At 45.5% G+C, this 576,716-nt stretch overlaps 3 protein-coding genes across 4 annotated transcripts; 1 reads left to right on the top strand and 2 right to left on the bottom strand.

The window, feature by feature from the left end:
* Nucleotides 1–19,609: 19,609 nt before the first annotated feature.
* Nucleotides 19,610–77,296, bottom strand: MCAT (malonyl-CoA-acyl carrier protein transacylase). The gene is made up of 4 exons (XM_085652476.1): nt 76,789–77,296; nt 50,207–50,294; nt 48,292–48,509; nt 19,610–20,093 (listed from the first exon to the last, which is right to left on the bottom strand). Exons 1-4 carry the CDS (start codon nt 77,221–77,223, stop codon nt 19,665–19,667), a joined length of 1,170 nt encoding a protein of 389 aa, XP_085508602.1. The 5' UTR covers nt 77,224–77,296; the 3' UTR covers nt 19,610–19,664.
* Nucleotides 77,297–149,918: 72,622 nt separating this feature from the next.
* TSPO (translocator protein) lies at nt 149,919–209,311 on the top strand. Of its 2 annotated transcripts, none has more exons than XM_085652474.1 (4): nt 149,919–150,073; nt 184,491–184,693; nt 193,376–193,514; nt 208,866–209,311. In XM_085652474.1, exons 2-4 carry the CDS (start codon nt 184,512–184,514, stop codon nt 209,037–209,039), a joined length of 495 nt encoding a protein of 164 aa, XP_085508600.1. In that variant the 5' UTR covers nt 149,919–150,073; nt 184,491–184,511; the 3' UTR covers nt 209,040–209,311. The 2 variants fall into 2 exon arrangements, with proteins under 2 accessions (XP_085508600.1, XP_085508601.1); XM_085652475.1 differs by lacking the exon at nt 149,919–150,073 and adding an exon at nt 151,524–151,650.
* A 130,930-nt stretch (nt 209,312–340,241) lies between these two features.
* On the bottom strand, nt 340,242–548,035 carry TTLL12 (tubulin tyrosine ligase like 12). The gene is made up of 14 exons (XM_085652473.1): nt 547,793–548,035; nt 531,190–531,365; nt 515,989–516,187; nt 451,971–452,130; nt 448,508–448,641; nt 443,519–443,595; nt 415,550–415,666; nt 415,270–415,464; nt 403,995–404,106; nt 367,839–367,990; nt 367,671–367,752; nt 367,017–367,085; nt 341,658–341,796; nt 340,242–341,236 (listed from the first exon to the last, which is right to left on the bottom strand). Exons 1-14 carry the CDS (start codon nt 547,925–547,927, stop codon nt 341,085–341,087), a joined length of 1,899 nt encoding a protein of 632 aa, XP_085508599.1. The 5' UTR covers nt 547,928–548,035; the 3' UTR covers nt 340,242–341,084.
* Nucleotides 548,036–576,716: the final 28,681 nt, after the last annotated feature.

Genomic DNA, 576,716 nt, shown 5'->3' with positions numbered 1-576,716 from the left:
TGCAATAGGTCTCGCGTAAATGCAAGACCTATTGCATTGCAGATGCTTGTTTAAATTTTGTTTATACCATTTTCACTCCCTTTCTTCATCGGGGAGGCAGATGGTGGCGTGTGAATCTTGTACAGCATGAAGCTACAAAACAATTCTTATAGGGATCTTTTACAGTGTGACATCTATCCTAGATTCACATGCTCTGCGTAGATTAAGAACTATTGTCCCCCCTCCCCAAGGAGGTGGCTGTGAAAAGGGAGTGGTACTAATCAAATACAGACTGTCCCAATGCTGTCTGAGTCTATATCTACATACTAGTATCTAGCGATTGTGTGTTTAGATAACCATGTTGCAACCATTCCTATGTGTTGTAAAGACACATTAGAAATCAAGGCTAATGTTGCCTCTTTCTTTTAGGAGAATATGCTCTTGGTTTCACCTCAAGTTTCATCACCAATCATTCAATGGTCTATACTATCAGAGTTCCCCCGACAGCTGTCCCCAATGTGCGTGTTTTCCAACATTGTGAAAACCTTTGTCTCTTGTGTTTAAATATATTAATGCTCTTCTGACATCCAACATACGCAATGCTTTTTACGATAAGTTGGACAGTTTCTGAAAAGATTTGTCATTTGATATGAAACTGTAAGGCCGCCTTAGCTAGGCATTTTGGATGAGTTCTGATAATAGCATTGAATTTGAATGGTTCTTGTATTATGAATGCCTGTTACTCACTTGCTTGTCTTAGAGAGGTAATCACAAATAAAAAGGCTATCTTTAGAGTAAGATACTTCAACGGGCCATATTTATAGCCTCAAAACGCAGTTTCAAAAGGTCTGCTAAGATCAGATTTGGAATCCATTGTTGAACTGTACATAGTGGATATACATAAACTCTTTGCTCTCTACAGGATCTATTTGTTTACTGGGGTAAACAACACCTGCAGACTACTTATTCTCACCCCCCTTACTATAAGCAGCAACCGCCACCAGGTGTACTCTTAGAGCGCCATAGCTAGGTTTTCAGTCTATTAAATGCACTAAATATCCTACAATTGCAGATTTACCTATCACACACCCTAGAAAGCTGCTTCTTGTGCACCATTTAGAGTATCGGATCCATTTTGCAGTTTAACAGTACCTTGTAAAAGGTCTACATACTTCTTAGACTTTTTCAGAAGGGTCCAAGTGGCTGAATTTAGCTACCGCAGGAGCCAAGCTGCTAACTCTATTGACTTTGGGCTAGGATGCCGCTTTGTCACAAGGCTCCTGTGCTTTGGAATCCTGATTGCATTAATTCATGCCATCTACAGAAGATGTTAAAACCATATCTGAAGCGCCGCCTGGGTGTCACTAAAGTCAGTGCCATGTTGGAGACAGAATGTTTTGAGAATTATTGGAATCTGCAGGGTCAGTGGAAAAGCCTAAACCATAACCTCTTCCTAGCTTACCAACTGTGCATTCCCCTCTGACAGAGGTTGGGAATGCCTACCTGCAAAGATTTCACATTTTTGATTGTCTACATTTGCAAACAGGTTTATGTGAGGTGTGCCGCATAGTAGGAACAACATGTCTTCTGACTTGCCTTAGTTCTCACTCATGAGATGTGCTTCTTTGTCTTCTTATTTCATCTACATGAACGTTTTCTACTCCTTATACAAGGTTGGCCATAATGAAGGTATTTCTTGTAATTGCCCACTTGCAAATTTCCTGTGATCATTTTTAAAGTCGCTATGAGACCGTACCACTTTAGGTAAGGCATTGCAGCTTTGTTGTCAAAATATACACGCTTCTTTAGAGTATCTGACTTTGGAAGGCCTTGAGTGCTAGAAAAATAGTCTTGAGTAATAGGTAATTTATGTGTTGACTGCTTCCTGCGGTGATCAAAGTCCCTGTATTTTGAGATATCCCATGTGTGCACTGCATCTTAATGTAATGCATTTGTTGTTATGCTGGGTTGTGGGTCTGGTGTCTTGAACAATCTTACCTTTAACCCCTTCAGTGCCACGCCCTTTCCCCGCCCTGTGCCGGCCGTTGCATTAGCGGGCGGGGTTCATGACGAGATAGTCTCGTCATGGGCACAGCGCAACCGCGCTCCATGACGAGACCATCTCGTCATGGGCACTGAAGCGGTTAACATATTGGTCTAGTTTAAATTTGAGCTCTCTGCTGACCTTGCTTGGTAGAACCACTGGATCCTTCCAGACTCCTCGTATATATGAACACTAACTGGTTATCAATTCCTGGATCAGCCATATTCAACCTTGCCTAACAATTACATGACCCTGCCTACTGTCAGAAACTAAAACTTGTGGTAAAGGCCAATCTCATCCTGTACTGCTTGCAACCTTCCCACTGTCAGGTAGGCAAGTGTCCTCCTGGTATCTGCGCCCGCCTCCAAGAACGCTGTTCTCTTTTCTAGTAAGGAGGAGGGATTTTTCAAATTGACCATGAATTCCCAATTGATGGAGTAGGTGCACCACTGTGAGCAGTGTCAAATGACATGGTTGGAATGTGTTCGCCATCAACAGCCAGTCATCCAAGTACGGGTCAACACAGTCTGCCATCTGAGGTGAGCGCTTACCGCCGCTACTGTGTTTGGAAACAACTTCCGCAGTGACTTTGTGTCAAAGGGTAACACTTTGAACTGGTTAGGAAAACCCCATCATCACAAACCGGACATTTATTTTCAATGCCATGAATACATGGGCAAGTGAAAATAGGCGCTGTTCAGATACATACTTGCCAAGTAGTCGTTTTCCTCCAGCAATTATATCTCTGGGAGGGTTAGCATTTGGAACCCTTCTGTTTTGATGAATCTGTTCACAAACTGCATGTGCTGTGTGCTTTTTCCCCAGAGATACCTCCTCTACTGGGTCCTTTTACAACAATTCTTGTATCTCCTGCTGAAAAACTTGAATTTTTTACAGCTTGTATTGTTGAAAGTCTGTATTTCATTGTTAAAGGTTTTGTATAAGTGCTATGCAATATCCATGTCTGATTAAGTTTAGCACCCATGTGCCCGTTAAATGATTTGCCTGTTTTTATGGACTACCAGGCACCCAGAGGTGAGTTATTCTGCCCCCTACTGGTGTGGACCATAGTGTGGGCCTGCTGTACAGAGTAATTTTGTGGAAGTGACAGATCTCTGCTTTTCTCTCGGCCACGAAAAGTACTTTCGGTCTGGTGTGGGAACTGGGATGCATACATAAGTCTACTTCGAACTCTTGTGTCTGAAGGTGCACCCTTTGTTATACGTTCTTCCTCTCACAGTCTGCAATATTCATTGCTTCCGCTGCATTGTTGGTCTTCAAGTTTTTGAGAGACTGATCTACCTTAAGCCTGAATAAGAAGTTACTTGTTTAAAATAAAAAAATGCATGCCTATGAAGTTTGCATCAGCACGTAATTTTAAACCGGAGATGCATTACTAAGCATACCTATGCAGAACTCCCCCGGTTGAATGCGGTCTGTTAGCTGTCTCAGTGTCTACTGCAGCCTTAATTATAAATGTACAATATTTTTTCCTCTTCTACAACTTTGTACGTTTTTTTTTAACTTCTCTACATAAGACCCTTCATATAATCCCATTGCTGGAGAGCATATCTATTTAAAAGCTATGCACCACTGCATTGCTGCTGCCATCAACATTGTACCTCCTAGAGTCTCCAGCCTGCTGCTGTCCTCTAGCACTGACCCTAGTGTGGCTGAGGATTGTATTCGCTACTTTGCCGCGGATACTAGAATGGATCCAGGTTCTACCTGTGCTCAAATATATTTATCATCCTGTGGTGAGGTCTTGCATTTCTTCTCAATTCATGGTGTGACCGTCTCATAAATTGCAGGCCAACTGAACACCTCTCTGCTCTATTGCGTACTTGGTAGTATTAAAAAATACTGTTTTTCCAACACAGAGGACTTAAAAGTCCATAGTAGGTAACATGTCTCCACCTGTTCTACCTCCATTTGTACTATGAAGGCATCTGCTGCTCTTAACGTTTTCATGGTACATGGCAATGTCACCAGGAGCGAGAGGCCCTGGAAGGATACATGTCAACCTCCTTCTGTGTAAAGTCTGCATCAGCATCGCACCATAACACTGCTTCTTCTTTCTGACTGTCATACAACAGCTCCTCTTAGTCCATCTCCTGCTGTGTCAAAGGATTTTCTTCACTGCTTATTTCTTCTGTTCCAAACTCGGGGTCTGTTGTTCCTATTATTTTACGCCTGTCCCTTTGTTTAACAAGTTCTGTTTCCTCCCATAGGTCTTTTTTAATCCAATTGCCTTTGGTGTTTTGTGTGCAACCATAGATTCTTCTATACATTTCCTCTTTTTCACTAAATTCTCAATTTCTACCACAAGTATCCTCTTTTTCTCAAAGTCTAAGATATCGAATGGGATATTATCTCTTTGCTCCTCAGCGTTCTATTTCTGCCCCTTTAATGCGGCAGAATTGTGGCCAGACCAGAGTATTTCATGCCTAGCCATGATTTACCTGTGTGTGTGCCCATATGTTTTGCTATAGCATATGACATATCATGATTGACGGTGGACCTTATATGTTCGAGTATCCTATTTTTGAGTGGACAGATTGTGCTGCCAATATATCTTTTTCCACAATTAGATATACCACATACGTTGTGTCACATGTGATGGTTTCTTTGATCTCAAATTGACGCCGTCTTGGATCTCTGATGGATTTAATGTTTTGTCCAGTCTTGCAGGCCTTACAGCTCATACATTTTACAATACCCTTTTGTCTTGTTTGTAACCATGACTCTTGTTTTTTCATTTCAAAATGGCTGTTCAATAGTGTATCAGACAGAGAGGTGCCTTTCTGTATGAGTTAAGGGGATAGTCCCCCTCTAGGTGGCCAATGTCTGGGTCTTTCTGCAATACACTCCAGTACTTCATCAGGGTTTGTTTGATTTGAAAACTCTCTCGGCTGTAGGTCAAAATCAGTCGCGGTGTATTGTCCGATTCATCTACTGATTTTTTTATTCATCAATTTCCTGTTGTCTAGAAGTGTCTCTGCCCTGCTTTTTAATCTCGCTTTTTGTTCACCCTGGTAGATGTCTCTGTGTTTATATCCTCTCTGGAGAAAGCGGTTCTTGGTTTCCTCAAGTTTTGTTTCCATTTCTTCTGGTTCCGAGCAATTTCTCTTCATCCTAATGAATTCCCCATATGGGATGTTCTTTTTGAGGGATTGTGGATGAAAGCTTGAGCCGTGTAGTACGCTATTAGTAGCAGTCTTCTTTCTATAGACTGTTGTGTGTATTTTGTTTTAATATACACCTTGGTATCCAGGAAATCAATTTGTTTGCAACTTATGTTGTGGGTGAATTTCAGTCCAACCTCATTGCTGTTTAAGATCTTTAGGTATTCCAAGAACTCTGTCTCTGTTCCTCTCTAAAGCAGAAGGAGATCATCGATGAATCGAAGCCAAAGGGCCACTTTCGATGTGTATTGGTCGTTTTCTTCTCTCCAAGCTATGCTTCTCTCCCACCACCCCATCATGAGATTAGCATAGCTTGGAGAGAAGGAAACCCCCATAGCAGTACCACAGCTCTGAGAGTATAGCTTCCTATTGAATAAAAAAACATTATTTTTTGGACAAAGTTCAATCATGTCCATTAGCATGGTAGTATGTTGGGGTTCCCCTACTGGTCTTTGTTTTAGGAAATATAGGGTTGCTTTCATTCCAATTTTGTGGTCTATTGACGTAAATAGTGAGACAACGTTGATTGTCATTAGTAGGTAATCGGGTTGCAAGGTGGTTCCCATTAATATCTTCAAGAAGTCCCCCGTGTCTTTGATATAGAAGTTAAGAGTAGGAACAATGGGTGCTAAAAAGTAATCGACATATGAGGCAACATTCTCATAGAGGGCGCCACAGCTGGAAATTATTGGGCGTCCTGGTGGATTCTTTAAGGGCTTGTGTACTTTTGGCAGAAAATACATCGTGGGTATCACTGGATTTTCTACGATTAGGAATTTTTTCTCATCGTCATTAAGTAAACCATCTTCATGCCAATGTCTTAATTTATCACATAGAACGATGGTAAGATCATTTATCGGATTTCTGATCAACACTTGGTAATTCTCTGTGTTGTTCAATTGGTGCAGGGCTTCGTCAATGTAATTTTGTTTGTCCATGACGAACGTGTTACCGCCCTTGTCTGCTGGCTTTATTTCAATTAGAGTATTATTTTGCAGTGACTTGAGGACAGGACAAAATTTCGATTGACTCTTGAAGTTTGTTTGAAGATGTCTATTCATGTTAATACCCATTTCTTCTAGAACTTGGGTGTCTGATTTGGCCGTTTTATCTACATCATGGGCTAATTCATATGCAGTTCTTAGGCTCTGAATTTCCGCTATGGTGTAAGATTCCTCTTGTTCTGATGTTGTTTCTAGAGTTGTAGCAATTTTGGCCACGGTTGGTGGTAATTTGGAGAAAAATGTCTTTAATGTTAGTTTGCAGGTGCATTTATATACATCTATCTTGGTTTCAACCGGGTCTTGATGTCTTTCGGGACAGAATATTAAACCTTTATTCAACAGACTGCATTCTGCATCTGTTAATGTGTACTTTGATAAGTTAATGATTAGGTTGGGATTCTTGATTTTCTGGACACTGTCCATTATTTTCTCATCAAAGTGCGATTGCAAAGATGGTATCCTCTTGTTCTTTCTGAGGCTTCTTGTCTTCCGTCATTTCAGTTTCAGGCTTGTGTACCTCTCCCTCTTGCCCTTGTTCTTCCAATTCCACAACCCCTTCCTCTTCTCTTTGGATTTTGTTGGTCCTGATACACACTCAGTCTCCTAGGCAACCAATCAATAACCTATATAGACACTCATAGCTACTGACCAACCCATGCAGCAGCTTGCACAACAACAGACAGACTGATACAGACATTCACACAGTTTAGTCACTAACCCATGCATTCAGTAAGACACATTTAATCACTCACTTATACAGTCAGTCACTCACCTACTAAAACATATTTAAAAATTACAGAAATACACGGTCACGGGATGATGTCATCAGTGATGTATTCAGTGATGTCACTGACCATGTCATGAATGATGTAATATGTGACATCATGAGCAGTGCATTGCAGGTGCGCGAGTTACAGTTACCTGAAGTAACTAGAACGATGGAATTTCTCTGGTTTTGTACGAGTGAAATGTCCAGCTAACTAGAACGTCCCTGAAACCTATGGATTTTTCAGTGAATTTCTAAGGTTTTTTAATTGCTAATTTCTAACTATAACGTCTGTAAAACCTATGGTTTTTCAGTCAATTTCAAAGGTTTTTTAAATGCTAATTTCTAACTACAATGTCCCTGAAACCTATATTGTTCTTAAGCAAATTTTAAAAAGACTTGCATACTAATTAACAGTAGTCTGATAAAAGTTATAATTTAACAAAGTTTAAAACTTAATTAGCACTAATTAAAATGCAAGTGTAGAAAAACTGTGACGCAGCAGCTAGGATACCTACCTTCGAACAACAGCGTTCACAGTTCGATTCCCGGCTCCAGCAGTACGTTAGCCCACCACTATGTCACTGTGGGCAATAGCTTGCTTAATCTTCCCGACGCCCCCGAGCGCTGGGACACCTCTCTGGAGGTAGCTGTACGCTTTACAAATCCTGCCATTGTTTTAATTTAAAACCATAGTGATGACAAATATTAGCACGTATTTTATTTTTCTTCTATTCTGAACGATATTTTTTTTTATGTCTTCTATTTAGAATTACGGCAATTAATAGATGTTTTTAGTCACAAGAAAGGAAATGACACGGTTTGCCGGGTAACAGTTTTTCATCTCTCCAACATTATACATATACCTGTGAGGATCGAAATTGAAACCTTTACAGCTTCACATTGTGTAACTTTTCCCAACACATGCACAAGTTAAATAGTGGAAACGTGAGCACGTGTCAACTGTAAAACGTGACATCTAAATGGGCAGAGCCGCATGTTCCTTCCATAGACTACTGAATAACCAAAAAGTATATAAACCACACCCGTTGCTCGATTAGTTTCGTTTTTGGAGTTATTTACGCGTGTCCATTCTGTGATGCAGGTTCCGTTTTCTAGCGTCGGATTCTTCTTTTGCGACAACAAAAGATATTACGAAGTTGTAAGTTGTTTCATTATGGCACAGCAGATACTTGTAATACGTAGCTATTTGCGAATATTTAAAGATTTGTATTTAAAAAGTGTTATTGGTTGTTTTTGTCATTTACATGTAACGTCAGCAGCTTGTATTCAGAAACAGACAGAATAGAGGATACACTGATCCTTTACTGGCTCCTTTGAGCTCATATAGTGTGATTTTCTATATTATAATAGTGACACTATACTTGACCAGACGTGTTGGGTGACCCATGGGCGCCAAAACTCAAGATTTATATGTAACGTCAGCAGCTTCTCGTTCTAACTTTGTTTCCCCCCTGGGATAATATAGTGTGAGTATGTATATTGTAATATTCACAGTCATTTTGATCTCAGAAGACTTCATGACCAGTCGGCGAGAGGACGAAAGATTTCGAAGTTCCTGAGAAAAGAAGCTTTGACCATATTCACAGCTGGAAAATATTTTGTTATTCTCCTTCTCCTTATAGCATATATTGGAATAATAGTGTATACTATACTATTATCCTAAATATTCTTAACCCTTTCCATGCGGACGTCACGGTGGGCGCGTGCGTCGAACGGCTCCCAGCCGTCCTAGCACCCACCCACGGGGAAAGCGCTGGTGCTCCCCCCGTGGGCCGCCCCTAAAGCAGCCCCCACCCGCAAAGACAGAGGAAGCCCTTCTGCTTCCCCATAGCCCCCCACCTCATCATGTAATGACGTCAGCGCGCTGATGTCATTGCATGATGCTGGAAGCCATTTGCTTCCTGTGCGTCCAGCAGTAAAGAGGTGAGTTTGTCCTCGGGGAGGGTGGGGTTTAAAAAAGGCATCGAAGGAAAGGAAAGTGTTCTCCTTTCCTCCGATGTCTTTTTTAAGCATTCCTGCTGCACGATCGCGCATGAAGCGCGATCGTGCAACAGGAATGCTTGTTTTTTTTTGTTTTTAATGGAAAAGCGTGTCTAAATTGATTAGTCACATGGAAACAGAGCTGTGGCTCTTTGACCCGGCATGCCTGATGAGTTTTAAAACGCATCATGCAACGTGATTCACGGCCTCCAAGCAGGAAAGCTGCGTGTACTCTTTCCAAGAGCCAGAGTATTAAGTGCAAACAGGTAAGTGGCTAAAATCTTTGAAAACAGTGCACAGTGTTAGTTCCAACGGGAGGGGGGGTCTTGTTGTGAGTCTTTAGCAGAACCTTTGCAGAAGAAAATGTGTTTCGGAAAGAGGTGGTTAAAAATAAATATATCTACTATAGACAGAAATGTATGTAGTCATTTTCTTCCTGGCAAGCTAAAGGTAACACAGGGCCAGGTATGTAATGAGAAATGAATGCTTTAGTATTTCAGAATCTGGATCAAGTTTGATAATTGGGACTCACTGCCCTGGGAACTGTTTCAGTTTCGAGAAAAGTACAACCTAACATTATAAAGTAGTACTGGCCTCCTCAAATGAAAATATGTATTTTCAAGATAACATGTGAAAGTTTATACTGTTGAAAACTGTATATTTTTTCCTCGGTTCCTAAGAAATGTTTTACGAAGTGGGCTGCAGGGAACACTGAAACAAAGTGAGACGACACTCACCTCTTAGTCTGAACATTAAAGGGCCTTTTGTGTCGGGGAGTGGCCCCTTGGGTAAGGGTCGCTCTCCTTGGGGAAATTAAAACAAGCTTACAGCGTGCACTGCTGTTAATCAATTAAAACTGCACAATCTAGGCCATTGCACTAAAGGTAACTTTATGAAAAATGTGGTTATGACATTTACAAACTAAAGAGAGGATGAAAGGGTGAATTAGCGTATTACATTTCATTAACAGAGATATTTAATGTCAATCAAGATACCATAGCTGAGCGAAGTGGAAGAAGTCAGCAGGATAACCTGCTGAGAAAGGTTCACATTTTCCAAATCATTACTTTGTCTCTAAAAAATTTAAAAGTGGGTAACAACACCAGCTTGTAATTTTAACTCTTCCTTTTGCGCGAGTCTGTTGGTAATGGAAATAACTTCTATGAAGAGCCTGGTGGTCCCTGTAATTTACATAACTACCTACAGGTTTAAACTAAGGTAGGTATTTTTAACACTCTCATTTATCCACTCCTGACCCTACCACTCACCCCCTCTCACACTACACATAGTGGTTACATCAGTGCTCCCCCGTATTCGCTGGTTAGTAGCACGCCACGTTCTGTAGAGGGGCGCGAAGACCCCTATGATGAAGCATGACACCAAGGGCCCTTTTGGTGTGTGAAACACCTCCAACCCAAGACCATCTATCTTCTATCACCAATCTCTTGTGGGTAGATTCAATTTGTTTATTAGTTATAGCTTGGGGAGGACGAATCCACTCCCTCTGTCCGTCCGGACACACTCTCTCCACTCCCTCCTTTGGCGGTTATGGTTTAAACTAAGCCAATTACAATCGGTTATGCGCCACTAATGCAGTGAATATGATTTAGTGTGACTTTAACCACCATTGGACTTTTAATGAGCTTAACAGAAAGTTGGTTGTGTGCGAAAACTTCGGGCAGGGTGAGTGGCGAGAGCATTTACTAAGTGCGTTAGCCGAGCTCCCACGACCTGCTGCCTCATAGAAGCACTTACTAGGTGCGTTAGCCGAGCTCCATCAATGTTGTTAATCTCAGCATAGATTTCCCCTTTTTTGCAAAACTACCACCTCAGGGTAGGTGTAGGATAAAGACACTTCAGATGCAGAACTAGATTAGGTATGGTAGGTTATGCATTGTAATTAGGTGATTTATGGTTGGTTAAGTATGGTAGGTACCGTAGGTAGATAAGTATAGTAGGTTAGGTATGGTAGGTATGAAAACTTAAGACTCCACAATGCTTACAGTACTAGAGCAATGTGGTCTGCCCAGATATGTAAGTAAAGAACTCTACTGATAGCTTCAGAATCCAGTCGGTCTATGAGGCCCACACAGATGTGCAATTGTAGCAATAGTTTTAGAATCCACAGAGATGGCAGTATAAAGTCTGTGAGGCCCACTCAGATCAGGAAGGTAGCTAATTTAGCGATATCTTTTAAATCCAGAGATCCTGCATGTGTGGTAATGATTTTTTATCTATTTGTAATGTTATGTACCTTTCATGAATGTCTGTATGTTAGCATGGCCGTTTTCAGGCCCATCTGTTCCCTAGGGGGCAGAAGCCACTAGACACCAGGGCTTTTTAAATGTTGGTGTTGGGGAGTGACCCTTTGGGCAAGGGTCACTCCCCCTTAATGAGGGTGAATTTTTTGGCTGTTTCTGATCCCTGTGGGGGGGGGGGGGGGGGGCAGCTCGGCCTTATGCTTTTAGGCCCACCTACCACCTTTGCCTGGCTGGTAGATAGTGTGTAGACTAGTGCATTATTTGCATATGCGATTGTAATGTTTTATTTCTCCTTTTAATTCTAGTGCAAAGTTTTTGTTTCTTGTTTGCGGTTTCGGCAGTGGTTGGTCTGCAGTTTTGCGTAGTTGCATTTTTTTGGTAAGAAAATGATTTTTGTTTTGTTTACTCCAAATGAGTATTAGTGTCATGCATGAATGCATTTTTTGTAAGTGGTGTCATAATAGCAGCATATTTAGTTGGTGTTTTGTGCATTAAATTATTTGCGATGTGTTTTGCGTTGTCTTGTGTCTAATTTTCTTTTCTTTATTTTTCTTAGTGGGATACTGTTGGTCCTTACTGTGTCTGTGCAGAGTAGGTGGTGGTGAGTCTAGCTGCTTCTGGCAAGTGAGTGGTATAGTGTTGGAGTATATAGGTTTTTGTGATAAAGCCACATTTTGTTTATTTTTTTTTAAATTATTTTTTTACAAAGGGTTTGTTGTTGTTGACTTGTTTGTCAAGTTACCTTAATTAGTAAGCATTATGGCCAGCCGTAAAATGACTGCTCAGAAGGTGGTTGGTATGCTTCTTGAATCTCCCTCTGAGCGGGATTATGAGACGGACAGTGCGTCTGAGGGAGAGGAGGGAGGGGAAGATTCAGGTAGTGAGTTTTCTCTCCACATGGAGTCATCGGATGATGAAGATACACTCAGTGCGGATGAAGCTACTCTCAGTGCGGATGAAGTCCCTGTTTTAAAGGAGGACACTGCTGTGCTGATGGTGCAAGAAGTATCTGGATTACAGCCTGAGGCTGCTATGCTTCCTACTGGAAGTGCTGGACTCTGGGTTGATCCAAACATGGTGCAGCCGGTGCTGCCTGCCTTTAGTGGTGATGCAGGGTGTAGAGTGGATTGTGAACATTTTTTGCCTATAAAGTTTTTTCAGTTGTTCATGGATGATGTATTTTTGTGTGAGATTGTTGAGCAGACTAATTTGTATGCTGAACAGTTTTTGAGAGACAACAGTGCCAGACTTAGGCCCCGCTCTAGAGCTACCCAGTGGACTCCCACAAATCTGGATGAGATGAAGAAGTTTTTGGGTTTTACTTTTTTGATGGGCTTGATAAGGAAGCCGTCCCTGGCTTCATATTGGTCTACAAGTCCTTTGATGGCAACGGCCATATTTCCTGCAATTATGAGTCGTGATCGGCATTTACTTTTGCTGCGGATGCTGCATTTTGTTGATAATGCGTTGGCGTTGCCACGAGATAACCCTAACTGTGACCGTCTTTTTAAGATTCGGCCTGTTCTTGATCACTTTGTAGATAGATTTTCAGAGATTTATACTCCAGGCAAAGAAATATCTGTTGATGAGTCTTTGGTCCTGTTCAAGGGCAGTTTGGTTTTTAGGCAGTACATCCCTAGCAAGAGGGCACATTATGGAATTAAGCTGTATATGTTGTCTGAGAGTAGACAGGATAGGTCTTTAATTTCCAGGTGTACACTGGTAGAGATTCCACTATTGACCTCCCTGGTTGTCCGTCCACTTTGAGTTTCAGAGAAAATTGTGTGGGATCTTGCTAGAGGACTGTTTAACAGAGGCCACCATTTGTACCATGATAATTTCTACACTGCTGTGCAATTGTTTAAGGAATTGTTCAAAGTGGACACTTTTGCTTGTGGTACAATCCGCTCTAACCGTAAAGGTTATCCAAAAGAGCTTGTTTGCAAAAAGCTTCAGAGGGGAAGCTTGTGGACAGGAGGGATGTGTACATGCTGACTACCATTCATGATGAGAGTAATTCACCTGTGACTGTTTGGGGTCAGCTTGGTGAAGTACGCAAACCTGTGTGCATTGTAGACTACAATAAGCACATGGGTGGTGTTAGAGTAGATCAAAGGTTGGAACCTTACACTGCTATTCATAAGGCTTACATTTGGTATAAGAAGTTGGCCATCCAGCTCTTCAATTTAGCAACTTTCAACGCTTTTGTTGTGTACAAGGAGTGTTCTCCTGCGTCAAAGTTGACTTTTGTTCAGTTTCAGGAGTCTGTGATAGGCAGCCTTGTTGTTGTGGAACAGGCAAGTGTTCCTAGAGTAGGCGTGGTGGAGGATGTGGCTAGATTAAAAGATCGCCACTTTCCTGATTTAATTCCTCCCACGCCCAAAAAAAACAATCCCTGTAAGAGATGTAGAGTCTGCTTGCGAAGGGTGTGCGGAAGGAAATGTGAGGAAAATGTGTTTTTTTGGTGTCAATTGTTACGGCTCTCGCCCTGCGTTGCACTGTGCAGCAGTGCTCGCGCAGGCGAGAGCCCTTTTTTCCGGGTTTTGAAAACGGACCCTGGAATCGCACACGCTCGTGTGTTTGCTTTTCCTTATAGGCTCCGCTATTGGGCTTTGTGTGCGTGTTTTTTTAAAACAGAGCACGCAATAGGCCAAAGGCGGGCGCATTGCTCCGCCCATGGCCTATTGGTGTCTGTTACGCGCACCAAAGCCCATATGTTTTCAATTATCGTGCCCAGACACGGGCGCGATAATTGAAAACACATATGGCTCGCAGTGGCGCGCGTGCACCACTCGCGAGCGTGTTTTATTTTTATTTTACAGTAGCGATCCCATTCGCGATCGATTTTTTTGTTTGGAGACTTTCGGAGGCAGCCATGGTGGTCACGGTAGAGAATGTCATTCTTACTCTGTTTTTGTAGCTCAAATACACGTTAATTTTCCCTTATACTAACAAGACGTTATGGGCACCCGTGATCAAATTATGGATTTACAAGATGTTAATGGCCTCACGATGACTTTTAGGCACTCCATTTATACATGGATGCGTAGTTTCGTAGCTGTAATTGTATCCCTTGCGGATTCCTTTCAGTCTGTCTTGGGTATGGACCCAACAAAGTACAGCTGGCTTTTTAGACCTGTGCTGGTAGGGAGCATTACAACTTCAAAGCTGCGCGCGAAAACGAATGCCACCTAAAACAAGCACTTGCAATAGGTCTCGCGTTTGCTAGAGTTTGATCCATTGGCATTGTAAATGATAATGCCTTTTATTTAGGTTTACAAAACCTGCAAGAGGTGCGTAAATGTCGCTTGCAGGTTTTATAAATGCATAACTAAAAGGCAGCATCGTTTATAATGCCAAGAGATCAAACTCTCGCAAATGCTTGTTTAGGTTTGCAAGGGATTCTGGGTGAGAGAACATGGTAAGAGCCAGTCAAGTCACCCCATCCTGGAATCCCCTGGATGTCTAGTTTTCAAAAATTTACAGGTTTGCTAGGTTTCCCTAGGTGCCGGCAGAGCTAGGGTTAAAAAACTACACCTATGCACTTTGCCAAAAAAGGGTCATTTTTCACTGTGAAATTGTGGTGTGTCCACGTTGCGTTTTGCGCCGTTTCCTGTCGCGGGCACTAGACCTACCCATGGAAGTGAGGTACCATTTTTCCTCGGAAGACTTTGGGGAACGCAGGGTGGGTGGAAATTTGTTGATCCACGCAGATTCCAGAACTTTCCACCACAGAAATGTGAGGAAAATGTGTTTTTTGACAATTTGTTAGGTTTGCAAGGGATCCTGGGTAACAAAACCTGGTGAGAGCCAGTCAAGTCACCCCATCCTGGATTCCCCTGGGTGTCTACTTTTCAAAAATGTATAGGTTTGCTAGTTTTCCCTAGGTGCCGGCAGAGCTAGGGTTAAAAAACTACAGCTAGGCACTTTGCAAAAAAAAGGGTAATTAATTCATTGTGAAAATGTGGTGTGGTCACGTTGCGTTGTGAGCCGTTTCCTGTCGTGGGCATTATGCCTACCCACACAAGTGAGGTACCATTTTTATCAGGAGACTTAGGGTAATTCAGATTTATAAAGCAACTGTTATTACCTATTGACTTTCGATGCATTTCTGCCTTCCAAATGAAAGACAATGTGTAAAAAAGAAGTAATTTTGAAAAATGATCGATAATTCTCATGCTAATAGGAGTATTCCCAATTTCGGAAATGTGCAAATATCTACTGTTTCTAAACTCTATATTTTGTTCCCATTTCAGAAATACATAGGTGTCTTTCATACCGATTTTTCCATGTATATATTTTTCCAAAATAATTGCTATATACCCGGTACATAATAAAAAAACCATTGCAAGTCGCTACTCAGTTTTTGGCTCTGGGTTCGTCGGGTTCTTGGTGAACCTACAAGTCCTATAGATCCCCACAACCAGTAAGGTCCAGCGGATGTAACGGTATATTGCTTTTAAAGAGCTGTCAAAATTAGAAGAAGTTACAGGTGAAAACGTTGACACAAAAGGCTGTTTTTTTCAACGAATTTTCAATTTTTCCTATATTTAATTGTTAGTTTCTATAAAGAAACCTTGAAGGATCTACACAAATTATTGCTTTCATACCTATTTCTACCATTAACTGGAAGGTGGTTGAAAGCACAAAAAAAATAGCAAAAATAGTCAATGTCCCAGAAAAATGCCAAAACTCTGTAAAAAAATGTTGGTTTTCTGACCAAGGTCTGCTTGTCCCTGAAAGCGGAGAAGATGGTGATTTCAGCACCACAACCCCTTTTTTGATACCATTTGCAGGGAAAAAAAACAGACGCTTTCATCTGTAGCCCTTTTTTCACATTTTTCCCAAAACCCCCAAAATGTAGCTGTATTTTGGCTAATTTCTGGGTTCCCTCCAGGGGAATCCACAAACCCTGGGTACCTTTAGAATCCCCATGATGTTGGAAGAAAAGGACGCAAATTTGGCGTGGATACCTTATGTGGTCAAAAAGTTACAGGGGCCTAAGCACGAACTACCCCAAATAGCCAAAAAAAGGCTTAGCACAGGGGGGGAAAAGGCCTAGCAGCGAAGGGGTTAAAGGAGTACCTGATCTATCAGCAGAGCAGTCAGCGACCTCTAAGCACTATCACAAACTTTCCCGCGTTCTACAGAATACAAATTGCAAAAACTTTGTATTTTTTGTAGGGACCCTTATTCTTCTTCTCCTGTGGAATACTATAAACTCACCCTGTATATTCATATACTGTGTGTTTATAGTACTTCAAAGGGTTTGGACATCTATCTGAGCGAAAAATGTACAATACATACTATAGTTATTTCCGTAGATAACATAGTACCTCACAGTTTGTTACACGGCTAATGTTTCATCAAAAAGTAGTTGCAAAAAAAAAAAAAATTGTATACATAGTGCTTCATATAATGTTTTGATGAAGCGTACATTTCTATGTGATATCACATCATTTGGGTTTAAGAGTTTTTTACTGGCGATTGTTGTTGTGACCTCAGATGATGTAGTGCAGGAGTGTTTCTTGTAGCACTTCTTTTCTACTTTATGTAAAAGTAACTGATGCCCTTGTATATTAACAAGAATATGGGGCAACACTTTTACAAACTATAGCCGACAAAAAAAAGGGAGGGTGTGACCACGCTTAAGGGAAATTTTATGAATTGCGTTTTTATTTGTCACCCCTCTGATATATACAGCTTCACTTTCCTAAAGTATATTAGTGATTGCTTAATAAAAACTGTTTCAAACCTAGACTGAAATTTTTGCAGCGCAACCACACCTCCTCGTCAGAAAAGTAAACACCACACTCTAAGTAAATAGTGCTTGTGGGAAGTATCTCACCCGCTGACTTAATAAAGAGAAGTCCGCAACACACACTGTTATTTTCCCACCTTGATTTGTAAGGCCCACGCAAATTATATAAAAGGCCCTTAAAATATATAAAGGGCAATTTTTCCCTTTACAGTCCCTATAAACCACCTTGCGAGCACTGTACAGAGTTAATAGTGTTCCTACCCTCCCCTACTTTTTTTCCCGTACTCCTTTGAACTGCGTCACAAAATGGCTGACAACAGTGAACCGTTCCCAGCCAATAAGGAGCAATCTTGTACTCGTAACACTTTAACCAATAAAATGTCCATGGTGTTCCGCAGAGGAGGAGGGAATGGCTGCCAACACTTCTACTTTCAATCTTTCGCAGCCAATGATCATTAAGCTTGGGAAGCTCCTGCTTGGAACACGTTACCCAATCAGAGTCCCTGATACTCCGCGGAGGGGGAAGGAACGGCTGACAACACTTCTACTTTCAATGGTTCGCAGCCAATGAACATTAAGCTTGGGAAGCTCCTGCTTGGAACACGTCAGCCAATCAGATGTCCCTGCTACTCCGTGGAAGGGGAGGAAATGACTGACACTTCTACTTTCAATGGTCCCACATAATATGAAATTTCGTCTAAGAAAGTGACACTGTCCGTGATAAAGTGAACACCGCATTATAAGTAAACATTACTGCGCATTATATTCACCGTACAAACTGCTTAAACTAAGACCACTCTGTTCCTACTATAGCCTATTATACACTTATTCTCTGTTTTCCGCACCGCACATTCACACTACCTGTTTGTGCACCGTTACACAGCCTACTGAACATTGCCGCAATACCGCACATTCACACTACCTGTGTGTGCAACCTACACACTGCTGTCCGCAATACGGCGCATTGTTTTCCAGACGGGATTTCCAGAGCCTACGCAACCTTGCCGCAATACCGCGCACCGTTGCTCTGCGGACGTAATTTACACAGCCTACGCAACATTCAAACTCCCTGCCTCTGCACGGTACAGACTGCTTAAACTAAGACCACAGTGTTTCTACTATACCCTTTTATACAATTATTCTCTTTTTCTCTGCCCTACGCCTTTCAACCTAGTTACAAAATGGCTGCCAACACTTCCTAGTTTCAACAGTTCGCAGCCAATCAGCCGCACGATCGTGCTTGTAACGCCTCAGCTAATCAGATGTCAGAATTCTCAAATATCGATATCTGTAAATTTTGATATTTCTCTAAAACTACTCAACGGATTTACCCAATTTCAACAAAAGCGTGCTTTCTGGACCAAGACCTTTCTCCCTGCCAAAATTGGCATAATTCCGTTCAGCAGTTTGACCTGTAGCCTTGTCTAAAGTTTCCTATGGAAATTGAATTGAGAAAACACATTTTGGGACCCCCCTTTTTTCTCAGCCCCCCCTTGACGAATCAGCCTCAAACTTTCAGGCTAGGAGCTGATCAAAAAAGAGAAACTTTTTGGAAACTTTTGTAAAGATTCGTCAAACGACGCCAAAGTTATTAGCAAATCAAAAAATGCTTTTCCTATGGAAACATGGTTCTAACTATAACTATCTACTGGCAACCACCAGTAGATTATATATATATATATACACACATATACACACATATACACACACACACACTTTTTAATTCTGTATTATAGTTTCACCAGAAAGACATGCCTCTAACCTGTTTTTCGTCTACACCACATACTTATGGTAAGTACTGTGTCTTCTTAAATGAGCAGAACATTGTTTACTCTATCCACGTGGATGTTTTTAGGTTTGTAGAGCACCACCATTCAGAAATGTTGTGCAAGATACACTGCTAGGTCTACTTCTTTCATACTTTCACATCTACTCAGATTAAAAAAAAAAGTTTTTTAAAAGCAGGTATATAATTAAATCCCTATCAAAACCCATGGACAAAAGGCAATAAGATGATGAACGTTTCACTAAAATGTCATTCCTTCCAGGGGCGCAATAAATTGCCATTAGGTAAACAAATGTCATACTACTTTTCAATTTACAGGCCATGTGTCATGGTGGTACTGTGAAGTGTTTGATAGTATAGAGGAAAGTTTCCCCATTTGGCGAATTTGACCTCTACATCAGTAGGTTGCCCGCTCTTAGTAAGCGAGGAACCCTTCAATCCAACCCAGTGGTAAGTCTACTAAACCAGGTGTACAATGGAAAACAACATTTGTGACTTGTGTAACGAAACTGGTGCTCATGTAAAGCTCTCCCATACCTGATATCTTCGGGTCTAGTTTGCGGAAAAAAAAAAAAAACATTGGCCATTAGATACCACAGCCATTCAACACAATCATTGCTGTTGAAATCAAGAAAGGCAAACGCTCAGCAGGTCTACAGTTACGAGAGCTGCATTAGAACAGCCTTTCCCCAAATGTTAATTTAATGCTTGCGGCATGCTTAAACATGGAGACACAGGAGAGTAAACACGCATTTACGTTTTTATAGCGGATTGCTGAAACTGTGAAAGGTCTACATTCGAAAAATAGTCATTTCAGTGTACCAGAAATAGAAATTTGTGTTTAATGAAGTTGATATAGAATTACAATATGTAGTTAGGCTTCTTCTGTCACTTGAGTGTCATCTGCCCCTATATCCACATTTTCGTAGTACTTCCAGGCCTGTGCATTACAAGCTTTCAGTGTTGTTCCCAACTGTTTTCCAGGTCCTACTTCATATGTCCTTGGGAAATCTGTCCCTTTTTTCCTTTCGTAGAGCGCGTGCAGGGTTTGTTCCCATTTCACTGGAGACACAAGCTGCTTCACCAGCACTTTCGGAATGTTCTCCGCATGTCTGTATCTCTTACCATCAACATTGCAATAAACAGAAATGAGCGGCTTTTGAAATGTAATTGTTTTGAGCACCTCAGATAAAGGTTCCACAGCAGGTTGCATGAGGCTTGTATGGAAAGCACCACTGACGGGTAACATCCGGGTCCGTTTAAAATGATATTTTCGAGAATGTGTTTGCAAAAACTGCAATGCCTAGTAAGGGGAACATAGGAAAAAAAATCTGTTACCAGGTGTTTCATACTTATTCGACTCAGATTTTAAAAAGTCACTAAGCGCATCACAACAAAAACTGCGCTGTAGAACATTTTCAGCTCCCAACGGCACAATAAACGTTATTAACAGCACACGAGGGGATCTAACTGGAGCACTAATCCTCCCAACAACATACTGCTCCTATATAGATACCCACACATAATATTTATGTCTTGGTGGCCTGAGTGTAGAGAACAAAATAACCTAGAGGGGTGATCAGACAAAGAAAGGGAGCACTTTGCTGTCAGGACGACAACCTTGACTCACCCGAAGGTGACATACTTCATCATTGGGTTCCCTCATCAAACTGGGATTGCAAGGTACCTAGTGTAGGCTCTGATAGCCCAATAGCCAAAGGGGATGGGAGTAGCAGAGGTGTTTTCTTTCAAGGTGTCTCCTGGACGGAGGGGCAGAGTGCAAAATAATACAGCACATCAATAAAACTATCTCATGGTGGGCGAAAATGGTCCTTTATTCTGGCACCTCAATTGGATGGAGTTAAAAATTATGAAAGGACGGGTGTGGGGAGTAATGAGATTAAATTGCCAACATGTTTCTGCCAGAAAAGACTCAAAAGGTTCAAAGGCATTCGTCAGGACCAAAGAATATGTGTCACTCTGCTATAGTGGTTTAAACTTCTTTTTAAAACCAGCCATACATTAGACTTGGTAGTTATCAGAGTGGCCCATCCAAGCAGTAGGGGCCACCTAGAATGCCTGAGCGGGTCAAAAAATCTCCGCTCTGCGTCATCAGTCCCCACCCATATAAGAGAGCTTCTCCGCTTCTGTATATCGTTCTACGCGTGGGGCTGGAGAGGGGCCTCTCAGGTGTTATAGGTGGACCCTACTGTTTGGATGGGGCCACTCAGATAACTACCAAGTCTAATATATGGCTGGTATTTAAAAACTTTTTTTAATCACATTAGCAGAGTGATACATATTCTTTGTTCCTGACGAATGCCTTTGAACTTTATTGAGTCTTTTTGGGCAGAAACATGTTGACCATTTAAGATAGGGAAGTCTCATTACTCCCAGTCCTCTCATAATTTTTAGCTCTATCCAATGGGGGCACCAGAATATGTGACAATTTTCGCCCACCAGCAGATAGTTTTATTGAGACTTTATATTATTTTGCATTCTGCCCCTCAAACTAGAACACTATCATTGCTCATCTTGAAACAAAACACATCCGCTCCTCCCCTTTGGCTATTGGGGAGTCGTAGCCCACACTAAGTACCTTGCAGTCCCAGTAGGAAGAGGGAGCCCAAAGATGAAGCATGTCACCTTCGGGTAAGTGAGGGTTCTTGTCATAACAGCAAAGTGCTCCCTTTCTTTGTCTGATCCCCCTATAGGTTATTATGTTCTCTACACTTAGGCAACCAAGGTGAACAAATTGTGTGGGAGTAACAATAAACTTTATCTCACACAGTACAATTTGTGTAGAAAAATAAATGCAAAAATGTTATAATGCTTACAAATAGGGTAAATAACAGAATACACATGATAGAAAATGATTTGAATACGTCTGACAAAATAATGCAATTCCAATGATGTAACTTAGTATTTCTTTGCCTTTCATTGTAAAGCATCTTGAGTAAAATGTGGTGCACAAATTAGATACAATAACTTACATAGCTGATATTTTGAGTACTGATACTAATCATTGTTATGATTATGAAAAAGTTAAAACAATTTTAGTAAAATCAATTTTAAGAATAATTTACATGTATGAATGTAGAAAGTTTGTAAAAGTAAGCCACATGTAGCCACAATCATTTCTATGTAATAACACACTGATGACTATTAAGATTATTTCTTTATATGAATTGTTTGACTTATTTTATTATCCTTGATTCTAACTCGGAGTTTACTTAACTGAAAATGAAATATTAATTTTAAATGCATTTATTCGTGTTCTTTTCTGAACTGCATTATTTCATAGCTGAATACAATGGACCTTTCACGTTGTCTTCAAATGTTGCTTTATCTGTTCTGCATGTAAAATGTTTCATATAACTCAGGTCATTCTTTTAGTGTTCATTATGGGGTGAATTTGTGAGAACCTAAATCCTGCTCTGACCTCATGGTTTGAAACATTGTTAACTTCCTTTGCGAATTAACCTGTGGAGACAGAAGAGACAGTTGTTTCTCATGACATGCATGGGAAACCATCCTGAAGTATATAAAATCTTGTACTTTCTGATTGAATGATCTGACCATTATGATGTGGTGACTGGTTACCAGGAGTGTCATAAAGACTATAAGAAGAGAGACCCCCAAAGGGGAAGCAGCACACTATTTTCTTTTTTGCACAAAGAATGCTTTTTGGAACTCTCAGACCTATGCTTTTTCTATGATTTAAGAACCATCCTATCAGGTCCTACTTTTGGACCACCTTTGATGCTTCAGCACTTAGCAGACTGATTAGAATCCTTCTTTACAATCAATCTGTTTTTCTATGCACTATGTTTTTGCCCTTTGCAAATGATTTTGCCTGCTGAACTTTCTTGGGCCATCTGGTGAGCAAAGAACCACAGTAACACCCAGGGTCTGGCCCGGGGAGGGAACTAGAGGCGTTAGGGCACTAGAGAACGGTCAGCCTCCAACCAAAGCTATGAACCTACCTTGATCAAATCAAAATGTGGAAGAGGTACATCGACGACGTTCTGATAGTCTGGAGGGGTACCAATGAAGAAGCACAATCATTCGTGGAATGGATAAACAGCATTGATCCACATTTGAGATTCACGCATACCATCGACAAAGAAAGAGCAATCTTCCTGGACCTTGAAATCAACCTATCTTCAGAAGGCCTACGCACAAGAGTTCACAACAAAGCAACCGACAAAAACAGCCGTCTGCTTTTTTAAAGCTTCCATCCCAAAGCCCTAAGACAAAACCTCCCGGTAGGGCAATTTCTGCGCATCCGCAGAAATTGTTCAGAAATTTTAGACTTTCATGAACAAGCAGACACCCTGGAAATGAAACTCAGAGCAAGAAACTACCCCAAAAAATTGGTCAAGAATGCCAAAAAAAGAGCTCGAAATAACAACCGGGCAGCTCTTTTAGAAAATACGCCAAAGGAGCCGGCCAACCGGATGGTGTGTGTCACCACCTTTACCCCAGCGTCCAACAAAATTCAGAACATTATTCAAAAGAAATGGCGCATATTAAACACCAGCGACAAAGTCTGGACCCAACCCCTATTTGCGTACAAACGCAGTAGGAACATCAAGGATGAACTAGTCCATACAAAACCATCAGCCGCTACAGATGACAACCAACTGACACTATGGGGCCACCAACGACCAACTGGACATTACCCCTGTGGCGATTGCGTATCATGCCAATTCACGGCCACCACAAAAGAAGTGGACATAGGTACTGAGCGACCATGGACTCAGAAGAACTTCTCTAACTGCAACACAGAGAATGTAGTGTACCTACTCAAATGCCCTTGCCAACTCATGTATGTTGGCATGACTACTAGGCGTGTAAAGACCAGAATTAGTGAGCACCGGAGCACTATCAGAAGGAAGAAAGATAACACCAAATGAACAAAACACTTCCTTGAGAAAGAACACTCTGATAAAGATCTAAGATGGATGGTACTGGAAGTAGTACAGAAGCGCAATGGCTGCCTCTCACATGTCTTACATGTTCGAGAACAGCGCCGGGTGTTTCGCCTTGGGACATGGAAAAACGGATTGAACGATGATATCCCATGGCTACAAATGAAGTAACTTCCCTTAGCGCCCACTAAAACATACACTTTAACAGTACCCATTATAAAGACAAAAACACAAACAATAGACACAGTAATACATGTGAATAGAGCTAGACGCAGTTTCCCTTACTCCCTAAAACTAGAATCTTCTTGATCAGCAATCATGCTGTAGCTGTAAAATCGACTTTTGCACTAATTGTGGGTTTAACCACACCGTCACCCTGACTGTAAACAATCTGGGTTTGTTTTCTCTTCCTTTCTTCTGTGTAAATACTCGAAACTGCTCCCGTCATGAAATAATAGTCATGAGCGGGGCACATGTTCCCCATATTTCTATATAACGTGTCTACACACGTTAAATCACTCCCTTGAGTCTCCAGAAACTATGGCAGGCGCTTTCATTGGACCAAAGCTGGTCCCGCCCCGCCCCACCCCAGGCAATCATCTGAGGTAATGACGGGACACAGGAAGCGGCGTGTCATGGAGCAGCGCCATGTGCTGACACACCTCCACGAGGGTCAGGCAACAAACAGGCAACGTGCAGTCCTTTCTGCATGCTTCGCTCAGGACACAGGAAATGCAGCATCATCACTGTGCGCCACGCTCACCTGAAACCCATATCGCATGCCACGATCCCACCCAACAGTATAAAAGCTTGCTGCGCACTACACTTAATGTCACCGGGGAGGAGGCTGGACGCATGCAGCACTAGGTTTTCTAGCGGAGAGTACGCCTTGAACTGTAAGTCGTTATTCTGATTTCTTCTTCCAACAGGTTGAAACTATAGTAGATCAAGCACGCCCTGACGGTTTTTTCTGCTAACTAATTCAGTATCTTTGATATACCTTCCTAACCAGTCTGGTTTTTAACCCTTTTGTCTTCATCCTTTACCGTCTTCCACCAGAATGTGGCCACAAGGATTTCCCCCCTACCCCTCCCATGGGGAAAATAGGTTTTTCCAATAGGGTAAGACTTCTATTTTATTCACATGAATGCCAGAGTGAACACAGATGCCTGACACTCATATACATTTTTCACCTTTTTCACTTTAGGAGAGAGCAGTAAGTATGGAGCGTGACTGTGACACATCAAGGTCTACCGAATGACAACCATTTTTGAGTATTATATGTTTGTCTCACCCCCTCTCTCTTACAGGTTTCTCTAAACAGGTGGCAGCTGGCTATAGGCCTACGCCCCCAGTGGTAAGATTGGAGCCCAATATTTAAGGTCCTGACGAATGCCACGTACCCAAGTGAACAATACAGGCAGAAACATGTTGACCCCCTATTAACAATCACGGATTCACAGCGGCGACGGGATGATAAGGTCCCCACTCACCGCACTTATATATTTTAATCCCACATAGTAACCCCATAGGATAAAAATTGTTCAGGTATACTATGATGGTTTTTAAATTCACTCACTCCTTTTCTTGTTTGGGCCCCCACTTAGTTTAGAAGTGCATCCCTGTCTCCAGGTGTATGCCCGCCCTCTATACTTTGACTACATGTATGGTTTCATACTACAGGCTGTAAGACTCTTGGCTGAAATGCTTAAAATGTTACTTATATGCATTGATTTTGGAACATTAATACAATAACCAAACTACCTACATTTGCCAGAGTCTGTTATTGTGCCCTGATGCTCTCTCTTTAAAACAGTGCTATTTAGTATTGATTCTAGATGTATGACAGAGAGAGTCATAGATTGTTTTCAGAACACCAAGGTCTGCTTCTTTTATTCTGTGTTGCAACTGCAGAACACCTAGTGTGTTTGATTCCAGTTAGATTAAACTTCTTCAGGAGGTTGGGTCTACCCATTGCAATACTTAACTTCTATAGTATGGTCCTAAGAGTGGTGTATTTGAACCTGATCTCGAACTTGTGAGTTGGGTGCAATTAATGGTCCTCATTGGGTGGCCAACACAGATTTTGGATACCTTAACCCCCACCCCTCCCTATAGGTACAGAAAGATCCATCCATCGCCTGTGTGGTAAAGTGCAGTGAAAAGAGTTGACTGACCGTAAAGGGCCCAGTACGGTTAGAGTAGCAAGTAAAGAGAGAAAAACGCTTTCGCTGGATCAATTATTACATCAGTCCTAGCCTCTATTGTTTAAGAAGCATGACTTACATACCAGTAAGCCTCTACACTACACTAGGGCAGCATGATCAAGGTGAGGAAAGGAGGCCACAGGTGAGAATACAGGGCTTTGTCTTGGGTTCATGGCAAAGGTAAAGTGATTTTTCAGATTCTTAGATTTCATCTTTCCCATTTTCTCTCTCTTTCTCAATCCACCATCAATATTCCCCGCTTTTCCTTAGCCCCTCTAACTCCCCTTGGAGTTAGTTATGCACTGCAAACTAAATCACCTAAATATGTTCTTTGTTCGGGTAAATTGGTAAACTGAGCATCAGGAAGACACTGGATTTGCACAATATATCACAGTTCAATGGAAATGTTGAAGCTGGAATCAATATACCGTTGGTTCAATGATCTGCAATTTAGCCACAGGCATCAATGTCTTCTATTTTCTCTGTCCACTTTCCTCAATATAGATTCTAGTTTCCTTTTTCTTATTACCCTCATATGTTTCTCCCGATCTCCATCATAATCTCTCTATTAACTCACACTCCACACCCCTTTTTCTAAATATTGAAGTATTGACTAAAAACTACTGTAGGAACACTGTCCTTACGGGCAGGTTGATGGGCCCGCTCATGTCTCAAATCTAACTAGACCAGCTCGCCAGTGAAGCGAGCTTCGGCACATCGTGCACTAAGGCTCATAACATTTTTTACAAAAACATGCACATTTATTAACACTAAACAATTCTATTTTTATTAGATCACTCAATAGGCTTTTGAGACAACAGCATATTGAGAATAATGTTAAAAACTGTTGATGTCGACTTCTCATCACAAATTCTTCCTCTTAGAGACTGAGCCCTGATGATGTCGTTCTGTGATGGTATTTGCTATTTGTGTAGTGCAAACCCTACTGGTGAGAAATGAAATACTGAACAAGGGTATTAGCCCTGGAACATGATTTGTGAAGGTTTACAAGGAAGTTGTCAGAGAAACCTTATCACGCATACCCACATTTCAGGTCCTGAACAGGTTTGCTGCTCTAAACAGAGTCATCATAAATCTGTACTTGGTTCTTGTAGTCACTTTCAATATGATCATCCTTCATTCTAATATCACTTTCGTATGGAAATGCAGAGATTATATAACAGTTATCCTGATTAATGAGGGTCTAGATAATAACTTTAAGCCCCAAACATGTTCCACCCAAGCAGAGACACTACTGGACACTTTAATGTCCTAAATGTGGTTTGGCTACCTTGCAAAGGAGTCCTTGATCATCTGCTGCATCCGGTTATGCAGAAAAAGTAGTTCACTTAATGTCCATAGTTTTATGTTCGGCATAATTAGTTAGTATTGGCAGTACTTTACCTTGTTATTATGAATGACAAGGATTGTTATACAGCCCTCATCATTTCCCAGCCACAAGTGCGGTTAGTGCGATATCCATTATAAAACCCTTTTGGCATCAATTTAGAGTTGGGCTGTAGATGGTAGCAACCTTTTCCAGAACATAGACTGATTTAAAAAAGAAAAAAAAAAGAAAAAAGACTGGAGATCAGCTGAACTCTGGTGACCAGAGACTAATTTGTCCTAGCGATTGCCGGTGGTGGGAACTGGCTTTAATTTTTGGGGACTGGTACTTATTTTTCATCATCAGACTTTGAACCAGAGCAGAAAGTAAGAAAGGAGGAAGAAGAGAACGTTTGTAAATAAGTATCAAAGGGAGAAAGCCAGAATAAAAAACAGCATAAAAGAGCGATGGAGAGACTGGGAGTGGAATAAAGAGCTTGAGCAGGATCAAGACTAGGTAGGTTAGGTATATGGCCGCATACGTCAAAGTACAAATTTGGGACTCTACATTATAACATACAAATTTGTTTGGTGACCCTGCCCTCAGACTGGTAATGATCAGTCTCTCTGGCTTCCAGAAAAGACACTTCTTTGTGTTTGATGCAACATTGTTCAAATGTGCCACATAGGGAAATTAAGATGCACTGTGTCCACTAGGTTCAATGTGGAGCTCGGAAAATCTTAAGTTAACAAAACTGGTGCTTGGCTCAGCCTTTCACACGTGACCTTCTTTGGTTCATACAGGCTACACGCAGTTACAAACCACAGACTTCTGAAACAGAAATGGTTAACATACAAGCAATCAACTCCAATTTCCGAGATATTTGGGATCCCCCATTTTTCTGAGACAGGTGGGATCACCCAGTGGGACAATGGACCGGTAGTCCATTTTCTCTGCAATCCTAGTGCCCACAATTGGGTTTTATTACCAGCCCTAAAAATCTCTCTCCAACATCAGTGGTCTTACTATTCAAGCTGAAATAGTCACAAAAAGATTTAAACAGGGCATGCTCATTGGCAATCAAATTACGTGTTTGCTAGATTTCTGTTTAACAAGAGCTGCATGTGTTGCAGTGCGATATCCAGAACCAACTTGGTCGCTTAGTGTTGCTTCAAAATGTAGAGGAATTACCCCAGAGTGAGTGTCTTACTGAACTTTCTCAAATGGTCTTCTTCCATGTTGTAATCTGTTTTCTAACTCTTCTAGAGCTAAGATGCTAGTTTTCCCTTTCCAGAGGCAAAATTTTCAAAGAAAGCATCCTCGTTTATCTTGTCGATTTGATCAGTCAACAGCTCAAAAGCAGTTTTTCCAATAATATATACTTCTACAACTGTTTTTGGTCCTATGAAATCTCATGTTATATATGGCAAAAGTATGTGCGTAATAGAAAGAGCTATGAAGGGGTTGAGCTGGTACTTTGAGACGGCTGTGTTATTAGCCAAACAGTGTGTTGGGATATGTCAAACCTGAGGTCACTCATCTGTGTAATATTATATGCTACATTCACGATGCCAGTGACATGTAAAGGAAACACTTCAAGTGACTGACAGAAGGGAAAGAGAGGCACTACAAATCTTGTGCTGCAACACTGGAATAGTACCTGGTTTTATTTATTTGATCATTTGGTGAAACACACATCTCAGGGCACTGGAAATATGTGAAATGAGCATAGATGGAGCAGAGAGAGGGCTTTAAAACTGCTTGTTCACTAAATCAAGTATAACAGTATCTTGTAAAAGTGGTCGGGTTGTGAATCTCTCTCAGATTTGGAGTGACTTGTCTCCTTGCCAGGTAGTGTAATATAATGCAAGGAGCAGACAGGCTGGCAAGCTTTTAGGTAATTCTTCAGTAGACTGAAAAAATACGTAATGTCCTCAGGTCCATTCCCAATGTTCAAAGGTTTTCAAAAATGTTGCTGATCATGTATTTTGTTGTCCTCCGGTGAAGGGCATTTAAAAATAAAAAGCCACATTGATTCTTCTTCTCCCCAGACCACGTACCAGCTCTCTTAAAGCACAACCTGAGAGGAACTTGGCAGATTCCCATCAAACTCAATCACAACAAAAGCAAAAGTGGATAGGTCTCTGGAGTCAGCTGAGGTTTCAGCACCATAGAATAACCATATCATCTGTGCCCCATCAGAGAGTAGTGAGGTAAGGTGGTGGGCAAAGATAGTTGCCCTCCTAAAATCATTTACTACTTCTGTGGTTGGTGGCACTGGGCACAAATGCATCCATTGGTTTGATCTCATGTTCACAGGTTGAATTTAGGTGGGTTCACTAGGCCTTTCTTAGTGCTAAGGTAAATAAAAATGAGTATCACTCAGTTGGTTAATGATGCACATCCATTTTTTTGTAAAGTGAACGAAGAGACACAAAAGAGCGATCATGGTCTCTCCAAACCGAACTTGGTATGTGGTGTAGTGGGATGACAACTCCCAAAAGGAGCAGAAAAAAACAGGTGTGGTGTGTAAAGGCCTTGTGACAACCACAAACTCCCAACCTCCATCATATGCAATATGCTCGGTCTTGAAAATCCCCATCCTGTGGCAGTCTCTGAGCAGAACTCAATAGGCTGGAATGGCAACGGGTACAGCAGGTGAAAAGGAGGAGATACTTGTCCTGTTTTTACTGTGCATTTACACCGTTCACGGACCACTGGGAAAAGTAACCATGGACCCAAATGCTTGCAATCCCTTTCAACAGTGGTCTGAAATGCTATATAGTGGGTACTACTATATGACCAACCCGTCCTTAGAAACACAAATTAGTTAGGAGGACCGCAGGCTTCAGCTTTAGCAGCCAAAAGTATAAAGGATATGGTATGCCAGCCTTCAGCAATTGTAAAAAGCATTTTCTTTAGAAGGTTTAGCCTGCACTGTGCCAGGTCAAAGAGCAAAATCTGCTCTAACCTAAATAGTGACAATCATTTTTTTGTGAGGACGAGCAGAGTTTTAGGATTGTTTTACTGATCATCAGAAAGAATAGCATTAAGATATTTACGACAGCGCTACACAACGCTGGTTTTCCTTTCTGGGAATAACGTAACATAACGTGTATTTCTAAAGTGCACAATCACTCAGAAGGGTATCTAGGTGCTGAATACACATTTTTATTGAAAAGAACACCTGATCCTTAGATGGGATGCTGTGTTCTGGACCATCTGAAGTTGTATAATAAGGCAGAGAGCGAAGCACAAATGCAGAGAATTCCCTTAGTCCAGGCGAGAAAGAATGAAGCACTTAACCACAGTCTTCTGACAATCAAAATTAAAGCAGATGCAAAATGGTCGAAAAAATGAGTAGGAGGCAAGAATTTGGACGTGGACAGAGAAAGACAGAGCAGAGTCACAATAGATGCCAAGATTTCTAACGGAGTTGCAAGGAATCGGTGCCAAGCTCACGTCAGAGAGCCACCATATAGAGGACCACATTGAAATTCCTGACATACTGAAAAACCAACACCTAAATTTCAGATTGGAGTTTGAGATGGTTGTTGCTCATCCAGTCAGCGACGTCAGACAAACAAGAGAGAAGCTCGAATTGAGAAAGGGCAGTGGCACCATCCAGCTCTAAAACAGGATCTGTAACATCAGCGGACAACAGTAGAGAAAAGACATAGTAAAAGACGACTTAGACATGCGAGGTGATGTGAATGTCGAATAAGGTAAGGTTCAAGGAAGAGTACTAAAGGACTCCCAATGATAAAGAACAAAACACAGAACAAAAAAGGGGGAGAGTAAGTGGGATTCAGAAATTAAGAAAATGAAGAAAAGTGCCTGGGCTTTATTTACTCTGTATGCCTCAGGCCTTGAGAGTGTTAAACTGAAAGAAATGCGACACTGAAGAATTAATTGACCTTCCAAACAAAATATGCATTGCGCACTGGACAGATCTGCTTTGTGGAATCCACAACAGCAGGACAGTGGAGCGAATCTTCTATAGTGTTGGTTATTAACCATTTGACTTCCGTGGACCCCCACTGAATCACTACTGGAAGTCAGGGCCCCCAACTTTATCAATTTGTGTGACTTAAACCACAAAACACCCACAAACATCTACATCAAATATACAAACTATGAAACATTTTATTTAATTCACTAACAAATGTATGCAAAAAATCTAAATTTTAATCAGAAGGTTGTATTGCTTCAAGATGTAGTTTTATTTCTAAAAGACGAATCGATATGCTGGTCTGCAGCATATAAATTTGTCATTTTTGCTCCAAATGCATGCACGCTTTGTCGGTGTTTACCAGTGCTTCAATTGTGGCCACCAATCGTCCATACTAGATCCCTGTTGCTGTACTTGCGCCACTCCCACAAATAAAGATATCAACTTACATTTTATCCCCCAATTTCAAATTCCTATACACAGATAGTTTTGTGTTTTTATGTATCCATACCTCCTTAATCTGCTCATATTTAATTTTCTTAACAGTTAGTACTTAACACAGGTTAAGAATCAATGTTCTCTAAAGTATCATACCAAGCAGGGAGTAACACAGGCCCCTGCAGCCATCAGCTGCCTCGTTTTGTTTCTATCGTACAACCTGTGTACACCAGTGACAAGTCTAAAGCGCTCTGCAAAAGTGGAAAGTTGAACCGAAACTCAGTAGGACGCCATGCCTTATTCAGTGAAGAGGTCCTCAGCCGCCTGCCAAGTTCTGTTCAGGAGTTGTTGGGCCTCCCATAGAGGTGGACTGGGTAGGTCCATGTAGCTACTCCCCCCCCCCCCTGCTGCAATTAGGGGGGGGCTCCATCTGCTAGTCCCTTGGAATCAGATTAGCAAGTAGAAGAGAAAAGCAAGAGATAGCACTTACAAGTTGGTTTGAGAAACTACTAAACGTCCTGAACTCGCCTATCAGCGAAGCAATGATTAGGACCAGAAGCAGCCACCTCTATACTCAGTCAGTGATCTGGTTTACACCATGATGGGAAGGGGGAGGGAGTGGCGGCGGAGGGGAGAGTGACAATGAATATCTATGAAAATAGTAAGTGGCAATAGGGAATAAGTAGCTTGCAAAATAACATAACTAGTAATGGTAGATCTGTACTGATGAAGGATAACATCCAAAAACATGTGTCTAGAGATGAACAGCACTACCTGCACCAACTGTGGTGAAATACTACTGTTAATATTCAAGTAAGCGTTAATTGTGAATTGCATTCACCATAATGCAAAGGGGCAAACTTGTCTGGGATGTGAGGCAGTGTGCTCCCATCACCCTGCTAGTAACGGACGAATACAAAGGGATTCTAAAACGAATTGCAATATGTTCCTTGGGCCTGTTGTAAAGGTATGGGGGAAGGGTAGATTGCTAATAGGTTTCTGCTACAAGTGCTTCACTATCTAATCTATCTTATAAGAAATATGCAAGACTTGCTATTTACAAGTAGCAAGGGCCCAACACTCTTAGCAGTCTTGAAACGTGATCTCTTTAGGAGCAATAAAGAAAGCCTGATTAACTTTAGTATTATTTGTTCTGTTTTACATTAAAACTTATAGTGCTGCTTAGTGAAGACTGCATGAACGGGTGGGGAGGTTTGTTAGCAGGTCTGCTGGGGTGCATTTGAGCTTGGTGTGAGTTGTCTTAGGCTTTGTAATAGACTCTTGTTTGGAACTGTTGAGAGGCTGTACTGGGAGAGTCTTTGTGTGACTATGTGGGGCTATGTAGTGATTACTTGCTGCAGAGCAAATTTAAAACCATAGGCCACACACAGCAAGGTGCTGTGGGGAATGAAAAATGATGGTAGGAAAGAGGTCAGATGAAAGAAAGGGGATTATAATGTTAGGTCACTTTTTTGTATGGGGTTTTATATGATGTTAATTAGGTCAAGTTATTACTTTGTATAGGTCAAGTCAAGATATGCTTTATTCGATTAAAATATATGTAATCATAAAAGCACAAAAAACAACGACATACATACAGCAATATAAAACTTTAAAATGCAATAATAGCCGCTAAAAAAATTGCGAACTGATCTATTGGTATCACATAGGTTAGAATGTTACTATCAATACCATAGTCTCACATCAATATACAACCCTAGCTTGGGTAAACTAGTAATCAGTTAAAATTAAATCGGGCCTTGCATTGGTTTCCTGGTTCCGACCACCCCTTTCAAGTATTTTGCGATGTGGTCAGTAAAAATTTCATCATCCAGGAACGACAACTTAAGGAAAGCAGACCGACAGAGTCTCAAGCCTTGCAGTTTCAAGTGTGGCAAAATCCACCTTTTCCTGAGAGAGGTGTAAAATTTACAGAAAGATATAATGTGGATTGTTGACTGTGCTGCGGTGTCATCACAGGGGCATGGGCAAAGAGAGCGTGACTAATCATTTGGCTGGGGAAAGGTGACTGGATTACGAAACTTACCTAGGCGTAAACGCGTAAATAATAACCTATCATAATTACCATGAATAAATAATAAATAAGGTTGTATCCCTGCCTTAGTCAGAAGCAATTGATTGGCCCGAACCGATGGTTTCATAATATTAGAGGATAGCCTGATAGATTCTAGGTGGTTTACACATAGTGCCTTCAGGTCCCTTCTCGTGAGACAGGACAGGGTCTCAGGTTTATCAAAGAACTCAGATTGATCTAAATCCAGCATAAAATGTTTGATGTAGGCAAGCCAGGGAATGCATTTTGCCTGATGGTGGTTCAGGCAGTCCTTTATAACATCCCGGTTGAGACCTGTGGTCGCACCTGTCCATACCCTATGCCACAACAAGATCAGCTGATTTCTAATAAGATTGGACAGGTACAGCAGCCACAACTCAGCATGGCAGGTATACGTAGCTGTGCCATTTGGCACAGCTAAGAGATACCTCAGGAAGGCGTTCTCAACTTGCTCAATAGGTACCACATTTACATGTCCCCAGATGCCAGCTCCATACAGTGCAACTGAGACACATTTAGCTTTATAGATTACCAACAGGTCATCAATAGGGTGCTTTCCCAATTTCCTAGCGAAATTTATTAAGGCACCGATTGCTTTTGCAAAAAGCAATTTTCTACAATTAATAGCTTTAGACCAGGAACCCCTTTTATCAAATACAATTCCCAGGTCTGAGAAGTGGTCAGTGAAGTTAAGTTTACCATTTATAAAAATGTCACGACACTTTACGCTGGGCTTGCTACATTTCATAATAAATGTTTTAGAGATGTTGGCTTTTAGATCAAGATTTGACATAAAGGAAACAAAATGTGTCACTATTCTTTGTATGCCAATTGGAATGCGGGCTAACAAGACCGTATCATCAGCATATAGCAGCGTACCAATTGACCTCTTGCCAATCCTGGGTAAATCCTGGCAGTCCTTGGATAGGGAATCACCAAGACTGTTAATATAGAGGGTAAAGATAAGGGGGACACCTTGACAAACCTGCCTTGCTGTTTGGATTGCCCGTGGATTCCTTGCATCTGCACCAACGCCTCGCGGAACCCGCTGCGCGGGTCCCGCTTCGCAGAGGGGCGCTCTCCTTCGTGGGCTGTTAGCTGCTGCTGGGGTAAGACAGGGGCTGAGGGCTGCGAACAAGAGGGCTGGGAACTACATTTCCCAGGAGTCCCAGTAACCCCGCCCGTTCCACCTGGGCTGCTCTCCCTCCCCGCCCCGCCCCCAACGACCGGGTGATCAAATACCGGCTTGCCCTGCACTTCGTGGGACACCTTGACAAACCTGCCTTGCTGTTTGGATTGCCCGTGGATTCCTTGCATCTGCACCAACGCCTCGCGGAACCCGCTGCGCGGGTCCCGCTTCGCAGAGGGGCACTCTCCTTCGTGGGCTGTTAGCTGCTGCTGGGGTAAGACAGGGGCTGAGGGCTGCGAGCAAGAGGGCTGGGAACTACATTTCCCAGGAGTCCCAGTAACCCCGCCCGTTCCACCTGGGCTGCTCTCCCTCCCCGCCCCGCCCCAACGACCAGGTGATCACCGTAAGAGCCATATATTAACGTGTGAATACCGCTGCGCGGGAGCTCGCGGGAGCTGGCCGGGTCAAGGGCGGGACCGTCTGTGGCCGTCAGAGGCCGTGTGAGGCCGGGCCGGGCCACCTTCCTAACATTTACCACTCAATATTTATAACATCTCATGGTATCACCTAACAGACGTTTTAAATGTTTATTTTGTAAACATTGCATTTGACCATAACCAGGCTTGTGTCCTCATTGTTAGTATAACCGCTTTGACCTAACTTTGCCCATTATTGTACATAATTTGAGGTCTGAGGTTGGTGTTAATTTGGTTATTTGTATATCTAAAGATGACCCTAAGATCTGGCAAAGAGAGGCAAGTCCAGGTCTCCACCTCTAATGGCACTTTTACGGGTACAATTGACCAGTTTTTTAAACGCTCTACTGCCATACTGGAGAAAGAAATCGCTCTAGTTGAAAAACGTCTTTCACTAGATATAATTACAGGCAAGCGATCCTCTCTTGGGAAAATTAATGAGGCAGTCTCCCCCATTCCGCTTTCCCTTTTAGACACTGATAGCAATGATGTTAATACAGATTTAGTGCTTGTAACTGTTCCTGAGACCCAAACTGTGGAGTTAGCGGGGATGGGTCAAGATAGCTCATATACCACTGCACATGATAATATGCTAAATGGAGGGACTACTATTTTTTTAGACCAGCCTGGAGAGAAATCAGGTCTCTCGGACTCACCTAATCTTAATATCAGTAAGGAGCAAGTGACTTCCCCTCCCCTTTCACAACTTCTACCCTCACAGAACCCTGGGAAACGTAAAAGGTTAGACTCTCCCGACTTAGTTGAACATATTGAGGGGGCGGGAAGTACTATTGATTCACCTATACAGTTGCCTAATACTAATGTGGTGGTTCAACTTGAAGACCATAATACCACAGTTAGTATTGCAGAAGGCATACTTCTGGCTAAGATAGAGTTACTAATGAAATCCCTGCTCTTACCACTATTCGAAAGGACAAGACTATTGAATACAAAAATGGATTCCTTGGATAGGTTGGTTAAAGATAATATAGCATCTACAAACAGAACTCTTGCCAGTTTAGCCCCCAAAGGCTTGCCCCCCACTGCCCTGTCATCATCGAAGTCTACTCTGGTGAATAACAAAGCAGGGGCCTCAAGTTCAAAAGTGGGACCCACTACTTTAAAAGCCCCGCAGCCAACAACTGTATCGGCCCCCAAGAAAACAGTTAGCTCTGAGGGCGCACCTAGACAGAAGGCCGCAAAGCAACCCCAGGCCAAGAAAACTCTTAGTAGTCACGACCAAAACATCCGGCCCTATATCAAACCTATCCCGAGGAAACAATGTGTTAATCTCCCCCCAGAGTCACAGCCTTACACCATCATCTTAACTGGCGTGGCTCCTTTAGTAGATGGTAAAAGAGAAACACACAAGGACCTCTACAATAAAGTAACATTCTGGCTTAATAAAAATCGCCCGCTCCCACCCAACATGAATCCTGAAATTCTTAGTGTAAGAAGGGTGGATTGGATAGGTTATGGTAAGAAAGATCTTGAGGGGGACTGTGTGGTGATAAGTTTCAGAGAGCCATGGGTGGCTGAATTTATCAGCAGGCAACCTAGATTCGGAAGAGTTGGGGATGTGCAAACATTATTGTTGAATTATTTCTATCCTGCTTTATATACTAGTAGACCCCAAACCCCATTTCAACATTCTAGAAGAGACAGGCCAAGAGGGAGATTTCACTTTGATACCCCAGTCTACCCTTTGTTTCACCCGCACCTCACAAACCGGTTCGCTCCGCTATCCGGCTTGGAAGGTGTGGATTGACTTGACAATCTACTACCGATTCCCGGGCCGAGTAAAGTTGTACTGAGTTCCCCTAACCCTACTCCATCTCCCAGGGCTGAAATTGTAACAGGGCTGAGTGGTAATTCCCAAGGGGAGGTAGAAAGGGTAAAACTTCCAAATCCCACATATAGACCCCTGGTCCCTGAGGAGACTGTGAATCCATTTAACAACTTGCCAAAAGAAACAAGTAATACCCTCACAGTTTTGTCTTGGAATATAGCGGGATTAAAAGGGAAAATGTCTGAGGATGACTGGGGCTCTTATGTGGACTCTTTTGATGTTATCATATTACAGGAAAGCTGGTCAACTGATGCTATCTTTCGGGTTGGCTATCTTAACTACTATAAACCAGCCTGTAAAGGACCTAAAGGTCGTCCTTCAGGTGGTCTGGTTATTTGGATCAGACAATCCCTAGCCTTTAAAATTATAGACATTCCTACCTTAAGTAGTGATATTCTTGCCTTGAAATTGTCTGGTAAAAATAACGAGGACTTTTTTCTGATTAACATATATGCAAGAGGGCAACCTGGTGGGAAGCCTGCGAGAGCAGCTAGCGATTTAGATTCCCTATTAAACAATATTACTAGCGACAAATGTATAATGGTGGCAGGTGATTTTAATTGTTCTTTTGAACCTTTTCCTAGTCTTGACAAAGAAGGATATGGGGAAATCGATCAAATTTGGAATATTCCACCATTATCCATCCCTCCAATTAAAAAAGTTACCGAGGCCGCAATGCAGTGGTTAGGCCTCTGCCTTGAATGGGATCTGCGCGCAGCTAACGGTAGAACTAAATCAGATTCGATGGGAAAGGTCACTTTTGACAATTCCCAGCATTCGAGCCGTATTGACTACTTCTTAATAAAGATAGAGTTTTGGAAAACCCTAGAGGATATGGAAGTAGTCCAAAGACCTGAAAGTGACCATAATCCCCTGGCAATTAAATTACTACTGAATGAGGGTCTCAGATTGGATTCTGCATCCACTACCGTTACAGCCGAGGCTGTTCTCACGAATGACTGTAGAAGAGTACGCTGGACTAGGCTTATAGACAACCCTACCGTATTAGAAAGGGTTGCGGTGGAGGTCTCAGCAGCCACCAATTCGATGGTACCCATAGTTAATGAAGGCACTTCCCTGGAAGAAATAGGGTCGATCCATGAGTCTCTGTTTAATAAGATTAAAACTTTTTTTAATGAACCCACAAAAGGAAGGAATAATGGTCCAGTACCAACTAGGACCAAATGGTATGATAAATCTTGTCGTCTTGCCCATAGCACCCTAATAGCTGCTATTAAATCCAAGTCAGCCAATGATATTAGGCTAGCTAGGGTTAATTACAAGAAAGTACTTAAAGAGGCAAAAACCAACTGGGACGAACAGCGCTGGTTAGATTTATACCAAGCAAGCACCTCATCTAACCAACAAAAATTCTGGGAGGTTGTGAGGTGGGGTGGGACTGGGGACTCGAAAGTCCCTGTTAACCATGTGCCTGCAGAACAATGGGTCAAGCACTACGCGACGCAGTTTAGTAACACGGTACGGATCTCCCACACTTGGGAAGATGCCAGTGTACAGACTGCGGTGCCCATACTTGACCACATTGTCTTCACAGAAACAGAAACTGTAGTTGCTCTTAAACGAGTCCAGAACGGTAAGGCCCCCGGTATGGACTGTGTCCCAGCGGACCTTTATAAGTATGACCAGGTGCATTGGGTTCCGTACATAACTACCCTAGCAAATGCGATAGCTAGAGGGACCAGGATCCCAAATTCATGGAAAGGGGCAGAGATACTGCCCGTGTATAAAAAAGGGGACAAAACTGATGCAGGAAACTACCGACCCATCAGTCTTATTGATGCCCTACAAAAGGTAGTGGCTAGAATGCTTTTAGGAAAAATCGACACCTGGATGACCGAAGCTGACATTCTCTCTCCATTACAAGCTGGCTTTAGGGCTCACATTAGTACTGTAGATCAGATCTTAAGATTTGTTATGATCTACTGGAAAACTGTGTTTTTGAGAGGTGGCACGATATACGCTGCATTTGTGGACCTCAAATCAGCGTTTGATTTGGTCCCCAGAGGAAAGATGTGGGCTGCATTAAGAAAGATGGGAGTTCCTTCTGCGCTCCTAGAATTTACCATCAGGATGCACGAGGGAAATTTTGCTAGAGTTAGGTGGGGCCGCCAGGGCCAGGTCACAGAACCCTTCCCTGTGACTCGTGGAGTGAGACAGGGCTGCGTCCTGGCCCCTACCCTTTTCATACTTTTTATTAATCAAGTGGTTAAGTTTCTCTCAGAAACCCCTACCGATGCCCCATCACTGGGTGGGACTAAATTCCCCCTTTTAATTTTTGCTGATGACACGCTCATATTGGCTAAAACACAGAAGGGTCTGCAGGTAGCTATAGACAAATTTGTGGATTTCTGCAATGAGAACGATTTAGAAATTAACATCAACAAAACCAAATTTATGGTCTTCACAAAGAAAAAACCACAGAGGGGCAATGTTACGATGAACGGGTCTAGGCTGGAACAGGTTGAAGTTATGACCTATCTTGGTGTGACAATGGACTATAGATTACGCTGGAAAGAGCAAATAGCGGCGCTTAGCTTGAAATTTACGCGTCTGTCCGGTTGTCTGGTGAAGGAGCAGCGGAGTTCTCTGACCAAAAGGGTATTGCCCGCTCTTAAAATATATAGTGCAAAAATCAGCTCTGCCATATTATACGGGGCTGATTTATGGGGTTGTGTGAACCTGGCTGTCCTTGATAGGGTACAGAACAAATTTTTCCGAAACCTAGTCAGTCTTCCTCCATCAACACCCGCTCTACCACTATTGATGGATATGGGGTTCCATTCAATTAAACATCAAGCCCAGTACAGGATGGTGGCGTTATGGAGACGAATATGGTCCACACCGGAACTTGCCATGTTTGCCCAAGAGCTTCAGGATGTTAGATCACAACAGGGGGCAGGTGAAATTCCATGGTTTAAGTCAATTAGAAACACTCTTATCGGAATGGGCCTCCCCCAGTTGTGGTTTGAGCCGGGCTCTCACATCTTTCCCTCTAAGAAAGATTTTAAATCTCTCTTCTGGTCTATGGTTAAAGATGAACACGTTGCTCTTTCAGAGAAACCGAACCTGACCGGTCTGTTCCTGCTACATAAAATAGTCCCTCATACCGAGTGCTTTTGGGATGTAATTGTCAAAACCTTAGATAGGAAACTTTACTTTCAGTTCCGTCTAGGTACATTGCCATTACGGGCCTTCACCAGTGGTTGGCAGAAGCCGGCGACTTCACTTTGTCCATGTTGTACTGACCATAAAGAAACAATAGATCATTTCTTGTTTGTTTGTAATGCTTACCGTGAACCACGCCACAAGTGGCTAAAGCCTATATGCTATAGATTAAAGACCCGGTCGAGCAGTGAAGCCTTGCTCATTCTAAGAACTAACACCTCTGAATGTCTTTCCATTGGATTGGCCAAATTCCTTGGATGGGCTTGGTTATTAAGGTCTAAGACAGTTTGTAACATACCGTCATGAAAAACCCATATAGTACGTTACTTTACTAGATTGTGTCTCCGACCAGTATTGATGTTGTGTCTTTTAATATGCATTTGTTCAATAATAATCTTCTCTTGTCGTCTTTATGCACATATTTAATTTAATTGAGGTTTTAATCAATTCTTAATTCTTTTTGTTCTATTGTTCTTTACGCTTAATTTTCATATAATATCATTGATTATGTAATATTGTTATTATTTATATGTAAATATTTTGTCTTTTATGAAGAATATTCGAAATAAAGACGTTAAAAACTGAAACTGAAACTGATAAGGGTGGCCAAGACACACCCCTGTCTTACCCCCTTACCAACAGGAAAGCTGTCACTGAGCTCACCGGTCCTGCCATAGCGAACCCTGGCCTGTGCCTCTAAGTAAGACTGTTTAAAAAAATTAATTAGTTGAGTTTCCACCCCCATATCCTCTAGAATACTTTGTATAGGAAAAAAAGAGAGGGAAGGTCCTGATAATAAGTCTTCTTTTTGAGCCGTGCTTAATGCTGTATTTTACTCTCTTCAAAGTGCTGTAATAGGACTATGACATCGACTTACTTTAAGCAGAGAGTAATATCATACAACAGTGCACCGACCTACCAGTTTTAAATAAACAAAATCAGAGAGGAAACTTGTAAACTAATTAGCTCATGATTCCCCTAAAGAGATGTGATGGAAAACCATCTTGCAACTATATATAAAATGGCTATGTCTATGGCCTTTTCAAGGGGGTTCTCAGGAAGGACTGAGTTTTTCTGAAGATTTAGTGGCATTAGAGTGCTTATCTTGGATATTCGCATATGTATTTTTTTTTTTTTTAAGTAAGTACTGGGTCGAGAAACTGTGTGTGTTTGGATGGTGGTGTGTAGTGGCCCGTTTGTGATGCACAACTGACCAATAATTCTACCTTCAGACAAGTACAGCTCATTTACAAATACCATCTACCTCGACCATATTTAATTCAGTGTTCCTTTTCCTGCAAGGGCTCAGTGCTTGCATCACATGTAGACTTCTCCTGGCTACACAGCTTTTAATATCACCGTCCACCTGAGAGACCTTCACTGGCAACCTATCAACAAATGAATTACCTTCAAGCTCCTCACGCACAGCTACAACGCCCTCCACAACGCCGGACCGGTATAACTCAACCCCCACCTCTCCTTCTACACTCTCACCAGACAGCTTCACTTCACCCAATTGGCCCTGGCCACCATCCCACGGATCCACAAGACCACGGCTGAAGGAAGATCCTTCTCCTACCTTGCTGCAAAGACCTGGAACTACCTGCCCCTGCACCATAGGCATTCAGTATCGCTGCCGCAATTCAGGAAGGATATCAAGACCTAGCTCTTCGACTGAACCAAACCACAGATTCCCCCCACTCAGCACTTTGAGACCCCTTGAGTAGCGCTTTATAAGAACCCTGATTGATTGAATACGAGTAGGCCCATTTTGCACTCTGTAACGGTCTAATGGGAGCATTCTTTATAGTATCCAACTTGCTTTCTTCTGTTCCGTGTGTTACACCTTATCATTGAACCCGTGCATGCATGTTTTAATAAAGCTTAGTTGATTATGCGTTCATTGCAGGATGTCACAAGCAAGCTCAGATCACGAATGAGCATGGCCAATCAACCCAAGGTCTTTCCAAGATCAAAGAAAGGCTTACTGTGTAAGAGTGGCTAAATCTAATGGTGTACAAAATGTGTTATATAGTTTTTGATAAAAGCGGTACAAACAGAAGAGGTTATTATTCTGCTAGACGAGAGTCCTCATCTTTGCCATGGAGGTGCAATAGTCTTGTTTGCTGCTTCTTCAATCTCCAGATCTCACCCATAATATACACATTGTATCTTCTTTCACAGTAGATTCTAATACGCCGTTTAAAATGTCAACTATGGTTAGTTCTTCCTGCGCAAACAGCTTGATGGGGGTCGGAAGGATACTAGACATGAAAAGGCAAACCAAACCACGATAGTCACCGTAAAAGAGGTCTGGCTGCGGCGCACCAGGGGATGCCACCACTGGACTCAGAAAACCAGAGGAACTTCAGAGAGGCCTCCGTGGTCTCCTACAATTAGTAGGAGAAATGCCACATGTCTATCTATCCTGAGATTGTCATGCTAAAAACCGCGCAAGGGCTGTTTATTTTGGCCGCAGTAAAGTCTCTGGTAGAGGCATGTTTGCTGGATGTCAACCCTCCCCCCTCCACCCCGTTAACAGCACAATTCTGGGATGAGTAAAGCAGTCAATGGGATGAAGAGTAACGGAGAACAAAACAGAAACCAAGAGTGAAAGGAAGGAGAGGATTAGAGAAGTGAGAAAAATGAAATAAGATGAGCGAGAGGAAAGATGTAAGAAAGCACAAGCACTGGGCGTTTCGTACTTTATAAAGAGAATAGGGGTCCTATGGAAGGCGAAATGCGAGGTAAGAGGCACAGAGGGGCAAGAAAGTAATTCTTTATGCACTACAGTGAAAGAATACAACTCATCCAATCAATCCCATTGTAAAACTGAAATGACAAACCAGAAAAGGGAGGGAACCTATCCAATCATGAGCAGCAAACAGCTAGACAAGAAAGCCATCCAGTCATAAGCATGGGAGGTCACAAAGGTCACTGAAAGCCTCTTTTAGATATAGTACGCCTGTTTGGCAATAGATAGCTAAAGCTTTCTGTAGATGAGATCTGAAAGTGAAGCATGAATACTGAAGTTCATTGATATACTGCATCCATCAGAGAACAGGCTTGACAGAGTAGAGACTGGAAAAACAAACCAGCACCTGAGCCTTAAATGAGAAGGTCCCAGATAATGACACCTAAAGAAAACAGTGTTACGTATGGATTATTCTACTTTGGGTTTACTCAGACCTGTAATAGGAGCAGTGTAAACTGAGGGATAGTCATGCTGTCCAAGACCCCATGCTGTTGGATCAGTTAGCCTGAGAGACTTGCTTTGCTATTTGAGGCCTTCACTTGTGAGACAGTGCTACTACCAGAGGCCTGAACTTGAAACTTCTTCTGCATCATATGGGAGGTAGATCTGCTACTATACCTTAGACTGGCAGCTTCTATGCGTACAGAGATTTGCGGTCTGCGGCCTGAACCCGCACATTGAGAATACAGTGACAGCAACATTAATGTCTGGTGAAAAACGTGTAATTTTTTATAAAATGGGGGATAACTGTGTGAAGCAAATAATTGTATGGTTCGTGTAGTATTAGATGTAGCACTGCTATCTACAGCCACATCTTTTACATTCTGCGTTACTTGAAGGATATATCTGCTGGTTAGGCCTGGGCCAGTAAGGATTGTGAAACGTGCTATATATCAGCTGTCAAAAAGCTAATATTCAGACGATCTATGTATCCTGCAGCATAGCTCTCAGTGAGGCATAGGATTAATGCCTCTCCTGAAGGGCAATTCTGCTGACAGCACAGCCGGACAGGGCATTCTGCCAACCTGGCTCTTTCTTGATGAGCTGCAGGCCTGGGAGTTACTTTCTCAGCAGGGCGTGCTGCATTGAACCAAATATGCCCCCTTGACCCTAGACAAGACAGCCGGCAGCATAGTACATCATCGAAAAAGTTTGCCAGGGCTCATTTGGTTTACAGTTCCTCCTTGGGTGTAAAATCAATGGTATGCTGCAATGTGTAACCGGAGTTACATTCCTGCTTTCCAAGGCCTCATACTGTCAAGTCTAAGCGATGGGTCTCAAGGTTCGGTTGCCAGCAAGATATTTCTAATGTCTGTTGCCAAAGCCTTTAAGGTCCGTAGAGCCTGAACTCTAGTTGTGCTGTCTGAAGATGAATGCTAAAGTTTTGTGTCAGTTGAAGTTAGCACTACTACATGTGGCATGAACCCGAAACTTTTGTGAACCCCAAGATATAATTCTGTCTGAATGCTAACATCTGCAAGAGCTTATTGGAGTAGTTGCTGTTAGCATTTGCTGTGGACAGAGGTAAAGTGTAGCAAAGCCTTCTTTACAGCCCGGTCCTGACGAATTGCCCTCTGATCATCATTGACTCCATGACGGCTAGAAACATGTTGACCTTTTAACTCCTCCTTTTTGGCCACAAGGGATCATTGTCTCTACTGGTGACTACCATGTTTTTAATTGGACAAGCAAACTCGCCGATTAAAACTCTTCTCAGAGATTTGCTTAGTCTATTTTAATTCACCCTCGACAATACACTCACACCAACCTTCATCAATCGACACACAGGGCCCTACACCTGCCATTCACAAACGGCATAGGGACAAAAGAGCCCCCATGAAGGCACCCGTTGGGCATTGCATCGCCGGTCTGATGAGGAGCAAGCCCTATAATGAAGCAGGACACCCACACGGGTGTGTGAGAGGCCTAGTTCCAAAAGGAACCATCTCCCTACCTTTGGTTCCTACAGGTCTGAGCGGATACCCTCCCTTCCAGGAACTGCCTACCTTTGATTGATTATATTTATCCCGGAGCATGTATGCTGGACCTTCATGCGCTCTTTGTTGTGACTGAAATGCTGCAGCTCATTACAGACTCAGACGCTTGCCCGCCCTGAATAATTCAGACCTAAGCATAACCTAACATGAACAGACTGGGTGTACTGCAACTTCTGTGTGGAATTGTGTGCCTATTGGCAGCCTCAGTTAACCTACTAGTCTATTTGTACTTGTGTTAGCACATACAATTGGTTATGCGTATACTGTAAGGCTAAAATATCACAGGGAGGGACAGAGGGCCTTGGTAGGTCCAGCATACGGGCCCCAACCAGTAACTATAGAAAAGGAGTATGCTGTTCCTAGGGAGTTGAAAAACAGGGTATGGGGGAGCGGGGGGGGGGAAGGGGGCAAGGGGGCAAGGTGTCAGACCACGTCAGTTATCGGTAGGTATTTCGAAGGGCAGTGAAGTTCGTACTTGTACTGGGATAGCTCCAATAAGGAGCAAGGGCCCTCACACACGCCAAGGGGTGTCATGCTTCATCATCAGGCAGCTCCTCGTTGGGCCAGCGCTGCAATGCCCAACGGGCCCATCAGGGGGACTCTTTGCCAGAGGTCTTCTCGGTTTTGCCGTCGTGAAGCCAGATGGTTTATGTGAGGGCAACCTATGTGAAGTGAGTAGAAGTGGGACTATGTGAAAGTGATTTAAAAATGGCTCCTGGATTCTCCAAGAGAAATTTATTAGAGGAGTACCTGGGCAATGGATAAAAACTCAAAAAAGTTGTGAACTGAACTGAGTGGGGAAACCTAGACCGGTATCAGTTCTGGCGAGTTGTGCAGAGGGTAAACATGTTTCTTGCCTTTAGTAAAGTCCAAAAGGATCTCTGGAATTCTTCAGGACCTGGTGTGCTCGCTAAAGTTACGAGGGGAACCAAATGCGGTTCTCAAGGAGCCCGGTATGGGACCTACCCTAGGCCGGCTGTCACTGGGTCAACTGTACTGTAATGCTCCATTTCCTTGTTTTATCTGCAAGTCTTGGTTGTGAAAAAAACCAAAAGTTCCATTTTAAAAACAAAGTAATTTAATGTAGGCTTTTCCAACCCTAAACTCATTTCTGACACTACAAGATTAATCAGCATGTCCACAATACAGAATATGGAACTATCTGGCTCCTCATATACAGCCTTTTAACTCTTCGGTGTAACATTTTGAAAGATAGCTTGGTTCACCAGTAACACAGGAATAATCAACTGACACTAGTCGCATTGTTCATAACTATAATCTGATGCTCAAACTGGTTAATTTAGTCAAATTAGCTTTACACAATAGGGAGAAAGTGTGCACAAGGATTATATTTTGCAGAAAGCCCACTCAATGATTCTTCGCTTCTCCAAACTGAGAAATACTGTACTTGCCTTTTCTCAAAAGAAGAGCCCAAACCAGTGCATTTAAGCTAAATTCAAATTTGCCATGCTGTGACTATTGGAGATGTCAGTTCAAGAGTCTTAGCTACAATAAATTAGACATGCTGCATGTTTATACAAATCAACAGACATACATTAGAAACAGCAAAGATTAAGGAAGATTGTAGAAGGCATTTTATGGTGATATATAGCCATTAGGTATTTTAAACATGTGTCAATGTTATTACAGATAAACTGATTCTGAGCTCTATTACTCCAAAGTCATGTCTCTCTGCATCCCAGGGCAGTAATAGGAGTTGGTTTCCCGGTTCCAAGTTAGTCAATGAGCCAGCATCTAAGCTATGCATGGGGTAGAGCCTCTTTAGTATAAATATGGGAGGCATACTAGAAAGTGCGAGTTTCAGGAGTGGTGTGGGCACCCTACAATTTTCAGAAGAGGATGTTGTGATACCTTTGAGCTATTTCAGCAGGGTCTGACAAGGTCCAGAGTCTACACCACTGACATAACAGATCAGGCTTTAAGTCTATCATACAAGTGTTCAAAAGATGGCTCAATTCGTACGAGATTCAGACGGAAAAAACATCAAGAATGATCGTTGAATCTCCACTCTTAAGGTTACCAAAGAATAAACAAAACCGACAATGTTTAAAACTGAAAAATACCATTAACAATGTAGGTTCACAACTGACAGAGGCCATCAGGGCATTCACCCCTTTAAAGTACAGACAAATGATGTTTGAAAGGTTCTTCAAGCACAGTGGACTGTTGTGCAGCCAAAGGTCCTGCAAACAATTATTTGTAAGGGTGCTCTGTTGCCAGTCTCCGCCTCTCGAATTACATCACTTCCTATCACTCATCAGTGGGAACAAAGTGGATATACCGTTTGCATTTTATATGTATTTTGTATCCATTATTCTACGGAATTTCACTATAGTTCTGAAGAACTGGAAAAGATTCCCAAAGCGACGTTATGAAGAAGATCTGTGCTAAAAAGTTGTATGTTCCTAAAAACAAGCATCTGACAGACTGTTCCAAGGTCTCTTTTTAAAAATGGTCCTTCAATATTATTTTTTTATCACATCTCTCACCTTAACCAATATACTTAACAATTCAGTATCCGAGGACGAGCAGCAAACGAGCCCCCGCCTAGTATTCGAACAGCTGCTAACCTGAGCCTACCCACAGCTCAAAGTGGGACTAAGAGTGGGAAAATGTACAACTATTTCCTATCCACAAGTTACAAGAAATACTGGCAGAGGTAAAAAAGAAACTAAAAGGTCTTCATGAAGATAAAAATATATGGCTATATGTGCGGTAAACTATAGGTTATAAAACACATAAAAACTAAGCATTCACCCAACTCTTTATGCATCATATTCAGCTCTATCAATTCCAATGTTGATAAATTCCTCATCCGTAATGCGTTATAATAGTCATCCTACTTTTGGTAATGCTTGCAATACCTCATCCTCCATGCTTTCAAATGCACCTTCCTGCACTCTGTTATTCCTTCTGTCATTTCTTAAAGGCAGTGGGTCGCCGTTTTCAGCAACTTGGATAACACCAAGGCAGTGGAACAAAATAAAACTAAACAACATGAAGGTTCCATTCTTTTCTAGGTCATCCTTTTCCCTCCCCTTCAGGTGCTCAGTTTCTTTAGATCGAATCCATTAGAATATTCCAGACCATATTCCACTGCTAGGTTTACTACAACTACAACAAAAGGAATTAAACACATGCGTAAACAGGAGATACCTGAAGGTGTCCTGCGATTACTCTGCCATCTGGAAACAGGTAGTTTGCAACTTCACAGACAGGACTCTCTATGCCTAGAGATTTGCAGTGCTCGCGGGCCTCAAGGCAAGCAAAGTTATATCTCGCTTGCGCATTGCCAACCACAGAGAGCATTCCGCTGGGGACAGCTAGGGACGCCTCCTCCATCGCCTCAGCACGTACCTTCACTGCATACAATGCTAGAAGCACAGAAAGAAAGCATGTCACAGGACGGTTGGACCTGGAAGCCTGCAGACAATTGCATCATGAAACCTTAAATAAGCAAATCATCGGTCATTCATGAAATCGCCCTCCAGATGTGGGTACAATGCATTAAAAAAAAGTTTAAGCACCCAAAAATCACAATAAATCATAAATAGATATCAGTCTGCAACTGCAGAAAAAGTAAGAGAAGGAAAGGGAAGCTATTAAAATCTCAAACTTTTGTGGAAACTTCAAGGAAGTCACAGGATCAGTCTTCACTACCTTCTTCCTCCATGTACAGTGCAACTTGAAACACAAACTATACCCTCAACAGGCTGTGGTACTGGTACCCTTCATGACTGCAGATACCAGGGATTTGTGGGACGCAGTGATTTTGCAGGTGTTCACTCTCTTACAGCCTTTTTATTTGCAGCATCTTTTCAGCCACTTGAGCAGGCCATCAGTTTTATGGACAGTCAACGCGATGTAACTCACGATCAAACGTCAAGCCTCTCCGGCCCTTATTTCTGCACCCACAGAAGCAGAGAGTTTTACAGAATACGCTGTGCGATCCCACTCCGGACATATGATGTACTACTCGGACTGTGAGCTATCCCACCTCACTCTCACCTCTCCATATCTTCATTTCTGCCTTTCATGAACTTGGATCCTCCGTGGTCTGACTACTATATAAAGACCGAAGTCCATTTGTCCTTGCAGTAAAGATTAGCAAGCTGATGTCTTTTGAAGAATTCACAGATGCCAGTATTACAGACTTGCGATTCTTCCATCATCTAGGTATTAAAGGAGTTTAGTGGATTGACATTTAAGTAACTCACGGTTATATCAGATTCTGCAGTCCTCCTGCGGGCCATAAATAGACTACCATTCTGGCCTCATAAGTGATCCCACACGAACCTATGTCTTAGATCTGCTGACTTGAGGTGGCAGGTAACCAGGTGTAAATGGATCGAGTTTCGTTATGCACAGCTGCTCCACTGATCTGAACTATTAACTTTGAAGTATGCTTTTAACCTGAAAAAAACCCAAGAGTTTTGGGTGACCCAATCTTTTAGCAGAGCAGTTTCTATTAGCTGCCACCTAGCTTCATAAGTCCAGTGTGAAGAAGATTCTCCCTGCTCAGACTCAGAATTAGCCTTGTTCAAAACTGCCTCAATAGAGATGGTCATGGGAGCGGCGTCCAAAGCTTCTCAGTCTAACACGTAGAAGTGGGTGGAAGGCGCACAAGGCTCTCAGACTAAGCACATCCTAAAAAGCACTGGAGCATGAGAGCAAATGGAGGAAAGCAGCTACACGTCAGCTTCTTCTGCACAGTGTGTGGGGCAAGGCTCGGTTGTCCACGCTGTTGCAAGCATCGTAAAAGAGAAAGTGCTATCCTGACACTAGTGGCACCATGGATTTTGTACATGGGGGAAGGGGAAATGTTCCACTATATTAATAATGAAGACCTATAATTAAAACATTTCAATGTGTTTAATAAAATATTGTATGATACTGCTACGAACTACTCACAGATGCTTCTTGTTATAAATTGCTAAAATGCTGCAATTTTTTCTAGATGTGCTATAAAATAATGTGAAATTACACAATGTTAAATACCTGCTTGAAAAGACTGCAAACCTACAAGATACTACCTCGAACTCTGAAGTGCCTATTTTTTTTCTGAGCATACCTTCTGTAAAGTCTAGGACGCCAGCAAAGACCAAAGCTGCAAATTCTCCAACGCTGAAACCAGCAGCTGCAACACACTTCTCGATGGCCTACATGAGGATAGAGGGTTTAACGTAACATGATTAGGACAAAATAGCAACATAATAAGGAAAAATAATCTACAAGGACAATGACATATTTACCAATGATTCCCCTGACACTGAAAGGGCCGCAAATATCCATTGCTACTTTTTGCCACGGTCTCCCTGGCATGGCAGTGGGTGATACTGGGGACTCCTCTGCCCTGTGGGACTTATAAAATCACATACACACCTCTCTATGTCTGCGTCCATACCAGTCCACCAAAAGTCACTTCTTGCATGTCTCTTCATACCGGACATACCACTGTGACCATTGTGCAATAACTCCAAAAACTTGGCACGCAGGCTGGCTGGCACTACTAGTCTGTCCACTCTTCTAATAATTCCATCTCTTGTCGATAACTCAGGCCACATCATGCTGTATTCATCGAACTCTTAACATCATCTGGTCGCCTGGAATAGTCCATTAAATGCGCGGTCATTCACTTCAATGCATTATCTTCTAACACAGCTTCCTTCCATGCATCCATGCTTACCGCACCCTCACATACTTCAGCCACATTACCAACTAACCATTCCTCCTTATCATCATCCTCACTGTCATCCTCTTGATTTTGCAACGTTAAATGCGACAGGTAACCTGCATTTACGTTTTTGGAACCTGGAACAAACACTAGTTGGAAATCGTACTCCTGGAGACGGTACAGCCATGTTGCAATCCTAGGTGTGGCTCTACCAGCTCCTTTAGTCAAAGATGTCTACAAGAGGTCTGTGATCTGATCTCAATTCGAACCTGCATCCCCACACATAGGTTTTGAAGTAGCTGACACCCCACCAACACGCCAAGGCTTCTTTTTCTATGACAGAGTATGTCATCTCCGTTCCGCTCCACCCCCATTGCCACTTTTAGGATGAAGACACTATCGAAGCGAGGACCATGGAAAAGGTAATTATTAAGCTTCACAGGAACGACTCTGGAGAAACCCTCGCAACTCCCGCAACCACTTGTCCTCTGCCCCTGAAGTTCCATAATCCAGAACCCAGTGGAAATGTCAACCAGAATGCCGGTGAGGTTGCTAAGTTGCCAAGATGCAACACTTCCCACGGCTTGATGGAAGTGGAGAAAAGCGATGATTGGGGAAATGGAGGGGGATATGGAGGAAGCAGTCCCATTCAAACAGCCTCCCAGAGCTTAGCTCATCATATTTCTCGGAACGGTTACAACTTTATAACAAGTTAATGAACTCTAGATGCATAGGCGAAACTGAAGGAATCAACCAGGCCAGTGGATAACCAATGATCTTCTTAATCTATCTAAAGAATCCTTTAATTGCTGGACTTAAGTTTAGTCTTTCAGTTGCAGAGACAAAAAAAAAAAAAGAGGTTTTCTGACTTCGAGGAGTTTAAAGGTAGTGAGCAAAGTACCATACCACATCTATGCTGTCAGATTGACTGCTGGCAGCTTATCGCTAGCACAAGAAACCATAGGAGGGGGTGATGTTGCCGATGGAGGGGGCAAAAAAGGCCAATAGGAGTGGTACCAAGACAGAAACTTTGTGTTGATCAATCCCAGGGATGATGTACTGAGTACAACAGTTGCCAGAAGACTTAGTAGTGGTAGAGATGACCAGTTCAACGTCTTACCTGTAAAACCTAATGGTGGACCAACAACTTCCAACGCAGCATAGTGGTGAAGCAGAATGAAAAAATAGTGAGTCTGATGGGCAGAGGTGGAAAGGATTTGAAATTTGGACAAGAGCCGTTTCCACAAAGTGAAATATGCAAAACCCAGATTGCATGGATCTGGTAGGTTAAAAGAATCGATAAAAAAATCAAATGTTGAATAGAAGCAAGTAGCGATGCAGGATGGTAGCTGGAGGATTGAAGGATCAGCAATCTACTTTTTCACAGGGGGAGGGCAGCTATAGATTTAAAGAATTATGGGTTTGAACGGTTGTAAAGGGAGACGAGGGAACAGAAAATGCTTGTTGGAGGGCTAGTGGTTTAATCCTTTAAGATGACATGGAGCTGGAAGGAGTGCAGGAAAGGCTGGCAGTGCAGGGTACATACATGACCCCTGGGGAAGTTCGTGTGAAGGAGTCAAGAAGAGGCCATAAGAAGGATGTGGAGCTTATACACAGGCAAGATTTTCGATGACTAGAAGCCGGGCAATGTGGTGGAAAAGGTGGGTGTTATTTGTGGTGGACAGTTAATGGTGGTGAGGCTTCCTAATGAGAGAGTGTGTGTTCACAAACATGAAGATTAAAAATAGAATGTTTAACGCAAAATTAAAGATCAGGTATTTTTTTAGAAAAAGATATTTGAAGCAATTTAATAAAGTTTTTTTTTTAAAGTGCAGTAGAAAAATTGAGACAGTTTCTAAACTTTCCTATATAATTACCCATGGAGTGAAAAAAATAATCATGTTGCCATAAATCTCTTATTTCTTTTTGTCAATACATCGGGGCAGAGTAGTTTGGCTAGTTCTCATGTGCTCTCTCTGCATGTGGTAACATGTTTCCCTACCTTCCAAAGCACAAGCGTATGCAGCCCGCATGACTCGAGACGTTTGCTGCTGAAAGCAAAGCCTGCTTCATTGTTGAGGCCTAGAGAACACCTGACCTTTCTCAAAATACGGATTGAAATGCTTTAGTCTTCATTCTTTAGCCCGGTGCCCTTGTGTGCTGCTCCCAAAATTACCCATTCTCTACCTGATGACTGCCATCTGACATCTTTAGTTGGCTTCTAAGGGCATCATTTATTTAGGAGATATGTTCTACTTATTCAAAGCTAAAGCCTGTTATTGTCACCGAAGGTGTGCTAGCCATGCCTACTACTTCTAGTATTCCTTTATTGTCCGTAACTTTGCATTTTTGCTCGAATGTGTTACCTTAATCTTCACAAAGCTGTTTATATGCACATAAATCTCTCTCTTCCAGTGGGACAGCCGACATGCTGTTTGGTGTAACCAATATAATAAATAAGGTTTCCTTGTACGGTACCACAGCCCACACGTGTGGAGCATTCATATGTCGCGTTTTGACACGCAAAGGGGGCCTGGAGTGTGCATTATAAAACATAGAATAAAATAATCAATGTTGGTAAAACAGCTCAGTGTAGAATCCCATTTCATAGGATTGCTCCCTGCAGATTACAGGATTTGATTCCATCAGAGTGGCTTAACCTTTTATTACATTAAGGATGATAAAAGGAGTGTTGTAGAGTGGTGTAATAAATTCTATTCATTAATATCCGAGAGACAATTCGGTTTTACGTGTGTGCTACATGAACAGTCAATATCGGGGAGAGGATGTAGCCTTACGGTTAGAGTGGTCCACTTCGAAGCTGGGGAACTGGGTTCGAGTCTCTGCAACAACGCTCAACATCCGGTGATTCTGGGCAAATCACTTACTGTGCCCATCCATAACAAAAATGAATGTGTCCATCTGTAACAAAACTGGCGCTCATGTAAAGCGCACTGATACCCGATGTCTCGGGTCTAGTTTGCGCTATATAAAACTATATATTAGTGCAGTTGTTAATATTACTAGAAACCTCTACTTCCAATGCTCCTAGCAAGCCTTTTAACGTTAACCAGCATGAGGGGCAAAATTCAGTCACAAAGGACACTGGCGTTCAAATAGGTACAGTGGGAGTTGTGGAATCGGATAAACATTGGTGGTCAGGTGTCTTCAGGTAAAGATGTAGTATATACCAACTGGAGGAGCTTCAGGGAGCTACTAATGTTTGAAGATCATTCATCAAATAACTTCCAAATTGAAGAAATGTTGAAATGGGTCTGCTGACAAGGTAAATTTTTCCTTCAGAAGGGTGACAAGGACTTTGAGCATGTTGGTTTGATTAATGAATAGAGGACAGAGCTGAGGCAGAGAGTTGCATACAAACAACTGTAAATACCACGGTCACAGTTGGCTTTTAAATTACGAAAGCAGCAAATTACGCCGTGAAGAAAAATTCTGCTTGGCAGATTAAGCCTCTTGTGTAGCAACGTCTTGGGCTGATAATTCCTTTGACAGTGAAGATCTCACCCTACCTGGTGGGCATTTATCAACAACTTTCAGAACAGTTTTGTGTGTCTCTCTCAACATAAGCCAATCTTCAGGGACAATGCATTTTGTTAAATTTAAAAAAAGAACAACATATACTTGTGATACAAACAGCAAATTCTTAAGATTTGAAGTGCTACGTCACATTTATGGTCTGTGCATCGCTGTTCTCCCGTTAAGAAACCAAGTCTTCAACATACTGCAGCTGGTTGCTCAACTTTTGCTATCCTTGTTCCACAGCATTGTGTGAACAGCCTCAATCACAGGGAGTTCATACTCTCTCCACATTCACAATGCTGTAATCCCACAGGCAGATTCGACACCTTCCTCATCTATCAGCTGTGATTTATCAGTCCCAAGTAGCCCTGGCACCATCCTCTCCCCTCTATGTGCTGCACCTTGCCTCAATCACGGGTAACTTTCATATCAACTTACGTCCCACAGCATCTCTCTTCCTGCCATCTGTTCCCTTGGTGACCATTAGAGTCCCATTGCTGTCTTCTGTAGCTTAGTTTCTATTGGAGACAACTTGCTTTTTGATCTAGTCCTTTGGCCTTCTTCCCTATAAAGATTCAGACAACACTCCGCTCGCCCTCAAATCGGAGCAGTCTTCCAGCTTTAACTTGTGTGCCTTGGATGTGTGTTTTCTCGTAGTCAATGACTAGGGGCCAGATGTACGACTTGCAAAATAGCGCCTCTCAAATTTCGACTCATTTGCAACTCGCAATTTGCGAGGTGCTATTTGGCATGTACAACAGTGTGTTTAACACCGTTTGCGATACCCAATGGGGTTGCAAATTGTGAGGCTTATGAATATTAATGAGCCTCTCGCAATTTGCGAGCCCATTGGAAATGACAGGCCCTTCCAGCTATGGTGGCCTGCTGGGCTCAGCAGACTACCATGTCTGGGACCGCTTTTAAATAAAGCAAAAAAATGCAGCCTTTTTTCCTTAAAGGAAAACGTGATGCATTTTAAAAAAAAAAAAAATTTAAAAACGTTTTTGTTTCATTTTTTAAGGGCAGATAGTAGTCCCTAGGACCACTGCCTGTCCTTAAAAAATATTTTTAGAGACAGTCACAAAGTGGAAGGGGTCTCCTGGGGACCCCCTCCATATTGTGACTGCATTACCACCCTCTTGAAGAGGGTGGTAATTTGCAAGTGTTTGGCGACCGCAATTGCGGTCACAAAACATTCATACATTGCTTTGCGGGCGCAATTAGGAAGGGCACGCCCCTTCCTAATAGTGACTAGCAATTCCTAAATAGCGAGTCGCAAAAAAATTGTGACTCGATATTTAGGAATTGTACATGGTCCTGGGCCATTTTGCATGCGCAAACGGGTCGCAAACCCGTTTGCGCATGCAATTTAAGGTCGTACATCTGGCCCCAAATGACCAGGAATCACTTGATGGTGAACACAAGTAAAACTGGACTTCTGGCCTGTAGCCTCACTTCGAAGTGCTTGCTCCTTATTGGGCTGACGTGTCAGTCCAACTGTTTGCACCATCAGAATCCATAGAGGTCCTCTAACCCCTCTGCGATCGCAAATTCACCTTGACACCACAGTTGAAATAATTGGTAAAATCACACTTCCATATTCCCCGTCACATTTCTACATGAGGCATCGTGTCTTGTTCTCTCCACTCTTAACTGCACGAATGGACAAAACTTCAACCTCCTACTGCATCACCACAGTAATCTTCAGAAATAAAAGGCAAGACTCATCCTTCATATACACCCACGGGACCATATAACATCCACCTTACACATCTTCCAAAAGGCCTTATGCATTCCACTTTATGATTCCACATAATACCAACAAGGACCCTACAAAAAGATCAGATTTGGAGCCTCCATTCTAAGACCAAATAAAGGATTTATCTGCCCAGTCAAGTTTAAGTCCATACCGGACTCACTGATTCAGGCCAGGTTTTTTTCCTTTCAGTACTGGACTTGTACTATTGTTATTCTCTTATAAGAAAGTCCCAGAACAACAAGTCCCAGAATATAAAGACAAACCTCATGACTGGAAACTCTCACAATGCATTGACTTGAAAAAGGAGGCAACTATTTATGATCCTCGTTCTACCAAAGACCACCTAGGAGGCTATTTGTTCTAAGCACAAACTGCTACGCCATGAAACTCACTGCCAGCAAGCATTAAAAATAAAAAAATAGAGAGAGACTGAGAGAGACAGAGAGAGACAGAGAGAGCTGTTTCCCTCCCAACTCCTAAAAAATCAAATCTTAGCTGTTACAATGCTTGCTATTATCACAATACGGATCACCTCGGCAACACAATTCTATTACAGGACCGGAGGCTTCGTATTATGCTTCTCTTTCTTATTTATTGCTACTCACAGCAGCCAATGAAAACTTTTCTTATGCAAAACAAACTACATTTCCCATGATGCAATGCACCACATCACTTCCTGCAGAGCCCCATAAGAGCCAGTAATACCAGAACCAGTCCTCTTTCTTTGCTGCTCACGCAGACAGATAAGTTGAGCTCTCGATTATTACCATGTTAAATGTTTGATTTTAACGTTTCATGCATTATTTGCTGCAGCGGCGCTTTGTTACTGTTCAAGCTTCACTAACGCCGCTTTGCTTTTCTGAATTAACGGCCCGATTTGCGGGACGAGTGGGATTGCGCGCCTTTGGCGCTACGGAGCTCCCGCTGGGAGCGGTGACATTTCAGGGCTTAGCAGGCATTCTGGCAGGCACGTCTGGCAAACCTCATATCAGCGCGTTGAGCGCTTCAATATTAAACACAGCACGGTACCGCCCCACTGTCGGTGGGTGTAAATCATTGCTAAACATAGCGCGAAGGCTCCCCTAATAAGCCGGTGCGCTGGGAGCCAGTCACTTTCGCTTTTGTTTATGTTTCCACGTGCGTAGCCCAATTGGGCTATTTTGGTAGGATTTCGGCTACGCACGTCGTAACTGCCCGTTTGTCGTTTTCCTTTAGTTTTTGGCCATTCCAGGCTGACTTCCATACAGAGAGCACCCATTACGCCTGGCTGGCTGCAAAAACGACCTGGGCCTGGAGGGAGCACACCTCCTTGGACGTTTTCTTGCTCTTTTGGCTCCACTACGCCCTGTGGGCTGTAATAATTGAAATACAGCTTTGGCTGAGGAGCTAGGTACCGGTGCTGTTGTGCTGTGGGTTGGCCCCCCCCCCCCCCATCCCTCCTCCGGACCGCTGCCTTATGAGCAAGTACGTTTATAAATTCGGCTCCACCATGGAAAATTGGGTGCATTATGAAGAGGATGACACCTTGGAGGAGGTGGGCACACCTTCCATCGAGGAAAATATTGTTGGGGCCCTGGACGCTTCCGTGCAGGAGTCAGTCAACAAGGCCCTGGAGAAAGCAGTTCCGGGCACTGTGCAGCAGGCATTGGCGACTGCATTGAAGCCTATTACTAGGCAATTGGAGAGGTTTGCGAAGCATCATGGCTTCACTACCCCAGATGAAGCTCCAGCAGAGGAGCCACGACCTAAGCCCTGGCCTCATTCTGTTTCTTACTCATCACTCCCGCGCCCTGCGACAGGGAGGGTTCAGGATACTGACTCGGAACCTGGTTCCACCGCATCGGACACCCCTGATGATTCCCCTCCCAAGAAGAAATCTCGGAAGGTTAAGAATGTGGAGACTCCACAGACGGCTACTACGCCTTTCACCTTCAACCCCTCGGATATTGTTCACCCTAGATCCTCGGATTGGTTGCCTGCCCCGGAGGTGGCAGCGTACCTACATGAGAATTTGCGCAAGAGCTTTGACAAGGAAGTGCGCAACAGACTGCGGTCTGAATGTCCCCGACCGGATCTTTCGGACAAGGTGGCAGAAACGGCAGAAATTGACTCTAGCCTACTAACTTTCCTTAAGAAGTTTGCCAAGGACCCCAAGAAGGGTATCGATCGCGCCTGGCGAGGGTGCCAGGACAAGCTTCTTGATGTGGTCGGTCCCCTGGCCAAGATATTTGAGATGGCTCTAGAGGCGCAGGAATCGGGAACCACTATTGATTCCCATGTATTGGCGGGCTGGACCCAGCGGGCTATCTGCCTTTTAGGTAATGCCAACTGCGCAATCTCCACGAGCGCAGGAAGTCCATCCTGATGCGTATGGACTCTAACCTTACGGAGTTGGCGGAGGCGGAGCCTGGTCCGTTGGCGGACGGAAACCTCTTCGGCGACCGTTTCGTCAAAGATGTGGCGAAATACGTGGGCACCTTCACGACCCTGGACAAAGCTCAGGCAGGAATCAAACGGGTATTCCAGGCAGGGGTTTTCAACAGGGCCGGACGAGGCCGGGACGCTCGTTTGTCCGTCAATTCTCCCAAGGTCCTCAGCGAGGAGATTTCGGACGTGGCAGGGGAGAGTGGGACTCTACCCGCTGTAGCACCTTCTACCCCACCAGGCAGCGCTTCAACAAGCGACGCTTTAACAAGGGATCCTATCGGGGAGGATTCCAGAACACCGAATCTTCAGGTGAGCGCTCCAGACTTATTTCCTTTCCCATTGGGGGGGGGGGGGGGGGGGGCGTATTCAGCAGTTTTATCACAATTGGGTTCAACGATTACAAGACGCCTGTGTTTTGCAGACAGTTCAGGGGTTCCATCTAGAGTTCTTTCAGACACCTTGTCAGGTTCATCGGCCCAGACAGCTTTCTTTTTCCCAACTAGAGTGCAATTTCATAGATTCAGAAGTAGAAGGATTGCTGCAGAAACGCGCGATAGCTCCTTGCAACGAGGGCCCTCGCGGTTTCTGCAGCAATATTTTTCTGGTGCAGAAGAAAGGCGGTGGTTACAGGTTGGTACTCAATTTGAAGGATTTCAACCACTATATGACTTACAAGCACTTCAAGATGGAGGGCATCCATCTGCTGGCAGACCTATTGAAGCAGGGGGACTGGTTGGTCCGTCTGGACCTGAAGGACGCCTATTTGTCCGTTCCCATATATCGTCCCCATCGCAGATTCCTTCAATTTCAATGGCGGAACCGGTGGTACGAATATTTGGTCCTTCCTTTTGGACTTTCCTCAGCACCGTGGTGCTTCACCAAGGTTCTGAAACCTGTCGTAGCCTACCTCAGGGAACAAGGGGTTCCCATGATTGTCTACCTAGACGACATGCTCATCATGGCGCAGTCTCAGGCGTTGGCGGTTCAGCACTTACGCATGACCATTCGTATCTTGCAGAACCTGGGGTTCGTGATCAACGAACCAAAATCGGTTCTGTGCCCCACGCAGACGATAGATTTTCTGGGGTTCGTCATAAACTCTCAGACGGCCCAGCTCAGTCTTCCAAATTCCAAGCTTCGGGATATCAAGAAAGAGCTTCGCTCCTTCCTGACCAAACAAATGGTTTCTCTCAGTGGGACTTCTTGCGTCGTCCATTCAAGCAATATTTCCGGGACCCCTACACTACAGGGCCCTTCAACGACTCAAAATTCAGCACTTGCAGAAGGGTTTTTCATACACGGACGTAGTCCCTCTTTCCCAAGAAGTGAGGGTGGAGATGCAGTGGTGGTTGGCCCACGTCGAGGCGTGGAACGGCAGAGCGATTTTCGGCTCTCTACCGGAGGTGGTCATAGAATCCGACGCCAGCCGTTGGGGTTGGGGAGCGCGCTGCAGAAATATTTCCACAGCGGGACGTTGGTCCCTAGAAGAGTTAAATCTTCACATAAATTGTCTAGAACTCCTCGCAGGATCATTTGCGATCTGGACACTATCTCCCAGGCAGGTCTCATGTTGCATCCTTCTTCAGATGGACAACATATCGGTGTTGGTGGAGATAGCGAAGGCCTTTTGGCACTATTGCCTGAGTCATCAGATTTCAGTCATAGCAGAATACATCCCGGGTCAGTCCAATGTGGTGGCGGATTGGAACTGACGCCACCTCAGGGACTACAGTGACTGGCAACTTCTCCCACGGGTGGTCCGGTGGTTGCAGGAGATATAGGGGTTTTGCGAGATCGACCTGTTTGCCTCCAGGCTGAACCGTCAAATGACGAAGTTTTTCAGCTGGAGGCCGGACCCATTGGCGCTGGCGACGGATGCCTTTGCGCAGGAGTGGACTCAGAAGTTGAATTATGCGTTTCCACCCTTCATTCTCATTCCTCGCGTGTTCACTCAGGTGATGCGCCAGAAAGCAGAAGTGATAATAGTGACTCCCTTGTGGCTCACGTTGTTGCTGGAGCCGAGTTGCGACTTCCCCAGGAGGATCCCATGGTCCTCGACGATGCTCCAGGGCCCTCATGGAGAGAAGCACCCGATGGTTCTATCGGGGCATCTGTCTCTGATGGCCTGGAGACTTTCAGGCAGCGTTGGCAAAAGCCAGGATTTTCGGAACAAGCTTCAGGCTTTATCAACCAAGCGTGGGCCCCCTCTACCAGGAAACGATATTCTTCAGCCTGTGGATGCTGGGTTCGTTGGTGCACGGGACAGCATGTGGATCCCGTGGGGGCAGGATTACCCTTTATTGTAAACTTTCTGTCGGAAAAAGCATCGGAAGGTTTAGCGTATCGCTCTGTTAATAATTTCCGTTCCGCCATATCGGCAGGCCACTCTCAGATCGAGGGCAAACCTGTTGGAATGCATCCTTTAATATGCAAACTGCTAAAGAGTATCAGAGTGGCTAATCCGCCCAAACCAAAGTATTCTTCCTTGTGGGATGTCTCGCTGGTTCCGTAACTGTTTAACAGATGGCCCGACAACAATATGTTGTCCAGGAAACAATCGTCGGCCAAACTGGCCATGTTGCTCTGCATTGCGGCTTGTAGACGTTCCTCGGATGTTAAAGCTCTTGATATTACAGGTAGAGTATTTACTCTGGAGGGAGTTTCGTTTAATATTACGTCTAGAACTAAAACCATGTCACGCAGTGTGGATTATCATGCTTTTCCCGACAATGCTAAAGTTTGTGTGGTCCAATGCCTTAAGGCTTATGAAGAATGTACCAGGTCTACCAGGCCTGATGGTGTGGTACAATTGTTGATTGCTCTGCAAAAACCGTACAAACCTGTGACTGCGGCTACTATAGCCAGATGGCTAAAAAATGTTATGCAGGAAGCGGGTGTAGATACTCAGGTCTTTGGTGCACATTCTGTTCGAGGCGCTATGGCCTCTAAGACCTTCATGCTGGGTTCTACTGTACAGGATATCATGCATTCTGCAGATTGGTCATCTGAGTCAACGTTTAAAACATTTTTTTTATAAAGCGGTGGGTGACATATCCTCTGTTGTTTTTAATCAGCGTTAAACTAGCATAATACGAAGCCTCCGGTCCTGTAATAGAATAAAAAATTAGCTAGTATTCGCGCCAAGAATTTTCAATTCTATTAAGGACACGGAGGCGAGGATTATCCCACCCGGTTACATTACAGTATTGTAATTATTGCCCACCCGTTTTGCATATATACTCTGATTATACAGAGGTTAGGGGTTGTTCCATCTCTGTTTTTTCAAGATCCGAAAAGAAGATGGATTAGTCGTAATCCTGCTTGAAGTTGACGTTCTTCCCAGCTGGTCTGGTTTCTTCCACGTTGGAAGCTGTTGTTGAACTTGTTATAATTATTGGACTTATTGTTCGGAGCAAAGAAAGAGGACTGGTTCCGGTATTACTGGCTCTTATGGGGCTCTGCAGGAAGTGATGTGGTGCATGCATCATGGGAAATGTAGTTTGTTTTGCATAAGAAAAGTTTTCATTGGCTGCTGTAAGTAGCAATAAATAAGAAAGAGAAGCATAATCCTCGCCTCCGTGTCCTTAATAGAATTGAAAATTCTTGGCGCGAATGCTAGCTAATTTTTTATCTCGTCTCACCTCCACATTTAACCACAATGTATCACGGTGGTATGCATGAACATATAATCTATCTAATAAACCATTCTGCGACTCTGGAGTTCATTGCTCTAGCGACAAATCTGCTACAACACAACAGGAAACAAAACTGGAAAACATCCTTAGCCCCAATGTACAAGAACCAGCTCTTCCCATGCAGGACACCCTTAACAACACTAGCACCAACATTCAGCAAGGCAGCTTCCACTTCATCACCTATATGAATGCCATTGAAAATCTGTTAATATTCTCAAGATTGGTTTCAACCTCAGAATTTCAGACAGTGCTTAAACTCTCAAGAAGTTGTGAGGTGGAAAGCACAGAAAGCGTGTTCTCTGCCTACCACTGGCAGGCTATACTCACCCAACTAGTGTCTTAGTATCATTGAGGTTTGAGCGGATTTCCTTATGCCAATAACTACTGTGCCTCCCTGACCCCCACTGAACCCTGCCAGGTAACTAATGCGCTCTCTCCTCTGTACACTAACAGACCTCACGAGTTTTCAGAGAACTAATTTCAATATTTATGACTTCAGAGGAAAGCCACATCTAAAACAAGCATTGGCATAGCCAATAGGTCTCGCCTTTGGGACCTTGTAAGTGTTTAGTTATCCAGCACAATATCCTTGGTGCAACAACATCAACTGTTGCATGGCTAAACACTTAAAAGGTCCCAAAGGCTTTTTTTTGTTGCATGGTTCTCCTTGGCAGGGGGATGGAGTGCCCTTCTCTTTTTGAAACTCAGGAACAGCAACATTGTCTTGGTGTCACCAGCGCTTTAAGTGGAAGCTTTTTCAATAATATGTACAAGTCCTAGTTGATGCTTATTTATCTTATGCACCTAACAACCATTGACAAAGCCAATAGTCCTGACTTCTAGTAGGTATGATGTTACTTGTTGTATCATATATCTGGATGCAATGACAGATACAGCAAAATACAAGTCGGACGGCACACTATGCTAAGCACAGATTTTTAGTTTACATGTATTTAAGCCACTCCCTTAATTACATGGGCCACGCCCCTTTGAGAGACCCCCCTAGTTTCTTCATCGTACTTAAAGCCCTATCACATATCTTTTCTTATACTTTGTCAAAATGAATTGTTCCTGAACGACACCCAGTGCATTGAAGCTCATAAATTACCTACAAAGCTTGCGCTGAACCCAGAAAAGTTGTACCAGCACAAAGGATCAAGCCTTTTCAGACAACCCGCTTCTGCTGCAGATTTAATTACTGGAGGGGTGGGCCAGTGGTTAATTTGAGCCGGTGGTAGGAGCTCTTTATTGTCAACACCGGTGCTTCTGATAATCTGCCACAAGGTGGTGCTGTCTGGCTAATTTAGAGATGACCACAACAACAGTTAATTCAATATTCATTAAAAAAGGACCCTTACCTGCCGCCCAATCCATTCTTATAGCTTTGGGGGCCTGAAATAGACCGAATTGTCAGACTTGCAGGGGTGTGATGGCGAGTAGTACCATTGGCAGCACGGCAGTGGCAATGCGTGGTGCAAGCTGCAGTGGCCTCCTGACCAGAGCCCAGGCACTTTAGTTTTTTTTACACAAATTAGCACTGCGTGGGGCTGCAGGGGGCACGTGGTGCCCGAGCCCTATTGGCTTTTTGTGCTGCGCAGTAAGGCTTGTTAGCAAGCCCCTTGTCCCAGTTTATAAGTAAATGTTTGGCAGAAGATGGTGCATGGTGATTGGCTGGCAGCTTCTGTAGTTCACTTACATGGCATGCCGGTGTGATGGCAATAAGAGTCTTCAACTTCAAGAACTCTAAAGAGAAGCTAAGCAGAGACACAAATAGGGTGTACATAAGAAATGTCAGGACCAGTGTCAGGTCCCAATGAGGTATCTTAAACAGTTGATGGGTGGAGATGGCTTACATATGGGTCAAGCCTTTCATTAAAAACATCACAAACAGTGACATTAACAAGAACAAATGGTTTGGTAAGCACAGATAGTCCAAGAGGGTATAAATGCAACCCTTCACAGTACCAACAAGACCCAAGAGGGTATAAATGCAACCCTTCACAGTACCAACAAGACCCTGCCAGGCTACAGAGAGACCAACAAAGGAACATCTGAGAGTCTGGCCTGTAAGGGTGGGGGGGTGGAGGTATTTCAGGCATCACACAGGTAATAAACTTCTCCCAACACCCATGAACATCAACCACTTTGGACCGCAAGTCATACTTGGTAGCTCAGATGCAAGAGGCCCCTCCTGTGTTTTGAGACAGAAGGTCCTCCCGAACTGGTAGCCTGACCGAAGCACAAATGCTCAGTAGTTTTAGGTACCACATACTCCTAGTCCAGTCCAGGACGACTAAGACGCCTTGCGCCCAGTTTGAACTGAACCAGGTCTTTGTTCAATTATAGCTAGAATATGCAAATGCCTTTGAGGAAACACCAGCATGCAAAATTGTTCGCACATCACGTTCAACTGTGGTCAATAGTTCTAGCCTGGGAATTAATGATAGTAGAGAGTTCCTAACTGTGTGATTTGATTTGCCTGCTCACACTTCGCCACTGCTAGAAGTCATCCGAGGTGCCATGTTTTGGAAAAAGCAACTTAATTCAGCAACACACTCCCAGGGATACCTGGCTCAGGCCCCACTACTCAAAAACCAAGCTGTTGCCCACCTGTGCACAAATAGCCACTCTTCTCCTGCAGTCTGAACCATACATCAATGCATATGAACAAGCACACCACTCTTTAAGCAACTCAACAAATATCAAACTACCAAGCAATCAGTTACTATGTCACGTTACTTTGTGTTGTCAAGAAACAACTCTTGGAACCGGGCTGAATCTGCATACAACTTTGATGAATTTATCCCAGAAAAGAAAAAAAACACGACAAAGAAAGAAGGATTCCATTTGTCTACCAAGCAAAACACCAATTTCTACAACTGAGGACCAAACACACATCATCCATCCAGACAGTTTGAGATGCCTTGAATTTTGCAACAATGAACACCATAGAGTAGTGTTGCAACTTTAAAACAATTTTGGATCTTAATAACACCGAGCTAAATACATGTTTAGCATCCAAATACTGCAGCCGAGAACAGCAGTCACCCATCCGTACTCACACACTGGGAAACTTGAAGCCTACTCTCTCTTAAGAGCAAAGGGAATAAACCTCAACAGACTATCAAAACTATAACACTTTAATGCACATATCGTACAGAAAGCAAATGGCTCAAGACGTCCACGTATGCTCCAGACAACTTGCAGGTCGAATACAAATAATCTGTATTTCTCTAAGGAGAGTGACCAATAGTTAAGGGACTGGCAACTAGGTGCGGATGTAGAGGCTCTCTTGAAAGGGAAGCTAGGAATCTTTTTTATAATGTTAGAATGGTAAATTAAATAAATGAATAGGGGCTAGAGGATGCGAAACGAAAACAAGAAATAAAAAAAAATAAAAAAAACAGATGGCCCCTGCGCGCTGAAAGTTAAAGCGACCGCAAGCAGGCAAATGCAAACAGCTCTTTTCAAGCATTCGTGCTTGTGCTGGCATCCACCTTGCGGGAGCGAGCAGCAGCGTGCTGGCCATCTGTTTTCAATTAGCGTGGCCCGCGCGCCGCTGCTCGCTCCCGCAAGGTGGATGCCAGCACAAGCACGAGTGCTTGAAAAGAGTTGAACAATTTCTAAAGGTCCTCTCCTAGAGCAGCGCATGCGCGCTGCCTAGGCGAGACCGACAAAGGCTACCCACATGATGTGACGTTCCACAAACAGAGCAACTGCGCACTTAACCCTAAAATCGTGTGGCAATCTATCAATATATTCCTACCAACTACTCTATGGGGCTTAAAAGGCAGCACAGAACAAAAAGGTAATTACCGTTATTGATTTAGTTACAAGATTAGTTTCATTTTGTAGTATTTCATTGGCCTGTCTGTATGTGAACATTATCTTCTCGTGAGGCGCACCAGATTTAAAATTTGAATAAGTTCTGCAGCTCACTTTCTCTAAGCAAACATTTCATCTTTAAAGTCTGTTGGTATCCGAATCATAGAAATGTTCTTAAATCTTCAGATGATATATAACATGGGTACTCACAAACTTTCTCTCGGGGGCCAAATTTACAGTGTGGTTTGTGGCCGAGGGCCGCACCGGTGGGGGCGGGGTCAGATGGGGAGGGGCGGGGCTAAAGCAACAACAAAAAATTGACCATGAGGTTGAGCACAGGTCCCTGCAGCAGACGCCTTCGTCCACTGAGCCACCAGACCCAGCATATACAGATCTCTCTCTCGCTCCCTCTCCCCCTCCCTCCCCCTTTCCCTCCCTCTCTCCCACTCCCTCCCCCTTTCCCTCTCCCTCTCCCTCCCTGTCTCTCTCCCTCCCTCTCTCCCTCCCTGTCTCTCTCCCTCCCTGTCTCTCTCCCTCCCTGTCTCTCTCTCCCTGTCTCCCTCCCTCCATCGCCCTCCCTCCGTTGTCCTCCCTCCCCCCTCTGTCTCCCTCCTCCCCCTCTGTCTCCCTCCTCCCCCTCTGTCGGCCTCCCTCTGTCGGCCTCCCTCTGTCGGCCTCCCTCTGTCGGCCTCCTCCCTCCGTCTCCCTCTCCCTCCCTCTCCCTCAGTCTCCCTCCCTCCGTCTCCCTCCCTCTCCCTCTCTCCCTGTGTCTCCCTCTCCCTCCCTCCCTCCCTCTGTCACCCTCGGTCTCCCTCCCTCCCTCTCCCTCTGTCTCTCTCCCTCCCTCCCTGTCTCCCTCCCTCCCTCCGTTTCCCTCTCTCCCTCTGTCTCTCTCCCTCTGTCTCCCTCCCTCCATCTCCCTCCCTCCATCTCCCTCCCTCCGTCTCCCTCCCTCCGTCTCCCTCCCTCCGTCTCCCTCCCTCCGTCTCCCTCCCTCCGTCTCCCTCCCTCCGTCTCCCTCCCTCCGTCTCCCTCCCTCCGTCTCCCTCCCTCCGTCTCTCTCTCTCTCTCTCTCTGTCTCCCTCCCTCTATCTCTCCCTTTCCCTCTCTCCCTCTGTCTCCCTCTCCCTCCCTCTGTCTCCCTCCCTCTGTCACCCTCCGTCTCCCTCCCTCTGTCTCCCTCCGTCTCCCTCCCTCTGTTTCCCTCCCTCCCTCTGTCTCCCTCCATCTCCCTCTCCCTCCCTCCGTCTCCCTCCCTGTCTCCCTCCCTCTGTCTCCCTCCCTCTGTCTCCCTCCCTCTCCCTCGCTCCCTCACCCTCTGTCATCTCACCCTGTGTGTGTGTCAGCCCTCAGCCGGGGCTGAGACAGCTTCGCAGCGCGCACCCACACAGCCACACTGAGGCAGCTTCCCAGCGCTCACACACAGCCCCACCCGAGTACTTCACAGGTCGTTAAAAGACCATTTACATGTTAAAGCTTTGTTGTATTTCACCTCTTAGGCCCCTGCAGCTCCGTTTTGACAATCACTGGAATCCCCCGGCCCCCACAGAGCAGAGTCTCAGAGTCCGGGCTGCTGCACCGGACACTCTGACAGTGTTAGCTAACATCATTTAATTTTTTTTAAAAACACATGCAGGATGTCTGCAAGGTCCGCGGGCCGCCGAGGTAGGCTTGCCGGGCCGCTGGCGGCCCGCGGGCCGTACTATGAGTAACCCTGATATATAAAGTTCTTCTTTATTGGCTTCAATGAAGTACATGTGCAGCCAACGCGTTTCTCCCTAAACAGAGCTTCAGCATTGAGGAAGTTGACTTACGACGCTTCAGTCCATTCTTTGCGCTTTTCGATACAAGGTCTTGAGAGCTGAACACTGCTCCAACCTGTAAAAATTTACGTCTCCAATACGTAAGGGAGTTCTTGACATCTTTACCAGCTTTTTCGGGATGTTACCAATGGATGACGCTCATGGACACGTCACCCTTGCTATTAGTTGAACCTGAACCGACCTATTGAAGGTTCATTATTGACCTAAGACTAGAGTCTCTGAAGTGGGTCATCCACTCTGGATTAACATTCTACACCACAAGAACAGCCTGGTGGTGTTACCAGTGCCCTGAAGAAGCCCTGGTTAGGGAGAAACGCGCTGGCTGCCTGTGTACTTGGTTGAAACCAACAAAGAAGAACTTTATATATCATTTGAAGACTCAAGAACATTTCTTTGGTCATTTGACTGCCTATATCTGTTGCCTCTCTTTTTTGTGTGTTTTGTGTAACCTTATTACATGGTTTAGAAGCAGCAGACCTTAGAGGTGGGCAATAGTGGTTATTAAACAAATCAATCATTTTGGTACAAATAAGTGACTACCTGGGCTTTGCGGCTTTAATCATCCTTAGCTGCTTTTTCTTTGAGATGTGGTATCCGAATCGGTAAGCCCTGCTTTCTACGGCCATTGCTATTTAGTGTACCTTAATTGTTTCAGGCACATTCAGAGATGGAATTCTATGAAAGAACGCCTACATTAACGATGCCAGAATGTTATCGTAAGCGTTGTTAAAAGTATTTTTCATTAAGGTATAATTGAATGTGATGTAACAGTTTGCATTGTAAAAAATGCTATGTACTTGAAAGCATTGACTTTGTTTTCACTGTAATGACTGATATAGACTACGGTGTAAAGCTTGTGAGTGTTAAAAAATACACTATTTAAAATTTAACACCTGACCATATTCTAATGTGTTTGTGGCATGACTTACGTGGTAGTCATTTTCAAGTCTTGGCTCATGCACGGGATCCTCGAGCCAGAGCCCACTCTTTGATTGGCTCTTCCTAATAAATTGTTGGGTTGCCAACCTCAATTGCACAGCACACATGTTGAGCTTAAGTATTTCAAGGCGCTGTCATATGTGTTAGTGAGGTAATTAACACATTTGAGAGTACCTGAAATACATGACCTGAGCACACTACTTAATACCGCCTTCAATTTTGATCAGTTTATGAGTTCTACATATTTGTCTGGAATTGAAATTCGGTTTATACAGGGCTTTAACTGCGCCGGGTCCTGCCAGTGCTCAGCACCGGCAGTTCTGAATAGCAGGTGCTGAGACGGGTCCCTATCGGGCTCTCCATTTTTACCCTCACTCTCAGGGTGAGAAAATATAATCTTTGCTCTGCAGCAGTATCACTCTTCATTGCCTTTGATGTAACTTCAGGTCTTTCAGTCTCATTTCAGAATAGAAGCATTTGCAATATTATAGGCGAAGGCATAGTTGTTGCTAATTTTTCTTCTACAACTTACATCCATTGACAAAGCCAATAGACCTGTCTTATTGTATGTGCAATGTTACTTGTATTATATATCTGGATGCAATAACAGAAGCTGCCAAATACCAGTCAGACGGCACACTATGCTAAACACATATTTTAGCTTAGGTGTTTTAAGCACACCCTTTGTTACATCGGCCAAGCAAATTTGAGACCCTCTACCCTCCCACCCCCACAGTTTTTCCATCCCACTTAAAGCCCTAGGTTTATGTTTATAAATGTTTGTTACAGCTAGTGGTAGAAGTGGGCGGGATCAGCAGGGGACGGCGTGCCCCTACTTCTTTAATTATATGCAAATCGTTCCCCTACTTTTTATATTTTGAACAAGTATTCCTGGACGGCAGAAATAGCCGAGTCCTACAGATAAGGCTCAGCCTTCCTGGACGTTTGGGGACAGGCAGTGAGGACTTAGAAGGAAAAGGGCTCTGCCTCTTCCTTCTTGCCCACAGAATACGAGGACAGTCCGTGTTCACTTCTGCTCTGCTGCTGCCCCGCCTGTTTAGGTCTTGCCTGCGTGGGCTGCGCACATGCGCAGTCTCGCTGGCGAGATTTAATGTTTTTAGGTCTTTTCTGTAAAGGGCTTTAAGCCCCGCCCCTCTTTTCCATTGGCCGGCGTCACCGTTTATGCTAAATGGTTGCCAGCCATTGGAAAAGAGCTGGTAGTGACGTTTTCGTTCGGCTTTTTCTGCTGTCCCACTTGGACGGCCTCGCCTGCTTTCCTTCTGAAGTAAAAGGTTTCTTATCTTTATGAGGCCAAACACATGGCCCCATAAAGATAAGAAACCTTTTACTTCAGAAGGAAAGCAGGCCGCCCAAGTGGGACGGCAGAAAAAGCCAAACGTAAACGTCATAGGCTGCCTGGCGAGCGCTTGTTCAACAATCTTGTTGTCATTCCAGTCAGCCGTGTTACCACCCTTCCTTAGCCGGAGCCTGTGTCTGTCAGACGTCACACAGGAAGTCCCACCTCACAAACACTATAGTGGCATTCCGCAAAGCAAATAAGGACACATCTGAAGTAGGTTTCGTCCTTTCAGAGGCGGGAAATTAAAAGAGGGCAAATCCGCCACGATGCGAGGAGCGTCTTTCTCAGAGGAAGAGAGGAGATTAAAGTGAGAGAGATAAGAGGCATTCCTTTCTAAGAAAGCAAAACAACTGATATTTAAAAGTTAGAATCAGGTTGCTATTTATACAGAAACCCATGTATCTAGTAATCTAATAACATTAAATGGAGGAGGTATGGAAAACGAAAGCTAGGCTTACTTTGGTCTGCTGATAGCATCTGACCTAACTAAGTAACAAACCCCCCCCCCCCGAGCTTCCGATTTCCCAACAATCATGCTGGCATTTGTTTTTAAAACATACATTATCTAAAAACAAGGACGCGCGGGGGGTAGGGGTAGAGGAAAGGAGAGCAGGGTGGATTGTTAGTGGTACTTGTAACAAAATATTTTAAAAAATAACCAACATTTTTAAGGAATTTCGAGAGCGTGTGTGTTAAGTCTGTGTGGGCATGAAAAATTGTAGGTGAAATCAGTCAGACACCTCACCATACCCGGCTGAAAGCACCTGCTCCCAACTATTTATTACAGAATTCATTTATTAAGGAGGTGTGGTGTAACACTTTCCCAAAGCTATACGCCCCTGCCCAACGTTGAGTGGAAGGGCTGGCTGGGGATTTGCTGTTTGCCATTGAGCAGAGGAGGTGGCTCCGAGCTGCCGTGCCTAGGCCGACCTAATATACTCCTGCAACCCTATCGCATACCCACAGGCGCAGTAGTAAAATATCGCAGTTTGGCGAGGTGGCACTCCTGATGGACCCAGAGGCACACCGCTCAGCACAAGGCTGGGCTTGGCCAGGTTTTGGACCCTCATTTTCAGCGCTATCCCCCTGCCCCTCATTCTGCGCGTACGGGGGAGAGGAAGAGAGCGAAAAGAAGCACAGGAAGGGGTTCAAGGATGGTGAGTGGCAACTGGTAGAGCAGTGGGACTAATCCCATTGCCTCTGGTTGAGTTCCTGTGCGCACGTCACGGAAGCGGGTAGGCTAAGTGCGGCGTGCGACCGGGGGAGCTCCCCCCACACCCGCAACTCTGTGTAGAGCAGCCTGTTCAGCCATTCGACCGGTTTGATTCGTCTATTCCAGACAAAAATTTCTGCCAGCAAGTGCCACCCAAATCATCCAGCCTTGAGGCTCAGTTTATTCAGCTTCTGGGCACAGGAGCAAAGACTAGCGCTTGCAAATCAAGCAAGATCAGCGTGCTCTTGCCTCCCCACAGGCACTTTGCAGTCAACGCACTACAGTGGGATGTGACGGCGCTAGGTAAAGCCCACACTTCCCTTCGTGCATACCACTGACCAATTTGATCGGATTGACTAGTGCATCAAAGCTAGTAACTACCCAAGTCACATCCGAAGTCATTAGTAATCTGCTCCTCTGTCCCTAGCTCTCGTTGGTCTTTACAAGCCTGCGACCATATTACCATCATCAATTCAACAGCTCAGCCTCTCGCACTCAGTAGTGTGAGCTCACACCACCGGTAAAACATAGGGCTTCTCCAAGCTTTAACAAGCATTGGCATAGCCAATAGGTCTCGCCTTTGGGACCTTATAAATCTTTAGCTATGCATCAGTCGATGTTGTTGCACCAAGGATATTGTGCTGGATAACTAAACACTTATAAGGTCCCAAAGGCGAGACCTACTGGCTATGCCAATGCTTGTTTTCCTTTCTCTTCCTCATCTTCCCTCTCTTTCCGTCACTCCTCCTCACTTGCTGAAACCTGTGACTTCAAGAAACTGCTCCTACCCTCTTTTTCCTTTATTTGTTCTCCTGTGAAATGGATCCAAAACAGAAAAACACTTTTGCTGGAAATGTCGTCTTGGTCTGACATTTTTCTATTCCAAAATTGCAGCCTCGGGGACGGAGAGAAAGAAAAAAGGTTCAAAAGACTTAAAATAAAAAAAAAAACTAAATAAAGCTAGACAGAGTGTTTACAAAGGGGCCAGTTTGGTTTTAATGACTACCACACACATTAGTGCCACTTTACAGAGTTTGCAAGTGAAGCGCTACTTTCGTTTTCTTGTCTTTCTTTGAACAGCATTGTTTTCCCAGAGTGGGCAAGTGCAGCATTCCTGGGGGTACTGCAAGACCCGGTTGATGGGTGGATTGTAAAATGTTTAATATGATCATTATCAGCTGTATTCTGTATTTTAGTTTATAAAGTGTGCACTGCTGCTCTCTTTTCATGGATGTGGTCTTTTTAAACCATACTGCTTATGCTTTGTAAGGATATAAGCAATGGACATTGAAACACGCCCCTTATTGGCCCTGTAGTCATGTCCTTGACTTTTCAGGCAAACACACTCATTGATTTCTGAATAATGAGTGTAAAAGTGTTATGGTAACCATGTTGTTCCTGCTTACATTTCACATGCTTTACTTAATCTTGCATTCCCTATGAGCTTGCTTTTTAGGTCTCGGCCTGACGTAAGCAGCGCATGCGCTGTCTCGTCATACAAGGCTTCTTGGATTCAATACGATTCCAGAAGTCTCATCCCAGCTCCGCCTTCAGTTGTGATTCGTGTGCGTCGTTTGGCGTCACGAATTATGCCAAAGGCAGTGCAATGATTGCACTGAAGGCATGTCCCTCACTGCTTGTTGCCACCCTGTCTCCTTTTATCCACGCCCAGCGGGATTGGATCTCTTACTGGCGGCGGGAGACAGTGTTTCCTAATTAGCCGCTACGCACTTTTTTTTTTTTCATCATTCCCCTTTGGCAAAGACAGCCGCATGTTTATAATTGCATCACGCTTTCACTTAAAGTGAAAGCGCGATGCAATTATAAACACGCAGCTGCCTTTGTTTTATCTACCTCGCCTTTCCTATTCTAGTCACTCTCGTAGCACTTGGAAGCACGTGAATCCTCGGTGGGGTAGAACAGCGTGTGGGAGGGGTGAAAGGTCAAGGAAGCGGCTGCTGGTCCGGAAAGGGCCAACATTCATCTTGTGATGTCATACTGTGACGGCTGTGGTAATGGGCCAGCAGGGCCTTGTTGGCGCACGTGCCGGTGCCTGACCCAGAAAGGTGTGCCGGTCAGTGTGCAGTGGTGTCCGACACAGAAATCTGTGTGTGCACCGTGCAGTGTGCAGAGCAGCGCAGGTACCAGATGGGAGATGACCTCACCGCCCAAACTGAAGCTAAGCTTGTGAGAAGCAGAGTGGAAGAAATGCAAGGTGTCTGTTTCCGCTTCCTGTCCAGCCTGGATAGAGCCAGGAGTTCTTCACAGGAAACACACAAGGACGAGAAGAGGCCTGTGGCATTCGTTGCATCTACACAGACGACACTAAGCCTGCTTCACCTCTTACACCGGCCCGTCCCGCAGACTCCCGCAATGGTCAGCCTTCAAGGCGCTCTCTCTCCCAGATTCGCAATTTGACACATCTGCCCCCACTTACAAAATAGAGCAATGCTGTTAATTATTATTGTCAGAATTTGGACATGTGACTACTACATGTGTGTGTGTACATATATCTAGAGGCTGCTGCATAGCGAGAACTGATGTGAGCTGGGATGCTGACGTCAGTTTTCACATCTATGGGCCGGCAGAGCACCCCCCTTCTTCTTGCCAGGCGGTGCACGGAGAAGGCTTCCCGCCATTTCTCAGTTCAGATGTTATCATTATATTAACTTGCTGCCCTTCCGGAACACAGATAGCACATACATGTAGCCACAATCCTCAACTGGGAAAACTGTGCACAGCTTGGGCAGAGAGAGTGGGACAGGCTAAGACATAATGTTGGGAAAAATTAGTGGTGCAGAGGGTAACATACAACTAACTCCAAGGAAAACATACATTTCACATAAGTGTCATATTTATTGCTTCTGGGTTATCCTGAACTAATGCAAAATGTCTGAGTGGCATCGTTCCATTAGCTGATTGGTAGAACATCCGGTGAATGTTTCTGCATACACTGCACTTCCAGGGTACGGGCTCAGGATATATTTTTCAATCTGATTATCCCCAGTGCACACCATTGGTCTGCATCTTGTCCAATATGTCTCAGGGCATACGGCACAAGAACAAGTAATGTTATGAATTCTGTTCCAGGCAGTGGGAACTTGGAAGTATTTTTCCCAGGGCGCAAACCTGTTGTTCCACCAGCCAGCTCTACTTCAAACCCCTTCCTGAGTTCCTAACTATATGATAAAATGATTCTGAATGCCCTGAATTTTGGGCTCCCGTATTGTTTTTTCAGCCGGAAACTAGGAGTATTAGAACACCTCTTCTGCGCTCTTTCAAGTGGAGGCAGTAATCCAGATGTTGGCACACACAGGAGTTTGCCCTGGATTCAGATTGCAAGCCTAGGGACCTTTACCACCTTTGCCCCCACGTATTTTTCGCCAAGTAAAACTTGGAATGCTTGGAAAATTATACTCATTCGGAGTTTTGAAGCTCAGAAATAGTAACATGGATAGTATCCCTCATTCTGAGGCGTGAATCTTAGAATGATGTGGTAATATCACAACTGGTGTGTCCGTGACCTCGTTAGGCACTATAAGCAACGGACAGCGGTATTTCTCAAAAAGCATTAAAATAGGTCTCGCCTTTCATTAAGTTAAAGCCATTTGCTTTGCTATACAATACCATTAGCAAAACTAATGGCTTTAACTTAATCAAAGCCAAGACCTATTGCATTTTCAATGCTTGTTCCAAGATGTTGTTACTTTTTTCTTAGGCAGCATATTGCTCTTGTCTAGTGTGTAATTTTAATCCAGTCGCATCCAGGTGTTTATAGCGGGGCACAATTGGGTTGTACCTGGAGGCAGTGCGAGTTTCTCTCAGTGGGGCAGTATGGTGTTCTGTGGGGGGGGGGGGGGTGGGGGGGGGGGGTTGAAGAGGGTCTGGCACTATGGCCAGAGCTGCCAAATTTGGAACTTGGGAACCAGGTTCAGCCTTCATGACCAGTCCACTAGACCACTATCCTAAGGGAGCATACTCCCTTATTAGACCTTATAAGGCCCAGCTGGGCCTTAGAAGCCCTGGTTTATTAGCACCAGCAGGTGGACACTAGACGTGACAAGTGTGGGTTAACCTTCAAGACCGGTCCACCACAATCCATACTGAAGTTCACCACCAGTCTTGCGGGCAGGCCTACGGATCAGCACACCCTAGAGCGACAGTGGATCAGTCACTGAGGTCACAGCACCCTTGAGGCCAGTCCGTCTCACCCATTGATATCTTCATTCGCCTTGTTTTAGCAGTAGTAGCTGCAACTCACCAGGGATCGGCATGCAGGATTTGTATGCACTCCAAAGTAAGATTACAAACAGTCTCCCTGCTTCATGCATAAGCACTTTTAAAATCTGTTGCCTGCTTTGGGGCCACTAGAATTATGTAGCAACGGAGGACAAAATGATGCCACAGTATTGACTACATTTTTAAGCAAAAAAAAAAAGACTGCAGCGTAATGCTGTATATTTTCTGATTTTGACATTTTTACACATACTAAAAGTCTCTGCAAATATTTTCCTTCATTAGTACCAGTGCAACATACAAAAGCAGCAGTGAGAAAGGTGACCAGTTGACCTTTGCAAAGAGCCCTCAACTTTGCAGCAACACGAGTCACATTTTTAGTAAGTTTTGATCCGTTTGAGCAACAAACAATTTATTAGTTAAAATCGTCAGATTGTGCAGCAGGTGACGTGTTATGTAGCAAATATGGCGGAGCCATAATTATGTGAAAAACATTTGTGAACTATGATATTTTGCCATTCATGTTTGAACTGCTTTTGTGCAAAAAGGGAGGAGAAGTGCTGATGACAGAAACTCTATGGCTCAGAGACAAATGGCTTGTTTTTCCACTTTTAAGCATATTTGGGACATTCAGTGATTGGAAACATAGCCCACTTTGGGAATGTATTTTAATGTCAATAACTCATATTAACCCTTAAATAAACATGTGAATCCATGGGCTAAACGAAATGAGCTATAACTGGCCAGTGAAATGCCACACAAACAGTACACATTTGGGATGTGTTGCTCTTTCTGGCCACACCTCTGACTCCGCCCACTGACCCAATCCTCGGGTTATCCCTGCCCTCTAATTCTCCGCCCACAGTTCCCCAACTTGTTTCCCCCACTGGTTACACAGCATATGATTGTATCATTCGAGCCCTATGGCTTTGGGTGCTTTTCGGCTGGGGCTGGCTCCTTTGGGCTTACTTTGAATTGGAAGTTAACAGCTCTGGCTTTGAAAGGGTTCCAAAATTTTTCAACAATGCACAGCAGATAAGATCTCTGATGGAGCTTCTAACCTTTTTGCCCTTCTAGCCCAAATCGCTGCCTTCCGCGGTCACTTAATGTATGTGTCAATCCTTACATTCTGGCAGACGCACTCAGCTTGGGAGTCTCTCACCTCGGGCTGGACATGGCTGAGTCGTTCGGCGGCTGCCAAGGAGGAGACGTAGAGGGCAGGCTGGCAGTAAACGGTCCTATCCAGCTGTTCCTGGGGTCCGTGCTGGCAGAGGTGCAGTAGATCGTAGCCCAACACCCGCTCTGCGGTAGTAAACATCTCGCGTACTGTAGGGTACCGCAAAGCGCTCCCTCCCACCATGCCAGGGTGCTGGCTACCCTGGCCGGGGAACAGCAGCACGCAGCGGTCAGCCGGGGACTGCCTTTGCCTCTCTTGCGTCGTGGCATCCTCAGCGCCCTGCAACAACTCTCGTAATCTCTCTGGCCCCAGTCCGAGGGGGATGTTATCAGGAGCTGAACCAGAGAGACCCCTGCTCCCTGTTCTACCAGCTGTGAGCAAAGTGTGGTACCAAACACGAACGGTAGCAGCGACAGCCATGACACCAAGCACCACACGTGCGCATGGGTGAGACTGCCTGTGAGGCAACCATACGAAGGTCAGGCATAGTTCCTTGATTTTTCGCTAAATACGACATAAATCGTCAGCCTGATCTTAAAATGGCCGCTAATGTGACCCAGGCGCTGCCTTTTGTCTAGCTGTTGTAGATATTTGCAGGTCTGTTCACAGCGGAGAATTCCAGTAAAAGACTAGACCGCGAACGGAACATTCGGAGTGTAAAACTGAAGGACGTCCTTCTGCTGAACGACAGCAGGTTATGATATATCACTTTCGTATGCAAAAAGTTGAATTTGTATTTCCGTATGTGCTGCTACCAATTGTCGCAAACATTTAAATCGTTTTGTATCAGTAAAACTTACTTTAAACGGTGCAATTAGTCAAAGTTTTTAGTGTGTTTAAAATAATTGCGACATCGTTAAAATTTGCGTGATTCATTTTTTACAAAAGGACGTGTAGTAGATGTTGCCAATATTGAATGCCTTCTCACCTATGTGAGTGGGGCTTTAGTTTCTATTAAAGTATATTAGTAAATAGTATCCTTAAATCCACCGCAAAGGAAAAAAAAGCATTTACAATCCAATAGGTATCCCAGTTGCGAGTTTTTGAGCTATTGGCATTGTAAATGGCAATGCCTTTTATAAAAAATTATAAGGCATTGTCATTTACAATACCAATAGTTCAATCCTTTGCAAAAGCAATACTTATTGTATTGCAGAGCGCGGTGTCTGTAAAGCGGGCGCTACTCTCACTAAAGTAAAAAAATAAATAAAGCGCGCAGTGTCGCTGTTAAAAAAATAAAATAATGAACCCGAGCGCAGTGTCCCTGAAGCAGGCACCACACTCAGTATGAAAGTTTAAAAAAAAATTGAAAACGAGCGCGGTGTACCTGAAACGGGAGCCGCGGTCACTAGTAAATACTTTAAAAAAAAAAAAATAAACAGAGCGCGGTGGCCCTGAAGAAGGCACTGCGCTCCGCATGCAAATACAAAAACAATAAAAGCAGCGCATTTGTCCCCATCAGTGTCCTAAAACAAAATAGTGCTCACTCAATAGATAAAGCTGACCATGTAGCAAACTAAGTAAAAGGTCCAGTCGTTATGGGCGGTAACAAATGCAGAGAAGGCGATACCAAGGCGGGACTAACAAGCCTATTTACGAATCAAAAGCCACCATTTAAGAAGGACAGAGACACAAATTCAATAGCAAATATGGGCAGAGAGTGGGTGGGGCTGCTAGTGCATACCCTATTACAGCATGCCTCGCAGAGCAAGTAGCGCATGCGCACTGCCGCTAGGCTCGACCTAAAAATTGTAAAATCTGATGATAACAAAAAAAATGAAAACATCAAAGTTATACGTCACTTTATTTTTCTTGTTTTTTTAAATAAATATCTTTTATTAGTTTTGTTTCCACAACAGTACAATAACAATAAACGTGCACACGTCATAGTCACTCAGCCCCCTTCACTCACTTCCCGCCCATCTGCGCCTTCCCCTCTTTCCTCAGAAGTGGGATCCCCTACCCCACCACAACAGCAGCAGCAGCCATCAAACCATGGTATGACCTCCACCTTCCCGGAATCCGCACACCTTGTCAAATTTCAAGTGGCACCCTCGGCTTTCACACACGACCCACTTCGCCTCCAAACATCTGGTCATCACTCTCTCCATTCGGTCCTCGCGGGGACCTGATCCCATACTCTAGCCGCTTCTCTTTTTGCCACTACAAAACTCTGTATGCGGAACAGCAACTGCTTCCGAGGGAGATCAACATCTTTAGGAATACCTAAGATAATCAGTTGGGGAGTCCTAGGGAGATCAGCTACCAACACCAATTTCAGCTTAGTGACAACTTCACCCCAATAAGAACACCCTCTGGTGCACACCCACACCTATTGCAAGAAGGTATCCACCGCTGTCTCACACCAAATGCACTTGGAAATTTAAGCTCTCCTCATCTTGTGGAGACGGAACCTGTTGTAATAAGATCTGTGAAGGATGTTGAATTGACTTAATTGCAGCCTAGCAGAGATGGCCAATTCCCTAGTGTTCATCAATGCTACCTCCCAGTAAATATCCTCTATGGGCCCAACATCAGACTCCCCACCTTTTTTGTAGTTTGCAAAGGTAATCTGGGGTGTTATTTATAATAACCTGGTGTAACTGAGACACAGCCTTATGAGTAAGCTCGCCTCCCAGGACACCAAGGCACTACCCTCTGGGAGGTTCTTTCCCAGGATCCCCTCCACTCTCAAGGCATTGGAGGGTTGCAGGTACCGAGTACAGAGTAGGGCATATTCTTGCTGTAATACTTCAAAATTCTTAAACTACATACACCCACCGTCTCTATACCAATCTGCACCCAACGGTAGAAGCCGTTGAGCCTGCCCACCTCGGACAAAAGTGTGCCTTTCCACAGAGGGGTAGCCAGCGTATGTGTGCCCTGCTACCCCAGGTCCCTCGTAGCATCATCCCATGCCTCAATGTCACCCGGATAGCCCTAAGCAGGGGCCACCTGTCTCTCTTCCCATAGATTTAATGAATGTAAGTCTTCGTCACCATTGCCAACCTCTCTAACTGGTACGCTGGCTCATCGTAAAGGCTATGCACCCATGCATTAATAACCTGTAACTGCGCAGCCCTATGATATGCTCACATGTCGGGTTACATCAGTCCCCCATTACAGACCGAACAGTACAGTGTCCACAGCACCACTCAAGGGGTAACCCTATCCCAGAGCAAGGTCAGGAGTGTTTTGTCAAGGCTAAGTAAGTAGCTCTCCGGGACTGGTAAGGAAGTGTTCTGTAACACATAAAGCAATTTGGGTAGGGTGATCATCTTATACAGGGCATCTCTGGCCATTCAGGTCAGAGGAAGCGTGCGCCACCTCTCTGCGTCCGCCCGGAAACCTCCTAGGATTCGCCCTAAATTAAGTTCCAGAAAACACTCCACCTCAATCGTAACATCTGTGACCAAATATCGAAAACCAGTCCTGGTCAGCTGGAGGGCACCCAGCAGAGCTCGCTGACCCTCTCAATTCCCAGTTGATAAAGCACTGAATGTTTCCAGTTTAAGAGCACACTCTGAAGGGCGGGAGCAGTACCATATCCCTTCAAACTGGACACTGTCAAAATCATACATCCCTTTCCTTCCTACGTCGCCACCTCTTATTTATGCTGAAGCCAATAAACTGCTCCACTTTGCTGAATACTGTGGAAGGAAAAAGATCAGCCCAGGCTAGCCAAGTGCTATGTATTGCTTGTTGGAGCAATGCTTATTAGTGCTGTTTCTACATTCGGGCAAAGATTGGAGATTATTACGTGAATGCGTGGCACTTGTTAGGGCTTCTGTGGGCTGCAACTAAGAGAAAATAAGCTGATACGTGCAGCGAGGCACAGTGCTCCTTGCAGGTGACTGACAAGCGAGGTCTAAGAGCCCGTTTATGACCTGAGTCATGTTAATGTTAGGCATATAAATAATGCAAGATGCATCATATGAAATATGATTACTTTTCTTCAAAATTTAAAAACTTGTATTTCTTTAAAATGCAAAAGTGTTTCACCTTAGACATCAGAGTGTATCACTTTGTTGAGAGGAATTTGCTAAGTGATACTTAAAAAAAATGAAGATAGAAACATTCATGCCCCTTAGCCCGCAAGATAATGCCATTAGTGAACTAAGAAAAAAGTCATGTGTCATCTGAATGTGGCCTACATTCTTATTATACATCGACCAACCTTACAACCTATTAAATCAAAAACAAGAGATATTTTTGTACAGGCTATATCCTGAACTTATACATTTCAAGGTGATCTCATGTAATAATTTAGAAAATGGAGGCGCAGGGAAACAAAATATCTGCCTAGTATCATCACACAATAACTCACGAACCACAAATTCTTTGTATAGCAAAAAAGTCCACTTTATTAAGACAGGTGCCAAATATATTTCTCTTCAACACATTTTGTCCTTATATAATGAAATAAATTCCTCAATTTTATTTCAACCTATCTACAAAAACATAACCCCCAATGTAAACCCCAATCAGAACCCAAATGACTGACCCCTGTAGATAGCATCCCCTCATTCTCATTTCCTGTCCACGTGACTTAATCCTCCCACTTCCCCCGTTGGAGGATGGACAATCCCGCTCAAGGCTGCCCACCCCCCCAGCAAAAACCCGTCTACCAAAAACAAACTAACTATCTATCCGACAAAAAACCTGTCTTAGCGTGGCAAGAGAAAAGAAAAACTGCTCTGACGATAGCCAAAGCTGAAACATGAACTCCCAGTAGATGTGAAAAGACAGATGGAAAAAAGAGAGAGGGAAGGGTGGGTGGGACAAAAATGGCCTGGAAACCCCACCTCCCAGCTCCCGTGGGCACAGTGATTTTCCCGCCCGCCTACCTTCTATATAACACCTCCTCTTGCGCGCCTCCCGCCTCCCTGATTGCCCTTCAGTACCACCTGTGTGACCGCTCCATTGTGCGAAAAAAACCAGGGGGAGACCGGCTCACGCCTCACACCCCCTGGGTCCCCCCTCGCACAATAACTCACGAACCACAAATTCTTTGTATAGCAAAACAGGCCATTTTATTAAGACAGGTGCCACATATATTTCTCTTCAACACATTTTGTCCTTATATAATGAAATAAATTCCTCAATTTTATTTCAAACTATCTACAAAAACAATCCCCAATGTAAACCCCAATCAGAACCCGAATGACTGACCCCTGTAGATAGCATCCCCTCAATCCCGCTCAAGGCTGCCCACCCCCCCAGCAAAATCCCGCCAACCAGGAAAACCAAAAGAGTTTCTCAGGCGCACCAGATACTTTCTTTCCAAATGTGCGCAATCAAGTCCCTTAACTCCAGTAAATAGTACGCTTGCCCCATCTTGGACAAATGAACCCCATCATCCCTAAAAAGATAAACTTCCGTGCTCTGTATGTTAGAATGAGCAAGAACCTTCACACCATTGCCCTCACAATACAGTCTCATGGCTCGGTTAACCTTCTGTCTCGCTTTCTCCATAGCCACATGGTTACGTGCTCCTTTCCAATGCAGCCTCGAGATGAACTCTGTCCATACCACCTGGGTGCCCTCCCAAGAAGCCGTGAGGACCTCCAGATCACGTTTCATCAACTTTATTAGAGTCAGGCCAGAAAGGTCAACGAGATCATTCTCCCCCAAATGGAAAATAAGCAGATTTGGTGGGCCTCCTCTGGAACACATCCTGGTCAAAAGGGGAAACAATCCCCCCCAGCGAATTCCCCCTTTTCCCTGCCATACCACCTCATGGCTAGCACTGTGCAGTCCAAGCGATCTCCCACAAATCTGGTGTTCAGCATACACAGCGGCCCATTTTACGAAGGAATGTCCTATTATCCATGTTGTCTTTTTCTAATTTACACACCCCGGAAGCTTACCTAGGTAGAAAAACAAACATTAACCAGGGGACAGAGGAAACCGTGAAGATTATTTCCTAACATATTTTTCGCAACATTTGGACTTCCATCTCCCAATACGCCGTATGTCTGCCCAGGACCACCCCAACCGAGCCGCCTCTGTGGCTGCCCCAATACGGAAAGAGTGCCTTCCAAAACATAACGGATTCTCACCCAGCCAACAACTGTGCAACTGAAATCGGACGCCCCTGGGCATGGCAAAAAATTGCTCCCTGAGAAAAGAAACTAGAAACTTTGAAAACCTCCCATTCCTTGACAGGACAGCATTGGCCCACCCCACTCCTGTTTAAGAAAACCCATTTCCCCCTGTCTAACTGATCAGTTTTTGAAACCCGCAACCAAATGCGCAACCGTTGATCTTCTAGAAAAACCTCCGCACTGTGAACACCTGCCCTATGTCGCAAACCCAGGAGCTCGTATGCTCTGAATGCCCCAAAGAACAACCAAAGAAAACATAACCTAAACAGTCCACATTCAGACTCATTGTAACAGCAAAGGGGGAGCTCCAAAAGCATCCTTTGTAACAACTCAAATGTCACCGCCCGCCGCTACGGCTTTGACCCCGCCTGAAACCTACGTAAACCTCTAAAGACCCTCTTTACCAAAACCCCTTCGCCGGATCCCTCCCCCACCTCAACTGCCCGTAAAAAGAAATCCCAGCCAATTTACCAGAAATGGTAGTGTGGGAAAAGCCTTTGTCTATCAGGTGTAATACAAAACCCAGTAAAAGTTGTTCCTCATTCATCCTCCTCCTATGCTCAGCACACAGTTTACCATAGCATATGAACTCGCTCCAGGCTTGCTGATAGCTCCGTCTCGTAGATGCCACTACTGAGTTCTCTACCAAGGCGACAATTCTCAGTCCCCCCACTCCCAGACACAATGCAGGATTTGGGTCTTGTTGGGTGCTGCCCCAGGTGCCAGCCTGCGAAATTTCGCCCACTGTAAACGAGACAGAGAGTCTGCTATACCATTATGTACTCCTGGAATGTGCCTTGCCTTAAAAACAATGTTAAACTGTAAACATTAGAGCATAAAGGCACGCAATAAACGCACAACTCTCAAATCCCTGGCCTTCTGTTTATTAATCAATTCAACTACAGCTAAGTTGTCAACATTAAACAGCACTGAGCGATTTTGAAACTCCTCACCCCAAACATACAAAGCAACCAGGAGAGGGAAGAACTCGAAAAAGGCGATACTGCGACCCTGCAACAGCCAATGACTTGGACAACTTTCGGCGCACCAACGCCGCTCCCAGAATATGCCAAAACCTTTTGCTCCAGATGCATCTGAGTAAATCTGAACTTGCCAAATCATGTCTTCAGCCGCAAAAAACAAAGACATTCCATTAAAGTCTGCCAGAAAAGTCAACCATATGTACAAATCCGCCCTAGTAGCTGCAGAAATACGCACTCTATGGTGCGGGAGAATTGCTCCAGACATAGACATCCCGAGCCTCCTACAGAAGGTTCTCCCAGCCCGGACCACCCTACATGCAAAGTTGAGGTATCCTAGCAGTTTTTGCACCTTCCGGAGCTTCAATTTGCGCTCCTCCATTACAGAGGACAAGAATGCTGAAATCTCCTGCACTTTCGCCGCCGGCAACCGAGCTATTATTTCCACTGTGTCAATCTCAATGCCCAAAAACACCAGCGTCGAGCTAGGACCCTCCATCTTATCCGGTGCCAGCGGCACCCCCAATTCTTGAGTCATTATCTGGAAAGAATGCAACGCCCATTGACACTGCCCTGTGTTCTGCACAACAATGAAGAAAAAATCATCCGAATAATGACAAATGAGGGCATGACCAGTAACATAAGTAAAGCGCCACTGCAAAAAACGTGCTGAAGGTTTCAAAAAGGGCACATGATATAGAACACCCCATGGGAAGCATTTTATCCACATAAAAAACCCCTTGCACTTGCATTCCCAAGAGCTCAAAGTCAGACGGATGAATGGGTAGCAACCGAAACGCAGATTGGATATCGCTCTTTGCCAATTGCGCAGCTCTCCCTGCCGATCTAACCAAACGCAGAGCATCATCCACAGAAGCGTACGACACGCAAGAATCAACAGGCGATATAAAATCATTAATTGAGGAACCCTCAGGCCATGATAAGTGGTGTATCAAACGGAACTCCCCTGCTTTCTTTTTACAAACTACCCCCAGTGGGGAGACAATCAAATTGGGCAGTGGACAGTGCACAAAAGGACCAGCAACTCTACCCGCCCCCACTTCAGACCGTAACTTCTGCTGAACCACCTGTGGGAACTCCTTAGCTGACTTCAAATTATCAGCCCACCTACTCTGACGTGGACCCTGGTAGCCAATCTTGAAGCCATCCTTGAAACCCCAAAAAAGTCTGTTGGCAGCCTCAGCGTCCGGATAGTCCTCCAGCCAGCGCCCCAAAACCTCTAACCTAATTGGGGTAGGAGCCCTTTGCCGCAAACTGCAAAACCTGCCCTCTTCCCCGCTGCCCTCTTCCCTGGTCACCGAACCTCTGGCCTGCAAAACATTGTATGAGGGGATGTCTGCCTCCACATTGGGAGCACTCATGCTTGTACCGGCAAAACTGCCTACTGCAAAATCCCCTGTTGAAATTGCAACAGGCCCCAAAATTGGTCGACTGACTGGGCGGGCGGGACGAGATTGAAAGGGCCGATAAGATACCGGTAACCCACTGGCAGTATGAGTAGTAGCAGGCGGCTGAGAAGACACCATCCATTGCAACCACAGCTCTGAATCCACATCACCCCATGGTCTGTCATTGGCAACACTCAGCCAAGCTCGGAACTCCTCATCATAGGACAACCAGGCATAACCCCCAAAATAACTCTGAGCCTTCCTTATAATATCCATATACTTAAACAAGGCTAACGCCCTATCTGGATACTTTTCACAATAGATGGAAGCGTAAATAAGAAAGGCAGAAGTCCAGTTCTCAATAGTTTTGGGGACCCTAGGATGTCTGGCCAACTCCCATTCCTCCTCCTTGGAGCCTTCTTTGGCCTGGATATCTCAATGTAATAATTTAAAAACATCGACAAACTCATGCCGCCAAATTCTGCTTTTTGTCCTATCTGATAAATGGGAGCCCAATGGCATAGCAATCCCCATATAAGGCAATTTTTTGTGAATATTCTTATCCTCCTCCACGGACACCGTGACCTCCTTATACGTGGTTGTGAGGGCTGTAATACCAATAACTGAGTCACCCCCCCGCACCTCCCCCAGTAAAGAACCTTGTTGTACTGCCCCAGCAGGCGCCCTTTCCCCCAATGTTTCCCCCCGAACACCAATGGACCTGGTTAATTTCTGAGGTTGGCCCCCTTGTTGCCAAACTGACCACCAACCCGCCGTACCTGTAGGCAACGGAGCTGCACTTCCCGCACCTTTGCGTGGTCCGCACTAGACATCTGCAAAAACCTAAACACATTTTGTTGCACCGACAAACCCCTCTTACCCTTCACAGATGTCGTACGATGCTCCCCAACGACACCATCCCCATCCCTCAATTCACCTTCTTCCAAATCATCACTGTCAATGTCCAATAGCATAGCATCACCACTTCCACCATAAGGTGCCCCACTGTCCCCCATCATCTCCAAAGCACCTCGTCCCCCAGAACCCAACTTCAAATTAAACTGCTTCATAGCTGAGGGGTGGCCCGTGTGGGAAAGGAAATCTGCTCCAGATCGCCCTCCCTCGATCAGCCCCCCAAACGGAGCCGCAGCGTGCTCCATCCGCAATGATCTCTTGCCGGCCGCACTCTGTGTGGATAAAACCGGCAGAGTGTCCCGCAAGCCGCTCAGACAGTTCTGTTCCTTCATGCCTGCTGTACCCCCCGTGCCCCCGAAACTGCCACCCTGGGGCCGGAAAGCTGCACCATCAGTACCCACCCACACCCACTGACCCGCCAGGGGCTCCTGTATTGCCGACGGAGATGACCCACCCAAACGCGCTCCTTGTGACCCCGGCACGAATGAGGATGAGGGGCTGGTGCGCTGTCTAGCCGCCTCAATACTGCCAGCTGCTTGCAATACAAAGGGGCCCGCAGCGCAGACTGGCTGTGACTCTGTAGACAACAGCACGGTCCCTGCACCATCCTGCGCACTTTCATGTGCCAATATATCTCCAACCAGGGGGGCTGTACCTGGCATAACGACACTGTGTGCCAAACTGCCTCTTCCATGTGGCAAACCAACTGCCTGCCCCCCCAAGGGGGACTCCCTGGGCAAAGCATGGGGGACAAACCTGGGTAATGCCTGCGCTGGGCTCAACACATATTGCTGCCCATTTAAATTCACCAACTGAGCACACCCCTGAAACAGCAGGCGCTGTGGCTGGGGAAATAGCGCGCTCCTGCACTTAGCCAGAAACAGCAGGAGCCTCCACACTCATTGCCCTCCTCCCCCTCCGGGCACCCACCTTCGACAAACCCGACCGGCTGACAGCGCTCCTCCCCTGCAACCCAGCCGATCCTAGGGACAGCCCCCTCCTTCCACCCACCATAGCGCGCCGCCCGCCCGCCCACTGCAATGCGAGCGGACGCACGTACCTTTTCCCCTCCTGGGGCCACCACGTGAGAGCCAACCTGCCCCTCGAGGCCTGCAGCCCCGTCCTGCCGTGGCCCCACCGGGACGTCCAACGCGTCTTTAACGCCAACCCCAGGCTCCGGCGACAGACATGCCGCCACTGCTCGTGAGACACCGCCCGCTGACTTTCGAGGAGCGCGGTCAAGGCCAACCCACGCCTGGCTTGTAACTCCAGGCTGCAACAAATCACTCCGTCCGGCAGGGCAGAGCACCCGGACGGCCTCCCACACTTCCTCCGATGACGTCATCCTGCCCGCAGAAACTACGGTGAGCTAAACAGACAAAAATGGCCTGGAAACCCCAGCTCCCGAGGGCACAATGATTTTCCCGCCCCGCCTACCTTCTATATAACACCTCCCCTCGCGCGCCTCCCGCCTTCCTGATTGCCCTTCAGTACCACCTGTGTGGCCGCTCCATTGTGCGAAAAAACCCAGGGGGAGACCGGCTCACGCCTCGCACCCCCTGGGTCCCCCCCACAATTCAGTCAAGTGGGGAAGCAGGGACTGACGCCAAGTTTTCTGGTTTTACATTGTGTAATTCATCCACTAGAAGCATACTTCTTTTTGTCTCCTATTACATTAAAGGTTAATAGTGTTTAATTTTTTTAAATATGAAGTTAGAGCTGAGATGGCTGACAGACCCCATGTGAAAGCTTGGCTCGTTTTAGACTCAAGGATCTAGGCGGACCTCGAGCTGAGCAGACCCAGGCTCAAGCCTTCAATGGCTTACCCACCTCTGAAAATAATGAAAATAAACTCCAGGTATTGCGGTCCTGAGACAGGAGACTAACTTTTCTTCCGTGAGGCTGAAACCTCAGGGCTCTGTGCTAGAAAAGCCCTGCAGCTGGCCATGAAGCACCCTACCAGCAGTCACAGAGGCATCTTGTGATCTGGTGTGCTGCAGCTCTAGTGGCACAGCACAAGAGTGAGGTGAGGAGCTACTCTAATGGGAGGGGTACTGAGGGAGCACTGCAGAGCTTCCTACAGCTTTATATGATGGATGCCCATTTGCCAGTTGGTATTAATAAACATTATGGCCTGGGGCCATACAGGTGGCCTCAATGATGCCAGAGCTCTCAGGTTTTACAGGTCCACGTACAAGTAACTCAATCTAGTCTACGGTTTTGCTTTGCATGCTGGAACTTGTAATAATATTTATTCTACTATAAAATCAGGATTACATGTCCTAGAATACAAAGTAAAACATAAAATGGATAAGTTATTGCATGGACCTGGGAAACTTGAAAGCTTTCTGATGCAGGTAATGCCTAGGGCCACCAGCACTTCATATGAGGTGTCGATCCAGTAGCTGTATAGACACAAGAGCATAGTTGCCAGGTTTTCTAGGTCCATTCATGGGTAGCTGTTGTCTATCTTTGCATTCTGGGACTTGTAGTACTGGTTTTAAAATGGGTTAAATAATCCTACAAGTTGTACAATGTAAAGAAAAACGCTGGAGTGAGCAGCTAGTCATGCTTGGACCTGAGAAACTTGGCAGAGGTGTAAGAGAAAGAGAGTCAAGAGACAGTACATATTTTCAAAAGGTCAGAAGCATGCATTGTTTACCTTATTTAATTAACTAACATGATTTTCAGTACTTATGCTGATTTACAAAACACATAAAACAATGATAAAAATGAATCAGGGCATATTGTGATATTTACACGAAGGTAAAAGAGACATGGAATCCATTTCAAAAGTTCTCATGATTCCCTTATTATTAATTTCAGAAATATAACAAGTTACCTTGGAGTAACTACTTTGTTCTCCTCACAGTAAAGTGTTACTCAAGGTGTCACACATAATGGGCTACAACGTCATGCATAAGCACACTTAAAAAATGAACATTTCACACATAAGCAAACTTAAAACTTGGCAGCTATTTCAATCAAAACCATGTCGCGCTCAGAAGTTTCTGAGGTCCACGCGTGAGTAGTTAAGGCAGTGTAGGTTTTTTCCATTTGCATTCTGAGACATGTAACTCAAATTTTATAATGGGATCAACTACACTAAAAATCTCAGAATGCTAATGAAAAAGCAGGGCTAGATGAGATTCTCAAGCATGGTACCAAGAAATTTGAGAGCTCAGACCATAACTCATACAAACACCAGAGATTAACTTCAACGAAGATCAGGAATGACCAGCACACCAACAAATACCTAGAATAGAGCCAGTGAGGTTGAATGGAACCGAGAAATAATAACATGACATTAAGAGAGAGAAAAGGGAAGAACAATATTCTCCTCTGTGTCTTCAATATAATTTAATCCCCCTCTGAGGTGGAGGGGATGGTACATTCTATAACAAGATACTTTGGCTCTATTATGCAAGTTTAAAGCACACCAGTAGCTGTCTGTCTAGAAACACTGGCAATTGATAAAAGGAACTAAAAATAAACTCATAAGACCAATCTGCTTCCTTTACACTATCCACCAGCCTGCCAGATAAAGCTAAAATCCAGAATACCAAGACTGCTCTGGAGGAATAGACTTTAAATAATAGGACATTGATCCATTCTCCCTCCCCAGTATGAGCCACATAACTCAAAGAGACAAAGTGGGAGCTGAACAGAGGAATGATCCCTTTTTTTTTTTTATAACTGTCCGGATTCAAGGACTCTGGAAAGTCTTACCGGGAGTTTCTGCAGAGGCGCCCAGGAACTGATGCTAATTCCTCGACTTCCCCCAATCACCGCCCAAGCATATCAGACTCTATACTACGGGGGTGACCAGGGAAAGAGGGGAAACAAAACAAGGGAAGAAACAAGGGAATGAGCTCCAGACGCTGTCTCTATCTTCAGTCTTTACACGTTGGAGTGGCTAAAATAAAGAAGGAGTGGTTAGCTGACACAGAAAGCAGCGACTTCCTATCCCACTCTCCCAGACCTGTGCTATACCTTATATTTCCCTCCTTCTGGTCTTGATCAGCAGTGTAATGAGAAAGAGATGTTCCAGAAGCTGTAAGAACAAGGAGAGTGCCCTAAGGACATGTATATATCAACCCAGCCGAGAGCACTCTACCACTACCTTAACGTATGTGTATGCTCACCTAGATTCCCTCCCCAGAAGCGTGGAACTGTACCATCAGGGATGCATTGGGCCACAGACAAGACCTTCAGAAAGGTAAGTGGAGCTATACAGTGCAGGAAATAAGTAAAGAAAAAGGCGACCTTAACTTGTTACCGGAGATCAGGAGGGTGAGTTCATTCCGGTGTAATCACAGTTGAGTCGCGGTGAGGAGACGCTGTAGTTTGGAGGCTGATGGGAATCCAAGATGCAGCAGAAAGAACGAGGCAAGGCGACCTTAACTTGTTACCGGAGATCAGGAGGGTGAGTTCATTCCGGTGTAATCACAGTTGGATCGCGGTGAGGAGTAACAAGGCAGACTACGGAATAATTACGAGGCTCAGGGAAGAAAGGAAACCATTCGTGCCGTACAACGTGGAGAATACCAGCCTGACCTACCACTCGGGACGCTGAGTTCACCCCCAAGGGGAACGCAGATCCAGGCGGCAGATGGAGACCCTCTCCCACGATACTGAACACTACAACGGAATCCCTACCTCGTGTAAGAGATATACCCACTGAACTGTCCTATCAAAGATACGAAGGACTCTGGACGATCGTGACGGCTGTCACGGGCGTGGAAAGGAATACGAACACGGAGATGGAAAGGAGAATCCAAACGGGATGCAGGGAAGCTTCGGAACTTGGGGCTTCAGTAACAAACGAACGCAAAGCGCTACTTCCGGGGGAAGCCAGGCTTTTGTTCCTGCCTGACTCCTCCGCGCATGCGTGTTGTCAAGGCGCCATCTTTGGATAGGCGCGGCGGCAGTCCTGACAGTACACTCCTCCTAACGACCCCCCCACGGGTCTGGGTTTATCAGGATGTTGTCGGTGGAAGAGGCGAAGCAGTCTGGGAGCATGTATATTACTGGCTGGTTCCCATGACCGTTCGTCAATTCCGTATCCTTTCCAATGGACCAGGTACTGCAGTCTTTGTCTGACTCGTCTAGAGTCTATGATCTTTTCCACTTCGTATTCCGGTTCTTCATCAACAAGAAGGGGTGCTGGAGAGGATTGCAATCGAGTTCCGGGCTCAACAGGTTTTAACAAAGAGGTGTGGAAAACAGGATGGATTTTTAGGGCTGGGGGCAGAGCCAATTTAAGGGCCACAGGGTTCACTACCTTGATAATTTCATACGGTCCTACGTATCTTGGTTTGAACTTGCATGACCCCTTCAAAGCTATGTTCTTTGCAGACAACCACACCTTCTCTCCCTGTTTATACTCAGGCCCTGGTCTTCTATGGGCGTCTGCTCCTTCCTTATACCGAGCCTTGGCTCGGTCCAGGTTGTCCTTAGCTGCCCGATGCACTGTTTGAAGTTCTTGTATGATGTCTAGGGCCTTGGGAGTAGAACAAGCAGGATCTACTGGTTGACAGACAGTTCTGGGATGGTACCCGTAAGTGCACATGTAGGGTGTGGTCTTGATAGCTGTATGGTAACTGTTGTTATATGCTATTTCCGCCACCCACACTAATTCGTCCCATTCTTTAGTTGATTGCATGACTTGACACCTGATGTATTGCTCAAAGCATTGATTAACCCGTTCCGTTTGTCCATCCGTCTGAGGGTGATGACTAGAGGACAAACGAGCGTCAATCTCTAATAAGGTACACAATCCCTTCCAAAATTTGGACACAAACTGTGCACCTCTGTCTGAAATGACCACTGATGGGAGTCCATGCAATCGCACTATTTGTTGTAAAAAGATGTGAGCCAAAGTTCGAGAGGTAGGGAGTTTGGATAACGGAATAAAGTGAGCCAATTTTGAAAACAGGTCTACCACCACTAGTAACGTGGTGTGTCCCTTTGTTGTGCGTGGTAAATCGACTATGAAATCGAGAGACAAGGTATGCCAAGGGCGAGGAGGTGTGGGCAAGGGAAGCAAGAGCCCCATGGGTTTTTGGGTGGACGATTTGCCTTGAGCGCATATACTGCATCTTTGCACATACAATTTGGTGTCTTTTACTATATCAGGCCACCAGAATCGTCTGCGTAAGGATTCTAGTGTCTTCACATACCCTGGGTGACCTGCAAGAGGATGTGAATGGGACCAGTCTAGCGCTTGTTCCTGTAGCTCAACCGTGGGAAGAACCAAACCCCCTTCAATATAGGCACAACCTGCCTCATATGTGACCGAGTGGGTACCACTTAAGCCCTTCATATCAACAGCAGTTTGTTCCCGCCGGACCCGTTCCAGGAACTCTTCCTCTGAGTAGGTTCCCCCGACTATCTTCTCATGGGCAATGATCAGGGGTGGTTCTGTGGGTGTTTCTTTGTTGTCATAACCTAGGCGGGATAAGGCGTCCGCTTTCCCGTTCTTTTTACCAGCTTGGTAACGAATAAGGAAATCAAATTCATTAAAGAATTGTGACCATCTTAGCTGTCGGAGAGACAATGCTCTTGCCGATTTCAAATACTGTAGATTTCTGTGATCCGTCAATACTGTGAATGTGTACTTTGCACCTAATAAGTATTGCCTCCACTCCTCAAACGCCTTTCGTATGGCCAACAGTTCTTTGTCCCCTATGGCATAATTTATCTCGGCGGGAGTAAGCTTGCGGGAAAAGAAAGCTACAGGATGGAGTACTCCAGTTTGAGAGTCATACTGGGAGAGAACCCCCCCTACTGCTACATTGGAAGCGTCCGCTTCTACTATGAATTCATGAGCCGGATCCGGATGTTTTAGAACCGGAGCTTGGGTAAAAGCTTCTTTCAGTTTCTGAAAGGCATCATCTGCCTCGGGGGTCCACAAGAATTTTACCCCCTTTTTTAACAGGGCAGTAATAGGGGAAACCAATCGAGAGAAATTACAAATAAACCGCCGATAAAAGTTGGCAAAACCGATGAAGCTTTGTGTCTCTTTCACCGTCTGAGGTGCTGCCCAACGGTTAATTGCCTCAACCTTTATCGGATCCATCCGAAGGCCTTGGGGAGAAATGATGAAACCCAGGAAGGGCACTTCTTGTGCATGAAAGGTGCATTTTTCTAATTTACAATAAAGTTTGTTGTCTTGTAACCGTTCAAGTACACTTCTTACATGGTTCTCATGTTCTGCCAGGGAGCGAGAGTAAATAAGCAGATCGTCAATATAAACGATCACATACTTATCGATCATGTCCTTGAGGGTCTCATTGATGAAAAACTGAAACGCCGAAGGGGCGTTACACAATCCAAACGGCATCACTAAATATTCGTATAGACCGTATTTAGTGCAAAATGCCGTCTTCCATTCGTCCCCCTCTCTTACGCGGACGAGGTGGTAAGCTCCGCGTAAGTCCAGTTTCGTGAATATTGTTGCACCCATAACCCTATCAAGGAGATCAGAAATCAGGGGTAACGGGTACCTGTTCTTTATGGTGACAGAATTAAGTGCTCTGTAGTCGATGCAACATCTCAGACCTCCCTCTCTCTTGGGTATGAAAAAAAGAGAGGAAGAGGCCGGAGAGCGGGAAGGACGGATGAACCCCATTTGTAACATCTTGTCCAGATATTCACGGAGATATATATTCTCCTTCTCGGTTAGATTGTATACACGACTGCATGGAATACGGGCCCCTGCCTGTAGATCTATTCGGCAGTCGTACTGCCTATGCGGGGGAAGACTGGTTGCTTCCTTTTCATCAAAGATAGGTTGTAGATCTCGGTACACCGAAGGTAAAGACCCTTCTTCCACATCTCCTGAGGCTACTAGGTCACTCCCAGAAACCATTAAAGGTGCTAGGTTATGAGAACTGGATATATGTCTGAATGTCAAGGTTAAATCTGTCCAATTGATTAAGGGATTATGTTGACGCAACCAGGGCAGCCCTAAAATAACTGGGAACTGGGGAGCGCGGATCAAGTCAAAGACCATGATTTCTGAATGTTGGTCTTCGATTTCAACCTTTAAGGGTGTTGTCTGGTGGGTTACAGGACCTGAGGTTAGGGTGCTGCCATCAATGGTGGTTACCTCTTCCCAAACGGCCTTGGCTACCTGATCGATTTTATGCCTTTTGGCCCATAAGAGATCTACAAAATTCCCTGACGCTCCGGAATCTATCATCACGGGGACCACGACCTGATGCTGACCCCATGTAATACAAGCCTTGACAAAAAAATGGCGAGTCTGACTTGCGGGTAGTTCGGAGGAGGAGACAATGCATCCTGAAGTACCCGAGACACCTGTCTCCTTGGATCTCGGGCTTCTTAGTTTTCCGACTGTGACCCGGACTTTGGTCGTACTGGACATTCTCTCAGGAAATGGCCCGGTTTCCCACAATACAGACAGAGTTTTTTCTCTCTGCGTCTCTGTCTTTCGGCGTTGGTCAAGGGCCCCTTTACTGACCCAATCTGCATGGGTTCTACTTCTTCTAGGACCTTCTCTGCCTCGGGTTTTTTCTCTCGGAAGGGCATTCATTTATACTCTCCCTTACCCTTTTCTCGCTTTCGTTCATGCAATCGGTGGTCGATCTTTACCACCAAATCGATTAGTTCTGGACATGTATCTGGGGGATCTACCACCTGAGCGAGAGCATCCTTCAAGTCCTCCCTGAGACCCTTATAGAAAAGAGCGCTGCGCTTTTCTTCGGGCCAACCAGTTTCAACCACTAATCTTTGAAAGTCGGTTATGTAACCGGCCAACTCCTTCGTCCCCTGCTTTAAATTCAAGAGTTCAGTGTCCGCAGAGTGTGTAAATGTATGTCTATCAAATAGTTTCCTCAGCTCATGACGGAAGGCCTGGTAGTTATATAACAAAGGGTCATCTCTCTCTATAAGAGGTATGGTCCAATTAGCGGCCACCCCACCCAAATAGGACATAACAAACGCTACCTTGGCTTGCTCTGTGGGAAAGCATGAGGCTTTACACATAAAGTGTAGCTGACATTGGCTAATAAACACAGGGAACTTGGCAGAATCCCCAAAAAACCTCTCGGGGGAGCTAGGGGTATGGTTTGGGGTGTTGACACCTGTATCACTGGGGAAGTGGTAGTGCTTGGACCTGTTCTACCTACATCACCTGCCTCCCTCCGATCTCTTTGTAAGGAATCTACCCTACTTGCTAAAGCCTGAGTCTCCACTTGGAGATTACCTATCATATGTGCTAAGTCTGCTAAAGACACCTGACTCAGTTCCATGGCGCCTGGGCAGAAATAAAGATTATATCTTTGTAGGCTTTGCGTTCTGTCCGGATTCAAGGACTCTGGAAAGTCTTACCGGGAGTTTCTGCAGAGGCGCCCAGGAACTGATGCTAATTCCTCGACTTCCCCCAATCACCGCCCAAGCATATCAGACTCTATACTACGGGGGTGACCAGGGAAAGAGGGGAAACAAAACAAGGGAAGAAACAAGGGAATGAGCTCCAGACGCTGTCTCTATCTTCAGTCTTTACACGTTGGAGTGGCTAAAATAAAGAAGGAGTGGTTAGCTGACACAGAAAGCAGCGACTTCCTATCCCACTCTCCCAGACCTGTGCTATACCTTATATTTCCCTCCTTCTGGTCTTGATCAGCAGTGTAATGAGAAAGAGATGTTCCAGAAGCTGTAAGAACAAGGAGAGTGCCCTAAGGACATGTATATATCAACCCAGCCGAGAGCACTCTACCACTACCTTAACGTATGTGTATGCTCACCTAGATTCCCTCCCCAGAAGCGTGGAACTGTACCATCAGGGATGCATTGGGCCACAGACAAGACCTTCAGAATGGTAAGTGGAGCTATACAGTGCAGGAAATAAGTAAAGAAAAAGGCGACCTTAACTTGTTACCGGAGATCAGGAGGGTGAGTTCATTCCGGTGTAATCACAGTTGAGTCGCGGTGAGGAGACGCTGTAGTTTGGAGGCTGATGGGAATCCAAGATGCAGCAGAAGGAACGAGGCAAGGCGACCTTAACTTGTTACCGGAGATCAGGAGGGTGAGTTCATTCCGGTGTAATCACAGTTGGATCGCGGTGAGGAGTAACAAGGCAGACTACGGAATAATTACGAGGCTCAGGGAAGAAAGGAAACCATTCGTGCCGTACAATGTGGAGAATACCAGCCTGACCTACCACTCGGGACGCTGAGTTCACCCCCAGGGGAACGCAGATCCAGGCGGCAGATGGAGACCCTCTCCCACGATACCGAACACTACAACGGAATCCCTACCTCATGTAAGAGATATACCCACTGAACTGTCCTATCAAAGATACGAAGGACTCTGGACGATCGTGACGGCTGTCACGGGCGTGGAAAGGAATACGAACACGGAGATGGAAAGGAGAATCCAAACGGGATGCAGGGAAGCTTCGGAACTTGGGGCTTCAGTAACAAACGAACGCAAAGCGCTACTTCCGGGGGAAGCCAGGCTTTTGTTCCTGCCTGACTCCTCCGCGCATGCGTGTTGTCAAGGCGCCATCTTTGGATTGGCGCGGCTGCAGTCCTGACAATAACACTTTAAATATTGAACAACATTCAAATGCACATTATGTGGAAACATGAGTAAGAAATAGAAGAATAAATCGTTTTACTATGTATGGAAACATATAATATATTGTCCACATCCTCATATCAGACATTATATGCAAAGAAATGAAACACAGTGACATAGTGAATTCGGCAGAAAATTCCTTCAGAGAAAGCTACTGTTTGAGGACCCAAAAAACAACAGTCTATGTACAACATAACATATCTTAATGGTAGCAGTGAATAGATCAGTTGCACATCCCCCATTTGTGCATTAACATTTGAGAAACAACAAGTTTAATATACACACTTAATTTTTTTGAAAAAGCTGTGTGGTACTCAGGATAATGTCATATACAAAGAAGGCTGGAGCACACTATAAAGTTAGGAAAAGTAATGACACAAACAATATGAAGAGTGTTTTAGCTTATGTTTAAGTCTATTAAGCCTGTTATTCCTTCTTAGTCGAAGAAAAGATGGTACAGGCAGTACAATATTTTAACACATGGAAAAATAAACAGCCAACATGTGTTGCGTCCACACAGGACATTATCAAGGCTGATAGACTGATCAAATCACACTGATGGAAGAACCAAGTTTCATATCCCGAGAGTACTGAGTACCGGACTGTACTTCATGCCCAGATAACTACCTGAATAGAGGTCTAGGTATTGTAAATATGGTAAAGTTGAGACATTTCTATATCAAGGAAGGCAACAAGAACTCTAGAAACTTCTCCTGTATTGATGGACTTCCGAATTTGTAGTAATGTATGCAAATAGGCAGAAATTAAGTTGAATTTGTAACAGAAGCGTAAGGATCAGTCAAAAGTTGAGAATAAAGTAAATAAAGAACTGCTGTATTTCAAACAGCCATTTTGTGTAGAAGGTAAAACCTTTTATTCCTCCCTCTAAGAAGTAATAAAAGGCTTTATGGACTTAAACACAAGCTGAAACGATTTCTCATAGTGTTTGTGTCATTAATCTTCCTTCTTATAGAGATTGCTCCAACCTTCTTTATATACGTAACATATCCTAATGTAGAAGATTTGAACTTATTAGGAATGTTCATCCTAATAGACCTAAAGCCCTTTCAAAACAAAAATGTTTAGCCGTTGGTTTCTCAAACACTAGTTTGACACCTGCTGAGATTGTTGACCTATAAGTACTAATCGTCCTATAAGCCTTACAATCCCCCCAAAAACAGACCAGGAAATTAGCAACTTCTACTTTTGAAGGAGGATTAAGCTGTTTCCCCTGGTCCCATCTCATCTATGATGCACAAGAATACCTATATACTGACTGGTCAGAGACCAAGATCCGTTGATGATTGACAACGCGTTCTCTAAAAAGCCTGGGACTTTGCATTTCATTGAAGATGACCCCTTCTTCCTGATATTGCTGTACCTATCAGCTACCTTCGACAGTCAACCATCCCCTCATACGCATCCCGTGATCATGAATGGGATTCACTGGCAATGTCCTTCACTAGTCTTCTCCTACTTTTCCAACCAACACTAAATTGTTCACGTGGGCACCTTCGGGTCACAAAAGACCCCTGTCACCTGCAGAAGCTCTCAGGGCTCTATACTGTTTCTTGCCTTCTGCAACATCTACGTGGAGCCATTTGGTACTCTATTCAGAGATAATAGCATCAAGATTCACCAATATGCTTATGATACACACCTCTACTAGGACACCTTTGCTTCAGACATCCAACATCTTAAACACTGCTTGTATATTATCCAGACCTGGAGTGGCGTGGTTTCAGTGCAAATGGGCCGGTTCGTGGTTGCAAAGATCCCAAAAGCATGATTTCAAGAGCCAGCGAGCCACAACAAGGGTCCAGAACCTGAGAGGCACTACTTGAGGGTCAGGCACTCGCTGCAGCTGTATCCAGGAGCTGGTTAGGGAGCCTTTTATGTCCCCCGGGGCTCAGATCAGGAGGCCAGCATGCTATCCCTTTAAGTCACTCTGGGGTCTTCCAAAGGCAAGAGGGCAGCAGTTAGCAGGCCAGTACAGCAGGGCAGCAGTTTCTTTAGAGCAACAGACCAGCAGAGTGGCAGTCCTTGTAGAAGCACAGCAGTCCTTTGTCCTAGCCGAGTATCCACATGTTCAGAAGTGTACTGATGAGTTTGTGTCTGAGGTCCTTATTTTATACACTGTTGTGCCTTTGAGGTAAGAGAAGCTTCTAGAAGCATGCCTTTGAATTGTACAGATGCCCTGCCTTTATTGTTCTGGCTCCAAACTAACCACAGGGGATATGCAGCCCATTGTATGGAGTCAGGACACAGCCTATTCAACCTTAAGTGGGACTGGCCCCAGCTCTTCCCACCTATCCTGCCAGTGATGGCCCAGCTAGTCACACGTAAGTCCCCATTGTGTGTGGCTGTCTAGGAGGAATAAAGAAAGCCCAACTGTCTGCGACACCCACTCATGTAACGCAGAGACAGGCTGCAGGCACCAAATGGCTAAGGCAGGAAAGGCCAGCTTTCTAAAGGTGGCATTTTTAGAATTGCAATTAAAATCCAACTTCCCCATAAGTTAGAATTTTAATTGTGATTACAGAGACACCAAACATTAACTGGTTATCTCTTCCCATTATGCAATTACACTTATAAAATATAATAAGGCAACTTCAATGTTATCCTCGAGATAGGCCTTACAGTAGTGAAAAACAAGTTTAAGTGTTTTTACTACCACAGCATGTAAAATTTAAAAGTACATGTCTTGCTTTTTAAATTCATTGCACCCTGCCCTCGGAGTTGTCCAAGACCTACCATAGGGGTGACTTATCTGTATTAAAAAGGAAGGCTTGCGCCTGGCAAAAGGTTTATTTTGCCATTTAAAATGGCAGTTTAAACTGCACACACAAGCTCTGCAATGGCACGCCTGAGACATGTTTAAAGTGCTACTTAAGTGGGTGGCGCAACCAGTACTGCAGGCCCACTAGTAGCATTTAGTTTACAGGCCCTGGGCACATGTAGTGCCACTTTACTAAGGACTTAAAAGTACATTAAATAGGATAGTTGGGTATAAGTCAATGTTACCATGTTTTAGCGAAGGAGCACAAGCACTTTAGCACTGGGTAGCAGTGGTAAACTGTGAAGAGTCTTAAGGCCAGCAAAAATGAAGTCAGCAAAAACAGAAGGTTTGAAGGCAAATGTTAGGTTGGGTGGGAAACCATGCTAACAATGCCAGCTCTAACACATACCTTTCAACCTGAAATCTTCCACATTTTCAAACTTAGGTTACAATAGGAAAGCATCATTGATCTTCACCTTCACAGTACAATCACATTGAAGAAGAGAATCCATGAGACAGTAAATGCCTTCTATATTTTAATGATGATAGCATGTAAAGCCATTTATCATTTTTAGGTCTCGACTAGCGTTATACAGCGTGCATGCACTGCTCGCTCGGCGAGACATATTGTGAGAGAGGAGATTTCAGACGGGGGCTTGAAGCCGCGCCCCTCATTTTCATTGGATGGCGTCATCGTTTATGGTAAATGGTGGCCTCCGATTGAAAATGATGTTTCTTTGTTACTGGCCTTTCTCCTTTTGGGACGGCCCATCCGGACTGGATTGTTTGCTTCACGGCTGTCGTGAAGCAATTTCTTATCTAAAGGAGGCGTGTTATATAAACAAGCTGTGAAGCAAAGGATCCAGTGCGAATAGGCCATCCCAAAAGGAGACAGGGCGGGAACAAAGAAGCACTGTTTGGAGAGCTTGTTTTATTAGTGCTCCCTTAGCGTGGTAAGACACCATGAGAAGTGAGGACTCTGCACCAGTTTGCCCATCCGTGGACAATGGCTTTTCGTCTTTTACAACAGGCATGGATGGGTAATTTCTGTCACCAAATGCCACGATTAAATGTTGAATTTCATTTATTGTCCAGCTTTGGAATCCATTCCTGTAAAACTTTCAGACTGCTGTGTCCTTGTTTCTTTAAGCAGTCCATGAGAGTGCATGTATTTTATTGCTCACCCCCTTGTATATTACTTCCCCCACTTGAATAGCAACTCCCCTATGTAGTTTGCTTTGCTTCCTCTTCCCCATTCCAGCTCTTCCATTATTTCTCCCACCCCATGTTACTACTTTTAAATTTCCTCCATTTCCTCCGCCACATTAATCTCCTCCGTTGCCCCAGCCCACTGTCTATTGATAACTTCTGCACTGACTTCTCCCCCACAAGCTCCTGTGTTGCTCACCACCCCTCTCGTCCTGATGCAATTTTTTTCCTGTCATTTGTTGCCGGGCGCACCACTTTCTTAAGTGTCTTTTCACAAGAAGAAATTAATGTTTTTATTTATTTAGCGGCGCTACCTTCTTGGAACAGTAAATAAAAGTAAATACATTAATGATGGCTGTATCATTCCCTATGCACACATCGGTGGTAACAAATGCGTGCCCAAAAGTCATCATGCATGCACGCGCATAGGAAATGTCACGGCTCCTACATCTTCGAGCAGCCTCATGACGTGTACGCTTACATTTGCGCGCACATTTTTTCTCTTTTTTTTTTTTGCTGATGCTACACAGTAAGCATTAGCAAAGCCAATAGCTTTGTTGATGCTTGCTTAGTGCTATTGACATAAAATCTAAGGCTCACCAGCCTGGCCCCCACCTAAGTCCCCCCATCTCACAAACCATAATCGTTTTCCCCCCGTTTCCAGAAATCTATGACACCTACAACAGCAGGCCATGTGTGTGATATATAAACGGCATACAGCTTTTGTGGGCTGACCCGCTTCCTTCTAAAGACATTAAATGGTAACAGAGGACACAGGCTTGAGCGCTTCATCTTTAGTTTCGAAAAATGAGTATCAGGCGCTATAATGCTTTTTTGCAGTTTGATGTAATGCAAACTTGACCCAAAGGATCTTGATCGCTTTACAAGAGCACCAGTTACATTACAAGAGGTTCTTTTATATCATTATTTTAAGACACAGGGTGATTAAGTGATTTTCCTTGAATCACGGGATATTGAGTAGATTACGAGACTCAAATTTGGTTTTCCAGTTCCAAAGTTTCTATTTAAGAGTCAATGGAACTCGATGTAAGAAGGTGTGTGCGTATGTGTAGATAGATTCTGTTTTTTATGATACATACTACCCTGTTGTGCTAATATGACTGCCGTCATACCAAACCGCGCCATGAGGAGTTGGCAACGGGACCGTGGGCAATAAAAAAACCCAGCCTGAGGTGGGCTGCCTGTACATGGAGGCTGGGCATGGGGCTCCTGGGGTGGATCTTACGCACAGCCACAGCATGGGGTTTTTAACGGTGACTGCAGCTTCATGCCTGGACGTTGCCCGTCCTCCCCCTTGGAGCATGCGGTGAGGTTTACGAGTCACACATCCTCTATTGCTTGTTTTACTGCCCGTCCCTGCAGGGTTTTTAGGTCTCGCCTGAGCCAGCAATTTAGCGCTGCTCTCGTGAGAGCTTTTGTAAAAGGGGGATTTGGAAGTGCAAACCAGTGCTTTCAGGCCGCCAACTACAGTGCATGTGCGCCGGGCGCACGCACCATTTGGCAGCCTGCCTGATCATTTCGTGGCCGCTTTGATGTTCTCAGTGAGCCGCGCCGCCACTGAGAACATTAAAGCGGCCGCAAAAGTGCACACCATTTGCCTCCCCCTCCTGCCATGTTTATTTTGAACTGCCTCACACCTTGTTAGATTAAGTTATGGGGACAGTAGTTGGTACCTTTAAATGGGATCTTATTGTGAGGTATGTACAACGTGTTTACTGGTTAATGTATCATACCTGCTTTTTATTCATGTCACCTGTTTTTACCCCAGGTTTGTTAACACGGTCTCGTCGCATTTCCCTTAATGTGATTAACTGCATCTCTGACAGATATGGTTACTCACATCAGAAGACCGGGTCTCAGGAGCGCCGTGTCCATTGCAACGAGAGCTCTTTCATAAACCGCATTTAAGTGGCTGTTGGCTGGCGTGTACCCCGATGCCGTGCACACCCCAGGCTCGGAGCCCCCCCCGTAATGGATACAGGGATGGCATCCAAGGATTACGTGCGCCCGAGAACTCCCTGGGTATCCGAGCTTTAAACCGCTGGGACAGCTGACCCCTGCTTCAGTGGCCATCTTTTATGGAAACAGACTTTAAACCCCCCCAAGTCATGAAGTTCACGTGTGTGTTTCACCACCACATACTACAGTCCACTAGGGTGGAGATCTGGTGAACAAAGAGGCAATGAGAGAGCGACAGAAAGACAGAGGTGGGCAGATCGTCAGACAGACGGTACGACACATAAACAGATCAAAACAGATATACGCGAATGGATATGGAAACATAACTTGATTATTGCACACGCAGGTGTAGGGACCGCAGCTAAGACTGGTGCCAAGCCAGCCACGATTCAGGTTAACTTTGTTGGTCGCACAGTCATGGCGTCAGTCTCTGAACCGTTAGGGCAGACAGATGGTACGACACATAAACAGATCAAAACAGATATACGCGAACGGATATGGAAACATAACTTGATTTTTTGTGTATTGCACACGCAGGTGTAGGGACCACAGCTAAGACTGGTGCCAAGCCAGCCACAATTCAGGGTAACTTTGTTGGTCACACAGTCATGGCGTCAGTCTCTGAACCGTTAGGGCAAATGCAGGGCTTTAAGTGGGATGAAAACACTGGGGGGGTCTCTCAAACGGGCGTGGTCAATGTAATTAAGGGCGTGGCTTAAAACACGTAAGCTAAAAATCTGTGTTTAGCGTAGTGTGCCGCACAATTTGTATTTTGCTGTTCCTGTCATTGCATCAGATATATGATACAACAAGTAACATCATACCTACAAGAAGTCAGTACTATTGACTTTGTCAATGGTTGCTAGTTGCATAAGATAAATAAGCAGCAACTACGGCTTGTATACAATTTTGAAAAAGCTTCCACTTAAAGCCCTGGTGACACCACGACAATGTTGCTGCTCCTGAGTTTCACAAAGAGAAGGGAAATCCAGAGAGAAAAGGACTCTTTAAAGGATTTCCCTTTCCCTACAATGCTCACCGGGCATAACGTCATGCCGTAACTAGTGAGAAGTGAGGAGTGTGAGCACGCGCACATGGATGTGCCTGTTCTCACTGCAGTCCGGAAACAAGCATTTGCAATGCAATAGATCTCGCAGTTACACGAGTTAAAGCTATTGGCATTGTAAATGACAATGCCAATAGGCATTGTTATTTGCAATGTCAATAGCTCAAACTCGCGTAAATGCGAGACCTAACGCATTGCAAATGCTTGTTTTTCCTGTTTACAATCTGCACTCCCTCCAGCACAAAGCAGGCCAGCGTGCGAGCGCGCTGACCTCTGACCCGCAGATTACACATTGGTGCTATAATTACACACCATCAAAGTGCTCTGCAGATGCTTTACATTTCCAGCTCAGTGGGAAACATCAAAGGGCAGCGGCAGGGGCCCTGGGGCTGGCTGTGAGGTGGCACTGGTGATGCCCGCGCAGGGAAGGCTCAGGGGGTAAAAGAGCGCTGGGTGGCACTGTGGCGTAGCTCACTCGGTCCGTCACGTCAGTGAGAGTGCTGCCGCAGGAGTGTTCGGGCGAGGTTGTGGTCTCACTGCTAGAGTGCCGACCTTGGAGCTGGGGAAAAAAACGTTTGAACCTCGGGGTCCACTCCAAATCCTGTGATTCTGGGCATATCACTTAATCTCCCCGTGCCTACCAAAACAAGCATTTGCAATGCAATAGGTCTCGCATTTGCGAGACTTTGAGCTACTGGCATTGTAAAGGACAAACCTTTTATCTATGTGTTGGTTTTGAAAACATATAAATAAAAGGCATTGTCATTTACAATGCCAATAGCTTAAAATTTCGCAAATGCGAGACCTATTGCATTGCAAATGCTTGTTCATATTTACGGCTGGTTAAAACCATTGTCCTTTTTTTTGCCACAAACAAGTTGCTGAAGAACCTGTCAGTGATAGAGGAACTGTCTCTTGCCTTCTTCAATAGTAAGTTGCACATCTACCTGCCCACCAACATCTGACTTGTTCCAGAGAACAACAGGTGAGGGAGTAAGAATTGAACTGGAGAGAATAAAACTCTGCCTAGTATATCCCTGTACTATCAGGACCACCCAAGGGTCCAATGTAATGTTTGGCATTCATGAAGAAACTTTGCAAGTCTTCACCCTAGGTTTTATCAGGAAAAAATTATTTGAAACAGAACTTCCTTGTTTTCTGTTATACTGCCAATTCTATAAGGAACCTTCCTGTAGATAGAACAGAACGTATAGTCCCTGGCCATTGAATGAAGAGGTATGTGCCCCCTTTCATGAATACTGAGAAGGTCAGGATAAGCCAATGGTAAGTGAAGTGATGTGGGAGCCAGCCAATGGTAAGTATAGGTAAGTAAAAAGTGTGTTTTAAGCCCCTTTTAAGATTTTTAATTTTTTTAAATCCTAGAGAGTTCGCAAGCGCTGTGCAGGCTAAATCTAAAAATATACTGCCCCATGCTGACAGAGACAAGAGAGAAAAATAGACAGATGTGTACGTCCCTCAGTGAGTGGACAGCGCATGCCTATTGCCTCCCAAACACCTGCCTGGTGCAACTACAGATCAGACACAGACCCCATAACAGAATACTGGCACCACTGAAACTATTCCAGCACAGTAAACCCAACAACATCTGAAGTAAATATAAACATAAACCCAGGTGTGCAAAGAGTGTTCAAGCCCCCAAAGCAGATGAGAAAGTCATTCTGCGATGCAAAAAGCCGCTGCACACGTAAAAACCAAGCACACTAATGTAACCAAACACTCAAAGTAGCATAAAATACTCATTATAAGGAATGCATGTAGCTGTATTAGATAATAAAATGGAATATGGCTAAGAGAAATTCTCATTGTAGCTTATCTTTTTGTGTGTGCAACAAAGAAGGGGCAGCGTATCATGAAAGAGTGTTTATAATCTGGACAGTGCTCTGATTGGAGGAGGTGTTACTGCACTCTGTACCACTATACTTTACCCTACTGTACTCTACTCTGCACCACTCTACTCTACGACATTCTACTCTACGGCATTCTACACCACTGCACTGTAGGACAGTCTACTCTACTCTGCACCACTCTACTCTACACCACTACACTCTATGCCACAGCCCTCTTTGCCACTGGATTCTACTCTGCACCACTCTACTCTATGCCACTGCATTCTACGCAACTGTACTGTATGCCACTGCACTCTTCTGTGGACCTCTCCATGTCACTGCACTGAACACCACTTTACTCTGCACCACTCAATGCCACTGCACTTTACGTCACTCTACTCAACTCTGCACCACTTTACACTACACCACTGCACTCTACACCTCTGCACCACTGCACTCTATGCCACTGCACCCTACAACACTGCACTCAATGCCACTCTACTCTGCGCCATTCTACTGTATGCCACTGCACTCTATGCCAATCTACCCTGCACAGTTGTACTCTATGCCATTTCACTACAGAGCACTGCACTGTACCCTGCACCACTCTACTTCCACTGCCCTCTACACCACTGCCCTATATGCCACTGCACTCTACACTGCTGCAATTTATTGACTCTATGCAACTGCACTCTACTCAGCACCACTCTACTCTACGCCAATGCACTCTACACCATTCTACTCTACAACGTTCTACGCCACTGCACTCTTGATCTGCTCAGCACCACTGTACTCTATGCCACTGTACTCTACCCTGCACCACTCCACGACACTCTACGGCACTCTACTCTATGCCACTGCGCTCTATGCCATTCTTCTCTTCACTGCTCTACTCTACACCACTGCACTCTACTCTGATCCACTCTCAAGCACTGCACTCTACTTTACTCTACTCTACTCTGCACCACTCTATGCCACTACACTTTACGCCACTGCACTCTGCACCACTCTAATCTTCTCTGCACCACTCTGCTGTGTATCACTGAACTCTACTCCAATCTACTCTACATCATCCAACTGCATTATATGCCGCGCTACTCTACTCTGCGGCACTCTACTCTACGCCACTTCACTCCAAGTTACGGCACTCTACACCTCTCTTCTCTGCACCACTATACTCAATGCCACAGGACTCTACTCTGCATCACTCTACTCTTCACCACTGCATGTACGCCACTCTGCTCTATGTAACGGTACTCTACGCCACTGCACTCTACTCTGCGCCACTTTACATCAATGCACACTATGCCACTCTACTCAACTCTAGGCAACTGCACTCTCCACCACTGCACTCCACTCTGACCCACTCTATTCTACTGCACTCTTTGCCACTGCACAATACGCCACTCTTCTCTACTCTTCACCGCTCTACCGTGTGTAACTGCATTCTTCACCACTCTGCTCTGCACTACTCAACTCTATGCCACTGCACTCCACGCTGTTGTACAACATGGCGATAAGATATTGGCAAAGTCAATACCTATCACTTGAGCGAAACCTATTGGCTTTGCCAATGCTTGTTTTATTCACCAGCAGCAGTGAGGGCACCAAATTGCTTTTCGCCCAGGGCACAATCCTAACAAAGGCCGATTTAGTCGGCGCAGCTCCGATTTTCAAGGAAGGCATCTATTCCCTCCCCCCATGCCACCCCCACACCCACCTATACAAAGGGAAACACTACCATCTACTGGAGAAGAGGAAACTAGCATCCAGGTGAAAACATTTTAATTTCAGTTCTATACCCCCGCATATCGTAAATGTTATTTGACTAGCTGCGAATCCACATACACCAGAAATAGAGTCAGCTGTTTACAATGCGATTAAATGACGGTGATCCCGGCTTATAGTTTTCACAGCGATCACAGTGTCTTTCAAACTCTTACTGATGCCAGAGAACGCCCTGTTTCTAGCGCTTCACTCTCTATTATTCCATCTAATTTACTGAATGAAGATTCTAAAATGTCTCATGGTTTGCGGGAAAGGTGGGTCTGCAGCCTGCACATGAACTCAAACAAGGTGCATACCTTTTGACATGTGGCTGCGTCTTACCTGCCTGTACAGGGAGTTGTTCTTTGCGGCTTCTTTGGGTTAAGTCTGTGCATTAAGGCTGGCATGACTACAGAGATTTATTTGCGTATCAGTGAAAAATGTACTGTCACAAACTGTGCTATGCTGGCCATTTTATAATTCAATGAATACATACTCTGCACAAAGCACTATGATGAATGGTCAAACAACTCAGAGGTGCAAACAAGCCCCTGACACATACATCTAATTTATTTATTTTTAGTTTTGGAAGCACGTTCTTCATTTCAGTTGGTGTTTAACTGCATGGCTCCCAAACATTTTATCCGGTTTTTAAGTTCGTGTTTAAAGATGTCTCTTGTCTGCTGTACGTTTAGATGTTATCCAGTGATGCTAATTTAGAGAGGTCACTGCCAGTTTGGGAGTGGAAGAAAAGATAAAGGGCCACATGTATCTGCATTTTACCGGTCACAAACGGCCCGATTTGCAGAATAGGGCCATTTGAGACTGGCAAAATGCCTTTTGGAATGTTTGAATTCCAATTTGCGATTAATCGCAATTTGGAATTGCGTATACATATTGATACAGTATTAGGAAGGGGTGTGTTTAGGGCGTCCCTTCCTAATACGGAATCGCAGCGGTATGTAGGAATGTTTTGCGACCGAAATATGGTCACAAAACATTTGCATTTTACTACCTACTTCAAATAGGTGGTGCTGCAGCGCGGACGACAAGATTTACATATTCTCCCTATGTCACAGATTCTTAATCACAACAACTCATTCAAACACTCATTCATTGGTGGCGCCCATAACACCAACACACACACCATTCAATAAATCTCACTTGAATCTGAGCACAGGAAGAGAAAGGCGCTGGACATGTGGGTACCTTATTACCTATCAGGATTAATTTGCTTTACATTATATACACATAATGCATATACATCTTCAGAATCCTGACCTTAACATCATGGCACTCCACCACTTGGTCGATGGACCAATTAGTTGGACTGGTTGATGGTGAATTAGAACCAGCAAAAACACAATTTAAGCCTAGGAAACATTTGATATTTTCTGTAATTAATTAAAGAACCACAAACTCATTTCTTAATATTTCAATTCTTGTTTATCTACTAATAATACATTTCTTTACGTTTGCATTTATTGACTACAGCTTATAATCTCAATGTTTTAGTTTTATTAAAGAGAAATCAAACATTTGGTAAATAGACATGAATTTAGAAAAACGCAGTTAATTAATTACCAATTAACAAGCGACAATGACCTTTGATCAAACAGAGAGTTATCCGCATTCTCAAGTACAACTCCCAGGACAGGCTGTCTGACCCACAGCAAAGGATCAAACCGTCAGACGAAAATATAGGATGCACTGCAAATTTTTCTCCCAGAGGCCAAATAAACCCAAGGCAAACCAACACATTGCCACCAGGTCAATGCAACCCAACGCCATGGACAATCAAACCCGTTGACGACACCCAATGGCGGAATGAGGGCCTCTTATACCCTTTTTCCGTCTTACTTCATGCTAACACGGTAACATTTAGGGGCAGAGAAAATGTTCTGATTGGGCAGTTCGGGGTTATCTGTAGGTTATTGAAAGTTTCCCAGCGCAAAACCGGTTCTTCATGATGACTTGGCATAGGAAGGCGCAAATTGTTAAGTTTCATTTTGGCTCCCAGGCGAGAGCAGCGAATGTAACACTTCAAGGTAAAGAAGTCATCTTTTCACAGGTTCTGTATTGTCCTTTCCGCTGTTCCCACATAGTCATCTGTTGGCTTGCAGTCAATTTCAATTCCTGTCCTTGGTAGCGAACGTGGTGTCAGAAGTTCAGGTTACTTGGTGATCTCCAGAGCCATCCGGGCATGCGCAGAAATCATCGCGCTCACATGGTGGCATCTGCTTCAGAGAATGCTACCTTGGGTACTGCGGCCTAGTAGGCCCGAATGCCAACTTAAGCAAAAATAGACATAACAGTAGTTAAAATATAGAAATGAAGATGCTAATGTTTAAACCCACTCTAATCCCATTATATATTAGTATTTTCCTAGCTGTGGCAACATTTAAAGTAATAATACTTACCATTTGATGATTTTAAAGCACAGACAATCAAAAAGCAACCTAAATAATGCAATTTTCTATTTCACCACAATCTAAGATTAGTTTGAGTACTATAGTTAATTAATTAATTGCTCTGCCATGCAATTACAATTTAGTCCCACGTGTATCTTGTGTTTATTAAGGTGCAAAAGTTGATTAATATATTTTCACTGCAAACATGTTACTTAAATTAATTTTAGAATGATTACGTAATTAATCACATGCAAATTAGAGGAGGTATACAAAGTTTTGTTTTACCTGCTCCATCAGTGGTAAGCCATTCACAAACAGTAAGGAGTACCCAAGGGTCCCCTTCACCTTCCTGAATGCTCATATACAAGAATTTAAGAGCAGGGGACCACTGCCTGCTCTTGAAAAATGAAAAGAAAACTTTTCATTTTTCTTTTTTAAACGCAACCCATTTTCCTTTAAGTGGTTGCTTTATTTAAAAGCAATCACAGACATGGTGGTCTGCTGACCCTAGCAGGCCACAATTCCTGTGATTTTAGTGATTCCTAATGGGTCGCAAATTGCGAACTTCCTCATTAATATTAATGAGGTAGGTCGATTTGCGACCCATTAGGAAATGCTAAATGAAACTCATGGAGTTTCATACATTCAAATAGTGATTATCTAATTGTTATTCACAGAGAATCTCAATTAGGCAATCGCTATTTATCATACACGCTAGAAGTAGGTGGTAACAAATTTGCAAATGCAAAGGGGTCCTTTTGGGAATGGTATCGAAAAGGTTTTTTCAGAGCAGGCAGTGGTCCCACGGACCACTGCCTGCTCTTAAAAAATGAAAAAAATAATTTCATTTTTCTTTTTTAAACACAACCCGTTTTCCTTTAAGGAAAAGGCTGCATTTAAAAAAAAATTATTGCTTTATTTAAAAGCAATCACGGACATGGTGGTCTGCTGACCCCAGCAGGCCTCCATCCCTGTGATTTTAGTGATTCCTGATGGGTCCCAAATTGCGACCTGCCTCATTTATATTTAAGAGGTTGGTCGATTTGCGACCCACTAGGAATCGCTAAATGAAACTCATGGAGTTTCATACATTAGTAATAGCGATTACCTAATTGCGATTTGCAGAAAATCGCAACTTGGTGATCGCTATTTCCAATATTGATACACGTGGCATAAAGTCTTGCTACATTCTCACCAAGCTTCCACAACAACCTGATCCAGGCATTGATGTGCAGACCTGAGTCCTTATAGTATCTTCGGCTTTGGCATTAGGTAGCTGATCTGAATTCAAGCTGTGAAAAATTTATAAGAAAAATGCAACATATTTAAGGCATAATGAACCTTGGCCCTAATTATGAGTTGCCCGAAGCAGAATGTCCAAGGGGGATACTGCTTCAGGCAGGTACGAGTGGTCTAGCCAGACAATGTGCCGGGAGCAAGTAATTGCATTCAGGTGCGGCCGGCACAGGTATGAGCGGCGGGAAACGGTGGGGTGGGGGGGTGGACGTCAATAGACGGGACGGGATAGGTAAAATAAAGTTAAAAAATAAATAAACCCACATACCTTGCGCTCGCTGCATCTGCGATGTGGCAAGCACAAGGGGAGTGTTTGAATTCATTTTTTAGGTCGAGCCTAGAGCAGCGCATGCGCTGCTTGCTCTACTTTTAGTAAGGGGGTTTTCAAAGCTCAAGCTTGCGGTCACGAGCGCGTGCACGCGCGCAGCCGCCATCTATGTTTTCTCCGTCACGGGTAATTAAGTGCATCGCGATGCACTTTCACTTAAGTGCATCGCGATTGTGATGCACTTTCAGTTTCGGGACCCGCGCGGCCAATGCTGTTTGCTCGCGCTTGTCCTTCAGAAGATTTGGGGCCAGTACATGAAACCAAAGAGGCGTAGCCGAGCTTTCACCTCCCGATGAGCAAGATCAGACTTTCCGTTTTTAAGGCACCCCGACATTCCCTCTCCCCGTTTCATATCCCACCACGTCTATACCCAACAAGCACAGGGCTCGCTTTGTGCATTTTTACTTTATTTCAGGCAGTGGAGAGGCCCGTGTGTTCTCCGGGCTGTAACCGGTTGCACACATCCTGAAATTAACACTGCTTTAAAACTCTTCACATAACCGATTATATGCGCACATTAACAAAATGCTGCCGCTGCAACTTACAATACTGGTTGTTGCAGATACGGGCTGTACTGGACAAAGACAGCCACATTTGACTCCCAGAGCACAGTTAGGTGCTTTAGCCACAACTGAGCCCCAGACCACAGTTAGGTGATTTGGCCATGACTCAGGCTTCATGCTGGCAACGTGCCACCAAACTAGTCAAGGCTCTGACTCTTTCTCAGTTAAGGGGGCAAACTGAGCTTTGTTGAACAGCCTGTCTGAAGTGTGACTTCCCTCCTGCCAGAAAAAGTCCAAGTGGCACAATTGGAATCCACGCTGCATAAGCTTCCAAATGACATACCATACAGGACGTAGAATATTTAAAGGCACAACACTCCAATTTACCTGCCTACTATAACCCTCTCCCAAATGGTCCTTCCTCCGGTATAATTGTTACAGGAACCTTAGTTATAACGCTTGCCTGGATATGCAATGCAGGGCATGCCTTAAATATGTGCCATTCAGTGAACGTTTGGTCAAAATTTCACAAACCAAGTGCTGATACTATTGAATAATTACAAAGAAACATATTGTTGTAAATTGATTTTTATTTTCATTTACTGCATTCATAATTAATTATGAAGGCAAGCCACGTATGCATATATATATATATATTTTAGTTCTGTACTGCCACACACATCTTACTTTTGCCACTGTCTGTCTTTATTTGTAGGATTCTGTAGTCTATTACTCCTCACATGAGCCCTCTATGTATTTCATGATGTTAAAGTGCCTGTCCCTCTCAAACAATTTTCCACAAAGCATTATGTTTGTCATTCCACACAGCTATGGACTCAAGCATCTCTTTAGCAGCCCTTTGCAAGCCAGTGACTATGCAGACTTAAAACCACCTGTTTAATTCAGTCAAATGGATTGCAGGCAGTGCAGGTCATACTCCTAGGCGAGTGCTGTGGATCACACTAACTAGGCCAGATTAGTAGCAGGGTGGAATCTAGCACCGTTAATAGAAAACAAATGGTAGCAGTGAGGGGATAATCCTAAGCAGTAGGTGCATGAGCCACTGTTGTTAATAGGGAAGGCCTGGATGTCATAAGTAATCCTCATACAGTTCAGGCCTCCCTCTCTCGATACAGGATAGGCCAGGGCAAGGGAATGTGTGTAATTTTTCCTACTTATAATATGTAATTTTTGCAAAGATTACAGGGATGACATGAATTGCTTCTATGCAATCGTCTGTATGGAAATCCAATACCAAATATGCACCCATGTACAGAAGGTGAAATAACAGCCCAATGTTTTGTCCAATCAGTTTCTAAAGTCACACAGAAAACATTGCTAGCCTTGTTCCCAGGAGACCGCTTCTGCTCATTCCAAGTCTCCCACCATCAAGCATACGGAAAATTAACCTTACGATTTACACATTAGCCCAATAATCACGGTTTAGGCAAGATTGTGCGCCTAAAAACATCACAATCCTAATTCTTCCTGCGCATGCCTGTGGACTGGCATTGAGCGGGTGTGGTGACAGTGGACTGGCATTGAGCGGGTGCACCACATCCGCATTTAGACCATCTCTTTGCTGGTGGCAGTGTAGGAGGTGTATGCTTAAGAGCATCTAACATAGGGTGGTATATGGGGACCCTATTTACCCACCTTTCATGTGGTAGGATATCACAAGACCACCTTCCCCCAGCAGAAGAACCTCTGCAAGACGCTCCTACCATGTAATGTACAATGCAGAAACAGCTGGAAAATAGGCAATTCGTTATCCTTACTGCCCACTGAGAACAAAACACTCTACTTTGTGTACACGTTCACCACTCAGTATTTTTATTGGCAGAGAACAAATACCACCCAAGGGGCACACTTTTTATTCGTAATACATTTGACTTTAATCATACTTGGCAGTTTTAGGTGCATATGTTGAGAGCATTTTGCCCAGGCTCCAGCCATTTTTCTTCCCTCTTGGATATATGAGGTTGCTTAACTGCCAGAAATTGAAATGAGGTGTAACAGATATGCACTCGGGAACATAATCACAAAGCCATTTGTGTTTTTAACTTCAACTTACACTCAAAGTTTTTACCAGTCTAAAAACCTTTTATTAATAGAATGTGGATTTCCACTTTTAAAGATAGTTACTCATACATACATACTCATACAGCTGTCTGATTGTCATAGTATGCCTTTACCAAGAGCTTAAAGGGGCTTGCAGCCACTTACTGCTTACCATTGGTTGGATTTACAGTTGCTCTCATTTTCATACTTCTTATTTCATAGCTTGCATTCTCCATTTTCTGTCTCTTCCTTCCCTGGAGCATTCCTGATTAACTTGTCATTCCATTGCTTTAGTTTACAGCACAGCTTTTTTCTGGTCTTAAGCACTCCATGAGAGTGCGTATATTTTCAAGCTGTCCCACTACTGTGCTTCTCTTTCCTCCTCCATACTCTGTTGCTCCATCGCCCCATTCTACCCTCCACTACTCTGTGAAGCATTCAAAAAATTAATTTACAGAATTTCCAAGGTCGAATTTTAATTTTGCAGATTTCACCTTATTGGCTACGCCAATGCTTGTTTATTTAATTTTACCTATCCCGTCGTCTGTTGACTTCCATCCACCCACCCCGCCCGACTCACCTCTCTTACCTGTGCTGGCTGTGCCTGATTGCATCACTGTTCTTTTGCTTCCTAGGCACACGTTTAAGGCAAGACATTAAAGTTAGAGCTGACGTCACCTGGAATATAATTAACAGCACCACCTGAAGTGGGAGGGACTTCCCTGATGGCGATGAAAAAGAGAAAAGGCCAAGCTGACTGGGACCTGTGTGAAGGTGTGTTTCTGGTGAAGGGCCTACTGGAAAGCAACAAGAATCATAGCCTAGTTCATCTTGACTGGAAAGTGAACCAACTTCTACGAGGATGTGCCCGTGACTGATAACATTTTGGTTTTTCGCTATCATTGTTCTTTTTCGTTCTGTTAATGGGACTTGAATCAAGAAGCTGATGGGCTCATCCTCGTATCAATAATGGTGGCCAAGGACAGTGAGGAAGCACTGTGGACGATTTATTAGACGTGGCCTTAAGGCAGCAATCGATTCACAGATAGAAGAGAAGTTAAGGACAAGGTACAAGTCGAGGGTAGGCACGGGTAGACGACGCCCACCAACTATTTTCAGAAGGTAGACGCCATCCACCCTGCTGGAAAGCTGGCCACTCTGAAGAGACTGAAAAGACCACGTTAATTCTTTTTGGCATAATAACGATGGCAGAAAAGACAGGTAGGGTGCTGGGAGTGAAAGATGTAGGTCCAGAGTGCCCGGTGGTGCCCTCTGCATTTAGGAGGAGCCAGTACCGTTCCCTCTGAGCGCTGTAGGATGGTGTACAGTGCAGCCTTCTGTCAGGCAGCAGTTTCCAGGCTTTCTGTGTCCTTACTATGCCATAAATCCCTCCCCCCAACTCATTCACTCCACCTCCTCACTGTCCTTTCTCTTCTAGTTGCTCTCCCCTCTTTCTCTTCGCGTCATCCCTCATCCTCTTCCACTGTCTCTCCCCCTCCTTTCACTCAGTCGCGTAGGAAGGGGGGTGCGGTGGGTGCGGCCCCCCCAGGTGTCATCAATGAGGGGGGGAGGGGTGACAAAATGGCAAAAAAAATTGTTTTAAACACATATTTTTGAGGGGGTGACAAAATGGCAAACATATGTATTTTAAACACATATTATTGCCACTTTGTCAAGCCGGGGATGACAAGTGTCATCACAAAGGGTGGTGACAAAATGGCAAAAATATGTGTTTTAAACACCTATTTTCTGCATTTTGTCAAGCCGGGGGTGACAAGAGATTTTGCGCATTGCATACCACCTGACCTTGCTAAGCCACTGCTTTCACTCACTTTCCTCGTCATTCAGACTACGGCCTCCTTTAGGTGCACTCGTTTCATTTACTCCCCTCCCCCTTTCACTCAGTCTCGTCTTTCTTCCCGTCACTCTCATTTCTCCATTCACGCCACGCCCACCTCTTTGCCCCCTCCCTTTTCTTTCAGATTACCCGCCCTCTTTCATCAGAGCAAGTCGAGCTTTCAAGTGGCTTCTGCCCGCCACTCATGCTCATACACCATGTGCCAAGAATGACATTAAAGCACTGACCTTTCATCTATAATGGACGAGAGGAAGATACTCGTCTAATGGCTGGTTTGCACAACGTGAAACCAGAAAACCTGGGCTCATTCCCAGCTTCCCCATAACAAAACTGTGATCTCAGGCAAATAGTTTTATTTCACCATGCTTCCCTTAGCTTCATTATCACATATGAGAGTACCTTCAAGTACATGAGTTTAGGATGTACGCTGATGTAAGCAGAACAAAAAACCTCTAGTGTTTGATTTAATAGACTGTAGTCTTGCTCCATGTATCAGAAGAATTCAGGCAACATGTCGGCTATGCATGACAATCTGCTTGCCTCTTAGTTCACTAGCAGCATTGTCATCAGGGAAACAGATATAGTTCTAAGTTCGTGTTTCAAAATTAGCACTTTTGAGGCCAGATGTCCGCCATTATGTTTTGCAGGTTGCAAATTGCGTTTTTTTGCGACTCGCAAAATGGAATGTACTAATGTGTCTCAGACACATTTAGTGATTCCCAATGAGGTTGAAAATGACCAGCCTCATCAATATTCATGAGGCAGGTCGCAATTTGTGACCCATTGGGAATGGGCAATAACACAGGGATGATGCCTGCTAGGGAGAGAAGACCACCATGTCTGTGTTTGCTTTTTAAATAAAGCAACTTTTTTTTACACATGCAGCCCATTTTCCTTGGAAAACAGGATGCGTTTAAAAGAGAAAAATGAAAAGTTTTCTTTTAATTTTTTAAGGGCAGGCAGATGTCTGCGGGACCACTGAAAGCTCTTAAACACTATTTTCGTTGGCAAACACAAAAGGGAAGGGTTTCCTGGGGATCCTTTCCCCTTTTTGACTGACTTACTACCAATTTGGAATTAACTGCGATTGTTTGGCAACCGCGTTCGCAGTCACAAAACAATCATACATCCACCTGCGACTCACTGTTAGAAAGGGACGCCCTTGTCACACCCCTTTCTAATAGCAACTCGCAAACCCTATTTTGTGAGTCGGTATTGGTTACTGACTTGCAAAATAGGGTTTATATATGCTACAATCCTTTATAGCGGTCGCAAATGGCCTGATTTTCCGTTTGCAACTGCTAAAAATGGTCGTACATCTGACCCTTGGTATCTGTCAATGCAATTATATTATTTGATGCACAACGGTGAAACAATTAGGCACGTAACACAAATATGTTTTTTTCATTATAAAGAGGCATCAGATTTTTATATGATATGCGTTGCATGATTTACATGCAAAATATTTTCAGGGCTTGGCTTGTGTATGGCCTCTTAGAGCCAAGCCAGAACCTTGTCTCAGGTCTGGCTTCGCTCTGCCTGTTAATTTGTTGGGTTGCCCAACTATATTTATGCTTGCTCAGTAGTAGCAGTATGAAGATTCTGCCTATCACCCCAGGGCTTTGAGTGAGGTGCATTCCACCCAGAAGCAGTGTCAATACCAGCTTTAGCATTGCTGAATTACCCATCATTGATGGGGGAGATTTTAATTGTATCACTAATGCCACCCCTCATAGATCGCACCCTTCTTCACCAAACTCGCCCACACATGAGATGGCCAGAGCCTATCAGGACTGGAAACTAGAGTGGGGACTGGAGGATGACTGGCATGTGCGCAACCCTCAGTGCAGGGAATATTTCTATTATTCAGGTATGCACAACCTTTTTGTACGCATGGATACAATATTATGTAGGAGCTCATGGAGTGGCAGGGTTTGACACACAGAGTATCTGGCTAAAACCCATTCAGATCATCATCCAATCTTCGCGGTGCTCTGATAGGAGATCCCTAGACCACCAATTCCAACCGCAAAGCTAAACACAGGGGCCCAGGAGGACCCACTATTGGGGGACTCCTTGGCGTCTACGATCCAGGATTCCTTTTCTGAAAATGAAGGGACCATCTCCTCCTCACTAATGAAGTGCAAGGCATAAAATAGGCATTAGAGGCCATTGTATAGCAGCCGTACTGGGAACCCATACGCAACTATTGAAAAAGGTCACCCAACAGGATCTGTTGCTCGATCACCTAGATAGAGAAGGCCCCCATGACCGTGCTAAACATCAGCAACTCCCAGCGGCAAAAGAGAAATTACTTGGGCTATTAGAAAGGTTGAGACTATGATTATCAGCAATATTAAAACACCTAATGAGCACAACAAAGATGGCACTTACTCACTTGGGTTGCTAGCCCCTCCCGTGACCGCAAACAAATATTGTCCATTGTGGACACCTCAGAGACTCGGGTGCACAAATTTAATAATGAATTCCGTGAATACAATACCCATCTTTATGCACCCCCCAAGGTCCGATCCCCAGACTATGCAGAAGTACTTTTTAAACATGTGGACGAACAGAGTGGGGCAAAAGGGGGCAAAAGAGGGCTGTTCTACTGGGAGTGGCTATCCAGGAGCAGGCGGTGCGTGGAGCTGTAAAATCCCTGGCTCAGGGTAGGGTTCTGGGAGCCAATGTCTTGTCCATCGAGTTTTATTCCCGATATGGATACACACTGGTTCCCAGATAGGCCAAGATATTTATTACAGCCCATGACTGGGGAACACTACTACTTCTATGAGGGAAGCCCTGTTGCAACCACTCTTGAAACATGGGAAAGACGAGGACCAGGTATACTCCTATAGACCGCTCTTGATCCTGAATGTGGATTTTAAAATACTCAGTAAAACCCTGGCTACCAGATTATTACCTCACATGCAAGGCCTCTTATCCCCAGATCAATCCAGGTGTGTGTCCTCTCATAGTACGACCCCTGATATAAGACCACTGATACACTCTCCCCCCATAGACTGTGCCAGGGTTCTGGTGATGGTAGTGGATTTGGAGAAAGTTTTGACTCTCTCTGATAGAATCTATACACCATCTTGGCTAGCATGAGATTGTGTAGGGGTTATTTCAAGTGGACTAAACTTCTCTATACTGACTCAGTGGCTCGAGTGAAAACGGGAGGGTTCATCTCTGATGCTTATGGCAATGAAAGAGGCACTAGGCAGTGCTGCACCCTGTCTCTGGTGCTTTTTGCTATGGCAGTTGAGCCTTTTGCACTCACGCTCCAGGAAGGCCGGTCGTATCTGGGACTACCAATTCATAATACTCTATATTTTGTTGTAAGCAAAAGACGTATTGCTGTATCTTTTGGGGGAGGGGCCAGATGTATAGTATCACCATTGGCATCCCTTCCCACCCCTCCGACATAACATGCATGCAAATAAATAAACACACAACACATTTCTTGTTTGGGTAAAGTTGCTGCAGGTTTATTACATACACCGTTATGTAATAGGTGGGTTATCTTACGGGTGATCCAAGGGCAGGCAACCAACTGGGCCGCCTGCCCGCCTGATGAGCCAGGCAGCACTGGGGAGAACCCCACCTGTGCTGCCCTTACTGGTGATCCTCTTCCCGGATCACGTGACACATGGTCCCTTATTACTCACGCCCCTTTCAAGGCGGAGCGTAGCATAGCAACCCCCCGGCTGTTCAGGCCCACAACCGCCCGAAGGACTAACGGGGCGCCGACACGGTTTTCCAGGAACTTCCCATGAGGCTCCTAGGATTTGGCTCTGGTATCCTCTATGGTGCCGCGCAGAGGTACCCATCTGCTTCCAGATCGCCCTGTAACTCCGCCTGCAACGATAAAGAGCACATTAAAACATTCTCTGCCTCCTGCCTACCACAAACCACGCCGGGTAAGCGGTAGGGTGGGAGACGGCGTGTCGGGCATGCAAAAGAGGGTGCTAAGATGGTGGGGGAGGCCTATATACCCTCCCCCAGACCAGGCGCCCAGGAAGTGATGCTCCACAGCGCGCCGCGACCAGGCTGGGTGGACTCTGCCCGAGTCCCTTCCCCCTAAAAGGGTGGGGTGTGGTGCCCAGGTGATACTAGTAGGCTGACCTCTCCAGTGGCCCCCTGCGGGGGCCGCGGCCAGCCGCAAAGGCCCCAATTGAATCACTCACCGAGTTCAGATCTGTCTAAGGCCCAGGGGTGACTGGAATAAAACACATGTGTATCTAGTCTGTGAGCTCGAGAACGAAGCAAGGACGCCAAAACTGGTTGAGGAAGTCCATTGTCAACTGCACACATTTCGTTACCTGGGGAGTACGGGTTTATAGATCAGAGACACAAGCAACCACTGGAGGGAAACATACAGCCGGACGGTGGCCTCATTTTGTCACGTATTGGCTCTTCCCCTATCAGTAATTTAGCCAGCTGCATTCGCGTAGATCGTAATGTTACAAAGGCTACCGAATTTCTTCTCTGCACTCTCCATTAGGATACCTTGCGTTACATTCCAGAAAATATATAGCTCTCAACTGACGCCGCTCTGGGGCATGCAACGGCGCAGAATTTCCTTAGCTAAACTCCGCCTTCTAATGACGTTGGGTGGTCTAGCAGTCTCAGACTACAAATTATATTAGCTGGTCGCACAATTGGTGTGGGCAACCCATTGATGTGAGGCTTGTGGGGCCCAACACGAGACTGGGGCTTGGACGCCCCCAAGCATACGGAATGGCTATGGTTGATGTTCCCACCCTTTCTTTGGTTGCACGATACTAAGCCCAAAACCTTTATTGACACTCTCAAATATGCCTGCATTCTGTCCATCAATTGTTCTTTTTGCACCTGTGCGCTCCAAAGACACACATGATATGCACCTATGATGGGACCTGCCACGATCGGTTTTACCTGTCCTCCACCAGAATAGGGGAGGGGGGGGTGTTGCGGGACCCAGAGGGGGCAGGACTGATTTCTCTAGGAGGCCTGATTGAGGACAGTATGCTAAGGACGCGTCAGGACCTATTAGATGTTACTGAGATAATGCCACATCATTTTTTAATTTATGGGGCAATCTGGTCTGTGGCCCAAACCCATTGGCATGGGAGGGTGAACAAGCCTCCGGACCAGGAAGCCCTGCAGATTATATGTACCATGACTGGCAAAGTCAAGGCCATCAACCTACTATCTTGGGCATTGCTGCGGCAAGCTAAGGGGAATTTAGAGATCGCTGAATGGCAGACATGGAAATGCCAATTTCAGACAAAGACTGGAACACAATATTGGAGCACACCCCCACACCTCCAGGAATGCTAAGTTTAAGCTGATACAATAATATTATGTTTTGCATAGAGTATACATTACACCTAAGCGCATACACCTGATGTTCCCTACAGCGCAGGCGGTGTGTCCTAGGTGTAATGCGTTAGATGCTGCCTTCTGCCATGTGATTTGGGCATGCCTAGCCTTATTCCAGTATTGGGAAACTGTTGTCCAGTGCATCACTAGAGCAAAAGACAGTCACATACTAAAAAACACCACCCTACTGTCTATTGTGTCTCTTTCCCAGACCTAAAACGAGGGTTACCATGTTTAGGTTCCTTCACCTAGCCTTGATACTGGCTCATCGCCAAATAGCAATCTCCTGGAAGGACCACCCAGGCCCTAATCTATTATGCTGGCATAGTGAAGTAATCAAATGGGCAGAATGCAAGGAGACAGCACTCCAAAGAGAGGCACAACGTGGCCTAAGAGCAGCAGAGTATGTTCAAGCCTGGCGCACCATGGTGCAGGATTTCCCCCCAATTGATAACATGGGTAGGGTACTCTCTCCCACCCCCCCTCCCCGGATAGCGGGGAGGACAGCGAGAACAAATATGGATCCCCCATTGGGTCAGACTAGATCCCTACCCACCCTCCATAGCACTGTTGCCCTGATATCTGTTACCCACACACACGCCCACCTACTGAGGTCTCCATGGCCATTCACCCCTCCTTCTTGTCACAACCACTGTCTCTTCGGGCAGCCCTCCAGCGGGACTCAACTGGATTTGATGTGTTTTATTTGTTTTATGTTTTTGTACCTGATTGAGGCATTGTTTGTTTTCTGCTATGCTGACGAGATTAGCTAATGTTCATGTGCCCCAGGGACTAGAACCACCCCTGTATTGCCCTATACTTTTGACACTATTAATAGAACATTCTTTCAATGATTGATGGGGTTCACTCCCCTTTTCCCCATTGCTTGTGTCCTGGAAGTCTTAATGAAGAATAGAATGGGAGTGTTGACTGGACAGTGATGTAATTGTAACTCTTACTGTTGACCAAATACAAAACAAAATTACGTTTACAAAAAATGATGGATGTATGTGTGGATGGATGCATAGACGATCTATGTGTGAATGGACGATGGAATGGCCAATGCACGATTGGAATGGTGAATTAATAGATGAAAGAATGAATGAATGACAGAATGTGAAGGTGAAATGGATATGAGTGGTTGAACGGAAAGGTTTAAGGATGACTGGATAAATGCTTGGATAGATGGGACAAGGGAACTTTTCTGGGGAAGGTTGGTGTAGGAGAGTGGCATCGACTGCATAGTTGCCCCCAACGTTTTGCTGATGTTTGGACTGTTTTCTGACTCTAGCCAGGCTGTGGCCCTGCTATCCAGGACCCCAGCCTATCTGCTTCCTCTCTAAACTGATGTGAGTACCCTAGGTACATACCAATTGGATACTGAGGACACCCTATCAGCCCCTTGTAGATGGTACCCTAGGTACCCAGGGCATGGGTCCCTCAGAGGCCTACCAGGGGCTGCAGCACTTATTGTGCCACCCCTGGGACAGCCATACAAACTGACACCACCAGACCACTACTGTAGTCTGGGTAAGGTGGTGCTTGCACCCCTTACAGGGATATAGGTATCCTGTATCCCACTTAATACAACACACATATCCTCATAGGTCACCCCTAAGGCAGGCCTTGCTAATCCTACAAGGCAGGGTGCTGAGATATGTGTGAGGGGAACCCCTAACTGAGTAGGGCCACTCTGCAACCTTCGTAAAACTATTGCTGGGTTGTTTGTAGTGCAGCCATACCATATACTCTTAACCGCATTATAAGTAATCGCGATAGCGTGATAACTTGAGAGTGGCTGCACAGAACCATGTCGTGTTTGGTGTAAAACATGTAGGAATCCTACCCCCAATCTAACCATGGGAGTGAGGGCAGGATTCCCCCCTGCTAGTGGGACGATATGGTAAAAGCGCCAGATTTTAGACACCAATTTAAAAGTGCACACGTAGTACAAAATGGATGCTACCCGCCACCCACACGACTCTGGCTGCCTGTTGCTGGGCAGAACTCCAGACACGGCAGCTGGACAATAGGGATCTTGTTGCAAGGAGGTGCTCCCACCTCCCCAGACAGACTATGTGGATTGGAACTGGGTGGGTGCACCATAGGATGTCTTTCAGACTTACACGTAGGCTTCTCCAGTGCCTACTTCTGCATACACCGCCTCAAACCGGTTCAGGGTCATCCTGTCCCCTGCCCAGGCGGGAAAACACACAAAGGGGAGAGGGTGCAGCCACCCTTTCCCGCCTGAACTCACATTGGTGGGCTCTGATCTAGACACTCCCCTAATCCTTGGATAAAGGTAAATGCAGGGTCCCCAGAGCCTCAGATTAATCTTGGACTTCACAGACTTGAACCTTCGACGTGCTGCCGCACAGCTAAATGAAGAAATCTCTCTTGGGGTAAAGGAGTTACCCCCCTGCTTGGCAGGCACCTGAAACACTGCAAGTGACCCAGTTGGAACTCCGCTGCTCCTACGGACATCGAAGACTTCTGCCTACCTTGAGGTGGGTTTCCAAGCATCCCAGAGGCCAGTGAGTGTGCACAGCAAAGCTCAGCACCGTGGACCCCGTGGGTGCCAAGATCCCCAATACCCCAGGACACCGGCCACCTCTTGCATAGCACATGACCCCGACCAGTGGGGAAGTTGTGCTTTGGCCCAACCTCTTAGCATCATCTGTGCCAAAGATCAATGCCCTAGCCCGCTCCGGTGACCCGTGGGCGCATCTTTACGCACGCCAAATTGCAGCCTCCTGCAGTCCCTTGTCTCTCGACTGGTGGGCCCTAGCGGAGGTCAATCTTCACTTTAAAGGGCTCCCCTGGTTGCTACAGGCATGCTCTACAGTCTCCTCACTGGAGACCTTGCCCAGACCTCGTGGGTCTGCACCATAGCTGTTTTGTGATCCTTGCGTGGGTTGCGGTTGCCAAGGCTTAGTGGACCCAATCTGGACACTAACACCGCAGCGGCCTTCATCCTTTGTGGGACAGTCGCCCTCCATAAGCTGGCCTTCCTTGAAGCCTCCTGGACCCCGTGGCTGATGATCCAACTACCCATCTCCCACCTGGAAGCACCCGACATTAAAGGGCTCTTTCTCCTGAGCCCCCTGGTCACTGTGCCGTGACCCAGACTCTGTCCCCTCTGCTTTCAGGTCCTTACCTTCAAGATCTACATCTTCAATCTGCACGACATCGACGACGCTTCACGCCAGCAGCAGTTCTTCACCTTTTTCCATTGAAAACGAGATCGCGACCCGACATCGAAAACGACCTATGCACCCGGCTTCGCTGGGGCAGGTAACAGTGGTACCTCGGTACTGTCATGGGTGTGGGCCCTCCAAGAGCTTAACTCTAAGCTGCTGAACTTGAACTCCTGCTAGAAGTGTTTTAATTCTTGCACTTTCCAACCGCGACATTCTCCATAGGGTCCATAGGATCCAGACAGTAGTTTATACCACTGCACGCGTATCCCATGGGTCCTCTTCCTCACTACCTTGGGTGGTTTCTTAAGGGGCCAGCGACCCTAAGTGCCCTAGGCACTGTCTGTAGAATTGTCGTGGTTCTTATACCACTTTTTTAATATATGGTTTGGTCCCCCCCTGGGGCCCTATGATTCCAGTGCTATTTATTGTAACTATCAATGCTTGTTTGAATTGTATCTTTACCTCCAGTTTCATAAAGAGACTAGTGGGATTATTTTTAGAATAAATACATATATTTTATATATATATACCTGTGTGGACTACTCTTTCATTTGGCTATTCAAGAGGTTATCTATGGTAAAACAATAAGCTTAACACTCCTTCAAGACTTAGCCTGAAGGCTGCTCTCCACAGCTACCACTAGGATAGCTTTCTTTAAAGGTTGTCTTTTAACCTATCACCTTAAGAGTCGAATTGGACTGGTGCAAGGTGTCCCCTATAACTAGTGCACAGCATATGCCAGGCCAACTTCTCACAGTTGGGCTTAATTGATTGTCACTATCATTTGTTTGAACCATTTGGTTCAAAGTGTGGGTTATATTCATTTTTTGGCTTCTCCCTTGCTGCCACCACTCCCCTCTGCTCCAAGATCAAGCAGCAATTTAACTACACATATCCTGGAATGTCAATAACCTCTTTCTTGATGGTGGCACTGTCAGACTTCAATCCCCATCCCTCAGCATCCACAGCAGTGCTACTGTCCAGGTTGCACAGGTCTCTTAAAAACTACGGCGTGAGACTGCAGTTCCATCCATCAGGGTATGGAGATCATTTATGATCAGTCCTTAGGCGAGCTGTCCGTTAGGGGGCCTACATCATAAATGGGCGCTGCACAGGGTGCCTTTTGCTCCAAAACAAACCACAGAGGAACCCGTAGACCCAGTTGAGACTTGGGGAAAAAAGTTATATCTGCAACAATGTCTCAACAGGTAATAATAAGACATTTTTGTATGGTATGAGAACTAGCTAGTACACAGACCAGCATCAACCAAGGCCTGCTAGCAAACAGTAACAAGCATGTGCAGTGCAATAGGTCTTGCATTAGTGAAAGTTTGAGCTATTGGCCCTGCAAATGATAATGTTTGTTAGATTTTATTTTTTGTCCCAGCAGTAGCATGAGTAATAAAAGAAACTCTATGAAGCAAGGAAAGGGTGTAGTACCACGCCTAGAGGTGAGTGAGCCGACAAATTAACAGGACGAGCTAAACCAGAGCCGACTCAAGCGCCTGGCTTAGCTCTTAGAGACTGTTCATGAGCAGAACCCTGGAATAGTTTGCCAAGTAAATCATACAACAAACATTTAATAAAATATGATAAAGTCTCTTCATAATTCTTGAACAATGGGAAGTTTTCACAAGAATGTCACATTATTTCACTGCACTGAGAAGTACTTATTAAAAGTGATAGTTTTTAAACATGAACTTAGAACCACTATTGTCCCCGCACTCTGCTGACAGTGCCACTAGTGAACTAAGAGGCAAGACAGTTGTCATGTGAACCCCATTATGTGGCACAGATCATCATAGAAAGCAACATTATAGTCAGTGGCACTGGAATTATGAGACTGTGCGGCCAAAGTGTTTTTTGCATAATTATGGTTTTGTCGCATTTTCCACGTAATCCATCATCTCCTGCATAATCGCATGATGTGTTGCCATGCAGTGGAAGACCCTTTGCAAAGGTAACCATCATAAGTTAAGAGTATCAGATCTGGAGAAATACAAACTCAGGATTTAAAACATACTGCATCGGTTGAGGTTGTAATTACTAATACATATTTAACATTATCCTAAAGAACCCTATTTAGCAACATTAGAATAATGAAAGATTAGTGAAAATCACTGCAAGTAACTCAAGGATTGGTAAATCCATTAGGGTTCACCTAAGTTATTAATAATAAGTACTAAAAGCAATGTAATAACGTGCAATACAACGTCATGAAATTGCAATTGCAGGGTATACGAAGTCTCTGTATTGTTGTTGGACATTAACATCCATACCTAGCATTGCCTTGTAATATGTATACTGCATGCCAACATTCTAGGCAAGGTTCTCACAGATATCTACTGCTATAGAGTTTTTAAGTGAGAGTGTGCACATAGGCCTTGCGCATTCTTCCAAGAGCTCACACCAGCTTTGAAACGCATGGACTCCGGTGGCACGTTCTGTGGCTTATTAATCAAACTGTTGATGGTGGATGAGTAAGGAATACAGAACTATTTAAATGTGACAATGAGTTGCCCCCTGAAGCCTCTTTACTCCTGGAGGGTGTGGGGGTGATTCGCTGAACACCACTGTACGTTAACTTTGGAGTCTGAGTCTGCAGTCACAGCTGTGTTTTTCTGGTCCTTTAGTGATCGCCTCCTGGTAGTTTGCACTTTCTTTGTTCTCCAGTTGTTGATGCATTCGACTTGGAAACAAATATAGCTTGGCAACAGGACAGCAGCTTGTGACAGACTCTTGAGTAAATGCCTTATTACTGTAAGAAGGTGGCCTGGTATATGCTGTCGTCTAATTAAAGTGGGCACCCTGTACCAGTTCACATGACCCTTATGATGTATGAGGTCAAAGATAACTTTTAGAAATCTATCATAGTGGCAGTTGTGGAGAGCAGCCTTCAGGCTTAATCTTGAAGGAATGTAAAGCAGCTTGTTTTACCAGAATATCACCTCCTAAATGACTATGTGAAAGGAGAACCACACAGTGTTTATATAAAAATATGTGTAGTTATTAATATAACACTTTCTACTAGTCTCTATGCGAGACTAGGGCACAAAGTACACAATACTGAATCAATAGAACATTTGTAAATAGCACAATATACAGCGGGCTCCAGGGGGAGACCGAACCATATACTAAAAAAATGGTATAACAGCAACAACTCGACTAGACACAGTGCCTAGAGCATGTAGAATCGTTGTTGAATTGTTAGATGTCAGCTTTGGTAATGAGCAACGAAGCACTTGGTCTGCCACCCGCACATGGCTTTGAACAGATTCCAGTGTGCTTAAAGCGGTACCTGCGATGCATTCCCGTGTTTACCTTTCCAGGCAATAAGGGAATACATATCAGGCACGCAGGGAAAGGGGGTGGGGAAGGGGCGCCTTCAGATTGTAGTACATGCTGCTGCTAATTCAAATAAATACGGTTTCAAACAATGCTGGGTTGGAGAGCTCTTTCCAACAGAAATCTTGCTCTCTCATTATTTTCAAGGCTACCTGCAGAGCACGAGGTTATCAGGCAGCTCATAATTTCAACGTGTGACACTTTTTTCATGCATTTTATGTTTTTCACACGCATTTATGATTTTAGTAATCCACACGTGGCATTAATCCGCATCTAGCTATGGAATCCGACACACCGCACCTGTAACATGTTTACAAGTATGCTACCACCACGCATATTGTCATTTTATCACTAAACTCTTTTTTATTTATTTGGTACAACGCCATAGCAATGCAAACAATATTTTAACACTTGCCTTATGATTCGGTCAGTTTTCTCATGAGTTTATCAAATCTTACACATCATGAACCTTGATATGTTGTCTTCCACCTCACGATATTTGCTGCCAGCTAGATGTCACATTTTCTTTATGGCTTTCAGTCGCGGCTCACGGGGGGTGGGGGGGGAGCGGGTGTGGTCGCGCGGAGGTTAAAATAAATTAATCGTACCTGAGGTCCTGAGCAGGTCCAAGCTGCCTCGGGTTGGTTGGCGCCTACAGCCCCTCGAAGCCAATCCTGGCGCTGCCAGCAGCGCCAGGATTGGCTTAGGGCACGGTTACTGCTGACCCGCCTGCCCATTAGGAGACCGAGGTTTGAGCCTTTGCTCAACCCTTGCTCTCCTAATGGGCATGCGCCAGCCAGCGCAGACACTAGTGCGCATGACTGGGCATGGTGCGAAAATTCGCTCACCTTCCCTACTCATGCGCACTTGTGCTGCTGCCTGTTGCCCCTGGTCCGTCTGTCAATCATGTCAGTCAACATGACGCTGGACCGCTCACCCCCTTCAGACTCTGAAGGGGTGGGTGGTCCGACGTCATGCTGACTGACATGATTGTCAGTTCTCCCTCGGCGTCTTTGAACGTAAGTAAACTGATTCAGTTTACTTAAGTTCAAAGACGCCGAGGGAGCTGCGGGCGGGGGGGCTACGCCCCAACGCCCTAATGGATGCACCGCGGATGGCTTCCTTCCTTTCTCGGTTAATGTTGCGGTCCTTGTGGCTTATAGAGGAAGTTAGATGACTATTAGGTGTGAGTTTGTGGAGAAACAAAATATCTGGTTTTCTGACTACTTGTCCTGTTTTTGTTTCAATGTGACGTATGTACTTCAAGGACATTTTGGCTTCAGAGAGCATTATGAATTCCAATTTGATGCGAGGGCCTCAGTGGACCTTAAAGATGCAGGAGGTGGACATACTAGGAGTCAGACATTAGAGGTCACCTGGATATTGCATAGGGTGTTCTTTGAGCCGTTTATGTGACGTTGGGCCTAAGCACTACCTTTTGGTTTCTGAGAGATGGCAGTGTGTGGCACCTGGTCAAACGGTCTCTGCCACTTGGAAACAATCTGCGGCTGGAATTATTGATGTGTGAGGAAAGATGGAATAAAAGTGCTAAAGCCTCGGCCCTTGAGAAGCAGCAGGCATAGCGGAAGGGATTATGCACCGGATTAGGCTGCAGACCTAATGCTGCCTTAACAAGCAGAGCTCTTGTGACCCGATGTGCGCCAGCCCGATGGCTGCGACCGTGGAAGGAACCCTTCGTCCTTTCAAAAGCCTTCAGAGATGGAGGGAGGGGGCTCGGGACGCAAAGCATGAGGTCTTCGAATCTAGGACTGTCAACGACACCTGCAGCAAAAGGGAGGGGGGTGTAGTGTGCATCCTGCCCTCTCTACACCACAAGCCCCGTACAGCCCAGAGACGGGGTTAGACCCTGAGAAACGACAAAGCACAGGGACTTTGATTAAATAAAGAAAGTTTCAAAGCGGGAAACCGATCGTTGGTAGTTTTAATTATACGCGGCGAGCTGAAGCAGGCGAGCGACCTTGCTTTGCCACAACCAATAGATTATATTTCCTCATACCTGTACCGGAAAATGCAGCGTAGCTGCCATTGTCCCAAACAGTGTGTGTATAAAATAGTACTGAATCAACATATAAATTCCACCATGTTACACGGCAAGTGCACAATCCAGTCAGGATGGGCGAGCCGAAAAGGAGACAGGGAGGGAACAAACAAGCCTCACTTCAAATAGAAAGCGAACATTTAGCATAAAGTGTGACGCGCAGCAATAAAAGGCATGGGCGGAGCTTCCACTCCACTTCCGAAATCGCCTCGATAACAATAGATCTCACAGAGCGAGAAGCGCATGCGCTGCGACGCTAGGCGAGACCTAAAAAACAAAAGGGGATGCCTGGCCTCTTCCAGGCGAAGACAGACCCACCCTTGGTCTGGTTTGCACAGTACACACTGTGGGAGGCTGGAATGCTTAATAAACGCATGGATGGTGAGGCCCAATCCCTCCTCTGCGATCTTTGCAGCACCTCCGCACGCTGTGTATTGTGGGAAATGGAGTCCTGTTCAGGGCTCAGGGGAAGCTGGCCACAACAGAGTACCAAGCCCCCAGACTCATAGCTTACCTCAAAGGATCTCACGCTGCGGGAGACCATGGATGGTATGGCCCTCACCCCTCCTCTCCGATCGTTGCAGTGCCTCTGGGCTCTGTGTATTGAGGGCACTAGAGTCCTGAGACTCAGGGGCCGCTGGCCACAACAGAGTCACAAGCCCCCAGACTCATGGCCTGGCTTCAAAGGATCCCCTGGTTTGCCTTAAAGGCGCACAAACCTTATCTTATTAAAAGTATCTTATTACTTGGTCCCTTCTAGGCACACTCGACCAAGTATTCCAATACCAACGAAGATCTAATAAAACAATCATTGGTGAATGCATTAGGTTTGCCTATGAGATAAATAATAAGTTAAGAGGTATGGGAGAAGTGTATTAGTGCAGGGAGAATGGTATGAGCGCTCTCTGTGAAGCGTGAGTGGTGCATGAATGAAGGATGTTAAGTGTGAGTGCTGGGTGAACGTGTCTCAATGCATGGTGATTGATGTGTGTTCAGTGCAGAATGAGAATTGTGTGAAAGAGATGTTACCCTGTACGAGGCAAGAGGTGTGCGAGTATAGGGTGAGCGGTATGTCAATAGTATAAGTGCAGGATAAGCATTTTGAGTTTTGGGTGAGAGGTGTGCGTGGAGGGTGAGAGGAATGTGAGGGCTGGGTGAGAGGTATGTCAATGGTGTGTGAGTGCATAGTCAGCACTGTGTGGGTGATGGGTGAGCAGTATCTGACTGCAAGCGCAATGTCCGGGTGACAGTGCAGAGTAAATGGTGAATGAGCGTGCAGGGTGAGTGGTGTCTGAGAGTAGGAAAAGTGCTTAGAAGTTCTTGTATGACAGAACTTATATGTTTGTGGACAGAAGTAACTAGTGATTACACGTTTTGTGGGCAGTAGGTGGCAGAGCTTAGAAGGCGCAGTAGGCATTAGATACTGCACATGTGGCTTCAATCCCCAACAAGTCTTTGCAGTTAGCATTAAAATGCCCTCAGGTTAATCAGTAGAAATGTTTAAACATACATGTACAATATAAATTCAGCATTTGTTGGCAAAACCTCACGTACGGCCCTCAGGCATGTGCTATGGAGGACCAGAGATCAGAGTGAAAGACCATGGTGGTCCCTCAAGTGAATGTGGCACTGTGGTGGAGAAACTTTGCTGTCCACCATACGGAGAGTTTTAAGGCATACAGTTAAAAATTCCATCCCTCTCAAGTCCCCAGTGCATGAAGACACTTCAGCCAATTTGCCCAGCTTTAGGGTAGTGAGAACCGAGGTCTTTTGCTTATGGTTAATTCCAACCTTGACCCATCAGGGTAGTCTTGCGTGACAGACCGACAGAGCGTGGAATCACAGGATCAGCAATCAGTGACGGGCGATGCATAGAAACACCTGAACACATTAATAATGTATATGTTCCCGAGGCTTCGGGACCTGTTTGCGGAAGTGGTGGAGAGGGGATCGTTCCTGCCTGAAACGGACACAGCTACCATAGTTGTCCTTCCCAAGACGCAGCCCCCGTCCCAGTCCTGCTCCGACTACCGGCCGATATCCCTTATTAATACTGAACTCAAGATCTACGCCACGATTCTTGCGCAGCGGTTACGCCCGTCTCTTACCTCCCTGGTCCACCCGGACCAATGTGGATTTATGCCCGACCGGGGGACTAGACACTGCCTGCGGCGCTTGCACCTCGCCCTGGCACATCGAGGGCGCCTTTCACCCTATCTGGCCCTTCTACTGGTCGACTTTGAAAAAGCGTTTGATTCGGTGGGGTGGGCCTACTTGGGTGATATCTTGGAGCGAATGGGCTTCGGTCCCTGGGTCCGCGCGATGGTCGGTGTCCTGTATGCGAGCCCACGTGCCCGTGTGTTGGTCAATGGGGCTCTATCCCACCCGTTTCCCATTGGTCGGGGGACGCGACAGGGCTGCCCGCTCTCGCCCCTCCTCTTCGCTCTGGCCATGGAGCCACTGGCGGCGCTGATCCGGTCGGATCCCGCTATCCGTGGGTGGGAGTGGCCCGGTATGATCCCTGACAAAATTGCCCTCTACGCCGACGATGTCCTTCTCTATCTTTCTGATCCGGCGATCTCGGGGCCCCGGGTCCGCCGGGTTCTCCGTCGGTTTGGTCACGCGTCGGGTCTTCATCTGAACCCCAAGAAATCCGTGCTGGTCCCGCTGCACCCGTCGAGGGAGTGTTTCGACTGGCAATCTGACATTCCCCTCCGGCGGCTCTCATTTAAATACCTGGGGATCTGGGTCACCCTCCTTCCAGAACTCTGTTGGGCCCTCAATGTGGCCCCTGTGGTCAACAAGACCAGATCAAATATGATTCGATGGCAGTCGCTCCCGTTGAACCCGTTGGGGAGGGTCGCCCTCTATAAGATGATGATCCTCCCCAAGTTCTTATACATGTTACAAAACACTCCGTGCCCCTTCCCGCGCCCGTGGTTCCGGGAACTGGACAAGATGGCTACTAAATTTCTTTGGGGCGGCGGCAGGCCCCGGTTGGCCTTAGATCGCTGCCGGGTCCCCTCGTACGACGGAGGCCTGAGCATGACCAATCTCTACCTGTATTATTTGGCCACCCAGCTGCTGGTGATCCACGACTGGTTCTCGGCCGGGAGGGAGGATCCGGCCTACAAACTCGAGGTGCAGCTTACCGGGTTCTCCTCTATCCAAAACATGCTCTATGGGGCGACGGTTTCCCGGTCGCTTCCGGATGTTGTGCGGGCCCCCTTTCTGGCGTGGCGCGCCGCCTTGCGGCATACCCACTGGTCGGGAAAGACGACGTTGCTCACACCACTTTGGCACGGGACTTGGCTGCGGGAGGTGGCGGGGCTTGAGGGATTTCGACGGTGGGACCTTCTCGGGATCTCCAACTTGGGGGATGTCTGGCGGGGGGGCCACATGTGTTCCTTCCAGGAGCTTCAGACCCGCTTCTCTTTGCACTCTTCGCAATTTTATAAGTACCTTCAGCTGCGTCATGCGGTCCAGGTCCATGTCCCTCTGGATTCCAGGTTGCCGGCCCATAGCCCACCTGAGGCTCAGGTGATGTTGGGGTGTCTGTGGAAGGGGGGTATATACCGCATCTATAAATCTCTGATCAACAATACCCCGGTGGATTGGAGCGGTCTGAAGCAACGATGGGAGACCTGGGTGGGTCCCCTGGATGATGCTGACTGGAGGGACGCCCTTATGGCACCCAGATCACTTACCACTTCTGCTAGGCTGCGGCTCATCCAGCTTTACTACCTCCACGCCGCTTACCTGACCCCGGACCGCTTATACCGTGCCGGCCTCCGCCTGGACGCCTCATGCGCTCGCTGTGGGGTAGATCCAGCAGACTTCTTCCACATGGTGTGGTCTTGTTCCTGCTTGGAGAGTTATTGGGCCACGATTGAAACTGAGTTAACTGAGGTCCTGGGATGGGAGGTCCCCCATGACCCTAGAATGGCTCTGCTGGGCATAACGGACGGGCTAGACGGGTCCCGTAACGACAAATACTTTCTAACCACTGCCCTAATGATGGCCAAAAGGGATATCGCGGCTGTGTGGAAACAGCCGGCCCCGCCCAAGGGTGCTACCTGGAGAAGAGGTGTGGACTGGTGTGCCGCTCAGGAGCGGTCACTGTATGCTGCTCGGGGCTGCCCCAAAAAATTCCTTAAAGTATGGGGGAAATGGCTTGGGGGTCTGTTTTAAAGGGGTGGGAATGCGGGGGGCGGGGGACGGGGGTGGAGGGGTGGGCCTTGCAATGGCTTGTCAATGCTTCCCTGACTGGTTTTCTTGATGCCAAGTTCAACGATTTATTGTATGTCATCCTTGACTTTGCTTTCTATAAAGAAATACAAATTTGCTTATCAAAAAAAATAATGTATATGTTATTCTTGACGAGTTAGCATGCAGCATCTGCTCCCATGCACCAGGTGTTTTCAAAATGTAACGGGGATGAGAACCCCTAAATGTATGTGCAGTGATGTGTGTGGCCGTGAATTTATGGGTAAGTGATGTACTGGTTTATTGCAGGAATGTAAGCTAATTATTTCTAAGCAATGTTTACAATTACAGGGGACGAGGCCCAGCGAGATCACAAGTTGCCCCGAATCACAGAAGGCGTCTGGTCACTAGTGGAAGCAGGGATTACAATGCCGAGACACGAGTTGCCCTGTGCCACCTGGATGTAGTTTGCCAGTCCTGTATTTTTTTGTAACAGTTTGTAAGCTTCCTCTTGCTGTCCAATCCACCAGCCCTGAAGAGAAAATCAAAACAGTAAGTGTCAGAATCTACAGGGGAAAAAACAGGACTGTAGAAACCACTCAAACCTGCTGTGGATCGGCTTGAGATCTCTGTTCAGTTGGCGCTTATGTGTGATGTTAACTTTCCGGGTTTAGTGTTCGAAGTTAACCAGTATGCTGAAATGTCTGGACATTGCTTGGACATGCATTTTCTATTGGCATTTCCACAATTGATCTAACTGTTTAAGAAGCCAGTCACTCGAGTTAATGGGAGAGAGGTGATGTGAGCCAGTCACTCAAGTTGAGGGGAGAGAGGAGATGCAAGCTAGTCACTCAAATTCATATTAGTGAGGCTATGTAAGCCAGTCACTCGAGTTAATAAGAGAGAGGTGATGTAAGGTAGTCACTCAAGTTAGCAGAGAGAGGTGATATAAGCCAATCACTCAGTTAACGGGGGAGAGGTGAGAGAAGCTGAGATCGGTTTGCATTTGGTGAGTACAGGGAAGAGCGGTGGCTAAGAAAGAGCAGACGTTATTAGTGCGCTGAATGAGAGAAGACAAGTAGAGTGCATGTGTGGTAAACGGTAGCACTCACATGCCCAGCTTAGTTTCAAATTGAACAGGGCTGTGGGTGAGAGGGACTGACACCAGACTGCCAAACCCCATACTAGATGCAGCAGACGGTGGGACTGATAACATCTGCAAAGACTCTGGTTTCTTAGCTAGATCTTAGCAGGGCGCAGTTTTCGGACAGTCAGAACCCAACTGCACAAAGTGTCAAGTAGCAGCGGGACGCACACTTCAAGTACCTAGATTCCCAGTAGAGCTTCAATAAAGTACAGTACTCTTTTGAATGAGAATGGGACTTAAAACAAGCAAAGCCATGCACACCTCACAGTTCCTGCCTGCTCAATACCTTTGATATGGCCGCAGCGGGGTCTCTGCAAGATGGAACACTGGCCTCACAAACAAAAGGGAGCACTAGAGTGGGTGCCTGCTTCGGCCCCGCAGGGACTGGGCAGTGCATGTTGCCCGCGAGGGACTGGTGAGTGGCATGCCAGAACTTGGATCAAAAGGTCTTCACTGAGACCAGCATAGCGCGCTGAGCCCACAGCACTTGGACAGCGCTGTAGCTTCAAAGCAAGGATGTAGATCTTGTGGTGACAGCAGGGGTGCTGACAGGCTTGAATGATGTTCCAGCAAAGCAGATTGAAACAGCACTTGGGCCATGGGAGACTGATAAGAGAAGCACATGAGGAGCAACAGGAAATAGTATGCTGCAGCCAATAGAAACCGAGGAAAAGTAAGCGCTAAGCACAGGAACCAATCAAAAGCAAACCCTTTTAAGATTTATATCGAGTACAATAGATTTTGCAAGTGCTGTGCAGGCAAAACCTAAAAAGGTTCCCCAGGAAGATCAAAATGCATTGTCTAAGTGTAGGAGAGCTTAGGGTCCTCATGTAGGACACACATCCATATTCTACTTAAAAGGCACCATGCCAGGGGACATTCACTAAATGAGGCGGGACAAATACTTGCAGACAAATCCTGGATACATTGATCTACACATTGTTTAGCGCATAAGAAATAATGTGGTATTATATGCGCACACAATTGTTGTATATATGTGTTTTCAAGTTCTTGTTCTGTTTTTCTTTTTTTTAAAGAATATGAGGAAAGCTTTGTGAAATGAATATAGCTTATTCCTGCATTTTCTGTATCTATGAATAATTACCATTCACCTCTTTTCTCTAATATCTAAGTTTTTTGACTTGCACATTTGACAAGAAAAATGTCCTTCAGTAATGAATAGCAACATGTCCGCATTTCTGGGTGGCTATAAACCACCCAGAAAAGTCATCGGGCTGCCTTGGAAAATGTCTAGAGGAGGTAGCCAAATGGATGGAGCTATCCTGCTTAAAACTTAATGGGGACAAGACCGAGCTTATGCTTCTCAGCAACTCACCAGTCTTCAACTCTGACCTGCTTTGGCCTAACTGACTTGGACTCGCTCCAGAACCCAAAAACCAGATTAAAAGCCTGGGTATCTGGTTGGACCGATGTCTCAGCTTTGAGTTTCAGGAGACCACACTATCAGCCACTTGCTATGGCCTACTGAGCAAGATATTTCTGCTCCTCCTATTCCAGGCGAGAAGAATCATGATCCAGGCCCTTATACTCTCTCACCTGGATTATGGTAATGCCCTCTACCTAGGAGCCCCCCAATTTACAATCTCAAAGCTTCAGATACTTCAAAATTGCGCTGCTCATCTGCTCCTCTGACTCCCTCATCGACAATCCGCTAAACCTGTTTTAAGAAGCCTACACTGGCTACCGGTCTGGGAGAGAATCCAGTTCAAGGCCATGTGCATTACACACAAGGCTTTCTGGGGGAAGGGGCCAACAATCAGTCGTTCCATGATCACTCCATACCAGCCTAGCAGAACTCTTCGTTCTACGTCCCTCTCTCTTGCTACACTCCCAAAAATAAAGAGAGCCAGATGTGGCGGACGATCTTTTTCTTACAACTCTGCCAAACTATGGAATGCCCTCCCCCCGTATATATGTAAGGAATCCAAGCTGATGCCTTTCCGGAAACTCCTCAAACGTGGTTCTTCCAAAACCCCACTTAATACTGGTCTCTTTTTGTACGCGCCCAACTCCAGCGCTGGGATGCCTTAGGGTAGCTATTGCGCTATATAAATGCTTTTTCATTCATTCATTCTTGCCACACTAAACAAAAATGCAAGCAATCCATGATAGATGCGTTTCATCCATTCTGTTGTGTCCTGCTGGACATGTTCTCATGTCTCAGCAGACTCAGAGTTTGTTAGCCACTTCCTTGGGGGAGTGGGCACACATGCACCCCACACCCATCCATCACAGGCGTCACGAGTGACGTGAGCCTGTTAATAAAGGGGCCAGGGTGCACGTGCTCGTGGTCAGATAGAGTACCCTACTACAGTGTCAGTGTCGTTCGTCCGCAAGCATGTGGGCCTAGTGCCCACGACATAACATTGGCGATGAGGGGGTTCTGGCCCCATGCCATGCCGCCGGCGAAGGAAACCCTGTGTTTGAGGGTGCATGAGATCTCCGCTGCTGCGTATGAAGTGAGCATGACAACCGAGAACAGGTTGACCCAGCGTTGCCCAGCAGGAGTAGAGGACAGTCTCTGCCACCGTGGTGGATGCAGAGGTCGGCCGTGCTGCGTCTCACCAAAGTACAGCAGCACACACATAACCCCTGCCTGAGGCAGTGTCTATCACATACCGCAACGTGCCATCGTCTGCCCTGGCGTGAGGTGGTGAAAGGAGCAGCGCTCTCCCGGAAAAGTGAGGCCCGCTTGCATACCTCAGGCAAGGCAATGAAGACCCTGCAGAGATGCAGGTGAGTGCCCGATAGCCGCACCACTGAGGCACAGATCCTGAGGCGGTAACTGCCATGAGGAGGGAGTGCCCCATCAACCCGAAAGGAACGTCGATGAAGCTAGGGGCCCTTCCACCCACCTGGCCGGAAAAGCATCAAAAGGCATAGCGGAAGGAGGCCGGCCCCGAAAAAAAGAAACACAGGCCGTGCTGTGCCCTAACCGCACCTCCTCCCCTGTCCACACCACGATAGTGAACACTCACCCCACGCGAAGCCCTGCATGCCACCCTCATATTTAAGAAGGGGGGGTCGCTGCACCAGTACACCGCGAGGCCTGCAGCGTCATGTGAGCTGCTGCAGTCTCACGCATTGAAGTCTGCACCCCCTGGCGGTCGTTAGCAGGGACAGCATCGACGAGCCTGCAGTGCCAAGCCGCCCAATGGTGCTTATGAAAGTGAAATTGCCCAGGCGCTCATCCACAAGGGGAGGAAAGAGTGGAAGGCACTGCTCAAGACCCAGTAACAGGGGCGTGGCCGAGCCGAGCCGCAAGATGGCCGCCAAGTAACGGGGCTCCGCCGGCCGAACACACAATCCGGACACCAATCCGCCTAAAGTCTTCATATCTACGAAATAAATCTGCGGAGGGGAGTGCCTACGCGTCGCGGATCCGGAAGCGGCCACCGCGACTGAAATCGGCGGCGGCGATCGGACGCTGGGGCCTTCACTGCGTTGGTGGCCTGCGCACGCCTCGCTGGGCGGGCAGAGGAGATACTCGAGTCCCCGGTCGCGGGCCTGTGACCCGACGCGCGGAGCTGCGCAGCCCAGACGGGGCGCGGGAGCGAGACTGGCTCGCCGTGTGTGGCGGCGCTGCTGAAGCGGACCATCCGACTGGCCGTCAGCCTGCAGGCCGGCGTTGACGAAGGTGAGGCGCATGGTGAAGTGCGCTGCGTGCTGCAGAGGCCCTGAGAGTGAGGGAGAGTGCCCTGGCGAACTGTGCTTGCTGCAATACACGCCACCATGGGGAGAAATGATTGCTGATGCCTGGAGGAGTGCACAGACCTGCATATCTACAGCGCCTGACTGCATGGCTGCAACTGTTCATAGCCTGTGAAGCGGAAGATTGCGGGCTGGTGCTACTGCGCGTTGAATGCGGTGCTAGATTTGATTGCCCTGCCCAGAGTGCCTATCCTGATACTGCGCTGACGCTGTGGCGAGGAAGCCGCCATAGGCCTACAGATAGCGCGTTCTGGTGAATCGCTGGGCTTGAACGGCTTGCACGGGATTATCTACACGGCGGGGGGCTGTGGGGCCGGACGAGAGTTCGGCCACGTGCCAGCCGCACCGATCAGAGCGAGGGCGTCCCACAGACGTGGCCAATTGGTGGCCAATTGGTGCCCCCCCCCTGGTGCCCCCCTGAGGTGTCTCCCCTAAACTATCATGGGAAAGTCAGATGCCAAGCAGCTGAAACTGCATTTTGAACGGCGCACAGCCCGGAGCACTGAGAGGACCCGCATGTCTCAGACAGTGGTCCCTGAGACACAGATGGAGCCCACGCCAGATGACGACGTCAGGAGTATGTTTCGCGACCTCAAGGGATGCCTCAAAGACATAGACACTAAATTGGACTCCATGGCACAACGTATGGACGGTATGTCCCACAGAATTGATCAACACGAGGAGCGACTGGCGGCAGCGGAGACGCGGATTGCGGAATGCGAGGAGGGACACAGCGACACCCGAGAACAAATGTTGCGCATGGATAAGGTACTGAAAGTAATACGTGGGCGCAACGAGGATTTGGAAGCCCGCTCCCGTAGAAATAACATACGCATTATTGGGATTGCGGAATCCACCAATATTAGCAATATGGAACACTTTGTGGAAGGTATGTTTCGTGAGTTGTTTGGAACTGACCTGTCGGCCATGTTTCTAATCGAGCGCGCGCATCGGACGCTGGGCCCGCGCCCAGTGCCGGGTGCGCCACCTCGCCCGATTGTGGCCCGAGTTCTGAATTACAGAGACAGAGATACGATCTTGAGGTTATCCTGTGAAAAAGGCGAATTAACCTTCCAAAACATGGCTATCTCCTTATACCCGGACTTTACGCAAGCTGTGCAGACTGCACGGCGTGAGTTCCTGCCAGCCAAAAAGATCTTCCAAAAAGTGGGGACCAAGTATGCCATGCTGTACCCTGCCAAGCTAAGGGTTCAAATCAAAGGGAAGCCGGTGATCTTCACGGAGGCGAAGGAGGCGTTAAAATTTGCACGACAGACAGAACGATCCCATCGAGAACTGAGCGATGGCCGGGGAACCCCCCCGTCTGGCCAGCTGAGCAACATTGAATAGTTAAGTGTGCGGATCCGAGCACTATGGCTGATCACAGTGCTGCCTGCCGCCCTGCGGGTTCTAGGTTCAGCATACGCCGTTTTCATTCCCAGTGTTTGCCTGCGGCCTGAAACTGGCAATAGACGCGGACCTGGACTGACGGAGATGATTGGCCGTGGGGCGGACTCTGATATCGCTTTTGTGGCCGTGAGCTAAGGTTATGGTGGATGCTACGCGGGGCATGTCCTGATGGCCCTAGACTGATTGTGAAATGTAGAAGGCGGAAATGTTCGGCCACCCTGTCACTTACAGACGGGGGAGTGTGCCGGGGACCCCACGCCCTCACCGGGATGATTCCCATGCTACTGTCACAGGAAAGTTTTTGTTGGGTTTGTTTGAGGGGGGGCGATGAATCTCAACCTGATTGGGGGGTTGGAGTGGGAGGTGGGAGGGAATATTTTTTGTTGGTTTGTGTTGATGTACTGCAGCATTCGCTTCCACGACTTACTGGTAGAGCGGCGTTGTTCCTTACCATGCCCGCATGGCTATTGGGTGCTAGATATTGTACGCTACGACTTTCACCGCACGCCCCACCTCTTGTGCCGCGAACAGACACACCGCTGCGTAGGGCACATACACATACACATCTCTGACCGCGCTGCGCTGCCTTACATGGAATATTCGCGGTCTAAATGACCACCGCAAGGTCCGACTGACTCAGGCACACTTGGCCAGACACCATATAGACATCTGTTTCCTACAGGAGACCTACCTATTGCAGGGAGCCGGGGAGCGGCTTAGGCATACCAGATGGGGCGAGGTGCACACTTCCGGCTATTCCAGCTATTCCCGGGGAGTGGCCATTTTGATTCGGAGAGGCCTGCCCTGGCAGACACTGAGGGCGCACGCAGACTCCGAGGGGAGATACATGGTACTGTTGGGGAAATTATTTAACCAGCAGGTTATACTCATCAATACTTATGGCCCCAACTCGGATGACCCAGGTTTCTTCCGGCAAGTGTGGCTTATGGCGCAATCCATGGGCGTGGGGGCGTATATTTGGGGCGGAGATTTTAATGTGGTCCTTTCGTTGGAACTAGATAGAGAAGGGGCCGCTCGCACACATCACCCACATGTGGCGGACACTCTCCGAGGTCTTATGGAAGACTACAATTTGCTGGACTCGTGGCGGATACTGCACCCCGCGTCGCGAGAGGGCACTTGCTTCACCCCACACAGGAAGGCCTGGTCCAGACTAGATTTTTGGCTGTTGGCCCCGCATCTACATGCTTGGGTAACGGAAGTTTCTCACAGAGCGCGCACCCTCTCCGACCATTCCCCTGTTGAGCTGCTGCTGCGAGTTCCCCAACCATACGTCACTCCCTTCGCATGGCGATTGCCGCCGCAGGCCTTGTTAGATCAGGTATTTCGTGAAGAAATACATCAGCACATCCTCGACTATTTCGATCTTAACACGAACTCGGTATCATCTGTGGGCACCCTGTGGGACGCCTTCAAGGTGGTTATAAGAGGCCATTGCATTGCGGGACAAGCCAGAGTGCTGAAGACCATACGAAACACGCTAAAGGGGCTGGAGGATCGACTACATGCCCTGGAGGTGCAGTACTGCTCTGACCCCTCGGCGGCAACGCTGGCGGATACGCGCACTACCCTTACGGCATACCAGACTGAGGCGAATAAGGAACTCAAATTTCTAACTAAACATGTATCGGCCCGCCGCTATGGTGAGGGAGATCGCCCGGGCAAAACGCTCGCCAATCTGTTACGTTCGCAAAGGGCTTCCTCTTACATCCCATCAATCGAGACGGCGCATGGTCAACCTGTCTACACTCCTCCAGAAATTCTGGACACATTTCGGACATTCTATAAAGACTTGTACCGATCAAAGGGGGGTCCCCCACTGGAGGACTTGTCTGATTACCTGGACACGGTGCAGCTGATCTGATTCACTGCGACCCTTTGAAGTGGACGATGTAAAGGACGCCATAGGCTCCTTGGCGGCCGGAAAGGCGCCAGGACCGGATGGCCTGCCGGCGCAGTTTTATAAGGAATACGCTGAACTCCTGGCCCCCAGGCTATTGGCCGTCTATGCGGAGTCGGTTGAGGCGGGCATGCTCCCAGCGTCAATGAGGGAGGCCATCGTAATCGCACTTTTAAAGCCGGATAAAGATGCCCAGAAATGTGACTCATATAGGCCATTATCCTTAATCAACACTGATGCGAAAATCTTCGCCAAAATGCTCGTGACGCGACTACAGCCAGTACTGCCCCTCATGATACGCCCAGATCAATCAGGCTTTGTGCCGGGCCGCTCCACGTCTCATAACCTTCGAACCCTCTTTGGGGTATTGCACTATTTGGCCCCGCACGTAAAGGCCGCAGTGGTGCTACTGGACGCCACGAAAGCGTTCGACTCTTTGGAGTGGGGTTTCCTGTTTCCGTTACTTCAGCGCATGGGGATGAGTGAGGCCTTTATTCGTTATATTGGATTACTCTACACTACCATCACTGCCCGAGTACGAGTGAACGGACTTATATCTGAGACCTTTGCCAATAGCAGGGGCACTAGACAGGGCTGCCCCCTGTCGCCCCTGCTGTTTGCGATTGCTACCGAGCCATTGGCAGCCCGTATTAGGCAGCATCATGCGGCTAGAGGCATTGGGTTCTCTTCCCGGGCTCTGACCGTTTCTATGTACGCGGACGACATAACACTATATGTGGTCGATCCTCATGTAAATCTCTCCCCCATGACAGGAGAGTTGATGACCTATGGCCGGCTGTCCGGGGTGACTATCAACTGGGAGAAGTCGGTCATTTTGCCCCTGACGACTAGAACGTCCCGATTCACTCCGGACTGCCCGTTGAAATGGGCGACTGGCCCCGTGCGATATCTGGGGGTATGGATCAGTACGGACATGCAGGAGCTGTGGACGGAAAACTATGGACGTGCCCTTGCGTGGATAGAGGAAAAGGTTGGCCGCTGGAAACACTTGCCCCTTTCGCTGGCAGGGCGCATAGTGGTGGCAAAAATGGTGCTCCTACCTAAGCTTCTGTATTTATTCGTTAATATCCCGATGCCTCTGACTGCGCATTTCCTGAACCAAGTGCGCTCGCAGATGATAGAATTGGCGTGGGGTGGCGGGCAGCCGAGAGTGGCCTGGGAGACCCTCACTCTCCCGCAGAGGCAAGGTGGTCTGGTGGCGCCGGATTTCACGCTATATGCTTACTGTGCACAAGCACAGTTCTTGCACTATTGGGTGCACCCTACGCCCTTCCAGCCACATGTGGCCATAGAGATGGATAGGGCTGCCCCACTGCCGCTCAGCACGGCCCTATATGCACCTCACAAGAGGAGATGCACAGACATTGATACTGTACACGCGCTTAAGTGGGCCATCTCTATACCAGATCGGTGCCACTGCGCGGGAACCCCATGTGGCCCCCGCTGCAACACATGAAAACTGGGGAACGTGCGGCATCACGCGGCCTTCGAACGGGGGGGGCCTCTTCCCGGGGGACACTTTCATCACGCTGGAGCGATTGTGCGGCACAGAGGCACCAACTATGCTTGACACATTGCTCTACTATCAGCTGAGACATACATGTCAGAAGCTATTTCCTACATTTCCGGCGCCGCCGCCGGACTTGCTGGCCCTAGAGAATGTACTCGGAGTGGAGTCGGGACGTAAACTTGTGTCCCGATTATACAGCTGCATGCAAAGCGCTAGTCCGATTGTGGTTCCGGCGGCGCGCTGCCTATGGGATACGGAATTGGGCACCGTACTCACTGATGACCACTGGGATATGTGCTGTAGACAGCTTGAGACCCTTTCCCCTAATTATCGTCTCCGATTGATACATTTTAAATACATACACATGGTCTACCGCACGCCTAGTCGGCTACATCGCATGGGCCTGCGGGACGCAGACAACTGCTGGCGCTGCGACGCACGTGGAGCTACGTTTTTACATATGGCGTGGGAATGTCCCGCATTGGCCTCCTTCTGGGTAAGGGTGATGGAGCTGGTGAATGCAATTACCGACCTGCAGATCCCCTGCACTCCACAGACTACATTACTAGGGATTTTACACATGGTCAAGCCTAAACACCGAAAACTGCCGGCACTGCTAATCCTGCTCGCCAAACGACAGGTTGCGCTGCACTGGGGAGCTGGCACATCGCCTCACATTAGGGAGTGGATTAAAAGCGTGGTGCACTGCCAGACGCAACTCGCGCTATACGGGGAGCTCTTACCAGCGCGCTCGCGGCCGAAGGACATATGGGAACCATTCACACACTGGTTGACTCACACTACGATTCGAGAGCTGTGAAAAAGTGCTTCTTATTGATGGGGGCCGGGGGGAGCCGGAGACCAGTTACATACTGAAGTACCGAGGTCATCGACTGTACTGTGGGAAAAATGAGGACTGGGTGTGGGCGGAGGTGGGAGGACCGTGCGGGACTTACTGTGAAATGACGAGATGGCACCCTGGTGTAATATTGATACTGTTGTTTTGGTGGGGAGCTGTGCTGTCAATCTCATTTTATACTTACGCTGCAGTGAGTTGTGTTTGTCTTGTTGTTGAAAATGCAAATAAAAAGAATTTAAAAAAAAAAAAGACATCCCAGTAACAGACTGGTCAAGAGAGTGCCACATGCCCCATAGACTGCCTGTCAGGTTGAGAGGGAGAGACTGAAAAAACCCCAAGAAAAGGACTGGTGTGGCAAGGACAGGCAGTGCAGCTGTGAATGTTTGTTCTGCCGCAACTCTCAGCACGTGGAGAGAGAGAACGAGAGAACGCAGCGCCAATGAAAGTGCTACCCACAGAACTGAGAGTGCCAAGAACCCAAAGCTGCCCCAGCGCAGAAAAGCGTCAAGCTACCAAGAAGACAGCAAGCCCCCCTAAAGCACAAAAGAAGCTGGCGCAGAGCGTGCAACTACCAGGGCTGACCGAAGCCACGGCAAGCAAGTGTTTTGCTACACATGCCCCCAGTGGTGAACGGACTTCACCAGAAAAATGTGCACTGTGCACGCCCCCAAGTGGCTGTCTTACGCCACAAGTGAGAAGAGTGCACCACACACCCCTGGCAGTGAACAACCACCACCGCAAGGAGGAAGAGCAGGCACGCCAAATGCCAGAAGAGGTTACCCAAGAAGAAGATGAAGCGTGCGCAGTCCGAGGTGTGTGACACATGCACCCAGAAGCGCGTAAGCACGGGTAAATGCCCAGGAGGGAGAGAGACCTCTCCAAAGAAAAGTAGCCAGGCTGGAGACAGCAGGGAGATCCTCTACATCTCCACCGCAGCAACGGAGCCCCGAGTGGGCCACACACAGCACAGTGTCCTCCCTCACACTGCCTCAAGATGGAGTCGCTGGTGACCCAACACAGGCAAGAGGAAAGTCGCACACTCCAAGTGGCCAGCCGCTACCACAGCTCCCTACTGCTCGTGGAAGTCAGTCTCAGAAGAGGGAACACCCGGAGTAGGAGCTTCAAAAAGCTGCCTGAAGAAGGAGCAAACGAGACAAGTGGCTGTTCGCCACCCAGCAGAGAAGAGTGACAAGTCTCGCCCGCATGGTCCAGAGACCATTGAAGTTGATAGGCCCTGTTGGCCTTTTTGGAACAAGGTGCATGTCACTGCACCCCTAGGAGAAGCAAAAGGAAGAGTGACAATCCTGACACCTAGAAGAGCTGGGCAGACACAGGTGCGCTACGGAAAACAAGAGGAGAAGCCTGAGGACTTGTAGCACAACAAGCCAAGAGCACACCCAGAGACACCAGACAGCCACCAAGGCGGACCGACGTCCATGGAGACAGCCCCATGGGAGAACCAAACGTAAGCCGCAGCAAGCGTGAACCACGTCTCTCCCTGATGCTTCCCAGTGCGACCGTCCATCCCCGAGAGTCAGCAGTCGAAGTCGGACAGCATCCCTGCTCCTGACCGCAAATGCCAAAGGTGAAAGAACAGCCTCAGCGAACCAGAGACATGTAGCTGCTTAGTCCCTCCAGATATCTCTTCTCCGAGCAGATCGTCATCACCTGTTGTCCAGGCCCAATGGCAACTACATCATCATTGCCATGTGCATGACACAGCACTCAGCAAGAAACGTGGAAGTGTGACCGGAGGGTCTACACGAAGAACCGGACAACCGACCAAGTTCAGAAGGGGAAGTCGTGAGTGGCCGGGCCGGACGATGAAAAGAATCCGAGCTGCAACGGGAGCGAATCCTGACACACCAACAGCAAGTGAAGGGGGTGACAACCAGAGAACGGAATGGTGACCGCCCAGCGGGAGACCGAGAGTAAGCCGCAAAGCCTGCGCGAACAGAGTCTCATGCCTCACGTTTGTCAGCGTGTCCATCACGCCACTGTCACCAACGTCCCAGTAGCCCAAGAAGTCCAAGTGCACAGATGTAACTATCTCCCCAAAGGAAATGGAAGCACTTGGCCACACCCACTCTCGGTGATCGACTCTAGAACGAAGGCCTGCATCCATCATGGCAAGTCGTCACCAACTGTTGTCCAGATTCACCACAAGGCTGGCAAGGCCATCACGCCAGTCCTCATCAAGTGCGTCAAACGATACCATCTCAAGAGTACCAATGGACTGGAGTCCTACACTGAACCAGCCAACAAGAAGACCCAGAGGCTACCTGCTAACCTGGCTTACACCTGAACTACGTCAGCGAGAGCATGTCTTGCCCAAGACTCATCCATCCCTGAGGTTTGTGCGAGCGACTCGGTCCTGACTCCTCGGTGGTCTTGCAGCTGCCCCCAGTCAGCAAACACGCAGCCCCAGCGCAGCCCACAAGCAGTCCCGTTGCAAACCCAATAAAGAGCCTCCCCAGGCGTGAGAGTTGGAAGAGACATTGCCCCACCAACAGGTTACCGGAAACAGCAAAATAGTCTCACAGAGATTTCAGTCGATTCAGCAACAAGTTCGTGAACTTTCACATGGACTCCAACCATGCTTTAGACGCACCCTATTTGATGAACTGTTAGAACCCATCACATACCATCCTCTACGTCAGCGACGGGGAGTCACCTCAGACCAAAAGACATGGTTCCACCGGCATGGTACGAGAGTGCAGCTGATGTCTCCAAGCCAGCGTTCGTGTCCTGAACCACTCATGTTAAATTATGAGTGCCCGCTGAGAGCGTCCTGCTGCAGTCCGAGTCACCAGCCCCTGTCTGCTGTCTTCCGGCTGCCTGACACGAGAAGCTGAAGGACCCTGTGGTGTATAGGTAATTGTTGTTTACCCCTACAGGTTGGACTAGTGACTGTTTTGTCTTCATTAAAATTTGGGAGAAATTTTGTGTCCTGCTGCACACGTTCTAGTGTCTTAGCAGACACAGAGCTTGTTAACCACTCCCTTGGGGGAGTGGGCACACATGAACCCCACACCCATCCATCACAGGTGTCACGAGTGATGTGAGCCTGTTAATAAAGGGGCCAGGGTGCACGTGATCGTGGCCAGATAGAGTACCCTACTACAGTGTCCGTGTCGTTCGTCCGCAAGCATGTGGCCTAGAGCCCACGACATAACACATTCCTTGATCTCTCTTGAGTAACCCTACCCTCATTTTCCTGAATCGAGTCAGGTTCCCGGGCTCTCCATGCCACTGGAGTCAAGCTATCCTGGCTGATGAGGGGTGAAACCCCGTATCTGGTACTAGGATGCTTGTTTTTAGTCCAGGGAGGACCTGGCCTGGCAGTTCCGGCTGGACTGTTCCCATTGGGCGCAGGGTCAAGACTGGTTTGCATATGGCTGGGTCCAAACTGGAATGGCATTGTGATAAAAAAAACGACGGATTTAGGCCCAGATCTCTATACTGAGGTGAATGTATGACATTGTTCTGCATTTTGTCCATCAATTGTTCTTTTTGCATTTGTCACCCTGAGTGGGACGGGTATGCCCAGACGTGGGGTCCTAGGTTGCTTGTTTCAGACCAGGGAGGACCTGGCCTGGCAGTTCGGGTTGGACTGTTCCCATTGGGCGCAGGGTGAAGACTGATGTGCATATGGCTGGGTCCAAACTGGAATGGCATGGTGAGCAAAAAAACGATGGATTTAGGTCCAGATCTCTGTACGGGTGAATGTATGACATTGTTCTTCATTCTGTCCATCAATAGTTCTTTTTGCATTAATTTATGCTGTCGCTAGTCAACTTTTTATTTGTCATTTCTGTAAATTGGACTAATCTGAAATAAAATGAACAAACCTATTAAATCTTAAAGATAAATAAAGGTTTTGAAATCTTCTTCAACTTCTCATCATTGGCTGAATATTGAGAATCTGGCAGTTGGTTACATATGAATGACCTGTGTTTTTGTTTCAGCTCCATTCACAATACGGTGGCAAAGGTCAATCCGACCTGTCAAGCACCATCTGGATTTCTAAGTATCACTCTGTAAATTGGGGTGTTTAATTTGAGAGACCATTTTGGCCGGTCCTTTAGGTGCCAACAAGTTCATGCTGTGCGCCTTTGTTTCCGCTCCATTGCATTGGCATCTAGGTGTGAGGCTTCAATAGCTGGTAGCCAGGATCATGCTTGAAGAAAAAAAGAGCTGATGGCCCCTTAAATTTGGCCTTTGGCTTGAGCCCCATTGGAGGCGAAAATAAAAAGACCTCCTTCCCCCCTTTCTTCTCGCTGCCTGCACATTGCTTCTGAGAAGAGAAAGCAGACAACATGCAGGCGCTGCTGAATACTTCTTTAATGTGAACCTGTACATCTTAGCACAGTTGCAATACATTTAATGGGAGAGTGCCAGCACTTCTCATGTGCAAACAGGTACTCTAAATAGTGAGCACGTGCACTTCTACATTTCCACTTCAAGCACTGGCTATGTGACACCAATGATCTCGATATGTTCTGCGGCAGAATTATGGTCACCCATAAAAACGGGTGCATTCATGCGATGGGAATAATATTTTTGATGTGCGATCATTTTGCTTAATTCTATATTTCTTAAATTGCAAACTGTGATTGGGATTGAGACCGGCATAGGAATGGGGCCCTTACGTCAATTTGAAATTGGTCCCTCCACATATTTTAGCTGGAAATGGGCTCTCTATAAACTGTTAAACATTCTGTTGCTTGAAGAATTCAGTTCTATTATGTAAAAAAGTGCTTCTACTGAGGAACAGCAGCAAAGCACACAGGTGCGCGCATGTGTATTTAGTTAACGCCTTCGCTCAACACCCTGCGGCAGTTTCAAAGGGTTTATCTTAACGCTTTGTTTTCCGGCCAAACTCATGGTTAAATAATTATTTTGTGAATCTCTTGAAGCAGATTCTCCCCACCCGAAGAATAATTAATGTCCTTTGATAAGCAGTAAAAGTGCCAACGTATGCACACGCTGGGTCAAAGACTGAAGTAATCAAACCAAATCGTGGAAGTGAAAAGTTAATATGTAACAACAAGCATGTTTGAGGCGCTACAGAAACATAGCACTACGAGAAGAAATGCAGACCTCAGTGGTATCAACAATAATGCACTTATCTTAACGTTGCACAGAACGGTCTTTTGGACGCCTTTTTAAAAGGTGTGACTTGGAAACCCAACGTACATAGCGTGCGAACGATTGATTAGCTCACTTCCGGTTACATTCCAGGGACACTCTGGGTCTGGGAAGGGCAAGTCCAGAAACCAACGCACAGAAGCTCATGTATTGTACGTGCCACTTCCTGTCCAACTCGGAGAGGCGCACCAGGGACCGCGGGACCCGCTGCTTGTGAGGTAACAGATATATATATATATACGCACCAGAGCACAGTTCGAACTGGGCGTACGAACTATAGCGGCGGAAGATACTGGCATAAAGCCCTCCCTCCATGGTGGAGTTTTTCTTCACTGAGCAGCCAGGGCAGTTTGTAAACTCCCTGGCGTTTTGCACGAACGCAGATGTTATGAAAGAGGGCGGGTTCTTATGTAAGGCACGCTTTGCGGGCTGCAGCCCCGGGGTCCTCGGTCCCCAAGCACTGCCTGACGACACGGATACCGATTTGTTTAGGAACCTCTGCACCCTAAGACTGCCCCTGCATGATACACGTACACCTATTCAAATTTCCGCACGCACAGCACCGGCTTAGGTACCGTCCAGTTGCTTGCTAGGCGCGGGGACGTTTCCTTTCACAAAATAAGTCTGCATTTAAGTTTAGAATTAGTTTTTGTTGTTGGGCATCAAACTTCTGCGCGGTGTTGTGCTTCGGTGATTGTGGGCGGCATCTTTGCTCACCTGGAGGAGAGTAGATTTGGGAATTAAATTAAGGGACATGTTTTTTAGAGGTTTGGTACAATTCAGCGGTCCATCTGGTGAATGACACGCTAATAAAAACTATTTTTATTTAACGCCCGTTTCTAAGCGCTGTAAGTAAGAGATTATTACCCACTTTGGTGCCTGTATTGTATTTCATAATTTATTTAGAGCTTACTACCCCTTTGTTGGACACTTGAGTGCTTGTCTGCATTGGCAGCAATCCACGTTTTGTAGGGTGTGTTTTGGGGATTGCGTTGTCTTTATTTTTTGATCCTGTGTGGTGAGTGTTTACATGTCGTGGTTGAGGACCTCCGAAGTGCAGTTATTGTATTACTAGACTTCGTGCTTAATTGCGTGGGTCATGAAGAAGTGGTGAGACAGACACACAGTTTATGGTTTTCCATAAACTTGCAGCTTTGGTGGTTATCAAACTCTGTTGTGTCAGGTCCTCCGTTTTAAAGTTAGGCCGGACTCAGATTTTCAAAGGCAGTGCATGAATCCGAGTGTATGAAGGCTTACTGAATCTCTGGCACATTGGGCATCCCACTGGGGCAAAAGCCCCAAACATATCCTCTCATGAAAGTCCCATTTAAACCTCCTCTGAAAAGTGCCATCCTGATCTTTCTTAACAAAGTACTATCCTGAAAACTCTCCATTTCCACCCTGGGACGGCTCCTCCACTAAGGCGGAGGAATGTCGCTCCACAGGAAAAATAAAATGATAATAACAGTTTATTATTTTATTTTTCAATACTCTGTAGGGGCGGGGTGGGCTGGACTGCCCACCGAGCAGGGGGAGGAGTGGTGGCACGCTCAAGTGCGAATTACATTTTGGCCGGCTGTCTTGTGGCAGCCAACTAGTCATACACACTTGGTATGTTCTCCACTGTGCTGTGTTGCACAGCCTGGGTGGGGAACATGCCCGGGCTCCCGTCCCCATCTGAGCGCCGAACTACGGCGCTCAGACCAATTGAACAGCGTCCTGATTGGCAGGGGAGTCGTGCTTCCTGTTCTTGTGTCAACGAAGAAGAGGACGGAGGAGAGGCGACGGCCGGCAGGTAAGTTTATTTTTTTTCCTTTTCATCTTTTGAATCCCATCCCCTGCCCTGTAGCAGCCGCTGCTGCATTTGTAACCGTTCATTGCTTAAGCTTACTAAGGCTGTTCGATAAAAGCAAAGTTCAAACAAAATGACAGGAAATGCTGCCAGCAATGTCATTCTGTATTGATTGATCAGAACGTGCATGCACTTACCTTCAGTGGATCATGCAGAACAAACAGTCGCTTCTGTGAGTCCAACAATGCCAGATTACTTCTTTTGAAACCTCTTAATTATGTGATGCATTTGGGAACTGATTGGACAACAGTTTTACCAATCCCACAATTCTTGTGCAACTTAATGGGCTGGAACTTGAAATGGGCCATTGCGTTACTTGTTAATTCACTGAAATGCATTCTAGGACATGTAGTGTTCATGGCCATTGTTTAGCTAGACTATGGAACTTTAGTCATGTTTTTTTGGCCAGAGAGTGCATCATTGGGGGACCAAATGTGCATCTCTGGAGAAGAGCCATCACTATTAATGACACTGTAAAACAGTCCAATCCTGTTTCGACTCCTACGCTGAAACTGTCACAGTGCCATTTTGTTGCTGAAATGTGTACAAAGATGTATTCTGGGACATGTAGTCATCATGATGATTTATATATTAAACCTTGGAGCATCCTACATCTGACAGATATAAAAAAAAAATAATGATCAGTTGAAAAAAGAATGATGAAATATATGGTGACCACGCTAAATAAGTTCCATGGCCACGAACATAAGATAATCGTTGTCCGAAGCAACGTCAGTACTGGCTCTTGTTTTGTATTTGATAAATGAAGATAACTGAGGCATTATAGGTGGGTGTGTCCATGCTGCGCAAATGCAAACGTGTGATCTGTGTGAAACTCTTCCACTGTGAAAGCAGATTAAATGCAAACCATTCTCAAGCTGCAGCATTGCCTGCAACCTGAGAGCATACTCTTTGTGGCCTATTTGTTTTACTAACCTTTGATATAGATTTCTATAGGATGCTGGGAGTGTTTTCTGTACATATAGCACATTTGGCCCACAACTTTGTACTTCAAGAAACAGCTTATATGCATTTTTAGATTTTGCCTGCTCAGCGCTTGTGCTGTACTTGCGAAATCCCTTGTAATGAAAACAAGCATTGGCATAGCCAATAGGTTTCGCCTTTTTGATCCTATAAGTGTTTAGCAATGGAGCACATCCTGGGTGCTGTGCTGCCAAGAATTGAAGAGCTATACAAATACTACACACTGGATGTGAAAGAAAGAGTGAATAGTTTTGTGCATGAAAATAGTGTGGGGTGTGTGTGTGTGTAAGAAACAGCAAAAGGGCTGCACCTTAAAGAATGTGTCCATTTTCTGTGCAGCATGCTGGTACCACTGCTTTTTGCACCATTAAAGGTAGACAAGTAAAAAAAAAAGTATAAAAGGACAACTTGCAGACAACTAATCCCTACATCCTTTATGTAGTGCCTTAACACTTAGTAAAACAAAATAAGTGTGTGAGATTGCATATCGGAGGCAAAGGCTTAAAAAATGAGAATATTTTGGCATACTGTTCCCTTACTTACCCAAATAAGTAGCCGCTGTATACGATGCCCGCTGAAACATGCTCCCAATACATGGGACTGCACCGAAGCACGGAGCTTGTTAAAAGAAAAAACCCTTAGCAATAATATTGCAATGGTTTTAAAAACATTAACCAACAAAGTTGTAAGCACAGAAAAACTGAAACAGGAAACTCCTACAAGAACAGGCACCTGTAGCTAAAACCTCAGAGCCTCTAAGGTGGCCCTAAAATTTACATTATGTAAGAAGGATATGTTAAGCCTATTATTATGCCAGCCTGGCACAGGACCATCTAAAAAAAAAAAAAAAGTACAACAAACCCAGCATCTAACCAGCGTCCAATTTGGTGAGATCCTTTTGAATGCTGGTGGCTTACAGAAGTGATGCGGGGTTGACACCATTCCCTTAGCAAGAGCAAGGAAAAAGAAAAACAGAATTGGTAAAGCCAACGGGTACGGCACTGTCTGGCAGTCCTTTTTAGGTCTCGCCTGACCCAGCGCATGCGCTGGTCTGGCGAGACTTATTGAGAGGGCTCCAAAAAGTGCTACCAGGCCAACCTAGAGCTACAGTGCATGGGCGCGGGCACGCGCACCGCGCTTTACCGTGATTACTTTTGCTTTCGCGGCCGCACGGTCGCTTTGATGTTTGATCGCGATCACTTTCGCAGCTGCACGGCCGCTTTGCATAGCCAATAGATCTCACTTTTGGGACCGTATAAGTATTTAGTTATGCAACTGTTGCATGGCTAAACACTTAAAAGGTCCCAAAGGCGAGACCTATTGGCTATGCCAATGCTTGTTTGTTTTTGTCATGAATATTGTTACTACTGGGAAAGTTGTTGGGTGCATGGAGTCCAATAAAAAAAAAAACAGAGTGCAAGCATATTATGTTCTCTAAAAACACACATTATCTACTTTACAAACCTTGGTTAAGAGTCTGACCTAGAAAAAACTGGTATAAAAATAAAATTTACTTCCCCGTTTTAGGCAACCATTCTAAGGCTGTGTACCATATAACTGACCTGGTTCAGGTTTGTCTCACTAGTCCCCTATGCAGATCCTAAACACGCACACCACTCTTACATGATTTCACAGGCACAGAAACGGCCAAAACATGCACACAATGAGGTTGCTACATTAGTGCACCTTCGTGACAAACATGGCTGTGCCAAGGTAAACAACGACCTGCAGGGGAGTCAACGGTGGATAACATATAGAGCTGGTCTCTGGGGCATAAAATGCTGTCTAACAAAAAGAGCAAAACAATACCAGAACTGTACCTTCGACGTGCGCCTCCTATAAGCAACTCTGTCTACAGAGGACATTTGATGGCGGGAAGATACACACCATTTCATACCCACTCGTCTGAATATGTCAAGCACAGCAACCTCGATTTGATTCTTCACCGTACCCACTCGAGCAGCTGCTGCTGAGACAATGTTTGCATTTGCAGGAATTAGTGATTTGTGACAGCTAGAATCCCATCTGGAGGTCCACTGAAAGCCTCAGCTTTTGCCCAACCAAAGTGCATGAAACAGGCACATCCGTTGGTTACTTAAGTTGGAATTATGCAGCAAATCAGGACTCTGTTTGCCCCCAAACCTCAGTTCACTGCACACCCCTTCAGACCAACCAAGTAAACTCTACAAATCTCATGGAATCAAACCTGCAGGTATGGCGAAAAATACAGATTTCCCCAGAAAGAAGGCCTCCTAGCAACTAGCAAATGAGAACATCTCGAAAGGACAGGCAGGAATGGACCATACAAAAACAAAACTCTATACCACCCCTCCAACCAATTACAAGTTTTATGATCACACTAAGATTTAACATAACATGTTCTGTACTGAGGCGGTTGGGATTACAGCACAAGCTTAGTCACATAAGAATAGGATCTGATAACATATGCAGTCACAGCAAAATAATTTTCCAGTATAAATGCAAGTTAAGTTGAACGCGCAGTGCATTGAGGCAACAACTTTACATAAAATAATTGGCTGCGCACCACAGGTTGTCACACCCCGGCTCGTATCCTCACTAATAAAGCTGTCATTACGGACGCCAAGCATGAATATTTTACAGGGTTGGCGAATGCCTGGTTCTCCAACCTTACAGTGGGCTGGGCCGAGGCATGCCTTACCCTCCCACACCATGGGGTTGTTGGGGCCACTATGCTCCTTCAGAGAATGTGTGGATGTGGGCATTCGCCACAGGAACCCACTAAGCCAGAAAGTAACTAACTGGACCAAGCTGAGAGAAACGGAGGTCTGAGCGGGTTAGGCAGGACGGAGAGCTTTTTCTTAGCCCGCCCCATCTCAGAGAGCAGCGTCTCAGCCAGGCGAAAGTAGTCGCATGCTGAGTTTATGTTGTGAGATGCGAGGTCTCAGCTCAGCGCACCCTAGCTTTTTTAAGGGCATGGAAGTGGAAGGGCCAGGCAGCAACGTAGGCTGAGAAATGTGCATGAGAAACGCAGCTCAATAACAAATACTCTGCTTGAGTCCTAAATGGAGAGGATGTGACGTAACATAAATAGCTGCCGACTTAGGACCTGGCGAACCATGTTCGAGTCGCGGCGTTTGCTCTCCTGTGCCTACCATTAAAAATATAGATATAAATAAACAATGGCGATTTGAAACGCATAAGGAACGGAAACAAAATTACAAATGCCGAACCATACTACGGCAGTAGTCAAACTCCCTTCGAGTGAACATGTATGGGATCGGGTGAATGTGTAGAGGAAGAAAAGCCCACATTTTAATAAAACTGCCCGAAACAAAATAAAGCTCACATTAGACTACACGGGATTAACTCAAAGAAAAAAAGAGTGTGCTAAGCAAACCAAAAGTAAACAAGAGTCGGTGGGACATGTAACACTGGCAGTAGCCATGAAAATGAAAAACACACCTGAAGGCGTGACAAATAGCAGATTTTCAGCAATTTAAAAGAAAGGAATTTAGATAGGTACAGGAAGGAACAAATGAAATCGATGGACATGATGAAAGCCCATAGAGAAGATACAGCATATCTTGAAGAGACAGTATATGCTGTGACTAGGCGAGACCTAAAAAGGTCTTAAAATGAGCTTAGAATCCTCCCATTACTTATCTTTATTTACCATTGGTTGACTCCCACGTCACTCTCGTTTGCTTGCTTTCTTTTAGTCTGCCCAGCACGAAAATGGATGTCCCCCTTAAGTCTCATGGGGATTTGAAAAGAATAACCCCTCAAGGGTGCAGCCAGCATATTAACATTTCCTGGGCTGGAACTTTGGGTTCTACAGCTGGAGGTGTTTTGAGAAGTGCGCCAAATGATGAAGCATTTTGTTGGGGATGTCTGGCGAAGGGCATCCCCCTGGAGGTGAAGAGGTGTAATTGCACCAGAACTGCATTTACTAAAGTTATTTCTTTTAGAGGGACTGAAGGTCACGTGTATTGTGGAGTACCTGTGTAAGGTGATGTCATAAGCACAGTGGGGTTATGATGCCAGACATGCCTGCTGGGGTGTCTGGCTGTATATGATGAGTACTGTCATTCTAAAGTGATGCTTAAACATGTATTCTTGCTGCTACGCTTGGGTGGAGAACCCAGACTGCTAGCCCTGAAGATGTAGAGGTGTACACTTCATGGTCCATAGGAAATGCTCAGTCCGGGTTATGTGTGACCAAGGCAGGGTTACCCATTTTTAAGGCTTGTTGAGATAATGGGGTGGGTCGCCACTGGGATGGTGCCAGTGTGCAGGGCCCGCGCTCCAGGTTATGTTCAACTACCTGCATTAGGGGGCAAAATTATGTGCATTCATGGGAGTGGTGGTACTAGACCCTACCCCCCTGCGGTAGGCGTGGAAATGTTATGCAGTGTCACAAAGTAATTCCAACAGCTTATGTATATTTGTGCCATGACTGAAGTTTAGATGGCTGTTAACATGCACGAGTCCGGTGTCACTGCACTTGCAGAACTAAATGTAGCTCTGTCCCTGACGGGGACGCCCAATTGCTTGTTACTTTTTGAGCTGTAACCACCCGAATGTTTCTATATGCTTGTATTATTTTGGGAAAGTAATATTTCCATTGAGCGAGTCCGTGGGATTAAAGCAGTTCTCCGAATTACCTATAGGCGTTGGTTATCTGCGTTATGTGAGAAGCAATGGAGTTTTCTACTGTTGCTAAAAGCCATTTAGTCACCAGGTTAAAACTGCAGCCTATGATGCATCTTTCTGGCCTCTATCATGTGATAATATTTTGTGAAACCGGCTGGCCATCTAACTGCAGCATTGGATTACAAAGAAACCTCCCCGTATGATGCTTTTTAGGTCTCGCCTGAGGCAGCGCATGCGCTGATCTGGCGAGACGTTAGTTAGTGGGTTTCAAAAAAGCAAACTACGTTTTTTTGTGAGGCATAGAGCGTGCTGTTACGCGCACAAGCGCACGCGCCTCGCTCCGCCTCTCTGTCTTGCTTGCTCGCGCTTCAACGCTCCTCCCCCACCACAGAGCGCGTCACGCGATGGCACGTCTTGTTCAGGTAAGAGCAGATCAGTGTCTTTCTGAGCACCGCCTGTATCACAAGCATTTGCAGTAAACGGGCACTTTACCTTACCCTTTGCTTCATACCCCCTCTCTGAGTCACTCCCTGCCTCTCTCCTTCACTCTCCCTGTCTTGTCTCCCCCTCTCTCCCATCTCGCAATCTCCTCCTGGCTCATCTACTGTCACTCCCTTCATCTTCTGAGCCTTAACTTAGCTGCCTTCTTTCTGCCCTCTCCTGTGTTCTCACCTGTGCTTCATTCCCGTTTCTTGCTCTCTACCACCCTGTCCCCACCTTAAATCCCTCCGTCGCCTGACTGTTTCCCTTCTGCTACTACTTTCCTCTTCCTACATATTTCTTGCCTACTTAGTCCATGTTCTCGACTTCAGCGCCTACCTCTGCCTATCGTTGCCTCTTCTTGCACCTCCTCTTCCTCCCTCTGCACGGCACCTCCTCTTCCCCCTCCCACTTTCTCTCTTCCTTAGATCTTGCTAGGTGTCTATCCTCTTCCCCCTGCCATCTCTGTACTCGGACTGGATCGCTGTTTTTCTCGTTTTATGTATATGATCATTACCCCTACCTTCTGGTTGGTTCCCCACTCCATGCTCTCTTCGGTGCCTAGTGCAAGTCCTTGGTGTAAGACGGCTGCTCTCTCCCCCTCCAGTCAAGGAAGACGATGGAACAATTAATGCTCACTAGACTCCTCTGTGCGGGTATCAATGAAGGTAACCATTGACGACACAGCCTTTATGCTCACAAGACGGTATACATTGTCCACTCGGCAACGTGCCTATTGACCGACGCAGCATATTGAGCCTTGAGCGCGATGCCGGACTACCAGCTGAACCGTCGGAATAAAGCGCTATCTAGCTCCTTGAAGTTCTTAAAATATAGTGTAGTACAGCATTGAGTTAAATGGAAATGTGTTTTTTGAAAACGGACCCTGTAGTCAGCCAGAACCGTTCAACCTAATAAGTTTAATGGTTTCATATCCTGTAAACTTGCTGTTGTGACTGCATCAGCTCAGGTAGTAGGTAACCATACCTTGTTTCATTACTAACCACAAAATGGCAGCTGCAAAGATAAGGAGTCTGGCATGTCTGTGTGCTGATGGTAATTAATCTGGTACTTACTTTCTCATTTACCATGTAAAAATCTGAGTGGTCTTTTGATTGCTTTTTGTTCTCAGATTGGCAGGTGGGTACTGGTCTTTCATGCGCAGGATTCGGGTCTGTGGTTAGCAGTGTCTGTTGCTTCCCATCTGCATACCGCTAGAAGTATTGAGAACTGCAGCTTCTGCAACGTGCAGCAAATGACAACTGTTTGTCAGTGCACCTCCTTCCGATGTAATGTAACTACAAAACTTTCATAGCAGATCCACAATCCTTGTCTAACTGCATTTTATTTATCCAACGCATATGCAATGTGTCACTTTGTTGATTTTATAGTTTTACGGTCATGTGCAAGGTCTATTTCTTAATTATACATAAACTACTCCCGCAGGCACAAAAATGAGCAAAACTTTGCACTTATAAAGTCTCACAAAATTTAAAGTGATGTTAAATTCACATGATGTGAAATTTGCATATTTTGTGAGACTTTGTGGCCATACATTTTTTTACCTAGATACGTTCCCATTTATCAATGCTGGAGTTAGAAAAATGGATCATAAGAAGGAAAACAGCATTGGCATAGCCAATAGGTCTTTGGGACCTTATAAGTGTTTAGCCATGCAACAGTTGATGTTGCACCAAGGGTATAGTGCTGGATAACTAAACACTTACAAGGACCCAAAAGCGAGACCTATTGGCTATGCCAATGCTTGTTTTTGTTGTTGCTCTGTTTATATCGCACATACATTGCCCATGTGCATTAAAGCACTTAACATGGGCATCATATTTCAACCTCCTCCTGGCTCATCTACTGTCACTCCCTTCATCTTCTGAGCCTTAACTTAGCTGCCTTCTTTCTGCCCTCTCCTGTGTCCTCATCTGTGCTTCATTCCCGTTTCTTGCTCTCTACCACCCTGTCCCCATTTTAAATCCACTACTACTCTCTCCATGCATCCCTCCATCGCCTGACTGTTCCCCTTCTGCTACTACTTTCCTCTTCCTACATATTTCTTGCCTTCTTAGTCCATGTTCTCGACTTCGGCGCCTACCTCTGCCTATCGTTGCCTCTTCTTGCACCTCCTCTTCCTCTCTCTGCACGGCACCTCCTCTTCCCCCCCCCCTCCCACTTTCTCTCTTCCTTAGATCTTGCTAGGTGTCTATCCTCTTCCCCCTGCCATCTCTGTACTCGGACTGGATCGCTGTTTTTCTCGTTTTATGTATATGATCATTACCCCTACCTTCTGGTTGGTTTCCCCACTCCATGCTCTCTTCGGTGCCTAGTGCAAGTCCTTGGTGTAAGACGGCTGCTCTCTCCCCCTCCAGTCACGGAAGACTATGGAACAATTAATGCTCACTAGACTCCTCTGTGCGGGTATCAATGAAGGTAACCATTGACGACACAGCCTTTATGCTCACAAGACGGTATACATTGTCCACTCGGCAACGTGCCTATTGACCGACGCAGCATATTGAGCCTTGAGCGCGATGCCGGGCTACCAGCTGAACCGTCGGAATAAAGCGCTGTCTAGCTCCTTGAAGTTCTTAAAATATAGTGTAGTACGGCATTGAGACATGCCCATGTGCATTAAAGCACTTAACATGGGCATCATATTTCATTGCACTGAGTCAGATTACAATGACAATAATAACTCTTGAAGTGACCATACCATTCCTTTTTTACCCCACCCCGCCCTTCTCCAGCAGTCCGTTCTGTTTGCCCCACCCTCCACTGTCAGGTCTTTGTTCGCCTCCCTCCATCATTTTGTTTGCCCTGCTTGATGCACTACTCCCCTAGCCCCTCTCATTTGCTCTTCTAAGACATATTGCACAGCAGCACGGGCTGCTATACAACATGACTTAATGGAGAAAAAAGTACTACGGCATGGTCAATTCTGGCCATGTCATAGTTCTTAAAATTGATTTTTTTTAAAAAGCTTTAAGCCATGTTGCACAGCAGCTCGTACTACTGTGCAACATATAAGAAAACATAGACTAAGCGAACAGATCTCAGGTAAGTGAAACCTTTTGGCTTTGCCAATGCTTGTTACTACTTGCTGTTTGCCAAGTTGACCTACAGCAATGTCCAACATTTAATTCTGTTGTGCCATTTGACCTTTTTAAGAATGAATCCTGCTTGCTTCATCTACCGTGTTTCAAGAAAGTTGTTAAATACACCTTGTGACTCTGTACTATTAACTATTCTGCATGTCTGCACACATTTATTTCTTGAAAACCCATTAAGCACAAGTCATTACTTTTTGGTATCAAACTAGATATAGGAGAAGATAATACCCAGTGTCTGGAAAACAGTCTCAAATCCTGCCTACCCATTTAACTGAATTGTGCTATCATAGGCAAATCACTTGAGGTCACAGTGACCTTTCACTCCACCATTCTGGAGCCCCTAAAAGTAATTTGGTACAAAAAGCAAATAAAGGAATATACTCCTTCATTATGATTGAAATAGACTATTATTTCGTTTCCTGTATTACAGAGTTGGTGATGGCAACTGGGTATTCGTGGTTAGGTCTGAGTTTGTGTTGAAAAGGCGACTTTTGCTTTGCTTTCAAATATGGTGTCTTTTTGACAAATCTGCATTAAACTTTCCAGCCAAATAGCTAAAGTGGCTATGTTTCAGCATATCAAATTTTTTGCAGATCCACCTGGAAGTGAGGAATGATTAAACTGGGGGGAGGGAGGGGGGGGATGGGAGTGGGGGAGAGAGGTTTGGAAAGTGAGCGATTACAGTTTTAGCTCCCACATGAAACTTTGTTCTTGGCTGCAGCAAAAATACTGATTTGAAATTTGGCATGAAACCAGAACTATACTAGAAGTTTGCTTGATTTGTTGTAAATTCGTTAAGTAGTTTTTGAGAAAATAACAAGCATTTGCAATTAAATTTGGTCTATCATTTACGAGAGATTGAGCTTTTGGCATTGTAAATGACAAAAGCTTAAATTCTCGCAAATGCGAGACCTATCGCATTGCAAATTTTTGTTGTTTACAAGCCCCGATACCGCACTTTCATGTTATTAGAGGGCACGCTCCTTTCTTTAGATGAACCGCATCTAAAAGAAAGGTCCATGGCTGCAATTGAAGTAAAAATTGCAGTATGGGGCACTCTTACAAAAAAAAAAAAAACATTGGTTTAAGCGCCCCATGACGCAATTTCACTTTAATAGCGTCCATGGACTCTTCTTTAAACAAGGCTTGTCTAAATAAAGGGGCGTGGCCTCTATTAACGTGAAAGCGCGGTATGGGGGCTTGTAAACAACAAACATGCATTTGCAATGCAATAGGTCTCGCATTTACGCGAGTTTAAGCTATTGGAATTGTAAATCACAATGCCTTTTATTTATGTTTTAAAAACAAAAATAAAAGGCATTGTCGTTTGCAATGTCAATAGCTCAAACTCGTGTAAATGCGAGACCTACTGCAATGCAAATGCTTGTTTTTATTGTGTAGTGAATCAATAATTGACTGTTGTTATGGTCATCTCTAAATGAGCCAGACAGCGCCACCATATGGCAGACTGTCACAATGTGGCAGTCTGTCACAAGCCCCGGTGTTGACATTTAAATACTGGTGCCAAGCACCGGAAACCGCAGGAACAAATTAAGCACTTCTTCCAGCAAACATTGTTTGTGTTCAAGACCAAGAGGAAAAGCCGCGAAGTCCTGAAAAGGAAAACACAATAATTATGCCAGAGTGCTAGCAGAAAACACCCTTTGCATCAGAGCCATTCATTTTCTGTTGTCATGAAGAAACCAAACCAGCATTGAAAATGCAATAGGTCTCGCCTTTGATTGAGTTAAAGCCATTTGCTTTGCTAATGGTATTGTATGGCAAAGCAAATGGCTTTAACTTAATGAAAGGCGAGACCTATTGCATTGTTAATGCTTGTTGGTTTTCCCATTCCTCAAACACATCTGTGACTATGCCCTCATTCTCTTCAGTGTAGTTTTGGATTGCTTTCTGTAGCAACTTCCTTTTAGATTCTATCTTCTATCATGGTGTCCTGTAATAATTCAGGTAGGTAGTGTGTTGGCCCCACATGAGACTCTGTAATACTGAATTATGGTCTGATAGTATCTTGCATAAGTATTTGTAATGTCGGAAATCATCCTGTATATCGTACAAACATATCCAATCTAACATGCATGGACCGTTGAGTTGAATGAGTATTCCAGAGTTCCCAGATGTATTTGTCTCCATGTGTCATTTAGTTCCTAGTGTGTTTTCTGCTTGAGTTTCTGGAATCGGTGGGTGTGGACAGTCCAGTCTCACATTTGACATGCAGTTACAGTCCCATCACAGCAGAATCGTGAGCAGCCATGAGCCCAATTTCTTGTATATATATTGAAATGAAGTCTGATTATTCTGTGTTGGGAGAGTATATGCTGCCCATTATAATCTCCTCCCCCTACAGTCCAGCCAACCTCTGATCAATGTATATTTGCCTTCCTTATTCATGTGAGTCGGAGGGTGTGAATGGTGTACCATGCCTGATCCAGATTAGGGCCCCTCTAGTGTAGGAAGAATATTCTGTGGTGATCAATTGCTCTCTCTGTCTGCGCTGAAGCATACTCCCTTCTTGTTTTGTAATATGTGTTTAACTGTCATGCCACTTGAGTCACCAACATTGAACATTCTTCTTATGTAGACCATGGCCCTTAAACAGTTGCCTCAATTCCCATTCTCCAGGCTAGTAGTGTAACTGCACTCCGCCAAACTATGAAACATTAACTTAAATTGAGTCAGCACTCTGCTCGGGAGTACAGGGAGTGTCTGGTTGCATTATCGTTTCTCTGTGGCCACCCACCACCAACTACACGTTTGCTGACCTGGTACTGAGTCTCATTACTGTATAATTTATTGCTTGATCATTTTAAGTAGGAGTTCTAGGTCGACCTCCCAATCGATAACACCTTGGGGTTGTTCAGTTCGCTTCATTGTAAGTCATCTACAGTTCTTGGTGTGAGGGTTGGTGGTGCCTCTCCCACAAAATGCAATTGATCAGTTTTTGATTTATCTTCATATAAGACGGGGGATGTTGCCCTAGGGCTTTGTGGCCCTAGGGCTTTGTGGCATCTTCCTGAGGAGGTGGGGGCTGACTATTGCAATCGCCGCTTCTTTCTCCCTCCATCTGCCTCTTCTTGTTCTCTGTGAGAACGGACCGGTTTCCTCCTTGTGTTTCGATCCAGTGTCCTAACTCACTGGGGTCTGTGAAGACCATTACTTTTTTGTTTGCTATGGACATCAGTTTAGCTGGAAAGAGAAGGATATACTTCCTTTTGGTATATTTTGGGCACTCCTCTACCTCCGTAGAGGATGTTCACCAATGTTTCACCACCACCATTTTGTCTGGGAAGATATGTACCAATTTATTTTCGACTGTGAAGGTGCCCTTTTCTCTGTCTTTGTGCATGATTATTTCTCTGTCTTCTAGTATCCTTGCAACTACCAGTCTAGGTGGGTTGCCAGAGGTAGCTTGTTTCACTGGTACTCTATGTGCACTGTTTGAATCATAAACTTTAGTGAAGCCCTGAGGAGCTACCTCAATCTTGATCCATCTTTCAAGGCATCCCAGCATGTTTTTAGCTGGCACAGCCGGGTTGTGATGTGAAAATAGAGCCAACAACAAGGATGAACGGTGATAGATTTTGTATCCAACCACAGCCCCTCTCTCCTGGCTCCATTAACAACTTTGAATTTTCTGTTATCAGTTCCACCAACCTCAATACACACTTCACTTAAAAAAAAAAATAACATTAAAAAAAAACCTGATATTCTTGGAAAACAATATTTAAAGTACAACTTCCACACTGCATGCATATCCCTTGAAGTCCCTTAATTCGACCTATAAAACTAATGGGTAAAATAAAAATGTAAATTTAAAGTGACATCTGAGGAAAACACGCATTAGACATAGACGTTGTCAAATGCATCATTTCGGGGACCGTGCAAACGGTGGGCGTGTTGTCCTCTTGAAGTTGTTGTGCTTGGCCTCGCAAATCCGTGTAAGTCTCCAAAGCAGAAAGGGACGTGACAGTGCTGGGGTCAGACATTATACAATACATGGAAGCAGCTATGAATTGTGAACTCTGGGTGTGTAAGAGCACGAGGAACAAAAATGCGAGGAACAAAAATGCACACTGAAAGTTCTCTTCCTACTGTAAACGAGATACCATTACTCTTTAGACTTTTTATTGAAAATATGAAAAGAAAACTAAACCGATGCAGATAAACAAAATGAAACTGAAGATGTGCTTGCATCGGACACTGCTCTTTAATTTATGAAATTACAAATTTCCTGACCTTGCCCAAGTCTTCAAATATTTAACTTGCAGATATTTGAGAACCTAGGGGGGCTGATGAAACTCAGAAAATACGCCTCTGTCCCCTTCAGCCATGTCCTCATTGCACTGGTTCCTAGTTCAAGAGTGCATTCACTTCAAGGCATTCTGTCTCGTGCACAAAAACCATTTCAGTCAGACAGCCTCTCCCTTTCCAAATGCTTCAAGCACTAACTCCGTAGTCATGAACTAAAATCCTCTTTTTGTAAGGGCTGCACGTGCCGGACCAGATTTTTTGTTTTTGGGGGGGGAAGGGATATTCCTTGTGCATGCTTCTGCAGATATTAAGGACATTTGAAATTAAGAGGCAGGTGTGGTATTTACGGAAGGGGGTGGGGAGCGGGAGGGGGATACCAGGGGGGAAGCTGAGTCATGGGAGTGAAGGCGAAGGCGCAAACTCCAGTCTTAATTACATTTTCAGGGATCTGAGCAGTTATGAGAAAGGTGAACTCCTTACCCAAGTTTGAAATCGAACGCGAACAGTTCTAAAAGAAGTCAGCCACAAATTACGCTTGTTCCAGAAAATGGTGAGGCGAAGTGGAAATGGAGGATTTTCAAAAGGTAACTGTAGTTCTCATTGAGGTGTTTTTTCCCCACATTTTACCGGCCACCTCCAAATAAGGGGAAAATGGGCATCAGTTAATGTCACTTACGGTATGATTTTTGTAGACATTTGCATCTTATAGCCACAGTTTAATAGAGAACAGACCACGCTCTCTATTCAGCATAAACTAAACTCACCCAATTTAATAAAATATGAAAAAATATGGTCACGTTTTACATTTCCCAGGACACGTGAAGTTTGAGGACGTAACTGCTGTGCTTTGACAATGTCAATTTCTGCTGTTTGTTAATGTGTTATGGCACTGACAGTAAATAAAAACATTAATAGTAGCCTTTAGGCACGTCGAAAATCCAATGCAGCCCACATCAGATCATATATGTATACACAGTCAGTCTTTCGATAGGATTTTTTGAGTGGTTGGTAAGCTGATGTCACCAATGATCTTACTATTTTACCGGTTTACGTTCCATGAACACCACCGCCTTTCTCCGAGGTCAAGCAGAAATGCCTCGGAGAAACGCAGCGGCATTTTCGGTTTGGGAGGCGTGTTTTTCTTTCTCTTCTCTTCCCATTGGCTGGAATTTTTACATTCTAGAGGAGAGAAAGAAAGTAAAAAACACGCCCCCGAATCCGAAAAAGACGGGGCTTAAATGGACAGACGCCCCTCTCCTCCAATGGCTGGCCTCCGTTTAAGAAGCCAGCCAATGGAGAAGAGGGGCGGGTTCAAGCCCCGTACTAAAAAACGTTAAATCTCGCGAGCGAGACTGCGCAAGCGCAGCCTTCGCTAGCCGAGACCTAAAAAGGATTTTAGGTGCACGGACAGAGCTTACAGTGTACCTAATGCCAATCTAAAGGCTCTTTCTCTAGTTTTGTCACACGGTCAATGACAGATGAGCGATCACAGAAAGCTGTTCTCCATTCCATAGTCCACAGCACTAACTTGCAATAACCCTAAATGGCAGACAAGTCTAGCACATCTGACGGCATGCCCTCTGATACCATTCTGAGTGCCTGTGGGCTCTGATTACGTCGAGTTTAGCTCTTTTAGAAATATTTAAAATGATTAACTTCCTAGCCTCTAATTGTAACCAACAGCTGGCAGAAGTGCTCTATAAGCAGTATTATTACTAAAGTCTTCAATAGCACAGAAAATATATACTCGGAGGTTACAGATGTAACACTCAAACTCTGCTATTTATCAACTCCCCAGGGGTCCAATATGCTTATTCACCACTGTCTGTGGACCCGGTTTCCTGCCCTTTGAGTTATGACTGTTGTATGCTAGCAAATAGTCATAGTTAATTCTAGCTATGCCGTACTTGTAAACAAGCGCAGCCCGTCATGGGATGGACAGAAGATATGCACGCGTGGACTGCCTTTAAAGCGGCGAAATATAGTGCCTCCGTCTCACGCCGCGAGTAAAGGGGCCAATCCCTGCGTGCACATCTTCTGTCTCGTTTATCTCCCCGCGTGCACGCTGGAATCGTATCGACTCCAAAAGGCCTCTGCATGGCAGGGCAGCGCATGCGCTGCTTTTCGCCAGGCCGAGACCTAAAAGCAAAATGGATTTCATGGTATGGTCAGCGGTCTTCGGTCAGGAAAGGAAAGGTCAAACCACCTCTGACCTGGTGGGACGCTATCCACCCACTGAGGTCAGAAGGAACTTCTGAGACAGTGAGCGGGAGAGAGACAGACACCGGAATGCCGAGGCAGCTGCAAGTGTGCGATTAGAGTCTCGCGGGTAAGCCTGTCTCTTATTGCAGCTTGAGCCGTATTGTCAGAGTTAAAAGCCGTGAAGCCAGGGCTATTTATTAATTCATTGGGTTGTGTGCCGCGAATCAAGCTGACTGAGCTCAGCCACCGTGAAGCCCAGCGTGTCACTGCTGGCTGCGGCGGCGACCAGACCTCTCTCCAGGCCTGGGCTGACCTCGGGGCGGGAGAAGACGGTGCGCGGAGCTGGGCATTTCTCACAGTCAGGGGCGTAAGGCAGGAGCACGCTGCCCCTGCACAGCAGGCATGGGGCCATCCATTCCTGGGCCCCCAACCCTTCAAAGGGGGGGGGGGCTATTCATCCCAAGCCTATGGGAGATTTATGAGATATGAGAGTCTGGGGATCTCCCATCCCATTCTGCAGGAGGGGGGGTGGAGCGTCATTTTGCATTACGCGACTGTTCACAGTGTGTGCATGGGGGCTGTCGGTGATGGGAGTGCGCTTAACCTTCAGTGTTGGGAGGTTCTGGGTGTCAGCAACTCTCGATGTCAGTAGTTCTAGTACAGGGGACCAGTGAACTCTGGGTATGAGGAGGCCCTCGGTGACGGAGGCCTGTAAGCTCAGCGTGTGAGGAGGCCCTAACATCACAGTTTGATGATAGAATGCAGAATGTAATGAGCGCCTCCCCCCCCCTGCCCCCCCCCCGTCTCCCATGTCTCACAGATATTCCTCAGTCTTTGGCTGCATGGGGCTAGCCTTGAAGGAGTTGGGGGGCGCAGGTGCTGCAGGATCCTGCCTCGCTCTCCTGGACTGTAGGGGTTCAGGAGTTCTGGAATCAGGGGCTCTCGGTATGGGGGGGGATAGCCTCCCAGGGTCAGTGTTGGGGGCAGGGGGGTTGTGTCAAGAGATCTGGGTGTGGATGGGGCTCTCCGTGTTAGGGGACCCAACAGCTCAGTGTGAGGGGCTGCCACTGCCAGTGAAGTTCTCGGCATCGGGAGATTGTAACCTGTGTGTGTGTGGGGGAGGGGTGTCTCACCCTCTCTTGCTCACACTCTCTCGTGGGCTCTCAGTGTTAGGGAGCACAAAACCTCCCAGGGTGAGGGGGCTCTTGGTGTAAGTGTAGCTCTGTGTATTCGGTGGGCCCTTTGTGTGAGGGGTCATCGGTGTCAGTGCTGGGTCTGGTGACAATGTAGATCGACCTCTTGGTGTCAGGGGCTCCATTAAATTTTGGGGGAGGTGTGGGTCTGGAGTGCCGGGCACTCGGTGTTAGGGGGATCTCGGCTTCAGGCAGGGAGCTCTCGGTATCTTGCCGGCTCTCGGTGTCAGGAGGCTCTCGGGTTAGGGATCTTTCTGCGCTGGGTGGGAGGCGCGGCGTGAGGGCTGTCAGTATCTGATTCAGGGGTCCTTTCATGTTAAGTAACTAGTGTAAGGGAGGTCCCGGTTTTCAGAGGGGAAGGAAGGAGGGGTCATGCCAATGTAGGGGAGAGGGCTTCCAAAGCGTAGGTCAGGTGTGTCACCTTCAACCACGTTGGGCTTCTAAGACAGCCGCGTGCTGCATTCATATGTTCACGTTCTCCATTCTACACAGGGTGCTGCAAAACCCCCGCATTCAAAGTGCCTTTGACTGAAAATACATAAGTGACAGGTGGTGTCCCATATGATATGGGGCCACAAGGGGGCTATGCCGAAGGCTGACTGGCCCACTGGAGACTCGGTATCTTCCCGGGCAGGCCTTTGGGGGGGCCTGCCGGGGATACCCCCACTCTCTCTACAAACCAGTCCACCACTCGGGGTCCCAGCCCCACACAGCAGCCCGAGGCATATAAAACACCAGACTTAACTCTCACCACTTCAGAACTTTGCCCCCGCAGTCGGCCCTCCTTCGCCTCTTATCTAGTTCACACACCGGTCCAACCTAGAGCTGCTATTTAGAGAAAGAAAACACTCGCCCTTATCACCTGCTAAATTTGGAACAAACTACCGGCTCCCCTTTGTTTTCCCTCATAAGTTAATATTAACAAGTAGCTAACGCATTCACAAATATTTTGAAAGTGGAACAGCTCCATTCAGCGGAGATTTTACACTGTTGATAGACCTGTGAGGCAGGTACTGACGCTTGCCAAGAACAGGCCGAACAAGAGCTCAGTGAATGATAAAAGTCGAGCGGGCACCTAGGACTCGGCGCCAGTCTTTTTTCTTCTTTTAATAGCAGGGCAGCAACGGTAGGAAAAGTTGTGCTTTGAGGAGGAAAGTCCTCTCGGAAGGTAGCTTGTATGGTACCAGCCGACACCCTTGACAAGTACCGGTATTCGCACGGCGCCCCTCCAGGGGTGTAAAGTACAGTGTAATTGGGGAGGGGGAAGCAAAATGCAAGTGCGCAGACTTTCGGCTGGGGAAGGACGTCTGGGGTCACAAGTTCAGCCGTTGACAGCCCAGGCTGGCAGAGAGGAGGCCCTGCCAGGGGCCAGGTGCCCAGACGCCCTGCTTCTCCCAGGAGTGCCCTGGTGCGTGAGCGGATGGTGGCATCTTGCTTGGTGAAAGGGCACTCTCAGCACCGGTCTAACAAACTCTGGACCTCCATTAATTAGACAAATTAACTACTTAGTGCTGGGCGACAAAGGACGGAGGTATACTGATAACCTGGCTTTAATGTAGCGCTTTATACTGTTTTAATGTGCTGGAACCTACAGATGTCAGTACTCAGTTTGAGGCTGCTGATTTTATTTTACGGTAGATGGAGCTGAGTCTTCCGTCGCAGTACTCCAAACGTCACCTGGAAGTTATGTAGTACTGACAGATAACTCACTGAGCAAGCTGACCCATCGGAAGGAGTAACAAGAAAACCAAGCGCTCACCATTCCTGCTGTTTATTTTTGCATGGCGCTTTCACTTCCTTGCAAAAATAAATACGCGGCGCCCTGTCTCCTTTTGAGACGGCCCATCCGGACTGGATCTCAGGGCTTGTTTATACAACACGCCTCCTTGAGATAAGAAACTGCTTCACGACAGCCGTGAAACAGGCGATCCAGTCCGGATGGGCCAGACCAAAAGACCAAAGGGAGGCAACACCAACAACTCATTTCCAATGGCAGGCCACAGTTTAGCATAAACGGTGATGCCAACCAATGGAAATGAGGGGCGGGGCTTAATGCCATCTTCTGAAATCTCCTTACTCACAAGAGTTCTCGCAGAGCGAGCAGCGCGTTGCGCTGCAACACTACACGCAAGACCTAAAAAGTGAATAAATATTACAAAACAAACATGCGGCCGCGTTTGGCGCCACAAATAAACCAAAGGTGTGGCCGCCACTGTGGCGTACCGTGATATTTAATTAAAAAAAAGCGTTAGAGAGCGTGTCATGCATGCAACAGCAGGCATGTGAAAACAATTTAAGGAAATATTGCTCGGAGGCTGTAATTAAAGCCTACCAAGTAACAACACACGTAAGAGGGCCAGTCCTTTTGGGAAGTTACAAGGTGAGACAAGGCGGTACTAAGGAGGGACTACTAAGCCTAGTGACCAATGAAAAGCTATAGTTTACAAAGGACAGTGACACAAGCCAATGAAAAATTGGGGTGGGGAGTGGACCAAGCTTCAAGCCCCTTCTTGAACACAGCATGCCTTGCAGCGCATGCGCTGCCTAGGCTCAACCTAATAAAGAAAGGTGTCCAATAGGCTTCCAAGAGTTAATTTTTGGAGATTAACTGTTAATCCACACATCCTCTGTGAATTAGGAAATACGTGGGGAATCTGCAAATCCATTCAAAAAAAGAAGGCGTGTCAATTGGATAAGAGGGCTTTTGTTCTTTTGTCCATTGTATATTTGCAGCCAAATCCATGCATTCACACTTTCTGATAGCTGGCCAACGCAGGATAATTTCTGTTGTGACCATATTAAGAGATTGTTGATGTCAATAGCACACTAAATATGGCAGATGAGACATTCACTACTGTTTAGCATGAGTTCTGCGCTGCCTGATTCTATATAAGGCTCTTAATGTTTTCTGACTTAATGTTTGGTTTTTTCACTAAATGGCAAGGATATAGGGTTGTTTAAGCTTGCCAAAACACCTAAACTGGATTTAGAGTATGGCAGTCTTTAATCTGTTCGTCAGGGTGACAAGACATTCTATTCGCTACCCTGATGCAGAGAAGACCACCATATTTAGTGATGACTGTCAGCCCAGCAGTAATCTCTATGCCTTTAGAGGAACTGCAGTCACAGCACTGCAAGATTGGTGCAGTGCCACAAGCTTTCAAACTTTTTTTTGTTTTTCAAAACTAAACTAGCGAAGCAGAAGTTTATTTTAAAAAAATGACCCCCTCCATCCATTCCCCTCAAACCGTGAGTTTTCTCCTAAATGATGGAGGTCATTTTTTTTTTTTTTTAAGTCGAGCCTAGAGGCTTGCGCTTCTCTGTGAGGCATGGTGTAATGTACATTGTGGCTTTAAAGCCGCCCTCTTTTTTTTTTCATTGGTTCCTGTTTGTGCCTTTTAGAAATGCATGCTTCAGTTTGTTCGTCGTGTCTATTTACTCCCGCCTTTTGTTGATCTAGATCTTCCCTGGCGACTTCCCCAGCTACAGCAGTATTTCCATGTTCTTCAATTAACATGGATTTGTGTGCACTCCTTTGCTCCTTCTACATTGTCAGGCGTCCTAAAGGAACCGTGGGCTGGTTTCATTATTCTGTTCTGTCTTCCTCTTTGGAGGCCGTCCTTGTGTCTTCGATTACTTGTGAAGGACATCGGTTCTGTGTGTTTCCTCTGCTGCGGAGGGTACACTAGGATGCTGATGATGGCTTCGGTGACCGGATTGAGAAGCCGGTTTGGTTTCTGTGTGAGTAGGACAGTAGCTTCCTCTGCCACAGCAGGTATGGCATGTGTTAGAGAGGTCCAGGGCTTTGTTGATGTACAGGTCTGCAGAGCAACGGTGTGTGCAGAGTCCGTGCAATGTATTTTTTTTAGGTCTGGTTATAGACTTTAGTTGATTTTATTCACCTCTTGTTCTGAATAATTCAAAAGTGTAATATTAGTAAAGAGAAAGTGGGACGTGCAATAAGTAGTATAGATACAGTGGGGGATTGAATCGGCCCACTTCTGCCATTAGTTTTCATGGTTTGTCTTCGTTGTAAGGTTCTGACCGTAATAACTTTGGTTCAGGTAATTCCACTTGTCATACATGCCAACTTTTTAGACTAGGAAAGTGGGAGAGTTTGAAAAACAATTGAGGATAATTGTATTGTATTTGCATTTATATAGTGCTTACTACCCCTGACGACGCATCAAAGCACTTTTTCGGCGACTAGCACGCTTCTCTGGAACCCATAAAGGATTAGTGGTGAATTAGTATAGTGAAATATGAAAGTAATTTGAGTGGTAGATATGTTAATTATTTGGATTCAGAAAAATAGCGGAGGGATAGAAGAGGGAAAAAGGTTTGCATTTATATAGCGCTTGCAACCTCTGATGGGGTGTTGAAGCGTTTTTTCAGCGAGTAGCACGCTAGTCCGGATAATGGATTTTCCCAATTTACCTTTATTGAAGCAGAGGCAATTTCAGATAGGAGACAGCTAAAATAAAGCTATTTTTGGCTTCCTAAATCAGGAGTCTCCCACCTCAATCGGGTCTATTGGCCTGTATATACATTCATTGATAGATAGCATTGGTGTGCAATGTAATAGATTATATAGTTCGCAAAGTGGAAGTTCTTTTATTATAAAGAAAGAGTTTGTTTACATTTCCAGAAGTGGTGAGTACTCTGCTCAGTGCTCTTTTTGTTCCCCTATGCACATGCTTCCCCTTATCCTATCCGCACACACTTGGTGCGGGCTGCCCTTCTCTCATGCCAGCAAGTGACGCTCCTGTCAGACGGAAATCAATGCATTACATCCTTCCTCAACACAGTTTCAGCTATTGGCATTGTAAATAACAATGCTTTTTATTTATGTTTTTAAAACAAAAATAAAAGGCATTATGATTGGCAATGTCAATAGCTTAAACTCGCGTAAATGCGAGACCTAGTGCATTGCAAATGCTTGTTTTCCTTTGGGTGAGGGCATGTTAAGGGAGGCATTGCTCTTCTGTGGCAGACACATTATTTACATTTTGCTTTAAGGCTTACATACCTGGCGGTTACCTTTTAAGGAGCCATTGCTTTCCTGTCTCAGACCCTGCTTTTACATTTTCAACGCTGTATTACTTAATTATGGTGACTTCACCCCAGCGCAGCTCACAGGTTAATTGCATTTATTTTCTGTGGCAGATGTGGAGTTTACAATTCAACTTTGTATTACTTTCCTGTCCCAGACGCTTGCTAGAGGCCGCTCTGCTCCTCCGTTGTGGGCTCTCCGGCTGTGCGGGCGAGGCCTTTGGAGGAGGGGGCAGGGTAGAGCTGGGGCCGCTGTATCTCCTTGGCTCTCGGAAATCCCAAACGGGTAAATGCAGCTCCTTTCTGCTAATCCCTTATCTCACTTTCCAAAACGGTCAGATGGAGACCAGCTCGCTGAGTCATTCTTCGGTACTCAGCTAGTCTGATACATTTTTGCAACATTTCTTCTGTCAGCCTGATTATTCTTAAATGCATGGTGACAAGAGGCTCGGATAAGATTCTTCCAGTTTCTCCTGTTCGAAGTCATAGCGCGGCCATTGGGGGAGGGGTAGAGCCGGGGCTGCTCAAGATGCTCACACCCTGCATAGCTCAAGAAGCTCACAAAATAATGCCATGGCTTAACAAGAGAAGCAGCAAGAATGTTATCTGAGCTTTTGTCACCATGCGTTTAAGAATAATCTGGCTGACGGAAGAAATATTGTAAACATGTATCGGACTTGCTTAACAACCAATAATGACTCAGCGAGACAGCCTCTGACACTTTTGGAAAGTGGTGGAAGGATTAGCAGAACTAGCTGCTTTTACCCAGAGCAGTGAATGAAAGTCAGAAAAAAGCAAGTTACATCGCTATATTGTTTAGATAAAGTAGGCTTAAAAGAATATTTCACGTTGCCTTGGTTAGAATGTGAAGGATGATAATCTAAGTTAATATACTAAAATTTTAGAGTTACAATTAAGTAAGTATGTTTATTGGCATACTTCACAAAAACAGAAAAGAATTCATCATGGTAAAAAACAATGAAGCAATGCCATATTAATTCCCAACACTAAAACCAACATCATTTTGGACTATTGTAAGTTTTTTCACGAGTCAAATGTTTTTTTTTTTTTTTAAACTTATTTTTTTTGCCATTTTCACATTTCATACATTGTTTCACGAGTCAAATGTTAATACAAACTCTATGCAATTCCAGGTTACAATGTGAATACTTGACACCTTCATTTCATTTATTCTGGCCTGAGAGGTCCTGACTGAGTCTGGGAGCATCCGTGTTTTTTGCAGGGGGAGGGGATGCTCAAATTTCGTTACACTGCAGACCTGCACATAAACCTGTTAAAACACAAGACGTTGTGACTCTTGCTGAGCCCCCCAAACGTGGAAATTAATTATCTGCTAAACTGCAGGACCATGAGTCATCCACAGAGCACTGTGAGGGAAAGCCATAGACAGCAGCTAACAAAGAAACGCATTCAAGAGTGAGAGGACGGAAAGTAGCAATACCGTCAATGGCGTAACACAAGCCCCCAAGCTCCAGGGGCCCCCCTCATCACAATACTCTGAAAGGAGAGCTGCCAATTAAGTCCGGAGGGGCCCTACCATGTACCTTGTAGGGAAGCCCCCTCAAGTTTTGTTACGCCAGTGACTACTCTCACCTCACATGCTGGTTGGTGGCTTCCTCACCCTCACTGTAGACATGCCGCCTGCATCACAAGTTAAGTTACCCAAGCTCTAAAAGATTACTGGATCAAGAGCCTCCCTCCCAGGCTTGCCACTGTTTGTTTCCCTTCGGAAATGAAGCGTGTGAGCAGGGGCTTAACATGGCCCCTCCCCCATCCCCTGCAGTGCGGGGGGTCCCATGGCTGCAGGGGGCCCCCTCCACCCAGTTCTCGGGCCTTAGAGCTCCAGAATAAATCCGGCATGGGGGCCCCTCCATGTACCTTGCAGGGGGTCCCCTCAGCTTTCGTTACGCCCGTGCGTGTGATACAGACTGATGGACCCTGAACAAGCCTTCAAGGAAGTGTGAGTGCGACAAGACTGGTGTAATAATTCACCACTTAACTAGTCAGTCTCCTGCCCCTCCATTCTCACTTAAGCCACAATTTGTGACACATTTGCTATTTTAAGGTTTGTAATAACATAGCTTTGTTATATTTAAGTCCATACAGATGCTGAAAACAGCAAAACCGCAAGTACTAAAATGCAGAGTGCAGGAGGCATGAGCCCTAAACAAAAAAAATAGGTTTTGGAGGGCCAGCGTTTGCAAATTAGCATAGGCAGTGTGCAGTAATGTCAGAGAGGGACATTGCAAGTCTATTATGCCTTTCTTTAATGGTAATGAACCAAGGTTCACCTAATATAAGCACGCACATACATGAGCAGTGTATGCCCTCATGTACATAAATAGAGAAGGCTTAAATGTATTTTGGTACAACAGTGTGGGAGAGTTTTAATGAGACATGGGGGAATATGTTCACACAAACTTTTATTTGGCAGAGCAAGTTTCCAGTGGGAGAAAGTAAAAAATATTGTAATGCATGATATAGAATTAATATTCTCTGAATCTGACGTGCATATCTCTGTACTTTCTTTGACTGTAATGCATAAGTATTATATTATTATTTCATTTTGCATGATAACGTGCATTACAATTAGCTTGTAGATGCAGAAATGTGAGTCACTTATTCAGCTATTTAAATCACTAACAGGGAGCATTTTTGTTTTGGTGCCCGTGCATATTCTCTATCTCAGTGTGACCCTGATAGTTGGCAACCCACTAGCAATTCCTTTCATATTTACTAAATACCAGGCAGTTGGGATATACCCGTTGCTGGCTACTAAATGGGCACATAATTAACTGGAAAAAGGAAATGTGATGTGTTTTCACTAGCATAATTAAGTTCATTGTTGGCATCTCATCATTTCCATTTGTTTCAGTTGGCGATTTTTAATATGGACATTTTCAATTTTATTTGTTTACGAGACTTTCATACTAGTGTCCAGCAGGAAGGTTTTGGTACGTAAGTAACAGTAGATGGTGTAGCACCCAGGATATTGTGCTGCATAGCTAAATACTTACAAGATCCCAAAAGCGAGACCTACTGGCTATTCCAATGCTTGTTTCTGTTTGAGGTTGCCAGGTTTTTCCTAGCAGTGACGGACAGAAAAAGAAATACATTTGACAATCTGTCCTAAACAGGGTGGGTGGTCTGATGTCGGCCTATTGAAGTAAGCTTTCTGACGCAAGAGCCAGTGGGGGTACTTCCATCGGAGAGATGATGCCTTTGTATAAATAGGGTAGGCTAACCGCTGGATTGGCGGACCGAGTACTTTACCACAGTTGGATCGGGTCCCTAGTTTTTAAAGCATTTTATAATGCGTATGTTCTGGTTTCTAAATCTTGTACGTGGTGTGGTTATGTGAGATCAGACACTTGTGAAAGTTAAGGCAAAGCCTCATGGTATGTTTGCTCTTTACCGGAAAGACCGGTTTTTCAACAGCACTGCTTATGTAAAGACATCTGGTTCTTGTATACTCCAAGAACTAATAGCTTTGTAATACACAAGAATATCCTAGCATATTTTAGCTTGTATGTGTCAAACAGGAAACGGTAGAGTATTTATGGCATCGCTGACTGAGTTTATGTAAGGGTTGAAAGCTATTGGTCTCTCCTTGAGTAAACTCCATAATCCAGATCTGCGTATGGAAAGCTCTTAACGCAAGCCCAGAAACTGCCATACTTGGTTCAAACGAAGCCAGTCCAAAAGAAGGATTGTGCCTGTTTGTTTTAGAATTTTTTATGTTTTTATTAAATATCGCATTTATATATTTGGGAACGATTTTAATTAACCAAGCAATAAAAATTACTTACCGTTTGTATAAGGCAAACGTGGCTGGTGAGCAACAGCATTGGTCAAATAACTTAGTGGGGAACAGTTGCTTTCCTTGTTTTTGCCCAGTTTTATGTTCTAGTTGGTTCTATCGATGGTGGATCATGCACATTTCAGTTGGAGGGATCCTACCCTCTGTGGCAGATTTATGCAGCCCTTTACGCTTAGGTTTAACTGGATCAGTATTTCTGAGATGCACATATTGCCGGCAAATTGGTCTGTTCGGACCTCCGTCCTCCAATTCTACTGGTGGGACAGTTAAATAAAGCATATTTACGTCCTGCTAGATGCAATAATGACAAAACTGCAAAATATTTGTCAGTGGCAGTCAGCACTTTAAGCTGTGTCAGGCTCCCCCATTTTGACGTCCATAACCTGGGAATAGATTGGATTTGACATTTAGGGCTTGATTCAAAAGGGCCTCCAAAGTTATGGCGGAGGCCCCACAATTGTGGGGGGAGTCTCCACACTCTGGCCGGAATCCCCACAATGAGAATTGCGAAGATTCCACCCAGAGTGTAGAGCTTCTTCCCTCTTCCCCCCCCCCCCCCCCCCCCCAAACGACTGCGCGTCGTCCTCCACACGTTTGGAGGCCCTTTGTGGATCGGGCCCCTTGGTGACAAATTGCACACTGTTTGTGGTTCCTTTTCAAGTTGAAATATTTCCCCATATTAGTAGGAGGGATGTTCTTAAGGGTTTCGGTCATTTCACCATCCCTTTTCATTGTTTTTTTTTGTGTAAGCATTCTTCAGTTCTACGTGCTTGCTGTGTTTTTCATTTGCGCCACTGACTCCCGATGACCACCCCCCCCCCACGCCCCTCCCCCGATTACTTGGAAACTTTTTTAAAAGGTTGACATCCAAAATTGTTTTCTTGTACTTCTGTCATTAAGTGGTGGATGCCAACACATTCTGTCAAACTTAGTCTGTTGGGAGGTAGTAAAAGCACTGGGATGCCATGTATCATTGAAACAATTTTTGTCACTTTATTGTATTACAGTTGCACTTACATTAATGGAAAATGATGCTTACATCGTTGTATATTACCATTTCTCTTGAATCACTGAACATTTAAAAAATAAACGTGTACTTTTTTATGTGGTTTCACATGCAGTTGCTTCCTTTCATAGCAAATCTTTTTAAAGGTTTTGAGATAAAAACACCCCTGTGATTTCATTGAAATAAAACTTTGTCCCACTGTCTATCATGGGCTTTCATAAACGAACATGGTGCACTGTGTGAACTTTTCATTAGTACTCTCACTCGTCAAGTGACATTCTAGCATTCTTGTCTAGTGGAAATTACAGATGGCTTAAAAAGCAGTAAATCGTTACTTCTTTAACATTATTTCTGAATAGTGGGTGTTACTGGCTATTAGCCTTACTTTTGAGGATATACATTCACATAATCCTCTGGCTCTTACAATATTGAAGATTTGAATTCACGTGAGAAACAAGCATTTACAATGCAATAGGTCTCGCAACTGCATGTTTTGGAGCTATTGGCATTGTAAATGGCAATGCCTTTTATAAACAAGCATTGGCATAGCCAATAGATCTCACCTTTGGGACCTTTTATAAGTTTTTAGGTATGCTTTACATGATCGTGGGTGGAAGCTTTAACACATTTATTAGGCATATTATAGAACTGCATTGAGAAGTACTTATTTAATTTTAAACTGGCAGAGAATTTAGCAGAAGGATGGGGATGGTATAAACACATGGCAACAGCAGCTGGTATAACATGGTTAAGTAAGTTCTTCTGTATACATATTTTAGAAATATTTGAATACATTCGTATATGAGCGGAATGTTTTTTCAAATTAAATTGCATACTAAAAACATATTTCTTCACTAATAAAGCAAATGTATGCACTTTAAGCAACAACTAAACTCAAAGCTTGGTAACCCGCTCACATCAGGGTTATTTTTGGTTCCACCTAACCGGCTTAGATTCTTTGCGAACCCAATTTATGTTCCCTGAAGTCAGTGTGTGTTTTGTTTGCGTATATATAAGGGTTGCGTTGCCTGCCATGGATTAAATACGGTAGAGTGTATTCAAAAAGTCGCAAAACGCATTTTGTTACCTTTTTGCACACTTTTCTGCAGAGCGAAAAGCTAACCTTTGGCCTGATCCGGCTACAGTTTAAATACCACCACAAACAACAACTTTTTATAAGAAGCCTAGGTCAGCATTTTGGTCTTTTTTGAAGTCCACGAACAGGAAACACGTGTACTGAAGAAATCTGTGTGCACGAAGCAGCCACAGGTACAAATAACAGCAGGGCTGACTCTGACTTTCATCCTTCCCACTGTTCAAAAAGCATTAGCGCATTAATAATAGTTATAATAACAGCACGTAATGTTGTAGTATAAAAAATTAACAGCTTGTAAAAAGTGGTATGTAAATAGAACATTTTAGTTCTTCCGGCTTGAGGCTTCAAGATGGCGGTCGCACTCTAAGAGTGCTCCAGACCCCTCTATCATCCGCCTCGAATCCGGAAACCCTCAGCACGCATCAGTAACACCTACCTGCACACAGCGGTGTTTCCCTCCGGGGGGGGCCTTTTCCCGATGTTGCTGTCCGTGGCGCCTGTGACCTCCTAAGGCTTGCGGCCTGTCGCGACCTCTGCGGTGAGCGGCGTGGCCTGGAGAGGTGGAGCCGGGCAACGCGTGAGCTGTGCAGCTGCTGAAGGTCGGGCGGTGGCCCGCGCAGGGGCGTCTCGGCAGCGGCGGCCCTGAGTGGCGGGCCCGCGCACACCAGGATGTTGCCCGCAGTGCTTCTGGACCACCAACCGAGATCGGCCGGTGCACCGGTCGGCGCGGGGGCAGCAGCAGCAGAGTGGCAGGCTTCCAACCAGGGCGAGGCACTTTTGGCGGGGAGAGGCGAGCCGGGGGCCCGGCTGGCAGCAAAGACGGTGGTGGCGGCGTGAGTTGCGGGCCCCCGCCCCCATGTTCTCCTGACTCCTGCATGTTCTGGCTGGACAAGACCCCCCCATCTATGTGACCAGCGGTGATTGGGGCGCCTGGGAGTAGTGGCGCTTGATCACCGGCGGCCCGGGGGAGTGGCGGCCTTGTGGCTAGTGGGGCCCCTGGTGGGAACTCGGCCAGATTGTCGGCCGGCGCCACCCCTGAGGCCTGTTACGAGCGGCGGTCTGCTGCAAGCTGTGGAGTGTGGCGGAGGAGTTGGCTGGCGGTCCAGTGTGGTGAGTGGGAGAACCGGCTGTCGGTCCGGGCAGCGGCGCGGGTGTTGGTGCGTGACCCCCACCCCACTCCATAGCTATTCCCTGTGTCTGGCCGGGACGGCCGTCTTCGCGCCCCCCGCGCTTTTCGTCTGACGGCGGAAGGGAGAGTTCTTATGCCTTCTGAGGCAGTGCATGGCCGTGGCATAGACCCCCTTGGTACTGGCATTGTGGGTTCGGTGCCACCATACCGGGTGGCATTGGGTGTCTCGAAATCCGTTGGCCGTCTGAGGAGTGGGTGACGTCCGGTTCGACTGGCCGCCCGAGGGACCCCGGGGACGGCTGTGGAGGTACCGGGGTACGGACGTGGGTCTGGGGTTGCACCTCTGGGCGCCGCCACGCCACAGGTCACCTAGGGATCCGAGATCCACATTGTTGTTGCCGCGCCCCCAACTTTGGTGGTATCCACGGACTGATCTCCTCTGGCGTGGTTTCCGTGTGGTTCAAGGACCATCCACACGCCTGCAGGTCCCTGGATCCCCTCCCCCTCACTGATCCCTCACCCTATCTGGGCCTCTTGCGGCCGCAGTGACATTGGGTCCGGTCCACGGCCATGGGAAGGGACAAGGGCCCCAGGCCGGCTCCGGCAGCCACACAGACCAAAATGGACCGGTTTACTACTTCAGAGTCGGATCCTCCTGGGGGGGGGTCGGCGGGGGGATCCCCCCCCCTCCAGACAAGGACCTGGCTACTATCCTTCAGGCCATCAGTGCTTCTCAGGCATCCGTGGAGGGGAAGATAGGGGAAATCAAGGTGGACGTGTCCCTCCTCAGACAGGACCTTCGCAACACCACAGCCCGACTGTCAGAGGCCGAATCCCGCATCTCCACAACTGAGGACGACATCGCCCAACTGAAAGATCAGGTGGCCCAACTTAGAGCTCGTACCGGGGAGCTCCACAGGCGTGCCGAGGACGGCGAGAACCGCGCACGCCGCAACAACCTTCGCCTTGTGGGGTTTCCCGAGGAGGTGGAAGCGGGGCAAGCGGCCACCTTCGCTGAACAATGGTTTCAGTCCTGGATGCCGGGGGAGGGTCTGTTAACTTGGTTTGTTGTAGAAAGGGCCCACAGGTCCTTGGCGCCTAGGCCTCCTCCCGGTGCCCCGCCACATCATCCTTAATATTCTCAACTTCAAGGATCGTGATGCCATCTTACGGGCGGCCAGTGAGAAGGGCCCCCTCCAGTTTCAAAATCATGTTATTATGGTATTCTCAGACTACACCAGGGAAGTTCAGGATCTCTGACGCTCCTACACGGAGGTTAAGAAGAAGCTGCGCACTCTGGGCCTGCAATACCAGCTCCAATTCCCGGCACGCCTCAGAGTCATTGTTCAGGGCAAAACACACTTCTTTGAATCTCCACAGGCGGCGTGGGCGTGGCTGACGGATGAGCGTCCCCACCGCCCTCGGCAAGAGTACTCTTCAGAACATAAGGGGCCACTACCTGTGGGGCCGAGATCGCCGGGGCGTCACCGGCGGCATCGCACGAAGTCCCGTCGGGGGCGCCAATTAAGCACCTCAGCAGCCCGATCCTCCAGGTGGGGGGTGGGGGGGTCCCCGGCCACCGTGATTCCTCCAGTCAATCAGGCTCTCCGCCGCGAAGTAGGTGCTGCTCCAGGGAGGACTTAATGGGCTCATCCCCACCACGGGCCCAGGTGGAATCCGACCTTTCTCGCACTCCCACCCTTTAGCCGCCTTGCACTCAGGTCTGGAAGCTGGATCGCTAATGGGGTGCGGCGCTTCACCCAGTGGGGGGGGGGGCGGGGGGGGCATCCGACTTTGATGGACTTGTATGTTCTTTCTATTGCTTTATGCCGAGGCTCAACTTGATCCGTGCTTCTGGAGGGTTCATCCACGCTATCAATCCAAGTGTTTTAGTTTGATTTAGTTGATTAAGGGGTCGACAGATACTTCCGTTCTTGAAGTGTAGGGTTGGGGTGTGGGTTCTTCCTTTGTTGTTGTTCTTTTCCTTGTCTTACTGTTTCAGCTTTCACGGACCGAAACATGTAATCTCTGTAGAGATAGCACCATTTATTAATGTGCGATCTCCCGCACATGCACCGGCCCAAGCTTGCGCTCACATTGCCCCAGGCAATGCTCCCTATGGGAGGATGGGTAAGCTACAATTGGTGGGTTCGCGAAAGGGCAACTTAAAAAGCACAGGCAGGAGCGACACCGGGAAATCACCGCAAAGGAAGCGCAGGCGCTTCGGTTGGAACAGTCCCTTTTCCAGCTGGACGACGCGATCCAAAGCCGACAACTAGCCCTTCTTCGGTCCGAGATTAGACAGCTATCTTTGGACGAGGCCAAGCTACTGTGGAGGTCCTCAGTGGCACGCGTCTACGGTTGGGGGGGGACCAAAACGGCGCGATTTTACATCGGCGTGCTACCTTCCCCAGGGCAAGCCGAATAATTCCAGAAGTGGTCGATGATCAGGGCTCGGTACTCAACTCCCCCCTCATGGAACCCTTGGAGGTCCTGGTGCGGGCGTACACCTAGGTCAGAGGTTGGGCGTGGCCCGGCACCGAAACGGACAAGATCGCGCTTTACGCAGATGATGTCCTGCTCTTTCTGGCAGAGCCCGCCTCCTCTGGGCCTCGTTGCCTCCAGTTGTTTAGCGTTTGGGCAGGCGTCGGGTCTTCGGCTGAACCCTGGGAAATCGGTGCTGGTCCCACTTCACCTTTCAAGGGATTGTTATGATTGGCAGTCCAATATCCCGATCCGACGCAACTCCTTTAAGTACCTGGGAATATGGGTTACCACGCTCCCGAACCTGGGCTGGTCCCTTAATGTAACCCCTCTGGTCAAAAAGGCTCGAGCAGACCTCCAGAAATGGAAGACGCTACCCCTGAACCCCCTGGGCCGTGTGGCCTTGTTTAAAATGTTGATTCTCCCCGGGTTCCTCCATGTCCTCCAGAACATCCTCTGCTTTCCCAGACCCTGGTTTAAGGAGTTGGATGGGCCCGTTACCAAATTTTTATGGGGCGGTGGGAGGTCGCGCCTGGCTCTCTCCACATGTCGAATCCCTTCGTTTGACGGGGGCATGGCCGTGACGCATCTGTACCTCTACTTTTTAGCCACGCTAATATGGGAGGAGAGTGGACTGGGCTTCCACAGCACACTCTATTACAGCATGCCTCGCAGAGCGAGGAGGGCATGCGCGCTGCCGCTAGGCTCGACCTAATGAGAAGAGCATTGTGAAAAGAGCAGGCTAGGTACAATAGCGAAGCGCCACACAGGATGCAATAGAAGCTTGAGTTTATTACATACGCCACAGCCAGGGACCAGCTGTCATTACCGTCCCTGTCACCCCGGAAGGCTGCCTTGGAATCTTAGTGAAATCAGAGCTTCATTGTCGTGGGCCAATTCCCAGTGACCATGGACAGGTTGTCGCAAGCTCAATGTAATAAAGGGCAGCTAAAGTCTAAATATCACTTGCCAAAATACACTGAGTCTGGCTTCAAGCACCTGAAGGTGATGCAAGTCTCACCTAAACAGATTCAGCTATAAAGACATGAATATTGTGCATGATTAAAATAATTACTGTGCAGATATGTAGGAATAGATCTAGTTTGCATTAGTGTCACTTGTGATGAGTGACAATTGGAAGGCCTAGTATTCTAGCAAGAGCATAGTGGTTGCATTGAGCTACTTATGGTCGACCAGCTGTAGCGTTTTAGTTTGGCTTGAAACTGCACGTTTGAGCTTTTACTTTGTGATCCGTCATGCTTACAATGCTAATTATAAAAACTTCTCTTGCAGAAATCACCCCTCTGATTGAAAATGGTACCATCCTGGGCTACAGCTGTTGGGTTCTCTCTGGTACCACACATTGGAGGAATATTGGGAGCCTCAATAACAAAAAAGGCAATCCCCACCTGGTATGCTTCACTTAAGCTACCATCATGGCGCCCACCCAACTGGATGTTTGCTCCTGTGTGGACAACTTTATATACATCCATGGGGTAAGATTTGTTTCCAGAGATTGGTTTTTGCCTTATTAACATAAAAACTGTTTTGGGAGGATCTTCTTTTGAAGAGGAATGTTTACCATGAGCAAACGAAAAATACCTTTAGGTTCAAATGTAATTTACTACGCATAATTGATTGCTTTAAAAAAAAGAAAGAAATACTAACTGCAGTTATTAAATGTGAACATCTAACATGTACAACACTTGTTTTTTTATCCATTATTTTGGTGTATTGCACCCCGTGCATTGCTCATTCATATACATTTGACAAGATGTTCAAATAATGTCATAGAGAAGAAATTTAGTCCAGATTTCTGGAATCACTTAACCTTATAATCTTTGGTAGTTTTTATTAGACATTAACTGCCCTCCAACTTTAAACACAAACCTGGGTGCCATCCTTTTGGTTGTAGCTATCATATTTTTCTGTCTCTGTGCAATATCATGTTAAGATGTACATCCTCCTTATCATCTTCCCGGTACCCACTTCACCGCTCGCCATCAGATCAGAACTTAGTTCTGCTATATACCCCGTCCATGATACTGGAATCATTTATGACAAAGGGAACACAATCCGCATCTCCTGAGAAGAGGGAACCTGGAGACAAAAACTGCTTTTCTGATTAGACACTAACCTATTCAAGAAGGACTCCAGCTTGAAGTGGTCATTTCTTTGGAGCGCTCCAATACCTGGTATGATCTGCCACTCGATATACACACCTTGTAACCTTTTGAGGGAACTTGAAATAGGACTAGAAAAACATACTGAGTAATCACAAATGATGCTTGAGTGAGGTATGAAAATAAATGATATCTGACGTCTGCAAACATCTTTTACTACATATTCTCCTAGCCCTGTTTACCATTAAGACGTTTGATTTTACAATTTGTGTGAAATTATTACCTTATAAATGGCTTACATGATCTACCTGCATATAGGGCAAAGTGTATTTTATATGATATATCTATTGTACTCCTTTTCACTCCATTTTTCTTTAGCTGTTTGCTTTTTTTAAATCGTGTGTAAAGTACTCTACTACCCAGCGTGAGGTGTAGGACGAGCAACATGTAAATTAATTATAAATGCATTAATCTACACTGAATAATGGGGTGTTGGGACACTTCCTCACCGTCACAACATCACTTATGTTTAGAATAGCAGTGGGTGTGGAAAAGTCACCAATTTACCCACCTTGCAACAGACCTACTCCTTCTCCAGTCTTGAATGTGCAGGCAAACTCATGGTTACTCCTCCTTCGCTCCACTACTTTCAACGTTTTATCAGCTGCCACTGAGCTATAGAAATGCAATATACATACATTCATACATACTGCTACCTGCACGGTGACTGAGTTTGTCTCCTCAGTATGCCCAAGTTCTGCGACAGCCTCTTTCACCTGTTGGCATTTCACTAGATACAATGGGCCCGATTCACAAAAGTCATCTGAGACAAAATCCTAACTTTACGACTTTTGGTATTCAGAAAAGGAATTTAGTAGTAGTAAAGTTAGGAATCCTAACTTTACTACTACTAAATGCCTTTTATGAATACAAAAAGTAAAGTTAGGATTTATCTCAGTTTAGTAGTAGTAAAGTTGGGTATCGTAACTTTACTAATACTAAATGCCTTTTGTGAATACCGAAATTTGTAATGTTAGGATTTTGTCTCGGATTACTTTTGTGAATCGGGCCCAATGTGTGTAGCACACCATAGCTACTGTCTATAGGCATATTTGTCGAGTAGATGTGGGGGACTGGTTGGTCAGAAGTGCTGTATGGGGTGTAATGAAGTCTTTACTCCTTTGTCCTCCATGATAATCCTTCAACGAGAGCTCCTGTGAGAAGCTGCTGCAGCCCCCGCAGAGGCCTGTCTAGGGGATGGAGGCATGTCCAGGGGGGTGCAAAGGAGGTGAGGCTGGTCTAGGGGGGGGTACATACGAAGTGAGGACTGTCGGGAGAGGGGGCCGGTCAGAGGAGGGTGAGGTCTGTCCTGCCCTCTGGGTGTGAGGGGCGTGGACTGCCTCAGCCACTGCTCTCACCGTACAGAGATGCTCCTTTTTCAGGCACTTTTATTGTAAGTGCTCATAATCCGAGTTTTAGAAAAGTATCGGGAGTGGCTCCTGTTTGAAGCAAGGATTCAACTGAAGATAGCCTGCACAAGGCCCTCCACCACAACACTCGTATCTACCTCACCAAAACATAGTAACTACCTGGTTGTAGCCGTGCCTCAAGAAGTATTAACTTCCTGTTGCTGAAACCACACAAGTTCAACAAAACAGAATTACAACCGCTCCTTCTCCAGTCTAGCCCCAAGAATATGGAACGCACTGCCTCCAGAAACCAGGACAAGCCCCTCGACTACCTCCTTCAAAACAAAGTAAAAATGCTTCTTTTGAATAGGTCCCTCTAAAAGTACCCCATAAGTCTCTCAGCTTGACTATTTTTCTGTGGACACCTGGATCTTGAATCTACCAGGACGATTGTTTATATTGTATCTGTATTGCTGCATGCTTATTCCTTCTTGCACTTTTCCCCTGTGTGTAGGACTTGATTTCTATATGTACAGCACTCTGATACCCTGATGGGTCATCTTCGCGCTATATAAAACTCTTCAAATAAATAAAATGAATAAATCTAAACCACTGCCTCAACTTTCAGGTTCTAGCTACTAAACACTAGATGCATTTTTCAACACTTTGCAATCTACACCACCACCATATCCCTGAACAGCAGTATAATGAGCAAGCTAAATTACTTTAGCAGCCCTAGTTAAACAGCCCACCAAGATCACCACCTTTGCAGCTAGGAGGCGTTTCAGTCTTCAGAAGCACCCACCCACCATCTAGGTGGCATCCATCTAAACACACAACAGAATACAGAATCATTATACTTGTTTTCTAAACACTACAGTGCAAATCCCATGTCAGACCACACCCTATATTCAGCAAGTCTTAACAACATCCTGGCCCTAAAGCCCCTTTGTTCTTTGTCGAGGGCTTTGAATTGCAAGGCACTTTCTACAGAACTGTCTTCCTGCCTCAACTCACAGCTGTACCCTCTCTCAATTTGTTAAGATTTCCCTCAAAGTACAACTATTTGAAATAGTAAATAAGACCTATTAAAACACCTACACCCACCTGTAAATACCCTCTCAGACCTACAATACCACTGTGGTGTCTTTGTATTACATGAATGTACTACACATATTTAAGCAAAATGCACTTGCAGCTCTTGCCCTACATTGAACTCACGATGTACAGTTATTAATGGTTTCATGTTTCTACTCTTGCATATACATATGTATCCTGTTCTAAATTATGTACAACACAAATGTATGACGGAATTACGAATGCTTTTTTCATGCATGCCTTTGGAACTCCGTCATTTGAACGAATGCGTCTTTAGCACGCATTTGTTCTGCACGCAAGTCGTTTTAACGACTTGCCGTAGTGGGGCACTGGATATTGAAATAGTTTAATTTACTATTCCAACTCCGGTTTGCGCAACAGTAGGGAAGCTGTTGGACTTTAATTCCAACACCACTCCACCATTGCGCCCCCTAAAGCAAGTTGTTGTAACTAGTTGCGTGCAGAATGAATGCATGCTTAAGACGCATTTGTTCGGTTGCCGATGCTGTAAAGGCACAGCGTGATTCCGGTTTTGTTCTAAAGGACATTTCCCGTACAACACGTCTGGTAGAAAGGCTAAGCGAAAACAAATAAATACCTACAATCAAAAAAGCATGGCAGGTGGCTGCTGGTTCCATACGATGAACTGTTCCTGATTTTTTTTTTTTTTTATCAGCTGCACAGATGTCTGAAGAGTTGAGGCAGAAGAGAGAATATTTTCATTGTTGTAGGGCGCAACTGTGGGGCACCAGAGTTGAGATAATAATTCTACTCCTCTTGTAGTACGGAGCATGGTGGAGAAGACTGATGAGGGGGTAGTAACATTCTCTACCTGGGTCACTATTGGTCAGATAAAAAACACTTGGAATGCCAGGTCCACCTCGTGTAGAACAGGCCCTGGATGAGTCAATCTCATAGCCTGACCAAGAGACATCAAAGGGCCTGGACTGTTACGGGGTCAGGTCGGGAGGTACAGTGCTTTTTTTACAGAGAACATGCTAGATCTGGCATGCTTTATCCAGAGACAACCAGCCTATGTTTTTTAAATCTGGCCTTTGACACCCCTTTAGCTGTTTCATTAAGCTATTGTTTTTTCCCAAAAAAACAATCGTGCTACATCTGCATAGAGTTGATTTGGATCAGCTTTTCCGTGTTCATGCACTGGTTTGTTAGGTATTCGCCTTTTTCCTACGCCAACCATGGTATACATGAATCCGCTCATTTCAGGCGTTGTATCTTCTCAGTTTGGGTTACTTTATTTAGGTTGGGAACATCAGCCTTTGAAGTCGTCCATTTCTCTTTGGAAATGTGCATCACTACATATAAATGGTACTCAGTGGACATTGCGAGGACCCGGAGTCATCACTTACAAGATACTAGATTTTGCAAGCTAGACAAGCCAGTTTGCAGGCTTGCTATTTAGAAAGAAAACTCCTCCTTCAGACTTTTTTTTTTTTTTTTTTTTTTTAAACCAGTTGTAACTCCTTCTCTTCGGTGTGTTTTCCCATGCCAGCCTGATCATGCACATTGTTTTCAGTTCATTAGTCATGGTTACACTGCAGTTGCCATGCCATAAATTAAGTTGCATTTCAAGCTTCTGTATTTCTGAGCGTGGATAGCCTTGTCTCCTGCCCCCTTGTAATGTGTATGTGTTGTTCCTGCACTTTATATAAAGATGTTTTATGGTGTGATGGCCATCGTGCTTGCAAGTGCAAGCGCTCCTTGCCTTTTCAGACCGCTGGTTGGTTCCCTTGCCAGAAAGAGGTCGCGCCGATGTGCACTATATTCTTTTTGTACACCAGCCATGAAAACACTCGGCAGAATCGTGGAGATTTATAGCTTGTCTCTAGGAGTGTGATACCAGTGAGGGTTATATTTTCAATCTTGAGGCGTTGGTATGCGGATGGGTCAGTCAGCTGTGTGCTTGGCTCAACTGATTCCTAGCACAGCTTGCATATTTGTTTTGTTGCAGCCATGCACAAACCATGCATGTGAATCTGCTTCTTCTCCAGCTGCACACTATTCTGCTTCTTTGCCAGCTGTGAATGCACTTGGTAGAACCATGAAGGGTGACACTAATAAGGATTATGTTCTAAAATCAACATTTCAGAAACAACTGTTGCTGTGGTTTGCATAATTCTTTATCATTTTACACAGATTGGTACCCCTCAATCCTGCCACTCGAATAGAATATAGAGTATACTGTTAGGTAAGGTGTGCATTTGAAGACCCGAATCTTAAAGTCCAATGCTGAGTTAACCACACAGTTAACCTGTGCCTTCTGGCGACCCTGTGTTAATTCATTTAGCTTTTATTTTCGGCGGCTAACACTTAATTGTCGTATGATCCTTGTTTTGCCACTGTTATGTATCTTTCTTTGTTTCTTTTTTTTTAACCATATTTTGTAATTCTGCGCAACCTAGCCAGTAAAGCAGTGGAACCACTGGCTGATAGTCGTAAATGTCTATGCAGGCATGCATGCATGTGATTTTGTATGTGTGAGAGAATGTTTGAGACGGGACATTATTGGGCTCAAAGTGCCCCTGTTTACCGTGCTTTGACAGCCCTTTTCACACCAAGCCCAGCTGAATATCAGGCCTTATTGGCTTTGCCAATGCTTGTTTATAATAAAGACTGGCTTAAAATATTACGTTTGGTATTTTTTGAAAGTTGCTTTCGGAATAGGTTTTGGAGAAATTCCATGTTAAAAAACTTCCCATATGTTTCATCATTCTTTTTTCTCTTTTTTTTTTATGCTGTCCAGGAGACTGCCCTTTCTTTCCCTGTGCGTCCAATAAGCGGGTCAAGTAAAGTCGAAGGCATGACAAAGTCAATCTGCAGTTATTCTTTTCCCCCCAATGAGCAGTGGTACAGAGCGCAGCTTTGAGTTACATAAAATGTCACAGTAACTCCTTTTCTGTCTCCAGTGTTACAATGCAGTGCTTTGTTACAGTTTATTAAGACAAGTATGCCTGCACATTATTTAGGAGATTGTTAGATGCTAGACTGCACAGGGTCTCCTACAAGCCTGCCAAATGGCAGCAGAGGCAATATCCTGGTCTGCACGTATCCAAGGCTTGTTTATGATTGCAGGTTGTCACGAACGCTGTTAGGTTACTGCACACGTGTTCCAAATATACATGACTCATATCTTCAGTCGAGGCAAAAACGGTTAACAGTGAAAGAAATCAGCATGCTGAACTTCAGTGGGTGATCTTTTGAATTGATCAAGCGAACTGCTGATCCGTAAACCAGCCTCGGCATAGCCAATAGGTCTCGCTTTTGGGACCTTATTAGTGTTTAGCCATGCAGCACATTATCCTGAGTGGTTCAATCATATTAAGCCAAAATTGGAATGTTTAGAAGATCGTGGCATTGGGAGCAGTGTCGGGTAGCTTGCAGTGGTCTAGTGGCAGCTAAGGGAAGCTTGCAGAAGTGGGCCCCCGTAAGCAAAAATACAAAATCATTCCCAAAAAGGAAAAAATACAGATTCTGGGAGAGTCTGCAGCACAGTCCCCCCTTGTGTACCTCTGATTAAGTGTTTTCCTCCTCTTGCTTTTCCAAAACAGAGGTGGGCACAAAAAGCTAGCTTTTCACACCAAGGAGCTAGATTGACACCTCATTGAGATTAGGTCACTTGCAGGCAAGTCTCTGATCCTGCTATTGGTCTCAGGCGCCATCTGAAAAAGAACAAAGGCAGCAGCCAGTGCCGCATTTCACTTCAGGCCGCGCCAGGCTAGAACAGCAGAGTGCAGAAGGCGAGAGTAAGCACCAGGACAGCAAACCAGTCAACTGCACAGATAAAGCAATTACTAGTTAAGTGAGAAACCCTACAACGCAAAGCAAATTAAACCAGCAATAAGTCTTATACAGATGTAACACTGGAATGTATCTCTTGTGCTCCCGTTCATTGATCCGCATGTTTCTGTGTAGTGTGCTCACCCTCACGGTGTGCGTGGACTGAGATGGGGAAAGGCACGGATGAGACCTGAGCCCCGACATGAGTATGAGTGAGGGTGAAAGACACAGTTTAGCAGAGTAACAGAGTGAAACGGAGACAGCTACAGCGCCCTTCGAGGAGGTTGTGAAAGAGAGGGATGAACAGCGCGAGAAATAGAGTGAAGGAATTAGAAGAAGAGAAAGAGAAGGCCTCTATGAGAGAACAGCAGACCCACCAGTAAGTGCTCGTGTGGGAGAGGGAAGTGGTAAGAGAGACATGTAAACAGATAGACGGACTCAAATATATGCAGAGGAAGTGCTAGAATTCAATGTATTGCAAGCGAGAACCCACAAAATAACCACACGGGTACACACACGCATGCACAAATACACAATGAAACACAGAAACACACACGCGATATTTCACGCAGACAAAAATGCATAATAGTACAGTCACAGACATTTTGACCAACACACCATCTCCCCAATATTGTAACCGCTACAATGACCTCTTCCTCGTACACTCCATACACGTGCGTGCACACGCACACATGCGCGCACATGCACAAACACCCACATTCTGACAGTATATCTCACACACACTAGTAAAATAACAATTTCGTCTGTCTGTTTCACACAAGCGGTTTTGTTTACGTGCAATTTTACTGAGCATAACCTGCTAGCCAGAAGCAAACACAATAGGTGGGTGTAACTGTACACTTGATACAGACTCTGAGCCATGACTATCCTCTGTCTAAGATTACTATTTAGTTCTCGAAAGAGTAAAAAGCAGATAGTAAGGACACGCGCATTGAAAGGCTCTGCAACCTGATGTTATTATATGCTCATCCCTGCGCGTGCTGGAGCTCACCGTGAACCCAGAGGAGTGCAGGAGCTTGGTGCCCAAAACAGCTAATGCTTAGACTCTTGAGAAATAAAAAAACCAAAAAGAATAAACACACGCAGCTCCCCGAAGAAGGAAACTTCCGCAGCCTGGCTTCAGAGAATGGGAGGAGGGTGGTAGCATTGTGAAGATGGACAGCAGGATGGCAACAGCTCTTTTCAAGCATTTGTGCTTGTGCTGGCATCCACCTTGTGTGAGCGAGCAGCAGCACGCAGGCCATCTGTTTTCAATTAGCGCGCACGCCGCTGCTCGCTCCAGCATGGTGGATGCCAGCACAAGCACTAGTGCTTGAAAAGAGCTGACCAATTTCTAAAGGTCATCTCCTAGAGCAGCGCATGCGTGCTGCATAGGCGAGACCTAAAAAGGGACCTTAAAAAATAAACCAAGAATATACAAAGTCATGAGCCTTTTCAGCACAGTAATGGAGCTCTCCTCCTCTGTAGCATCTAACACTCTTTGAAAGTTACGCATCATTGTCTTATGTAAATCTACATTGTGACCAGCTTTCGATTTTCCATCTGTCCGAGGGCTACGGACCTGCTTAAAATGTTATACGTGCAAAGCCTGTGTATTATAAATTATTATAATTCTCACCTACAGGGGTCCTCTCCTTTGGATAGCAAGATGTTTACTGTGTAGAGTGTTATGAGGATTCACTTGTGTGTAGATCTGCAACACTCACTGTTTCTGCCAATTATTTTGTAGCTATGGCTCCTATCTGGTGTGGAAGGAGCTCGGAGGCTTCAACAAAGATGCAGTTGTACCTCTTGGACTTTACGCTGGACAGCTTGCACTAAACTGGGCATGGACGCCGCTTTTCTTTGGTGCACACAAAATAGGATGGGTAAGTGTGCATTTGACACCAGAACCCTGCTTACGTGCTTTTGTTAAATTCTTTGTTAGCTTTCATTTTACAAGACCTATCCTTTGAACACAGCCTTTCCAGTCATGTATGCATACGTGTATCTACATGCGTATATTCTACTGTTTTGTTTTTATTATATGACACTAATGTAGGAGGCTGGTTTAGTATATGGTGCACACTTATTTAAGTGAAGCAACTTGTACTAATCCAGACCACCTTTATGGTGATTTTAGTAGCCTTAGACAACGTTAGAATGTTCTCTACGTGGTAGCTGTGGAGAGCAGCCTAAAGGCTTAGTCCAGAATGATTGTTAAGCAGCTTGTTTTACCAGATCTAATAATGTAGTGTAGGTTAAAGGAAAAAGAACCACACAGTGTATTTATAAAAATGTCTATTTATTATACAACACTCACTACACACTGGTATATCTCCTACACGGAGATATCAACACAAATACACACAATACTTCAATTATAACCAGGTAAGTAAGTACAATACACAGTGGTCTCTAGGGAGAGACCAAACCATATACTAAGAAAGTGGAATGAGAACTACGACCGAAGTCAGGACTTGTACCAGGAGACTCAAAAGAGATGGGGACCCAAGGAACCACCTAAGGTAAGTACCCAGGAACCCCACGGAGGCTGTGTGCAGAGTGGAAACACAGCGGCGTACGCAATTGAAGTCCACTGGGAAGTCGTGATTGCAGTTTTGCAGAAGGACCCTTTCCAGTCGACCTTGAAGAAACCCACATAGAAGACAGAAGATTGGAGAGTCACTCCACCCGTGGATACCCCAGGAACCAGGATACCTACACCAGGGAAGCCGGGTGCATAGGTGCGAAGTGACATCGGAAACCGCCGTAACCCACAATGGAGAGCTTCAGTAAAGATGCCGCTGGCAAAGAATGCAAGAGTCCGGTGGAATCCAAGCGTGGATTCTTGAAGAGAAAAACCTGTAAGCAGAGGGGAGAGTCTATACCACTCGTAGGACCAGGAGGCACAGAAGAGCAATGACCACCGATGACGGAAGATGCAGGAATGATGACCGTGACCGTGTCGCTGCAGCTGTCAGGACGCTGTGGAAGAACAGGAGCTATTGGTAAGCTGTCCCACGGCAGAAGTCGAGAACCAGGGGGTCTGTGTCCAGCGGTAGCACCAACAAGCCTTGACAGCAGCAACAGATGTGGAAAACGATGGATCAACGTTGGGACCAGCAAGGTCCTAGTGGCTCACTAAGTGCAGGAGAGTAGGAGCAGGCCTCGGGCAAAAAGGGGAGCCCACTGAAGCAAAAGATGACCCTCAAGAGGACCCACAGGCGGAAGGCACAAGAGTCACAAGCGTACCTCGATCAGCTCACTAAAGATAAAGGCCTGTGGTGGTGAGAATTAAGATCTTGGCAGGAAGAGATGATGGTGGCTGGAGCTTCTCTGGAGTGCAGAGGCAACAAGCATTGGCAATGACAAGTCAACGCAGTGCACAGGGGTTCGGTCCCAGCAGTTCCGACAAGGGATACTGGACTCAAAATTGCAGAGAGGACAGGTCAGGTCTCAAGGGAGTTGCAGAACCACCACCTGTGTTGCTGAACCTTTCGAAGTCTGTGGGATGTCAGGAGCAGCAGACCGGTTAGCTTCATTGTAGTGACTGCAGATGCAGGGGAGTGACTCCTTTACTTCGAGGGAGATTACTTCGGGTGTTCTTGATGCCAACAGATCCATTGAAGATACTGGATAAAGACCTAGACGACGAAGACTTGCTGAACAACAAGACCAGGACCAAACAACCAGTTGGGTGGGCACCATGATGGTAGCTTAAGTGAAGCATGCCATGTAGGGAATTTCCTTTTTTGTTATTGAGACTCCCAATCCTTGATGCAGTCTTGGTTCCAGGTAAAGTCCAGCGAAGTCCAAGTATCCAGACAGTCGAAAACTGATCTGGTTTTAGTCTTCAGCCTTTTCCCACTACTAATCTGAGGCCCCACCCACGAGTACTCCCTTTTATACCCTAAGAAAGAGGTTAGGCCTACTCAGGAATCCCTCCCAGATTAGGGGCTGGACAGAGGGGAGGATATCCCATTTCCTTTGTTCAGTTTCGCGCCAGAGCGGGAACCAAGGGCTCCCAGATCTGGTTCTAACTAGAGTGTGCAAGGAGGGCACCAAACATGCCCTTCAAAGCAGTCTGGTGGAGCTGGCAAGCACCCCCACCCCAGCCCAATACACTAAGTCCTGTCTGAGAGGTGGTCACACATCCTGTGACAGGAAACCTATTGTTCTACCTTCCCTTCCTCCGCTCAGCTGCAGAAGGGCAGAATCGTGTCTGGGGTCGGCAGCAGTACTAGCTTTCTGGCAGACCCTGGAAGGCTTTTACTGGGAGTACTGGGACTTCCCGTAGGAGCCCCCCAGTGCATGGAATCATACCTCCAACACCGGTAATGGTGTTGGGGTATAATTCCAACATGTTTGATATCAAACATGCCCAGGTTCGGCACAGCCAATATATAGTTAGCCATCGCATAATGACGCATGGCCACTATATGCATGAAAATGACTGCCAGTGGTTCTGGGAAGTGTTTATGCCCCTAATTTCGACCAGGATACGTTTTTTCAACAATTGGCTCTGACGGGTTGGGACACCATCCCTGGATACTGGGCGGTGACTGTAATGCTGTTCTCGATACTGACATAGACAGGTCCCAACCCCTCTCCACAGCGCTGGCGCTCGCAAAGAAGCTGATCTCCTCAGCCTATGGATGGCTGACTGGGGGCTGCGAGACGTTTGGAGACCGCTACACCCCACACATAGAGAATACTCTTTTTACTCACCAGTTCACCGACCTGGATTGATAGGTTCATCTGTTCCCACACCCTCTCCAAGCAAATACACCAATCCACTTATTTAGCTAAAACCTTCTCGGATCACAACCCCTTAGAGATGACTCTCCTGGGGCAGAGTCCCCACCCCAGTTCCCACTTGGAGACTCTTGCCCCATCTCCTGGAAGATGCCCCATTCCGTGCCACATTATCTACAACCATTACAAACTATTTCTCTGACAATTGGAACACAGCCTCCTCCTGCCTCATTGAGTGGGATGCGTTAAAGGTGGTGATACGCGGCTCTGGCATTGGAGCTATAGTCGGGGCTAGACAGGAAATACACAAAAGCCTCATTCACATAGAGGGCCAATTGACTGATCTCGAACAAGCGGCAGTGGCAGATCCAGACAAACGGGACTCCCTGTGAGACGCTCGTATCAGACATGCCGAGACATTTGAGACTCTCCGAGTAATTGACCACCGGGCCTACACGCAACGGAAGCATGCTGAGGCCGACAAATCTGGTTCATTGCTAGACCGAATCTTGTGAGATAGCCCGGAAACACCCGTCATTCTTTGTATACATGCCCCGACCCAGGGCTTAGTACACACGCAACTTGAAATCAATGAGGCCTTTTGTACTTATTTTAGTAATTTATATGCTGCGCCGACTTGCGCCACTGACACATTAATGGCCGATTTCCTCAATAGTATAACAATCCCTGGTATTACAGCAAATGCGAAGCGCGCTTTGTCGGGCCCCATTACCCAACATGAAATACGTGCCGCGATAAAAGGCCTCAACCGCAACAAAGCCCCAGGCCTAGATGGCCAACCCGCGGAATTCTATGCCACCTACTCGGATAGCCTCGTCCCCAAGCTGGAGGAACTCTATAAGACGGCCCTGTTATCGGGTCACTTACCGCACTCCATTTTGCAAGCCCTGGTTGTCTCCCTCCCCAAACTGGGACGCGATGATACGGTTTTATCTAACTATCGGCCCTTGTACTTGTTAGCGACCGAAAATAAGATACTTAGCAAGGCCCTAGCCAATCGATTGCTCCCCGTCCTCAACACACTCATACATAGAGACCAGTGTGGGTTTCTTCCAACACGCAGTACCTCCTAAAACACCAGATGCCTACACCACATTATGATGGCCACCCCGGGGGTATATGGGAAAACCGGATGCTTGGCATTGGACCTACGTCAGGCCTTTGACTCTATTACATGGACTTACATGTTCGCAGCCCTACAACGCTTTGGTCTCCCACCAGAGTACCTCTAATGGGTGAGGCTGCTCCATACAGCCCCCACCGCCAGAGCACGCGCTGGGAATTATATTTCCCGTGAATACACCATACACAGGGGCACGAGGCAGGGATGCCCCCTCTCCCCCTTATTATTTGTGCTGGCACTGGAGCCGCTAGCGATAGCTGTAAGACAGTCAGCTGAGCCAGCTGGGAATACCAATAGCCGGTACCGCACACTTAATTTCCATTCATGCCGATGACATAATTATTTATCTGTGAGACCTAACTGCCGAGGCGGCGCCTGTCCCCGCCGTCTTCTCCACTATTGAACGCATCTCGGGCCTCGCCATTAATGAGGGGAAATCTAATGCCTTCTTTTTTTCAAAATGGGCCCCGCCCAGATATACACCACTTCCGCTTATATAATATTCCTGTTGCACATATTACCTTTAAATATCTGGGGTCCATATATACCAGTTACCGACTGATCAATTGGACTGAAACCTCATGAGGGCAGTCACGGCTCTACGGTCGAGTGTCACTTTCTGGATATCTCTACCCTTATTAGCAATGGGAAGTATTGCCATCTCTAAGATGGTGATGCTTCCCCGCCTTTGTCAATTTGCCCCTGATAGTCCCACAATCCGTCTTCCGCACCCTGGACACACTCCTCTTGGAGCTTATCTGGGGTAAGGGTCGACGTAAGATTAGCCTCAAGAAGCTGCAATTAGAGCCCTATAAAGGCGGACTGGGAGTCCCCGACTTCCGAGCGAATTAAGCAAGCCAGCTACAGTGGCTCTCATTCTGGACAGCAGGCCGAAACCTGCAGGAAATAGGGTACGAACCTCGCGACCTAGATCGTGGAGCCCTGCACTGTCTCTTGCTTCCTGAAGCAAAAATTCCGGCAGATGTGGCCCCACTTCTCAAAACTGCACTCCAGTGCTGGAGGAGGGTCTTGCGGTATACCGCAAGCGCGGTCCCCTATGCGAGCAATATACCCCTCGTGGGCCTGCCAATTCCAGGAGGTAGGCTCACGAAGACCCGGTTCCAGTATTGGGAGGAGGTTGGAGTGGACGAGGTTGGGTCTTTCTTCAGCGATGGCACCCTAGTGAATTATGACACGTTCGTACAGAATACGGGTGCACCAGACCGCCTGTATTTATTACATGCAACGATAGCCCACTACATCCGGGTGACATGGGCACCCCAACGTGCTGAACCCTCACAACACGAGTTTGTGCGCTTGCTCTATTACATGGGAGAGGTCGGCCACCTGGTTAAGTGGCTATACAATGGCATACGGGCACAAGCTTCTACTACACTGACGGGGCTTCTCGCAAAATGGGCGAAAACCGTGGATTCAGAGACTACTGACAAAGCATGGGCAAGTATCCTAGAACACCCCAAACGAGTTTCTTGTAATGCTAAATTTAGATTCATACAAACCATGATACTTCACCGATCCTACCTAACCCCAAAGAGAATTCAGCGCATGTTTCCGGAGGCCCAACATTGCTGCCCGCGCTGAAAGGCAGACGAGGCGGGATTCCTCCATATGATATGGGCCTGCCCTCACCTTACTGACTATTGGGGTAAGATCCGTGTTACGCTAGGGGACATCACGCACCTAACGATTCAGGACCATGCCCTGGAGTGTCTGCTTTGTGTCCGTAGGCGCACTAGCGCCCTGAAGGTCCAGCTAAGTTTCCTTGACCTTGCCCTCATATTGGCTGTCAGGGCGATAGCCAGGAGATGGAAATCGCCCAGGTCCCCGCCCCCCCCCCCCCCATCCGGATGGCAGGACGACATGATTAGATGGGGCAGTGCCGAGTGCGGCAATTAGACGGGAGGAGAGGGGGCTGCGTAAACATCCCATATTGATGGACTGGGACATCATGCTGGAGGAATTTCGTCAGAAAGTCCTCCTACCCCTACCACTTGCCACCTCTCCATGACTTCCCCAGCGGCAAGTACAGGAATAGATCAGAGGACGCTCCACCGAGCCTAGTAATTCTACAATGGCACGTTAACACTACACACTAAGCAGTAGACACTGATGATGCAAGGACATATTAGGTTTTAAGGTATCTAGGACAGGGCAGACCAGGAGGGTGGAAGGGAGGGTGGGGGGGAGGTAAGTACGGTTTGTTATTGGATTTGTTTATAATTGAATACTGCAGTAGCACTTCGAGATATGATGACAGACCGACAAATGTGAATCATCTGTTTAATAATAGTCTCCACTACGTGGTTAGATATGGACATAGGACCCTTAATGTTTAGTCTAGATTACGAAATGTGTGCACGATTAAAAATACAAAATGTCGATATTGCAACATCCTTGTTGAGACGCAAGGGCATTATGATATACTGCTCAATAAAGTTTGTTTAAAAAAAAGATGCGTGAAAATGACTGACTGCACTTACAAAGCCCGGGGAATTGACTCGGAGGTTTGTAAGGGGCACCCTCACACTTCTAACGTAGCACCCTGCCTTCAGGATTGAAAGGTCTGCCTTAGGGGTGACTTATAGATTTTAAGTGAAGCGACCGCTGATATAAGGAAGCTTATATCTGTCGTAAGTGGTGCTAGCACCAGCTTAGACAGGCTGCCAAGGCAGGCCTATAGTCACATTTTGAGTGGTCTCTCATGGGTGGCATAATGCGTGCTGCAGCCCATGTGAGACCCCTGGTGTACTTATGCCCTGGGTACCTTAATACCATATACTAGGGACTAACAAGGGGACACCAGTAGCCAATTGTGGTAATACCAAGGGGACACCAGCAGCCAATTGTGGTAATACCAAAGTACTAACATGTCAAATTTAGGGAAGAAGCTCAGTGGCTGGGGTGCTGATTAGCAGGATCCCAGCTAGACTAGTCAAAAAACATACTGACACCAGCAAAAATTGTGGGTAACCATGTCTTTTCATCTGAAAAAAGCTCTCGCTAGAAAAGGGTCAGTTGGAGCCTAATGCTAAAGTACATTTAAATGTATGACTGTCTATGCAGATGACAGGATCTTCTGTGGGAGGGTGCGCAAGAAGTCCTTGAGGAGAAGATATCATTCAGGCATGCAATTGAGTTTGTTATTCTCCTTAAATTACGCTTCTAGTTCCAGTACACAAAACAAGGTTATTCTTTGTAGGGAAGTGCATGTGAACTACTGCGATAAATATAGCTTCTGGGCCTAATACAGCCATGAAACACGCAATCATAACTGAGGCTAAAGGACACATCAGATCAATTGGATATAATATCCATATTTGTTTTTAAAATCTATAGGTCCACACATTGATATAAACTAAAAGAAAAAAATTACACTGAAACTCACCAGTTCTAGTTAACTGAAGTAACTGTAACTCGCCCCCTCGCCATGCACTGCTTGTTATCCCCTAACTATAACGTCACTTTGTAATAACGCTGAGGTACGTAACAATATATGATTGTTTTCATACTTTATGATCACAATTATTGTACCCTTCTAATGTGAAGAAACATGGATATGGTTTGTGCCAAAAACCTGTTATGTAATAAAATAATGAATAGGCCTGATGTATTTTTAAAGATAAATGAGACCTGTTGTATTTGTAAACATTTCAGGATTCTGACTGTATTTTAAATGTTATCCATTGTGTAATATTCATTAGCAATAATCATTAGATATACGAATTAGGGCTGGGCAACATTTCAATTACACTGGCCTAATTTGCATAATTTCATGAATTTCCATTGCTGTTTTCCTCAAGTGACACCAATATGCTATGTTGTGTAGTTATTGTTGTATTTGCTGGAAAATTATACTGTGGGAATGATGCAAACAACCAGAACATGTGCGACCATTTTTTGCGTCACTTTTTTTTGGGTGCTATTTTTATAGCGCTAAATGTTCTTTTGTGTACAAAATTGTCTGAAGAGCACCTTTTCATGTTAAAATGTAGCTCTAAATGGCAATTTTGCATTTTGTGTAACTACGTATAATTTTCCTGAAATTTCACATAATTATAATAAAGCAATTTATATGAGTTTGCACATCCCTAATATTAACCTTTAATTTAAACGCACCACTGCCTCGTTTCCGTAACTTCTCCAGAACTTTGTTTCAAAAGGATAAACAGTAAACCAGACCATTAATCGTAAATAAAAGTAAAGGTGAATGCAGGTTGAAAGCAAACAGGCATTCCTGAAATCCGCAATGCATTCCATTGGCAGTTTAACCCTCAGCAGAAAGACACTATGTGGTGGAAGAATATATGAAAGAAGACTTTGCCTTACTGCCCTTTTTCACTTTACCAAATCATTTTGTTTCAATTTCTTAATCATTATTCCACTTTAGAAGGAATATTTTTCTTTGAACATTTTTTTTATGGCGGTGACAATGGAAGCTTGTACATTAGCACTTTGGGGCCTGGCCCCTCCAATTTGCAGACTGTTAAAATGAATTGCGTCAGTCTTACCAGCAATGTTAAAAGTATCTGACTGCCTTACACTCTTTCCAAGAATGGTCATGCAGACCGGTGTTGACAGTAGAACTACTCTGCATGTCTGGCTTAGCTTTTCACAGTCCTTCGATCCCAACAGTGGTGATGAATAGCCCCGATGGAATTTGGTCTCACAGGACGCTTCACACAGAAGCCCTGCGTGATGCTACCAGCCTCTCGCATCACTTGTTGGTGGTCGAACTCGCTTTACGGCGGTCCATGTTTTATTCAAGTCACTTTTCATGACCAGTGACTGTGGACTGACATAGATGATGTGTGAATCTATGTCAGGAACTCTAATATGTTAGATGCACAAGACCAAACTCTCAAGGCAGCTCTATCCTATGCTCCTCTCATAGAATTTCCACCTAACTCCCCTGAGCTGTTTACTACAATACTCAAAGGAGTGAAATCTTGTTCCCCCGCATGAACCCTGCCCTCCTGGGATACTCAAGTCCTTAAAATATCTGTGTCTTGAAGAAGGTGGCCTAATTGTGATTCCACCGAAACGCGTCAACGCCAAGTGTTTTTTTGTTTTGTTGGCTTAAGTCAGCAATTGGAATTAGACGGGGAATTTATGCCCGTTCAAGGTGCTGCCTATTTCTCCAAATTAACAACTGCAAGACAAATATTACTGTCTTTTTGGGTTCTCCTTTTTGTGTAATGAAATTATTCTACTGTGATTTGTGTTTTTAAGTGTTAATTGAAAAAAATTTTTTTTTAAAGTGTACATTAGTATGTTTTTAAAGTGAATTTATTTACAATACTTATTAAATTTGTGCATAAGTTCTTTACTATCCTGAGTGGAGCATTAATTGTATGAAGTGTGAAAGTGGCTGTATAAGTTGAGTGAGGATATATTATGTAAGGTTACTCCAAATTTATGTTGAACTTTTAAGTTATTGGGTGCTCTGTCCCTTTGGATCTTTAGAGCCCATCTCCTTGGTTTTTAAGATACTCAAGATTCCACCAGAAGTGATTGCCACCAATCTCTCATCCATCTTTAATTCTTTGTTTTCATCTGGAAGCTTCCTAACGACTTGAAAACAAGCCTTATCCATTCTCTTAATAAAGAAACCCACTCAGAATCCAGCAGACCCCAACAATTACCGTCCCATATCCCGCCTTCCCCTCCCTGCCAAAATTGTTGAAAAAATACTGAACACCCATCTATCTCAATTCATCCATGAGAACCAGCTCCTGGACCCAACTCAGTTTGGGTTCAGGCCAAGGCAAAGCACAGAAACCGCATTCATCAAAGCCACAGAGAAAATAAGAGTCTCCGTAGACAAGAGGGGTTCTGCGGCCCTTGTCCTCCTCGACCTATCAGCAGCCTTTGATACGGTTGACCATAAAATCTTAATCAACCATTTGGCTGAATAAGGAGTAAAATGCAAGGCTTTCTTTCAAACCGGATCAATCACTGGACTTGGGCTGCTGTGGGTCCTCTCCTTTTATCTTACCATGGGGTCCCTCAGGGATCCTTGCGTAGTCCCACACTTTATAATATATATGTGTCCTTTTTATCTTCTTTGATCAAAAGATATAACTTTGCACTTACATCCTACGTGGATGACACTCTATTGGTAGTGTGTGCTTCCAGTAATGGCCCTATAGTGCCCATGTGCTTCCAGGACTGTACAAGAGCTCAGCTCAGGGAAAACAAAGGTGGTATTATTTGGCAAACTATCCCCCGCCAGGTCTCCTTTCTGGTTTCCAAATGAGATTGGCTCCTTTCCCAACCCTGTAATATGTTGACAATAAGTTAAAGTATGGAGCTCAGGTTTCTGCAGTAGTATCATCTGCCTCCTTCGCACTCCGGATGATTTAAAACATTTTACCTATACATCCCTATTGTCTCCCTAATTAAGGTGATCACTGTGTTAGTTCTTTCAAAGCTAGACTATTGTAATGGCCTGTACTTGAATCTTCTGGAACATTACATCAACAGGCTCCAAACATTACAAATGCTGCTGTCAGATTAGTGGTAGGACTCCCTAAATTCCATGATATATCTCCTGGAATCCGGACACTTAACTGGCTTCCTGTGTGAAGTTGTGTAAAATTTAAAGCTCTGTGTGTTGCTCATGAAGCTCTACACAACACGGGTACTGAATTTCTGAGACACATTTTCCAGTGATACATTCCCAACAGACCCCTGTGCTCTCCGGGATCTAATACTCTTATAATCCCCAGAGTCAGGAAGTAACAAGAATTGGCATAGCCAATAGGTCTCGCCTTTGGGACCTTATAAGTGTTTAGCCATGAAACAGTTGCATAACTAAATACTTATAAGGTCCCAAAAGCGAGACCTATTGGCTATGCAAAGCGATCGCGATCAAACATCAAAGCGGCCACTAAAGTGAAAGAAAGCGCGTGCCCGCGCACATGCACTGTAGCTCCAGGCTGGCCTGGTAGCACTTTTTGGAGCCCTCTCAATAAGTCTCGCCAGACCAGCGCATGCGCTGGGTCAGGCGAGACCTAAAACTGGGGTGAAGGAAATTTTGTTACTGATACTACAAATCTCTGGAACAGTCTCCCACCTCATATCCGGGCCACCCCTTCCTTGCTTCAGTTCAGGAAAGAAGTTAAAACGTGGCTTTTAAATTTCTAGGATGTTTGCTCAATAATTAGAGCGTTCTGGTTTTAAGCTCTGGTTCAGCTAGCACCAAGACACTGCATTTTTGTGTTGTATAAATTGCAGTAACATAACATAACATGAAGCTTCAATCAAATGGTTTTCTTTACTAAATGAAACAGGAACATGTTCATACAATTGTGTCCAGATAAATACAGCAAACCCAATTTGTGCCATAATTACATGTGGCTAAGTCTGTTTTTTCCCCTTGAAAGATATCAGACCCTTTGAATAAAAATACATTTTAAAAAGTAAGGAGAAGCAATTGTTTTTTCAGTTATTATATTTTAGAATTGTCTCTTTTTGCATTGTCTCCCTCAGTTTTTGTGGACTGATGACGTCGCTTTTTTAATTCTGTCCTCTCAGGAGTCCCCAGTATATGTGCTCTGACCCCTTCAATGTGACCAAATAGGCTAATTCCTAATTGGCATATTTAAAGTTCCAGTAAGGCCAAATATTATGGGGCAGGATATACACCAATTGGGCATTGTTAGTCTCCTCTGATATGCAGCGCATATAGTGCCATCCACTTGCTGACAAGAACTTTGCTTCATGGCTACATGTGTAGCCTGTTACTGCAGATTTTAAACCTACCGATGAACCTTTCAAAATAACCCTTTTTGACAGAAGGAACCCTGATTTTAAATATTAAATAAGTCACATCTATGGAGACCTTGTAGTCCACAAGGCAGGGTGCCAAAGTTGGACTGCCTGAAGCTCCAGTAGGCTCATTAGCATAGGCCTGCCTGCAGCTGCCCTCCTTGTCAGTGTTTTCCCTTTGTCTAGGTGTGAAAATTGCTCCCAAAGCAGAAATAATGATGTGCGCCTTTTGGAGTGAAGACCTAAGTGTGAAGTATGTGACTTATCAATCAATCAAATCTGCATTTGTAGAGCACACACTGTCACCCCTAGGGGGACCTGAGCGATGAAGGTGGCGTGTCTCCATCAAAGAGCCAGGACTTGAGCTTTACTGAAGTCTGCCAGGGAGGGTGCTGTTCGGAGGTGGGGGGGTAGGTTGTTCCAGGTCTTGGCAGCGATGTAGGAGAATGAGCATCCCCCACTGTGATGAATGCGGGGGGGGGGGGGGTTGTCCGAGTGAGGCAGAGCACAGGTGTTTTGTGGGCAGCTTCTCAGGAAAAAAGGCTGTTGGGGGAGGATTCATGACTGCATTAACTTGAAAGGCACCAGGGTGAGCCCTGCCCATTCAGAGTTAAGTGTGAAGTGATCTCTGGTTCAGCTAAAGCCAGCCTGGTTCCCTTCCAGTGAGAGGGGGAGCTTGTCCCAAAACTAGTTTGTTGTGGTTGCGGTGAAGGGGACTGATCATTTCACAATACACACCCCTGGGTGGGCACAGGCCTTAACCAGTTGCAGAAAGGTTCTGCCATCTTGATTTTCCCTGAGAATGTTGATCTGTGAAATGGCTTGCATTAAGGCAAACAAGATGTGCTACAACATGGGGGAGGTTTGTCTGTTGGATAGGAGGTGTCCACGAGTCATCCCCATCCACAGGCTAGTGAATTGTACATATGGGCCTGTGGATGAACAGAAGAGGACTGGACCTGATGTATGTGACCTTTGTGGAGGCCTGATGCTCCCATCTGTACTCACGACTGAGAAGGGGAATCCAAGGGTTAGTTGGCAGGCCTCGAGTTTGGATACAGTGACATTTTTCTGCGGTGACTGCCTGACCAGTTACGACTGGTTGGTGCTGGTAGGCACTGCGAGAGCAGATCTTGGCCCTCTGAGTGCTCTCCCAGAGGTCCTGGGAGCCTTAGAAGTGACCAAAGGGAGGTAAGTGGAACTTAGAAAATATTTCAACTTCCAAGACCTCCAGAGATTGAGTAGGACCTCGAGCAAATGTAACCAATTTTGGCGAGAACACCCCAGATACCTCCTGTAGCCTTATTTCGCTGGAGGATTTTAAGCTCCAAAAAGGAGACTGAAGTCTGAAGGTAGAATTCTCGCGAAGAGTATCCCTCCGACAAGAGGACTTTTTGGCAGGTGCAAAATTAGAATTTTCCCTGCTCTGAGTATTCGAAGGGGGACATCTTTAGATACAGCCTTAAGCCTTTTCCAGCTGGAGCATTTCCACATCATAAAAAAAGACTAAGAAAGAATGGGCCGCTGAATGTTTCCATTGCTGATGCCTGAAATCTCGCCTAGGTCGCTGTCAATCATAAACAGTGACTTTTGATTGGCACTTCACTTTTCATGCTACCCTTTGCCCTAAAAGTTTAAAAATTAAATGCTCCGGTTACCCTGTTTGAATTATAACCATATTTGTGTATATTCTTTTTTTTTATTAGATGTTTCTTGATCTTTAGAAGGTTTTTATTGTGTTATGACTTTTTACCTATTTTAGTACTGCTAAATACTTAACACATTTTCCACAAGTTAGGCCTGTCTGCTGCATGTCATAGCCATCGGTAGTTGAAACATGGTCATTTTATTTAACTTGTGTGTTGACCTGGCTGGATTTCGGAATTATTACTTGGGAAAGAGTCGCATCCTCCAGAACCAATACCCGGTTTTTTAACACTGTATTTCTCTTGGCAGTTTGCAGCATATAATTCCTTTGCAGCTCCCCGTGTTTCATTATATGTTCCATTACATGTTCATCAGATGTTGGAATTTTCTGTTACTGAGGGATTCTTGGACTCCTACATTATAGGAAAGCTTATGTAGGCTGTCTGTATATGGGTTTTCTAACCCATGCATAACTATTCATTTTAAGGATGGGCAGCCGAAGTCTCATTTGTCTCTAGCAAGCAGTTTGATAAAGGTTTTAAGTAAATGTGATGACATTCGTGCTGTGTCTTGTTAACTCTCATTTAAATTTTTAAGGGATAGCAAAGATACATCATTAATATTGCATTTGCAACATAGACCGACATGTCACAAATGCATCAGTTATGACTACTCCTTCCCAAGTAGTTAATACGATGTAACTGCCTGACCTGTGAAAGTATGTCACTGTAATTAGGAATGCATCACTCCCTCCTCCGATTTCTAGCCTAAATGCTAATTCTGAGAGATTCCCACCTAATTATTTTCATCTCTAAAATTGAGCTAATTTGGTGGCGGGTAACAGAAGCAACATTTCTTGGCCCAAGCCTTAAGCTAAAAGACTGCATACTGTGGCATTAGTGTGGTGAGTGTCTCAGGACAGAGGGGCCACAAAGTAGACCATTTCTTGCTAGTGTTCTCCTACAGGACATCCCATGCCCCCCTGCCATGTGTGCTGCTAGCACGAGCACGCCAAAATCTTGTTTTGGGTTTGGAAAATGAAGTTAACAAAAATTAAAATGTAAAATGGCTGTCATCATGGGATCTCCCGCTCCTCAACTATCTATTAATTTGGAGTCTCTCTGTGACTGTCTACTATTGAGTGGGAACTCTACTTCCCATTTCTAAATTCCTACTTCAAACTTTCCCATGAGCTCTCATGCAGCTTTGGGCTTTTCTCATTTCTAATTACTAGACATATAAGGTTGATTGTTTTCTGTGTAAGCAATTACACTTTAGAAAGCTCATCCATCTAAAATCTGCCTACTCTTTAAGCTTTGAGAGGCACTGAACACCTTATGTTCACTGCTCGTTTCAATTGACCAAGGCATGCTCTCCTAGGTTATGTATCTAATCACACTGTGATCACTCTGGTGGCAAATCGGTGCAATGTAATTCATTCATTTATTCATTCATTCATTCAGTCAGTCTGAAGAGGGGTACCAACCATAATGGGGCACGTAAGGGAAAACAGTCCTAAGAGAGATCCAGTATCTTGAATGTGTGATTCAGAAAAATGAGATAAGAGACCTGTAAGGCTAATTAATAGTTGAGATAAGTTACAGAAGAGGAAATGGAAAAATGCACTTCATAAACAAGGGGCCTCTAAGAAGATTTGCTGGGATGGTGAGGATCAGGACCAAAAGAGGGAATTTATTTTTGACGAGGGTGGAAAATGCATATAACTGCATTCATGGTTGTGGAAAAATGAACAACCTTGGCCTAATAAACTCAGAATTTAAAACACTGATTGTTGCATTTCCCCTGTTACCATTTTGTAATCTGAACTGTTGATTGAATGTAGATACACTGCATACTGTCTAATCACGTTAATTGTGTATTATTTATTTATTTTTCACAGGCTGCAATTGAAGTAGTTTTTATGACTGGAACAGCGCTCGCCACAACAATTTCCTGGTATCCTATAAACAAAACAGCAGCATATTGCATGTACCCTTATCTGGCATGGCTATGCGTCGCCACTACTTTGAATTATTGTATTTGGAGAGACAACAAAGACAAGAAAATGGAGTAAAAAGATGACTGTTTAATTCTCAATAGTTCTATTGAAAATATACATTTTATACAGACATTGAAGGTGTAACTACTTAAAAGTAACAATACCGTAACTTTTGTTTATAACTAAACATGATTGTACATTCTTTGAACATATGTTGTATTACTGATACATGTTTAATAGTGAGGCAGTGAGTGACATGATGACAATCAAGCCATGCATTGAAAGTAATCTAAAAATCTTTGTCTTTTGTACTCTGTATTAAAAAAAAAGTGAATGGGGAAAAAATATATAGGCACGTGTCTTTTTGTTAAATCCAATGCTGTCTTGAGTGGCAGGTTGTAGTCTCCAGTAAGTACTTGTTATGTTGATTTGTATAGTGTACTAATCATCCAGGGGAATCCAGGCGCTTGGGTAAGTATGTGGTTCACAAAGTGCTTATAAAAAGAGCTAGGTCTTCAGCTTCTTGTGGAACTTGAGAAGTGAGGAGGAAGCTCTGATGAGTTGAGGGAGGTTGTGCCACGTCATGGGTGCAATGTAGGAAAATGAGCAACCTCTGGTTCACCTTTTGCGGATGCGGGGAGTGTGTGCGAGTGAGAATGAGGCAGAGCGTAGGTGTCTGGTGAAAGTGTATGTGACTGTTCAGATAAGTTGGTCCTGTGCTGTGTAGGGCTTTCTATGTGTGCATGAGAAGTTTGAAATGACTGCACTTGTGAATGGGGAGCCAGTGAGGCTTTCGGAGTTGGAATGTGGGAACTAGAGTATGAGTATTGCGGTGGTGTCCTGGATGAGTTGGAGTCTGTGTAGGAGTTGTTTATAGATACCGGCGTAGAGTGTGTTGCCGGACTCCAGCCTGCAGGTGATGAGTGCATGTGCTGTGGTTATTTTGGTGAGGCAACCCTTTGAAGATCTTTCACAACATGCATAGGACGTGGAAGTAGGAGGTGCACACTGCTTTGACTTGAGGTGTCATGTTGAACTTGCTGTCTAGCATGATCACTAGATTTCTTGTGTGGTCTGTGGGTGTTGGTCCTAGCTCCAAAGGCCACCAGGTGGACTCCCATGTGGAAGTCTTGTTGCTGAAGAAGTCATTCTGTCTTTTTGAGTTGAGCTTCAGGCAGTTGTTCGCATCCAGCCTCCTACCATGGTCATGCAGTTGGTAAAGTTGGTTCTGGTGATGGTTGTCTTGTCCATCAGGGAAAGGATGAGTTGGGTGTTATTGGTGTAGGAGATGACAGTGATGTTGGCGAGTTATCATGTATTTGTTGAAAAGAGTGGGGCTGAGAAATGATCCCTGTGGGATTCTGCATATCTGTTTCTTGGTGTTTGATCTGAAGGGTGACAGCCTGACCCTTTACGTTCTTCCCATGAAGAAGGAACGGATCCATTTGAGAGCAGATCCTTGTATGCCAATCTTGTGGAGTCTTCTCATGAGGGTGTTGTGGACAACAGTGCCGAAAGCTGCGGCAAGGTTGAGCAGGATGAGGGCCGCTTCTTCTCCTCAGTCCAGGTACTTTGTAACTATTGTGCATGTAGACTGTTTTAAAGGTCTATAGGTGAAAACTCTATGCTAAATGTTCCCCTCTCTCTCCCCCCCCCCCCCCCACATTGTATCGGGGACTCCAGCTTCATCCTGTTACCTTTGTGATCACCAAAAAAATGCTGGAAAAGAATGAAGTCCTTTAATTATGCCAGTAAAGCTGGTGTATTATGACCAGTTTAGGACTCCCCAAAGATGAAGGCTTTCAATGCTGGGAGAACTGCCTTCAGTCAAAAAAGGCACTGCTTCAGAATTCCTTGCACTGAGTACCCCACCCATGTTGTAAGAAGTTGGTTGTGATTGTGACTCAGGTAAGAGGCAAGAGGAAGGGGTGTCTCACTAAAATGTTTGAGAGTCTGTGCTCACCATGACAAGGATGGAACTATTCCAACGGACTTGTGTGGTGTAGCTAGACTAGTTGCCGTCTGAGGCAGCCGCCCTGCAGCCATATATAAGAGCAGGGGGGGGAGGCTGTTGCCCCCAAAACTCGTGCCGCCTGGGGCAGACTGCCTTCCACCAACCCCCTTGCTCCTGTAGGAACAGTCCAAGCAACGGTGTAGCAAGTCCCAAAAATATGCTGCAAGGATCATATGTGGCCCTTGGGGAAGGTTGACTACCTTTTAAGGAGGAACATTTCTCTCCAAATTTATTGAAACACCGGGCTGATGGCCCTGCTATTCAAGAAGTGACAGTCTTCTCCTCTCAAAGAGGCATGGCTATTACCAAGCTGGAGTGAAGAATTGCCCTAAATGAGCTGAAGGTCCATTAAAGACTTCAAGTAGGATTTGTGGTAGTTCCCAGAGTCGTACAAAATCTTGAGTGTCCAGGTGAAACCAAACTTTGCTTCCTATTTGATCCCCAGTCATGAGCGAGTTGTCCAGGTAGGGAAAGGATTTGATCTTGTGCATCAGAAGAAAGCTAGCCATTGGACCAGGATCTTGGTAAAGAGTTGGGGGGGGGGGGGGGCATTAAGACCTATGGACAGTAGGTTGCAATAGTAGTAGTGTTTTCCCGTAGTGAATTGAAGGTGCGGTGTGTCTGGTTGGTCAATGGAAGTAAGGTTTTCCGCAGAAGACAGCCAGTCGTTGTGACGGAAGGTCGAGACCTAAGCCAAAATTAACATCTTGAACAACTGCACAGGGCAGCAACAGGTAGTAAATATGCAGAACATTGTAGAGTTCTTTCCTTGAAAGTAAATTAGCACCTCTGCCCCATTTCCCAAAGTGCTGCGGGCGGGGGAGGGGCAGGGTGGGGGAGGTAAACTCCGAAATTGGGCCGAACGGAGTTGAGTAAAGAAAGAAATAAATAAAATGAATTACATTGCGCGCTGCATCGCCGATTTGGCGTTGCAGCGCGCCCAATGGAATTCGTTTTATTTCTTTACACAACTCCGCTGGCAGAGATCGTACCAATAAAAAGACTTCTCCAGTCTTAAGCTAAAAGTGTTACGTTATGCTCTTCGCTTAAGTGTTCATCTTGCAGCAATAAACAGGTTGGTCCACCTCTTGGGGTGTTATTGAACCTGTGCTAAATCACCCCGGCAGACACGTTAAGCTCCGTAGGGCAAGATTGACTTAACAGAGGCTGTATGGGTGCAAGGTGTAACAAACAGCCCATAGTCTGATTAGTGACATGTCTATCAGACAGAAAGTGACGTTTTCATGCACTGTAAGGAGGTTTCCCAGTTCTGCTAAATGTTTTTCAAGAAATAGAGTTTCAGGACTCCTGCTTGAGCCAGCAATGCAGGTATAAACTAAGTCAATGTCTAGGAAGACACAGACACGCACTTCTTTACAATTCCATAGTGTCTTGTATTAAAAAAAATCAACTATCATAGCCAGTGCTTCGTTCAAACTGTATGAAAAATAAGAAAGCTGTTCTTGCACAAGGTTTCTCCTGTGATAATGAACAAACCTTTGTCTCTTACAATCCTTTTCAACCCAACCACTTTTCTAGTGTCACACCAAAATAGTTATGGCCAAAATAGTTTTGTTGTCTGCACATGGATGGAGCCATTCATGGAGAAAATAATAATAGTTGAGTTTTTAGTCTGAGTTAACATAGAATGACACTGTCTGCTGTGTACATTATCTGTACTGTAGGAGTAATGCGAAATGGCTGGTCCACTATTCGGAAACTTAATAGGATTTGCTTTATACTAAGTTGCAACTGTTTTCATGTGGTTTTCCATCTTGCGTGAATGTCATCATCCAGTTGTGCATTGTCTGAGTTCTGCCTTACACAGTATCACGTGCTCACTTCCATAAACAAGCATTGGCAAAGGCAATAGTCGTGCCTACAAGAGATCTTTTGGTGTCAATGTTTTCTTAGCCATGTTGCACAGCAATACATTTGCTGTGCAGCTTGGCTGAAAGTAAAAAAATTAATTGCTGTAACGTGGTCAGCGCTGGCTACATCATAGTTCTTGTTTTTAAAATTTTTATTTTATTTTCAGCCATGCGGCTGTACAACATGAAACATTGACAAAGCCAATAGATCTCACACGGGGTGACCTGTTGTCTTTGTCACGGGCAAGTAACAACAGGAGGGAGGGGGGAACAATAGAAGGAACAGGTTACTCGGTCTCAGATCAGACATAGTGTTATCCGTGCATGATACACCACAATAAAATAAAATCTGTCTGGTTTTGTTTTGAAATGTTGTTACTTTTTATGGTTAAAAAGGCTACCACGGATAACCCAGGAGCAGCAATCTCAGTGTTTCTATTCACACTGTATTCAGCTATATCTTGGCTAAAGTACTTTAGCAGAATTCTTTTTAACGTTTGTTGTTTAGTATGTTCATATTGCATCTGGTTCAACTCTACATACAAGGACATACCAACAATATTCAGTGTATACTCACTCTAATGCAAATCCGTGTGCCAGTACAAACCTCTCGGTAGTGTTCCTAGTTTAGAAAGCGCCCCACACCCTCCCTCCAAGGCCTAGAATCTCAAATAAGTCACAGAACGCAGCAGCCAAAAATACAGCAATGTTTTGGGTGACAGGAAGAGAGCAGGAAAGAGCCATATTCACAGAGATATAGCATTCTCCTCCCCTCTCCCTAGCACCGATGCTGATTTCCGCTGCCGTGCGCCTGGCACACACCTTACCGTCATAGTGCTGGGGTGCGTGCCTGAGTTTACCAGAGGTTTTGTACAGGGTTTCCTTACTATACACAATACTATGGCTAGACAAGTTTAAAACCTTTTCCTACTTTGTATGTGTGTCGCAAAAGCAAGGAGAAATGAAAACATTTCTCCTTATAACGCCTGCTTTTCAACTGTGTTAATTTTGGGCACTAAGCCCTGTCTGCCCTGTCTGCTAATCTTGGTAGATAGGGTTTAACGTCAAAGCATGTGTCGTTGCATGGGAATGTCCACGTAACGTCCCCTTGACGCAAAGTAATGCAAATCAGTGTTTCACGCTGCTTTGCGTTAGTTTTCCATGCAAACGAATGCTTTTATCAATTAACGTTGGTTTGTTAATTCCCAAAAAGGTTTAGCGTTACAAAAGGAATGCTAACCCGATGCTAAACCTTTGGAAATCTGGGCCCAAGTGTTTTCCCGGGGGTTTTTATTCGCTATAAACGCATAACAAATACCCCTCCCTCACACGACAAGCCACAGAAAAAGTGGTACAATCAAACTGGAGGCTGTCCATTTTCTTCTCTTCATTCACTGGGAGCAGAAACCAGAATGTCGGAGGCAGTAGTATGTGTTTTTTTTAAGCAAGAAAAGCTGTTTGTGTAGTTTTGCGGTAGTATCTCTTGGTGGTTCGACCTGGTTGGAGGTGTGTTGCAGCTCGGGTGCACCGGTCAACAGTATGAAATAGCATAATAAAGGTGGTAAGTAGCCCTTTCTTGGCACCCGCAGCAAGATCCTGCCACTGCCAAAAGCAAATGTGCCAATAGGTTTGAGCTTTATCTTGGATGGAGGGTGAGTGGAGGCCACGAAGAGCTTGGTGTGAGAGGAGGGCAAGCACCGATAATGAGAAAGCAAAGACGACAGGGAAAGTAAGAAGAAAACACCCATGCTGATGGATGCTGTTCAAAGTGCAGTTTGAAAAGGAACAAAGCTCTAAACCAATTTTCACAAAATCATAATGTTAAGCCTATGCCAAAACTTCAGTGTGGTTTCTAAGTTCTAAAAGTCACCAGCTTTAGCCATTGTAGAAGCCTTGTTTTGGGTATAGATTTTATAAACGCCTAGTAGTAATTGATACATAATCATTTTTGCTTGTTGGGCAATTGGTTTGGTAATTTGCAAATCTGTTGAAAGGGCATCCTATGATGCAATCGGACAAGCTGTATTTTAAAAAAGAAAATAAACATGTTTTATTAATTAAAAAATGTCTGTAAGAAGAGGTAGAGCTTCTAAAAAGGTAAACGGCCTTTACAACGTGGCTCGAACCACGCTGTCTTTAAAACGTGGCCCGAACCACAAATGCGTCTTGACAACACATTTCTTTAACATGCAAGTCGTTACAATGGCTTGTCTTAGGGAAAGTGTTGTTGGATTTTAAGTCCAACAATTTCCCTAATGTTTGCCAGACTGAAGTTGGAATAGTAAATTATACTATTCCACAGTCCAGTGCTTTCTCTAATGCAAGACATTGTAACAATTTGTGTGGTAAAGGAATGCGTTGTAAAGATGAATTCATGACTCGGACCGCGTTGTAAATGCATGCGTGGTTTGAACATACTACCCATAAAAAAAACCATGAGAGCAAAGAAACTGATATTAAAGTATAAATGCAGTGGTGCGAAAAAGCTACAAAAACAATGTAAGGGCTGCCTACGATGCAATCAAACAGTGTATTTCTAAAAATAAAATTGTTCATTGATGTAATAAGGACAATAAGAAGAGACAGAGCTGATTATATAAAAAAAAAACGGGTGGCATAATACATGCTGCAGCCCATGAGAGACCCCTGGTGTACCTATGCCCTGAGTACCTTAGTACCATATACTAGGGACTTAATAAGGGTACACCAGTAGCCAATCTGGGATGTACCTAAGTACTCACCATGTCAATTTAAGGGAGAAAGCACAGAGACTGGGGTCCTGATTAGCAGGATCCCAGTCAGACTAGTCAGAAACAGCATAACACCAGGCAAAAAGTGGGGATAACCATAAACGCAGATCCTACTTTCCTACAACAACAAGAAGCCTTTCTCCAACTAACGAGAAACACATGTAGAGAAGAGAAGACAGCATATTGGCAGTGTTAAAGCAAACAATTTGAGTTAAGCCCTAATGTCAAGCCAAATTAACTTTGAGAATCAAAATGGATGCACGTTCCAGTATTATAAATCAATTGACGCAATCAATGTCAAATGTTTATATATGTTGAACATGATTACATCAGTCTATGAATTAGCCTAATACAATTCTGTATAAGCTTCCAGCAACCATAATGGTTACATATTATTTCATTTAAATGTGTAACACACATTCATAAAACTAGACAACACGTTGAGTATAAATGCCATATATAGGGGCATAAGTGTATATTCATGACATAGTTAGGGTGGGGCCAAAATTGTGCTGCTGCATTCCCCCCTGATGGCTGTGGTAGTCAGTACAATATCACATGCACCTTGCCTTGAAACCAGCTCAAAACGTGGGCGCCTTCAGCTTCTTACGCCTTGTGTTTTCCAGGTACTTCATCTCCTCATAAAACCTACATTGACTCTCCTCCAATTCTACATCCCTTCGCTTTCTTTTGATTCTCTTCCCATGTTCTTCTCCTTTCCTCGATTTCAGGCACTTATACCCTTTAAACATGACAAACAAATGAATTGCGTTCACTACGATAGGTCTAAATATAGCACCATAAAGTCTCCTACCTAATTTCCCAAACCAACAGCCTACAGCTGCAAATCCCTTTCCATTCACCTCCCAGGCCCCTGTACCTACCAACTCTCCCAAATCCCCCTTCAATTCAGTAATTTTCCTAATTTCTTATTTCCTCATTCTTGTCAGGTATATAGGTACAACATTGTTATACCTTTAACATCTTGCAGACTCTGCCCTCCTTCGTGAGAAGGATGTCTAACGCAAGGTGGTTTTGTAGAACCACAGACTTAATAACCATCATCTCAGTTTCAACAGCTAACAATGATCCAGCTGTACAAGCAGCTAGTCTATCTACTACGGCCAAAAGCTTCCTAATCTTGATCATTCAAAACTACTCCAGCAGAAAGGATCATTGCGCCAAAGATATCTCCTACTATCTCAGAGGCACAGGTACTGACTTTTGGTCTACCAGGAAATCCTAAATCATGATCACCTAAATGTTCTACACGTTACATTTCTGGAAAGACTATAGCCAAATAGCAAGTGCCATACCAATTTCTAGGCAATTTAAAATAAGCATGAGCTCTGCACAGATAATATACTCTGGGAATAAGTGAATCTCTTCCCTCCATAATTTGCTCAGTCTTTCCTCCCAATTCAAAGGTGTGCTCACAATCACCGTTTCCCATAAGTTCATCGTCAGCCACAGTCTTAACCCTAGTTACACATAACTTGCCTTTATGCTGCCACTCTAAAGTCAATATGGGTTGAACTCCTTATGTTCATGTTCTTCCTTGGCCCACTTGTCTTTCCCTAGATCTTGTTCTAGTTTCTCCTTTCCCCAATCACCCTTCTTCTATCTTCCAATTCATCTATAAATTTCATCTCAACATCAGTCAGGGAACAGGTCAAATTTTGTTTATGGGCATAGGCAGTGTCAAGCTTGTTTAAAGCCTGGAAAAAGCTCCAGTGTACATGTCTTTAGCATTGGGATGTGAATTCAAATGCTTGTGCACAGGGACCGCTGGGAAAATTAAATCTTAATTAAAAAAATAATACTCAAAATGACGTCTGTATAAAAGGCTAAGGAAAATGCTGCAGGAAATACGATACGTGAGAGTAATATGATGGAAGGAAATTCCCTCAGCTACTAAAGCAGGCAATTGTGTACAGACCTAGCGATGTGTAGCCTCTATAGTATCAATATATTCATAAAGCAGTCTAAAATAAGCAGTTGAAGAAAAATCTCCTTTTGAAGCTTCAGTGTATAGGAACCCAAAATTGAAAGTACGCACATTTCCTACAGCAGAAGCAGTGGTACCAGGAATGGTTTCAAGTTTAGATCTAATGGTGTGCATGCAGTGCTCATCTACTTGGGTATGCGTGGCCCACTGGCACAGGGCTTTAGAGGGAGCTATCACATATATCACTATCCTCCCTCCGAATTGCAGTAGAATAAATCAATTCTGGTATGCAGTACATGTAGGCTTGAATAGTAGGAGAACAGAGAAGCTTAGACCAGTACATGATTATAAGGGCTTTTGCACATTACAAAAGATAGCACTGCTCATCTCAAGAACCTTACAATGGCAACCAGTCAAACCAATGGAAGGGGCTTCTGTTGTGCTGTCCTGCGAGGACCTGCAATGTGACCATATGTATCTACTCTCAATCTTTGTATGTGCATGCATGTGTGCACATTTATATGTGTCTGTATGCGTGTGTATTTGTCGTTGTGTTTCTCACTGATAAAGACTGTTGGTCCCTGGAAGCTATGCCTTATGTAGTGACACCGAAAAGTATATCTTGCTTCTCATTATGCCAACTTTTATTTCTGACACAACGTGTACATTCCTAGCATAATAGTGGCCCTTGCATAATAACTGTCGTCCTTGACATACTCTGGGCTTTCCTGAAAGCTGTGCATACTGACAGCCATCACTGACATATAGTGAGCATGACTGGCCTGCCTTTGGCCACACTGCACATAAAAGTGGCCTGCTCTGGCATAATAATGTTCATGACTGATGCACTGCTTGTGAACATCCTGGCCATTATGGCGTCCAGCCTTGACATGGTGGTGCCTCTTACTTAATGTTAAACACTATTGGTATATTATGTGCAACCTTGGCATTAAGGTGAGCATACCATGGGATTCTAAAACCTGGACATTTGAATCAGATTCTTTCTTTGTGAAGTATTTGGACATGAGTGTGCTTGATGAAAATAACAAACTGATGTTTGGGAACCACATATTTATCCAAAATGAAAAAGGATAAATTGAAGGCAAAAATGTCCCTTCCAGAAAATACATTTAGAAAATTGACCTTGTTTGCTCAAAATGGATGAAGTATTTGATAGAAAAATATTTTTATTTTCAGAAACTGATATGCTGTTCAAAATAGAATGCTGGCATTTCTGAATCATATTCAGAGCTTATGGTTGGATGGTAATTTACCTTAGGTTAGAGAGACTTATTTCTGTGGTTATTAACTTGGTGCTATAGGGTGCATGCTGTTCTACCTGTTATTACATTAGTCACGTTGAGGCATTTTATATTGATAACTCTTTTCCTGACATTTCTGTTGGTAACCCTGCCTAAAATGTTGGGTGGTCACAATGATTTTCCTTTACCATAAGTAGCTCTCATTATAGAAAAAGTTTGAGACCCCTGAAATATCCATTCAAGTTTGACTAAAAAAAAGTACCGCAATATGTGCAGATTTTAAAATAGATTTGAAAAGACCAACATATAAACTGGGGTCTGAATGCATGGAGATCTACACAACTAATCTGCTCGGGCTTAAAAGCAGTTTTTAGTATCAGTCTTAATGCATTAGGATCTGTGCAATTGATCAGTTAGTGCACAGGAGCATTGTCTGAATGCATTAGAAGCTACACATCTCGTGCTAGTGTATAGAAGCAGGGTTTTCCAGCACTATAAGCTATGTAATGCATCTGTCAGTATTCAAAACTATGTTTCCAACTACACAAGGTGCTAACAAGGTGCTATAATTTGGGAGGTAATAGAAGCAGAATAGTACGTGAAGGATATGGTAAATATGAGTGTTGTCGGACTTGGCCCTCTCTGCAGGGTCACCACCAAACCTTTTGCCTTTTCCTTTCCTTTTTTTCTGAAATTGTTTTTGTTGACAGTGGGACTCAGTGCATTTTAACACTGCTAAAGCGCTTTTGCTCTCTCCCTAAAACATGGTAAAATTGGTCTACACCTGATTGGCACATTCCATTTACTTATAAGTTCCTAGTATGTGGTACTATATGTACACAGAGCCTGTACATTAAATACTACTAGTGGGCTTGCAGTACGCATTGTGCCACCCACTAATGTAGTACATTAACATTTTTCTCATGCCTGCCATTGCAGCCTTTAATGCAGTTTTAATCTGTCTCTTTGACCTGGCAAAATAAACCTTTGCCAGACCTAAACCTTCTTTTCTAATATGTATAAGTCACCCCTAAGGTAGACCTTAAGTCCAATAGAGCAACGTGTATTGTATTTCACTTGGCCTGGTAGTGAAAAACTCCTAAAGTCGTTTTTCATTGCTGTAAGGCATACCTCACACATTAACTAACGCTGGGTTACTTTATTACATTTAATGAGTGATAACATTTGATTGTGAGCAATAGAGATATGGTGTTTTCGGAAAGATGTATGTAGAACAGTAGTCATCCATAAACCTAGAAGTACGAGGTGAATACTTGTATCTTCAACAGTGTCCAAAAACTATAGTAATAAATAAATGATTATATATCACTTATTTTTTTAACAATTAACAGTAACATAAATGTGAATTGAAGAATGTGCAAAGTGAACACACAGGGCTCGTAAACTTTGTGTGGATGATGCAAGGTGATACACATACAAAGGGTAAAAGATGGCAAAAAGAAATAGTAGTCCATAGTGTGCATTGATAAGGATACAAATCAATCGTCCTTGACAATTCTGCTGCACAACATTTATTTAGTAAGCATCTTTTCAGCCAGAATTTTGTCTACAGTGTTTCGACCTTCCATAGTTCAACAAGTCATCATCAGGACAATAACGATGGAAGAGCCCGAGAAAGCAGATTGCTGCCTGTGCAATGATTACCAGAAGAATGATTGTATCTGGAGAACACCTGATCGATGGATGGTGGAAGAATTTGAGGGTCTGCAAGACTGGAAGCACAAGGAACCGCACTAGGAAGCCACTGTGAATATCAGAAAGTCTGTAGGGGAATGTATCTGCTATTAGATGACCTGTGCCTCAGCATGAAGAAATCATTAAACTTTTAGAAAGTAGGCATTTTCTTGTCCAAACCATTTGTGTCTACTGTCAGTGTCGTGGTTACATGACTGTGAATGGTTCTACTGTTGGGGTTTGTGAATTCCCCCAATGAGGCAAAAGGGGATTAGGTGTGGACAGGATGGATCTTCCGGCCAGGATGGTTGGGAGTGGAGCTGTATCAGCCCCACTTACATTTCAAAGGGCTTTCCTCCAGCACACACAAAGGAACCTGACACTTGTCAATTGTCACCGAAGACTTCTTGGAGCCTTGAGAAGGGAAGAACTTTCCAAAGCCAGATGTAGGGGTAGTATAGGGAGTACCCTCACTTCAAAGGCTGGCTCCAGATATAAATATTGAACCCTCAGAACAACTCTTCACTGCACTCCTTGACATGTGGAAGACTTCAGAAGGACTGCCTGGACCCCTAGAGGACTGTTCTGCTGCTACCAGAGGACTGCCCTGCTGCTTGATGGTTTACCTTGCTGTTCAAAGGAGAACTAGATCATCTCCTTGAACCCCGGACCACCACAAGAGGCTGCAAGGGCTAGTTGGCTGGCCTCCGGGATGGGCTACAAGGACATAAGTTCCAGACTCCTTGAACCCTGCACCTGGCCTCTGCTGAAGTGAGTCCTACTCCCCCAAGTGGTGTCCCTCAGGTTTTCAACTCTTGGAAGTGGTGTTAGAGGTGCTGCTCTTGCGTTACACTAATACATGAGAATTGAATAATTTTTCATCACAAAGTGCCCTGAGAACTGACAGAAGACCAGGAATACTTCTTACTCCGACTTGAACGTCGCACTCATCCTGATACCCTCTTCCGGTGTCCCTCATAGAGCAGCCCTTTTGCTGGTTTTTGGCGCCCTAGTGGCTCTTTACACTAACATCTGGAACGCGTCTAGCGCCAGCCACGCTGCATATTTACAGCCAGGTATAAAAATGTCTTACGCTCTATTAAATCCATTAAACGATACTACTGGGTGTTGTGACTTAAGGATATCCCCCAACAAAATGAATGGTCATTTGGCATGTCTCAAATGCAAAGTCCATATGGGAAGTAGTCCAGACTCCACATCTCCTCTTGGAAATATCTTAAGCAGGAAACTATTATGTGGTGGCCTGGTTAATGCTCGTTCCTTGTGTAAACATGTTCAAGAAACCCATAACCTGCTCCTTGATTATGGTCTGGATTTCCTCTTTATTACAAAAATGTGGATACAGGATTGGTGCAATCAAGGTATTGCTCTGGTTTTACCAGCAGGATATTGCATTCTCAGAGAAGATAATACAATGTCTTGTGGTAGTAAGCTGGCAATTATCTTCCAGGACTTCCTTCATTGCCAGACATTTGACTTAGACTACTTGAAAGGGGCAGAAAGCCTTGGATTCTGTTTCAAACTTAGCTCCTCCCTATCAATAGCAGGAGGGCTCATTTACCGGCCTCCCAGGTCACATACCAGCTTACTAGTATCCCTAGCGGACACTTTAGGCCCCCTGGTCCTTTAGTATGCCAACTTCACTATACTTGGAGATTTCGATCTCCATTTGGAATGTAAAAACGACCCTCATGTTGTCAAATTTACAGATGGTAACAGTTCCTTAAGAATAGAGTAAGAGAGATACAGACAGCCAATTAGGCCTTAGAAGAATGTGCAGTGTCTCCAAGAGGGTTAGAGTGTGCCGAGAAAGAGTGAAGGTACTCCTATGTGGATCTAGAAGTGCCCTCACACACCCTGACAGGTGTATAGCATCATCATCGGGCTGGTGCTCCTCGTGGGGGTGGCGCTGCAGTCCCTCACGGGCCCGTTTGACGGGGCTCTTTATCGGAGATCTTCAAGGAGTTTGCCGCATTTGTGCATGGGGGTGTGTGGGGCTGGATGGAGGTAGTGTAGTGAGTGAGGTCTAAAAAGAGCCCAAGGACATCAAAAATGTATTAAGGGTGTCCTAGGGGTCTGGATAAAATATATCACGGGGATGGAGAAGCAATCTCAGTTGCCTGTGTGAGAGGGGAAAATGAAAAAAATACAATCCCTCTTCTCTCACCCGTGTAGTGGATAGAGTGAGTGTGTCAAGGGGTCGACATGTTTCGCGCCATAAATAGTCCCTAGTGGATCTGGGGGCGCTTCATCAGGACCAAAAGAGTAAAGAATGTCAAATGGGAGTCGGGAAAGAGACACCCTATAAACCCATGAATCCTAAATGTAGGAGATATAGTTGCAAAGATAGATAAGAGACACGTCGTCTTTGCGTATCCCTAGTTGCGGCCTATAGAGGAGACAAAAGACACAAAGGGGGGGGGGGTGCGAGAAAAAGAAACGAGAACACAATCCAAGGCCGTTAATAACAGTCTCAAGTGATGTGGCTCATAAATCTCTGCATGCTTGTGTGTCGGAAAGTGCCCCGGTGGGGAACCTAACTAGACATATGCATACATGTGGATGGAAGGGGGCAAGGATATCACTGGAATACTAAAGACTCATATCAGTGGCCCACGTGTAGGGCTAGACTAGGTGGAGATAATGATCACTAAACCGTGACACCGCGAGTCTATGGTGTATCTAATGTGCATATGGGAGTAGTGTCCAAATATCCTTAATCTAGAATGTGACCATAAGTAATCTGCTGTGCTCCTTTCTAGCAACAAGTACTATGGGGGTGAGTACAGTGTAGGCAAGGGCATAACAGAAAAGTACACCGTAAAACACAACATAGCTGTGCCTACCCTCCCTAGTTCCAGGACAGGCCTCGTCAGCCTCGCCGAATCTCAGTGAAGGCAGCTGTGAATAAAAACGGTATGGCTATGACGATTAGGTTGTTATGGATGGGGACGACCCGAAAAGCGGGACCAATGCCGGTAAAGGTGCAGTATGACACAACAAAATATAAACGGCATGGCTCTGATATTAACGCCGTTCGGGGTAGGCTATGGTATTATCTGACCGCTCGGTGTATAGGCGGCTACTAAACGGGACCCGTACCGGAGTTGGTACAAAATAATGCTTGAAATCCCATGAACAAATACTAAGAACACTAACGGAGCCTAAGCCGCTCGTAATCGAGTCGGTTAGAAAAAAGGGGGGGGGGGGGACGGTGAGGCCGGTGCCGTTCATAGTGCACTAAGACATATATAGTCACTCCAGTGTTGAGAAAGTACTCACTGCGTGCTCTTCATCTGTGCTCCGGAACACCTACCCGGTAGCTTCGGCTGCTGGACGACAACTCGGGGCAGCGGTATCCAAAATATACACACCCTACGGGATTGGAGCAGGGGAGTGCACGTGACACGTGTAGGAACGTGGTGACGATGTTGTTGTCTGGCGTTCTTTTGGGGCGGCCATTTTGGAACGGGATCAAATAATGAGATTCCCAATGTAACTGAGATGGCAATGGGAAGGTTACATGAAGTATCACGATCCTATTTCTTAGCCAGTACTGGAGCCAGACACTGGGGAGGAGATGGAACAAAATAAACTAACCATAAAGTGGCAAGGAAATAATCCATATATGTATATTGTGAAGGTCTGTTGACTCAGATGTAAGCTTAAGACACGTCTGTCAGTGTCTCCCGGTAGCCTTGTAAGGGTCTAGGCTAAGTAGTAGAGTAGTATACAGAAGGAGATGGCAAAATGGAACCATTATGTGAGGAGGTAACATATTCTGTTGTATGTATTGTATGATTAGAGTAGTTTCTGGGAACATATTGTGTAATGTGTGTAGTAACTAAGACAGATGGTGTGTGATGCTCCTACTTAATGGTTCATCTAGTGAGATCAACCCAGGGTATATTATCGTTGAGACCACCACTGTCACTTTTAAGTCTGAAGACCCATCGTTGTTCACGTTCAAACAAAGTGGTTATGGACCATTGAGGGTTGGATTCTATAATGGTCCATTTTAGGCTGTCTGGGGGATGATTTTTCTCCAGAAAGTGAGCCTGTAGTCTTGTTGCTGATCGTTTGCAGCGGATCGTACTTTTATGTTCTCCTATGCGTATCTTTATTGGTCGCGCTGTCATACCTATGTAGTAAGAGCCACAGGGACACGTAATCAAGTATACGCAGTTCTTGGTATTGCAGTTAGTGTGGCGATTTTGATGCCATGGTCTCGAAAGTCCAAGTTCCAGTTCTTTGGTTGCTGTAGTCTGAGGACAGACTGTGCATGTACCGCATGGGTAGTGGCCCAACACGGGAGGCAGTGTCCAGAGGGTTGGTTGCGGATTGGTTTTTTTACTTTTTGGACGTGTATGTACCAAAATATCCCTCAGATTCTCAGTCCTTTTGAATGCGAACAGTGGTGTCGGTCCTGGTGATACATTGCCTGTTTCTAATATCTTCCAGTGTTTCTTGACAATTCTTTGAATTTTATTGGAGTAGGAGGTGAATGATGTCACACAGGTTAGTTTGTCAGTTTCCTTCTTCTCTTTTACTTCAAGTAGGGCTCCTCTGTGGTTGTTTCTTGCTCTCTTACGAGCCTGTCTTATGATGTTGGATGGGTAATTTCTTCTGATCAGGTTGACAGATAGGGTTTCGGCTTCCTTTTCGAATTCTATTCTGGTGTTACAATTTCTCCGTAGCCGGAGGAACTGGCCTACAGGTAGGTTCTCCCTGAGTGCTTTGGGATGGTGACTTTGAAATAGAAGCAAGCTGTTCCTATCTGTAGGTTTTTTGTAGTTGGTAGTTTTAAGAGTGCCCTCTTCTAGTGATATCAAAAGATCCAGGAAAGGGATGGAATCCGATGACAATGATCCAACAAATTTCAGGAAGGGGTTGATCGTGTTGATCCATGCAAAGAAAGAGCGACAGGCATCCTCATCCCCTTTCCAAAAGATGATGATATCATCTATATACCGGCGCCATAAAAGGATATTGCCGGTGAACGGGTTGGTGTCTGTGAGGATATGTTCTTCTTCGAACCTGGCCATGTAAAGACATGCCAGGCTCGGCGCAAATGTGCTGCCCATACAAGTGCCTTGCACTTGGTGATAGATCTTGTTTTTAAATGCAAAGAAGTTTTCTTTCAATGCAAGGGAGGCACAATCACAGATGAAACTGATTGGTGTGGAGGAAGGCCAGGGGTTGACATGGCGTAGGGCACTTTCCAAAGCCGTCAAGGTAGCATCTTGCGGAATATTGGTATAAAGTGCCTCTACATCTAGGGTGACAAGCAGTGTGATGGATTCTGGTTCCTCAAACTGTTCTATTAGATTGAGTACTTCTGTGGTGTCCCTAAGATACGTTGGGAGTCTTAGTGACCAAAGGCCGTAAGAAAACATCACAAAATTTGCTCAGAGGTTCAAGTAGAGAGTTGATGCCTGACACTATAGGGCGTCCAGGTGGAGGGTTAATGCCCTTGTGAATTTTAGGTAGGCAATAAAAATATGGCATCCGCGGGTCATCATTTCTGAGGAACATAGCTTCGTCCTTCGTTATCCAACCTTCTGTCTCTGCTTCATACGTTAGACAGCGTATGGCTGCAGCAAGTCGTGAGGTAGGGTCTTCTTCGGTAGGTTCGTAGTATCTTACATTGGATAATTGTCGTAGACACTCTTCATCATATGCATCTCTGTCTTGTATGACAATTGCTCCGCCTTTATCGGCCGGTTTGATAATGATGGAGTCGTCTTCGGCCAAATCTTTTAGCAAGGATCTTTCCTCCTTAGAGAGGTTGTCAAAGGGGCGGTTGGTTGTAATATTGTCAACATCTTTGAGGATGGCCTGCTCGAACGTCAAAATCTCGTTAGGAGTCATTGCTGCAGTTGGGAGTGAATCGGGATCTGTTCTTCAGTCCACTACCTCGTACTCTTACTCTATTCTTAAGGAACTGTTACCATCTTACTGCTATTGCAATTTATTTGGGAGCCCTGGTACAGGACCTTATTCTAACAGCTCCTCGTCCCCCCTCCTTTGTTGATATTGTCAAATTTACAGATACATTAAATACTCGTGGGCTCCATCAGTTGGTAACCCTACCTATGCACCCTGGTGGCCATACCCTTGATGGAATCTGTTACAATCTGTTTCATTTCATAGTGCAACCCCCTATTCAACAGGCCTTGTCTGATATGTTGATCCCTTTTAGTATAATGTTGCAGCTACCCAAGCAGTTTCCCATCTCATCAAACCCAACATCTATTAAAGTCTGCAAATGTGTCAAATTAGCGTCCGATCTAAAGCTAGCTTACTGTGCATCAGCTTTGAAACCCCCCTTGTCAAGACAGGTAACGGAGGATGCCCTAGCATTCAAGACCTGTATTGTCCACGTCAGTAATAAACTAGCACCAGAAAGAGTTGTAAAGGGGAAACAGAACACCCAGCTCTCAGTTCCCTGGTATTCCCAGACCCTTGGTGACTATCATCTTCATTGCAAACAATTGGAGCATAAGTGGAGGAGAACATACAAGGCGGATGACTTAGCTCAATACAAAAAAGCTCCAAAAAGTTATCATGGCCACATTAAGATAACAAAAAAGGAGTACTTCTTACAGCAGTTAAATAACGTCTATCATGATCAAAAAGCTATTTTTGCTATTGCTAAATCTTTCCTCCAATTAAAAGCTATGGTTAAAGAAATTCTACCCTCACAGACCCTTTTACCCAATTTCCACATATGTTGATGAAAGCATTCTCAAGATACAATGTGAATTTAGCTCTCCTTTCCTGGCTAACACCGATCTAGAAGAACAATCTTACCTGACAGGAGACTCTCTTCAAGCATTTCAGAGTTTTAGCCTAGCAGAGTCCCGAAAAGCTATCTTATCCTATAAAAGAGGATCTCCTTTTGATCCCTGCTCACCTCACATTCTTAATTCAATGGTAGATATTGTAAATGCAGTGATCAATGAGATCTTAACACCTCATTGTCCACTACAGAAGTCCCTACAGACTGGTAACTTGCTATTATTAAACCTCTTCAGAAAATAACAACTAGCAGATTCAGCAAATCGCTCCAACGCCAGACCCATCTCACTTCTTCCTGTCTTGGGTAAAATTATGGAAAAGTTGGTAATGTAATTCCTGGTTGGAGTCTAATATCCGGCATCCGCAGCAGTCCAGCTTCTGTCCCAAACACTCAACAGAGTCAGCACCGCTTGAGGTGGCAAACACGCTGGACGCTGGGAAGAATGCTGTGCTCATTCTTCTAGACTTGTCAGCCGCATTTCATACCATCTCTGATGAGATGCTACTACAGCGGATCAAAAAATGTGGCATCTCTCATTTGGCCATAGCATAGCTGGAATCCTTTCTTACGGACTGTAGGCAATCAGTAGTATTAGGAGCATATCTTTCTCCTGAAAAACCACTTACCTCAGGAGTTCATGACTCATCGCTTAGCCCTGTATTGTTAAACATGTATATGAACCCCCCTTATCTCATTGATCTCCTCTTTTGTCATTGAAACTACTTCATATGCCGACAATACACAGCTTATCCTTTCTTTGGATAAAACATCTATTGGCTCTAAAATGAATTTAAAATATTTCTAACAGGTTATTCGGTGGATGCAAACTAACCACCTAAAGTACATCTCCAACAAAACGGAGATCGTGCTTTTAGGCAAACGCAACACATTTGATCCTACAACATGGTGGTGAAGGAAGTGACCCAACTAGGGTCACCCGGGTCACTCGTGACCACATCTCGGCCTTCCAAACCAAATGAAGAGTCGGTCAGATAGTGGAGAATATATACCAAAAGTATTTATTAGTATTGCGCTACAGCAGAGCCCAGTCTGACCAGCCTCCTGAGATGGCTGCCGAGGGACTGACTTCCCCCAACATAACATCAGATATTATACATTTCCAATTCCTTACGAACCCGCCCAGGCTGGAAAATTCCAGTCCAGGCACTAGCAAACAAAGGCGGCACAGAAGGATGAGCTACGGTCCAGGTACATTATATCTCTACTTCAAGGTTACTCTGCCCGTGCCCGCCATTTTAGAAGGTGGGAACAAGGCTATCTAACAGCAAAGGTATGCCATAATAGAGAGTACATTCATTAGTGCAGCGGAACTCGGCCTTGGAGAAATACAAACTAAAGATGCGTCGAGGCAGTTTTCTGCTGAGGCAAGCAGTATGAGGCTGGAGCTCAGCTTTGATCATAGAACAAAATGGCAGCTACTATAAAATGGTGCCATGAATGCTAACTTAATACAGAACGAAGTATGAGCAATAGGACAATAACATTTTCAATTCCAACAGAGCCTCCTTTTAGAATTCATTGCTAAATTTTATTATTGTCATCAATATTCTAAAGGAAGGAAAAATGTTCAAGCATAGGCAACATTTGCTAACTTATTTGGCTAACAGCGAAAGCTAAAACTCTATGCGATATGTAATGAACACATTACAAGGCTAGATATACATAATTAATATTCAAAAATGCCCTCATCAATGCACATCATATCCTGGATGTCTTGCATCATCAGGGCCTTATTCTGAGAGTGATGTTCCAAGTGTTTGGGGTGAGGTGTAATCAATTGTATACAGCAGGCACAACAGGCAGGAAGGCAGTGTATGCACAGACAACATGTTAAAATGATACCAGCTATGGCAACCAGGAAAATGATAATCTTCCAACCCCAAGAGTCGAATAGACCGCAAACCCACCCCGTGAGGGACCATGTACCATTCTCCTGGTGTATGTCAGAGGCAAGCTTATGGAGCTTCTGTATAGCAGCATATACATTCGGAGCATGGTTCGGTATGTATACACAGCAGCTACTTCCGATGACACGGCAGGCCCCACCCCTATCAGCAAGGATGACGTCTAGCACCATCCTGTTTTGAAGGGCAACAAGTCTCATAGCCCGGAGCTCATCTGTTGTCAGCTTAGTCAGGATACCAGCTGTTGCATTTATCACTCCTTCTACCACCCGAGTGAGTCTTCGAATATTGAGACTATTGGGCATGGGGCCCCAAAAGGGAACAATACCCTTCATAGCATCTGTGAACTGCTGCAAGGTGGTATCTATCTGATCTATGTCTGCAGTGTCAATGACTCGTCTAACACGTGACAGATGAACACCCCTACGTTGTAGCCGGTGGTACCTATGGTAGTTGGATGGTGCTATATAAACTGGGGGAAGGAGAAAAGAGAGATAACATATTCCAGACCACCCTCAAAGCCAAACATAGGCCTGGGACCCACAAACAAAGTAAACATTGTGAGGGGGCAGCAGAGGTGGGCAATTTGCAGTGCACAGTACATAGGTGTAGTTGCAATTACTCATCCCTTCCCCTATTTTCTCTTAACAGAGAAACTCGCTGTCATATTAACCACCGGTACGGGCATTGCCACATCATAAGTAATATTGCGCACCTGAAATGATCTGAAATATTCAGTGACATTAAAATCCCAAAAATCAGACATCTCATTTTGAAGCCAAATACATTTTGTTCTCTTTCGTAAACATTCATGCAAGCTGTTGGAGACAAGGTATCCGGTGTCCCTTGTTCCCCTGGGGTAAACCCTCGATGTACACGTATATACTCTAAGACTGTTTTATAGTCAGCTAACGTCATATTCATAGTATCAGAGTGATAATGAGTGTATACCATAGTGAAGAGCTGAAACTAGCCTTCACAACTCCGGAGGTAAGGGAAAGGCATTGACAACAACACATCATTCTTGTGTGTCACAGAAAGGACCACACCACAGGTCCAGCAATTTGTGACGTTGGACATACCATGGGCCTAGTGGAACATTTGGAGGAACACATTATCTACATATGTCTTTCGGTGTTGAACCTTGTGAGGAGCCAGGGTGACAAACATTTGCTCAGGGGGGGCTGGTGTTGTACCAATCAAAGAGTGCACAGGATATTTTTTCTTCTAGAAACCACATTATTCCAAGTACTGCTAGTAGGAAAATCAAAACAATTACCAGGAAAACTATTTTACCTTTTTTTCGACCAACTGGACCAACCAGCCTCATCCCTCTCCAAACATGGTGCTGCAAAAGGCTGTTGTTCCTCAATAATTTGGCAGCCAAAGGGATACATGGTGATCAAAGGAGGAAAAACGCAATGCAATGGTGTCAATAACAAGGAAATAGTAGAATGGGAAAAGAGTTTCCAGCATCCTTCTGAACCTCGCTGGCAGACTCCGATTGTTCATCTAATGTGGAGAGAGTGATCGCGGCTTGTTGAAGAAATCCCACGTTGTCCATAATAGGGCACCCCCCTCTTTGGGAAGGTGCCCTCAGCTTATCCTGTTCAGTGTCTTGGACAATGCACCAATCTCCCTTTCCCTAAGCTATCGTTAGTACCGCGGACAGGGTACATAACCCTATTCTTCTTCCATGCAGTCCATCCTTACTAATCTGACTTTTCCTTTGGTGCATAGTCCCTCCGTCGGGGGCGCAAATTGTACCTAACCACTCCGAGCACAGAGTGGTCAGTGAACAGGGGCTCAAATTTAGAGGGGCCAAGAGACTGAGGCTCAAGCACTTGTGGGTCAGGTGGAGGAGGATCCTGGACAGCCCTTACTTCTGGGGGGACCGCCTCATTCAATGCTGCATCGTTCTCCTCCTCTGTTTGCACCCACGTCAGTCAGGCATCCGAAAAAGGGATGAAAAGTGGTTTCCCCATCTTGTGGTTACTTATGTCATCGATCATTCATTGGTCATATGGGAGAGGTAGCGGCACCTTGCAGCATTTTAACCACTCCTGGTGGCAAGAAGTACCTGCAGAGGCCCCTTCCAAAGGGGCTCATGGCTCTCCTGGTCTCTGAAAGTGCCGCACAAGGACAAAGTCGCCAGGTCGGATGGTATGCCCATGCCCCTCTGGTGGCGGTGGTAACGTCTCTTGTATCTGTTGATGAATAGAACGCACATTTTTTGCCAATTCATAAAGATAATCCACTAGCAGAGGATACTCAATATCGAAAAAGTACTTTGGTCGTGGGATACCCCAAACATTTGCTGGGTGGCCGAACACAACCTCATATGGGGACAATCCTGTCCTAGTGTGAGCCGTAGCTCTGGTTGACAGAAGAGCTAATGGTAAAGCATTCCTAATTTTTTGCCAGTTTCAGTTTGAGAGTACTATTGTACTTCTCAACCAAGCCTACTGTCGGAGGGTGGTGTGTAGCGTGGAACTTCTGTCTAATATGTAACCCATCACACACCAACTGGCTGGCTTTTTAATTAAAATGACTACCATTGTCACTTCAAATCAAACGAGGCAAACCGAAGCGGGGAAAGAACTCCTTCAGGAGGGCATTCGCCGTCGCCAAGGTTGGATTCTCCTTAGTGGGGTGTGCCTCATTTACTGAATGCACAAACAACCACCAGCACATATTTCAAATTGTTAACCCGCTCCATCTCAATATAGTCCATCTGAAGGACCTCAAAAGGGAAAGAAGGGGGTGCAAAATTGCCAGGGGGTGTAGGAGTGCATTTTCCATAATTGTACATCATGCATACCATACAATATTTAACCAAATGAGCAGCTATTTTCGGGATGTTATCATTCTGCCACACAGGGTCTAATAGTTTGCATATACCCTTGGCGCTAATATGAGTTGGCCCGTGCGCCATAGTGACTACAGGGAGGACATAGGCATCCGGTAACATCCACCTTTGCTTTCCTGACTTATCCGTCCAGCACCCACCTTTGTCTAAATGTTCTGGGGCAAATTTACAAGCCCCTTGCGACATCTTTACGACACTGTTGCGTCACTTCTGTGATGCAGCGGAGTCGCAAACAATGCGCCACTATACAACATATTTACAATGTGACTCATCTAGTGAAATGCGTCACGTTGTAAAGCCCTGCGCTACATTATACCTGCATCAGGTATAATGCATGCAGGGGGGACGTTCCGACGTAGGAAAGCCTCATAAAAGTGATGCAGTGAAATCTACAAGATTTCCCTGAGTCACATTTACAACGCTACTGCGTAAAATCCTTACACCTGCTTGAAGCAGGCCTAAGGAGTGATGCAGCATGTTAGGAATAGGCATTCCTAACCATTGCTGGAGTTGCGTTGTGCTTGCGACACAACTCCAGCAATGCGCTGCCTTTACATCAGAAGATGCATCACATATCTTTCCATCCTTGCACCACAGTGTGCCGCATTGTAAATGCGGCGCATCCATGGTGGCGCAAGGCTATTTTTCCTTGACACAAAATAACTGGTGCAGCTCTACTAATAGGCAGAGATGCGCCAGTTGTTGTAAATCTGCCCATCTGTGCTTTCCTGCCATACTGCTAGCTCCTCAATCATTGCCTCACTCTGTATTTCTTTGACACTATCCAGTGTATCCTCAAATATAGTAACTTTGGGTACCCATCTAGCAGGGCCTGCCACAAAAAAGTTTTGAATTTTTGTTTGAGCTGTCTCCTTAGCTATTTGATCTGCAAACGCATTTACCCTTCCCCACATCATCAGTAATTGCCTTGTGGGCGCTGCACTTCACTATTGCTAACTTCTTGGGGAGTGTCAGAGCTGACAAAAGCCTGTGTATCAATGGGCCATTCTGGATCTTTAACCCGTGTGAAGTCAAGAATCCTCTCTCTGCCCAGAGCCGCCCAAAATTGTGGGCAACTCCAAAGGCGTACTGACTGTCAGTGTAAATATTGACAGTCAGTTTCTCACTCAACTCACAAGCTCGAAGAAGGGCAACTAACTTCAGCTTGGGCAGATTGATATGGAACTCATGATATCTCGACTTCTGTGTGTAGGGTAGTTATGGCATATGCCGCAGTTGTTGTGCCATCTGGTAATTTGAAACAATAGCCATCAACATATAGCTCCCCTTGGGGTTCAGATAGGGGAACATCTGTCAGGTCTACTCTTCCCTTCGTGTCTTCTTCTGTTCGAAAAATACAATCATGCATGTCTATTTCCTCACTTCCAGAAGGGAGGGATAGTAACGTGGCTGGGTTCCGGGTGGCACCTCTTTTGATGATGACGTGTGGTGCGAATAGGGTCAGCTCATAGCCAGTCAGATGTGCACGGGTAAGGTGCTGCTTCTTCGTTCTGTTCAAAAGTGTATCCACAGTATGAGGTACCATAACTGTGAGATTGGTATCAAGGACGAGCCCTGTCGATTGTCGGTTAGAGATAGCCACAGCCGCGACCAATCTTAGACAGCTCGGGAGGACTCACGCGACGTTGTCAAGCAGAGCAGAAAAATAAGCACATGGTCTCTGCTTACCTCCAATGGCTTGTGTTAAGACAGAAAGCGTGCAATCAGCCGTCTTGTGTACATACAACACAAACGGCTTCTGGTAGTCAGGCGTACCAAGCACAGGCGCAGAGCAAAGCGCAACCTTTAATTGCTCAAAAGCTGGTTGACAATCAGGTGTCCAAGGCAACGGTTCATGCACATCTTCAGTGGTTAGCTGCTGCAGCGGTTTTGTTAGTAAAGAAAAGTTAGGGATCCAGTGCCGACAATACGAAGTAATGCCAATGAAAGCTCACACATCCCGCTGAGTCTTAGGGATGGGCATTTTGACAATAGCACTAATGGGTTCAGGTGTTAGTCTCCTTCCCTCCTTTGACAGTTGGTGACCTAGATAGGTGACCTCCTGTCCACAATATTGGAATTTTGAAAGGGACACTTTATTTCCGTGATGGGCCAAATGTAGTAACAATTTAACCGTTGCATCTGTGCAACCGTCTTCAGTGTCGGAAGCGATCAAGAGATCATCCACGTACTGAAGTAATACATAACCTGGGGGAAGTGTGAGGGAATCCAATTGGCCTTTTAAAGCTTGACTATATATGCTAGTACTTTCAGTGTAGCCCTGAGGGGCTCGACAGAATCTAAAACTTCTGCCGGCCAGGGTGAAGCCGAACAGGTGCCTGCTCTCTGGATAAATAGGAATACTAAAGAAAGTGTTTTTCAAATCAATAACAGAAAAGAACTTTGCATAGGAAGGAATCATTGTCAGAAGGGTGGTGATATCGGGGACAGTTGGGAACTGAGGGACCGCGATCTTATTAACCTCATGCAAATCAATGGGAATAATGAAGCTATTCCACACGTTCGCAATCATCTCCTCAGCAACTCCGGACTTGATCAAGTCCTGTATAATATCTGTAATAGAAATCGCTCACCTGTATGGGGTATTTTGTACTAGGGAATACGAGGCAGAACAGCGTTGTCCTTGATCTTAATAGAAACTGAGTTATCTGTAGCGACCCTACGTCTGTATCACCTGTAGCCCACAGCATGGGTGGCACATCTTTGAATTTGTCAGGTAGGGGCACATCCCTGGACAAACACTGCTTGGAACTAACCACATTAGGACCCATCGTCATATAGACACCTGCCGGAGAACAATAAATCGTGGCGTACAACTTCTTCAACAAATCCAATCCCATCACATTCTCACCACAATTGGACGTCAGTAAAAATGGTGAATCAACAGTTAAGGGACCAACGGTCAGGGCAAGTGGCTTGGATATGGGGCTCACAACCGGTACACCAGAAAAGCCTACCAAAACATTACTATGGCCAGACAGGGCTGCCCCGGGGACCAGTAAATGAGAAACAGAGCTGTTCATTGTGCCTGTATCCACCAAGAATTGCTTAGCTGAGCCCTGCAACTCAGCAGTAACATAAGGTCCGCGCTGATCTACAGGTATCTGGACTAGTCTCTCGCTCCGTCCCTGGCTGTCCTAACGATGAGATAACCCAGTCAATTCATCCAAATTGTAGTCATCATGATAGTACTGTCGCCCTCGAGGGTCATCGAAATAGTTCAGATCAGAGCGACCCTGCTGTTCCTCATTTTCCTGGCCTCTGTCATGACCACCTGCTCCACAAGATCCCCGTCCTCTAGGGGCCGCAACCTTTTGCAACAAAGTCAGGCACTCACTGCACCAGTGTCCCTCCTCCTTACAATATGCACACTTATTCGGCCCCACAGGCGCAGCATTTTTACTAGTACGGGGCAGCTGCCAGGCCAGACTAATGCTGCGTCCTCTACCATTCCCTCGAGATACCTGCTGCATTAACACCTTTGTCTTCAACTCCTTATTTTGCTTCTCCACCTTCTCCTTCTCATCGTTCTCTCTATGCCCATAATATTGTGCCATACTTAATATCACTGATGGGAGGAGGTAGTCCAAGTTCTCTCTGAAGCCTGCAACTGAGTCGCGATCTCGGGAAGCAGGTTCGTAACAAATATGTTAACGAACAATTGGACACCTCCCTCCATCGACAAGTCCTGTCCACTGAAATCCCAAATCACACCTTCAAACCTAGTAAGAAAATCAGATACACTTTCGTCTTTCTTCTGATGACGTGCTGTTAACGTGTCCCAATCTACTCTTCTAGGTGGGATTAAAGAGTGCATATAGGTAATAATTTGACCTGGCAAAGCTAGTATCTCAGCCTTAGGCTGCTCACCAGGCTTCCTCTCGTTATCCCATGCCCTGATCTCATCCCAAGTGCCACCCAACTCCACAACATTGGTCCTGTGTATGCACCTGCCGCCAAATATCAACGGGCACCAATAAACCGAAAAACATCTCAATGTCTGCCAACGTCATCACCGTCGACGACGCAGCCTCTGTTAATTCCTTATAAATGCAGTTGGATTTTTCCTAGGGTCGGGTAACTAAGTCTTAAAAGGCAAAACCTCATTCCTTTTCCAAGGAGTTTAAGCCCATTGTTTCTGGAAAGGGGTCTCTCTCGCTGTCCGACGACAACATCATGCTGATCTCGCAGCTCCGGTATCTCATGGTGGAAAATAGTATGTACTTCCCTCATCAGGAACTGGGACACTGTTGTTGGGCTCTTCTGGTGCAACCTGCCTCGGTTTCCAATCAATGTTGCATCATTACTAAAAACATCGTTAGGGGCCATGTCAGAGGCATACACACGGTCCCGGATGTCATAAATAATTTGGGGTGCGACACCACTGAAACACTGTTCCCACAACCCAATCAGAGTAGCCGACATATGCTTGAGGGCATGCGGCTGTACAGACGGTTCATACTCTTTCAAAAAACTCCACACATCTTCCACATTGTAAATCGGACTCCGGGCCCACTGGACAGCCTGGTAAGCTACCATCTTTTTCTCTGCATCTCTCACATCAGACCGAATCAACACCCGCCCCATTCGTTCCCCTGCAGTCTCCCAGTCTCCGTCATCCCGTCCACGCACTGGCGTTCCAATGCTCAACAAGGTCGGGGAGAGTAAATGTGGGGAGGGCACAATAGTCGAAGAGGCAGGCACCAAAGTTATTAATGACTGTGTTGTAGGTGTAAGCGATGGAGAGAGGTAAGAAGTTGGAACAACAGGCGTAGCAGGGAGACATGAAGTCACTGCGGGTGTGACAGTTGAAGCCGAAGAAACAGGAGGCACTGTAGCAGAGGCAGCCAGGTCAATAGCAGAAGAACCAGAGGCAGGGGCAGGAGAGGCAGAGGACTGGAGCTGTTGGACAGCAGGATATATTCTCTGCGGAGTATATGGAGGCGGAGGTCGGGTATCTAACAGGTCCTCTACAAATGTATTGCCTTCTTCTTGGGCAACATAGAACGTTTAGGTTGCAATGTGACAAATCCTATCAGCACACTCTATACCCTTCTCTATTTTCTCTCTATCATACGCTACTGCTTTCTGTGTCACTGTCTGCATCCTTTCTCTTCGGGCCTCTTTTTCTGCCTTCATGCACCTCTGCTTAGCTTCCTTCTGCCACACCTGGAGATAATCAAACATCGACTGCCTACTTCGCTTTGCAAATCAATTATCCTGCAGGAAATTCAATTTTTGTTCATCAAAGGTACCTGTTAGCGGCCACTGCAACTCGACATTGTCCTTTGTATATTCGTGCCATAGTGTACTAAGCATAATAGGGATCAGGCTGTGCTTAACATACGTATCTAAATTCGGTGTGCCTTCTGGAGGCGCAGGCTGCCTCTCTTCCAATCGAGCATCAGTGGAACAACAACGGCACCCCAAACAACACAACTTTTCCAGCAGGGCATATTAAAAGGAAGAAAGGTCACTATTCATGCCAGATGAATAGTTTGCAGATATCTTTCAAAAGCTTGGTCCTCGGACCGTATCAAACAAGAAAACCCAAAGGTCAGCCCTCAGACTGCACCAAGAAACATTTCAGAGTCAACACCATAAAACCAAGAAGCCAACCAAATCCCAGGCATTGTCAAAGGCAAGCCAAATCCATTATGTTGCATGGCAGAGCATCCGCAGACACTCTGTACCCAAATTGGTCCGCAGTCCTACCAAGTGCAATCAAATGGCTTGCAGACCATACCAAATATAATTCAAAAGGACACCGTATTCACAAACAACCAAAGCAAACTCACCTGGTGCACACAGGTTGAACAAATTTATTCTCCACTGCCGACGGTCAGATCCAAAGGGTTTCGCCTTCTCAGGACCCCAGTCGGGATGACCCCTGGGCGAGGCACCACCCGTTCAGACAGCCGGGGTAGCTGTAAGTGATTGAGGGGAAAAAAATCATCATCCCTTACTAATCATATAATAAGCATGTATCCTTCTTGTACTGGTTCTGGCCCAGAAACAGGGGGAGAGGCCCCTATCCCCCTAATTTAAAGTAGGACTTGAAAGGTGTATCTGGGCAAGAGTTTAAGTTTTGAGTTTCTTAGGGTGAAATATCCAAATCAATGTAGATAGATCCGATGAAAATAGTCATATATTCGTGCTTTATTCATCAAGTAGGAAAAAAGAAGAGAGATGGCACAGCCAACACGTGTTTCGTCCCCTAACAGGCCATCGGGCTGGGGCTTCCTCAGGGCGGGTAGTCCCGTAATGAGGTTTCTATGAATACGAAATGGGTATGTAAACCCGGGATTCTCCGGTCTCAGCTAATGCCAGATTCGGTGAGTTTCTACGGCTTGGAGCGTTCATGTGAGTGCTAGGCTCTATCGTGCAGGGATCCCCGATATGCCCATCTGACCCGACTTGGCCCTGTCCTCTTCACCCATCCGCTGGCGAGGATGGGTCAGCCCGATGGAGTCCCTGTTCGGGCGCCAACTGAAGGAAGTGACCCGAATAGGGTCACCCGAGTCACTCGTGACCACCTCTCGGCCTTCCAAACCAAATGAAGAGTTGGTTAGACAGTAGAGAATATATACCAAAAGTATTTATTAGTATTGTGCTACAGCAGAGCCCAGTCTGACCAGCCCCTGAGATGGCTGCCGAGGGACTAACTCCCCCAACATAACATCAGATATTATACATTTCCAATTCCCTACAAACACGCCCAGGCTGGAAAATTCCAGTCCAGGCACTAGCAAACAAAGGAGGCACAGAAGGATGAGCTACGGTCCTGGGACCGGGTACATGCTATCTCTACTTTAAGGTTACTCAGCCCTTGCCCGCCATTCTAGAAGGTGGGAATAAGCCTATCTAATAGCAAAGGTATTCCATAATAGAGAGCACATTCATTAGTGCAGCGGAACTTGGCCTTGGAGAAATACAAACTAAAGATGCGTTGAGGCAGTTTTCTGCTGAGGCAAGCAGTATGAGAAAGGAGCTTAGCTTCGATCATAGAACAAAATGGCGGCTACTATAAAATGGTGCCATGAATGCTAACTTAATACAGAACGAAGAATGAGCAATAGGACAATAACATTTTTAATTCTAACAGTGGTCCAATTCCGACCTCCCCCCTTGTCGAACATCGTAGAGGTAGTAAAAGATTTTGGTGTGAAATTTGACTCTTCATTATCTTTCTGCCCTCAAGTAGTGGCATTTGCAGGATTGTGCTTCAATGTAATTAAATCTCACAAAAAATGTTTGATTACCTTCCTCTTTCTGATAGAAAAACAATGGCTGTTTAATTGATTACATCTAGATTAGAGTATAATTGCAATAGTCTATAAGCAGGAACCTCAAAACAAACCCTTCACAAACTGCATGTTGTCCAACATGCAGCCTCTAGGTTAGTACTAAAACAATCACGTCGTTCTTCTGTCTCATCAGCCTTAAAAGCCTTCCATTGGCTTCCAATTCACAAGCTAGTCCTTTTTAAAATCATCCTGCTTACTTTTAGAGCCTACAGAGCCGTGGGCCTAAGTATCTTAAGGCCAGATTTACCCATTACACGTCCTCTCGGCCTCTGAAATCTTCAGCTGCGAATCTCCTCAAACCTCCTCAATTCAGGCTTAAGACAAAAGGAGGTACATCTTTTATGTTTTTAGGGACTAAGGCCTGGAGCCAGCTTCCCATTGAGCTGAGACATATTGTCTCAAAACCCCTGTCCCAGAAACAGCTGAAGACATGGCTTTTTATGGCCTCTGACCCTATCTGTCACTCTCTCATCTGAAGAACCCTGAAAGGCCATTTCACTGACCCAGGGGCATATTATCAAGAACGTGTGATAATCATCGCAAAAGTAACTTAATGCAACCTACAAAATCGCAGTCTATCGCGGGAAATTTATGCCGTGCTAACCAGGCATTCACAACACGGCGGTACCAGGCGATAGCACCAGATAACGCATCAAATGGCCGCGTTAAAATCAACGCCACAAAAATGCAAACCGCGTATGCAAAAAAAGCTGCGATGAGGCCAATCGCGATACAAAAAGCAGCAAAAACCAGCTACAGGCCTGCAATCCCACGTGACTGACGGGAAAATGCACTATAAAAGCAGAACAAGAAAAACACACCAGAAACAATCCAAAGTGCACAGCACCATGGATACACCTTGACCCAGCGCAGAGGCCAACGCGAACCCCACAACGCCCACAGACCACCAGCAAGGTACAACGGGGTCGGGAAAGGTCAGGGAGAAGAGGGAGAGGAAGACGGGGTGCAGTCCGCAGCAAAACCAGATCAGCGTCAAGGAGGTGACAGAACACTACCATCAACTGATCCACAAGTAGACCACTTGGAATGCAGTCGGAGTGCCGAAGAGGCCAATCGAGGACGCCAAGAGGCGCTGGCATGATATGACAACCTAAATCAGGCACAAACCTGCAGCAAACAGGAAGGCTGCAACGTCGACAGGAGGTGGCAGTCCTGCGCCACAGGAGGAGCTGTAGGAAAGCTAGGCCACAGTCATCAGTGTGGAGATGGTGTAAGGAGTAGGGAGTACGGACACAACATCAACAGGGTGAGTAACGACCAGGGACTAGGGGTACGGGGGAGATGGCCACAATGGCACACATGCCCAAAGAGGAGTAGCACACTGCACACCCACAAATACCTGGCATCATGTCCCTGATCCCCTTGGCACACTACAGCACACACACATAGCAAGAACAGCACACCCACATTGACGACAACATGGTACAATGCTCAAAGCCGACACTGCAGAACATAAGACACAACTGGCTCCACACATGCACAGAACCATGCCTGCTACATATGACAGAGTAGGAAACTGTGCAATGGAAAAGTGCATATACGACCTCACATCCATCATGTAGTCCAAATGTACACTGTCCAGCAGCAGTATTCAGAACCTCCCAAACAGTCACAATGTACATTGTCAAACAGTCTGCATGTAAACCAGAACAATGTGCCAACATACATGTCAACACAATGTCAACATGCATCTCCCTTTCACATTGCAGAGGGGCACATAACACCTCCAGCAGAGCACAGAAGACAACACATCTGTGATGCCGGAGAGGACCACTACACCTTTGACACTGACGCCCTACAACAGCCCATGGACATCCCACGCAACCCACCACCAGGACCCGGGCAGCCAACCTACTCAGAGGAGAACACAGTGCCTTGCAACAGACCACACAGCAGGAAGCACCGGCAAGCACAGCTGGCTCACAACACTTCACCCACCCACCCCTGGCACCCCAATGCCATGTGTCAGCATACCAAAAGGAGGTGGCCAAACAGGTGTGGGTGGGGTCCGAACCCATGGAAGGCAAACTAGATCATATACGTTGGTGTCTACTACCCTTCAGGGACCACCTACACCTCACAAAGGAGACCCACACTGCCTTAGACACATGCAGATGCACATTCACAGTACAGAACCACGCCCAGTGTCACGCAAATAGCAATCACGCACCCATGTTGGCTCTGCGTACGACGGCCCAGGCCACTCCCCTTACGAATTGAGTGGGTGACGACAAAGCTACATGTCCAAGCTCTAACCCTCTGCCTGCGGTGACATGTCTGCGTCCGCTGTACACAGCACAATGCAATGTCGTAGGTCCTAGGGCCCTCATGCATACAACAAGACCACAGGGACACATGCATATATCATGTTGAACTGGCTACGGGCACGTGTGCCCGGCCCCTTTATTGGCAGGGCCACATGTACAGTGATGGCTGTGCTGGATGTGTGTGGGGTGAGTGTAAGCCAGCACACACGGAATGCTTGGTGCTGGCAACCACTTGAACAGTGGACACCAGTGCAACAGAAACTGAAAACACCTGCATAACAGAGTCAACTGCTGAGCAACATGGAGGGAGCCGTAGAAAGTCCAGAGGACACCCAACATGCAAACAGAAGTGTTCGTTAGTTGCAATGCACTGTGGTTGGGACACTAGAGATGAGCGCGCTCGTGTGAAGAAAAAGTCTCGGATTGTGTCCCTTCGAGACATTCCTGATGCAGATGCAGTGGGTTGTGTTAGACCTGCATCATCTTCCTCATCAATGCCCCAGGTCTCCCACACTGCTTGAGATGACATTGCCGCTCAACCTCTCCACAACACAAAACTCAATCAGCAACGGACGATGGCTTGCGGTGCACTGAGTAAGTGGCACCTGGAGTGCTGAGCAGGGTATCAGGCCGATGATGGCATCCACGACAGGTGTGAGCAACTCCATAAGTCTGTCAGGACAACCGTTTCAACTCTAGCAAATGGTGGTTGGAGGTGGTCCTTGCAGTGGTGGTGTGTGCCTCCTGCGGTGATGCGATGTCCAGGCCGGTCAGAACTCGATGTGATGTGTGAGCCCTGGTGGGCCACAGTTGAGTCGGAGGCAGCGGACAGCTCAGGGCCACAGACACATGGCGTTGATGACCCCAAGGCCATCGCCTCAGAGGCCATCCAGTATCTCAGAAGAAGGGGTCCCGGACCTGACCAGCACAGGGTTAGTGGCCCCAGATGCACAGCGGCCGGCACAGGCACCCTGCCACGAGACGGTGACTTGCGGTGCACTGAGGTAGGGCCTGGTGCAGTGAGCGGGTCCCCATCGATGTTGAAGGTGAATGTGGCGGAGGTTTGGGGGGGACAGAAGAAGGTGTCCTCCAGGGCGTGATGCGGAAGGTCTGATGTTATCCGGAAGCAGCAAATGGTGGAGTGGAAAGCGACAGCCTCATTTCCACCACCAATTCTGTAACAGCTACATGAGGATAAAAACAACCCCCTAGTCCATAGGATCAGAAGCCACCAATGTATGACCAGAGAGTGTCCATGAATGTCGGGGAACAGACTTAGTGGCACCGGGGCTGAGAGGGGATGCAGTCTGCGATGATGCTGGTACACTGATATGAACTCCACCATCGCTAAGTCAAGACTCTGTGACCTACTGGACCGCAGTGTAGGTCGGAGGCAGCGGTCAGCAGTGGCCCACATCCACGTGTCGTTGGCTCGCGATGCACAGAGTTAGTGACACCAGGGCAGATGTCAGTAGTGTTCGATCAACTCCGTAATGATGATCCTATCCCCTCCGGACTGCTACGCGCCATCCCCTTATGCCTCTCCTTGCGTGCAATGATATGTATTCTGCCTTTGAATAATCGATGTTCAGTTCCAATTCTGTGACCTACTCGTGCGCAGCGAAGGCCGAGGGCAGTAGTCTGCGTAGGCCAACAGACACGTGTGGTTGTAATGCTATGCACAGACTTGGTGGCACCGCATCGAAGGGAGTATAGTGACATAAACTCTGTCTTAAATAATGTTCACTGCCATCGTGTGATCAAGACTCAGTTCCAAATGTGTGACCTACTTGACCGCAGTGTAGGCCGGGGGCAGCAGTAGAGTACGTCAACGAGAAAGGAGTAAAGCGGGCCTGTATCGTGGAGGCTGTGATGATCTGAGAGGCTGCCAGGGTCGCTGGTCTTGGGCTTGGAACTTGCGCCGGCACGTGGTGGGCCCTCCATGCAACACGCCGCTGTGATCAGTGTGGCCTGGCTGCGCAGGTGCTGGCCTGACGGGTTCGGGGTCCAGCGGGCCGGGGTACGGCAGGCGCACAGGATCGCAGGCAACTCCGCTCAGGAGGACGGCGTCGGGGTGAGAGGCGCTGCCCTGGCAGAGACTATGGGCATTCCGGAAGAGGACCACGCCCAGGGCTACGTGCTTTTTATTCACACCTCTACTCTGGCCTGGTGTACGCCGGGCCATTCCACTCCGCTCACGCTTACGGGGGGGACGTAACAGGCAACATTTCTGCGTACTCCCCTACTGGCTGGGGTGACATGGTTGCATCCACTGTCCACTACAATCCATACACCAGCGGTGTATGTCGCCATGGATAGGGGTGTGTTCTGCATACTGCGGTCTGTCCAGCACATCTCCGCCACTCTTGGCATTGTGTGCTTTCCCAATCATGGTTCTCCTGCCTCCTTCACACATGCCTGGTTCCCACCTCTCCCCTCATTCCACTATTGTGTGGCTGAGGTGCCATGCCGTTGATGGCTCATGTTCACGGCTTGCCCAGGTTACCATATTAAGTTGTTCTGTTTTGTCTGGCGGGTGGGAATGTTGTTTTGCATGTTGTATGTGATTTTGTGACGTGTGCATTGCCAGAGTTGTGAGTTGCATGGTTGTGGAGTTGAGGTGTGTGGGGTGTTCATTTGGGTCTTGCCAAGGGGCTGTGCTTTTCCCTTTGTGCCATCCTGGGAGCGCGGGTTGAAGTTGGATTGTTGAAGGATGATGGAATCATGCACACTGGCTGTGTAGTTGGCAACGACATTGGTGGAGATTCCACGGTGTTCGTATGTTGCCTGCACTTTGATGTGAGACGTGTGCTTTCTGTTGCGGTAATTGTGTGCTGTGTCACCAGGGGGCACAGGTATGACATGTGTGCTGTGGATTGCCCCCTACATGTGCGTGCATCCAGCTATGGTGTATGGTCCTTGCTTGGTCTCCAGCGGATCCTGTGCATTGTGTTGGACGTATAGGGACTGGGATCAGGCTGATGGTGATGTCCGGGACAGGTGTGAGGGACTTGGATGTGGCTGGCTGTAAGATGCCTCCGACTCTGGCGGGTATTGGTTGGGGGGTGCCAGAGGCCAACAGGTGCAGCACAGCCAGTAGCTTTGTGTGGGGTGGGATGTTGGTTGTCCGCTGTGTTGCCCTCTTGGGCCACCAGTGGGCAATGACATTGTCAGGTCTGTGAGGCTGGTGCGTTTCCTGGGGGTCCATTGTCTGTCTGCGCTGCCTCTGTGGTGGTCCCGGGGGGGGAGTGCTTTTGGGGGTTGGGCTCCTGGGGGTGGTGGCGGTGGGTGTTGTGACCCTCTTGGGTGTCCGGCACGCATGTTCAGTGGCTCCATGGCATCTGTTGTTCTTCAGGTGTGGCTCTGGGCTGGGCTCGCTTTTGTGGTGCAGGCTGCCGTCCGACTTTACAGCAGGTCAAAGCAGCTGTTAGTTTACTGAAGCTAACGGACCTTATCGCATGTTTTGTGTTCTTATCGCCGATGTAGCTGGTCGTTGTGAATGTTGTGGAGTGGTGTTGTCGCGGCTTTTAGCTCGGGAACGCCTACTCTGCATCTCATTAGCGATAGTTGCCGGGGTCATCTGTGGCGATGTTTTTTTAGGATACTATCGCAGGAAAACTGGTGTTATTGGCTGTTAGCACCAGCTTGTGAATGGGGTGGTGAGTGTTTCGCAAATTTGGCTGCGTTAAGGTGCCGATAACTCGGCAATAGCTCCTTGGGAATATGGCCCCTAGAGTCTTAGGGCCAGATGCATCAAAGGGTTTTGCCCATTCTGTGCCTATGGGAAAATGTGTTGATGCATATGGCCCATGGACTCTGTTTTACTCACAGGTACTTCTTTGACTTTTTATACCACTTAGTGCCAGGAAGCTCCCTTGGGAGTGACAGTTGCACTTTATAAATTACAAATTCAATTCAATTTAATCTACCTGCCAGCCATTCTGCCAAAGGTTCATCGCCGGTAAGCCTGACTTAGCGGTATCTCCTGCTATGTTCTTCTCTGTAGCAGCAAATCTTGTTCAGCTGGACCTCTCAGCGAGATTCCCAACTTCCAAAAAAGTGTCAAAGTCCAAAGGTAAAATTCTTCAATGCGAGTCCGTTCAGGGACTCCCTGATGACGACTACTCCTCCTTGGACACGGTCTGCTGCCTTGCCCCACTGAACTCTACTTTATCAGGAAAATGTCTTCGAAATTGTTTCTAAGTGCAAAGGTGAGCCGACACTGGGCCCAATCCACCCTGTGTATCCTACACCACTCCATCACAGCCATTCTTAACTGATGCCCTTGGTTGGAGCTTTGATCTTAGGTGCTATTTTGCACTAAAAAACTTCAAGATACATAATTGGATTTAATTAGTTTTGGTGTCATTTTATTTATTACAATGTATCCTATTGTTCTAAATTGGTTTGGGATTTTTCTTGTGTTGTGTTTTCACTTTATCACTGTTTGAGCTCTGAAAAAATAATTTATACATTGCCTCTAAGTTAAGACTGATGCAAAAATAACAATTGATGGACAGAATGTTGAACAATGTCAAACATTCACCCCAGTACAGATATCTGGGCCTAAATCCATCGATTTGTTTGCTCCCCATGCATTCCAGTTTAAACCCAGTCATATGCAAATCAGTCTTGACCCTGTGCCCCATGTGAACAGTCCAGCCCAAACTGCCAGGTCAGGTCCTCGCTGGACCGAAAACAAGCATCGTGGGACTGGTTTCGGGGTTTCATCCCTCATCAACCAGGCTAGCTTGGCTCCAGTGGCATGGAGAGCAGAAGACCCCACGTCAGGGCATACCCGTCCCACTCAGGGTGACAAATGCAAGAAGAACAATTGATTGACAGAATGTTGAACAATGTCAAACATTCATTCCAGTACAGAGATCTGGGCCTAAATCCATAGTAGTTTTGCTCCCCATGCCATTCCAGTTTAAACCCAGTCATATGCAAATCAGTCTTGACCCTGTGACCAATGTGAACAGTCCAGCCTAAACTGCCAGGCCAGGTCCTCCCTGGACCGAAACAAGAATCCTGGGACTGGTTGGTGGATTTCATCCCTCATCAACCAGGCTAGTTTGGCTCCAGTGGCATGGAGATCATGGAACCCACGTCTGGGCATACCCGTCCCACTCGGGGTGACAAATGCAAAAAGAACAATTGATGAACAGAATGTTGAACAATATCAAACATTAACCCCAGTACAAAAATCTGGCCCTAAATTCATTGTTTTGTTTTTTTGCTCCCCATGCCATTCCAGTTTAAACCCAGCCATATGCAAATATGGGATGGGTATGCCCAGACGTTGGTCCATTGCTCATTCCTGCGTGATATGTTGCAAGTCTGGTGCAGCTTTGTTTCCGTAGAGTCCTTCTGGACATGTTCTAGTGCCTCAGTAGGCACTTGTTTTTACCAGCCACTCTCTCGAGGGCTGGCCACACTTACACCCCGCACCCATTCCACACAGGCAGCACAAGTGAATTGAGTCTGCAAATAAAAGGTCTCTAGTGCACGTGGCCAGTTAACCAGCATACTTCATGTGTCTGTGTGCATCATTTTAGTAGCACGTGAACCTAGGGCCCACAACTCTACAGTTTCTTCCAGAGAAGTTTTAAGGCATGGGCAAAGTGGGCTCCGGCCCAGGGCCCCAGTCTTTCAGGGGGCCCCTGATAGAGCCAGCTCTGTGCTGCAGAGTCTTGCCGGGATGACATTTAATAATTCTAAAACCGATTGTTTTAAATACCGTTTTCGTTTCATTTATTTTTAATGTGGGTGATGTGTGAGAGTATTACAGACATTTTGTAGAAAAATGTGTTAGTGTTTCATGCAACCTCCATAAAAAAGGTTTATTTTAGATTGAAGCAGGACCTCACTATGAGAAATGGGAGGATGTCACAGAGATTATTTACAGTAATATTAGTGAGCTTCTGCCGTGTTACAATATTGAAAACATGCTTCACTATCCCTGAAGATTGGATGTAAACACATTTAGAATTTGAGGGGGCTGTGCACTGTAGATGACCTGGCTAAAGAGGGCATGAAAGAGCTGAAATTGGATCATAAATTCAAAGCTGTTCTGAATAGGAAAAGCTAGGACATATCCCAGGGATTCCTTTCCTCCATCACAGGCCACCACCCATGCAGACACTGCAGTGTCTGTCCCCTAAAGGCCAAGACCAAACAATTGACTTTCAATAACAACACAACTTGGAAACAAAGACAATTCACCAACTGTAACTGGAAAGGTGTTGTATACATGATTACTTGCCTGTGTCACCTCCACTACATTGGTATGACAAAACGATCAATCAAGACATGGATCTGCGAACACCGCAGTAATTTGTGATGTGACTGTACCACTACAAAAATGTCTGTACACTTCATGGAGAAAAAACATACAGTACAGGATTTCCTCTGGAGCATCCTTGAACAAATCCGTACCGACTCCCAACTGTACGAAAAAGAACAACGTTGGGTCTTCAGATTGCAAACTCATACTAAGGGGCTGAATGATACTATACCCTAGAGCCATTTCTCCGAAACCATTCAAACTTTAATGATTCCTGAATGCCTTACATAACCCCGTGTACAATCGTACTTTTTGTTGGGTTTCCAGCACTGAGACCTATATAAACCATTTACCTGTTTGTTCATTATAATTTTTTCCCCAAAACAAAATGGAGGAGGTACACCCACCTACACCCCACTTTATCATCATACGTGGGATGTGTGAATATATTTTATTTTTGGATAAGGAATAAGAAAGAATTTATTATTCACATACACCTCAATTTTTCCAAAGGTCTAATTTTTTCTCTTGACTCCCTGTTTTCAAACCATTCTGAAAATGCAGTATCGATATCTAGAGGAATATTACAATGTAGGTAGAATTTTCACAGGAAACCCTTGCCATAAATTAATATATTTTTTAACAAACACATTTGTTTTTACTTTCTCTCTTCATTGATACCCCTATACGTTGAAATGTTTTACTCCATAGCACTTTATTCACATCCAATATGTAAAAAATATGTGGCCAGAGGATCCAGGAAGTAGTCTCATCACGAGGGGCCATTTTGAAAATGAGCGCTCTAGTTTTTTTCTAACATGAGTACGCCCACACTAAGGCCTGTCTCCCTGTCAAAACAAGCATTGGCATAGCCAATAGGTCTCGCCTTTGGGACCTTAAAAGTGTTTAGCCATGCAACAGTTGATGTTGTTGCTCAAAGGATATTGTGCTGTATAACTAAATACTTATAAGGTCCCAAAAGCGAGCCTATTGGCTATGCCAATGCTTGTTTTTTTAAAGGAACAGCTTGGGATTGACGTATATGTTTGAAAAGTCACTGAAAAAGATACAATACCTTATAACAACACGCAGGGCACAGATAGCACTCACATGGACAGATGCATAGTAACTGTTCAATACAATATCCACATGAGCTGATAACACCGCACTGAGTCCCAAGAGAACAATAAGTACATAAACTGCAGACCTTAACAATGAAAAGAGGGGAACTGCATGGAAAAGAGGGGAGCATTCAATGTGAAATGGGCAGCAATTAGCCCATGCAGCACAGGACTTCCAGAACGCAAGAGCTGGTAGCAACCTGATATTTCTAGAAGGGACAACTGAACCACATGTACACACAGCCACATCCTCAGTTGAACTGACTTTGTGTGAGTCTGCAAGGAAACAGCACTAAGTGAGGCTTGGTATGCAGCAACAGATGCACTGTGGAAAGTCCTTAACAATGTTTCAGAAAGCACACAAGTATCCTCACTTCCATACTGGCACTGCTCTCCACCAGAACCTGAGAAGAAAATGCAACTGTGGAAGGGAGGCAAAAGTATGTGCTACACAAAAGACTAGCCCATGTCCATGCCGTAAATTACATTACACATCACTGAATCCCCTGTGTGAGAGCGTATATAAAGGTTCTGTGCACCTCAAAGACAGCACATGCAAGGAATAGGGAGTTACTTTAAAAAAAAAAAAAACGAAATTGTGCAATACAAGTCACACTCTGTCCCACAAATAGTACATTATATAGTTTGTAGTGGAAATAAATACAACTTTTCTGGAAACAAATCTCTTTAGAGGCCTCACTACTCAACACAAAGTACACCTGAAAAGCGAATATGTAGATTAGGAAGTCAGCAGCTAACAGCATCCACTTTCTCTTCACAGACATGGCAGATATAATTAGACGCATCCAGAAAACAAGTTCTAAAAAATCTTTTTCTTTCCCCTGCCCCCCATGTGAAGGGATGTGGCCTGCAAGCAACCTGAACAATAGAAGAAAGCTGAGAGAACAATTTTACATATCAAATTCAACTTTGTTGGGTTAGGTCTTGATAGCAGAGAGGAATGGGAATGCCTCACGTGACCATGATGGGGAACACTGGGGCTTTCCCTTCAGTCAGGTAGCGATATAAAGGAAGCATTGTACAAACCCACTGGATTATGAGTGACAACATTTATAGTTAGGTATTAAGATGTAACGTCTGTAGGGTATTTGATCTTTCATTATGAGATTAAAAGGACTCAGTGCTCTATTGACCAGAGTGCATTTTTATATTTCACAGGAGTAATTATGACATATTGGAACGATTTATAAAACTTTGGCCCCATGTTTTAATAAATTAGAGTAGTTCTCCTTTTAAATATATTCGTGTTGAGTGTATACAATAGCTATTTGGTTTCTTTTTTAATAAGAATTGTTACTTTTTTAATATGTTTTACGACTGAGTATTTGTCCCGCACTACATCTCAGGGCGAGTTTTTATACATCCCAGCATAGGATCTTCTCTATCCTGTGTGAAATCGTCAAAAAATGATGTCACAGGTATGAAGATGTCAAGATAGAACGCAGGCACCCCTGTGATCAAAGTTGACGGTCTAGTTTTTTCACGTAAATAACAGCAAGTCCAAATAGGGTGGCACGCTTGAGAATGAAAGATTTTCGCATCTTACGAGGACGGGTGTACCCCAAGCAATACAGTCCGGAGCGCATTTATATTTTATGCTTTATACCACGTATATAGTTCAACAATAGGCTCTCTATATTCTTTAGTATTAGTGCAGTCTTTGTACTTTTTAAATTGAGCTCAGATGCAGAGTACTCTTAACTTTGCCTCGACACTCCATTAAACATAGAGATCATTGTCTGCACCACCTTAATTACCGCCTTATCTGTAACTGAACACGGGTCCGAGTGTTTACAATTTTGGCTCGGCACCCCAGTGTACTTGGAGGCTGTTAACTTGTACTATTTTGGTGGAGAACAGAGGTGAGAGCGGAGTGCCCAATTTTGTCTGGGCATCCTATTAAATATATCGAGTCGCCAATGTCTTGGCTTCAGAACGAACCTGTGTTCAAACATAATGCTGATCTAAGATAGAGTAGCCAGTATCTGATTTGAAGGTATGTGATGCCTAACTTGAATCTCCCCATGAACAACAGGGCTACGTCTAATAGATGATCTAGTTCCTCATGTTAACAAGCAACAAAAATACGTGTGGCAGCGAGACGCGCTCTGTGGTGGGGGAGGAGCATTGAAGCGCGAGCAAGATGGAGAGGCGGAGCGAGGCGTGCGCGCTTGTGCGCGTAACCGCTTGCTCTATGCCTCACAAAAAGCTGTGGTCGGCTTTTTGAAGCCCAGTAACTAAAAGTCTCGCCAGAGCAGCGCATGCGCTGGTTCAGACGAGACCTAAACAGACAGTTTCCTACACACCACCGAGATTGTTGGAGCCTCTGGCAGGCTACTTTGAATTGGCAAGGGAATAGCTTTGATGAAGTAAGTATAGCACAGCTGTGGAAATTTAGCGTGCAAACTGAACATTATCTGCGCCATCTTGCCTCTCCCCAGCGCCACGCACAGCGAATGCACGGCCGCCATTTTAGGCACCCCACTCTCTCCCCGCTCATTCTCGATCACCAGCGCTTCCCCCTGGCGCTGCGAACATCCCCCCGCGCGCCGGCCACCCCCGCTCCCTCATACACGGGCCATAAACCCTCTCCTTCTGCGCGACCCTGCTACGGAACCACATCCGACCGACATCCCATACATGGTCATGCCTCTCCTTTGATAACCCCCTTCCTCTGCGCCCCATTGTCCGACCTGGTCCCAGGCCATCACCTAGCCCTGCGGATGCAGTTTATTGCCCCTACTGTAAGGGAAACACCCCGCATCAAAGGGATTACAGTAGATCAAAGCCCCTACCCCCTGAGACCCGGCCGGTTGCACACACCCCCGGGAATTAGCGGAATTCCCTGCTGCGCGATAGCCATCTCCCACTGCGGGTAGGGTGGGAACCTCTACTGTAACTATGTGTGGGATCGGATCTGAGCCGGGGCATCAGGGGATGTTCTTTCATGCATCAAGAGAATCTCAAGAATGTACTATGTGTAATAAAGCAATAAACCGGTGTATAAGAGACCAGGTCTCAGAGATGCGGTTAGAGCACCTCGTGATGATACCTTGCTGTCTGATCTGATGTGTTCTGCTCCGACGGAATAAAACTTTGTTTCCTGCCTTCCAGTCTCCGGCGCCTGCCTCTTTCATTGGTAAATTATCGAGTGGTATGAGAGGCGATTACCGCCGGGCAAATACTTGAAAGGTTATCGACTGAAACTGCCGCTACCATTTAACAATTGGCGCCCAACGTGGGGCCCATCAGCGACACGTGGATCCAGTGGGAGAGGTCCCGACGACAGAGTGAACGACTGCAACGATCGGGAGAGCTCCTGCCCAATAGACCCTCGTCTGGCAGCCGATCATCCGAACTTCACTGGTTCCGAGCAGACCTCTCTCGAGTGATCTACGGTCCTGACTGGGAACCATCAGGAGTTCCGCGGCAAATACGGAGAGTAGAGGACGATCGGGCGCTGGAGGCGGAAGACGAGAAACTGTCCACGCGGTCCGGGTAAGGTCGTGATACACGACAAAATGCGAAATAATTGATTGATTGTTTAAAGCTTTGGAAATACTAGTATTGCTCATTGATTGTTCTTTTTGAGATATTCGCTGTCTACAAACGGGGAGGAGTAGAAATACTCTCTCTCTCTCCCTTTGCAGATAGTGAAGGGTAGGTAACGCAGACTTTTGTCCCCGTTGAAACCCGTCGTGCCTATCTTTATCTCCCATTGATTGATTGATTGATTGATTGTCCGAACACTAGTTGTTCGATATTGGTTCTTTGGAGGTATTCTCTGCTTACAAATAACGAAGAATAGAGATATTCTGTCTAGTCTTTGCAAGCAGTGAAAAGATAGGTAGTGCTGACTTTTGTCCCCGTTGAAACCCGTCATGCCTATCTTCTCCCCACTGATCGGTAGTTGGTTCTGCCCGGACCGCTTATTAGAGGTGAACCATCCCGCTCCTCTGGAGGGCACCCCTAATAAGGACATGTTCACTAAATATGGACTAGTCGCCGTAGCTTATACCAAGCTATGGCATAAATATACAAAGAAGGACCCCGAGAGTCAGTGGCCACTGATGGGATCCTTCGACGACCATAAGATAGAAGCGCTAGAAGTAGCTCTGCGTAGCAATAAGACGACGCCTACTATGCTTGACAGTATCGGCATGTGGCGCAAAGAAGCGACGCAACGGAAAAAGAGGGAAGAAGTAAAAGCAGAAAAGGAATTACGAAAGGCAGCTCACCTTGCCGCTAGAAGGTTAGAAGAAGACATAAAGGAGAGAAGGGAAACTAAACTAAGACAGGAGCCCGAAACCTCAGGCCAGTACGCTGTTAGGACCCCTTCTTTGCTCTACCCTGAGTTGTCCTCCAAGCAGCGAACGAATGATGAATTACTGTTAGGTCCCCCGATCATTTACATGCCCCCTCCATATGCACCCTCCCAGTCAGTAGTGCAACACCCACAACACGAGCGAAAGCAGTACAGGGGCCTCGGTCCTCACGGCCTCCGCGCCGGCCGAGCCTCCTGTGCTGAACACAACGTCGGCTATAACGTTAGACGACCCAGAGATGAGAAAGAAAGAGTCCACCAGAATGAATCGGCTAGCGAAGGATGAACGAACAGGAATCGACAAGATAGTAAAGGCACTGGTAGGATCCTTTTTGACCTTACAAAAACTAAAGTAACGCTAGGAGTTAGCCCTTTGTGGGACATATGAAACCAAGGGAAGGAGTCAAGCTCACGGTCGAGACGGCCACGAGGTAGCCCGACTCCCTTACTCTCGCTACCTAAACCTGTCTGCCCTACTGCCCACCCCGCCCAATAAGCATGACAAAATCCCGCACAAACGGAAGCCTGCTGACACCCACCACCGACGTCACCAAACTAGGGCTAGATCGCGCGCAATTGGTCTCTGTTATTTTTCCGATTGCACAGTAACCTCCTTGTGCTCATCATCAAATTGCAAATAGGTACAAACACTCCAGCGAAGTAGTATAGTTATAACATTTTAATAACTTATAAGATATAACGAACACACCGACAGGGTAACCAGGTTAAAACACGTTTTAAAACAACTATTTACATGACAGTCTGCTGCAACCTCCATCCCAAAGCCTTAACGTCCACGTGACACCGTCCTCGCCTCTCCTTTCTACAAATATTGAGCTTAATTGGCTGAGAAGAGAAGGCACAGGTAAGACGACTGATGTCTCCCAATTTGGCCCTCATCACGGGGACTATATGTCAGTGGTTTCCGTTTTTTTTCAGAGCTTTAACAACATCATCTCCACCGCCCAGAATTACCCCCGCCCAATTACCCCGAAATAGAATGTCTAAAAGCACCCCGTTCTCCCAAGATAACCCCAGCCCTATACTAGCCGCCTCAGAGTATTTCGAACGACACAGCTGATGACCTTATTCACTAATAAAACATCGCCTAAACTGATAAAGGGTTATCTATTGTCGCCAGCAAAAATAATGCTTAGCTTATGTTCCTCCCCGAAATGGATACTCGTGAACCCGTGACAGTAGCACCTCGCACTTTCTTTTTATAAACTTAGCAGTCCTCGGAAAGAAATATGTAGTAACAAAACTTGTGTTGGGACGAACGAGCCTCTGCCGGAGAAGCCGGTTCGAATTTCTTTTTTATAGACTAGAAGGTTGACAGATGTCAGGCTTCCTGCAACCAGTATCGGGCACAGGAATCGGCACCTAGGGGACCAGACGATGGACAGGGACACCCACAGAAACTTGCACCACAATAATAATTAATAGATTAGTAACGCACACACTAACATCAGAGTTAAAAGACACCAATCATGCAGCAACCGATAAAAACATGTCCGCAACTACTCGGTGGTTGGGAGAGAGGATGAAGTATGTAAATGTCTTCCCTGCCAACTCTCTAAGACTTTTGTTTCTTGTACCCATTTAAAGATAACGTGCTGCCATCGGAAGGGAGGGGTCGGACGTGACGCACAGCCTGGCTGCAGACCTTGGAACATCTATGACATCGACCAAGGGGGAGGCTACGAAGCAAAAAGGGCGTGGGACGAGACACCATTTTCAGGATGATAAGCGCGAGGGGCTACATCGAGGCCCCCTGCTCACCGACCAGCGTGCCTGAAGTCTCAACCCGTCGGGCCCGATTGATGGGCCCAGTGCTGGAAGATTCTGCTCCCCTTGGTCCACATTTTTGATCTGATCCCACTCCACCCCCTCTTCCCTCGGCGTCCCGAAGCACGTCACACCCTTCTCTCTCTCACCATCTTTTATATGGATTATGAATCTGACCTACCCACAGAAGAACAAAAGGCAGGTACCCTGTCTCAAAGTACCTATGGTGAACTGTGTTAAGGAACAGGGCTGTGATCGGAGAACAATGAATGATCACACCCTGCAACGTGAGAAATTGGATTTGAGCTGGACCTTAGCTCCACCGCCGGTGCTCAACAGTGCCAACGAAAGAAGAACAACAATGAGAGCTTACCAGTGATAGCTCTTTATAAAAAGGACACTGGAAAGAAGAACCCATGTCAAAGTCGAAAATCCTCTCCCAACCACCTTTTTATACTAACTATCTTCTTATCAAGTTTTCATGGTGTTGCATCAATCACTTCCGACTGTACACTGAGAAGTTAAGGAAATGTAACTTTGTATAGTAACATCCATACAACACCCGCCATGTACACGACTATACTGTAACTCTGTATGTACTACCTCCTCGCCTACTTTATCACCTGTAAGTAACTATAAGCAAATGTGTCAGATTACTCCTGCATGCCCTAAAAACTCTGTATCTTTAAGGAATGTACGAAAGACATTAACGATATTATAGCTGAAGGTTAACGAAGAATAAATGACAGCCAGGCAAGCTGGCGAGATATGTTAAAAGGGAGGACTGTGGAAATTTAGCGTGCAAACTGAACATTATCTGCGCCATCTTGCCTCTCCCCAGCGCCACGCACAGCGAATGCACGGCCGCCCTTTTAGGCACCCCACTCTCTCCCCGCTCATTCTCGATCACCAGCGCTTCCCCCTGGCGCTGCGAACATCCCCCCGCGCGCCGGCCACCCCCGCTCCCTCATACACGGGCCATAAACCCTCTCCTTCTGCGCGACCCTGCTACGGAACCACATCCGACCGACATCCCATACATGGTCATGCCTCTCCTTTGATAACCCCCTTCCTCTGCGCCCCATTGTCCGAACTGGTCCCAGGCCATCACCTAGCCCTGCGGATGCAGTTTATTGCCCCTACTGTAAGGGAAACACCCCGCATCAAAGGGATTACAGTAGATCAAAGCCCCTACCCCCTGAGACCCGGCCGGTTGCACACACCCCCGGGAATTAGCGGAATTCCCTGCTGCGCGATAGCCATCTCCCACTGCGGGTAGGGTGGGAACCTCTACTGTAACTATGTGTGGGATCGGATCTGAGCCGGGGCTTCAGGGGATGTTCTTTCATGCATCAAGAGAATCTCAAGAATGTACTATGTGTAATAAAGCAATAAACTGGTGTATAAGAGACCAGGTCTCAGAGATGCGGTTAGAGCACCTCGTGACGATACCTTGCTGTCTGATCTGATGTGTTCTGCTCCGACGGAATAAAACTTTGTTTCCTGCCTTCCAGTCTCCGGCGCCTGCCTCTTTCATTGGTAAATTATCGAGTGGTATGAGAGGCGATTACCGCCGGGCAAATACTTGAAAGGTTATCGACTGAAACTGCCGCTACCATTTAACACAGCAATCAAGGAACCCCCACCTCTTTGACTGCTGATATCTGTGTCTCTCTCTCATTTTTACTACAAATATCCCTTCCCCCGTTGAGCTCATTAGACCATATTATGACATAAACATGTATGTTTTAGGTTTTCACTACACTTCGCTGTTTTCACTAAACAGTGGTACCTTTAATTAACTCTTTAAGAGTCGGCAGTGAAGAATTGGATGACTATTAATTATTAATACCTGTGAATGCAAAATCCGGCACCGAATAGCTCTGAGCTATAGGTGCGAGATGTTTTCCGAGATCCTTGTAAACCACAGAAAACTCTAATCTGTACAACGGCACATTCCTGCTGGCATAATGTTATCGGATGCAACTGTGTTTTATGTTTACTGTTCTGCATTGTCCCGTCTGTCTTCTTTCACGGACATGATTAAGGGTAGCACAGACACAGTCTCTTTCAATACAAGATAAATGAGAATACCAATATTGTAAGAGAAAAATATATCACGTGTTTTCCACTAATGGTGATGTGTTTATTTGGTTTTTTATAAAGTTAGTAGAATTGTTCCTGGACAGAATAACCTTTCTCTTGTATCTTTCCAGATCTGAAAGAAAAAAACACTATTGATTGGATATTGTATTATACGTTCATTTTTGTCTTGATAACTATTGAGGAGACCAACTTTCGAGTCACTCGTAATTAGGAGTGGTAACAGGGATCATCTTTGTGCCTTGGGGTAAAGGCTTGAAACATGTAAACCTTGAGATACACGCACAAAATATATGCCTCTCAATTTCCCCTTTTAACCATACCAGCAAGAGGTCCGAATAGAACTTTTGTTCCTACTTAGCCAGGTATTTTTAACTCTAGATAAGACCCTCCCACTCTTATACCAACCAACTCTTAATAGTATTTGACTAAAAAGTGCTCTCACGTCTCCGTTTGGTCGCAGCACACCGCATTCCGCAGCGGGACAGGAAGAACCCGATGATGAAGCATTCCACCAAGGGAAATCTTGGTGGGTAAGGGTTATTTTAGGAAACCTTTCTGTTTTCTAATGTAAGAGTGGAAAGATAATCCAATCCAATGGACTCTTACCGGTTATAACCAAGAGTATAATACCATGTTAGAAACTCATTGTCTAACAGGCCGTTGCAGCAAAAAGCTGCACCAATGTATGAAATCCGCCTTTTCTGTGTGGTGCCCCATTTTTTGGGGTAAAGAGCTTGTGCTCCACCATTAAATATGATTGGATTGGTGTATTCCTTCTAATTGGTACATTGGCATATTTAACTTACCTATAGGTCCCTAGTATATGGCACTGGCCAGGGCCTTAAAGTTAAATCTCACCAGTTGACTGCACCACATATTGGGCCATATGCATCAACACATTTCCCCATAGACACAAAATGGGCAAAACACTTTGATGCATCTGGCCCATTGTGCCTTCCAAAACCGACACAGTGCAAATATGGCTTCAGGCATACCAGGGTAGCCTCAGCGTGGCAGTTTAAACACTGCAATTGGACCTGTCAAAATAAACCATTTGAAATGTCAAAACCTCCCTTTAAAATAGAGGTCTTCAAACTTCTTGATGCCGAGACTCCCCTGTCAAAATTTGTAGACGTAAGGACCCCCTCCTGACAAAAATTTCTAAAACTTCATCCTCCTCATTTTTACCAACTACCCAGTGGTGGCCAGATCAGGTAAGCGCGGTGTGGTGGGGCAGGGCGCGGTGGGGGAAAGCCGATGGACGACGGAATAGGTATTATTTATTGAATTATACCTATTCCGTCATCCGTAGACTTCCCCCCTCCCATACCACCCCGCCCTTCACCCTGCCCCACCGCGCTTACCTGAGCCAGCCGCTGCTGCAACTATGGACAACCATAAATGTCCCCAATTCCCACAGCAAATCATTTTTACATTGGGGAAAAAAATTAAACAATGTTTAGCAAACCAAAGGTCAGTGAGCATGGGGGCGTGGTCAAAGGTATGGATAAAAACAATGTGACTCATTTATGAGGCATTCGCGTAGGGCAGCACCGCAAGTTCTCTGCCAATGTAAAAGGGCAGGAATGCACCTTATTTATGAAATATGGTGCACTCCTGTCCTTTCCCTCTGCTTTGGCACATAAATTGCTGCCTAGCGCCAACATAGACAGGATTGTTTTTGTGCAGGAAGGGCCACCTTCTTGCAAAAAAACAATCCTGAGAGGGGGGTTTCCTCTTTCTATGTGTGCTGCAAAATGCAGCACACATGGAAAGAGGAAACAACGAGGAGAAATGAACACATTTCTCCTCATTACTCCTGCTGTGGGGAGGCATAAGGTTTTAGCGCTGCCCCGGTTTACAAGGTTTTCAAATCTGGGGCAGAGTCAAAATCCATGAGTGTTGCGTGGGAACACCCACGGCAATGCCTATGGAATGGCAACTTGACATAGAGTAAGGCAACACAGTGACTTGCGGTGCTTCGTCTTATTCCATATCTATGAGGTCATGTAAAGCCGCGCAGGGTGACTTTGCCTCGCCTCATAGATATGATTGAGACGCTTGTGCCACCGAAGCTTCAAAAAATGTGATGCTCACCATGTACAATATCATACTCAGCTAGTTGGGGTCAATGGGGAACCCCGGGGAACTTCATCTCTTGCACGCAAGTACTGTTTAAGGGGTTGAAGCACTCTGCAATGTTGGGGGGGCGGGTAGTTGGGAATCCGTCATGCAGGAGAGCAGGGAGGGGGGAGGATGGAGGGGCATGGTTTAAGTTGTTGTTTATCGTTGCACAGGTAGTTTAAAAAAAGTATTCACAGCCGAAGCAAGTAGTCACTGGAGGGGGGCCGCTTGAGCCTACAAGGACACAAAGGTTCCACTGTCGATTGACGGCTCACAGATGTTAGGATCCACAATACACGGCCCCTCCCAGTCTCAACCCTCCGACACGCACACATTGGGGGCCACTCTAATGGTGATCTCCTGGAATGTGAATGGCCTGGGTAACAAAATAAAGAGGGCATTAGTGCTACAATATCTTAAAAGGCATGCCCCAGCCGTAGTCCTAATTCAGGAATCACATCTGGTCGGTACGGCGACCAAGGCGTTGGACAGATGGGGATTTCATATGGCGGTCCATGCAGAGTTCACATCGGGTTCAAGAGGCGTTGGGACCCTATTGAAGAAAAGCTGCCCGTTAATAATAACCGGGACCTGTGCGGACGATCAAGGGCGTTTTACGGCACTATCCTGCCAGTGGGAGGGACGGCAGTACAATATTGTGACAGTCTACATTCCCCCAGCACTTCATAGCCTCGCCTTCCCTGCCCTAGGTAAATTCCTGTTGGCACTTCCTCCCGGGGAATTAATTATGGGAGGTGACTTTAATGCAACACTGGATGCTGCCATCGACAGATACCCACACAGAGATCAGGGGACTGCTTCATCTCTCCTCAGGGAATTCTTAGACGCAATGGGGCTGGTAGATGTATGGCGCACGAGACATCCGGAAACACGACAATACACCTTCCACTCATGGGTACATGATAGCCTATCACGTATTGATTATATATTTACCTCCCCGGCCAGTGTAGAGGGAATAAGTGACATTGAACATCTTCCAAGGGGTATCTCCGACCATGGGCCCATACGTATGTCCTATGTGTCTCATTTCAAGGGACGGAGACGCATATATCCAATATACCCGGGATACCTTAAAGTTCCCAGGATTTGGAAATCCCTCCACAAGACCTCTGAACGCTATTTCACAGACAACACGCACTCAGTGGCCTCACCGGTCATCCTATGGAAAGCCTACAAAACAATCCTCCGGGGGCAGTCCATTTCAGTAATCACTGCCCACAAACGGTAACAAAATCGTCAGATTGAGGAGCTGGAGCAGGCAGTTAACCTAGCCGAGAGCATACATGCGACAGATCCCACTAACCATACGACCCACTCCCTTCGACTGGTGCAACAAGCCTACGGTGATTTCCTACGGGAACACACTAAGGGGAAGATTGCAAAAACGCAACACACAGTATATGAAGTCGGGGACAAGGCGGGCAGATTGCTGGCCTGGCTGGACAGGAAAGAAAGGGCCAGTCGTTGTGTGGCGCAGATTACTCTTCCCTCGGGAGAGGTGTTGAAGGACCCTACTGACATAGTCACAGCATTCGCGCAACACTTTGAAGCAGTATACTCCCCCATAGCAACGACCTCAGAAATGGACTGCATAGCGTATATCAAAGACATACCTATGCCAAAATTGGCACCGCACGATACTCAGGCGTTGGAAACAGACCTCACACTGGAGGAGATCACTGCCGCCGTAAAAGGGCTGCAGTCCGGGAAAGCCCTGGGTCCCAACGGGATTCCAATAGAACTCTATAAGAAGGAGTCGGACATGCTGGTACCTCACTTATTGAACATGTTCAAGACCAGCCTAGAGGAAGGGATACTCCCGAGAGACCAACGGTTGGTCACTCTTATAGCAATCCCAAAACCAGGCAAACCGCCACAGGACGGTTCGTCATATCGTCCGATCTCACTCCTCAACGCAAAGGCAAAAATACTTGCCAAAGTGTTAGCCGCCAGGCTACAACCACATCTCGCGACCTTTGTGCATCCCGACCAGTCGGGGTTCATGCCAGGCAGAAACACCGCAATGAATCTGCGAGTGTTGGCAAGGGCACCCACCATACAGGAAGAGGCGGTCATCCTCTCTCTGGATGCAAGTATGGTCTTCGACCGGGTCGAGTGGCCCTTTCTTTTTGCCGTGCTGCAACACCTCGGTTTCGGGCCCAACTTTTGTGCCTGGATCCGGTTACTATACACAAAACCATTGGCACAGGTGGTGGTCAATGGGCGACTGTCGGAGGAGTTCCCCTTGGGGCGAGGCACCAGACAAGGGTGCCCCCTATCTCCGTTGTTGTTCGCCCTGGTACTGGAGCCGCTGGCTGCATGGATTAGGTGAGACCCGGTAATACGGGGACTGCACTGGACCGAGGGGTGGGAAGATAGGATATCCCTCTATGCGGATGATATCCTGCTTTACATGGCAAACCCCCGAAAGTCCATTATTTGCCTCCTGGACATATGCGCATCGTACGGCAGAGTTTCCGGCTATACGATAAACTGGACAAAGTCAGTTCTGTATATGCTTAAGGGTCCCCCCCCCGCGTCTCCCCCAGGCGTTGAAATATCTCTGGCAACGGAGGGATTTAAATATCTCGGAATATACATCACACCACACCCCGCACGGTTCTACGACCATAATCTCCTGCCCCCACTGCAGAGACTCTGCAGTGATGTGCGGTGGTGGCACTCCCTCCCACTGACATTGCTCGGGAGAGCAGCCTTGTTCAAAATGATGGCTCTGCCCAGATTCTTATACGCGCTACAGAACACCCCGTCACCTGTTCCTGACTCCTACTTCAAAGCGATCGAAGCGGAGGTGGGATACCTCCTATGGGAGGGAGGGCCCCCTCGGATAGCGCAGCGTAAGCTTATGAGGAGTTGGTATGACGGAGGAATAGCCCTCCCTAATATCAAATTCTACTATTGGGCCTCCCAACTCATTGTAATTAACCAATGGCCCCATGCCCCGCAAGACGAACCTGCATTACGTATGGATAGGCACGTTTTGGGTACAGAGGGGATTATGGGAGCCCTGTATGACAGCAATAGGAGGAAAGGACTATGGGGCCCTACAGTACACACAGTATATATCTGGACGGTGGCACAGCGGGCGTTAGGCTGGGAAGGAGTGATGACAAAACATACACCACTCTGGGATTCTCCCAAGCTGGGCAGGCTACGCACCAGTAAAGGTTTTTCCCGGTGGGACCAAATAGGCATTTCTGTGGTCGGGGACCTATGGAAAAAAGGGGATGTGGTGACGTTTGCCCAGCTACAAACAACAAATCAAATGGCCGGGACTGAGTACTTTAGATACATACAAATAAAGCACGCTCTCACAAAAACGGTACCCCCGGGAACAGACCTCCCTGACGCCTTGCCGCTGGAGGACCGACTACTGACAGACCACCTCACCAAAAAAGCGACCTCCCTGACATATCGCAAATTGATTAATAATCAAACAGACCCTAGCCAGACCCTTAGGGAAAAATGGCAAACTGAAATAGGCGAACTGGACGAACAAGACTGGCAGGAAGCTCTCACTTCCCCGCGAGAAGTGGCAATCCCTTTGCGGCTAAAATTGGTGCAACTTAAAATACTGCATAGAACTTACTACACCAGGACCACACTCCATAAGATAGGAAGGGCGGAGTCCCCGCTTTGCTTTAGAGGCTGTGGGGCGGAGGGTACCTTTTACCACACACTATGGGACTGTCCTCACATCGCTACCTATTGGAAGGCCATACTCGACACACTCACCAAGGTTATTGGTCAGGTGATCTCCCTTGAATCGAGGAAGTGCCTACTTAATGTGTGGGATCCAACAGACTTGAACCACATAGAGCAAAATTGGGCGACCATGGGTATGGCATATGCTAAACGGAATATTGCTCGGCAGTGGGGGGCTCCAGTGGCCCCCTCTCATAAACAATGGTGTGCTGACCTAGACGGGGCCATGGTGGCAGAAAAAGCAGTCTTTATTAATAGAGGCTGTCCTCAAAAATGGAAGAGGGTATGGGGCAGATGGAACAAATTTCGAGGGAATTTGTGTACCCCACCACCAGGGCACTCAGATCCAGACCTGAGTGATTAAAAAAGCATAAGAAGAACATTAGTGGTCGTCACACAATGCATTTACAATTTAAGGGACTGGGTCAAATAGCAAGTCTACTTGTATAAGCGGTGAACTCTCCGTGACACAAGAATTGGTAAATGATTGTACTGACTCTAATATGGCATAATTAATTGTATCGGACTGTGAATCATTGTTAACCTTAATAAATTGTTTAATTAAAAAAACAAAATGTGATGCTCCGGCGGTGCAAGCCTCTCATAAACCAGCCCCAAAATATTTTGTTTGTCTTTTAGGTCTTTCACCATCAGGTAGCTACATATAAAATAATGGGTAGATTAAATGAAAAATAAATTTAAAAAGTTGTTACTCAGTGGGAAAGGCACTATATAGTACATTATGAAACCTCTTTTATTTAATGCACTGCAGAGGTCTGTGTGTAATCAGAGAGCCACAGAATTAAATTTGGTTGGTGCAATGGAGAATAGTGACCTGTGTATTTTTAGTGCTATGAGGTCACTGCCTGTGACAGAAAGCAATGTGAATGTGTAAGCCATTATTTTATACTTGCATTCCACATATTATATGATAGACTGCTACAAACTGTGCATATAGTTTTAGGATAAAATGAAGCTTCTCAAATGTAGATTTGAGGAATATCAGACCATAAGTAATGCATTTGTTTTGCATAACTGTCCCTCAACTCCTCCTCAGGGGTACTAAGCACTGTATAAATACAGTTATGATTAAAAGCACACACTTCACATCTTAGTTGTTAAATACCACGCAAAAAAAAACAACCACATCTTTGCCATCACAATGCTGGGAGTGATTCGTGCAGTTAAAGCCAGAACCCCTCCCAAGCATCCTTTACATCGGCAGATTAACTCCTAGCGCACATTTGCATTTCATTGAGGCAAGCAGGCACCCTGGCATGAAGGCTTGTTTGAAGGATTGTTTTACCCGTCTGTTGGGCCTCTTAGTTTTACAGCACGAGACTCAATTTACTTCAGCTGAAGCATTTTAATGATTGCGGTTGTCTTTGTCCAAAAGGAAGAGCACATGTTTTGTATTCCAGGCAGAAGTTAGGCCTGGAAATGCGCAACCCCCTTCCCAGGACTCCACGGCCCCCTTGGGGGTTGCGCCCCACAGATTGAAGACCTCTGCTTTAAAATATTAATGTGACGCCATGTAGGCTTTGTAGTGTACAAGATAGGGTTATTGTATTTAAAGTAGGACATGTATGGAACAGGGACACAGCAGGGAAGAGATAAGATGTCTTCCTGCTAAGCTCCAGCTCAGAATCCAGGGGGCATGCAGGCACAGAGTGAGCTGTTAGCGCCAGTTGTAGGATGCAGACACCTCTCTAGACCGAGACTATTTGGGGAACGTATAGCCAAGAAAACTGCACAGAACCTGATAGAGGTGCATCTCCACCAATGCAAGATGACCGACGGGGCTTGTATGGAACGAGAGATGAGGTTGGAATGGGCACGGATCCACGACTACCCTGTGGATGGAAGAAAACGAGCCGTCTGGACAAACTCTAAGTCCCGAAGTGAAGAGGGCGTCAACCATGGGCTTTGAGCGACAACTGAGTTGTCCCCCAGCACTCGAAGGGCAGTGCATAGGGACTGGTGGCCACCAGGTCAATAATCAGGTCCTGTCTGGCAAGGTGAAGGCCTCTGAAGCAGCTTAGCGCCTCCCACACCTGTGCAGTGGAACATGGAAGCATCGTAGGAGGCGGTGCAGCTGATATAACCTGCTGAACCCACACCGAACTTGTTGACCTGCAAACTACAGTGCACCCCCCGGCGCAGGACTTGCAAGAAGAACTCAGTCCCTCACAGCCATCATCCACCCTCAATATAAGTATAGGGATCCAAAACTAACACTTGCAGGGGAAAGGGTGCTCTCCAACGATCAACGCCACCCAAGAGCATGACCCAGGAACTGCATCTTCTGCACAAGCCAATATCCGAATGGAGCTTCTCATAGACAAGCAAAGCAAGGAGCCTGACGGACAGACTTTGACACCGCATGGAGAAAGACCCTCATTCAGTCCTGCAAAGTACCATGCATCAAGCGTTAGACTAACGCACTTCAGTGTGGTGGTCCCCATCACCGCACTGAAATACAAAGTCACGGATTAAAGCACCTTCTCACAGCTGTTAAGCGGAGCGCTGGCTGCTAATGCACCATTTAAGATTGAAAGTAGATGGAGTAGCAGCCGCGTCTGCGCTGCTCCGGGAGGGCTTGGGGGCTCCCGGCTGGCTGCTACAATGCAACACATAAGGATTCGCTGAGTGGCAATACATTTCACTGACATCAGGAGTAAATGCCCATTAGCTACTATGGAGATGGTGTAAGCCGGGGAGGTGAGGACATGGAGGGTCAGACTCTGTAATAGTGGGTGGGACTTTGAAGGAAAAAACATTTTTTTTGCTGCTGACAGCAATGGTAGCACAGTTCACTCGCAGTAATGAATCGTGCGATCTGACCCGGCAAATGAGTGAACTGCGGCGGTGGGCGCCGGAGTGGTTTTCGCAATAAAGTGAGTTCCAGTGGAAAAAATCTAATGCTATCAAACCCAGGGGAAAATCTGAAAATCACTAAAGCATGGGTGCAACAATAGGCAAAGAAGGAGAATCCGTCGCCATTCAAAATGCAATGAAGCATAGCTGCCAAGGTTTAATATTGCTATGTGTGACATTTTCACAATTTCAGTGCAATTATGAGTGACATTTCAACAACTTTGAGTGACACTCGCGAGGAAAAGCAAGCAATGAATACGAGGGAAACAAGTATCAGAAATGTCATCCATTGCAGCCTAACTATAAGTAAAGAGGGTCGGATGCCAGGTGACATGAGGGGAAGCAGCGAGCCAGACAAGGTAAACAGAAGGGCCCTGGCTGCAATTACTGTATCTATGACAACCACAGTGCTGGTCCCGGCTCAACACTGTAGCGGTCTGTGACACACGCACCAGAGCTATTGAGTCAGGATCCAACTCTGCCGGGATACAGGAGTTAAAGCGCTTTGGGCAATTAAAAGCATAATACCGCTATATTCAGATTGACTGTGCTCTAATAATGCACACGTGCCCCACGTTGTAACAGGCTTAATCACCACATGGCACACTATATTCTGCGCAAGCACAGGCATATTTGTTATTTTGTGGAAACCACACCCCTGCACCCTGGAAAATTCCACTCTTGTCCACTTAAATCCAAAGGAGTACAGGTAGTCGGAGGTAAAGCAGAGCACTTTAATCACGCTCGAGTGGGCACAAAGCAACAAGGGCCAAATAAATCTTTGCCCTTCTTCCTTTCAAATGACCCAGGCAGCTGGCACAGTACATACTAACAAGCATTTGCAAAGCAATCGGTCTCGCATTTGTGAAAGTTAGAGCTATTGGCGTTGTAAATGTTATTGTTTTTTACTTATGTTTATTGTTTGTAGTGGAGTGGATTAATGTTGTTTGTAGTGGAATTATGTGATTTGATTTGGATTGGTTAGCTGTGGAATTGTGCGGGTGGAATTGTGTGGTGTGTAGTGTATTTGTATTTTTTAATTATGTAGAATGGTGAATAGATAAGGGCGGGAATTGTATTGCATAGATAGAAAGTAAGATTCAGAGGGATAGGTAGTTTGTGTATGAAGTGGTGAATGAGCTCTAGAGGGAGTAGTAGAAAGAGTGTGTAAGAAACAGCGAATGAAGGGGAGAGAAGGTCATAGATGGATAAAGAGACTGTGCTTGTGTACAGAAAAGGAGTAGGCGGGGACAGAGGCGCAACTAGAGCCAAATTTCGGGGGGGGCTGACTCTTCGAGCAATATGCAGAGGGCTCTAAGAAGGGATGAAAGAACAACAAAGCCTCGTTAACACATAAATGGTATTTTAAAGACCTGTGTAGGGGAGGGGGAGGGGGTGCTGTATGAAGCCCTTTGAGCCCAATGGGTGTTGCTCGCCTGGGCGGGGAAAGAAAGAGAGAGACAAGCCATTTGGAGGAGTGAGAAGCGACGCCTTTCTCTCTCTCGCCACAGCTGAGGAGGATCATGAAGCTTTTTAGGTCTCGCCTGAGACAGCGCATGCACTGTCTCTTCGAGACATTTAGTAAGAGGCTTTTAAAAGTGCCACCAGAGGCTTTTGCTGGCCTCCAGCTTGTGTTCACGAGCGCGTGCACGTGCACAGCTGCCATCTGTGTTTTTATTGCTGTAATCAGGCTCCTCTGCTTGCACTACCCCTCCCTTTTCCCCCTCCCTCTTCGTCAGCCATATACAGCAACCTGTGGTTGTCTCTATGAGTTGCATGTTAACCGCTGCATTCGAGACCTTGCATGTTCGATCTGCTATTAATTACAGAGAACTGTTGTATACTGTACTGGGTCTTTTATTACCCATGGGCCCTTGTTGCTCGCAGTTGCCTCTGTCATTTTTTTTTTCTGAGTATTAAAAAGGCATATAGGGTGAGATCCACGCTGTCTGCCGGTCAAGATTTGTATACATTTCTTCCTAAAATATCGTCCGAACTTCCTCTAAATCGGGCATGGAATGGTTAAGATTTTTTATCTACCGTCTGGGGTGATTGCATGAGAAGGAAAGATGTTTTCCTTGTTATACAAATTATTCTGCAAGGGTATCATTCGATACATGTGCAACCTGCACTGCTAGTGTGTTGCATTTGTGTTGGTCACTAAATGTAAACAAAGATGGCAGTGTTTGGAGTTTAACTTTGTAGGTGGTGCTTCTCTGTGATGCTCAAAATCTTAAGGGACATAGTTTAATTTCCTGTTCATTGGTGAGATTGATTTTGTTTTTTAAAACTTTATTTATATAAGTGTTTCCAAGTCGAGGCTGGTTGTGGGTACAAAATCACAACCTAATTCCGGCAAGAGTGCTCTTTACTTGGATGCTGTTTTGCTAAATATAAATAATTATTTTCCTGGATCTGCCTCCTGCAGCTCTGATGCATGTTCTGCTAAAGCATAGAATCAAAAAGCATGATAATTATTATGCATGGTTCCATTTCACTCCTTTTATTATAATACACTGCTACTTAAACACAGATTGCAGAAGTGGAAAAAGACTAGTTTTCAAAATGTTTTTACAGTTGAGCAGCGGAGATGTATGGGTTCAGTTCAATGGTGGCACACAATTATTGGTTCAAGCGGGTGTCTCTTTGATTATTTACACAACGCCTAATGGTCAGACAACTATTTTTATGTATAATCTTTTAGACACTATTGTTAGGGTGATCAATTTTTTGTGTCCACAATATGGTGCAAGCTGTCGGTAATACATTAAACAAAAAAAAGTAACACAACACCGACTTACTGCAAAATTAGTTTTACTAAACAGCATAAACATCCTTTGTCAATCCTTAGTGTAAAAAATACAGTACACACTACACAACGCTACCACAAGTCGCAACAAGCATTGGCATAGCCAACAGGTCTCGCCTTTGGGACCTTATAAGTGTTTAGCCATGCAACAGTTGATGTTGTTGCACCAAGGATATTGTGCTGCATAACTAAATACTTATAAGGTCCCAAAAGCGAGACCTATTGGCTATGCCAATGCTTGTTCTTTTTGTTATACTAAATGCATTGCTGAACACTCAATGCGGAGCAGTAACTGTAGGACCTTCAGTGCGTAGCAAAGGAGTTGTCAGCTAAGACAGCAGCGGGTTCAGCGGTGACTCGTGGAGCTGTCGTTTCGATCATTTTAGTTCGCAGCAGGAGGAATGAGGGCTGCCCGTAGCCCATGCAGGAGCCCCCCCCTCAGAGGGCGGCCACCTTAGTGCCACATTTGGCACAACCCAACAGGGCTAGTGGTTAGACCTCCGGAGTCCCGGGGTCCGGTGCATTGCTTGTGTTACTTACGGCACACCGAGTGGTAGGGGGGGCAAGGTATATATACCTCCCCCACCCATCCGACATTCCTTGTGTGCCGAGGTTCACACGCCGTCATCGCCCGTAAGTTGACCCACCATGTTGGCATATTTCTTGCATGAAATAAACCTGCAGCAATATTTTCTCCAACAAATTACTGCATCTTGGTTGATTTTTTATTATGAGATTGCTGTGTTTTGCGGATTGGGTGAGTTGCCAATATTGGCACTATGTAAACAATGCAACCATGCCCTTCCCTCGCAGCGCCGATGAGGAAAAAGGACAGCGATATAAAGTGCAGCGTCCCTGAAGCGGGTGCCGTGCTAATAAAATTAAAGCCTTGCTGTGTCCAAAAGTATATAGATAAACCCATTTTGTGCGATTCAAACAGCTACACATGCTTCGCTTTATTGTTTTTTAAAGTAATTTTTAAAATGGCGCATAAAAACACTCACATTAGAGCTATGCCTATAGGGGAGATTAAGTGAAGCCGACTGGTGGGAAGTGGTGGTGGGGACATGGCTGGGAGCCTACCAAGAAATGCAAACTCAGGGGATAGTTTTGAAAGAAAAAAATGGCAGCGTGTAATTCTCTATTCTTAAATAAAAATCGTGTTTGCTTTCTTTTAGGATGAAACTAAAGTGCACATGATCTTCGAGCGGAAAATCAGGAAGTGATATCACTGTCTGTTAAAGTACCTGGCTCAAGTGCTACTACTTGTTGGAATCCCGCGTCGGAGTCATCTACAGCCCAGCCTACTAAGCCTATGTGCGTGAGGGAGAGCAAAGGGTTAGACAAAAGAGCTGCAATTAATTAAGCATTGGCACATGTGGAGAGCAGCTGTTTAAAAATGTTATTATTAAGGGAAACGCACAAACGTACGTGAACACAAGCCCGAGGCAGACCCCAAATAAATAGCGCGAATGAAGGAACGTAAATTAAAAAAAGGTCAAGACCACATGGAGCTGGGGTAGTCTGCTGTGAGGCTCCGAAACACCAAAAGGCGGGACTAATTAAACATGCTGACCAAACAATAGCAGGCATTTATGAAGGGCACGAACAAGAAAGAATGAAAAACAAGCATAGAAAATGCAATAGGTCTCGCCGTCGTTTAAGTTAAAGCAATTCTGATTGTAATTAGGTTGTTTTTTAGCTTTGCTTTTATTAGTGTTTTTCAAACTTTCATGTACATAACATGCATATGTATGCATGTATGTATGTATACATGCAGTTATATTTATATTTAAATAGATATGCAGAGGTATATACATGTTTATATATGTATGTATGTATATATATATATCCACATACATATATATATAAATGCATATATATACATATTTATATATATGTGTATATGTGTGCGTGTAGAGAGAGGTAGAGGTAGAGAGGTAGAGGTAGAGAGGTAGAGATAGAGAGGTAGAGATAGAGAGGTAGAGAGGTAGAGGGGTGTAGAGAGAGGTAGAGAGAGAGGTAGAGAGTAGAGAGTGAGTAGTAGAGACGTAGTAGAGAGTAAGTAGTAGAGAATGAGTAGTACAGAGTGAGGAGTAGAGAGTGAGTAGTACAGAGTAGTAGAGAGTAGTAGAGAGTGAGTAGTAGAGAGCAGTACAGAGTAGTAGAGAGTGAGTAGTAGAGAGAGATTAGTAGTGAGTAGCAGAGAGTAGTAGAGTGATTAGTAGAGAGTGATTAGTAGAGAGTGATTAGTAGAGAGTAAGTAGTAGAGAACAATGAACTACATCGACCAAGATGCCTAGAGGTAATGACGCTGCGATGTGAAGTCAGTGTGCTCCCACCCCATTTTTCATAATTTAAAAGGCTCCCTTGAGCCGCTTGAGCTGACGAGCTTGGGAGCACCTGCATGCCCAGAGTGGAATTGTGCCTGCGAAAATTAAGCGGCAGCATGTCCAGCAACCTACTATTTTTTCCCTACTGATGACGGAGAAATCCAGAAACACGTGTCTAGGGATACGCTTTGAAAATTATGGTATTGAGCCAAGAAACTTTTCGAACTTTGTCCTGTGCCAAAAACAATGAACTACATCTACCACGATGCTTAGAGGTAATGACGCTGCGATGTGAAGTCAGTGTGCTCCCACCCCCTTTTTCATAATTTAAAAGGCTCCCTCGAGCCGCTTGAGCTGACGAGCTTGGGAGCACCTGCATGCCCAGAGTGGAATTGTGCCTGAGAAAATTAAGCGGCAGCATGTCCAGCAACCTACTATTTTTTCCCTACTGATGACGGAGAAATCCAGAAACACGTGTCTAGGGATACGCTTTGAAAATTATGGTATTTAGCCAAGAAACTTTTCGAACTTTGTCCTGTGCCAAAAACAATGAACTACATCTACCACGATGCTTAGAGGTAATGACGCTGCGATGTGAAGTCAGTGTGCTCCCACCCCATTTTTCATAATTTAAAAGGCTCCCTTGAGCCGCTTGAGCTGACGAGCTTGGGAGCACCTGCATGCCCAGAGTGGAATTGTGCCTGAGAAAATTAAGCGGCAGCATGTCCAGCAACCTACTATTTTTTCCCTACTGATGACGGAGAAATCCAGAAACACGTGTCTAGGGATACGCTTTGAAAATTATGGTATTGAGCCAAGAAACTTTTCGAACTTTGTCCTGTGCCAAAAACAATGAACTACATCTACCACGATGCTTAGAGGTAATGACGCTGCGATGTGAAGTCAGTGTGCTCCCACCCCCTTTTTCATAATTTAAAAGGCTCCCTCGAGCCGCTTGAGCTGACGAGCTTGGGAGCACCTGCATGCCCAGAGTGGAATTGTGCCTGAGAAAATTAAGCGGCAGCATGTCCAGCAACCTACTATTTTTTCCCTACTGATGACGGAGAAATCCAGAAACACGTGTCTAGGGATACGCTTTGAAAATTATGGTATTGAGCCAAGAAACTTTTCGAACTTTGTCCTGTGCCAAAAACAATGAACTACATCTACCACGATGCTTAGAGGTAATGACGCTGCGATGTGAAGTCAGTGTGCTCCCATCCCCTTTTTCATAATTTAAAAGGCTCCCTCGAGCCGCTTGAGCTGACGAGCTTGGGAGCACCTGCATGCCCAGAGTGGAATTGTGCCTGAGAAAATTAAGCGGCAGCATGTCCAGCAACCTACTATTTTTTCCCTACTGATGACGGAGAAATCCAGAAACACGTGTCTAGGGATACGCTTTGAAAATTATGGTATTGAGCCAAGAAACTTTTCGAACTTTGTCCTGTGCCAAAAACAATGAACTACATCTACCACGATGCTTAAAGGTAATGACGCTGCGATGTGAAGTCAGTGTGCTCCCACCCCCTTTTTCCACCTTCAGCCAGTTCTGACTTTGTAAAGAATAGCTTTGTGGGACTTGTAGTTGTACGTTTTTCAATACAACTATGGGCTTAAAATCTCTACTGTGTAAATGTTGATATAAAAAAAAAAAAAGAGCAGAAACAGTGGAAGGTGTGTAACGTGATACCAGGTCTCATTGTCAGCAGTGTTGACTCATCAGATCTGGCCGTTTTTTGGATCGATCTACTCACCCTTCAAATTCATAAGATGCTGAACCATCGCAGATACGAAAACTTTAGCGGGACTTTACGGTTTAGATAGCTGTCCTGTAACCAAATGTGGTAGGTTGCTAAAGCTTCCATGAAACCAAAGTAACGGAAATGTCAAAACGACCCTTCCATTTCCCCGTGACTCTATAAGTCTCCCAAAACATGTTTCCTGTAAGCGGAATATCTTGAGAAGAATTTTCTTTTCGCGTCTTGCATGATTTTTCCAATTACGTATGTTCTTTGCAAATTTAAATGCTAATTGTGATATTGTTGTCTTCAGCCCTGTTGTTTTGTCTATATTTTAAAACATGGCCTGCCATTTTATGAGGATTCTTTCACAATATCCCTTGATGTTGAAAGGTGAAATTGAATATTGCTTTCTGTAAAACAAATCCATATGGACTCCTTTGCAGTTACAGTTTCTGCGAAGTTGTGCCCTAACGTTATCTCAATGATACTAAATATTGTTTTCCAGCGTGCTACTCGTATCACCATGAGTTACGATCCTTAAACTGCTGGAGCACATCTGCTACTGCAGTCTGTTACAGAGTTGAGGCACACTGCAGACCCTAAAAAAATGGTGCATATTTGCGCAGTCTCCTATTTGACACAAGATAAGAACAAAGGCGCCTCTAACGCAGGAGCTGCTACGGTATTAAAAGGTGAAGGCTGGCCTGCATGAAAGCCATTGAGCAGGGGCTTGGCAGGCAAGCGGGGGAAAGAGCAATAGAGGGGAGGCAGAGACAGCTCACGAGGGAGCGCAGAGGAGGACAAGACAAGCAGGAAGTGGGATAAGGGAGGGGGTGGCAAATGGCGCGTACATTTCGCGGGCGCTTTGATGTTCGCAGTGGCCGCGCGGCTCACTGAGAACATCAAAGCGCCCGCGAAATGTACACGCAAGCTGCCAAATGGTGTGCGCGCCCGGCGCACATGCACTGTGTGAAAGTGATCGCGATCACACATCAAAGTGAAAACAAACGGTGTGCAGGCTGCCAAATGGTGCGCGCGCACATGCACTGTATTTGGAGGCCTGAAAGCACTCGTTTGCACTTCCAGATCCCCCATTTACAAAAGCTCTCGCGAGAGCAGCGCTAAAGCGCTGTCTCAGGCGAGACCTAAAAACGGGGACAGGTCATAGACCTAGAAATAGGACTACGGTTTGCAGTAACCATCAACATAAAAGTAGGACTATTTGACAGCTGTCATAGACATAGAAAAAGGACTACAATGACAGCTCCCTCCACAGACCGAGATGAAGCATTACAGACAACAAATCTGCGGTCTTTTATTGGTACCCCTCTCCTTTACACAGCAGCATTAGTACTTTTTATTACATTTACACTTTTAAGGACTATAGCATATATTTGCCAAAAATCAGTAAAACATCACAGGCTAGCAAACGCCAGATTTACTAGCTTTATCAATGCTTGTTTCTATAGCTGCGCGTCAGCACCACGTAAAGTACAACTCACCAATGTTGCTTAGTTGCTCATGACAGAAAAGCATGGGAGGTAAACTGCGGAATGCTAAATTGCCAAATGGCAGCCATGGACCAATGTAAAAAAAACACTTCTCTCCAGGTATTACTGCCTTAGGGTCTTAAGGGTGGCAAAGGCTGGCCGACCACACAGTCCTCCCACATTTGCGTGGTCACTGCTGGGATGTCATGTTACCTTACTGGGGTATGTATAGTGCACTCTAGCCATTGGTATCATCTCATAGTGCAATAGTGTGAAGACCTGAGCAAAAAGCTCGAGCAGCGCTGCTCGCCTCTTCCACAGGTGTTAATACTGCTCCTTTAAGTTCTTTCCAGCTAAACAGTTTGCCGTGATCTGAAAGGTCAGTCAAAAGGACAAGTCATAGCTTTGATATGGAGAACATAGAGCATGTATCAATTGGTTATGAATAAAACATGCAATGAGCAATGCATTAATCCTTGCACGGTATGCATAAGGGCTACTGAAAAGTTTGTATGGCTATGAATACAAGCTACAGGACGAAGAAATATTGTTTTATCCAAAGTAGAAACTTTGGCTGGCACGGTGACGTAGGTGGCGCTGCGTGTAAAATGTCTCTCTTCAAAGAATTTCCCTTCTTGCTACAGCGTTCACCTCAGTGACGACACATGCCGTAAACAGTGCAAAGAGAGCATGCGCGCGCATGCTCAACTGGAACAATGAAAAAGAGGGACATTTCTGTGTTTAACCTGGACACTGTTTGAAAACAGGGACATTTGAGTCACTTGGAGAAAAGTGTCGGGACACGGGGACACTTCTCCAAAAACGGGGACGTCCTGGGAAAACGGGGACGTCTGGTCACCCTACCTCTACAGCATCACAGGACGCAACGCGTCTGGGCTGACATTAGAGGAGCCAGCAAAATCTGTGATGTAGGCACATGCACACTAGTTGCCATGATTTTGTCTGACCCTTGTGCCTGAAATAAAACTTTCAAAAGAAGCAGGAGGTAAGTAATGGGGTAGGAGCAGAGCCCACACCCTCCTAATAATGAGCCAACCCATTATAGCATAAACCTAGCCAAAAAACAGCAGAGCACTGTACATGGTCAAAGACGAGCATAAAGTCAACTAGTAATAGGAGTGGAAGCTGGGTTGTGGAATATTAATGCATTGTGATGTATTCTTTAAAGAAGTGAGACTTCAACTTATTCCAAAACTAGAGCAGTGTTGGTGCTGTTCTGTTGGATACGGGTAGGCTATTTCAGATCCCAGGAACATAGATGGGGAAAAAACAACTTAAGTCAAGGTAATAGTATCCTGGCTGCAGCTGTGCCAAAAATTACCAGAGATGGTGAGCGACCGTTGTCCAATACCTATGCTTGGAGATGTGACCTACTCCAGTCCATCCTGGCTCTCAACAACCATTCATTAAATGAGTACCAAAATTACAGATTGAGTGAACCGAGGAAATGGGACTTCTTTTCTAGCCAAGGATGCTAATGCCATGCATCTCCAGTGTTTTACAGTAGGGTTTCCCACCAAGCAGGAGCACTGAAGTGATAGACGAGAGATAGTGGTGTAGTCTGAACGGATTGAGCCTTACTGGCCTAAGTGGCCTTACATAGTTTTGCTCACTTTAAAGTACTGGCTCACGAAATTGAACTTTCTGGATTGTCTGCTTTGCAATTACCAGCATGAATATAAGTTGGTTCAAGCCATTGAATAATCCTATGTTATATTTTATCTTGGTTAAGTGCTTATTTGAAGTACCACTGGTTATCTGCGGTGTTACACAGGAATCTTTAATTTCATGCTGGTTAGTAAACATTTGCAGGTCTGTAAGGCAGTCTTTCCAATAGGCTTCTCAGAGGGCTTTGTAAAATAAAAACAAATCAAGGTCCATGGTAGCTATCTCAGCTACCTGTCAAGAACCAAAACTGAAAGGCTTAATCCATCAACAAGTCCTCACTAGATGAAACAAGCATTGGGAAAGCCAATAGATCTGTCTTTAATATACCAAAGCATGTGAACAGAGGCATTCATGTATGCTGTTTATACAAGTTGCCCATACAAATGTTGTTTATCGCATGAAATGATACAAAATATCAATTGGGAATGGATCACTAGTACCCGAGTAACCAGGGTTCAGTGCTCATACCGTCTGTCAATAAAAAACCCTCATTCACGTACACAGGCCGTGAGGCGGTATATCTTGGTTCTCCGCCTTGTTAAAAACGTGACTGCATCATCATAGGGTTTTTTGTATTCTACCTCCCCTGGGAGGAACCACTGGTTAGTGCTGTAGTGATCAGTGATAAAAAAAAGGTGAGAGTGCTCAGTGGGGGAGAGTTAAAAGACGTCTCTAACTACCTAAACTGTACCTTTATTCAGTTTGGTAATGGAGGCAAGTAAAAACAGTGATGTGCGTGGGTTATCAGTCTAACGCACTGGTATGTTCATATAAGCGGTCGACATGTTTCAGCCCCTTGTAATTGCCTTACGGGTCAGGGGGCCTTCCTCAGGACCTTAAAAAGTATGTAGGTTGTGTGTTGCCACAGCCTAGGTGAGTGTAATGTTCTATCGTCTTGTTCGACAAAGGTCTGAAAGTACCTGTGAATATAGAAAATAAACAAATAAAAAGCAATAAACATAAAAGGGTGTGTTGTTGTAAGTGTCCTATTCTACAGCATCCTTAATGCTAATGTATGTCACCACGTTTATCATGCGATCTATATAGGCCGAAGATTCTAAACTCGTTTTGGTAAGCAACTGAAAAAATGGCAATTCTCTACCCCCGTCAGTACTTAGGTAATGCTAGAGATGCCACGGGGTCAGCATCTCCGCATTGGGAGTTAGACATGCAAGTTAACCCAAGCCTATATTTATGTTAACTCAGATCTTAGTGTCTTGGTATGGGAGGATGTATACTCCAAGTTAGTTTATGGATAAGTTACCCCCATCTAGTCTGGAAATATGATGATCGTTCCAACAGATAATAGCGAGCTGATTCTGCAAACATGCGGAAGGTAATGGTGCGCAGAGTGTAAATAGCGGTGATTACGTGTATCCTCTACAAATGGGTCATATGTAATGCCCTACTGTTGTTAAGCTTGAAGCACATGTTTGTCACTCGTACGATTTTCAAAATAATGGCACCTATTTTGAGGCAGTATGCGTGCCCTCTGTTGATTGTAAATGTTAATTATTAGACTAGCACCCTGTGTCATGAGTTTAAGTGGTGTTCGAAGCGCTGGTGTTTTAGAAGAGACACGTTACCAAAGTGCGCGGCATACCTTGTGGTCCCTAATGAAGGATTCCCTGGGGTGCTGGCCGGTGTATTTGGCTGTCTGAAAAAAGTTAACATTTAGAGAAAGGTTAAATAGTTCTTATACGTTACGTGTCTGTTGATCGCTCACACGGTCCGCTTGCCTCCTCATCGACTAGTACCTTGTGAGGTTACAAAGCACGACTTGTGCTGGTTCTTCCCCCCGTGCCCCGAATGACGCGGGCTGGTTGGGAGTGATCAGTATGTAGTGTTTTTTTGGTGGCCATAGTAAAAAGATTATATTGGTGTTAGCGCATTGCGTAAATCTTGATAAAAAATCCTTAAAACATACTATAAGGTATATCTCAAGGTCGGAAAAAAAAAAACAAGTTACTTATCTGTAACTTTGGTTCCCCAGTATTGGTAACTTTCATAGATTCTCATGCTTTGTATCATTCCCCGTCGTCGGAATGGGAGCCTCGGTAAATAAAAAATATATATAGCATAACCATAGAAACAAAAGAGAAAAATAGGCTTAGGCCTCATCTCATTTTGTAGTATATCACCCTCTTTGTGTAAAAGAGCCCAAACTTTTGCCAGGACCAATCAGCACAGCCTCACCCCTTGGAACCTTCCTGAGAGAGCTCAGAGCCTCAGATTTTCGTAGCCGTTGTGCAAACAGCCACTACCTCAGTAAACCGGCAGAGCTTTCCCAGGGGAGGTGGGTGGGCGCATGAGAATCTATGAAAGTTACCAATACTGGGGAACCAAAGTTACAGGTAAGTAACTTGTTTTCTTACCCCAGTATTGGAACTTTCATAGATTCTCATGCTTTGTATCAGAATAGTTAGCAGTAAATCACAAAAGCACATTTTGGTAGACACTTGGCCTTACATAACCATCTCAGTCTACATTAAAAACTAGTACATGGTAATCAAGAAAAACAATCATTACTGAACCAAATGTGCTTACCAGGATTGAGGGATTGTAGGGAAAGCTCACCTCTCAATGAAAAAGATTTCTGAGGACTGCTTGACCAACAGCAGCATCATCTCGTCCCACCGACTCCAGGCAGTAGTGTTTCGTGAAGGTGTGTACACTGCTCCACGTTGCTGCCCTGCAAATGTCTTTGATAGCAACTCCAGCAAAAAAAGCCACTGAAGACGCCATCGCTCTTGTAGAATGAGCACGGGCCCTTCTGTCCAAAGGTTTGCCCGCAGCCTGATGACAGAATTGAATTGCACTGGAGATCCAGCGGGAAATGCCACTCTTAGCGAGAGGCAATCCCTTCCGTGGTGCACTGTAGGAAATAAATAACTGTGTAGACTTCCTGAAAGATCGTGTGCGCTCGAGATAGAATTTCAGACATCTCTGGACATCCAAAGAATGCAATGTTCGTTCCGCCTGGGTAGAAGGACGTGGAAAAAAGGAATTCAAAATCAAGGGTTTATTCAGATGAAAATCCGAAGGTACCTTCGGGATGAATTTTGGGTTGGTTCTCAATATTAGCACATCCTTTTTGAACTGCAGAAATGGCTCCACTATGGACAGAGCCTGGAGTTCACTAACCCTTCTAGCCGATGTCAACGCTAAGAGGAGGGCTAGCTTCCAAGAGAGGAATTTCAAGTCCGCCCTGTGAATCGGCTCAAAGGGAGCTTTCATGAGCTGAGCCAGTACTAAGTTGAGCTGCCAGATCGGTGGAGGTGCTCGGACCGGAGGATACATCCGAAACAACCCTTTAAGGAACTGTTTTACAATCCTCGCGGACCATAGAGATGGCCCCGATGTCTTCCGTCGAAAACGGGATATGGCAGCCAGATGTACTTTGACAGAAGAGTGCGCCAGACCTGATTTTGCCAGCGACAGGATGTAAGGTAAAACCTGATGAGGCAGGGATTTATAAGGATGGAGTTTATTCCTCTGGCACCACAGACAAAACCTCTTCCATTTTGCCCTGTATGTCTTATTAGTGCTTGGCGCCCGCGCCCGAGACAAAACATCCCTGCACTCCCTGGAGAGATTCAGATGACGGAATTCTCTGTATTCAGGAGCCACGCTGTCAAGTGTAGTGACTTCGGATCCGGATGGAGCACCTGTCCCTGATCCCGCGACAACAGAGATGGAATCAGAGGCAAGCGAATAGGGCGATCCTGGGAGAGAAGCAGGAGTTCCGTGAACCAGAACTGCCATGCCCACGCTGGAGCAATGAGAATCATCTTGCACGGTTCCACCTTGATCTTCCTGAGAACTCGAGGAATGAGGGGAATGGGAGGAAAGGCGTAGCAAAATGCGCCGAACCAAGCAATCGAAAGGGCATTCCCCAGAGATCCTCGATGGGGAACCTTGCATGCGTAAAACCGACATTTGGCGTTCTCCGGGGACGCAAAGAGGTCTATGGTCGGAGTACCCCATATCTCGAACACTCCCTCCAGCGTGGCTTGGTCTAATTCCCACTCGTGAGTCACTTCCCTCTGCCGACTCAGAGCATCCGCCGTGATGTTGAGGCATCCTGCTAGGTGCTCGGCTTGTAGGTTGATCTTGTGAGAAATTGCAAAATCCCAGATCGTCTGAGCTTCCTTGGACAGAGTTCGCGATCTTGTTCCCCCTTGCTTGTTGATGTAGTGCATGGCCGTCGTATTGTCCGTCCGGACCAGCAATGCACGATTCTGAATTCTGGGAAGGAACGCCAGCAAGGCTAAGCGAATGGCCATCAGCTCCAAAAGGTTGATGTGGTGTAGGCTCTGTGCTGGACTCCAGTGACCGCTGATTTGAAGCTCCTCGAGTACCGCTCCCCAGCCTTCTAAGGAGGCATCTGTGGTCACCACCATAGGAGACGGTGGAGTCCGGAATGTTAATCTTACTGCGATGTTCTCCTTTACCAGCCACCACTCGCAGGCCTTGCGCATACCTGGTGTTACCCACACCTTGTCGTTGAATGACCCTTCTGCCTGGCGCCATTGTTTGTCTAACTCCTCCTGCAGAGGACGCATATGAAGCCTGCAATGCGGTATTAATAGTATGCAGGATGATATCGATCCGAATAAGGAATTGTACAGGCGAACCGACAAATATTTCCTCTGCAGCACTTGACGAGCGGAGGCGATCAGCTTGCGTTGACGCTCCTCCGACGGACGAGCGGTGCATAGTGTCGTGTCCAGAATAGCTCCAAGGAACTTTTGCGACCTGGAGGGTATCAGCACCGACTTGGACCTGTTGAGCTGAAGACCCAAGTGGGCGAACAATTGAATGCAGGTTGAAACGGCTTGAGAAGTCGCCTTGAGCGATGGAGCCTTGACGAGCCAGTCGTCCAAGTATGGGAACACTTCTAGCGATTGCTTTCTGAGAAAAGCAGCGACTGGTGCCAGCATCTTCGTGAATATCCGAGGTGCAGACCGAAGGCCAAACGGAAGCACTTTGAACTGGAAATGGCTCTTGCCTACTGTGAAGCGTAGATATTGCCTGTGGGCTGGGTGGATTGGAACGTGGAAGTACGCATCCTCCAAATCCAGGGACGCCAAAAAATCGCCCGGATTCAGTAGACGGAGAATATCCTGGAGAGTGACCATCCTGAAGGAGAGCTTGATGAGATAGGTGTTGAGCTCCCTTAGGTCTAGTATAGGACGCCACGTATCTTCCGTCTTCCGAACCAGGAAGAACCTGGAATAGAAACCCTTGCCCCTCTGCGAAAGAGGTACCGGTTCTATCGCCCTCTTGATGAATAGTTGGTGGGCTTCGAGATGTAACAGTCGGAGATGTTTTGAGGGACGGGCGTCCGGAGCTCTCGTTGGAGGAAGATCTTGGAATTCCAACGTATGGCCACTCTGAACAATATTCAAAACCCACCGGTCCGATGTTATAAGGACCCAGCTGTCCAGACAATAGGAGATCCTGCCCCCAACCGGTGTCCTTGGTAGGGGAGGAACAGTAGTCAGAGCCAGGAGGCCGCTATTGCCTCTTGGCATTGTCTCGTCCCTGACGATTCTGACATCCTCTCTGGGACTGACGAGAGAAAGACGCCGATTGACCTTGGCGTTGGTTCGAGTACTGAGCCTTGTATGATTGTCCCGACTGCGTGGAATACAGACGCTGGTTGCCTCTGTAAGAAGTGAACCCTCATCCACGAGCTCCTCTGAATGGAACCTTCCGATCCTAAGGGATTTGCTGTGTCCGTGTCCTTCTTGATGCTTTGCAGGGCCTCGTCGACATGCTTGTCGAAAAGCATTTCCCCGTCAAATAGAAGGTCCAGGATCTTATTTTGGACCTCCTGACGGAACCAGGTCACTTTTAACCAGCCTTGACGGCGCAAGACCGCTGACCCTGCCAAAGCCCTGAAAGCAGTAGAGGCTATTTCCATAGCACAGTCAATGACCTCAGAAGAACATCTCTCTCCTTCCATGAGGACTTTCTTGGCCTCCTCCTGACTAGAGTCTGTTAGTAGATCCATAAACGGCTCCATGTCGCACCACATTTGGCGGTCGTACCTGCCTAGAATGGCTAATGAATTTGCTGCCCAAACCAACAAACTGGCCATGGTGGAAAACCTCTTCCCTACATTGTCCAGCCGCCTGCCATCCTTATCCGGAGGCGTAGTCAAAGGTGTTGAAGGGTTCTTGGACTTGCTCTGTGCGGCCTGAGATATCACAGAGTCAGGCTTCGGTTGTCCAAGAAGACATGCAGGACTGCCCTCAGGGGCCTTATATTTCTTCTCCAGCCGGGGAAGAACCGGGATGACAGTATCCGGGTTCTGCATAATCTTGATTCCCTCATCCCACACATGCTCAATGATGGGAATTGACCTGACAGACTTTTTGTATTGTGCCTTAAAGTCATAAAGAAAACAGTCCGACTGTTCCACTGTGAGAGGCAGACCAAATCGTTTGGATGCACGCTCCATAAGATTATGGAATCCCCCAATATCTGCTGGAGGCGACACGTTCGTGTCCCGCCATGCAGCATCCGGATCTTGCATTCCAGTGTCATCAGGATCCACATCCGGATCCCCTGGATCAGTTAGTGGGACCACGTGCACCTCATCCTCTTCATCCGTATCAACATCCTTTGTATCCTCATTGGTAGGGTCCGTATACGAAGTCTGAGGAACCACTACTGGTACCACCACTGGTGAGGTACGCGTTATGTCTTTAGTAGAGGTGGCAAGTCAACTGACGGCCCTCGCGGAACCACTGATGTAGATGGATGCACTGATGGAACGTCAGGGTGTGATGGAAATCGAGCTCTGTAGTCCTGCAACATCATCTGCAAGTCCGTAACCAGAGCAACTGGTAAAGCTATCATGTCCTGTCTGAAAGTGCGAGGACGTACTTCCTGCTGAACATATTGTTGTTCCTCCTGCTCCTCTTGACCATAATACTCCTCAGTATCAGTCTCTTGCTGCTTTACATGCAGATCTGAGGGACTGTAGGCATCCCCATACTGCTCCACCTCATCCTCCTCCTCCTCCTCCTCATCTAGTAGCATAGATGGTGGTAAAGGCGTAACCCGCCTAGGTGATGTCATGTCCGGTGTAATTTTCAACCTCTGTATTGAAAATCCAGAAATTTGACCCGTCGACGGTCCCGACGACGGTCCCGTCGACGGAGTCGTCGTCGAAGGAATCGCAAGCGTCGACGAAATCGACAATGAAATCGCTGACGGCACGGTAGTCTTCGTCGACGGAGTGTGAATCGTCGTCGACAATGAGGTCGTCGACGAAGCTTGAATCGTCGTCGACGGTAGGATCGTCGACGGAGCCTTCTTCTTCGTCGACGGCGCCTTCTTCTTCGTCGACGGCAAGCTCGTCGACGGAGCTTTCTTCATCGTCGACGGGACAACCGTCGATGGTCTCGTCGACGAACTCGTCGTCATCAGCATCGACGACGACGACGCCGTCGTTGTCATCGTCGTCGTGGTCTTCGTCGTCGAAACTGCCGTCGACATGAGCTTCACTGAAACCGTCGGCGACGACGAGAATGAAGCTATCGTAGACGATGAAACAGGAGCAGACATCGTCGACGGTCCCGTCGACGACACCAAGGAAACAGTTTTTGCCGTGGAAATCGTCGTCGGCGTACCTGCTTTAACCACCGTCGACGGACGCTGTTTCTTCACAGGAACCATCTGTGGAGTTCCTGCAGAGTGTTTCTGAGCAGGCTTTTCCTTTTGGGACGGAGGAGAAGATATAGAAACCTCCTTTTTGTCCCTAGAGGCTGTGTCCACACCAGCAGCCTGTCCCTGCCTATCCTTTACACTTCCGTGAGGAGATTTCATGGGACCAGCCTCCTCAGACCTTTCAGAGATCCTGTGAGGGGCTTTGACAGGGGGTTCCGCAGAGATGGAGGGAGATGACCTACCCCTCTTCTTTGATCTCCTGGAGGAGGTGCCCGAAATTGAATCCTCCTCATCTGAAGAGAGAACCTCCTTCCTGGTCTTCAGCTTTTGCAGCCATGTCAGCAATCGACCCTCTCTGTCCCGCAAAGTCTTTGTAGATAAGGTCCGACAAATCTTGCAGTCTGTGGCCTTGTGTTCAGGGTATAAGCAGTAAATACAACTCTCATGCTTATCCTCAACGAAAAGTCTCTTCTTTCCACAAGAAGCACAGGGCCTGAATAAAGCTTTCTTTTCCTTTTCTGACATAATGTCACTATAGATGTTAAAATGTAGATTTCTGAAGAAAAATTTGAGAAAACTGAGCAGAGCTCAGTGGAGACTCCCTAGCACAACGTGCGGTAGAAAAATCTGAGGCTCTGAGCTCTCTCAGGAAGGTTCCAAGGGGTGAGGCTGTGCTGATTGGTCCTGGCAAAAGTTTGGGCTCTTTTACACAAAGAGGGTGATATACTACAAAATGAGATGAGGCCTAAGCCTATTTTTCTCTTTTGTTTCTATGGTTATGATATATATATTTTTTATTTACCGAGGCTCCCATTCCGACGACGGGGAATGATACAAAGCATGAGAATCTATGAAAGTTCCAATACTGGGGTAAGGGTGTATATATTATCAGATTTTTGCTGCTGTCATTCGGGGCACAGGAGGAAGAGCAACCACAAGTTGTGCTTTGCAACCACACAAGGTACTAGTGGATGAGGAGGCAAGCGGACCGCGTAAGCGATCAACAGACACGTAACTTATAAGAACTATTTAACCTTTCTCTAAATGTTAACTTTTTTCTGACAGCCAAATACACCGGCCAGCACCCCAGGGAATCCTTCATTAGGGACCACAAGGTATGCCGCACACTTTGGTAACATGTCTCTTCTAAAACACGAGCGCTTCGAACACCACTTAAACTCATGACACAGGGTGCTAGTTTAATAATTAACATTTACAATCAACAGCGGGCACGCATACTGCCCCTAAATAAGTGCCATTATTTTGACGATCATACGAGTGACAAACATGCGCTTCAACCTTCACAACAGTAGGGCATTATATATGACCCATTTGTAGAGGATACACGTAATCACCGCTATTTACACTCTGCGCACCATTACCTTCCATATGTTTACAGAATCGGCTCGCTATTATCTATTGGAATGATCATCATATGTCCAGACTAGATGGGGGTAACTTATCCATAAACTAACTTGGAGTATACATGCTCCCATACCAACACACTAAGATCTGAGCTGGTCTCACATTATAAATATAGGCTTGGGTTAACTTACACGCCTGACTCCCAATGCGGAGATGCTGGCCCCATGGCATCGCATTACCTAAGTACTAACGGGTGTAGAGAATTGCCATTTTGTTTAGTTGCTTACCAAAACGAGTTTAGAATCTTCGGTCTATGTAGATCGCATGATAAACGTGGTGACGTACATTAGCATTGAGGATGGTGTAGAATAGGGCACTTACAACAACACAGCCTTTTATGTTTATAGCCTTTTCTTTGTTTATTTTCTATATTCACAGGTACTTTCAGACCTTTGTTGAACAAGATGATAGAACATTACACTCACCTAGGCTGTGACAACACACAACCTACATACTTTAAGTTCCTGAAGAAGGCCCCCTAACCCGTAAGGGTAATTCCAAGGGGCTGAAACATGTCGACTGCGTATATGGACATACCAGTGTATTAGACTGATAACTCGTCTTCCCACACACATCACCGTTTTTACTTGCCTCCATTACCAAACTGAATAAAGGTACAGTTTAGGTAGGAAGAGACGTCTTTTAACTCTCCCCCATACTGAGCACTCTCACCTTTTTTTTTATCACTGATCACTACTGCACTAACCAGTGGTTCCTCCTGGTGGAGATAGCATACAAAAAACCCAATGATGAGGCAGTCATGTTTTTTAACAAGACGGAGAACCAAGATACACCGCCTCACGGCCTGTGTACGTGAATGAGGGTTTTTTTATTGACAGACGGTATGAGCACTGAACCCTGGTTACTCAGATACTAGTGATACATTCTCCTTTGATATTTTGTATTATGACAAGGAGGCTGAATGGATCACAGCGCCTTCTTCCTCCCCCTTTTTGATTAGGTATACATTAGCAGCGCGCACCTGTGAGAGCATATCCAAATTGGAGTTTACTATTTCACTTCGAGAAATTTAGTGTGTGGGTTTTCAAAGTGTTACCACAGGCTTTTGCTGGCCTAGCGCTTGCGTTCACGCCAGCGTGCATACGCTCAGCTGCCATCTGGATTTCTGTAATGGCTCATTAAGCCTTACAGCGCGTGAATCCCCTCCCCTCCCCTCTCCCTTCTCCCACTCCCTCCTCGTCAGCTTCCTTTTCCTTTCACTTTCGAGGCCGCGCGGCCATGTCACTTTCACGGCCGCGCTGCATTGCTTGTTCATAAATGTTAGTGGAATTTCTGTACTGTCGGACCTAATTTTTTCTCGATAAAATAAACAAACCCCTATTAATAATGAGGGGTCCACATTTTTTGATGAATCCAGATAAATAAAGATGAGTATCGACGTAGATTCCTCTGTGAGAGCATAGTTAGGACTCCCCCTCTTCCTTCTAGTCACCCCCAAATAAAGCTTCTATTTAAGACGGGTGTGTGCAGCAGCACCGTGAAGTTTACTGCCTTTTGTCACTCGAGTAAATTAAGAGACATTGAGTTTCTGTATAATATAAACAATGCAAAGTTGCTTATCTGTACGTGTACATATATAGGTTCATACCACTCACATTCGCCATTTTTTGTACCTATTTATTTACTACAATAAATCCAGGGCTGCATTTTGGGCACCTTTCCTTTAAGGGAGAATGTCACTGGAGGTGTCACCACACAGCGCCGCCAGGGGGAAGCAATCCCGTCACTTCTTTGCCACTAGAGGGCGGCGTGGGTACGTTTCAAGGTAGTGAAATGTCTGCATGATGTCAGCTGCTAGCAACATAACAAGCATTGGCATAGCCAATAGGTCTCGCTTTTGGGACCTTATAAGTGTTTAACTATGCAACAGTTGCATAACTAAATACTTATAAGGTCCCAAAAGCGAGACCTATTGGCTATGCCAATGCTTGTTTTTTGGTAGGCACGAAGAGCCACCCTCCCCCGTGTAATGCCAGCTGCTGCAACAGGGGGAGGGACGGACTCTGAGGAGAGAGAGCAGAGGAGGAAAGAGCAACAGAGAACCAGTCTGCCAAGTAGGTGCGAACATTAAAGTGAAAGTAATCATTTCGCGGGCGCTTTGATGTTCGCAGTGGCCGCGCAGCTCACTGAGAACATCAAAGCGCCCGCGAAATGTACACGCAGGCTGCCAAATGGTGCGCGCGCCCGGCGCACATGCAGTGTAGTTGGGGGCCTGAAAAGCACTCGTTTGCACTTCCAAATACCCGTTTTCTATAGCTCTCGCCAGTGCAGCGCTAAAGCGCTGGCTCAGGCGAGACCTAAAAAACATCAATTGGAGGATGAAATCCAAACATAGCGAAAACCGCTAAGGTCTAGTAAGAAACATTGCATCTATCACGATCACCAGCAACGTGTCCGCATGAAATATGCATAGGTTACTTCAAAGCACCACTGGGATATTATGTGCAGCCGCGACGGCCCCGAGCTCGAAGATTCCTCATCTGCTCCCGCCCATGACACACCGCCCCCTTCCACGTACAGCGATAATGCAGCTATCCGCTTTGACGCCTAAAGAAGCCAAAAGCATGTTTATAACCCCTCATGTATTTAGATATTGTTTTTTCTCCAGAGAAGAATGCATCGTTCATTGTGTTTCCAATTTAATTTACTTTGTGCTTTAACTAAATGACAGAGGAATATTGCTTTTTGAAGTAAAACGATAGTTCATACCCCCCCATTCTTTTTTTTTTATTAGCGGATGTGGCCCCTCCCCCATTGCCTTGGATGAGGAGGGCCGCTATATGGTAAACACATATAGTCACATAGACTCACGTGGGTTGGTTTCCATCAATCCCCTTTTTTTTCTCGCCCTTTCACGTTGACATCATCCACGATGCTCTGACGTGAGGCAGTTCCTAGAGTGGCTGCATTATTTCCTGGATGTGCGTGCCCGACGGTCCGTGCAGTGCACGTGGTGACAGATTTTATATGTAAAATTACTGCAGGCCGCAGCTCTTGTCCGCAGTGGCACCCGACTACACCCGCCTGCCTTGCGCATTCACCTGTCAAACGTCACCGGGCCTGCAGGATCGGCCTCGTGTATCATGCAGCGCTTGTCTCTGCTTATATGTTTGAGTTCAGGGGCTGCGCTCTGTTGTTTGTGGAAAACCTGTTTATCCATTGTTATGATTCGCTTGCGTGTGAATTCCGATCCCGCAAATTGAAGAGCATTCCACCAGCCCCAGGGAATCGAGCTGATTCAGGTTTGTCACACTCAGCACGAATGACAACAAAGGCCACTGCGTGTTCACCTTCTTTATAGCTTTAAGAGTCACGTGCTACCAGAAAAACAAACAAGCATTGGCATAGCCAATATGTCTCGCCTTTGGGACCTTATAAGTGTTTAGTTATCCAGCACAATATCCTTGGTGCAACAAAATAGTGTTGCATGGCTAAACGCTTATAAGGTCCCAAAGGCGAGACCTATTGGCTATGCCAATGCTTGTCTAGGGAGAGGCCTGACCAACCAAAGGGGAAGAAGAAAAGGAGTTACGTGGATGGACCAAGAACGACAGGTCCTCACGAGGAGCATATCCAAAGAGAAACCAAGACCAAGCACGACTCACTCATAATTAACTTGACTGACATTACCCTAACCAAGGAACAAGAGAACATCCTGAACAAAGGACTAGGCTACATACCAACACCACTCTTGGACCTAGTTATTTATAATATCAAAATCTTCACACATACTCAATCAACCAAATTACTATTATATAAACAAAATCTAGATGAATAAGGGCAAGAGGAAGGATATAAACCCAAATTAACAACCACATGTGCACAAAGACATCAAACTGTACCACAGTCAAAATTTATTAAAAATATACAGAAACATACTACAAAATACAATATTGAACAATAAATATGTGTTAAAAAAAGAAGAATTTAAAAATCATCATGAGAGAAAAAAACCAATATGTGAAACACTTAAATTCATCAAATGAAGGTTATTGCCAGACAGGAATCTTATATATTGTCACCATCAGTCTATTAATTCTTATTCATCTAGATTTTGTTTATATAATAGTAATTTGTTTGATTGAGTATGTGTGAAGATTTTGATATTATAATTAACTAGGTCCAAGAGAAGTTTTTCTTTTTGATTTACCAGTGGTACCCTGTCTCTTGGTTAGTGGGGTCACTCCCGTCTTTTATTATTATTACATACCAACACCACCACTGGATATATTCAAGTTACTATGTGAGATGGCTGAATTTTGTAGGAAACTGAAGCTTAAATCTGTTTTCACAACAAAGAAGAACCAATCACTGGAGGGGACACAGGGACGCAACATTACAACGAAAATCCACCTTTTGCCCGCTGAACCATCAAGTACCAATTGAGATTCAAACTTTCGAACAAGCTGTCATGAAGGAAGTGGGAGACATCAAGACACACACTAAAAAACCTATTGTGAACATCACAAGATTAGAACAGCAACCCCTAGATGAACAATGACAACACGAAAATCTCATGATCAAACCAGCCAATAAAGGCGCAGGGATAGTCCTATTGAGTAAAGAAGGATATGACCACCAATGCCTCGAACTCCTCTCAGACAACATTTTTTACAAACTAATTACCACAGACCCAACCAACAGACTACAAAGAACCATTGAACTAATGGTGGATGAAGCAGAACTGAATGACTGGATCTCAAAAAATGAGACGGACTTCCTTAAAACAAGATCACCCAAGGTACCATCTTTCTATTCACTTCCCAAAATTCATAAGGAACGAAGACCACCACCAGGACGCCCTATAGTCTCAGGTATTGGTTCGGTCCTAGAACCACTCTCACAATTCGCTGACCAATACTTGAGACCCCTGGTACAAAAAACACCAACATACTTGGAGGATACCAGGGATTTGCTGAATTTCCTGAAAGAACAGATCTTCTCGGATGAAAGTATGCTCCTAATCGGACTAGACTTGGAGAGTCTATACACAAGCCTCCCCCAACAGGATACCCTAGAAACACTAGAAACATTACTTTTCAATGAACAATGGGATTTCAAGACGCCGAGACACTTCATTCTAGAATGTTGCCTGCTTGCCCTCACAGAGAACTACTTTGAGTACAATGGCACTATGTATCAACAATGCCACGGAACATCATTGGGCAGCACCTTTGCCCCTAGCTTAGCAGGGCTATACGTGAGCAACCTCGAAGACACTCACATACAGAGTGTTACCAACCCGTTCATCCCTATGATACGCTTTTGGAAGCGTTACATAGACGACGTCATCATGATCTGGGAGGGATCAAAAGAAAGCCTACAGAGTTTCCACAGATGGATCAACACGAGAGACATATGTCTGAAATTTCACTACACGGCAGACAATAAACAATTGGACTTTCTAGACATAACGATTTATATTGATAACATAACGTGTATTTGTAAAGCACACGTTCACCCCTGACGGGGCATCTTGGCGCTGAATAACAGATGTTTAGTGTTACCCAACTCAATGGTACTTATTTTATCGCCCTCAGATGGATGAAAGGCTGAGTGAACCCGCCGGGATTTGAACCTGTGACCATGAGGTCGAACAAAGGCCCCTGCAGTGGATGCATTAGGCCACTGAGCCACCAGACCCGGCCACAACACCATCAAGACACCATCAAGACCAAGACTTATTTCAAACTGACGTCGAAGAACAACTTGCTCTCATATAAGAGTTTCCCTCCTCGCTCACTTAGAGAAAACCTACCCTATGGCCAATAATAATCATTGCTATTTACACTCTGCGCACCATTACCTTCCGCATGTTTACAGAATCGGCTCGCTATTATCTGTTGGAATGATCATCATATGTCCAGACTAGATGGGGGTAACTTATCCATATATTAACTTGGAGTATACATGCTATCATACCAACACACTAAGATCTGAATTGGTCTCACATTATAAATATAGGCTTGGGTTAACTTACTCGTCTGACTCCCAATGCGGAGATGCTGACCCCGTAGCATCTCTAGCATTACCTAAGTACTGACGGGGGTAGAGAATTTCCATTCTTTCAGTTGCTTACCAAAACGAGTTCAGAATCTTCGGTCTATGTAGATTGCATGATAAACGTGGTGACATACATTAGCATTGAGGATACTATATAATAGGGCTCTTACACCCTTTTATGTTTATTGCTTTTTCTTTGTTTATTTTCTATATTCACAGGTACTTTCAGACCTTTATCGAACAAGACGATAGAACATTACACTCACCTAGGCTGTGACAACACACAACCTACATACTTTTTTAAGATCCTGAAGAAGGCCCCCTGACCTGTAAGGGCAATTTCAAGGGGCTGAAACATGTCGACCGCTTATATGGACATACCAGTGCGTTAGACTGATAACTCGTCTTCCCACGCACATCACTGTTTTTACTTGCCTCCATTACCAAACTGAATAAAGGTACAGTTTAGGTAGTGAGAGACATCTTCAAACTCTCCCCACGGAGCACTCTCACCTTTTTTTATCACTGATCACTACTGCACTAACCAGTGGTTCCTCCTGGTGGAGGTAGCATACAAAAAACCAAAGGATGATGCAGTCACATTTTTAACAAGGTAGAGAACCAAGATATACCGCCTCACGGCCTGAGTACGTGAATGAGGGTTTTTTTATTGACAGACGGTATGAGCACTGAACCCTGGTTACTCAGGTACTAGCGATTCATTCCCCATTGATATTTTGTATTATGACAAGGAAGCTGAATGGATCACTGCTCCTTCTTCCTCCCCCTTTTTGATTAGATATATATCACATGAAATGCTCAAACATCAAAATGCTATTTAACCCAGAGCGCAAAAATTTCTTGCACGTCCCCTTGTATATCAACATACATAGAGTTCATCCTTATGAAAAGTTGTTTTTAGAACAGTTTTGCATAATACAAAGTGGCACTTCCTGCCCCCTTAAGGGACTGAGTGCAACACGAGCTTTGCTTAAGAAAGCCCCAGTGGTCTGGTCTGTGCAAGGGCGATGTTAAGGCCTGTACAGTGGTACTAGAGTGCAGCTGGCTGGGATTATCTCTGCGAAGCTTCTAGGGTTGGCTATTCTAAAAGGTAAGGACAGGGAGACTCCAGTGCTGTGCGCTGCCAGTTTCCTAGGAGTGTGGACTAGAGGGGTGGGCTAGGGGTAACTCAGCTGAACGCTGTCCTTACCTGAGGCCAATGATATCAGGGTCAGCAACAGTCTGCTTTGCACTAACAGCCTGCTCTGTCTGTTTCTACATTATTGCTTTGGGAGGACCATCGAAATTGGGCGAGGCTTTTGTGGCAGAGGGTGGGGGCTGTAAATGCCGCAAATCTCATCCATTTGTTCTGTTCTGGACTTAAGTTATGGCACACAGAATCTCTCAATTTAACAGAGACGACAGAAAGCGCCAGCCCTGGCAGTGCCGGAGCGTCCACATGCTTCTTACTCAATGTGTCTTACTTAAGAATAGGGACTCTTGGTTGCCTATGGTCTCGCTCATAGTGGGCCCTGTGCTACTGTGGTGAGGAGGTTGGGAGGAAGGGGCAAAGACTATTGCCCTACAGACTGCGCCTGAACTAGAACAGTATGACCTTAGCATGAGTTGATGTTTGCTATCTAAATAAATCACTAAAAAGTTTGTTTGATGGATGTGGTGTATGTGTAACTCACAGTGGCACATTTTGCACTTGTTCACTGTGAAGCCATCTAATCCCCCCTTGCCCCACTCCCATTCAATGGACACAATAGCTTAGACAATAAAACTCTTATTGGGGGATTGTGTAAGAAATTAGGTTATTGGTCGAGTGCGGTGGAAGCCACAACAACCACAATCCTTGTCAGGATGAACTACAAAAGTCACTAACCTGTGCTTGAAGCCTGGTACATCAGTAGAGTGCCTTAACTCAGAGGCAATATGTAAAGTATTTATGCAGCTCATAAATTGTAATAACGTGAAAACACAAGAAAAATCCCAAACCAATTTGGAAAAATAGAGTAAAATTATACCAGAACGACAAGAATCCAATCAGCAGAACTGGAGCTATGCAGTTTTTAAAGCTTTAGTGAAAATAGCTCCTAAAAGCACAAAGCGCCAATCACAGTCATCTCGTCGCACTAGACTGAAGGAAAGTCACAAGCTTAGGCTGATCATGATGTAGCGGGGATTGGATGCAAGGCTCAGTTTCTGTAGCTTTATGTTGGTGGGCATCAAATCTGTTGTTGCTGGACCATGAAGTGCAGGTGTTGCGTTGCTAGTTGCCATGGACACTCGTTGTTGGCGTGAAGAGCGGGTTTCACCGGAACATCTTGTAGGGCAGTTGTTGCTGGCAATTGCAAGGTGCCTCAAATTTTAAATTTTCACCTTTTCCTGCAGGAGGAGCTTCCACTAATGAAGGCCAATGGTCCAGGACCGGGGGGGTGGGAGGGGGGAGGGGCTCCTCTTGGTGATCAGGACTCACTCCAGCACAGGCCAGCAGCAGGGCTCAGACAGGTCCAGTTGCAGCACGTCAGCTGCAGGGGGGCCTCTGAAACTTGTGCTTTCCCTGTAGCTCACGCAAGAGGTCAACCAACTGACCCTTGGAGTCATTCTGGGTAGCCTGGGATAAAGGTAAGCAGGTGCAATCTTCCTTCTCAGACAGCAAGGTAGTCCTTCAAGCAAAGTTGATGTGCTCTGGCAGCATGGCAGTCCCTCCTCTGTGACTTCCATAGGTCCAGAACTGATCTCATGAGTGACTCCAGAGGTCCAATATTTATACCTGGTTCCAGCCTGTGTGGGTAGGGGGTTGCTGGGTGTCTCCCACATCTGGCTTAGGAAAGTTCTTCCCCTTACGATGTCAGAGCTCCAAACTGTATGGGGATGACAAAAGACAGGAGAGGCCTGGTGTCAGGTTCCTTTTAGTGTGCAGGAGGCAAAGCTATTTGAAGTGTAAGTGTCCGTCCACAGCTAAGCCCCCTTTTGTGCCACTGTCTGGAAGTAATGCACAAACTGCATCACAGAGCCATTCACAATCATGTGACCAGGACGCTGCAGGTGATGCAAATGGTTTCGACAGGAAAATGGCAACTTTCTAAAAGTGGCATTTTCAGAATTGTAACTTAAAATCTCACTTCACCATTAAAGGGGATTTAAAATTACAATTAATTTACGCGAAAACAGCATACCACTACCTGCTACCAAATATAAAGTTAGCAGTTATTAAATGAAGTGAGGTAATCCGGTGTTAGTCAATGGAGGAGATAGGCTTTATCCATGTGAAACACAATTTGTCAGGAATGTAATGTGGCACAAGCCTGACTGCACGGTGTCACATTACAAGGGATTGAGTACAGTTTTATTTTATCTAATTTGGTTGAAATCTAGCAGGTGGTGGCCTTGTCTTTTGATGTGGAACACTTGTCCACACAAATAATACACTTTCCTACTGTATTTCACTCTTAATACAGCAAAAAGACCCATGCACAACTGTTTCAGTACACGGCCAATCTACATCCCTTGCATACAGAAACAGCTCACTGATGTACCTCAATATGCTTCAACATCTAATTGGACAGCACTCAGACCCATATGTGGCTCTGCCAGTGTTCGAGAGCCCTTTTCAGTACTGTGTCTTCACTTTCTTGTGTTTGGAGTCTCACACAGTGTACCGAATGAATCCATAACCTGTAACTGTGTATGCTATCACACGACATGCAACATGATCTGTCATTTCAGTGCTAACACTGAAACACTGCTAGCTAGCCGGCTGCTCATTATAGACTCCCACTACACATGCATAAGGCGATTACATTCCATTCGGCAATATTTAAATGGATGCCTGGAAAAATATTCACACCTATGCAGGAACGCAACACCCCCAAATCTATTTTCTGCTCCTGGTCACACTGTTGGCAGGAAATAGAAAAACATGTTTATCTCACTGTCTTAATAACATATAATTATTTATGCTATCTCTCAGGCATCCAGAAAGAGAAACCTAAAGAGAATGTCTGCAGTTCGTCCATCTGCCAGTTCCAAGGGAGATGTTTAAAATGAACCTGAACTATGCTTGTTCTCACATGAGCCCTCCATAAGAATCACGCTAAAGTTGTTCTCTGCATGTGATGGAGGCCCCATGAACGTGCTCCAGGCTATAACGCACAGCTTTGAAGAGGTGCTTTGAGTGAGTCCATTGTTATTACGTCTAGTATGAGATGCAGCTACTATCTCAATAACAGAAAAAATATTTCTCTGGCCATATTGATTAAAAGTTTCAAATTGATCTTTGGTATTCTGGACACATTTTTCATAAACCTTAATACATCTCACATCATCTGCATTTCTGAACACTGGGGCCAGGAAAACGGCTGTCTACTAGTCTTCCACATAAATACAAGCATCGTAGGATTTAAAAAGAAAAAAAGAACATTCTTTCAAGGAGTGCCATATTAAAGTAGATAAAAATGCATTAATGTTAGTGTAGCCCTGGGCATCTATTGCGACATACACAACTGCACTCTGAAGTCTAAAGTTAATGATAAAAGGGAAGGACAGGGTGCTGGAAGGCAATATATTCCTCATGACTGCTCTCCCGCCTCTGTGCTGCTGCCATAGAACACCAAACATTGTCAATTATCTACTTATTGAAAACTTTTTAATAGCATTACCGGGCCATGTGGGTTCCCTCGAAAGTTCAAGCTTAATTCCATGGTATGCCTGATTACGTGTTAGTGAGCCTTCTACAGGCAGCCATACTGCTGGCTCAGGGAGCTGGATAACCCAATTAATTACATGTGTGTGAAGGGAAAAACCTATTTCAGTGAAAGCAGACAAGTTTTGCCCAATCAAAACGTACTCAAGTCCACCAACATGTGGACATACCCAAAACTAATTTCTCTAGTACTTCTAGAAGTTCTTTTTTAGGTTGATCACATAAGGTCAGCAAAGCTGCACAGTTAGGTCAGACCTAAAAAATGGGGTAAGCGGCCTAATTTTAGTCATGGTTGTGGTCTATAATCGAGATAAGTGGTCTCTTGATGACTGGACATGTCACTCCTCTTTCTTTGAAATCATCCCCCTCCACCACAGTACCAGGCATCAGTGCAAGTCTTGTCAAAATTTCACATTCTACTTATGGTTTATCAACCCTATCATTGACCCATGCTATCCAAAGTGTAATTTCAAAGAGAATGATAACCTGAATAGGGAGAAAGAAAACTCTGAAGTCTAACCAAACAATATATATATGGCAGACAATATCCACCAATAAGCAAAAGATGAAGTCAGAAATGGTAGTGTTAATTCCCTAGCCCTTCCCGGATTCACAACAGTAAGTTATCTTAGCGCATCATATCATATATGTCCCTGATGACAAGAAACACGTGTTAATTATTAAACAGTACAAGTCTTTACCATACCTAAATGATTGCCTGATATATTACTTAATATTCCAGGTACTTACTAAATACCAACTTGGTTGAATATATGTTGCTATACATATATTTAAGGATGAGAAATGAGTTCACTAAGTGCCTAATCCAGATAATTTACAAATTTTGGAAGCCGTAGGGTCAATCCACCTCAACAGAGGCCCCTGTCAGTAATGGATGAAAAAATGTGTATATGTATTTGGATAATTTTAAAATAATCTTCTATTGGTTCATAAATAACATTAAGTTAGACATAGGTGCAACAGATACATAACAGTCAGGGACATCAGTCATTGATATTATCTTATCGGTGAATACTAGAGTTCAACTATGACCTAAACCGAGGGGGCGTGGCTACGGCGGCAATGGCTGCGGACGTGTTGGTGTAAGGCTCTGCCGGAGGCTTCCCTTGCCAGGCACAAAAGTCCGTCTACAGCACTTCGGTGGACCCCAGAATGGACTGGCGCCTATGCGGGGGCACCCTGCACCCCTGCTGAAATTCCTGCCCGGACCCGGACCCGGACTGCCGCACAGAGTCTGCCCCGTATGTGGGCTGCCTGGCTGGAGGTTACTGAGCGGGCGAGGCGGATTGCGGGAGCTTGTGGCTGGTCCCCGCCCACAAGGCCGTGGCTCGTGGCTCGTGGCGCAGCTTAAGCAGGGCTGGCCTTGGGGATATTTGCTACGCCCCCCCCACCCCCCATCGGCGAGTGCTCCGAAGTCGGAATTGGGGAGCCAGCACAGTACCTGAGGAGAAGGCTTGAGACCCCCAACTGCCCCGCGCCGGTGCTCTACATACGAGCGGAGAGCCCGGCGTAGACTGGCGAAATCAAACGGGCACTGCCCGAACTGGTGCCGCCTTCGCCTCGCTGGAAGCGCTGAGGCGCTGTTGCCTACTTGTGCCATAGCTACTTCTACGTGCCCGGGGGCCCGGCTGGGGTCGCTGGGTGCTCCCGACAGGAGCGGACTTTTGTTGCATGCAGAGGTGGGGGCGGACTCTCCTGCGCTTCTCGCAGTGCCCATCTTCGTGCGAGGCACCATATTTGTCGCACCGGCCACGGGAGGCTGTGGGAAAAAGGCCCTTGTCGTTGCCCATGAGAAACCCCCCAGCTGCCACCGGGAGAGGGTATGATCTCGATGAGTTAGCCAGAGGCAAGGTGGTGAAAATTGGCTTGCCTGCGGCCTGCTGTGCACGCTGGGATCGGCGAGGCCGCGCGTTCTGTGGGGGACAGCATAGTGGCGCGCCGCCCTTGGGGCCACTGAATATGGCGCAACCGCGACGGAGGAACAGCGGTTGACGCTGGGGGTGGCTGCTGTCCGGCAGCTGGTCGTCTGGTGCCCTATCGGAGACCCTGGTTTGGTGCCCTGCCTGCCTCCACTACTGGGTTCCGAGCCTATCTACTGCTGGACGCGCTGAAGGCGGGGAACTGAGTGTGGCAAATATCTTGGGGGGGGAAATCCCTGAGCTGCGGTGATCCCAGCAGAGGTGAGACTGGGATATCAGTGAGGCTACCGACCTTTGAGGCGGCGGAGCTGGAGATACGTTGCCCGAACTGGCCTTTGGCATTCCCCCTGACTTTCTGGAGCTGCCGTCTGCACGCTGTTGGAGACACGCACAACGCCGGGGGGCTGTGGGACGACCAGCGTGGGCGGCGATGGCGCTGGAATGAGGTGACCAACTATGTTAATGGCCTAACGAGAAGATGGGTCCTGTTTGAGCTCTGGGGATTGTGGATGGCCGCCTGAGAATCATTGATTTGCTCAGCTGTGCGGCCCCTGGCGAGAGATCGGCAGGATCAATTGGCCAGCGGAGCAGCACAACTTGCTTCACATATACTATGGATTGTAATACCAGCCGAGCTTGAGGGACAGCACGGTGAGACCACATCAGGCGTAGGATTACCGGGGTGCGCTGCCGCTGCGGCTCATGTCGGGAGGCACCCGGGCGCGGACTGGAGCGGGGGACGCGCAGACTCTACCGCCGTCAACTAAGCCCAAGATGACGAAGCAGGGGCACTCGGATCAGACGGCGAACAAATTGGATGCGGTGCTCGCGGAGGTGGAACGGTTGGAAGAAACTATGGCTCAGACCCGAACCTCCTTGGAATCTAAAATTGACAAGATGGCCATAGACCTCACCCACTTACATGCAGATCACCGGAAATTGACGGATCGCACCACAGCCTTGGAGTCTACGCTCACTGAAGTCAAACCACAGGTGGTGCAATCCGATAGGCATATACAGAAATTGCTGCGCCGGGGGAGTTCCTGGAGACCAGAGCCGAAGACTCCGAAGTTCAAGCGCAACGCAACAATGTACGAGTGGTTGGTGTTCCGGAACGCTGGGAAGGGAGAGAGCCGGCTTTGCGTGTGGAGGCTTGGCTCAGGGAGCTGTTGCCAGAAGGATCCCTTTCGCCGCACTTCGTCATAGAACACGCTCATAGGGTTCCGGTGAGGCCCCCCCTGTGGGGTCGAATCCGCAGCCCCTGCTCCTTCGAGTGCTAAATTATCGAGATCGCGACTCCATATTGCAGGAGGCTCGGAAGCTCCAGGACATCCAAATTGACAATCCTAAAATAATGTTCTTTCCGGATTATACCATACAAGTACAGCGGCAGAGACTTTCATTTCTGGCAGTGGAAAGAGGTCTCTGGCAAAAGGAATTGAAATACTCCCTGTTATTCCCGGCCCACCTGCGAGTGGTCGCCAACGACAAAACACACTTTTTTGATACACCTGAGGAGGCGGGGGACTGGTTGGATGCATTTACGGGAGGGGGGTCTCGAGATGGCGATGCAGCGGCGCAACAGCCAAAACAGAGGGATCCGCTTCGTCGCCGCCGGGGTGACTGCAGGCCTAAGGGAAGAGGGGTGCCAACGCCGCCGCCAGTGGGGCCCTTCCCGGAGCTGATTCTGAGTGATCAGAGAGACGCCCTGCAGGCGGCGGCAGAGATCGGCGGCTCGATGACAATGGGTAGTGTATCTGGCTCCAGTCAGAGGGATTTATCCAGCGATGATGAACAGATATATGGAATACCGGAATCGCAGGACTCAGTTGAACAACCGGATGTCACCCCACAGACAGCGGACCTCCTTATCTGAACATTATAGAATTCAACCCGCAGATGACAAGTGCGTTGAGGTATCTGGGTGACTGGATGGGGGTAAGCTAGGAGATGGAATGTGAGTCATTGTAAGGGGAGGTGCGGGGTCTGGGCTGGTCCACTTACAGAGATCGTTAGTGCGGAGGTGAGCAGGGATCCACTGGGTTTAGATCATACATAACAGCGGTGGAGGGCAAACGCACGGACGCCCCCACTGGAGGAGTGCCTCTGTGAGATAGTAGGCGGCCTGCCTCGATCGCAGGGCTAATCTGCCTGCTGCCGGGGAGCCTCTGGGGGAACAGATGCAAATACTGTGGGCAATCAAGTAGAGTAACACAACGTGCACCCCCTTGGATTGATTTGACTGTTATCTCCAATAGGACGTTTGGGCGATTGCTGGTTGCATTTTTGCCCTTTTGGTATTAGTTATGTTTGCATTTTTATGTAATTGTGTTCTTTATACGATGTCGAAGGCTCTGAGTGGAGCTGTGCACTGTCTCCATCTGCCAAGAAAATTTAGTGTGCAGGCTGGGCAGCGCCGAATACTGTTGTGCTTACTGCGGGAGTTGGTGGGGCTGCTGCTGGGGCATGCTAGCTGGACATGTCGTAGGGTTTATGTCTTCAGTTAAGATAGGTATGTGGAATGTGAGGGGGATGCACATGCCATCACGTAGATATCAGATTTATTCATACCTTAACAGACATCATACACAAATAGCTTTATTGCAGGAGACGCACATGACTACAGCGGAGACGCAACGATTGCGTCGCCGGTGGCGAGGGCAGTTATTTGCCACAGGATACTCAGCTTATACACGAAGTGCGTTAATATGGGTGCGGTCGGGGGTTCCTCTTCAAGTTACGCAGTCGCTAATAGACCCGGAGGGGAGATATGTGATACTTAAGGGTACACTGGATGGCCGAGATATAGTAATTGCATCGCTATATGCCCCAAACACAGAGCAGGCTGCATTTTTTTTATAAGATATCACATCTCCTGGCACAATGGCATGACACCCCAATGTTATTAGGGGGTGATTACAACAGTGTGCTTGACATCTCACTTGATCGCTCATTTCCGCCCCTCCCAGGCACTAGCACACACCTGGCCATGAAAGCACTGAATAATTGGGCAACACAGTGGTGTCTGACAGATGCTTGGAGGTACCAGCAACCCCAAGACAGGATATATTCCTATTATTCTGGGGCTCATGACTTACATGTACGCCTAGATCGATACATGCTCACAGCCACATTACTCCCCCACATATCGGCGACTTACTATATGGGCAGGACACATTCCGACCACAACCCACATATAATAGAGCTACTCTGGGAACAGCCGCGCCCGCCAGTTCCGACCTGGCGATTACAGCCGGACTTGTTATTAGATGCACCTTTCCGGAACCTGTTAGCGGCCACGGTCGCGCGATACTTCGAGGATAATGCCGGCACGACCCCTCAGATAGAGTAGGACACATTCAAAGTTGTCGTCAGGGGGGACTGCCTTGGAGCACAGGCGGGCATGCGGAGGCAACTGGAGGCGGATCTGACACGCCTAGAAAATGTATTGCTCCGAGAGGAGGATACAGCGCTAGCAGGTAACGCGTTGCCACTAGAAGACCTCAGGGTAGAACACTCGGGATTGCTGGATCGGCTCCGTAACTTAAACTATGCAGCACATTCTGCGCGCACACACCATATGGGTGATAAGTCGGGTAGATTGCTGATGTGGCTGATACGCCAGGACGATGATACGACGACACCTGTGACAGCACTACAAACGATACAAGGTGTTGAAGTACATGCCCAGAAAGACATACATAGCGCTTTTGTAGAACACTACACCGCAGTGTACAGGTCCTACTCGGTAGCCACGGACGCCGATGTACAGGACTTCATATCAACTGCAACCCTGCCGCAGCTAACAGATCAGCAGAGAGAGGACTTGGGCGCCCCTCTACTATCGGATGAAATAAGAGATAGAATTTATGCACTATCCAATGGCGAAACACCATGCCCAGACGGACTGCCGGCCGAGTTTTACAAGGCATACTCAGACGTGCTCATACCAGAATTGCTGCGGGTGTATGGGGCGGCGCTGGAATGTGCGACTCTCACACCCACACAAAATGAGGCCACGCTGGTCTCATTACTGAAACCTGGCAGAAACCCGGTAGAACTAGGCTCTTATCGCCCGTTAGCTCTGTTAAACACAGACTATAAGATCTTGGCCTCCACTCTAGCTAGACGTATAGCCCCATTTGTGCCGTCTCTGGTACATGCAGATCAGAACGGGTTTGTTCCTAATAGAAGCACTTCATATAATATCCGCAGGCTGTTTAGAGTTCAGAAGTATGCAACGAGGACCTGGCCTCGATCCGGATGCCTGATATTGGATCTGGAAAAGGCATTTGACTCGTTGGAATGGCCTTATCTAGCAGCTGTCCTGCGCAAATTCGATCTAGGTGATGAATATCTGCAGTTGTTGTACCAACGCCCAACAGTGAGAGTACGCATGGGCAAGCTGCGGTTGGAGGAGATTAGGGTGAGACGAGGCACTAGGCAGGGATGCCCCCTGTCGCCGCTGCTCTTTTCCCTAGCTATGGAACCATTGGCCGCTCTCCTTCGAGAGGGTGGCGAGGATTGGGGCATCCCTTTAAACGACGGAGTACACGCGGTATCACTATATGCCGATGATCTGTTATTATACATAAGAGACTTGCATGCTGTACTGCCGGGGATTTCAGCGCTATTCGGTAGATTTGAGGCAATATTAGGTCTTAGGGTAAACTGGGCCAAGTCGGGCGCCTATTCTTTCCGTGCAGATGTGGCAGAGGCAGATATAGTAATTAATGGGACTGCGCTAAATTGGTATCCAACCGCGTTACGATACCTAGGTGTATATATATATACCGATCCCCAGGAGATGTGCTGGAAGGTAATCTAGTTAGAGCCATTTCCTCAATCAAAACACAGATGCAATTCTGGAGGACGATGCCACTAAATGTGATGAGCTGCGTCACCTTGAAAAACATTATAGTGCTGCCTAGGTTCCTGTACCACTTTGCGAATCTCCCTGTATATGTCCCGGTTCGGTTATTTAGAGAACTGGAGGGGTTAATCCGGGGCTTGATCTGGAACGCAGGGCGCCCCCGCATTGCGCTACAGAAACTGTACGCACCCCCGGAGAGTGGGGGGTTGGCAGTGCCCAACCTGGAACTCTACTACTTGGCCGCGAAACTGCAATGGGTGGCGAAGTGGCTAAGTGGGAAAAACCTCATGGACACTGCGACAGACACAGAAACCTGGACGCAGAATCAGATCTGCGGACAGTTTCACCCGCTGGCAAAAATTCCCCTACCAAAGCAAATACAGATTGAACTGGCGGATAGATGTTACAAGAGGAGCCTTTACTTAATGAAAGAAACACTTCCATATGCACCAACATTACCTCTTCTGGGGACACCTAGGGGTAGATATTACATAGCTGACGCAACATTAATGCCTTGGCTGGAGGTGGGGGGTGGAAACACTTGGAGATTTGTATATGGAAGGCACACTGATGACGTTTGAGGCACTAACAACAGATACTGGACTGCCAGGGGGCCAATTCCTCACGTATGCAACCATCAAACGGACGCTTGCTCTGGCGTGGGGTGATATTACACATGAACCGCCAGCGCATCAATTGCTGCAGTATTTGCATGTGATGGGAGAGGGGTCGCATATAATACACTGGTTGGTGCAGGCCCTTCTCAGCCATACAGGGAAGCCGTTACACAGGCTTCAGGCCAGTTGGACTGAAGATAGAGGCCGCCCCTGAACGGACAAGGAATGGGAGCGGGTGTTGGCCAGCGCCACACATGTCCCACGTAACTCAAGATTCAAGTTAATACAGACGTACATACTACATAGGGCATATCTGTCCCCAGATAAAATTAATAGGTATTTTAATGTTAATACCTCCGAATGGCCGCGGTGCCGTCTCCAGGATGCTAACCTGCTACATATGCTGTGGTCTTGCCCCAAGCTTCACACTTACTGGCGTGCGATATTAGCAACGCTCACTACATGCACAAACATAGGCGTACAAGATAATTGGGAAGTTTGTATCCTGGGGTTCTATAGAAGACATAAATCACAGAGCAAGCTTCCGATTCCAGGACTTGGGACTCATAACGGCGAAAAGACTCATAACCAAACGACGGAAGCATAAGGAACCACCAGAGATATCACACTGGAGGAAGCGGAAGGTCCTAGCCGGGCTAATGAAGTCACAGGGCTGGGATTTAGTGTGTCTCCAGGAGACCCATATCCCTTGGGCTCATAGGGGTTGGTTGAGTATGCTCGGGATGGAATTATTGGGCTGCTCAAGGCAAACAACCAATAACAGGGGGGGTCGCTATATTGGCGAGAAAAGGTTTATTGGAATGTACAAGGAAAAGGGAGGATCCGTGGGGAAGGTGGGTGATCGTCGAGGTGAGGCTAAAGGGGGAGAACTTTACAGTTTGTAGTCTGTATGGCTCCAATCTAGATGATGCTGAACTGCTGGACTCAATCAACAATGAATTAGCACTCTGGCCTCAACCTCTAGTAGTATGTGGTGACTTAAACATTCATTTGGAGACTGGGTCTAATGATGATACTGGCCAGCCCTATGTGGGGAGAAAACCTAGGGTGTTTAAAAGTTTACAGGGACTAATGCAGGATCAGGGATTATGTGATGCCTGGGCCAAATTAAGACCCAACCAACCCGGGTTTACATTTTTCTCGGCTCCCCTATTCTCTGCTGTCGAGATAATTTGTGAAAATGCTACCGTGAATAATTTCAGACCACAATCCTCTTATTTTGGAAATTTCTGGTATTGATTCTTCGGTTCCTACCAATAATTGGTCGTTTGATAGGAAACTTCTCCTGGATCAAGATTATTGTATCCATATGGAAGAGTGGATTAAAATGTTCTTTTCTATCAATAGGGGATCTGCCCTGGAGTCCATAGTTGGGGATGCTTTTAAAGCTGGGGTCCGCGGCGAAACACTGAGCTTTGCGGCACAAAAAAGAAAAAAAAGTAAAGATGAACTTGACAGAAGCTTGGCCACTCTAGCGGAAGTAGAGAAAGAATTGACACTTAAAATCAAGCACAAATTAGATCTAGTTGAATGCCAGGCAAGACTAGCAGCTAAACGATCTATTATTTATCAGCACTTTGCAAGAGGAAGTGGCTTTAAAATTCGAGACTCATAAGAGAGTGCTATGAATTTGGGGAGCAAACTGGCAAGATTTTAGCCAATAGACTACGGCAGAGGGAGTCTCAGAATAAGATTTTAGAGATCAAAGATCTTTATGGAAAGTCACAGACCTCTCCTTTAAATATTAGACAGGCCTTCAGGGAATTCTACCAAAGACTTTATACGAAAGATAAGACTGCAGTAGCTGAAGGTTATTTAGCGGGAATTGAGGGGCCAGTGCTATTGCAAAGCAACAAGGATTATTTAGGGTCTTCAATTACTTGGGAAGAAGTGGAGCTTGCGCTCCTATCTCTTTCCCACGGAAAGGCAATGGGCCCAGATAAAATTCCCCTCGAATTCTATATAACTTTCCGTAACATTTTAAAAATGGAACTACATTCCCTATTTCAGGGTGCATTTGATGGTGCGCCACCAAGTTCATGGTCAAGGACCACAATTGTGGTGTTTAAGAAAAAAGGCAAGGACGTCACGGAACTTTCATCTTATCGTCCTATCTCTTTAATAAACACGGACAGCAAGATCTTTTCCAAAATTCTTGCCAATCGTTTGGGGAAGGTCATCGCCCCGCTGGTGTCCCTGAGACAGGATGGATTTATCGGTGGACGAAGCACTACTGACCATATAAGACGGGTTATAGCACTATTTGACTGGGCACAAGTGACGAAATTTCCAATGGGATTGGCCCTGTTAGACGCCGAAAAGGCCTTCGATAGGGTGTCGTGGGACTTCCCATGGGCAGTACTTGCCTGGAAGGGCTTTCAGTTGATTTTTATTGAAGCGTTACAGGCTTTATATAAGAATGCCACTGCCACTATCAGGACATCGGGTGGAGAGTCTGAGGAATTTGTGGTGAGTAGGGGGACCCGGCAGGGGTGCCCCTGTTCACCCCTTCTATTTGCTTTGTATTTGGAACCCTTGATCTCTAGATTCGAGTCCGACTCATTGATATCCCCTGTAGCTTCTCCGATAGAGGCTCCCAGGGTTCTGGCATTTGCGGATGACCTGGCAATAATTTCTTCTGATATAAAAATTGCCCTGAATAGAATTGAAATTATCACTAAGGCATTCGGTGCGGTTTCAGGGTATAAACTAAATCTGGATAAGACCCAAGTTCTTCACTCTGTGGTGGGCCTAGCTCAACAGGTAGAAATTGTTTCTGAGGCAGTGTATTTGGGCATCCGTCTTTCATCTGATGTTAAAAAGATCCCAGAGGTCAACATAGAACCGATTGTGGATTCCTTGAATATGCTCCTTCAAAAATTTAACAGACTACATTTGTCACTATATGGCCGATCGAATGTATTGAAAATGGTTATACTGCCCAAATTTTTGTATCTTTTTCGCGCTATTCCTTTGGTATTCACTAATGCTTTATTTAGCAAGACTGAAAGAATGTGTGTACGTTTTATGTGGGGCTATAGGAGAACTAGGAGGGCGATAAAGTGGCTGAACCTACCTAGAGCACGTGGTGGTTGGGATGTGCCGAATTTTAGGTTCTATTATTGGTCTTCCCTCTTGCAGCATTTCGGGGATTTAATAGTCGGGGAAGAAGAAATGCTTGACCTTGCTCATACACCTTCAATTTATAGGATGATCTTGGGCAACAATGCCCGAAACCTTTTAGTAAGGATTTTCGAGCCGAGCTATTATAAAAGGACTCGGTTCAAGGTTCTGGAGGCTGCTTTTTTGATTTGGAAAAAGGTCCGCATCATGTAGAAGATCCCAAAAATATTACTATTTACCCCCTTTGAATCTATAGGGTTACTTCCTAGTATCTTTCAAGATACGGTCTCCTGTAGGTGGGGGCTATCGGGTATTCGGGTTATTGGGCATCTTTTTGAATCTGGACAGCGATTGTCTTTTGCACAGCTCCAGGACAAATTTGATCTGCGTAGGGGTGATTTTTTCAAATATCTGCAGATACATAGTTTTTTGGACCAAGCTCGATTGAAAGGTCTATTTCAGGAAGGGAGCAACAATTTGTTAAAATTGATTACAGCCAAGTGTAAAATAGGCCAGATTTACAGATGTCTAATATCAGCTCAAATAGACGACCTAGACATTCAACAGGAAAATTGGAAACGTAGGCTGGGCGATGTCCCGGTAGACATACAGTCGATGTTGGAAATAGCGAACTCAGTGCTATTTGCGGGGAGCTTGAGAAGCCAATTTTATATGTCTGTCTTTAATTTATATTATACACCCTCAAAAATTGCTAAATGGAGGACGGGAAGGGGGGACATGTGCCCCAGATGTAAGTTGTATGCCGCTGACTCTGTACACATGTTCTTTGCTTGTCCCCAGTTGGCTGTTTTTCTGTCTGAGGTTCAACATTTTCTCAACTTTTCCTTGGGCTTAACATGTAAATTGACTGCCGAAACTGTATTGTTTGGGGTTTCACCAACCAGTGGTTCGGGTGGGGGGTTTGCTCCAGAGTCTCGTTTCCTGTTTATTTGCATGTCCATTGTTAGATTATGTATTACATCAAAATGGATCGACTCTGATCCCCCACTTTTTGGGAATGGAGAACCAGGATTTTGGCAACATATCACTTAGAAACTGCATTGTATAGGATTAAACGACCTGGGAAAAAAAGATATGGACTATTAACATGGGACTTTATCAAAAACTGGCTTTGATTTGTACCTTCCTGTTGGAAATCTCGAGTCTATTTGTTTTTTATGTAATGGGCATTTCTTTTTGCATTTTCTTTTTTGATTGTTCATGGATATAACTAAAATAAAAAAAAATAAAAAAAGAGGTTTGGGAGCAGGCAGAGAGCACCACCCTACACAGGGAGGAGACAGCGGGGTTGAGAAAGCATCCCATTGCACAGGCTTGGGATGACATGCTCAAAAAGCTAGTGTGCTCCAATACCCCACAACAGCCGACGCCCGCACGACAGGGGGGGGCCTAACACTTGATACATCACCAAATAATAGAGGAGGCGCTACACCTATATGCTACCTCGCCAAGACTGGCTGGCGCAGACCGAAACCTTGCATTCCCTAAGTATATTAAATGTAAGTGGACGTAGCCCTGACGGCTACACACCCATAACAACAGTAGTGGTGGCAGCCCATACTCCCCAATGGCCTATCAATCGAGACAAGGCTATTTGTGGATGGTAGACACACCATGCACTACGTACATATCCCTATAGCACATTGACATCTTTTATTAGTTGAGTTTTATTGTTAGGTATTGGAAAATAATTTTTCTCTCTTTTTTTTTTTTCCTTACGTGTTGAATATTATAGGACACAAGAACGAAAATATTATGCGAACAGAGGGGACATCTCAGGGCATATATAGCTCTAGCTGTAGTAGGACTGTTTCGAGGTGTATCTTAACGGTTGGGCTTTGCAAAGCACAGCCTTCTCAAGCAGGAGCGGAATATTTCCTGTTTAGCATGTTGATTGAATGTCCTGAGCTCTGTTGCACCCTAGACTATAGTTGGCAATGGGTACACTAAAAGCTTCCATCCTTGTGCTCGGTTGGAGATGCTAGAATGTGCGGGCGGTGAATGCCCTAGAGACTTAGCTGCTGGATGAGCATTCAAGCGCTATGGTTAAAAATGATTCCAAGTTTATGGGGAAGATAGGAACACTGACTGTTTTTTTACAAGGTCAGAGGTTCAGGGAAGTTATCTAGAAAGTGATGCTCATTGATGTTAGATTATAGATATGTTGTATTGGAAAATTATAAAGAAAATGTATTAATAAAAATGTTCAAACAAAAAAAAGGAAAAAAAAAACAACAAATAAAAAATATGACTTAAACCGAGAAGGCTTTTTCTGTCCATGGAGTGGCCATCTCGCATGTGACCTCTCCCACACACGGAAACAGTCCAGTCCCATGAAGAGACCACTTTACTTCGGAACCCATCTGAACCGTTCAGAACAAACATACGCCCTGATGAAGTGCAATCCCTTTGAACTAAACGCATTGGCTGGGGCTTGTTGCACATATCTGTTGGAATACCTAATAAAGAATTTTTTTCAAAAAATAAAATGACCATTCGTTGTTACTGAAACAAACTACTGGGGTAGTGCACCGCTCCACTTGTTCTTAATTTTTGTATATCTGCCTGGCAGTCTGCATCTCCCAACGGCAGGTGCAGGAGCAGATTGTGCACACCAATTGTGACTTCATCACAAATTACCTAAAACGGGAACGTAACCAAGAGGTGCGGCCATTGGAGTCCGCCGTTGATCCTCGCCCTCCTCAGGTTTGCAGCTATGTTCTATGTTATGGCTAGGGACGTGAGACTGACCAAAGCAAATCAACAGAGCTCATTGTTTTTCGACCTTGAACACGCAGTACAGACGAGGAGCAGAGTGTTCAACCAAATATGTGAAATGCAGACAGTTCTCATGTGAAAGCGAGCAAGCAAAGTGTTTACGAGAAATGTGGCATGTAGTAACGTGAGCACAAGCGGCAAAATGGCGGACAAGCATATACTAACTTATGCTAACTTAGCAATGTCCGCAGGTGTGTCCATGTGCTCACTACAGCTCCAAATGTCTAATTAGACAAATACACTCTGTAATAGGATTTAAGGTTTACAAAGTACTCACCGGAATCCGTACTAGTAGTACCCAGCTCAATATAATGAAATAAACTAGGCCAGTGGGACGGCGTTCAATTTAAAGTTCCCGCCTGCCGCTTCTCACGGACCACACCTGATTGCGTACACGCGATAGACTTGCACGATTGCAGCCAAATTGGAAAAAGTGTCAGCTATTCTGACCACCAGGCTGCGTGTGTAAATCGGCCCACGCAGGTCAGCGATTATGAGGGATTATAGAAGCGAAGGCTAAATAAAAAACAGCCATATTGGAAGTGTAACACGTGTTTGGTGCGGGCACAGGGATTTGAAGGGCTAGTGAACTAGTACCCAAAATTAAGTTAAACATAAGAGCCAAAAGTTATTAAACAGACAGCAAAATTACATTAAAAACTCAGTAAATATAGTAGAATGGCAGCCTGAGCATGGCCACCCTATTCTATGTAATTGGGTTTAGATATACGATCACTGCCAATTTGGATAAAGTGTTGGTTGTTCCGGCCACCATGTAATTTGTATAAAGTGGGTCCACGCAGGTGGACCAAGGAAGAGTGTTACAAAACCAAAGGCTTATTCCAACCGCCATATTGGGAGTATAAAACAGCCTGCACCGCCAAACCAAACATATGACAGTGAAGCATGGGTAGTATTAAGAGTACATTAACTGAATTGGAATTTTCAATAACACCCCATCCAATGTCTATTCAGTGGGCCTACACGTTCATAGTATTTAAAAATAAAATAATGGCAAGACAGACCATCAAATAAGATGTAATGATCACCCCGAGCGGCCCAATCAAATGTTCAATTGATAATGAAAACAGTATGCACAGGGATGCAAAGGGCAAATGAAATAGTACCCAAGATTTTAAAAGGGATCTAGGTGGTGTAACAGCAAGTGACATTAAAGCATTAGTCAGTGTTGTAAGATAACAGCCTGACTCCGGCCGCTATAGTAGATGTCATTCACTTTGAAGTAGGTAAAGAGGTTTGAAGTACGTAAAGAGAGCAATGGTTTAAACCGAGGTGCAACAGGCACCTGGACCATCAACAGCAGTGGTAATGTGTGCTGGGGAGGTAAGAAATAAGACTACAAAAGTAAGACGTAGCGGGTGTTGTGAAATAAATATCCAATTCACAAATTGTCGCTGACAACCTCCATGCAATAAATATATGGAACAGAAGATATTTAGACAAAAGTCGGGGTGTCTCCGAATGTAGCCTAGGGGAGACATGGCAAAATTCTGTTGCATGCCCCATAGATGCAAAAACCCATTGAGAATATCTATTATGTACATGTGCAGCAGATAAGGTGATGAAATATCTATTGTGTACATATGCAACAGGCAAAGCGGTATATGTATATATGTGTGGAGGCAATAATAACATTCTTTCTTTTTCCTTCTTTGTCCCCCTCTACTATTTCTGGTGTGCCTCCATGGGATACCGAAAGAGATAGCTTAAGTATATTGAGTACCCTATAGAGGCAAAAAAACTTTGGAAATTACTTTTGTGCGCATGTACAGTAAGTCAGGTAGTGTATTAACATATATGCATATTACAGTTGTCAAATGGTCAGAAAGATTCTATAAAAAATAATGGAATTCCTCATCAGAGTTATGACCAAGTTCAACACTTCGAACATGCAGATCCAACCCGCCTTATTCTGTCTCAGGGAAAGTTCTCTATACCACCTCTGAGATTGGGTGGTGTGTGATCTATGGCTATAAACCAAATGTACATTCCATCGGGCTGTTGTTCTTGCATATGGAAGGTCAAAGGGTACTTCATATCCCCATTTCTAATGGCCCGAACCTGTTCCTGAATGCGCAGTTTCAATGGTCTTATGGTGCTGCCTACGTTTATCTTGTCACATGGGCAGCCAATAATGTATGCAACAGGTTTGGTCTTACAGTTTATATAATATCCGATTTCATATGAGGTCCTGGTTTCCAGGGCATTTCAGGCCGTATTGTAGCAAAAGGACTTTGTCTTATCTCTTCCCAAACCACACGTTACATTCCCTACATGTGTAAAAGCCCTTTATAGTACTAGAAATCCAAGTCGAGAGTTTTTGTGTGACAATATAGCTGGAGCACAGCCAGTTCCTCAGCGTCATCCCCTTGCGGTATATCACTTTTGGCTTATTGGAAATAAAATCCCTAAGGCTCGGTATGTCAAAAGATTCCATTGTCTTCTCAAAATCCCATAAACACCTCTGCTGCGTCTGTTATACTGTGTGTTAATTGCTAATAAATTTGGCTCTCACTTAAAGTCAACAGTGTTCTAGTGCTACTAGTAGCAAATTCTCCCAGGGCTGACAAGCACCAAACCAGTCTTACCCGCCTGCAGTGGCGAAGCATTTGCAATACCTGAAGGTGCTTTGTCTATGGGCGCTTGCAGCAGCCAAAGCCCAGTTCATGTAAGTCAGCCGCACAGGAACCATTCAGCTGCACTCAGCAGGTACAGGATCACTTATTCGTTGTGGCGTTCCAGAACTGACTGGAGATTTCCTGCGCTCCTCCTGCGGGGTGTTTTCTTTGCTCCTGATGTGGGGGTGGCTATGTCGATCCGGTTCAGAGACCCTTGCCTGGGTGACAGTGCTCCCATGACGTCCTTACTTCTCCAGTTGGGCAGAACAAGTGGCAGACCTTGGTGTTCCCAGTGACCCTTACTGGCATACAGGGTCATCACAACTTAGTCCACGGGCTTCAGCCTAATCAGCGAGATGATACTCTCCACAGCGGCCCCTCTTGACATACGGGGTTGTCGCTTCCCCACCACACAGGGCTCTGCCCCCTTTCTTCATGGCAATCTCTTTCTGGCATCCCCTACTGGCATATGGGGTTGCTTCTCTGCTACCGCACAAGACTATGGCCCCTTTACGGAAGGCAGTCTTCCTCTGGCAGCCCTTCTTGGCAGGAGGGTCACCGCTTCTGATCGGCACATCGCAACACACGGCCAAGTTCAGGTCTGCTCTCTCCTGGTATACAGGGATCGCAGACTCTGTCCTGCACATGGGAAATGAGACTATTGTTGCAGCAGTCCTTTCCTCATGCTCCACACAGCGAGTCCACTCAACAGGTCTCCCCACAGCACCTGGCTCCCTCCACACTCTTCTTGACAAGCAGGTAGGTGCTGGTGCTCTAGAGCAGGTGGTCTTGGATTCCCTGGGTCATGTCCCCTCCCCCAGCTCGGAGACTAGCAGGCCTTAGCCCTCAGCCCTGGTCACATGCTAAGTTTTGCAAAGCTTCCCCTTCTCACGCAGTCTAGATGATTGCTTAGCAGATGCCAAGTTTTGGGGTGCATGGTGAAACATGAGGAGAGCAGGTAGAGGAATCCCCCAGACAGATTTGGGTATTGCAGCATTACTGTAAGCTGGGTGGGACACACTAGAGAAAGGGAGAGCCAGGCTCCCCAGTACACTTCAAAGGGCACTCTTATTCAGAGAAAAGGCAGAAGAAAGGGGCCTGGACACATCTCAGGAAGGGGATGGGACTGATGAGAGAACCAAAGAGTAGGCCCGAAGCCCTGACATTTAGATACACATATCACAAAGTCACTCCCATGTCCTGTGATGGTTGTGGGGCTAGCATCTTTGGAGTCGCTCCTGCTTTCTGGAGGAAGAGAGGGCAGGTGTAGGAGAGTGCCCTTTTTCTATAGCTACCCCGACGTATTGCTCCAATGCTGATGGTTATGACTCTGAAAATGTACTCAAGCCAGCAGCCCAGCCCCAGTGCTGTCTCTCTAAAACAGTTATGTGTAAATTGGCATCCCCAATTTACAAGTATTTTACACCCTTTATAAGTCCCTAGGATATGCTACTAGGGGTACCCAGGACATGGAAAGTAAAGCAGTCCCCAGGACCTGCAACACGTTTGTGCCACCCTGAGTGACCCAAGTAAACTACTTACAGCAGGCCTGCCATTGCAGACTGCAGCAGCAGTGTAAACCACTCGTAGTTGACTCTGTCCTCACCGTATGTGGCAGTCAATGCACTGCCGTTAATATAGATCAGTCAACCCTAAGGAAGCTTCTCTGTGCTCTGGCGAGCAGCCCATGCTTGCTGCCGTCAAGACAGGATTCTGACCTCCTGCCAGGCAGTGTGATCCCTCCCAGAAGTCAGGAACAAAGACCTTGGGCAGGAAGGAGGTTACACCTCCTCCCTCATTGGAAGGCTAGTGAAGTGGCACATCAAGGCGGTAAGCTTTAAACACTGCACAGCCTTTGGTATGCATCAGGGCTGACTCCTAGAGGAAACAGCCCTCCCACCCGGCACATTTGCACCCAGGCAGGTGGGAAATTAGATAGACAAGGAAGTGTACACCCCTAGAAGGCTAGCCACACCTCCAGGGTGGGCAGCCCAGTCTGTATACTGAAAGAAGGGTTCTACCATATTTGAAGTGGCCGAATAGAGGGTTCTGGGTAGAAAAGGTGATCTACGCCCTGGATGTGGTCACCTCGGGGGCCCGACAGCCGCAGGGGCAAGCAGTCCATTGGCCACTAGCACTCATACTCCAAATGCCAGAAAATCTACGATTTAAGGCCTACCCCTGACACCAGAACCTCAGTTCTGAACAACCTGCATGGAACAGGACAAAAGAAGAGATCCGACATTATTTGTGGAACTACGGAAATTTTTGGAAAGATGGTCCCACATAAGCAATAGATGTTCAAGGGATTGGATGATCCTAATCATTGAGACAGCGAAGGAGCTAGTGGCAGCTCTTAATACGCAGATCCAAGAATTAGAAGACAAACTTAAGAACAATACATCTTTAGATGAGGCAAAGTCGAAATTAGACAGTATCAAGGCCGACCTGCATGACTTTGAGGAATATATCTTAAAAAAGAAAACAGAAAAACTGAAGAAAGATATCAAATGGTTTACGCAAGAAAAGGCATATCCATACCTCAAAGCTAATTACTATCAAGAATGGCAGAACGAAAGTAACCCCAACACACATGGACAGTACAATAAGAGAAAAGTGGTCACCTTTTCAGATACAAATTCCTCAGAATCCGAAGGAGATGTCCCTAATAATTATGAGGACACCCCTCAAGGTCAACGCCCGTATAGAGGAAGAGGGGCCGAATATCAATCATACTACCAAGCCCCCCAACCTTTTTTAGGGAGAGGCCGCGGACGGAACAGATTCCGCTACACGAAGTCGGACAGGAGAGGATACCAGTCCATGGACCCTCAACCTCCTCAGATGTATATGAGGACGAGAAATCAGCAATACTGGAGGAATTGAAGGGTGAAATTGGAACAAACACCATACCTATTTTCAACATATCGTCACACAAGTTGAAACCAGAAGAAACAGCTGTCCTAAGTAGAGGACTGTCCTTCGTACCCAATACGAACTGCAACAGGTTTAAACTGATGCAAGACATTTTTTCCTTTTTTAGGAAGATTCGCCTTAAAAAGTTTTTCATGGGCAGAGAGGAAGGCGAGCCAGATGGTAACCTCTCAGGATGTAAATTAAAATCTACCTTTACACCCACTCTGGAAATGGTAGGTGCAGAAGTATCCATCTTTGAAAGATCTGTCCTCAATGATATGAATAAAATTTTGAAATACAACTATCACAGTAAACCCAATCTGACAGCTGTTGAGAGTAAGGCACTTATGGAACTTCACAACACACCGGAGTTGACCATAAAACCCTGTGATAAAGGGGGAGGCATAGTGCTCATGGACACCAAGAAATACGAAGAAAAAATCTACCAGATGCTGAATGTGGCTGAGCATTATAGACCCATAAGATCAGGAGCAATTACAAAATTGAAAGAAACTATAGATCATGCAACCAGTAAGGCATTTGAGGAAGATGCCATATGTGAAAAGGAATACTTGTTCTTAAACAAAACGAATGCAGTAATCCCAGCTCTCTACGGTGTGCCCAAAACACACAAGAACATCCAAGATCCACCTCTACGTCCCATAGTTTCCTCAATCAATTCCTCGACAGAACCACTGTCCAAGTATGTGGACAAGTTCTTATGTCCTCTCACCACCCAATACAAATCCTACATTAAAGATACAGGGGATATTATCAAAAAACTGGAAAATGTACCCTATGACCCCAAGAACGAAATTATGGTCACTCTGGACATCGAAGCACTATATACAAATATACCGCAACAAGAGGCAATAGAGGCGGTTAAAACACTCTTAGAAAGATCACCAGGAGAAAGACCTAATGAGTTTATAATTGAATGTTTGGAAATAGTGCTAAAAAATAATTACTTTGAGTTCAGAGGGGACCTATATCAACAAACTAAAGGTACCAGTATGGGGGCATCATGTGCCCCCAGTGTGGCCAATATATATATGGGGGAATATGAACTCAAACACATTTTCAATGAAATTGCCCCCTTCTATGAGAATGTCAGTCAATGGCATAGATTCATCGACGACATTTTCTTTATTTGGCGTGGAGACAAAGAAACTCTTGACATGTTCATCAACTGGCTTAATGCCAGTGACAAAAATCTAAAATTTACCAGCAACATCAGCACCACATCAGTTGAGTTTCTGGACATCACAATACAGGAAGAGGAGGGTAGGATCGCAGTTGGGTTTTTCAGAAAACCCACTTCCAAAAATACAATATTGTCACACACAAGTTACCATCCTAACTGCCAAAAGGACTCTATTCCGTTTGGAGAGTTTCTACGCATTAGGCGTAATTGCTCAAACATCAAGGACTTTGATAAACATGGAGAAGACCTTAAACAGAGACTGCTTGAACGAGGATACCCTAAGCGATTAATAAGAACAGCATACAAAAGGGCACGATATTACAACCGGGATGCCCTATTAGCAGGGAATCCCCGCTCAAAGAATGACAAGTTGGTATGCGTTGTGAACCACTCGACCTTAAATTTTAAAATAAAAAAGGTCTTGAACAAGAATTGGCACATTTTAAATACTGCGGAGGAATCCGAAACTATTCAAAAACCAATTCTTGCATTCCGCAGAAATCGTAACCTAAAGGACAGCCTCGTGCACACCAGGCCTGTACGACAACAGACTAATTCACAAACCACCTTAGTAGGCCCACAGATCTTGGGAAACCACAAATGTGGCACATGTGTTGCATGTGACAGTGCAATTGTATCTGAATTTTGGCAGTACCAAGGAAAGAGGGGTAAACTGCGAGACTTCACCAACTGTAAAAGCCAGAACCTGATATACCTCATATTATGTCCTTGCGCCCTAGGCTACGTAGGTGAAACGGGTCGTGAGTTCAGAACACGATACAGTGAGCACAGGTCTGCTATTAGAACTAAGAAACTACTAAGCCCAATGGTACAGCACTGCATGGAGTTCCAACACAATGAAAAAGAACTCAGATGGCTAATACTAGAAAAAGTCAAGCACATTGCGGGCAAAGACATCCAAGATGTCAGGAAGATACGGGAGACCTACTGGATCTATACCTTGGATACAGTTAAAACGGGCCTTAACGAGGAAATTTTGTGGCACACAGGATAAAGCCTCTACAGACCGCCTTATTTGCCCCCTGTATGATTACGAAAAGACTATGACATTGGCAAAAAGCACATGGAGTCTTTTGACTTAAGCAGGAGTAGACAAAAGGGTTATTTGGTCTATCTTCTGACAGCTTGGATAACTTGCCATTTTGCACTAGGCACAGGACCTCTCCAAAAACCATTGCAGATGATCAATCTGCACAAATAAAGATAGGTTGTAAAGATAAGATTGGATCGTACGTGTGACAGAGAAGCCAACTACACCTCGCCTACTAACCGCTTTTGCCTGCTCATGGCTAGATAGACTAACAGGCTAAACAGCAAGACAGGCCAATTGCTGTACATGCAGCAGACCAGTGTCTGGATTTCGGAAGTACTTTATTTCCATAAGTATGCCAGCATATACCACAACAGATAAGTTAGATTGCCTCAACTGTTGGCCATGTTGGGAATTAGTCAAAATAAGAGTTATCGATGGCATAAGAAACTGTCATCTAACAAAATACCTCCACACGACCCGATCTTAGAATAAGGTGTCGTATTGCGATAAAGTATCATTAGTTACATGAATTACCCTTCATTGGACCGAAATATGTTTGACCAATATTTATTAGAGAATAATTCCCTGGGGCACTAGCACGATTAAACAGACTTGACTGCTGTATAATTGCGAAAGACCAAACCCAAAATGGCGGCGGAGTTTGCTAACAACAGACCACCATCCTGAGTATGCATCATTTGCCAACCACTGGTAGGATAATATCTTAATAATTGGATGACAAATCCCCGGATACTTTGCAGACAATCCTAATGGCAAAACGGGCACTATAAAAGACTCATTCCATCCAAGCAAGCTCAGTGATTACCCTATTAAGATGGAATTGATCTGGCTGCCATAAAACAGAGCATGACCCAATTCAAAATGGCGGCGGAGTTTTCGTTTAACAACAGATTACCATTCCCATTATCATTTATTTGCCAGCCACTGGTGTGGCAATATCTTGAAAACAAGATGACAAATCCCCGGGATTATCGGTGACAATCCTAATGGCAAAACGAGCGTATAAATGTTTCACTCCATGTAGATAAATACAGCGATTACCCTTACAAGATGGAACCGCCAGAAACAAAGGCATTTGGGGCGGAGCGCATGTTGGCGCGCAGGAGAACATGTGACTTTACATCGCAGCTGCCGGAAATTAGTAAGCCCACACCGCTTTAAAAGGGAGGAACTTTTCCGCCACCGCACTGGATGCTGAAGCCCGTGATGCGAGTTACAGAAAGAGACCATGAAATAGCCGACAGGTAAGGCACCGAGCTAGAGAGAATATAAGTCTAGCACCCTTGAGAGTTAGGTAGATTTAAGTTCGCTTTCGCTGACTGAGTATTTGACAAATTCGGAGTGTAGGAAACTAACATCTAGTAAAGTACGCGGGGCCCAGTAAATCATAGTGGCAATCCCTAAGCAAACGCAAAAGAGTGGCTGATATTAGTGGGATAAGATTATTTAGGGGACCCCTGAAACTATCAAGAGGGCTAAAATGATAACAAATACGGAAAAGGTATTAGCAGTCATGCAAATATAGTATATAGTCCATCAGTACGTACATACTAAAAATATCCTGTTATCTACTAGATCACCATAGAAGAAAGATAGATATCAGTCAACACGGTAACTGTACTACGCTACGAAAAGAATTTACGGGATAGACCAATACTACGCTGTTCCTTAGAAAACGCTTGTGGAGGTAATCGCAGAAATACATACATAACAACAAGATCTAAATTGTTTAATTATAACTTTTTCTAAACGCTATTCGAATTTTTACAGCTTCATGAGTAGCCCCTAGGGGCTAGTGAGCCATCAGCACTACGAGAAAGGCTTTGAAAAGCAAATCTGAATATATGATCCAAATAAATTCATGAGGAAATGTGCAACCGACAATTAGGATCGTAATACGGTCTCATTAAGGTATTTACATAATAGTTCAATTTCTCACAAGCGGAATTGAGAGAGCACATAGAAGTAGTGGAACATGGAATAATAATCATATAATATCTTTTTGCAGTATTTGATTACATTGTAAAAAGGAAAAGGACGTCATCAGCTACATCGTTTGTGGGGAAATTTCTCACTACGTGCGGAATACCGGAATACAGGTAGTTCCAAATCCCTTACTTTTGTATGATTATGCATAACAGATTATGGAGACCAAAGTAAGACTCTTAATAGAGGATACAGGTCAATAGAGAGAGAGATAAATTGTTCTCTGTTTAAAATGACGTTTTACCTGCACTATATATCACTTTTGCCTATTCTTTCTACTCTTTGATTTCTCAATACACACCACTTTCAATTTAGTAGGGAGCCATATAGCGATAGGCACGCTAGCCAGTTTGACAGAAGTGGAAATTCTTGGTTTTTAATTGTAGCTTGTAGAGAATGAAGCCAGCATTCTCTTGTGGGACACATAAATGTATGAAATTAACCGCTGATATTCTCCAATTGTTTTACAGAACACTAATCCCCTCATCCTTGCCCGCGATAAACTCGCAAACATAAAGGTCCTGAAGAAGGTGGCAAGAAAAGAAATTAGATCCACCGAAACGTGCGTCGACCAAGATAGAGTGTCACACCCTAGTAATTGGCACCATAATCTAAGGGTTGAGTAATCAGCCGAGCCCTGGCCAGTCCAGCAACATCGATGGTGCACATCTGGGGTGGAGTGTGAATGCGTTGTATGACAGTGACATGTATGTGGTATGAATAGAGGAGTGATTGTTGTGGGGATTTCTCTCAAAATTATAGGGGAGAGGTTTTTACAATGAGTATTAGTTTATATCTCCAAGTACATTGTTGAGAATATGAATTAAGCACAGTAATTGAATACATCATTGTACAAGGCGTGTTTATGAACAAGATGAAATTTGTAAATAATGTATGTATATAAAAAAATGAATATGAGCAAAGACGTAACATAAAAATAATTTATATAAAAAACAAAAAAATAAATATATGAGTTGAAATGCTTAAATACAACTGACTGTCTTTTTTTCATGTGAACCCACAAGAAATCAACTATTAAGTGAAAGAAATAGAGGTCTAGAGGGATACCGTTCAGTTTTTGTTTCACAGAGATCCGTGTCTGCGACAACTGGACTTGCACAAAGCAAACAAGTGATACTCTGCACCTGTTCTAATGCTACTGGAACTGCACGATTGACACTTGCCCAAGACAAACTGTCAGTTCTCGCAGACAGAGAGGCTCCTGAGGAAGCCTGAAGCACCCTCATACTCCCCTGGACTAGTGGTGCTAGTCCCCTGCAAACTGCAGGTAAAGCAACGCTCCAGACCCGAAGAATCGCTAGACATTGCCCCCCCCCCCTTTCCATATGATCGCCCAAATCCAGATGGTCTAGTGCATTATGGTAACTGTAGCCCTCCCTTCCACAAAGTTACAGGCAGCTTCTGCCTTCCCCATGACCACTGGATGTCGAAGTACTTTTTTCCAAGGATTAGCACTGCCAAGGGTTGTTGGTAGCCAGTCCGGTAACCGACGCATTCATACGAAGCTGCACCTAGAGAGAGCTCCATCGTACCATCAACAAATGTCCGCAACCACCCTGTTGTGTTTTTGCATCTTTTTTCCCGCAGCACTTTGCAAGCATAAAAGCAGCTCTCCAACTGGTCCTATTCAGCACCTGGGACAGCCAGGATAACTCTGCACCTGGGCTCCATGGGCCAGGTAAAATTAAACTGACTATTGTGTCCTGGTGCCCCATTAGCATTACCCTGCAAGGGTACCACGCAACTAGACCTACAAGGGACAGATAGTCAGCAATGGTTTTTCCCCAATGTTAAATTTTCACTGCATTATTTTGCAATGATTTTATATTGCTTCTAAAATCTATAGCTCTGGTGATATGTATGCTATTCCATTCATTTTGGTGTCTAAACTAAGATAAAAATACAATCTATTTTTATAAATTGGTGTCAGATTTCTCGAGTCGTGTCAATTACTGATCGATGTTGGCACTCTGAAAATGCGTAACACATGTACCTCTAGTAAAGCCTTACTGCTCTTTGCCACACTATCAGGCCTGAGCTAAGGCTTTATTAGTGTGAATCCAAGGACCATCTTTGGGGTTTGTGATAGCATTGCATGGTGAAGCCTAACCAGCATCACCACATAATACTCCACCTTCGTACAGTAGGGGAGTGGGAACTTCAAAAGGAAACAGATCCCAAACATATAACTTCAAAGATTCTGACTCTAAATCTCATTTGGTGTCTGGAAGTAGACTAGAAGAAGGGGAGCTTGAGACCCCAAAAAGGATAAGCTCTGCAAGACTTCTCTCTGTGACTAGGACTGGGGACCAAGGCCTGCTAATCTCCTAGTTGGCGAGTGGACATCATCTAGGGAATCCAAGACCACCCGGAGCTCCAGCGTCTGCTTTCCAAGACCAGTGTGGAGTGCTGAATGGAGCTAGGTCCAGTGGGCAATGCTGTCCAGTGGATTCCCTTATGTGGGGAATAACCACTATTGCTGATCAAGGAGGGAGTCAGGGAACTGCTTAAAGAAACACTAGATGCATGACCTCAGGGGACTGTGGGAGTTATTTGTGAATGTCTTATTTCCCTTTGTGTTGGTAGCGGTAAAATAAATACTTCTCTTTTCATAACGGTATTTGACTGATTTTTTTTTATTGCTGCTGCTGTGCATATTTTGAGTTGTGACTGTGTTCACTCCCTGTATCTATCTCCCTACCCCTCATCCCCTTTCCAAGAAGACTTGGACTGCTCAATCTGCGCGATTACTGAGATTCAAATGCTTAAGGAATACTCCAGGATCCCTAGAGCAGTAGGGACTGGGACATTAGAAGTAAAAGGCTTTTGCCCACATGGCTAGGCCCAGTAACCCCTGCTTGCCCCATGGTCATCTGAATGGGGTTCTGACAAGGTGAAATATGATTTAAAGTATAATTTCGCTTTACGTAGGCTTACAAACTCTGGCAAGGTGTTAAACAGGGGTAAAACAAGCATGTAGAGTTTGATTTTGCAGCTTCCAATAACACACAGCAACATCTTACAGGACCTCAAGAATTATTGTATTTGTTTGGCTCGGCTCATGATCATATTCCAGGCCAATGTCCCACCTACTGGACCAACTTAATTACTCTGCTCCCCAACAGAGGGACCAAAGCCTCCTCACCCAAAAGGAGTAATTACCAGGGACTGAATGATTTCCTGAGATAGGCAAGGAGTGTGGGGGAAATCTGCATGCACTAGTTAGCCGTCATATTGCACCTGGGTTAGGTCAGCCCAGACCTACCTAACAAAGGAGGAAGCCAAGACATCTGGAGCCAACACAGGAGGGGGTCATCTTTGAAGTTTTGGTGAGAAGGAATCTCGCAGGGATGTCAGCTAGGTGTGGTGCGCTCTGTGGAGAAAAAATTTGATGGTGCCATTTTGGATTGTCCCAGAATGCTGTGCAGGGGGGTTGGGATAGAAATGGAAGGCTCATGTGGCATCCTAGGATTGGCCAGGAGTGCTTGGCTTCTAGAAATTTCCACCTCCACTTAAATGTCCCTGCACAAAGGACAGACAAGGAAGATGATCCTAAACCTGCAAGCAACAGCAGTGGAAAAATGACTGCTGGAAAGAGAAGCCACCTGATGCTCTGCCAAGATGGACTAAGGACTTTGAATCCAGCACACCTCAGGACTAGGATGGGTCTCTCCAGGACCAGTGGTGCTGGTATCCTTAGGTTTGGTTAGGAAAGACTGTGCTCCAATGCCTCTAACTTTGGTGTCCTTCCAGACACCCAGGAGGCTTTGGGGTGTGCAGACAGAAAGGTGTTCGGCTCATGCCGGCTGGTACAGAGGGGCTGCACCCACCAGCAGGAGAGAAGCACCAGCAGTCAGGCAATAAAAGACAAGGATTCAAAAGAGCAAGCATAGAAAATGAATGTGGAGCAAAGCAGCAAAGTGAACAGAAATAAGCAGGCCGGCTCACTTTTTAAATATGAACTGCTCCAGTAGGGAGTTCCGGATTTCCCCTGGAGGGGCACCACTAACACCTTACAATGTCTATGTGGGGGATGCAGCAGTACCCCAGAAAAGTTTATTTTCACAACTTATCCAAAGTCTCTTGGAGCCTCGAAAGCATGACACCCTTGAGTGGCATACTATGGTTTTAAGCATTCCCATTGACTGTGACTAGTATTGAATGTTGCAATGTGTAAATGAACCATGAATGCATATAAATATGGTTATTGATTTAATGGGTTGTAAATTGTGAATACTAACATAACATTACTATTTTAATAATGTGGTGACCCAGTGACAAAGCCAATAGGCCTGACCTATATATTTACATACTGACCACTTGACAAAGCCAGTAGGAATGTTTTAGAAATAACCCCTTTTAGTATGATATTACATCTGGTATAGGTGGGTTTGGGGGCATTGTGATTATGGAGTTCCGGAACCACTATGGGTAAAATGTTAGAGAAGGGGGTCACCAAAGGTATTTCCATCTCGCTGATGTATAGAATTTAATGTGTAGTATTTAGTACTATGGGTAAAATGTGCCTTTCCTTTTAAAAGGAAAAGAATTGACTGGAAATAATTTGAGTGTTATTGTTGCATGCCCACGAAGAGATATTACTAGCCCAGACCACCTCCCTGATTAGGCCTTGAACTGCTCTGCTTTGCTACCCTTTCGAGGGTCAAGTGATGCAATGGGCTACTTGTTTGCCAGTAAGGAGATCACATGTGGACCTATTACTTGTGAAGAAGTTTCATTTTAACAATAACCCAGTTTCTTACAGGATTTAGTTGCTGCTTCAGAGGTGCTGGGAGCTTTTACTGGAATGAAGCTGAAATTCAATCTGCCGCTGTGGAACTGCCTGCTGGTCCCACTAAAGCATTGAAGGAAACGTTTTTCAAACTTTCTTCTAGTACCTGTCTAGGGTCCATGGACCTCAGGAGAGGGCACACAGTTGCATGGTGTCAGGCAGAAACCAGCAGCTGAGTCCAGTCCAGGTACCACTAGTCAGATGGGTACTTCCAGGAACGGACCTCTTGCAGCTTGTTGAGTCACTTTAGCCACGCAGGTCTGTCAACTGATACTTGGAATCCCCTTCCTTGTTTTAGGTGTAAGAGAGCTAGTCCAGCCCTTTGTGACCTGAGAGGAGCCCCACAGGGCAGGTCCAGTCCTCTTCCAAAGATCTAGAAAGTGTTCTAGGGATTTCACACTTACACATTTCACCAGCTAGTTGGTGGGGACGATTCCTGGGCACTCCCTAACCAATAGTGTCAAAATTCCCAGGGCCAACTCTACTAACTTTTTCGGTAGCTCCCAATTGCCATACTGCGAACAGCACAAATATGCCTTGCGCTATGGCATTTTCAAAATGGCAAAAGTCTTCGGTCACACTAAACAGGGGCTCTTAGGGTTGTGGGTGCGCACAGAAGTACACTATGGTAATCACCAGTGTTCCCCACATTTAATAGTAAAATCCAGTTTGTACAGACCATATACCCACAAATAACCAGGAGGCACAAGTCGGGTAGGACCAAAGTGGGTTCCTGAAACACCAAGACAGGGGATACACAGGAATTGTCCTGTCATCTGGTCTCCTCCCTTTCAAACAGGCCAACGTTTTACATGTGGCTCAGAGAAACCTGTCAAGCGGTATTGAACATGTGGGCCAACAGGATGGAATTTCCCACCCTCCTTCTGTTCTCAGGCCATCTCTGCCCTTTCTGGTCAACCTGTCAATCAAAGTGACCTCTTGTGAGGTTCCCAGAAGGAATTTCATACCTCATTCATACCTTATTGGCCCTGGGCTGAATGGGAGTTGGCAGAGTCTGATGCTAATCAGTCTTCTGAAAGCTTAGGAAGGTAAAGGGTAAATTCCTAAAAGTTACATTTTTAAATAATATTAAAAATCTGACTTTACCACATATTGGACTTTTAGTACATACAAAAATAAGTCTTTTAATGGGAGTCTGTAGCTAGTACAAGTAAAAAGTTACAGATTTAAGTATATTAACAATATTTTTACTTTTCCTATGTACGAGTTACAGCCTGACCAGTTACAATGCTGTTTTTGGCCATGTCATTGCCCTTATAGGAAAGTGAATGTTGCTAATCAGGTTTTAAGCCAATTTCAACATGTTTTTAGGGTCAGACCACATACAGAGAGCACTGGGTAGTAACGTCCCAGCGGAAGAGTTCAAGATTAGCAAGTCCACCCAAAAAATGAAAAACTGGCAGTGGACAGCCAAACAAGCATTGGCAAAGCTAATAGGTCTGGCCTATGCAAGAGTTATTGGCTTTGCCAATATGCTATAGCCATGTTGTACACCAGCGTGGCTAGTGTTCAGCATGGCTAAATACTAGTGGGATAAAGGAGAGTGTAGTGTTATTGAGTGGCGTACAGAGTTGTGGAGCTGCAAGTGTGGTGTAGGATAAAGTTGAGTGGAGTGTCAGGGAGGTGTAGTGTTGTGTCATGGAGGGAGTATATAGTATCAGAGTGGAAGGGCATAGAGTGGTATAGAGTGGAGTGGTGTAGAGTAGAGTGGTGTAGAGGGAGTGGAGAGTTGTATATTAGACTGTATAGATTGTTGAGGAGTGTTGTAGAGTAGTGTAAGAGTGGAATGGCAGAGTGGAGTAGAATGTTGTAGAGTCAAGTGGCAGAGTGGAGAAGCGGAGTGGTGTAGAGTGAAGCAGTAGAGCTGAATAGTGTTTTGTAAAACAGAGTGGAGTATAGTGGCATAGAGGGAGTTGCGTAGTGCACCATAGAGTGGAGTAGTGTAGTACAGTGGCAGAGTTTTGACGTTTCTGGCTACAATGGCCTTTACAGACCTCTGAAGTGCCAACACGTTTCTGCTCTTAGGTAGCCTAACTTGGTCTCGGGCATTCATCAGGGCTTATCTTTGGATCCCTATATTAATTAAAGTGATAATATAAAGAAATGTGGAGGGAACCTACCTCTCCTTTACCCGGTTTAAGAGTAAAGAGAAAGTAGCGACATTAGGGCAGACAAGTATATTCAAATATATCTATATATCCATCTATACATCTCTCTCTCTCTCTCTCTATATATATATATCGCGCATAAATGTCTTGCGGTAAGCTTTAAAAATATTTTAAAGCACAATTGTGGCACACGTGACAGCACACAAACGCATTCTGCATACGCAAACAAGTGGTGTAACACGTGAAAACGCCATGCTAACTTATAGTGCTAACTCGGCTTCTTTACGTAGCCAAGAGAGGCCCTGTGCCTTATGGTTTGTTCAGCGGTGGGCAACTCCTATGGTCACACTCTGAGGAATATACATATTGAATGTAGGCCGCGATGAAGAAAAGGAGACTCACTTTTATAATTGGATTTACACTCCTCAGGATGGGGAACCGACTAGTGCACTTTAGCGCATAATCAGTTATATTATGCTTCACTGTGCAGTATCAAGGTAATATCACCCCTTTGGAAATACAATAGTGGGGTCTGCAATGGGTAAAAATAGAGTTATTTTAGGGTAACAGGGAGTGGTATCAATCTAAACCAGGCTTCTGGTTGCGTACTCTGCAGTGCGTTTCTCTCTCACTTCATCAAGGGGATTCGCTCTCTGTATTCCTACTTTACCCCTAAGAACAGCCGTCTGGTAGGAAGGTACACTGAAAATGACACCGTTTTTATCCTGTTGTTGAGAACCCTTCATTAGGAGAGTGTCTCTACATCACCTGAAAGCTTTAGCCATGCGGAGTTTCTAAATGTGGGACACCTGGTAGGGGACAGCTGGTCACACCGTAACACTCGTCTACTGGTCCAGCAGGAGTTTTTTGAGAGCCATGACTTTTAAGTAAGGAGTGTCTGGCCTTTTTCTTTCAGGGCGAGACACGCAAGTTTGTGAATTCCGACCCTGATCAGGACATACCTTTAGACGCCTACATGTCTTCATCACGTCCCACGTGATCCCTGGTGGAGAGTCATAGGAAACATAGTTCCAGCTTGGAAATTACCCATTTTCTTTTCTGGAAGTCTTATTACTTTGTACCCACATATTTTCTTCTTTCTTGTACCTTTTCCTCGCTAGCATCAATATCAACATAGAATTGTACATCACTGCAACACGCCAGTTATGAATCTTCAAGGCGTTTCTTGTGTGGGAATCAAGTAGAGGCATACATGTTATTGTGTATGCTATTCGATAACCATGAACTCCTAACACTATGCCCATGTGATGTTCCTAGGGGCAGAGTAGGAATACAGAGGGGAAATCTCCTAGATGAAGTGACAAACACTATGCACACTACAAACCTAGAAGCGTGGTTGTTGGAAACCGGGCAACCGGGTTAGCAGTCACCAGGTTCCCAGCACAATGGTAGCTTGGCTCGAGCGGTAAGGAAGACAGGCACCGTGCTAAGCGTACGTCACACCCTCACAATAACCATGCGTTCATCCGTTCCAAAAACGACACTACACCGTAAAAATTATGAAAGAAGTTAGTTTGTCTTTATCTTTTTCTCTTAGTTGCAGGTTTCATAAAAATAAATACAATACAATACAATAAGACTTTTCCTGGAATTAGCAGGTCAAATAAATAGTACCACAGTGGGGTTTCAATAAATAGGATCAGATCATAAATAAGCAAGGAATAAATATAGGTGCAATAAAAACAGAGGGCAAATAAATACTGTCAGACAATAAATACAACACCTTCAATAAATAATATAAGCAATCAATAACAATTGCAAATCAGATCACATTTATGAGGTAGTCTGGTTTTACTATGCCCAAGTACAGCTCGTGGTCATTTAGATGACATGGGGGGTGTCCCACCTAGATTGGTCAAGGCTGGGCCTGAACTGAGGTAGAATAAGGGTAACCTATGGATCTGGCTCCCCCACAATACACAACCCCTCACAGAGGTCACTACACCAGTCTCAGTTCACCCCTGGCACTCCCAGGCTGGTTCTAACACCCCTCTAGCCCCTAGAATGGTCTTTTAGGGCTCCACAGGGCCTCAGATGCCCTTTCTACCACTTACTGCCCTTTTCACGATGATCGGCTCCGCTCGGCGCCGGGTCGACGTCGCTGGATGGCTCCGGTTCGATGTCGCGTCGATCTGTTCCACTTGACGCCGTGTCGATGCCGTCTGGCGGTTCCGGTTCGATGTCGCTGGGCGGCCTCGGTCCGATGTCGCGTCGATCTGCTTTACTTGACGCCGGGTCGGTGCCGTGAGGCGGCTCCGGATCGATGTCGCTGGGCGGCCTTGGCTCGATCTCGTGTTCCGGCGTCACAGGGTCACGGTCTCCCCGCTTCCGGGTGTCTCCGGAGTGCGACCTCCACTCCCGACCTCCGTCGGCTCCACCTCGGGTTCCGGCGACTCCGGAGTGCGATCTCCACTCCTGACCTCCTGCGCGCTTCACCTCGACCTCAGGCGACTCCGGAGTGCGATCTCCACTCCCGACCTCCTGCGCGCTTCACCTTGGTTTCCGGCGACTCCGGAGGGCGGACTTCACTCCCCCGTCGACGCCTCACCTCGACCTCAGGTGCCTTCCTACTCGACCTCCGGTGACTCTCCACGTCCTCTGTCGGCGCCCTCTCTCGACCTCTGGCGGCTCCGGGTACGACGTCTGCTTTCTGTCAGCGCCGCTTCTCCACCTCGGGCTCCAGGTCTCCAGGCTTCTCGACATCAGGACTCCAGGAGGACACTGCTGTACAGGTCAGGAACTTGCTGTTCTTCCTTGGTAAGGCCTGTTCACAATATTTAGGTCCTTAAGATGGTTTTTCTGGTCTTGGTCCCACACAGGGCTCTAGGCTGGGCTTGGTCAGTAGGGACTAGCATCAAGGGTGGGTTTCTGGACCCCACTCCAAGCACTGGTTTCCACCCCTGCTGCCTCACTCCTTCCTCCTTCTGAATCTCTGTCCTCTCTCCTCTCCAGTCAAGTGCCAACTGCCAACTGTCAACCTGAGATGGCTTCCCAACATTCTAAACTGCCTCCCTCTATCCCAGGGTTCTAGAATGTTGCAGAAGGTTCTGGAAACCTCTAGTGTGTTCTGGTGATGTCACAGGTGACAATGGGTGGCCACCATTTTGTGTCTCAGGCCCTCAGACAGAAGTTCCAGGGGTAGGGAAAATGGCTCCCTGACCCTGCATCAACACTAAAAAGTCTGGTGGTTCCCAAAAAGGAAAAATTACAACAGGGTTTGAGGCAAAAGTGGGACAAAATAAATAATGATGAGGAGGGACCACCCAAAGGGCTGACAGGTCTAACACGCGTCCCCCCCAGCTGAAAGTGGGGAGAGCTACCCAACCCCTTGGGAGTTCTCATCACTAAGGCGGAAATACCTTGAGAGACCGTCTGCATTGGCGTGGTCCACTCCAGGCCGATGTTCCACCTGAAAGTCCATTTCCTGTAGGGAGATAGACCACCTTAGCAACTTGGGATTCTCCCCCTTAATCTGCATCAGCCACCGAAGGGGTCTGTGGTCGGTCTGAACCAGGAAGTGCGAGCCAAACAGGTATGGCCGCAACTTCTTCAGAGCCCATACCACTGCAAAGGATTCACGCTCTATTGCACTCCACTACTGTTCCCTGGGAAGTAGTCTCCTGGATAGGAAGATCACGGGTTGATCCAGACCTTCTTCATTGAGTTGCGATAACACTGCCTCAATGCCATGTTCCGATGCATCCGTCTGGACAATGAACTCCTTGGAAAAATCTGGGGCCCTTAAGACCGGGGCCTCGCACATGGCTTGCTTCAGTTTCACAAAGGCCTGCTGGCAAGCCTCCGTCCAGACTACCCGTCGAGGTTGTTTCTTGGACGTAAGCTCCGTGAGGGGGGCCACAATGGTACCATACCCCTTCACGAAGCGGCGGTAATATCCGGTGAGGCCCAGAAAAGCTCGGACCTCAGTCTGAGTCTTGGGGGGTTCCCAGGCCATGATTGCCTCGATTTTCGCCTGGAGGGGTTGCACCGCGCCCCTACCCACCAAGTGTCCAAGGTACACTACCGACCCCTGCCCGATCTGGCATTTACTGGCCTTGATCGTTAAACCAGCGTGTTTCAGGGCCTGGAGAACAGCTTGTAGGTGACGCAAATGATCCTCCCAGCTGTTACTGAAGACGGCAATGTCGTCCAGATAAGCAGCAGAGAAACTCTCCATTCCGGCGAGGATCTGGTTCACCAGACGCTGAAACGTGGCAGGAGCGTTCTTGAGCCCAAAGGGCATCACGCAGAACTGGTAGTGGCCCTTGGGCGTGGAGAAGGCTGACCTTTCCTTAGCTCCATCAGTCAGAGAGATCTGCCAGTACCCAGAAGTAAGGTCAAAGGTACTCAGATATTGGGCAGCTCCCAGCCGGTCAATCAGTTCATCCGCCCTTGGAATCGGATGAGCATCAGTCTTAGTTACTGAGTTCAGTCCCCGGTAGTCCACACAGAACCTCAGTTCCGGTTGGGCACCCGGTGGTACAGCTTTTGGTACTAGTACCACCGGACTGGACCAGGGGCTGCTGGAAGGTTCAATTACTCCTAGCTCCAGCATCTTAGTGACTTCACTGTGAATGCTGGCCTTCACCTTGTCTGTCATCCGGTAGATCTTTGACTTCACAGGTGGGCTGTCTCCTGTGTCCACGTCATGGACGCACAGGTGAGTCCTACCCGGAACAAGGGAGAACAACGAAGAGTACTGCCCCAAGACCTGGCGGCAGTCCTCCTGCTGTTCAGGAGTTAGGGACGGGGAGAGAATCACTCCCTCCACCAACCCATCCTTTTCTTGAGACGCAAATAAGTCGGGGAGAGGCTCGCTTTCCACGTCCTCTGCTCCGTCAGTCACCATTAACAATATGACTTCGGGCCTCTCATGGTGGGGTTTGAGGCAGTTGGCATGCAGCACCTGTAGGGGCTGACGAGGGGTCTTCAGGTCCACCAAGTAGGTAGCCTTACCCTTCTTCTCCAACACCTCAAAGGGTCCTGACCAGCGATCCTGGAGGGCGCTAAGCTCTCCTGGTTCGATCACCCACACCTTCTGGCCAGGCTCCAACTCCACCGGGTGAGCATTGTGGTCGTACCACGCCTTCATCACTGCTTGGCTGGCTTCCAAGTTGTCAGAAGCTTGCTTCCACAACTTAGCCATTTGGCTCCGGAAGGCCAGCATGTAGCTCACCACGTCCTGGGGAAGCTTTCTGGGAGTTCTTTCCCATCCGTCTCTCACCAGGCTGAGAGGTCCACGCACAGGGTGCCCATACAAAAGCTCGAAGGGGCTGAAGCCCACTCCCTTCTGTGGCACTTCCCTGTAGGAAAACAATAGACAGGGTAGGAGGGCGTCCCATTTCCTCCGCAGGCTTCCAGGCAGACTTCTGATCATGCCTTTCAAGGTTTTATTGAACCTCTCCACCAGACCATTGGTCTGGGGGTGGTAAGGAGTGGTGAACCGGTAGGTCACTCCACACTCCTTCCACATGGCCCGCATGTATGCTGACATGAAGTTGGTCCCCCTGTCGGACACAACTTCCTTGGGAAAACCCACTCGGGTAAAGATTCCCATCAGGGCCCTAGCCACAACAGGTGCAGTAATGGTCCTCAGAGGTATAGCCTCTGGGTACCGTGTGGCGTGATCCACCAGAACCAGGATAAACCTGTGACCAGCTGTAGTAGGCGGATCTAACGGACCCACAATGTCGATGCCCACCCTTTCGAAGGGGGTGCTAACGACAGGAAGTGGTTCCAGGGGAGCTTTCAGCTTCACCCCTGTTTTCCCACTGGCTTGACAAGACACACACGTCCGGCAGTAGGTGTCGGACGACACTTTCATTTGAGGCCAATAAAAGTGTGGGACAAGACGGGCAAAGGTCTTGTCTTGCCCCAGGTGTCCTGCCAAGGGGATTTCATGAGCCAATTCCAGAAGGAAGGCTCGGTAACGTTGAGGGACAACCAAGGCCCGTGACGATCCGTGCATGGGTGCCTTGGGTTCACTGTAGAGGAGGCCATCCTCCCAGTAAATATTATAGTTCCCCTCAACGTTCCCTGCTGCCTGGGCTTCGGCCTGTCGCCTCAGTCCCTCAAGGGTAGGACACTCCTTCTGGCCCTTGCAGAATTCCTCCCTGGTCGGCCCTCCCTCCACGTGCCACTCGGCCGGGATGGGTAGGTTCTCCAGTTTGGTAACATCCCCCTCCGCGGACTCCTGGTCCACCTCCTCCGGTGGCCTATCCGTCACACGGGGCGCGGATGCCGAGGCAGGCTCCTCCTGTCCTCGGTTCTTCCCTTGATTGGCAGCCGGCGGTGCCTTGGTTCCAGGCTCCCGCCTAAACGAACTCCCCCTCCGGGTAGTCGCAGACCTTGTGCTGACACAGGCCCAGTCAGGTGTACCCAGCATGAGTCCGGTATTCCACCTCCTTCCAAGCATTATGCTCCATGTCATTCCCCAGCAGACAATCGACTGGCACGGCAGGGCTTACGGCAACTCGAAGTAACCCTGCAACACCTTCCCATTCAAATGGAACCTCGGCCACCGGATAGTGGCCCATTCTGCCGTCAGCCATCGCGGCAGGGTGGAGTACATGGGGAATCACCTGCTCTGGAGACACCAGTTGGCTACGTACCATAGTCATACTGGCTCCCGTGTCTCTCAGAGCCTCCCCTCTTTGGCCGTTGATGGTGACCCACTGCCCATACTTTGTGGTATTTGCGGGCACCTGGATCTTAGTAACCATCTCCCGTTCTCCCAGGGACACTAAAGTGACACCCACCCACTCCCTTCCCTTATCTAAAGGCATCTCCTCCCCGAGCACTACACTAGCTACTCCGGGGGCCTTTCCTCCGATGGGAGGGGGTGGTCTTTTCGGGCACTTCACATCTCCCTTATAGTGTCCTACACCACCGCACTCGTAGCAATGGACAACCCTTGTCTGCTGACTCTGGCCAGGATTAGGGTTTCTGGGTGGGTTAGCCCTAGGGGTGAATCCTGTTCCCTTCCCTTGGGAACTATTTTGGGGGCCTTTAGAGAACTCAGTTTTCTTTTCCCCTCCCTTTTTCTTCTGGGGGGCGCCCTGTCCGGTCTTTTGAGAGTCCCCTCCGGTCCCCCTTGTGGACACCCGGGTACTAGCCCAGATGTCCGCCTCCTCAGCAAGCTTCCGGGGATTGGTCAGCTTGCTATCCACCAGGTGTTGACGCAGTTCAGGGAAACATTTTTCAAGCAGGTGTTCCTTCAACATTAAATCAAACAACCCCTCGTAGTTCCTCACCTCACTGCCCTGTATCCAACCCTCTAATGCCTTCTTTGCATAGTCCAGGAAATCCACCCAACTCTGTGTGCCCAGTTTGTGGCTACCCCGGAACTTCTGTCTGTACTTCTCGGGTGTTAGTCCAAACTTTCTCACGAGCGCCACTTTCATGGTGGGGTAGTGGGTCTGCTCATCCTGCTCTAGGGCCAATAATGTACCCCTACCAGCTGGAGGCATGTATTTATACAATCCCCCTCCCCAATACTTCTCTGGAACCCCATGGACTCTTAATGAGATCTCATAGGCCGCTAGCCACTTGGCGATATCATCACCCGCACTATAACTAGCTACTATGTCTTTTGGCAAATAGGGTTTGGATTCCCTGGTGACTCCTCTTTCTTCGCTGCCACCACTAGGAACAGTGTGTGCCCCGACCCGTAGGATCTGGAGATCTATCTCCCTGAGCCTCAACTCGTGAGCCATCCTCCGTTCCTCTTTTTCATTCTCCAGCTTTGCCAAATCCCATGTGAGCTGTCTTTTCTCCCTCCGGTCAGTGAATTCTGCTTCTAATAAGCCGTGGCTAGAGACACTGCTGCCCTTCCTTGAAGGCGTTCTGGGCCCCGCTACTAGGTCCCCCACCTCAGGTTGGTACAAACCAGCCCCCTCGCTGTCAGGCTCTCCATCCCTGTCCTCCTTCTCGACCTTACTTTCTCGCCGTGCCTCCCCCCAAGCCCTCAAGCTGGTCTGGAGTTCACCCTTCTTTGCACCTTGGGGACAAAACACCCCCTCTCGCTCACAAAACTCCCTGAGTTGGGCCACAGTATATGTTTCCACATCCTCTAGTACAAACTCCATTTTGCCCACTCAGGTTAGAAGACAGTTGCTTACAGAAGCTATGCAGGGGGGTACCTTTTATAATACCTCCTCCCACCACCAGAAGTAAATTTGGAAAAAACAAAACTCAAAATTAGGAAGTCCGCTTGGAGAAAACTCCCGGTGTAGGCCTATGGACTACCCACAGTTATTGTGGAGTGGACGCAAGCACAGCTCTATCCCACCACTGAACACCAATTTTATGTTGGAAACCGGGCAACCGGGTTAGCAGTCACCAGGTTCCCAGCACAATGGTAGCTTGGCTCGAGCGGTAAGGAAGACAGGCACCGTGCTAAGCGTACGTCACACCCTCACAATAACCATGCGTTCATCCGTTCCAAAAACAACACTACACCGTAAAAATTATGAAAGAAGTTAGTTTGTCTTTAGCTTTTTCTCTTAGTTGCAGGTTTCATAAAAATAAATACAATACAATACAATAAGACTTTTCCTGGAATTAGCAGGTCAAATAAATAGTACCACAGTGGGGTTTCAATAAATAGGATCAGATCATAAATAAGCAAGGAATAAATATAGGTGCAATAAATACAGAGGGCAAATAAATACTGTCAGACAATAAATACAACACCTTCAATAAATAATATAAGCAATCAATAACAATTGCAAATCAGATCACATTTATGAGGTAGTCTGGTTTTACTATGCCCAAGTACAGCTCGTGGTCATTTAGATGACATGGGGGGTGTCCCACCTAGATTGGTCAAGGCTGGGCCTGAACTGAGGTAGAATAAGGGTAACCTATGGATCTGGCTCCCCCACAATACACAACCCCTCACAGAGGTCACTACACCAGTCTCAGTTCACCCCTGGCACTCCCAGGCTGGTTCTAACACCCCTCTAGCCCCTAGAATGGTCTTTTAGGGCTCCACAGGGCCTCAGATGCCCTTTCTACCACTTACTGCCCTTTTCACGATGATCGGCTCCGCTCGGCGCCGGGTCGACGTCGCTGGACGGCTCCGGTTCGATGTCGCGTCGATCTGTTCCACTTGACGCCGTGTCGATGCAGTCTGGCGGTTCCGGTTCGATGTCGCTGGGCAGCCCCGGTCCGATGTCGCGTCGATCTGCTTTACTTGACGCCGGGTCAGTGCCGTGAGGCGGCTCCGGATCGATGTCGCTGGGCGGCCTTGGCTCGATGTCGTGTTCCGGCGTCACAGGGTCACGGTCTCCCCGCTTCCTGGTGTCTCCGGAGTGCGACCTCCACTCCCGACCTCCTGCGGCTCCACCTCGGGTTCCGGCGACTCCGGAGTGCGATCTCCACTCCCGACCTCCTGCGCGCTTCACCTTGGTTTCCGGCGACTCCGGAGGGCGGACTTCACTCCCCCGTCGACGCCTCACCTCAACCTCAGGTGCCTTCCTACTCGACCTCCGGTGACTCTCCACGTCCTCTGTCGGCGCCCTCTCTCGACCTCTGGCGGCTCCGGGTACGACGTCTGCTTTCTGTCAGCGCCGCTTCTCCACCTCGGGCTCCAGGTCTCCAGGCTTCTCGACGTCAGGACTCCAGGAGGACACTTCTGTACAGGTCAGGAACTTGCTGTTCTTCCTTGGTAAGGCCTGTTCACAATATTTAGGTCCTTAAGATGGTTTTTCTGGTCTTGGTCCCACACAGGGCTCTAGGCTGGGCTTGGTCAGTAGGGACTAGCATCAAGGGTGGGTTTCTGGACCCCACTCCAAGCACAGGTTTCCACCCCTGCTGCTTCACTCCTTCCTCCTTCTGAATCTCTGTCCTCTCTCCTCTCCAGTCAAGTGCCAACTGCCAACTGTCAACCTGAGATGGCTTCCCAACATTATAAACTGCCTCCCTCTATCCCAGGGTTCTAGAATGTTGCAGAAGGTTCTGGAAACCTCTAGTGTGTTCTGGTGATGTCACAGGTGACAATGGGTGGCCACCATTTTGTGTCTCAGGCCCTCAGACAGAAGTTCCAGGGGTAGGGAAAATGGCTCCCTGACCCTGCATCAACACTAAAAAGTCTGTTGGTTCCCAAAAAGGAAAAATTACAACAGGGTTTGAGGCAAAAGTGGGACAAAATAAATAATGATGAGGAGGGACCACCCAAAGGGCTGACAGGTCTAACAGTGGTTCAGCCAGATACCACTCTCAGATACTCTAAAATAACTATTTTTACGGATTGCAGACCCCGCTACACTATTTTCAAAGGGGCAATATTATATTGATGCTGCACAATGAAGCATAACAGCTGATTTATCCCTAAAGTGCACTAGTCCGTTCAACAGCCCGAGTGCAAATCCAATTATAAAAGCGAGTTTCTTTCTCTGTACTGCGGCCTATATATAATGTGTGTAGGAAGTTGGACCTCTTTGCAGATTTCCCCCCACTTTTGCCCCCATTTGAACTACTAGATGCTGTTTTGTTTTACTCTAACAGTGCACTGAAGCCTGCTAACCTGGCTCCAGTGCCAGTATCTTTCACCTAAAAATTTTAATTTCTAATTGTAATCCAATTGGTAAGGACTTTAGCACCCTTGTAAGTCCCTAATAAATGGTACTCCTGGTACCTAAGGCATAGGTAGTAAAGAGGGTCCCTAAGGGCTGCAGCATGTCTTATGCCACCCTGAAGGACCCATACAAAAACCACATGCAGACTGCCACTGTAGAATGCTTGAAAAAGTGCAAACACTTCGGAAAACACAACATTGTACACTGCAATTACTATATTAAAGTCACCAGACCTTAAGTGCCCTACGGTAGGGTGTGTTATGGCACTTGTGAGGACATATCTGCATGGGCAGATATATTCCTGTGGTGTCTAGTTCTAGTACTAGATAGTGCAAGTGACCTGGGAAGCCATCTTAAGTATATGTCCTGGGCACTAGTCATCAAAAGTTCCTCGGCTACATAATGGCTTCACTGAAAATAATGGTGTTTGGTATCACACACCTTGTCTTAATGAATCCACACTGATGCCAGTGTTTGATTTATTATGACATGCACCCCAAGGGCGCCTTAGAGGTGCCCCTTGAAAACCGACCAGTTCTGTAGTGTGTTGGCTGACTGTTTTCCACTAGCCTCATTTCTGACCGCCAGGAAGTAATAGCCTGCTCTCTCGGAGGACAGAAATAATGCATGCTCTACACCTCCTACAGCAGGATGGCTAGTGAATTGCCATCCTGTCGCCTTTGATATGCGATCCCCGGCTTCTGCCAGACCAGGAGAATGACACTCACTGCCCTGGGGCCATGTTGGCACCAGAGCAGGCGGGAAAATTAGCTAGTCGGGAGGTTTGTCACACTTACAAGCTGAGCACAACCCTAAGGTGGGCAGCCTGAAGTGGATAGCCAAAGATAGGAACTCTAGGTTAGGGTTATGCCCACTTCTCACGGGTAGTGGGCACGGGGGGGGAGGGGGTGGAAGGCTCCACAGGGGTAGGTAGCAAATTGGCTTCTACCTAACACTCCTCTTAATGCCCCTAAACCGAGAATTTAGGTAGCCCCCTGCCATCAGAAACTTAGATTGGACTTCCTGGGAATTGGAGAGGACAAACTAAGAGCCGGAACTGCAAGAACAGTGAACTGACCACGATCATGGCGCAAAACCCTGCTTTACTGCTGGAACCTTGACAATTGCAAAGACTGTGGCTTGTTCATAAGTTGTGCATCTGCTCCAAGGTTAGAAGGACGGCCCAGAATTTCAACAACCAGTTAGCATCTCCCTTGAAGTGGAAGACCCACTTCCATGCAGTCTGCAGGCACTGACCACACCTGGCCAGATACACTTCTGCCGACCCCCGGGTCCACCGAGGGAGTAGCGCCCCAGAAAGAGGTATTCATACTCAAGAAGGTAGATTATCTCTTCACGAGTTTGGAGACACCAGGACCTCCAGAACCAATTTCCTGAGCACAGGAGCATTTGACACAACCGAGGGTGGTTGTGTGTCTAGTACAGACATCACTGCTGCAAAGATGACCAGCTCGCCGAGGGACGACGGAACAGACAAAGCTGATTCTGGGAGTGGCCCTGTGGTCTGTCTTTTTCCGCTCACCGCACATCAAAGGTGACTAGGAGGGATTGTCACAATCCCAATTACTGTGGTGACTAAGAGTGATTGACACAACCTCCATTCCTGATGACCCTTTACAGGCTCAATTCCATGGTTCAGCACAATGCTGTTAGAAGCCAATCACAATGCATACGTTAGGAGAGGTGCACTATTTCAACAAACAAAACAGTGAAAGTTTATGGCAGTCCTCAGTCTTTCACCTTTGAAAGCAACACATCTGTAAGTATGCAAGAAGCGCCCAGTTTGTGTTTGGTCTGTCTTAAACAGATTTCTGTAAATTCAAAATGTCAAAATAACAGTCCTCTGCTACAAATCTATTTTGTTGAAATACCCATGAAAGCTATTACCTTTATATGATATACACCAATTATAAGGACCATTATTTGTCCCTTTGTTTAAAGGGAATATTTGTTAGAATTGCATTTTTCAACTTTTGTAAACTCCTGAACACATGTAGATGCAAAACGAGGTATTCTTAGGTAGGACTATATGCTAGAATAAAATTGGGCAAGGCAAATGATAAGTCCATTAATAAATGGACTAATGAACCAAATACATTTTCCTCAAACAGAATCCTCTAGCTCACTGGTAATTAGTTATGGGAGCGCAAGGCCTCAAAAACATGGTCCCAATGTTGGGTCAAAATGATGCTCTGGCTTTGCCCTTTTTGAAGCCACCCTATTTATAAGATAGAGTTGGGCAATTCCATCTAGAACAATTTTCAAAAGCCTAGCCTCGACACGACAAGGTTAGTATTCTCTTGCCAAGTCTGGAGCTAAAAAGGGGGGAACCGCTTGTTCATATTTCTCAAGGAACAGAAAACAGATTTCACAATCCAAGTAATTTGCAGAATCATAATCTGCTTTCAGATAGCACACAAGTTCTTCACTTTAAAGAATGCAAAAAGGACATTACCCCAGGGTTTCTGGCCATATGACAGCTTTAATTCCAGTAATAAATATCTCACTCTAAAAGTAACAAATTAATTTTCAAAAGGTTTTGGGTCATCAGATTGTCACAGGACTAGAAATTTTCACCAAACATACACACACTGGTTTTAGGGGAGGAACAACATTTAAAGAGAATTTGGATGTCACAGTTTAAACGGTTTCTATCACAACAATGCATGCGATGTGTCAGGGACAATAAAATGTTACGGAGGAGAGGATCGAAAGTGCTAAACACTGTTGCTGTGCCTTTTTAGGTACAACCTGTGCTATGTCTGATGAAATATTTGATCGAGATTAGCACTATTAATCCAAATGACCCTTGCTAGAGCCTACAGATTAGAATGATGCAGTCAACTGTGTTGACGACAGCAGACAGTCTTAAAAGAACCAGAGCCACAAAAAGATATCACTCCGCCAATATCTCAGACCATCTACATTTAGTGTGACCATGAACTCTCTGCTACTCAGGGCTGAGACACCAGACCAATGGCAGCAGAAATCCCTACAAAGTGCTGTAGTTGTTGGATCACTGCCTGCTCCGTCAGTGTGGTAAGATAGCGTTGACCGGAAATGTGGTACTGGTTTAATACGTTTAAGGTCAGCTCAAGTTTTCTTTCAGGATGGGGTAGCAATTTCCCTTCTCAGGGAGGTAGTAACCATTGCCAACAGGATAAGTGACTTGAGGCTATGTCACAAACTTTTAGTGAATAGAGAGTTAAATAGGCCAGTTCTTCAAATATAGTGGCCAGGACGGCGTCATCTGGGGTTTCTGATGGTTTACTGCTCCTTTAAAAGCTTGGAGGAGAGTTGGGCATGGAGGAAAAGTGAGAACTCACACATTCGATCCAATAAGCTTATCACCATTCTTGTGCACCCCTCCCACTGGAGAGATGTGAATTTGAGCAGTGTATCTTCATGGACAGTTTACATTTTATCACTCAAACTTAATTACAGAAATGCCACGTATGTAAAATGTTTATTTTACCTAACAGGCAAGCTTCTACTAAAGCACAACCATGTCACTTTAACAAGTTTCTTTGCAACCACACATTTCCCACTTTGCGTACTCTGCATTAATTACCTGCAATTGTATATGACTGGTTCAAGTTGGCTCTTACAGCATTTAAAGCAAGACAATATTGGGCAATTTCAGAGCCATTTCTTTCACCCAGGAGACTGTCAAGACCTTTGGTGCACGTGTTCCAATGCAATGCAAAGCATTCCTCTGACTCCTACAGGCAGCTGATATTGTGTTAGTGTACAGTTGTTGTTGACATATAGTTTCTATATGTCCTGATACACAGAGAAGTGGAAGTTTAATTTTATTGAAAAAAGAATTATTGAACGACAGACATCGCTTAAGAAAACAGATGGGTGTTTATGACTATAAAATTATACTCCTGTTACAGATTATATAAACAAAGTGCATATTTTAACAACTCGCTTAAGAAAACAGATGGGTGTTTATGACTATAAAATGATACTCCTGTTACCATTGGAAATGCAGATTATATAAACAAAGTGCATATTTTAACACCACCATAAAGCATTATGTGTGAGCGGCTACCCGAGGAACACCAGCTACTAGGCACCAATGAGTCATTTCAGAATAAATGAAAACAATGCACGACTACACTGCATGCAACTTGCTAGACCGTTCAAAAGTATAAATGAGTCCAAGCAGGAATCAGTGGCATTCCAAACTTGCAAGACTATTCCCTCTAACAAATTATAAATGGTAGAGAATACTGTTGCATAGGAGGTTATAAAAATCAAACTACATTACGTATATGCTGTGTTCTAGCTAATGCATGTTACATGACAATTGTTTGTTTCATCCAGAAACAATGCAGTAAAAATATCATTAAAAAAAGAAGGATGATATTTGCAGGCTCTTGTGCAATCAGGATTGAAATTCACTTCCAGTATTTGAGGACACATAATTCGTTTGCCTGAAAATCAAAAAGAAACAGTTTAACAGTTAGCCACCAAGATTTGGTAAACATTTCATAATCAAGGACTAGTTTTTTTCATCCTGAAGAGGTTCGTGTGACAGTGCTGTTCTGTGGAGTGTAATGTGGAGGCACCAGAAATCTTAGGACAGATATCAGGCATGTGGGGCCATGGCGTGGACATGCTATTTTGCTAGGTTTTCTTATAAAATACACAGTAAATATGGTATAGCCATAGTTAGACCTCAGCTTTTAGTACTGGACAGAAGTGTATCCTTCGTTTCTGTGCACATGCCAACTTAAAAAAGAATGGAACTAGGATGCGAACAAAAAGATATGAATGATAAAGTTCAAAGCAAAAGTGAGAGTTTTACTACATAGTACTGCATACATTATCTATGTTGTATGACCTCCTGCTTACCACTTGCATTAGTATCCCACTTCAACATCAAATCAATGGCATAGACTGCTCGAGATGAAGGATATTCACAAATTCCATAGGGGGCCGGCCGGGCAGCTGCTGCTTTAAATAGTTCAACAAAGGTCTTAAAGAGTTCTGCCTGTTGACACAACACAAGCAAGACTTGACATTTTTGAAATTGATGCAAAACTACTGTGCTGACAATTGCACAGCTGTTATAAGTAAACATATATGCATAAACAACACCATCCTGTTAATAAAATTAAAGGTCATCAAAAATAAGAATGCATTTGTTGTCAAGATTTCAGATGTAAAGAACAGTCGGTATACAGTATAAGACTTTACTTTAACCCCTTCAGTGCCCATGACGAGCTGGACTCGTCATGGGCCGCGGTGGCGCTGTGCCCATGACGAGTCCAGCTCGTCATAGACCCCGCCCGCTAATGCAACGGCCGGCACTGGGCGGGGAAAGGGGCGGGCACTGAAGGGGTTAATGTTTGCATTGTTTAGCATTTCGCTCATCATTTGTTGCTTTTGTCATGAGTAGAAAACCATAATTTCCCTTCAACAACGTTTTTTCATTACATTTTGTTTCTCTCTTCTAGGACATTTACCCCACTGTGCGTATGCAGCGGGAGTTGGCCTCAAGAACAGCTCATGGGCCAAGACCTGTATCCACCCCTTTGCAGCTGTTCAACCCAGACTACGGCTAAATCCTGAACCAGCAAAAGAACCCAAATGCACCCTGTGCAGGGTTTTAACTTTTCCCCCACATGATGTGCCAAAAATCCCTTAAAAACAGAGGGGTCGGGGAGGAGCCAAGATGGCGACCGGGACGGCAGCGTAGATTCCCGGCTCCGTGAACCTCCGCATCCCGCACGGATATCCTGCATGAGATCCTTATTCTGCGCTACGAGATCGTGTTCGTAAACGAAAGTGGCAACCGATCGCGTGACTCCGAGGTCTCTGACTGCCGTACAACCGGAGAAATCAGCGGTTGAACTTTGCGGCCCGTGCGGTCCCGAAGCCGGGACCTCGAGTGGACGCCTTGGCCGGGCGGCAGTTGAACAACAGCGGCCTGTGGTGACTGGGTGGAGTCGGTCCACCGAAGTGGAGCTCCCCTCGGCCTGCATTTTGCTGCGGCCGCTCCCCCCTGCTGAACGTTGCGGACTGAGGACATGCCCGGGTGTGCAATTCTCGGATTCCGTGGCGTTTGCCCTTGTCTTTGACGGTGAGCTGCCCGGACGCCGTCCCTGACTCGCCCTGATCCTTGCGGGCTGCTCCCGGCTTTTCGCGGGAGCTGGTCCGTGGCGGAGACGACTGTTGCCCGTGACCGCGCAACGGCTGAATCTGTGCCTGCCCCAGGATCCCTGTCTTCAGCGACGTGGACCGTGAGGAGTTGTTCCCGGGGTCCTGGCCCCACTACGAGTCGGGCCTTCCCAGCGGCCATTTTGTCGCGATGCAGCCTACCATCCTGTCCGCTGGGACGCAACGAGACTGGGGGTGTGTGCCTTTCGGGAGTGTGGCGGAGCGATCGGAGGGAGCTGCTCTGGGATACGGCGACCTCCTGGAGGCCCTTGGTGCCCTTCATTACTCCTTGGCTCATGGCGCCGGGGTCCTGGAGGGGAAGCTAGATGGTGTGGTAACAGCGTTGGGACAGTGGCGGCATGCTGGTCCACAGGTACACAGTGGCTTTCCACACTGCACACAAGAGGAAGATGTTGCGGCCCCCCCGCGATTAGTGTACAGCCGGACACTCCGGACAATATGCTACCGTGTGGTCGGCTAACTGTGGACTTGATCTGTTCCGGAGGTATCGGACCTGAGCGGAAAATGGTGGCCTTGTCCCGTGCGCGGTCTCCGGCGGCCCAGGGACAATTCCAGCAACGTGTGTCTCATTTGGCTGATTCAGCCTGTCTGGACCTTGTGTGCAGTGCAGATCCTGGGGCGGCACTGGAAAAGACGCCCCTCCATGAAGCGGTCTGTGCGGATGCTCAGAGACTTCCACCCCACCTGTGTGCGGCGCTTCCCGACTGTTTTTGGACACTCCTGTACCTTGGGACATCGGACATGGTGCTGGGTCGAGGGACAGGCATGGGCAGAATCGCAAAAAGCGGTCAAGGCTGAGGCTGATCCTTCGGGGGTGGTCACCTAGTAGACAGGCGGACTCATGGTTGCGCGCTCTCGTGGTTATTCGCATAGTTGGTGTATAATGATCCCCATTCCCCCCCCCCCTTTTTGATATGGTCGACTTGGTGCTGCTAATCGTTTGCTGGGGGGAGACTTCACCGTGCGGGAGGGAGAAGCCGGGGGTATGTTTTTAAGGCCCTCCTCCAGTTTATTATATTCTTTCCGCCCCCCCGTCCGGGGGGGCTCTTTCTCACTCTCTTTTTTCCCTGTCTCTTCTATATTTCGGGTCTAGTTCCAGGGCGACAGGCACACTGCTGGGGGGTGGGGCCATACTCATTCGCAGAGGTGCAGGGTGGGGGGATGGGGGAGGGGACTCTTTAGTCTTTATCTCTTTTTCCATGGCCTCCGTTTTTTTTTTTTTTCTGTTTCTTTTTGCTTTTTTTTTTCTGGGATCAGTGCGATACACCACCCTGATTGTGAATCGTTTGCTCTTCATGTGTGCCACAGTTTCCGGGGGTTCGCTGGGCTTTAGGTACGGGGACCTGTAGGCGCAACTATCTTTGATATTTCTCCTCATCCGTACTTTCCCGCGCCTGCGCCATTGATTTAATGTAGTGCTGCTTATTGTTTATGTCTCTTATCCTTGCCCCTTCTCGCTGTTGGGAAATTGTTTGGCACCTGATCCTACTGTTTTGTCTTATCATAAAATGAAAAACCCTTTCTCTCCTGGTGTCCTACCTGCGCGGCTCATTGGCCGGACTATATTGGATTGAAGACTTTGCTCTCCGAGGTGCCGCCTGTGTTGACATTTGCTATTATTATCCTGGTTACTTGGCGGCCGGCCCCGGGGGGTTGTAGGCCCATACGTGTAAATGATTGAAACATCAATAAAGGTTTTTCAAAAAAAAAAAAAAACAGAGGGGTCCAACACAAATTTGAAAACCTGTAATGCAATCTAAGAATTCCACAATAAAAAGAAAATAAGGGACTACTCTTTCCTCACAAACACTTTTGGGGTATTATCTGCACCTCTCGGACCCTTCCAGACCCCCCCCCACCCCCCTGTTCCCTCTAATTCCCCTCAAAATCTTCCTAAGGGTCTGAAGATGCTTCCTACTCCCTTATACAGTCTGTCACTTTTCCCGGGATAGCTTGGATCCTTGAATCAACAGGGACCTGCAAATCCATATTTGACAAAAGGTAATAAAATGTTCCCTCTTTTGATGGATTTGTTAATTTTTAAATAAACTGAAGATTCAAGGAACTGGATCTAATCTTCAAATCAACAGCCTAGAGCTCTCTAAAAGTAACCCTTGGAAGCCTGTCCAGCACTTTGGTCATGCACAGTGGGGGGTTTCCTGCAGGGCTTGCCCTATTTCTGGGCCTTTGGGTCAACTCCACTGTGTTTGGTTATTCATGACTGTGCACATTCTTAAGCCGTTTGAAGGAGGGAATCGCTGCAGAGCCTGGTCACATACCCTAACGAACAAAAGCAGGCAAACCCCAAGCTGGTTCTAGGCTGTACCTTACAGCAAACCAAGAAAATCACTTCCTGGATGGATTTGGTGATTTGAAAAGTGCAACAGTTACCCTAAAAAGAATGTCCTCTCTCTAAAACAAGAACTGCAAGAACAATGCCTCAACAGGTGTATTTTCAGCAATTTATAGAGCTTTACCAGATTGGCTTCCGCTCAAATGAACACTGGAACAATATTCCAGAAATGCCAGTGATGACTGACAAATAGCTAACTCCCATGCAAGCTTTTTCGAACTTAAGAACATTGACCAAGAAGGGGTATCTTGAGTGAAGGAGCCTAATAGGTTGGTAGAATGAGAAATGCGTGGTTATGTAACTATTATGTAAAGTGTTACAGACAGCCTTGTGGCAGAAGCAGAGAGCCTTGAAAACGGAGCTGAACATTTTCTTGATAGACCACCAGTGAAGCTTGGCTAAATAGCTGGATAAAGCAAAAACCAAAGGAAATGATGGACGGAGTGTTGAACATTGCAAGCACTCACCCCCAGTCAACTGATCTGGGTTTAATCCATCACCGTTCTTTAGCCCACTCTGCCACCCCAGTTCAGACATAGCCATATGCAAATCAGTCTGACCCTGTGCCTCATGGGAACAGTCCAGCCCGAACTGCCAAGCCATGTCTTCCCTGGACCGGAAACAAGCTTCCTAGGACCGGTTTCTGTCATTTCAGCCGTCTTCAGCCAGGCTTGCTTGAATCCAGTGGCAAAGTGAGCAAGGGTCTCACGTCTGAGCATACCCTGCCAACTTATGGCGAACAAAGCAAAACCAAAGGAAATGATGGACGGAGTGTTGAACATTGCAAGCACTCACCCCCAGTCAACTGATCTGGGTTTAATCCATCACCGTTCTTTAGCCCACGCTGCCACCCCAGTTCAGACATAGCCATATGCAAATCAGTCTGACCCTGTGCCTCATGGGAACAGTCCAGCCCGAACTGCCAAGCCATGTCTTCCCTGGACCGGAAACAAGCTTCCTAGGACCGGTTTCTGGCATTTCAGCCGTCTTCAGCCAGGCTTGCTTGAATCCAGTGGCAAAGTGAGCAAGGGACTCACGTCTGAGCATACCCTGCCAACTTATGGCGAACAAAGCAAAAACCAAAGGAAATGATGGGCGGAGTGTTGAACATTGCAAGCACTCACCCCCAGTCAACTGATCTGGGTTTAATCCATCACCGTTCTTTAGCCCACTCTGCCACCCCAGTTCAGACATAGCCATATGCAAATCAGTCTGACCCTGTGCCTCATGGGAACAGTCCAGCCCGAACTGCCAAGCCATGTCTTCCCTGGACCGGAAACAAGCTTCCTAGGACCGGTTTCCGGCATTTCAGCCGTCTTCAGCCAAGCTTGCTTGAATCCAGTGGCAAAGTGAGCAAGGGACTCACGTCTGAGCATACCCTGCCAACTTATGGCGAACAAAGCAAAAACCAAAGGAAATGATGGACGGAGTGTTGAACATTGCAAGCACTCACCCCCAGTCAACTGATCTGGGTTTAATCCATCACCGTTCTTTAGCCCACTCTGCCACCCCAGTTCAGACATAGCCATATGCAAATCAGTCTGACCCTGTGCCTCATGGGATATGCTGGCCCTACTATTAATTTAGAGGGCCAGATGGGTGGTGGAATTTCGAATGAGCTGAAGTCTGTTGATGAGAAACAGAGGTTGCTCGATGTAAAAGAGTCTGCAGTAGCCAAGCCAACTAATGATCAAAACCTGGGCAACAGCAAGCTTTGAGGAGTTCACCTTCAGCTTACAAAAATATGTGGTCATTAATAGCTTGTTGACATCGGCTTCAAAGGAAAGACCAGCGCCAAAGATGAAGCCGAGATTGCAGGCAGTGTGGGTCAGGGTGGGACAGACACCGAATGAGTTGGGCCACCAGCCAAAAGTCGAGATAGCAGGATTGTCAAAAATTAGAATTTGGGTTTTATCGATGTTTAGCTCAAAAGAGTTATTTTTGTCCATTTAACGACCTGGGAAAGATACTGTTTAAACAGAAGCATAAGGGAGGAAAAGGCACCTTGCAGTTTAGGATGGTTTGAGTGTCATCCGAGTAGGAAAACACATGGAGGCCATGGACAGCAATCAGGTCAGCCACAGGAGTAACATGCACGTCGAATGGCATGGGGCTCAGGAAAGACCACTAACCCCTAACATGCGGTGTACTACTGGCCGTGCTAGCCTTTGTTTTTCAGTCTATGCATAGCAGGTCTGGATTGTTTGAACTATCCATCTTTTGATAGTTCCCTTGGTCTCTGGCATGCCTCTGCTTGTTCTTGCACAGGAAACCAAAAACTGGGGTCCCTTTAAGGTATTTGTCTACTTAGAATAGAAAATTGTACTTGATTTGGAATGGTTCACCAATAATAATCTTATCCAAAACTAAGCAAACAATCGTAGTGATAGGTGTTCTTTTATTTAATGATCTTTTATTTCCATGTCTAAGACACCCAGCCTACGTGTTTCGTTTAAATAGATAACTTGAAATTCATCAGGGCTTTCCAAATCTAAATTAAATGTTGGAATATTCCCTCTACTTTGTATGATGTAAGCATTAGGTTCCTCCCCTGTGTGTAAGAAGATAAATCCTCAGTAAATCCTTTCTTAGAAATTAATCCATATGTATGGCCTTGGGTTTGATAGCCCATCAGTTGTACCTCCAGCACGAACCAAGCCGACCACACGCCAACTATTATCGAGGTCTTGGTCTCCTTGTAGGAAGCTGGTTCTTTATATAGTGGACCAAAATGAGGTACAATGTGTAAAGAGTCCAGGCAAACACCATCTGGTTTACAGAGACACAAATGATAACCCAATTGCTCTCTTTTGCGGAAGTGTGGGCGAGCAGTTAGGCTTATCAGAGGGTAGTGCGAAGCAATTGTTGAACTCACAGAGCCAATAAATGAGAAACACTCAAGAATAAATCTGAGACCAATTTAGAAATATCAGCTGCATTTGTATATACATTTTAATACCAAGACCTTCTTTATCAAGTAAGTACTTTTTTAAATATGAATTTTTACAGGTAAGTAAATAATTCACTTAAATGCATCTTTATAATGCATCCCTATGGGAGAAAAGGCTCACGTTGCATACAGTTATTTGCGATCGGTTTCTGGGGGTCACTTTTGGGACTTCGGGCCGGATGGGGCCAAGGTCCAAAGAACCACCACCAGCAGTTGTTTGTAACCTGCCCGGAGGTGTTCAGGTGTAGAGGTGATGATCATGTTGGTAGCTGCGCCACAAGCTGGCAGAAAGGAGGGGGCAGCTGGAAACAGGCTGCAAGGGGGACTCTTGGACAAGTCCAGGAGCTCCCAACAGGGGGCTCAGGTCACAAGGGCCTTGAGGACAAGGGGGCACAGTGTGGTCATTGGTACCTGGGCTGGGGCGCTCGGGTGCAGAGGGGAAAGGTCGACTGGGCTCTGTGCGTCCTAAAGCCTTGTGGTAGTCAGTCTCCCTGGATGAGGGTGCAAAATCAGGATAGCAGGGGCACTCTGGAAGTAGGTCTCTGCAGTGCAGACTTCCCTCGACACGTGTTTCGCCCCCTGTGGTGCGCAGGGGGGCTTTTTCAAGGCATGTTATCTCTACTCCTACCCTGATAACGCAAGGTCATTAAAGAAGTGCGAGTTCCTGAGGTTATTGACCCTCATGTAAGAGTGGTCGAGAATTGCGGTCCCGTACTGCTGACAAGGTCTAAAATGTGTTCTGTTGGCTAATACAAATGTGTATATGTACATATGTGTATATGTACATATGTGTGTATATATATATATATATATATATATATATATATATATATATACACACACACATTTTTCATACTGAGTACTTCTTTCGTGTTGTGGTGCGTTTCGACTTACATTTTGTTTTAACCCCTTCAGTGCCCATGACGAGATAGTCTCGTCATGGAGCGCGGTTGCGCTGTGCCCATGACGAGACTATCTCGTCATGAACCCCGCCCGCTAATGAAACGCCCGGCACAGGGCGTGGAAAGGGCGGGGCACTGAAGAGGTTAAATAGATTGACTAAATACAGTTACGCTAAATATACATTTACTTGAATGTCATTTACACTAAGCAATTGTATAGTTTGCAGGTCCAGTCTCTGGCCCCCAGGCAGGAGTGCGGCAGGGCAGCACGTCTGCACAGCAGGGCAGGCAGTCCTTCAAGGCAGCAGTTCAGCAGAGTGGCAGTCCTTTCAGTTGCACAGCAGTTCTTCCTGGCAGTTTTCCACAGGTACAGAAGTGTATTGAAGAGTTGATGCAGAGGTTCTATATTTAATCTTGGTGCTTACTTTGAAGTGGTATAATCTTCTAGAAGTTTTCCTTTGAAGTGCACAGGTTTACTGCCTCCCCTGTCCTAGCTCCAGAAAAACTACAGACTACAAAACTAGAGTATGTAATCCTTTGTGTGAAGGCAGGACACAGCTTATTCAGATGTAAGTGAGGCTGTACCTAAATCTTCCCTCGCATTCTGCCAGCGATGGCACATCTAAGCTCTCCCTAGTGTGTGGATGTCTAGACAACAACCAACTACAGAGAGGCTGCAGGCACTAAATGGATAAGGCAGGAAAATGCTCATTTCCTAAAGGTGGCATTTCTAAACTGTAACCAAAAGTCTTACTTCACCATAAAAGAGGATTTTTCATTACAATTCCAAAGACACCAAACATGAACTATTTAGCTGTTCCCATTTGGATGTTACAGATTATTAAATTTAATAAGGTAGCTCCAATGTAATCCTATGGGAGAAGTAGGCCTTGCAATGCATTTGAGAGGTTTTCACCACCAGGACATTTAAAACTCAAAAATACATGTTCTACTTTTTCAATACATTGTACCCTGTCTTGTGGGATATTTAGGGTCTACCCTAGGGGTGACTTCAATGTATTAAAAAGGAAGGTATTGGCCTGGCAAAAGGTTTCCTACATAGGTCAAAATGGGAGTTCAAAACTGTACTCACAGGCAGCAATAGCAGGACTGAGACATGTTTAAAGGGTTACTTATGTAGGTGTCACAATAAGGGCTGCAGGCCCACTGGTTACATTTAATTTAAAGGCCCTAGGTACACATAGTACCACTTTACAAGGGGCGCATAAGTAAACTAAATCTACCAATTGGATGTAAGCCAATTTTACCATGTGTAGACAGAGCACAAACACTTTCTGTACTTTACCACTACTGACCAAAGCTCCATTCCTAAGGCTAAGAAAAACTAGATCAGAAAAGAGTGGAGGCGTAAGACAAAATATTTGGGGGGGGGGGGGGGGAGGGGTGGGAGGAAGACTTACTTAAGGCTGACAGGTCTAACAACCCTGCTGTTGTTGGGGGGTGGGGGGGGGGGGCTTTGCTGAGTAGGTAGCCTCTTCTGCCTGCGGGTCTTCTGGTAGACAGATCCATTGCTTGAAGAATCCCCAGAATTGCAAGGCACACATTGCCTTTGCAGTTGCTTTGTCCACTGCTGCCCTTGAAGGGCGCATCCATAGAGAAAGGCATGTTGATGCAGGAGGCCTGTACCTCTGCCTTGAACCCTGAGACTCTCATCCATGCGTGCTTTGACTGTTATCGTGGTGCACAACTGTCTGCTTGCTATGTCAGCAGCGTCCAGGGCAGATTTTAGGCACTTTTTTTCTATTCTTCCATGAGGTTCTACATAAGGCCCTCCATCTCATCCTATTGTTCGTGCACGTAGCGGGTGAGGAGGGCGCTGGAGTTGGCAATCCTCCATTGGATTGCGGCCCCTCTCGCCATCTTCCTGCCCACTAAGTCCATCCTCTTGCTCTCTATATGAGGCGGTGGGCCACTTAATGTTGGTGCATTACCCCTCTTTCTTACTGTTGCTACTATAATGTAAACAACTGGCACATTGCCCTTTACATAAATGGGATCCCGTGAAGAGAGTTTCTATTTTTTATTTGATGCATCGGGTCACTGCCTTCGCTGGTTCCTGGAAGGCTTCCTTCTGTTGGTCAAGGATGCTTGGTAGCATGGGCAAGTAGAGGTTCATCAGGATAGCATCTGTGTCTCCAGGAGGAAACAGGAGTTTTCTTTCTTCTAATCCAACTGAATCCCATAATTGTCAGCTTCCTCTCTTGATAAGTCCATTGTACATAGTGAGGTTATCTGGTGGTGACTATAGGAAGATGGCTCTTTATATAGTGTACCAAAATAAGGTGTGTAGAGAGTCCAGACATCCCCTACTAGTGTACAGGGGCTTGTTTTAATCACAAGGTGCTCGATTTGTGGTAGTGTGGTCGAGCAGCCTTAGGCTTATCAGAAGGGAGTTAAGCATCTGTTGCACACACAGTCAACAAATGACACACACTCAATAAGGAAGTACAACACCAATTTATAACAAAATAACAGATTTTTCATATTTACTTAGACACCAAGATTTTCTAGATCAAGTAAGTACTTTTTGAGTTAGCGATTTTCAGAAACAAACAATACAGCTGTCAGATTAGAGGCATGAGCCTCGAACAAGGTAATGTTATCCTATGGGAGAAACAAACACTGCATAGGGTCACTTGTAACGACTTACAGAACTGCTCTCATGACTTAAGGTACGCAGGGGCGTACAGGTCGGTTTTGGCATTGGTGGTGATCGGACTGAACATAAACAAGCGCTGGTGCTTGCAACAGGCTCCCCGAGTATTGGAGCAGGGAGCCTCCAGTGGGGATCAGCGTCCTGAATACTTGCTGGGTCAAATGGGCTGACCGCCCGGACACTCTGTTACCTCCTACTGGGCTGCTGCATCGGTGGACCTGGTGGAAAGCAGATCAGTGAACCGGACTGTGCGACTGGTGCCAGAAGACTGCAATGAGGTGGCTCCTCCGCTTCAAGGGAGATGCTGGTTGGCAAAGTGCTAGCAGCCCTCCAAAGGTTTTGGAGGATGCAGAGCTGCAGGACAAGTTAGGTCTTCACAATTGTCGAGACCGGAGCAGGCAGGCAGGGTTTGGCGCCAAGTCCTCAGCTAGTCCACAATTCTTGTGTTCTTCAGCTCTTCTTTGTCTTCATCCTTCTCTAGTCAGGTGAAGTTAAGTTCCTGGGGTCCACCTAAATACTCAACCTGGGGGCGTTAAGGGAACTGAAGGGTAGTAGTCAATGGGCTACTTACCCCTGGGGTCACTACACGGCCTATATGACCATTTCCTGTGATGAGTGGGCATAACCCTGTTTGAGTTCCTAATTCCACCAAAAACAAGATGGTGGAATCCTCCTTTTGTGGAGCACATCAGGTAGCCCACCTTAGGAGTGTGACTAGCCTGGTGGAGCAACATGTCCACTGCATAGCTAATTTCCTGCCTGTCCTGGTGCCATATGGACCTTAGGGCAGGGGGTGGCATCTCCCAGGATTGGGGGAAGCCAGGGTCGCATATCAAAGGTGCCAGAGGCTTTGAAGCCCCTGGTATTGATATGCTAAATCACTAGCAACCCTGCTGGAGGAGGGGTGAACACCTTCCTCTGGAGCAGGCATGGTTTCTGGCCTCAGAGAGCATGGCCTCCTGCAGGGGTCAGAAACTGGTCTGTGGTGGCAGGCTGGATTATACCAGTCAGCCAGCACACTTGACAATGGTAGGTCTTTTAGGGGGCACCTTGAAGGTGCCCTCTGGGTGCATGTCATATTAAATCTAGCACTGGCAACAGTACAGATTTATTAAGACAAGGTGTTTGATATCAAACACCATAGGTTTCAGTAATTCCATCATGTAGCTGGAGAACGCATAATGACCAGTGCCCAGTATATGTACTTAAGATGGCTTCCCTGTTCACTTGTACCATCTAGTAATTGAACTAGGTAGCCTAGGGTCATAGCTGCTCATGCAGATATTCCCTTACATGTAACATAATGCACCCTTCCTTAGGGCTACAAAGTCTGCTGTAGGGGTTACATATATGACATGCAGTAACTGTGGCATGGCACACAGTGAGTGAGTGTGTATGTTGTGTTTTCACTCATGATTTGCACAATGACACGCAGTCTTCAATGGAAGCCTGCATGCAATTTGTATGGCGATCTCTTAGAGTGGAATAATACATGCTGCAGCCATTAGGGACCCATATTTTACCACCAATGCCCGAGTACTAGGGGTACCACTTACTAGAGTCTTACAAGGGTGCTTAAAATGTGTGCCATTTAGACTTTCACTTGTTTTAGGGGAAAGAGCACTGGCACGGAGGTCTGGTTAGCAGGCCTCAGTGCATTCTAAGTTGAAAACCAGCATCTAGTAGTCCAAAATGGAGCCAAACGTGAGGGGGCAGGGTGGGCAACTGTTACAAAATTCCAGTTTTCTACAGTGACGGCCTCGAAGGATAGTTGTCAACACCATCCTAGGGGGATGCGGTGTCAAGATCCCACCACATATCCTGCTGTACTTGCCACTCGTGGGAAGCTGAATCTTTGAAGAACTTTTCTTGTTCTTCCTCAGGCATCAAGGACGTTGATTTCTTGCTTGCCTTCTTTATACTTCGGTTCAAATCGCTTCTACAGGACTCAGAACCTGAGGGCCCAAAACTCCTTCATCGTCTATTCGGCGTCAATGGTGCCTTCCTTTTCGTAGTTGGTGGCTCTTTGGCCTTGTGCTCCTCATCATTAGTCCTCGCTCTGGCACCTGTGGTCTTCGAGGGATTTTTGGATGGTTTGCCCCCAACAGTGTCCTTTTGCTTGGACCGGTGTGGCTTCTTGGGTATACGAGTTTCAATGTCAACGCCTAATTGGACTTAGAGTTCATGTAGTTCTGGGGTGTGTTTACCAGCTCTTGAACTCAGTTTCCTTTGCGGCCTCCTTCGCCAACCTCCTCAGGGCCGCCAACCTCTCAACGTCATTAACAACTTCCTTGGCACCAGACTGTCCTCCCTGCACAAGCTCCTTATTCTCAAGGTTTTCCTCCCTCTTCTACACTTGACAGGCCAAGATCCCTCAAGGACTACGGTTTCTGCTGCTCAGCCATGGTGTAGGATGCTAGTAGTTGCTTCTGTCTTACATTCAGCGTTTTGAGCTGGAATTTGGCGCACATCTCGCAGTCTTTGGCAAGATGGTCCTTGGGCAGGCACAATTTGCAGATCTTGTTTGTGTCGTTCTGCACATACTTGTGGTGAAGGTTGGGGAAGAAATTAAAAGGGGTAATCTCCATGCCCCCTTTCCACCTCACCTCTGTGCATTCTCTGACCTCATGCTCTTGGTCCAACTGGACCTCTGCCGTGTCAAGAAGGCCCCCACCCCCCCCGCATTGTCTCCTTGTGATCTTTGTTGGTAGTCTGTTGCTTTCTGGTGTTTTCTTCCACAATCAGTCAGGTCCTTTGAATTTCCCTCAGAACACTCCAGTCTTGCTTCTAGACCGAGTCGTGGAAAAAAATGATCTGTAGATGGCGACCATGCACAGGCATTTTTGGGGTGTACGTCGGATATCAGAGTGGATGGACTTACCACCAAATTGTGGTCAACAACTCCCGGGGAGGAGTGAGGGAGGAATTATGAGAGACAATTCCGCAACCCAAAAAAAAGGGCATGAAATCATAATAGTGAAGCTTTAAAAGAGAATACACATCAGCAAAAATAGTATCAAAGAATGATCTGTGATACAACATACACTACTCTTGTGGGCGGTGTCTGTAGCCTAACAACTCCAACATCAATCATAGATCTGTGCATGTCTAGTCTGTGGATATTGAAAGACGCACTAACTGTAATCAGCACAAATGATCTACATGATTAACGGCCCTTGCGACTTAAGATACATTAGATTGAGTAGAAAAATTAAGACGCGCAACAGCGAGCACCGTAGTAATATACAATGTGGCCGTGGCACCATAAAAAAAGTTAAACTATTTTCTCAGCAATAGGATTACCATAAAAGGGTAGTTATCTAACAGCTGGAGCTTAATACAAATAATACTGACAAAATAATTTTCCAAAAAGAGCAGGGGAGGATTTACTGTTTGTCGCCAAATAAGGGTCTGAATGACAGCACTCCATGGATGTCTTTACAAAGACGACATAACAATTTACACCTTTTATTTTTAAAGGAAAGAATCAGGTATGTTAGAATACACATTAAATTCTCAGTAGATGTGACAAATCAGGCAATCACTTATAGGTTATGAGTGATTAACATTCTTTGAGATCAAAAGACAATGAGTTTTGATTGAAATGTAAAGGGAAGAACTTTGTTTAAAAGAACTGTCAGGAAGATTAGTAATCAATTAGAACAATGAAAAATGTAATAGACCCGATAGCTCACTGGGAGTTACTATCCGTAATAAGGACAAGCATAGTAACCATAACTCTGTCCCGTTAGGCATTTGGGCAATTCTCGATGTAAATAATGCAGAGTGGACCGAAAGAAACTCAGTTTAGACGTTGGTCACAAGAGAACACCTCACGCTGCTGCATGCATGGTTAACATTGGTCATGTGATGTGGAAGACCAAATCCTCTGCTGCTGTATGAGGAGGGTTCAAATAGGTACAAAGCCTGGTGTTGAACTTTGACAAAGTAAGTGAAAGGGCTTTTACAGTGTGAGAGCAGCCTGACCGCTACATTTAGATCTTTTCCTTATTAGGGTGTAACAATAAGGTCTGGCCCCCTCCAATACCTCATGGGGCTTGATCACTATTTCGCCTGTAAGGATTTAATTATTATTAAAACAGAGTTGCATGCTTTGATGGTGTGAATTACCAGGTAAAGAATAAGACTCACTATGGTTGGTGTAAAGTAAAAAAACATAGGTTTTTTTGTAGAATTTGTGAATTACATCAAATGCACATGTGATAGTTATGTTTGTGTGCAGTGCTCACAGTAGGAGAGTATAGATTTGTATATACAATAATTCAACCTCTATTGGCCCATAGATACAACATGAAAGAGTCTGACTAGTGTGTTTGTAGGTATGGCATTCCTGAATGAGTGAATGACAAACTCAAAATCATAAATTCTGTGGTAAAGAAAAAATCTGACCTAAGCAGATCACGGGATCCAGTTTTGGTCCTGAAGAAAATCAACTGACTCCATTGGCCAAGGTGTATTGGCTGAAACTTGTCGACCTGTGGACGCTGGAGATACTTTTGCTCTCAAATAGGTTTGCCAACTGTTTTTAACTTTGTCAAGGGGCCCTTCAAATAAATTAGTTATAGGGTACCCTAGACAAATGTAATCATTCTTTAAATCCCTGAAACATAATAAGGAGCTCACTTCGGTTTAAGGTTGAGCCCATCCTGATACAGATGGTATCTTTACAAGGACTATGATGAAGCATACCCCTAGATGCCCAATGTGTCCCTGCAATTGAAAGAAAGATATATAAAAGAATTAGGAGCAGTGAGTCTCCACTCTTGAGTAACTGAGGTTAGCATAATCGCCGTTCACGAGAGGTAAGTAGGAGGTGTTTACTAGGCAGGTCACAATTTGCGACATCCTGCATTTCGCTACAAACTCATGGTAAGTGATAATTGGACAGGAGACTACAACCCTGTATAAATATTTTTAAAGAAGCCAAAATTTATTAAAGGAACTGGTTCTGCTTTAAAAAATATACAAGTTTCCTGATTGGAAAAACATGTGGCAGAGCAGGCAGTGATCTACTGGACCACTTACACCCCATGGAGTCTGCCGACACGTTTACCAGAGGGGAATAGGTCCCTAAAGGACCCGCTTCCTCATAGTTACCACTTTCTTTGAGGAGTCTAACTGGTGAAAGGCTTGCGACTGGAACTGCAGTTGAACAACACCGACACGTACCACTCCAAATCGCAATTTGGAAAGAAGACCTCTTTCATGCCCTTTGCTAATTAATATGTCCTCTAACACATTTGTCACTGATTCATGATCTAGTAAGGTCAACTGGTTCAATAAATTTACCAGCAAATTATCCTTCCTGAGATGAAGGGTAGCTTACAGAACCACTGTGGTATAGTATATGTGCGACAAAGGTCTGTTGTGTTTGTATACATCTGTCTTGAACCCAGCACCTCTCTGGTTCAGCTAATGCACGGAGAAACTAATACCATTCTCTTGAACTTCTCCGGAATAAAGTTACTTGAACTATCTGCAATGAAAGAAAATTGACACGATACTGCTTGGAAATAGACCAAATCAGGCTGATTGGAAGAGATTATAAGATCATAGCTTAAATCACAATTCTGAAATATTCCTTTTTTTAGACATTTGTTCACATTTGTGCAAATCTACAGTATGAAAAAGTATATGGCACAGCAGCTCTTGCCACCATGTTTGAAGAGAATAAATGTTGATTGTCCAAAAGGAAAGAATGCTCCTCTGGCAGAATATTTGTGTGACAGCTTGAGGATAGGGCAGTGGTGGGCACAGGGGGGGTCATAATAATAAGTAGTGCACAAATACTATAATGTGTGAGACCAACTGGTCCAAGATTATCATCTTTCACCGTCTCAAGACATTTACACTTTAACAGGCGTATGATAGGTGGAAATACATTAAGGGGGTTAACGGAACCCTAGAGGAGGGCATAGTAGTAGTGGGTGGCTAACTCTTTCCCAGTTGCGAGAGGGATGGGAAAACAGCTGCATAAGTTGTGATGAAAGCCAGTGAAGCAAAAGCAAATTCTTATGAAAAGCTTGGAACATATAGATGTGACGAGCCAATGGTTTTGAAGGTGAAAATACCAGCAACTCTTTGTGCGAGTCTGATCTATTTGATATGTTCAGATGATCTGTCCATGTAGATTCTGAGGAGGCAGCCCCAATAAAAGGGCTTGGCATAACTTCCCCTAAATGTCCTGGGAGAACCCTGTAGAGGGTATTCAAGCATGTCTGTATGACAAACCTAGGTTACATAACATGCAACCATGTCCACAGAATTGATTCCCAACGGATGTTTGAAAGTCTCAATATGGAATAAGATGGCTCTCTACATAGTGCACTAAAATGAGATACACTAGGCAGAGGGTCCAAGCGACCCTTACTGGTTTACAGGCGTTATTATAATAATCCCATATGTTGTTTTGTGGTAGTGTGGGCGAGCAGTTTAGGCTTATCAGAGGATAGTGTTAAGCATTTATTGCACACACAGTAAGTGAGAAACACTCAAAGAAACAAAACACCAATTTATTAAAATAAGAGATTTTTATATGAATTTAGACACCAAGATCATCGTAATAAAGTAAGTACTTTTTGAGATAGTGATTTTTCAAGACTTAGAAAATGCACTGTATTTTATCTTTAAAGTGGTAATGTGTTTTCAGCGTCGGGTGGCCCATAGAGGTCAATGGTAGACAGTCCTTTGGAAAAGGGACTGCAAGCGCGGACTGGGGGGGCGGGGGGGCCGGGGTGTCAGTCCAGTTGAACCTACAGCGGGCTCAGTTGTGCACACACGGACACCATCAGTCCACTTGAACTAAGGCTGGGGGGCTTGTGTGCAGTGGGGCTTTCTCCAGCTGGGTCGCACTGTTGAAGACTCTTGCGGTTCGCGGACCCTGAAGAAAGAAGCTGAGAGGCGGTGACTGGGGGACCAGTCAGGATAAACCCGTGGGCTCAGCCCATGAGGGTCTCAGGACCACGTTGGCACCTTCGCCTTACTTGGACTCGGACTGTGGAGCGTGGGTGCAGGAGTGCTTTGAGGTGTCGGGCCGCGGTCAGTCAGATGCTCACTCTGGATCTTGGTGAAGAGGGCAGCAGGGTCACTCTTGGAGTTGGCCTGGTGGATCCTGAAGTCCCTCAATGGTAGGTCTTGCTTTATGCTGTTGGAGTCTGGACTGGACAATCAACAAGCCTTGGTTGCTGCAACTGTTCCGGTACCCAGGGTATTTGTGCTGGGTGGCTTCTGGGGGTCTTGGCGTCTCCAAATTTGGCATGGAGATACATCTTACCCCATGGAGCATGGAGTCCATCCTCTTGTCCAGCTACTCCTTCGGTGAGCCGGACGGCTAGCAACATGTTGGACTGGCAGATGCTCTGCGGTGCCTGCAGATGCAGGGGACCAGCTCATCTACTCCAAGGAAGATCTTTCCCAATAGTTGAGGGGCTGGGCAGTCCAAGGGTTTTGGGGAGGGTGTCCAGTGTTTGGCGAAGTCGGTCCCAGCGATGGTCAAAGTGCAAGCAGGTTGGCAGGGTTTTGGGCCAATCTGTGGTGTAAGTCTTCAGTTCTCACTCTCTTCGGTCCTACTTTCTTCCTTGATTTCCAGTAGCCTAATCTGATTTCCTGACGTCAAGGGGCCACCTAAACACTCAATTTAGGGGCGCTCATGGGAGTAGCCAATGGGCTACTTACCATTAGGGTCATTACACCCCCTAGATGACCACTCAGTCCCAGAGTTCCTAATTCCACCACACATAAGATGGTGGAATTCTTTCTTTCATGTTCACTTCACTTCAGGCTGCACACGCTAGAGCTGTGGCTAGCCTGGAAGTGCAACATGCCTCCTTGCATAGCAAATTTCCCTCCTGAACTGGTGCCAAATGGGCCTCAAGGCAGGGGGTGGCATCTCCAAGGTCTGGGGGAAGCCAGGCTTGCATATCAAAGGCGGTGTGCTTTTTGATGCTTCCTGCGTTGACATGCTAATTTACCAGCCATCCTGCTGGAGGAGGTGTAAACCTACCACAGCAGGCATTGTTTCTGACCTCAGAGCGGGGCCCTCACCTCTTAGGGGGGTCAGAAACTCGTCTGTGGTGACATGCTGGCTGGACAGGACCAGTCAGTCAGCACACTAGAAGACTAGTAGGATTCAAGGGGTACCTCTATGGTACCCTCTGGGTGCATGTATTACTAAATCTATCATTGGAGTCAGTGTTGATATCAAACACCATAGGTTTCAGTGAGGCCATTCTGTAGCTGTCAAACTCGCTTTGACCAGTGCCTAGTGCATACGTTAAGATGGCTTCCCTGCTTACCTGTACTATCCAGTAACGGAACTAGACTTTACAGGGGCATATCTGCTCAGGCAGAAAAGTCCTCACATGTGCTGTAATGCATCCTGCCTTAGGGCTCCAAGGCCTGCAGTAGGGGTGACTTGCATCCAGCTCATGAAGTGTCTTTGGTATGGCACATAGGAGTGTGCCATATAATGTTTTCAAACATTTTGAGAAAACAAGAGCGACCCAAATGTCCTTGCCAACTGGGTGTTGCTAATAAGCAAAAGACAATGTTCACAAGAAACTCATTTATCAGTTAAATTACACACTCTGCAAGAAAATATCACTTGCTAGAATCAATCACAAATACAAGCAGATATATGGCATGAGGCCTTAATTCAATATAGGCAAAGAAAAAATTCTATATATAGATGGATAGCGAAAGCCCACAATATAGCTAATTAAGTTGTTCTCACTTCAGCCGAAATGAGTCAGATTTATTTGCAATCACAGTATTTTCAAACACAGTACCTCAAAAAGAACAATTATTTATACTATAAACAAATGTGTGACTTGGTGAACCCCAGTCAAGTGACCATAACCTAACCGTAGTGAAAACCCAGAAATAGGTTGGGGGGAGAAGAAAAGGTTATTGGAAGTGACAAGAAGAGGAGCTTTTCCCAATGGTAGTTTAGTTGATTGTATTTTGTTATTCTTAAGCTCTCTCTTAGTTAAAAGTCGACGACGTTTCGACCCTGTCGCGATACGGGGTCTCTTCAGGACAGGAATTCTGGGGATATTGTTGGCACAAGGTGTACCAGACTTGGATGTCTTCTTATTTATGAACTTGTGATTTCTGGATATTATCAGATATGGAAGGGCAGGGACTTGGTATGGTATATGTATTTCCAGTTCATTAGATGAATGTAGGGTCAACTCGCAAAAGGAAGGAGTTTTAAAGCCCGCCGCGCAACTTTGAATACAGACGGAACTTGAGTAATTGACTTACTCACCTCTGAATTTTATATCGGATTCTTGGGAGGAAACCAGAGTCTCCACCAGTTGACCCTAGTTTGGAAAATGTTTGGGTCCTACAAGGGTTGTGAACAGGCTACCTTCCCTACATTCATCAATATCCAAGGGTAGTGCTAAGCATTAATTGCACACACGGCAGTAAGTGAAATCAACACCAATTTAGAAAGTCTCAAATCTGCTAAGAGTTTAAGCTATTTCTCAATCCAATTCTTTTGGTCCGTCGAATTTTAAGTCTTGGCATCAGGGGTGCCACCTAAATACCATATTTAAGGGTGTTACAGGTAGGGTCAGGTAGTAGCCAATGGGCTACCTGCCTGTATGGTGACCTCACCCTCTATATGATCATTTTCTGTGGGAAGTGGACATAACCCAGACCCAGAGAACCCAATTGCACCAAAAATCAAGATGGTGGAATTTTCCTAGTCATGGTTGGAATTTTCCTAGTCGTGTTCACTTCAGGTAGCCCACCTTAGAGGGGGTACAAGCTTGAGGGTGAACAAGTCTCTAGACTAGCTAATTTTCCCACCTGTCCTTATGCCAAATGAGCCCTTGGCAAGGGGGTGGCGTTTTCCCCGCCTGTGGGAAGCCAGGGATGCATATCACAGGCGGTGGAGGTCTTTGAAGCCTCCTGTCTTGATATGCAGATTACTAGTCAGCCTTGGAGGAGGTGACAACATCTCCTACCAGATCAGGCTTTGTTTCCAACCTCAGAGAGAATGGGCTCTCACCTCCAGGGGGTCTGAAACAAGTCTGTGGTAGCAGGCTGGACAGGACCAGTCAGCCAAACCACTAGAGGTCGGTAGGTTTTCAAAGGGTACCTCTAAGGTACCCTATGGGTGCACGTATTAAATCAAACACTGGAATCAGTGTGGGTTTATTAATATGAGAGGTTACACCATCGGTTTTGACCAGTGCCCAGTACTTACCTTAAGATGGTTTCTTTGTTCACTTGACTGCCAGTAATTGAGCTGGCCAGCACAAAGGCAAATCTTCCCATGTCCTCCCATGTAATATAATGCACCCTGCCTGAAGGCCAAAAGTTGGAGTGACTTACAAATATTACATGCAATGTTAGGGAACATAGCACACAGGATGTGTGCCATGTTGTGTATTCACTTTTTAGGGCATATTGTCACACAGCATGCAGTGGTTTTGTGATCGGTCCCTTACAGTTGCACAATATATGCTGCAGCTCTTAGGTACCCTCTTTAGTACTCAAACCCAATTCACTACACTCATGCTGTAGGTACCTGGGGTACCATTTACTAGGGACTTACAGGGGAGCTAAAGTCCTTGGCCAATTGTGAAACAATCAGACATCACTTTGTTTTAAAAAAGGAGCACTGGCACGGAGGTCTGGTTAGCAGGCCTCAGTGCACGGTCAGCATCTAATAGCTAGAAAGGGGGCAAAAAGTTCAGAGCAACTGCAAAAAAACCAAACAATTTCCTACACAATATCCTCCATATTCATCGGTTATCGGGCTGTTTTTTGTAAATAGGTAAAAAGCTTGTGGACGAAGGGACAAATTCACACAAACCATAGGGGCACTGAGCCAAATGCCAGACAGGATTAGATGGTCTGAGGGCATTGCTGCCAATACCAAAAACTGCCTATTCTTTTAGACTTCTGGTTAGACCTTGGGCAAGAACAAAAAAACGGAATTACTTGGCTTTCAGGAGTCAATGCACTCTTTTTTTTTTTGATAATCAATGTTATTGATTTTACAAAGAAGTGAGAAAATGAAGGTAAACAGTACAGCATTGTATGAATCATCATAACATGTGGATTTCGGCACATAGTACAGGTATAGCAAGGTACATTATTGTTTCTCTCCCTCCAGAGGGCATAACGAAGTAGACCCACAGACATAGGGGTAACGCTCAGTCTAACATTCCCAGACATTTGCCCCAGATTCTCCGGTATTTGGCAGGGCAACCTCTGGCTTCGTATAATGAGAGTTCCTGTGTGGCGCACCAATCTACTCCTCTACGCCATTTAGCTATAGTGGGTGAGGTGGGATTCTTCCACACAGCCGCGATGTTGCGCTTGGCTACCACCAGGGCGGTTCCCAGGAATGCCTTGTCTGCCCTGGACCCATCCAACCCGTCAGTGATGCGCAGTAATATGTTTAGGTGGTTGTGCGGAACTTCCCATCCTAATATCTCGGTGAGCTCCGCTTCTAAAGCGGCCCAGTAGGGGGTAAAGTGTGGGCATGTCCATACTACATGAAAGAAATCTTCAGGGTCTGAACCGCACCTTGGACATGTCGGATTCGAAATAAGGCCTGCTCTGTGGAGGTGAGCGGGGGCGAGATAGGAGGTGTGCAGGTAATAGAGCTGGACCAGGCGAAGCTTGGCTGAAACAGTGATGGTTTTAGGCGCCATCAGTGCATCCCTCCAGTCCTCGTCCTCCAAAGGACCCAACCACGCCTCCCACCTAAGTTTCAGCTGGTCAAGAGAAGTGGGACCATTGTTTGTTAAGGAGCGATATATGCATGAGACTCCGCCTCTCCTGAGAGTACCCATCATGACCTGGGCATCAAGGGGGCTGTGTTCTGGCAGTGAGGTGCCGGATTTTGTGTGTGTGTCTAAGGCGTGACGGACTTGCAAATATCTGTAGAACTGGGATAAATGAAGTGCATATCTAGTTTGAAAGTTGGCAAAGGAACGAATATGATCACTGACCCACATGTCTCCAAGTTGCGAGATGCCAATGAAGTCCCAGCTTATAGTCAATGCACTCTTGTTATGCTTCTTCATTTTATCTTAATCTCTAAGACAAAGAGAGATTATCTCATATAGGTAAAATAAGTTCGGCCAGTGCACAACACAAGGGAAATTGGGTTTCCGTGTCAGTTGATTTTTTTTCAGAGTTTCGCCTGTCTGCAATGGTGGGAATGGGAATGTTGGTTTGAAAACTATTCAATCAGCTGTACACGCCAAAATGTATCATACAGATAGAAAACGGAGGAATTCCACCCATGCATAAGCAGCAAACCATGGAAGACAGGAGAACATTTATGTACTATAGGTTTAAGGACATTTATGCTTACTGCATGGAACGTCTGTTTCAACCAAGGGTTACAAAAAATGGTCAATATACCGGTATAGTAGAAACCGCACTAAAGCTTGCTTTTATCAAAAAGATATAGTTATACAATGTTCGAAAGAGGAGCAGCAGAAAAACGAAATTGTTACGTACTAGTAGAAGTAGATTTGTCAGAGTTTTCTGGATTCACATGCTGTGCATCTATTCTGCCATCTAGTGGATGGGTCCAGAATCTTCAATATATTTGTTCTCTTGTTTTTTTTTCTGGGCGTCGTTAACCACCATTTGGTGGTATGTCCTTCACCTGTGTGAGCACACCGGAAGTTCCAGTGCATGGTAGTCATCTACAGATTCTTTTTTCCCCTTGGCGACTTTAGTAGTTGGAACTTTCCTTTCTCTCGATGTGATGTTGACCTCACCTGTTTGTCCCATCATATTACCAGTAAGGCATGTGGGTCGCATGTGAATCCAGTAAAGTCATCAAGCTGCAAAACTACTCCTACTGGTAAGTAGCCCTTTCGTTTTGCAACATGAATTATTTTCTGAGGGGTATTGGAATGTGGCAGAAATCTAGGTGTTCGGACGCCAACCTGGCTCTGGGAGACCTATCCTCCAGTTCTGCATTGTTAGCAAGTCCTGTGATGCCCTTATGGGTATGATCTGCCCTCTGGAAGTCTCTACTATGTCTGAGTGCTATGTCTGTATGACCCAATGTGGGGCTGTAAATATGAGTGACATCTTTAATTCCCTGAATTTGCCCAGCACTCTTGGGATCAGGGGAATCGAAGGAAAGGCATTTTCAAATCTCACGGACCAGTTGACAGTGTAGTTTTCTTTGGAATAGTGGTGTAGATACTGGGATGCAAAGTCATGTCAATTTAAGTTTTCTAGGTTTGTGAACAGGTATACATTTGATGTGCCCTTTCGCCTGAAAACATTAGCTACCTCTTGTTTTACCTCCCAATTGAAGGAGGCGTTGGCTTGTCTGCTTAGTCTGAGTGCTTCAGTTTTCTTCTCAGTATGGATTTGTATTGCCACTAGAGTTGTGTTTTGTTGGAGTGCCCAACTCCATATCTCGTGTTAACCTGGAGAGCTGGAATGACCTTGTTCCCGCTTGCTTGTTGAGGTATAACATTGTTGCTGTATCGTCTGTGTGAATCAGCACTGTCTGTCCCTTTATGTGCACCTGTAAGGCTTTTAGTGCTAGGAAGACCATCTTGAGTTTCAGCAGGTTTGTTAGGCTGTCCATGTGCACTTCTGCTCCTAGTGGGATGCATCTGTTATAGTCATCGTGGGAGCTGGTAGCTTGAAGGGTCTCCCTATTGTTACATTTCTTGTGTTCCACCATTTTAACACGAATTCCTCCCAGCTCCCATTAACTTGAAAACATTTGTTGCAGAGCCATTACTTTAAGGCTTGCATGCAGACTCTTGCCTGTGGTATGAGTGGATGCAAAATGCCATCATGCACATTAGTTTCATAACTGTCCGGGATTGGCCCTTCTGGTAGAGGTGAGCTTGCTCTTTTGCATTCACCCTCTTGGGCAATGGGTAGGCATGTGCAGTCTGAGTTTAGTGTTTCTCCCAGAAATACTTTCTCAAGCTCTGGTTTTGGAGATATGTCTTGTGGTTATGGTGAATCCCAGTTGTTGTAGCGTGGAGATGACAGTTGGTCTTTCTTGTTGGCACTTGGGTCTCAATCTTGCCTTCACTAGTCAGACGTATAGGAAAGAGTAAATGTGTATTCCTTGTCTGTGTGCGGCTACTGCCGCCAGGCATTTTGTGAACACCCTTGGTGCAGATTTTATGCCAAAGGGTTGCACCCTGAACAGGTAGTGTACATTGTTCAAGACAAATCTGTAGTGCCGCCTGTGCCTTTGGTTTATTGGTATGTGTAGGTAGGTATCCTTTAGGTCTATGGTGGCCATGTAGTCACCCTTCCTTAGGAAGGTGAATAGCTCTTGTAAAGTTGTCATTGTGAAGTGTTGTCTTAGTATGAATTTTTTTAAATACCTCAGATCTAGTATTGGTCTGAGTGTTCGGCCATTTTGGAACTAGGAGGTATGCTGAGTAGACGCCTCTTCCCGACTTCCATTGCAGAACTATGTCTTTCTATGGCTCGTTTCGAAGAACTCTGATGGTTTGAGTGGAGTTAGGAAAAGAAACATGATTCTAGACCACTAAATGGCGGAATAGATGCACAGCATGTGAATCCTGAAAAGGATTTATGCTGCAAAACCCTCATTTTTGTATGCAAAACTAAGTATGGAAAGCTATTTTCATTTTATAACTTCACAAAGAAAAATTACATTCGAGGAGTTTTAGAATGCTTGTCAAACTAGAGGCAACAGGACTTCGCATCCATGAAGAAAATGTACACAGTGCATTGACCATGCTCAAAACCCAAATACTGTATTCTGCCTGATGTTGATTGTTAGTAAATGCATTAAATTAGTGCCTAGTTCTAAAAACATAGCTATAGAATTTAATATTTTTATTTTAAAGGATTGGGCTCCTCTATATGCAAGCTTGTTTTCTTATTGTTGGAAAGAGTAGGCAAAGGTAAAGTGAACATTCAAATTGAAAACCAAAAACCTCTTAATAAAACGGACATCGAAATAGAATTACAACAAATTAGTTTCTAATATCCTACCATTTATCCATGGCAAATAAGTAATTTGCAAAGTTATTGTTTTAATAGCAGGAAAAAACAACATGCTAAGTTGATTATATATTTCATAAAAGGAAAAAGTGTCAATCATTCATGAGAAAACTAAATGGAAACATACCTGTATCGCTTTCCAAGAATGTTCCGGATACTGCTTCTCAAACAAGGGAATGAATTCATCGCAATGAACCTAAAATGCATTTTGGATTGTAAGATTGGCCTTCAAACCATGCACAAAATCAAATGCTTACATACAGTGCCTTGCACTTTTGCACCTTTGACAGTGAACTGAAAAGTATAATTTCTCATGCAGTATCATACCAGACTAACTACAAAATCAACACCATTTTGGGCCAATTTTCCTGGAAAATAGTTGGCCAGCATTCAAGAAACAAACAATTTGTAAATCTGCCAAAGTTAAACAAAATGGTTGAAAAATGTCTTAAAGCATGCGCAAGGTGCAGCCTCTTCCATTCACTTCGCAATACCTCAATCAGTTTACTGAACCACATATCTCAAATACTTAAAAAAAAATATTGAACATTGCAATAGGGAAGAAAGAGCAAACTTCCTGAAAATAACTTAAATTCCAGTTAATAATGTTAGTTTTTCATTTTGCCCTACATCATCTATTGAACTGATTATTATTAAGACTTTATTTGCAATATCTACAATACATGATCACAGCTCCTCCCCCTACCTCGCCCCCAACCCATTATAAATGTTTCTGCATGGCATGTTCCTTTCTTTTTTTAAATCCAATCTTTCAGCTCACCTGTTTCAATTCTATATTCGGAGCATAATTCATAACAGTAAAATGCTTCTCGTAGTCATCGAGGTCATTTAGCGCAAACGGCCTAGCAAAGAAAAAAATATTGCACTGATCACTGAGCATAGCTAAAGCACACTGAACACAAGTGAGACATTTTTGCAGGAACATTACCTGTTTGAGAATCTCAACCAGAAGACATCATATACATAGAGCTTCAGTGGCTTTACAGACCGCAGGAGCACTACGTAACGAATGTCAAATTTCACCAATCCTACATCTTCACGGTCAAACAATACGGGATCCTCAATATACTTGGACACAATCTGAAGCAAGAAAAAGAAATAACAAATTACAGCCCTGAACTCATGAGGGTTACTGGACCAATTCAACAACTGTATCACAACAGTAATAAGATAGATAAAGCATAGCGGGGAGGTCCAAATATTAAGTGGTTTGTCCCAGTCTACAAATTAGATTTTTGCATGTTTGATTTACATGGAGTAGGAATCAACACTGCATGCAGGTACAACAGAACACTAAACCACATACTTATTTACAAATTATGCAATAACGAACGTAAGCAATTCCACAGAGCAATGGCAATTTTTTATTCTTGTAAATAGAACTGAAGGGAAGGACCTCTTTTTGTATGATCAACCCCCAAAAGTTTTTGGACTGATACTGCTCATTTTTCGACTCTAGTATAATGGGCACTGCTGTCCAGGCCCCAGTGCATGTGCTATGACCATCAAAGGATGTGCATGATTGGCCAATACCCGATTGGCTTATTTTACTTACCTATAAGTCCCTAGTGTATGGTACAAAAGGTACATAGCGCTATTAATTTAAAGGTCACTGGTGGACTGCCGCACTTAATTGTGCCACCAATACAGCGACTGGGGTGAAAACATAACTCTAGGCCTTCCACTGCACCCTAGTTGACCAGCATTAAAACTCCCCAATCGACATAGCAAAATGAACCCTTTTTGACATATCAAAAAATTCCTTTTTAATATTAATAAGTCATCCCTGGGGAGGGCCTTGGTAGCCCACAAGGAGGGTGGTTGATATTAGAAAGAAAGGCATGTTCCTCTTGTGCTTAACATGAACGGTCAAAAAACGAATTTGCTGTTCTCACTGTAGCAAAGCCGGTGGTCCTATTGCTAACATTTAGTTTCTCTAGTCACCACGCTGAGCATCAACTTCCATCTGGCAACCACCAAATATATTACTCTAAGGTATCCTTTTTTTTTTGTTTTCTTTTTTTTTGTAAATTTTTTTATTTTATTTTCAAATGCAGGAAATACATAGATTTGACTTTATTACAGCTCCCACCCCCCACCCCCTCTTACTGTAAATGTACTGAGTTTCAAGGACACGAGGAAATGTACAGTTTGGAAATATTGAGTTCAGAACCACCAAGGAAAAAAAGAAAGAGAAAAAAAAAAAAAGCAGCAAAAAGAGATACAGAAAAAAAAAAAAAAAGAAGTCATTAGCCATATGATCCCAACTGTTCCGATTGTTCCAGCCAGGTGGTGAAAGGTCCCCAGATATCTAGCCCCTTCTTTTGCCCTTTGCGCCCTTTTTTAGCATACACAGCCTTTTCAAGATGGTAAGTTGCAACTAACCTAGCCAGCCATTGGGGGAAGGAAGGTGGATCGATCTCAATCCAGGCTGACGCAACGCAAATCCTCCATATTGTCATAGCAACATAGATAAGCGCTCCACCTTTTTCCCTGTTGACCTCTTCCTGAGTCCCCAGTAGTATGGTTATGGGAGTCAGAACTACAGTCTGTGTAATGACCCTCCCAAGAAAATCCTGTATTCTGAGAAGAACTGGAGTGAGTTTTGGGCAGGCGGCGAACATATGTATTGCATCTTCACCAAACTCCGAGCACCGGGAGCACAATGTCCCTTTGCCTGCTCCCCATTTGGCAATTTTACTGGTTGTAATATACAAGAAAAAGATGGTTTTGAAGTGTTGCGCCTGTAATTTTGCTGACAGTAAGTCACGTTGGGAAAGTGCCAATGAATTGTAGAACATACTATGCGGGGCCTCTAGTTTTATAAGCCACTTGTCTGCTATCTTAAGCAGGTCATCTGGGGTTTGGCTGTTTAGAGCAGTGTAAATGAGGCCTATCCGGGGGGTTATTGGGGCCCGCAGTGTTTTAATAAATTCACTCTCCGAAAATCCTGCAGGTCCCCCGGCTTTTCAGGAGAGAAAGTCGTGAATAGTAAGGTATTTGAAGGGGTCATGGTTTTTTTAGTCCATATTTGCTTTGTAACTCTGCAAAGGATTTAACTCCTTTGTTGGAAATAAGGTCTCCTAGCTTAGTGATACCAGCCTTATACCAATCCAGTAAATAAGACCTGCCAAAAATGGCAGGAAGATTGGGGTTATCACTAATAGGAGTATAATAATTGAATATTCCTAGCCCGTAGGTTTTACGGATATTGCGAAAGACCTTAAAGGAGTTCATCAGCGTCTTGAACCTAACACGCTTATAGTATCCGAAGGATACTTGCCTAAACAGACAGCCGCGAGTCTCTTCTCCCAATAAAAGCCAAAATGGTGAAGGAAGACCGGTTGAGAGAGGGAGGGAGTGTTCCTTCAACAATTCAGTGCTGTATTGCAGAACTGAGGCCCAGTAATAAAGTGCTATATTAGGAAAAGCCCAGCCACCCCGCTCCCGGGGAAGAGACAATTGTTTTAGTGCCCGTCTAGGTTGTGAGTAAGCCCAAATAAATTGCGTAAATAGTTGTTGAAATTTCTGGAGCTGGGCCTTGCTAAATTCCAATGGGATGGAGCGAAAGTAATATAGCAGTTTCGGGAAATAGGTCATTTTAATTACGTTGCATCTGACTAGAAGAGTCAAGTGTAGGTTGTCTATTTGTTTAAGGGCTTTTCTTGTTTAGGTAATAAAGGGGGATAGATTCTCGGTTACAATTTCATCTATGTTGGCCGTAATAATGACCCCTAGATATTTGGCCTGCGTAACAATCCGGGTATCGATCCAATTGATTTCTCTGTTCGTTATTATTTGGGTTTTGTTTTTATTCAATGCATATCCCGAAATCTTTCCAAATTTTTGTGCCTCCAGTTCCAATGCCAAAATAGCGCTCTTAGGTTCAGAAGTGGTTATGGCCAGGTCGTCAGCGTAAGCCATAATTTTGTGTATAGATTCCCTGCATATTTATTGCCAAAATTGCTGGATTCTTTTCGATCTTCTTGATTAGGGGGTCTATGTAGAGGGCAAAGAGCAGAGGGGAGCAGGGGCATCCTTGCCTAGTGCCCCGAGAGATGTTAAATTGTTCGGTCAACCTCCCATTAACCAACACACAGGCCGTTGGGCTCTGGTACAGAGCTCGTACAGCCTGCGTGGGTTTTGGCCCAAATCCCATCCTCTTCATGACATCACAGGAACCGCCAGGAGACCCGATCAAAAGCTTTTTCAGCATCTAGTAAGATCAAAGACATCGGGTATCCTGTCACCTGTGCTGCATCAAACAGAGTAATGGCCCGCCTAATGTGTTCAGTGGTGCCCTTCTTTGGAATGAATCCGTGTTGCCATTCTGACACCAGGGATTCAACTACAGTAGATATTCTTGTAGCAAGTATTTTGGAGTATACTTTAGAATCGCAATTTATAAGTGTGATTGGCCTGTAGAAGCCCATCTCTAGAGGTGATTTGCCTTTAAGAAATATAGAGATTTTGGCATCGGACCAGGAGGCAGGAGGAGAAGCCCCGTTAAATATGGTGGTTACTACAGCAATAAAGATGGGCTTAATTTGGGGTGGGAATATTTTATAGAACTCCACGGGAATGCCATCCATTCCCGCGGCTTTCCCGTCTGGAAGGCTGGTTAGGGCTTCCAGGATATCATCCCAGTTCGGGATAATTTCCAGCTGCTCGCGATAATCCTGGTTGAGCTGTCTTAACTCTACCTCCTTTAAATATTTGGTAGTTTCAGGATCTTCTGAATCGACTGACCTACTATTCTCCTCTGAATATAACTTGGTGTAATAATCTTGAAAGCCCTTTTGTATTTTACTAGGATCACTGGTTTCAACCCCTGTTGGTAATTGAATCGAGAGTATTTCACTGTCTGTGGCCTGCTGTCTGGTTTTGACTGCAAGGTGATGACCGATGCGGTTGCTACATTCGTAGTTTGTTTCGCGCATCACTGCCCACTTGGCTGCGGTTTTTTCAGCAAATATCGCCCCTATTTCAGCCTTGATTAGTATTACTTCATTTTGTAAGTTCTCAGCATCCTGACCGGTGTGAACCATTTGGACTAGTTTAGTTTCTGAATTTTGGAGCTTTTTCTGGAGATCGATCATTTGTAGTTTATCTTTCTTGTTTTTCCTAATCGAGAACCTTAAGGTTTCTCCCCGAATACCCGCTTTTAGTGTATCCCAGACTACCATGGTTGAAGCCGTTCCAGTGTTTATCTCCAGAAACTCCTGAATCCAGGTTTGCATACGATCCCGATAGCCTATGTCTTGCAAAAGTACTTTCTCGAAACTCCATCTTGGGGATTCTTTCCAGTTCTCTAGCCCCTCGATGTTCAAAATAAGTGGGTTGTGGTCTGACATAAAACGCGGTGCCCTGTTTATGGTGCATTTGCCTAATAGGGACGAAGAAATCAGAAAATAATCTAGTCTAGCAAATGACCGGTGTGGTGCAGAAAAATAGGTATATCCAGGTTGATTGGAGTTAAGTTTAGACCAGACATCACTCGACCCATGGGTTTGGGCTAAATTAGTTATTGCTTGAAACACTAAGGGTTTTCTGCCTGTATATTTCCACTTGTTGTCTATTTTCCAGTCACAGGGCAAATTAATGTTAAAATCACCACAGATAATTATTAGAGTGGGCCAGTGAGCTAAGTCTCCAGAGATCAAATTAATGACCCCTGGGTCATCAGAGTTGCTACCATAGATAGAGCATAGAGTGAAAGGGAGATTAAGGAAGAGATGGCATTCGGAGATTACCCATCTACCCAGTGAATCGGATTTAACACGTGGGTTTTTTAAAGGAAGTCTCCTATCAACCATAATTCCCACCCCTTTTATTTTGGCTCCTTGTGTAGTAGCCCCTATAACCTTAAGCTCTAGTGAGTTTAATAGGTGTTTTTGTGATCCCTCTATGTGTGTCTCCTGGAGACAGATGATATCGCCCCCTAAAGAACGTATACCTTGCGAGACTTTTTGTCTTTTTAAGGCATCGTTTAGCCCACAGATATTGGCGGAAATAAACCTGAGAGTATTTATTTTAGCCATTTGGGTATTTTGAATAAACTAGGCCAGAGATTTCTTGACTCATTAGATATTCTTCCTTGGTGAATTCTTTAGTCGTATCCATTATATAAGTGAATAAAAGATTATGTGTGAAACGGTGTCCTTGATTCCTCTGTGTTATTCTGAAAGAAGCCCTCCCCCTACCACCCCAATCCCCCCTTCCTTGGAGCAATCAGGAAAAACCTGAATGATGGTGGTCAATAGTGAGACTCCGCCGCTAATCACGCCTTAAACAAATTGAGTGTATGTTCGACTAGTCTACTCTTTGAGAATTTAAAGAAGAACATTACTAAATCGACAAAATTTGTACTTCGCCTGAAGCTAGACTAGTGTTAAGAACCCCCAAAAATTAAGGATGAGAAGGTAAAGAAGAGGTGGAGGAGCCAAAAGACATGGGAATCCCTATTTATTTAGCCCCCCCCCGTCCTTGCCCTGCATTACCCATACCCGTGCATGTGCCTGTGCTTGTGCCTGTGGTAAACTCTCTATCTTGAGCCCTTCTTGGACTTATTTCTTCCAAGTATTCCCCAGCCTTAATTTCGGACAGAAATATTTTAAATCCCCCATTAAAAAATTACTTTAAGTCTGGCAGGGTTCATGAGGTAGACTTCTGCTCCTAACTGCTGAAATGGGGAGATTAACTGCCTTAAGCGCCATCTGCGCTCCACTGTCTGGTGGCAGAAGTCGGGTTTTGCAAAAAAGGTTATTCCGTTGGCCCCCTTCTTAGAGTTTGGGCGAGCCTTGTCATAAATCAGCTGCCTCAGTAGGAAGTTCCCGAAGTATACCAGGAATACTCTTGGTTGTCCGCCTGCTGCGTTGTTGCCGTCACGGTGTCTCCTTATGTTGAAAGGATAGCGATGTGCCCTCTGCACCTCGCGGTCCCAGTCCCAGCATTGGGTGTTCGGGGAAAGATTCTTGAAGGAGTTTAACAATGAACCGCCTAGGGTCTTCACCTTCTTTCCCTTCTGGAATACCAAGTAAGCGAAGGTTGTTCCTGCGTTGGCGGTTTTCCTGCTCCTCCATTTTTGACATGATATCCACTAGACAGGCCGCATTGCTCTCGCTTTGTTTTTTAGTGGCCGTGGACTCTGTTTCTAAGTATTCAGTACGCCCCTCAACCATGGAGACGCGATCACTTATGTCGGTGCATGTCTTATTCAATCGTCTCAGGCCTCCTTGTAGCTTTTTAGCAGCCCCTTTAGCTGCACGGTTGTCTGCCCGAAGCTCTTCCTGGAATTCTTTAATTGAGGCTAGGATTGACGCTAATGAGGGCTCTGTAGTGACCGTTGGTAGATTCTTTGTCTTTTCCCAGGTGGCTGGATGGGAGTCGTCTTCATCCAAGGGATAAGACATCTGTGAGTCAGAATAATCCCATTTGAGTGGACTACGTCTCTTGCCCTTGCTTCTTGTTCTCTTGGGCCGCTGCACCGCACCGGTGTCTTTGATTGATTCCTCGCTGCCATCTTCACTGGAGTCAGTCCCTCTCTCATCGGAGGTGGTTTCTGTACCATCGGATACCGAGTAGAAGTTCTCGGGCCCAGTTTCCGGGGTCCAGGGTGCTTGTGCACCGATCGCAGCTTCCAGGCCCTGAATGTAATTAGCGACATCGGTTTCTGGGGCTATAGAGGGAGTATCAAGACAGCTCGGATGGGGGCAGTCTTCATTGTTTGACACTATGCCAGCTAGAATTGGCTGGCTTTCCAGTTCGATCGCCTTTTTATCACTGTTAACTGTAGAAAGACAAAGGGAATTGCTCAATACTTTGACTGAGCCTGGTGAGTCCACAATAGTTCCTGCACCAGGTTGCAGCACGTCCGCTGTATTTGATTTTGTCAGGCCGGTCTCATGATGTTCTTTTAGCACGGGCGGTTGGGAGGTTAGTGGGTCCAGGGGGGCAGTGTTGAGGGACGGGGCATGTAAGGGGGTTTTGGCGCTTACGGTGGATGGCTGTCCCTTGGCGCACAAAAACATTTTTGCGAATGGTGACTGAGCACTAGCTACATCTCTAGATAACCCTGCCCCCCCTGGCCGCCCCAGCGTTTTTTTATTGCCACTAACCTCAAGTCTGGACCTGGAAGTGCTTTCAGGAGCAGTGTTTTTAGAGTCGATGTTAATGGCAGCTTTCGATTTGTTTCCCTTCTTGGCTCCCCTGCTGCTCATGGTCAGGGAGCTTCGATGAAGCTGCTGCTGCTGCTGCCACCGGCGATTTCCCTCGCGTCCTGGGATGTTGAGCGTTATGAGAATTGAGGCAGTGGGTACAGGTGGATCAAGGGCCAAAAGTAAAATAAACCACAAGAGCCGAGCTAGCAGGCTCCAGGCAGACAGCACCCGATGGTTCGCGGAGTTTAGGAAGCAAATTGCCAGCGCTACAGTTTTTCTATGAGACCGTGAGCCGAGCACTGGCGATCCTCCCGCTGTCAGTCGGTACGTCGAACTGAGCATCGTAGCATCGCAGGGCGCCTAGTCGATTAGCTACGCGACCGGCGTGAGCAGCGGATTAGCTCGAGCGCTCACGTTGACTCCATCGTCGCTCTCCAGCTTGTTTTCCTCCCAACAGTGCCTACTCTAAGGTATCCAACTAATTGTTACATTAAACTGGACTAACTGCTGAGATTGGATTTGAGGGAACTTTTAAGAGAAAGGCGACTTTAGAATGTCACCCCTTTTGAGAGGGTAGGAATTGACATTGTTGGTCACCTAAACCCTCCAACTGCCTCTGGAAACACATTTATCTTAGAAGTTGTAAGACAAAGCCACCAGATATCCAGAAGCCATTCTGTTAGGACAGTTAAAGCAATTAGGAGACAGCACCCCCAACAGAGGGTGAGTCCCTCAGATTTTCAAGCACAAGTGGGAAAGCCTCTCCGGTATTGTATCTTTCATAGATTCACATGCTTGAATCAGAATAGCCAGCAGTTATAGCAGGTAAACAAATTAGTAATAGAAGCACCCTTGAGGATGGTGGATACAAGTCTAAAACATGTCTCTATATATCATATGTACATAACATTGCATAAATAATCCATTTATGAAAAGACAATTACCCAGTATACAACACTATCATATGCATTTGTAAAGACGCATTAATAATCACTTAGATTTACAAAGAATCACCTTATTGAAACAGATGATGTAATGCCGCCTGTCCTACGGCTGCATCACTTCGCTGCGCATGTGGGTGCTCTTCCACATTGCAGCATGACATCTCCTCTAGCGGGACAACCGCAGAGCAGCCAAAGTGGAAAGTGCCCTTGTTGAGTGCGCCTTTACCCTTGCTGTGAATGGTTTGCCAGCCTTGGTGTGGCAAAACTGAGTAGTAGTAGAAATGCATCTGGCGGTGGTTGCTTTCATGACTGCAGCACCTTAACAAGAATGTCCATAAGAGCCCAACAGATGATCAGTTTTCTGGAGTTTTTTGGTACAATGGAGATAGAATTTAAGACATCACTTAATGTCCAAGGTGTGGAGAGACTTTTCAGCCAGAGATGCCAGATTTGGGAATAAAGTACACGTTGAGATGCCATTCTGGGGTAGGAGCTCGTACTGGGGGAAAAGCTCTAACGAGAGAGAGAGAGAGAGAGAGAGAGAGAGAGAGAGAGCTGTACCTTGAAATAGCGGCCGGGTGAACCTTTACAGATGCATGCACAAATTCAAATCTAGCAATCAACAGCTTCCAATGGATGCAGGTTAGATTGTTGACACCAAGAACAGAATCGCTTCCATTTTAGTTTGTACATCTTGTTTGTGGCTTCAGCTCTTGCTTTCAATAAAATCTCCCTACAGTCCTGAGGGATATCCAAGTCTCAGAACTCGTTATATTCAGGGCCATGCATGCGATTGGAGAGAGGCTGGTTCCGGGGGTAGGATCTGGACGTTGTCCCTCGTCAAGAGTGTTTGAGTTGTTGGTAGGCGAATAAAATTGGACTCAGACAACTATAGGCGATTCGTAGACCAATGCTACCTTGGCCATTTGGAGCTATTAGAATGAGGTGACAGTGCTCCATTTTCATTTTTTTGGAGAATCCTCGGTATGAGAGGGGGTCGGCGGGGGGGGTTAGAGAGCCTAAGCATAAATTCTGGACCATCTCATTGAAAGGGCATTCCCCCATGACCCTAGGAGCCAGTATCGACAGGAGCAGAATTGGCATTTGATGTTCTTGTTGGTCTCAAAGAGATCTAATGATGGTTTTCCCCACCGTGAGAATATTTTGTCCAGCTCCGACTGATCCAGTTCCCACTCATGGCAACTGTCTCGGGTTCTGCTGAGAGTGTCCGCTAAGGTGTTGTTCTCTCCAAACATGTGCTCAGCTTTCAGCGATATTTTGTAGGCTGTGAGCCAGCTCCAAAGTGCTTGGGATTCCGGAGATAGCGTTAGCAACTTGAAACCCCCCTCCCCGCTTGGTGATATAGTATAAGCTAGTTGTATAGCCTGTATGTAACAGCATGGAAGCTCCTGCTATCCATGGAAGAACATTTTGCAGGATTAGAGATATTGCTTTCTGTTCTAGGCGGTTGATATACATTTGTTTTTTTGAAGTACTGACTACTTTCCTGGTCTTTGCAGGTCCTGTAAGTGGCTGCCCTAGCCCTCAAAGGAGGCATTGGTTGTGATGACGAAGTCGGGTACTAAAATCAAGAATGTGAGGCCTTTTTAAAGATGAGATATTGGAGACCACCACGCTAACATTTCTAGCATCTTTGGGTTGATGTTTATTACGTTTTTGAACTAGCCTTCTGATTGAATCCATTGCTCTTGCAGCGCCCCTTGCAATGGCCTCATTTACAGTAATGACTTACACAACCACACTGAAACAGACTTTCTTTTAGAAATCTTTAAGGCTAAGTTTGTTAACCATCACTGTCCTGACTTTCGGGAAAAGGTTTTGTTTTGGTTTGTATCCAGGTTGGTTCCCAGAAACATTATTGTTTCACTTGGGATAGGCGAGAATTTTGAATATATGTCACTGAGAGGCCTAGTCTGTGAAACAGTGAGAGGCAAGTTTTGGAGGCTTGCTGTGGTGTTGAGGCTTTTAGCAGCCAGTCATCAAGGTAGGGGAATACCTGATGACCTTATTTTTATAGTGTGGGTGCTACCAGGGGGAGACATTTGGTGAATATGCGAGGAGTTGACTTGAGGCAGAATGGAAGGACTGTGAACTGGTAATGGGCACCAGCTACAGTGAAGAAGAGCTATTTGCAGTGCTTGGAATGTACAGGAATGTGGAAATACGCATCTTGTAAGTCTATAGAGGTAATGTAGTCTCCGCTGTTTAGTAGATGAATGATGTCAGAGAAAGTAATCATGCGAAAAGATTGTTTGCAAAACAATTTTTTGAGTTTACTGAAGTCAAGGATGGGTCTCCACTCCCCTGTTTTCTTTCGTACAAGGAAAAAACTGGAGTATAATTCCATACCCTTCTGGGAATACGGGACCTTTTGGATTTCACCCTTCGCCAGCATTAGGAGGGCTTATTTTCTCAAAAAGTGAAGGTGGGTGCGCTCCACTTGGAGGGTTGTTTGGTGGTCTCTGTACAAACTCCAGGGTATGTCCATAGTTTACTAGATTTAATACCCATTTGACTGATGTTATCTCTCTCCATTAAGGAAGGTAGTTGGAAATATTTGCACCCATGTGATGGGAACGAGTGGATGTAGACCTCACCTGGTCTAGATCACAGTTTACGACCTGCATCTCGACCCTGTGGGGCTGGGGTGGTTTTGCCCTGATTTGTTATAGGCCGCCGAGGGCAGTTGACTGTGTGCCTGATGTTGGCTGGCAGGTTTGTATTGGGAGTGTAAGGGTACATATTGCTGGAAGCGTGATAACCTCCTCTGTAAGTTGGGAAACCTCTTCCTCGAGTCCCCCAAAAGAGCAACTTCTTAAACTGAAGGGCGCCTAGGGACCTAGAGGTATCGGTGTCCATTTTTATCACCAATAGCACTTCAGCTATGTGCTTCCCAAACAATGGATCTCTGTGGCAGGCCATATCCTATATCTCAGATTGTACTTCCGGCCTAAAAGATGTGGTTTAAGCAATCCTTGGCGTCTCAAGACCACTGCTCCAGCTAATTGGCAGAAGCCTGTGGAGGCGATGTGCAATGGACAATCAATAATCTTAGAGACAGCGCGCTCACCCTACTAGAGGACCTTTCTTGCTTCTGCCTTTTTTTTCCTCAGGCACTAAGTCGACTAGGCTGCTGACATCGAGCCACATTTGCAGATCAGAACTACCCAGGAACGCTAGTGAGTTGGGCGCTCGAACAGTGACAGCAGACATGAGGAAGAACCTCTTCCCTATGTTGTCAAAGCGCCTGCCTTCTTTGTCTGGTGGCGCAGAAATGGGAGAGGATGGATTTTTAGAGCGCCTCTGTGCCACTTGTGAGATCACAGAATTCGGTTTGCGATGACCTGTGAGGCAAGCAGGGAAATCCTCTGCAGCCTTGTACCGTGTCCATGCGAGGGAGCACTGCCACTACTGTAGCTGGGTTGCTCAATCTTAATCCCTTCCTCCCAGATATAGTCAATGATGGGATGGCCCTTACTGACTTCCATGCTTGTTTCTCAAAGTCATAGAGAAAGCAGTCTGACTGTTTAATGCGGGTTGGGAGATGCAGCATGGTCCATTAGGTTATGAAAGCCCCTGATTTCCTCTGCGAAAGAACTCGAAGGATGTGGCCGTGGAGGCAATGGAGTGGGAACGAGGTAGTTGTCGTACTCATCCTGGGGGGTTTGTGGTTCAGGGATCTCTCCTCCTTCCCTTTCATCTTCTGAAGATGTTGGTTCATCTCTTGATGGCGCCGCTATGTTAGATACAGGTGTCATTCTGGGCGTCATAGGTGGAAGAATGTGCCTTGGAGTAGTCAGAGTAGTAGGTTGAGTTGGTACTACTAGCTGTTACTGCGGAGAGTCAGAAAACCTCTTTCTGAAATTTTGCAGCAGGGCCTCCAGATCTTCGACGAGCAACATGGGCATATGTACTTCATCATACCTGGGTTGTGGATGGGGATGGTATTGATAATGCTCATAATGCCTTTTGGGAGGCGCATAATATGGATTGTAATAATGCTCTTCCTCGTCATCCTGGTATTTGACCTGAAGTTCTGATGGGCTGTGCATTGCCCCGAAAGGCCTGTTGTCGTCTAACTCATTCAGGTCTAACATGTGACTTGGTGGCAGAGGTGAGAACTTGCTAGGAGATGTCAACTCCGGTCTTAAAGCTGTTTTGGAGATCTTTGTAATTTTTTTATCATCGTCAACTGTACCGTTGACGTCTGCAAGGTGAATTTCGGCATTGACAGTAGGAATTCAGTCGTCTGTTGCCGCCGACAGGGCCATTGGGAGTAACACTGAAGCCGACAGTGCCATAGTACATGACAGTATTCTTGTTAACGAGATGAGCGTTTTGACCTCTGTGGTCGTTGCTGTCTTAGACGATGGTTTTGTGGACAAGATGGTGGTGACCGTCATCGTTACCAGTGTTGACGGTGAGGTCGTTGTCGACGGGGCTTTGAGAGGATTTTTATTCCTCAATATTGACGATTCAGAGGAGGAAAAAAACCGGACGTTCTCCTGTTTTCAAAGATGGAGTACTGGGTCAAGAGGAGTCCGCCTCTGTGGAGAGGAGTTTTATTTTCTTCTTTCTCTTTCTGAGCTTTTAAGGACTTCCTAGTCTCCTCAGACGTACCCTGTTCAGTTGATCTTGATCTTTTATGTGTCCTCACGGACATGTCACTGTCTTCCTCAGAAGTGGTAGATCTCGGAGTTTTAGCTTTCTGTAGCCACATTAGTAGCTTTATCCTCCCTGTCCTTTAAGATCTTAGAGGAAAAAGTGCGACATTTGCAGTGATTTACCTAATGTTGAGGGTAATGGCATTAAAGACTTTTTTATGTGGATCGTCCACATGTAGCCATTTCTTTTCACAGGTTTTGCAAGATCTGAAGAGGCCTTTCTTGGAAGTATTAGACATAGTTGTAGATAAATCTTCAACTCTTAAAAGAAAAACTGACCAGAGCTCAGGGAGACCTCCCTTCACATGATGAGTGTTCTAGTGGGGGCTCTCTCCGGATTAGTTATAGTCCAAGTTTGGTCCTTTTTTTTTTTTTTAAAAGGACATAGATAGGCTATTAAACTGACTTTTTCATTGCTATTACAGCCTATGATAACGATACGTACTGCTTTGTTATGGTACATTGGGATTCCCACTTCGACGATGGGGAAGGATTAAAGCATGCAAATCTATGGAAGATCCAATACTGGAGATTATGAATTTGGAGGCTAGCCAGGAACTTTCCTGAACAGTAGTATGATCAGCCAGGGCAGTTGGAGTGGGTGTTAGAGCATGTGGCCTCTAGGACTCTGCAAGACAAGTGTACTGGCCCTTCCGCTGTACTGGAAAAGAAAGGGGAGGTCACCTATTTAGTGCACCTAGGGACCTCCAGGCAACTCCACCGGGTGACACATTTCGGAGACAGCACCCTCTAGAGGAATGTCTTACTTACCTGAAGGAAGTGCTTCAGGCCCTGCAGAAGGTCAGCCTAACTATTAAGACAACCAAATGTCAAAGTGGATAGGGTTCTGTTGTGTACCTATGCCACGTTGCAGGGGGAGGATATGTATAGCCTCTCCAGCCCAAGAACCAGACATTTCTGGCTTGGGTGTCTCCCACGACCCAAACCCATGTCAGGAACTTTTTGGGCTTGGCATTATAGAACACATCCCCTAAGAAACAGCCAACAAAATGAATTTGGACTGCAGAGTTCTCCGAAAGCCTTGGACACCCTGAAGGAAGCAATGTAAACAGGACCTATCCTAGAAGCATTTGACTACAGCAGAGACTTCATTGTCTAGACAGATAATTCAGAACATAGAATTCAGGAAGTGTTGTCACAGGCAAATGATGAGGACAAGGATTTTTTTTTGCCTTTCTTACTAAGTAACTAATCCCCAGAGAGCAGAGTTAGAGTACCATTGGGAGGGAAGCCTTTACTGTGGTGTTGAGTGGTACCCGAAGAAGCTAACCTCCTATTTATGTAGAACTCACTTCAAAGTTCAAACCGACCACAGGCCTCTCAGGTGGTTCATATGCAGATGAAAGGAGAGAATCGTAAACAGTTGAGGTGGCCTATCACTCTACATGGAACAGACTTTACACACACAGACCTGGGAATAACCATGCCAATGCAGATGGCCTTTACAGTTTCTTCCACTTAGTGATGAAAACTGCCAGGATAAAGGTTAATTGCTTATCACCTTTGATCTGAAGGAGGGCTGTATAGGAAAGGGTCTCATTTTGTATGATCACCCCCAATAATTTAGACTGATGCTGCTGGTTTTTTAGGCCTCGCTGAGCCAGCGCAGGCGCTGCTCTGCAAGACATTTTGTAAGCGGGTTTTAAAAGTGCTACCAAAGGCTTGGCCACCAGTTTGCGATTACGCGCACAAGCGTGCGCAGCTCGCTCCGCCTCTCCAATGCAGCGCGCCTCGCTCCACCCCTCCTGACCACAGCGCACGTCCCCGCGATCGTGATCGCTTTCACGGTCTTTCGCGCGCTTGTTCTGTAGTGCGAACGAAGTGCTGTGATCTATGTTGTCCAGTAATCAAAAGTAAAGAAATAGATTTTTTTTCTATTTCTTTACTCTTGCTATAATCTCGTCACCCGGGCTTTACTTTTAATGTTAAAAGTAAAGCGCGGGTGCCTTGGTATTAAAAAATATGTTTTGTATGTTTTACCCCCTTCTCCCCACCTCCCGGTCGACGTTCCCGCCCCCAGAACTGTAAACAATGCTCGAGGCAAGGCCTCAGGAACCAGGCATGATACCCCCTTTTCTGGGCAGTTTTATATAGTGGCAAACTCGACCTGAATGTATTTAGGCGCTTTACAGAAACACTAGTTGCATTACAGATGGACACATTGATTTTTTTAGGCACGTAGAGATTACGGGATTTGTTAACCTTAAAATGTTGAGGCTCCAACCCAGTTACCCAGCTTCAAGGTCAGCAGCTCTAGCTGTTACGCCACATACTCTGTCAATTTCACTGTCCCAGAGTAATTTGAGATGAACAAAAGTCACCTCAAAGGGGGTTGGGAGGGTTCAGGTGCCAGGCATGCATGGGTCCTGGTGTGACACTCCCATTTCATAAATGTCTCATACCTACTGAAAGCCTGCAGCTTTGGGCACACAAAAGATCCAAAAGAGGGAGGAGCTTCCACCTTAGAGCCCCAAAGACACGACACTAAAATCAATTTATTGTTGAAAACGGCATGCTCAGCCAGTCATCCTCCTGAGGTCAGAATGCTCCAAATTATTCTTGTTTATACTGCATATTGTTCCTAGCGCCGCACTCATCACAACAGCTGTTTTCCAAGTGCGCCTCTTCCGTCCCCTTCCAGTCTTGTCTTTTTTCATGTCCCTCAAACTCTCATCCCCCTTCCTCCCTCCATCTTTCTCTCTGCTTACCTCTCTCCATCTTTTCCCTCTCCTTATCCCTTCCTTGCCCTCTGTTACCGTCCCTCTGCTACACTCTTCAGTCTTCCTCAGCACCACTCCTTCATTGGTGGTCGTTTCTGTTGTACTTTGTGAAAATCATTGTACCTATGCCTGTCAGTGCTCATGTTTTATGAATGGTAGAACTTTATTCGGTATGGTGTGTCACTCAGTGCAAACGCATACTAAAATCAAACCTCTTAAGCTTTGTCAATACTTTAACAAATGGTCATTGGTAAAGACGTTTTGAGGGAAATGCTATAACCACAAGAACGATTCAGGAACAAAAAATGCAGCATGGTAATGGTCATGTATTTCAAATAAGCGACCATCTCCAGCTCCTTGATTGTTTGACGGAAAGTGGTCTAATTTTCTACATTTGCTTTGCCTATAAAATGTGCTCTGCCTCCATGCCCTTTGGTGTGCGTTTCTGTGTGAGAGTAGAAGGTGGAGGAAGATAAATGGTCACTGAGGTAAAAAATAAAAAAATAAAAAGGAAATATTTTGTGCACAAACTACATATCCTTCTCTGTCTTACTGTCTGTCTATTCTGTGCATATCTCACCCCTATCTATACCATGCCACAAAATTCCACTTCCCAAATCCCCTCCACTCCATACAAATTTCACCCCACACAATTCCATAACTAACAATTCCAATAAAACCCACATAATTCCATACACCATACATCCACTCTATTCCAAACCAGAACACATGTGTAAACAACACTGAGCCAGATGTACAACCAGTTTCTGCGTGTGCAAACGGGTTTGCGACCTGTCTGCGCATGTAAAAACCTACATGGCAATGTACAAACACTATTTTGCAAGTTGCAAAATTGCGAGTCACAAAATAGTCTTTTACAACTCGCTATTAGGAAGGGGCAAGCCATTCCTAATAGCGACACTCTAGCCATGTATGAATGTTTTGCGACCGCAATTGCGGTTGCAAAACACTCGCAATTTACCGCCCTCTTCAAGAGGGTGGTAATGGAGTCGCAAATGGGAAGGGGTCCCAGGGTACGCCTTCCTCTTTGTGACTGGCTCTAAAAATATTTTTTAAGGGCAGGCACCCTTTAAAAACAAGCATTGGCATAGCCAATAGGTCTCGCCTTTCGGACCTTATAAGTGTTTAGCCATGCAACAGTTCATGTTGTTGCACCAAGGATATTGTGCTGCATAACTAAATACTTATAAGGTCTCAAAAGCGAGACCTATTGGCTATGCAAATGCATGTGCTCCGACCACCAACGGAGGATTACGATTGGCTAATATCCAACAAGCTTAATTAACTTATCTAGGATATGGTACAAGAGGTACCAAGGGCTATTAAGTTGAACACCACTAGTGTACTGCAGTACTTCATTATGTCACTACTAGTGACTAAGTCTGTCACTACTGACTAGCCAGGCAGTGTTAAAACTGCCAAGTCGACAAGGCAGAATAAACCCTTTGGCCAGGTCAAATCCTTCCTTCAACATTAATAAGCCACCACTAGGGAAGGATATGGTAGCCCATCTTAGACTATACTTAATATTAAAAAGGTCATTTTCCTTTGGTGTTTAACATGCCCTGACAGTAAAAACACAATTGTAGCAAGGCTGGGAGTCACACTGGCCAACATGAGTTTCACTAGCCACTGCGCTGCCAGCTACAATTTTGGACCACCAAATTAATTGTTACATTAAACCAGACTCATTGTTATCAGATTTAAGATAACTTTTAATAGAAAGGCAACTTTCGAAAGTCACCTCTTTGTTGCCTAAACCTCCGGTAGCTCTTTCAGTCTATCTGCACCAGTTGTTACCTGAGACAACATGCTGCCTCTCTGCTAGGCAGTATGAAGCGCTGACAGGGAACAAAGAACTGTTAGTTGGAAGAGGTTTGACCTCCTCTGCAGTATGACTGCCGTGCAGTGGCCACAGATGGCCCGTCTTCAGAGAGGCTACCCCTCAGTAAAGCAAACTGCGATCACAACTCAACATGTCCACTGCTTTGTTTAGGAATCTCCTCCAGAGGGGGGACCAAGTTGTAGAACCAGTTTGCCAGGAGGTGTGGCACATTATGCCCGTGTGGTGTGGGGGCAAATCAGAGGGGAAGAAGGCTCATGCCATCTTGGATTTGGGTAGCGAAGGGTATGCTGGGATTGTTATGTAGTTAAAGCCTCAGGAAGTGATGTAAAGTGGGAAATGTTGCCTTGTGGGATCTATTGCCCTATTAGCTAGTTAGTCCTCCCTTCCCACAAACACAGAAAAGGCAAAAAAGTGGCACCCCGACACACAGTCCTTAAATCACTACCTGGCTCGAAAGAAGACAGAAGGACTGCTGGAGAAAAGAGAGGCTGCATCAAAGACTGGATTGCACTGCCCCTGCTGCACCATAGGGACTTACAAAAAGGACTGTGCCTGTTGTGCTCACTCATGGAAGGTAGCTCCACTTGTGCCAGGACTCATTAAGTGACTTTAAGTGCTAGTTAGTTAGCCTTCCTCCTGTCAATCATCAGGACCACCAGAGGCTAAGGGAACCTGCACTCCAAAAGCCAAACTGCCCAGGAAAGCCTGACCGCCCCTGGACACAGAAGTGCGTCCTGACCTTCTTGAGTCAAGTCCATGGGATGCATAGCTGAAGTCAAAGTTAACCCCAGTCCTCCAAAAGTAAAGATTTGTTTACCTGTAAGCAACAAATGAAACTGCTGTAATTGGAGAGACCAGCTGACAGGTGGAGAATGAACCTGCACTAATGAATCGTGGGACATTGGGTCCGATGATTACGCCTGATGCTTGTGTATACCACGGTATTCCTCAGGAACACTCTCCGCATTATCCTGTATCCCCAGCATCATGACCAGTTCTCGTCTGGACCCTGAGACTGCTGGACCAGACAGGTAACTGTCTCCCTTGACCTAACTGGTCCATATAGCTGGCTCCCAACCCGTTGTGGCCTATCCAAGTGAATAGAAGCAGTCGTACTAGTCAGTTGGGTAAAAACTGCTAAACAACACACAACAATATTTTGTATTTCCTAAAGGCAAACTATAATGATTTACTCACCATTGAAAATTCATATCTCCGGACAATCAATTTTTGTCGTTCTCGTGTATTTTAAGATAAAAATGCAACCTACTTTTTGGTGTCAGATTTGTTTTGTATTTGTGATTAAGCCACGACGGTTATGTGCCACAGCTACACAGGACTAAGCTAAGGGTTTTATTAAAGAAACCTAATTGACCTGATAAAGATTGTAACATTATAATATGGCGAGATCTCAAAACCACATCACATAACCAATTTTTGTGCAATTACCAACACAATATAAATGGTTTTACAAAACTTCACTTCAACACCTTAGCCTAAATACCTAAACCAGTTTGCAATGACGGTAAGTAAGTGGCCTGATGGACTTCGCATTAGAAGAATTAAAAAGTTATGCTGTGTCTTTAAGACATCTAGAGGTTTCAGTGCTATGATGCCTTCCGTTGGCAGTTGCTGCTCAGTCAGTTCAGCTTGTGGCAGTGCGACTTTGGAACACTGGATGTTTTTCCAGGCAATTCTTGTGCACTTTTTCTATCAGAATTCAGCAAATATCTTCATTCGATTTTTTCTATGGCTACAAAGCAGGTTCACAGTTTAAGGTATTAAAGCCACATTTTCCAGTCATAATGCCTTATTGAGCTATCACATGTTGTCCTGCTTATGATCCCATGAGATCTGTCTACAGTGCTTCCTATTCCACCAAGGAACGCAAGAGTTGTACTGAAAGGTCTTAGAAGGCTCTCAAACACAGAGCGGATTAGACAAACAGGGAAACTGGAAGATGTGAAGGCTAGGGAAGCATCAGATTCCCCTGAGACACAGCCCATAACTTCAAAGGAGTCTCACAGAGGCTGATCCAAGTTGAGGAAGATCAGGAAGGAGGAGAACAAAAAATACACCACAAACACCGCCACTCCCGCTTTACTTTGAAGGTCTTCGTTTCAGAAAAAGGACCAGACTAGAACTGCTTGCTGTTGAAAGAATGACTGAGATAGTTGTTGAGAGCGAAGCATCACAGACGTTTGATGTGAGGGAGATCATAGATGTCAAAACATACTCTGAACCCAGCGTCTCCACCCCACTTAGCATCACTCTACTTGCAGTCATGGCGACATTTAAAGATGTGGAAAATTTCGATGTCAACACATTCTTATGGGGGAGGCACTACATGAAAAAAGTAGTCTCTTGCCCTTCCTTAAAGTCTCTCCAGCCACCTTCAAAGCCTCTTTTATTTGCAATTCCAGCAGAGGATCTTCAGACCCATTTGAGACAACTCAAACTTTAACCTTTAAGTCACAGTCATGGTTTCCAGGCCACATCATTGTCCCCTATAATAAAAAGGCCTCAGTCATCGGTTCCAAGAGAACATAGGACACTAGAGGCACCCCCTCCTCCTGCATATTCACCTCATGCTTCAGAAGATGATCATCCACTAGGGAAGAGTAGTCGCAAGACCGCTAATTCCCCACTGCCGACAGATCCTCAAGTAGTTGGGTTACTAAATTGTTTTTTACACTTGTTTTAAGTGCTCAACATCCAGTTACATCAGTCGATGATAGAACTACTTTTCAAAAAGTCGAAACTTAATATTCAACTGGAAGCCCCTTATGTGGCAGTGTCTAGAATTATTCAGAAGCTTTGCCATGTCCTTTAGGATAGTCCCATCATGTACATACCAATTACATACATTTTGTCCCAGCCACACAACATAACAGTCCTACACAGGTGACATTTTACCTAGTAGCTTACTTCTGTCTCTTCAACACCAGGCTCTCGGTACCCTATCTTAATCCCTGCACCTGACATACATAAACATGTCTACAGGCACAGCAGATTTATTCTGTATATGGGTCACCACTTGTTTTCATACATGGCCAACAGCCAGCTGTGCATGGGTGTTTTTGTTTAGAAAAGGATTAGCAAAAGTATTAGTGAATGTTTTCAAAATATATCGAAGCTAGAAGAAACCCTGGAGTGACCACTTTAGTATAAAAGACCCTCACTCGCCCTTACAGAAAGAGAGGAGAATTCCTTCCAGGCTGGACAGAGACTATGCAGGCTGATCCTTTGACAGATAGAGACCTAACATCCCGTGCGGGGTGCCATCCTCGATGCAAAGACAGGGTGCTTCATTCATAGCACTTCCCTGGGGGATTCTTGGCTCCATTAGGATATATCCTAGCACTTACATACACATGCTTCACCTACATATATAGGCTTGGTACATTTAGGAAGGCTACGCATCGTAGGAGTTCGCCAATGCTATTGTTTTTTTTAAATAATCTGCTTTTATTCATCTTATTAGTACTATGGTAGAAATGTATCTGTTATTTACGATATTGGTGCTAGCGATCACCTTTGTCTGCTCCAGTCTTGATTGTTGCAGCGAAATGTTTCATACTAGACTGACGCTTGACCAATAAATAATTATTGAAACCGCATTCTGTGTGTATCCTGAGAAAAGTAAGCACGAGTGACTGAGCGAAAGATACCGCATTGTTTTCTACGATACCGGAGGAATCAGGGTTGTCATGTTCAGTGGTTGCCAGAAACTACGTACACTGCTGTAGCATCCAGGGGGAGGGTGGTAGTGGCACTGTAGCGCTAGCTGGTTTAACGGCCAATTCATCCTGTGGGGGTGTCTACAGTCTGTCTGCACACCAAGCCATCAGTTTAGGTCATCCAAAACGCACAGGTCCTGGGGGGTTCTAGGAACTACAGAACAGATTCAGCTCAGATCAACACCTAGGCCTTTTCTTCCTTCATTGCAAAATCGACAGAAGATGGTGGAAGAAAAAATGACCAACTTGCCATGACAAAAGTGGCCACTCTTCATCAGCAAAAGAAATATAAACCTCCAGAACAGGAAAAAGCGTTTCTGCACCTGGAAGCACAAATGGATTCAGATATTTGATTCAGTAGTTCGGAAGAAGTATGCATCAGCACTGGAGACTTCAGCACCTCCAAACAGGCAAAACAAGTGAATGGATGGTGTAGGAAAGATCTCAGTACTGCCTCCACAGCAATCAGCCACAAATGCAACAGCAATCCCAGTAAACCAAGACCGTTCCTGAAGGAAATTATACTTAGGCGTGCCTATGCTTTACAGTGTCATGTAGAGCTGCAGATTCACACACTATGCATAGATCGCCATCTGGTGCTGGGCCCGGATGTTTGCACTTGTTTTTGTCTTGGAAAAGTCTTTGGAAGTCACAAGATAGGTGACTCCTCCTTTGGATGATAGTGTGCATGGGCATCGGCTCCATCTTGACTGTTTTTCGCCAGCAGGGAAATTATGGAGTTTTGTGAACAACAGATAAGATGCCCATGTATGCTGTATCTAAATAAGATAGTACTGGAACAGACAAAGGTAGCCGGGGAGGTGGGTGGGCGTGTGTGGATTTGCAGCTCTACATGACAAGAAAAGATGCATACTGGCAAGTAGCATTTTCCGTTCGAGGCATATGAGCTGCAGATCACACACTATTCATAGATTGTATAGCAGTACCCCCTCCTAGTATCTGTTGCAGTAGTTTGAAATAATGTTTTGAGTACAGCCTGGCCCACACTAGCTTGCGGTTTTGTTTGCACATCTACACAATAGTGCTTTGTGAATGTGTGTGGTGTAGACCATGTAGCTGCTTTGCAGATGTCATCTAAGGGAATGTTTCCTAAAAATGCCAATGAAGCCCCTATCTTTCGGGTAGAGTGGGCTTTAGGGGGAACTGATAATGTACGTTTTGCTTTGTGATAGCAAATCTGTATGCATTTGACAATCCACCTTGCTATCCCAGACTTTGATATGGGGTTGCCTTTATGTGGTGGTGAGAAGGAAACAAAAAGTTGTTTTGTCTTGCGAAAAGGTTTTGTTCTTTCAATCTAACAAAGCAGTGCTCTTTTTACATCTGGATGTGAAGAGCTCTTTCTGAGACTGTTTGTGGTTGCGAGAAGAATACTGGCAACTCCACAGACTGGTTGAGGTGGAAGGGAGAAATAACCTTAGGGAGGAATTTTGAATTGGTTCTGAGAACCACTTTGTTATGATGAAGTTGTAAAAAAAGGTTCTTAAATAGTTAGTGCCTGTAGTTCACTGACTCTTCTAAGGGAAGTAATGGCCACTAGGAAAGCGACTTTCCATGTTAGAAATTGTAGCTCCCATTTGGGCAGAGGTTTAAAAGGAGGGCCTATTAGTCTTGTGAGAACTATGTTTAAATTCCGCACAGGTGAGGGTGGTACCCTGGGAGGAATTATTCTTTTGAGGCCTTCCATAAATGCTTTGATGGCAGGTACCCTGAAAAGCGATAAGTGTTGTCTATTTTGTAAGTAGGCCGCTATGGCAGCGAGGTGTAGAATCTGAGTTTGTGGCATCAGGTGCCTCCTAAAAACTCAGTTTAGGGGTGTCAAGGGGAGTGACTGTTAATAGCCGATAGGCATCTTACCTTTAGGGTGTCTACACCCTCCCTATGATCACTTCCTTTGGAAAGTGGGCATGAACCTGAACCAGTGAGCCTAATTCGATCACAACCAAGATCATGGAATTTTAGGTTTTGTGTTCATGTCAGGCAGCCCACCTTAGGGGTGGAACTAACCTGATGGGGAACACGCCTCCTGACTAGCTAATTTTCAGGTCTTTTGGTGGCATGGGGCAGCATTTCCCCCTGTCAAGGGAAGCCTAGGGTCGCATATCAAAGGCAGTAGACGCCTTTAAGGCCTCCTGGCTTGATATGCTAAAAACTTAGCCATCCTGCTTGGAGGAGGTGACGACACCTCCAGCAAGAGAAGGCAGTGTTTCTGCCCTCAGAGCGAGGGCTCCCACCTGCAGGGGGTCAGAAACCTGTCTGTAGTGGCAGCCCGGTCTTCACCAGTCAACTAGTACATTAGTAGTCAGTAGATCTTCAGGGGGCACCTCTAAAGTACCCTCTGGGTGCATGGGCTAAGAAATCCATCACTGGAATCCGTGTGGGCTTGTTAATACGAGATTTTGATACCAAACATCTCTAGTTTCAGTGAAGCCATCATGTAGCTGGGGAACTCGTAATTACTAGTGTCTAGCACGTGTACTTAAAATGGCTTCCCTGTTCACTTTCAATATCTAAGAATCAACTTAGACATCACAGGGGCATATCTGCTCATGCAGATATGTCCAGACATGTAGTATAGTGCACCATGCCTTGGGGTGACTTATTTATACTGCATGCAGTGTCTGCAAGCATGGCACGCATGTTGTGTCTTCACTTGTGCCTGCACCATGGCAGGCAGCCTCTAATGGAAGTTTGCATGAAGAGGATAAGGGGTCCCTTAAGGTGGCAGAATACATGCTGCAGCCCTTAGGGACACTCTTTAGTAGCCCATGCACATGGGGTACCATTTTTCAAGAGACTTACTGGGGTGCTAAAGGTAGAGCCAATTGAGAGAACAATTGTACAGATTTAGAGAAAGATCTGAAACTGGGGACCTGGATAGTAGGAACCCAGTGCACTTCTGTCAAAATTGCATCAAATTGCATCAGATATCCAGTAAAAGGTGGGGGTGACCATGTCAAAAAGGGACACTTTCTCACGCACCTTCCTTAAAACAATGTAATCCTGAAGGTAATCGTGATTGTTCTTCAATTAGCCACGGACTTTAGCACCACTGTAAGTCCCATGTAAATGGTACCCCTGGTACCTAGGGCATGAGTAGTAAAGATGGTCTCTAAGGGCTGCAGCATGTCTTATGCCACCCTCAAGAACCCACACAAATTCCACACAGAGTGCCATTGCAGGCTGCGGGTCATGGTGCAAACTAGGTTTGAAAATATGCTCCTGTCAAGTTGTATTACTAGATATTTGAAGTGAATAAGGAGGCTACCTTAAGGTATGTACTGGGCACTAGTAAAAACGAGTTTCCAGCTACATAATGGCTTCACTAAAACCTATGGGATCTGGTATCATGATAGGATTCCAGAGATGGATGTATTAATACATGCACCCAGAGGGTACCATAGAGGTACCCCCTGAAACCTACAAGTCCTCTAGTGTATTAACTGGTGCAGACCAGCCTTTCACCACAGACGGGTTTCTGGCCCCTTAGGAGATGAGAGGTCAAAAACAATGTCGGCTCTGGCAGGAGGTGTTTGCACCTCCTTCCCCAGGATGGCTAGTAGATTAGCATGTAGAGGCAGGGGGCTTCAAAGAGCACACCGCCTTTAATATGAGACGCTGGCTTCCCCCAGTCAGGGGAAATGCTACTCCAGCCCAGGGCCCATTTGTCTCCAAGAATGGCAGGAAAATTAGCTAGTCAGGAGGTGTGTTTACCCTCAGGATAGTACCACCTCTAAGGTAGGCTAAATAAAGTGCACACAACTAAGAAAATCCCACCATCTTGGTTTTTGGTGGAATTAGGTCAGGGTTCTGCTCACTTTCCACAGGAAGTGGTCATATAGAGGGTGTTGTTGACCTAACGGTAGGTAGACCATTGGCTACTCCCTGTAAGGCCCCTAAATACAGTATTTAGGTGGCACCCCTGATGCCAGGACCGCACAATCGACAGGCACAATGAAGGAGGGGACCAAGAAGTGCCGACATGAGAAAGAGAACTGACTAGTAGGGAGAGTGTGGCGCAGAGGCCAGGGTGGCTGACTCAGGAGCACAAGACTCACAGTTTGATCCCAGACGGCAGCTCAGCACCATGTGACTTTGGGCAATACCTCACCCCTCGGCCCCCAGCACCTTGAGACCCTTTGGAGTGAGTAGTTTGCACTTAACAAATACTGAATTTGGATTTTAATTCAACTACTGACTTGGTGCCAACTCTGCTAACCTGCCTGCTGCCCTATGACAATTGTGGAGAAACCGACTCGTCCTGCTTATGTGCAGACTCCAAGAAACCCAGAGGGCTGCCAGTTCTTTACAAATCGTCAGAACTCCCTTGGAGTAGAGGAGCTACTCCACTGAAGCCGCAGGCACCAAAAGAAGCAAGGTCCAGTTCACCATCCTGCTGCATATCAATACCAAGGACAACTGGCATGCCTGTTGAGGGACTTCAGGGACAGCGAGACCCACATCAAGATTGGCCCAGCTATTCTGTTTGCCCTTTTTCTGCAGAACCAAGACAAAGAGTGAGACTTCGACTGCCACCACCCCATGCCTCAAAGCAGCTCTGCACCAGAGCTCCACAGTCGGAGGGAGGTGACGGTGCCAACAGGGTCTTGAGACCCTCAAGAGCTGAACCTACTCTGAGGTCTGGCCAGGCTGGTCCCCCAGCCGCTGCTAGCAGCCTTTTTCTGAAGGGACAGATTACCGCAAGTGTATTCAGCAGTGAGATCCAGCCAGATAAAGCCCCTCTACATTCAAGCCCTCTGCCCGAGAAGGAGTGGACCAATGGTGTCTCTGACGGGGTAAGACTTAAGCCCCCTTGTGGGTTCGTCCAGACTGTAAAAATTAATCTCTCGAAAAGTACTTGCCTAATTGCAAAGGTCTTTGTATTTAAATTCATATAAAAGTCAGTGTTATTTTTATAAATTGGTGTCGGATTTCTTTATTGAGCGAGTCTCACTTGTGCATTTGTGTGTGCAATAAATGCTTAGCACTACCGTCTGATAAGCCTAACTGCCCGCGAACCCTTTCTTTATCACATGTGCCACTAATCTTTGGAACTCAATACCCCTTCATCTCAAGAAAAAACAGAATTGTTCTCCTTTCACAAAGCTCTTAAAACATAGCTTTTCAACATTTAGAGCATTTGTTCCAGGTCTATTAAAAAAGATGCCTGTTTTTGGATGATCATTTATCTTCAGAGTTATAGCGCCAATCGTTTCCGCACTTACACCTACATTCGAATGCGAAGACATTTCCTTCAAAATTTAACTTAGCAATAGCTACCCTTTAAATGGTCTCCTTATTTACTGCCCCCCGTCCCCAGAGCAAGCTTCACCCGAGCAATTACTCAACTTACGAAATGCAAGGTTTATTTCTCAGACTACTCTGTTCTCAAAGGTTTTAGCTTTCACTTGAACAATATCTTAGACAAGGATTCGAATTATCTCATAGACTTAATGACCAGTAAAGGCTTTGAACAGGTTACCTAGGACCTAGCCTCTGCGGCAGGACACCTGCTCTATGTTATTTTCACAGAAAACCCATTTTTGCACCCTATTAGCTCACGTCAACTCTCAATCAATCAATCAATCAGGGAATTGTATGTACGCTACTCACCCGTAAGGGTCTCAAGGTCCGCAGGGGAGTCCGCAGATCTGTTTAGCCGAAGAGCCAGATCTTGAGGGTCTTCCTAAAGGTGTTCAGGGAGGGTGCGCGTCTGATGTCTGCCGGCAGCTCGTTCCAGGTCTTGGCTGCAATGTGAGAGAAGGCTCTTGCTCTGTGGATGCGCGTGGTTTCGGCCAGTGCGAGGTTGGAAGATCGGAGGTTTCGTTTGGGTACATGGAAGTTGATTCTGTCGTTGAGGTATTTGGGACCGTTGTTGTGTAGGCATTTGTAGGCGTGAGTGAGGATTTTGAAAGTGACTCTTCTCCACAGGGAGCCAGGGGAGACTTCGTAGGTGTGGCTGATGTGTTCATGTTGGGGGACGTCGAGGACGAGTCTGGCGGCAGTGTTCTGTATTGTCTGGAGTTTGCGGAGTAGGGACTTGTTGATGCCAGCGTAGAGTGCGTTTCCATAGTCCAGTCTGCTGGTGATGAGTGCGTGGGTGACTGTCTTCCTTGACTCAGAGGGGATCCACTTGAAGGTCTTGCGGGGGATGCCGAGGGTGTTGAAGCAGCTGGAGGTGACGGCGTTGACCTGTCAGTTCATGGTGAGTGATGAGTCGAGTACGATGCCAAGGTTCTTGGCGTGGTCTGAGGGGGTAGGTGGGCTTCTGAGTGCGGTCGGCCACCAGGTGCGGTCCCATGCAGAGGGGGTGGTACCGAGGACGAGGACTTTGGTCTTCTCGATGTTGCGCTTCAGGCAGCTATTGGTCATCCAGACTGCGATGTCTTGCATTACTTTCTGGAAGTTGAGTTTGACAGTGGTGGGGTCTTTGGTGAGGGAGAGGATGAGCTGGGTGTCGTCGGCGTAGGATACGATGTTGAGGCTGTGTTGTCGGACGATGGCTGTGAGGGGGGGGGGCCATGGAGATGTTGAAGAGGGTGGGGCTCAGGGATGAACCCTGTGGGACTCCGCAGGTGATTTTCGTGGGGTCGGAGAGGAAGGGTGGGAGTCTGATCCTTTGGTTTCTTCCGGTGAGGAATGATCGGATCCAGTCCAGGGCTGTTTGTTGTATGCCTGAGTCGTGTAGTCTGGCGACTAGTGTGTGGTGGGAGATGGTGTCAAAGGCCGCTGATAGGTCGAGTAGGATGAGGGCTGCGGAGTGGTTTCGGTCCAGGAGGGTGTGGATGTCGTCTGTGGCGGCGAGTAGGGCGGTCTCTGTGCTATGGTTTCTTCAGAATCCAGATTGGGATGAGTCTCTTGGTCCGACCATTCGCCGTTATGTTTAACCTAATGCTACCTGCTTCTTCTCTAAAGGTGAATTCAGCATGAAAGATGAACCCCTGATGCTTTTGGCATACATTGATATTGCTGAATTTAATGCTTCCTCAGAGACAGTAGGCCCATTATCTCTACCAATCTGGAGTCTGCCACCTCTGACTATCACACCTGAATCGATTCCGTGGCAAACATCCTAGTGCTTGTAAAAACCTGCAGTAATCTTAGAGCCATGCCCTCTGACCCTTGGTTTTCAGAAGAAATCAAACTCCAAAAACAACACTGCAGTTGGCATTAACGGAGGTGGAGCCAAAAGTAAAATACCTCCGAGAAATAAACATACAGACAAATGAGAACATAAAAAGGGCTGATTTTAAAAGTGAAAAACAGCTATTTTACAGACAAAATAAAGTCAACACAAAACACTCCCTAAGAATTTGCCACAATTCAGAAACTAGCTAAACTCGCGGATAAAAACAAAACTCAACCGTCAATCAAGTGTTCTGTAATCTATGAGCTTCCTTTTTTCAAGATAAATTTGCAACATCTACAAAGCGTTCTCAGTGAATGAAAATTTGAGAGCATTGTCTTTATAATGATATCCTATCTACCTTTGGCGATTGCACCCTCTAAAGTGCATTTCCTAAGTCAACTCGGCCACCTTCTCTTTCTTCTCATCTATTACACTGGTGCATGTTCTCAAACTACTTCTTTTGGTAAAGTCTGGATTGCCGTCAGATCCATGCCCACCAAGAGCAATTCACTTGGCTCCTCAGATCATAGCCCGACATCTTAGCCTCTTGTTTAATCGCATTTGTAAGACGGGAGAGTTTCCAAAGCAATGGAAAAACCTTACCTAGATTCCTCTAATCCTAGAAACTACCACCCCGCCCCCGTCTCCCACTCTCAGCAAAAATAATTAACATTTGATGAATTAAGAACTCACCGCCTTCAGCAACAAAAATCACCTTCTGGACCCGACTCAGTACGGTTTCAGGAGTGTGAACAGCGCACAGCTGACTGATCACCACCACTGAGGAGATCAGATGCCCAGTTGACAAAGGAGGTAACGCTGCATTAATTTGATTAGACCTCTCTGCAGCTTTCGACACGGTCAACCACAGCTTATTCACTGACCACCTCCACCTGTTAAGTATCAGAGGTTTAGCTCACTCTCTTCTGAAATCTTTCCTACTTGAACAAGAGCAATTTGCTGAACTTGGAAAATTTGCTTCACTTCTCTTTAGCTTACCCTGTGGTGTTCCTCAGGGTTCTTCGCTCAGCCCTTCCCCTTTTAACTTCTATGTTAGCCCCCTGGCAAGCTTCATTAAGTCTTTCGGCTTTACTTTGGTGTCCTATGCAGATGACACCTAGATCCTTGTCTCAGTGACCAATAACATTCAGGATAAAGCAGCCAGATTTCATACCCGTGTGCCATACATTAGCAGGTGGATGTTGGAGAACTGCTTGACATTGAACTCTAGTAAGACCAAGGTCCTTCTCCTTAGCCCAAACACCTCTAATTAGTGGCTCCACAAACTTGCAATGCTCCCAACACACATCATAAAAGCAAATAATCTGGGAATAAACTTCAACATGGCTCTATTCTTTAAACACCAGGGTAACGTCACTGTTCCTCCACCTTTTACAACCTTATAAATGCTCAGGAAAGTCTTCTCATTTATACCCAACGATCTCCAAAAAACAGTGGCCTCTGCTCTTATCCTTTTTAAATTAGACTATTGCAATGCTCTTTTTTTCAGTCTGCAGAAACTACTTGTTAAGTTACAGGTTCTCCATAATGGCACAACTTGACTTTCGGTAGGGATTCCCAGGTATCAGTCTCCCTCCATTGGCTCCCTATGAAGAAACCAATTTTAAAGCCTTGCGTATCCAGTTAAGGGTCTTGCACAGCTCTGGAACCGGGTACTTAAAACACCGGTTCAACTGTTATGCTCCATCTAGACCTCTTCGCTCCTCCACCGCAACCATGTTGAGGTGCCTAGATATCAGTTCAAACTGTCGAGACAGATTTTTTATTATCACTACTACTAAATTGTGGACCCCCCCCACCCTTCCCGCCCATTTAAAAATGTCCTCTTAACAGCTCCCATTCAGGAAGGCCCTCAAAACATGTTTTTTAACTCTATAGGTACTTATCTGTAATAAGTTATAGGTTTGATGTCTAACTCCTCCTTTTGGTCAAAGCACCTCTTCTATTAGCGCCTAGACGCCTCCGGCACCGGGCAGTAGTTTGCGCTTTATAAATAAAAAATCAAATCAAACTTCTTACACCCAGTTTCTTGATTACTCTCCTCTACGTCCTTTCTTTTGTCTTATTTCCTTCTATCTCGATTTCTTTCTCTGCTTTTTTCTCTTTCCCTCCTTTCTTTCAGTCTTAATCATTCTTCTTTTCTCTTTTCTTGTATTTATTTCTTGTACTTTCATATCCTGCTTTCTTCCTCCACTGTCATTTTTACCATGTCCCTGCTTTCTTTTTTTCTTATTTTATTTCATCTCTTCCCCATAGTTTCTCTAATTTTTCCATTCCTTACTCTGCAGCCTTTTCTCAGTTTCTTCTTTATCTTGCCTTCTTTCTTTTCTTTCATGCTCTTCCTAATTCCTCTTTCTACTTCCTCCTTTGTCATTCTTTCTTTCTTCCTCTCATTTAATTCATTCCTTTCACTGTTTCTCTTTTTTATTCCTCTTTTCTTCTTAATTTTGTTTTCCTTCATAGATTTTCTTTTGCTCCTTTATCTGGTTATTTTCCTCATTTTGTCTCTTATTTTGTTTGCTTTCTTTCGCAGTCTTTATTTGCTATCTCGTCTTTTTCCCTCATTCTTTTCTTTGCCTTCTCTTCTCTCTCCTCTTCTATCTCTCACATTCTCCTTCTCGTTCTTTCTATTTCCGCGCCTTCTCATTTTTGTTGTCTAAAGAACAACGGGGCAAAACTGATCCTTAGGGATCCAAAATGTAAAGTTTTTGTGATATGGCTTCTCTAACATTAATACTGTATGATCCATGTAGCAGGAATGGGGTATGCTAGGCGCAGTGTTTAACTTATTTGGCCTCTGTGTACATTTATCCAATCCTTATGTTAGGCAGTAGCTCGCAAACTGTTTCAAAGATCGGAAGTAGCACGCACTATAGGAAAGGTTAAAGACCCCTGATCTATATATTTGAGATTATACATTATGACCATTGGAAGCACTGGAAGTAATTAATTTGATGAGAACCTAACGTACAAGTTACTTACCTTCGGTAACGATGTATCTGGTAGAGACGATTCTAGCAGCAGATTCCTTAACGAACAATTATCCCCAGGCGTGAGACTTGATCCGGAAACTTTTGCCACAGCATCTCTGCACGCCGGGGGCGGTACCTCGCGACCCCGCCCTGACATCGTCCGCGGACGGGACATCAGCGAGGTCACATAAGTCCCGTCCCGGCGCTCTGACGTCAGTTTTCTTCAGAGAACTTTTCCGCGCCACAACGTGGAGCCATCACAATCAAAACTGGGAGAGTATGGGAACAGTGTGCAAAAAATCAGTGAAACAAAAAGGGAAAGAACCAATGGTGAGGAACAGCACCATTAGGGACAGTGCCAAGCACTGCGTTATTGAAACGCAGGAAAGGAAAGAGCACAGCACTGCCCACGAAGCAACTCTGCAAAGCGGAGGCAACAACCTTCCTGAAGGGAGAAAAATATGTGAAAAATGTCATGGCAGACGAAAGAAAGACTGCAACCACAATCCATAACAGGGAAGGACAACAAGTCTGGAACAGAGATTAAGGACAAGTTACCCCAAGACAACACCCTCAAGAAGCATCGTATCCCCTGGAAAGAGCTAAGGGCTGAGGCACAGTCAAGGGCCCCCAACCCAGAGGGCTGCAGAGTAGTCAGAAACCCCAAGCAATGAAAATAGCTGAAGGAGATAAGGAGTAGGCCCCACACTGGTGAACCAGGGTGCAGGGATGCAAAAGTACACAAGAACCTACCGCCCAATCACCACAAAGTAGGAGTGAAACAAATAAAGAGAACGAAGCATCCTGTGAGGGAGGAAGTGAAAGAGGGCACCCGCAGACGACAAAGCCCCTCGGAGGGAGGCGAGTGCAGAAGACTAAGCGGAAGGGACCTCGCAGAACGGGGAGGAAGGGCGGGCCGTGAAGGAATCTGCGGCTAGAATCATCTCTACCTGATACATCGTTACCGAAGGCAAGTAACTTATACATCTGATAGAGACTACTAGCCGCAGATTCCTTAACATAGAATAGGTACCCTAGCCATACCCAGAGGAGAGGAGGGTCTGCAAGAGGACCCCAACCGCCTGGAAGAACACAGGGCCCCAACAGGGGATGCGTCATGGGGACAGGAAGAACGGCCCAGACCCCTCCAAGCAGAAGCAAGCAAGAACAAGGAGAAGGGAAGGCCATGAAACCACAAGCCTACCCGAGAGGCAAAGGTCGACCGCCAGAAAAACCGGAAGGGCTGAAGGCACCCCGCAAGTACCAGAGGAATGGAGGCAGAGGCCGCCCCAGGAGAACACACACACAGCAAAGGGGACAGCTGAACGGGTGTCCACCCCAAAGCGGCTCACAGTCGAGAAGCGCAGAAGTGAGAAAGAAGACACAGACGCGCAAAGCTCCAACAAGCAAGGGACAGGAGCACATGCTGACACAGTGAAGCCCATGGAGGGGGACCACAACTACCAAGCATGAGCAGCAGACAGCTGGCAAATACTATGAAGCAGTAGCTCAGAACAAGTCAAGCGCAAGACGAGGAGCACCACCAGCCCCCGAACAGCAGGGGGGCCAGCCCGAACAGAAAGATATATGCAGTACCGACCAAAAACCAACAAATCGGAACACAGAAGAGCACCAGCCAGTCCCCTCCGAACACATGGTAGACAGGCCTGGCCGAAACGGCATAAGAAAAAGAGAGAGAAAGAGAGAGAGAAAGAGAGAGAGAGAAAGAGAGAGAGAAAGAGAAAAAGAGAAAAAGAGAGAAAGAGAGAAAGAGAGAAAGAGAGAAAGAGAGAAAGAGAGAAAGAGAGAAAGAGAGAAAGAGAGAAAGAGAGAAAGAGAGAAAGAGAGAGAGAGAGAGAGAGAGAGAGAGAGAGAGAGAAAGAGAGAAAGAGAGAAAGAGAGAAAGAGAGAAAGAGAGAGAGAGAGAGAGAGAGAGAGAGAGAGAGAGAGAGAAAGAGAGAAAGAGAGAAAGAGAGAAAGAGAGAAAGAGAAAGAAAGAGAAAGAGAAAGAGAAAGAGAGAGAGAGAGAGAGAAAGAGAAAGAGAGAGACCGCACCAAGCTGTATACTGTGACGCCAGGAAAACACAAGGAACCAGAGAAGGTATCCATGCCCACCCAGCTTAAGACAGGGCTAGCCAACAAATACCCCACCTAGGGTACGAATCGTCCCTGAACAAAAACAGGGAAACACCTCTTAGGGAAACCCACAGCAGAGGCCACGAACATAAAAGACCTGTGGGAAACACCACAGACGGCTTACCAACCAGCCAAACACCTCTTAGGAAAACCCGCAGCAGAGGTCAAGAACCGAAAAGACCTGTGGAAAATGCCACAGACTGCTTAGCAATCAGCCCAAAAAAGGCACAAAGGGTCCAACCTGAGGACCTATACAGCTGCACTTAACAGCAAAAACACTCACCACAAGCTGAAGGGCTGAACCAGCAGCCAAAAGAACAGAGGGGCCAACTGAAGGGCCCAGAAAGAATCCCAAGCCGCAAAGCACAGAACGGGCAAACCAAAACTTAAGGCCCCAAAGAAGAAGGTGGGAGAACCGCCTCCCATAATACGCCAGAGGACCGGCCAACCGTAGCTTACGGAGGGGGACGGAGCCCCACAAGGAGCCTCTGAATAGCGGAATCCGCGTGGGTGTGAAACAACAGTCCCATCAAAGGGTAAATCCAGAAGACGCTCCTGAACATTCTCTGGAAAGACACCATCCCGCAACCAAGCATGGATGCGGAGCGCCACGGAACTCGCCATAGCGCGGCCGAGGGAATCAGAGACGTCCAAGGCCGAACGGAGAATGAATGTAGCTAACTCCCGCCCATCCCGCATATGGGACCGCAGGTCAGCGCGGGCATCCTCCTGGGAGGCAAGAGACAGAAGGGACTCCGCGGAATCCCACAGGTCGGAAGTAGCCCTGGCCACCACACAAAGCGTGTTAAGGGCGCGCAGAGCAGCGCTAGTGGAGGCGAAAATGTTACGCCCCCAGGAGTCCAGCCACTAGGCCTCCCGCGATGGCGGGAGCAGCACTGAAGGCAGGGAAGGAAAAGCAGCCCGCAGGACAGGCGCCTGGGCTGACAGGTGGGGAAAAAAGGCAGACCGGATCTTGCGGAGCAGGACGGTGGCGGTGAAGGAGCAGGTAAGGAACCGGATCCCCCGTGGCAGGGCACCCCCAGGCCCCCCAGAAGAGAGTTGTGGAGCGACGCTTCAAAGGGGAGGAGTTGCTCCCCTCCACCAGAGCCCTGGTGGAGAACCTCCAATAAGTGGTCCGTAGGAAGTGGAGCAACCGAATTGCCCATCTGCAAAATGTCAGTGGCCGTGAAAATGGCCCAGACAAAGGCCACACTTGCCTCCGTAGGGCGTCGCGGGGGGGGGAAAGCAACTCTTCCATAGGCGAAGGCTGCAAGCGAAGGCGCCCGTCCCCGTGACCCGCAGGGGGGGAGAAAAGACAAGCCCCTGTAGGAAGGAAGGCCCACGGACGAGTGGGGAACCTGAGGGGCCTCTGGAGATGGCAGAGAAGCCCACGGGGCAGACAACTGTAGGGAGCAGAAGAGCAGTTCTGGGGGCTGTGGACGTGGAGATGGCGTAGAGTCTGCCCTGGAATCCGCCGGAGAAAAGGCCACGATGCGGCGCTCAGTCTCTGGTGAAGAGGAGACCAGGCGACGACAGCCCTCCGGAAAGGAAAGGGCCTCCAGAGAAGAGTCTACCATCCGATGTCGGGACGGCGCCGGTGAGTCCACCACAGGCACCGGGGAGCCCTCGACCGGCACCGAAGTGTCCACTAAGGGCGTCGAGTCATGCCGTACGGGAGAAGAGGAGGGCGGGGTCGGAGCCGAAGCGGCCAATGAACGGCGCCGAAAAGGCGCCGGCTCGACCTCCGACGAGGCAACTGCCTGCACCGAGGAAGAGGAGGAGGGAACCCCGCGGGGCTTTGCGGCGAGGCCGAGACGCCGTGGGCCGAAGAGGGGAACCTCGAAGGGCCGCACCTCAATGGCACCACTCCTCCAAAACGTGAAGCCGAGCTCATTGGCGCCGGGGGCGAAGCCGCCAGCGAGTCCGCAGAAGGCCCCGCGCACAGTGAGGGATCCGCGGACAGCGCAGGAAGAGGAGGAGGGCCCAAGGAATCCTCCGGCGCCCTCTGCCGAAGGAGGACAAGGCCTCAGTGGCAAGCTGCAAAGCTTACCGGCGGCCTAAAGACGCCCATGGGGCCCTGGCGAAGAACGATGCCACAGCCGGAAACGGCGGCCCCTGGACCCGTCCAGGGAGGGAGACAGACGCAACGAAGAGACCGACCTGGACAAGCGGGCCAACAGCAATTTCATCCGGTGTTCCCGCCGGGACTTCGGCTTAAGATGCTGACAAGCCTCGCAGTCCGTAGAGTCATGGTGCTCGCCCAAACACTACATGCAAATAGTGTGAGGGTCCGTTGTCGACATCTGACATGCACACAAAGCACACGTCTTGAAGCCCGAAGGCATGGCACACTGTTCCCAACTCAAGATCGCTAAAGAGGCCTGAAAACAGGCCAAGGAGCAAACTCCGGATCCGCGTTGCACGCGGAAAAGAAGGAAACTGGCGTCAGTGCGCCGGGGCGGGACTTATGTGACCGCGCTGAAGTCACGTCCGCGGATGTCAGGGCGGGGTTGCGTGGTACCGCCCCCGGCGCGCAGAGGCTGCGGCAAAATTTTCCGGATCCAGTCTCATGCCTGGGGATAATTCTACGTTAAGGAATCTGCAGCTAGTCGTCTTTATCAGATTTAAGGCTTAGCGCTACAACCCATCTTTCCCATTTGTTACCTTACCTTGGGCATACTTTCTCTCTGTCTGATGATGCAATCAAGGCTGTTGGTAATGTGAGTGTCCAGGCTTCTAGCCAAATTCCATGGCTTGCAGATCCAATGATTGTCTTCTCCTCTAAAAGAGAGAGGATTCAATTACTTGTTTCAGGCATGTGGATGAAATTTCTATGATGGATATAAATTCACTATAACTCTTTTCTCTCAGTTAAATTCTTCTGTAAAAATGATATGGCTTCCAGTGAAAAAGTGTATCAAGCTCAATCTGACAAAGCAGGTCCCGACTAAGCGCAAGAGATAGGATACTCTTGTGAAAAGAAATGGTCATCTGATTAGACTGTATCACAATTAACACTCCCGTAGACGGTCCACCACCTTGCTCTTAAGCCAATGCAGCACGATGCACCTTTTCTTTGGATAGAATTGGAAGGTCTAAATTAAAAAGAAAATCCAACATTCTTCCCTAAATTTGAATAGATTTCCCTCAGATGGATAGGAAATTACCCTTAAGGATTATATGACTGCATATAGTATTGCTACTGCATATTCTATTGTTTTAGTGTGCTAACACATTTACTCTATTTAGACCAATCTTAACGGATTCTCAGGTCTGACAACAAAAGTTTGCTGACACCATAAATGCAGATTTTAAATGTTTGGCAGACAGACAATTCTTCAGCAAGGGCCTCCCTCTGAAATTCTGTACCTAGCCACCTCAGATTGGAAAGGTATCACTTCAAATTCAGGAATTAGAGACCATTCTTTTCTCCATGGCATTTGGATAACTTGTGACTATATACACAGGTTTCTTCTCCATTCACTGACCAGCTGCCTATGACTGGCCCACCTTACACACCTGAGTACAGACTAATTATCCTCAAGGGTCAATTTTCAAATCTGATTGATATTTCTTTTGTTTACTTTGGGCCTTTTTGTGGATCGATCTAAGCACCACTGTATGCATGTGCTCAGGCCTCAAACTGGTTGAGGGGTGTGGCCAAGGCAGTAAAGATAGCAGATTGAATGGGCTTCCTAACTAGTGTTGCTCTAATTTACCTTTATCTCGTTGCAACCACCTTCATCTGCCGTGTCAGGTTTTGCGGTGCGTATTGCAGGACCTTAACTTAGTGAGGTGGGTCCTCTGGGACAGCAGCCAAATTACAGGAGTGGAGGCCCGGGCTAGTGGGCCTTATAGATGAAGCCTGCTTTCTGGGCTGTGCTGCAGGGCAGGTCTGATGCACAGTGGGCTGTGTACCAAAGATGCAGAGAGTCAGTAGGTCTGTGGTGGCCCGGCTTGTAATGTGAGGCCATGGGCAGCCCCACACGCCCTTCTTGTCCCAGATGTTGTAAGGGCAGCTGCCAACTGCAAGGTGTAACGCTTCTTCCCTTAATCTCCGGCCCACTTTGAAGGAAAGGGCCATCTACTTGAGCATTCCCTGACAAACCCTTATGGGGGCTTTGCTGGTGTGGGATGCAAACAGTAAATAGTGAACTGGAGAGGTTAAACGGATGGACAGAGAACATGCTTTACAAGCAAATGCCTAGTTTCTGGCCTCTGTGTCTCTGCCTGCTCTCCCATCTGGCCCCAGCACCTTCTTCCGATGGGCTGCAGCACACACAGAGGTGGGGAGAAAGGGATCCCCTGGCTGCTCCCTCGTCATCGCCAGCAGAAGCAGTCAGGGTGTGACTACGGGTTGGAGGAGATCACGCTGCCCCAAAGAGCCTTGTAGCATTCAACCGAGATCCTGCGGATGCCCTTGGAGAAGACAGAATTTTAGGACCTCTTTTACATTGCTCTATCTGTGGTTCTGCTTGTTGATGGGGTCGCCAGCTGCTCCTCTTTGGGGCGCCGTGTGACGGCAAGCAGGACTGGCAGCAGCTATCCACAACTCGCTGATTTATCCAGATGCCCCTCCGCTGGCGTACAGCTCCCCTGCCACCACACTGATGCTGCTGCAGGTCCCAGATGCCATGGAGGGGGTGACTAGTCAAATTTTGCATCCCATCATCAAGATAAGATCAAGAACTATATGCAATAACCTCCCATACAGCAAGCGGATTATTCCATCTGTTGAATGGGGTGCTGACTGTATTGATTGAGTGTTCCCAGTAAATACCACTCACCATGTCGTGGTACTGAACCCTTTGCCAAGTCAGGTCGCTCGTGCTGCAGACACAGACTACGATCTCTCATGGGACAACTGGTGATTTCAAGCAAGCCAGGTGACAGCTGTCTGTAATGTTGGAGATGGCAAACGGACCAGCTATACCCAACTCATCTTGCTGCAAATGCCCTTATCCTATACTTTGCTTCCCTCCTAACTTAACATGCTTGGTCAGTAAACAGCCCTTACTAATACGAATCAGTCACCCCGCATGTTACAACGCGGTCGTTACAACGATCGCGTTGTAACGCCGCATACCATTACCCGACAAGGCATAACAACAACTTGCGGAGGGGGAGAAGGTGTTGGATTTAAAATCCAACACCTTCCCTAATGTCCGCACAGACTGGAGTTGGAATAGTAAATTATACTATTCCAACATCCAGCGCCCCCCTCCGCAAGTAGTTGTTACGACTTGCGGGGTAATTGTATGCGTTGTGACAAGCGTAATAAAGAGGCATATTCTGCTTGGTCACCTGCTTGCTTCACGATCGATTCTCACTGTAGGTCCTATCATTCATGGGAAGAACAAAGTTGGCTAAACCCTGTGTCAAATCATCAGCAGATCAGGATTCACAAGCAATGGATCCCCTTGCACATGGGCCAAACAAGCTTGACATTACCCTGGAAGCAATAGGAACACCCAAAGGACTTCCCTGGAGGCATTGTTAATGGTGTTGGTCTACTGTAGGATTAAAAGACTGGCTAAAATGGTCCCCCAGTGGAAGCAGGTAATACAAGAACTACTGCCCCAGAAATAAGAATTAGCAGACCAAGTTTGTTTACTCAGGGTCAGGGTGGAGGTTGCCGAGGGCCACTCTGTACAGCGACATCAGAGTGGTCGGAATGTCTAAGGGCCCTAAGGCTAGACGAGGCAGAGTACCTGAAGAACTGGACAAAGTGCTTTGTGGCATCCCACAAACTCCGCCCACCGACACCGCAATTCGAGAGGGTCCATTGTGCAGCCTCATGGTACCCCGCCTAGGCAGAGACGAAAAACTGCATGCAGCAAGACAGGACCCTGTGGCAGCACCCTGGCGAGAACTGGCTTGAGATAAGAGGTGCTCTGAGCTGACTAATGCAAGCCTCTTTGAAAAATCCACCTGAAGCTTTGGTTTCCACTGCAACTGAGGATTTAGAGGACAATTCCTCCCATCCAACGCCACTCCAAGAAATGGAAACCCCTTCAAAGGATAATCTTTTGTAATGGGAGAATCCCTTCTCCGATCAACCTGTAGGTGCTAGGGTTTATCTTACTGCAGCTCATCTTAAACATAACAGAGCACATCGCCCCAACATACTAGCTTACGGGATGTTTTCTTGATTACTATCTTGCTTCCAAAAAACACGCATATGACCCCACTTATGCAGACCTGCACCACTGCAGAATGAGCCAGTATGCACTAGGCGACATTTCAGTGACTTTTTCCTGACTGGGATCAAACTGCTTTGATGGTAACAATGCATAGGAGCACCTGGCCAAGGTTCCAGATCGAATACGTGCTGCTCAACTGTAATTGAGCTAAACATAACGGTACCGCATTAATGCCACCAGTGTTCCTCTTCACAGACCAAAAAAATGTTTTTTCACTGAAAAAGCACTCGCACAGTCTAGTGTTTCGTACCACGTGACCCAGACGCATCCCATCACACGTCCTTGGCGCTGGAGTCAGGTGATCACAAACTGGCATTTCTATCCCAGAACGCCACATCTTGGCAACATTCGGGCCGTGGACGATCGAAAATAGGTCGACAATGGGAGAGTGCTAAACTAGAAGTAAGTGTATGGGGGTCCTTGTAAAGGATTATTTGGCAGAGGTTTCCTCGAGACACCGGCTGTCACCATTTACACTTTGTTTTCTCTGCCTTGATTCTTTCAGCATTTCTAACCCTCACCCTGGACCCATGACGTGAAGCCAGTCTTTACTTCACGTAAGCCCTAAGTTTTCCATGCTACGTTTGTTTTTAATACGTACACTGTTCTTTTGTGTACACCCTGCAGCGCTCATATCAACCCTTGTAGCGCCTTGCTTTTAATTTGAGGGCACGCCACCGAGCACCAGATTACACCATGGTATCATAATGAAATGCATGAAATTAGCATTAATCGCTTCACAATAAAGCGTTACGGGTCGTGACCGGTAATTGGGACCCCTCCGGCATTAATCACACACGGAGCGGCTGTATATTAGGACATTGGTGCCAGAAACAGGGGCACTTGTGGTGTTACCAATTTGGATAATCGACTGAATCACAGCACGTGATCTTCAAGTAGTATACACCTCGTGGATGTTTGACAAAAAGAGACCATTGTTTTCATTATACTGCTATGTGGGCTTTTATGTGTGTCTCTGTTTTGTTTGCAGAGTCTAGTGGCCTTTGGAAATCCCAGAAGGCAGCATAAGTAAAACCGTGAGTTTTACTGTTCATACACCTCCACTGGTTAGGGTACGCCTTAGCGAGCGTATACCGCCGTGGAGTGTCGGTCCTGATGAATGCTTACCATAATTGCACTGAAAAGCAGAAACATGTCGACCACTTTCCACTTCTCTTACTAAACCGGACGGGTCTGGTTAACCTAATCAGCCAGCGCACGTCCGTCTCACTTGATTTTAACGATTGCTGGTTTTCCACCATTAAAATCACTTTTGGATAAAACCAGCCATCTTTTAATTCTGAACCATCCTTTGCACTCACATCCTTTCCCAAAAAAACCTGCTCCGCTGTAATTGAGGCGTCGAAGCACACCAGGGAGGCATTTGGCCTCTCTGGTGGGAACCCAATGATGAAGCATGTCACCAACTAGGTGAGTGAGGGTTATTTTAAACAAAGAGGTTTTTCCTCGTGCTGTCTTATTCCTTAGTGCCTCTTCCTTTGTAATTTTTCAGTCACTCTTTTGTTGTTTTCAAGCTCAACATACCCTCCATGACACTGTCTAGCATTTCCCCTTTTTTGGTCGAATAGCAGTTTGCCGTCCATCCCATGTATTACTGTTACTTCTCTTCTGGTTTCCAAGATCGGGGTTGCACAAAATTACATACTCATCGTGGAAGAGGCAATATCTCATTTCTAGTGGCAGCACAGAGCAAGCTGAAAACCTCTCTAGAGCGTAGGGATGTGTTCGATTTCTATCGCCATGGCATGACCAGGCAGCTTTTCTTTGACTACATGGAATATTAAAGGGATGCAATCAGTAAACAAACAATATGGAATCTATTCCCTTCTTAAGCGTGAGGGCAAGGGCACATAACTCAGCTTCAAGAATATAACAAAGCTAGCAGAAGGCACCAAGCTTCGGAAGCATTTGTAGGGTCAAGCCTTTTCTACCAATTCTTTTGGCTATGACTAGAAGCCCTAATTTGTGTAAAGATGGGCAGTCCTTTGGAGTGAAACGTATTTGTGGGCATGGGGAGGGCAGATTTGTCCCGGTGGGGGGCAAGCTAGATGGAACCCCAGACATACTAGGAAGAGTTTGAGCCCTCAACACAGACCAAAATGCATTCCGGAATCATGTGTCAGAGCAGCTTGCTCAGTGAATGCATATTCCCTGGATTCAGGTGTTGTGCTAGATGTATGGCTTGTAAGGTCAGATTGACTCCCCTCAAACCCAGACAGTCACAACACCAAGGCACTGTCACTCTGGCTTAAGCAATGGTCGACGAAGGACATGTGGAAGTTCCACAACCGTAGATCAAGCATTCATTTTATTCCCCACCCGCCCCCTGGAATTACCTATATGAGTGGTTGGTTTGGCTTGTCTATCCCGCTTTGATCTGCCCGCTATCATCTTCTTTGAATGAACAGGCAGGAAGGTATTCGACCACACCCATTACATGATATGCTTAACAAAGGTCATCCTCATCCCCTAATGGTGCCTTCAAAGCCCCCATGTTAGAAGATGCAGCATTATGCTGCACCCTAGTCGAAAGAAAGCATGATTCTGAAAATGACAGATAGGTCACCAGGTGGAAAGGCTCTTAAGTAAGTTTAAAGACTAGATATATGTGCAATGAGCTTCTATTTGTGCAAATGTCTTCAAAGGTCTAGATTTTTTATATTTGCAATTCCTCTACTATCCCTCATGGTTTACTTGGCACATTTTGACAACAAAAGATAAACGTCTTTGAAACAATCTACCAGTTATTTGCTGCTAAACTCCCACTTGTGTTCTGCCCTTTAAATCTCTTATAGTAATACATTCAAAACCTCCAAACCGCATTCTCAAAATGGCAAAGAATCAGTGTGAATATGAGACTACAACGGACGCTTCGACAATGCACAATATATGCCTCCTGCACCAAAAGGATTTCTGTGCATGCAAAAAGAAAACAAATAATCAGTTTTGCTTAAGCATCTTATTAAGTGACCTGCATTTCAGATAAGGGTAATTCATCGAAACAGATGTGTTGAATGGTCTGATCAATAACGAATCCCGACTGATCCAAAAACCAAATTCATGGGATACTCCATCACAAACGTGACTGAAATCCCGTCCACCGTATTACAAATCCATTATATACTATGGAACCTGTAATATGGCGGACGGGCCCTCCGTCATGTTTGTGACGGAGTATGCCATCCGCCAAGATCGCAATCAGGCCCGGAGTGTCAGTTTGGTACAAGCCAATGAACCTTCGCTCATCAGTTTCCCTTTTCTTTACTAATTTTATGACCTTGCAACAGATAAAACCAGATACCATCAAATCTAAATCTCTATGGGATCCTTCAAGATCCATATCCTGGAAGACACTATCCACTGTGGGCCTAAAATAATTTGCAATACCTCAATGACCAATTTTGATCTTCTGGAGAATAAACCACTGCTGATCATTTTTTTCTTAGCAACTTTCAAACTACTTAATTGCCAGCTTCCCGAAATAAAATTACAAGAAAAATAGCTGACATCCATCTATTTTCTTTCTTGAGAAGAGTACTGTCTTGGATACGGTACAATCATGACCCCACTCTCTGCACTGTACAGAATCTTGAAGACACTAGGTTCTTGATGCATCAGGGCGCTTTTGACACTCACTGATAAGCATTGGTTGTCTTATCTCTATCAGGTTGGCATTTCACCAACTATATGGTAATCCAACCTAGTTTCTCTGCCCTTTTCTCTTGCTAAACTCACCCACCCTCTGGGTTTCACCTGCATGACTTAGCAAATGAGCACCAAATCCTCATTCATCTTGATGACTAAGCATCTGAGAAGCATAAGACCTTTCAAGACTGCCTGACCACTGTTGTTTTATGGAGGAGTCAAATAGTTCTATTAAATCAAACAAACTAAAGGTTGGTGCTAGTTTCTTTGAGCCATTGGCTGGTGGCACAGAGAGCCAAATTCTGCCACAATCCTGGTCGCTGCTTTCAAGAACCATGTCTTCTATTTGGAATAATCACTTTCTATTTCTACACAGATGAGCAAGATCTTCTCACCATTTGTTTTCTCTAATCATTTTCATAATCAGTAATTATTTAACACCTGAACTACTACAACTCGCTTTATGCCAGTCTTTCCCCTTTATTTGCTGGTCTGCCTTCAGCGAATTCACCACGTAGTTTATATTGTTTTACTGCTGCCTGTAAATATCTTACTGCACGTCTTCTCTTCATTGGCACCCTTTTGCTAAAAGCGTACTTTTCCAAAATCTCTTTTTAGTTCACGCTTCCTTTCATAAATCTAAACTAAGGACTTAAAGTAAATATCATAAACAGACTTCTTTATGGATGTTTCATCGCACATTGTTTGGCACTGCTCTTTTCATATCATGCAGCCCAATCAGGGAAAGCTCAATTATTTCGTTTTCTTATAAAATCATCTTAATTCCAGGTCATACTTATCTCATTAAAGCACTGTTTCTTCAATCTTTTAAATTGTTCAGCATTTCCACAGCGCGGTATTGTCCTTCAGGGAGATTTTGCACTTTACAAATGCCAAAAGGAAAATGTTACTTACCCAGTAAGCATCTGTTCGTAGCATGTAGTGCTATAGATTCACATGCTTAGCATAATACTGCCTTCTAGTTTTGGGCTTGGATGCGTGCATGTTGTTTTTCTTCGAAGTCTTTCTAGTCGCAAGATAGTGTGACTCCTCCTCTTGCAGGTAATGTGCATAATCATTGAGTCCATTGTTATATTGATTCCCCGAAAGACAGGTGAGGATAGAATATGAAGAAAAGCATAGTGTAGTGTAGTGAGAGGTCCATGCCAAAGGAGTTAGCGATAACCCATACGTGTAACTGTAATAAACACAAGGGTCCAAGGAGGAGGATGGGTGCATGTGCATCTACAGCACTACACGTCACAAACAGATACTTACTGGGTAAGTAAGATTTTCTATACGAGACGTGCGGCTGTAGATACACATGCCTAGCATGGACTGTAAAGCAGTCCTTCATAAGCGGTGGCTAACCTATTGGGGTTACAATTGTTTGAAATAATGTGCATAGAACTGCTTGGTCCAGAGTAGCTTGTTAACGAGATAGTACATCTACACAGTAATGTTTTGTAAATATATGTGGTGTAGACCATGTAGCTGCTTTGCATATGTCAGCTATAGGTACATTTCCTAGAAAGTCCACTGAACTCCTTTTTTAAATTAGTGGAGTGAGCTCTAGGAGGAACAGGTAAAATTCTTTTAGCTTTAGCATAGCACATTTGTATGCATTTGACAATGTAAATGTCCAACACGCAATGCCTGACTTAGAAATGGGCCTTCCCTTGTGGTTTAGAAAAAGCAACAAAAGCCCGTTGTGTTTTCCTAAATTATATAGTTCTGTCAATATAGTACATGAGAGCTTGTTTTATGTCCAAGGTATGTAGAGCCCTTTCCACAACTTAGCCGGTTGGGGTTAAAAGAATTGAGGAACTACCTTTGGAAGAAATGTATGATTGGTACAATGGACTACCCTATATTTATGCAATTGGAAGAAAGGTTTTTCTAAAGTTAATGCCTGAAGCTCACTGACACATCTGAGTGAAGTGATAGCAACTAAGATGTTACTTGCCAGGATAAAAACTGGAGGGGGCAGGAGTGAGGGGTTCGAATGGAGGGCCAAATGGTCTGGGCTAAATGAGAAAGCGGAGGGGACCTAGTAACCCCTTCCTTTTGGAGATAATACATGGCTGAAGTGTTGTATGTTCTGATGAGAACTAACTTGCCAATCAGGTGAGGGACGAAGGAAGGCTTTCAGCGCTAGGTGATCAGATAGCAACTCCAGGTGATTGATGTCCAGATCTGTCTGACTGGGTGTCCAGTATCCCTGGACAGTTAGATTGTGGGAATGCGCTCCTCATCTCGTGAGGGAGGCATCCATTGCTATGGTTCTCATCATCTACGAAAGGCCGTCCTTTTAACAAGTTGTTGGTGTTCCACCACTGCAGAGAGTGGCAAGCTTTACGGGTGACCAACACTAGATCTTCCAATTGACCCTCCGCTTTTGTCCATTAATGCGCTATGCACTTCTGCAATGGGCTCATGTTGAGTCTCATGACTGTCATTATGGTGAGCTGGTGATGTGTTTAAAACTGGGGAACGAGTGCCTGGAAGGATTGTATCCTGGCACTATTGGGGCAAGCCAACCTCGGTGTGAGTAGAAGATCACTGAGGTAGGGTAGTATTTGAAGGGGTTGTAGGTGGGCTTTGACTGCGTTGATGGTAAAGCCAAGTTGATGAAGTAGGTTTATGGTGGCCTGAGTGTTGGAAGCAATTTTGCTGAGTTGGGCTCTTGAGCCAGTCGCCTAGATCTGGAAAAACATGAATGTTTGGCTGCGCCTGTGAGCAGCTACTACTGCGAGTCATTTGGTTAACACTCTAGGGGTGCTGTGATCCTTGAAGGGAAGAACCTTTAATTTGGAAGTGTTGACTGTTTATGACAAACCTGAGATGGGGGCGATGTGCCGGGTGAACAGAAATGTAGAAATAGGCGTCCTTGAGGTCGCACACGGTCATGGCATCCTTAAGAGGGACCATGTGAAAGTCCTCAGAGACCATGTATTCCTTTAGGGTTCTGAGGTCCATTAGGGTTCTGAGGTCCAAAATTGGTCTCAGGGACCCGTGTTATATGGGAATAAGGAAGTAAAGTGAATAGATTCCTATGCCCTGCTGATGGTGTGGCACTTGTTCTATAGCATAATTATTCAACAAGAACTGGTCCCCAGAGATAACAGGAAAAGGTATGTGCACGTAAATACTGATTAGTTCAGTGAAAAACGATTAGGTTTTTTAGGAAAGGCCTCACCCACCAACCTAGTTGGTGGCATGCTTCATCATCGGCCCCCACCTGAGGCACAGAGTGTACCCCAGGTGTGCTGCGACGCCCGAACTACAGCGGAGCGGGTTTTGTTTTGGTAAGGTGAGTGTGCAGTGCAAGTGAAGTGCATGTGTAACTTAAAAACAGCTGTCCCAATGGTCCCAGATATCAAGTAAATTAGTTTAATGTTGCGCCATGGGCAGTATTAAAAGGAAGGCGAAGGATGGTTCAGGAGGTATCAATGGCCACCACCATCCTGTGGGGTCAACATGTTTCAGCCAGTGCCTAGATACTGGTGCTGGCTTTCATCAGGACCAAAGTGCAAGAAGTGAAAAAGACAGAATCTAGCAGAGTGTTTAGAACCGTCTATGTGTGGCACGTGCTAAGGTGCCCTAACTGGCAGAGGGGGATGTCCCTCTTAAATCCAATCTCCATAAATTAAAGGGACCGGCTCCATGAGTCTGGAGTGCGGTGGTCTGTCAAAATACCATTAGCAGTTGACAGAACTCCTACCAGAGACCTCCGTGGCCACTCTCCAGCTCCGATGGAAGGTGCCTTCCATCGGAATGGATTTAACCGTAGCGAAGGGAACCACGTCAGAACCCGAATGCGGAAGAAAACAATTTAATAATGGACTTGATGACCATGTGCATTACCGGCTAGCGAAGGAGTCACACTACCTCGGGACTAAAAAGTATTTCTTAGAAGACACACAACTTGCACATCAGATGGCAGGATTATGGTAAGCATGAGTACCGACAGCCACACATGCCTTGAATGTATAGATTTGCATAGTAATCTGGCAGTTTAAAATTAAAATGCGATCACCACAATTCCCAAGCAGAGGAAAAAACCCCAAGGTACCTCTGCTCACGCAGATGAAAAGTTCTAATAAACTGTGGCAGTTCTGTACGAAGGTTGAAAGTGAGAGGCAGCCATTTCGGTCCTTTTGAAGCTCCAACTCGTCTCGATATCGAAGCCAGCATATCTTTGACGGTCAATAGACACTCGCATGGAAACTGATTAAGCATCACATGGGGCCTCTCTTCACTCAACTTTCTGCAAAGAGATTAGCATAAATATAATAAAGTTCAGCCAACCAATATTGCAAGCCAGATGTTACTATAAGCAATCAACCCCTCACCTGTAATCTTTAATGTGACTGAAGTAATACAGGATATCTGCTTCAGCCTCATCATTCGTAAGCTGAAAACGTGGATGATCAACATTATCAAGCACCTGTTGCATATCAGTGTAAACCCTACAGAAAATGAAATATCAAGTTAACAATAAAATCGATCCAAAGTTGGCAAAAACAATTTATTAATTTACTATCCAGAGAAGATAATAGAACCATTAAATGATATTAAATACGATCAAAAGCTTTGGATGCCAGCTCAACACCCAGTTCGGACCATTTATTGACCAGGTTAGGTGACACTGCTACCATCAAAAAACATTCTATCCATAGAAGATGTTCCTTTTCCAGTCCTCTGCTAGAGTTATAGGCTTGAATGACCAAATCCAGAACAACGTCACTCTCCTTTCTGCATATGTCCCCCACAGCACTATTTAGGAGTCAACGGTAATGCTAAATGCTATACAAGTACCATGCTCTCATCAACCAGCACCGTGCCAATGGCTATGTGTCAATTATCAAATCAACTGTATTAATGTCTAAAAGAACACCCAACTTAATGTTAAGCACAAACTCAAACACTATACAATACACAAAAGTAAGAAACCTATCGCACAAGTTACTACTTGTGTAACGATATATCTGTAGGAGACATTAGTTAGTGTCTTGTGCTGTATTTCTTTGAATGTGTGTCTCACTGACTTTGTGTGCGCAGTAAATGCTTATCACTATCTTCTGATGAACCTAAACTGCTCTTCCACACTATCACAAATTTGGGATAATTATATCTGAAAGAGACACGTTAGTGATAGATTTCTTACCTTAGAATATCCCCATGCGTCAGACTGGATCTGGAAAGTTTTGCTAGCAGTACCCCTGCGCATCAGTAGGTGGTGTCCTGCGGCTCCGCGTCCGTCGCTGGCGTCGTGAGCGCCGAAATGACTTCACAGAGACTACTTAGGCGCCACCCATGCACACTGACGTCAGTTCTGTACACGACTTTCCGCGCCAGGAATGCAGAGCCATGCAAGAAACTGACCACTGGTGCCAAGAAACTAGGGCCCGGAAAGGGATGATCTTAACCCTAGAAATCAGTTCGCAGAACGGGGAAGATGGGTGGGGCGGTAAGGAATCTATCACTAACTAATGTCTCTTACAGATATATCGTTACACAAGTAGTAACTTGTGCATCTGAAAGAGTCAACTTAGTGATAGATTCCTTACCTTAGAATAGATACCCCAGCAATACCGACCCCGGTGGAGGGTCTGCAAACAGATTACACCAGAAAGTCATGGAGAACAGAACGGCCAAAAAATGCAGTCTCTCCGGACTTGACTGTCAAGACAGTAATGCTTGGTAAACGTGTGCAGCGAGGCTCACGTAGCTGCCTGACAAATGTCCTGCAAGGGAACTCCATGTACCAAGGCAGTAGTGGCGGCAGTTGCCCTGGTCGAATGGGCACGCAGCCTCACAGGAGGCTGCTTCTTAGCCAAGGAGTAACATGCTTTGATGCACAGAACGACCCACCACGAGATGGTCCATTTTTGCACAGCCCGACCTTTTTTGGCACCCACGTAGGCAACAAAGAGCTGGTCATAAACCCGGAACTCCTGTGTACGCTTCAGATAGAATGCAAGCACACGTTTTGGGTCCAGACGGTGGAGTCTCTCCTCCTCCCTTGAAAGATGCGGAGGCGGAAAGAAGGTGGGCAAAGTGATGGTCTGCCCGATGTGGAAGGGGGGACTACCTTTGGCAAGAAAGAAGGACGGGTCCTTAAAACCACCTTGTCCTGATTAACAGAAAGGAAAGGAGGTTTGGAAGAAAGAGCCTGGAGCTCACTCACTCGTCTGGCAGAGGTGATAGCTACCAGGAAAGCCGTCTTTAAAGTGAGAAGACGCAAAGGACAGGTATGAAGGGGCGCAAAAGGAGCGCACATCAGTTATGTCAAGACAAGGTTCAAGTCCCATCGAGGCATTATGAATGGCACGGGAGGAAACGTGTGCGTAATGCCCTTCAGGAAACGGTTAACAACCGGGGACTAAAAAAAAGAAGGCTGATCTGGAAGCCGTAAAAAGGCAGAGATGGCCGAAAGATAACCTTTGATAGTGTCCAGAGCAGAGCCCTGCTGGGCCAAAGAAATAAGGAACAGAAGGACTTCAGAAAGAGGGGCAGAAAGGGTATCCACAGCCTTCGCTGTGCACCATGCCACAAACTTGTTCCACCTGCAGGCGTATAACGTTTTAGTGGAGGGACGCCTGGCTGCCAGAATGACTTCACAGACTTCGGGAGGAAGATCGAAAGCTGTCATCTGTCACCTCTCAATCTCCACGCATGGAGGTCGAGGCTGGACAGGTTCGGGAGGAGGACCGTCCCCTGCTGCTGCGACAGAAGATCCTCCCGAAGAGGCAGACGGATCGGGGGATCGATCGCCGTGCTGAGTAGCTTGGGATACCAGTATCTTTGAGCCCAATCCGGAGCCACAAGGAGGGCTTGGGCCCAGTCGCGCCAAATATTCTTCAGCACTCTTGGCAGGAGTAGTATAGGCAGAAAGGAGTACAATAGACCACAACTCCACTCGCGACGAAAAGCGTCGCTGAGCGAGTGCCGCCTTGGAAATTCCAACGCGCAGACCTAATGACATTGCGCGTTCTCTTCGGTGGCAAATAGATCTAACCAAGGCTCTCCCCACTGCTGAAAGAGACCTTGCACCACGTCCGAGTTCAGATGCCATTTGTGAGGCGCAGAGCCTCCTGACATAGGGTCCAGGACCCCACACAGCTCTGTTTGTTCAATGCCACATGGCGGTGGAGTTGCCCTCCCAGAGCCGCCCCTGCGGAAGCCACGGCCACGCTGAGGCTGGTTCTGCACAGGCTTGTTGAAGGAACATGCCTGGGTGCCCCTGCCGTGGCCACGAAAGGAACAAAACCCAGGAGTGGCTGGGCTCTTAGTGGAAAGACCCAAGGACTTGGCCGTGGCCCGTGAGCCCTTAAAGCGCTTCAGCGCACTGTCGGCCTTACCGCCAAACAGGCGAGTGGCATCAAAGGGCATGTCCATGAGCGAGCTCTGGACGTCAGGCGAGAACCCATTGGATCTCAACCAGGCGTGGCGACGCAGCGCCACAGTCGTAGAAATCGCCCTGCCCAATGAGTCAGCGGTGTCCAAACCACACCGATTGGCCAACTTAGCCGCATCCTTACCCTCAGCAACCGCCTGTGAAAACACAGCATCGACCTCCTGAGGACACTGAGCTAACACCTGAGCAACTGTGTCCCACACCGCGTGGGAATAGCGGCCCAACAAGCAGGCGGTCTTCACCGACCGCAGCCCCAACATGGCCGACGAAAACAACCGCTTACCAAACTGCTCCAGCTTCTTAGAGTCCTTATCCGGTGGAGCCGTGGGACAAGCACTCTTCGACATCGAGGCCTGAATGACCAGATACTCAGGCGTGGGATGAGTGGTCAGAAACGCGGGGCCACCAGGCGCCGGGTGGTGACGCCTGGTGACATTCTTATCCACCGGGGCCCCTGTGGCCTGGCTGCGACCAAGTGCCCCACAGGACGTCCGTGAGCGCGTCGTTGAAGGGAAGCAGGGGCTCCGACAAAGTTGACGCCGTCTGGAGCACTTCAGTAAGGAGGTTTGTTTTGAGGGCCACCGTGGGAAGATCAAGGTTGAGGACCTCAGCAGCCCGACGGAGCACCATTGTGTAGGAAGCGCCCTCCTTCATTGTAGGTGGGGGAGAGGCAAACCCCGGGTCAGAAGAGACATCGAGGTCGCCGGCGTCCTCCAGATCGTCCACCCAGTCCTGCTCGGAGTCACATTGACGGGCAAGCGGGTCCTCGGACCCCTCCCAGTCATCTTCTACCTCCGTTGCAGCAGGAACCGTTCGCTGCGGCAGAGCCGGAGAAGGGACATACGGCGTCAGAAACAGCGCCGGCCGGGCCGGCACCGTCTCCCAGTGCGGATCCCAGGTAGGAACGAAATGGTCCTGGAACCGAGGCAAGGGTGGAACGAATGGCACCCACTGCGGTGCCGGAGGCGGAGCCGAGGGCGGCGTCGGAGCCGACAGCACAGGACCTCGTGGCGCCGGGGCCCGAGCCAACAGCGTAGGATCCTGTGACGCCGAAGCTGGATCCGCCGGCAGCGTCAACAGGATCTGGACACGGGACCGCGGGGCCCGAAGGCTCGCCGGCCGGAGCCCGAGGCCTAAAAAGGCGGTCCATGGTGGCAAGAAACTCTTGCACCTGTTCGGGGGTCGCCGACTGACCCGGACAAGGCGGGTAGGCCGCGGGACTCCCAGGCTCCAAGGGAGCCGCAGGGGCAGGACCCCTGCCCTCCTCGACGGCATCCGAGGACCGACAGGAGGGGGGGAGGGGGAGAAGAGCATAGAAGAGCGAACATGCTTTTTTGACTTTTTATGTCGTCGCTTACTGGAATCCGAGGGCAAAGACTTGGAGCCCGAGGAGCGACTACCGCGGCCCCGCGAACGGTCCCTGGACCTGGAGCGGCATTGGGACAAGTGCCGGACCTCCAGCAGCTTCCGGCGCCGCTCCCTCAAAGCCTTCGGGGCCATGGCTCGACAGTCCCTGCAGGACCGGGAGTCATGTTCCGTCTCCAGGCAGTAGAGGCAATCATCATGGGGGTCCGCCACCGACATGTTGCAACGGCAGGCCCCACAAGACTTTAAGCCAGGCATCCCTACGTGCACCAGGAGACAAAAAGTCTCAAAAGAGTAGTCAAAAAGTGACTAGGGTACGTGCTCTATCCGGATTTGCGCTTGCTGGCGCGGAAAAAGAAAGAACTGACATCAGCGCGCATAAGAGCCTGCAGGCGGCAACTGGTGGACCTGCCTTGCCAAACCCATGGGTGGGCTCGGCTCTTAAGGGTCTCAAGACCACATGGGCACCAGCGCCTCCCACCGACTTGGGGTGTGGAGCACAGGTCCAGGGGTGCTTTCAGGAGTCAGAGGCTTACTCTGTGGTTTGGTGATCTGGTGAGGAGGGGAAACAGGGCATCAGGTCCACTCTCACTGCTGGCCTGGTGGATCCTGATGTCCGTTGGCAGTAGGTCGGGCTTTGTGCTGTTGGGAGTCCGGACTTGATCACCAACAAGCCTTGGTTGCTAGAACTGCTCCAGTACCCAGGATATTGGTGCTGTGGGTTTAGGGGGGGACTGGTGTCTCCAAACTTGGCAATGAGACCGATCTGACCTCCTGGAGCACAAAGACCTTTCTCCTGTCGTGCTGTTCCTTCAGTGAGCCCGATAGCTAGCAACACTGTGGACTGCAGATGCTTTGCGATGCCTGCAGAAGCAAGGGAGCAGCTCCTCTACTCCAAGGTAGATCTTTCCAGGTTGTAAAGGTGCTGGGCAGTCCTCCAAGGGTTTGGGAGGGGGTCCAACAATTGGCGAAGTCGGTCCTAGCGATGGTCAAAGTGCAAGCCGCCACGCAGGTTTCTGCATCAATCTTGGGTGCAGATCTTCAGTTCTCGCTCTCTTCGGTCCTTCTTTCTTCCTCATTTTCCAGTAGTCGAATCCGATTTCCTGGTGTCAGGGGATCACTACACCCCCTAGATGACCACTTCCTGTGGGGAGTGGGCATCACCATGTCCCAAGAGTTGCTAATTTTACCACAACTAAGTTGGCAAAATCCTAAGTTTCGTGTTTACTTCAGGTAGACAACCCTAGGGGTGTGACTAGCCTGGAGGTGCAAAACGCCTTCTTGCATAGCTAATTTCCTGCCTGTTCGGATGTGAAATGGGCCTCCGGGCAGGGGGTGGCATCCGCCAGGTCTGGGGGAAGTTAGGCTAGCATATCAAAGGCGTTGTGCTCTTTGAAGTTCCCTGCCTTGACATGCTAATTTACTAGCCATCTTGCTGGAGGAAGTGTAAACACCACCTGCCAGAGCAGGCATTGTTTCTAACCACTGAGTGCGGGGCTCTAAACTCCTAGGTGGTCAGAAACTCATCTGTGGCAGAAGGCTGGACAGGACCAGCCTGCCAGCACACTAGAAGAGTAGTGGGGTTCAGGGGGGTACCTCTAAGGTATCCTCTAGGGTGCATGTATTAATAAATCCACCACTAGAATCAGTGTGCATTTATTAATACGAGCGGTTTGATACTAAACACAATAAGTGTCAGTGAAGCAATTATGTAGATGGGTGACTCGTTTTCACAAGTGCCCAGGAGATACCTTAAAATGGCTTCACTGTTCACTTGCAATATCTAGTAATAGCACTACACATCGCAAGGGCATAAATGCCCATGTAGATATGTACTAACATAAAATAAAATGCACTCTGCCTTAGGGCTAATTGTGCACTGAGCTCTGGTTAGTAGGCCTGCTGTGCGCACTCAGTCGAAAATCTGCATCTACCAGCAAAACAGGGGGCAAAAGTGGGGGGACAGCTGCAACAAAAACCTAGTTTCCTACACTAAGAGAGCATGGAAGCCAGAGCAACTTTCAGTCTCTAGTTTTTTAGAGATCTTGTTCGCTGCAAACAGTGGAGGTGTGAAGACAGTGTTTCCCGCATAGGGCAAGAACATGCTGTGGTAGCAGTCAGTTGTTTTTTTCTCTGGAGCTTGGCTTTATCAGCTTCAAGCAAGGTGGCATCGGCAAGGTGCAGAGTGTGCAGGCAGTAGGTGACAGTTACGGGTGATAATCTAGGTGAAGGACTTCTTTAAACAAGTGGTCAAGTGGCAGTCCTTGTATACTAAATCTTATCTGAAATTCGTCATTAAATAATATAAGCTGCACGTCTAGACATTCTGGCTGCGCCCATCCCAATTACAAAATATTAAATGCCTCCTTTTTTAAACAAAAGACACACAATTGATGGACGGAATGCAGAACCAATTAAAACATTCACCCCCAGTCAATAGATCTGGGTTAAATCCATCATTCTTTTGCTCACCATGCCACCCCAGTTTAGACCTGGCTATATGCAAATCAGTCTTGACCCTGTGCCTCATGGGAACAGTCCAGCCCGAACTGCCAAGCCAGGTCCTCCCTGGACCGGAAACAAGCATCCTAGGACCGGTTTCGGGGTTTCACCCCTCTTTAGCCAGGATAGCTTGATTCCAGTGGCACAGTGAGCCCAGGACTCACGTCTGAGCATACCTGGCACACTTAGGGTGAGAAAGCTAAAGACACACAATTGATGGACAGAATGCAGAACAAATCAAAACATTCACCCCCAGTCAAGAGATCTGGTTTAAATCCATCATTCTTTTGCTCACCATTTTTGCTCCTTTTTTAAACAAGCATATTCACTACCGTCACTAAGGATCGGCCACAAAATTACAAAACCGCAGAAGCCATTTGCAACCAACGGTCTATCTTTTGACTATCACGCCCACCTGACGGTGCTGCTCAAAACTGCTCCAAGAACCAGCAGTCGCATAGATTTGAACATAGACACTTTGGGTCTCATAACGATTCATTTTTACCTGAGTTTATGGAAAGCGCTAACGATGCCTGATTTTCAGAATGCACTTTTTAGCCTTATGAAATGCTTCTAATATTTTACAGCAATTTTAACCAAATACATTTATAAAATGGGTTGTACTAGATAAAATTGTATTTTAAGCTTGTTTATATGCATACGCTCATGTAGCTGATTGCAATGGTTTTAATTAACTGAGCAATAAAGAATTACTTACTTATCTGAAATTGGAATTTCAGACATAAGTTTAGGAATGTCTACATAGATTATGTGCATCAAGTTATGCATCCAAATAGCGATAGAGAGACCCCACGTGCCAAAGGGACAGGGCGTTCTATTCTCCAAAAAAAAAAAAAAGTGTAAATTTGCTTTGGTAACTAAAATAAAAATAATTTTTCAACCATATATCTCAAGTATACCACAAACCATTCATCTCAATTATATGAAGAACCAACAATAAGCCTATATTTGCAATGCCACAAGACAGCCACTAAAGGGTAATGGAATGTCACCAAATATTTTTTTCACAAACATAAAAACCATTAAAAATGATTCATCGTACAAGATTCATAAATCAACATATTGTTAAATAACATATTATTCTATATCCTATTTTACATAGACATGTTTATTGATACAGACGGAGATGCAACTTTTTTTTATCCCAATGTTAAAACAAGTATTATATCACATATGTAATCTACCTAATCATACGTACATCATATCCAAGTATAAAAACAATTAAAAAAATGTTCTCTAAACAAAGATTAATAACTACCTTGGCTATCTCTTTTTTTTGTGACAGAGGACATAAATCTGCACTCGTACATATTTTCCAGTCCTGCATTTGCTCCGATACTCAGTTGACAATTTTTCATTGAAATATTTCAGTGATTTCAATGACATTCAGCTCTGGACTATACAAAAGCCACACACATGCATAAATACTTCGACTAGTTTTTATTCTGACTTTGGCAGTAAAAATTGATCTACAGACTTCCTAAACCTATTTAACCAAGCACTGACAGTCCACACTCACCATAAATAATCCAAGGAAGAGAGAGGATCAGGTGAGATCCCCCAACTTCCCTGAACTTACTGCACATAAAACAAAACAAGGGGCCGCCTATGAGACCAGTCCGTCAGAGAGGTCCCGGCACAAGAGTGATTTTTACTATAAAACTCTCACCCTTCATTGAAATCCTTTAGACATGCTTCATCATTTTCCCGAGGAAGTCGGTACTTCCACCGCGGGCTTCAACCTGCAGACGCAGGTATCTCGTTAATCAGGGTTGCATGTAACTTAGTACTATTGATGTCACCAACCCGTGAAACCAGTTCCATGCAAGAGACAAGCTTTGCATGAAATTTTTTTGAAAAAATAAAAATAAAAAAATAGCCCAAATGATAACCCAATGATGACGAGAGGTCGCACTGCAGGGCCAATCACATGCGACCAGGAAGTTGGAGGAGACATTTCCACATAGCTATAAAACTTGCGGCTGCATTCGAACAGGCCGACGAGGAGTGAGGCCGCTTAGCTGATTGAGACCGATGTTTTTTGTTTTGTTTAAGAAGTGGGTACTGGAATTAAAAAAAAAATAGCCCAAATGATAAAGCAACGATGTCGAGAGATCTGACTGCAGGATCAATCACATGTGACCAGGAAGTGAGAGGAGACATTTCCCAAGAAGGCATAGTTGTGTATTACAGAGAACTGTAGTGATAAACCAATATAAAACCGTTTTTCTTTCTCTTTTTTGTGAGTGTGAATATAAGAACACTGACCCTCACTTTTTCTAAAGAAAAGAGGTGAAGAGCTAAATATATCCGTAAGGAGTGTGTCTCCAGACCATGTATACGGTGCAGAACAACCTTACTAATGATATGGCTACAGCGAGAGAGTGATGACCTAAAACTAACTAACTAGGAGAGTGGGCCAGTATCAGGACTCATTAGCAGCCCGCAGTTATATTTACCTATAATGTGCCCGGTGTGACCCTATAGACAGGTGTCTGGTTGATGGTTTAAGCAAGAGACAAGTGGTCTATGTAGATATATACTAAGTAAAATAGCATAAAACAGTGTGGTGGTTTTCTTTTCTCTCCAAACTTACCCATCAATGATTTAGCCGGTCAGGACGTAAGCATAAAGTCTATTTATGGTATGGATGAAGTATGATGTGCGCGTAGTGGTAATTCCCCACTTGTCTGACAACAAGGATCCCTGTGGATTAGGCAATCCACAGGGATCCTTGTAATACTGGTCCTGATTAAAGCCTCAGTATCTTCTAGGAAGGCTGTAACATGTAGATGGCGAGGAAGGATACTTGGGTAATTAGACCCCACATCATGTCCGCATTTGTCTTTAACACTGCGAAGGCAATATTCTGATGATAAACTTTGCTGCAGGTATGCCTCAGGAAACCTTTTCACCATTTACTGCTAGGATCCCTTGAAATATCTGTAACCGTTTCCTGAAAGAGATCCGTTTAAAGCCCGTGGTGGAAGTATCTGACTCCATCGTGAAAACTGTGTTGTGAGATGGACTAAGCCACGCCCTATTTACAACACAAAGTTAGCATAACCGAGATCATAGTTAACAAGCAAGCTTGTTGTTTCTGCTGCGCTGCACACGACACTGTTATGTGTTATTCATTTTGTAAAATGCTGACTCGTCTTTGCCTTACAGAATAACAAACGGTTGTTATACATTCTTAACCGTGAAATGTGCCCTTGGTCTGTACATCATGCAAAGAACGCGTCTGGGTCACTAGAAGGTACAGAGTGTTGTGTTTAGATTGATCGTAGACACTTGTTAGACATATCATGCATACAGCTGCCAATGTTTGAAGGACAAGCGTCTTCAATATTGCAGAACAGTTTGGTTTTACATTCATTCGAACAAGAAGAGCTGATGCATGCTGTGAGAGCTGATCCTTTGATGTGATTCGACTAAGCTGATCTATACGGTATGGGGTCCCCCCTGTTAGCCTAAGAGACTTTCTAATAGTCTAATAATAATAATGTATTAGATTATAGTGAGAGGAGTGTGGCCGTATACCACTGTCATTAATAGTATGATTGCTCCTTTCATTCTATATGGTATTGTAATAATGCTCATGATTCTGATCTGTATTGTTAGTCTGCTAGTGTTAGCCAAAGTACTGCATCTTAGGACGCGAGGTTTATAAAATAAATTCTTTAAACTTTACCGTGTCTGTATTATTCAGTTGTGGACTAATAAATAAGTACGAACAGGTATTTCAGATTCCCACCACTCCTGAGAAATATCTAAGTCGCTTGTTCTGGTTTGTCTATACATTGGGACCACCTAGCTTGATCTAGGTTAACGAATGAGATACTAAGCTAGTCGGATAAGGGGTTCTGGGTTCTGAGGAGAGTTTTCTGGTACACCACAATTCTCTGAGGTCCTGGTCTCCTGCTCATAGTTCTGTGCAAAAGCAGAATCCCTGCAACATGGCGCACCTAACGTTTGGTCTTAACGTCTGAGACGCTTTAGTAGTGCTAGTTTTAGTCCACAACAACCCTCGCTCTCGTTTCCGGAAAACTTGAGTGACGGTTTAACCTACCTAGGTTTAGACTAAAGGTTCTATCAAGCTTGAAAATTAAAAAGGTTATAATTTTTGAGCCCAAGTGCTACTGAGTAAATCGTTGTTCTTCTTTACGGAGTCCTTATGGCGGTTAATATTCCCGCTCATAGTAGGGTTCCTCTGCGCGCTCATCTGAGGGCGTATGGGGTACCTGATGACGGGATGTCTGTAGTTTTTGTGGTCAGTGCTGATACCACCTACCCGTATGAGTTGTTTTACTCATGGGTGACCTTTGTGGAGGTGGATGCAGACGATAATTTGTTCCACGAATATACAGCCTCGGCTGTACCTGCGGCTTATACCCCATATCGGACTCTGGAAATTCCTATTACTGCCTGGCAGCATACAATTTGGTTTAATGGCGCCCTCCCCCATGAGGTCGTACCGGCGAGAATGGGCCCGTTGTCAATTGCGGGAGCTACATGGCCAGTACTGGCCGGATATACTCCACACCCACGCTACCTGACGGTGGGAGTGGGTGATTTACGGACGCTGCACACAGCCCTGATTACGGTCCATAGGGCTTTAGTGCATTATGTGTCACGCACTGTTCAGGTGGGAGCACCTGCGGCTGCTGGACACGGGGCGGATCACCATCACGCAGTGGTGATTAGCCCTGTTATGGTTAACGCGGTTGTCGGCAAGCGCCCCCTCAGTAAGGATGAATTTCCTTACTGGCTTGCAGAAAAATTTGATCAATTAGAAGCCGTGTTTCCAAACACTACACCTGTGGATAAACACAGGATACTCACCATTACTTTGCCCAAAGACCTGGTCCCCGAGCTTGTGGATTGTGACAATTGGGGCAAGATCTTTGCTGCGACATATTCGAAGTGCTACGGCACTCCGTCTATGGCTGTACTACCCTCCGTCATCAAGAAAGTCATGGTGCGGAGGCAGCTATTGAGTTGGGAATGAGGCTTGTCGACAGTTTCGATGTGGTTTGTTCCATGGTAATGGGCAACCTCAAAGGAGATGCCATGCAGTTCCAAGTTGGCAATATGCTGGAGCTTTTGGCTGATGAAGACAAGCCTCGGCAATTCGCAAAAATTATTGCGAAAGCCTACAGGATGGTTGGACGTAGTGCCTTAGGTGTAAAACCCACCATCAAAATTCCAGATTTAGTACAACAAACTAAGTGAGTTCGTCTACAAAAGACAAAAAGCCCAACTTTCCTAAACAAAGTTGGCGAGCCAAAAAACAAGAGAAGCAGCAACAGAAACAGGTTTCTCGTCCTGCCTCACCGGTCCAGTCGTATAGTGAACGCACTTATGATTTGCGCGATCGTACTCGTATTAAGTCACCTGATAGGTTTCAGGTTTCTGAACAACGCTCTCCTCGTTCTTCACAGGAAACATCGACTTCGCACTCTGGTGGTGGAGAGCGTGGAAGAGGACGGGGCACTCAAGGTCGAGACCAGCCCCGCCAGACTGACGGTAAAGGCAAGCAGGAAGACGCTGCCAGACCACGTCCACCGTTTCAGAAAAAGAAAGTTGCTGCTATCTCAGCGAGATATGCCTCAGATGGTCAGGACACAGCTTCGGAACCTGACATGGGCACTAACGCTGCTAGACAGCGCGGCGGAAGTTACAGTAGTGCGGGAAGCATTGCGTCCATTTCTGGAGGCGACAGCAACTGACATATATGTGACAGTTGAAACTGCTGATACTCGCGTGGCCCCCCCAGAAAGATTATTTGAAATAGTCCTTAATATTGAGGGTGACATACAACGCAAAATTAAAGGGGTTTTTTGGGATAATCTTACCACCACATATGATATTCTTTTGGCGGAGAAAGATTGGCCTCCGGCTTTCATTTTGGACGCCCCTAGGGGCGAGGAAGTTATACTTCCTTCCTTTGGGCACGCAGTGCCCACGGAGGAGTCTACTAGGTTGGCCGGGGAGTGGGCGCAGGTGCTTGCGCCTGCGTTATATCGTAATCAGGTTGGCTGGGATAAATGTTCTCCCAATCACGAGATTCCATTGCGATCCGATCCCCAGCCTCAACCCCAATATCCCATGCGTCGCGAGGCTAGACCTCACGTCGCGTCAATCCTTGAGCAATTGGAATATCAAGGAGTAATTGAGACATGTGTGTCACCCATGAATAATCCTTTATTCACTGTGACGAAGCCTGACGGATCGTACTGCCTAGTTTTGGATTACCGGCATTTAAACTCACATTGCCGGACGTGTGCGGTACAGAATACTCATAGTTCGGCTCTCGTAGATAGTCTTGTGAGAAAACGTTTCAAAACTACGCTCGACTTATCCAATGGCTTTTATTGCCATAATCTGGCCCCTCTTAGTTATGAGTGGACAGCATTTACCTCGGGTGGTAAACAAAAATTGTTCAAGAGGCTCCCGATGGGCTATAAGAACAGCCCTGGAGTTTTTGCCGCTCGCATGGTCTCTCTCTTAGAGATGGTAGACCCGGAAGCGTACTCGTAGGTCGACGACATCTATCTGACAGACGACGAGTTGCTTCCACACCTTGCTCGTGTGGATAACATAGTGACTATGTTTGCAGACTTCGGTTACAAGTTTAACTTTAAGAAGTCGCACATTGCGGAATTTACAGTGTTGTTCTTGGGGTACGAACTCAATGAAGGTCGAGGCTTGGCACCGCAGTTCCTTGAGAAATGCGCAAACCTTCGTATCCCTACGACACTGAAAAAAATTCAATCCTTGCTGGGTTTTCTGAATTTCGGTAGATCCTACATTCCTGATTATGCCCAGCGTATCAAGACACTTTATGCCTTGATACAACCAACTTATACCAGATCTTGCTGGCTGCCAGAGCACTCGTTGGCATTATATACTTTGCAAACTGATCTTCTTACAGCTAAATATCTAAAAACTCGTGACAACCATACCAACCTGGTCATTAGAATTGTTCCAGGCGCGGAAGGTTTCACGTACTTAACGTTCAATGAGGGTGACACAGTCCCCATTGCTTACAAATCTCATCTGTACACTTCGGCTGAGCTGCGATTTTCCACTGTTGAAAAAGTTTTGACAGCAGTTCAGATGGCGATCCTAAAAGAACGAGCGCTATCACAAGGAAAGCGCATGCTGGTGGTAACACCGTTTCCTGCTCTTGAAGCAGTCACTAAAGCTAGTGTACCTAATTCTAAGGCTTTGCATCCAAGGTGGATACAATGGGCGACCTCCTTAGCTTCGCCTGACGTCGAATACATCTTTGATGCAGCGTTGCGGACTCAAGAGAGTTTGGAGTATGAATTCGTTCATCCAGCTCCACAGTCATTGCGCCCTATCGAGGAATACCATTGTGTCATATACACGGACGGGTCTGCGCAACCCGCAACTGGATCAAGGCACGCTTATTCAGCGGCTTGCGCAATTGTAGTCGGTACTTTCATGAATGGAGAGTTCAAATCTGATGCAGTGCATACGCAGTCATTGGGTGATTGTACCGCACAACTGGCGGAGCTACGTGCTCTAGTGCTCGCACTTGAGTTTGCTGATCACAGTCACTACTCTTATAGTGAGTGACTCTTACTACTGTGTTCAATCATACAACGACAATATACTTTTTTGGATTATGAATGGCTTTCGTGACTCCAAAGGTTGTTCAGTAAAGCATAAAACAATTTGGGCTCGAGTGTCAGAACTCAAAGGGAGTTTGCCACTTGTGGATGTAATTCACACTCTTGGTCACCAACGAGTTGGTGTCCATGCTGTCGGTAACAGTTTGGCTGACGAGGCTGCTAAAACAGCAGTGGCAACATATTTAGTAGCAGCAGTTACAAGATCAAAATCAAAGATAGGTGCAGACATCTTAGCAGCTATTGCGGCATCAGAGACAGGGACAAACTTCCCTAGAGGTTTCCCTTCTCAATACCATTATCACTTAAGTCCTGATAAAGTCCCATTAGTGAGGATTAACGACGTTGGTGATAGATTGATTCCCAACGCGGACTGCAGACCAAATCTGATAACAGCTGCCCACGAAGGTGTTGCGTCTGCGCATGCTGGAGTGTCAGCAACTGTCTCTCTTTTGCAGCAACGTTATTGGTGGTACGGTTTGTATAAACAAGCGCGGGCTTATGTACTTAATTGTGACATTTGCCAGCAGATCAAACCTTCGTCTGTTGCGCGTCCACCTCCAATGCAGCTGCATATATCTAATCAACCACTACCGTGTGTTTATTTAGATCACTGCGGTCCTTTTACCTCTGATACTGCGTACAAGTACATCTTGGTTGCAGTGGATTCGTGCACACGTTTTCTGTGGGTGTGGCCACAAAGGAGTGCTGATGCCAGGACTGTCATCAAAGCATTGCGTGTCTTTATAGGGAGTTTTGCGTGTGGTACCCTTCACTCTGATCAAGGCCCGGCGTTCGCCTCTAAGGCTTACAAAGAGGCTATGAGAAGTTTGGGGGTCCAAGTCAAATTTTCGTCTCCATACCGGCCTGAGGGCAATAGTGTTGTGGAACGGATGAACCATGACCTAAAGCAATCGTTGACAGCCAAGGTGTTAGGTACAGGCCGGAACTGGCTTGCCCACTTGTATGACGTCCAACGTGCACTTAATAATCTCCCTAGAAGGTCTCTGGGTGGGAGGACCCCTTACATGATGCTCTTTGGAGTGAGAATGTTTGTTCCGGACCTTGACGGTCTAGACATGGCGGCGGCTGCCGCCCCTTTTGACCTGGATGACCACTGTGCTGTATTGCAGAATCTACAAGAAGCAAGAGACACTCTGGCAAAAGAACACGTGCCCTCCGCATCAGAAGAAGCGCTCCTGATTCCGGTGGTCGGCTGGCTACCTCGAGTTGGTGATCTGGTCCGTGAGAAGGTGGAGAACAAGAAGGAGTTTGGCCTCTCTTATCGTGCACCAGTCCCAGTGCTTGGAGTATTGGGTACACGTACAGTTGTTTTACCACCACTTCCTGGTCGCAAAGAAAAAAGGTACATTTCAATTGAAAATGTCAAGTTACACAGGGTGGCCGATTCTCCATAGTATGACACCTTCGGTTTCCTGCCCTTCAATGCTGAGAAACTCTGTTGTGGTGCCACCCTCTATCATCGTGCCTGAGGTTTCCATTGAGATGATCACAGTTCATGATCCGCCACCTACTGCTGGTGGTTTGCCCGCTGATCCGGAGTATGCTTATCCTACGGAAGTCGCTTTGCCCCTTTTAAATACAACAACAGTTACCCAGTCACGTTCTTCCTTTGAAACTGAATCATTGACTTCCACTGTCCCTTCCAAAATCTCTATATTTTTTGCCTGGTTCAAGAGACATTTTTTGGTTGCACCTTGGACTTACATCTGGTTGGTGCTGATTTGTATTTTTTTATTCATGACAATTGGCTTTGTGGTAGTGTTTTTTAGACTTATCAATGGACACTACCTGAATGAACGTTCTACTATTCAATTAATTGATGGAACTTTGGCCCCCCATTCCTCATCACACATCATGAAAAGAGACCAGACGTTTGTGAACATCACCGCCTGGCATGTACGTGATGGGATTGCTTGGGATGCGGTGAACTTTCAAATTCATGGTCCCACCGAAGTTATTAATGTGCCAACTGTTTTTCGTGTTTCTATGGGTGATGTAGTTAAACAAAACATCCGCTCAGATGATTGGGATGTACAAGCAATAGAAGCACTGTTTTCTGATTTAAAATATTATGCTGCATTTGATGCTGAAGATCTGTATTTAAATACTGCAAATTATGAGGAGCAGTTTTGTTTTCAAAATTATGGCACACATTTCCTACACAGAGCAAATACTTTCAGAAATTTTGTAAATTTCACACAATGGGGACATTGTCCTGTCCCTATGCCTGGCAGCTCTGCCACTTTATTGAAAAAATTCACATACTTTTCGGATTTTAGTGTGTCAACCCCTGAATCTTTTTACTTTAAGGTAGCGGAAGAACCCTCTTCTAAAGTCAGACTGACACACACCAAATTATTATATTCCAAAGCCTTTATGGAGGAATTGGCTATTGGAGGTTATGACGTATGGAAAGCTACTATCGATCTTAAATCGGTTTGGGGAACTAAACCGTGGCAGGTACAAGGAACAGAAGCTTTGCATTGTGCCTGTCTTATCCCTAACCATATTTTATTTTTAAATTCATCTATTTTTCAGACAACCTGTTTTGGATTGGCTATATCTAAAAAATTAATTTCCCCCTCGATCCCTGATCTGGGTGCTTATCCTGGTTGGGAAAATCACTCAGATCTGTCCCTTACTGGGTTGCAGTCGCTTGTTTCCAATGGCACCTTCAATATTTCAACATTGAATCCTGAGGGTTGGCTGGTATGGCAAACAAGCTCAGATTCCGGTCAACGTCGATTTCTAGATTTGACCCCGGGGTATACACAACTTAGGGTTGACCCTCGTTTCACATCTTCACACACGGTGACTACCTACTCTGTAGGTAAGTTATGTCAGTCATGGCTGCAACATTCCACATTAACTTCAGTTAAACTTCATTTGTCACATTTAAATGAAAAAATAGATTTGAATGATTTCATTAAGGGTCCTGTTAATGGTAGGTCTAAACGATGGGCTTATGCTATTTACAATGAAGTTTGGAAGTTATCGCAAATTGAGGCTGCTTCTAGATTACGTGCTATTGACCAGGCCAATATGGAAAAAGTATTGGCTGTGATAGATAATAGTATTAACACGTTGTCTTCAAGAATTTATACATTAGATAATATTGTTTCTTCTGTTGTAGACATTGTGCAAGATGATGTATCTGTGTTGTATCATGGTCAAAATCAATTGCCTTCAATTATGCAGTTTGCATGGACATTGCAAACGTTAAAGGCAGGGAAAGTCCCTTGGGATTACATGAATATTTCATCGTTGTTCCTTCCGTTTAATTTGACTGACAAACAGCAGTTCATGTCCATGAAAGATGCCACTTATGCATTGCTGCACATTGAAAAATTAGAACCTTTACCTTTTTCTGTAGCTGAGTTAAATTCAGCCGTGTGGTTAGTACACGGATTAGTAACTTTACCGTTCAGTTTGTTCAAGTTTAGTTCGTGCATGAAACATTATGCTATCGGCAGATACGAACAACTTGGTGATGCGTTTCTGCATGAAGTTTGGTCACTTCCGTTCACTTACAGATGCGTGAGGGATGGCAAGGAAGTTTACTTAAAAGGTGAAGAATGCAATTCCGCTCCTGATCACTCTGTTTGCAGACATATACAATTACATGGTGCTTGTAATATACACGCTCCTAATTTAGCTTGTGTCCTAAAGGGGATTCCAATGCCAGTTATAACGTCTTCTTTTAAGCTGCTTGCCAACGGTAGTTATTTGCTTTTAAATAGTGAAGCTTGCTGTGGGATGTTAGTGGGTATTCCTTACATAGTGACTGTTTCACAAAAAGTAGTTTGCTGTAATAACGTCCTTTTCCCACCCCCGCAAGGCCGACTCGATATATCCATCTGGCCAGCGATTCCAACCTTGAACGCAGAGTTCAATAGGATGAGCAGAATAAGGGCTCTTTTGTCTAAAAAAGAGGTTGCGTTAACTTCATCCCGTGAAACATTGCAAACACACGCACTGAGGTACAAGCTCTTTTAAATACTGACCTCCCCCTCCATTTTGGAACTTTGATTCAGACTATCTTTAATGCTTCGTCTACGACTGGCCTTGTTCATTTTTTTAAAATTGTGGGCTCCGGCCTCGTGACATCTTTCCAGACTGTTTTTGGTGTGATCCCCGCATTTTTACATTCTGTTTTTTCGAGTGTCTTCGGAGGGTTCCCCTTGCTCCTCGCTTTGGTGGCTGGGATCCTTTTGTTGATTTGCGCTCTTCGCTATGGCTGCACACCGGGAGCTGCAAGACAGAATGCTGCGCTTGCTCCATCTTCGTAGCCGGATGCTTGATTTCTACGGCACCTTACCACTGGCGGTATTAAGCGTCAAGTATGGATTGTCTTTCCGGTTTCCCTTTTTTACGTGTGTGCAACCTGTTTTTCATTGCCTAGATTGTCCTTTCCAATGGGCTCTGGACTTGTGCCTGTCAAACTTGGCGTCGCCTGACCCGGATTTTGATGAACTAATGTGTCCCTTAGTGGCTCATGAATTCGACTGTTCTGGTGTCGTGTTTATGGCTTTGGGTGCGGCACACGGAGTCCGTGGAAACTGGGATATCGAAGAGGCAGCTATTGATTTCCTTGAAAGGAGTTATATTGAGGAGACTGACAGTTGTCCTATCATGGTGCTGGATGCTCCGATAATTGACGAACATGTATGTTCCTTTCACTTGCTCAACTGGATGGCTGATACTTTTGCGGGACGCTCCAATGATTTCCTCTTGGAAGCAGTCGCAACTTACGGTACATATACCTTCATGGATTGACATTGTCAATGCAGCTTGCATCCAGAATTATTAAATTTCTACGAAAATTTTGCTTACCTTTTATCACATCATTTTTTCATTTTTTAAAACGAACATTTTTTTTTATTATCGGACTTTACACTTACCTTATATGTCCTTGAGTCCGTTCTAAATCACTTGAACTCTGCGTTCTTGATAAATGTATCCCTATTGGTTAGTGCTCCGATCATGGGGGGGGTGTGAGATGGACTAAGCCACGCCCTATTTACAACACTAAGTTAGCATAACCGAGATCATAGTTAACAAGCAAGCTTGTTGTTTCTGCTGCACTGCACACGACACTGTTGTTATGTGTTATTCATTTTGTAAAATGCTGACTCGTCTTTGCCTTACAGAATAACAAACGGTTGTTATACATTCTTAACCGTGAAATGTGCCCTTGGTCTGTACATCATGCAAAGAACGCGTCTGGGTCACTAGAAGGTACAGAGTGTTGTGTTTAGATTGATCGTAGACACTTGTTAGACATATCATGCATACAGCTGCCAATGTTTGAAGGACAAGCGTCTTTAATATTGCAGAACAGTTTGGTTTTACATTCATTCGAACAAGAAGAGCTGATGCATGCTGTGAGAGCTGATCCTTTGATGTGATTCGACTAAGCTGATCTATACGGTATGGGGTCCCCCCTGTTAGCCTAAGAGACCTTCTAATAGTCTAATAATAATAATGTATTAGATTATAGTGAAAGGAGTGTGGCCGTATACCACTGTCATTAATAGTATGATTGCTCCTTTCATTCTATATGGTATTGTAATAATGCTCATGATTCTGATCTGTATTGTTAGTCTGCTAGTGTTAGCCAAAGTACTGCATCTTAGGACGCGAGGTTTATAAAATAAACTCTTTAAACTTTACCGTGTCTGTATTATTCAGTTGTGGACTAATAAATAAGTACGAACAGGTATTTCAGATTCCCACCACTCCTGAGAAATATCTAAGTCGCTTGTTCTGGTTTGTCTATACATTGGGACCACCTAGCTAGAGCTAGGTTAACGAATGAGATACTAAGCTAGTCGGATAAGGGGTTCTGGGTTCTGAGGAGAGTTTTCTGGTACACCACAATTCTCTGAGGTCCTGGTCTCCTGCGCATAGTTCTGTGCAAAAGCAGAATCCCTGCAACAGTGTGATGAAGCATGCCTTCAGAATTTTCTGAGGTGTGAGTTTTATAGTAAAAATCACTCACGTGCCAGTACCGCCCAGACAGACTAAACTCGTACGGGACCTCCAGTTTTGATTTATATATAGTAAACATTACCCCTCAGCAACATGCCTTTAAACAAATTATTTTGTCAATAATGCTTTGGGGACACACCATGGGCACATCTGCTTCCACATTCCATTTACTAAATGTTTTGTACCATAAAACAATACACATACCAGTTCCCCTGTGGCCAAATTCAAGTAATAAGTATAATCGTGTCAGAAAAAGATTGTATTCCCTTATCAGCTTCATCCATTTGAAGACTGATTTAACGTATCAAGGCTACCACCGATATTGAGAGTTTGCAGGCTTCAAAACATTAAGTGCATTTGGTGCCGGTTTGTGTTCTGAAGGAATACATATTCTTTAAATGACCCATGGATGCTGAAATCAAACCATACGACTTCGACAGACAGAATGTGAACATTTTTACCAATTACAAAAACAACTATCACACAGCATAAGTCAGGTGTACAGAGTTATATGCACAATTTGTCGTCAAAGGAGGACTGCAGGGACATATGGTTTGCTAATTTCACCTTGTATGCTGAATTACAATATTTTCCTTAGTCTCAAGAGTATTCTAACTTCAACCCTACCTTATGTCTACTTTTCGCAAGCTCCAACTGTAGACTTAAAATGATTTATTTGTAAAGGGGACAGAAGAGGCATAATGGCCACAGCTGCCGACTTTACAGCTGGGGAACCAGGTTCGAGCCTTGGGGGGAGCTCATCCTCCTGGAAATTCTAGGCAAATCACTCATTTCTGCCTACAAAAAAATGAATACGTCCTTGTGTAATATAACTGGTGCTCATGTAAACCGCATCAATACTTTCGTGTCGAGTCTGCGCTGCATGACACTACAAAAAAAAAAAATATTCACATATGCTCACACAGAGTGTGATGAGTGGGAGTGCACATGCCTTTCCTTACTGGATTAGATAACAACAAGGAGAGCACCCAAGTTGGAAAATCTGCATATAAGTTAGCAGACAACTTTATTTAGTCTTATTGAGAGAGGTTGGAAGAAGACAATGCATATATATTAGGAAGCCTTGAAAATATAACGATTGTATATCAGGAGTCACTAGATCAAACAGGCTGTCTGCAGACTGGAAAACATTTATTGAAGTTGTCAAAATAAAAGAGTTACAAAAGCCCATACGACATGCTACTTTACTCAGTGCTTACACTGAAAAAACACATCTTAGTTGGTCTGCACTGAATTAAAGCTCCCGCCTCTCTTACTACCTTAATCTTTATTGCCCACAAAACACACTTTCAACTGAATGATTACATATGCTGTTTATTCACAAGAAATCTTGCTCTCTAATAAATCAATTCCAATTCTCCTAATTCACCTTGGGCACCTCAAGATACCAATTTGATCACATGCTTTGAAATTATAACACCAATTAACAAGGAACAAGACCAGTCATTTGTATAACAAACTGCTGAACATGCGTGAAGAGACACCACTTTTGTTTAATAAAATACTTTACCCGACACCCATAAAGATCCAGTACGCAAACATACTCAGTGTGTATTCTAGGTAATCTCTGGTCTGTAGTCAGTACAGCTGAATCTAGGACCTTCATATTGTGCCATTTTGGTCAGAGCAGTTTACCTATACCTATTCAGATTCCACATCACTCCTTCCTCCACACTACTGGGAAAGTTCCACAGCATTCCTCAAATGTAAAACAGAGTAATGCAGCCATCACGAAACACAGCCGGCTAATCTCTAAAACGTTCCTGAAAACAGCAACCGTGAATCATGCCCAGCGCTGCAGCCAACACTCAAATCATACTGATTACAGAAAAGAGTGGACGCTCATGTGGCTGCCACCCCCTACTGAGGTCTCTGCAATTGGTGAAGTCAAATTTGATAGCAAAACAACATTCTTTCTCAGTCCGCTTTTCAAAAATCAGAGAGTGGTCTTTAATCTTCCTTTTGACTTTTCTTCTCAGTTAAATATCTTAAGCAGGTATATTTACCTCTTTGAGACTGGCGAGCTTCTCTGTAACACACTCGGCACTGGCTTTAAAGATCAGTCCTTTCCAATGACCATTTTGTTATGACCGCTAAATTGCCCATGAATATGAAACTGAAGGCTGAAGAATTGGTGAAACGTGGTTTTTCTATGGCAGACTAGAATTGTTCAACTGAATTTGCTGCTAGGAAAGCAAGGTTTAATCATTTTTTTTGTAGGAGACGGGGCCTTCTCTAGTATACTGCCCATTTTATTATAACCTCCTTACATCTCTCGATTGAAGAATTATCAGCTCTGCTGAGTCCAAACAGTGAGATTAATCGTAGAGGAATGGAACACTCTGATTTCAAATAGACAATTAGCAATCATAATTCAGGAAATAGTAGTAATGAAAGTAAGCAAATGGTTTATCTTTTTGTGAAAGATATTGTAACATGGAATACTTTTCCGGTTTTATTTTTATTGCTAGAAGGATACTGGAACAAGAGAACTGTTAGACAAATCTTAAAAGATTAACGTACTTGAAGAGAAATGTATAATATTTTGTAAGTATAATTTTATATAAAAACAGTTCATGTCTCTGAGGAGCCCCCTAACCCTTACTGGCTACACTTGCTTGCAGGGAGCGCCTACTAGAGCACATCCTCTATCTGGGCCCCTGTTCCCAATGGTTTCCCTGAAGCTTACATCAACACACTTAACCAGATTTAAATTGTATTCTTCAGTCAAGCCTACCTTACAAACTAATTATGGCTCTTGGTATGATGCAGATTACAGAAGAAAAAGCTTTTGTGGGAGAAACATTTGTCATTACGCACCTTGTTATTAAAATAGATTTCCTTCCACATTTTTAGAATTTAGTTTATAAATGTTTCATAAGAATTTTAAAAAACAACTAGGGGTAAACAGTGCTTGGCTAACCATGGGGGAGCCATCACAGCACAAGGTACACTAAGATTCTGACTCTTCTCTCAAAGAATTCCTCAGCAGTTAAGATGTCTCATGACATTTATATTACAGAGGAAATGAGGGTTTGACATTTAACAGTATTACTTAAGCCTGATGTTACAATGATTTTATCAAAAAAATATTCCAGTTTAACAAAAACTTAAATAGTGAAGGTCATTGAGAAACTCGAGACCGGATCCAATACACGAATAGGTAAAAAAAGAACACACACCTTGAGAAATGAGTAAAGCAGAGAGGTATTGTACCGTGGGAACATGCTGGATTTCCCCCAGATTGAGCACAAAGCACAATGCCTTTTCTTTTTGTAATCAGGGGACTAAAAGAGTAATCTTGTTACTCATTTTGTAGACCTATGTGCTGCATTCACCACTGTAGAATATTAACTACTATGGAGCAAGATGCTCAAATTAGGAATTCCATTTGGGATGGCGACAAAGACCTGACAATTAAATGATTCAAAAAGTCTAACTTGATAATTTTGGCAAGCTAACTTGGCACACCCTAAGGGGCAGTAGACTGAAACAGTGATGAGTGACAGCAGCACTTTTTTTTAGTTTTCTCCTACACAGCGCTTGCACTGTGCGTGTGAAATCTATTGCATTTGATAGAAATCTTACAAGGAGATTACATCTCACCCTCTTGCTTTTCATTGGTTCCTGTGCTTGGCACTTACTTTTCCTCCATTTCTATTGGCTGTGGAACATTGTTCCCTGTTGTTCCTCGTGTTTTCCTTGAGTGCTTCTCTTACCAGTTTCCCGGCGACCAAGTACAGTTTCCACTCGCTTTTGTGGAACAATTTTTTAAGGTTTTGCATGCACAGTGCTTGTTTTCTCTATCAGCAGACCAGTTGTTCTTTGTTATTGTCATCTCACCTCTATGTCTCTGAACCGGAAGCCCGTAAAGGGCTTTCAGCTATAGAGTACACCTGCACGGAGAAGCCATTACACCGGCTACCGTCCGGTGCTTGCAGCTTCTTCCAGGCTCACACCTTGCTGCTTACCCTTCCCACCCCACCCCCCTTCATTCGCTGTCCCATTCCACCCACCACGCACTTGTGAAGGTACTTTTATTTTTATTAGCGTAGTATTCAAACAATGGAAAAAACTGTATGCTGTGAATTGCAAAGCAGAAGTGGGAGGAGAAGCGGCATCAAGGAGGCAGCGCACTACAGGAGGAACTGCGCGGGTCAGAGGAGCAGCCCTCTCAGGCACATGTGCTGTTTCTGCCTAGCTCCATACCAGGTACTAACCAGGCTCACTTTAGGCGGCATCACCAACCCAGGGAACTCAACGCTTGTTAGGTCTCGCCTGACCGAGCGCATGTGCTGGTCTGGCAAGACTTTTTGAGAGGGCTCCAAAAAGTGCTACCAGGCCAGCCTAGAGCTACAGTGCATGTGCGCGGGCGCGCGCGCTTGACCGCGATTACTTTCACGGCTGCTTTGATGTTTGATAGAGATCGCGATCACTTTCACGGCCGCATGGCATAGCCAATAGGTCTCGCTTTTGGGACCTTATAAGTATTTAGTTATGCAACTGTTGCATGGCTAAACACTTATAAGGTCCCAAAGGTGAGACCTATTGGCTATGCCAATGCTTGTTTTTCTCTGTCAACAGACCAGTTCTTTGTTATTGTCATTTCACATCTATGTCTCTGAACCGGAAGCCCCGTAAGGGCTTTCAGCTGTGGAGTACACCTGCACGAGAAGCCATTACACCGGCTTCCGTCGGGGTGCTTGCAGCTTTTCCAGGCTCACACCTCGCTGCTTCCCCCTCCCCTGTTCATTCTCTGGCCCATTTCCCCGGCTGCGCACTTGTGAAGAACTTTTATTTTTATAAGCGTGCACGTATTATGTTATGCTCACTAATCAATGGACATAACTTTACAGAACACCTGTGCACTGATTTCACAAGAGTGACTGATCTTGGTAAAAGTGTTTGAATCAGCCTCCCCAAACCTCTCTCTTTCACCACCGTGAATGTAGAAGGGGCATCTAGAAAAGAATAGCCATCCTGTGGTTAAGCTAGGTAGCAAAACACCGGCCCTTAGGACTGCTTTATTGGTACTACCCGCAGTGCAAATGCATGTTTTTTATACTAGCATTAGTTCTTGCGGTTCAGTTTTTTAGGTGTATTTACCGTTCTGATTGATGCTGCCCCGAATCCCCTCTACAGGCCCAGATTGCAGATCAGTGGGTTCACGCACCTGATGCAGAAATCTATGTAGAGCGCACAGGGCACCTATACTAGATTTCCTAAATGGCTTTCTCTGCCTTTCATATTTCGAATGTTTGTATGAAGAGGCCGTTTGGTTGTGGTGACACTTGTTATTTAAGGCCATGCACGCCATGCAAATGAGGTAGCAAAACGTCACGTCATAAATCCATTTTCGAAATATTTACTTGTGTACAAAGTACTTAATATTGGCATTTACCTCCTTTTTAAGCAGTCTTAATTTTAGCAGGTGCATCAAATTAAGCACATGGAAAATAAGCAATTTGCCAAGGCTCACACAATGAGTCCCTGAAGTGACTTTTGCATCTGCAGTCCACCAGCATCCAGCGACGTATCTTCACCTGTAGACTTCCCCCCCCCCACTCCCCTTAAGAGTAGTACCCCTCCCCCAACACCTCAGCTCCCGGGGTCTTTTGCTTGCACAATGGCCGCCCGGCAAGGCAAACATGTTCGGCGAGACTATGTGCACATGTCACAATCAACCTTCCATATCTGCAATGCCATCAGCAGCCTTTCCACAGGGCCCCAGGAGTTTGTTTTTTTCCCCAGCAGGACGATCTCTGCATTAGGCGTGATAGGGAGTGTAAGGTGGACTCCTCCCGCCACCTCCGCATTCTGCAAGCCCAGTGACCAAATGCATGGCACAGGAACCCACTGCTGGAGTCCTAAGGGGCCGTGCTCTTCAATGCATGGCACCCCAGGGCAAGCACAGTCTCTGCTTCAGCCCACAATGTCGGATGGCCACAGGTAGTGATCTCACCGGGTCCCCAACTCCACCCATCAGACCTAGAGCAGCGAGGCAGCAAACAAAATGGCTGCCCAGTGATGCAGCCGCAGTCCTTCCACGCAGCCTCCCAGGCATGCAATGCCCTCAGCCTCTCCGCAGGGCCCCAGTAGCTTTTTCAGGGCAATTGCAGCAGGTTCTCTGCTCTAGGGGCCTGGGAGCCGCAGTGTAGGCACTCAGGGATCCGGAGCGGAGATGAGATACATCTCACTCCATTCCAGTCTTGCCGCCCCCACCGGGGTAGCATTTTAGCCCAATCATTCTTTTGCCCACCATTCCAGCTCAGTTTGGACTCAGCCATATTCAAATCAGTCTTTACTTGGTCACTGAAACCAAGCTGATGAGCCCTAATTAGGGCAAAACAATTCCTGGGTTACTTGTATACCAGTCAGGGAGTTCCTGGCCCAGCAGTGGATTGTTCCCATTGGAGCAGGGTCAAGACTGATTTGCATATGCCTTGTTCCAAACTGAGGTGACACGGTGTGCAGAATAACGATGGGCTGGGATGCGGTCCCAAGAAATTACAAGTGGCTCAGATTAATTCAAGCAGTCCATACATCACTTTTTTGAATACTTAATGGAATTAAAGCTTTCCTTGTCAATCGCTAGGCAACTGTACCTTTTGCCATCTTCTGTTCTTCCTAAAAAGGTTTTCTATCTTGTGTTAGTAAATTTACCATCTTACCTTTGCTTGTTTTCTCTTCCCAGCTGCATTCTACACCTCCCTCCAAACTCAAGTCAAAGCTAAAGATCTCTAATCTTTCCAAGCAAATTTCTTCATTACAAGCCTCCCATCTGTTAAGCTTACCCTCCTCTCCATTTAATAAGCTTTTCCCTTTAAGTCTGCTACACTTAACTTTAAATACCCTCAACTGTCGTTTACTTGTTTTTCAACCACTGTATTTTATTACATTCCCATTCATAATTTGTTGGTGCCGCTTAAACCAATAATTTGTCGAAGTTGTACCAGTTGCGAAAATAAATATAGGATCACTATCAGAAAATGCCTTCACACAACTGCCTAAGAGTGATCATCTTTGCAGACAAGCTACAACTATCTAAAGGCAAACAATGTATTGCATAATATAGGTGAGTGTGGGTTTTCATAACCGCTCCCCGATTAGAATTATGTATACTTTTGTTGTTATATGATGCAATTCATATTAAGGTATATTTCAAATTCAAGATTTACATTAAATGCTCATGAGATAATCGTGCAACTCATTTATAGAATGAATAAGGTTTACATTCATAGTCACATTTACAGTCTTTTGGCATACACATTTACTATGTTGATGTAGCAATTTACTTGGAAGATGGAAATACATACTTGAAAATTTTATCCTTTGGATACACAGGTGGATTTACAGAAAGCGGCAAGGTTTCTCGGTTTTCCATTAAAATTTCCTGAAGAAGAAAAAATATATCTTTAAGCATTATTTATCCCTTCTGCTGCCTGAACTCCCCTTTATTCACCCGTGTCAAAGTGAATTGGCAGAAAGGGGCTTGGTAGTCAGAGTACTCTTTAACATAACAGGGGTGTGATTTTGCATGGTATCAGTCACGCTGGTCTAATGTATTAATATATATGACACAGATAGAATTGTCCTATTTGTAAAGTACTAGGTACAGGAGGGTTCACGCTTGTTGAAGACAGCATAGCACTACGTCAAGGCAGAAATGCTCTTGATGTGTGTACATAAATTTAACATAGATATCACACCAAATAGGTACTCTGAATCAGAGTTCAGAAAACACTTGAAGATGTGGCTCTTTGGCTAGGTTAGACGCTGACCCAATCTTCTCACCTCACTGCCGCTAAGCGCCGGGACACCTCTGTTTGAGGTAGCTGTTTGCGCTATACAAGTAACACTATTATTATTATATATGGGAGTGCACATGGCAATCATGGATAGGCTCTTTACATTTTTGTACAAATACGCACTACAAGTGTAGGTTCTAATACATCTGGATTGTGCTTTGATGCTACAGCATGAGGCAACATTTTTTTTTTTTAGCAAGATATAGTAATCAGCCTTTTTATTTATGATTCTCCTTTTGAAGCAGGCATACATTGTTCCAAAGCAGAAAAGGCATGAAATGTAAGACTGAGAAATTGTACACCCCACAGAAGAACACATAGGAGAGCTTGTAGATTTCAGAAAATGAGAATGCTTATCATCCTAACAGGTTTGCACTCAAAACACAGGGTAAGTTTCAGATGTCAGATGGGGCTTTTTCTTCAAGTCTTATGGCAAGTCAAAGTTTCAGAGCAGTATTCTGTGTGGCTGATCCTTTACCACTCCAACTGGACAGTAACATTACTACAGAGCAGCGATGATAAGCAGTCAAGTTATCCTTCAGGATGCTGAGGAGGTTAGAAATACAAATAACATCAATGCCCTGTCTGTGCTTTACTTTAGAAAAATAAAATCACTTTATTAGGTGGTAATGAAATAGTAGATAAGATAACCCCCCTAAAAAGGGGGGGAGGGGCGGGAGGGTTTTCACCTCTAGGGCCAAGATACAACCCAAAACAATTTACAGCTCCTTAATACTAGCCACGAGATGCTTGCTAACGGTATCCCTATGTTCTTGATTATGATATGGGCAGTGTCCGGGCCTACACAGAAATCTGCAGAGGCAGTCAAGACTTTGATTTCTATTAAACACTAAACTCATGCTAAAGGCAAGAGATACAAAAGGGGAAAATCTGGACCAAGCGCAGGTCCTGGACCAATGACTGAATAAAAAGATGTCACCCATAAGCTCTTCTATCCCTCCACTATCCTTTTCAATCCAAATAACAGACTAACATGTCCACTCATATTTCACTATACTAATCCTTTATCTGTTCCAGAGTAGTGTGCGACTCGCTGAAAAAGCACTTCAACACCTCAATAGGGGTAGCAAGAGCTATAAAAATGCAAATCTTTTCCCTCTTCTATCCCTCCAATACCCTTCTCAATCCAAATACCTGACTAACATATCCACCACTCTAATTACTTTCATATTTCACTATACTAACTCACCACTAATCCTTTATGGGTTCCGGAGTAGTGTGCTACTTGCCCCAAAAAACGCTTCAAAACTCCATCAGGGGTAGCAAGCACTAAATAAATACAAACATTTTCTTCCCCTCTTCTGTCCCTCCGCTATCCTGCTCATCCAAATAACTGAGTAATATCCACCACTCAAATTACTTTCAGATTTCACTATACTAATTCAACACTAAACCTTTATGGGTTCCAGAGTAGAGTGCTACTCACCGAAAAATCGCTTTGATGCTTCGTATAGGGTATTAAGCGCTATAAATGCAATTACAATGTATGCCAAAAAGCCACCATTGAAACAACTAAGACAATATCCACTGAAGCCTTTTCTGCTCCCAAGAGAGGATGTTCCTGGTCACTCAGTGTCCCTCACCAGCATTCAGGGACCTCGTTTACAGAAGTCTTAAATCACTAAAAAAAGAAAATCGGGTCCAACTAAGCAGTTGGGTCTCTGTAACTTGACTGCTCCTAATCACAGTCCAAATCCAGACAAAAGGTGTCACTCCCAAAAATGATTAGCCTAACAACCCACCAGCCAAACAAATAGGATCTTCTCAAAATAATTTCGGTACTCCAGCGAGTATGGGTTTGATGTCCTATAGTTCAGCTGCGGAAAAAGTGTTCGGTTTACTGGAGTCCAGAGACCAGCTATGGACACAATTGATCCCTCTACATTAAAATGGGGGTAGATAGGCATGGAGGGATAGCTCCTACTATGATATCCCAAGGGTGACTTAAACTTCTTAAAGGGCCTGTATCACTAGAGCTATTAGTAGGGGTGAAGATATCTGCATCATTAGTTATTTGTTTGCAGTTTTACATTCTGCCAATATGACTCAATGGTATTAAAAGCACTTTAAATGTGGCCAATATGACTCAATGGTATTAAAAGCACTTTAAATGTGAATAAACTCCACTGCATGCAAGCAGTTTACAAAGAGTGTTTCCTTTCCTTGGGGCACAAACAAGACCGAAGTCACACACTAATAATTGATGATAATACCCACTAAGAGCTGGTTATTTTCTAGTCAAAAATTGACCATTGGTTCAATTAGCATAGGCTAGGAACCGGTTTCAGGGCAACCTTATTCAAGCTAGGTGTGAAGATTGTCTGTATTACATTCCCTCTGGGGCGGAAGAAACAGCAGATGTAACACTGAATAGGGATTGCATGGAGAGGAATACGCCAGGGACAATGAAGGCCTGCCTTCTCTATATTTAAGGCAATTAACAAGTTCAACTTTGATGCACTTCCTGCTCTCTTCCAGGTCTCGTTTGCTTCTCAGCAGATGGACTGCAGTAAGCTGCTGCTCTCACTCTGCCGTTCTAGTAAGACTGGCCTCTTTTTTTTCCCTTCATTTTAAGGTTTACGTTTTTGGTGTACAACGAAAAACAACTGGTTCCAGGTATAATGCTGTTATCTACTATTCATTGTTGTTACACATAGAATAAAATTGCCATGCTAACAATACTGTGTTGTCATTGGGTAACAGTTTTATGTTCAGTGTATTCAAGTTACAAGTTGTACTCAGGCAGATATAAGAAATCATGATGAGTTGATTAACAAACAAGCATGCTTGACTTCTGGGGTCACTGAGCTGGCTATCACATGGGTTTATAATGGCAGTATTTCTTAGAAGTGCATATTTTGAGACCTGCGACAGCTATTATGTATGCGACTGGGGGATATCCCCCCAGTTGTATCTAGCAATGTGTACTTATGTATCTCTTACCAGCGATTGTGTTGGCTTTCCCAGTATTAGGTCCAGCCTGGAGGGAGGGCAGCACTCCAGAGCGCTCTACCACTGGTCCTGCTGTCCTCTTCTCCAAAGTAGTAAAGCATCCTATGTGCTGGTGCAAAAACAATACACCAAGTAATGGGTTAGGAGTTCAGTACACATGCTTCAAGTGCGCAAGTCAGGAAACAATCAGAATATCTGCCACATTTAAATGTGTGATCCTCCATTCCTGGAGGAGCATCCTGTCCTCGTTGCTGTTCAAAACGTAGGAGGCAGTCTGTCTCTTTACATTAAGCTAAAGAATGCATCTCCTGCTGCTGCACTTGGACAGGACTAAAACAAAGTAAACAGGGGGCCAGTTCTCACGGAATGGATTTGGGTTGGGGACAAGTGGTAGCAAGAAGAGTTTATGAACAGGCTGGAAAATTCGATTTGAACCTAACCAGAGAGTGGTGATCCACAAACGGATGTGGGAATAGGACTAGCAGCAGGGTGCATGAAGTAGTAATCAGAGGAGTCAACAGAGGTCATGTCTTCACTAGTTAAGTTATAAAATAACAAGTGAATCATTATGTGGGCAAGACAAGCCTCCACCTCTTGAGGTCATGATTTTGTGAAAGAGCACTTGTGTGTCCTGAGATTGTGGGACAGATGGACATAATCAACATACAGTTAGGTGGGTGCAAAGAAGGGAATGGATAGACACATGGCAGCCTTCAAATTGTACCGGGTTTCACCTTCACTGATCTTATGGTGGCCCCAATATCATAATTTTAAGATGTGACATTTTGCAAATCTAACAAACTGCTTACCTAGAACTAAAAATATGTACCAGATTTGCAAAATACCCTCACGATAATGACCAAGCTGATATCAGTTGGACAAGCTGTAGAACTGAATTAAGATTTTGCAACAGACAATTTAATTTGTGTATCAATATAAACAATCATAATTTTACACTAGGATGTAATATGAATTCCAAATAGGTTATTGAATGGTGAAGTTGTGCGTTCATTACCCGGCAGTGGGTAGCTTTTTCCCTATCTTTCTGAAGCTCATCATTCAGTGGCTAGCTTGGATTTGTCTACACCAGGCACAGGTAAGCAACAAAGAAAACATGCAGCTAGGAATAGACACAAGAAGGAAGCAGAAGATAATAGGGACAAAGATTTCAGAAAATTCTGGATTATGGGCACAGTTGCAACAACGTTGTCACAACCTCGTAGCATGCACGCCTTTCTGATGAAATATATTTCTACCCATGGAAATGTAAACTGAACTCCCTGCACAGTTCATAGTGGCAATTACTCCATTACATGATATTTTATTTAAAAAAAAGATGCTTTCAGGCAGGTGGAATGCATGGAGCAATAGCCTCAGAAAATTAAAGTCCTAAATCAAATCAGGACCACTGACTAACATTCTGGAAAAAGACTCATACAAGTAAAGGGGAAAACAGAAATAGAGTTAAATGAGTAGTTGCATTATATTAAAACTATCACACCAACCTCCATGCAAAACCCATACCTGGTAATGTGCATCTGACGGCTCAGGTGTGTGGCAGCTAACGTGAGAGAAATCAGTCTGCACCCATGGCAACAACATACACTTCCGGATTAGAGGATCCGACTCCCCATAGGCATAGTCACGCACCACTTCCTCTGCAGGAAGAGAAGAAATACTGTGGAGAACTTTAAACCTCTCAGAATTCTCACTTCGCTATTTTTGAAAGAATCACATTTAAGTGTCAAGACAATAGAATGTCTTAAAAAGCACAACTAACTGAAATAACACTGGTGCGCAATCCCAATGTTAGCCCTCAATGCGCATGTTTGATACAAGTAAGTGTAATCAGATTTTCAGATGGCTGAACAACGAAAACAGTAAAACTCTGCTCAAAGCGTACATTTTAAAGATAAGAAAAAACTAAGACCTGTCAGAGAGCAATTCTTTTATTTTTGCCAGAATCAAGCTTCAAGAGAAAACAAAGATCTACAGTTTAAAAAGTTAATTAAAATATCCACACCGGTCTATACTAAAAAGACCACAGCAAATAAAACTACAACTTGACAAATTAGATTTCCTTCTCATCCAAAGCAGGAAGTGTGGATCTTACTATATTATGGAGGTATGACAGCTGGGACACTGGTTTTGTAAAACTTTGTTGGAATAAAGGGGAAGACATTCTATTTATTTCAAACTATACCACATCCCGATCGAAATTCACAAATAATGATATATTAAGTGTACAGTCCAAACCACTTACATACATTGTTGTATAATGCAGACTTACCCACAATGAAAAGCAGTGATTCATCGAATAGCGCGACGTCCACGCGTGTCAACAACTGTGACCATCAGGGCCTGTTAAAGGCTCTCAGCCAGCAATGACACAGACACTGACACTGACTCCAAAGGACCAACATATACCAACGAAGAACTAGAGTATCTACCACCACCTATTGAATTGCTTATACTACCAAAATGAGGCAAATGGGCTAAAAAGACTCCATTTGCAGGTACCTGGAGATAGTAGTAAAAAGGTATTAAACACATAGTAAGAGATGAGATTGAAGATGGGACCAGGCGGGATAAGGTACAATATGCAAATATGCTAACAATAATGTTTCGAAAGCACAGGCCAGAACTCGATAGGGCAGGAAACGTCTTTTTGTAGAATCTAAAAGTACTTTCAAACAACTCTGGAAAACGTGCTACTTAGTAGAGGACTTCTTCCCACTATAATTTCAGTCTTGTGATTCAGTTTATAAGACGTGCTGCATGACCAGCCTACCATCCATACCAGCACAATCACAGACTGCCTTTCATAACCATGTACAGAATCAATAGCCAAGTTTTTACATCTAATTACATTTTTACTGATTTCAAATGATAAAATAGCTGAGAGAAGAGAGCATGGACGGCATCACTGTTCATCACGGACTGCACAGAAATCTAAGTTAGAACATTAAATAGTTGATCAATTTAGGAACTGTAAGGAATGAAAACAGAACACGAACAGCTTAACACGTGCACAATTTGGAATTCCTATTAGAACCTCACAGGCATCTTAAAGTGAAGAAATCTAGATTCACATTTCTAAGATACTGATTGACAAGGTTCATGGGAGAAAAATAATTTGTTTCATCGAGACCAATGGTATCAAAAGACGAGGAAAAATAAATGATATCAATTGAGGGAAAGTACGAAAATATATAACTGAATCACTCAATGACACCCCCTTTAGAATGCTGGAATGAAGGGCCGGTACCAATAAAACTATGATCTTCAGCTCAGCAAGTGGTGGATGTTCCAGTGAATAAAGGATGCACCCAGCTCTAAACAACTCTGACAAGACTTGCAAGCAAATTAAACTAAACCTATGGATTGTGTGTGAAATATCACTTTATTATGAAACTTTATTATAAACTAAATTTTTTGGAATTATGTATTTATACTTTACTATACATACACACGTTGCTCATACACATTCAGTAGGTGCACACTTTATGAAATGAATACAATCTGTTAGAGGAATAAATATTGAGCAAACAGATAAACATGTTCATTTATTTAGTTAATCCACCATTCTCCGTTGTGAAAGTATACTGACCTGTATGTTTATACACAAACCAATCCACCAATGAGAAAAGGGAGTGTCTTAAGCAGAAGTATCGCACTCCAATAAGTTACTCGTGGCAAGGCATTAATGGCAATTCAGAGAGGCTCGCTACACTTGAGCATTTATGGTAAACTTAGATGTCCTGGTTATTTCCACCCTCGAGTGTAAATGAAATATCTTATTTCAGGGTTTAACAGATAACATTTAAGATTAGTCAAAGTACATTTCTGAGAATTTCAGAGGGACAGAAAGGAGCTTTCAAAACACATTTCATTTAAAAGAATCGCTGACATGTTCAATAAGATTTGTGAGGTTTTGCTTGAAGTCTTCCAAACTGGTCGGTAGAGGCCATTAGTATACTCCAGACACACTATGGCCTTGAATTCTCTTTTTGACCGACGCTCTCGCTTAGACTGTATGATGTTTCATATCTGATAAACAGTGTCAGTAGACCCATTGTTGCATTAGTACTTGATTTAAAGACATTCTTTCCTTCTGGTACAGTATGATTCATAATGGGTTTTTTTCACAACCACTGTCATTTTGTACTTTAGGGTCTCTGACCCATTCTTTCTGCACACTCCTGTGAAATCCATGTGTGCAGCTATGCAAAGCGCTCCGATACCCATCTGGTAGAGAAAACTCAAATAATATAAATAATTCCACAACTGTTGCTTTAGTGAAAAGCTGTCAAAAAGTAAAATTTCACATGTATCTAAATACCGGCGGGTCAATTAAAAAGGGTGACTGGATTTTATGATTAAAAGTCAGCTAATAATTGCTCAGAGCTAATTTACACATCTGCAATTACGGATACTGAATGAATCCAAATATAAATATCTATATTGACCATATTCAGTTAGTGAGGGCATGGGGGTGGGGGGGTCTTACATCAATCACCGATATTTCAAGATGAACATCAACTACTGTTTTCATCCTGCATATTTACCTAATTTATTCTTTGCAGCAAAAACAAGGGTACTGCCCAGAAGGAAGGTGCTAGAAGTCATTAATGACCAGAACTTACAGTTGCTGGTTTGTGTAATACGAGGTTTCAATAGAGCATGGCTAGAATTGCTATATATGTGTTCTCCAAAAATGGAATTTTACTGTCTTTTTTGGCAACAGAGCTGCATTACAATTATTGTCCAACTAGAGATCACATAGAAAGAGGGTTTACTGCGGCTTGTTGAGCTTTAGGTGACAAACTGAAATCAAAGTAAAAGGGTTAAATATCTTGTATAGTCATCAGCACGTTCTAATCTGTAACTGGGTGCAGGCGATAAAAAGAGTGCAACGAATTTACATTCATGGTCAGTAGTATGCAATTTACAACTAACTAAAACGGGAAATCTGAAATCGACTTACCACCATTCTCCAGATCTCTCAAGGGCCACAGGATAGTGTAAGCAACTTCATGGGGTGTATAAAAGAATGGAGCTGTGCCAAACGTGGGTTCATCTGAATGTTGGATTCGAGACCCAAACTCATCCATTATATACCAGACTGGAACCTTTTCCTCTGCACTCTACAATGTGAAAAAAGTAAAACAGAACAGAAATCATTTTGTTCAAAATCACTTGCATTTCAATATTTAGAATACATAAAATCCTCAAAACTACTATCTTTTGCCATCATATTCATTAACAAGCACTGGCATAGCAAATAGGTCTCGCCTTTGGGACCTTAAAAGCGTTTAGCCATGCAACATTTGTTGTTGCACCAAGGATATTGTACTGGATAACTAAACACTTATAAGGTCCCAAAGGCTAGACCTATTGGCTATGCCAATGCTTGTTGATAAATACCACAATCCAGTTTTAAAGTTTTCTTAGAGTTTCTCATTGCTCAAATTACTGTTCATCAACACTGTTTACGGCACATGCAATTTAGGCAAATCTTAATATTGAAATCATCAGCAATTATGGCCACTTGGTCAACATTATATGGAATTAATGCATTGTTCACATTACCCATTTGCTAATTTGCACATATTTATGAACCAGACCTAAAATGAAATTTTATTTGGTTTGTGTTATGGGTTGAAGGTCTTAATGTTTGAAACAGATTACATTTGTTTTAAATGCTTTTACCACAAATATTGGTTTTAATATTATAGGATGGCTGATAATATTTATTTATTACCGTCTATTTTATTGAACAGTATTTAAAGAATGGTAAACGTATGTACTTGTTTATTTGTAACAAATTTAGATGTTTTCTATATCTATGCTTTGTCAAAGGTGGACAGACCCAATGTAGTGTGGTACGGTCAAAATGAAGCAATGTTTGGGAACCCACGAAGTGGGTTAAAAGGCCCCTCACACACCACCCTGGTTGGTGTCATGCTTCATCATTGGGGCCCCAACCGGGTGGCCGAATGCCCCCCGGTTGTGCTGCGACGCCTGACTACAGCGGAGCTGGTGTAGTGCAAAAATGTGATGTGGTGATGATTAAAAAATATCGCTGAGAATCCTTGCCATTAGAAGATTTATTATTGACGGCTCAGGATATAGACTAAAAAAATATGTGATGCAACTAAATGGAGAAATAATTATCTGCTAGTTGACTATGTGGTGGGTCTACATGTTTCAGCTCACGAATAAAAGTAGTAAGGAGCTTTCGTCAGGACCAGTGTATAGTGAGTGGCAAAAGGTGATGTGCCACGTGGTGAAAAAAATTAAAAATATTAGTTACCTACACACTCGCTAAGGTGTGTGGACACAGTGTCAACACAATAGCGGACACTGCGGCGCAAACCTGTGGGAGAAAACAAGACAGCACACAAGACACATAAGAGAGTTACATTGGTGCCCTGGATTGCAGGCAACATTCAAATAGATTTTAAGTGCTGTGAATAATCAAACCTGTCTTCAGAGAACGTACCGTAGGTGACACACATACCTTTGAGGTGTATCATGCTGCTAAGCGAAAAGGCGGAGGCAAGACCATTAGAAATGCTAGGTAAGACGCAAAGCGCTATGTGAACTAAGGGTGCCAAGTGGTAAATAGTACGGCACTACAATAAGCTAATGGTGAATTCCACACGAATAGCGCCAGGTGATTATACTGGCAATGGTCGTGAAACCTCTATATGAGGTGTGTATATGGTGAGAGGCCCACTATGCGCTAGTGGGAAGAGGCTGAATATAGCCCTTAAGCGCTAGAAGTATGAGGTGGGCACAATCTCAAGGAAAGGAACACAATGCGCGAAACAGCAAGGGGAAGGGAAAAGGGAAAAAGGATAATTACACTATGGCTGAGTGGAAGCGCTATGCAGGAAGCGGGAGGGGGGCGCTCCTTACAACAATTCTGTGGGCAAAAGAAATAACAAGATTAGAATGCGAGGTAGGCAGGGAAGTAACGGTATCCAGGGTGAGCGAGTGGGAGACACCTTACTTGGTTGTGAAGCTGGTCAAACGGAAAGGGTATACAGTTCCTCTGTTCATAAAGGAGAGAATGAAGGATACTCTCCTCAGAATTAGACTAAGTGGGGGGTGGTGTTCAGTAAGCCTAAAGGGTATAGGACTGTGTGGGGTGGGGGAACCCACATTGGTGGAACTAAAACCCTCACACACCCAGCAAGCTAGGTGTCATGCTTCATCATCTGGGTTTTGCTCCTCGTCAGGTCGGCGCTGCAATTCCCGACGGGCACCCAGAGATGGGGCTCTTTGGCGGAGATCTTTTGTTCCTTGCCGAGGGTGAGTGCAGGTGAGGGCCAGGGAGGTGTAGACGTTAAGTGAGTGTGGTTAAAAAGGGTTGGTTAGTCTGAATAACTGATTTTATTAGGTCAGTAAACCACCCTGCTAAAATGAAAAGAGAGGTGGTAGTCTTGACTAATTGGGTCAGGGACTACTCTACTCTGCTCTGGTGGTCGACATGTTTCATGCCTACAAGGTCAGGAGGATCCAGCGGCAATTCATCAGGACCAGTGATTACAACTATCTACAACTATGTGAGGGTGTGATACTAATTATTTACAGTGATAAAGACTACCCTCAGTAAGTGTCGGAATAACTAGACTCTTACTTTCTGGACCGGCCTATAGAAAAGGAAAAAAGGGGACAAAACAAACACCAGCGTACATTAAGACGCACACTTAGTCCAATTAATTCATAGAAGAGAAGAAACAGGAGCTAAAGACTCCTCATATGCATTATCGGTAAACACAATTTGCATTACATATTGGTGGTCATGCATAAGTGGTTTACTGACCTAATAAAAGAGCCCCATCTCTGGGGCTCTTTTATGGGCCTCATAATTCTGAGGAGAGTATCCTTCATTCTCTCCTTTATGAACAGAGGAACTGTATACCCTTTCCGTTTGACCAATTCAGGGCCTGTATACTGGACCTCATTAAATATAGCCCATTCGTCTTTGACGTTTTATTCATCCTTCTTTTGATTGCGATTCCTTGCGCGGTTTGCTAACCGTAGGATAAGACTGAGGTTACCTACAGTGTCAATTTACACTGGTAGGCCCACCCCACAACCAACTAACCCTCCACGTTGGGTTAGTGGCCATTGCCCCCCGTCCTCCACACAATGGAGGGAGAATTAGGGATTAGCTATGGCGAGGATGCAGTCTCAGACATCCTCAGAACACCATCACTCCTAGGAGTAGAAGGTGCAACAGCAAACGTGTCCCACTCAGATGACTGGTCTAACCTGGTATCCCTCAAAAAAGAATGGCTCAGAATAACAATGCATGGAGCTGTTATGACTGAGTATTTGAGGGCAAACATTGCCCCCAATGGACTGATTGTGAACATCTTTCCCCGGTTATTCCTGGAGGACCCCCCATTTAAGAAAGACTGGTCTGCAGTCTCTTGGAAGTGTACCTGTGACCTCCTAGTACTTATAATTAACACTGCTAAAAGACTCGCTGATGCCTTGTTACTAAGGATACAAACTGCAGAGTCCAATATGAAATCTGCAGTGCCCAACAGTACATACAAAACGAAGCTAGCTGAAATCAACTCAGAAATAACGGAAAACAGGGAGTATCTTCTTAAACAGAAGATTACTAAACTACAAAAGGATATCTCCAGGTTCGATAAAGAAAAAATCTTCCCCTACCTAAAACCAGACTTCACACCCAACAGGAACAATTACTCGAGTGATGAAGAATCTGGCAACAGCAGCAGGAGGGGCTCTAACAACAGTGACTCAAGCTCTGGTAGCTGGGATTCCACCAACCAGAGGAGAAAGAACAATCGTCCTTTCTACAATCAAGGGGCACCGATATTCCCTGGCCCACCACCACAAACTCATTTTTGGCAATACCCCACATTTCCCCCGTGTCCTCCCCAATTCTACCCAGGAACCAACCCCCAACCTTTTTTAGGCAGAGGCTGGGGCAGAGGAAAAGGGCGAAGGCGAGGAACACAACATGTTCAGTGGCAAGATCAAGCTCAGCCACAAATGGAGACCCGGAGCCAACGCAGGGGCAGAAGGACCTAGTGATCAACCTCTCTGAAAGATCACTCAATAATATCGAATTACGAGTGATGCAAAAAGGGTTAGGCTTTGTACCAACTCCCAAAGTGGATAAATTCAGGGAAGCTTGCGAACTGCACAGTTTCTTCAGAAAGATCCGCCTCAAAGCGTTCTTTAACAACAAATCTTTTGACGATACTGATACCACAGATACTGGGTTACATAATCCCTCAACTTTCACTCCCAATTCTGGCATGGTCCCCCCAGAAGTACTAACATTTGAGAAAGCAATACTAAAGGATCTAGCCATGACACGAGAGAGGTCTAACACCTTCTATAATCTCTCAAAGGAGGAAATGAATGCTGCCAGGGCCCTGGCAGATGACCCCACAATCACCATCAAACAAGCAGATAAGGGTGGGGCTACAGTAATCCAGTCCACCCTTGACTACGAGAGAGAATGTCAGAGGCAATTAGGTGATCGGAAATACTATACTCCGATTACTATAGACCCTACTCCCAGACTGAAGGACACCATCAACAGCCTAACTCTCGAGGCTGAGACCAATGGGTGGATTTCTAAAAAAGAGGCTGACTTCCTCAATACACCTAATCCCGTAACACCATATTTCTACACCTTGCCTAAAGTCCATAAGGGAACCTTTCCCACCCCAGGTAGGCCCATTGTGTCGGGAATTGGCTCAATCCTGGAGCCTCTATCCAGGTTTGTGGACCACTACCTGCAACCCCTGGTCCTAAAAATACCATCTTATATCAAAGACACTAGCGATATCTTAAGAACAATTGAAGGGTTGGCACCTACTGGGGACATTAGCCTCCTCGTCACTCTTGACGTGGAGGCACTTTACACCAATATCCCACAACAAGCCACCCTAACTGTGATCGAGGAGGCACTACGTAAGGAAGAATGGACATCACCCACCCCGGTGTCCTTTATCATGGATTTAGCATCCTTGGCATTAACCGAGAACTTCTTCGGATTTAAGAATGAACTGTACCATCAATGCCAGGGGACTTCTATGGGCAGCACATTCGCCCCTAGTCTAGCCTGCCTTTATATGGCAGCCTTCGAGGAGGAAATCATTCAGAGTCCCAACAACCCCTTTAATGAGAATCTGATGTTGTGGAGGCGATTCATTGACGACATCCTCATCCTTTGGAAGGGTCCAATGAGCAGATGTGATGAGTTCTGCCAATGGATCAATATCCAAAATCCTTACCTGAGATTTACCAATCACACCTCCCCCTCACACATTCCCTTCCTGGACCTAGACATCAGATTGGAGTCAGGAGTCTTAACCACTAGTCTATATAAAAAACCAACGGACAGAAACAGCCTGTTGTTGTATAGCAGTCACCACCCCAAATCGTTGAGGGACAATCTGCCGTTCGGCCAGTTCCTCCGGTTAAGGAGAAATTGTAGTTCTGTGCTGGACTACAAAAAGGAGGCAAATAGCCTAGCCAGTAATCTACAAGAGAGAGGGTATCCCCCTGCCACTATCAATAACGCCATGAAACGGGCAAGGAATAACCCTAGAGAGGTTTTACTAGAGACAAAGACCCGTGAACAAACCGATATCCTGACCTGTGTGACTTCTTTTACCCCATCTTCTAACAACATTAAAAAGGTCATTAAGAAACACTGGGGGATTCTGGCGGCTGGAGATCTGACTTTACCACAACCAAGGTTTGCCTTTAAGAGAACGCAAAACCTTAAAGATATCCTGATCCACACCAGACCCAAAAAAGCAGCACAGAACACCCAGGCGACCCTGTGGGGCCTCCCGCCAGTCACAGGACATTTCCCGTGTGGCAGTTGCACATCTTGCCAACAAACGATGACCGTTAAGGAATTGGCTTTATCTGACAATCTAACCTGGAAATTGAAACGTCACACGAATTGTAATTCTAAGAATTGCATTTATCTACTACAATGCCCTTGCGCTTTGTATTACATAGGGATGACGACAAGATCAATTAAGACACGCATTACAGAGCATAAAAGTAATATCAGATGCTCCAAGGAAACCACAAAATTATACTGTCATTTCAAAGATCTACATCACACAGCAGACTCCTTGAGATGGGTTGTCCTTGAATCACATCCAGGCATGCCACCACAATCTCTTCTCAGATTGGAACAAAGATGGGTCCATAAACTGTCTTCGGATACACGTGGTCTTAATGATGACATACCATGGGGTTCTTTAACTCATTGAAACTCACACGACACCTATATGTCAATCCCTATAAGTTAGCTTTACCTAAGGGTGGCACACCATCCCACTACATTGTGAGCGAGAGGATATATCCCTTGACTCCCATGATTACAGGGAGAAACCTCACCCCACAACACTGAGCTTGAGAGGGCATATCCTCGTTTCCCATGATACCTCTATTCCACTGCAATCCCACCTTCGAGTAATATCTCACAGAGGAAGGGATTTCATTTACCAACTAGTGACAGCAACTGGGAAATTTATGACTATCTTGCAACACTTCCCCGATATACACCTCCAGGTTGGAATAAACTCACATACATTTTTTTCTACCTAGCACGGCTCTCCTATGACATCAGAACACTATTTGTGTGATTCGAACCGGAGAATGATGCTCTGTAGCGCCCTGCTATTGACAATTATATTTGGTCTCTAGGAATATCACATTATATACCTCTCCATTCCAATATGGCGCCCAAATTCGTCCACGATGACGAGACCACCGCCGGCAGCACCTTGTCAGTCCCCCACTTATCTAACCCTTTGCAAGCCTGCCGTTTGCTAGCCCCAGACGAATAGCGGTTACATCAACTTGCCACACCTCTTTCGTCACTCGTATATCAGATACACTACCATACATATTGATATTCACGAGCATTACTATCCAATAATGTCTGATATGGATAAAGTACATGTCCATATATTCTTAAGCAAATGGTTACTCATATTTGGAAGGACCCCTTGACTCTCTCACGCCACACACACCATTCACATCCTAGTGGGATACCCTTCTCCAAGATGGCCCCCGTGTTTACCCTTAAAACTAGACCTCTTGTCTGATTTCCCCGGCCGGTGTCCGGTAACCAATCAGCATCCATCTAGTATGATGAGTTTTTCTCTTTAACCGAGCAGCGGGAAACAGACTCCACTTCCCGGTTTCGGCGGAGCGGGGTAGGTCTTTACACCACCCTTGGGCGACTAAAACTGTGAGTAGTCACTTGGAGTGCCTTAATATTCCACCTGTTACGCTGAGACTCCTCCGGTCTCTGTGATCGGCGCCCCTCGGCTGTTGTGACGGCCCGTTCCCGGTCTCCTCTCTGTCTCCTTTGAGACGCCTGGGACTGGTTGACGGATCGTTCCGCGGTCGTGGTCCTTCCGATCACGGGCCGCTACGGGGTGTTTTGCCAGCTTTTTTGTCCGTGATGATATAGCGAATTGGCGGAAAACATCAAATCAAAGCATTAGCCTTTCGCTTGTCACGGGACTTGGGGGGTAGCCTGTCACCTCTCCGTTTTGATTAATACGAATAGGGAACATGCATCTCCCCCAGCACGAGCCCCTTGCCTCTTCACTCTTTACCCTTATCTACAGTAGGCAAGTTCGCATCCCCAAGAGGCTCGCCAAGTACCGACTGGAGTGGCACTTTCTAATACGTTAGGTGAGCATCATTGCACTTAACGTAAGATTCTGAGTGGTTTTAATGATTTATATTTTTATTCCAGATTAGCTCACCTGGCACGTTTCTGCACCATGCATCCACTTATGCATGACCACCAATATGTAATGCAAATTGTGTTTACCGATAATGCATATGAGGAGTCTTTAGCTCCTGTTTCTTCTCTTCTATGAATTAATTGGACTAAGTGTGCGTCTTAATGTACGCTGGTGTTTGTTTTGTCCCCTTTTTTCCTTTTCTATAGGCCGGTCCAGAAAGTAAGAGTCTAGTTATTCCGACACTTACTGAGGGTAGTCTTTATCACTGTAAATAATTAGTATCACACCCTCACATAGTTGTAGATAGTTGTAATCACTGGTCCTGATGAATTGCCGCTGGATCCTCCTGACCTTGTAGGCATGAAACATGTCGACCACCAGAGCAGAGTAGAGTAGTCCCTGACCCAATTAGTCAAGACTACCACCTCTCTTTTCATTTTAGCAGGGTGGTTTACTGACCTAATAAAATCAGTTATTCAGACTAACCAACCCTTTTTAACCACACTCACTTAACGTCTACACCTCCCTGGCCCTCACCTGCACTCACCCTCGGCAAGGAACAAAAGATCTCCGCCAAAGAGCCCCATCTCTGGGTGCCCGTCGGGAATTGCAGCGCCGACCCGACGAGGAGCAAAACCCAGATGATGAAGCATGACACCTAGCTTGCTGGGTGTGTGAGGGTTTTAGTTCCACCAATGTGGGTTCCCCCACCCCACACAGTCCTATACCCTTTAGGCTTACTGAACACCACCCCCCACTTAGTCTAATTCTGAGGAGAGTATCCTTCATTCTCTCCTTTATGAACAGAGGAACTGTATACCCTTTCCGTTTGACCAATTCAGGGCCTGTATACTGGACCTCATTAAATATAGCCCATTCGTCTTTGACGTTTTATTCATCCTTCTTTTGATTGCGATTGGTTGTGAAGCTACCATCGCCTTGCACCTACTGTGGCCTCCCGAAGTCCCGGATGCTGACGGACCCCGGGGAAACAGAGAATAAATAGGAAGGAGCTCCATTGTGTACGTGCGTCAGTGCTGGTAAACTCGGGCGTTACCGAGTGGACCACGCATGCGTGTGAGAGTAGCGCGAGGCTAGCGCGCATGCACGGTAGATATCCAGCGGTTAGGGGCGCCTGCTCAGAGGAGCAATGGGAGTCCTGCGTGCATGCGTGGAGGATGAGAAGCCGCGATGGGTGTTAATTGAACCCAGGAATGCGCGGAGGCTAGAGATGATGCAAACACATGATAGGGCGAGAAGTTAAGCAAAAACCAAGTGCCCACTCGGTAGTGAGAGCCTGATTTAAATAAAGACAGGACAATTCTTAATAATGCACTAGGATGGTGTGGTGGGAGGGCCACAGGAGTGGACATGAGCATCTGAGGCCAGCTGTGTAGTAGGAGCCAGGGCCTGTGGGAAGGCAAGATAAGCCGGAACTAGAACGGAAGAAGGGAGTGCCTATGTAGTGAGTAAAGGCTATTGGTTAGGCGTAACCAAGTGGTTTCAGGTTGTCAGGACTTTCTCAGGCAGTTCCAGGGGATATTATCGTTCAAACCAGTGATGTGGCTCGAAAGGCGATATATCCATCTTTGTTCCTGTTCCAGGAGGCGGGTCTGGATGTTGGGAAGGTTGTTGTCCAGGGCTTCGAGTATGACCCATCTCATATCGTTGGTCGTATGGCCTTTTTCCAAGAAGTGATTGGTCATTTTTGTGGTATTTTTCTTGCAGCGTATAGTGCTGCAATGCTCACAGATTCGGGTTTTGACTTTGCGGGTGGTCATACCAATGTAGGTCAGATTGCACGGACATATGATCCGGTATACAACATTCTCTGTGTTGCAATTGGTATGTTTGCGTAACTCCCATGTCCTTCCAGGTTCCAAGTTCAGATATTTGGTTGTCTCAGTGATATGGCATACGCTGCAGTTACCGCAAGGGTAATGCCCCTTGATGTTGGGGAGGCCCCAGGCGTTGAGCACCGTGTTGGAAGGTCTGGCGGGGACCCCTGGTCTAGTAGATACTATGGTGTCCTTGATGGATCTAGCTCTTTTAGTTGAGAGAAGGGGAGGTTCCCATTTCAGGTGGCCTGTGTTTAGGATCTTCCAGTTCTTTTTAATGATCTGGGAAACTTTGTTGGTCACCGTGTTGTAAGTGGTGACACATGTGAGTGGAGGTGGGGTAGGTTCTTTGGGGTACGTTGTCAGTAGACCTTCTCGGTTTTGATTTCTGGCCCTCTTACTTGCGGTCTTGGTTATGTGTTTCGGGTAGCCGCGTTGGTGCAGTTTATGGCAAAGGTCTTGGGCTTGTATTTTGTAGTCTTTGGGGTCACTGCAGTTTCTGCGAAGTCGCAGAAATTGACCATACGGAAGGTTTTCACGGAGAGCTCGAGGGTGGAAACTAGAAAAGTGAAGGAGGGAGTTACGTGCAGTGGGTTTGAAATGTGTTTTGCTCATGAGTCCTCCTGCAACTGCATGGATGTCGAGATCTAGAAAGGTGGTCTGGTGTCTGTCAGAACTGTGTGTAAAACGTAGGTTTGGGTCACACGTGTTTAGCCAGTCACAGAAGGCGGTGAGTGATTCGCTCGATCCTTCCCAGATGAGGAGGATATCATCAATGTAGCGCTTGTAGAACTTGATTTGTGGGATACGTGGCTGGTTGTTACTGAGCAGATGTTTGGTCTCGAAGTTGAAAACATACAGGCCCGCTATGCTGGGAGCGAAAACGCTCCCCATTGATGTGCCATACTTCTGTAGGTAGAGCTTGCCCTCATATTCGAAGTAATTCTCTTTGAGTGCGAGGGTAGCGCACTTCAGTACAAATGAGGGAGGCGTCTGGTATTGCCAATCTGTCTCATTGAGGGCCTCTTCTAGTACGCGTAGGGTGTCATCTTGGGGGAGGCTGGTGTACAGACTTTCCACATCCAGTGACACCAGAAAAGAGCTGTTAGGGTCATAGTGAATGTTAGCTAAGAGTCCTAGTAGATCTTTAGTATCTTTGAGATACGTGCTGGTGGACTGGACCAGGGGTTGTAAGAAGTGGTCGCAGAAACGTGAGAGGGGTTCCAAAAGGGACCCGATGCCTGAAACGATCGGGCGACCTTGGGGAGGGATCCTATTCTTATGGATTTTGGGAACAGTATAAAAGTATGGTATTTTCCCTTGGGTGGTGGTGAGGAATTTGGCCTCACTTTTTGAAATGTGCCCACTCTGTTCTGCTTCTCCTACTAGGGTTTGAATGTTCGCTTTGAGTGAGATGCTGGGGTCATGAGTGAGCAGTTCATAGTTCTTAGTGTCATTGAGTAGGCGCTGACATTCTTGGTGGTAGTCCTCTTTGTTGAGGATTACCGTGCCTCCCCCTTTATCGGCGGGTTTGATGATTATATCAGGGTTGCTCTTCAATGATTGTAGGGCCAGCCGTTCTTGTCTACTAGTGTTTTGGAATGTGTGGGGTTCTTTGAGGGCTTCGATTTCCTTGAACACTGCTTGTTCATAGACCAAGATTTCTGGTGGGATTGAGCTGGGAGGGGGCATGAATGTATATTTTACCCGGAGGGTGGTGTCCCCCTGGTCGCTAGGGTCAGGGAGAATCGGAGTGTTCTATGCCCCCACGACCAAGTTGGATAAATTCAAACTACATTGCGAACTAGCTGAATTCTTTCGCAAACTAAAACTTAAGGCATTCTTCGAGAACACTCCGATTCTCCCTGACCCTAGCGACCAGGGGGACACCACCCTCTGGGTAAAATCTACATTCATGCCCCCTGACACATTTCAAAAAGTGAGGCCAAATTCCTCACCACCACCCAAGGGAAAATACCATACTTTTATACTGTTCCCAAAATCCATAAGAATAGGATCCCTCCCCAAGGTCGCCCGATCGTTTCAGGCATCGGGTCCCTTTTGGAACCCCTCTCACGTTTCTGCGACCACTTATTACAACCCCTGGTCCAGTCCACCAGCACGTATCTCAAAGATACTAAAGATCTACTAGGACTCTTAGCTAACATTCACTATGACCCTAACAGCTCTTTTCTGGTGTCACTGGATGTGGAAAGTCTGTACACCAGCCTCCCCCAAGATGACACCCTACGCGTACTAGAAGAGGCCCTCAATGAGACAGATTGGCAATACCAGACGCCTCCCTCATTTGTACTGAAGTGCGCTACCCTCGCACTCAAAGAGAATTACTTCGAATATGAGGGCAAGCTCTACCTACAGAAGTATGGCACATCAATGGGGAGCGTTTTCGCTCCCAGCATAGCGGGCCTGTATGTTTTCAACTTCGAGACCAAACATCTGCTCAGTAACAACCAGCCACGTATCCCACAAATCAAGTTCTACAAGCGCTACATTGATGATATCCTCCTCATCTGGGAAGGATCGAGCGAATCACTCACCGCCTTCTGTGACTGGCTAAACACGTGTGACCCAAACCTACGTTTTACACACAGTTCTGACAGACACCAGACCACCTTTCTAGATCTCGACATCCATGCAGTTGCAGGAGGACTCATGAGCAAAACACATTTCAAACCCACTGCACGTAACTCCCTCCTTCACTTTTCTAGTTTCCACCCTCGAGCTCTCCGTGAAAACCTTCCGTATGGTCAATTTCTGCGACTTCGCAGAAACTGCAGTGACCCCAAAGACTACAAAATACAAGCCCAAGACCTTTGCCATAAACTGCACCAACGCGGCTACCCGAAACACATAACCAAGACCGCAAGTAAGAGGGCCAGAAATCAAAACCGAGAAGGTCTACTGACAACGTACCCCAAAGAACCTACCCCACCTCCACTCACATGTGTCACCACTTACAACACGGTGACCAACAAAGTTTCCCAGATCATTAAAAAGAACTGGAAGATCCTAAACACAGGCCACCTGAAATGGGAACCTCCCCTTCTCTCAACTAAAAGAGCTAGATCCATCAAGGACACCATAGTATCTACTAGACCAGGGGTCCCCGCCAGACCTTCCAACACGGTGCTCAACGCCTGGGGCCTCCCCAACATCAAGGGGCATTACCCTTGCGGTAACTGCAGCGTATGCCATATCACTGAGACAACCAAATATCTGAACTTGGAACCTGGAAGGACATGGGAGTTACGCAAACATACCAATTGCAACACAGAGAATGTTGTATACCGGATCATATGTCCGTGCAATCTGACCTACATTGGTATGACCACCCGCAAAGTCAAAACCCGAATCTGTGAGCATCGCAGCACTATACGCTGCAAGAAAAATACCACAAAAATGACCAATCACTTCTTGGAAAAAGGCCATACGACCAACGATATGAGATGGGTCATACTCGAAGCCCTGGACAACAACCTTCCCAACATCCAGACCCGCCTCCTGGAACAGGAACAAAGATGGATATATCGCCTTTCGAGCCACATCACTGGTTTGAACGATAATATCCCCTGGAACTGCCTGAGAAAGTCCTGACAACCTGAAACCACTTGGTTACGCCTAACCAATAGCCTTTACTCACTACATAGGCACTCCCTTCTTCCGTTCTAGTTCCGGCTTATCTTGCCTTCCCACAGGCCCTGGCTCCTACTACACAGCTGGCCTCAGATGCTCATGTCCACTCCTGTGGCCCTCCCACCACACCATCCTAGTGCATTATTAAGAATTGTCCTGTCTTTATTTAAATCAGGCTCTCACTACCGAGTGGGCACTTGGTTTTTGCTTAACTTCTCGCCCTATCATGTGTTTGCATCATCTCTAGCCTCCGCGCATTCCTGGGTTCAATTAACACCCATCGCGGCTTCTCATCCTCCACGCATGCGCGCAGGACTCCCATTGCTCCTCTGAGCAGGCGCCCCTAACCGCTGGATATCTACCGCGCATGCGCGCTAGCCTCGCGCTACTCTCACACGCATGCGTGGTCCACTCGGTAACGCACGAGTTTACCAGCACTGACGCACGTACACAATGGAGCTCCTTCCTATTTATTCTCTGTTTCCCCGGGGTCCGTCAGCATCCGGGACTTCGGGAGGCCACAGTAGGTGCAAGGCGATGGTAGCTTCACAACCAAGTAAGGTGTCTCCCACTCGCTCACCCTGGATACCGTTACTTCCCTGCCTACCTCGCATTCTAATCTTGTTATTTCTTTTGCCCACAGAATTGTTGTAAGGAGCGCCCCCCTCCCGCTTCCTGCATAGCGCTTCCACTCAGCCATAGAGTAATTATCCTTTTTCCCTTTTCCCTTCCCCTTGCTGTTTCGCGCATTGTGTTCCTTTCCTTGAGATTGTGCCCACCTCATACTTCTAGCGCTTAAGGGCTATATTCAGCCTCTTCCCACTAGCGCATAGTGGGCCTCTCACCATATACACACCTCATATAGAGGTTTCACGACCATATAGAGGTTTCACGACCATTGCCAGTATAATCACCTGGCGCTATTCGTGTGGAATTCACCATTAGCTTATTGTAGTGCCGTACTATTTACCACTTGGCACCCTTAGTTCACATAGCGCTTTGCGTCTTACCTAGCATTTCTAATGGTCTTGCCTCCGCCTTTTCGCTTAGCAGCATGATACACCTCAAAGGTATGTGTGTCACCTACGGTACGTTCTCTGAAGACAGGTTTGATTATTCACAGCACTTAAAATCTATTTGAATGTTGCCTGCAATCCAGGGCACCAATGTAACTCTCTTATGTGTCTTGTGTGCTGTCTTGTTTTCTCCCACAGGTTTGCGCCGCAGTGTCCGCTATTGTGTTGACACTGTGTCCACACACCTTAGCGAGTGTGTAGGTAACTAATATTTTTAATTTTTTTCACCACGTGGCACATCACCTTTTGCCACTCACTATACACTGGTCCTGACGAAAGCTCCTTACTACTTTTATTCGTGAGCTGAAACATGTAGACCCACCACATAGTCAACTAGCAGATAATTATTTCTCCATTTAGTTGCATCACATATTTTTTTAGTCTATATCCTGAGCCGCCAATAATAAATCTTCTAATGGCAAGGATTCTCAGCGATATTTTTTAATCATCACCACATCACATTTTTGCACTACACCAGCTCCGCTGTAGTCAGGCGTCGCAGCACAACCGGGGGGCATTCAGCCACCCGGTTGGGGCCCCAATGATGAAGCATGACACCAACCAGGTTGGTGTGTGAGGGGCCTTTTAACCCACTTCGTGGGTTCCCAAACATTGCTTCATTTTGACCGTACCACACTACATTGGGTCTGTCCACCTTTGACAAAGCTTATCTACATCCAGGGGATACGGACACAACCCCCCTTGTTTTCCCTAGCTCTCCCATTGTTCTTTACACTTCTATATCTATGCCTCATGACGTGAGAAATTATGCACGGTCACTAAATTCTGGGAAGCACTCCACATGCGCGTCATGTGATTAAGGGCACTCTGCTGCTCGAAACGCGTCATGGCGGTGTTGCAGGGCGTTTAATTACAAAAACCAAAATATTGCACCGAATTTGGGTCTGCGATCGTCATTTGGATGGTACAACAGTGATACTAGACGAAGAAACAAGAATATATATATATATATATATATTTATTTATTTATTGAGTTTTGCTCGCAAAAAAGTCACTCATAGTTGTTGAAATGTCACTCGTAATTCCACTTTAAATATGAAAATGTCACACATAGCAGTACCTGCGTAGGCGAGACCTATAAACTGCGCGGCATCGCATAATTCCAGTGGAACCGTATATAATCAAGACTTGCACTACTGTGAAGAGTTAGCTCTGGGAGTACCGTCACAACATTCGGAATACAGTATTATGTACGTGTTTTAAAAATACTTCTGTACAGACATACCTTGAGAGAATGAGGAAACAAAAAAGATCGCCCCGCCCACACCCAAACAGATTCCAGGCAGCTCTGCAAGCCCGTGCTCGGTCACGGGGCCACGCAGCAAGCAGTGACGTATGCAGGAGCTATGACGACAGCTTATGACCAAAGGCCAGAGGGCAGCACGGCATGTGTGCACATACACACGAAATGAGAAAATCGCTGTTAACGTAACGAGACAGCTTAAAGACAGAACAAGGTCAGACATAAAAGAGGGCTGGCACCACTACACGGAGATTTACGGGTAAAATCGAGCCATGTCGCAATCAATTCCGATAGGCGTTTAGAGGTGTAAAGACTCCAGAAGCATTTGATTACTCACTGCAGGGTCAATTTAATGCACCGGTTACAAAAGATTTTCGAAATTTGATCTCAAAGCCGCATTTTTACTTGTTTTGTCCACACAGTGTCTGACACGCTGAAACTACGAATGAACAATCAAGAACACATAGAAGGCGAGCAACTCCCTACTGTGGGTAACTGCTACGTTGCCCTCCTAATCAAAATAAGGGTGGAGTCAATTTCCGTGCCCAACTCCACTGTATAAGGCACAGAATAGAAGAGATGCCCTGGGAATGCTTCCGAGCGTGCACGCGAAGCAGCAGCTGTTTGCTCTTTTTGGAAGCACATACTCGTGCTTGTGGCGTGTCCCTGCGCGCTCTCGCAAGGTGGATGCCGCCACAGGCACTAGTTTGTGCTTAGAAAAAGAGCAGAATGACGGCTAAAGGTCCTTCTATGCAACGCATGCGCTGCGTAGGCGAGACCTAAAAAGGCTGCCACGAGACCACGAAGCAACCACTGAACCCTGCATGTTTTATGTAATTCTATGTCAGGACCGGAGGTGAGGATTAGGCTGTTCTCTCCATTTATACCAGCAGCCATTAAAACATTGTGCAAGCAGTAAAACAAACTAAGACTTCATTTCCAATGAACTATAGGTGGAACCGAAGAGAACAGTCACTCCATACAACCAACAGCAATGCCCTTCAAGACTCTCTGGGGGCGCTCCTTCTCCATCTGTCTTCGCTGCTACAGCATCCTTCAGTTAAGCTCCCTTCCTCAGTATTATGTAATGAAGAATTAGGCCTTATTTGCAGGGGCGGTGCGTCTATTGGGGCGCTGGGGCGTTGACCCACAAGCCACATGGCCCCATTCACGCAAGCAACTTAGTCGCTCCGCTCGCAGTCGGCATGCCAGTCTCAGGCAATCGGGCGCTGAAGGAGGTGAGGGCGGGGCTGGCTGCGGCGGTTACTAAGGGTTGAGTGACATGACAGCCTTGCAGTGCTTGCAATAGTGTGTGCATGCTCAATTTTAAGTGACCAGCCCGAACATGCGCACTACAGGCCAGCCACCTGCTACCATAGGAGAGCGAGGGGGGACCCGAGAGGCTGAGGGTTGCTTCTTGCAGCAGCCCCCGTTCTCCTAATGGGCGGGCCGTCTCAAAGCCCTAGCCTATCCTGGCGCTGTTAATGCAGCGTCTGGATTGGCTGCCTGAGACACCGCGCAGCCTGAGGGCTGTTGTGCAGAAGGCACAGGACCAGCTTAGGACAGAGCAGAACAGAAGGCGCAAAGCAGCCCCCAACGCGGGACCCCGGCCCTGGAACGGAGGCGGCGCGGACCAGGTAAGTTTTGTTTTCTATTTTTAATCTCTCCCTCTCCCTCTCTCTCTCTCTCCCTCCCTCCCCTCCCCTCCCTCCCCTCCCCTCTCCTCTCCTCCTCCTCCTCCCCCCCCGTGAATATTGCGACTGGCGTGTTATAATAGTTTCCCTATAAAAGCAGGTGGATTCTTCAGTGTGCATGTGCGCCTCTGTAAAGCAGGCAGTAGAGAGGGCGCGCACCCTGTAAGTTGGAGAGGTTTTCCCTTCTACTTATATTGTTTGCATATTTGAAAATACTCGCACTTTAAATAATTTTAAAAAACTGCGTTTCTAGGGGGATTGTGTTGGAAAATCGGGTTGGGCTCACACTTTGTTTCTTGTAGAGCGAGGCAGACATTTTTACCAGTTTCAGAGGGCATTTTGAAGCAAGACAAATTCCGTTTTTTGTTTAGATTCTACGCATGGACTTGCTCTCATCCTGGCTCATACATATCAGGCAGCAGTGCGAGGGAAAGCCTGACTGGGAGACCAGCGCCAGCCATACATACTGCCAGTTCTTCTACTGCTCGGATGCAGGCTATCTTATGCAAACGGGCTATTGAATATTATTAGGGGAGTGAAGGGTCTGAAGTCTTGACTGTGCCAACTGTCAGCATGCTATTGTTTTGTTTGTTCAAACATATTGTCCCCCGCAGGATAGTGGGGTGTCTACATCTTTTCCTGCTACCAAGGGCTTGGAGGGTTAATTTTGGGCATTTTCAATTTGACTTATATGGTTGAGCTGGTGGTTTCCGAGCACCTGCACTTAATCATCAACACCGGGGCTTTTCATGAGCACCAGTTAAGGCCAGAGGCTCTTCTGGATGTGTAATGATCGCTTTGCTCATATGGAGTATGTTAAAGTAAATGTCCTCTCTGGCTTATGGGCGTCACGGCCAGGGCTGAATGCTGTGGTGTGATGATGTTTTATGTAATTTTCAGCGATGTTGCGCAATGATAACAGACGTGACGTATTAATCTTGTCTTTTAATTATGATGCTCTTCTGGTACAGTCCACAGTAAGTGAGAGCAAAGTTAGGAGTGCTACAGTCATGTGAGTTAACACGTATGCTGACATTTTTTTTGTAATCTTTAGTTAATGAGTTAGAAGCCCAACACGCCAGTTCACCCTTTCATCCTTCCTGAGTGCAATGACAATTAGATTTTTTTTAAAAGGGGAGTTAAAACGATAGACGATAACCATTGGAGCGCAAATGACTGAAGGTGAAAGATCGCGAAATCGCTTGTGAAAAAGGACCTGAAGTTAGCCTGGCCAGCTGTATGTAATATACATCTTTTTGCATGCATCAACCTCGTTTTGTTTCATTTAGTTATCTTAATTGGAATGTCAGCAGCCTTTGCTATGCCAGAAAACACTGTGGTACGGTTTGAAAGGTGTAGAATGTGGACCTCAATGCAAGGTCATAAAGCCCCCTTCTAACGCTTTGGAGGCATTAAATGAATTCAGGGAGCCCCCTTGCCGGCGCTGTTAGAAGGCCTTATTGTGATGGCAGGAGATCCAATTGTCATACCAACAAATTTTGTTTTGTTGCTAGAAAGTCCGAGTATGGTGGCAGACAGTCCTTCTCTGGTGTCCCGATCCCCATGTCAAGTCAGAAATCCTTGTGTTGTTGTCATGACGCTCCCGTTGTCATGTCAAGAAGACCCACTGTGATTGCAGTAAGGCTTTTTGTGCAGACACAAATTCATATTGTTACGTCATCAAACCATATTGTATGTCAGTTCTTTTGTGATGTCATGCAGCGTTTTGTAATGTCATGATGCTCTATTAGTAAGTTAGAAGACTTGTTTGGATGGAATAAAGCTGCCTTGTGCTGTTATAGACTATTGTTGTATTAGAAAGACCTGTTGTGATGTCCTAGAGCTGCATTTGATAGCAGGAAGATTTATTGTGATGTCAGGAAGACCCTTTGGGTGCTGAATCTGATTACATTATTACAAAACCATTTTGCATAACTAGAAAACCCTTTTATGAGGTCAGAAACTCCATTTTTAATACCAAAAACCTGTATCAATTACAAGTGGCTGATACTTGATGGGTGCTCGATAATTAGTAAGTCATTTACCTAGGCCTTTAAGTGACATTGTATTTCTCCTCTCTAGTGTATTTTTTATAGGAATTATAAAAATATTTATAGAATGAAAGCATGTTACAGCATTTGATGATTTAAATGTTCATAAGTAATTCGCAGTAATTTTTTTATGCATCCCAGTTATATTCTGTGCATTCAAACCACGTACAATGCTTTCTTTGCCCTTAAAGTATTCTGCAATCCTGTCATATGCTATGCATCCAAGTCATTTATAGTTCTTTTATTCTGCACCCCTGTCATAAGTTATGTATCCAAGCCATTTGCAGCAGTGATGGCGCGTGAACAATCCAATGTGTTTATGTCACCCAACACGAGCAGTTCAGACTTTAATAATCCCAGAAGGACAGTAAACCTGTAACATTTACACAGATTTTTGCAGAAGGCATTCTTTCGAGCTGTATGGGGAATTTTCATGTGTAATCTTAGCGGACCAACTTACATATTACAGTAACTTGAACAAATTAATGCAAGATGATACGGGGCAGTTTTTAATGTGTTTAATATTTCAAGACTATTCGTCCCCACTGCTTAATAAGCCTTGCTTTATCCCTGCATTCATTTGCTTTAAAATGCACCATTTGCCAATCTTTTTAAAATTTCTTTCTCAGGAAAGAGAATCTTCCATAGACCCCAGATTTGTCCATTGAACTTGTTCACATCGCTAACTAGTGTTTTCTATTGGAAAGGGTAGAGCCAAAGCAGTCTTGCTTAGTACCCTACCCCTCTTCAGAAGTCAGACTTGCCTGGCAACCCAGAAATTCTCTGATATAATGTATGAGTTTTCTTTTATGAATGCCTAGAAGAACTGAATTTTTAGTCCATTTATCACAGAAATAGTGCTGAAAATCGCACCAAAAAGATGCTAATTTGTAAAAATGTCTTCACAGGTGGAGAACCCCCCCGAACCCCACTTATTGCCGTCGGGCTCGCTCGCACACACACGTGGATTCGGTCTGCATACGCCTCACCAGTTTCAAATTCCACCAGCCGCCACTGCTTATTTGAATATTGATATTGGTGAGTTGGTCTTTTTACGAACTGTTTTGTATGTTTATTTTGATGCTACCATGCTAATTAATCTAACTTAACAGCACGGCCGCGGAAACATTTATAGCTCCTCCGCGGTCCCTTACGATGTCAGTTTCGCTCAGGGGTGCGATGCGGTCAGCCAACCAATAGAGGGCTGCGCACAACCTATTGTTTGCACTCAGCACGCTCCAATACTCCCCTCCTCCCCTCCCCCCGCAGGAGTGTCAATTTCACCAGTCTCTCTCTCTCTCCTGGTGAAGTGAGACCGTCTGCATTCCTTTACGGGGGCTGACTTTTTGAGTTTCAAAACGGTATTACTGAGCCCCGCCTGGAATCTGAACACCCACGTGTGGGTATGAAATTGGTTATTACGCTAGGGACATGACCCAGGAGATATTATTCCTCATAAGATACTGTGAAGGGGTGCCAATGTCCCAGGGGCTCACTTGTTTGCCCACTGTTTACCTCATGGTGTGTACCACAAAATGAATCTGGGTATACCCAAGTATTTACATTGCCCTCCTTACCTTACTCATCCACTACATTAAACATGCAGGACCCTGCTGGCTATATGGTAGAGGAGCCTGCAGAATATCTTAAAGAGGAGGAAATCACTTACCTCCCTATTGACAACAGTTTGTCAAATTATGGATGCCTCTATCCTGAAGGCAGTGTTACAAGCTTCAGAGCAAAGAAAATCTTCCAAATGGCAACACAGGGGCAACAACCCTCCGCTCTGACGGAAGAATCTTCTGGGACTTCGGCCCCCTTACCTACAGGGCATCCCAATGGACTGACCCTACAAGCAAACAATCAACCCGATGCAGGTGCTTTCTCATGCCTAAAAAGGGCCTTAATGAATTCCCAAATCCCTGCCACTGAGTCCCCACTTCCCAGGACTATGGGGGGGGGGGGGGCTCCTTTTCTCTGCTTGAACCCTAGGATGGGGTGGATTCCACTACTGCCTCAGATGAGGATGGCGAAGGCGAAGCAATCTGACCCTGGCGCCCTTCCGGCACACCCTTTTCGCTGGCAGGAGAATCCAAATCAGATACAGTCCCCCAGGTCCCAGATTCAGACATGCTGGACCCGGATGACTCATTAAATCCACGCTCTGCAGCGTGGTCTCCTGCGCCAAAGGTAGCAGACTATGCAGCAGGAAGTCTGTGGAAACCGTTGGACAAAGAAGTCCTCGGCTGCATTCGCGCGGCTTGCCCGTGTCCTTCCGTAGACGGACAAGTCGCCCTCACCCCAGACGTTGATAACAAGATGGCCAACTTCTTGACCAAATTTGTAGGAGACCCAAAAAAAAGGCACAGACAGCTCCTGGAGTTCATGTCAGGATAAGCTATTAGCCATAGCAGGTCCTCTATCCAGGATCCGAGACATGGAGGCTTCTTCGGAGATCCCTTAATTTGTGAACTAGGGACATTTGTAAACATGTTAACTCTTTGGATAAAGCTCAGACCTCTATTAGGAGGATATTTACACCACGTGTTTTGCCGGTGCTGGTCGTGGTGGGGGTGGGGGCGGGGGGGGAGCTCGACCAGCCGTGCCATCCATCACGCCTCCGACAGAGGGTCTGGAATACAAAGGGCCCAGTGGCACGACTCATCCCGTTTTGGCAACTTCTATCTGACTAGAGGCTACGCCCGCCATCGAGGATGGAGAGGAAATTTCAGAAGCAATGGCTCCTACAACTCCTCTCAAGGTGAGTGTGCAGTTCCCCTCAGGGATTAGACTTGGGGGCAGATTGTAGGCAATTTCTCACATGTCTGGGTACTTCAAACAGGGAGGGGTTTCCAAACAGAGTTCTATGCTTCCCCATTCCAACCACAGAGACCATGGCCCCTATCCTTCTCCAAGACCCAAACCGATCTAGTGGATCCGGATTGCACAATTCCTGGAGAAGGTGGCTATTGTTCACATCCAGTTACACCTCCATGGATTTCTCAGCAACCTTTTCCTATGGAGGAGGAGGATGGGGGCCAACTTGAAGGACTTCAACAAGTGGCTGGTCTTCCACCACTTCAAGATGAAAGGAATCCATCCCCTCAGGGACTTATTGCAGGCAAACAATTGGATGGTGCGCCTAGAGTTGAAGGACACCTATCTTACGATTCTCATATTCCGTTCTCACAGGCGTTTCTTACAATTCCAATGGCGATCACAAATCTTCACATTTACCTCCCTCCCTTTCGGTTTATCATCCGCTCCATGGTGCTTCACCAAGGTCCTGAAACCTGTAGTATAACATCTGAGACCCTAAGGGGGCTCTTGGCTTTGTGGTGAACGAAAATAAATCCTCCCTTATGCCCACTCAGACAGATTTGAGTGATGGAGGAACATCAGCCGGGGAAATCCAATCGCGTAGCTGATTGGGATTTACAGCAATTGCAGGATGTCAGCCTCTGGCAATTACACCCCTAGGTGTTCTAAGAGATATAGCCCAGGTGAGGTCCTTTCACAATGGATCCGTTTACTTCTCGTCAGGATTACCAACTATACACGTACTGCAGCTGGAGGCCCGATCCCAATGCAGTGGCGAAATTGCATTTCCACAAAATTGGAGCAAGGAGAAAGAGTACACGTTACCACCTTTTGCCATGATCATGAGATTGTCCACCCAACTTCATAGGCAACAGGCGGACCTGGTGGTAATCACACCGATTTGGAGATCTCAAGTCTGCTATATTGTTATATGGTAGTTATATGCAATGCACTGCTTTATTAACATATTGAGTTTTACTGCTCTATTATTCCAATCTAGAAATGTTTACATGTTATTTTTATATTATATGTTCTCCTTTTCATCCTTTATAAGATATCATACTGTATCACTTGTTTGCCTAAATAAACTACCTTTTTGAATTGAAAAGTCTGGTTTCCAGTTCTGATGGAACTTTCTTGGAATTTTCCAATCCGTCTAACCCCATTTTCAGATCTCCTCTGGAATTCCCGAAGGAACCTTCATCATCCGGTTCTGGAGGGCTCCCTCTGTCTCATGGGTGGAGGATTACCGGTAACGCTGGAAAGACCAAGGTATTTTACAGGAAGCTGAATCACTACTCGCCAAAGCCTGGACAGACAGCATGAGCAAGAGATACAGAAAGGCCTGGTCTTGATGGTTTGGTTGGTGTCACTAATGACAACTTGATCCGAGAGGGGCATAAGCTGTCCACATCTTGTATTTCCTTGTCTTTTTGGCTTCAGAAGGTTTGGCATAAAAGTCCATTAATACTTTTCGCTCTGCCATTTGTGCAGGCCATTCCGCAATGGATGGGCATACAGTGGAGGAACATCCTCTGGTTTGTAAACTCAGAGGCATTAGACTGTCTCTTCCTCCAAAATCCAGAAACTCTACAGTATGAGATGTCAATAAGGTCTTGTGTCTTTTTAAATCATGGCCTTATAGCAAGGATCTATCACTAAAGCAGATGTCGGCGAAATCAGCCACCTTATTCTGTATGGTTTCTTGTCGCAGAGTCTCAGATGTGGGAGCATTAGACATCAAAGGTAGAGTATTCAGTCCGGCTGGAGTGACCTTGAATATTTCAAGAAGATCAAAGGACAAGTTACTTACCTTCGATAACGCCTTATCTGGTAGAGACACGATCTAGTTGCAGATTTCTTACCTTTGAACTTCCAGGCGTCAGGCTGGATCCAGAAGATTTTTCTTAGCAGTATCCTGCGCACCGGTAGGTGGCATAGGTTGACTCCACGCAACGTCGTCATCCCCGTGACGCCAGTGACGTCAATATAACCGCTACTCCGGCACAATGACGTCAGCACTTTTCACAACTTTCCACGCCAGAAGCACAGAGCCATGGAGTGATTGATCATGGTGTGCTAAAAATGAGCAGCTAAGGCCTGAAAGGGAACATCCCTGACACTTACAAACAATTCTGCAGTGCGGTAAGGATCATGTCTCTACCAGATAAGGAGTTACCGAATGTTAAGTAACCTGTCCATCTGACAGACATCTAGCTGCAGATTTCTCACTTTTGAACAGATACCCAATCAATACCATTCCCGGAGGAGGGACTACGGAAAGGTTTTGAACAGAAAATCCTGCAAAATAGAGCAGCCAAACAGGCCTTCTCTGCGAGCCTGGGAATCCAGGCAGTAGTGTCTGGCGAACGTGTGGAATGATGCCCACATGGCTGCTTGGCAGATATCAGAAACAGGAACACCACGCTGAAGAGCCTTGGTGGCTGCCTTTGACCTAGTGGAAAGGGCTCTAAGCCCTTCAGGGGGATCTTTCTTCGCTAAGGTGTAACAGATCTTTATACACAGGATAACCCAGCAGGATATAGTCCTCTTTTGGACACTTTCTTTGCACCCATGCACCTTATAGAGAGTTGGTCATCCACCTGGAACTCTCTGGTTCGATCGAGGTAGAATGATAACGCTCTTTTTGGGTCCAGAAAATAGAGACGCTCCTCTTCCTTGGAAGAGTGCGGACGTGCATAGAAGGTGGGTAGAGTAACCGACTGCCCCATCTGAAAGGGTGTTACCACCTTAGGCAGTAAAGATGCCCTTGTGCGGAGCACCACTTTGTCCGGAAAGACTGTCAGGTAAGGAGGCTGTTAAGAGAGAGCCTGCAGTTCACTTACCCTAATGGCAGTGGTTATTGCCACCAAAAAAGCTGTTTTGATGGTGAGCAAACTCAGAGGCCAGTTGTGTAGCAGCTCAAACGGTGCACACATTAGAAAGGTGAGAACCAAATCAAGGCCCTATTGTGGCATAATAAAAAGAGAAGGAGGAAACAAGGAGGTTAACCCCTTCAAGAATCTCTGCACCAGAGGTGATTTGAAAAGAGAAGGCTGATCAGGAAGTCGAAGAAAAGAGGAAAGGGCTGAAAGACAGCCCTTCAATGTGCCCAGAGCAGAGCCCTGCTTGGCCAAGGAAAGTATAAACAGAAGGACCTCAGATAAAGGAGCTGACAGGGGTTCTATAGACCGGTCAGTACAATATTTACAAAATGTGTTCCATCAGCAGGAGTATACCAATTTTGTGGAGGGACACCTGGCTGCCAAGATAACCCCAGAGACTTCAGGAGGAAGGTCGGAAGCTATCAACTGTCGCTGCTCAATCTCCTCGCAAGGAGGTGGAGAGTGGACAGGTTCAGGTGGGGAACCCTCCCCTGAGACAGAAGATCTGCCCAAAGGGGCAACCTGATCGGAGGATCGATGCTCATGTCTAGAAGCTTGGGATACCCAACTCTCGATGCCCAGTCCGGAGTCACAAGAATGATTTGCGCCCAGTCATTCCCGATCTTCTTGACCACTCTAGACAGGAGTGGTATGGGCGTAAAAGCGTATATTAGGCCTGAGCTCCACTCACAGCGAAAAGCGTTGCAGAGGGAGAGCCGCCTTGGAAACTCCAATGTGCAAAACTGCTGACATTGCGTGATCTCCTCAGAGGCGAACAGATCTAACCAAGGCTCTCAATACCGCTGAAAGAGACCTTGTGTCACCTCCGGATGGAGCCGCCATTCATGGCCCTGGCGTTCAGAGAACTGGCCAGATGTTGAGCCACCAGGGACACGCCCTGTTGTACCAGCCAAGTCCAGAGATGCAGGACCTCTTGACAAAGAGTCCACAACCCCACTCTGCCTCATATGTTACAGTACCACATAGCGGCAGTGTTGTCTGTGAACACCTGTAGGAGCCTTCCCTTTATTGATGGCAAAAAGGCTTTCAGTGCCAGTCTGATTGCCCGAAGCCCCAACTGATTGATATGGAGCTTGGCTTCTGCCGGAGACCAGAGTCCTCTGATCTCCACCTCTCCCAGATGGCCACTCCATCCCAGAAAGGACACATCTGTAACTACTGTGAGATCTGGATGGGGAAAGTAGATGGGTCTACCCTTGAACCAATCGCAGTCTATTAGCCACCACTGTAGGTCTCTCGCAGTCCCTTCTGAAATCCGAACAATGTCGGCAAGATTTCCTCGATACTGTGCCCAGTGGAACTTCAGGTCCCACTGCAGAGCCCGCAAGTGCCACCATGCATGGGTCACTAGCAGGGTCCAGGAGTCTATGAGGCCCAACAGTCTCAGAGTCATTCTCACTGAAATCCATCCGTATCATAGCCTGAATATCCTGGACTCGCCAATTCGGAAGGATAGGCCCGAAACTGCATTTTGGCCAGAACCGCTCCAATGAAGGCGAGTGTTTGAGGGGGGGTCAGGTGTGACTTTGGCATGTTGATAGTAAACCCCAGCGAATGCAGAAGGAGGTTCTCCGTAGTCCGGAGGTGTTAGACAACTGTTTGGGGCAAGCCCGTCTTCAACAACCAGTCGTCAAGATAGGGAAAAGTCTGGAACCCCTGATCTCCGCAGATGGGCTGCGATCACCACCATCACCTTTGTGAACACCCAATAGGCGCTGGTGAGGCTGAAGGGGAGCACTGCAAATTGAAACATAAACCATAGGTAGCATAAGTTGTTAGTAGATCATATTGCACGATTTTGGACTAGTTTTGAAAGTTTGGGCTTATGAGTTTTGCAAAACAAAATTTCTATGCAACGCCTAAGAGATGTAACATGGGCAGTGATGCATGAAATGCAACGGTTAGTTTTTTTAACAAACTGACTTTTCTTTTTGTATTGTACTTGATATGGGGCAAATGACAGCTATATACATGTGTAAACATTTTTTACTGGTTACAAACCTTGTTGAGCATAGAAAGGTATTTATTGGCTGTTTGTCATGGAAGTAAGTGTAAAAAGTATGGAAGAGTCATCAGCCTTTCCTTCTAAAATGACCTTAAATAAGTCTGCACCCCTCTGCAGGACCACACTGCGAGCAGTCATTCATCACCACTTCATGGTCTTGACAAAATAAGTTACTATCTCTCCTCTGCCAACAAGTTCCCTCTGTCATCTTACCAAGCCTTTACAACAAAATGTATTCCTCAATGTATTTATTATTCTTTGATGTACTGTAGGTCCTAATAGCATATATAAGGGTTTGGGTCATAGTAGGAGTCACTGATGTCTGGATCTTTCATAAGTAGCCCTTTACTTGTTTTTGATGTTTGTTGTACTATCATTTTCCACTCTGGTAGTACCAGTAAGCAAAAGCGTTGCAACACTTTTCTCTCCAGCTGGTGTGTTTCCGCACTCCTGCTGATTCTGCTCTCCTGCTGGTGTGTTTTCCATGCTCCAGTTGATCCTTCACTCCTGCTGGTGGGAGCCTGCGGCCCCGTTGGTGCCTACTCTTCAGCTATTTCATTGCTCCTTCAGAGAGAAGTACAGGACAGGTCTGAGCTGAGCCATTTTCAAACTCTTTGACCGGCAGTTATCGAACTGCTCGGGAATTGTTGTGGCTTCCTGTCCAGGGTCTCACGAGCAGCGCCAGGACTGAGGAAGTGGGAAAGAAGTGAGGGAAGAGCTGCGGACCACGGAGCTTGGGTTTGCGGCCTGTGGGGTAGCGAGAGTCTCTTGGGCTTATCGGGTCTTATCTTTGGCACTGCGACATCGCGACTCCGACTTGGGCCCCTGTGTAGGAAAGTTCCCCTTTCTGACATTGTCACCCCCACTTTGAGATTGTTGCCATATCTGACGCCGCATTACATGGCACAAAAAGGACAAGTAACTGACCTTAACAAAAATTCAAATATCTATTTTAACACATTTTTCCAGATTTCTAAAACTTGAACTGTTAGGGCCTTGGTTAAGTCCCCCAGTCCAATAGTATTAGAACTTTTTTTAAAGTAACCTAGACTGTTAGGCCTGCACGAAGTAGACTGTTAGATTTTTTCTAAAGTCTAAAAAGGTCCCAACTGATCAAAACACCATGTCCGAGACAGATGGAGCTAGCCAGGTGCTCAACCAGGACACCTACAAGAAACTTAAGTTGGCCCAACTTAAGAACCTCTGTATTGCATGGAACCTTGCCATGGGGCCTAAACCCAAAAATAATCACTTAGAGAACCTGCCTGCAGAGCACGATAGGCCCATAACAAGGGATAAAAATGCAAAGGACAGAAGAGGGATATGAAAGTGAGGATTACAATTCCTCAGATTCCCTTACTGACAACACCTCTACAGGGATCAACTCTAGTAGTACATCAGATGAAGTAGATAAGGAAGTTAAGGAGAAGGATCCTGAACTTCAGAAAGTAGCTAAGAGAAGCTAAAATCTTAAGTCATAAAAAAGAGCGAGCTGAGAAGGGCATAGCACCAATCTTTGGAGGCAGCAAAATGTTAAATGGAAAGAAAGAGACTTTGGACGCTAAACCCCCTAAAGGGATTGTCCCCAAATATGTAGAAGGTGATGATATCAAATAGTTTACAGCCTTTGAGAGGGCCTGTAAGATGAGGAGACTCAGCCAGAAGTACTGGGGCTCTACTCAGAGTTATTTTTAGGTAAGTGTAGGGATAGACTCCTGACACTGAATGAGACAGATGCTGAGTCCTACGACCTCATAAAAGATACCATGATTGAGGGTGTAAAGACGATTCCACACACAAATCAGACGAGATAGGTCTTTATTCTTTCCAACACATTCCGTGAGGGGAGAAGCACGGCTGCGTCCTCTCCAGTCAGTCATCAGCTGTTGCCTGTCAACATGCCAGTACGAACAGCTGATGACAGGACACAGAGGAATACACTGAATCTAGCAGAAACAGTGCATGGGTAAAAAATAGTATGCGCAACATGCTAATCGAAACACAAGGGTGACGGAAGAATTCAAGTATTGGATAAACCGGTATGGTACGACTACAAAGCAGGAAACTACTCACACACACAGTCCTGTAATTTTCTTGGTCTTACAAATGGGCGTCCTGCTCTACTCGTTTGACAGCTTAAAGGATTAATATCCGCTGCAGGGGTAAAAGAATCTCCCTCTTCCTGAGAATCGTGATGATTTACACCAACCAGTTCAAGACCACACTCAGAATCTCCTTCCACTTCCGATTCTTGGAGAATTTCATGACCCTGTTCCACACCCTGCTCACATTCATTCTCCAACATCCATCCACTATTCCGTATGGGTGCACCATCCTTGCTAGCTTCCAAAGAAGCCTTACTCCCCTTAACTTGTTTGCAAATAGCAATTGCAGAAAAATGCCAAACTCTCCTATCACTCAGTAATGCTGAATTACAAGACACTTTGTACAGAAAGTGGTTGCGAAAATGTACTCTGCTCTTTGCCAATGTGCCCACTCTTCTTAACTCTTACTTCATTACCTACTTCCAATTGATTAGCCTCGCTGTTGCGTTTTTGTCATAGTATGTGTTTTGAGCCTCCTCTAGGTTTCCCTTGACAACCTCAGGTGACCAATTCACCCTTTTGGCAGCATCAATCCAACCTACATTGTCCTGGGACATAAGGGATCTACCCCTGATAAGATCGAAAGGGCTGAGATCTGGGCTGCTTCAATGTGTAATTCTATATACCCATACAGTCTTTTGTACTTCATTCCTCCAAGCTAAGCTATTGTTGCTAGCTAATTGGACTATAACTTTGATCACACGGTTGAACCGCTCAGATTTGCCATTGCTTGCGGGGTGATAAACAAAAGTGTTTTTTGTGTAGGACACCATTCCTCTGTAAATATGTTTCAAAACTGCCCAAAGTAAATTGAGGGCCATTATCAATCATTACACTCTTGGACAAACCCTCTATGATAAAGATCTTATCCAAGAACTGTAAGATATTCACAGTGTCAGCTTTTTGCACCACTTCGACTTCTGGACACTTGGAAAAGTGATCAGTGAGAACCAGTACATACACCTGGTCATTCTGCTCTTGTAAGGGACCCATAATATACACACCAACCCTTTCCCATGGCATGCTGGAACAAGGAATGGGGTGAAGAGGTGGTCTAAGTGTAATCGGAATTTTGTCAGAACTCTCACAAAGTATGCAGTCCCTAACCTTCCTGTATCACAGTATTCATTCCAGGCCACCAGTACCCGCACTTTACTCCATTCTTGGTTTTGCCAATACCAAAGTGACGGCAAATATCAAGGATCCTTGATCTCAACTTAAGGGGAGGAACGACGCTGCCAAACCTTAACACTAACTCATTCTCTACAGACAGTTCTTGTCTTACTTCCCAGAAAGGCAACACTTCTTTAGGGACAGATTCCTTCTCTGGCCAAGACCCTCACATCATGTTCCGCACTCCTACAATTGTTGCATACAATCCCTGTTCTAACTTCTACTCATTTAATGTGATGCAATGCAATTCTTCATGAATGTTAGCTACACAAAAATCCATCAACCATCACTTCAGTAGCATCCTTCAGGGGTACTGGCATGCAACTGAGGAAATCTGCCACAACGTTCTTGACACCAGAGACATACTTAACCTCCTAGCTGTAATCAAATAGACAAACAGTCATGTGTGGCAATTTTAGAGATGCGGCATAAAGTCCATTCGTGGTTAAAACCTTGGTCAAAGGCGTATGATCACTGCACAGTGACTTTGTAAAGGCTTATGATCACTGCATAGAGTGACGTTGTTACCCCAGATATACTGTCAGAAATGCTCTAACCCCCAAACATATGCCAATGCCTCCCGCTCTATGACCGAGTATTTCTCCTCGGTAACTGTTAAAGAGCGGGACGCAAAGGCAAGGCTATGGGGTCTTCTTGACCCTGAGCATTCCTCTGTGTGAGCACAGCCCCAAGGCTCCTTCCACTAGCGTCCGTGGTGATAATGTTGGGTAGATCAGTTTCAAAACCCTGTGATGGGGGAGCTTTGTACAAACCCACATTAAGAGCACAAAAAACATGGCAAGTACTGGACCATTCAAATTTATTTTTCTGTTTAATAAGCTGCATCATAACATGTTTTGGTAGAATTATTTGTTTACAAACTTCAAATTGTATTCAACTAAACCAAGGAAGGAATGTCACTCATCGCTATTCCTTGGCTCGGGTGCACTACAAATAAACTCCAGACGCTCTTTTTTTGGTTTGATGCCATCACCAGTAACAAGGTGTCACAAATACGTAACCTCCTTGCGAGCGAATCCACATTTACTGTACTCGGTTGTTAAGCCTTTGCCCTGTAGAATATTGAGCACTTGAAACAACTTTTTATCATGCTCTTCCCTGGCCTTACCCATGATCAGTATGTCGTCCTGGAACAAGAGTAAATTCTTTACATCCTTAAAAAGGACATGCATCAGCCTCTGAAACATGGCGGCAGCAGAAGCCAGGCAGAAAGGTACCCTCTTAAACTGAATGCACCCAAAAGGCCTAACTAAAGTGGTGAAGCTTCTGCTGTCCATATGTAACTATACCCTTGGTTAGAGCTAAAAGTTTCACTTACACGAGGAAAAGGAAATTTGTCAACTACCATATTATTGTTGAGGTCCTGTAGATCAATGCAAAGCCTCAACTTCCCCTTAGCTCTTTTGGCGATGACAAAAGAAGCCACCCACGCAGAGGATTTAACCTGCTCAATGATACCCTCCACTTGCAATTTGTCTAGTTGCAATTTAACCTCATCTCTTATAGCAAAAGGAATTTGTCTCGCTTGATGTACTTGTGGTTTAGCATCGTCTTTTACACAGATTTTATGTCTGAACCCTCTAAGCTTCTCTATGTCACCTGAGAATACTCTGGGAAACGTCTTCAGAAAAGCGCAGCCAAACTCTTCCTCAGGTTGCACCACAAGTACCAGTTGAGGGTCAAACATAATGCCAAGTTTACCATGGTCCATCCACCCCAACACCCATGGTTCTGTTTTAGAAACACTGTTTTCTGTTTTCCGATAGTTTCTCTATTTTTAAAATGAAATTTCACTCTCCTGAACCCCACTACCTCTATGGGTTACCCAGTGAAAGTTTTGATAGAAATCTCAGAATTTTATTTATTTTTTTTAAAGGTCTTTATTGAAGAATTTTTAACCACGATACAGTAGCATACAAATACGAATAAATAAAACCATCAACTGAATAAGTTGTCCTCCCCCCGCCTCTACCCCAGAGAGCCCGCCCCCCAGACAAGTCTTTACCGTAAAGAAAAAAACAGAAAGGAATAAGAAAAAAAGAAAAAGAAAAGTCAGTTCATTCACTAGCATAAAGAGAAAAAAAAGAACAAAGAGGCAGTATCCAATAAAAGTAACAACAAACAAAATCATTGCAAGAGTTAGCCTAATCAGTAAAACAGAAATAACATACAGCGTGGGCTCAAATATTAATCTCCATTACCTCTATCTAGGCTATTTTCAGACCATCTAGTCAGAGGGGCCCAGATTTCCATCCCCTTTGCCCTTGTTCTCTGCCCCTTTCTAGCATGTACTGCAGTTTCTAGCCTATATACTGCCAGAAATCTCCCTAACCATTGTTGACCCGTAGGTGGAACAGGATCAAGCCAGTGAGCAGCTAAACAGAGTATAAATACAACCATAGCAATAAAGAGAAAGGTCTGGACTCGAGCCGGTAGCTGAGGGCTACTCACTCCAAGCACGATCAGCTGTGGTGTTAAATCTATTCGCTGTCCCAAGTGAGACTCCAAGATAGTACCAACATCCCTTTTAATTATGCCCAAACCGGTGCAAGAAGCGAACATATGTACGATGTCTGCTGCAGGATAGCCACACCGGGGACATGTTGATCCGTAACTCCTCCCCATTTAGAGATTGTCTCAGGTGTTATATAGAGATTAAACCAGGTCTTAAAGCACTGCAGTTGGAGATTGGTAGCGATACATGAAGTTTGAGCCATATAGAGTGAATCTTCCGCTTCCCCCACTCCAACCAATAGCTTCTCATGCCAACGGTCACAATGTTTAGATAGATCGTCCGGCATAGTCTCATTCAAATTTTTATAAATCCCTCCAAGTGTACCTGACCCTTTAAGCAGCGTCTCCACCAGCATAACCCGTGCAAAGCCATTACTACCTCCCTTTTTCCTCACCAAAAAGTCTCGTAGCTGGAGATATTTAAAAAATTGTCTGTTATCGACACCAAAAGGTTCCTTAATCTTGTCAAAGGAGATCACTCCTATCTCATCCACGAGATCCCCAACCATCCCGACACCTTTATTATACCACCTTTTTATATGGCCATCATTGACAATGCTGTACAATGGGGTATAAGCATTAATGAGACCCAGGCCAACCCTCTTTCGGACTGAAGTCCAGGTTTTAAAAGCGCACATCAGCATCTTGAACTTCACCCTTTTATAGTAGTTAAAATCCGTATATTGCAGAAGACAGCCCCTAGACTTTGACCCCAATATTAGCTCATAAATTGAGGCAGGGGCCACCCCCTGCACCTGACCGGGTTCAGCCCTAATTAGACTACCTATTTTAAATAATATAGCAGCCCAATGATATAGCTGGAGGTTAGGGACCGCCCAACCACCTCTGTCTCTGGGTAATGTAAAAAAGTTGAGCGCCCTCCAAGGACGACAATTGGCCCAGACAGAATTTTCTAAATGCCTCTTAACTTTTGCACAAATTTCTCCTCCCACACCGGTTCATTGACTATGGTATAAGGGGATCCCGAATCAGCGATAATGGATATGTCAACACCGCTTATAGCCATACTCCAAATGTTTTATTTCTTTAAACTTGCTACACGGTCAATTTGTAAGACTTGAGAGTCCTCCACACTAAGCACACACGTTAATTTCTTCATCTTCAGACGCATTTGACTAATCAACTTTGTCTCGATAGACCCAATTGACTGAACTGCCCATTTTCTTTTAATAAACCTTTTGAAAAATGTCTTATGATGCCACATTTGGAACATCTCTGCTTCCTTGCTGTCAAGGTGATTAGAACTTCCACACCTAGAACAACGTCTGTTACAACCCTTTGAGTTTTTACATTCTGGGACAAATTTTCCCATACTTCTCTTCTTGAACATTACTGGCGTTTTAGCTCCCACAACTTTCTCTATAATGGACTCTTCTTTCTTTTCTTTGTTCTCTGAAAGAACAACCTTTGCACACGTGCCCGCGAGTTCAGCTCTTTAAACAATGTCAATAACATCCTGGAGTGGACTTTATCCCTTCGCCCACAGACTGTCTCTGATGTTTGAATTGGAGGCTTGCATCACAATATGATCCCTGATAAGATCATCATGTAGCTTCCCGAAACAGCAAGTTAGAGCCGGATTCCTTAAGGCAGATACGTAATCCTCGATGGAATCCTCTGTACCCTTCTTTCTGTGGAAGAATTTGTAACGATCCACAGCAACACAAACCTTGGGCTTATATGTGTTTAAATCCTAGAGAGCATCCTTGTACACATCCCTTCGGCCAACAGCTCTTCGTTTTTTGGTCATGCGGTTGTAAACTTTCAGACAGCCAGGGCCTTAACAGTGTAAGAGTATCTGAAGTTTATTTTCTGGAGTGTCGTCTTCATCGCTATCAAAGATAGAGATATAGTTGGCAAAATACTCTCTCCATTCCTCCCATTTAAGTGCAGGTTCACCTGATTATGGAAGAAAAGCTGGTGGTGGTGAAAAGTTGCATGCATTTTCTGACGCCAAGGGTGCGCCAAAATTTCCAGGTACTCTGGCAAAAAAAAAAAGTTTGAAATGGAGGAAACAAACACACAATGGACAACCTTAGAAATGTGAAATGAAGACACAAATTAAATAACATTGTATAAAAATGTACACCAAGAACTCCAACATCATATATTTAAAAATATATATATATTTATAATGGATGTATACAGCTTGGATAGTAGAATTAGCTGTACCAGTCAGCGCAAGGTTGTAAATAACCAGCTATGCTGTGCCTGTCAGCGTGAAGAATGGACTAACAGGCGTAGATCAGTAAAGAGAAACACTTGTCGTTCAACCGCTGAGCTCCTCGTGTGATTAATTGAATAGCTGTGCCTCTCAGCGTGAGCTGCAGGCAAGAGCAACATGGAACGAGCTGAAAACACTCACTCTGGGTTCCACGTACAAACAATTAAATAGCTGTGCCTATCAGCGCAACTCGCTAAGGCAGGAAACAAATGCAGGCCCAGTGATTGGAATTAGGAGACGACAAATGGCCAATTAAGAGGAGCGGGTTAACCCCAAAAAATAAATACCTCCAATATGGCAGGCGAAACGATAGGTGACAAGGAGGCACAATAAAGTTTCCAGCTTCAAAGGAGAGTGCGCGATCTATGCTCTAGTCACAAACAATGCGAGCGCTGACGTAAGCGGGACACAGCTGAGAGGGGAAGACTAACCGTTTGGAATGCCAGTTGACACGCTACAATGCCAATATTGAAAACCAGATACACCAGCTCAAAAAGGTAATACACCTTCCTCTGACTAATATACACCCCACTAGTAGCTCAGGAATGTAATTTAAGGAAATGACTAACCAGGAAGGCCTGACTCACGATCTAGTACCTTGCACGCAAATGGATCAGTGTGTTGGAAATCAACACCACTTTTGTAAAGACGATTCCACACATGAATCAGAGAAGATACGTCTTAATTCTTCCCAACACACTCCGTGTGGGGAGAAGCGCGTCTGCGTCCTCTCCAGTCAGTCATTAGCGGTCTGTCAACATTCCAGAATGAACAGCTGATGACATGACACAGATGTCATACAATACTGTGTTCCTACATGTACACTTCAAAACGCTAAACATAACAGAGGGCTTTGAACTCACCACTGAGTACAGGATCAGGCTCATAGAGACTCACAAAACCTTGTGTCAGACCTGGGTAGATTTTGTTGACTTCCTGGTCAAAACACTTTGTGGCTTGTTAAAAGGTAACAAGCTCCAAGAATATGATGGGCTTTATACGCTTACTATGAAAGAGCATTTGTTAAGTAACTGTGTTTCTGAAAAATTGCATCTGTACCTCGTGGACATAGGTACAGTCTCTACCCAATAATTGAGTAAGTAGGCTGACCACTGGGTCAAGACTAGGAGGTCCAAAAAGTCTTATGGAGGGGGTGACCAAAAGAAAGGGGTTATAAATCCCCCCACCCCTTCAAAGGGAAAGACAGTGGGCAACCTAAGAAAAAAAAAAAAACAGTCTTTTAAAGGCCCCCAATAACCTGTTCAGGAGGGTGTACCCCGAGACAATATACAGAGCAAGGGTGGGTACCAGATTAAGAGCTCGGATCCCAAGAAGGTTTAAGTGCTTTAATTGCAAAGTCAATGGGCACCAGACTGGAGACCCTATCTGTCCCAAAAACAATTCTCCTAGTGCACCTGCAGTTCCTACTGCAGTGTCGAGTCTCTAATGGGATCCTGGGTGTGCCCTGACCACGTCAGAGAGCACACTGAAGCCACTTTAGTTTCACAGAGTGGGGTGGATGTAGCTGCCCTGACTGTTTGGCCCAGTACAAACAACAGCCTCATATTAATGGGATTAGAGTGTAAGCACTGAGAAATACAGGTACAAGTGTCACAACGGTAACTGAAAACTGGTATCTCCAGAACAGTGCCCGACTGGATAAACTTATCCAGTCGAAAGTGCTGACAAAGTTACCATGGTTCATGCCAGGTCTATGGTGTCCTAAAAGTAGGGAGGGGTAACTGGCCAGAAAAAGGTGGTTGTGTCATCTGCAATTCCTGAATGTTTGCTAGGGAACGATCATAAGTCCTACGCATGGGCTGAGATAGAGCTAAAACCCCATGCCGCCATGTGGGGAATCCCTGAATGGGTGTGTGCAAAACCCCTAGCACAGAGCAAAGCCCAGGGTGAAAAAGGTGTTGGAGTCTGATAGAGTGGCCCAACACTCCAAGAGAAAAGGTAAGAAGTCTGGGAAGCCAGCTTCTGATGAGTCACAAGTTCAGTTCCCCTCTACTCTGGGTGAAGACCGGTCAGCTCCAGAGGGAACTGAATGCCAGGAACTTGGGCCTGATCTAGCAGAGCTCCTAGGTTCAGGGGGGACCCTCTAGGGAAGAGTTGTGCCAGGGACTGAGGGCCAATCCTGAGCTCGAAAGCCTGAGACAGCAAGCTGCTGCACAGGAAAAGGGAGATGTCCATAGCACCCACATGACCTATTGAGAGGAGGGGCTCTTGGTACACAGAGGCCAGAGACCCCAAACCTGCTGCCACTAGGATTGTGGCAGTGCCTCAGCAGTTCTTAACCTCATTGGCCCATTGCATCCTTCTAGCTAGGCATCTTGGACAGAGCAAGACTTGGAGTATGCTAGTCAGCCATTTCTACTGGCAAAATATAAAGGAGTTTTGTAACTCCAGTTTTACCTGACAAGCCAGTGGCAAAGCAGGTACTAAGGTACCTAAGGCCCCCTGATTTCCACTTCCAGTGGTTGGGGTTCCCTTTATAAGGGTAGGGTTTGATGCTGTTGGCCCCTTTGACCCTCCAACAGCACCAGGGAACAGATTCATACTAGTGGTAGTGGATCATGCCACCAGGTGCCCTGGACCTATACCTCTTAGGACTGTCACTGCTCTGGCAGTTGCCAGAGCCCTCTAAAGTATTATTACAAGAGTGGGTTTCTCCAAGGAGCTGGTGTAAGACAGAGGTAGTGACTTCATGTCTGGCTACCTAAAGGCAATGTGGAATGAATGTGATGTGACTTACAAGTTCACAAACCCGTATCATCCACAAACCAATGGTTTTGTTCAGAGACTCAACAAAACCATGAAAGGTATGATCATGGGACTCACTGAAAAACTCGGAAGGAGATAGGATGTCCTTTTGCCATGCCTGCTTTTCGCTTATAGAGAAGTACCTCGGAAGGGAGTAGGGTTCTGTCCCTTTGAACTTCTGTTTGGGCCTCGTGTAAGGGGACCACTGCGTCTGGTTAAGGCAGGCTGGAGACACCTTTCAGAGAGCCTGAACAATACATTGTTGGCTATGTCCCTGGTCTATGTTCAAGGATGGCAGAGTACATGGGAAAAACACCCAAAACCCTTGAGGTCAGCCAAGAGAAGCATTGGTATGACCAAAAGGCTACACAGATGGTTTCCAACCAGGGCTGAAGGTATGGGTTTTGATGACTGTGGCACCTAGGGCCCTCCAGGACAAGCGGAGTGATCCTGAACCTATCCTTGAGAAAAGGTGAGGCCGCCTTTCTGTTAGGCATAGGCATTAGCAGGAGCCTCTCCCTGTCCTCGTCTCCTAAAGCCCAAAAGATGGGTTGGTAGATGGAGTAGTCTACTCAGATACCCTCTCTGCCTAACAGCAAGCTGACTGCAGGCAAGTCCTGGAGCAGTATGCGGAGCTCTTCTCCCAAACCCCTGGTCAGACTATATTGTGTACCCATGATATGGACACTGAAGACAATGCACCCATCAAAAATATATATTTTTTAAATTTATATATATATCGCCAGTAGATATATATAGTTAGGACCTAGTTTCCATAGGAAACTCAATTAATGTTTTCGCAATAACTTTGGCGCCGATTGACGAATCTTCACATAAGGCCGTAAGTAGTGGTCAATAAACCGAGATGTATTTTCCAACAAGGTGCCAATAGATGAAACTATAGGCCTGCCAGGAGGATTGACCGGGTCCTTATGTAGTTTGGGAAGTAGATACAGAATAGGGATTCTGGGATGAGGACACATAAGATAATTAAATTCCTCCCACTCCTATAGTCCCCTCTCTCCATTCAACCAAAAGCTCACCATATTTCAAGTTAGATTGCGCTATTGCACTCTTATCAGAAATGGAGTAACTTACGGCCTTATATGGTTGGTTTGCCAGCATATTTACAGGATACCACACATTTTCTAACAATAATTGATGGGATTCATTGGGAGTCTGAGTATACTTTGGTTACTCTTGATGTTGGCAGTCTGTATACCAGCATACAACATCAGCTAGGTTTAAGAGCTGTCAAACATTTTTTAAAGACCCGTTCTATCTCATTATTCCATCATTCGGAAATGATTCTCGCTAGGATTGAATACTGTCTGACTAACATTTTTTTCTTGTTTGATGATGTCATCTATCGGCAGTCACAGGGCACACCCATGGGCACCTGCTTCGCCCCCAGCTATGCTAATTTAGTTATGGGCTGGTGGGAGGAGCAGGTGGCCTCACAGTTGGCGGAATTTGCTAACTGTGTCCTGTGGTTGCGGTATATAGATGACATCTTTTTAATTTGGAACGGTGACATTGACTCTGCAAGCGCATTTGTCAAGAAACTGAACGACAATGTGTTTAATTTAGTCTTTACAGAACATACAAGTAGGACTACTGTTGAATTTCTGGATACTATAGTGGAGATAAAAGATCATACCATACATAAAAAACTATTCTGCAAAAAGACTGCTGGAAACAGCATTTTGAACGCTTCTAGCTCACATCCTCGTAAGCTAGTCTACAGTATCCCTTATGGTGAACTATTGCACGCCAAGCGCAACTGCAGTACTGAAAGCAGCTACTGGAGGGAAAAGGCAACTATGGTACAACGCTTCAGAGAGAGGGGTTACCATCAAAGAACCATTACTGAAGCATGTAAGAGTTGATGAAGTGACACGTATTCAGTTACTACATCCAGCCAAACGTCAAATCGAGTCTGAGATTTTGCGGTTTATCACTATGTATTCAGGGCAAGCGCATGATGTGCGCCATATTTTAGAGAAACACTGGCATGTTCTGTTAACTGACAGCAATCTGCAGAAATATCTGAATACTCATCCACAAATTACCTTTTAAAGGAATACATCACTGAGAGATGAGTTAAGTCCCAATGTGGTGACTAATACTATCAAATCCAGAACTGGTGGCCGTCCTGGCTTTCGGTGTTGTAAAAACTGCAAAGCATGCAAAAACAGCACTGATTGCACGGTGTTGCATATTTCCAGCATGGGCAAGGAATTCATCATTAGGAAGGCCCTTACTTGCAACATAATGTACTGTGTGTATGCATTGATCTGTCCATGTAACAAGGCATATATTGGCAGCACAATTCATCGTGCCAAAAAAAAAAAGAGTGCTCGAACATGTTAGAGCCATACGCCACAACAATAGACAATATCCTGTTGCTCGACATTTCTTTGATGAGCATTCTCAAAACGAAAGTTTGCTGAGAATGGTGGTTGTGGATGCCGTTTATGATAATGTACGTGGAGGTAATAAATTACTGCATTTGAGACAATTAGAGTCTAGATACATTGTGGATTTTGAGACTATGTCTCCCAAAGGGCTGAATTCTAGTGAGGAATTGTCCGTACACTTGCACAATCAATAATTTAAAAAAAAAAAAAAGCTTTATATTGTGCATAATGCTGCTGTTGTAAATAATCTTTGTTGCGTTATACTAAAATATAATAATTTTCCTTACAGGTTTTGGTATCTACTTTTTGAATGGGCCACTGATCAACTTTAACACTTGGTCTGTGCACAATTTTGTTACTGACTTATTAGCCCACTCGGGCATCTTGTCACTTTTGTACTGTCAATTGGAATATGGTTCTTATCGTGCATATGCCATCATGCCAATTGGGGCATTATGCGTAGAGTTATTATTAGGAGTGGGCGGAATTTGCGTAACCGCGTTACGCAAATCTCCGCGAAACGGTAAAAAATCTCCGCGAACACGCAGAAATTCCGCGAACACGCGGAATTGCTTGTTCGCGATGCTTTGTTCCTGTTCACAATTGCTGTTTGCGTGCTCGGGGAGAAATATCTCGCGAACACGCATTTTGAGAACGCAAACAAGCAAAAATTTCGCGAAGTTGCGGAACGCAGAATTTTGGGCAATTTCGCGTTCTCCGCGGAACGCGAAATTACCCAAATTCCACAAATTTCGCGAGCGGAACGGAATTTACCGCCCAGGCCTAGTTATTATGCATATGTCATTATGCCCACTGGGGCATTATATTGGTATTTCATTTATTTTGTGAATATTACTCTGTTCACGAGATTGACCGATGTGAGGAATTATGCATTGTCAACCGATAATATGCAGTCTCAGTGGCATACTGGCACTGCGCCTGAACCATTGTATTGAATTGTGTACAGTGCTAAGATGGCCACCACTGTTTTGTATCCATTCACGATTGGTGTGCGATGAGTCCGCTTATTGTGTTAGCACTGGTTTAAATGTAGTTCTCACACAACTTTGCTTTAAGCGTGAACAAGGCGATAGCTGAAACGCGTTGTGTTTGCAGTCAATAAATTAACTTTACTGCAATCTTCCGAGGTGTCCGTGCGTTACTTTTCCATTGGAAAGTGTGGTGTGATATTTTGGGGCTGCCGGTTATCCCTGCACGGACCGCCCTGCCAAGACAGCCTTCATCTCTACCGGGATTGGCGTTACTATATATATATATATATATATATATATATTCTGTAACAACAAGGGAGCCCAAGAGAAGTCGACCAGGGACCTTGGGAGACAATTGTTTTCAACAACAGTGGTCTGATATTTACTTGTAGGTTTAGGATATAATCATACAAAACAATACATAAAATGGGACACAATCCTGGGTCCTACTTAGCCAGTGCAGTACATAAACAAGGGAGAATACAAACAACAGGGGGCTCAGGCAAAGCTTTTCCGGTTTGCTACACAAGGAGTATTTACAGTGTTACAAGAAGAAATCACTACAAAACACCTTTACAGCGGAATGAACTAAAGGTTTTTTGCGTATAAGGTGTATTAGGGTGTCGACTGCATTTCGATCTGTTTAAAGGATGAGCGGATCATCATCAGGACTTTGATAGCATGCCTGTTAAATAGAGTCTCATTAGCCGCAATTCCAGAATGAGGGAACTTAGGCGGGGAGACGAGGGCTGCTGTAATGGCGGCTCCAGATATGATGAATTCCAGCACGGATACGGGGGGAGTCGCCTTCGCGTACTCTAATGGCTCAGTCGCCAGTATGTTGCAGGGAAGTTGCTGAATAGCAGGATTCTTCCGGGTGATTCAGTAGAACCGGTGAGCAATAAAACGATGGATTTAGGCCCAGATCTCTGTACTGGGGTGAATGTATGACATTGTTCTGTATTCTGTCCATCAACTGTTGTTTTTGCATTTGTCACCCAGAGTGGAAGGGTATGCCCAGACGTGGGTCCCGTGCTCTCAATGCCACTGGAATCAAGCTATCCTGGCTGAAGAGGCGTGAAACCCCCGAAACCGGCCCTCCCAAAGAAGAAAAGCCAAAAAAATAAAGGCCGGCCCCTGGGGATGAGGTCCCCGGGGCCAAGAGGCCTTAGGAGGGGAGCCACGCAGCTCCCCTCCATAATAAAAAATATATATATATTTGGCCATGCCCCGGGGGATGGGGTCCCCGGGGCCGGAATTGGCCACGGGAGGGGGGCCCACACGGCCCCCTTCCCGTTAACATTTATATATTTTTTTTTTAATGGGGGTCAGGCCCTGGGGGATGGGGTCCCCAGGGCCCCAAAAAAGTAAAAAGAAGGGGAGCCACACAGCCCCCCCTTCCAAAAAGACAAAATAAAACAAACGCGATCATGTCGGAGGTCCCTCCCCCTCCCAGTAACACTCTGCAAACGCGCCCTGTGGCGCGTTTTAAGTTAGGGAATTAATTCGCCTTCAATACTGGGGGTCCCTGGGGGCCAACTAGCCCACCAGGTACTTCCAGTAAGCGCCACAGGGCTGCGTTGCAGAGAGGTGTTCCAGGCCACGCCCCTTTTTAGGTCTCGCTTGAGCCAGCCATTGCGCTGTCTCAGGCGAGACATTTAGTATACGGGTTTTCATAGTGCTACCCGCCGACTTTTGCTGGCCTAAAGCTTGCGTTCACGCGAGCGTGAACGTGCACAGCTGCCAGCTTTCAGCGCCCGAGGCGCCATCTGGAGCGTGATTGCTTTCACTTTTGGCATTGCTGCGCACGCACCACTCGCGTGTTTGCAGGCGCGCGCGCACCCCTGCTTTTATGTTTTTCGCGCAATCACTTTCCTTTTCCCGCGCGGCCAATGCTTGTTTACTTCAGGAGTCTCCCGCTCGATTCGGATCTATTGGCATCAGTGCCTCATAGATCTTCGTGCTTATGTACCCCTGCTGGACGCCTTGCGGGCTAAGTGCACCCATGTCATTAAGGCATGTTCATCACCCTAGTGTGTGGTTATATTTCCAGAGTTTTTTTTTTAAAGACTTAATTTTACACGTGTCATCTTCAGGAAGAGACTCTCTGCACCCGAGCTCTTCGTGCGTCCATCATACTAACAATCCCGGCTGATTTGCCTAGTTGCCTCAACCTTCTGACCCTTTTCCGAAGTGTCTCCTCGGTGTCTTGAGCATTTCAGATGAAATATTCCTGTTGCCTCAGCGGTCTGTTCATCAGATCTCCAACTGACCGGCTGTCAAGAACTACTCACCTTTCAGGAATGCTTCAACCACGTGGCCATGAGAGCTTTTGAAATAGTATTCTCTTTGTTACTGTTTTTTTCTGGTCAGGTTCACTGCGGAAAGTGTGTGCATCCGATTCCCAAAACACTGTTCAAACGCATTCAAAAAAGGAAACATTGTGTTGAAGTTGTTTATTTTATTGTGTTGTAAACTATACTGCTGAGCTTATATACACATCGTGGCAGTGGGTTTGTTTGAACTCTATTACAAGCAAGCAAGATAGTTTTGAGTTGCTTCAGGACACATCATTCCTATTTTTACAGAATGCTTTTTATTGGTTTGTGTAGAACTAGGTTTGATATTTAGTGCCTTTGTAAAGGTGAAATTAAGTTCACCATTGCTGCCCTTCCCTTACAGGATGACACAGCAGTTGCAGAGGAGCACACGTCTCCAGATTAGTCTATACGTGCAGCTGGGTGTCTGGGATCAGCGGGGCTTGCCTTCCAGGGCTCTGCTCCCCCGCAGTCCCCCCCGCCACCTTCACAATATTGTAAGGCCAGGATTGATTCTAATTAGCTCATAGAATGGCCGTGTCGCGGCGCTACTGTCCTCCTTACTTACCCTCTCTAGGCGGCAATGGGTGGATTCTGATTAGGTCATTCGTTTCCCGCCTCGCGGCGCTTCTGTTCCCATTATCCTTTATAGGTTACACTACATCAACACGACACTAGCGCACTGAGGCCAGGCACCGCTGGATAGGATTAATTCTAATTAGCTCATCAGTTGGGCATATCGCGGCGCTCCTCTCTCTATTTCACCAGGTGAGGAGCTGACATCACATGGTGACTGGGAAAACGGGCTGGAAGCCGACTGTAAATAGAGGTTTTTAGGTCGTCTTCCGAAGCTTTTAACAACTGACCTCCATTAAGTTGTAAGAATGCAGGGTTGGATTGGGATCTAAAATCCGCCCAGGCACACCAAACAAGCATTGGCATAGCCAGTAGATCTCGCTTTTGGGACCTTATAGGTATTTACTTATGCAGCACAATATCCTTGGTGCAACAACATCAACTGTTGCATGGCTAAACACTTATAAGTTACAAGGTTTAGCCATGCAACAGCTGATGTTGTTGCACCAAGGATATTGTGCTGCAAAACTAAATACTTATAAGGTCCCAAAATCGAGACCTATAGGCTATGCCAATGCTTGTTACACCCCTCTGCAACGCAGCTCTGTGGCGCTTACTGGCGGGCTAGTAGGACCCCAGGGACCCTCAATATTCAAGGGGACTTAATCTCCCAACTTAAAACGCGCCACGGGGCGCGTTTGCACAGTGGTGAAGGGCGGGGGCGGGGCCTGAGATGACGTGTGCAAACACGCCCTATGGCAGGTTTTAAGTTGGGGAATTAATTCCTCTTCAATCCTGAGGGTCCCTGGGGACCAACAACCCCACCAGGTACCTCCAGTAAGCGCCACTGCGCTGCGTTGCAGAGAGGTGGGCCAGGCCACGGCCCTTTTTACACCTCTCTGCAACGCAGCTCTGTGGCGCTTACTGGAGGTACCTGGTTGGCTAGTTGGAACCCAGGGACCGTCAGGATTCAAGGGGACTTAATCTCCCAACTTAAAACGGCCACAGGGCGTGTTTGCACACATCACCTCAGGCCCCCCCCCCTCCCTTCACCACTGTGCAAACACTCCACGTAGCGGGTTTTAAGAGGTAGTTTTAATCCCCCTGCCCTATTATGTACTAGGGCCTTACAGAGCAGGTCATGCTAATCACAGGGGTACCCCAACACATAGTGTTCCCTAGTGTATGTAGGTGTTTTCACTGTATTCCAAGTGTCTTTTAGCATAGCACTGACTCTAGACCTGGTTAGTCAGAGTCAGTTACCACCAGTACCCGTCTGAAAAAGTTGTGGGCACAGGATGATTTTGCAACAAGGCCTCTTTCTGCTCCTCTGTTGGTTCTTTCTCCACATGTCTTGCTTCTTCCTGCACTTTTCTCCGTGTTTGTGGACTTCTGTTGCTTCGTTCTGCATTTCTTTTGCTTCTTTCTGTGCGTTTTTTCTTTTCTTCACATGTCCCACCTCTGTAGGCATAGTTAGAAACTAGCATTTGAAAAACCTTTGAAATTCACTGAAAAAAAACCATAGGTTTCAGGCACGTTATAGTTAGAAATTAGCATTTAAAAAACCATAGGTTTCAGGCACGTTCTAGTTAGAAATTAGCATTTAAAAAATCCTTAGAAATTCACTGAAAAAAACAAGGTTTTAGGGAAAGTTATAGTTAGTTGGCCATTTCACTCGTACAAAACCCGTGAAATTCCCCCGTTATAGTTAGTTCAGCTAACTATGACTCTCGCCCCCGCAATGCACTGCTGATTTGACATCAGGGTACTGGCAGATTGGTTTGACCCCAGAAACAAAAGAAGTCATTATTCTCAAACCCAGATGGACATTATCAGGTAACTGTTATGCATTTTGGGGTAAAGAATGCCCCTGCCACCTTCCAGAGGTTGGCGAGTTAAGTACTTGCTGGGTTGGAAACTTTTAGTGCAGCATATCTGGATGATATTGCGGTCTATACTTCCACTTGACAGGATCACCTGATCCACCTTGCGAAGGTCCTGAACGCCCTGCAAGTTGCAGGTCTCACTATCAAGGCAAGCAAGTGGCAGATAGGGCAGGGCACAGTCATATACTTGGGCCACTTTGTAGGTGGAGCCCAAGATCCAGACAATTCTGGAAGGGGACGCTCCAACAACCCAGACCCAATTTAGAGCATTCCTTGGCTTGACTGGGTACTACAAGCGGTGTGTGAAGGAGTATGGTAGGATTGTGGCACTCATTGTAGGAGAGTAGTCTTATGGTTACCCCCACTTTTTGCTGATGTTTCACTGTTTTTCGACTTTAGTCTGGCGGGGACCCTGCTATCCAGGGCCCTCGCCTAGCTGCTTCCTCTCTAAATTGATTGCATGTACTTTAGATACACTGCAGATTGGATTTTGGGGTACCCTTATAAGTCCATAGTATATGGTATACTATATACCCAGTGCATAGGTACCCCAGAGGCCTCTCAGGGGCTGCAGCATGTATTATGCCACCCCTGGGAGACAATTTAAAATGACACAACAGGTCTGCTACAGCAGCCTGTGTAAGGTGGGGTATGCACCCTTTACTCAAGATATAGGTTCCCTATATCTCTCCAGATCACTGCGCATATAAACCTATCAGTCACCCCTATGGCAGGCCTGATCAATCCTGAAGGCAGGGTGCTGGGTTTTATGTAAGAGGGTGCCCATGCATGAGCTGAACCCCTCTGCAGCCTTCGGAACCTTTAATCCGGGGTGGTTTGTGATGCAGCCAAACCATATACTCAAGTGCATTATAACCTCGCGGTAAATGCTAACTTTGGAATGGCTACATGGAAACATGTGTTTGGTGTCAAACACCTTGGAATCATACCTCCACACCAGTAACTGGTGTAGGAGGTATGATTCCACCCTACTAGAGGGAAAACCATGACTTCACCGGTACACCCGGTACCAGCTTCACAGACCCTGGCATCACAAAATAGATGCTGCCAGCCACAGACACGAGTCTGCCCTCCGGCTGCTGGACGAAACTCCAGCAGGGATGGCCTGGACAATAGGTTTCCTGTCACAGGGAGGTGTGAGCACCTCCCAGACAGGCTTTAGTGTATTGGGGCTGGGTGGGTGCACTCCAAGAGTGCTTTGATGTCTGCACTGGGGGCACATTTGGTGTCCCTGAGCATAGTCCAGCTCAAACCGGTTGCAGGGGCTAAACTGGACAAAGGACATGGGTGTAGCCACCCCTCTTTCCTGACCCTCCCATAGGTGGGTCCCCAGAGTTTGTCCCACCCCTTCCTTGGGTATAAAGTAGGAACCCCTGACTACAGGACTTTAGATTTTCCTGGACGAAACACTGCTACAGAATCCCAGAACTTCTACTATCTACACAACGTTGGATGATCGAAGAATCTCCCTTGGAGTAAAGGAGTTACTCCCCACCAAGGCAGGCACCAAAGATGCATCTGTCCGGTTTGCAACTACGCAGCTCTGAAGGACTCAGAGTACTTTGCAACACAGGGAGGTGGGTTTCCAAGCTTCCCAGAGGCCAATCCGTGCTCTCAGCAATCCTGAGTTCCAAAGCCCTCGTGGGGACCGTGCAACCCGAACCCCGGACACCGTGCACATTTGCAGCAGCATATGCTTCTTGGCGATCCCGGAGGCTGTGCTTTGGGCTACTTGTAGTCCAGACCCCAAGCAGTGATTCCACCGAAGATTACTGGCCTACACTCCTCGAGTGACCCGTGGGACGGTATTTAGTGATTCCTCTTGAGGTCCTTTCGCGATCCCTTGTCCGTCGACTTGTGGGTCCCTTAGAAGGGTACTTTGACTTTCAACAGGCTTACCTGGTTGCTCCAGACGTGCCCGACTTCACTTGGGGAGTCCACAGGACCTTGCTGGTCCACACCAAAGCCCTTTTACTCTCACCGCGTGGGTTGGCGTTGCCAAGGCTTATTGGTCTCCAATCCGGACACGGACCCTCCCCCCCACTTTGTTAATATATGGTTTGGTCTCCCCTTGGGGCCCATTGTATATTTATTGTTGTTTTAGAACCATATTATTGTGTGCGTTGCTCTCTAATCTCATAAAGAGATTAGTAGAGAGTGTTTAGAAATAAATACATACATTTTATATATAGACATCTTGTGTGGTTCTCCTTTCATTTAGTTATTCAAGAGGTTATAATCTGGTAAACCAAGCTGCTTTAGACTCCTTCAAGACTTAGCCTGAAGGCTGCTCTCCATAGCTACCATTAGGATAGCTTTCAATAAAGGTCGTCTTAAACCTAATCATCAATAAGGGTGCAAGGTGCCCACTATAACTAGTGGACTGCATATACCAGGCCAACATCTCACACTCCTCACAGAGCCTACCTCCAAGAAGATGCCAAAGAAGATAAACTGGACAGTAAGGTCAGATTATTCACAGCAATTCATAGTGCAGACTGATGCCTCTGAACATGGGATTGGACCGGTCCTTTCCCAGACCAATGATGATGCTCATGACCAGCCTGTTGCTTTCATTGGCAGGAGGTTACTTCCCAAACAGCAGGGTTGGAGTGCCATTGAAAGGAAGCCTTTGCTGTGGTGTGGTCCCTGAAGAACCTAAGACTATACCCGTTTGGTACTCACTTCGTTGTCCAAACAGACCAAAGGGCACCTAAGGCAAGGAGGCTAAAGAGGGTCCCTAAGAGCTGCAGCATGTATTGTGCCACCCCAAGGGAACCTCAGCATCAACATGCAAACTGCCATTGCAGACTGCGTGCCGTGGTGCAGAGAAAAGTGAAGAAATTATTTGGCACACCTCCTGTGTGCCATGCCTGCAGACAACGCATGCAGTATAGGTAAGTCACCCCTACAGCAGGACTTACAGCCCTAAGGTAAGGTGCACTATACCACATGTGTGGACATATCTGCAAGAGCAGATATGGCTTCTGTGATAGAGTAGATTCTTAGACATAGCAAGTGAGCATGAAAGCCATTTTAAGTACACGTGTTGGAGACTGGTGGAAATGAGTTCCCCAGCTACATGATGGCTTCACTGAAACTAGAGATGACTGGTATCAAACATATCGTATTAATATGCCCATACTGATTCCAGTGATGGATTTATTAATATAAGCACCCAGAGAGCACTTTAGAGGTGCCCCCTCAAAACCTATCAACTCGACTGCTAGTGTTCTGGCTGGCTGGTGAAGACCAGCCTGCCACCACAGATGGGATTCTGACCACTTGCAGGTGAGAGCCCACATTCTGAGGGCAGAAACAATGCCTGCTCGGCCAGAGGTGTCATCACCTCCTCCAAGCAGGATAACTAAGTGATCAGCATATCAAGGTAGGAGGCATCAAAGGCCCCTACCACCTTTGATATGCAACCCAAGGCTTTCCCAGACAGGGGAAATGTCATTCCCTACCCCAGGGCCATTTGACACCAGGACAAATGGGAAAATTAGCTAGTCAGGAGGCGTGTTCTCCTCTCAGGCTAGTTCCACCCTTAAGTTGGGCTACCTGATGTGAACATGAATTTTAGAATTCCACCATCTTAGTTTTGGCAGAATTAGGCACTCTGGGTCAGGGTTATGCCCACTTCCCACAGATGTGGTCATATAGAGGGTGTAGACACCCTAAAGGAAAGTGGCCCATTGGCTACTACCCATCACTCCCCATAACACCCCATATTTGAGTATTTAGGTGTTGACCCCTGACACCAGGACTCTAAGAATCAAGAAGAAGAGGACAAAGAAGAGCCACAAGACAAGCGAGAACTGAGGAATTGCTGTGGACTTTTAGTGCCAAACCCTGCCTGCGCAATTCTCGACAATCGTGACTAGCGACTCGTACTGCAACTGACATAGCTCCCAAGAATCACGGGAGACTGCCAGCTCTTCGCAAATTGCCAGTAATCTCCATAGGAGTAGAGGAGCTACTCCCCTGCAGTCCGCAGACATAGAAGAGCAAAGTCGGCTCACCGGGTTTCCGCACACCGGCCTCCCCGAAGAAGCAGCCCCCTAGGAAGAAGCACCTGTGCTCATGAAAGTCAGATCCGTCCCCCAACCAAGTGAGAGGACACCAGGACCAACCGGAGCCACATAGGACCAATACTCGGGGTAACTGTGGCGTAACGTCCAGAGCTGCGGACTCTCAAACTGGGAAGTCGGGTTAGAGTCTTGATGTCGGTAAAACTGTGCCTAAAAAAAAAAAAATTAAACACCCAATGGGCACGGGAAGTGACTACATCAGGGGGAGGAAAGATGGAGGAACAGGAGAGGAGGGAACAGTGGTGGGCTGTGGCGTAACAGCCAGAGAAGCCGACCTTGAAGCTGGGGAACCCGGTTCGAGTTTTAGAATCAGCCCTGCCTGAAAATTGAAGGTGTCAGTCTGTAATGCAACTGGTGGTCATGTAAAGCACTCTGATACCTTCGGGTTGAGGTCGCACTACATAACACTGCCAAAAAATAAAAACAATTTTTTGTATTTTTTTTTTTTAAATAGTGTTGTGGGAGGGGGAAGAGGCTGTGTGTTTGGGGGGGCGGCACAGGGTAATTAAGTAGTGGCAAAGCTGAAACAATTAAGACAGGTAAACAGCACAGAAAATGAAGCAGCGTTTCATGAAACACGTCCTGGCATTTACCGGGGACAGTAAAAGGAGCCAATTGATAAGATGAGCAGTGCTTAAAGCCCATATTCTAGGAACAGCATGTCTCAAAGAGACAGCTCATGCGCTGCATAGGCGAGACCTAAAAAGAATACCAATACTAATGCAAGAAAACAGAAGGTGCTACCACCTTCTGGGTCAGAGATGTGAGCCAACACATTAGTAAAGCCTCTACGCACCAGATCTGTGATGAGGGATCCTTGGGACAATGTTATCATACGGGGCTTACTTCAAGTCAACTCACTGATCCTTGGAAGCACTTAGTCCTAGGGTTTCATTAAAAGCTAAACTGTCGCAAAATTTGAAATTAATAAAGATGTGTGAACTTGGGATACAGCAGTGACAGTAGCACAAACTTGGAGACAAATCTGGTATCACCAGTAAAAATAGGATACAGACAAAATAAGGTGTGTTACTTTTCAACTTTATGCATCAGGCATTAGTTGAACCAACAGGTCTTGTCTTTTGGCTGCCTGTATTATTGCAGGATCGATAAAAAAGTGACAATTCATGTGCATACATAGGTCATCAACCAGTCACCATCTTGTGTTTCAATTTATCGCTCCCAGATAGAAGTCGTCCATTCTGAGCTGCAAATAATTTGTTTAAAATTAAAAAGCAAAGCAAGGGAAGCAAGGAAGGAGGTGGGTGGGGGAGAATAGCAAAATTAAGAGACAAACTGAATGGCTGAAGCGGGAGGGTGAAAAGAGGTAGCAACTTAGAGCATGCATGCGGATGTTTGGGAGCAGTGGAACGAAGCACGAGGGAGAACAAGAACAAAATATACACGTTAAAAAAAAAAAAAAAAAGTTTACTGATTGTACGTTGACAGGATACAATTCATCCAATCAAAAGAATGGCACAGAAGCTATGCACCAGGCAAGGGACAAACACAAGAAGATTAAAGATAGCCATCAAATAAGAAGAAAGCAAATTAGATTGAGAAGAAAGCCAACCAATGGTAAGCAATGGCGGACTCAAAGTCTGCTTCAGACTTTTGGTACTGGCCACAAAAGGTACTCCACTACAACAGCTAGAGGCTGTCTGTAGGGAGCAGCCCGCCTCCCCCCAAACAAGCATTGGCATAGCCAATAGGTCTCGCCTTTGGGACCTTATAAGTGTTTAACCAGAGCTATTGGCTTTGCCAATGGCTTTAAGCTATGTTGTAGAGCAGTGTGGCTGCTGTGCAGCATGTTGAAAAGTTCTAATAAAAAAGTGTTGTAAGCATTTTTGTTAATTATATATATATATATATATATATATATATATATATATATATATATATATATATATATATATATATATATATATATATATATATATATATAACCAGGAAGATAATATGTAGAACTGAGCAACACTATTAAAAAAAGAATTAACATGAACAATGTCTTCTAGGTTTTTTCTGTTCTTGCAATGCTGGCAAATTCTTCCTGCCTGTTCTAATACTGGTTTGTAATAACTTTTTTTGTTAAGGGGGGACGGCCATAAACACAGCTGGTAGTGAGGTGAAGGTGCACTGGTGTAGAGCTGGTGCTGCGTGTGCGCGGAGGTGGTGATGCACTGGTGCTCAGATGGTGCCTCTCTGGTGCTGTGCTCGTGCTGAGATGGTGCTGCACTGGGGCGGAGTGATGCTGTGGTGATGCTGTGGCAGTGCTCAGTTCTCTACTCTACTTGCTTGTGCATTGGCTCAAATCAAATGATAAATAAGTGTTTGGGGCCATGTGCCTGATGCTTAAGGTGTTTATGACAAAGAGGTAAGCCAGGTTAGAGACCTTCAGTAACTAAGTGTCAGGCCTACAGAGAAGGTTAAAATGCGTTGGAGTAATAAAAGTGTTTGAGTGCGCCCCCTCAGAAAGGCCAATAAAAGCAAAAGTACAGTAATTAAGAGGATTTAAGCCTCCCATACACGCAGGTAAGGATAAAACACTGTGCCCCAACCGCATAGGACCCTCTTTTGTACTTTTAACAACTAAGAGGACACCAATGTATTCCCTTTGCTGAGATCATTTAAGTTGGACACTTGTTTTTGTTGATATGGTCATACGTGAACTATGTGAATATGTAATGCACATGTTTGTTTGAGTGGTAAATCATTTGTTTGAGTGTAGTCAATTGTACTTTTTTGTGAGTACACCAAAACCACTACACAATTAATTAAGTCTATTGTGGACAGACTACATATTCACAAGAAAGTACACCATGTCGATAATGGTTATGTTTTGATTATGTCTAAACGGTTTTGTCTTGATTCAAATATATTCAGTATATGTTTTAGTGCAGGTACAGATGTGTCAACACAACTGAGAATATTACGTATGTATTATTGTAAGGTGTCAGTTTCAGTTCAGGTGTCAATTGGAGTTGTATTGGTCATCAGAGCCTTTTAACATCAATATTTGGAAGTAAGTATTTTGCAAATTAATGTGATGAGCATTTTTATGTCAACAAACACTAACTGAATTTGCCATGAAGAACTTGAATTTTTGAATTAGCAGGTGAAAAACTACTCCTCTATGTTTGCGGTTTTTAATATGAATAGACACACAGAACTTTGGTCTATGATCGTATGGAATGATTTTAATGTTTTTACTTACTATATTGACACGAACGTTAATTAGCGTAAGGAAGCCGGGATATTAGTTGTGCAGGATGTAAGGTCTGCACAAGCAATAGGTCCACTCACTGGGAACCAAGCACCCCATTGTAGAACTTGACTCTCTCTGGGTAGCGAAGCAGAGAAGTCGAAGGCCTACTCAGAGGAGGTAGTGTTGGCTAATAATCAACATTCACTGGCTTGTTATAATAAAAAACACTCAATAAATGATTGTTCAGTCTGTGAGTTTTCTTTACGAAAGAAAAAGTACAATAATTACACACACAAACTACTTAATACAATGCTGTAATTTACTAATATACATAAGGCTGCTGGAAATGCCTTTGATGACCTTACATGTGACCCCCTAAAGGGTCACAACCCCAAAAATCACTGCATTCTTCTTCCATAGAATATAGCACATTAACATATAGGAGGGTGTCAATTCAAAACAAACAGACCTATAAGCTTTATAAATTATACCACATCATGTTATACTGCGTTACTCCATCATCAACTTCAGTAACCATAATCCATCTGCAATTGTTATAATAATAAAGCATTAGAACCATGTAATGAAGTTCTACTACACCAAAGTGCATATCAATCATGTGACTGTACCACTGGTCTCCAAAACCATATGAGTAAAATACCTGTAAAATCAGTTTCACTGATGGAAGTACACAATTATCAAGAGGTCAATTGAACGTTTTTGATTCACCATTTTTGTTTAAAATTGTGGGCAATATTAAGTGTCATTATTTTGTGTAAGAGGGTACTATGCATGTGGTTTCCACACTTTTGCCACCAAGTAGGATGTAAATAGATGTGAATGCTTACACTGATGTTACCAGATTCAAGGTGCTTAAAGTTGGCAGAGTATGAATATGTGGGATTACAATGTAGATTGTTTTCTATATATTTTTTAGCCCTGAGAAGGTCATGGGGTATGCCCCTAGTCTACGAAACACGTGTTGGCTTTAAGCCTAAAAAAGAAAGAAAAGGCCGACAGGCCGAAAAATAAAAAGATTACTGAAATATAAATTCTAATGTTGAATATACGTCTAGGTACTTTGACATGCAATATAGCGAGTGCTCGAGGTTGAAATGCGATTTACACAGTGGTTTTCCATTTCCTTTTTCTCATGCTGTATAGCATAGCATGAGTATTGCCGATGGCTAAAAATACATTTTAAAAAAGGACTACGATACATCAAGCACTAAGGCACTTAAAAATACTTTTTAGAAAAAAACGCATTATCCCTTGGTGCATCATAGCGCTGTTTTTTTTGGTTAGTTTTAGCCACACCGCAAAGCATCTGCGCTGCTGTATAGCATGGCTACAAAACATTGCCAATAACTCTAATAGGTGAGACCTATTGGCATTGTCATAGCTTGTTTGCAACCATGACTTCACTGTGCCTCTGGCTAGGTTGGAGTTGTCACTTCCTATATGGTTTAATCCAAATTACAAATATACTTTATGTGCCTGGCCCTTACACATCATACTGCTAGGCGTTGAGCCCCAAGACAAGATAACAGCCCCTCTATAGTCCTGTGCTTTAAATGGATTTGTGCAAGTGCTGGCGCTCAGTATCCACAGTACCTGTTTGCTTCTGGTACTCTCCCATTACATGCATTGTAGCAGTGCTGAGAAGTGCAGGTACTCTTCCATTCAAAGTAAAATAAATGCGGGTACTCCGTTTCGGACAGTACCTGCCCATTTAAAGCATTGCTCTAGTCCCTCATGCACAATATCAAAAACGTTCGCTCAACACTCACTGCACACTTTCACAATAAATTCAACACTCCGCTACCAACGAACTCCGAAACAGGGTGCTGTCCAAAAATACTCTCCAGTACCTCACAACGACGTATGAAGGGCTCTATAAATACTACAATAGGACTACATTACCAGCGGTCACTGTGCTACTTGCAATTACAAGCAGGGTGAATATCACCATGAGCATTGGTCCGGAGATGATGGCGAAGCCGAAGATATACTTTCTCTTGCAATGATAAAAGTGCTGTTCTAAATGACGCCGCATATCAATACACACTATGTGTAGTAGCAGGGATGGCAAAGTGTCATATGTCACACACCGTCTGTCAGTCCCAACTTTTAAACCAAAAGAACTTTGACACAGTTGCATTTCGCTATCTTGTTTTTTAAATAGTCTAAAACTGGGTGCGTGTTAGGCTAAAAAGTTAGGGCTGGTTGAAGTTATATAGCACTACTTAGAAACAAAGTAATGTGTCGCTGGCAGGTTACCCGCAGTGTTGTGCAGGGCCAGTGTGTGCACCGAGTTGTACTTTGCTCCTCGCTGACACGCTGCGAAGTGCGAACCACTGGTTTCAGTAGAGTTCTGTCAGCCTCCTACCTGTGCCCGAACTGTGGCTCTTCTCCCCTGGAGCTCCCTGCCGTGGGCACTCGTGAGGCTGTGCCAGGTCACCCTCATGCCGAGCAGCACGCCACCCACCACAGGGGCTTTCGGCCACAAAACTCTCCAGCTCCCTGGTCTTCCAAGGGTAGAGCCGAGCAAGCGGGCAACCCGGCCCCCATATACTCTCCAGCCTGCAGCCGCCATCTTCAGGGAAGTACCGCTGTACCGGCCTTCTCGCGAGAGAGAAAGAGACAGTTGGGGATCCCTCTCAGCTCTGGACAGGGCCGGCCCAACTTCGCAACCAGCCCCAAGCTCTGAACACCGTCAGACGGGACCAGGATGGGACGAGGCGACTGTGACGAAGCACTAAATGTCACAGCGCCTAGTACAGCTTTCAATGTCGAGTTTAGGTGATTCTGCTTTAAAACTTTCCCGCTTCAGTGGAAGAGTTCATAACGCCACACCTACTTAGCGCGCCACTAGTGGGCCATCTAAAATCCACAAGCCTAACATTATATCTCCCAATGACATAATTAGAGTGACACGCAAGAAAGTAGCTAGAACTGCAAGAGCGTCTGCCTTAGTGCCGCATGAAGGCACTGTGGGCAGCCGGTCTAGTTCCTGGCTTGGGCCAGGGAAGACGTCCGGCAAGGGATCTTCTGGCGGAAGGGGGAGGGGGCAGGGGTATATAAGCTGTCCCCGCCCCCTCCTCGCCCTCTTGTCCCTCTATCCGCGGGTGTAGAGCGTTAGGCTCTTGTTGTCTTTCCATCGGGTCTGTTTGATGCGGGATGGTGGATTTTGGGGCACAGCCGCGTGGTCGGTCTTTCTCCGTCACATTGGGGTTAGCCTACCTTTAATCTCCCTGTTTGTCACACACGGTTTTAAGACGATGATTGAGTTGGTAGTACTGTTCTTAGTATTGAACACACCAGGTACTTGTGGTACTGTTATTTGCACCCAAACAATAGGACACATATCCTCCATTACACACATCTCCAGACAGGACTGCCCCTCCCTGCCCCCTCTCCCCCCCCCCCCAATTTTGGAGCAATAGGGGTCCAAATACTGGTGGGGTTGGCAGGCTTTGACAGAGGTTGGCGGCGAGCTCGCACATCATTCGGCTCATAGGATGATTCCGTTGAGTTTTGGGGCAGGTCACTGGCCGCTTCTTCACGCTGTGCTCTTCGAGGTATGGTCGGGTCAAGTGACGGAGTAGAGCAATCATCGCATGGTATATCGGGCATGGAGGAATGCCAGGCAAGATTGTAGCGTAGGCAGGTAGTGGTACTTATCGGGGATTGGATGTTTGTCTCAATGGCATGCCGCCATGCAAAGGGACCATGTACTGAGGTCACGTACATCAGGCACTGACAGGTCAACAGGGACCATTTGTACTAGAATATACAGGAGTGGTTCCCGCCACGATTGGTCAGATGGGAGGCTGTCGTCTTTATTCTCACTGGATACCCTTACTCCAACACTCCTATTGTAAGCTTAGGATGCCTGTTGACGCTGTTAGACCTGCTATTAGTTATTAAAATCACCTATGCGCCTTGGCATGGTTTGTCTCGCATCAGAGCCAGTTGGGGGTTACTGTCAGGACACGGTTAGACTTCTTGAACATAGACTTTTCAACATCCTCCCAGGAAACCATGATTAGCATGAAGGTATTGTACCATGGAGGGCCAATGGTTGTGGGTTCGTGCACAACAGTAGCAAGGGATACAGTCTGCTTCATCAGGCCACGTGTTCCATCATTAGCACCAGCAGCTGTAGAGCTCCTATTTTCATCCGGGACTGGGACTGGCAATGTCTAACTCTTACAGCCAGACACAGAATAGGCAAAGGACATACCTTGTTGAGGCAGTAGTATTGTCTGTCTCGCTTCCAGGCCAGTTGGGGGGTTACCGTTCTGGGTACGGTTCGACTTTCTGGTTGCGTTTGGATGCTTGGACAGGTGCCCGTGCACCTGTCCAAGATGACATGTAGCACGGCGATAAGTGGTTCAGTTGCTCCAGTTATTCGTGTTAACGGGCAGGTGAAGCAGCAGAACTTAGAGGGGCTTGGGTCTGACCTCTGGTTCAAGGGCGGAGCCTGGTAAGCTCACTTAGTAGCCCGTCCTTGAGTTCGACGAAACAGGTACCATTGATGTGAGTAACGGTAACGTGCAACTTCTCCAGCCCTCAAGCACTGGCTGGCAGCTATGCAGGTTGTGGAAGTGGCCTTCCAACAGGGGCGACTTGGTCCATATGATTGGGAAACTCCTGGGAAACATATTTGGGCTACAAAGTAGCAGGAGAACTATTGGCTTTCCCGGTATTCGACATAGAGGTATTTACGCTTTGGTTCCCCCCTGGGTCACGCTGCCTTGTCTGCTCCCTGATATGCTAGCAGAAGTTTGGGAGGCCAAGGCTTCACATATGGGTGGTGACTGTCGGAAGGTGATGGCATACTCCGACTAGTGCTAGACTCAGATAACTGAGGAAAGAGGAGGTAGAGTGGGCTTGTCATCTCTTAACTACACTCGCATTGGCACCTCCTGGCAGGAGTGGCTTGGAATAGGTTTTGTTCTTCAGCCAGGCAAAGGTATCATTGGACCACTGCCTATTCTTAAGCAGGTTAATTCAGTCATAAATCCATGGGGAGTTTAGAAAGGATGGGGGCACCTGTCCTGATGAGGCATGCAGGCCTACGGTCCTGTATTGGTTAAGACTTGTTTAGGCTGGACTTGGGAGAAGCCCGGCAATAAGGAGGTCTTGGCTTCATCTGGCATGGTCTTATACACGCCGAGTCCTCAGGGTGCCTGGAGGGATATGGGGTGCACCTCTCTAGTTTAGGCACAGACCCTTTCCTACTGGACCTAGGGGAAGCTTTGGCTGCAGCAGGTTGTAAGGAAATAAGGCTACCTTGGTTGGGGCCCTGGTAGTGACAGTGGCCACTCCCAAGGCTGTGGAGGAGTTACAGGGCGATCCACAGTCTGCAGATACCAAGGGGTACTTCATGCAGCAGCACAGCGTGGTGCCAAGCCAGGATACCCAGGGATGTCTAGAGTTGTCCCCTGGAAGAACTACGGCGCCCCGTTAGTCCTACGGGCGGTTGTGGGTCTGAGCAACCGGGGGCTGCCAGCATACGCTCCGCCCACCTCTTTCGGGGGGGGGGGCGTGAGTAAGCACGTGGACTGGTGGTCCACGGATGGGAGGGGTGGCCCCTCCCAATATTTGGTATGCACCAATCGGCGACTGCCATGGTGTAATTTAGGCTTATCAGACGGGCAGGCTGCTAGGGGTTGGCCTGCCCTGGGATCGGATCGCCCGTAGGATAACCCACCATGTTTGCATATTGGTTATGCTAATAAACCTGCAGCAATATTTCTCCACTTACAATAAGTGTTGTGTGGTTTATTTATGTATTTACTATGTGTTATGTGACAACAGTTGCCGATATTGGCACTAAAGCATTTGCAATGGAATAGGACTCGCATTTACGCGAGACCTATTGCATTGCAAATGTGAGTGCAGGCGGGCGGGGGCAGGCGGGCGAGAAGGCAGGGACTGCGGGGGAGGCATGAACAACAGGGGAGGGCGGGGGTGGCGACAAGGCATAAACAGGAGTGGGGGGGCGAGAAGGCATGGGAAGAAAATAGTGCTCTCCTTCTAAACAACACATACCATGCAAAACAGTAAAGGGGCCATTAGCCATGGAAGGATACAAATGACAGACATAGCCGTCATAAGGAGGGACTAGCAGCCTATCAGCAACCAATCAGAAGGCAGCATTTAGGAAGGACAAAGACACAAGCTAATGAAAAAGATGGGCAGGGCTTCCCTCACGTAGTCAACTACCACAGATCAACCCCAGAGCAGTGATTGCGCGCTGGCTCAGGGCTCGACCTAAAAAGGATACTCAATCGCTATGGCTTACTGGTGCACTCTGGCGAGAGAGTAGGAGCTGGCAAAATACAGGTATTCGATCAATTCAAAAAGTGAATGTGCAATAAAGACGCCTTTAAATCTTTATATTGTTTTGTCACATTTGCGGTGCTGTCAAAGACAGGGGGTCAAACGTTTACAAATTGCCCCTTATTTTATCCTGGAGACTGGTGTTGACTTTTCTTTATCGGTTGGCAAAGTTAGAGGGTTTTGTAAAGTAAAATTACTGTGGTGGTACAGGGACGGTGAAAGGCTGCACAGTGTCAATTTTTTTGTAACATTCTTTATTTAAATAACTTGTAAATTAATTGTGCAAATATTTCAAAATATATCAGCAGTTAGCAAAGCGTTGTTTTGTAATCCTTAAGAGTTTAATGGAACCAAAAATGTTAATAGGTTCAAAACAAATTAGAACACTTTACTTGGTGCTGTGCAAATGAAAAGTATTTGCTAAACCCAATTTCGACACATCATTTGTACGCTAGTGTTATCAGTAAAACTGTAGGTCAGTGGGCAAGTATGAAGCCATTTTAATGGAACATGTGCTGTCTGTAAATTATAGAGTGTTAACACATCATGCTTTAGTAATATATTTATTAAAATTGAGTTTTTAAAACATGAACTGAGAAATATTCCTGCCCTCACCCTGATGACAATAATATATGCGGACTAAGATGCAAGTCAAGTGGCATTGTGTACCCTAAATATAGGCTAAGTTCTTATTATACATGGAGCAATGGTTTAGTCTATTAAATCAAACAAGTTTTGTTTTTATACAGCAGACATGCTGAACTCATATTTCAATATGGTCTCATACGTTATGATGAAGAAAAAAGGCAACTGTGAACCAATAGATTTGCATAGTGCAGGAAAGTGCCCCTTTTTGTCATGGTCACCAACATGTTTTGCCAGTGGTACTGATGTTTTTCGACTGATGTGCATAGAGTCCCTCCTAACCAGGCCAAAGTGCCTATGCTCTTTCTCTAAAAGATTAAACACTCACTGTGTGCCATGCCAAAGTCACTGCATGTAATGTATGCAAGTCACCCCTACAGCAGGCCATTCGGCCCTACACCTGGGTGCATTATACTGCATGGAAGGGCATATCTGTACAAACAGATATGCCCCTGTGCTATCTAGTCCAATTACTAGATTTTAAAAGTGAATAGGGAAGCCAGTATATGTATTGGACACTGGTCATTACGAGTTCCCCATGATGGCTTTCCTGAAACCTATGGTGTTTGGTATCAAACACCTTGTCTTACTGTTGCCAGTACAAGATGTATTATGACATGCACCCAGAGGGCTCCTTAGAGGTGCCCCCTGAAAGACCTACCACTGTCCAGCCTACCACCACAGACACGTTTCTGACCTCCCTGCAGGGGAGAGCCCATGCGCTCTAAGGCCAGAAACAATACCTGCTCTGGAGGAAGGTGTTCACTCCTCTTCCTCCAGCAGGATGGCTAGTGATTAAGCATATCAAGGCCAGGGGCTTCAAATCATCTGCCGCCTTTGATAGGCGACCCCGGGAGATGCCATCCACAGCCCTGAGGCCATTTGGGACGAGGACAGCCTAGGAAATTAGTTATGCAGTAGGCGTGTTGCACCACTAGGTTAGTCACACCCGTAAGGTGGGCTACCTGATGTGTTCCACGAAAGAAGGATTCCACCATCTTGTTTTTGGTGGAATTAGGAACTCTGGGACAGGGTTATGCTCACGCCCCACAGGAAGTGGTTGTCAAACAGGGGATGTAGTGACCACAAGTGAATGTAGCCAATTGGCTACTTCCCTCAACGCCCCTAAATTCATTATTTAGGTGGGCCTCTAACACCAGGAATTCAGGTTCGCCTGACTAAAGAAAAAGGACAAAGAAGAGCCAAAGAATGCAAGAACTGTGGACTAACTGTGAACTTGGCGCCAAACCTCCCTGCCTATTCCGGTCTCGACAATTGTAAGCACCTGACTCGTCCTGCAGTTGTGCATCCTCCAAAAGCCTCAGAGGGCTGCCAGCATCTCTCCTGAAGTGGAGGGTCCACTTTCCTGCAACATGTAGGAACTGACTGCAACAACCCGGTACATTGATCTGCTGACCCCCAGGTCCACTGAGGAAGCAGCACCCAAGGAGGAGGTCTCCGTGCTCCAGGAGGTCAGATCGGTCTCCCTACCAAGTTTCGGGACACCAGGACTCCCAGGAGCTGCCATGCATCAATACCTGGGGTTCCGGAGAACTTGAAGCAGCCAAGGCTTGTACAGTGTCCAGCCCGGACACCAACACTGCCAAGACCGTCCTCCCGCAGTGCAACATCCGCGAATGTATGACGTTACTACGCCATCTATTACCCCGCAGTAGGTTACAACGCAGACGTTACATCGTCCGCATTATCACGCATGGCTTTACATCGCAAGTCGTTTTTACAACTTGCGCTAGATGGCGCGATGGACTTAGGAACAGTATAAATTACTATTCCTACTCCAGTTAGCGCAACAGCAGAGAATGTGTTGGATTTAAAATACAACACATTCCCTGGTGTTGCGCGACATCTAGCGCAAGTCGTTGAAACGACTTGCGATGTAATGCAATGCGTGGTAACAACGCGGACGATGTAACGTACGCGTTATCTACCCGCGTGTTATTACTAGCGTTGTAAACGCTGTTTCCCGACATCCGCACCAGAGTGGCCATTGTCGAGAGTGGCATTGCAGTCCTGCTTGGTCTCCATCTCTAGGTCGACCTAAAAAGTGAGAAACTCCAATGCATGCACACTGCCGGACAAAACACTTTTGCACCGGAGACCGACAGCCCAAGTCCGAGCCTACAGACTGTGCACCCTTGCTCCAGACACCCTCGATTGCCGCCCCTTAGCACCCATTTGCAGCCTTTTCGGTACAGGTTTTCCCACTGACTTCAGAAGAAGCATTTGCGGCGATCCTTGCGACCAACACCTTTGCACCCGGACCCCCTAGGGAAGGTGAACCACAATTGCTGATGGTTCTAAAGACCTTGGCCGCTACTTAACTTAAGTCGAAAAGAACGACCCTGCAATTTGATTGCAAGTACCCCTATGCAGTGTACGTTTCTCACATAGGATAGCTTTACCAAGTTGGAGGTTCATGCCTCAAATCTGACAGATGCCTTTTCTGTGTTTCTGAAAATCCCTAACTTGAAATTACTTACCTAATCTCGAAGATCTTGGTGTCTGAATTAATTTAAAAATCAATGTTATTTTTCTAAATTGGTGTCGGATTTCCTTAAGTGTGTGTGTCTCATTTACTGCTTGTGTGTGCACATGAATACCTAACACTCCCCTCTGATAAACCTAAGGCTGCTCAACCACACTACCACAAATAGAGCACTTTAGGATTGTTAAAGCAAGCCCCTGTACACTAGTAAGGGATACCTGGACTCTACAAAGTGCACCTCATTTTGGTACACTATTTAAAGAGCCAGGTTCCTACATAGAGGTTCACACAATTGGAGGCCAGTTTATGGGTTAAGTGCATAACAATAGGCAGAGTAGATGCACCAGACCTGCATGTCTGGTAACAATGTTATAATTATTCAAGGCCTGGGGAAGACATAAAAGCAGCCAGTTACTCCAGCATAATACCAGAGAGATGCAAGCAGCAGTCGAGAAGGCCCATTACATATTCTAGGAATACATCTACACAATCATTTCTATTTTAAGATGCAGTGCTCAATCAGAACCACATAACAGACCCATGTGCTCATTGAAAGGCAGTGTCTCGAGGATGTAAAATTGAGTAAATGAATTAAATGAAAGCACAAGACTAAACGAATACAGGTCATGTGCCTATCACAACCATACAGGATAGTATAGGATTCTGAGACCGTAGGTTTGCCCTATAGAAACTAATTCTCCTCATCACAGACCCAAGCAATACTACACACCAATCTAATATGTAACCACCATTAAGTCAAACATGATACCAATATGAAGGGCAACTAAAAATAATAACTGTTTCCAATATGGTTCCTAAACATTCAACAAATCATGTATGTGCTGGTTCCACACACCCAGGATAAAGCGGTGGAAGGAAGAAGCCCGCAAGTGCGGCAGTGGCCTACTCTTGAAGAATGTAGGACTACAGGGTGACACCCCATTCTCGTCCCCAGGTTAATAGCGATTAGCCTAACACAGTGAGAATAACAAATTCTTGCATGTATAGGTTTTGAGGTACCCTCCCAATCGGTTCAAAAGACAAATAATATATCAGGTGATGCATTCTTACCCCCTGAGCTAGCTTGTAGGTTTGGTTGTATTTCCACATTTCCTTAAGTACTTCCTCAATGACTCCCTCATCTGGAACCTCTCCATGGAATTCAATTCCCATGAGGTTTGCCATCCGGTGAAGCAACCCAGGAATCTGCAGCAGCTGTTGACGAGCATGTTTCACACGGTAGGTCCAGGCATGATCGATGAGGAAAATGCTTATAAAAGAAACAAAAATAAGATGTAAGCAATGCCTTTGGTGGATAAATGAAGCTTTAACCAAAAATAATAACTCAGAACAATTGAGAGGATGCACACAACCAGTGGTGGTGGTGGGCAAATTATTTTTAATTTATTTGAGGCGATCAGAGTGGAGAAATCTATACCGCTCATCCTAAAGTTAGTGCACAGACATGGCCTTCATATTCATATTGCCAGACAAGCAGCTCTATAGATGGTTGATCACTCAACAGCACTCAAGTGATAAGACTGTTAACTAGTTATTTATTTGCAGCTTTAATAGCAGATAAAAGACCAAATTGCATCAGAGTGCTTTATATACAACTTCCACTGAGTGCACCAGTATACAATCTACAGTTTATGTCCGCATTAAATTGGTTACGGATTACACAAAATCAGTTCTCTCTCCTATCACTCGTTGACTTTATGCTGGTCTTTGACGCTGTATAGCATGCCGCTGCCATTAGGCTAGGTTTGTGCTATAGAACTAACACTCACATACACTTGGTGCAAAAGGATACCAGAACTCACATTTAATATAAATAGGATTGACAGACCGGCACTGTTACGTGCCTAATACGCATTACCTTCAGGTAAGTTGAGGGAGATGCGTGGCTCATAACGTGTCCTTTGTTTCAGCTCAGAATTAGTAAGATGGTCCATATATGCACTTTCCAAAGGGCCACGAAGCATCTACTGTATCTTGTTCATCTAATGCTTGTAAAAAGATAACTGACTCATGAAACATTTTGTGTTCAACTCAAAACAGAAATAAAATGTTATGTTAAAATGTAAATTTTTCTCTTTTACTCCCAGACACCAGGGAAGTTTTCTGCAATGAACGGAATGGGGCCTGTCTAGGTTTTGGGTGCTACCACCCAAATCTAAAGTACAAAAATCTTTCTCCCCTCCCCACATGATTTGGGGGGGGGGGGTAGGGGAGGTGGTTGTGGGCTTTCAGCACACTAGACACCACCAATAAATCTGGGGGCTAACTAGCCACCAAGTATCATACTACAGAAAGGGCCTCAGGAGTGCACCATCAATTATGCCACCTCCTGTCACACTGAACTAGCACCACCAATGAGTAGCAGGGGCTACAGATGCTGGTGCGGACCCTTTTTGCAATAAAGCTGATGTCGGTTAATATCTTGTCATGAGGGGACATTGCCTCAGTTGCATGGGAGCATGTCTGCATGGTAATAGGCAACACTTTATCTCTGCCCTTGCGCTGTATTACAGACAACAGCAGAGGCAAAAAAAACTATTGGGATGTGCGTGGAGTGTGCAGTGCATAGAGGTTGTGGGGCACAATCAGTGCGGACCCTTAATAACGCCCTGGGAAAAAAAACTTTCCACCAAAAGGCCACTGTCTCTAGTGAAAGACAAAGCCATTGTTTCACTCTGTTTCAAACCGAGGCCATCTATTTCACTACTATCAGGAACTGTCAAGAGTTAGTGCCGGCGTTGTGGACAGCATATTTTTTGGAGGGGGGGGGGGGGGCAGGGGGGGGGGATTGTAATCGGGCACATTGGCCCAGTATGTGCTGGGTGCACTGAATTAAGGGTACACCACGGTATAAACAGGAACAATGCATCCAATGTGTAATTCAGGCCCTGGTTTGTTTTCTGGTTTTTTTTCTTAGATGGGATGAGGGTAGGTCAGATTAGGCTTTAGGCCACACCAACTACCCCTGGAGCCCAACAGTCTTTCTGTCCCTCTTGGGCCTATAGCCTGAATACTGTAGCCATCCCCATAGCAAGCAAGAATACAGGTCCGCAAAGAAAGGGTAAACCCCTCCTGCCATTCTACATGGGAGTAGGCCCCAATTCAAATCCGACCAGTACCCCCACCATTATTTTTAGACACCTATCTCTGGTATCCAGTGGGCTTTCTGCCCCTTGGGTTGGAAGATAAGAGGTGAACAGTCCAATCTTCTAATTGGGGCCGAAAGACTGCATGGTGCTTAGGGTGGGAGCTACAATACAGTACCAGGATGGGCAAGGTCTGCATGACATTCAGTTTTTATTTATTTCCCTTTCTAAACTACCTCCCACAACTGGCCAGTAGGGAAGAGGGGGATAAACACTCCAGTTTGCCCACCCTGGGGCGGCCAGTAGCGCACCAGGGTATCATGGAAAGTAAATAAGAAAAGTAACGGTTGGCATTATGGATTGGAAAAAGTAATGGATCTACACTAACCACAGAGCCTTGAACTGCCCTCCTGTGTCTAGTTTTCAGAGCTTTCTGGGGTAGGTAGGTGTTCCTGGGTGCCTGCTGAACCTATGCCCAAATACCAGAGCTACCCAAATTTCCAGATAGAATTACATTCAATGTAAAATTACATTCAATGTAAAATATCTTGATTACTCCACCTTGCGTTTTAGGGTCATTCCAGTTGCAGGTGATAGGCCCACCCACACAAGTAGGGTAACATTTTTAAAGAGAAGTTTGCGAACGCAGAATAGTAGAACATTTATTATTTATTGAATTTCCCTCCATTTCTGGGATCAAACGTAAAAAACACCGTTATGAAGAAACGTTTATTAGACATGTATCAGTAACTGACAACCATAACCACAATGGGCCAACGTCGATCACAATGACCGTTTGCACAAGGAGTGCAGGTTAGAATCCTGTGAACATTCTATGGATGTTCCAAAAGGTACGAGGTGAGGGAATAAACCAACTAAGTATACAGAATGAAAGATACAACACATCTCCTTCCCCAGGGGAAAAACGGAGAGGAAAAAAACAAGAGTAAGATTAATACATAAAATAGTCTCTATGCCATCTAGGTTTAGGGTGAACATTTCTCAAGCACTCTCCAGCGTTGGGAGTGATAATCTTGTTGTCAGCCTGGTTTTCTAAATTACAATTATTATCATGAATTCCATCACTTATCTCGGACAACCCTGTCAACACTCCAATATTGTCCATCATTCAACGGTACAACATTTTTTAACACTTTGCTTACCACCTTCTTGTCTGAGAACTTCGAACTTCCTGACACTACAGATCTAGGTAGTTTTATTCTTACCACATCTCCTTCTCATGTTCTTGTAGGTTTTTGTACTCTACAATTGTACCTCTCCACATATTTCTTTTGATGTGTTTGTATATTCTCCATGACCTTGTTCCTGTTAACCTCCTCCCTCCTGTCACCGACAAGCCACAGGGGGCTTAACTTGGTGCCTGGTTCCCTCCCTCTGAGGGGCTTGAATGGTGATACTCCAGTGACGGAGTGACAAGGTAGGACCAGATCATCTCATCAAGTGCTTTTTCAACGTTGCACCCACTGCATGCATTAAGTTGAATGCAGTCCTTAATCATGCATTTGATGCGTTCTACCAACCCATTTGCCCTTGGACAATACAAGGCCGTTGGTTGATGTTCAACAGAGAATTGGTGTAAAAACTCTTTCATTAGTGTGGAGGTAAATTGGACACCATTGTCCGTAAATAAGGTTTGTGGTACACCTTCAGTACGGAAGACTTCTTGAAGGAAAAGAATTACATACACTGTTGGTGGTGATATTATCTACAACCTTAATGATAATCCATTTTGAATGGTAATCCACCAACGCAAGTATGAACCTTCCACTTAGTCCGTTTACATTTAAAGGTCCAATAATATCCATAGCTACCTTGTTCCAAGGGGCAGGTGGGACTTCTACCGCTGAAATTTTGCCCTTACTCACAATTTTACTCGTCACTCACCGCACATGGCACACACTGTCTCACTTTTCTTTCTACCATAGTGTCCATGGTTGGCCACCAATAATGTAGGCAAATCTTGCTCTTAGTTATGCTGCATCCTAAATGGCCTTCGTGGGCTAAACTTACAATTTTTTCTCTCAAGCTCTCGGGAGGTACTATTTTACTCCCCCTGAATAAGTTCTGCTCACAAAAATGTAGTTAATTTCTGACTTCCCAAAACACATCCTCACCGTTCTTTGAATCAGAGGACTTAGTAGGCCATCCTTCCATTAGAAGTTGTCTCACTCTGGGGAATAAACCATCATTGGACAAAGCCTCCTCCCACTCCTGTTTGCTTAACCCTTCAGATACATTCGCCACTACTACTTCATCAGTAAAATGGCTTTCTGGTTCATGATTTTCCAGGGGTAATCTAGACAAACAATCAGCTGCCTGATTAAATTGTCCAGGTATGTATACCACTTTACAATTGTACCCCTCTAGACCTAGGAACCATTTAGATATTATTGGTGTAGTTCTTTCTATGGTCTTTGAGGAGAATGTGCTTACTAAATGTTTATGGTGACCGCAGGGATGTGGAATTCCTATAGCCCGACGCCCGGGACATATTGTTTGAGGTCAAGGGCAACAAGTTTTCATGTGTATTCTGTCCTTTGGACAAGTAGGCCCAATCCCCTACAGCACAAACCCTTTGACTGCCAGTTTACATTATTACACTATGGATCAGGAAAGGGCAATGTCTGCAGTTCAGGTAATATTTGTGTTCATGTGTTAAATGCTGTTCAAACTTGTATTTATGGTTCATTAATGCAAAACCTTTATTATTAGGGTTATCACTAAAAGTAAATGTTGTAAGCTCGGCCTGCACTACGGACGGTGGTTCCAGTATAAATGTGTACACACGGTTTCAAAGTTTAGTAATATGAGGCTATGTATAATGCTCCCAGAATGCTCTCTGATTATATGCAAATATTTGCCGAAGCTTGAAAGCAAGAGTGATGATTCTTTGCTTTCAAAATAAAATGTTCACAAAAAAATGCAAGTAGAAAAAAAACATTTTGCTAAACTACTATAAGGTTTTAGATACCATATCTTTGCAGCATCATTTAGTAACATGTTGATGTATACTTGTATTCCCCAAAAATATTCATAATGATAAATCAGTGCAACCAGTTTAAATACGATTATGGGAAACAAAAATAAACAAGCACTGGCAAAGCCAGTAGGTCTGAAATTGGTGGTCAGCTTTTTGGTTTTGACAATGTGTGACTTGTTTAGGCATGGTTTTTGTAAAACCTATCGGTGTGGGAGCTGCTGGGCCCTCACCATTCCAACAAGCATAGGCAAAAGCAAACCATTTTTTGGGTCTCAAAAAGCACACATTGCCACAACAGTTCCAGGCACTGAACCAAATAACTTTGTATGCCAATATGCTCCTTGTAAAAGAGCAGAATACTGTTACTTACTGTGAAGCTAGCTGATCGACCGAGAGAAAAAAAAAAAAGAGAGAGACAGAATTGTATTAAACACAAAAGGTCATGGTTAACGCCAGGCCTAATTAGAGGCCCAATTATTAAAGAAAGTCTCAAAAGTGCATCCATGGTATATATCCTTGCATTAAGTGTATATATACAGTTTCCGTGAATTCATAAGAATTTACAGAAGTAGGCCAAGAATAGTACTCCTAGAAAATATTTGTGAACTGCATTTTAGCATGTGCAAATGTGCATGTGTAGATTTGCTAGTGTGACAATCTGAATGTTTTAAGTTCACTTTTCCTCCAACCACTTTTTTCCCAGCCCTGGAAGACGTTTTACGTCTGCCACTGTCAGGAGTAAATTTACAACCTTTTTCAGTACGGGAAGAGATTAGAAAATAGTTGGTGCCAACCCTTAAAACACGTAAATTAGTAGGTTTGCACAGACTCAAAAGGGCATTCCAACCCTTGAACTATTGCTTACCACTACCTTCAGCTCCAGTATGCAGACCTGCAGAAACGTAGCAACATAAGGGAATTGCTAGTATTCACCCCTACTATGGTACGAGCCCTGGCGTAATTAGAGAGGCTATATCAGAACTCTTATATAATGAGATTGCTGCAGCAATTTGTCGCAGCATTACATGGCACAAAAGGGACAAGTGGATTTTGTTACAGGACAAGAAGATTTATGAAGCAACCTGCCCCATGGACAAGTAGATATTGTATTAAATTCCACACCCCTGTATGTCCTTATAGTGAAAGGTATGCCCCAAATAAATGTCCGAAAATGCAACACTGCCCAATAGCACGCAAGCGCCTCTCTTTCTACAACTGAATAGCGGGATTCAGCTTCCGTCAAGGCTCTAGAAGCGAAAGCCACAACCCTTTCTTCCCCTTCTGAGGGTGGCCCCAATACCTTTCTTGCTAGCATCCGTTGTAATTATAGTGCGCTTGTTGGTATCAAAACACCCCAAAGATGGTGCATTGACTATGTGGTGCTTTAGCTTTCCAAATGCTTCTGAAAACTGTTCATCCAACTCAAATTTAATACCTTTTCTCAGTAAGTTTCTCAAAGGATGGGTAATGTCAGCAATTCTTTTTATAAACTTGGAATAGTACTCTGACAATCCAAGGAAAAACAACCTCTTCCTTGTTGCTTGGTATAGGAGCTAACTTGATAGCATCTACTAGATTTACTTTAGGCTTGATTCCAGCTTTAGAGATAACATGCCCTAAATAAGTGACAGAACGGACCCCTATTTGACATTTTTCTTTCCTTAGCGTAAGTCCCGCATCTCTCAACCTACCCAAAACCATGCATAATTTAGCATTGTGCTCATTTCCATAAACTAACAGATCATCCTGGAAGCACAATACATGTTCCATCACTGCCAAGATATTCTGCATAGCTCTCTGGAAGACCGCCGCAGCTGAGGCTAACCCAAAGGGCATCCTGCAGAATCTGAAAGCTCCAAACAGCATGATAAAGGTGGTTAAAGCTTTACTCGAAGGATGAAGTTTTACCTGGTGGTATGCTGAGGATAAATCTATCACCGTGAAAAACTCTGCCCCACAAATTTGGTTAAGCATGTCATTTATGTTAGGCAGGGGATGCCTGTCGATCCATATGTTACTGTTTAACTCTCTCACATCAATACATAACCGAATGTTATTTGTATTAGCCTTGGAAGTAATAACAATGGGTGCAACCCATTCCGCACACTCCACTGGTTCTATAACTCCCTGGTTTAATATTTGTCCAATTCCTTCTTCAAAGGTTCTTTCATCATTAAGGGAATGTTTCTACATTTATGAGCTATAGGTTTGTCTCCATCCTTCAACTTAATTGTGTGCTGAAACTCCTTTAAACACCCAAGTTTGTCTGTGAAAACTTCTGGCAACTCTTAAAAAACTTCCATTCCACATACAGTTCTCTCTACAAGCATCACCGGAATTTCTTGAAATTAGTATGGTTAAGTCTCACTATTTATAAACGTAAATGGTGAACATGAGTCAGCATACATTTCTAGTTTGTGCCCATCCAACCCAATTTCACATTTAGGTAAGTCAAATTTGTATACATTGCAATTTTCTTTTACATCTACTTGCAACACATATTTGCTTTTGTAGTTTTCTTTGGTCTCTATTGCATTCACAGTTTTACATGACATATCCTTGCAAGCACGTGCAAAATGACACTTACAATTGCAATTCCTGCACGTGGCTGTTCTCGCTAGACAGTTAACATGGTCAGCTAAATTCCCACTACTACCACATCTGAAACATCTTAGTCTGTTCTATGTAAACATTCTCTCCCTGTTGAACTCTTTTGTCATTTCTCTCTTTGTGCTTTTGACGGCACACACATTCTTTAATTCTTCGCTTACTTCATTTACACTATTATCTCCTGTAGTATTCATTTCTTTCATACATTCTGCAGTGTGTTCCACACTTTTAGCAATGTCCTTTGCAGTTTTTAAATCTGGATTTCCGACTAACGATTTCCCTTGGATCTTTTTGTTCTTGGTACAACGTACTAATTGATCACATATCAGGGACTCCGTGAGCTCATTAAATTAACATGTAATTGCAAGTCCCCTTAGACTGGCTATGTAATTTCCCACCTTTTCATTTTTACCTTGAACTCTTCCAAAAAATGTATGTCTTTCTAGTACAACATTGATTTTATCCGCAAATTGGAGTTCTAATTTCCTTATACTATAATCATACACATCTCCTCCTTCTCCTCCGGCTTCTTCTTCTTCCAAATCTGGAAGGCTGTCAAATATTTTCCTTCCTTCCGTACCCAAATTGTGTAATAAAATATGTTGTCTCCTAATCGCTGAGAAACCACTAGCACCAATGGCAATAAGGTAAGATTCAAATGTTTTCCTCCAATCTTTCCATGGTACTAGTGGTTCCCCTGCCTCGGACAGGAATGGTGTGGGTAGAATCATACATGCGCTGCCATACTCTAAAAATAATACTTTTACCAACAATATTCAAAATCTTGTCACAAATAAAGTATAATAGAATCACTGCTACCAATACGCACTTAAACAATAACACCGTATTTCATAAATCTTGCGCACAGAAAACACTAATTTTCTATACTTCCACTTATTAACACTGTTTGATAATAGCTAAAATTCTACAACTTCATGAACTGAATATATCTCCCAAAATAATTTTACACGGAGTGCTGGAATCACCATTATGTAAGTCTTTGAATAACAAGATTACATGTGTTATCTTACGATCTTCACTGGAGCACAAAAGTTAGCACTTCCACTTTAAGACTCCTCACATAACGTGTAGAAAACAGTCTTGAGTTCCGTTACACAGAGGCAGTCTATGTTCTTGTGCTAAAAATAGCTGTACACTTGAAAGAGTCTATTGACTTACTGCTGAATTTGAAAAAATGCAGTGCTGCACATCAACTCCTTACACAGTTCTTTACTGCGCTCTCCTCAGTCAGTATTTTCGTCAATAGCTCCACACCACTGCAATTCGGGAAGATAACTATATTTACACTGTCGCCCCAAACCGGAACAGCATGAGAGCCGGTAAACTTTCCTTCGGATTCTCCGCGCGCATGTGCGTAGAATAAACACTCTGTGAAACTTCTCCTCACATTCCCCGTGCTGATGCGTTGAACAGACACTCCGAACTAGATATAATCGTTCCGTCACGGTTTCCTTCAGCTTCTTCGCGCAAGTGCCCAGAAAACGCTCCAGAAAACTTCTCCTCACATTCCCTGCGCATATGCCTCGGAAACGCTCCGCTCTGGAAACGATCGTCCCTTCACGCACCTCCAAGAATGGACTGCAGAGCTCCTTCACTTCCCTGGAACAACAATCGACCTGATGCCTGTCCGAAGTGCACACCCTTGAAATGGCGAGATATTCGGCAACGATAAGGTAGGAAACTCTGCCGTTCAGCACAGAAATGTTTCTTGTAATCTTGGCTGGATGTATAACTTTCCACCCAGCGATGACCTCACAGCACCCTCTTGTCACTATCAGTACATTACCATTTATCCGTACCTCGTCACAGATAATTTTCTCCGTATGAATCCTGTATTCCGTAACTTGTGGTAACTCACGGAGGGGATGTCAATACGTCGTCCTCCGCCAGACACTCGTCGCCAGTGAAATGAAGAAAAAACGCTGTTACGAAGAAATGTTTATGCGACATGTATCAGCAACTGACATCCATAACCACAAAAGGGCCAACGTCGATCACAATGACCGTTGGCACAAGGAGTGCAGGTTAGAATCCTGTGAACATTCTATGGATGTTCCAAAAGGGACGGGGTGAGAGAATAAACCAACTAAGGATACAGAATGAAAGATACAACACAGTGCTTAAGAAAAGCGATTTTGCAAAACACTCTCTGATAAAATGGGTAAAACCTTAATCAGTTGTACTAATCAGTTCTCCAACCTCAGTTTGAGACACATTTTGAAAATAAATGCTTTCCTTCACCCCTTTTCTCAATTCATAAGATTTTACCTGAAAATAAATTGATGCATGGTTGATACACAATGAAAAATTGTTATCAACTACAGCTTGGTTGATGGTGGTGGGTATCATGTTTTTGGACAATCAAACAAAATGTATCCCTACTATCTGAAAAGCAGAAAAAAAAACAGGTGAAAACATTGCCACCTATTCCTGTTTTTCATACTCCGCTACATTAGTTTTTTTTTACATCAGTAATTCTTTTTTGGGGGAAACCCATGGACGAGCTATACAAATGACCCCTTTCTGAATACCGAACAGTGTTAATTTACAGTTATGTCCAGCTTTCAAAGATCACTCATGAACTGCAAGTTGGTCAAAAGCACACAAACATAAAAAAAATCTTTTAAAAAGGGCAAAACTGTTTTTTCCACACCTTTCTATTCCAGAAAGCTAAGAAACTTAGCACATCAAACATTTGGTTGATGCCATACAATTAAAATAAAATAAAACATTGTTGCTATAATATGTCTAAGTTTTCAATCCCTTCAGTGGAATGCAGATGTGCTGGGTTCCCCAGAATCCCCAAAATGTGCGAGATAAAGGATGCAATTTTGGCCTGGATATCTCTTTTAGAAACAAATCATGAAGACCTATGAGCAAACTAGCCAGTGTGTCAATAAGCACTGATCAAGTCAGTAGGCATGGCATTGGTCTCCAGCCTTTTGATTTTGTTTGTTTTTGATGGGAAGACAGAGGAAACAAAGCAGACACTTTACATGGGAAGCCTCAGCACAGTCTTACATCTGAATGATACCCTGAAGCGATCGAACACTATTTGGCTGGCATGTATCACCTTCCCACCTTACTAGTGACACCCTGTGATCATCGATCTTGAGGGCAATTTAAAATTTCAGGACAAAGCAGTGGTTGTCTCAGGTTTTACAAGTTACAAAAAAACTGTTTCTCCAGAAGAGGTGTATAGTTCAGCCATCACAGCTTGCATTTTACCTAGGATCAATTAGTGTTACCAGCCTTTTCTTGGGTATGCTGCGTATCTTTTAAACATGCTTCAATATGGTGCATATTCCCTGAAATTGTGACCTTATTTCAAAGGTCAGGAAAGTCTTGAACACACTGATAGCGGAGCAGAGAGTAGAGTTAAAAGTCCTCTGCAGTGCTCAGAGTATTTTTTTACAACTGTGTACCAAAACCACTCTAAGTTGTTAAAGCCCTACACTCGAGCCCACCATTAGTCTCTTGAAATGTGTGCCTACTGGCAGGCCTCCTCATCAGAAGAGTACTTACAGGTGTTCCTTCTGCTGCCTGGTTCCTACTCTTTGGAACTATTTTCCTAAGGAAATGAGCTGGCGAAAGCTACTTACTTCTCTGTTACAACTTATTGTTTGCTAGTCTTTCAAGAGTTGGTTAGCTGTTCTAACATATAAAGGACAACGTACCAGGCACTTTCAATTGGTTTAATGAATGCTCGGATTGCATGACTGTTTTAGAATAGTTTTAAAAAGTGAAATGTGTTCTACGGAGTCAGCAAAAACCTGCTACTGAAGGTAGAGTAGATTCCTAGTAATTGAGGCACCTTCGGCACAGGATGACGTATGGCGGCGGTGCTTTTAAATGTCAGTCCAAAATTGGGATTGTTACACCCATACTGTAATGTCAAGAATGGCTCAAATATTCAAATTACAATGCACTTTATCGAGCTTATTTTAATTGTTGCTCAACAGCGGCTGTTCTATTACATATTAAATTTAGCTGTGAATGTTTTGTTGATTCTGTGATTTCAGGAATTTTCAAATATCAAGCATATCATGCATTTATCCAGACAGATTTAACTGTTACCTTATGTACATGCTAAGGAACAATGATTGTTCCTTGAACACATGTATTGAAAAGTGTGATTCTTTACATGGATTGCTAAACTTTTCATGGACTAGTTAATTTCTGCTTGCCTTGACCTCTCTTATAATGTGTGTATGGACTAATATGGGTGGTGGGGGATTATCAGTCCACGAAACCGTGGATTCACAATTGCAACTCATGCCATTAGATGAACTTTTTAATTCGAGCCTTCACAGTTTTTTTCACTGCAATACATTGAGAGTAATTGCTATGGTTTTAATTAGCTGTAAACAACAACAAAATATTTGTACCTTACCCTTGTTTGTCCTCATTTATTGTTAAGGCCTATTTCAGTATAGTGCTATTGTATCTGCGGAACTATTTGTTGCTTTCTAGCACCATAAAGAATATATAGGTAACAATGTGCCTTATAAAATGAATAAAAATAAAGCTATTCGCAGCTACTAAATAAACACTTACTAATGCAAATCTGTGAGGGGGAACTCTGCACCCTGATGTCACATTTAGGGCCAAAATCTAAAGAGATTAATGGCTTGTGCATTTACTGAGAAATCTTGATACTGGGTTTTACATATTTCAATTGGACGAATTTCCAGTCACACAATCTTTTTTAAAATATATACTTATTTTGGACCGACCACCGGCTTATCCCTTTCAGCTGGCGGATCCAGACCTCCTCTCCTCCCAACCAAGCACCGGGCAGACTCTCTCGCTCCTGCCGAAACTTGACCTTGTTAAATGGAAACATGCACTAGAGCATACCAGGCCACAGCTTGAAAGTAACCCTCATTCTGCGGATGCGCAGTTCACGTCCTGGATTGAAAACTCCCTTGATACCGTTCTGCCCAAAAAAACGTATCTAAAACCCAGGAAAAAAGCCACCTCCACGTGGTTTTCACACGAGGTCCGCCTCCTAAAGAAAAACTGCAAGAGAGCGGAAAGAGTATGGAGGAAAGACTTCGATCCCAACAGCAAAAGTGAATATAAACGGGCTATTCTCAACTACAAAAAAGCCCTCAAAAATGCTCAAACAGCCTTCTTTAATGATAAAATTAGTAAGGCATCCTGCTCGTCCAGAGAAACGTTCCAAATTATGAAAAAACTTTTAAAAACCCCAGAACCATCCTGCTCATTTAATTTTCTCGGACAACCACTGCAATGAGTTAGCCACGTTTTTTGATCAAAAAATACAAAACATCCTCCAACATCTCCCCCCCCTTCTTCCTGATGACCCCCCACTTACCCACTCATGGCAGACCCAGAACCCGAACACAGAACTTGATATGTTCTCTCCCATCTGTGAGGAAACCCTAAGGCCCATCCTTCAATCCCTCAAAAGCGGGTCCCCGCATGACCCAGCACCAGTCAGACACCTTAAACAAGTTGCTCCTACCATTCTCGCACCAATGGTGAATCTGATAAATTCCTCTATAGAAAGCGGATTGGTTCCGCCAAGCTGGAAGAAGGCGGTAGTCAAAGCCTTAATCAAAAAACCCAATCTCGACCCCAGTAATCTTGCCAACTTCAGGCCAATTTCCCTTCTCCCATGCGTTAGCAAGATAGCTGAAAAGTTTATCAACAGCCAACTATCAAACTACCTGGAAATCAACGAATTGCTAAAACCGTCACAGACAGGATTCCGCCCGGGCCAAGGTACGGAAACAGCGATGGTGGCGGTTGTCGAGGAGGCTAGGAAGATCACTGACACAGGAGGATCAGTGGCAGTGATCCTTCTGGACCTCAGCGCGGCATTCGACACCGTCAACCACAGTATCTTGGCTCAGTGACCTTGGTATCTCGGGGCCGGCCCTGTCGTGGCTAAAATCCTATCTTCACAACCGCTCTTTCCAGGTGGCGGAGGGCGACTTCATCTCCAGTCTCCCTGGAGACTCCTATACGTTGCGGAGTGCCTCAGGGCTCCTCATTGAGCCCGACACTCTTCAACGTGTATATGTCGCCACTGGAAGGGATTGTCACCCCGTATGGTATCAAACTCCTGACCTTCTTCAACGTGTATATGTCGCCACTGGAAGGGATTGTCACCCCGTATGGTATCAAACTCCTGACCTACGCGGATGACACCCAGCTGGTTGTCTCCCTCAGCCGGCAGGATAATCCCACCATCGATCTCTATTCCTGCCTGGGGGACATAGTCAGCTGGATGAACTCATCCCACCTAAAACTCAACGGCGACAAAACGGAGATAATGGTGATGGGCAACCAGTCCCATTTCCACCCGGAGTCTCTGTGGCCCCCATGCATGGGCCCGACCCCAACCCCCAAAGCCGAAATCAAAAGCTTGGGGATTTGGCTCGATCACAATCTTACCCTAAACACCCAGGCAAGAAAAACTGCTGGAACCTGCCTTGGTCTCCTACGTACCACCCGCAAGATCCTTCCCCTGCTCCCTTTTCAGTCAAGAAAACTTCTCTTACAGGGTCTCATCTTGTCCAGACTGGACTACGGTAATGCTCTATATCTCGGCGCGCCTAAGAAAGTTACAGCCAGGCTACAGGTTGTGCAAAACGCTGCTGCTCGGATTCTTACCAACACTAAGATCCGCTGCTCTGCTAAACCAGCGATTAGAGCATTACATTGGTTGCCCGTTGAGCAAAGGGTGCATTTCAAGGCCTTGTGCCTAACCCACAAAATCCTTCAGGGAAAAGCCCCGTCAATCCTTAAGGACCTTGTTGTCCCGCATACCACGTCTAGAACTCTCCGATCTTCGAACGCCCATCTAACCCAAATTCCCAGGATAAAGAAAGCTCGCTCCGGAGGCCGGCGCTTTTCCTATCACGCGTCCAAGCTGTGGAACACCCTCCCGCTTGACCTTCGGGCCCAACACAATCTGCTGCCTTTCTGAAAGTTACTAAAGACATGGCTGTTTCCATAACCTTCTGCTCCGCAATCGGCTGATCTCTCTGGTGCATCTTTTAGCGCTGGGACGCTCAAGGGCAGCCATGCGTTCTAGAAATCTCATTACAATTACAATTGAGTTTCACGAGTTGTACATTATATCAATTTCTGGTGCATTGTGACATATACAGCTGCAGGATCATACTTAAACACACAAACTTGCTAGCAAAAATACAGAGGTTTTCTGAAAAAACATGCTTGCTCGCCAAATAGAAGGTTATTGGTGGTGTTGTGCTGTGTACGCAGTAAGTTCAGGCAGACAGAAAACAGGGACAAAAATCAAAGAGTAAGTGTAATAAGGACTTGCATTATATTCTCCAAATGTGGCACTATAGAGAAGCCCCCTAGGTAGGCAAAGAATCTTCTGAATAGGATAAAAATTGGTTTAAAAGAGGTCAACTCAGTTGGTCTCACACCATTGTGTGAAGGCTTGTAGAATATTCTTGAAAAACTGTGAGGGGGTTATTACTAAATGACATTTTACATTCCGATGCACCAAGGATCAAAACAGTAATTTACCAGTTGGGGTTAGATGCTTGAATCCCATGCTCGTTGGTTACAATCACTTTGTAACAAGGCACATTTCCAGGGTTGGGTTTCTTTTTCTCATCCTCCATAGTTTCTTCAATCTCTTCATCCTCCTCTGCCATCTCCTCCACCAGCATGATCCCAAACATCTCTCCAGCATCGAACATCTGTGTATAGTAAGAAGGATCTGCATTACATTTTGGTAGCTACAAGGAAACAACACTGATTTTATGGCATGACACGGAGGCCAACATTATGCAAATCTCCTTTATTGCGCAGCTCACAGCAGCAACAATAAAGAGATCTAGAACTTCAAAACATTCTAACAGAGTATATAGTCCATGTGAACGTAGACATCTCCCTTCTTTGTTGCTGCTGCTCACAAGATACGTACCTATTTTATCTGCTCTTGATCCGTACTTGTTTCGACATGTTTACTGACTGTTACGGGTGGCTGGCGATTGGCTGAATGTTCCCCTTTGCCCCTTTCCCACCATATGCGCAGCACTGAGTCTGCTTGCTTCTTTTTATTAATGACTGTTTTGCTGGGTTGGGCTTGTGACTTGCTTCGTGCCCCTTCATGGTCTTTCTCGCACCCCTTTTCGGGTCTCAACCTGCTTCTGGCCTTAATTTGTGAGGAGCTCTTTCCCCCTTTTCCTTCCGCTTCGCACGTTGCTTTTCCGACGGCCTCGAAACGCACACCTCGTGGCCGAGGAAAGCTCCTCTCACACGGGACCGGCGTCTTTCAAACGCCGATCCAGTGCTGAGCCTCACACTGCTGCTTATGCACGCGGACCGGCGTCGTTCAAACGCCGATCCGTTCTAAGCAGTGCGCTGCTACTCCCGTCTCCGTAGCAACTCTGCGACCTCACCCGAAAATGAGGGAGGCCGCGCGGGGTTGCTATGGAGACGGTTCACGCCGGAGATCTCCCGCGAGTCCACGGAGACTCCCTTTTCAACAAATACATTTGAAAAGCCACAATCTTACCGGATTTTTTTTTTTTTAAAAGAATTTTATTGTTTTGTAAAACAGTGAAAACAGTAGGACATTGAAACGGACCTTGTATACATATCCCTAGAAAGAGCACCACCCCATTGCACAGTCCCTCAACCAACCCAAGTTCCAATGCAGTTCGAAAGACTCTGGTTCCCCACCCCCCCACCGCCCCGCAGGTCTCCTTAACCATCCGAGTCAGAGGAGTCCTCATCCGAAAGAGGCGGCGGCTCGCATATTTCACCCCTGTACTTGTTCCATGCCCCCCAGACCTTGGCCCACTTGCGGGGGCATCCCCGTCTAATGAATACAGAACGCTCTGCAAACATGGCTGCGTCCATTTCCTTGCGCCACGTGGACAGCAGCGGCACCTCCTCTGCACCCCATTTTTGGGCTATATTTCTTTTGGCCGTGATGATGCCCAGCGTCACCCAACCCTGCATCTGACGATTAAGGTCATTGGGCTCCCACACATTTACCAAGCAGCGTCTGGGTTCCGGCAGCAGCGATATCCCACACGCCTGTGACATTGTACGCAGCACTCGTTTCCAAAAGTCTTGAATGATTGGGCAGTCCCAGATAGTGTGATAAAAGGTTCCCTCCTCCCCACAACCCCGCAAGCAGAAGGGATGTGGCGCCCTGCCCAGCTTGTGTAGTAAGCATCTGGTGTAGTAGGAGCGATGCAATATACGAAGTTGCACCAGTCGCAGCCTCGAGGGTATACCCGCCTCGCGCGGCGAGGCCAGTGCCTCACGCCACTCTGGGTCATCAAGATCGCCGAGCTCGTTAGCCCACCGCTCCCGCAGGGTCCCCATAGGGTCCGGTAGATTGTTGACCAGCTTACGGTACGTGAAGGAAGTGGCCTTCTTTGGCATATATTCCGTCAGCAACCTGTCCTCCAGCGGGGACGCCTCCGGAACCTTCGCTCCAGGAGCCAGCTGCGTCATTAAGGCATGCCTCATCTGGAGGTATCGGAACCATTCCGAGGGGGCCAGCTCGTACTGCTGCTGCAGGCTCGCGAACCGGACAACCTCCCCCTTGTGCCACACATCGCCTATCGTCGATATTCCAATGGTATCCCAAGCGTCGAAGCCCTTGCTGTCTCTCAGACGTCCCAGCTTCTTGGCATCCCACAGAGGTGTTAGCTGAGTCAGGACTCCTCGCCATCCCAACTTGGCCTGAGCAGCATGCCAGATGGATATAGTCTGCCGCAAAGGGCCGATCATCCTCGAGGCCAGTCGGGTATCATACAGTGGGGACAGCATACCCCTCTCACCCAGCACGTCCCTATCCGCCTTGAATGCCGGGTCAGATTGAGGCGCGTGGAGCCACTGGTTAATCACCTTCAGTTGCGCCGCCCAGTAATAAAGCTGGATATCTGGGAGTGCAATTCCCCCATCATACCACCCGCAAACCAGCTTAGACTGCGCTATGCGCGCCGGCTTGTTGCCCCAGAGCAGGCTGGACACCTGTGCCGCTATCGCACGGAAGTAGGCCGGAGGCACCTGGAATGGGGTATTCTCCAGTACATAGAGAAACCTCGGCAGAGCCATCATCTTGAAGAGCGCCGCTCTTCCGACCAGGGTCAGGGGCAGCGCTCCCCAGTACTGCACGTCCCGCTTAAGGCGGTCTATCTGAGGGCTTAGATTGCGCTTGAAGAATTCCGTCTGATCCAGCGCGATGTGTATTCCCAGGTATTTGAAAGACCCCTCTGCCACCCGGAGTGGGCAACTCGGCGGTAGCCGCGGGAGTGGGCCCCTTAGTACCAGGAGGACCGACTTCGACCAGTTGATCGTGTACCCAGACGCCCGGCCAAAAATCTCGCAGATGTTCAATAGCGTCAAGATGGAACGCCTCGGGGAGGACAAATAGAGTAGTATGTCATCCGCGTAGAGGGAGACGCGGTCCTCCCAGTCGGCAGACCACCGGAGGCCCCGCATCATGGGCTCCCAGCGGATCCAAGCCGCCAACGGCTCAAGCACTAGGGCGAAAAGCAGAGGTGACAGAGGGCAGCCCTGTCTCGTGCCACGTGTCAATGGGAAGTCCTCCGACATGTGTCCGTTGGCCGTGACATGGGCTAGAGGTTTAGTATAGAGGAGCTGGACCCAGGCACAAAATTTCGGTCCGAACCCCAGATGCTGGAGTACCGCGAAAAGAAAGGGCCACTCCACCATGTCGAACGCCATTCGTGCGTCAAGGGAGAGAATAACAGCCGGTTCCTGCAACCGCTCCACTCGGGCCAGCACCCCATGCAGCCGCCTCAGATTGTGAGACGTACTCCTGCCAGGCATAAAACCGGATTGATCCGGGTGTACAATGTCAGATAAGTGAGGTGTGAGCCGGGCGGCCAACACCTTCGCGAGGATCTTTGCCTCCGCGTTGATCAGTGAAATGGGACGGTATGAGGTGCATCGGTCCATTGGCTTACCCGGCTTCAGAATTACCACAATGGTGGCCGTCCGCTGGTCCTCAGGGAGTTCCCCCACCTCAAGGCTATGCGTGAACATATTCAGCAGGTGTGGCGTTAACGTCTCGGAGAGTCGCTGGTAAAGCTCGATTGGGATGCCGTTCGGTCCGAGCGCCTTACCAGGCTGCAGCGCGCCGATAGCCGCCTGGAGCTCCTCCACCGTGAGCTCAGCCTCGAGCGTCTCTCGAGCCTCAGGGGAGAGCTTGGGCATCTGCAGGTCTTTGACGTAAGTCAGTGCCATCTCCACCGTCATGGACGAGCTGGAGGAGTAGACTTCACGGAAGTGCTCCGCCAGAGTGCGCACTATTACTCGTGGGTCTGTTACTGTCAGTCCCTCATCAGTGCTCAGCTGCGCAATCCCCCTGGCGCCGTCATCGCGCCTGTCAAGCCACGCCAGTAACCTACCAGTTTTGTCCCCCACATCATAAACTGTATGCCTCGAAGCCTCAAGGCGCTGCCGGACTCGCTCTGTGAGGTGCTCTTTGTATTTCGTCTGAGCCACATACAGGTCATGCGAGGTTGCACGGGAGGGAGCCGCGGCCTGGCGGGCCTCCGCCGCCCGGAGCTCGGTCTCAAGCGATTGTAGTTCAGCTACCTGTTCGCGCTTGTGTTCCGAAACGGCGGCCATCGCCCGGCCCCGCACCACCGTTTTGTACGCCTCCCAGAGAATCGCAGGGGAGTCGACCGAAGTTGCATTTTCCTGGAAGTAGAATTTCGTCGCTTGCACTATGGATTTACTGATCTTTGGCAGGCGAATGTAGCTAGGGCGTAGCGGGTAAACGCGACGGCGTAGTAGGTGATAACTGGCGTATTGCAAGAGGATCGGGGAGTGATCAGAGATGCCTCTGGGTTGAATGTTTATACTGTCAACATTCTGGAGACAACCGGGGGAACCTAGAAAGTAATCAATGCGGGTGAGACTGTCATGCACCCCGGAGTGATACGTGTAGTGCTGTGCCGTCGGATGATGCATCTTACCGGATTTTTACCAGATGGCCCTCACTCCCAATAACCCTCACTGTTTTGTTGGAAGATCTAAAGCACTCCTAAATAATAAATAAAAAATAATAAAAAGAACAGACAAAGAGGTAGGACAAACACACCTCAGTCTTAATCCAATTCTATCAAACAAATGGGACAAATAACTTATTCCCTCACAATAGAGAAAGGACTTTCATAATATTATATAACTACTCTAATCAAAGAAAAGTCCCTTAGCACACAACCACATCCATTTTATATTCCCGTTCCCATAACAACCCAACATCCATTTTGTCCTTACTGCTTGACAGTTGATTCCTCTGCCTTAGCTATGTCTTCAGATCCCTTATTAAATACTATGGAAGATAAAATAGAGGGACTCATTAATAAAGCCAAAGATAAAGTTATGGGGTCACTGGATGACACCATTAACAAAAAATTTGAAAACCTATCTAAAAAAGGATGGCCATCTACAAGCCCTCAGGAGGAGACCGTAAAGAATATACCGGCGCAAAGAAAAAGACAACTTAAAACTAACCCTGCTAAAGGTACAAAAAAAAACAGAGGAGCTCCAACCCTACCCTCTTGACCTCACGCTTTGGTGGTGACAATGACAGTGCCTCGGGCACAACGGATGGGCGGTTCAAAGGCCCTATGCTTCCTATCTCCATCGACAGCGACGATGGACTAGAGGATGAGATCGACCTCTCTTATTCCTCAGACTTCAATTCTGAAGAGGAAGGCGAAATCACAGACACTTCAGGTGAGGCATCAGGGGCCTCAGGGTCTAAAATGGGAATCCTTGACCCCTTTGGGGGAATATATGTTTGACCCTCTCCTTATCAAACACCCCCTCTCTCCAGAATGGGTCCAGTCTCATCACATTGGAGAATACCTCTCCTTCTGGCTACGCAAAGAAATACCTAAAAAAGTCAGATCTCGACTTAGATCTGAATGTCCCCGCCCCTCCCTACCAGATAAAATAACTGTGACCCCCGATTTGGACAGTAAAGTAGTGGCTTTCATTGCCAAAACCGGTAGAGACCCGAGAAAAGGACTTGACAAAGGACTTAAATCATGTCAAGATAGACTCTTAGACATTACTGGTCCTCTCAAATCTTTGAATTAGCCGAAGGAGGCTATCTTAATAACACTCCCATAGACCCAAAAGAGCTGCGTCAATGGGCGCAAAGAGCGATCTGCCTATTGGGCAACTTAAACACTGCACTTTCTAACGAAAGGCGAAAGAGTGTGCTATTAAAAATTGATCCCAAGCTAGTCGAACTAGCTAATAAAGAAGGGGGAACATCCTCTCAGGGCCTTCTTTTCGGAGAAGAATTTATCAAGGAAATGGCCAAATATGTAGGAGTTTTCAACTCCATCCAAAAATCTCAAAAAGATATAAAAAAAAGTTTTTAATAACAGAGTTTTTACCCGGGCCGGGAGGATGCGGGGGTCGATTCCCCGGCCGTGGAAATTTTTCAACAAGACCCTTCATGGGACGAGGAGCAAGATTCCCCCAACCTGGCTTCGCATCTCAATCATCCTTCTTCCCCCAAAGGCAAAGATTCCGCGGAAGAGGCTTCAGAGGGGAAAGAAGGCAGAAAGGTTTCTCAACAGGTAAGTCCAACCAAAGACCCTTCAGATACCCCTACAAAGGTGGGAGGGAGACTAGCTCTTTTCTCTGGAAACTGAAACATGGTGACTCAAGACCCTTGGGTACTGGACACCGTCAAAGGCTTCAAAATAGAGTTTATAGACCTACCTATTCAGGAAAGACTTCCACGGGAAATTCGGTTCTCGGAGAAAGACTCCGCACTCGTGACCCAAGAAGTAAGAGACCTGTTTGCCAAAGGTGCAATTCGGGAGGGACAAGAGATCAGCTTGGTCAGCAATGTCTTTCTAGTAGAAAAAAAAGACAAAAAGAGGAGACCTGTCATAAATCTAAAGGACTTAAAACAATGGGTGGTTTACCGCCATTTCAAGATGGAAGGAATCCACCTTCTCAGAGATGTCTTAAGGAAAGGGGACTGGCTTACTCGACTAGATCTCAAGGATGCTTACCTAACAGTCCCCATTTGGCCCCCACATCAGTAATTTCTCCAATTCTTTTGGGAAGGCAAACTATGGCAATTCTCCAGCCTCCCCTTCAGACTTTCATCAGCCACTTGGTGTTTCACCAAGGTCCTTCGCCCAATACCAGGCTGGCTGAGAAGCAAAGGAGTAAGACTAATCCTTTATCTGGACGATATTTTAAGAATGGCTCAGTCCAAGGAGGTTGTTTCCCAACACACAAACCTTGCCATAAAAATGTTAGAACATCTAGGTTTCGTTATAAATACCAAAAAATCCCTAACAACTCCAAGCCAAGAAACACAGTTCCTGGGTTTCTCAGTAAATACAGTCCTAGCAGAATTGAAATTGCCAGGGGAAAAAGTCAGAAACTCAGGAAGGAGTTAAGGACAATTCTAAAGATTCACTGCTTCCCTCTAAGGAGTCTAGCAAGGATACTAGGCCTGTTGTCCTAGACTATCCAAGCCATTTATCCGGGTACTCTTTACTATCGGGCCCTTCAGAGACTCAAAGCCCTCAGGAAGAATCCATCCTACTCTCAGATAGTTTGCCTGGACCAAGATTCCAGGAAAGAAATACTCTGGTGGTTGAGAAATGCAGAGGCATGGAACGGAAGAGCAATCTTCGGGGAGGAACCGGACTTAGTAATAGACTCGGATGCCAGCCTAGAGGGATGGGGTGCCACATGTGGCAACTCTTCAACAGGGGGACTTTGGACTCCCCGGGAGAAGGATCTACACATCAACTGCCTAGAACTACTGGCAGGATCCTTTGCAATCCAGAGCTTCACCAAGAACTTGATGAAGTGTTCAGTTATGCTTCGAATGGACAACGTATCTGCTGTGAGATACGTGAACAAAATGGGAGGCCCTCATTCCAAAGGACTCTCCGATTTAGCCAAGAATTTCTTGGCGTACTGCCTCAACAAGGGCATTTCAGTCATTGCAGAACATATTCCGGGATTGAACAATGGGGTAGCAGACTGGTTCTCACGGAATTTCAAAGATTCGAGCAACTGGAAACTGAACAGGGACATTTTCCTAACCATCCAATCCCTATGGGGTCCATTTGGAATAGACCTGTTTGCAGATAGAGTCAACACTCAACTCCCCAAACTTCTCAGCTGGAGGCCGGATCCGATGGCCTTGGGGATAGACGCGTTCTCCCAGAACTGGCTTGGTTTGAGACCCTAGCATTCCCGCCTTTTGCCATGCTTCCACGTCTTCTCCTTCAAATTCAGAGAAACAAAGAAATAGTGGTAGTTATAACCCCCCTATGGAGATCCCAGGTTTGGTTCCCCATCATGTTGGAAATGAGTGTGGACTTCCCAATTCTCATTCCTACCTTCGACTAAATAATCACAGACCCTCAGGGAGAATGTCACCCCCTTGTTCTTCAAGGACTCATGTCACTGATGGCATGGAGAATTTCAGGAGACAATGGCAGTTCCCGGGACTTTCGGAGAGCGCTTTCAGACTCGTGTCTGAATCCTGGGCACCTGGAACAAGGAAAGCCTATAGATTGGCTTGGCGTAAATGGGTTTGTTGGTGCCTTCGATGGAATTACGATCCCATTTCAACTGAAGTAGTTCAAGTTCTCAACTTCCTGGCTGAAATCTTTGCTTCAGTTCTGGCTTATCGAACCGTTAATGTCTATAGATCGGCCATCGCAGCAGGTCACTGCTTAATAGATGGTATCTCAGTAGGTCAGAACTTATTAACTAAAAAACTTATGAGAAGTATGTGTGTTTTAAATCCACCTTTGCCCAAATACTCTAAACTATGGGATGTAAGAGATGTCCTTAGAATAATTGCCGATTGGGGTGTGATCTCCACTCTCTCTCTTAAAAACTGTCCTATAAATTGACTGTTTTACTGTGCCTTGTCTCCTTCAGACGTACGTCGGATGTTAAAGCCTTAGATATCTCTACCAGGGCTTACCAACCTGAGGGAGTTTGTTTTTTCCTTAACCCCTTGCGTGCTCATGACGGAACCACTCCGTCATGAGCCACGGGCGGCGTGTGCTCATGATGGAGTGCTTCCGTCATGCTGCGGCCGCTCCTCTCACGCGGCACTGATTCCCCGCCTGTGCGGGCGAAATAGAGAGTGGGCGGAGTTGTGACGGAACCACTCTGTCATGAGCACAGCTCGCCCGTGACTCATAACGGAATGGTTCCGTCACGAGCATGGCGGCGCCGCGCTCACCCCGCACCCCCCCAGCGCCGCGGCAGAATTCACGCCGCGGCGAAGGGGTTAAAAGACGAACTAAAACTATGTCATCTTCTGTATTCTACCCCTTTTTTCCTCAGAACGAAACTTTGTGTGTGGTGAAGGGTTTGTTGGAGTACGAAAAGACAACCTCAAGGTTAAGAGGTCTTGCCGATCAATTATTAATATCTCACAGGTTTCCTCATAGAGCAGTTTCCTCCCCCACTTTAGCTAGATGGGTTAAGGATGTTATGAAAGAAGCTGGAATTGATATTTCAGTTTTTGGGGCTCACACTCTTAGAGGAGCCTCGGCTTCCAAAGCATTTATTCTGGGAGGTAGCCTTCAAGATATCCTTAAGGCTGTGGATTGGTCAAATGAATGCATTTTCAAAAGATGTTACTTTAAACCTGTTTCAAATGTTATTGACAATGTTTTGAACACACTTTAAACTTGCATAATGTTGGCCTCCGTGTCATGCCATAAAATTTGAATTTCTCACAGCCTGCTGGGCAGAAAATCTGGATTTTATTAAGGACACGGAGGCTAAGATTATCCCTCCTCTACTGTTCCCACCCTGGGAATATAACTTATTTTTGCTCTCTTGTTTTTCAGATTAGATATTTCAAGAGATCTTTCGGACGTCTCCAGTAAAGTTCTTTCAAAGAAATTATAAAGTTATCTTGTTCGCCGCACAAAGAAGGGAGATGTCTATGTTCACATGGACTATATACTCTGTTAGAATGTTTTGAAGTTCTAGATCTCTTCATTGTTGCTGCTGTGAGCTGCGCAATTAAGGAGATTTGCTTAATCTTAGCCTCCGTGTCCTTAATAAAATCCAGATTTTCTGCCCAGCAGGCTGTGAAAAATCTAAATGATGCCACTGTTAGACCTGGCATCTTTTGGCGTGGTTACCCCAGACTTTTTGCCTCTACCTCCTGTATTTTTTATGCTATGCTGGATGTCGATTTTACTGGTATAGATGCTTTGGGCACTTTGCCACTGCTGATCAGTGTCAAGGTGCAAGTGCTCCCTAGGGAAATTGTGATGTAATTGGCTATACATGTTTGGCATATTTGTTCTACCTGCAAGGCCCTAGTAAAGTGCACTGAGAGTGCCAGGGCTGGTAGTACAAATGGTACTAGTGGGCTGCAGCACTGATTGTGGCACCCACAGGAGTAGCGCTAAAATGATGTCTTGGGCCTGCTTGCAGTGCCTATGTGCAGTCCAGGACTGCAATGTCGACCTGGCCAGTGCAACCACTGACCAGGCCTTATCCTTCCCTTTCTGTACATGTCAGGCATCCCTATGGTGGCCCTAGGTACCCCCCTGGGCTGGATGCAGTGTATCTGAAAGGTAGGGCATGTACTGAGGTGTGTAACATGCCCTGGTAGTGAATTACAGCCATTTTCGTTTTTCACTGCGGAGAGGCTATCTTGCCCATAGGACAGAATGGGGAAGGCTGTTTACGTGACTATCTTCCCCTAAAGGCAAGATAGAAAATCCAAGTTTGGTATCTTTGTGTTCAGAATTTAATTATACATCTTTTTAGCAAGATGGTTTTTAAATTCACTGTGAGAGAATAGCACTTTAGAAAGTAGCTATTCTCCTGTTTAACCTTCCTGTGTGCAGATTGGCTTACTGGTGTCATGTGATGGGCTAGGTGGCTCCAGGAGTCTGGATGAGTCAGCAGCAGGGTGAATAGGGAGATCTGCTCTAAATGGGCTGGAGGAGTAGCCCCTGGGTTTGAGTAGGGCTGCCTCTGCCAGCACAATGCCGGCTCCACCCCCTGCTGGCCAGGCTGAGGACTCTGCCAGCACAAAGAAGGCTCCACCTCCTGCTGGGCGTCTAACGACCCTGCCCCTCACTCTGAAAGGAACCAGGTGCTCCAGGGCAGAGCACACCCAGAAACCGGTTTGAGCAGGGGAATCCCGCCACTGAAACAAAGAGAGACAAAGACTTGGAGGGGTATAAGAAGAGGACCCCAGACACCTAAACTTTAGATCACTGTGGAACTAAGAAGGAACCTCTGCCAAGGAGAAAGCTGGAAGGAACTGAAGAGGAGAAGACTGCCTGCTTGCTGTTTTGCTTTGCTGCCAAGGAGAGGGGAAGGACTTTGCTGTGTCCCCTTCTTTTGATTCTGATGTCCAAGGGCCTGATGAGAGCTGGCTCCCTGTTAAAAAGTCCCAGGAACAAAAGGACTTCACCACCAGCTCCCCTGAAACTCTGCTGAGGGAGTTCTAACCTGCCTTGGAGTGCTTGCCTAGTCTTGGGGCCTCAGGAGGTCGTTTTGCTGTGTTTGAGAGCTGGAAAGCAGAAGCGTGAACAAGAGTAACTGGTACCCATCGCATCATCCATTTGAGGGACGCATCATCCGGTTGCGAGTCGCAAGAGCGAGAGTGCGAGAAGAATTTCATCGCGGCGTCATCGCAGCACCCGGAGTCCCCGCATCGCCGAGTGCGTCAAGCATCATCCCGGTGCGTGAAGATTCCTGACGCTGCGAGGGTCGTCGCAGAACCAGTTTGCGGGCCGCACCACTGCTGGTGCGTGAAAGCATCCAGTCGCTGCGTGTGTCGACGCAGAGTCCCGTGACGCATCGAGGGTTGCGGCGCCAGAAGTCAGCGCTGCGCCGCGCATCGCACCGAAGATCGTCGCATCGTACCTGTGCGTGAAGCTTCCCCCTAAGAAACCTACGCAACGAAAGCCAAAGTCATCGCATCCTCCCCCTACAGATCGGAGCCGGCGCATCCACCTCTGCTGCATGAAGCAGGGCTGCTGCAAAGCCTCCCCAAGGTCTCAGGAGTATCGCATCACCTTTACCACCTTCATTGTTATAGCTTTTGGGAACCTTAGCGCAAGTACAGGTACTGTTGGGCACGAGAGTGTCGGATTTTGTGCATTGAGAGTCGCATTGTGCAGGACACTGATTTTTACATCCTGGAGTACTTTCTGCAAACTCTTGAACTATCTTTAAAGTAACCTTTTTAATTGTATGTTGGTTTTTCTGTAGTATGTGGTCTTGTGAAGTTTTTAGTAAAGATATCTTATTTTTCTAAAACTGGTGTGGAGTAAATCTGTGGTGTTTTCACTGTGTTACTGTGAGTGTTGGTACAAATACTTTGCACATTGCCTTTAATAGCCTAGACTGCTCAGGCCAAGCTACCTAGAGGGTGAGCAGGGGTTATCTTAACAGTGTATCCCCCTTTCCCTGACTAGAAGCAAGGGTCCCTACTTGGACAGTGGTACCTACCCTGCCAACTAGAGACCCCCAGATCTAACAGCCACTTTAAACGGTATCACTAATTACTTACAATAATTCAAAACACAGATAACTATTTATAAAATGCAAAAAGCCACCACTTACAAGTACCCCGATGCCATAAACCTAAGACACCTTACGCGGAGATGAGATGTTGGTCTTAGCACAATTAAGTAATGATTACAGCCTTGACAATCTCACAAATCTAAGGCACATGCAATGAGGAAAACGCAAGCAAACGATAATAAACAAATTATTAAACTGCTAACTTTAGAAAAAAATATAATTGTTCTAGCTTAATCAATTTAAAAAGCAAAGAAATGGCCAACGTTGCTTTCTTACTGTACAATGTACTGTCTGCTGAGCTCAAAGAAGTTGTCGCTGCACACTCAGGTCAACCTGTCAATCACAGCGACCTATTGTGTGGATCATGGTAAGAATTTCACAACTTTTCCACTCCAATTCAAATGCTAATCACTGCTTGGGAGAAGTAGGAGGGAAAATGCAAATTAGCCTCCAGGAACGTCAGGCAGGGAAAAGATAACTTTATAAAAGTTACTTTTGCTTAATATTTATTCAAAATCCAACGTAAACAAGGAATTGGATTTTTATTAAAAATTGTTGTTTCTTTTTCTAGCTAGTTCCGTTCCAGAGGTACAGTTTTAGGGTTTTAATATGTACCCTTGTTTTCTACATAGGAAAGTTATGCCTGCCACAGCGATAAATAGCTTTTGGATACTGGTCAATGTAAGGCAATTTTAACATTCCATTTCTACATGTCCTACTTTTAAATACCATGCACTCTTCCTTGTGGGCTACAAGGGCCACATAGGGGTTACTAATTAACATTTAAAAGGAAGGTTTTTACCTGTCAAACGGTATGCAACAGTCCATGTTTCACACTAATGCAATCAGAAAACAATGGCAGGCCTAAAGCCAAGTGTGCACTGCCACTATAGCGGATGGCACAATAGGTGTTGGAGCCCACAAGTGGCATTTAATTTCCAGGCCCTGTGTACATTTTGTACCATAAAACTAGAGACTTATAGGCACGTTAAATATAGCAATAGAGTATGCTAATTTGACCATATTTAATGGGGGAAGCATGGTGGCATGCAGCACCACGTAATCGCTGATCTCCATCCCCAGGCTTAGAGAGTGTTCCACCTCCTCCATGTTGCCTTAACATGGTTCCCACAGAGTACACACCCGAAACAATAGAGCTTGTGTAGAAGCAGGGGAAGAGCTGGGGGCGGACAGCCTGTGGCAACAGGTAAGGAACTACACAGGTGAAGTCATGTTAGATTACGCTGTAGAAAAAATGTGCTGATCCACGGAGCTGAACCCAGAGGCCCAAGTAGTCTGTTCCCATAGCTTTCCAATGTGGTTAGGCAAAGCAGAAGGAATTGGATTTTTTAAGCACATTCGTCAGGAAGTTGGAAGGGAAGGCTCAGATTCAATAACCTGGCATAAATTCAAATTGTTCACAGTGTCACCGCCTCCAACTCAAGTAGTGCTAGTGGTGCTGACAGCACTGCCTCCCTTTCCAGAATAGTGGTGCACAGCATTTAAACAAATAATATTGCCACGCTGCAAAAGGATGCAGTAACTGCTTTTTTTTGCATGGGATGTGAAGAGTGGCCGAATAGTGATGTTTGTCACTTACTGATTAGGGGCCTACAGCTTGAAGCACAGCCGATATATTTTGTCTGTACTGACGCTATGTGCTCCTACGAAAATTGATCCATCTAAAACTGCAAAAGCCAAGCCCACATGCAAACTACCATATACAAAAAAGTTGTTTCAATTTTTAATATTAAAGACTTCAAGTCAAGATTGATTTTAAGGAAAAAAAAAAAAGTATGCAAGCTCTGGCAAATTATGACAGGCGTATGGCTATTTATAACATGAGACACATACATCACAAAGCTGTCTTCTAAACTTCTAGTCGAAAGCGAATATGCACAATTACCTATTATACAGCTAATTTCGAAACTTGCAGAAGTTCTATCCTTTAATTAGCGAGTGTGAGAAGATTAACCCCGCCTGTGAACAAGTATGAGCCTGAAAACTATGATAAACCGTTGCATGCCAGAAGATTAGTAACAACGCCAACACAGGTTTCAGACTGGCAACAGTGTGCTTGAACAGAACAATACATGTTTGTACGCCTACAAAGATGAGAAGACCGGTAAAACTGGTTCTAATTAACAACAGGCAGGGAGGAAAAGCATGAACGGAAAATTTATGTTAGTAAAAATCAATTAAATTGTTCTAAAAGAAACATTTCTCATCAGAAGAAATGCTTAAAGACTGACTCAATGCCAAAGGATAACTGTGAACTGCATTTGTTCACTATAAAGACATATTGAACCTGGAGCAGCCAGCGAGCGGTAACAAGAACCTGAGATTACAGAGTACGTCAACTAGAGATATAATTTATCAAAATCCCAAACTAATTGTATATGACCGTAGGAGGGACCAAGCGGACAGGGCAAACAGGACTGCAGAAGTATTGTAGTTCTAAAGGGGCGGGTCTTGGTGTTAGAAGTTTAGGTCTGATGAGAAGGAGTGGATGCTAGGATGTGACCTAAAGGCACGAGTTCGGAGATGTGTGCAGAAGGCGCTACAAGTGAAAGAACCATTGGACACACTCATGGGATGTGATTGAGGAGGGGTTGGGATGGGAGTTGCATAGAAGGATGCATCAGGGATTCTAACAAGCAATTAGACAACATTTTAAGAGTCCGTGCATTTTAGTACAATTTGGGGTCTTAGTGATGAGACACTGAAATGTTAAAAGATTAGCAATTTAAAGGTCATGTGCTCAACAACAACAACAACAACATGAAAGGTCAAAAGTGATCTGCAGCTTCAAGTGTGGAGGAGGCAAATATGCATTTTCTCATTTATGTATCACCTGCTTCTCCCTCATGTATAAATGGCGTCTTCTCTTTGTGAGATCTGCATTTTACTCATGTATATCAATTTTTCTTCTCTCTAATGTAAATAAAGCGCGTCTTGTGGGCTTACAGGAAGTGCATTTCTGTCATCAAAAAGTGTGTAACTCCCACCTCATTCACAAAATGTATTTACAGCCTTGTGCAGATCTGTGACTTCCATTGTCAAATATCATGCGCTTCCCTCAATTAGTTTGTCAGTATATTCTGGGTGAAAAGTCTATACTTCTCTCCATTATATATTCATTTCATAGACAATGTTCCCCAAACCTCCCTTATTTACGTAGTCTGCAGCTCTGATTTGCATAATCGCTTTCAAACGTACAGGGGTATCTAGCTCCCTTTTACATCCACTTACATAGTTTGTCAACTCGATGTACAACATTACCTCACTACAATTTATATAGAGCTTACTAATATATATTCCCCTGAAAACAAAGTGCCAAACCCATTTATTTAGCAAGCTGAGCTAAATAAACATGCACTATTCTAAACTCAGTCATGAACACAATCTTTGAAATCCTCCTGTTGACAGCCTGTGTGTCATCAATATATTCATTTCATAGACAATGTTCCCCAAATCTCCCTTATTTACGTAGTCTGCAGCTCTGATTTGCATAATCGCTTTCAAACGTACAGGGGTATCTAGCTCCCTCTTACATAGTTTGTCAACTCGATGTACAACATTACCTCACTACAATTTATATAGAGCTTACTAATATATATTCCCGTGAAAACAAAGTGTCAAACCCATTTATTTAGCAAGCTGAGCTAAATAAACATGCACTATTCTAAACCCAGTCATGAACACAATCTTTGAAATCCTCCTGTTGACAGCCTGTGTGTCATCATTATACGCTCTTCGTGTATGTGGCGAAGTTTGGCGCTGTCCACAAATCTGGTTGGACTAAACTAAAAAAAAAAACGCTACTGTTAAATATTAATAATAGTTCATAAGGCGTTTGTGTACCTGCACGTGTTGTTTATTTGGGGCAGCAATAAACGAGAGATACCTTTCCTTTCGGCATTCAGGCCCTGCAAGGTTTGTTTTCTGCACCATCGCCCACGTAGCCTATGTTTAGCCCCCTCCTCATCTGCTGTTTAAACCCAAATCAATGTGTGCACCATTGGAAGTGTATTTGTATTGTGTGCGCAAGCCTGCACTTAAAGCAGTGGCTTTTAGATTCCAATTGAAGATAGACAAAAATGAGTGATTTAAGTGCATCTCTCTATTTACACAAATCATTCACAAGTCACTCATGACACGATTTCCTTACTTAGACCTGTCCATTTACCCTCCACTACGCACTGCGCATAGCATTCACATAACTATCACGCTTTTGTAACTCCCCTTACTTAAAAAGTGTACAAATTACCCTGGTTAAACTGAGGAGATTCTCTCAGAATGCACTACTTTAGGGCTTCCTTTTCTTTTACATAAGGTCTCATGCACATGGCAGTAGCTCTGCTCCGTGGCCGCGTGAGAAAGCCAGAGCTGCAGACAGTCGTGCGATGAGGAACACCTGTCAGGGAGCCCTCTGCCTTCCCGGGGGTGCCTGAGCAGGTCGCAGGGGCTGCCGGGGATGTTCCAAGAACTGGAGCTACTGCTCCCATACCAATATGTACCACCTTAAAAAGAAGTGACCTAGACCCACCTCGTTCGCCAGCTTGTGGTGCAGGCTCTCCCAGTAGAGCGAGGGGATCCCCGCCGCGCGCAGCGCCGGTGCATGCAGCACCACGAAGTCGCTGAACTCCATTTCGGGGCTCCGAGAGTTTTCTGCCTCCTCCATGTTCCTTCAGCTGGTTCCCAGAGAACACACAAACCCCACGAAGTATGGAAGCGTGTGTGCACTGCAAACAAGCAGGCAAAGGGCTGGGCGGTACACTCGGTGGAAACAGAAAAGGGACTACAGAGGCAAAAGTCATAGCAAATGAGAACATACTGTTAGAAAAGTAAAAGAAGAGAACAGACTAGCCTTTATTTATTTTGTTTATTTGTGTGCGTTTAACTTTGGCAGGCGAACCCTTACTTAGGAACGAGTTTTAAAAATGTCCTAACAACAGTGATGGGGTGTTTCGATTCTATTAATGACAAGGAGGGGAGGATTATGCTAGACTTTCTCTACTGGTTTCTTCGTTACAGCCAACAAAACAAGCATTGGCATAACTAACCGGTTTCGGCAATGGGAGTACCTAATTAGGGATATGCAAGAAGCACTTTATTATTGACACTACTTCAGTTTGGTTGCCCTATAAAAATGGTTCCCTGCATAAAGCGCTGCGCATTGGTGTCACTTCATTTATGAAAGTCACCTTTATAGTCTTAAAAATATGTATAACGATTGACTACTGTAATTGAATTGAATGGCTTCAAAGCCCAGGACTGAAGCATAGTGGATTTGGTGAACTGCAGTCAACAGGCAACTTTAAACAAATAGACCGCCTATACCCTCAACAGAGGATGCAGACTTCAAGGCACTCTGCTGGATAGTGAGCACGGCTCCTCTTCGGAGAAGAAGTACCATGACCAAAGCAATCAGGAGCCCACTCATTAGGAGCTTATTGCATGAAATTCCCTGATGTTACTGAAGAGGAGGGGTGCCGGCACTATAGCGGGGTGCATAGCCAATCGGTCGCATCAATGGGAGTGCCTAATTAGGGCTGTGCAAGAAGCACTTTATTATTGACACTACTTGAGTTTGGCTGCCCTGTAAAACTTGTTCCCTGCATAAAGCACTGCGCATTGGTGTCACTTCATTTATGAAACATGCCTTTATATTCCAACAACTATGTTTAAACAATGAATACTATAACACCTACTTTGAAGTGAATGGCTTCAAAGACCAGGACTGAAGCATGACGACTTTGGTGACCATGGCTGGGCAGCGGGCTCACCACTGCCGGGCCGAAGGCGCACCAAAGGCAAGCCTGTCTGCGCCCACCCGTGCCCAAACGGGTTCAGGGGCCAGGAACCCTGCCCTAACTCAGCTGCCACAGGCCATATACACCAGTAACCAGCTACGCATGCCTTAGGCCGCCTCATGAACCTTGCTGTGAGAAGGGTTGGCAATTCGAGCTCAGGTATGTAGGCTCTGCAATGCTTAAGATGGACGCTTGCTGTCCACGCACGGAGCTGAAGACCTAGAAGCTAGGCCTAATTAACAGCCGATCCCTCCCTAAACATAAAACCGAAATCTGCCTGTTATTTGAGGTGGCAAATCTCGACGTCTTGTTCATAACTGAAAACTGGCTTAACGACAGCTTCATCCCAGATATCTTAATGGCCCTCCCTCCAGGATTTCACAACTATAAACTGGACCGCATAGGTCAGGTGGCGGGTGGACTTGCCTTCCTGATAAAAAATGAATTTAAATGCGTCCCTAACCCCTTTTCCATCCTTGGCTGTGAAAGCTGCCAATTTACCATTACGCTCTTGCCAACGTATAACTTTTCAGGGCTACTAATATACAGGCCCCCTGGACCCTATGGGGAGTTCTTAGATAGCCTGCCCGGTATGCTAGCCAGGTTTTTGGTGAAAAAAGCCCACATCACCATTTTAGCAGATTTAAATCTTCATTTTGAGGACCAGAATCTCCCCAGTGTCAAGAGGTTGTTGCTAGATCTCGAGGGACTACAACTATCTCAACTGATCACGTCTGCCACACACATCAAGGGTCACGTACTTGATCCAGTAATCTCAAACAACCCTAATATCTCAGTCTCCACCCCAATACCAGTATCTTGGTCAGACCACTTTCTTATCCTGTTTGCACCTGGCAATAGGGAAGCTGGAAAGAAAAAGCACCTACCTTCGTGAGTTACGAAGACAAGAAACTGGTCTTAGCTGAATACATACACAGGGGGGATCTCCTAACTTCACTGGCCACTAAGATACAGGACAAGGCTGATGAAGCTTACTCCGGCTGGGAAAGCAGGATTTTACACTATCATTGCATAAACTGGCCCCTAAACCATCTACTAAACCAAAATTAATGCCCAAAAAAGCACCATGGTTTAACACTCAACTAGTATCTCTAAAGAAACACTGCAAAAAAATCGAAAGGGACTGGAGGAAGACTTATGACTTACAACTCAAAGCCAAGTATAAGGCAGCTATTAGACTGTAGAATACAATTTGAGAGGGGGTCAAGAGGGACATTAAGTTTAAAGACTCCTACAGCTCCGAAACCCTCAGATCCAAAGCGCAAAAACTAACAGGAGGTGCAGAGTCTAAAAGGATAGCGAGCTACTAACTGCTGAGTAAGAAATACCAAAAGTACCAAGAAAATTCTTAGAGAGATCAGGATAACACCGGGCGGGAGTTAAGAGTTCATCAGCCCACCCTTACTGGCGGAGCATCGTCATCTGAAACTCTATGGAATAAAAGGCTAAGTACACAATGGCAGGCCAGAGAGTACTGCTCAGTGCTCAGCCTAATTATTCCTGGAAGAAAAATACTCCCGCCAGGGGTTATACTCAGAAACTAAAGAGTATGGTGCAGTGCTCAAATGTGAATGTGAATTTAAAAATGAATACTAAGGCGAAAAATATGTGTATTCAGGATTACCTAAGTTTCATATTTAAAAAAACCATAGTCTTAAGCAAAGATAGACTATTTCCTGGCTTGATTATAAAATGGTCGACATGTTTCAGCCGAGATGGTCACCTGACCCGGCTTTCTTCAGGACCAGTAACAAAATAGATATAAGAAAGATGCTACTGCAGGAAAAAATACATATGTTGGTGTCGTGTTCAAGAAAATTAAAGATATAGAAGTATGGATGTCAGATTTGACAGTGGCCGTAGCCACCCTACCATACAGATAGGCTCATCTTTCGACGTAAGAGGGATATCTTCTTTCCTAAAGAGGGTCAAAAGAATCAGAAAAATCATATGTCACCAAGTGGCAACACACAAAAGAAACAAAGCATTGCTAGCCGCTACTCGACAGTGTCAACTCTGCACTGTCAATTATTGACCAAAAACTCAAGTTGATGTTTGCCAACATACTGTTATATAAACCATGTTGAAAAACTCACCCAGCTTTCTGTGGGAGAACTGCCTCACCTCACCCGGCTGACTGCTCAGAGAAGGAGGCACCGCTCTGTTCAAAAGTGGGAGCAAAACACACAAGTTGCGCATTGATACTTGTACTGTTCGTGCTCATCTCACATACCTTTAAACAATTAAATAAACCTAAGAAGCTAAAACCTAAAAGAACTCCAGAATACCCACAGATACATTATGTACAGGTAAGTCACGATGTAATTATAACATAAAATAAAACATTATGTTTAAGATCTAAGCTTTAGTTACACAGCTCTGACGTAATAGTAAGAGGAGTAATGTCTTAATCCTGTGTAAAGTACCCAAAAATGATGTACCGCTGTTGTATCATAAAACAAAGGTCAAAGAACACAACCTAATGTGGTGGTGGAACAAGAATATATATGCTCTACTAGTTCTCAAACACCATACGCTTAACATATAATCGTCAATAAACCAACTACCGTGTAGTTCGCCCCCTCCTTACCTCTCCGTCGGTACTTCAGACTGGCCTCCGGGCTGTCTGGGAGGTAGGGGTGGGAGGGGGAGAGCTGCATTTATACCCGCCTCGATCGAATTAGTGTGGCTGAACGAAGTCAGGTGTGCGCGTCTCAGGAGTCGCCTCGCTGTTGCTGGCTGCGTGGAGCATGCGTGAGAGCCGGAACACGTCTATAGAAGCTAGCGCATCATCCGGTTGGCTGTAATAACGCATGCGCGCCGTGTGAGACAAACGGCGCGAGTGTGGGCGAATAGTGTAACTTACAAGTGCATGCGCACTGAAAGAGGCCCGCCCCGCATCAGGAAATGTGAAGTGCGCCCCTGACAGTGTTCTTTCACCAGGCGAACGGACCAAAAAAGAATGATGTTCTCAACTAGTTATCATTTGCGTGGGCATTGTCATAATTAAACCTAATGAAAATAATTATTAATCATCCGCGGTTAGTCCCTATAAAAATAGGATGCTCGTTGGGGGTTCCATAACAAAAAACTCGCAATAATAGATAGCGAATATCACGAAAGAAAATGAATGGACCCCAGGCATACACTGGCCCGCACGACATAATGGCTAATAATCTTGAAAAAATTAATACCCAATTTATAAAATATGAGTAATGTAAGCACTTATACTGATTATTGATTGTGTCTATAAGGCCGCCATTGGTTATGATTAGCCAAATATGCCGTAGTTAAAATTGGGTTAAAAAATCCATTAAACGAGACAGCAAGTGTCTCTACAAAACAGTTTCACTACGCACGTTAGCTACTAGGCAAAGTGGAAGATGAAATCAAGCCATATGGCCTCCAGTAGAAGCACGTATCAGTGTAGAGGGTGTATTACAACAAAGAACGTGAAATAAGCGTTACCTAAGAAAGCATTCATCATTAGGTATTTGCAAGAAAACAGTGGAAGGACAAGTACCTTGACATAGGGGTGTCGACCTATATAAGGCAAGTATCACTTCTAGGCAGATATCAAGTTACTCTTAGTAGAAATCTACGAACAGCAACGCATGGATGTACGCATCTCTATGATTTGAGATGTCAGTTATGGATATCAGTCACTAGAGTTCAGATGGAAACCCACGGTATGTTATCGTTCAGGCCTTGTGTGTCTGTCTTGCATTTGAAAATCCACCTTTGTTCTCTAGAAAATAAGAATCTAGAGATGTCAGTTATGTGTTGGGGAGTGAAAGGACGTTCCAAAACAAGCCATCTCAGTTCATCTGCCTTGTGCTTCTTAGCCAAAAAATGGTCAGTCAGGCAAGTAGATTGTTTCTTGCAGCGAATGGTGCTCTTGTGCTCGCTGATGCGGAGCTTGACTTTACGTGTGGTATATCCAATATAGTGCAACCCACATGACACGTAATCCTATAGATCACACATTCCGTGTTACAATTGGTGTGATTATGTAGTATCCAGGGGCGGTTTGTCCCTATATCCACTGATGTGGTCTTGATGGTCTGAGGGCAAACACTGCACGAACCACAAGGGTAGTGGCCACGGACCGGAGGTAATGACCACAAAGTACTGGGCCCACAGGTTGGCTGCAATAATGGCCGTGTATGGACCAAACTGTCACGTAGACTAGGACCCTTCTTGAATGCAAACAGTGGGGGCAAGATGTTTTCAGATGCTACATTCAATATATGCCAGTGCTTACGTACCATCTTCTGTATACGGTTAGACAAAGTGCAGAAGGTGGTAACAAAGGTAAGTTTCTCACTGGGGGTCCTACATATACTAGCATCCAATAAAGCATCTCTGTTATTATTCGATGCACGTTTCCAAGCTTGTCGCACCAAACGCTTGGGATATTGTCTTGAACAGAGTTGAGTGGCTAGTTCTTTGGCATGTTTATCAAACAGTTCCCTTGTTGAACAGTTCCTGCGTATACGCAGGAACTGGCCTACGGGCTGATGAACTCTTAACTCCCGCCCGGTGTTATCCTGATCTCTCTAAGAATTTTCTTGGTACTTTTGGTATTTCTTACTCAGCAGTTAGTAGCTCGCTATCCTTTTAGACTCTGCACCTCCTGTTAGTTTTTGAGCTATTAGACTGTACCACAATTTTTATCAAAGAGGCGCAGGCAACATTCTTTAAGCTAAAGATCAAACAGGCTCAGAATTCCTTGAAGAAACTCTTCTCGGTGGTCAAATCTCTAACCTCCCTAACACACGACAACCACACTGCTGAGGTTACGGACAAACGATGCAAAGAGCAGGCCACTTACTTCCTCAAAAAAGTTATGCACATTTATAGCTCCTTCACAACCGGGAGAGAGACATCTATGAGTAAGAAAAGAGATCAGGCGCAGACCCCCCCCATGCCCATTCTCAGTAGCTTCCCAACAGTCAATATAGAGGATGTGAGATTACTGATGGTTAAGGTGAACTCAGGCTCGCCTTTAGACCCTGCTCCACCTCATGTGCTTAAAAAGGTCACAGAGGTTTTGCTCCCGACACTAGCTAAAATCATGAATCTCTCACTAGACTCGGGTGAAGTACCAAGTGCATGGAAACATGCAATAATCAGACCATTGCTAAAAAAAACTAACTTAGACCCAGCCCACCAAGGTAACTATCGTCCCATTTCACTCTTGCCATTTGTCGGTAAACTGGTAGAGAAACATGTAAATGGAGTGCTGATAGAGTTTCTGGAAACAAGCCAATGCCTCCACCCCAAACAGATGGGTTTCTGCCCACATCATAGCACGGAATCAGCACTCCTGGCAGTGGTAGAGGAACTTAAAATGACGCTGGACAAAGGAAGGTCAGCCCCTATACTACTTCTTGACCTCAACGCAGCATTTGATACTGTGGACCACCAAACTTTGCGAATTAGACTGTTGGATCTTGGCATCCAAGACAAAGCCCTGGAGTGTCTGTCATCCTTCCTGGAGGGCAGAACTTTTCAAGTTATGGAAGCCAACCTTTTTTCTAAGATGATGCCATTGACTTGCGGGGTGCCTCAGGGCTCCTCGCTCAGTCCCACGCTGTTTAATGTTTACATGGGACCACTAGCATGGATAGCCCAAGATAGTGATGTCTCCATGATTTCATATGCAGATGATACCCAGCTGGTGGTATCCCTAGATCCCAGATCCAACGGTGACTCTGACAGCTTAGCACCCTGCATGGAAAGGGTTGTGGAATGGACGACAAACAGCTTTCGAAATCTGAACGGGGACAAAACAGAGCTGAGGGTCCTTGGAAATACTGCAGTTCCCAGGCCTCTGATCAGCTGGCCCACAGCCTGGGTAGCCAACCAACTCCGAATGTGACTATCACGATTCTTGGCTTCTTTTATGGGGATACATTGGCCCTTGGGGTGGGAGATTGTAGGGACAGCGGGAGGCTTCTGATGTGGGACCAATGTATGCAGTGGCAAATAAGACGCAGTAGCGAGTTTATGCAACAGGGGGGGTTTAATGTGTTTATGTTCTTTGGTTTTACAATAGTAATGATAAAGAAAATGTGTGTATCAAATGTCAAGGGAAATGACATTTCGTGGGGTAAGGAATTCCGCAATGTATGTGACATATGATCCAATAAAAATTTGTTTAAAAAAAATAAAAGAATCTTGGCTTCTGGCTTGATAAGACTCTAACAATAGAGATTCAATCCCCAAAACTGGCAGGTACATGTTTTGGATTACTCAGAATGCTCCGCAAAGTTTTGGAGCGTATCCCCGTACAGCTTAAAAAGACAGTAGTCCATTCCCTGGTCACATCACGTTTGGACTATGGAAATTCACTCTACCTAGGGGCACCAAAATATGTCATCAAAAGACTCCAAGTGGTCCAAAATGCAGCAGAAAGACTGCTCTGTAGGGTCCCAATACACAAACCAGTTGGAAAGCATTTAAAAGCTCTTCACTGAGTACCGATTAAGGCCAGAATCAACTTCAAGGCACTCTGTGTGACACACAGAGCCTTACACAACAAGGGCCCTAGTAAAATCAAAGATCTGTTGACCCCCTATGTCCCAAACAGAAGCTTCAGATCCTGCTCTGAACGGCTATTAAAAACCACCAGAATTCGGAGAGTCAGATGGGGAGGTAGACCCTTCACCCATCTGACACCCAAGCTGTGGAACTTTCTTCCACGCAAATCTAGTTTTCTGGAAAAAGAATTATCCTTCCGGAAATCGATTAAAACCTGGCTGTTTCATCAGTATCATTAATCCTCCTCCAACTTCTGTCTGTTATTGGTCTCCTAGCACTGGGAAGCCTTTGGGCAGCTATGCACTCTATAAATCTCATTAAATCTAAAATCATTAGTCAACAGGCAACTTTGAACAAAGAGAACCCCGATCCCCTTGACAGAGGAGGCTAACTTCAAGGCACCCTGCCGGTAGCAAGCCCAGCTCCTCTTCGGAGACGAAGTACTGAGACCAAAGCACTCGGGACTGCACTCATTAGGAGCTTTTTGCATGAAATTCCCTGATGTTACTGAAGGGAAGGGAGTGCTAGCACTACGGTTGGGTGCCGGCACTACAGTGAAGAATACTCACAGAGGATCCCGCCCAGAAATGAACTGCTGAGGCACAGTGTCCCGAAGCAGAGCACCACCATGCAGCAGCCCAGGATGATCTGCAGCAAGCCGAATAACAGCAGTGCCCTTGCTGGCAGCAGCCCTGCAAAGGAGCAGTGTTGGGGCGATGGGAGGGGTCTGCACTGAAGGCTGCAGGTCTCAGTCACATGAGGAAGAAGCGGTGGCTGCAGCTCCTGTGGGTGCAGCCATGGGGTAAAAAGGAGCCAGGCAGTGGCACAGGATTAAAAAACAAAAAAAGGTGCTTCTTGCAAATGAAAACAATAGCGCTCCTAACGTGTGGCGAGACCCGCCACCCAAAAAAGTAGCCCCAATCAATGGATGACAATAGCTGCTGCATATGTTTAAAAGTAGTTTGGCGGTGCTCTCTGGGAAGGCTAAACACCAGGAAAGGTGTGACGTATGCATGACCTTGACAAGTGGGGAGAATGAAAAATGGAGCAACGATGGTGCCAGTAAATGGGAAGCCTATGGGTGGGCTATAAGCCCACAAAGTAGATAAAGCATGTCTTTTCGAGATAGCTCATGCGCACCATCCTGACCTGAAAACAAACTACAGTACCCAGCAGTCGTGTACAGAACTACAAACACGATGCAAAACTATCCAATCATAACATCAGTAGCTATATAAAACACTCGATTCATAGTCCTTCATTGTTCTAATCAGTACTATAATGCATAGCATTGTTCATTACTTTTGCATAAAGTTCTCTCTTTTTCATTGTCACTTTCCTTACCCTAACGCCCTCATCCCCACCCCCTCTTATTCCATATATTAGTTCAGCCTAGCTCGTGCATAGAATGTAAGTGGGTCGAGAGTTCTAGTGGTTGACAGTTGAGGTATTCTGAGGTGACAAGAGCTGTAAGTAAGATTCATAAAAAAATTATCCGTCACACAACTTATTGTTGCTCACTGAGTTATTTTCTGCCATACAACCGATTTTGGCGATGAGAAAGGCGATCGATTATGTGGAACCCTACCATGAGTCCGGTGTGTGGTTGAGGAATGAAGATTGCGAAGCACTCCATCGTCACTGGAGCCTTCCCGCCAGCTGGCCCACCTCACTAGGCAACTGGATGCCAGGCAGTTGGGCGCTGAATCCAAGTGTGTTCATTTGTATCTTGAGAGCTGATCAGCATTGGAAGCTCTCCCTGCCTAAGGTACACCTCTAGGTGCAATCATGTAAGAAAAAGGCTTTGTGTAGTCTGAGGAATCCACGGCTGTACAAGCTTCCTTTGGAGTTTACCTCCCTTTTAGGTGACTATTATTCCTGTGCATTCCAGCTAAGGAGAGGCCATTTTATGTGGGGCAATATGTGTGTTTATTTCAAGCCTGCATCGTGTGAAGCAATGTTTGGAGTTTAGTGTTGCCATACTGTTTTGGAACAATTGCAACGTGACCCACTAAGACTATTGTGAATTAACAGTGATAGTAAAAGATTATACATTGTGGGTTTTTTGTGATAATTAGTTTTCTTCTCACGCTACAGAAATGCAATTAGATCCACAATGAAAGTTCTTACCTAATAAAGAAGAGCCACTAATTCCATGGAAAATTTGGAAGGAGGAATTTTGCACTTATTTAAAGGCAAATGAAGGGGATAAAAATAATATTGAAGGAAGTGACGTACTTAGGGCCACTCGGGTCACCTAGGACTACCTCTCAGCCTTCTATGCTAAATAAAGAGTCAGGGAAACAGTGAAGAATATACACCAATAATCATTTATTGTATACGCTCAGAGCGGGGCTCCGTCTCCACAGTCTCAAGAGAGTACTACAGAGGGAACTGAGGAACAATAAGCATAAGGATATATTATATGCATTGCATGGTCAACTAATAACACACCCACAGTGACATTTTCTCAACAGATGTGTGTGAATAGCGTAAAGACAAAAAAAGGTTTATACCCATGTTTCTTGCACAGCTCAGAACACTTTCAAGGTCGTTCCACCCTGGGTTGCGATCAAACTGCCAGACAGCTGGGAGAGGTTCTTTATCGAGGGAAAGCGATGCACTGGCACGAACAGTTCCTCGCTGCAGAAATCAAACTTAGCAAGGGGCATTTCTTGGAATCAAACAGGATTAGTTTTGAACAGTACATAAAATGGCGCCTGAAAAAGAAAATGGCGTAGCGAATGCTAACTTAAACATGGCATTAAAGAACATCAACGAACATAATCTAACAAACCCTCCTTTTAGCTTGAGCTAAAGACATTTTCTATTTAGAAAGTAGGTAAGGCTGGTACATATTCAGGGGCAACTGTGACATCCACATTATTTGATACAGCATCATAATTAGACATGTGATCAAGGTGGAGCTGTGGGCACTGTTTACAATTGATGTTCGATATTGGGACAGCATGGAATTGTGGAAATGTACCCAAAAGTGAGCACACTGGTGCAGGGTCACTTTCTCGTCCACGGGTCCAAAGACCAAGAAAATAGAGATCGGCACTGGAGTTGAAATAAAATAACAAGTTTATTAATCACTCATGAGTGGGATCACGTCCACACAACACTCTCAAGTGCTGCAGGAGGTAGTACAGTGAACTCACAGTCCATCGTCCTTATGTACTGGTTTTATGCAATGTAAGCATATGGGCAGAAATGGAAAGAACAAGTTTAGAAATAGCTATCAGCAAACAAGGGCAGATAGATGACTACATGGTCAGCAAATAGGGAGGGGGAGCAGGAATGCTTATGGCAGCAGTAAACAGTCAACATATAACATCTAAGACCAAGTGCACTGGCAGCTACAAACCCCCAGCACGTACATTGCTTAGCCATGTCAGGAGGTCAACTAAAATAGATGACACAAGCAGAGTGACAAGGCAAACAGCAGAGTACAAAAGAATTACGAAGGAAATGAAATGGACACCACAGCCAAAATGGCTGTTGCTTATGCTAATGAAAATATTCCACATATTCCACGGATGACCCTTTTTACATAAGCTGAGACATTTTCTCATTTCTTCAAAGGGGTACGATACACATAATGAATGTCAATTAACATAATTTCACAGATTTCTCGTTCTATTGCTAAACGGGCATTTGCATTCTGGACATTCGTTTTAGATTGTACACAAGTAGTACAAGTGGAAATACAGAGGGAGCAGAGCATTGGCCCACATTGAATACAAAAACAACAAGAGAAGAGAATTGCAATAATTATAAATAAGGCCGACAATACTTTCAGACCCCATACAGAAAATATGCTCCAGAACCATCCAGTCCAAGTCCATGTTCCTCAGTCTTGATGTATCTCAGTGGCTATTTTATGCATTTTGAAAATGGCATCATAAACAGAAGGGGCGTGGTCAGGAATAAACATGCAGCAACTACTTCCGATAATGCAACTTGCTCCGCCACGATCAGCTAAGATCACATCTAATACCATTCTATTTTGCAAAGTCACATTTCTCATAATTTGGAGTTCTTCTGTAATATTTCCAGGCGCCTTTGCTGTTTGATTAGTCACTGCCTCTACCATGCGGGTCAAGCGTCTTATTTTCCTGCTATTTAAAGCTGCACCAACAAAGTAAAAGAGTCCCAAATTAAAGTCAACATATTGCTGTAATGCAGTGTCAGTTTGATCCACTTCATCATTATTTATAGTTCTTTTGAATCGGTTCAAGAAAATGTCATTAAACAATTTTTTATATTTATGATAAGATGCAGGTGCTAAGAACACAGGAGGGAGCAAAAAGCACACATGGCATATTCCAGACCATCCAATTGGTAGATGACAGTAACCTTTACTTCCACAAATGAAATAAGTGTTATGTGAAGATAGAAAACTGCTATTGTTCATTCCAGTGATATTCAATACTGTAGTACAGTCACTTTTTCCTACAGGGATACTGCCAAAACTGCTCACACAAAGATTTGCTCGGGCTCTAGTAACAGCGATAACAGGAGGCCCGTTACCCTTGGCCATTCGAGTGTTGGGGAAAGCAAAACTTGTGGAGGAATCTCCTTTTCTATACTCCTCCATTTCCCATACAGTTCCTTTCGCGTAAGGGTCCTCTTTCTCATCGGGGGAACAAATCTTATTAAGTTGTGCATTGAGTTCTCCTACATCTGCTAGAGTAATGTTACTAATTTCAGAGGCCCACAACAGCGCGAACCAGGCTCTACAGGAGCCATTATGCGAGAATGGTAAGGGAATGTAAGGCGTTCCTCCCTTCTTCTGATGGGCTGGCATCATTCCACATACCCAGCAGTTGGTAGTGTTTGTAGCATTATGAGTATGATGCAACATATGTATGAAAGTGTTATTGAGATATGGCATTCGGTGCTTCTTTTCATGATAGGGAAGAATGAAGTAATAATGTTCTGTGGGGACAGGAGTAGTAGCAGTCAATAAGTTTCGAACCGGAGTTACTTCCTCTACAACCCACATTATCGTAGCAATTATGACAGCAGTCAGAATTAGTCCAGTGATGAACATTGTGCATTTGCTACAGATTTTTGCAGCACTCGATTTCTTCTCCTCAGGATGTTCATTTAGTCATCAAACAACAAAACAGATGATGCCCTAAGGTCCTGGGCGGGCGTTGGTTTCTTCACTAACGTTGAGACGAGTAGTCACTAAAAGGCTACACCCCTTTGTAGTCAGTCTTTAACCACCCAGGACAGTGGCTCAAACAGTTTCTTTTTGCGATGAAGTGTCTTTCTTCCTGGATTGAAGCAGATATCTAGATGCTCCAGGGATCGTGTGGTCTGGGAAGACTTCCTCAGTCCCTTCAGGTGACGCAGCTCATCCTTTCTCGGTAACCAGAATGTCGCGGTGATCATTCAGCGCAGTAGGTTCCACCAAGGCGAACGGAACATTTCAGCAATGGCTGGCATGTACCCAGTTCTTCCTGTTGGTCACTCGCTCTACAGTTCTGGTAGCAAGGAGAACCTGCTCTGGGCCACGCCAGCGAGGTGCCAGGCTGTTCGTCCGCTGGAAGATTTTTGTCAGAACGAAGTCACCAGGACGCAGATTGTGTCCATCACCCTGCGACCTGTCTGGAAGAGCTTCCCACACCTGCTGATAAATAGAAGACAAGCTGTCAGTTAACTGGGACAAATAGTCACTCATCAATATGTGGGGAACATCATGTATAGGGCGAGGCTTAGGGACCCCCCAAATATTCATGGGCCTCCCAAAGACGATCTCATGTGGCGTAAGGCCAGATCGTGTATGTGGTATCGATCTGATGGAGAGCAATGCTGAAGACAATCTGTCAGGCCATTTCAAAGAAGTAGAGGCCTGTATTTTAGCCAATTTCAATTTCTGGGTGGAGTTATAACGCTCCACCAGGCCTGCTGATTGTGGGTGAAAAGCTGCATGAAATTTCTGCTTAATCTCCAACCCTTTCATGACATATTCTACAACTTGCCCAATGAAATGAGGTCCGTTGTCACTCCATAGGACGCGACAAATGCCGAATCGAGGAAAGAACTCCTTTAGGAGAACTTTTGCTCTCGTGAGAGCTGTATTATCCTTCGTAGCATACGCCTCCACCCATTTACTGAGGGCACAAACCACTACTAGGACATATTTTAGATTATAACAGTTCTCAAACTGAATCCATTTGCAGGACCTTAAAAGGTGCAGTTGGTGTCGCAAACCCTCCTGTTGGAGTTTGCGTTCCCTTTCCAGGATTATACTGGAGACAGACCAGACAAGAATGGACTATTATTTTTTTAGCAGTGCCGGCAATATCAGGAGGATCCCAAACTTGCATAAGTTGTTTTGCCATTGAGGATGCACCAACATGTGCCGGCCCATGTGCCATGTGAATTAAAGGGTATAAGTATGCTGTTGGTCCTATCTTTATTCCTCCAACAGCCCTCATCATCCAGTGTTCCCTCCCTAGACCATTGATCTAGTTCATTAGCAGAGTCAGATTGTTGCATGTACAGCACTTCCTGCCTCACATCATGCCAACGTTCAGCTTGTGACTTCACCACATACATAGATGTGGTACTTCGCTGCATTGTGGTCTCACAGGCTGTGTGATCCGCAAAGGCGTTACCTGCTCCTATTTTATCAGTCACTTTCTTGTGTGCACTACACTTAACAATTGCCACTTTCTTAGGATAAGTTAGGGCAGTAAGAAGATTATGCACTAATTCTCCATGCACTATCTGTGTCCTATGTGAGGTGAGGAAGCCCCTTTCTTTCCACAAGCGACCAAAATTGTGTGCCACCCGGAATGCATACTGGCTGTCGGTAAAAATATTGACAAGTAAGTTTGTACTACGCTCAAATGCTCTTGTTAGTGCAATCAGCTCGGCCGCTTGGGCCGACTTCTGTGGGATGCAAGCTGTCTCAACTACTGTCTGAAGTGTTGTAATAGCATAGGCAGCAGATGTAGTGCCATCGGGTAAATTCAGACATGAGCCATCAACCCATAAATCCCCATCAACACTAGAAACAGGTGTATCTTGTAGGTCAACACAACCCTTTGTTTGCTCTTCAGTGAGAAATATACAATCATGTGATTCTTGTGACTATGACTGAGTAGCTGGAAATGGCAACAATGTGGCAAGGTTTAGTGTCAGGCATCTTTTCAACGTGATATGAGGGGCCAAAAGTGTCAATTCATATCCTGTCAAATGAGCACTAGTCAAATGTTGCGTCTTTGTTTGATTTAGCAAAGCCTCAACTGAATGGGGTACTAACACAAGCAATTTATGTGACAAAACTATTCCTTCACTCTGACGTATAGAAACAGCCATTGCTGCTACTGCTCAGAAACATCCAGGCAGCGCACGGGCGACTGGGTCAAGGACAGCTGAGAAATATGCACAAGGACATTGTTTATCACCGTACATTTGTGTTAAAACCGAGAGGGCACAACCTTCCCTCTCGTGTACATAGAGTGTAAAAGTCTTAGTGTAGTCTGGAGTTCCTAATACTAGTGCAGAACAAAGAGCTTGGCGTAACTGTTGGAAGGCATTCTGACATTCAGTAGTCCATGGGAGGGGCGTCGGAGTGTCTTTAGTCAAAAGTGCCAACAAAGGTTTAATAATGTGCAAGAAACTGGGGATCCACTACCTACAAAAAGAAGTAAGGCCAATCAGTGCACAAACATCCTTTTGAGTACGGGGCACAGGAGTATCTAAAATGGTCTGAATGCGATCTGGTGTGAGTGCACGTCCCTCCTTAGACAGGAAGTGACCTAAATAGGTCACCTGCTGTCTACAAAATTGCAATTTCTTTCTAGAGATTTTGTGATTATATGATGCAAGAAATGATAATAATAACAGTGTTCTTTCTTCACACTGCTCAGGGGTATCTGCAGCTAACAAGACGTCATCGACATATTGGATAAGGACCAACCCTTTTGGTACAGGAAAGGAATCAAGTTGTCTTTTTAATGCTTGACTGTAAATGCTAGGACTCTCTGTATAGCCCTGTGGAGCTTTACAGAACCGGAATGATCTATTTTTCAACATAAATCTGAAAAGATAACAGCTGTCTGGGTGAATGGGTATTGAGAAAAATGTGTTCTTTAAGTCGATCACCGAAAATGTAGTGGCAGTGGGAGGGACCATAGTGAGAAGGGTTGTGATATCCGAGACTACCGGATATTGGGGCACTACAATTTTATTAACCTGCCGCAAATCAATAATGAATCTATACATTTTAGTGTCAGTGTCTTTTTTCAAAATAGGAAGGAGAGAGCTATTGCAAATATTATAGGGATCTTCTTCCACTACCCCCACTTTGATCAAATCCTGAACAATGTGCGCTAATGCTTCTTCACCTTCTCAGAATATTTTGTATTGGGACAGACGAGGCGATGAAACACTTTCCTTTACTTGGATATGCACAGGTGGAATAACCATTTGACCCACATCAGTATCTGATCCAGCCCACAAAGTACACGGTAGGGACGCCAGAGCGGCATCCTCATTGATAAGACAGGATCTCTCAACCATTGGATAATTGTCATTTAAAATAACACGCACACCTTCCGGAGAACAACGTATCGTAGCATGAAAATATTTAAGCATATCGATACCCACAATGTTATCCGGCGTGTTAGGGGAAAGCAAAAATGGACATGCTGCAGTGAATTTGTCCAGTCCGAATTCAAGTGACTGTGTAAGCGGGCTAGGTGTAGGTGTTCCATAGAACCCTATCAATGTTATCATTGTGCCTGACAGGGGAGCCCTAGGAGTCATTTTTTTAGACAGAGCACTATGATTAGCCCCTGTGTCAACCAGAACCCGATCAGTAGATCCCAAGACTTTTGCGTCAACATACAGACCCATTTGATCTACTGGCATCTCAACTGATTCCTTACCCCATCGTAGGCATCCCTATGCGTAGTCGGAATCTGCAAGTGCAAGTGCATTAGCAGAATAATATTAATAATAATGATAATATAATAATATAATATCATTTGGTATTGATTTCGTCTATCAAAAGTATTAGAATAATTTGGTCCTTGTTCAACTGCCTCAAACCTAGGACGAGCTCCTGCACCTCCCCTGTTTCCTGAATTCCCATGGCGTCCTCTCATACTTCATATACTGAATAGTTGTTTTTTGTAAACACTATGCATATCAGATTGATTATTTTCAATATGTTTATGTCACAATGTATTATTCATGATTTTTGTCTTTTACGTATTGTTTAACAATGTCTTTCACAGCATGATACAGTTTACGCACTTTCACTCACATCCTTTTTCTATGTCTACTACGAGACACTGTGATCCGCTTTCTATTACTATGTTAAATAGACACGTCTTTCACGTCACGCACACGTCCTTGGCTGAGGAAGCCACGTACAATCACTACATTCGGTGAGTTCGCAGCACGCTTGAAAATGGCCTGGCATTTAGTTCCACGATGGGTGATAGACTAAGAGATTTTGGGTCCTGTCCTTGACACCGCGTTAATTCGCTTGACTCCGCGACTTTGGTTTGAGTTAATTCAAACGGTGAAACTTTATTTTCCACGATGGGTGATAGAATAAGAGGCCTTGGGTTCTTTCTTTGACACCGCGTTAATCCGTTTTACATCGCGACTGTGTTTTGAGTAGATTCATACGGTGATACTGTATTCTCATGTTTCTTTTGCACACCACCATTCTTATGTTTTTTTACACTACGTGTTTATGCTTTGCATGTCATCAGGTCTTTAGCTATGTACACGTGAAATATCGTAGTTATCATGATTTGTTTTTTCTTTCAGAACTATTTCACTTAGCGTTTTCTGACTTTACCCTGTTGCATGTGTATTTCCGTTCACTGACATTATTGTGCATTAAGCATGGAGGGCTAGCAGATAATTTGCCTCTTTGTTTACTTTGTAGAATTGATGAATGACCCCTGACGAAGGGTCTGGAATAGACCCGAAATGCATTGGGTTCTAATGAATTAATGTTATTCATGGATGTTTCACGAATGATATCGAACATCATTGGATTTTGCATAAATCACTGTTGCATGGAATTAATGCAATAAATTTTCAAATAATGAACATTGTTCTATAATTGTCCTCCACTAATTGAGCAAGAACATTTGACGAATTGGTTGATAGCAATTGTATTTGCTGTGACAACAGTGCTCACACCAGCAGAAGTGCTTTCACTTCATGCATTTTCGACTGGATGTCCTCTCATACTTCCCCTTCCTCGCTGGTACTGCTGACCTCGTAAAAGAGGGCACTCAGAACGCCAATGCCCAGTCTCTTTACAATAAGCACACTGATCAGGGGACAAATTTGCTTGAGGGAGAGGGGGCACTCCAGGTGTATACATTGCACGTCCGCCTCTTCCACTTCCCCTAAATGGTGGACCATATACTTGAGCCAACATAACTTTTCTCTTTAATTCTTTAACCTTCTTATCCCTCTGCCTTTTGCTTCCTGTTTCTGTCACTCATAATATTGGGCCATAGTCAAAACGGAAACTGGGGAAGACGTGGTCCAAGAACTCTCACTAGCCTTTAAGTGACTAGCTATTTCCAGTAACATATTAGTGTCAAATTTATCGACAAACAAATGCTTACCCGTATCATCGGCCAATGTCTGGTGGCTAAAATTATGGTATGTCTCCTCAAATCTTGAAAAGTAATCAGAAACTGACATCCTTTTTCTGTTTACAGGATGCTAACGTAGTCCAGTCTATATTTTAGGGGATATTATAGTCTTTAACTTTGTCACAATAGCTTTAGAAAGATCTAATATCTCCTTCTGAGGTTTCTGTGCAGGCTCCCTTCCCGCATCTATTTTTTCTAAATGTTCTCAGGTATCACCATATGCCACCATTATCATCTATTTTACGTATTGTTCTCCACATATCAGGGGGCTAAATAAGCCCGAAGAACATATCAATATCTGGCAAGGTCATAGTGCAGGAGCTGATGGCTCCTTCCACCTCCTCATAGAAGGCGGCGGGATATTTCCAGGGGTCGGGCAAAGCAGCTTTAAGAGCCATAACATCTGCTCTACTCCAAGGAGTGTAAACCCAATTATATATAAAATATCCCTTTGCATCATCCGAAGTTTTATCATTATTTGTTCCTGCACCCTTCGGAGGAACATACAGGGGTTTAGCTTCACACATTGGTTTCATAACAGCTTCATTGCTATTGGATTTGTCCGCATCGACCGAAGCATCTACTTTGTTTGCCTGAGATTGAACTGCTTCTGCAACTTTATTTTTCCTAGCTAATTCTTGCTCCTTTCGTAAATGCAATGTTTCATTTTGTAATTTGACCACTCGTCTAATCATATCAGGTAGGTTCGAAAAAAGGAAAGTCCCATCTACTAACTGTTTATAATAAGTACTTATATCATCTGGCTCTGTCTCATTAGAAATATGCTGCCAACCATGTATTACCTCCCAAGAGAATTTTTCTAAGAAATAAAATTGGTCTATATATTTCCACTGTTGAACCATAGCTACAAGGTTTGATGCAGTGTTATTCCGACGAGCTTCCTCTCTAGCAGCGGTTTTTGATGTATCTTTTTCTGCTTTAGTCAAAGTAGAGCGAGTCTGTCGCCCAGCTTGCTTGTCTTTATCTTTATCCTCTGAAGAAGAATGCTCCTCGTCAGAAGCCTTACCCTCAGGGGCACTTGGAGTGGGAAATTTATACGGGGGTGGGGGTCAATCTAATAAAATAGAATCATCATGAGGCTTATTAAGTATCCGATAAATAGAGCTTCTAATAGGGTACTGGCCATTTATCTTTAATCTACGTTCTCTATCTTCATTTTCTATTCTTTCCTTCATTTCTTTGTCTTTTAATTCCACCGCTTTTTGATGTATCGTTATTCTCTGCTCTTTCTCTGCTATAGCTTCCGCTCTCTCCCGCACTTTATCCCACATACGTACACAATCAAACATATCCTGTCTACTCTTTCTTTTAAATAAACACTGATCTACATATTGAACCTTTTTAAAAATCGAATGACCCATTCACTGGCCATTGTAAATCGGACTCTTCTTTGTGTATTTGTTCCACAATGAACCATACATTATGGGAGAAATACCGAATTTGATACACATCTCTCTATTTGGGGTCCCTTCCGGAGGAGCCGGCTGACTTTGCTCTAAAATATTCTTGGTACCACAAGAGCAGCAACACCACTTACGGAGTGTGCTGAGAACAGGTATGTTTTCACAAGTATATGTAAAATATTACTACTCCAAACAAATATTCCAAAAGGATAAAAATCTTCACATTACCTGCCTTCAGTCTTTGCAAAGAATGAATACTAAAACTTAAACCAAAAAACCAAACCAAGCAAATCAAGAGTGCCGCTTTAGCGACCTTACCAAACAGAAGTCTCCAACACCCACCTGCCGATCTCTGGTTGACCTAATGGTCACTGCAGAATATGCCAAAGAAAGCCCCAGTCGACACCGGCCACCACCCGGAGGGTCAAATCAGGAAAACCGGAAACCTCACGTCGGCCTGCAAAGACAAGGGTCTTCTCATGCAGTGCGCATCCTCAGTAATATTTCGATCCTCCGTCGAAACCACTCCTTCGGACCGCCATGTCTCCGATGGGGCCCCACGTGTCGGGCACCAACTGTGGAAATGTACCCAAAAGTGAGCACACTGGTGCACGGTCACCCTCTCGTCCACGGGTCCAAAGACCAACAAAATAGAAATCGACACTCGAGTTGAAATAAATAATAAGTTTATTAATCAATCATGAGTGGGACCACGTCCACACAACACTCTAAGGTGCTGCAGGAGGTAGTACACTGACCTCACAGGCCATCGTCCATATATACTGGTTTTCTGCAATGTAAGCAGATGGACAGAAATGGAAAGAACAAGTTTAGAAATAGCTATCAGGAAACAAGGTCAGATAGATGACTACATGGTCAGCAAATAGGGAGGGGGAGCAGGAATGCTTATGGCAGCAGTAAACAGTCAACAGATAACATCTAAGACCAGGTGCACTGGCAGCTACAAACCTCCAGCACGTACATTGCTTAGCCATGTCAGGAGGTCAACTAAAATAGATGACACAAGCAGAGCAAAAAGGCAAACAGCAGAGTACGAAAGAATTACGAAGGAAATGAAATGGCCACCACAGCCAAAATGGCTGTTGCTTATGCTAATGAAAATATTACACTTTTTCCACAGAATTATGTGTCTTCAAATATTCCCTCGTCTATGTTCATAAGGTCATCAATATCATTCTGTAACATCATAGCGGCATTAGTAACAGAGGCATATATTTTCTGTTTCTGCGTTAAAGCAGTGGCACAATAGGAACAACAGAGCGGTAGACATTGAACGAGAATACAACAGAATATTAATACTGCTATGAAATGATCAATTTCCTTTAGGATCCAGCCCCAATTACCTAAGAAAGACCAACTCCAATTTCCACTTTCCATGCCTTTGACAATATCAATGATATCCATAATGTGTTGCATTATGTTCTTTTCCAATATTGAATAAGTCCAATTGGACAGAAAAAAAGACCCGGTGGGCATATATTGGCCCCTCATAATCCAGAAGTGCTTAGATCTGATTTATTTACTAGGGAAAGGGTGCTTTTATACAGCATTGTCCCTGAACAATTAATGTACAAAGAAGTATCTGTAATGTTCACTATGGGGTAACAAGCAGCATAATAACCAGCCTCCCGGGGCAGTGTCAATTGTTTATAATGCCAATCCGCGAGAGTTACATTCTGTTCTTCCATATCACAATTATCACAGTACGTGTTGTTATCACAGCCAGGGTAACCGTCACTCCGTGGTTTTCGGTGGTACAGGCATGGGTAACCAAATCCAAACATTCCCTTTACCTCCACAAACTGTGGTGGCCAAGTGTACGTGTAGTTAACAAGTGACAAAGGGTATGCAGTCCAAAGGCTAGTGGCAGAGTGGATAGGATACTAGGCAGTCCCCCTCCCAAAGAATCTTCTATGAGTTTTCACAAACACGTTATTCGTGGCGGTCCTCCTATAGCGTTTCGGAGGAATGTGTTCACCCATGTTGAGTGTGGGTACACTATGTGTATCTTCCAGGAGCCATGATACCCCCATACTATTATTAACACCGTCACCAGAGCAATGACACACACAATTTTACTTTGTGTAGACCAAACCACACTGCATTGTCTCAGGGCAATTAGCTGATCCTCCTAATGTATTTGTCTTCCAAAAGGATACATAATGGAACAAGAGAAGAAATGCAAAAATGAAAAGAAATGTAAATTTTCCAAGTGTCTGTCAGAGCCTCACTGGTACAGGCTCCTATCGTCCATCAGTTGGTGCTCTTGATCAACGGCGGTGGAGTTTGCTCCATCCTAAGCTCTTTCCTCATCTATCCCACGTCGATAAAGGTGGTATGCCTTTCAAAGTATACTTTACTGACTAATGTTCAAACAACAATACCAAAACAGATGCAACTCTTTCATGTATTCCATTCCCTCGTTGGTACTGCTACTCAGTACTTTCCTACCTTGTGCAGTCCATCCCTAGTCTTTCTTTTCTTTGGACTCGGTGGTCCTTAGCCGAGGACGTAAGTTGTGCCTGGCAGCTCCAGGCACTGTGTGATCACTGACAAGAAAAGAAGTTTCTCTACCTATATTTTTCAAAATGTACAATGTATCATCTTATTAGTATATCGATACTTAAACTGACCCATCAAGCAAAAAAATAAATCAAAAAACATTCAATGCGTAGCCAAAAAAAGATTCATTGTTTTATTTTTTACTTTAAACAATTTCAGAAAAATAAATTGAATGCATAGGCTTATTTCTGATTTGTAAAAGAGACTTCAAGTAACAATATATATACATAGAAGGCCCCAGACATTTCCAAACACATACAGGCTCACAGACTCAAACCGGTTTCATACCACACCATAAATACATACGTCACACATCTACAAACGAAAAGGTCTGAACATCCCTATTGCGCAAAGCCATCTCGAACCTCCTTAATGTACATGAAGCCAGGAACTTTCCATACGGCAATAAGCTCACAATCGCTCCATCCTCAAACCTGCGTGCTGGCCTCACCATCACTTTATACAACAAGCATTTGCAATGCAATAGGTCTCGCAGTTACGCAAGTTTGAGCTATTGGCATTGCAAATGGCTATGCCATTTATTTTGGTATTGGTTTTTAAAACATAAATAAAAGACATTGTCATTTACAATGACAATAGCTTAAATGCGCGTAAATGCGCGACCTATTGCATTGCAAATGCTTGTTAGACCAGTGATGAGCAGCATTTCGGGAGTTGCAGTTTCACTTTTGACATTTCTGATATATGCTCATAAATCCTAGCGTGCAAACTGCTGTTGCTAAGAAGGAAGCCATCATTCAAGGTGCCGCACACGACGTGAGGCCTCTTGTCGGCGATGGAAAACAAGCATTGGCATAGCCAATAGGTCTCGCCTTTGGGACCTTATAAGTGTTTAGCCACGCAACAGTTGATGGGGTTGCACCAAGGATATTGTGCTGCATAACTAAATACTTTGAAGGTCCCAAAAGCGAGACCTATTGGCTATGCCAATGCTTGTTTTTGTTGGGTTCATGGTGCCAGGTAAAAAAAAACTGCTGCCCGTCTCACCAACAAATCAAGAGCACCTCGGTGATTATTCCAAGCATATCCCAGCTTCTCAGAAGAACTAAAGTGATGGTGAACCTTGGAGAGTCCAGGTCAGAGATTTCAAGTATTAGAAGAGAGGAGCTGATGCACAATTCTCTGATCCCCTTTTGATGGAGAGCTGGACTACGCCAAAATGCCATATGGATCCTCTACCGGAAAACCAGAGCAAACCCGCAAGATATTCAATGTTCGTCAGTGTTCTTCCCACTAGTAGGGTCAGTGGAATGGAATTTCAGCAAAATGGCAGCAACGAAAAGACAGAGAAGAAGAAAGTACCACCAAGAACCACACAGTGAGAAGGATCAGACTGATCATGGTTGAATAAGATAAGTTGGCCTTCTTCTTTCACAGCCTTTAAGCCGTTTAGTCGGTCACATATGGATGTCGGATGCTCGGCAGGAAGGGGTATGCAAATCACTCCAGCACCGAGAAAAACTGATCCATGGAACTATTTGCAAAAGAACCATTCAAATAAGGTCCCGCAGTGACTCGCGATTGACTTTTCTCGTGACCTACTAGCAGCCTGGTCGGGATCCTCAAGATGTCAGGGTAACTCTTACATAGTGCAGCTCATATATGAGCGGTAAGAATTCTTCAACTGGGAAAAAAGGGGTGACACGCCACGGGGTTGACAGCACTACCACGAGAAGTTGTCAATGCAACTCATTTTCTCAGTAACACCCCCCACTTGCAGCTTGTTTTGTCTCATAGGCAGACCACATAGATGAGAAAATGTACTGTTTGTACTAGGTGGAATAACAAATGTCTAGAAGAGAACATACCAAATATTTTAAAATAACTAACTGCAGAGAACTGAGGAAGAAAAAATGTCACCAACAGAATATTTCACCTTGAGCTGTTAAATAACAATGCGCCACTGATATCGCTGTAAAAAAAAAAACAACAACTCTTTTTAAGGATCTATAAAGTGCACATGGGCAGGAACTCAAATTTAGCAACAGGCTCGGAAATTCATAAGCCTCAGTGGTCGCACCTTGCAGAACTTTCCACGAGCAGGTGCTGCAGAAACGATACACGTTTCTACTTCAGTCTAGTACAGCACTGACAAAAACTGATAACAAGTTCATGTTTTGCTTCGAAGCAGCAGTGACAGGAAGGGACTGGTGCAGTTATGCCCAGCATCTATGCACAGCAGATTCCTCTACCAACACCACAGCCACAAATGCTGCCACAGCAGAAGGCAGGCAAACAGCACTATGTGAAATATTTTTCGCTTGCACACCCTGACTAGGACCCATTTCGGAATGTACTGAAAAAATGGACCCGAGGTGGCAGAGTGAGAGAATATTTGACTTTAAAAAAAAAAACACGTGCAATGCATTTTTTGCCGAAGGTACACCGCCTTGCCCTGCTTGATCACTCAGTCCTATATATAAACTATGACTATGTGCTGTCAGGAAGAAAGTACAGCTTTATTAATTAGAATGGGCGATTTTTGTCGAAATTCTTGGCTTATTATTTTGTTTACCCCTCTTTTAATTTCACCCTTATCGTTCAGTTAAAAGCGTTTTGAAGCAGTATACGTCACAAGCAACGGTCGTGTGCCAATGCGTTAATTTATACCCTGCGCAGAGATGTAGAAAAGTAACCGTTTCAAAGTCACAAAAGAGTTAGATTTCTACATTTAGTTAAACAGTGGAAACGCACAGGTCGGTAAATTAATCTAATGCACTTGGATTTAGGGGGCTGCTTTGAATATAACCTCCATTTGTAACTACCCTTTCTCTGTAAAGCGCCCTAACCCTCATCAGTCCGGGCACGCTATACAAGAGTTAAAAATAAGAAAGCCTTTAAAATATTTTCAAGGTCTTTTTGTGGTTCCGTTTCTCAACGCAATCGGGCAAGAAAATATATAGGTGGGTGCACGTGTGTGTGAACATTTAAGTTGTCAAATGTTTAAAATGTAGCACTTTTGTAGTTTAAAGCAGCATTTACATTAAACAAAGTCACCATTGGATACCTTCTTGGACGAGGAGCAACAGACGAAATTAAAAAACAAGCTTTGACGTGTGTGTGAACATTTAAGTTGTCAAATGTTTAAAATGTAGCACTTTTGTAGTTTAAAGCAGCATTTACATTAAACAAAGTCACCATCGGATACCTTCTTGGACGAGGAGCAACAGACGAAATTAAAAAACAAGCTTTGGCAACGCAATCGGGCAAGAAAATATATAGGTGGGTGCACGTGTGTGTGAACATTTAAGTTGTCAAATGTTTAAAATGTAGCACTTTTGTAGTTTAAAGCAGCATTTACATTAAACAAAGTCACCATTGGATACCTTCTTGGACGAGGAGCAACAGACGAAATTAAAAAACAAGCTTTGACGTGTGTGTGAACATTTAAGTTGTCAAATGTTTAAAATGTAGCACTTTTGTAGTTTAAAGCAGCATTTACATTAAACAAAGTCACCATCGGATACCTTCTTGGACGAGGAGCAACAGACGAAATTAAAAAACAAGCTTTGGCAACGCGGCCGAAAGTGAAAGTGATCGCAATCGCGATCACGATTGCGTGCAACGGAGGGCGCGCGTGCACGTTCACGTGCACTGTAGCTTTAGGCCACGGCAGCACTTTGAAAAAGCCTGTTTACAAAATGTCTCGGCCAGATCAGCGCAAGCGCTGAATCAGGCGAGACCTAAACAGGAACTCCTCGGTTGTAACAGGCCCCGCATCTGTAGGAGTTCCTGCCACTTCTATCGAGCCGTACGCTGCACAGAGGTGCTGACAGTCACTCACTTATAATGAGAAGCATCGAAATACGAGTCTCAAAAGCCAGGGTCACCGGCTACCTAAAAGGACTGCCAGAAGGTGCTCTAGGTAACATGACACCAAGTAATAATATTGGAAGAAGGCGCCAGGAATGTGATATAAAGAGCAGTGTCGTGAGTGGATCCTGCATTAGATGGAAGCAGAGAACGGACTCATTTTTATCTGAAGTGCAAAGAAAGTCGTCATTCTTTTTTTGGAGATTTTTGGTGAAATATCTGGCATCTGTCAGATCACTGGATCACCAGAGAAGCTCCTGAAGATAGTACATGAGCTGGGCGAGTATATGTGCTTTTTGCAGATATATCTGCACACCTTGGAGGCCAAAGGCTACACTTCCAGCAAACTGAAAAGATTGTGGATGCGCCTTCTGCAGAAATCTGAGATGCACACGCAGCCTGATTCCTCAAGCGGCTATAGCATGGAGGTGATGTGGCTTAACGGCTGCGCGCTGACCTTGGAACTGGGGGAACAGATACGAGTCCGTTTAGTCTCTTAGGCTCAACATTCTATGATTCTGGGCAAATATCTTATTCTGCCTGGGCCTAAACAAAAATTCTGACCTCATGTAATGTAATCTGGGGCTGAGGCAAAGTGCTCTGGTGCCTTTAGGACACGTGAAAATGCGCCAGTCACAGGGATTCACATGCAATAAATCATCCGACTGGTTTATTTTTCTAGGTACGGTAATACGTGCGCGCAGACCGCAGTTCACATATTGCAGTTCCAGTGTATACTAGAGCTCACGGCTAGATGAAGCCGGAGAAGTCCGCCATAAAAGTGGAACAAGTAACATCTGTATTTTTTGTTCGCACACAGAACAAAATCCGGGTTATTTCGCTGGCGAAAAATAAAACCCAAGGCATCCAGATTAGTGCCTGTCCTTCAAGTACAACCCAGTCACCTCCCTGGTGACTGCCTATGGCCGCTTCTCTTCTAACCGCAGGGATGTTTGCTTCAATTACAGGTCACCGGTTCTACTCCTAGTAAGACAGCTCAGTTGGTTAATGTGCGCGCTGCAGAGACCTTCCTGTTAACTGCAGCCCATGGGTTGCCATATTTAGCAAACTAGTTTATAAATCTCCTCCCACCTGCTGTACAGTTCAGATCTGTGTATAATCTGCGGTTTTCCCATTCGGATCCCGGCATGTCCGCCTTTCCATTTCCAAAGGTCAATAAAACGGAACCCCCACAGACGTTCCATTTAATAGTAAAACCACCTAATAACAGCCCAATTTGTGGTTCGCGCTGTATAGGCTGTGCTCAGTAGTATTATGGGGTACATTCCTGTAGGCAAACATTACATTTTAGGGGCACTCACCATTTTCCCATGACGACCTTGAGCTCTGCGCAGGTGGTCTCAGGCGCTTCCGGTGCTGCCTGGGTGGCCTGCGGCGTGTGGGTCTCACTGTCAGACATGCTGGAATGTGCTTCAGTTTTATGCTAGGTCTTTTTTTATGCTTTTCGGTGTCACCTGTTTACTCTCCGCCGTCTGTCCGTCCACTGCCTCCTCCCTCCGCTCGCCAGGGCCTGCCTCGCACGCTCCGGCTCTCCACTGGACTGAGAGGAATCGTTCTGGCACCGGGCTCGACACAGATCCCGCCGACGCTAGCATCGGTGGGGGCCTCAGAGAACTGGTGCCTGCTACCCTCTATAGCCACCCGGACGCTGAAGATGGGCCCTGACGCCAGGGGAATGACACCCAACCACTCCGGGGTGCCTCGGTTAGATTTCTGGTCCCCGTTATCGGATCAACGTTCGAGGCGGATCCATGAGAGCACGAAGGCGCCACCCTGGAACAGATGAAGGGCCACTAGGATGGGCTGATACTCCCAAACTATGCAGACCCTCGTGCGGACTCATGGCCCCAGTGATGATAACCGGCGCCCTGAGAAACAAGCTCCGGCGCGATCCTCTTTCGCTTTCGGAGAGCTTGTTAACCCGAATCTATAAAAACCAAAAATCAGTTAATAATAAACTGTAGCAAGCATGCTGATTTGGGGTGTAGAAAAGTACCAAAAAACAGATGAGGAAAAGGTAGGTGACAATAGAAGCTACGAATAGAGCTATTGTTTAAGTCCTTCTCCGCCGCACCTACACACACTTTAGAACAAATCACTTACTTGGCTCCTTACATCTACTTATAGCAAGGAATACATAAAACTGCGCTTTCAATGCTCTCTAGAAGGCGGGATTCCGCGTTGTCTGCCTGGTTTATATTTTGGGCTGGCTCTTCGCCGTCCGAGGTTTGCTTCCTCCCCCCGCCTGTTGAGCACAGTCTCAGATGGCACCAGCTTGCAGTATCCGGCCAAGGGGCGAAGAGATGCGCTCGGAGACCGCGTGTAAAAACAACGCGTGTCCGGGAAAGAAAACATTAAAAAAAAATAATAATAAAAGCGACATAGAAGTTAACATAAGAAAAAAACAAGCCGGAAGTTAGGCGTCCTTGCCCGGGACGTGGGCGGGGCCTGCTCCGGCAGGAAGAGAAACGGCGTCACGTGCCATGCTAACGCGGGGCTCCCATGCTGAAGGGAGAGCCCCGCGGTGGCGACCGGAGTGGAGCGAAGACCCGGGTCCCAGGAGGGGGCCC

Source organism: Triturus cristatus, chromosome 4_1 (genome assembly GCF_964204655.1).
Source record: "Triturus cristatus chromosome 4_1, aTriCri1.1, whole genome shotgun sequence".
Lineage (NCBI taxonomy): Eukaryota > Metazoa > Chordata > Amphibia > Caudata > Salamandridae > Triturus > Triturus cristatus.
This window is presented reverse-complemented; position numbering and strand designations above follow the sequence as displayed.

Excerpts from the sequence above, each read along its gene's own strand:
- TTLL12 (XM_085652473.1), bottom strand. The coding sequence starts at position 547,927 with ATGGAGGAGGCAGAAAACTCTCGGAGCCCCGAAATGGAGTTCAGCGAC. Across the intron at positions 443,596-448,507 it reads CGTCAGATGCACATTACCAG|GAAATTTTAATGGAAAACCG; the intron begins GTATGGGTTTTG and ends TTTCTTCTTCAG. Across the intron at positions 415,667-443,518 it reads CCAAAGGATAAAATTTTCAA|GGTTTACACTGATATGCAAC; the intron begins GTATGTATTTCC and ends CATTTTCTGTAG.
- MCAT (XM_085652476.1), bottom strand. The coding sequence starts at position 77,223 with ATGGCTGTCGCTGCTACCGTTCGTGTTTGGTACCACACTTTGCTCACA. Across the intron at positions 48,510-50,206 it reads CGTCCTAGACTTTACAGAAG|CATTGTATGCAGTGAAGGTA; the intron begins GTATGCTCAGAA and ends CTGTGCTTCTAG. Across the intron at positions 20,094-48,291 it reads TAATCGCAGGACACCTTCAG|GCATTGCAGTTTTTGCAAAC; the intron begins GTATCTCCTGTT and ends TCCCCTTACTAG.
- TSPO (XM_085652474.1), top strand. The coding sequence starts at position 184,512 with ATGGTACCATCCTGGGCTACAGCTGTTGGGTTCTCTCTGGTACCACAC. Across the intron at positions 184,694-193,375 it reads ACTTTATATACATCCATGGG|CTATGGCTCCTATCTGGTGT; the intron begins GTAAGATTTGTT and ends ATTATTTTGTAG. Across the intron at positions 193,515-208,865 it reads GTGCACACAAAATAGGATGG|GCTGCAATTGAAGTAGTTTT; the intron begins GTAAGTGTGCAT and ends TATTTTTCACAG.